The 576,716-nt window shown below is 36.9% G+C and overlaps 2 protein-coding genes, 1 non-coding gene and 1 pseudogene across 10 annotated transcripts; 2 read left to right on the forward strand and 2 right to left on the reverse strand.

Moving 5' to 3' along the window:
- The first annotated feature begins 44,186 nt into the window (after positions 1 to 44,186).
- On the forward strand, positions 44,187 to 49,143 carry LOC101551108 (NADH dehydrogenase [ubiquinone] 1 beta subcomplex subunit 11, mitochondrial-like; annotated as a pseudogene).
- Positions 49,144 to 92,489: 43,346 nt separating this feature from the next.
- On the reverse strand, positions 92,490 to 394,893 carry NOL4 (nucleolar protein 4). 8 transcript variants are annotated; one of them, XM_055126530.1, is made up of 11 exons: positions 393,535 to 394,893; positions 325,860 to 326,009; positions 324,988 to 325,050; positions 303,279 to 303,390; positions 302,310 to 302,422; positions 290,305 to 290,437; positions 235,755 to 236,038; positions 179,396 to 179,575; positions 167,996 to 168,109; positions 127,839 to 128,019; positions 92,490 to 94,403 (listed from the first exon to the last, which is right to left on the reverse strand). In XM_055126530.1, the coding sequence occupies exons 1-11, from the start codon at positions 393,796 to 393,798 to the stop codon at positions 94,210 to 94,212; spliced, it is 1,788 nt and encodes a 595-aa protein (XP_054982505.1). In that variant the 5' UTR covers positions 393,799 to 394,893; the 3' UTR covers positions 92,490 to 94,209. The 8 variants fall into 8 exon arrangements, with proteins under 8 accessions (XP_054982505.1, XP_004606109.1, XP_054982501.1 ...); XM_004606052.2 differs by lacking the exon at positions 324,988 to 325,050 and adding an exon at positions 178,483 to 178,674 and having other exon boundaries at positions 393,535 to 394,889; XM_055126526.1 differs by lacking the exons at positions 324,988 to 325,050; positions 393,535 to 394,893 and adding exons at positions 178,483 to 178,674; positions 392,515 to 392,636.
- Positions 332,644 to 332,747, forward strand: LOC129402902 (U6 spliceosomal RNA). Its single transcript, XR_008628925.1, has one exon. It is a non-coding gene; the product is annotated as a U6 spliceosomal RNA (small nuclear RNA).
- Positions 394,894 to 514,131: 119,238 nt separating the features above from the next.
- LOC101551375 (NADH dehydrogenase [ubiquinone] 1 beta subcomplex subunit 11, mitochondrial-like) lies at positions 514,132 to 514,545 on the reverse strand. Its single transcript, XM_055124825.1, has one exon. The coding sequence runs from the start codon at positions 514,543 to 514,545 to the stop codon at positions 514,132 to 514,134; it is 414 nt and encodes a 137-aa protein (XP_054980800.1).
- Between the last annotated feature and the right edge of the window lie 62,171 nt (positions 514,546 to 576,716).

Here is a 576,716-nt window from a genome sequence, read left to right on the forward strand (position 1 = left end):
ACCAGTGCACATTCACCACCACCAATATCCCGGGTATACACCCCCTTTTCCACCCTCCCCCTGCCTCAATGGCAGACAATATTCCCCATACTCTCTCTACTTTTGGGCTTTATAGCTTGCAACACAGACACTAAGAGGTCATCATGTTTGGTCCATTATCTACTTTTGGCATGCATCTCCCATCCCAACTAGTTCCTCCAGCCATCATTTTCTTAGTGATCCCTTGTCTATTCCATCTGCCTTCTCCCTCCCTTCATAAAGCAGTCTTCCAGCTATGGGGTTGGATGTGATGCTACCCTACACTCCACAAATGAGTGCAGTCCCTCTATGTCTGTCCCTCTCTTTCTGACTCATTTCACTTAGCATGATACTCTCCATGTTTATCCATTTATAAGCAAATTTCATGACTTCATCTCTCCTAACAGCTGCATAGTATTCCATTGTGTGATGTACCAAAGTTTCTTTAACCAGTCATCTGTTTTAGGGCACTCAGGTTGTTTCCATATTTTGTCTATTGTAAACAGGGATGCAATAAATATATAGGTACAGATGTCATTTCTACTGTGCTCTTTTGCATCCTCGGGATATATTCCCAGAAGTGATATTGCGGGGTCATATGGAAGCTCAATTTCTAGTTTTTGAAGGACTGTCCATATTGTTTTCCAGAAAGGCTGGACCAGTTGGCATTCCCACCAACAGTGAAGGAGCATCCCTTTTCCCCACATCCACGCCAGCACTAACCAGTTCTTTTTCTTTTGTTCTTTTGAATGTGCCAGTCTTTGTGGTGTGAGATGATATCTCATTGTTGTTTTGATTTGCACCTCCATGATGACTAGTGATGTGGAGCATTTTTCCATGTGCCTTTTGGCCATTTGTATTTCTTTTTTGAGGAAACTTCTGTTCATTTCTTCTCCCCATTTTTTGATAGGGTTGGAGGTTTTTTCTTATGCAATTCTACAAGTATCTAGTTTTGGTCTTCTTTTACAAACGATGACTGTCATCCCATTGCTCATCAATTTGTTCAAGCGGGCACCAGTAACATCTCTCATTGAGAAACTTATTGTTACTGTTTTTGGCATATCCAATACGCCACGGGTAGCTTGCCAGGCTCTGCCGTGCGGGCTCGATACTCTCGGTAGCTTGCTGGGCTCTCCAAGAGGGGCAGAGGAATCGAACACGGGTCGGCCACGGGAAAGGCGAACACCCAACCAGTGTGCTATCGCTCCTAAAAAATGTGCTTCCACGAAATCATTGAGTGATTTGGAATGCAGCTAAAGTAATAGAGCTCAAGGCTTGAACATCTAAGGACCTGGGTTTGAGACCGAGTACCACATGTGTCCGCCTAGTCCCCTAGTGTGGTTCTGGAGGCCCCTGATCACTGCCTGGTGTCCCCCTCCCCCCCAAAATAATGATTTGAACGTATTTACCTAATTTATAACCTAGATTTCCTGTTTTCCAGAACATACAGTTATTCACAGGAACAGAAACGAAACTTAGAACAATCCACCATCACTGCTAATATGGACATCTAAAGTGGGTAATGAACCCAGTCATACCAGCTACCAAAACCTTTATCCATGTTCCCAATGCGGTTGCTGTATGTTCTCCTAATGCTATTATACATCTCATCCATGTTATTACACATCTCATAACTGCTCTACATGTTACTAAGTTTAGCTTATTTCAAGTAAACTAGTGGATTTTTCCTAAAATTAGTCACGTGGTCAAAGTGTGGTAGCCTCAGCTGCCCTACCTCTGGACAGAGTCCATCTCATTTCTTGTGGCTCTTTAGAAAACAGAAGCTTATAAATGGCTTTACCTTTATTGAAACTTTCTAGTTTCAATTTGTTTTATTTCAGAAAAGCATTGTTCAGAATCTTCATGCTCTGATGATGGAATATAGAAGGGTTTCATAAGAGTGCAGCACCATGATTGCATTTACCTTGATGGATTTGGCACTTAGTCTCCAATTCTTAGATACTTAACACATTTTCAGATATAGGAAAACGTGGTTGGGCCAGTGACTTCGGAAGCATATGTGTGGCTCCTCAATGGTTTGTCCTTGCTATTTTCTATACTATATAGAAACTGCAACATCTCCACATGTACATTCACATAGGAATAATAAAACATGATTTCTTTAATATAAGATTCCTTTGCCAGGCAGTTTAAATGTCAAATGAAGGATCAAGAGGGTCAATAGAGGAGTGAGGAGAGTTCATGCCCATATTCCATGGATTGTAAGTGAAGCCAGTTTTTATACCACTTTGTAACGCATAGACTAAACATTTATGTTAATATATTTTAACTATATAGTTCTTTGAAAAAAATCTGTGAAAAATAAGTCAAAAAGAAACATTAAACAATACCAGTACTTTTTAAAGTTACGATTATAGGATGGATAATCACATTTATTCTTCAAAAGCACCTATTTCCTTATTTGCAGAATACTACTAGTTCAGAGCATACAACAAACCTTTTGACCTTGTGAAAGACAGTGTAAGATTAGTAGCAGCTGGTTAGTGCATATCTACGTTGACATTGGAAATGTTCATTTAAGAAAAATTTTGTCTTGAAAGCTTTGCTCAGCAAAAACGGAATAATTGACAACACCACTCTATAGTCCCAGTTTTTTAAATTTTCATTCAGTAATAAATGATTTCAATTCTTTTGTCTTCGTTGTCTGAATTTGAAGGATAAGTTCTCTTTATATAAACTGTCACAGATTTAACCATAGTATACCAGATATAGCAAGTTTAAAGTTATATTCTAAAAATTGAATTGTTATTAAAAAAATAATAAACTTGTGTAATGCTATATGCTGCAAAGCATTTTACAGATTATGAGATCTATCCTAAGGGAAACCCTGTAAGGTAGGCACTCCTATTAAATCCATTAATAAATGAGGAGCTGAGTCTTAGTCTAAAAATAAGAAAACACAGCTAAGATCTGGGATCTAAAAGAAAAAAAGAATTTTTTTTTCAGAGACCAGAGCTATTTACCCTTTTATTTGCTACAAAAGAAAGAGAGAGAAGAAAAAACAATGACTGCTGTACACAGACAGCTAAATAATGGAAATTCTACGAAAAATCAGAAAAATGGACATAAATCTTTTAAAAAGGCGGAAGACTAGGGAGATACATAAAAGGTTGGTAGTGGAGGGTTGGGGGGGGGCAGCACGGTCCACTGATCACCACTGGGGAGACTCCTTTGAAAAAAAAAGAGAAAAAGGAATATGCTTTGGAAAAGTTGATCAAATAATTCTTAAACCAAAGCATTTGGAGAGCCAGGGATGTGACTCAGTGGTAGAGCACTTGCCTCGCAGGAGTGGGACACTGAGTTTCATGCCAAGCACTGTCTCACACCATTGAGTGTAAGTCCCAGCACCACAGGTGCAATTCCCCAAGCTCCACAGTGACTGTAACTCAGATCTAGCTCCTCCCCACCCCACCGTGCCCCACTACCTCCACAGCAGCAAAGAAACAAGAAGTTAGGATGCAAGCCTTGCATGGGTCCAACCTCAGCAGCACGTGGACTCTCACATTGCAGAGGGAGTCCCGGAGGCCCCCCAAGTATTGATGATTATAGCCCTGGAGGCCCCAAACCCTGCCAGGGCAGCCCTGGTGGTCCTTGCAGCACCACACCCTTGGGCCCTAGCACTGAACCTCCAGACCAATTGGCAGAGTAGCACCAAGAGTGACACTAGTGTCCCCTGAACCTAAATTGAGAGACACCCCTAAGCAAAGAATTGTCAGTGCCAAGATTCCATCCGATACTCAATGCATACGCTTTTCATTATTAAAGTTATCATTCACTCTTACTAATATTTTTATGGGTCAACTGCAAATCATAAGAACAGGTCAAACCTGTTGCGAAATCCGTATTAAGGAGGATATTAGGTTTTACTGATAACTTGATTGTTCAAGAAATATTATATTCTAAAGCTCTTTTTCAAAGTGCCGTGCTTTAGCATTGGACAATAAATACTGCTATGAGGACTTTTCTCAGAAAGTGCAACTCACATGTACATTTCCAGAAAGCATCCTATTCCCACAGTTCAGGTCAGATGTTGATGGGGACAATAATTGATGGGAGAGAATTTGAGGAAAAATGAATCACTTTTGAAATCAAAATTTAGGTAATACTAAGAGAAGCAAAATATTTTTCTGCATCTACTACAGAAATATTTTCTCAAAATTGAAAAACACCTTGTTTTTTGATGTAGAGATGGGTTTATCATCAAATGTGGCTCATCTGGAACAAATAGCACAGATGGTCTGGTTTGCCTCAGGACTGTGGTTTAATGCCCAGCATCATTCAGCAGAGAAGGTGAATCTGCATCTGTTCAATTTTGTTTCAGGCTCTATTGCTATAGTACTAGGTAACAGTGTGCATTAGCATTCTTTTTTACACTAAGACTTAGCAAGAGAATAACTGTTCTTTTCTAACTATACTAGAGATGATTTTTCCTGCAATTTTGCATTCACACTGATGAGAGGCTACTGAACTAGACCCTTTAGCAAGGATAACAAACTGAGATAGCTTGGGTCTTTCTTTGGCAGTGATTTAATAAATCAATATTTGTTTGTTTTGATTGGGGGCCACACAATAACCACAGCAGTGCTCAAGGCTTATTTCCAGCTCTGTGCTCAGGAATCACTCCTTATGGGGCTCAGGGGATCGTATATGGTGCTGGAGATCAAATCAGTGTCAGCTGCAAGTAAGGCCTTACCCTCTGTACTATTTCTCCAGTCCCATTTTCATTCTGAAATTGAATATCAAAGCAACTTACTAAGAAGGGAAAGCTAAGCTCTGTACTTGGCTGTATTTACATACAATCATCTCTTAAGGTGTTGTCACAGGGAATAGTTCTGTATGTGAGTTGCCTATGAACATGGATATTTAAAATGTGTTTCAGCACTTGGATTTGACCTGTTCTTATGGTTTGAAGTTGACCCATAAAAAGATTATTAAGAATGAATGATAACTTTAATAATGAAAAATCTGATTTCCTGACCTATAATTCAGCAAATAGACTTTTGCAAATCTGAAGGTTAGCTCCTTAGTGGGAATACAATGTCTCCCAGACTGTGGACAATACACATTTTCCCATTTTTTTGAACACATTCTGAGTTACAGTTTTTCATTACAGAGAGCTACCATGTGATTAGACTGAAACCTACTAAAAAATGGATGTAGTGGTCTGTCTGTTTTGCTATCTGTAGCATTTTCCATCACACAATATTGGATGGTCTTTTCCTGGACATAACAATGTTTATAGCACTGGTTTCCTTTCTGCCATGGTATGTCACAGTGACTATAAGTTCCACAATGAATAAAGTTAAAAAAAATAAAAGCTCTGGATTTTATTCTCATAAAGCAAGACAGATAGCAAAGAATTAAGTCATAACATAACTTGAATGCTTGAAAATGGAAAATGCTCTGAAGGAAAGCAAATTATAGGATGAAATCTGCTCCACAGCCTATGGATTAGAATTACTTGTCCTCAGTTTACACTGTCCTCCAAAGCTTAACCCCAACTTTATTTAGGTTTCAGATAAGATTAAATGCCTCCAGAGACCAACCCACAGAGAGATTTTGTTGTTCATTCTGGAACCCTCTGATATGGAATGCACTTTTGCTACAAACATGCTTCCCTGATCTCTTTCTCTACAAAATCCCCTCCTTTTTTTTAATTGAATCACCGTGAGATACAGTTACAAAACTTTCATGTTTGAGTTTCAGTCATACAATGGTCGAACATCCATCCCTCCACCAGTGAACAATCTCCACCACCAATGTCCCCAGTATACCACCCCCTTTTCAACCTTCCCCTGCCTCTATGGCAGACAATTTCCCCATACTCTCTACTTTTGAGTATAATCGTTTGCAATATAGATAATGAGAGGCTATCACATTTGGTTATTAAATATATCTACTTTCAGCACACATCTCTTATCCCAAACAATTTCTCCAACCATCATTGACTTAGTGATCCCCTCTCTATCCCAGCTACCTTCTCCCCCAGCTCATGAGACAGGCTTCCAACTATGGAGCAATATCCCTGGCCCTTGTGTCTACTGTCCTTGGATGTCACTCCATATTATGTTACAAAATCCCCTCCTTTTGGTCGTTTAGACAAGATAGTTGCTTTCAGGACATTAGTCTACATCTTTCAACTTTCTGTCTTGTTGCCAATAAAGCTTTTCTATGTCCATCACTGTCTTTCAACTGATTCACCTCCACGCAGCAATGGAACCCAATCTTTGTGGGATATTGTTTCATGGAGGTTGTCAAGGTCAAGAAAAGTCTTACGAGAAAGGTGCTGTGAACTGAACTGTTTTCTCCCACACACTCACATATTGGACAAGCCCAACTATTTGGAGAAAGGTAGTAAATGTGATATAAGTGGATGCCACAATACCATAGGATTAATGTTCTTTTTTTTTCTTTTTGGGTCACACCTGGCGATGCACAGGGGTCATTCCTGGCTCTGCACTCAGGAATTACCCCTGGCAGTGCTCAGGGGACCATATGGGATGCTGGGAATCGAACCCAGGTAGGCTGCATGCAAGGCAAATGCTCTACCCACTGTGCTATCTCTCCAGCAGGATTAATGTTTTGAAAAAATTCCAAAGTTCTCTTTTTCTCTTTCTCAAAATGAATTCTAATAAGAAGAGGCCTTCTTATACAACTAAAGTAGTGAACTCTGTAGATCTTCTATTTACCTAGATTCCTCTGTGACAGACGGGATCTTATATTTCAGAGGACTAACTTGAAAGTGTAACTTTCCTTGTAAATGACTGAAATAATTTTTTTCCTTTTGCCTGTGCTATTAGACTTCAAATAATTAAAAAGTTGGGTTATTTATTTACCAGCCAAGTTAAATTATTTAAGAGGCCCATATATTATTTCATCAAGGGCCTCAGTAGGTTTCAAGCCTCCTAGGAGAGTTAACTGCGTGGTATGGTCCCTGTTGTAAGACACAGAAATTAATAGTCAAACATGCAGTCACCTGAAAAGGACAATTTCCAAAGCTCACACCCTTTATAATTCACATAGATCTTGGTAATTGTCAGCATGCAACTATTTCAGAATCAGCATCTCTGTCACACTCTCTTATAGAGTGACTAGCCATAACATTTAAATTGTAAGCAAGGATGTGTAATCTGGTGAAACATATTATTACATTTTATAAAACCTTCTCAACAATGTACACACTATCATCTGAGCTGTAGTTGATCATTATACCATTCAAAATTCAAAACCTGAAAGTAGTTAAAAGAGCAAACAAATCCACGGTTTTCCTCTAAATTAACTGATGATGTGTAATAGCAACAGCTCTAAGATATTCTGTGCAATTCAAAGTAGCAAGGGGAAGAAACAAACCAGTGGCCACCCGGTAACATTTTACCAGACCAGTAAGAAACCTCACCTGCCTCCCTGTACTTGTTCTGCTCTGTGTGTGACCTTATAGAGAGCTAGCACGAAATAAACTTAGGTTAGAGAAAGAGAAAAACTTGTCTGAATTCAGATTTTGACATTGACAAACAATGTAACCAGGGTTAATTTACTTAACCCATTTGAACTTCTGAACTTCTTCATAAAGAGGGAATTATGGTAACCTGGAAAGACTGTGTGAGGGATAACAATACATATAAGCCATTTAGCAGGATGTTTGCCGCATAATTATGCTCACAATAAATGAGCTCTCAGACTCACAGAGACAGATTTTCCCCACAGTGTCTCCAAAGTCTGCATTTTAAAGTTGGAAATGAATTCTATAAGCCACAGTATTCCCTTGATATCATACTAACCTTAAGATCTATCATTATTTCAACTCAATAAAGGAGGAAAGGGAAACAAATGAAATGTAAATGTTTTCTATCATTTTGCATTTCCTGTTGAGGTCCTCTGATTACAGTTTTATTCATAGTGTCAATGATTCTAAATCTTTGGGGTACAATAAAATATAGAAATCTGGGCCTCAACTTGAAGTTCTGATTTAGAACCAGCCCAAATTATTCTGATAATTTTTTTCTGATAAAATATCAGGAAGCTAAAAAAGCACATTGCACCAGGATCTCCCACTAAAGAAAATATTAATTTACCAATTAATATTGGAAATTCAAAGCCATCAGCTACCTACTCTTCAAAATTGGGAACAGTTGATTATGAAAGTAAATATTACAACAACTGGTAAATAATTAGCAAAGGCTTCTGAAGAAATTCGTTATATAGATTGGTTTAACTGTAAAATTGAATGTTATTCAATCACAAAATAAGTACTTAATGACACAGAAAAATAATTTGTACTATAACATAAAAAGTAGCCTTAATTTGTACAGAAATATGTTTTTTTGGTTTTTATTTTTTTGCTTTTTGGGTCACACCTGGCAATGCACAGGGGTTACTCCTGACTCTGCACTCAGGAACCACTCCTGGCGGTGCTCAGGGGACCATATGGGATGCTGGGAATTGAACCCGGGTCGACTGCGTGCAAGGCAAACGCCCTATCCACTGTGCTATAGCTCCAGACCCAGAAATATGTTATTTTTAATAAACAACTCATCTAAAAAATAATGATAGCTAATGCCTATTAACAGCTAATTTAGATCTGAAGCAATCTTAGTAACTTCTTTTTTGTCCTTTTGAATTATTCAAGATTTTTTTCTTTGAATATATAAGATTTATGTTAGAATATTTCTGTAAGGTAGCAAAAGTAATGACAACTTCTCATTGTTAGGAAAGCAACATACATCAGTATACAAAATTATTCTGAGTAGTATTAAAAAATATATACATTTTAGTAAGAAAATACTGGGTGAAAAGTTTTAGTATTTTCTATATTTCTCTTCCATAGTTTGAATATGCAAATTTGCATTGTAGTATTGTTAGATGAATATTATTTTGCAAAAATTGTTGAAAACGTTATTTTTAATACACTAGACAGTAGGTTATAAAATAAAAGAAAGTATATTTATGCTGTATATTTATCAAATATATTTCTGCTGCCACCCAGTGGTTGTCCATTTCTGTTTTGTCTAACATACATTGTTCACCTAATCAGTAATGCTGCTCATTGGGAAGTAGATTTAGCCTGTGCTGAAGAGGCAGTGGTTTTCTAGCACAGAGATTGATCAGTTAGACTGAATCAATAAACAATATCAATAACAGAGGAAATTTTCAGTAGAACAGCACTAAGATGTCTGGAGTACAGGAGGAAAAAGCTATACCCTATTTAACTCCACAAATTTTACCATCTCTTTCTAGCTACAAGTGTGTCTTTCTTAAACTAATGTTCTTGTATAAGGAACATTTGCCTCACAGTAGCTGTCCTTCCACTTACTTGCAGAAACAGATCCAGTCCCTGTTACTCCTAGAGAATAGCTGAGAATGTGGCCAAATTGAGCGTAGACATTCCCAGGGGGCAGTCAGCTGCACTTCAGTTAGACAAAGGTAGACAGCAAGGGACCAACAGGTCTGCAAATAACTAAAGCAAGTAGTTAAACCCAGGCTATGATTTAAATTAAAAAAAAACTCAGATAAAATAAGAACAACATCTAAACAAGTAGTAATAACAGTGCAAAGAAATTTTAGAAAACAAGTCACATCTAGAAAACACAATTAAAAGTATAGCAGGCAAATAAGCAAATATGCTAATCAGTGCCTGCAAAGTTTCACAAAATGTCTTGAGATAGGAATTAAGGGATAACAAAATATTATCATAGCTTCTGTGAGTAGGTCAAATAAAATGAAAAAACTACCTTTATCTCCTATTTTTTAGGAGAAAGGTAGTTGTTACAGTTCATAAACATAAGAATAGATTGTTCTTAATCTTACAAAATATTTATTTGTTTATTGTGAAGTGGAGAAAACTGATCTAGTGGCTCCTTGAGCATTTCTTTGACCATGAGCAGAGCAATACAACCTGGAATTGTCTTGAGGGATGTAATGAAGTTGTTTGTACCAAAGGAGGCATAAGTGTAAGACAAGGTAGAGGCTGAGATCAATCAACATAAAACAAGACATTGTGTGGTCCAAAGAAACCAGTTAAAAGAACGTAAAATGAGACATCTTTTGATTGTAGGGTAACTCACAAAGTTCAAGGTAATGCTGCACCCATCTTTTGAAAGGGCAATGTCAAAATGTAATTTAGGAATAAAAAGAAATTGAATAAAAAACACTTGGATGAAAAGTTAAAATCATGGCACATTTTAAATTTTGATTAAGCTTGGTGACCTCTGAATAGGGCAGACTGGAAAACCCTTCAGTAATTGTGAAAAATTGTACTCATGGTGCCTGTGGGTTATTAATTTTAAAGCAGGGAAGTGGGATTTGGAGGACTTTGAGAGTAGGGCAAAGATTCTAATTAATCAAGATGCATTGTATTAATTTCAGAACAGTAAGAGTTGCGATACATTTACATTACTGATGAAACTATTCCTGTTGAGTAAACACAAGAAATGCATTAAACAATTAAAGTATTTTCTTTCTAAAATTAAATGCTTCCGGCTGGCCTTTAAACAATAGCCTTCCCCACTCATTCCTCTCTGTTCCAGTTACCCTGTCTTGTTGTCCTCTGTGTAATTATCACTACCTAAGAAACCTTTGAAGAATGGCTTGGGATACAAACAAACCTATATAAAGTTGCAATGCAATGCTACTACAATGAAGAAAGAAGTTAAGCAAAGCAATCATTTATTGATGATTTTATAATTTTCTGATTTGAAAGTCTTCTCTTTGATACTTTAACCTGAGCACATATTTAAATTTGTTTTTATTTTCAAGAAAAACTAGAAAGTGGCTGGAGAGATAATATATTGACTAGGGCATTTGTCTTGCACGTGGCCAACTCTGTTCAATCCCTGGCATCCCATATGGTCCCCCATAAGGAGTGACCCCTCACCTCACTAGGTGTGGCCCAAAAACAAAAACCCCAAAACACAAACAAAAATTACTTTTAAACAGTCTTCAAATAGCATTGAAACCTAATTTGATTGATGTCAGTTATAGTCTCATTTAATTTTGTAAACAGGTGCTGTCACTACAAATTTATATCTTCTTTTCATTAAAAAATATTATTCATAAGTAATGTATCTTACATTGCAATCAACTCAAATTTACTGAAGTTTCTTTTTTTTTCATTTTTAAATTTATTTATTTTTAATTAGAGAATCACCGTGAGGGTACAGTTACAGATTTATACACTTTTGTGCTTATACTTCCCTCATACAAAGTTCGGGAACCCATCCCTTCACCAGTGCCCATTCTCCACCACCCGTAAACCCAGCGTCCCTCCCACCCTCCCCAATCCCATCTCCCCCCCACCCCACCCTGCAACTGTGGCAAGGCATTCCCTTCTGTTCTCTCTCTCTAATTAGCTGTTGTGGTTTGCAATAAAGGTGTTGAGTGGCCGCTGTGCTCAGTCTCTAGCCCTCATTCAGCCCGCAACTCCCTTCCCCCACATGGCCTTCGACTACAATGTAGTTGGTGATCGCTTCTCTGAGTTGACCTTTCCCCGGAACGTGAGGCCAGCCTCAAAGCCATGGAGTCAACCTCCTGGTACTTATTTCTACAGTTCTTGGGTGTTAGTCTCCCACTCTGTTATTCTATATATACCATAGATGAGTGCAATCTTTCTAAGTCTGTCTCTCTCTTTCTGACTCATTTCACTCAGCATGAAACTTTTCATGCCCATCCACTTAACTACAAAATTCTTGACCTCCTTTTTTCTAACAGCTGCATAGTATTCCATTGTATAGATGTACCAAAGTTTCCTCAACCAGTCATCCGTTCTGCGGCATTCGGGTTTTTTCCAGATTCTGGCTATTGTAAACAGTGCTGCGATGAACATACATGTGCAGATGTTGTTTCGATTGTACTTTTTTGCCTCTCTGGGATATATTCCCAGCAGTGGTATTGCTGGGTCAAATGGGAATTCAATATCTAATTTTTTGAGAGTCGTCCAAATTGTTTTCCAGAAGGGCTGAACCAGTCCGCATTCCCACCAGCAGTGTAGAAGGGTCCCTTTCTCCCCACATCCTCTCCAACAGCGGTTGCTTTTGTTCTTTTGGATGTGTGCTAGTCTCTGTGGTGTGAGGTGGTATCTCATGGTTGTTTTGATCTGCATCTCTCTGATGATTAGTGATGCAGAGCACTTTTTCATGTGCCTTTTGGCCATTCGTATTTCTTCCTTGGTAAAGTTTCTGTTCATTTCTTCGCCCCATTTTTTGATGGGGTTGGATGTTTTCTTCTTGTAGAGTTCAACCAGTGCTTTATATACCATTGATATCAACCCCTTATCTGATGGGTATTGTGTAAATATCCTTTCCCATTCTGTGGATAGTCTTTGGATTCTGGTCACTGTATCTCTTGCGGTGCAGAAGCTTTTTAGTTTAATGTAGTCCCATTTGTTGATCTCTGTTTTTACTAGATTGCTTAGTTCCGTGTCACCTTTGAAGATACCTCTATCTTCAATATCGTGGAGGGTTTCGCCGACCTTGTCTTCAATGTACCTTATGGTTTGTGGTCTAATGTTGAGGTCTTTAATCCATTTTGATCTGACTTTTGTGCATGGTGTCAGGTCAAGGTCTAAACCCATTTTTTTGCATGTGGTTGTCCAGTTGTGCCAGCACCATTTGTTAAAGACGCTATCCTTGCTCCACTTCACATCTCTTGCTCCCTTATCAAAGATTAGATGGTCATACATTTGGGGTTGTGTGTAGGGATATTCCACCCTGTTCCATTGGTCTACGGCTCTGCCTTTGTTCCAGTACCATGCTGTTTTAATTGTTACTGCTTTGTAGTAAAGTTTGAGGTTGGGGAGGGTGATGCCTCCCATCATCTTTTTCCCAAGAATTGTTTTAGCTATCCTTGGACGTTTGTTATTCCATATGAATTTTAGGATTGCTTGATCCATTTCTTTGAAGAGTGTCATGGGTATATTTATAGGGATCGCATTGAATCTGTATAATGCTTTAGGGAGTATTGCCATTTTGACAACATTGATTCTCCCTATCCACGAGCAGGGTATATGTTTCCATTTCCTCATGTCCTCTTTGATTTCATGGAGTAGCGTTATGTAGTTTTCTTTGTAAAGGTCTTTTACTTCCTTGGTTAAGCTGATTCCGAGGTACTTGATTTTCTGGGGCATGATTGTGAATGGGATTGCTTTTTTCATGTCCCTTTCCTCTGCCTCATTGGTTGCATATATGAAGGCCATGGATTTTTGGGTATTGATTTTGTAGCCTGCAACTTTACTGTATAAGTCTATTGTTTCTAAGAGTTTCTTAGTAGAGGTTTTAGGCTTCTCTAGATATAGTATCATGTCGTCTGCAAATAGTGAGAGTTTGATTTCTTCCCTTCCTATCTGGATGCCCTTAATCTCTTTTTCTTGTCTAATAGCTATCGCAAGTACTTCCAGTACTATATTGAAGAGGAGTGGTGAGAGTGGGCATCCTTGTCTTGTGCCTGATCTCAGAGGAAAGGCCCTTAGTTTTTCCCCGTTGAGGATAATGCTTGCCGTAGGCTTGTGATAGATGGCTTCGACTATCTTGAGGAAAGTTCCTCCAAACCCCATTTTGGCGAGGGTTTTCATCATGAAAGTATGTTGGATCTTGTCAAATGCTTTCTCTGCATCTATTGATATGATCATATGGTTTTTATCTTTGCTTTTGTTGATATGGTGGATTATGTTGATTGATTTCCGAATGTTAAACCATCCTTGCATCCCTGGGATGAATCCCACTTGGTCGTGATGTATGATCTTTTTGATGAGTTGTTGGATCCTATTTGCTAGTATTTTGTTGAGGATCTTCGCATCGGTGTTCATCAGGGAAATTGGTCTGTAATTTTCTTTCTTAGTGGTGTCTTTGTTTGCTTTTGGTATTAGGGAGATATGTGCTTCATAGAAACTGTTTGGGAGAGTTCCTGTTTTTTCAATTTCCTGGAAAAGTTTGAGGAAAACAGGCAATAGGTCTTCTTTAAATGTTTGGAAGAATTCGCCAGTGAAACCATCTGGGCCTGGGCTTTTGTTTTTGGGGAGGTTTTTGATTACAGTTTCAATTTCCTTAACATTGATGGGTCTATTCAGGTATTCCAGGTCTTCTTTCTTCAGTGTTGGGAGATTGTAGGAATCAAGGAATCCATCCATTTCTTTTAGGTTCTCCTTTTTTGTGGCGTAAAGACCTTCAAAGTAGTCTCTAATGATCTTTTGAATCTCACTGGTTTCTGTTATGATGTCCCCCTTTTCATTTCTGATTCGATTTATTAGAGTTTTCTCTCTTTCTTTCTTTGTGAGACTTGCTAGCGGTTTATCAATCTTATTTATTTTCTCAAAGAACCAACTCTTTGTTTCATTGATCTTTCGGATTGTTTTTTTGGTTTCGATGTCATTAATTTCTGCTCTAATTTTTATTATTTCTTTCCTTCGGTCTGGTTTGGGGTCCTTTTTCTGGTCCTTTTCTGGTCCTTTTCTAGGGTCTTGAGTCGTGAAGTCAAGCTATCCATGTGGGTCCTTTTTTCCTTCCTGAGGAATGCTTGGAGAGCTATAAATTTTCCCCTTAACACGGCTTTAGCTGCGTCCCATAGGTTTTGGTAGCTCGTGTCTTCATTCTCATTTGTTTCTAAGTATCTTTTGATTTCTTCCTTGATTTCCTTCTTGACCCACTCATTGTTCAACATGGAATTGTTTAATCTCCAGGTGTTTGATTTGATTTTCCGTATTTGTGGGTGGTTAGCTTCTATCTTCAGCGCATCGTGGTCTGAAAAGATGGTTGATACAATTTCTATTTTTCCGATTCTATTGAGGTATGTTCTGGGGCCCAGTACATGGTCTATTTTTGAAAATGTTCCATGTGCACTGGAAAAGATTGTGTATTCTTTCTTTTTGGGGTGTAAGGCCCTGTATAGGTCTATTAGGCCTCTCTCTTCAATTTCTTCATTCAGAGTCACTGTTTCCTTGTTGAGTTTTGTTCTTGTGGATCTATCTAGAGGCGATAAGGCCGTATTGAAGTCTCCGACTACAATTGTGCTGTTAGTGATGTCCTCTTTGAAGTCTGTTAGGAGTCGTTTTAAATATTTAGCCGGTCGTTTGTTAGGAGCATATACGTTTAAGAGTGTGATTTCTTCCTGTTGTACATATCCCTTGATAAACAGAAAATGACCTTCGCTGTCCCTTTTGATCTTTTTCATCCTGAAATCTATGTTGTCGGATACCAGGATGGCCACTCCAGCTTTTTTAATGGGGTTGTTTGCTTGGAGGATTGTTTTCCATCCTTTGACTTTGAGTCTATGTTTACTCTGTTTGTTCAGGTGTGTTTCTTGCAGGCAACAGAATGTTGAGTTTAATTTCCGGATCCAGTTAGCCACTCTGTGTCTCTTGATAGGTGCATTTAGGCCATTGACATTGAGAGAGATTATTGTGATGTGGTTTTGTGTCATCTTTCTGTGGGATTTGTTGTTCTTATGGGGCTCCTCCTTGTCTTACAGTAGCCCCTTTAGACCTTCTCTCAAGATTGGTTTTGAGTCTATGAAGTTCCTGAGCTGTTGTTTATCCGAGAAATAGTGTATGGTTCCTTCGAGTTTGAGTGAGAGTTTAGCTGGATAAAGTATTCTTGGTGAGGCATTCATTTCGTTGAGTTTTTTCACTATGTCCCACCATTGTCTTCGGGCTCGGAGGGTTTCTTCTGACAGATCGGCCGTAAATCTGAGGGGTGCTCCTTTGTATGTGATTTCCCTCTTTGACCTTGCTACTTGTAGAATTGTGTCTCTATCTACAGCATCCGCCATTCTGACTATGATATGCCTTGGGGTCTTTTTATTTGGGTCTCTTTTTGCTGGCACTCTTCAGACTTCTTGTATCTGGACGCCTGCCTTCTCCAGCTCTGGGAATTTCTTAGTAATGATGTCTTTGACTATGTTTTTTTCATTGGGGTTACTTCCCTGTGGTTCTGGTAGTGCAATGATTCTTATGTTGTTCCTCTTGAAGTCATCCCCCAGGGCTCTGATTCGCTCTATAGCCATTTTGAGGTCTTTGGCCATTATTTGTTGCTGTCTGTAAGCTTTCTGCAGCTCATCCTCAAGCTCGCTGATTCTGTCTTCGGCTGTAGTCATTCTGCTGTTGAGGGCATCTAGTGAGATTTTTATTTCATCTACCGATTCCTTTATTTGTGATACTTCCGTTCGAAGGTTTGAAATTTCTGCTCTCATTTCTGCTCTCATTTCTTCCTGTATTTTCTTGGTAGACCGTTCCAGCGCTTCATTCATCTCCTCCCTTAATTTATTGGATGTCTGTTCCATATTTGCTTGGAGTAGGTCGACTCTCCTCCATATTTCCTCTCTGAATTGTTTATCTGAGAGGTCGTAGATGTTGGGAGACTCTTTTGAGGTTTCTAGTATCTTTTCTTCTCCCTCTCTTCGTGGAGGGGATTTTCGCTGCTTTTTCATATTGTCACGGAAGTGTAGAGTTGGAACCTTGTAGTTATTTATTCCTCTTCCTTTTTGTGGGAAGAAGGGGCTCCGATTGTGCTAAACTTCCCTTATTCACTGATAGCTTTTATATTGTCAGCCTAAGCTAATGGCTATTTTGCGTAAATGTTTGAGATCGCAAAAGTGAGTTTTCAAAGGAATACACAGTACCGATTGAGCTGAGGTAGCACAGAATAACTGCGGCCGCGTTAGCGTTGGCCGCTCTGAGAGAGGCCACGCCCACTTTAGACCACGCCCACTAAGACACAGGCCACGCCCCCAGTGTCTTCCTGTTGATGGGGGGGACGGGAGGGCGTGGCCGAGGGATGGTCCTCGTACCTGATGGACGTGCGCAGTTACAAGCCGGTTCGGGAGACGGGGCGCACTGTGCGAGCAGGGAGTGACTTCAGAAACTCGGGAGACGCAGACGGCAGCGGGAAGCCTGAAGTTTCTTTGAATTATGTCAAAGTAAACTATTTAAAATATCAGTGTCAAAGGACTTAACAAGCTGGTGGTGAAATACAACAATTTTCACAAATTTTCTTCTACTGAAGTATTTTTTAAAATTTCATTAACCGTTTAGTTATAAGAAATCTAAAATAGCCATCTTGCCACAATCAACAGAGAAGCGGCAGGCATTCTGGTGAGCAACGCGGCCCGGAAAATGCTCCGGACCCGAATTGGGGCCAACAATACCGGGGAGCCGGAAGGAGGAGGTGCAGCCAGCACACCTTCTCCATATGGAGCCCTGGCGACACTGAGCAGCAACTAACACGGCTCCGGGATTCGGGACTGGGACACATCCGAGCCGCGCGGCCGCGTCAGCATACAATCTTTTAATGGAAAACTAATTATAAAATGCTTCCTTAATAGGGTTATCTTGTTTGGGGGTATAACTCCCACAACAATAGTGAGTTTTGTGTTGAAATATGGAACGTAATCAAGGTGAAGAGAAAATGAAGTGAAATTCATCAGTTATACAGTTGGGGTGGGGAGTGGGGGGTATACCGGGGATTTTGGTGGTGGAATATGGGCACTGGTGAAGGGATGGTGTTTGAATACGGTATAACTGAGACATAAACCTGAGAACTCTGTAACTTTCCACATGGTGATAAAATAAAAAAATAAATAAAAATTTAAAAGAAAGAAACGGAAAAAAAATAGAAAAAAAAGAAATCTAAAATAAATTATTGTGTGTCTACTAAGGGGACGTTCACTCTGGTGGTGGAATTGGGGCTAGAATACTGAATGCGCAGAAGAACTATATTATAAACAACTTTGTAAACTATGATCTCGGTGTTTAAATAAAGAAAATAAACATCTGTCTGAGTCAAGTCAAAGAAAAATTGACTTGGTTACTTGTTGAAAACATATACTTTGTCAGCAGAATTGCTGGACCATAAGTAGTATCAAATACTATATGAAACAGGCGACTTCAATGTATTTGATATAAATAGTACAAAGAAGTATAATATATTATTGTCATTTGCAGTGACTATCCCCTGCCATGTAGTTGACTCTGAAAATACAGTCAAAATGTACTTCCTATAGAAAAGTAAATAGTAAAAGTCATAGAATGAATACATCTGACACTGAACCTACATATGACTGTTAGTAAATGTATATGGGTTGTGCTTTTGCAGACATGAAATAAGTTAATTTCACAGTGTTTCATATAAGCAAGTGGCATTTTTTCTTTCTCCTACTTATTAAATTTAAAGCTTCAGGGTTTCTCTCTCTTCCATTACCTTTTAAATTTACTTGACTCTTTACCCCTGGGCTGTCAAAGTTGAGGAATAAAAGTAAGTTTTTGATAAATTAAAATCCACTTTATGAGTTTTGAATACTTAATAATTATTTTCTATTAGCCCTATCACTCATGATATTTCACTTGAAAAGCAAATGTGCTCTGCTGGTTAAAAGTCAAGCCTCTTAGCTTTAATTTATTTTCCAACTTAATCGGTTTTTCTGCTGAATCAACATAGTAATATAATTATTTATCTCTTCTTATAGAAAACAGAAGTAAATTCTTCTAAGTAAACTTCTATCATTGAGCAACTATGTGTTATTCTAAATATCTTCTTTTTGTTTATGTATAAGTGGTTATGTACTATCCATTTAATATAGTATCAACTTTTTGCACTTCATCCATTGTTAATATTATATTCATAATATCCCTTACTAAGTTGAATGAGCACAAGTAACTACTAAACAAGATTTAGTTACTTGTGTGACACTTTTCCTTTAAATGTTTTTACAAGTTAGAAGTAACAATTTTAGGTTTGTCATCACTACTTTCTTATTCATGCCCCGCAAATAAGTGCTGGCAGAATTTGTAAAGAGGAGAGTATATTAGGTGTTGAATATTTCTGCAATGTTAAAAATTATGAAGTAAACTAATTACATTTTCTTATCCTCTATGCTATTGAAACATAGAAAATTAGAGCAAATTAGATGGCAGTTCAAGCCTTTAATTTTTTGAGGCAGAGTACTGGAAGACCCTGACCTAAGCTTATAAAGACGCAGCCGAAAAAGTTCTTTCAAGAAGAATAACTAACTTTGCTCTCATTCTTCAGCATAGACCTTGAGCCATTACAGAACTGAATTAGTTTCATTATCTTCACTTTACATCTTTTTACCCTACACAATTACAATCTCTTTTTTATTTATTATTAATGTTAAAAAAATATTGATCACTGTGATACAAAGTTGTTCATGATTGGGTTTCAGTGTTAGAATGTTCCAATACCCATCCCTTCACCAGTATACAATTTCCCACCACCACTATCCCCAGTTTCCCTCCTGCCACCTACCGCCCTCCGCCCCCCCTCTCTCTTTGGGCATTATGGTTTGCAATACAGGTACTGAAAGGTTATCATGTTTGTTCCTTGACCTACTTTCAACACATAGTTCTTATCCAGAGTGATCATTTCCAACTATCGTTGTCATTTCATTTTGCATGAAATGACATTTTGCTTTCTATCCATCCTCTGGCTCTCTCTCTTCCTTCTTCCTGATACATGTGGCCTGGATTTCTCAGACTGTGAAATTTTACTATGTGACATACTCAAGTGGTTTTTCATCAGCATAATGTACTTGTTTGAAAGAAAATAGTGCTATGAGTTTAAATAACTTTTCAAGTGCTTTTTCTAAGTGTTAAGAACTTGAACTCTGTAATCTATGATCCGTGGTCTGAGTCACAGTCCTTCATTAGTAACTGATTTTCTCTGATTCTTAATATTTTTTAGCAACACAGTTCACTGATGAGTTCAAGGAAACTGTATTATCTTCATGTTCTTGAGGACAAGATAAGAAAAATTCAGAAATTAAACATAGTCAATTCTGACAGCCTAAGTATGAGTCAATTATTCAGTTATTTTTCAAGTGATTCTTTCAGTTATTACAATTGACTACTTTTAGAACAATCTTAGATTTATAGAGAAACTGAACTTATGGTAGAATGTACAAATGTAATTGTCAGTTTCCCCTATTATTAACATCATATATGGTATATGTATAATAATTAATAAGAACAGCAATGCATTATTATAGACAATAGTTCCTAGTTTATTCATATTTCTTTAGTTTTACCTACACCTTTCTCTGTTTCAGAATTACAGCTAGGATATCATATTGCATTTGTCCATCATGTCTTCTTAGGTTTCCGTGCCTGTAATAGTTTCCAGGTTTTTGATGAGTGCAATAGTCTCAAAGGAAAATGTAGTGTTAGGGGTCAAATTTGGAGCCTCCATATGCAAAAAAAAGTATACCAGCCGCCTGTTCATCTCCAAATAACCCCCCCCCCCCATTTTCCCCACATACACCTTCCAACTTTGGGAAAACATTTCTTTACCTTCTGGCACTACACAATTCTCAAGGTTTATATTACATATTTCCTGCTGCAGTCTTAGCATCAGCCATGTTCCAAGAAACCCTCATTCCTTGTACTGGAGAATCATATTCAAAATCAAGATCTGGATTCTAGATATGCTCATGGCCAGTCAGCGGATTGTTCAGGCTCTTACCTTCTCAGTCAATAGAGAATAAATAAAGAAATATCTAAAGGATAAGTGATATCTAACTCAGATCTCTCCTTCTCTCTCTTCCTCTCTCTTTCTAAATACATGTATGCGCACGGGTGTGTATAGACACAAAAATGTAAATATTTCTGTATTTAATGCTATGTCAAGCTAAACAATTTCATAGTGATGTTTCCAATTCTAATTCATTAGAATTAAACATGAATCATCCTAGTGTTCTTGTTGTACATCTTTAAATGTCCACTCCACAATGAGAAGGCTGACTTCCTCCATCTGCCATTTATTTTTTTAATTGTTCCATTTCAGTATTCATGTACAACAGTATCAGTAGTCCCACCCCACAACGTAGTGGCAGACAATTTTATCAATTAGTGCACAATGCCTATGTGGAGTTTTTCTTCCCTGTAGTTTATGAAGTACTCTGTTCTCTCAGGGAAGCTGTTTCACATATATGTAATAGAGTATGACTCTCCTAATTGTATTCTGTCCTGCAATCTTGTGATGTCATAAATTTTTGTTTTTACATTTACTAACTTTCATGTCATATTTTGTTTTATGGATTTTGAGAAATCATGTCATGCGTCTACCATTATATTATCACACAGAATAATTATGCTACTCTAAATATACCCTGTGCTTTACCTACTCAACTCCTTCCCCTACCCACAGACCGCTCATAGACATGAATGCTCTCGTTGCCTCTGCTATAATTATGCTTTTCCTAGAATATAATATAAATGGAATCATACATTATATAGCCTGCTTAAGATATTTTATTCCAGTTAGAAAGATACAATTAAGGTTTATGCTTGTCTTTTCTTGGCTTTTTAGCTCATCTATTTTTATCACCAAAGATTGTTCCATTATATGATATGAAACAGTTTATTCATTTATCTATTAATAAACATTGCAGATGCTTCAGTTTGGATGATATGAATAAAATTTCTATAAACATTTGCATGGAGGGTTTTTTTATAGAACCACATTTAATTTATTTTTATGATGCCCTTTAAAAAATTTTATTTTTAGATCTAAGCAAGTACCTACAAAGGGATTACTTTCTAGAGTAAAAAGAAGTATTCTGAAGGTCAGAGAGATAGCTCAATGAGTTAGAGTGCATACTTTGCATGCAGGAGGCCTGGGTTTGATCCCAGGTATCACATGGTCTCCCACGTGCATCAGGAGTGACTCTTGAGCACTTATCCAGGGGTAGCCTCTGAGAAACTCAGAGCGTGACCCCCAACACAAGCAAACAGAAAAGGTACTGTTTAAATATATTATGTTACATTCAGTTTAGCTAATGTACTTTTGGATTAGGACTGGAGCAACAGCACAGCAGGTACGGTGTTTGCCTTGCACGTGGCCAACCCAGGTTCGATTCCTCCGTCTCCTCTTGGAGAGCCTGGGAAGCTACTTAGAGTATCCCGTCTGCACGGCAGAGCCTGGCAAGCTCCCCTTGGCGAATTCAATATGCCAAAAATAGTAACATCAAGTCTCACAATGGAGACATTACTGGTGCCCGCTCGAGCAAATTTATGAACAATGGGACGACAGTGCTACAGTGCTACCTTGGATTATTAATAAAGGTTTGGTTATGGAGGAAAAAATAATTATCTTCTCCAGCCTATAGTATTTATTCTACTTAGGATTTTTTTAATGTGCTCCAAATTGAGCTATGTGCTTCTTCAAACATTTGTCTAACTTAAGGATAAGGGTTTTATTTTTCCCTTTCTTTTTTGTTTGTTTTTGAATTATACCTGGCAGCACTCAAGTCTTACTCCTGACTCTGCGCTCAGGAATCACTCTTGGTGAATGTCAGGGGAACATATGAGATGCCAAAAATCGAACCCTCATCAGCCCACTGTACTATCTCTCCAGCCTCCCAGAATACTTCTGTTTTCAGAGAATGTTTGTGTTTAATAACAGTTTCTAAAACTTGCTTAGTTATCTTTTTGTTGCGTGGGTGAGATTCCTGTGCTCAATATCTGTCCCTGTCTAAATATGCCGTTTGTCTGGGAGGATGAGCCCTACTTGATCCTGCAGTCTAACAGAGCAGGCGCATGCGGAAGAGGGTGGAAGAAAATGACAGATTGGCTGGAGGCTTCCTTTGACCAGCTGTTAGCTCCCACCCTAGCCATCCCATGGTCTACTTTGATTGGACACATTTCAAGTGCAAGCCTTAAATGGACCAATTCAATTCACCCCACTCAGACACTCATCGGCTTATAGGCTCATACATTCACACAACTCATACACTCCCTCTGTATGAATCCAGCTTGTATTTATATGACTATTTTCCATATGCGTCTGATCTTCGGTGAGTTTTCTATCAGAAATTTTATCGATTTCTTTAAGTTTAGGTTTATATTGGGTTTAATATTTAGGTTTAATATTGGGGATTGGGAGAGCACTCAGGCAAGAGCAGTGCCTGTCTGACACGCCCAGGATCTGAGTTCAAATTCAAAAACCACATGATCCTGGAGCACTGTCCAGTCCCAGAGGCCCCAACTACTGCCATGTGGGGCCCAGGTGGCTTTAGTACCACAGGCCTGAGTACTGAATCCTCTGGCCCAGTGGGAGTGAAGAGGCCCCTGGGCTATCTGATCACTGTTTTTGAACCCCTCCAAAACAGTTGGAACATATATACATTATTACATTAGCATATGTATATTATTAAATTAACATCTGTCAATATTTTCTTCGAACCACAACTTGTATTTAGTGCTTTCAAAATGCCTGTTACAGAGTAGAAATGTTGCTTGCCTTTGAGTTTATGGGCTACACTTGGCAGTGCACAGGGGCTACTGCTGGCTCCAACGGGGTACAGGATGGGGAGAGGGAGGAGGAAAAGGGGAGACAAGGTAAAGGGAAGGGGGAAGAAAAGGGGTAGGAGGAGGGAGAGGGGGAGAAAACTGGCTGGAGGCTTCCTTTTGTCTGCGATTATCTCCCACCCACAGCCATCCCATTGCCTAGTCCGCATTCAGAATATTGGCAGAACAAGTCATTCACCTGGTGCTCCACCTCCCATTCCCTCTGTATCAAAATCCTGTGTCAAATTAGCACACAGAACCTCAGCTGTGTTTGCTGGTTCACATAATACTGGCTGCGGCTGTTGTTTTGGTCCCGTTCCTCTCCATGAACAAGGTCCAGTCTGGCACACACTGCTCAGGACCCTGAACCCCTAGGCCTGCCTTTCCATCTTCCTTGCAGTTTAGCTGCTCTGTGTCGTTTTGGTTCTTCTTTCTTCCCGGGCTTACAGGCATGAGGGCTACTGCACCTTTCTGCAGATCTTTTGTGTGCAGGTGAGGGTTATGAAAGCGAGTTGACATTTCTTTCTGCCACTCTTCTGGCTTGAATGAGTGTATGGTCAAAGAGAAGCTGACTGTCCAGCGCCCTCTATTATGTCTTGGCTATCCCTGCTCTAGCTATAGGTCCTTCTGCCTGCCAGTTTTTTCCTAAGAGTTAAAATTACTAATCGGATTGACTAGATTACCTGGTGCTACTCTTTTTTTATTATTATTATTATTATTATTATTATTATTATTATTATTATTATTGAGTCACTATGAGAGAGAGCATTACAAAATTTTTCATGATTGCATTTCAGTCATACAGTGTTCCAACACCCATTCCTCCACCAGTGTAATTTCCCAGCACCAGCGTCCCCAGATTCCTTCCCACCCCTTCAACCACTCCTCATCCCAGCCTGCTTCTATGGCAGACAGCTCTATTCCCGCTCTCTCTTTCTCTTTCTCATTTTAGGCATTATGGTTTGAGATACAGATGCAGAAAGGTTATCATCTATATCCCTTCACCAGTTTTCAACACTCAGTTCTTGTTCAGAGTGATCATTTCCAAGTAGTATCATCATTATGGACTCTCCTCTACCTTAACTACCCTCCATCTCCCATACTGGTGCTACTCTTCAACCCCTCCTCTACTTCCATGGGGAGGCAAGGAGGAAAATCCATTTAAGGGAATGGTATAATATTCAACTTGATCTTCATTGAGTTTGATATGCCTGTGAAACATGGAAACTATAACTGCAATTAAGTAAATTATTTTGGAGGACTGCAATGATTTGTGGGCCAAATATAAATAACAGAATGCCATCTATTTATAAATGATCATTCTTATTGTTAGAATTAATAATAATGTTTAATATAGTATAAAGAGAGCAAAAGGCCAATGGTCTGGGAACCCCATTAGAGATGGGGTCGTATGTATTGTCATTTCCAAATGTGACTGAAAAACAATGGTCTGAGTAAGAAAAGAAGCAAAAAGCAAGTATAATGGAAGGTTAGGTGTCATTAATGTCCCATGTAGCAGAGGCATAAGTAAAAGTCAGAATTTAATGATGTACTATGTATATAAAAGTATGAACCAAAGATTCTATAATAAAAAATATAGTTATTATTTCATGAGAGCAAAATCCTATAGTAACTCAAGATCTTCTTTTTTGTTAATTTTGTGACCACATTCTGTGGTGTTAGGATTTACTCCTGGCTCTATGCTCAGGACTTACTCCAGCTGGGAACTGGGGGACAATGGGTAGTATCGGGGATTAAACCCAGGTCAACCACATGCAAGGCAAGCATCCTGCCACAGTACTATCTCACTAGTCCCCATAAATTATTTTCTTTTTATAATCAGAGACCACCACAACAAAAGGAATTGCAGAACAAATTGAAAGTTAAAAAAAATTGAACACAGTAAACACACACACACATACACACATACACACATAAAACCTCTCAAAATTAAGAATGGGACAAGAGTAATTGTGTAAAGAATGATGCAAAGTTAAAGGATTTTGTTTGGTGTAAAAAACTAAAGCACGCCGATGGGCATGTGCACTCCCGGGCTCTCCGGGCGGCTCTGTCTCACCACCCGCATTCGGTGCTCTGGAACCGCTGTATATGGGCTGGATCGGGATGGCCGGTGGTCAAGGACGAGTGAAGGAAGAATGAGAACCAAGCTGGTTTCTGATTAGTTACCATTTATTCAATGTTCCATCTTTCTCATCTCCCGCACTTCTAGCTCCGACCTCTCTCTGCATCTACTGCAGCATCTCTGGATTCTCTTGTCTCTCTCCTCCCTCTTTCTCTCTCACCCTTGCCCCTAGGTTACACACTGCCAGGTAGCAAAATCAACATAAGAAAGCCCTTCCTGGGGGCTGTCAGGTTAAAAGGCAACACAACCTAGGGGCATTCCAAAGCCCTTCCTGACTGCCACTGTCACTGTCATCCCTTTGCTCATCGATTTGTTTGAGCGGGCACCAGTAGCGTCTCTCATTGAGAGACTTATTGTTACTGGTTTTGGCATATCCAATACGCACGGGTAGCTTGCCAGGCTCTGCCGCATGGGCTCGATACTCTTGGTAGCTTGCCGGGCTCTCCGAGATGGGTGGAGGAATTGAATTTAGGTCGGCCGCGTGAAAGGCGAACGCCCAACAGCTGTGCTATCGCTCCAGCCCAAAATACCTCTTAAGGGTTTTTCTCCTCTTCTATTCCAAACACTCATTAACATCTTAATACTAGTTATTTTTGTATGCACATAGCAAGAGATACATTGAGACTTGCAGGACAGCTCCCCTGGCAACATCTTGCCACAGACACAGACTACAGCACTCAGGCCAGATTAATCATTCCTCACCCTAGCAGGGTCCAAATCTAGTTATCATTGTTTGGATCATGACAACATTTGTCCATGATCAAGCTCTTAACTTATAGTTAAGCATTAGGCACTTTGGCCAGGCCCATCTCGATGCCAGGGTAGCACACAACTCACCGCTTGCCCTGGGTCCATCTTGTCCCTCGTCGGGACCCTGCTTTTGGGGGTGCTAGGAAGTAAGGGCAGCTGAGGCTTAGGTTGAGAGAACAGATGCCCAGGAGGAAAATATCATGTAGAGTCAAATGACTCCCAGGTTACAAAAGCAAAGCATTTGCTAAGTCTTCCTGTGTCCATACAAAAAGGACATGGCTCTGAATAAACTATGCAAAGGACTCAAGGAGAAGAGAAAAGCAATATTTACAAGTCAACAGAACACTAAGAAAGAAGTTACAAATAAACACAGAGGCATGGGAGCACTGTGATGGGAGTAACCCAATAAACCTAAACTACCTGAGGCTATGTTATCCTACAGTTTGGTTTTATTTTTGCTCTATTTTTGAAGTAGAGATACATACCTGAGGTGCTAGGAGTCAAACCTGGAATGCCTACATGCAAAGCAGGTACTCAGCCCTCTGAGCTGTCTCTCTGGCTCTGTTCTGCTCTATTTCCAGACAAAAGAAAGTTAAGCACGCTTGTAGATTGAATTTCCTTTACCCAAGGGAAAATGATGTAGAAGATACAGGGAAAAGAATACCTATTAAAGGGACAAAGAACTGGAGAAAGTAGTATAGATGTGGGTTGGAAATATTGAACTTTGAAAAGGCTCGATTAGAAGGAAGGGAGTTTGGATGGCTGCAAAGATAGACAGAATGCTGGAGAGAGATAAAGCAGTCCGTTCACTCCTGGGGGAAGAATCTGCTGAGAGTGAGGGGTTTGGGCATTGAATGCATATGTAAATTTTTCATAAATCTTACTAGGTAAGAATTGTCTATTAAACCGTTTAATTAGGAGTGCTCATTGAATCAATGCTTCAGAGCTCAAGGGCTTTGTAGTTTCAAAAACACTCAGAATTTTTATCAGAAAGTCTTTTATCTGGATTTTCAGAGAGAAGTTTAAAAACAAGCTGCCATAATTTTGATTTTCCTTTTGATGAACTTGCCCATACCATTTGAGGTGATGTGGGGAAATGTGTATTATGTGGGGAAGCGTTCTTGTCCATTGCTCTCTGGGTTCTACTTAGCACCTAGCAAAACTGTGCTGTAGTGGCAAGACCTGTGCTTTGGAGCTAGAATCTGGGTTGTATTCTATCTTTTCCATTTTTTTGCATCACACCCAACAGTGCACAGGGGTTACACCTTGCTCTGCACTCAGGAATTACTCCTGGCAGTGCTGGGAGACCATATAGGATGCTGGAAATCAAACCTGGGTCGGCTGCATGCAAGGCAAATGCCCTACCAGCTGTGCTATATCTCCAGCCCCCCACTTTTTTTTGGCTTTTTGGGTCACGCCTGGCGATGCATAGGGGCTACTCCTGGCTCATGCACTCAGGAATTACTGCTGGTGGTACTCAGGGGACCATATGGGATGCTGGGAATCAAACCCGAATTGATTATTGCAAGGCAAAAGCCCTACCCTCTATGCTATTGCTCCAGTGCCAGCAAACTACTTTTTAAGTCTGAGTCTTAGTGTCCTCATGTACAGAACATGGATTCAATACCTGCCACAAAGTTTGAGTACAAGTCAAGTGGATTCTATCACTATGGATACTAGCCAGTGCCCTAATAAAAAAATAATAATAATAAATAAAATGAAGCTACTCTCCTGGGTTGCCAAAATAATCACTGTCACTGTCACTGTCATCCCATTGCTCATCGATTTGTTCAAGCGGGCACCAGCAACGTCTCTCATTGAGAGACTTATTGTTACTGTTTTTGGCATATCCAGTACACTCGGGTAGCTTGCCAGGCTCTGCTGTGCGGGCTCGATACTCTCGGTAGCTTGCCGGGCTCTCCGAGAGGGGCGGGGGAATTGAAATTGGGTCGGCCGCATGAAGGGCAAACATCCAACAGCTGTGGTATCACTCCAGCCCAAATAATAAATATTAAATAAATAATAAAAAATCAGGAGAGGAGAACATAAATACTAAACTTCAGACAACAGACTTCTAAAAGTACTAGACCAGTTTTTGAATTGATATAGCTGCTCTACTTCCTTATTCTTTTGGTACAGACAATAAGAGCATGGGCAGTTGCTGAGTGGTGGCTGTAGTTATCTGTGCACAAGATAATGCTGAATTGAAGGGATTTGACATTTCTTGTCAGTGGCTTTCTCTAGACATCTATCTTACAACATTCTCTTCTCCCCAATGCACTGTGTCTGGATGTGCAAGCAGATCTGTTAGAACTAGAACTTTTGATATTTGATAGAGGTCCAGTAACCAGGATTCTGATATTCTTCTGCTCACAGGGAGATGTGTAGGATTGCACCATTCCCCCATCTATAACTCAGTTTGCAATTAACATTTCATCAGTAAAATGCCAATCATAGTTGCAATTCTGATAAGTGGGAGAAAATTTCAGTCCTTGCTCAGGATTGTCTCCACTGAAATTTGGTTGGAGCATTTGAGGAGCGAAAGTACACACTGAGTAAGAATGTGAGGTAATAAACATGTTTCCTCTACTTAAAAAGGATTTCTTTAGGTTATCTTGGCTTCTTTCCTTGTCTCTATGTCATAGGGTATCCGAGATCAATATAGCCACCTGACGTAATTTAGGACATTTTACCGGTCTTAACTCTGGGAGAGAATTGAAGTACAGTAACTGATAGTTGGTAATTCATGAATAAATGCTTTACTTTTTCTTTTGTCTTGTTTCCTTTGGCTACAACCAGTGGTTCTCTGGGGTTATTCCCAATTTAGTACTTGGGGAGGTCACTCCTGGTGGTGGCCAGGTAACTGTGTGGTCAGGAATCAAATCAGGGCCTCGTGCATGCAAAGTGTGAGTTCAGATTATTGAGCTATCTCTCTGGCTTGGCAGAACTTTTCTTTAAATCAATTGAAAGATGAAATCGTAAGTCATAAAGACAAGAGGAATAATTTTATGTGTGTATGTGTGTGTAACATAGCGCATTAATAGGTTATGAACAGACATATTCCCATTTGGAGGTATTTTTTGAGAATAAGTTTACCTCTGAATATACAGATATCAATTATTTTCAAATTTATTACTATTTTACTATCTGCTAGCTGTTTATTCCTATAGGACAAAATATTTGCTCTCTCTTTGTGATGTATACTTTTTACAAAGCTTCCATTTGAGGTTTTATTTTTTTTTTATAATGGTCTTCTTCCCATCAAGAAAAGAATTGACTCTACATTACTTTAGTCCAATTTCCTTTATATTGACTTTAATCAATTCAGTAATGTGAAAGTAGAAACTGACATTTTATTATCCTAAGATTTATTATTATACTTATTATTGCACTGATTTTTATCGCTAGTCCTATTTTCATTGTTAGTAATTGTTTAAATTTATTTTCTAGTCTTTATCTTTTTCAATTGTCATCAACATTTTCAGAACAATCACAATAGCTTCCATGAATTACTAAGCATATACCTATAAAATATCTAGTGCTCATAAATATTCCTTTTTAATTTCTATAACCATCAAGCACAGAAATATTACTATGCTCATGTCACAACCTCAGGAATGTTACATAAAGCTGCCTCATGACCAAACCAACATTTATAGTCACATGTGGCTAATGAAACCTTTCTACTGTTTTTTATTGAAACATTTCAAACATTATTATTATGCATGAAATATTTCATACCCAAATCTTTTGTCAAATAGAAAACATAATAGTGGAAATATATGCAGTCTTGAGGTATACACTGAGTCTTATCATTTGATCCTGGCATCATATTGTAGGGGAGGAGAATAGAAGGTCAATCTAGTTGAAGATAGAAATAATCTGAGTCTAATCAAAGTCAGAACCAAACTCCCACTCAATTCAACTTCTGATGAGATCAAATATATCCATGCTGTGGCAGTACAAAAAGTGGGCGTGAAGAGCAAAGATTCATCTATGAAACTCTTGGTGTTCTCATTTCAAAGCTCTGATAAAGGAATTAAAGCCATTTAAACCTCATTTCAAACCAGTGCAGTCTTTGATGGAATCAAGGTGAAGAGCTTTTTACCTATTGCACCCCAGGTCTCTACCATTAACTTGAAAGTGGTCTTTAAAACAGAGACCATACAGACACACACACACACAATGTACAATGTAAAAATTCTTTTTTAATTCTGTTGTTTATAATACTGTTAATAATGCTTTCTCATTCACATAAATATAAAATTTTTTAAAACATGCAAAACATCAAGATACTTCACACAGATAAGTAGAAGAATATAATTTATAAGTTTATTTTAAATTTATACATGCAAGTGAAGTTGTAATTAAACAATATTTTTTAAATTATCTATAATAAATATGTTAAAGAATATGTGCAAATTATGTATGTAATTAATAAAGTGATGGAAAATTTCAAGAAGCAATTTGAAGCTCTGCAAAATATCAAGTGAAAACATATATTGGTGAATATATTTCAAATGACAATATTTACTCTGGCTGGGTGAAGATTGAGTTAATACTAGACCAACACAAAGCCCACTGAAATTGAAAACAGCTCAGTAAAATTTGTCCAAACAGAGACAAAGAAAGAAAAAGATTGGAAATGATAAGAACACAAACTTAACACTTACTTACCACCTTGCAATTGAAATTGAAATTGTGGTTTATAATACTGTTAGTATAACATCTAACAGTATAATAATATTAATGTAAACGTGATATCAGAAAAAATGTAGAGTGAAATTGGGAAGAATATGGAAAATCTTGGATAAAAATTACCCTATTTTATTAGAGAATAAAATAGCAACTCACATATTTAGGACAAATACAAAGCCAATCTCTTCCAGCGCATTCTACTCATATTGCTCAAAATGTCTCAGGCATAGAGAAAAAAAATCTTAAGATCTGAGAAAATATTATAAGTAACTGGAGAGATAAATCTGACTTCGCGTAATTCCCCCAGCACCATTTTATGTGACCCCCAACCACTAAGCCTTAGTAGCCCCTGAGCATTGTTGAGTGTACCCTTCTCACTCCCCAAAAGAGTCTTATAAGTAGCCAAAGTATAAAATAACAAAAATAGAAAACACCCCACTATTTTGCTGTCTTCCAGAATTATTTCAATTATTCTATAGCCTCCTTATCTTTTCTATATATATTTTAGACTTTATACCTCCTTTTTGTTTGTTATTTATTTATTTTTTTGGAGGCACACCAGATGTGCTCAGTGCATATACAATTCTAGGAATTGATCCCGGGTTGGTTTTGTGCAAGGCTAGTGTCTTACCTGCTATATTATATCTTAGGACCCTGTTGCCTGCTTTTAAAAAGTCTAGGGGCCCCGTGGCCCTGCCAGAAACTGTCTCCAAGTCGGCGTCTTGCCGGCTTGGGCCCTTCTGGACCCTACCCCAACTTTGCCGCCGCTGCCAGTCAACCTCAGCGCCGCCCTAATTCACACGTCCTGCCCAGATTTGGGGGGCGTGTCCTTATGTCAGGAGGTGTGGCCTCAAAAGGGGGCATGGCTTCCCTCCTAAGTGGCGGCTGCGGTTCTCCCCTCTCAATGCATTGTTCACTTATGTCACAATATATATAACCTAATCCTTTGAAGAACACCGTGGCTTTCTTATAACTGTATGCCAATCATCAACTACCCCACTTCTTCAACTGAGGTCCCTCACAAGGTAAGGTGGAGCGCCTGACAGTAAAGCTCATAACAACATGAAGAAACAGCGAAAATCCCCACTCTCAGGAGAGATGGAAGAAAGGATCTCAGAAACCCCAACAGGGACTCTTCAGAAATACAATCTCCTCTCAGATAAAGAATTCAGAGAGGAAATTGTGAAGATGGTTCAGGAACTCAAAGCAACTATGGAATGAACATCCAATAAATTAAGGGAGGATATGGATGCAGCATTGGAACAGTCCACCAAGATAATCCAGAAGGAAATGAGAGCAGAAATTTCAAAGCTACGAACAGAAGTGACACAATTAAAAGAATCGGTAGATGAAATAAAAAAACTCAGTAGAAGCCCTCAACAGTAGAATGACCTCAGCCGAAGACAGAATCAGTGAGCTTGAGGATGAGCTACAGAAAGCATATAGGCAACAGCAAATAATGGCAAAAGACCTCAAAATGTCTCTAGGGCGAATCAGAGTCCTAGGGGATGACCTCAAGAGGAACAGCATAAGAATCATGGGAGTACCAGAAGCACAAGGAACTAATCCCAATGAAAAAACCACAGTCAAAGACATCATTGCTAAGAAATTCCCAGAGCTAGAGAATGCCGATATTCAGATCCAAGGAGTATGAAGGGTGGCAGCTAGAAGAGACCCCAATAAAAAATCTCCAAGGCATATCATAGTCACAATGATTGATGTCATGGATAGAGAGACAATACTGCAAGCAGCAAGGTCAAACAAGGAAATCACATACAAAGAATCGCCCCTTAGATTTACAGCAGACCTATCAGAAGAAACCCCCCAAGCCTGAAGACAATGGTGGGATATAGTGAAAAAACTCAATGAAATGAATGCCTCACCAAGAATACTTTATCCGGCTAAGCTCTCACTTAAACTTGAAGGAGCCATACATTACTTCACAAATAAACAACAGCTCAGAAACTTCATAGACTCAAAACCAAACTTAAAAGAAGGACTAAAGGGGCTACTGTAAGACAAGGAAAAACATTACGAGAACAACAAACCCTACAGAAAGATGACACAAAATCATAAAACCATAATATCTCTCAATGTCAATGGCCTAAACGCACCAATTAAAAGACACAGAGTGGCAAAATGGATTCAGAAACAGAACCCAACATTCTGCTGCCTACAAGAAACACACCTGAACAGTCAGAGCAAATATAGACTCAAAGTGAAAGGATGGAAAACCACCCTGCAAGAAAAGAACTCCCTCAAAAAAGCTGGGGTGGCCATACTAGTATCTGACAAAATAGATTTCAGACTGAAAAAGGTTAGAAGGGAGAGCAAAGGTCATTTTCTACTCATCAAGGGATATGTACAACAGGAAGAAATCACACTCCTAAACGTATATGCACCTAATGAGCGACCAGCTAATTACTTAAAACAACTCCTAGCAGAATTTAATGGGGACATCACTAGCACCATGATAGTAGTTGGAGACTTCAACACGGCCTAATCACCTCTGGATAGATCAACAAGAACAAAACTCAGCAAGGAAACAAAGGCTCTGAAGGAAGAAATGGAGGAGAGAGGGCTAATAGACCTATACAGGGCTTTACATCCCAAAAAGAAAGAATACACTTTTTTTTCCAGTGCACACAGAACATTTTCCAAAACAGACCATATTCTAGGTCACAAATCACACCTCAATAAAATTGGGAAGATAGAAATTGTATCAACTATCTTCTCAGACCATGATACGCTGAAAATAGAAGTTAATCACACACAGATGCAGAGAACCAAATTAAACACCTGGAAGTTAAACAACTAATTGCTGAACAATGAGTGGGTCACAAAAGAAATCAAGGAAGAAATCAAAAGATACCTCGAAACAAATGAGAATGAAGACACAAACTACCAGAACCTATGGGACACAGCTAAAGCTGTGTTAAGGGGAAAATTTATAGCCCGACAAGCATTTCTCAGGAGGGAAGGGCCTACATAGATTGCTTGACTTCGCAGCTCAAGATCTTAGAAAAGGACCAAGCAGAAGGACCTCAAACCGGAGCGAAGGAAAGAAATAATAAAACTTAGAGCAGAAATTAATGACATGGAAACCCAAAAAACAATCCGAAAGATCAATGAAACAAAGAGCTGGTTCTTCAAGAAAATAAATAAGATTGATAAACCACTAGCAAGACTCGCAAAGAAAGAGAGAGAGAGAACCCTAATAAACCGAATCAGAAACAAGAAGGGGGACATCACAACAAAAACTAATGAAATTCAAAAGATCATCAGAGACTACTTTGAAAGTCTGTATGACAAAAACAAGAGAACCTAGAAGAAATGGATAAATTCCTAGATTCCTACAATCTCTGAAGACTGAACAAAGAAGACTTAGAATATCTGAACAGACCCATTAATATCAAGGAAATTGAAACTGTAATCAAAAGTCTCCCCAAAACCAAAGCCCAGGCCCAGATGGCTACACCAGAGAATTCTTCCAAACATTTAACGAAGACCTGTTACCAGTTCTCCTCAAGCTTTTCCAGGAAATTGAAAAAACAGGTACTCTCCCAAACAGTTTCTATGAAGCACATATCTCCCTAATACCAAAAGCAAATAAAGACACTGCTAAAAAGGAAAACTTCAGACCAATATCCCTTATGAACACGGATGCGAAGATCCTCGACAAAATACTAGCAAATAGAATCCAACAACTCATCAAAAAGATTATACATCATGACCAAGTCGGATTCATTCCTGGAATGCAAGGATGGTTTAACATACACAAATCAATCAACATAATTCATCACATCAACAAAAGTAAAACTAAAAATCATATGATCATTTCAATAGATGCAGAGAAAGCATTTGACAAGGTCCAACATCCATTTATGATGAAAACTCTCACAAAAATGGGTTTTGGAGGAACTTTCCTCAAGATAGTCAAAGCTATCTATCACAAACCTGTGGCAAGCATTATCCTCAATGGAGAAAAACTAAGGGCCTTCCCTCTAAGATCAGGGACAAAAAAAGGATGCCCACTCTCACCACTTCTGTTCAACATAGTACTACAAGTAATTGCAATAGCAATTAGGCAGGAAAAAAGACATTAAGGGCATCCAGATAGGAAAGGAAGAAATCAAACTCTCACTATTCGCAGATGACATGATTCTATACCTAGAGAATCCTAAAACCTCCATTAAGAAACTCCTAGAAACAATAGACTTGTGCAGTAAAGTTTCAGGCTATAAAATCAATACCCCAAAATCCATGGCCTTCCTATACACAAACAGTGAGATAGAGGAAAAAGACATAAAAAAATGCCATTCACAATTGTGCCCCAGAAAATCAAGTACCTCGGAATCAGCCTAACTAAAGAGGTTAGGGATCTCTACAAAGAAAACTACAAAACCCTACTACATGAAGTTAAAGAAGACATGAGGAAATGGAAAAATGGAAAAATATCCTGCTCATGGATAGGAAGACTCAACATTGTCAAAATGGCAATACTCCCTAAAGCACTATACAGATTCAATGTGATCCCCATAAGGATACCCATGAAATTCTTCAAAGAAATAGACCAAGCAATCCTGAAATTCATATGGAACAACAAACGCCCACGAATAGCTAAAGAAATTCTTGGAAAAATAAAATGGGAGGCATCACCCTCCCCAATCTTAAACTCTACTACAAATCGGTAACAATTAAAACAGCATGGTACTGGAACAAGAACAGACCCACAGACCAATGGAACAGGGTGGAATATCCCTACACACAACCCCAATTGTATGAATACCTAATCTTTGATAAGGGAGCAAGAAATGTGAAGTGGAGCAAGGAAAGCCTCTTTAACAAATGGTGCTGGCATAATTGGTCAATCACATGTAAAAGAATGGGTTTAGACCTCGACCTGACACCATGCACAAAAGTCAGATCAAAATGGATTAAAGACCTCAACATCAGACCAGAATCCATAAGGTACATTGAAGACAAGGTTGGAAAAACCCTCCACGATACTGAAGCCAAAGGTATCTTCAAAGATGACACAGAACTAAGCAATCAAGTAAAAACAGAAATAAACAAATGGGATTATATTAAACTAGGAATCTTCTGCACTGCAAAAGACACAGTGACCCGAATACAAAGGTAATCTACAGAATGGGAAAGGATATTTACCCAATACCCATCTGTTAAGGAGTTGCTATCACGGGTATATAAGGCACTGGTTGAACTCTACAAGAAGAAAACATCCAGCCCCATCAGAAAATGCAGTGAAGAAATGAACAGAAACTTTCTCAAGGAAGAAATACGAATGGCCAAAAGGCATATGAAAAAATGCTCATCATCACTAATCATCAGGGAGATGCAGATCAAAACAACTATGAGATACCACCTAACACCACAGAGACTGGCACACATCCAAAAGAACAAAAGCAACTGCTGTTGGAGAGGATGTGGGGAGAAAGGGACTCTTCTACACTGCTGGTGGGAATGCTGACTGGTGCAACCCTTCTGGAAAACAATATGGTCGCTCCTCAAAAAATTAGAAATTGAGCTCCCATTTGACCCAGCAATACCACTTTTGGGAATATACTCCAGAGAGGCAAAACGATATAGCCAAAATGACATCTACACATGTATGTTCATTGCAGCACTATTTACGATAGCCAGAATCTGGAAAAAACCCGACTGCCCAAGAATAGATTACTGTTTAAAGAAACTTTGGTACATCTACACAATGGAATACTATGTAGCTGTCAGAAAAGATGAAGTCATGAACTTTGCATACAAGTGGATCAACATGGAAAGTATCATGCTGAGTGAAATGGGTCGGAAAGAGAGAGACAGACATGGAAGAATTGCACTCATCTGTGGAAAATAAAACAACAGAATGGAGGCCTAACACCCAAGAATAACAGAAATAAGTACCAGATTTGCTCCATGGCTTGGAGACCAGCCTCACACGCTGGAAGAAAGGGAAGCTCAGATAGAGAAGGGAATACCAAGCAAGAATGTGATGGGAGAGGCGTGCATGGAGCAGACTATAGACCGAACACATTGGCCACCCAAGACCTCCATTACTAACCACAATGCCCAAAGGAAGAGAGGGAACAGAGGGGAATGCTCTGCCAATAAGGCGGGGTGGGGATGGGAATGGGGTGGGAGGGGGTGGGAGGGATGATGGGGTCATCAGTGGAGAATGGGTACTGGTGGAGGGATAGATACTCAAGCTGTATATGACTGAAACACAAGCACGAGAATATGTAAACCTGTATCTGTACTCCCACGGTGATTCATTAATAATTTTTTTTTTTTTTGCTTTTTGGTTCACACCTGGCGATGCACAGGGGTTACTCCTGGCTCTGCACTCAGGAATTACTCCTGGCCGTGCTCAGGGGACCATATGGGATGCTGGGATTTGAACCCGGGTCGGCCGCGTGCAAGGCAAACGCCCTACCCGCTGTGCTATCTCTCCAGCCCCAAAATTTTTAAAATAAATAAATAAAATAAAAAGTCTAGGGAATGATTCTCCTGGGTTCTCGGTTGACTCCATTTCCTGAGTGTAGTTTTCTTAGGACTCTGATCTCTCCTGGTAGCACTGCCGAATAGAGTTAATTTTGTTTTCTTTTCAACCACAGGAGATTTTCTCCATTTACATAATAGTATCAGGCACCCTGCCCCAGTGGTACCCCAGCCTCTTTCTTTGTGGGTGTATATAAATAGTTGCACGTGTACATATTCCAGTATCTTGGAGATACACATTGCAATTGACCCAGTTTGTGCTTGCCAGATATCCATGCAGCATCCTTGCTTGCCACAGATGTTGAGTATCACAAGATATATTGAATTAAAAACTCACTGATAGAATAACTGTGCTACAAATTAAAACTCTTTCTTTCATCACCATTAAAATCAGAGATCTTACATGTATGACACATGTATTGACATCTAAACTCAAATGTAATATAAGTCACCTTCATAATTTAAAAATACCGAGTCTATAAATTTTTTCATGGTAAATGATATATGTATGTGCAGTACATATTCCATATCTATGAAAGGTGTTAGCTATATGTTGGAAAACTTTGATTTATAAATGGGATTTACTTTCACTGATATGGTCCCAGAGATTTCCATATACATGAGGTTCTGTATCTAATACAATATTTCTTCTAGAGGCGCCTCTGGAGATAAACTAGTATCTCACCTCTGCAACAGAAAATGAAGTGGCAAAGTCTTAATGAACCCGTGACACTATTTCTTCTGGAATAACAGCAACAATAAGGGTGAGCTACTATTTTATTTATCTTTTAATAATCCATATTTATTGTTATATTTTTATCCATCTTGCTCACAAATTTAATCATTAATAATATGTAGCTATTATGGGTTCCATCATGTCTGCTTTTATTTATTATTATCACATTCCCCATATATATCTGAAATTCTCCCAAATGATGCAAAATTCTTTCTGGTATCTTGTCATAGAGATGGGGAAGTTGGAGTTACTCACACTTATCTCTTTCCATGACAGTGACCTAAATTCTATGAATCAAGGAGTCTATTGGGGGTTCTTTTAGTTGCCAAATCTCCCTATTTATTTAGGAGCTGCGTATATAATGACAAGGTCAATAAGTGGATTAACTTGATCGACTATAGACTGAATATTCTATAACCTGAGCAAATTGGTGTTTGAAATCTATAGGAATTGGCTTCAGTTCAGAAACAATATCCTGTAAAATTCCAAAGGTTGGGTATTTGCACCTTATTAACAAACATTTATTCTAGTAAATGGTTCCAGGTCCCTTCAGGAACTTGCACCATTACTATCTGTAATATATGGCTATGGCTGTTATACAGAGTCCTTCATGGCAAACAGAATTTATTTTCAATAAATAATTATTGGTCTGTCAATTGACTCATATCTACAAACAAGATAATAGTATATAGAGCAAGTCACATTTTTACCCACTTATACTAGAGTTTTTATTTTCTAATGTCAAATCTTCATCTATTTGTTTTCAACATAAGCTACAAATTGCCCAGAGTTGAACAAAAAAAAAAAAGATTACTGGAAAGAATTATAACTTTAATACAGGAAACATTAGTGTTTCTCACTTTCTTTGAACTGGGACCCTTTTCTTGTGTACAACCTGTGCAACTGGTTGAACCCCAGTGCAATTCCCTGGATCATTGTTTACATTATTTTCACCTGTGTCCTTTAGACATTCCTGGGAGTCTAAGGGGCCATATGGCTCCCGCTTGAGGAACACTGAATTAAATTAATGAGGAATGAACTAAAGAGAGGTGAAGATAATTCTACTTATCTATTATATCTAAAGCTAAAAACAGAGAATGCAAAGAGATGCTCCCAGAACTCAGATCCAGGGCTAGTTGCACATAGAGAGTTGGGTTCATTGGGAAACAATGAAATCACTGAGGTGCTATCTAGAGGAGTTTGATGAAATTTGCCCAGTGAGAAATTGGAGTAAGAATCCCCAGAATAGGCCTAACTCTAGAGCTGCCACTAGAGTGTCAACAGGAACTACTGGGCACTGGGAATTGGAAAGTATATTGCAGGTGTGGCTCTCTGCTAGGGAGCAGTATACGAGAGCCAAGGGAGAGACTGTCCTCTTCCATGATCTCTCTAGTCCCTAACACTCACAACTTACTGTTTTCTAGGTCAATGAAAATATCTACAATGTAGCTACATTAACCCAGAATGGGGGATGAAGGATGAATTTTGAGGCAAGAGTCAATAACTATATTGAAGGAAAAAGAAGGAAATAGAAGCACATTTACATGATTTTCATTTTATATATGAAGTAACACATTCCATAACAGTGGATTGAGGTGGTTATCACCTCTGTAGCCTACGAAATTAACCATTTTTTGCTTGAAAACTCTTGATAACTTAGTTAGATATCTTGGAAGTATAAAATGTGGTTCATCCATAAACAGGAACTAAGAATAAAACCAACTGACCAATGACATAATGCTAATAAGTAAAAGTTAATAAATAAAATAGAATTCCAATAGTGTTCAATTAAAATGAAACAAAGAAAGGAGAAAAACAGAGAATTGGATATGCAAAACTTTATACCAGTAAACTAGAAGCTAGCCCCCTAGAATGAAAATGCAATCTACAACTTTTGACATTTAAATGCTTATAGCAAACTCTTCATCATAGCCTAAAAATTGGAAGCAATCCAAATATGTTAACAGATGAATAAATAAACCAGTTATGGCATAATAATGCAATGGAACACTAGTCATCAATAACAATGAATAAATTACTGACATAAACAGTCATGTGGATGAATGTCAAGTAAAAAACCCTGAAAAAGAAAATCAAACCTGTATGCTTTCATTTATATGAACTTCTGTCGCAGGTAAAATTAAATTTAACTGCAGAATTAGGATCAGTGATTGTTGAGGATATAGGGGAAGTGTCGACTCTGCATAAGATATTGTTTTGGTGAATGAAATGTCTTTTAAAAGTGTGGTACTTATAGAAGTACACACATTTGTTAAAAAATCATTTAATTATAGATTTAACTTGTGAGTTTTATTTTAGGTGAATCACTCTTTATTTAAGCCAAAGAAAAATTTAATTGACAATTATCTATTTTCTATTATACACATGAGGTAGCATTCTGGGTATAAAGCCTTAGCATACGAGTTCATTTTTCTTACAAAAGATGATATTTCTTGGTGCCAGAAAGATAGTATAGCAGGTAAGATGCTTATCTTGATTGCAGCCTTTCAGGGTTTAATCTCCAACACCTTGTATGATGCCACCAACTTAGCCTATAGATCCCTGAATGCAGAGCCAGGGGTAAGCCCTGAATACAGTGGGTGTGGTTCCAAAACAATAACCATAACAAAAGAGATAATCCTTCAAGACAGAGAGATAGTATAGTGGGAAAGAATTCTTGCCTTACACATGACTGATCCAAGTCTGATCCGGGCATCCCATCTGGCCCCCTAAGCCCACCAGAACTGATCACTGATCACAGAGCCAGGAGTCAATCCCCAAAGCAAAATAAACAAAAAGATAATCATTCCTTTCTATGTAAATGCTATTCTTTCCTGAAACTGTTCATCCATACATTTTTGTCCTCTGCATTTCTCACCCACATTTAGCATCAATTAATGTATATTCCAAATTTTTTTTTTCTCATTTGGAAACTTTGTCTTTTGCGGGGTTGTTTTTAGAGTGTTGTTTGTTTGTTTTGCCAAAGAACATATTCAGAACTACTCGGCAGCTATTCCCATCCTACTAACAGTGAGACCTACTATAAAATATGAAACAATCTGGTGTGACCCAAGCATATATAGGTATAGAGATAGAGCAAATTGACCATTTTCCTTGAGCATGTTATAAAAACTGTTATTTGGTTTAAAAGCAACATTGGGGAGTTGACATATACATCTCAGCAATGTTCAAGTAGAAATACTCTTTGATTTTGGAGAAATGTTCTCCTAAATCAATAATAATAAATAATTAATTTCTCTCTTTGGAAATATTCTTCAGCTTCAGACTAGTTCACAACTGAATTATTCCTTTTGATTAAAATGGCACAAACAAGCCACAGGCAAAACACCGTGTTGGCTTTAAGTTTTGAAACAGACTTTTGATTATTTGCCCTCAGGCCTATTCAATCTTTGTTCTACCAGGTTGAATTTTCTATGCACTTGTGATCAAATGAAAGAGCCTCAAACAATGCATGTTCTAGTGTATTTCCATCCATGATTCATAACTTTTTTTTTCACTTTTGTTCTCAAGGCTCAGTTTACGCTGCGTGTTTTTCTTAATGAAACCATACTGTTTCTCTGAAGAACAGAAGCCATTCACTATTTTTAGAAGATAGTAGTCACAAGGAGACTTATTCTGAGGACTATAAAGATAAATACATTTCAAATCCAAGTGCATCATCATCTGCTGACTTTGACAATATAACTTATTTCTCTCTGAGTTATCTTTAAGTATCTTGTCCCCACCTACAAGTGTGTGCATATTTTAATTAAATCCAGTGATTCATTCATTAAGAGAGATAACAGCTCATAGAAACTATGAACAAGCAGGAAATTAACATGTACATTTTAGGATTGTGTGTTTCCATTACCTCTTCCACATTTTTGGAATCTTTATTTCCCAAAGTCTAAATTATGTTTCTTACAGATTCTTAGAAGACATATTGGTAAAAAATACCAGAATCATGTCTTTGTATTTATGGAGGGCAAGGGAGAATTATCAGTTGTTTCATTTTATTAAATATCACTTCACTATTATTTCAATGGACAAAAAATGAGCTGCCATCTATCATTTCATCGCAAAAAGAGAACTATATGAAGTCATGATTTTCTGAAAATTATTTTTATAAGACACACACATATATACATATATAAGCATCATAAAATATATTTTGTTGTAGCACAAATTTTCTGGTCGTGAAAGGTGAAAGCTTGAATCCAAAAGTGGTCAGCAGATAATGTTCATTTGTCCCTCTGCCATTCTTCATTATGAATCTCTAATAAGAATTATTGAAACCTCAGAAATGAACAATTAGAGTGAAGTCCTCTTTTCTTATCCTCAGAAAAGGAATAAACGAAAAGTTTTTTTTCTGAAAAAACTCTAGAATGCAGCTTTAATTATTCAGATTCTTTTTATGAGGGATGGAATCAACTGTCCTCAAGAGGCAAGAAGGAGGCAAAAATATTCATATCTGTAGGATAGATACTGATAAACAGTTACTAATCTAGAGCACATGCATTAGGAAAGACTGCCTGGGTTACCTGGGAATCACCTGATTGGTTGATAGTAAGGTCAGGATTTGGCTCCAGCAGGTGCAAAACCTGTTGTTTACTTAACAATGTTGGCAGCAGCTGTTGCTGCTTGAGCTATTTCAAAGCAATTAAAGAGTCTGCTGTTTATTAGGTTGCCAGGTGCTGGCTTTGCTATGTACGGTGACAGGTGGGGCAAAATTTCATGAAAACACCTGCCAGCCTCCAAGACAGACTTGTGCTAACCAGCTATTATGTACATAGTATTTAATCTTTCGTGGGCTTAGCTGACAGAGCAGGAAGCACAGTTACAACACCCTCTACACAGGACTAAAGAGATATGAGAGGTGAGCACTTTTCTTACTTGCCATTGTAGACAGGCATGTTTTGGATATTCTGAATATTTTTACAACTTTATATTTATCAGATGTGTTTGAAAAGCAAAGGAAATATCCCAGATAGGGAAGAAAAAGGTGTTATCTAGAGACAAAGTGCATTACTATCATTAGATCTGATTCACAAAACAATAGATATTATGAAACAGTGTAAATCTGTAAATCTCTCCCCCCCCCCCCGCCGGTAGTTACAGTTTTTGTTTCAGAATTGACCTAAGAAGTTTGCTCTAATTGCTGTATTAGAAATAAATAAGTAAAAACTCAGATCCATTTGTTTTCAGATTATATATGACTGTGCCCTTCACTTTCCACTATGAACAGGAGAAGTAATGGAAGTCTAGAGATTGTTCAATAAGATCACAAATATTTCCCACCTGCTAATATAACACAAATTCAGATGTGTTTTAAAAATATGCTTGGTGTTGGGGAGTGGGCTGGGGGACACTGAAGTGTAGGTCACTCGGTTACGACACTTGCTTTGCATGTGAGTGCTAACCCAGGTTCAATCCCTGTCACCCCATATTGTCCCCCAGCAACTCTAGGAGTAATTACCTGAGTACAGAGACAGGAGTAAGCATTAAGCATTACTTGGCATGTCCCCCACCCCCTAATTTCTTAAAAGTACATTTGAGGGGCCAGAGAGTTAGTACAGGAGATAAGGGGTTTGTCTTGCATGCAGCTCACCCCTTCTGATCCCAGGCATTGCATATTGTCCCAGAGCAACTCTATGACTCAGTTCTTAGCAAACAGCCCGGAATAGTCTTTGAACCTGAACTTACTGTGTATTGTCCCTCCACACCTACCACCCCAACCCTGTCCTGAACTGCCTCCTTCTCTCAAAAAAAAAAAAAAAAGCACCTAATTCTGAAATGTTAAAGCTCACCAAAGAGGATATTTAGGAAGCAAAATCACTACTAGTTTGAATGATCAATGACTGGCTTCTTCATGTCAAACTTAAACATATATCTAAGGCGAAGTTGAATATTCAATAGATGGATCTTTTTAAAAATATTTTTTAAGGAAATGGTGAGATATACTACAGTGGGTAGTCCACTTGCCTTGCATGCAGCCAACCTGGGCTCAATTTCTGGAACGCGCTATGGTTCCTCATACCTTTCCAGAAGTGATGTCTGAAGGTAGAGTCAAGTATGCCCTGAGCACCACTGGGTGTGACCCCCAACCCCCCACCCAAATTCATAAGATATTCATTTCCCTGCCCAAGGTAGAACGTTTCTTTATTTCTATTTACATTTTTTAAGTTAAGGCATCATTATTTAAAAATTGTTCTCAATATTTCAGGCATACTTTGTTCTAATACCAACTCCACCACCAGTGTGACCTTCCTTCACCAGTGTTCCCAGGTTCCTTCTCACCCCAGCCTGCCTCCTCTCCTTGCAGTGCTGTTGGCTCTGAGTTTTAAGAATATATACCTCTATACCGTTGATGTATCTATTGTCCACTTCTTACTTTCCCTAGAATATTTTTCTTTTCCTACAGCTCTCATTTCTATAATCTAGGGCCCAAGATAATCTAGATATCTAGGGTAATTTTAGGTATCTCCCTTTGATACATAAGGAAGTCTTTTGAGCTTCTGTTCTTACCCATGAAAACAGTGATAGTACCAATGCCTTTAGCAGAAGGCTAAGAAGGGAATTTTAGTAAAATTACAATACAAGAACACTAAGGATAGAACTGGGTACAAATTAAGCACTAGGAAAAAAAAATGTGGTTTTTTTTTTCTTTTAAAGTAAAGATCTACTTCAAGTTTCTTCACTGTAGTTCATCTCACAACACCCTGCTGGTACATACTCACTATGATGGAAACTGTGTATATTGTGACATTTATTGTTGAAGGGAACCACTCACTATATGATTTATTACTTTCTGTGGGAAAGGCTTTTGTGTGAAATGTGAGTCTTTGACGTTATCCTTCCCATCTTTCATGGAAATAGTTCATAACCATCTGATTTAATACTTGTGAAGCTCAAAGTTAGTTTTATTAAGTATATCAAACTTCATGTGACCTTCAACTTTCCATTTCATATGGCATAAACCTACATTAATGTTCACTATTGTGCTAAAGGTAACATTTGAAACCATTACAGAATAATCTAAAGGCTATTTCACCTGAGGAAAAAATATGCTACCAATGCCAAGTTTGTGCTAGGAATCTACATCTCCTCCATTAAGAGGTATTTTAAACAATATTGTGAAGCTTATTTTTAAAATCAGAAGAGCACTGTGTAGCAAATATACATTTTGTATAAAATTGAACTGGCCTTTGTCATTGCTGAACACAGAAAGGACAGTATAAAAGGACATGGTGTAAAAGCAGATAGCATTCACACAAAAAAATATTCTCTTCTGTGACAATTCACAGAAATATCCTATCAGAGATATTATAAAAAGTTAATATTATTCAATTGAGTATGGAAATTGTATCCAATTGTATCCAATTGTATATGGAAAAACTGATATTGTAAAAAGTTGGTGTTTTTATAGAGAGCACAGAAAAATAAAAATCATTTTCTAGAGGGCAGGAGGGAAAAAACAAAGGTGTAATGAACAAAAATATATAAAGGAAATATTGAACATACATCACAGAAAATATGGAAAAGTATTTCTAAAAATTTTAAATGTTACAGTTTCACTGTGTCACTGTCATCCCATTGTTCATCAATTTACTCAAGCGGGCACCAGTTACGTCTCTATTCCTCTCAGCCCTGAGATTTTAGCCTCTTCTTACTCGTCTTTCCCAACGATTAGTGACTCTTTCAGGGTCAGGGCAATGGGACTTTTCATTACTGTTCTTGGCATACTGAATACGCCACAGGTAGCTTGCCAGGCTCTGCCCGTGAAGGCAGGATACTCTGGGTAGCTTGCCAGTTTCTCTGAGAGGTATGTATATATCTTTTACTGTATTTGGGATGTGAATACGCCACGGGGAGCTTGCTTGGCTCTCCCGTGCGGGCAGTGAACTCTTGGTAGCTTGTCAGGTTCTCCAAGAGGGAAAACCAGGCTATTAGAATGCATGGATAGGGGCCTTGAGCATGGCTGTGGCTGGGTTCTGTTGGTCTTCAACTGCTGAAGCTCTGCTCGGGGCGGGGAGGGAAACACAATCTGCCCCCTCTGAGGGGCCCTGGTGAAGACAGCCAGGCACGGGGGCAAGAGACTCTGCACTGCTCTCTTCTGGGAGCTTGGTTTTATAGTCTCTGGATGTTGGCCATTGATGGGATTACACAGTAACAGGGGCAGTTTCTGGGTGTGACTGCCTAGCTACTGGAAAATGGGGAATCTGGGTGGAAGAGGCCCAGTCCCGATCCAAGAAACCTTGGAGATCTCCACCTAGGGTCCAGCACACCTGGGTTCCTCTGCCGGTTTATGTTATAGTACAAACTGGAAATAAAGAGAAATTAATTGTTCCTTTTTCCTTTAGAAATACTCAGTACTGTTGTTGGCATGTGTTTATTTATTATTTTCTTACTACAATTTTAGATTGACTTATTGTTGCTCTTTTACTAGAATAAGCTACAGATAGATAAAAATCTTGACTGTGAGCTAGATACTACCATATATGTGATGTGAATAGTATGTTGGAAGCCATAATGATGATAAAAAGACAGTTTTGAGCCAAATGGTGTCTTTGGTTTGTGATTCCACCACGTGCTTTGGGTCAGTTACTTTTCATTTTTATTGGGCTTGACTTTAGTAAAATTAAATGAAGATTTATAAATCATAAAGTATGCACAATGATGAAATAGACAATGCAAGTAATTTTTTAGTCTAGATCTCATTCAATAAACACTAATATCTAGGTATTGCTAGTTATTGAAATGAGGTTCTTATATTTTTTTTCTTTTTAGGTCATGCCTGGTGATGCACAGGGGTTACTCCTGGCTTTGCACTCAGGAATTAGTCCTGGCGGTGCTCAAGGGATCATATGGGATGCTGGGAATCGAACCCAGGTCAGCTGCATGCAAGGCAAACGCCCCACCTGCTGTGCGATTGCTCCAGCCCCAGGTTCTTATTCTTTTTAACAGGTAAATAATTGTGACAAAAGTATAATTCTTTCTTGCTAACTTTCAGACCTCCAGAAAATAATTTAATCTCTTCATATAAAAATGTAAAAACATTTTATATTGTTTAAAATACTTTCATTCACTTTTTTTTTCTTTTTGGGTCAAACCTGGCAATGCACATGGCTTACTCCTAGCTTTGCGTTCAGGAATTACTCCTGGCGGTGCTCAGGAGACCATATGGGATGCTGGTAATCGAACCCGCATGAGTTGCGTGCAAGGCAAACGCCCTACCCGCTGTGCTGTTGCTCCAGCCCCGTAAAAACATTTTAAAAGACTCATTTTGGTACTTAGTACCACATATGGTCCCTGAGCCCTGGAAGAGTGATCCCTGAGCACAGACCAAGGAGTAATCTCTAAGCACAGTCAGGAATGACTCCAAAGTTAAAAATACATAAAGAGATTAAAAAATGTGAAAACTTTATATTGCAAGTATAAAGTCTCAGGATTGATTTCTCCTATTGCAGTGATCAATAACGATAAAGTCATAATTTATATTAGAATATTGTCTTAATATTTATGGACTTTTCCTGTCAGGTAGTCAATTAAAAAAGGAAATGGATGCTCAGGAAAGCAATTATAATAGTTAAAAGAATATTTAATGATTATGGACCTGTGGGCATAGAATGAAAGAACAGTCAAGTGGAACAGATATATTACCTGATCATAAAGAAATTACTGTCCAATTTAGCTTAGTTTGTACTTCTAAAATAACTTGAATTATTAAACTGTGATTTTGTTATGCTGAAAAATATAAACTGTATTGAAAATATAAACTGAATTGTGTCCCGGTAAATGTACTTTCTAAGAATACTGTAACCTATAATTAAAGTCTATTTTTTCTGTTAGAAGTATCAATTATTTTAGTTGTTGATCTACAAGCCTGGCCAGTTCATTTTCAATTTAAAAGAAAATACTATCTGTTATATAAAAAGACATCTCTAGATTAAAATACAGTAATTTACATATCTCATGAAGGTTTAGTGTTGTTATTGGGAAATGGAACAAGAACTATTTGATGTCTCAGGTAAAGCAAACCTAAGATTCCTACTGAATATCTCCTGAAGACTATTTCTCCTTTTAAGGTATCATAAATAAGACATCGCAAGAGACAGAACTGTGATAAATCTATGTATAATGCTTCCTCCCTTCTGATTTGTATTATTGCGCACTTGGTTTACTTTGAGTCTATGATCAATCACCGAATATAAATATTTTAACTCTGTCATTGTAAGACTTTGAAATGTCAAAGTACTGACAAATCATATTTTCCCCAAGTTTATCATTTAAAGAACTCCGGATCAGAATTTTAAGCATAAGATTTCTACCTCCAACATAAGGATATTAAATTCTTCTGTATTTTAAATGTATTTAAATTTTAAATTCACTGCACAAGTAAACAAAGTCCAGACCCGGGACTTATTTAGCGCAGCAGGGGCGGAGCAACATTGATCCCTCTGGAGCCTGCTGCACTTGCGCACAGTCGCACTTCCGTCTTGGCCTGTGAGATCCCTTCAGATGTGGTGTCATGTTGGCCTGGTTGTTAGGTTTGGGCGTTAGGCTGCGTGTGGCCTCAGTACGTTCGTGTGCTTAGTGAACCCTGCCTCCCCAGGAGGTGTGGCCGCCTGGCCGCAGTGGCAGGAAAGCGAATGCCAGCACCGACTCCATCCCTCCAGGAGGACCGTGATGCTGTGGAGGAGAACCTCTGGGAGCAGCATCCCGACTCTCACGGCTCCGACCAGGACCCGCGCCTGGACCTCTGCAGCATGCGGCTCTTCTTCTTCTTTGGCTTCTCCGTGCTCTTAGTCCTTGGCAGCACCTTTCTGGCTTACCTGCCCGACCACAGGATGCGCCACGCACGAGTGGGCCCGCCGGGAAGCTGAGGGGTTTGTGAAACACCGTGAGGCCAGTGGCCTCCCAGTGATGGAATCCGGGTACCTGGACCCCAGCAAGATGCAGCTGAGGGAGGATGAAAACTAGTCGCCAGAGTGAGAGTTGGAGAAGCAACCCCCACGCCACCTCTCCACGTGCAAAAAAGACTGGTTATAAAGGGGGGGAAGTAAAGGAAAAGTCCCCAGGAGGATCCAAAGACAATAAGTATAGAGAAAAAAAACAGGGAATTTTAACCTCTGAAACCCAAATGACAGCACAGTAAACATGGGCTCTTGGATGACATCAATCCTGCCCTAAGAATACTGTTTAACAACGTCCTTTTTACTAAGGCTTACAAAAATCGTTGCGAGGTAAATTGGGCTCAGACAGTCCGGTGAAGTAAGATCAAATAACCACTGGAACTAGACTCATCTATGGCTGAAATGTTGGAATTATCAGACCAGCAATTTAAAACAAATAAAACATTCTGGTGGAGAACATACAAGAATAGTTGGCCATTCATACGTCTTATTCAGAGAAGTGTTTGTCACCTCTTCCTATTTTTTTAGATGATTTTTGTTGTTGAGCTTTGTGAGTGCTTTATATATCTTGAATGTTAGTCTTTATTCAGATTTATTCAGTTACTAATTTATATATGTAAAATATAAATAAATATAAATTTATAACTAATGAAGTTACTAACTTTATTTATAATTACTAATAATTTCCCCCATTAATCAGGATAGGATGTAACTTAATAACATTAGATGAGGCCAACACATCGAATAAAACAAATAAATTGCAAGAAAAAAAATTACGCGGTCAGAATATCTCAGCAAAATATTAGCAAATAAGATACAATAAATGTATAAAAGGGTTTAGACAGCACTGAGAACTATTATTTTGTTCAAGTATAAAAAAGTTTTAACATTTCAAAATCAATGAAATATACATTTTTCAATAGACAAGAAAATTTCATGATCAAATTGTTAGATGTAGGTAAAAATGGAAAAATTAATTTTTTATTGATAAAAATTCAATTTTCAGTTCACAATATCCATAATGAAAATTCAAAGCAAAACAGTACTAGGAAGGAACTTAATTAATAAAAGAACACCTCACCAAAAGTCCAAACACTTGTTTCTGCATAATGAGGTCCATGGTAAGAGCAAGTAAAATTTCAGGATTATACCATCTAACTTCTTTTTTCATAGAATTGTTTCAAAGTAAGATATAACTTTTATTGACTACATAATTTCAATAATTCAGGAATTTGAAGTATGATGGTTTGGCAATTTTATATTGTCAAGGGGAAGCAAATCCATACCTAGACTTAATGACTAGTTTCTTTTTTTTTTCAATTTTATTAAATCGCCCTGAGATAGTTACAAGCTTTCCTGTTTGAGTTACAATCTCACAATGATCAAACACCCATCCCTCCACCAGTGCACATTCCCCACCACCAATATCCTGGGTATGCCCCCTTTCACATCTTGCCCCTGCATCCATGGCAGACAATATTCCGCATATTCTCTCTCTACTTTTGGGCATTATGGCTTGCAACACAGACACTGAGAGGTCATCATGTTTGGTCCATTATACTTTCGGCATGCATCTCCTATCCCAACTGATTCCTCCAGCCATCATTTTCTTAGTGATCCCTTCTCTATTCCATCTGCCTTCTTCCCTCCGCTCATGAAGCAGTCTTCCAGCTATGGGGCAATCCTCCTGGCCCTTAGATCTACTGTTCTTGGATGTCAGCCTCATGTGATGTTATTTTATACTCCACAAATGAGTGCAGTCCTTCTATGCTGTCCCTCTTTTTCTGACTCATTTCACTTAGCATGATACTCTCTATGTCTATCCATTTATAAGCAAATTTCATGACTTCATCTCTCTTAACAGCTGCATAGTAAATCCATAGATGTACCAAAGTTTCTTTAATCAGTCATCTGAATGACTAGTTCATGAAGATGCAACTACTGCAAGCAATACTACAAGGCAGTTATACAAAAAGAGTAAGAAAACAATCTTTCTCTTTCCACCTCTAGATTTTTGTGTCCCAAATTAATCAAACTCAAAAAGAAGCTAGAGTAGACACTTTAGTCTACACAGAGTAGGCCAGAAAGGAACTAGTTTAGAAACGCTAGAAAAGAGATCAAACCAAAATATTAACAGTACTGTATTCTTCTGCTTTAACAATAAAGAAAGATGCACTCTGAATCACTGATTTTGTCTCTAATGCTGCTCTGAGACCAGAAGAAACATTATTTCAAAATCAAAGTAGAGCTTCTGGGTATAAATTACATGCTGGACCAAAGCAGGAAGAGGTTGATCGATTGTTCTAGTAAACTATCAACAAGCCTGTGGCCAACTTGAACTAGCAATAACAAATATAAGTAGATCCTCCTTTTTTTTTTTCAAAAAAGGAACTATCATAGAACAAAAAAATGGCACTTGTAGCTTCTCTCAGAATAACTAAGTGCTAGAAGGCAAGTGATTATTGTGAATGGAAAAGCATTTTGTTCACAATCAAGTGAAATGAGGTGGGCCCAAAGCCAAAGAATATACTTGATTGGACTCTTACTTTATTACCCTAAATTTAGCTAGTTGGATTTTGTAAAGCATCATCCTATTCAATTTTGAAATGTAGGCTTTGATGTTTATCATAAAATCTCATTTTCATTGCAGAGAAATGATAAAGCTGTATAATTATGTGCAGAGAAAGTCATCATTTTTGGATACAATATACTTAGCATATAGTGAAGTCGCAAATTATATTATTGTTAACAGTTTGCCCTTGAGGAAAGTAGGCATAAGGGTTTGGAACTTGATGAAATGAAGTAAAAAAAATGTATCATAAGTTACCAGTGCTCTTCACTTATCTACAGATAGAACACTTAGCTCACATTTGAGTGTAATGATTAGATTGAGGGTGTGCATTTTGCACAAAACTAGCACTAAAGTGATGCCACTTTATCACAGGATGTATGTGTATATGTATTATCAATAGTGATGTTAACCTTGATTACTAGATTAAAGTTATGTCAGGTTTCACACTCCAGTCTGCCATTACATAAAAATTCTTTTGAGCTATTGCCTTCTTTGATGGATCTTGCCTGTTAATTATTACTGTGGCTATGAGGTTCCTGAGCTGTTGTTTGTCCGAGAAGTAGTGTATGTTTCCTTCGAGTTTGAGTGAGAGTTTAGCTGGATAAAGTATTCTAGGTGAGGCATTCATTTCATTGAGTTTTTTCACTATGTCCCACCATTGTCTTCGGGCTCGGAGGGTTTCCTCTGACAGGTCTGCTGTAAATCTGAGGGGTGCTCCTTTGTATGTGATTTCCTTCTTTGACCTTGCTCCTTGCAGAATTGTGTCTCTATCCATAGCATCCGTCATTCTGACTATGATTGCCTTGGAGTCTTTATTTGGGTCTCTTTTTGCTGGTACTCTTCGGACTCCTTGTATCTGGATGCCTGCCTTCTCCAGCTCTGGGAATTTCTTAGCAATGATGTCTTTGACTGTGTTTTTTTCATTTGGGTTACTTCCCTGTGGTTCTGGTACTCCAATGATTCTAATGTTGTTCCTCTTGAAGTCATCCCCCAGGGCTCTGATTCGTTCTATAGCCATTTTGAGGTCTTTGGCCATGATTTGTTGTTGTCTATAAGCTTTCTGTAGCTCATCTTCTAGGTTGCTGATTCTGTCTTCGGCTGTAGTCATTCTACTGTTGAGGCCATCTAATGAGATTTTTAGTTCATCTACTGATTCCTTTATTTGTGTGACTTCCGTTCGTAGGTTTGAAATTTCTGCTCTCATTTCTTCCTGCATTTTCTTGGTAGACTGTTGCAGTGCTTCATTCATCTCCTCCCGTAGCTTATTGGATGTCTGTTCCATGGTTGCTTGTAATAGGTTGACTCTCTTCCAGATTTCCTCTCTGAATTGTTTATCTGAGAGGTCATAGATGTGAGTAGCCCCTGATGATGTTTCTGGAATCTTTTCATTTCCTTCTCTTGGTGGAGGGGATTTTCGCTGCTTCTTCATCTTGATATGGAAGTGTAGAGTCTGAGCTTTGTGGTTCTTTATTCCTGTTCCCTCTTGTTGTGGGAAGGAGGGTTTCTGTTTGTGCTAAGCTTCCCTTATTCAGTGATAGGTTGTATAAAGTTAGACTAAGCTAATGGGTATTTTGCATAGGTGATTGAGATGATTAAAGTGATTTTCAAAGAAATAGACAATACCTATTGTGCTAAGGTCAGAGATAATATCTGTGGAGATAATATCTGCTGCCGCGTTAGCGTTGGCCACTCCAACAGAAGGCCACGCCCACTTTGAGCCCACGCCCACTTGGATCCGGAAATTAAACCCAACATTCTGTTGCCTGCAAGAAACTCACCTGAACAAACAGAGTAAACATAGACTCAAAGTCAAAGGATGGAAAACAATCCTGCAAGCAAACAATCCCCTTAAAAAAGCTGGAGTGGCAATCCTAATATCCGACAACATAGATTTCAGGTTGAAAAAGATTAAAAGGGATAGCGAAGGTCATTTTCTGTTTATCAAGGGATATGTACAACAGGAAGAAATCACACTCTTAAACATATATGCACCTAATGAGCGACCAGCTAAATATTTAAAACAACTCCTAACAGACTTCAAAGAGGACATCACTAACAGCACAATAGTAGTTGGAGACTTCAATATGGCCTTATCGCCTCTAGATAGATCGACAAGAAAAAACTCAACAAGGAAACACTGACTCTGAAAGAAGAAATTGAAGAGAGAGGCCTAATAGACCTATACAGGGCCTTACACCCCAAAACGAAAGAATACACATTCTTTTCCAGGGCACACGGAACATTTTCTAAAATAGACCATGTACTGGGCCCCAGAACATACCTCAATAGAATCGGAAAAATAGAAAATGTATCAACCATCTTCTCAGACCATGATGAGCTGAAGATAGAAGCTAACTACTCACCGACACGGAGAATCAAATCAAACACTTGGAAATTAAACAATTCAATGTTGAACAATGAGTGGGTCAGTAAGGAAATCAAGGAAGAAATCTAAAAATACTTAGAAACAAATGAGAATGAAGACACGTGCTGCCAAAACCTATGGGACGCAGCTAAAGCCGTGATAAGGGGAAAATTTATAGCTCTGCAAGCATTCCTCAGGAAGGAAGAAAGGGCCCACATAGACAGCTTGACTTCACGACTCAATACCTTAGAAAAGGACCAGAAAAAGGAACCCAAACCAGATCGAAGGAAAGAAATAATAAAAATTAGAGCAGAAATTAATGACATGGAAATCAAAAAGACAATCTGAAAGATCAATGAAACAAAGAGCTGGTTCTTTGAGAAAATAAATAAGATTGATAAACCGCTAGCAAGACTCACAAAGAAAGAAAGAGAGAGAACCCTAAAAATCGAATCAGAAATGAAAAGGGGGACATCATAACAGAAACCAGTAAGATTCAAAAGATCATTAGAGACTACTTTGAAAGTCTATATACCACAAAACAGGAGAACCTAAAAGAAATGGATGGATTCCTCAATTCCTACAATCTCCCAAGACTGAACAAAGAAGACTTGGAATACCTGAATAGACCCATCAATGTTAAGGGAATTGAAACTGTAATCAAAAACCTCCCCAAAAACAAAAGCCCAGGCCCAGATGGTTTCACTGGAGAATTCTTCCAAACATTTAAAGAAGACCTGTTGCCTGTTTTCCTCAAACTTTTCCAGGAAATTGAAAAAACAGGAACTCTCCCAAACAGTTTCTATGAAGCATACATCTCCCTAATACCAAAAGCAAACAAAGACACCACTAAGAAAGAAAATTACAGACCAATATCCCTGATGAACACCAATGCGAAGATCCTCAACAAAATACTAGCAAATAGGATCCAACAACTCATCAAAAAGATCATACATCACGACCAAGTGGGATTCATCCCGGGGATGCAAGGATGGTTTAACATTCGGAAATCAATCAACATAATCCACCATATCAACAAAAGTAAAGATAAAAACCATATGATCATATCAATAGACGCAGAGAAAGCATTTGACAAGATCCAACATCCTTTCATGATGAAAACCCTTGCCAAAATGGGGTTTGGAGGAACTTTCCTCAAGATAGTCGAAGCCATCTATCACAAGCCTACGGCAAGCATTATCCTCAACGGGGAAAAACTAAAGGCCTTTCCTCTCAGATCAGGCACGAGACAAGGATGCCCACTCTCACCACTCCTCTTCAATATAGTACTGGAAGTACTTGTGATAGCTATTAGACAAGAAAAAGAGATTAAGGGCATCCAGATAGGAAAGGAAGAAATCAAACTCTCACTATTTGCAGACGATATGATACTATATCTAGAGAAGCCTAAAGCCTCTACTAAGAAACTCTTAGAAACAATAGATTTATACAGTAAAGTTACAGGATACAAAATCAATACCCAAAAATCCATGGCCTTCATATATGCAAACAATGAGGCAGAAGAAACGGTCATGAAAAAAGCAATCCTATTCACAATCGTGCCCCAGAAAATCAAGTACCTCAGAATCAGCTTAACCAAGGAAGTAAAAGACCTCTACAAAGAAAACTACAAAATGCTACTCCATGAAATCAAATAAAACATGAGGAAATGGAAACATATACCCTGCTCGTGGATAGGGAGAATCAATGTTGTCAAAATGGCAATACTCCCCAGAGCATTATATAGATTCAATGCGATCCCTATAAGGATACCCATGACATTCTTCAAAGAAATGGATCAAGCAATCTTAAAATTCATATGGAACAACAAACGTCCAAGGATAGCTAAAACAATTCTTGGGAAAAAGATGATGGGAGGCATCACCCTCCCCAACCTCAAACTTTACTACAAAGCAGTAACAATTAGAACAGCATGGTACTGCAACAAAGGCAGAGCTGTAGACCAATGGAACAGGGTGGAATACCCCTACACACAACCCCAAATGTATGATCATCTAATCTTCGATAAGGGAGCAAGAGATGTGAAGTGGAGCAAGGAAAGTCTCTTTAACAAATGGTGCTGGCACAACTGGACAACCACATGCAAAAAAATGGGCTTAGACCTTGACCTGACACCATGCACAAAAGTCAGATCAAAATGGATTAAAGACCTCAACATTAGACCACAAACCATAAAGTACATTGAAGACAAGGTCGGCAAAACCCTCCACAATATTGAAGATAAAGGTATCTTCAAAGGTGACAGGGAACTAAGCAATCTAGTAAAAACAGAGATCAACAAATGGGACTACATTAAACTAAAAAGCTTCTGCACCTCAAAAGATACAGTGACCAGAGTACAAAGACTATCCACAGAATGGGAAAGGATATTTACACAATACCCATCAGATAAGGGGTTAATATCAATGGTATATAAAGCCCTGGTTGAACTCTACAAGAAGAAAACATCCAACCCCATCAAAAAATGGGGTGAAGAAATGAACAGAAACTTTACCAAGGAAGAGATACGAATGGCCAAAAAGCAGATGAAAAAGTGCTCTACATCACTAATCATCAGAGAGATGCAGATCAAAACAACCATGAGATACCACCTCACACCACAGAGACTAGTACACATCCAAAAGAACAAAAGCAACCACTGTTGGAGAGGATGTGGGGAGAAAGGGACCCTTCTACACTGCTGGTTGGAATGCCGACTGCTCCGGCCCTTCTGGAAAACAATATGGACGATTCTCAAAAAATTAGATATTGAGCTCCCATTTGACCCAGCAATACCACTGCTGGGAATATATCCCAGAGAGGCAAAAATGTATAATCAAAACGACATCTGCACATGAATGTTCATCGCAGCACTGTTTACAATAGCCAGAATCTGGAAAAAAACCGAATGCCCTAGAACGGATGACTGGTTGAGGAAACTTTGGTACATCTATACAATGGAATACTATGCAGCTGTTAGAAAAAAGGAGGTCAAGAATTTTGTATTTAAGTGGATCGGCATGAAAAGTTTCATGCTGAGTGAAATGAGTCAGAAAGAGAGAGACAGACATAGAAAGATTGCACACATCTATGGTATATAGAATAACAGAGTGGGAGACTAACACCCAAGAATTGTAGAAATAAGTACCAGGAGGTTGACTGCATGGCTTGGAGGCTGGCCTCACTTCTGGGGAAAGGGCAACTCAGAGAAGGGATCACCAACTTTAATGCAGTCGAAGGCCATGTGGGGGAAGGGAATTGCGAGCTGAATGAGGGTTAGAGACGGAGCACAGTGGCCACTCAACACCTTTATTACAAAACACAACAGCTAATTAGAGAGAGAGAACAGAAGGGAATGCCCTGCCACAATGGCAGGGTGGGGTGGGGGAAGATGGGATTGGGGAGGGTGGGAGGGATGCTGGGTTTACTGGTGGTGGAGAATGGGCACTGGTGAAGGGATAGTTTCCCGAACTTTGTAAGAAGGAAGCATAAGCACAAAAGTGTATACATCTGTAACTGTACCCTCACGGTGATTCACTAATTAAAAATAAATAAATTTAAATTAAAAAATTAAAAAAAATTATTACTGTGGCATTCTAAAGGTGATTTTCTCTTATGCATTTAATTTTTATTAATTAAAATACTAAAAGGAAGAGTTACATTTATAATATATTCACTAATTTAGATTTTCAGTGTAGATTTATGATGTTTATTTACTCTGTTATGATCCAATATTGTTATTTATTTCTTGCTGAAATCACTGTAAGTTTAGCCATTGGGAGTTCTTTCAGGTTGGTTGATTTCTATGGCTTAACATGTCCCCACTCTATCTGAGAAAGTATAGTATTGGATAAAGCCCCTGGCTCATCTAATTTTTATCCTACCCTAATTTAATTCTCCAAGGAACTGTTCCCTTTTATTGAATTATAATATTTACAAACCAAGATCTGAGATGCTAGATGTGATCACTGGTAGTATAATGCTGTTGCTTTAGTTTTATCATCTATGTATGTATATGAACCCATGAAAACAAACAAATCTAAATTTACTTGTCTATATATCTCTTTAAAATTAAAAATAAAAACTATGACATTATTATAACACCACAAGTTTCACTTTTATCTTCACCCTTTTTTATTCATAATTTCTTCCTTTGACTGAGAAATTTGGCTCCATTTTCTACAAAATATTTACTTATATGCTCAACTCCAGCATATTTATAAATTAGTTTTAGACAATCTAACCCATATCCCTATAGAAACATACTTCCAAACTTATATATAATTGTTGAATATTCTTGTCTGTCTTTCTCCTTCAAATAATTCTATCATATCCATGTTATATCCTTTGTAGCTGTCCCAGTCCTTGAATATTTTCTTCTGTACTTTTCCATCTTTTTCTTTTTTGATATTTGGTTTGCAATAATGCTATTGATATATCCCCAAGCTTTTTCTTCAGCTGCATCCAGTCTACAATAAGACTATCAAAGACATTCTTTTTTGTTTTTCTGTTTTAATAATGTATGTAGACTAACATATTTCTCTTTTGTTTGTTTCTAGGACTTCTAGTTCTCTACATTCCATCTACTTTATCTCTTTGTGAGTATTGATGATAGTTGCTTTAAAATTTTAATTTAGTCATTTTAATCTCCTGGCCATATCTGACTCTGAATGTTTGCATTGTCTCTTGAAATTATGGTGTGTATATCTTGTTTTTTTGTGTGTGTGTGGTGGGTGGAGGGGGGCATTTATCTGAATATAATGTGTTAGGTAGCAGGAACTCAGAAACTGTTGAACTCTTTATTTTTTTGTTTGGTGGTCCATGTCTGGCTGTGCTCAGGGCTTCCTCCTGGCTCTATGCTCAGAGATTGCTTCTGGTGACACTCTGGAGACCAAATGGGATATCAGGGATTGAACTTAGGTAGGCCACGTGCAAGTCAAGTGCCCTACCCACTATACTATACTCAGGTTCCACTCTTGGACTCTTATCAGTAGACATTAAGTAATGTAGCTGTTGGAGAAAGAAGTATTCCAAGACCTATGATTGTTGTGAATTTTTTCATCTGAATTGGTTCTGAATAAGCTCCAGCAGGTTAGCCTCAGGTTAATGAGATTCCTTTGATAGCAGGCCTATTTAAGGAGAGCCTGTGTACTGTCATATTCCAAAATTGTTCCTTTCTCCTCTACCTTAGTTGAGAGATTTCTTTTCCTCTGATAGTTACTGTGGGAACAGGCTTGAACTCCTACAGGTAAATCTCACATGCTGATAAACCCTCAGTAAAGCAGTTTCCTCCAGCCATTTGATAACTGTAGGTGAAACTGGGCTATTCTTCGCTGGTGCTGTGTCAAGCACTGACTTCCTTGTTCTTTTCATAAGAAGCTGGAACAGCCTGACTTCTACAGTTAAGGTCCCTATGGAGCACTTTTGTGGTGTTAAAAATACATAATTCAGAACAATTCTGAATTCCTGATCAACCATTCTGCCCTTTTTGGTCAATATTAACCCCCATTCTTTGTAACGAAATGGAATTTTTCCATCCATAAATTTTGGCTTTGTCATATAAAGGTAATAAAATAGCACATAGCTTTTTGTTTTTGTTTTGGGGGCCACACCCAGCAATGCTCAGGGCTTACTCCTGGCTCTGCATTCAGGAATTACTCCTGGTGGTGTTCATTGGGTGCCAGGGATCGAAACCAGATTGGCCACGTGCAAGGCAGGTGCCCAATTGCTGTACTATTGCTCCGGCTCAAAATATGGTTTTTTGAGTATGGATTTATTCAGTTAGTAAAATTAATTTAGGAGTTATCCATATTACTGTGTAAACTGATAAATATTTTTTTATTGCTGAGTAGTTTTCTATTGTTACGGATAATTGATCTATTCTTAAATTTTAGAGCATCTGAGTTTTTTTTTCCCAGATTTTTACAATTATGAATAATGCTGCATCAAATATCTGCTTAAGATGTGGGTGAGCACACCACAGAGACTAGTACACATCCAAAAGAACAAAAGCAACCGCTGTTGGAGAGGATGTGGGGAGAAAGGGACCCTTCTTCACTGCTGGTGGGAATGCCGACTGGTTCAGTCCTTCTGGAAAACAATTTGGACGATTCTCAAAAAATTAGATATTGAATTCCCATTTGACCCAGCAATACCACTGCTGGGAATATATCCCAGAGAGGCAAAAAAGTACAATCGAAACAACATCTGCACATGTATGTTCATCGCAGCACTGTTTACAATAGCCAGAATCTGGAAAAAACCCGAATGCCCCAGAACGGATGACTGGTTGAGGAAACTTTGGTACATCTATACAATGGAATACTATGCAGCTGTTAGAAAAAAGGAGGTCAAGAATTTTGTAGTTAAGTGGATGGGCATGAAAAGTTTCATGCTGAGTGAAATGAGTCAGAAAGAGAGGACAGACATAGAAAGATTGCACTCATCTATGGTATATAGAATAACAGAGTGGGAGACTAACACCCAAGAACTGTAGAAATAAGTACCAGGAGGTTGACTCCATGGCTTCGAGGCTGGCCTCACGTTCCGGGGAAAGGGCAACTCAGAGAAGCGATCACCAACTACATTGTAGTTGAAGGCCATGTGGGGGAAGGGAGTTGCGGGCTGAATGAGGGCTAGAGACTGAGCACAGCGGCCACTCAACACCTTTATTGCAAACCACAACAGCTAATTACAGAGAGAGAACAGAAGGGAATGCCCTGCCACAGTGGCAGGGTGGGGTGGGGGGAGATGGGATTGGGGAGGATGGGAGGGAGGCTGGGTTTACTGGTGGTGGAGAATGGGCACTGGTGAAGGCATGGGTTCCTGAACTTTGTATGAGGGAAGTATAAGCACAAAAGTGTATAAATCTGTAACTGTACCCTCACGGTGATTCTCTAATTAAATATAAATAAATTAAAAAAAAAAAGATGTGGGTGAGCATAAATTTTTATTCTCTCCCATAAATATCTAGAAGCTGGGTTGCTGAGTTGTGTGTTAAATGTTGACTTTATCTGAAACACTAAACTGCTTTGTAGTAGCTGTGTCATTTTTGCTTTCCCACTAGTAATTCTTGGCACCCTACCAGAATTTAGTACTTTCTCTCTATATTTCTAGCTATTTTGAAATTGTTTTGTGTTTTGTTTTTGGGTGACACCTATTGTACAGGGGGTGGGATCGCTCCTGCTGATACTCAGGGGAAAAGGGGTGCCAAGTATGAATCCAGAATGTATGCAGCCCTCTGAGGTATCTTTTTGGCTCAATTTTGAAATTATAATTGGTATTTTCTGGTACCCTCTTCTGTTTTAAATCTGCATTACCTTAATGACTGATAATGTTGAATTCTTTTTTTAATATTAAAATTTCATTCATTTATATCTATGTTAATGTAGACAAAAGCCACTACTGTTTGTACAATTCTAGAGTTGAAATTGATAACTAAGCTCCAATATTAAAATTATTAAGTATAAAAATTACTTTTCATGTGAAAATTGTTATAGATCATCACAGGGTTGTCCTTGTCTAAGAATTTACTAAGGTATTGCTGCTGGTTGAGCCTTCTCTGTTACTGTTTTTGTTTGTTGAGTTTAGTTGGCTTCTATATTGCTTTCCCATCTAATTTGGTGTGCTCTTAGAGGAAACAGAGACTTTAGGATCTATAGTCTGGGCCAATGAGTTGCCGTGGCTGTGGGAGGTGAGCATGGCTGCCCACCCTGAATGTGAGAAGATATCAGAGTTCTCAGCCTAGGCACTAGGATATCTGAAATTACTTGCATTTTGGCACTTCTGAAAAGAATATTAGTGAGGCATTGCACCTGAAAGCTTGGTGTGGCTGCAGTGATGGGGTGTGGATGTGACTGTCAGAGCTTCTTCAGGGCGGGTAATAGGCCTGCCCACCTCCTTCGGGCACCCCAGAATTTTCAGCCACAGGGACTAGTGTGTCCATAAATTTTAGCCACTTGACTTGGATTTCCTTTGATATTTAGTTGTGAAATAGTAGAGAAGGACCAAGGGGTGAGTCAACATGGTGATGGCTGAGGGAGGTGGGCCAATAATATTAAAATCATATAAATATTTTTGTTTACTTTTTGGGCCACGTAATTTTTTTTGGTCACATCCAGTGATGTACAGGGGTTACTCCTGGCTCATGCATTCAGGAATGACTCCTGGCAGTGCTTGGGGGACCATATGGGATGCTGGGAATCGAACCCGGGTCAGTCATGTGCAAGGCAAGTACCCTACCTGCTGTGATATTGCTGCAGTCCCAACACCTAATGCTTTTTGGGGGGCCACTCTTGGTGCTCAGCAATGCTCAGATGATCATGCAGAGCTGAGGCTCAAACCCAGGTCATTAAGCTATCTCTGGCAACTATTTATGAATATTAAAGTTCTAGGGCATCTTGTCGGGCTGGAGTGATAGCACAGTGGTAAGGCATTTGCCTTGCATGCGGCTGATTTGGGTTTGACTCCTCTGCCCCTCTCGGAGAGTCTGACAAGCTACCCATGGTGTATTCAATATGCCAAAAAGGATAACAACAAGTCTCAAAATGGAGATGTTACTGGTTCCCTCTCGAGCAAATCGATGAGCAACGGGATGACAGTGACAGGGCATATTGTAAGAATTTTACATATAGGATGATTCTCAAAAAGTTAGAAACTGAGCTCCCATTTGACCTAGCAATACCACTCCTGGTAATATATCCCAGAGAGGCAAAAAGGCATAGTAGAGATGACCTCTGCATTTCCATGTTCATTGCTGCTCTGTTTACAATAGCCACAATATGGAAAAAATCAGAGTGCCCGAAAACAGATGATTGGCTAAAGAAACTCTGGTATATTTACACAATGGAATACTACGTAGCTGTCAGAAAACATGAAGTCATGAAATTTGCATATGAGTGGATCAACATGGAAAGTATCATGCTGAGTGAAATGAGTCAGAAAAAAAAAGACAGACAGAAAGATCGCACTCATATGTGGAATATAAAATAGCTGAGGTGCGCCCCTGGTTCCCACGCGGCCGCCGGGACTTGGGACCCTTGCCGCCGCCACTTCCCGCGTCCCACCGCCCCGGCTTTCCTGGGACCATTGTCCCAGGAGTCCCTGCTAGGAAGAAACGGGGGCGTGGCCTGAAAGGGGCGTGGTCTAAAAGGGGCGTGGCCTCCTGCCAGAGCGGCCGCAGTTATTATTTCCTACCTTAGCACATTAGGTATGGTCTTCTTGCTTTGAAAATCGGTTTAACACATCTCATACACTTATGCGACCTAGCCTATTAGCTCTAAGTTTAGAAAAATTATCAGTGAATAAGAGAAGCTTAGCAAAGCTTTTGTAAAGACAACTTAGCCTTAAGTCTTCATTAAAGCCCACACATCAATCACAAAGAAAAGGCTGAGTGTAAGGAAGACTTCTAGAATAGAAATAAAGCTGCCATCAGAAATAGCACAAACAGAGCCCCTCCTTCTCTCAGCAAGAGGTAGGAGGAATAAACACCTACAAAGTTCCAATCCTATACTTCCATAACAATATGAAGAAGCAGCGAAAATCCCCTCCAGGAAGAGAGGGAGAAGAAAAGATACTAGAAACCTCAAAAGAGGCTCCCAACATCTACGACCTCTCAGATAAACAATTCAGAGAGGAAATCTGGAGGAGAGTTGACCTACTCCAAGCAAATATGGAACAGACATCCAATAAATTAAGGGAGGAGATGAATGAAGCGCTGGAACGGTCTACCAAGAAAATACAGGAAGAAATGAGAGCAGAAATGAGAGCAGAAATTTCAAACCTTCGAACGGAAGTCTCACAAATAAAGGAATCGGTAGATGAAATAAAAATCTCACTAGAAGCCCTCAACAGTAGAATGACTACAGCCGAAGACAGAATCAGTGATCTGGAAGATGAGCTGCAGAAAGCTTAGAGACAACAACAAATCATGGCCAAAGACCTCAAAATGGCTATAGAGCGAATCAGAGCCCTGGGGGATGACTTCAAGAGGAACAACATAAGAATCATTGGAGTACCAGAACCGCAGGGAAGCAACCCCAATGAAAAAAACACAGTCAAAGATATCATTGCTAAGAAATTCCCAGAGCTGGAGAAGGCAGGCATCCAGATACAAGGAGTCCGAAGAGTACCAGCAAAAAGAGACCCGAATAAAAAGACCCCAAGGCATATCATAGTCAGAATGGCGGATACCATGGATAGAGACACAATTCTGCAAGCAGCAAGGTCAAAGAAGGAAATCACATACAAAGGAGCACCCCTCAGATTTACGGCTGATCTGTCAGAAGAAACCCTCCGAGCCCGAAGACAATGGTGGGACATAGTGAAAAAACTCAACGAAATGAATGCCTCACCAAGAATACTTTATCCGGCTAAACTCTCACCAAACTCGAAGGAACCATACACTACTTCTCGGATAAACAACAGCTCAGGTCCTTCATAGACTCAAAACCAATCTTGAAAGAAGGTCTAAAGGGGCTACTGTAAGACAAGGAGGAGCCCCATAAGAATAAAAAATCCCACAGAAAGATGACACAAAACCACATCACAATAATCTCTCTCAATGTCAATGGCCTAAATGCACCTATCAAGAGACACAGAGTGGCTAAATGGATCCGGAAATTAAACCCAGCATTCTGTTGCCTGCAAGAAACACACCTGAACAAACAGAGTAAACATAGACTCAAAGTCAAAGGATGGAAAACAATCCTCCAAGCAAACAACCCCCTTAAAAAAGCTGGAGTGGCCATCCTGGTATCCGACAACATAGATTTTAGGATGAAAAAGATCAAAAGGGACAGCAAAGGTCATTTTCTGTTTATCAAGGGATATGTACAACAGGAAGAAATCACACTCTTAAACGTATATGCTCCTAACGAACGACCGGCTAAATATTTAAAACAACTCCTAACAGACTTCAAAGAGGACATCACTAACAGCACAATTGTAGTCGGAGACTTCAATACGGCCTTATCGCCTCTAGATAGATCCACAAGAACAAAAATCAACAAGGAAACACTGACTCTGAATGAAGAAATAGAAGAGAGAGGCCTAATAGACCTATACAGGGCCTTACACCCCAAAAAGAAAGAATACACATTCTTTTCCAGTGCACACGGAACATTTTCTAAAATAGACCATGTACTGGGCCCCAGAACATACCTCAATAGAATCGGAAAAATAGAAATTGTATCAACCATTTTTTCAGACCTCGATGCGCTGAAGATAGAAGCTAACCACTCACAAACACGGAAAATCAAATCAAACACCTGGAAACTAAACAATTCAATGTTGGCCAATGAGTGGGTCAGGAAGGAAATCAAGGAAGAAATCAAAAGATACTTAGAAACTAATGAGAATGAAGACACGAGCTACCAAAACCTATGGGACGCAGCTAAAGCCGTGTTAAGGGGAAAATTTATAGCTCTCCAAGCATTCCTCAGGAAGGAAGAAAGGACCCACATAGATAGCTTGACTTCACGACTCAAGACCTTAGAAAAGAACCAGAAAAAGGACTCCAAACCAGACCGAAGGAAAGAAATAATAAAAATTAGAGCAGAAATTAATGACATCGAAACCAAAAAAACAATCCGAAAGATCAATGAAACAAAGAGTTGGTTCTTTGAGAAAATAAATAAGATTGATAAACCGCTAGCAAGACTCACAAAGAAAGAAAGAGAGAGAACCCTAAAAATCGAATCAGAAATGAAAAGGGGGACATCATAACAGAAACCAGTGAGATTCAAAAGATCATTAGAGACTACTTTGAAGGTCTTTACGCCACAAAAAAGGAGAACCTAAAAGAAATGGATGGATTCCTTGATTCCTACAATCTCCCAACACTGAAGAAAGAAGACCTGGAATACCTGAATAGACCCATCAATGTTAAGGAAATTGAAACTGTAATCAAAAACCTCCCCAAAAACAAAAGCCCAGGCCCAGATGGTTTCACTGGCGAATTCTTCCAAACATTTAAAGAAGACCTATTGCCTGTTTTCCTCAAACTTTTACAGGAAATTGAAAAAACAGGAACTCTCCCAAACAGTTTCTATGAAGCACATATCTCCCTAATACCAAAAGCAAACAAAGACACCACTAAGAAAGAAAATTACAGACCAATTTCCCTGATGAACACCGATGAGAAGATCCTCAACAAAATACTAGCAAATAGGATCCAACAACTCATCAAAAAGATCATACATCACGACCAAGTGGGATTCATCCCAGGGATGCAAGGATGGTTTAACATTCGGAAATCAATCAACATAATCCAGCATATCAACAAAAGTAAAGACAAAAACCATATGATCATATCAATAGATGCAGAGAAAGCATTTGACAAGATCCAACATCCTTTCATGATGAAAACCCTCGCCAAAATGGGGTTTGGAGGAACTTTCCTCAAGATAGTCGAAGCCATCTATCACAAGCCTACGGCAAGCATAATCCTCAACGGGGAAAAACTAAGGGCCTTTCCTCTGAGATCGGGCACAAGACAAGGATGCCCACTCTCACCACTCCTCTTCAATATAGTACTGGAAGTACTTGCGATAGCTATTAGACAAGAAAAAGAGATTAAGGGCATCCAGATAGGAAGGGAAGAAATCAAACTCTCACTATTTGCAGACGACATGATACTATATCTAGAGAAGCCTAAAACCTCTACTAAGAAACTCTTAGAAACAATAGACTTATACAGTAAAGTTGCAGGCTACAAAATCAATACCCAAAAATCCATGGCCTTCATATATGCAAACAATGAGACAGAGGAAAGGGACATGAAAAAAGCAATCCCATTCACAATCGTGCCCCAGAAAATCAAGTACCTCGGAATCAGCTTAACCAAGGAAGTAAAAGACCTTTACAAAGAAAACTGCAAAACGCTACTCCATGAAATCAAAGAGGACATGAGGAAATGGAAACATATACCCTGCTCGTGGATAGGGAGAATCAATGTTGTCAAAATGGCAATACTCCCTAAAGCATTATACAGATTCAATGCGATCCCTATAAGTATACCCATGACATTCTTCAAAGAAATGGATCAAGCAACCCTAAATTTCATATGGAATAACAAACGTCCAAGGATAGCTAAAACAATTCTTGGGAAAAAGATGATGGGAGGCATCACCCTCCCCAACCTCAATCTTTACTACAAAGCAGTAACAATTAAAACAGCATGGTACTGGAACAAAGGCAGAGCCGTAGACCAATGGAACAGGGTGGAATATCCCTACACACAACCCCAAATGTATGATCATCTAATCTTTGATAAGGGAGCAAGAGATGTGAAGTGGAGCAAAGAAAGCCTCTTTAACAAATGGTGCTGGCAAAACTGGACAACCACATGCAAAAAAATGGGTTTAGACCTTGACCTGACACCATGCACAAAAGTCAGATCAAAATGGATTAAAGACCTCAACATTAGACCACAAACCATAAGGTACATTGAAGACAAGGTCGGCGAAACCCTCCACGATATTGAAGATAAAGGTATCTTCAAAGGTGACACGGAACTAAGCAATCTAGTAAAACCAGAGATCAACAAATGGGACTACATTAAACTAAAAAGCTTCTGCACCGCAAGAGATACAGTGACCAGAATCCAAAGACTATCCACAGAATGGGAAAGGATATTTACACAATACCCATCAGATAAGGGGTTGATATCAATGGTATATAAAGCACTGGTTGAACTCTACAAGAAGAAAACATCCAACCCCATCAAAAAATGGGGCGAAGAAATGAACAGAAACTTTACCAAGGAAGAAATACGAATGGCCAAAAGGCACATGAAAAAGTGCTCTGCATCACTAATCATCAGAGAGATGCAGATCAAAACAACCATGAGATACCACCTCACACCACAGAGACTGGCACACATCCAAAAGAACAAAAGCAACCGCTGTTGGAGAGTTTGTGGGGAGAAAGGGACCCTTCTACACTGCTGGTGGGAATGCCGGCTAGTTCAGCCCTTTTGGAAAACAGTATGGACGATTCTCAGAAAACTAGAGGTTGAGCTCCCATTTGACCCAGCAATACCACTGCTGGGAATATATCCCAGAGAATCAAAAAAGTACAATCGAAACAACATCTGCACATGTATGTTCATCGCAGCACTGTTTACAATAGCCAGAATCTGGAAAAAACCCGAATGCCCCAAAATGGATGACTGGTTGAGGAAACTTTGGTACATCTATACAATGGAATACTATGCATCTGTTAGAAAAAAGGAAGTGAAGAATTTTGTAGTTAAGTGGATGGGCATGAAAAGTTTCATGCTGAGTGAAATGAGTCAGAAAGAGAGAGACAGACATAGAAAGACTGCACTCATCTATGGTATATAGAATATCAGAGTGGGAGACTAATACCCAAGAACCGTAGAAATAAGTACCAGGAGGTTGACCCCATGGCTTCGCGGCTGGCCTCACGTTCCAGGGAAAGGGCAACTCAGAGAAGCGATCACCAACTACATTGTAGTTGAAGGCCATGTGGGGGAAGGGAGTTGAGGGCTGAATGAGGGCTAGAGACTGAGCACAGCGGCCACTCAACACCTTTATTGCAAACCACAACAGCTAATTAGAGAGAGAGAACAGAAGGGAATGCCCTGCCACAGTGGCAGGGTGGGGTGGGGGGGAGATGGGAGTGGGGAGGGTGGGAGGGACGCCGGGTTTACGGGTGGTGGAGAATGGGCACTGTTGAGGGGATGGGTTCCCGAACTTTGTATGAGGGAAGTATAAGCACAAAAGTGTATAAATCTGTAACTGTACCCTCACGGTGATTCTCTAATTAAAAATAAATAAATTATAAAAAAAAATAAATAAAATAAAATAAAATTCAAAAAAAAAATAAAGTAGCTGAGAGGTACAAGCTTACAATCTTGTGATTCCTGGCAGACATTTCTCTGGACTTAGTTACTAAAATACTAAAATACAGAAATCCAAAACTATGTTGCTGCTAGTGCGGCCTCCTGACCTCATATCTCTTCATTCTCAGCAGTGGAAAACAAATTACCAAATGCTTTCTTTTCAGCAGATCGACTTTAGGGGGGAGAAACTCCAAATCAATAATAGTGAATTTTTTTGTTTAAATATTGAATGTAATCAAAGTAAAGTGAAATTTACCAGTTACACATGCGGGGTGGGGGGCTGGGGAGGTGGGGGGAAGGGGTAGGTATATCGTGATTCTTGGTGGTGGAATATGTGCACTGGTGAAGGGATGGGTGTTTTAGCATTGTATAACTGAGACTTTAACTTGAAAGCTTTGTAACTTTCCACATGGTGAATCAGTAAAAGAATTTAAAAAAATGCTCTACATCACAAATCATCAGAGATACACAAATGAAAGCAATGAAATACCTCACACTACAGAGACTGGCATACATCAAAATTAATAGCACCCAATGCTGGCATGGATGAGGGGAGAAAGGGAAAAAAAAGAAAAAAAAAGAATTTTATATATATATAAAATTATATATAATAATTATATATATAAAATTATATATATTAATTATATATATAAAATTATATATAATAATTATATATGTATATAATTATATATATATAGCACTGTATCACTGTCATCCCATTGTTCATCGATTTGCTCGAGCATGCACCAGTAACATCTCCATTGTGAGACTTGTTGTTACTGTTTTTGCCATATCAAATACTCCACGGTAGCTTGTCAGGCTCTGCTGTGTGGGCAGGATTCTCTTGGTAGCTTATCAGACTCTCTGAGAGGGAAGGAGGAATTGAACCCAGGTCGGCCGTATGAAAGGCAAACGCCCTACCTGCTGTGCTATAGCTCTAGTCCAATATATAATATCTATATACACACACACACACACACATATATATATACACATACACACATATATATACACACATTTACACACATGTGTGTGTGTATCTTGTAACGAATGGTGTGAATAATTTGAGATTTTTCTGCAAGAGATGGGGTTTAGTGGGAAGAAGCTAAAGAATTTGTATGTGTGTTTGCAGGGGAAGAGGTGCTAACATATCTGTCATAGACAATGTTGGTTTGTGGTTCTTATAATTAAGTGAAGATATTTTCCCACCGCCTACATAGAAATTAAGCCTCATTAGATAGAAATGTGGAAAGAGACAGAAGAAAAGGCTTGTGTGGTCTTACCATCATTGGAAACTGTAGTAGATGAAGGAAGAGATTATGTGCTCAAATGCAAAACCTACTAGGTTGGAGCAGTGGGTTGGTAAAAGAATTTACAAGGACACTGGCATGTTTTAGGAAGAACCAAAGTGAGTTTATTTAAAAATTACACTGATGAGCACTGGTGAAGGGATGGGTATTCGAGCATTGTATAACTGAGATTTAAACCTGAAAACTTTGCAACTTTCCACATGGTGACTCAATAAAAAATTTAAAAAAAAATTACACTGAACACAGTGACAGAAAGAGAGATACCCACTTAGCAGTCTTGGGGAGTCTTTTATTGGGTGTCTCTGGCCTACTTTGATGAGGAGCTTCCACTTTCTAGGTTAATTCTGGGAGGGAAGGTGTGTGAGCAGGAGACCTGAAGGGAATCCCCGGAACTGAACAGCAGAGTTGAGTGACAGTGGGGCCCCTACGGTCTCCTGGCTCAGCTGTTTCTGTTATCGGCGACAGACTGAGCCTTTCAGGCCATTGAAACAAGGACTTAAACAATGCATCTTAGTAGGGGCTTTTTCTTAGACCACTTCAGTCCTGATCCACCAGTGAGTGCTAGAGGACCCAGGGTAACTTTTGCTCTATTTTCTCTGATATTGGTTGTAAAAAGGCGAATTTATTTTTAACTACTGAGAATAGAATACTGAAGACTTTAATTTGAAGATTGTGAATGAGTTTGACAATGCTGTTAACTAGTATGGAAAATGTGATCTCCATTTTGACCCTAATGTATATCTTTCCCTCCCCTGATTCAGTGCCTGACTGCTTTGCAGACAGATGCCCAGTGGCCTGGTGCAATAACAGGAAACTGGAGTGAAAATAGATTCCAGTGATTTATTTCCCATCTGAGTTCACAGAGTCTAGGCCAGAGCTGAAGAGAGGGCAAGGTTATAAAACCACCAATATAACTTGGAGGGTATTAGCTCTGTGCTCAGGGATCACTCCTGGTGAGGCTCAGGGAACCACATGGGGTGCCAGGAATCTAACTCTGCTCTGTTGCAAAGCAAGTGCCCAACCGATATGCCATAGCACTGTCCCTCAGGCTAAATTTTTGATCTGTGTTTTGTTTGTTTGAAGGTCATACCTAGCCCAGCACTCTCTAAGAGGGATGTAAGTGGTGCAAGATATGTTTGGCCACTTGTAAGGCCAGCCTTAACTCTTGTAGTATCTGTCTGCCCCGAGGCTGTTTTTGGTAGGGTCAATTTGGCCTACATTGTGATGTTTGGATTTTAGTTGGCTGTATTACAACAGTTGTTGAGGGAAGACCCAAACTTTCTAACTGTGGAATGCAGTAGGGTTCTGAGATGGGAAGTGTGCAAACAAGGAAGTTGGCACCTGGGGAGTGTGGCCCTGACAGCCAGCACCTCTCAGTCAGCTGGCAGGAGCTGGCATATGTCCCTGAAGTATTTTCTTTGTGTAACATGTGAAACCTTCTGGGTAATCCCAGGAACAAGGAAGTCCTGTGCTGAGAACCATTTTCACGCTTTCCAAAACGATCTTCCAGTCCCCCAGCTGAGGAGGCTTGAGGAAGGTTGAGTGACACCTGCGTAACATGGTTCCTCTCTACGAACAGAGATGGTTCCTTCCTTGTGTGTGCAAGCACAGATGTTGTGAACATTCTTATACTTGTGAGTTGGGTGGGATGCACTTTGTATTTGTGTCACTTTGCAAGTTTCTGTTTAAGACAAATAAGAGGAGGAGAAAAGAGAGGCTGGTGGACTGGAACAGCTACAGTGTTCCCACTCTCCTCATGCTCTTTTTGCCCACCATTGGTCCCAGCCTGTCCTTTTAAATCCTCGGCCCAAATAAAATTTAAAAAAAAAAATCCCACTTCTTCATGTATGTGCCTTTTGTAGGCAGCTTCTCATTGGCCTTCCATTTTCCACTGTTACTATGTTTCTGTGCTTCCAGTCCTCTCCCATCAAGTGCTTTTTCTGTTTTTCTCTAACTGTAACTTCCTAGAAGATCTTAATGTTTCTCTCCAGGAAGTTGTAGTAAGATAAAGTTGTTATGTAGGTCTCGTGACCTAAAAGTTTGCAAAGGTCAGGACCCAACACGGTCAAATGTCTTCATTTGAATGAGTCAGAAAGTAAAGCTTACATTTGTCCTGTCTTGGGAAATTACAGGGAGCAGAAAAATGATTGGCAACATAAATATCAAGGGCATGATTTTTTTTTCTTTTCTTGTCTGCGTTTATCCCAGTGAAAGAGCTGTAACAAAAGCCCCAGATCCACATACTTGTGCCTTGGGAAGAAAAACCCTTCCCTGCTGCTTTCCTAATAATGTGTGTCAGCAGCTAGTGATTGTAGTTTAGCCCAAGCCCTTTCTCAAATGGCTGCTTCCCAAGCAAACGCTCTACATTGATAAGAAGCAGCTGTTGATGTTTTCTTACCTTCTCCATCCCCCCTCTCCCTGCCAATGGCTAATACCCAGTGGAAAGGAGAACACCTTCCTTTTCTGAAGAGTTGAAGACTCGAGATCGGAATGGGGACCTTGGGGTCCGTTCATCTATTTCAGTAGTAGCAAGCATTTCTCACTATCGTGAAGTACATCACAAATGGCTAAGAATTACTTCTTTCTTCTTGGAGCAGAGGATTTGGGGCCACGTCTTCTGCGCTCAGGTCTTCTGGCTCTATGTTCAGGGATCATTCCCAGCAATCTTGAGAACCATATGTGGTGTTGGAGGATCTATCTTGGGTTGGCCATGTGCAAGGCAAGTTCTTATCTCCTGTACTATCTCTTCAATCCCATTGTTTAAACTTCACTCCTTGCATTGTTTTTTAAATGAGAGCTTATTTTTTGATATTAGTTTTTATTAAATTGTGGTTGAGAATACTTACTCCTTTCAATGCTTATTCTTCCTCAGTATTACAGTTGGTATTATAGCATACTTCTCAAACTTAAGAAAGGAACAGATTTGTGGCTGTTTTGTTAATGATAAATGGAACTGGTAGGTGAAAAATGCATAAAATGTCAAAAAGTGAAGGATGTGTGCCTGTTTTTCTAGTTGTTGTCCAGAAAATGCTGCAAAAGCTGAAACTGCGATGAGCTATCGGGAGAAAATCTGTGATCTTATCATAGTACTCCTATAAATTGTACTAATATTTAAAAATAAGGTAACACATGTTTCTCTTATTTGATACTATTTTAAAAAGATGATATTCTGTTATCTGAAACCTAATTTTAACAATTTGATATCAGTGAAAGCATGAGTCTCCCACCAGATTGTGAGGCCTTGCAGATGTTTCATATCTTATACGCCCTCTTTTCATCTTTCTTCTGAGCAAACTACATAGTGTATAAAATATACTTATCACAAAAATTATTTACAAAACAATGCATTTATAGAATAAAGGTGATGTACTTTTTGAGGGCCCCTACTTGGGATATTATTTAGTGGCAACGTGCATTTCTTGCATGCAGGAAAATTGGATTTGATGTCCAGTAATGTGAAAGGAAGGAAGGGGGAAGGAAAGTACTTCCTGATGTCTCTGGTAGAAGGCAAGACACAGAAAAATAGTGATTAATAGAAAGTCTCCTGAATGGGGGACCATTTAGAAGAGAATTCACATTGAGTGTGCTAAAGAGGGCATCCCAGTCTATATAGTAATATTAGATATATACTGAAGAGAGTTCAATTGTGTTAACAGTTCTAGTCACTCCAGAATGAATAATTAAATGGGTCAGGGAAGGAACTCAAAGGACTGAACATATGCTTTGGATTTTGGAAGCCTAGGTTTGACATCCAACTCTGCATGCGTGATTCCCTAAGTACCACTAGAACTCTGACTACCAGAGCCAAGATTATACCCTTCTGTGTGGTTTCCAGAGCAAAGAGCTAGGTGTGTCCTGTCTATAATTAGTCTTATCCACCTCTCTCCCCACAAACAGAAAGGAATACCCAAAGCAACCAAAATGCCATCACAGAGGTCAAAGGATTTGAGGGTCAAATGGAGGAGGAGTAAGTTATATAACCTACCACTAATCAGAAGTCAAATAAAAGGAGAACTGAAAAACAAAACTGAATGTAAGTTACCATTAGGATTCTCTTAATTTTTTTTTTGCTCTCCAGGCAAGTGGCTCAGGTTTGATCCCAAGCACCACACAGTGGCCGGAGTATTAACTTTAGTATGTCCTCTTACCTCTCTTCCAAAGGCACAGATGGCCATACTTATATTAGACAAAACAAAATTCAAGTTAAAATAATAAGAGACTGACATCGTAAATAAAGGATCAGTAAAGAATCAATGTGTTAAGAGGACCTAATGTACATTTGTGTATTTGTGTCCAATGAACTGGAGCAATAGCACAGAATAGCACAGAAGGTAGGGGGTTTGCCTTGCACACGGCTGACCCGGGTTCAATTCCCCGATCCCTCTTAGAGATCCCAGCAAGCTATCGAGAGTATCTCACCGTCATGGCAGAGCCTGGCAAGCTATCTGTGGCGTATTCGATATGCCAAAAACAGTAACAACAAGTCTCATACTGGAGATGTTACTGGTGCCCACTCAAACAAATCGATGAACAATGGGAAGACAGTGCTACAGTCAAATGAACAGGAATCAATTTATAAAGCATTTATGAGTAGTGTTGAAAAAATACATAAAAGCACGCAATAGTGGTAGATTTTAACATTCTAATACTCAACACTATTGAACAAATCAAATAGATTGAAAATCAATGAGGAAGCAACTTTAATAAAGAATTGGAAGAGCTGGGCTTCCTAAGCATTTATTGGGCTTCCAAATCCCTCAAAAGTGAACAAAAATTATTCTTCAATGTACTTGGGACATTTTCCAGGATAGTTAATGTACTGGGACTCAAAAACTGTCAATAATTAATGAAAATTGAAATAATATCCACAGCCCTTTCAGATCACAGTAGTATGAAGATAAAGTTAACTATAAAAAGAAATCTGGGGAAAATACAAATATTCTGAGACTAAATAAAATGCTATTGAATGCTACTGTAATTTTGTTAATGAGGAAACCAATGAAGAAATAAACATTTCTGGAACCAAATGAGTATGAAGTCACAAGCTATGAGAATTGTGGGATACAAAGTAAAATAAGAGGGAAGTTCATAACAATAGTCTTACATCAGTAAATAAGAAAATGTCAAGTAATCTAATCTCACATCTTAAAGAACTAGAAATAGAATAGTGAAGGAAACCCAAAGTCAGTAAAAGAAGGGGAGCAATTTAAAATTGGAACAGAGGAGTGGGAGTGATAGAAGCACAGGTAGGGCATTTGCCTTGCATGCAGCCAACCTGGGTTCGATCCCAGGCATTGCATATGGATCCCTAATTCCTGAGTGCAGAAACAAGAGTAACCCTTGAGCATCAACAAGTGTGGCCCTTAAACAAACACACACAATCCTCCCCTCCAAAATAATTGGAGAAGAATTAAAATCTAAGTCAAAAGACAATTTGAAAAAAAAATCAGTGAAATGGAAGAGCTGGTTCTATGAAAGAATGAAAAAAATACAAACTCTTAGAGTCAGCAAAAAGAATGAGATAAAATCTTAATAGAATCAGGAATGGAAGGGGAGAATTACTCAGATATGACAGAGACCCAAAGTATCATGAAGTATTATTACTCCATGAATCAAAAGTCCTACAATATGATTGTAAAAATTAATTATTTTTTTTTAAGTTTAGAAGCACTATTCACTATATTGCTCCTGTTTTTCTCTTCTATCTCCGCAACAAATATGCTACCAGTGATTTAAGTGATTTCATGGAGTTTTAAAATCTTTATGTCAGGGAGAACAGATAAATAAATGAACTGACACTCTTGTAGAGGTAAATGGGATGGCAGAAGGGCAAATCAGGAGTCCCTGTCACTTTGAGATGATGCAATGAACAGCTTCTTAAGCACACATCCAACTAGAATGAGATTTCTTTCTTCCTTTATTGCTGGATTCCTGTCTTTATAAGTGATTGCTTGAGACAACTCCTCTCACTTGGTTTGTGACAGAGGGCATGTGCAAGTAATATAGCAGCACAAGCCTATTCCACAGGGCAGCGATTCAGAACCACAGATTTCTATGAAGGCCGTATTCTTGGAAGTTCGAGGAGTACTGAAAGAAAGACTCAGTAACAGGAGAGTCTTCTGAGCCTGCTTTTTAATAAACTTCGGAAGTTGAGGATAATCTGAGTTCCATTTTTAGAGCTCTTTAAAGTACCTTGTATGACTGCCCTCATCTAAGAGCTCTAATAGTCTAATAATTTTCTTCTGAAATAAATATTTTACCAATGATGGTATTAGTACTAAATGTGTTTTAGAAACATTAGGATATATATGGTAGATAAGAAATCTTTATGTAAATGAAAATATTCACTACTCAGTCTCAGTTTATTGGAAGAGAATATAAAAATTATTCAAAATCTCTAGGAGAGCCTACAGGAGCTTTTCAAATAATCATCAAGGACTCAAAAAGATGTTCTTTTGAAATATATTCCAACTGTAGAATTATGTGGTTTTGTGAAATGATATGTGTAGACTGTATCAGAATAATAATCCTTATAATTTTACTGGCAATTAATTGCACTTTTTGAAAGTGACAAGTAATGACTATGTGACATAAGAAAACTCTATCAAAGGATGACAGAGCCAAGTGACATTATTGCTCCTAGTGACTCAATGACAATGAAACAACCATAATAATAGATAACTTGATCAGTGATTAAAAAAAATAATCTTTGGTTCATGAGTGATGGTTATTTTTTTGTTAGAACACTCCATGGGAGTACACTTAAAATGTTAATTCATTTGTTTTATCTTATTTTAAAAGATTTAATCTTACAAACACAGAGTATAATAAAAATAAGTGAAAAAGAAAATAGAAAAATTAGCAAAATGAAAGTTTGTAAAAGAAAAATTAAGGAGAGTTTGATTCAATGAGCAATGACATGCCATAAAGTACATTCTACAAATTTTTTTCAAGTATATACACCATAGGGGCTGGAGCAATAGTACAGCGGGTAGGGTGTTTGCCTTGCACTTGGCTGACCCAGGTTCGATTCCCAGCATTCCATTGGTCCCCCTAGCACCTCCAGGAGTAATTCCTGAGTGTATGGCCAGTTTTTTTTTAGCACCACCTGTGCATCAATAGATGTGACCCAAAAAGTAAAAAAAAAAAAAGATTTACACCATAAAGTACATTCAGTTCTTAGAAAAGTAAAGTTATTTAGGATATAATGTCATCAGAAAACACAATAATAAATTTATTGGGTATTCAAATCTGACATTTTAAACTAAGTCCATATTTTAAATAACATTTTCATGCAAGAAGTACCTTGTAGTAGATTATTCTTCATTCCACCTTTTGGAGTTGATATTTATTCAGGTGTGGAGATAATGTATTACATTATTATTATTTTTATTATTATTATTATTATTGTTAATATTGTCATTTTCATTTTAAGAAAACTTTTACAAGATAAAATACCAGCTGTAAATAGGCCTTTATTTTTTTAAATTTTATTTTATTAAAAATATTTTATTGAATCATCATGTCACTATGAGATACAGTTAGAGCTTTTATGATTGAGTTTCAGTCATACAATGTTCCATCCCTACACCCATTTCCCACTATCAATATTCCCTGTATCCCTCCTGCACCCTACCTCTCCCAGCCTGCCTCCATGGCAGGAAGTTTTAGTAGGTTTTGGTTTTTTTGGAGGGGGGTCACACCCGGTGATGCACAGGTGTTACTCCTGGCTCTGCACTCAGGAATTACTCCTGGTGGTGTTTGGGGACCATATGGGATGCTTGGAATTGAACCCAGGTCGGTCTTGTGGAAGGCAAACGCTCAACTCGATGCGCTATTACTCCAGCCCCACTTTTAGTAGTTTTTTTAGAAAGGCATTTGGGGAAAGCAAAATTCTAATCCTATGATTAGGTTCCAAATCTTTAAATCAGTTTGGGGAAATATCATTTGTGTATAAGCTACTGATGATCTGCTTTCGTGATTTTAAAATTTTTTCTAGCACTAATTTTTATTCTGAGTTTTCATCTCCGTTTTCTGTTCTTTAATACTGCTAGCTTTATTCATTATCCTTAACATTTTAATCATAATCATTTTGAATTCTTAGAATTTAACCTTGTACCATCTGAATCTGCAGTGACCCAGGCTTGTAGCACAGCAGGTAGGGTGTTTGCCTTCCATGTGGTCGACCTGGGTTCTATTCCTCTGCTCCTTTTGGAGAGCCCGGCAAACTACCGAGAGTATCCCACCTGTTGCAGAGCCTGGCAAGCTACCCATGGCATATTCAATATGCAAAAAAACAGTAACAACAAGTCTCACAGTGGAGACGTTACTGGTGCCCACTTGAACAAATGGATGAGCAACTGGATGACAGTGACAGTGGCCATCTGAATCTAGTATTGACGCTTGATTAATGCTTTACATATCTTGTGATATTTCTATTGAAAGATAGTATTTGTATGCATGGAAACCAGATCCCTGAGCACCACTATGTGTGACCTCTTCCCCAACTTTGTTTACCAAAAAACTGCACATAGTTTGTAGTATTTGGAATTTAGAATATTATCAGGGATACTTTAACAAGTATAGTAGCATAGCTAGTTTCCCGGCATCTAGCCCTATCCCTGACTGCTACATATTCTTACACTTTATATAATCTCCAGTTTGTCCTCTCTGCATCCAAAATTTTCAAAATAAGACATATAATTTATCTCTATAAATCTCTGACTTCCTATTCCTATAAATTAATCACATGTATAAATTGTAGTGTTCAAAGTCAATTATCTTGGCTAAAATCTTTTTCTGGTACAAACTCTTGTCATTCTTTCTTCAATATGTCTTTTGATTCCAACATACTGTAGGCATTTTCAAATTACCTTTAGCCACACTGTAATATTTTATTTGCTGTGAACTTCTATGTGTCTCATAATATTCACCTCTCTTCTTATGTAAGGACTGACTATAGATCACTGTATTTGGCAGATTTATGGACTCAGTGCTGATGTTATTAACATTTGCAGCAGAAAAATTATTTTTATTGCTTCTGTGGACAGCTGTATTCTTGACTGGGAGAGTTCTGTATGGGCTCTGCAGGGCTAGATGCCGTGTCCTTGAGACATATGGCTCAGTGATAGGGAACTCGCCTTGCATGTGTGAGGCCAGAGGCTCAATTCCCGGCCCTACCAGTAAAAACCAAAGTGCAGTGTGTATGACTATAAAGATCACTGTGATCACAATAATTTGCAGAATTGGGGCATCACAGTGAATGAATGGCAAGAGATTTCTGAGTTTGACTGGTGAAAGAGTGAGAGAAATCCAGGAGGAAAAGACTAAAGTTAGTGAGGCTGGGACAGAAAGGGAATATGTTATTGTTACTATTGGGAAGAACAAACTTTAGCAAATGGATCCATCTGTTTAAGATTAATTTTACTAGCAATTCTGATTCATGTCTTCTCTGTGTGATCTTTAAATGTGTTTTACAAATAACAACTGGAGTCACTGGAATCCTTCTGGGCTGTGAAGGAGGCTACTGAGTTTCAGTGTCATGTGGGGACATACATATCATTTGCATGTGGGCAAGGCAGACTTCTCATGGTAAGTAAGTGTTTTTCTAATGATTCCTCCTGTAGTCTTACACACATACTATAAATCACATCTTGGGCATCACTGTCTAAGTCAAAAATAACAAGGCAATGAGATGATTATTTGTCTCTAAACTGCCCCAAATAAAACCACTGGAATTCTCTTTCCTAAATTAAAAGTAATTTCTTCATTGTCTGTAACCATTCTTGGATTCTTTCCTTAGCTACATACAGTTGCTACATCTAGAAAGTCAATGGTGATTGTCATTTGATATTTTTCTCCTCTGCTATATCCCCATTGCTATCAGCACTCAGTGTCCAACATAGGACTACACGTTTCCTCAGATTCTTATTATGCCTCTTGGGTTTCAACTTTTTCACTTTCAGATATGTTCCGTTTGACATTTGGGGCAGTCCTTAAATATGGTCAGACAACAGTAAAACTAATATTTGTTTAAGAGCCAAAATATTTTATGCTAAATGATTAGTTACTTAGAGCAAAGCCCTTCTGGAATGATTCCCATTTATCTGGAGGACCATTCCCAAGGAAGTTCTTGGTTTTATTCTCACTTGTATTTGAAAGCCTAAGTCCTGAGAATACCTATAAACTTCAACAAATTCTATCCACATTTAACCAGAAGAGCTTTAAGAGTCCCATACAAATCAGAACAATCTCTTCTGATTAATCCGTATGGCATACTGGGATTGCATGCTTTTACTAGAATTGACTCATCTGGTAAATTGATTTTAATCTATTCCAAGCTCAGGACACAGTGTACTATAGTTGCCCTCTGCTCCTATTTTAGTCCATGTGATTACTAAGAGCATGGTAACCTATCAACACATTTTATGTTTTAACATATAAAGCTATCTTTCTTTATATAGGCATAGTAACCATTTAATAGTGACATGAAAAATTAGCTTCATACGAGAATTTTAAAATTCTGAACTCTATATGTTAAAGATAATATACAAAATGTATTTTTAAAATTGATGCAAACATATTAATAGTATTTTTACAAAGCAGAAAATTAAATAATCAACTCTGAAATAATTGGGCAAGAAGACTGAGTTCAATTTAGTCTACATTATAATTTGTATCTTTTATTGCCTTCATATATTTATCATCAACTTGTATTAATGAAAGTGACACAAAATAGGACAATTACAGTAATTAAATCAAGAAGAAAGCCAAAAAATCAGGTGTCAGAGATTTGTTCATGTTATCAAAAGAGTATAATATTTAGCTGAGTTGCCTGTCAAATGGGTTAGATGCAGAAACAAATTTGGGCAGTAGCTGACATCTCTTGAATGTTTATTATGCCCAGAAACAATTCTAAGAGTCCTTTTTTGTCTGAATTTTTTTTACTTGGATGAATACTATTCAAGTCTGGTATAATTGTTACCACAATTTACAGATGTGTAAATCAAAGCAAGGGAAGATAAAATAGTTTGTTTGAAAACAAATCTGGTACAGTAAAGAGCTGGGATCTAAACACAAAGCATTCTTCTTATTGTCTGATTAGAGTTCAACTGTTGATGATTTTATTGCCCTCATTTGAAAAAAATGTATGTGATGAAGCTTTAGGTGTATATAGGTTAATGCAATAACAAATGAAATAAGAAAGTGGGCTCTGTGTTGCCAAAGACTTTGAAAATTGTGGGAATAATACAACCAGTAATTAAAGCATAGACACTTCCCTTAATAATGTTGCCACTTAATAGAATATTAGATTTAAGATATTGGGAGGTATTTCTGAATATATATCAAGCTGTCTTGCTCAAAGGTCAGATGTTTTAACCAAAAAAAAATTAGAAACGTTTGCTTTAAATCAATGCATAAATTAGTTTTATTTAGCTAATGCTTAAAATGTATATGTATATCATTCAAAATTTTGATTAAAGAGAAAGTCCTGTACTGGTAGAACTCAAAATACAAGTTTTCAGGATATAGAATAGGAATCTGAATTAGGGAGGACTTTGTTTACTCACACACAGAGAATCAGGAGTGAATCATGAACTAGAAGTGGAAAATCTAACCAGAAAATAAATTAAAATTTGGTAACTTACAAGTCACTGTCACTGTCATTTCATTGTTCATCAATTTGCTTGAGCAGGCACCAGTAATGTCTTTGTTGTGAGACTTGTTGTTACTGTTTTTGGCATTTCAAATACATCCTGGGTAGCTTGCCAGGCTCTGCCGTGTGGGCAAGATACTCTTGGTAGCTTGCTGGGCTCTTCAAGAGGGGCAGAGGAGTCTAACCCAGGCCGGCCCGTGTGCAAGGCAAACACCCTATCCGCTGTGCTATCACTCCAGCAAGATACTAAAATGTTTTAAACATTTTAATGAAATTTAAAATAAGATATTATATATAATAATAAACATGTACATGACATATGATGTAGAAAACCAAAATAAATATCAGTTAAAGAAAAATAAGTCAATGTAAGCAAGTGAAATACATTGTTACTAATAATTTAAGAAGTTTAAGTTTGAGGAGTTTTAGATTGAATACATAATTATATTCCTAGAAGGAATGCCAGATGGTTAGAGTTTACATAGACATAATTTAATCATATGACACTCTTTAAAAAGTTTTACAGAAATAAAAGGTTTTTCTTGTCTTCAAAACAAGTCCTATATATAGACCTTTCTCCCTACTTCACTTGTAACATCTTTTAGTTTCCTTCACTTTATTTTTTATTTTGGAAGTAGAAAAGAATTGAGAACATGGGGAAGAAATTGAGCACATACTCTATTCTAGTGAAATTTTTGTTTCCAGATTAAAAAAAGCTTTGAAAATTTTTTGGTTACTTAGTTTTCATTATTACTCTATCTTCCAGTCGAGGGCAGACTATAACAATTTGCAAACTCAAAGGGCTGAAGGAAGAAAGAACAGTTGTATCTGTAATATAATATATTACTTTTCCTCTAGTATGTTTTCCTAATTTCCATGAACTTCCCCAAAGATATACTGTAAATAAACTTCAAAATACAATATTGCAACAAATCAATATCTAGCTCAATATTTCTTCCAGATTTCCTACAAACTTACAAGAATTTCAGTAGAATATCTTCCATTATTAGAAAAGAAGCAAGTAAAAGTTTATACTCTCATTTCTATCCAGGTGTTGTGATTTATGGAAATAAGACACTATGATGTGTTGTACTTGCCTTGCATGTGGCTAATCTGGGTTTGATCCTCGGAAACACATATGGTCCTTCAAGCCCAACAAGAATAATCCCTGGATATGGTGCCAGGCATATGCCCTGAGCACCACTGAGAGTAGCCAAAAAACAAATTAAAAGGCAGTGAAATTTGTATTAATAACAAATTTCAGATATTAGATTGTACCACATCTTAAAAATAGAGTAAGCAACATATGTGCCTGGTTCTCTTCTAGGTGGTACATTGCAGAAATGAATGAAACAAAAGCTTTACCTTCAAAGAACCTGGAAAAATAAGAAGCAAAAACAAACAGAAAACCAACTACATTGAAATGTTTGTAGACACTCAGAATTGTTGAATATGCTCTTTAAACTTGTTCTTATGAACCAGTTCATCACACCTTGACCTGGATCTATAGAAACGATAGTAAGTACTTCAGTCGTTCTATTTATTCAGTAAAGGTATAATGAAACCTATGTTTCCATTCCCTTTGGTTGGATTTTTCATTAAAATATGGAACATTTGGCATAGCCCTTTTAACAAGTGGCTAGAATTATGAGCTCAGGAGCTATACGAAACAGCTTTAAACATACCTTCTCAACTGAACTATGGGCAAATGGGCAAGTTATTCAGCCGTAGGGGCTTCCCTATACTTTCGGAAAAATGCTGGGGTTATAGAAAACAAAAAGAGAGACTAGAAGTTATCTACAGACAATGGTGGAGGGTTTTGGGCACTTTGGTGATGAAGATGCAGTAAAGTTGCACATTTTTGCATTAACATTAACATTAACACTATTGCAACCATATTTCTGCAAAAAAAACCATCATAATGCCTGTATTAATCAATTTGTAGTATTGAGAACTAATATATTAGCGGGACTAGTTCTGGCTCATAGTAGAGCTGAGAGTATTGGTTATTTCAGCACAAGTGGGATTGTGACTCACAGGAAGAAGAACTGAGACATAGAGGGAATATTGTGGTATAGCAGGGGATGGAGGAAATGCCTCATGAGCAATTTAAAACCTCTTCTAGAGAAAAGATGAGGTTTTAGTACCTGTATGAATCATTGTCTTTAATAAGTTAAAGTAAGGGGTTTGGATGTAAATTAAAAATATGTGTATGCCTTTGGTTTTTAAGGTGTCCCTTTATCCAGCTGCTAAATAATTGTCCAAAAGTGTTTCAGTAGATTGTGAAAATTTAGTCTAAATGCAGGGTATTTGAATTTATGTTGCATTTTGATCTTTACAATTTTAATCCTTATGTTGAGGTAACATGGTTTACAATCGTGCAGCTTAAGTTTCAGGCATGCAATGTTACTGTATCACCACCAAAAGTGAGAAGGTCCCGTCACCACTGTCCTGAGGGCTGTTGCTTTTCCTATGCCTGGATTCCCAACTTCTTGTAAGCAACCTTTGGAATGTCTTTGATTCTGCTTCTTAGAATTGCAAAGTAGAGTGTAAAAGTATGCTGTCAAATACCAGTGCTCCTTGTTTTTAAAAAATCTTTCATTTAGTTATAATGGTCTACTGGGATCTGTTATTTGTTAACATAGATATTTCTAAGGACTTTGAATAAAATTGAAATTCTGAGATTCTAAGGTTTGTTTATTTAGTATGTACCTCAGAAATCTGTTCTGCTTTAATATTTACTGCCATATTTATATTTGTGAAAAAGCTTACTCTCATTTTACACATGGACAAACAGATTCAGCCCAGTAGCTGTCAGCTTAGGGCCTGGTGCCAAAACCTCACTGGTGGTTTGTATACCCTTCATAAGCATATATTTATTTTCTATCTAAATCTCATACCTCTAACTCCAAAGCAGCATGGGTTCTGCAGGTTAGAGGCATTTCATACATTCTGGTTGAACAACTTTCCTAATGAATTTTTATTAGGAAAAAGAAAAAAAATACACACAAAAGCCCTACAGGCAAAAGAAAAGAAAAATATCAAAGGATATTCTGCTATAAATGCCTTTGAGGTTCTAAATGTGTCAAGAATGGGTCTTATAAATGATTTGGAAAACATAGATAATGCATATTTGTAACATATAAAAGGAGCATTTATTTGAAATGCAACGTGGTATAATGGGTGAGGCCATGAGGAAAACGAAGGGTTTAGAAATAGAAAACCTGTTTTTTTCTCTTGGTCAGAAAAATTAGAAACTCCAAACCTTGGAACTTCGGTTCCAGAATGTAATTATAATTTTTCCCTTTCCTTTATTAAGGATCATGTATAAAAAGTGCTTTCCAAACTAGTGAAGTCTCTATGTCCATTAAAACAGGTTTGAAATCAAAAGTTATGTGCAGTAATATGTAGTATATGAAAAATGCTGGTAGTTCTTTACATTCTGCTTAGCACTCAATGAAGTACTGAATTGGGGTTGATGACATGAAGAATCTCTAAAAAATCATGCAAAGGTAGTTTGTCAGGTTGTGCCAGCTTTTATTTCTAAGCTTTTGGCTGTCTATACAGTTATAATTCATATACAATCTAAGCAAAGCAGCAAATACTTAGACTAACCCAGAGGCTCAAGCTCAGGTGAAAGATGGTTGAGGATTCAAACTCTGTGGGCTCAGCAGAAATCAACCCAATCTGGTTAGTAACCATAATCAAAGAATGAGTAGAAAGATGTGTAAACTGTAAAGGACTTTTGGAAGAACAATACGTCAAATAGGCCCTGTGAATGGGGAAAGAAAATCCTCTGACAAGGAAATTCTCTCTGAATATGATATGGAAGACACCGATTGGGAATATGACATCCGTTTAATTCTAACATCTAAAGGAGACTTCTGAATTTGACCTTTGGTGATGGAATCTCAGCAGCGGGACTACACAATAATAAAGAGGAGAATAATAGGAGAATAGAATAGGCTTGTCACCAAATTGTTGCTGCTCTAAGATTCAGCACTTGATTGTGCACCAAATGTCACATTGTCACATCTTCCACAGAAAACATATAACTCATGAGGAATTTAAATTTTATCAGTTTTAAAAATAAACCCATAACTCAACATGTTTATAAATCATGAAATTGCAGTTTCCATGCCAAATGACTGTCACTCTAATGCCAGGCCCACAAGAGAAATAGATATCCTCCGTTTTTAATGGTCACTCGCCACAAACTCACCTTGGTCTGTCATGAGATACAAGACAGCTCTTCTGTTTCTATAGCAAATATTAAAGTGTGTAAAAAATAGTTTTGTATGTAGGAGTTACTGAAGAAATATTCCCCATAATGAAAGGTTTGTCATAAGTGACACCATTATAATTCAGGGTTGTCAAGTGAACTGAAAAATTGTTTCCTGAATCTCATAGTTTATTTTTGCAAGCAAATCTTTTATTGCAGAATTTTTTTTATTATATGTTTTAAATGTCTTTTAGCTTTTATGAACTTTTCTTCCCTGTCTACTTACCTCTCATTCTCTGCTGTTAACATATAGGTGCCATGCTGTTTCTGTATAATATGGTTCATATTTTTGGAATATTCTTTTTAAATGAAAACATTTTTAAAAAATGGTACCATATTGTCTGTCCATATTTGCAGAACTGTTATACCAAGATGTGCAAAGATCCTTAGGCAATATCCTGAGTCTTTCTCCCTGCTTAGCACCCTTTGATCATTGTTCAGTTGGTTTAATCCCAGGTTTTGTTTTCACTGGGCATTGTCAAATCCCTTGATAATTTTTTTTCCTTTATACCCATGCTGTAGTTGTATGCCAAAAACAGTAACAAGTCTCACAATGGAGACATTACTGGTGCCCACTCAAGCAAATCAATGAACAATGGGATGACAGTGCTATTTTTCATGTGAGTAAATTATTTGGTGTTTGTCTTTTTATTTCTAACTCACTTCATTTAGCATGATACCTTTCAGTTTCATCCAAGTTGCAATAGAAGATTTCATCTTTTCTCATAACTGAGTATTCCACTGTGTACATGTCACAATTTCTCTTTCATACTTAACTTGTATTTATCCTAATATATGTGATAAGTTGTTCGTGTAATAAGTTTTCCTGAACATCTCTTTTCCTTACCTGAAACTCATACCTCTTCTTTTTGATCTGAAACTTCAAAATTTGGTATTTGAGTCTGAAGTATTGATTTTTCCAGATAGTGGAAAAGCAGGATCCTGATAAGTGTCATTTTAGGGTGCCATAATGTGATTTGTTTTTTTTCTGCAATGCCATTGCTAATCCAATTCCAGGAACTTGTTCCACTTAAGCTGGATTGCATACTACTTGGTGATGGGAAAGATAAAGGTTACCAAGTCTCCTACTGTAGGATGTCGGACCCTTTATAGTTTTGCTTTTGACAGAAGCAATCAGACCAAATAATTTACCTTTTACTTCTCAGAAGTGAAAAGACTAATGGAGCTTATGACTGAACATGGTGGTGTTAGTTGGGAAGTGGGGACAAAGTAAAAAGGAAAGGAAAAGAGGACACAATAAGGAAGATGAGGTGCCTGCTGCAACTGTCATTATTGTATAAAATGTGCCTTTATTGCCTTTACGCTTGAAACATTCCCTTTCTATCAAAGGACACATCTATCATCAAGTCCTGTTAGCTGCAGACTCGGCAGGGAAGGGATTGTATTCTTGAATACTTTTCCCAGTGATTGGTCCCTCCTTCAAAGATATTAAATAAGGGGCCAACATGATAGTACTTACTGCTAGAGCTTACACTTGACTCTGCACTCAGGGATTGAGTAGTACTTGGGGTATCATATAGGGTGGAGTGCTGGGGATTAAATCCTGGTCATCCTATGAAGTCAAATGCCCTACCCACTGTACTATTGCTCCAGTTCCCAGTTTTACTTATTTAGCGTTTTCTTTAGAAGATGGAGGGAAGTCCAGAATAACTTGATATTTTCACCCCAAAATGCTTGCAAATAGTCAATAGATAAGCCAAATATTCACTTATCACTCCACTAACATGCTATTGACTCATCAAGATACAGGTGAGCTTTTGAGCATGGCCAGGTAGGCCTGCAAGATTGGACTCCTTTGTTTCTCTCCAGCACTTCATTCTCCACTCTGCCCTCTAGCAACTGTAAATTGCTAGAAATAATGTGCATCCTACACTATCTTGCTTCTTTCTTCTCATTGTGTTCTCTTATGTTAAAACATTCTTCTTGGACTCATCTTTGTTCCATTCTTCCTCTTGCCAAGTATTTCCCTAGCTCCAGCTCCTACTGTGCCATGACAGAGGAGTGTGAGTGTGTGTGTGTGTGTGTGTGTGTGTGTGTGTGTGTGTGTGTGTGTGTCTGAGTGTGTCTGGGTGTGCATCTTCCTGTGATCTCCCGTCTATGCTTTTATCATTACATATTCCTTTGCTACTCTTAGATTCCCATTAGAACAGCCATTGGAGTACCTTTGGCCCTCTTGTCTATTAGGTGTGACTTCTTGAAGGGGAAGAGTTTTTCTAGTATCCGAGCATGATGCCTGGCATATAGTAAGAAAAATAATGCATTAACTAAACTAAATGAAATTAAAATATCTATGGCTAAAGAGATTAAAATATCTATGAGGCTTAAGGCTGGCAGGAAGACAAGGGGGGGCTGATGATATATACGGGGGAAAACAGCCTCTGCAAACTACAAACTAGCCCAGTAGCATGGAGGCCTCTCTCCTCCCCCATTTCCCGTCCACCACTTGAGCCCTTCCGTCCCCTACTGGGTGTTGAGTCCATTATTGGCAACAAGTTCATGGCAGATTTCATCATCCTTCCACCAGCAAAGGAACTGAGAATTGATAATTTTCTAGTCATTACTTTTGGCACTGCAGTGGCATAGTTTAAATAGAAAACATTTCTCACTCCAGTGTAATAGGGGAAAAATAAACAAGGATTATGAGAAATCCAAAGTTGTAAGGGAAAAACCTGGTGCTAATCCCAAGCTTTCAGTAGTAGTGTTTATCCACTTTCTATAGTTTATACTCTTGTTGTGTACTTTCATAGGATTAAATTGACCCTGAGTTCCTTCATTTTCTTCTCATACCACGATAGACTTTGAAAGGAAAAAGTATCCCAAAAAATAGGGAAGAAAAAAAATTTTATGATGCAAATACATAGTACTTATTAACAAAAAACTGAGAACCTAACAGAGGCAAAAGTTTATCCCAAATTCAATTGTTATGACAAACCTGCCTTGAAATTTTTCTGGAAAGATTTAGTTACACTTTTACCATATTTATTACATTGAATATGAGACATAAGTTCATACTAAGACCATATTCTTTGAAAAGAGAAAATAGAGGTGCATAGCTGACACTTATTTATAATATATAGATTATGCATATTCATGATGCTGACTCAGCATCTACACTAGAGGTAAATGGATAAATGCAACTGGCTACAGAGATAATAAGAATAAAAGGAGATTAAGATTTTATAGTTGGTAGAATAATGCTCCCTTCAAAGATTCTCATGGCCCCATCATCAGAACTTTTGAATATATTTTTGTTATACATCAAATCAAGGAAGTAAATTAGGAGATGAGACTAAGGTTTTAATCGCTTTACAGCTGACTTTAATATAAAGTGACTAGCAATATTATCAGAAGAGCCCAAATACCTCATGAGAATCTTTTAATGTGGAGGAAGGGGCTTTATAAAAATGTTCAAAGTTATATTTGAAGATGGAGGATCTGGGAATTAGAGTAGGCTAGAGATAAAGCTTCTAGAGAAAAACATGGCCTAACTGACCCACAGGTTTTGAACTAATGAATGTCTAGATTATTGGACTAAATAAAATTGTATTTGTGGTAATTTTCTATCACTATCACTATCATACCGTTGTTCATCAATTGCTCAAGTGAGCACCAGTAATGTCTTCATTCGTCCCTGTTGCGTGCCAAGTGCAGCTCAACAGTGTCTGCTCGCTCTGGGAACACAAAGAGCATGTTGTTACTTTGACTGTTTTCGGTATATCAAATATGTCACGGGTAGCTTGCCGAGCTCTGCCTCCGGTTGGGATATCCTCAGTAGCTTGCCAACCTCTCCAAGAGGGACGGAGGCTTTTGGGGCAGCCTCTAATCATCCTTACGGGTGTTCCCAGTAGACTGGGAATTTCCTATAGTAACATAAAACTAACAGGTACATTTATACAGTGTAATGCTATAGTCATGAAGAATAAGCGATGATGTAGAAATAGTCCATGTTGGAAATCCATGTAGGTTGGAAAGTAGATGAGAAAATACCATATCATATAGAAAAAGTTACCCGTTTAGGTAAAATATACACAATAACATTATTCAAGTTTCTCTATGGATACTGGGATCATTGTTTTCTTGTATTTCCCAAATTTTTTATAATCAGAAAAATGCTAATGTTGAACATGATTGATCTTGAAACTTGAGAAACTGCATTTTATCGCCTTTCAGATTATTCAGAAATGAGATGAGCTATCTCGTGGTAAATTCCTATTAGCTTGTGCTCAATCCAATTACTACTGTACTTAATTTTGGACAAAATTTTTAACACACTTTGAGAGATAGCAACGTTTCTATCTACCATCTTGGGGTTATATTTGTCTGTTTGCTTATTTTGTTCTGCTTTTTTTTTGTTTTGTTTTGTTTTTGCTTTTTGGATGCACAGGGGTCACTCCTGGCTCATACACTCAGGAATTGCCCCTGGCGGTGTTCAGGGGACCATATGGGATGCTGGGCTTCGAACCCAGGTCGGCCGAGTGCAAGGCAAACGCCCTACCCGCTGTGCTATCACTCCCGCCCCTTGTTCTGTTTTTTGCTATGAACCAATGAACTCAGTTTGAACTCTGGGTCACCTGAAAGTATAAAATAATTGAACACAGAAAAAGTAATTTTTTAGTGAGATTTTTGTTAATGTGTCAAGATTAGCTATAATAACAGAATAATAGCACATAAATCGTGAATGACTAAAATAAGCTAAATTTGTTTAGTTGAAAAAACTAAGTTGGATAAGAACTTTTCTCTTTCTTTACAGACCCTACTACTGGCACTCATTGTTGTTAAAAGGTCACTGCTCCCCCTCATGCTTGATTTATTTGCTTCTCCTCAGCAATGGGCTTTATTATTGCTCTATATTGGTAGGTGACATAACTTAAAGGAAATTAAATCTAAGCATGATGCAACGGGCTTTTATTTAATGTCAAGTATACTTTTAATATCTTATTTATGCAAATAAGATGCTAATCCTTAATAAAACAAGTCTGTTTCCAAGTCACTGTTCATAATATACATGGTACACCAGGCAGAGGCAGTCAATAGTTGAAGGCAGACGGTGTAGTTGGGTTCAGAGCATGGTTCTGGCTGTGTCTCTTACTTTTGAGGCAACTGATTTCCTCTTCCTGAATCTCCTTTATAAATTCCGGTGACTATCATGACCTCCAAGATTACTATGAGAAGGAAACAAACTGCTTTCCCATCTGCAAGTAATCATTAGTGGTGGCCCTCTGTAGATCAGAATGTGCTTTTTGCTGAATGCTGTTATTTGGACTACACAATTTAAGGAAATTCAGTAACTGCTACAACTGTATTCTGCATGGTTATTTGAAGTCCTGATTTCTTATAAAATGTGGTATAGTAGTACATATGTTAGAAGAAGCTGTTATTGTATGGAATGCTAACTGTGAACAGTGACAGAAACTTCTATTTGATTTATGTGTTTATGTGATAGCTTTTAGCACTTCATTTGGATGAAAATATGAATCCGCACCCAGTTTCTCCAAATGTTTTATAAAGAGCATGTGATCTCTCTTGTGATAGAATGTGAAAAAGTATCAATGCATTTTCAGATACAAGTCAAACCACACAAAAAAGGAAAGGAAAATAATGTTTCATTTTGGATGTTTAACTTTCCCAGTGAAATGATCAGTCTCAGTACCTCCATTCTTTGGAATAAATGTAAATAAAAGCAAAAATTATTCAGGAATATAGTTGTGGGTGGACAGGCATGATAGTTAAGGACTGAAGATGAAAATGAAGCAAGGATACCTTGCAGGAACTTAACCATTTCTATTCTATTACCACTGTTTGGGACTTTTTAATGCAGATGTGAAAACAGAATAAGATTGTAAATTAGCAAGCATTGTAAATCTTCAGATACTACTGAAATGAAACTTAAAGCAGATAATAGACCTTATAAACATGTGACTAAAAGAGTCAGGTTACACATGTAAAAACCAAGGAACAAAATAATGCATTATTTTTTACGGGGTTTTAGGGTTTGCTCTTGCCTCAGAGATCAGACCTGATAGGGCTTAGGGTAGCTTATGTGGTACTTGGCATTGAATTGGGGTCTGTTGTGTGCAAAGCAAGTGTCATACCCGCTGCATTGTCTGGCCCAATAATTCATTCTTAAATCAGTTTGAACAATTAAATAAATGTTGCCTTTGATAATTTGTCTTAGTTCTTGGAATATTTTATTTTGGGATGAATGTTGAAGCTCTCCTCTTAAGACATCAGGTTGGCCTGTCAAGTTTATCCTAAAACTAGGTATATAATACTATGTTTTAGAAAGAAACTTCAGAAAATTAAGTATTGTCTCATTCAGAGAGTTTGAGATTTAGTCACTGTTTTAACACAGAAATCTGTTTATTAAACCAAACAAAACAGAAATTATAACAGCCCTCGTTTTTGAATTTTCATTTAAATAAACAAACTAAATCCTCACTGTAAAAGATGTTTGTGCAACTATGTATTTCCAAAATACTTATATTTCAATAAGATTTTCACATTATATTCACCAACAGTATCACAAAAGGTTTTTTTTTTTTGTTATTTACGTAACTGTAAGGAACAATAATTCTAGAAACACTAGAAGAAAAAAGCATAGCAATGTCCACAGTTACAAGAAAAAGTGCACATTACTTGGTCACAATCACAGTCATTACTTGAAAAACTATATGTAACAAGTAGGTAAAAATATCACTGATGCCTTAAACTCATTATCAAAAACTGAATACACTTAAATTTTACATGAAATAAGGCAAATTCAGGAATGCACAAAAAATTTGTAATCCAATGAAAGCGAACTGAAAAATTGTACAAGAAGCATAAACTCATTGTACTTCTCCCTAAATATTTAAAAAATAGGCTTGCCTCAGTGCACAAAAATCCCCACCATCCATGTGTATCCAACACTATAAAATAAGAAGGGGAAAGTGTAAGGACTCAAAGGGAACAACAGTTCATTGTAAGTTGCAGCTGCATCCGCTGAGAGAGTTCTTTATAACTGTTTAACCTAAAACTGTAAATTGTACAAATCATATCAGGAGAGGTAATGGTCTTTTTGGAAACTATTTCTGAAAGGAAAACAAAAAGAAAACTACACATAAGAGTGCAAATTTTCAGATTGTCACTTGCAACCTCTTAACATTCAGTCATCTACATCCAATTGCTGCTAGAAGGACGCCTGTAACAGCAGCGGGAACCCGAAGTGAGCAGTAGTAACAAAGGTGTAATTTTTTTCCCCCAAAGATATGTCTTTTGAAATATTAAATTCTGTGATTAAAACAGCTACGGGAAAGCTGAAGTGTAGAGTGGGATGCTTGTTATCAGCATGAGTCTGAAATGCAGGCTTCTCTTGGAAGTAGTTCCTGATGTGACGATTTAAACGTAGGCAAGTGTTTTTCCAGCATCAAGTGTTATTTTTTGTAGAAAGAATTTGGAAAGAGGAGAAGGCAAAGGGATGTGGAAAAGGTACTTACAGTAGTTTCTCAAAACAGTTTTCTCTTAGGACCTATGAAAAAGTTACCAAAGTAAAAATGACAAATTTGAATGAAAAACAAGTTTTCTTTTTATAAAAATTACATTTTTTAAAATACAAGATCCTTTTCATTGTTGTTATATCCTGTAGCAACAAGAAATTTGGTTCTTTTTTTTTTTTTGCCAGATACTGTAGCTTTCAGTCAATGAGTCAGTAGCAAATTCCACTAACATTTCAGTTGGATCTTGAGTTACTTTTTTATACCACAGCTTCTTCTGTTTTATCCTTGCATATGAAATAGACAGCCTTTTTGTTGTTGTGGTTGTTGTTGCCCCAAATATTTATGCTGACACACTAAAACAAAAAGCAGCAGGCTGGACAGATTAAAAGTACCTCAAGTACTTCAGAGGGCAGAGTTCCTTTGAAGCACCTTAACACATCACTTTATGGATCAAGGACAATGTGGCATAGTGGAATATTTCTCTTAAAAGACTGCAGTAAGACCAGAAGCAGCTCTGCTGGGAAATCAAAACGTCATTAGTGGAAACTGCAAATTTAGACCTCAGTGAATACGGTCATCATTTGACTCAGTTCTGTTGTAAAATAAGATTTTCCAGTTCATCTGCAGAGCGCAATAAAAATGCAGCTGATTCTCGATATCCTGCAACGAGCTGTCTCACAGCATTGATTTCAGTTGGACTCAGCTGGGGTCTGGAGCTTGAACTGCTCGAGGATCCTGAGCTACTGGCCAGCTGCCTCTTCATGCTGAGGTCGGTGGGTCCTGCAAAACAAACAAAAATACCCAAATCCACAAAATTAACCTCCTACACTTTAAAAATATGAGCACTCAGTAAATTTCTGACAATTCCACATATACTTCTAAGAACTACTGATAGTTCAATCAGATGTCTTTGCGCTCAGGCTAAAGAGCAGCCTGATGTATAAATTGAGTGGTTGGTATTTTTTAATTCCTGTCAGCACCTCTAGTATCTGCCTCTTACTGTGGCAAGAAAGTGCTGCCCTCTGAGAATGTGCTTTTTGGAAAATTCGGTTTTAAGGGTAACTTTTGCTGCTGTAAAAGCTTCTCATTAGTGAAATGAAATGGTGGAAATTGCAGATATGCTAATTTCTTCACATCCCAGAAGTTGTTAGGTTCTAGCTAGTTCTACGTGATGAAGTTCTTAACTTAAAACAAAGTGCACTGAGTTCTGAAGGATTTCACCCTAGTTAGAGTGCAGCAACTTTCAACACAATAATGACAGGATATTTTGGGGTGGGTTTTTTTGGGGGGATTGGTCTATCACGAGAAATATGACAGCCTTAGGCTTGATACATGAAATTAGTAATGCATTAATACAAAGGAACTAGATTTGGTATAATGTTTTAGGTACTGTTTTAGAGTTTATGCAAATCATTCACGTGCCATTGCTTTATAGATGTTGCTTTTCAACATTTGATAAGTTATGTAAAACTCTAGCTCAAACTTTAGTTTATGTCATGATGTTTTGTGTAAACTCCTGGGTCATTAATGAGGGTTTATTCTATTTAGCTAGGTGTAATTTTTATACTTTTTGGTTTTCTCTCATTAAGCAATTGCAATAACAATCATGTGAGCAACACACTTAAAATTCTTGAAATAAAATATCTCTACATACATACCCAAAGACTTGCTCAAAATTCTTCAAAAATATGCTTTTATTAAAGTTATTAAGTATTTTCAAATAATAGTATTCATTTCAGAAAATAAAATGATGCATTTTGTTCCTCTAGTTATTAATGAGAAAGAGAAATAGGTCAAGACCTAATCTCCTCCATTCTTTGACAAAGGTCCTCTTCTCCCTTTGTGGTAATGAAAAGGCAGATCTCCCCTGAGAAGAAATGGCTTTGCTTGGAATTTAATTAAAACAGGGAGAAGACAAGAATATAAGAACTCTGACAACTGAAACTTAGGTCTTCGGCCATAACCCTTTAATTCCTTGATTCTTCTAGCAATAATTCACTCCCATTTGTTCTAGCATGATGCTGATAAAACAAGCCAAAAGATAAATGTAGGGATGTCATACTTGAAAATAGGAATTAATGAACAATTATTCAAGAAAATCATTAACAACAATTAGTTTGGGTTTTCTCAGTAGATAAAAATAAGAATCATGACAAAATAGGTCTTCTGTTCCCTGGATCAACCCACTTAATTTTCTTTTCTTCTCTTCCTTTGAACATCCTATATTAAGATCATTTATTAAACTTTGACAGATTTGCAAAGAGAATTAAATGAAGAAAAGATCGACTACAACAAATGATGGCTGACCCCAGGGTGATACTAAGCGCTGCATATGGCATTGAGCAACACAAGTAGTCACAAACCTTCCATCATTTTACAACAAACGGTTCAAAGTAGATCGTAGATTTAGCTGCAACTATGAGACTATAAAAGATAAGCTGGAAGAATAACAAATATAAATCTTTGGCAAAAAATAGAAGTGTAGATATTATATGCCCTATCATTATTTGAATAAAATTTGTAACATTTTGTAATGATTTTGCTGTCAAGTTGTTGATCAGCCATCTCAATTAGAATTGAGAAATAGTGGGCATCAGGTTCTAATTCTTTATCTAGGATGAGATTGTGATTTTATTTTGTTATTTATTTGATTTTTGGGTCACATCAGGTGGTGCTCATGTACCACTCCTGGTGGGCTTGGGGGATGATATGGGGATTGAACCTGAATTGGCTGCATTCAAGGCTAGCACCCTTCCTGCTGTTTTAATTGTCTGGCCTTGAGAATGATTAATTCATTTTTTAAAAATACCTTCACATCTTTAGGTTCCAGTGGTCTTCGGCTGCCGGGAGCTCTGCTTGGGGTGGGGAGGGTAGCTGGAGCCCATCCCCTCCGAGGGGCCCCGGGGAAGACAGCCAGGCATGCAGGCAAGAAACTCTCTTTTGGGAGCTTGCTTTTAAGCCTCTGGATGTTGGCCGTTGATGAGTTACACACACCTGGGTTCCTCTGCCACAGCCATGCTCGAGGCCCCTCTCCACAAGTTTGGACAAGCCTCACGCATGAAGGTACCAGCAGAGGAATCCAGGTGTGTGTAATTCCATCAATGGCCAACATCCAGAGACTTAAAAGCAAGCTCCCAGAAGTGATATCTTATAACCTACTTCTCCCTCTGGGAGAAACTAACAAGCTACTGAGAGTTTCCTGCCCACATGGGACAGCCTCTCAAGCTTCCCAATGGTGTATTCATATGCCAAAGCCAGTAACAAGCTGGATCTCATTCCCCTGACCCTGAAAGAGCCTCCAATGTGCCATCCTTGGGAAGGCCAAGTGGAGAGAGGCTTCTAAAATCTCAGGGATAGGACGAATGGAGAGGTTACTGAGCCCTCTCGAGAAATCGACGATCAACGGGATTTCGTGATCTGTGTGATTCGTGACCTTCACATCTCTAGCTCTAGATTATAAGGTCCCAAATGATTACATTCATTTAAAAAATGAATTACAATTGAAGATCACATTATATTAACTCAACAATCAAGGTAATCAAGGCAATGTTTTGGTATTTGTATGCATTGCAGTATGTGAAAAATGCCATTGGAATTTTAATAGATATCCAATGTAAACAAAAACATCTTTTTATTTGATAAAGATGCTACCCTGGAATTTCATTGCTCAAAATAAGGCAATTTCAAAGGATAAAATAGTATGAGTCTCTTGTTAGGAATTAATGTACCTTAGTGAATCTTAAAAGCCGGGGCTTTTAAGAATAGTGATAGATCTATTGCCTGTGTTCAATAAATGCAACAATAATGCCTGGATGACATCATCTATTTACAGTGATTCTTTGGTTGTCATCATTTACTTAGTTGGTCAAATATGTCTCAAAGATTGTATATTTTCACTTAGTTTGGAGGCAGGTTATAGATAGACCTGTTAAAGTTAACTAATAAAAAATAATTAAAATTTATGTTTAGAACTGTTTTACAAATTCATGGCTATGATTTCAGAAGCATTAATGTCTCCACGTAATTTTTTCAAGATTTAAGATTATATTATTGAACATATCAGAACTAGACAATTATGTGATCTATTAAAATACAGCTACATTTATACAATTACCAAAGGATCTATTCATTAACAAATTAAAATTACACGGAATAAAACAAGAGATGTTAATATAAGGCTTGGGATCACTTCATCATCAGGGCAGGAAACTTAATCAGTGATTAAGAGAAATCAGAGGCTATTGTTCCACAGAATTGTCTTCTTTAAAACATTTAAAAATTGAAGTCATTTTCTCAACCTAAAGCATTTGACTATGCTTTCAAGTACTTTTTGATTTCTGAAATGTATCTTATTTCTACCTGTAGTAACAAATGGGTTACAACAGAACAAGATGCTTATTTACAAAGAATATAAAGTGTTTCTAAGGTGTATATATTCTAAACATATCTATAATACAATAGCTATATTTCAGCCAAGACTAAATTACTGTTTTAGGAATTATATAAGGGAGAAAAATTTATTTTCCTCACAAATTATGAATTCTTTTCAGTAAAAACCAATGATCAAACACTACCAGCTATTATGGATTGAATTAGAACTCCATCACAAATCTGTTCTTGAAGTGATATGAGGGCAATCTTTTTTAAAAAAATTAAATTTTAGTAGAAAACAAATTGTCAACATTTCACATTATACCATTTTATATAACAAATTAAGCTTAATTATTAAATTTTCTTTTAATAACAAAATATTTTTTCTTATTATGTTAACCCATTTGCAGTTATTTTTTATCATCTTAATGTACCTTGCATTAAAAAACTGTTCAGCTCAATGTCTTGGCCTTCTTTTTTCTTATATGAGTTCTCTTACTAGACAAGTCATTTCTCACACTGCCTTGTGTAACCTTTCCTATAATTACTATTGAAAATTCTTGGTACTGACCTTTGCATGCTGCTTGAGTTTTTTCAGTGTGTACCTTTCTACTTGAGCTTCAAATCCAGCATTTTATAGAAACTTGACTTTATTATTATTGTGGGCCTAAAAGTATATACATGAGTCATTTTCCTAGGAGATTTGTAAACATTTCTGAATGGAAAGAATTTTAGCATGCTTAGTTTTTCTGCCTATTTTTGGCCAATAGCAAAGGGTACAATTTTGTCAGAAGAGATGGAAGCTGCTGTTTAACTTCTATTGAATCAAACATATGACAGCATAGTGAATTCCTGTATTATATGTGGATTTATGTAGTTGTACAAATACGTAAATTTTAAGGCAACAGAAGCAATCTCCCAAATAAGTATTCATTGTTTCAGACAGCTCAGCAGGTCTGTAATCCAATAATCAAAATATTGTGACCCATTTCTTCTTGTTAAAACTGAGGGGACTTCTATGACACAAAGAAAGCAAGAAAAACAAAACAAAATCATACTAGCTGGAGGCTTACTGCTTGGGATAGTGACAACCCTCCTTGGGAGCAGTCACATTGTGATTCTTAGGCCTTTGTCTCAAGGTAGAACATTACAAAAGTACTTTGTACTGGTCATCACCCCAGAACCCTCGCTGGACAAAATATGCAATAGAGACTTTGTAATAAAGCCTTTCTTGACATGTCTCATCATGACCACATTTTAAAAATAGAGCTCACAAGGCAATTTGTGCTTGTAACATGTCTGCCAACTTTTTATGATCACTTCTCTTGGAAAGTTTATAAATATTTAGAAATTTAGTCACCCGAACTTTAATCAGCATTAAACCAGGTTCCTACGTGATAACACTGTTCAACAGCCTATATTGTCCAGACTGACTTCCTAACTTTTATAATTTTTGAATAATATATTAAAGAATACTATTGCTCAGATTACTGGCTTGCCTTATAATCGTAGTTACTAACAAAAGAACATATATTAGGAAAAAACCCTCTAGAATGACAAAAGATATTTCCAAGACCGAGTAATTCCTGAGCAGAGAATGTGCTGGACACTTGCATTCTACTGCCGACCTAGAACCTCTGGGTGGATGCTCACAAAATTAAGATATGAAATACATGTAAATGTGAAATCTAATAGTTTGGGGCTTTGACATGTTTAATATTTGAAATGATAAAATTTTACATATTCTATACATGTCCCACATACATAGTCTCCTGTCCCTGTTCCTGGCTGTCTTCACCAGGGCCCCTGGGAACAGGGCCGGTTGAGTTTCCCTCCCCGCCCCAAGCAGAGCCCCGGCAGCCGAAGACCTCCAGAACCCAGCCACAGCCATGCTCAAGGCCCCTCTCCACATGCTCGGACTAGCCTCACGCATTAAGGAACAGACAGAGAAACCCAGGTGTGTAGGACCCAGGGCTGGGATCACCAAGCCTCGGACTGGGCTCCCTTCACCCAGATCCCCCATTTTCCAGTAGCTAGGCAGTCACAGCTACAAACTGCCCCCAGTGCCATGTAATCCCATCAATGGCCAAGATCCAGAGACTATAAAACAAAGCTCCCAGAAGCAAGTGTGGCCGCACATGAGAGTATTCTGCCCACACGGCAGAGCCTGGCAGGCTCCCTGTGGCATATTCGATAAACAGTAAGAATGATGGGCCTCATTCTCCTGACCCTGAAAGAGCCTTCAATGCAGCACCTTTGGGAAGGACAAGTAAAGAGGGGCTTCTAAAATCTCAGGGCTAGAATGAATGGAGGCGTTACTTGCACCCACTCAAGCAAATCAATGAACAATGACAGTGATACAGTGATACATATCCCACATATCCTATGATAAAAATTATGGTTAACAAGAAACACTAGTTTCATGTGTTTTCTCCCCTGAGATTCTTAAATAAAATTCAAATACTACTAGTATTTTGTCTATTTGGAATGAAAATGTGAATATCTCAGTAAATATAAAGTCTAATTTTACAATCTTAACTTTACCAAACTATTCTTAGCAATGCTCAAGTATTCAGGGGCTAGTTATTTAAGATTCTAAAGATCTGTGAACTTAATGAAAGCAATTATATTGGCCAAACTTCTCCAGGAAAAAAAATGTGTGTACAATATGTGTGATAAAAAACTGGCTCACTCTATTATGGGCTCTAGGAAGTCCCCAGATGTAGAGTTGATGAGCTAAAGAAAGCTTGACTTTATAGTTGTCTGAGAGCCAGTAGCCTTAATGATATTCTAATATAAAAGTTGGCAGACTTAACAACTACTAATGATATTCAGTTTCAGTTCATAAACAGAAATATGTCCTGGCTCAAAAAGGCAGAATGAGTTCGTGAAAATCTTTTTAGTTTTTATTTCATTAGATAAGATATAACTACTTGAGGAAGGTAATCTCTTTTACTTTTCCTATAATTAAAATAATAATCTCCTTCAAAAACAAATTGTCATTTCTATATATCTTATGTTTTTTCTTTAACTATCCCAAATAGCAAGCATTTTAAATCCATTTAAAATATTTAGATCATTGGGACTGGAGTGATAGCACAGGGGGTAGGGCGTTTGCCTTGCACACGACTGACCCAGGTTCAATTCCCAGCATCCCATATGGTCCCCCGAGCACCACCAGGAGTAATTCCTGAGTGCAAAGCCAGGAGTAATCCCTGAGCATCACTGGGTGTGGCCCAAAAAGCAAAAAAAAATTAGATTATTATATAGACATATTTACTATAATAGTTGCTCATTTTTGTTACATGTGCTCAATAGAAATACAGAAAAAAAATAAAATATTGAACACAAACCAATATGCAGTGCAAATAAAAACAGAGTAACAACAACTGTGGTAAACTAACTTCTAGAGCTTTATACTACAAAACTAACAAAAATGTGGATTCATGTAAGAAAAGCAAACTTTCAGACCAATGGAATAATTGAGATAAATCCTCAGATACAGGGTCAATTCATCTGAGATATGTGCATAAAGTGAAGTAAGGAAAGTCTCTTCAACAAACAGGAAGTGGAAAACTAGTTAACCAAATGCAAAAAGAAAGAAAAGCAACAGGTGGAATAACCTTAAACTAAAATGTTTATGCACTGTTAAGCAATCACTCAAATAAAAATATAAGCTCCTGAGTGAGAGAAAATAGTTACATATCATACCAAAGGGGTGATATCCAAGGTATATAGAGCAATCATAAAACAACACACAAAACAATAATATCACCTCACATTTGTGAGAATGGTCCACATCAAAAAGAAACAATTGGTGGAGAAGGCGACCCTCATCAACAATTGACGGGACTCATTTGGTTCAGTCTTTATGGAAAATAATATGGAGACTTCTCAAAAATGTAGGACTTCCATACAATCCAATAACCCCATGTTTGACCATCTACCCAAAGAAAACAAAAAATTTATTTGAAAATACATCTGTAGGGCCGGAGCGATAGCACAGCGGGTAGGGCGTTTGCCTTGCACGCGGCCGACCCGGGTTCAATCCCCGTCCCATATGGTCCCCCAAGCACTGCCAGGAGCAATTCCTGAGTGCAGAGCCAGGAGTAACCCCTGAGCATCGCTGGGTGTGACCCAAAAAGAAAAAAAAAAAAAGAAAATACATCTGTAATCTGTGCACTGCGGCACTATTTACAAATCAGAATCTACAAACAACACAACTGCCCCCAAACAGATGAGAGGACACAGAAATTGTAGTGTACATACACAATGAAATACAACTCAGTTGAAAGAAAATGAAATCTCACTGCTTTTCTGAAACTTGGCTGAAACTGGAGAGAATTGTGCTGAATGAAGGGAGTCTGAGGGAGAAGGACAAGTACTGAATGATCTCATTCATATATGGAGAATAAAGAAACACAGTAAGTGAACAAACAATAGCCAACAATAATAGATGCTGAAAGTCTGCTCAGAGGTAGGAACAAGAAGGGACCTATAATAAGTGATGGATGTGGTGCAGTGACTTATATAAACATTATTATAAATCATAGTCTCGAAAAAAAAGAACCTTAAAGGGACACAGTCCATGTTAATTGCACTAAATGTTGTGAGCAAATTTCTTGAAGAAGGTCTCAGTAACTGAACAAAGCATTTCTACAAAAGGTTCATGGACAAATGCTGAACACACGCTTGTGCACTGATGTGTGGCAGTGACAGCAAGACCCATGAACTGAACACCAGAAAAGAACTTGGGGTCTGGGAGCAAGGGAGAAACAGCACATGTAAGTTATACTGCCACCTTCTGGAAAATCCAGAGCATGCTGATAACCGCTTTAAAGAACAGTTTTCTAAAATATGAAAGCATCAAGGCAAAATCATAAGGAACTTGAAAATCAAAGACATGTCATCATAGAAAGGGGATTTTCTGATAAAGTCTCTGAGACACAAAATTTATCTATATTATAAAGAATTCAAACTTGATGCTTTTTGTTGGTGTTTAGGCTACACCCAGCGGTACTCAGGGGACAATATGGGGTATAGGATATTAAACCTGGTTTGGCCACATGCAAGTACCCTAGCTGCTGTACTGTAGCTCTGGCACTCTCAAGAGATATTTTGATGAAATCCCAAAAAGTCAGTGAAATTATGGGGAAATTACATCACTGTCACTCTCACTGTCATGCTGTTGATCATCGATTTTCTTGAGCGGGCGCCAAAATGTCTCCATTCGTCCTAGCCCTGAGATTTTAGCAGCCTCTCTTTACTCGTTCTTCCCAGCAGTGCCACATTGGAGGCTCTTTCCAGGTCAGGGGAATGAGACTCATCACTGTTACTGTATTTGGCATATCGAACACAACACGAAGAGCTTTCCAGGCTCTGCTCTGTGGGCAGGATGCTCTCGGTACCTTGAGGGAGAACTAGGCTATAAGAGGTTGCTTCCAGGAGTGTTGTTTTATAGTCTCTGGATCTTGGCCATTGATGGGATTACACAGCATTGGGAGCAGTTTGTGAATGTGGCTGCCAAGCTGCTGGAAAATGGGGGTTCTGGATAGAGGAGGCCCAGTCCCGATCAGAGCAGGCTTGGAGATCTCAGCCCCAGGGTCCCACACACCTGGGTTCCTCTGCCAGTTCCTTCATGCATGAGGCTCATCTAAAAGTGTGGAAAGGGACCTTGAGCATGGCTGTAGCTGGATTTTGGAGGTCTTTGGCTGCCGGGGCTCTGCTCGGGGCGGGGAGGAAAACTCAACCTGCCCTGTTCCAAGGGGCCCTGGTGAAGACAGCCAGGCCCAGGGGCAAGAGATTCTACCCATCTGGTGGTACTAACTAAAAATAACAGTAATATTACATAAATAAAATTACATAAATAAAATAATGTGTCAAGCAGAAAATATAACATACATAATTAAATATGTCAAAGAGAATTTATAATGAGTAAACTTCAAAGAGAATAAGTGAATCAAAGACAGGAACTTTGATGGGATTTCCTCAACAGAACTAAGAATAATTAGAATTACAGAAGGAGAAAAGAAAGAGAAGAAAATTTATTTAAAGAAACAACAGAACACTTTATGCAGATTCCTCAAAAAAGTACTAATAGTATTTCCCTACAACCCAGGATTCTATTTTTTTGCATCTACTTGCAGGACACCAAAACATCAAGTTGCAAAGATATATGTGCACCTATGTTGATCTCCGTGCTTAGTACAATTGCTAAGATATGGATAAAGTACTGTGTAAGATGCATAACGGAATACCATGCAGCTGTATAATAAAAGATGAAATCTTGCAGCTTTCTGCTACATGAATGTAACTAAAGGAAGTGATATTAAGTGAAATAAACCAGAGAAGAAGAGCAAATACCAGATGATCTCATATACTAGAAATGGACCATCTAGAAACAAACAAACAAAAAAAGCAAGGGACTAGACTTTTGAACAATGACAAACCCTTGTTCTTGGGTTAAGAAATTCATTAACAAACATTGCGTGAGAAGAGTGGATTAGTGGTGAGGCACTTTGGTGCTATGCAGTACCTTTGTACATCATTTGGATAACCTGAAAGACTATTACAACCATAGTACCTAAACTTTAAACTTATTTTTTTAAGAAAGAGAACTTCCAAACCTAGGGAGAGACCAGCATAGTCATGTTTACCAAGATTATGGATCACTCTATTAAGGCAAAAATTCCTTTTCGAATGTACGCTGTTCTTGATTTTGAACAGTTTCATTATAAGCAGGCATCCAAGGAGAGAGACATAATCAAAGAACATAATCAGTGTTCTTGGTTGGCATTTTTTTTCTATTTGTTAAACTTCCTCAGATAAATAAAAGCTGAGGGAGTTTATCACTGCCAGTCCTGGCATTTTAAATGTGAAATTAGATATTGAATCTGAAAAGAAAGGCTAATCAACAACATTGAGGCACACAAAAGCATAGAACATATTGGTAAAGGCAAAATATAGTCAGAACTATAAAACTAACTCTGTAATTATTGAAATGTCAACTACTTAACATTAAATAATTATAGTTACTTAAATTTAATGAATATAAAATATAGGTAAAGTGACATAAACTACAAAGGTTTTGTAGGAAATTAAAGTTAAGGTGCTATCAGCACCAAATGGAATGTTTTATGTGAAACTTACTCATAAGCATAAAGAAAAAACTTAGAGTAGTTTTGCAAAAGATAGAGAAATACCATACAAATACTGAAAACCACCAATTCACAAAAGAAGGAAAATAAAATTTACAACAAAAATATAATGCAAAATAACCAGACAGATATTAATGAGACGGTTTAGTAAGTTCTTATATAATATTAATTATAGATTTAATTTTACCACACAAAATAACAGAATGTGTGGATGGATTTTAAAAAATGACAGTCATTTGTGTACAATTTGCTCACTTCAATTTTAAGCACACAACAGGCTTAAAGTAAGGAAGAGAGTACATAATATGCAAATAGAAAGCAAAAAAAAATAGAATTGGTTTACTGATATCAGAAAAAACAAATGTTGAGCCAAAATGTCAAAAATAGAGAGGGCATAATAGTAAATAAATCAGCTTACTTAGAAGATATACATACATGTCATTGACCTTCAGAACATCCATATATAATAAACATATACAGATATGAAGAAAGAACAATACAAAATAATTTGAGGTCTACAATATTCTTGCTTTGTTAATAAATAGATCACATACATGAAAAATCACTGTGAAAACATTTGTTTGAATCAAATATATACAAAATAGATCTAACAGACAAATAGAATATTCTACCAATATTCTATGAATTGTCAGTGATATTTGTTTAAAACTTGGTTTCAAATGATCTTACTACAAAGTTATAATAAAAGTGTGTTGATTGCCTAAAAATAGATACATATGTAAATAAATGAGCAGAACTGACATCCTATAATACACACCCCACCCTGCAAATACAGTCAATTAATACTTGACAAGTGCAAACAGATATTCATGAGAGAAAGGAGAGTCTCCTTAATAAATGATGTTGGATAAATGAAATGACACGTAAAACTGGAACTCTGTTATCATATTACTCAAAAAAATAAGTTGAAAGAAAAATGGACACCAAAATATTTAAAGAAAATATATGGAAGAGTCTCCTTGACAATGATCTGTGCAATGACTGGATATAAGATGAAAGATATAAGTGGCAATAGCAAAAGTCAACATGCAATACTACACAAAGCATAAAATTTCTGCAAAGCTGAAGATATTAGACTAAATGATCTAAATTAAAACAAAAAACTACAATATTGAGCAACATATTTTAAAAATAAGGGGCTAGAGCAATAGCATAGCAAGTAGGGCATTTGCCTTGCACGCGGCCGACCTGGGTTTAATTCCCAGTATCCCATATGGTTCCCCGAGCACTGCCAGAAATAATTCCTGAGTGCAAAGCCAGGAGTAACCCCTGTGTATCACCGGGTGTGACCCAAAAAGAAAAAAATTCATACACTAGGAATTAACTTTTGTTTATGGTGTGAGCTATGAATAAAATCAAGATTAGACCAAAATTCATTTATTACATTAAAGAAAATATAGACAGAAAACTCAAGGAGCTAGATCTTGAAAATATTTTCGGTGATGCAGTCCTGTTGGCAAAGATTATAAACAATTTTAAGCAATGAGATCACATTTAAAAGTTTTACACAGCAAAAGAAACACATTCTAAAATAAAATGATGCTCTACTGAATGGGGAAGAAATTTGCACATTATGTATAAGATAAAGGACTAATATACAGAATATATAAGGAACTCACAAAGCTCAGAAAAAGAAAAAAAAACAAGCCCATCTTAAAAGGAGAGAGGAGATGAACAGGCACTTCAGAAATAAGACACAAGGATGACCTATAGGTAAGTGAAAAAGTATTCATAATAATTTATTAGGGAAATCTAATTCAAATTAATTTTTTTTTTTGCTTTTTTGGGTCACACGCAGCAACACACAGGGGTTATTCCTGGCTCTGCACTCAGGAATTACTCCTGGTGGTGCTTGGGGGACCATATGGGATGCTGGGAATTGAATCCGGATCAGTTGCATGCAAGGCAAACACCCTACCGGCTGTGCTATTGTTCCAGCCCCCAAAACAATCTTATATGAGTGACAATGGTTATAAATGTAGACATACATGGTTATATATATGCTTATATATGCATATGGGGGGGCTCATTTTATACTCCTGTCTGGGAGGAGCAACCATTGAGATCTGGAGGGTGGCCGATGAGGAGATTATTTGATTCCGGCAGAGTGTGGCAGGGTGTGGCTTATGGGTGTGATTCCTGGGTCACTGGAGATTGGAGGGTAGCAGGCAGAGGATCTCTGCTTCTGGGTTCCATTGAGTCCAGAATCCAAGATCACAAATTTCTGCATTATCTAGGTTCCGGGACTTCATTCATGTGTGATGCCCTTATAGCCAGGCCACTGGACTCTGTGTCAGGCTGTCTTCACTCGGGGCACCCCAGAGCAGGTGGATGAGAATCCTCCCAGCCCCAAGGGACCCCGCCCTGGCAGCCGACTTCTACTATCCAACCAATGCCACGCTCCAGGCTGCTTTCCAGACATTCTGGCCTCGAATCATGCATGAATGTAGTCCCACGGAAATCCTCCCTGCCCCAAGAGACCCAGCCCCTGCAGCCGACCTCCACTACTCAACCGCTGCCCCCTCCAGGCCACTTTCCAGGCCATAATTACCACGCCTTATTTAAGGGAGTTCAGACAGTAGGCAACAAATCACAGAGAATAATATAATACATATAATTATTATATATTTGTAAACATAATAATATATATAACAGTGTCTATATATATAATAATATATATAAGAGAATCTCTTGCCCGCACGCCTGGCTGTCTTCCCCGGGGCCTCTCAGAGGGGAGGCTCCAGCTTCCCTCCCCACCCCGAGCATAGCTCCTGGCGGCCGAAGACCACCGGAACATAGCTACAGCCATGCTCGAGGCCCCTCTCTACACGTTCGGACAGGCCTCATGCAAAAGCAAGCTCCCAGAAGATATCTTGTAGCCTGCTTTTCCCTCTGGGAGAAATTGGCAAGCTTCTGAGAGTTTCCTGCCCACATGGGACAGCCTTGCAAGCTTCCCACGGTGTATTCATATGCTAAATCCAGTAACAAGCTTGATCTCATTCCCCTGACCCTGAAAGAGCCTCTAGTACGACATCATTGGGAGGGCCGAGTCGAGAGAGACTTCTAAGATCTCAGGGAAAGGACGAATGGAGGTTACTGAGCCTGCTCGAGAAATCGACAATTAACGGGATTTCGTGATTCGTAATTCGTGAATAATATATTATTATATTGTATATAATAATATATATTATCCATAATAACACTGTAGCACTGTTATCCCATTATTCATCAATTTGCTTGAGCGGGCACCAGTAACATCTCCATTGTGAGACTTGTTACTGTTTTTGGCATATTGAATACACCTCGGGTAGCTTACCAGGCTCTGCCGTGCAGGTGGGAAACTCAGTAGCTTGCTGGCTTCTCTGAGAGGGACAGAGGAATCGAACCTGGGTCGGCCATTTGCAAGGCAAACGCCCTACCTGCTGTGCTATGGCTCCAGCCCTATGTATTTATATATTATTATATACATATATATATAATATGTGTGTGTATATATACACACACATTTCTTGGAGAACCTGGAAAGCTACCAAGAGTATCCCGCCCACCCACAGGGGCAGAGCCTGGCAAACTACCCATGGCATATTCAATGCCAAAAACAATAATGATAGGTCTCATTCCCTTGACCCTGAAAGAACCTCCAGTCGTTTCAAATGACTGAGTAAGGAGAGGCTGCTAAGGAGAGGCTACTAAACTCTCAGGGCTGGGAGAAATAGAGACATTACTGATGCCTGATTGAGTAAATCAAGGAACAACAGGATGACAGTGATACAATAATATATGCATATGAAAAGGAAACAATCATTGTTAGTGGGGATGTGATTAAAAAAAGAGAAAAGAAGACTTCCCGCTGCCGTCTGCGTCTCCCGAGTTTCTGAAGTCACTCCCTGCTCGCCCGGCGCACCCCGTCTCCCGAACCGGCTTGTAACTGCGCACGTCCATCAGGTACGAGGACCATCCCTCGGCCACGCCCTCCCTTTCCACCTCCCGCTGCCGTCTGTGTCTCCCGAGTTTCTGAAGTCACTCCCTGCTCGCCCGGCGCACCCCGTCTCCAGAACCGGCTTGTAACTGCACACGTCCATCAGGTACGAGGACCATCCCTCGGCCACGCCCTCCCGTCCCCCCCATCAACAGGAAGACACTGGGGGCGTGGCCTGTGTCTTAGTGGGCGTGGTCTAAAAGTGGGCGTGGCCTCCTCTCAGAGCGGCCAACGCTAACGCGGCTGCAGTTATTCTTTGCTACCTCAGCTCAATCGGTACTGTGTATTCCTTTGAAAACTCACTTTTGCGATCTCAAACACTTACGCAAAATAGCCATTAGCTTAGGCTGACAGTATAAAAGCTATCAGTGAATAAGGGAAGTTTAGCACAATCGGAGCCCCTTCTTCCCACAAAAAGGAAGAGGAATAAATAACTACAAGGTTCCAACTCTGCACTTCCGTGACAATATGAAGAAGCAGCGAAAATCCCCTCCACGAAGAGAGGGAGAAGAAAAGATACTAGAAACCTCAAAAGAGTCTCCCAACATCTACGACCTCTCAGATAAACAATTCAGAGAGGAAATATGGAGGAGAGTCGACCTACTCCAAGCAACTATGGAACAGACATCCAATAAATTAAGGGAGGAGATGAATCAAGCGCTGGAACGGTCTACCAAGAAAATACAAGAAGAAATGAGAGCAGAAATGAGAGCAGAAATTTCAAACCTTCGAACGGAAGTCTCACAAATAAAGGAATCGGTAGATGAAATAAAAATCTCACTAGATGCCCTCAACAGCAGAATGACTACAGCCGAAGACAGAATCAGCGAGCTTGAGGATGAGCTGCAGAAAGCTTACAGACAGCAACAAATAATGGCCAAAGACCTCAAAATGGCTATAGAGCGAATCAGAGCCCTGGGGGATGACTTCAAGAGGAACAACATAAGAATCATTGCACTACCAGAACCACAGGGAAGTAACCCCAATGAAAAAAACATAGTCAAAGACATCATTACTAAGAAATTCCCAGAGCTGGAGAAGGCAGGCGTCCAGATACAAGAAGTCCGAAGAGTGCCAGCAAAAAGAGACCCAAATAAAAAGACTCCAAGGCATATCATAGTCAGAATGGCGGATGCTGTAGATAGAGACACAATTCTACAAGTAGCAAGGTCAAAGAGGGAAATCACATACAAAGGAGCACCCCTCAGATTTACGGCCGATCTGTCAGAAGAAACCCTCCGAGCCCGAAGACAATGGTGGGACATAGTGAAAAAACTCAACGAAATGAATGCCTCACCAAGAATACTTTATCCGGCTAAACTCTCACTCAAACTCGAAGGAACCATACACTATTTCTCGGATAAACAACAGCTCAGGAACTTCATAGACTCAAAACAAATCTTGAAAGAAGGTCTAAAGGGGCTACTGTAAGACAAGGAGGAGCCCCATAAGAACAACAAATCCCACAGAAAGATGACACAAAACCACATCACAATAATCTCTCTCAATGTCAATGGCATAAATGCACCTATCAAGAGACACAGAGTGGCTAAATGGATCCAGAAATTAAACCCAACATTCTGTTGCCTGCAAGAAACACACCTGAACAAACAGAGTAAACATAGACTCAAAGTCAAAGGATGGAAAACAATCCTCCAAGCAAACAACCCCCTTAAAAAAGCTGGAGTGGCCATTCTGGTATCCGACAACATAGATTTCAGGATGAAAAAGATCAAAAGGGACAGCGAAGGTCATTTTCTGTTTATCAAGGGATATGTACAACAGGAAGAAATCACACTCTTAAACGTATATGCTCCTAACAAACGACCGGCTAAATATTTAAAACGACTCCTAACAGACTTCAAAGAGGACATCACTAACAGCACAATTGTAGTCGGAGACTTCAATACGGCCTTATCACCTCTAGATAGATCCACAAGAACAAAACTCAACAAGGAAACACTGACTCTGAATGAAGAAATTGAAGAGAGAGGCCTAATAGACCTATACAGGGCCTTACACCCCAAAAAGAAAGAATACACATTCTTTTCCAGTGCACATGGAACATTTTCAAAAATAGACCATGTACTGGGCCCCAGAACATACCTCAATAGAATCGGAAAAATAGAAATTGTATCAACCATCTTTTCAGACCACGATGCGCTGAAGATAGAAGCTAACCACCCACAAATACGGAAAATCAAATCAAACACCTGGAAATTAAACAATTCCATGTTGAACAATGAGTGGGTCAAGAAGGAAATCAAGGAAGAAATCAAAAGATACTTAGAAACAAATGAGAATGAAGACACGAGCTACCAAAACCTATGGGACGCAGCTAAAGCCGTGTTAAGGGGAAAATTTATAGCTCTCCAAGCATTCCTCAGGAAGGAAGAAAGGACCCACATAGATAGCTTGACTTCACGACTCAAGAAAAAGGACCCCAAACCAGACCGAAGGAAAGAAATAATAAAAATTAGAGCAGAAATTAATGACATCGAAACCAAAAAAACAATCCGAAAGATCAATGAAACAAAGAGTTGGTTCTTTGAGAAAATAAATAAGATTGATAAACCGCTAGCAAGTCTCACAAAGAAAGAAGGAGAGAAAACTCTAATAAATCGAATCAGAAATGAAAAGGGGGACATCATAACAGAAACCAGTGAGATTCAAAAGATCATTAGAGACTACTTTGAAGGTCTTTACGCCACAAAAAAGGAGAACCTAAAAGAAATGGATGGATTCCTTGATTCCTACAATCTCCCAACACTGAAGAAAGAAGACCTGGAATACCTGAATAGACCCATCAATGTTAAGGAAATTGAAACTGTAATCAAAAACCTCCCCAAAAACAAAAGCCCAGGCCCAGATGGTTTCACTGGCGAATTCTTCCAAACATTTAAAGAAGACCTATTGCCTGTTTTCCTCAAACTTTTCCAGGAAATTGAAAAAACAGGAACTCTCCCAAACAGTTTCTATGAAGCACATATCTCCCTAATACCAAAAGCAAACAAAGACACCACTAAGAAAGAAAATTACAGACCAATTTCCCTGATGAACACCGATGCGAAGATCCTCAACAAAATACTAGCAAATAGGATCCAACAACTCATCAAAAAGATCATACATCACGACCAAGTGGGATTCATCCCGGGGATGCAAGGATGGTTTAACATTCGGAAATCAATCAACATAATCCAGAATATCAACAAAAGAAAAGATAAAAACCATATGATCATATCAATAGATGCAGAGAAAGCATTTGACAAGATCCAACATACTTTCATGATGAAAACCCTCGCCAAAATGGGGTTTGGAGGAACTTTCCTCAAGATAGTCGAAGCCATCTATCACAAGCCTACGGCAAGCATTATCCTCAAAGGGGAAAAACTAAGGGCCTTTCCTCTGAGATCAGGCACAAGACAAGGATGCCCACTCTCACCACTCCTCTTCAATATAGTACTGGAAGTACTTGCGATAGCTATTAGACAAGAAAAAGAGATTAAGGGCATCCAGATAGGAAGGGAAGAAATCAAACTCTCACTATTTGCAGACGACATGATACTATATCTAGAGAAGCCTAAAACCTCTACTAAGAAACTCTTAGAAACAATAGACTTATACAGTAAAGTTGCAGGCTACAAAATCAATACCCAAAAATCCATGGCCTTCATATATGCAAACAATGAGGCAGAGGAAAGGGACATGAAAAAAGCAATCCCATTCACAATCGTGCCCCAGAAAATCAACTACCTCGGAATCAGCTTAACCAAGGAAGTCAAAGACCTTTACAAAGAAAATTACATAACGCTACTCCATGAAATCAAAGAGGACATGAGGAAATGGAAACATATACCCTGCTCGTGGATAGGGAGAATCAATGTTGTCAAAATGGCAATACTCCCTAAAGAATTATACAGATTCAATGCGATCCCTATAAATATACCCATGACACTCTTCAAAGAAATGGATCAAGCAATCCTAAAATTCATATGGAATAACAAACGTCCAAGGATAGCTAAAACAATTCTTGGGAAAAAGATGATGGGAGGCATCACCATACCCAACCTCAAACTTTACTACAAAGCAGTAACAATTAAAACAGCATGGTACTGGAACAAAGGCAGAGCCGTAGACCAATGGAACAGGGTGGAATATCCCTACACACAACCCCAAATGTATGACCATCTAATCTTTGATAAGGGAGCAAGAGATGTGAAGTGGAGCAAGGAAAGCCTCTTTAACAAATGGTGCTGGCACAACTGGACAACCACATGCAAAAAAATGGGTTTAGACCTTGACCTGACACCAGGCACAAAAGTCAGATCAAAATGGATTAAAGACCTCAACATTAGACCACAAACCATAAGGTATATTGAAGACAAGGTCGGCAAAACCCTCCACGATATTGAAGATAAAGGTATCTTCAAAGGTGACACGGAACTAAGCAATCTAGTAAAAACAGAGATCAACAAATGGGACTACATTAAACTAAAAAGCTTCTGCACCGCAAGAGATACAGTGACCAGAATACAAAGACTATCCACAGAATGGGAAAGGATATTTACACAATACCCATCAGATAAGGGGTTGATATCAATGGTATATAAAGCACTGGTTGAACTCTACAAGAAGAAAACATCCAACCCCATCAAAAAATGGGGCGAAGAAATGAACAGAAACTTTACCAAGGAAGAAATACGAATGGCCAAAAGGCACATGAAAAAGTGCTCTGCATCACTAATCATCAGAGAGATGCAGATCAAAACAACCATGAGATACCACCTCACACCACAGAGACTAGCACACATCCAAAAGAACAAAAGCAACCGCTGTTGGAGAGGATGTGGGGAGAAAGGGACCCTTCTTCACTGCTGGTGGGAATGCCGACTGGTTCAGCCCTTCTGGAAAACAATTTGGACGACTCTCAAAAAATTAGATATTGAATTCCCATTTGACCCAGCAATACCACTGCTGGGAATATATCCCAGAGAGGCAAAAAAGTACAATCGAAATAACATCTGCACATGTATGTTCATCGCAGCACTGTTTACAATAGCCAGAATCTGGAAAAAACCCGAATGCCCCAGAACGGATGACTGGTTGAGGAAACTTTGGTACATCTATACAATGGAATACTATGCAGCTGTTAGAAAAAAGGAGGTCAAGAATTTTGTAGTTAAGTGGATGGGCATGAAAAGTTTCATGCTGAGTGAAATGAGTCAGAAAGAGAGACAGACATAGAAAGATTGCACTCATCTATGGTATATAGAATAACAGAGTGGGAGACTAACACCCAAGAACCGTAGAAATAAGTACCAGGAGGTTGACTTCATGGCTTCGAGGCTGGCCTCACGTTCCGGGGAAAGGTCAACTCAGAGAAGCAATCACCAACTACATTGTAGTCAAAGGCCATGTGGGGGAAGGGAGTTGCGGGCTGAATGAGGGCTAGAGACTGAGCACAGCGGCCACTCAACACCTTTATTGCAAACCACAACAGCTAATTAGAGAGAGAAAACAGAAGGGAATGCCTTGCCACAGTGGCAGGGTGGGGTGGGGGGGAGATGGGATTGGGGAGGGTGGGAGGGACACTGGGTTTACGGGTGGTGGAGAATGGGCACTGGTGAAGGGATGGGTTCCCGAACTTTGTATGAGGGAAGTATAAGCACAAAAGTGTATAAATCTGTAACTTTACTCTCACGGTGATTCTCTAATTAAAAATAAATAAATTTAAAAAAAAAAGAGAAAAGAAAAAAGAAACTTTTATTGTTAGTAGGGATGTTATCTGATTTAGGTCTTATGGAATTCAGACAGAGCTCTCAAATGACCCAGCATTCACACTTTTTGGCAACTATAGCTCAAACAAACATGAAATTTGAGTTCAAAGAATTAAACGCACATCTATTTTCAATGAAGCACTGAATACAATTCTAAGATATATAAACAAGCGAAATGAATGTGCACTGGTGGAGGAATGGATGTTTCACCATTGTGTGATTGTAACTCAAATATAAAACCTTGTAACTATATCTCATAGTGATTCAATAAAATAAAATAAAAACAAATAAATAAATAATCCAAATGCCAAATCATAAATAACTGTTCAAAGAAGTGGTGATATATGTAAATATAAGTTATGGAATACTATGCAGGCACAAGGAAAATGAAATCATGCAATTCCATGGAACCAGGATGGAATATCATGTTAAGCAAAGTAAATCAGAAAAAGGACAATAATGTTTTTTTTTGCTTATTTATCTGTGGCAAGGGAATAGAGTAATAAAATGATACCAAATGATTGGCTCTGGATAATATAATTGAGAATGCCAAGAAGAGAGGGAGTGAGGGAAAAAAATAATGAAGTGACAGACTGGTGATAACATAAAGGTACTAATGAATGGTCTTGGACATGTTAGTGATGTAGAGGTGAGGCAACCATGTTACTTATATTTAGAGTGTAAGCATGTGTCCTAAATAATAATAGACATATTTTAAAAATGAGTTTGTTAAGGAGGGAGAAGAAGGATTAAGGAGGGTGAGAAAGAAACGTTGGGTTACTGGTCGTGGTTTTGGCATTAGAACACTGAAGGCTAGCAGCTCTGTTATTTACAACTTTGTAGATCACGGTATCTGAAGAAATTTACTAATACAACGGAGTAATATCAACTAAAGCAAAATTAAGTGAAAAATGGCAGACTAACTAGTAACCTTTCGAAGAAGACATTCAAAGGGCAACAGGAAGCATGAAAAGATACTGAACATCACTACCAGAGAAAGGCAAATGAAAATCACAATGAGTGCTTTTTTTTCTTGTGAAGTTCTACTAGTGCTTTGTATATCTTTGATGTTAACTCATTTTTTTTTTTTGCTTTTTGGGTCACACCTGGCAATGTACAGGGGTCACTCCTGCCTCCAAATTCAGAAATTACTCCTGGCAGTGCTCACGGGACCATATGGGATGCTGGGAATCGAACCCGGGTCAGCCGTGTGCAAGGCAAACACCCTACCTGCTGTGCTATCGCTCCAGCCCCTTCGATATTAACTCTTATCAGAGGGGCATTGGGTGAATAGCTTTTGCAATTCCATGGGCTGTCTTTGTATCTTGGTCACAATTTCTTCTGATATAATATTCTACAGTGATTATAGTAAATACTATCTCAGGGTCTGAGGAGATACCACAGTGGGTAGTGCTCCTGCTTTGTACGTTTAATTCCCCAAGTTGATTGCCAGGAATGTCAGGAGTGGTCCCCGAGTGAAGAGCCAGGAGTAAATCCTGAGGACTGTTGAGCATGGCCTGAGAACCAAAAGCATTTAAAAAAAAAAAAAGAAAGAAAGAAACTGAAAGGTTATAAATTCCAAAGTTGTTAAGAGAATATATCTTGTTACTATCATAAAATAATTATATGACATGATAGAGATATTCACTTCTACTCTGGAGATAACACACACACACACATATATATATACACACATTTATCAAATCAATATGTTTATAATTATGCAATGTCAATTATAATCTCAACAGGAGTAAAGCAATGATCACTTTCAATTTATAATTTTCTAAATCTACAAAAGAAATAATGACCCATATTAAAGGAAAAGAGTTTATTCTAGCACTCCTTGATATTCCTTTAGATGATTAACCTGGGGAATAAACATATATATCTAAAACATTAATTTTGAGAGGCAGTTTTGGAATATTGATATCGAGTGTATGTGCCAGCCTTGATGCAGTATTTTTAAAAACCAAGCATTTGTGCTTCATTAAAAATCAAAGAGATTGGGACTGGAGCAATAGCACAGCAGATAGGGTGCTTTCCTTGCATGGGTCGACCTGGGTTCTATTCCCAGCATCCCGTATGGTTTCCTGAGCACTGCCAGGATTAATTCCTGAGTGCAGAGCCAGGAGTAACCCCTGTGCATTTCCGGGTATGACCCCAAAAAAGAAAGAAAAACATCAAAGAGATTTAAAAGTTAAGCTCAATCATTTTTATCAACTTAGACAGAATATTTTCTTGAATGTAAAGGGGGACTATGTTGATGGATACTGACAAAAGCTAGTGCCCTAATTTCTTATCTTAGTTTTAAATTGTATAGAAATCATATATTATTTTGCCTTAAATAGAAAAAATATTGAGAGAAGTCCATAATTGGAGAAAGGAAATAGAGAGGGTTCATGGAATATAGGACACAAAAAGATATAAATGCATCCCCTGAAAGGGTACACTAAAAGGAACAGTATGACTTTCCTCAGAATTATACAAACTCTTCATGAATATATTTTCAGGATGGGTTAAGAAAACATGAATGATCCCATAACATGGTTCTCCACAGAACAATAAGGACACACGTAATTTATACTGCTAAAATAGTAATAGTATTTTATGAAAATGAAAAAAAATTAATCTAGGGTGGTGTTTGAGTTATTTTTAGATATACTCAGAGTATTTCTTACAATAAGTTGTTTTTCTCCCTGTGATCATTAAAATATTGGCTAAAATATTAGTTACCACAGATTTTTGTTAATTCTGAATTTGAGTAACCCAATGTTTATAATATTTACATGGTATGGCCTCACAGTCAAGCACCTCACTTATGCTACTTCTATCAATTGTATGTAGACAGCATTTTTATGGTATTGAAGAGTTAAATGGTTTTTCGAGTAACCATGCATGAAATTAAAGTAACTAAAGAAAATATTATTTTTAATTAGATTACACTTAGAACTTGAAATTTTTTTAAATGAAAGATAAAATAATGGAACTCTGGTTTTTATGGTTCTAACTCACTCTAACAAAGGAAGATCACAAGAGTCAAAAGAAAGAAGTTGAGGTTAGGGAATAACCTGGGACCTATATCAGGGAGGTGCATTAATTCCTAAACCCAGAAAAGTAAAATGCAGGAAGTGGATCAATTTTCTCAGAACAGTGAGATTTCTGACTGCCTAGAAAAAAAACACACATATTGAACTCCAAAACACAACTCCCTCCTGAATAGCAGAAAGCTGGAGAGGCCAGTAAAATTTACCTTGTTTGTCCTGATGGTTTTCCAGAGGATATGTTAAAGTTCAAAGAACATGTTTTAGGAAAACAATACAAGTAAACAATAATAAACTCATGCCACTAAGAAAGCCCCTGAATGGTATAAAGGACTTAGGAAGAAAGGTCCCAGAACACCAATGGAATCTTTCTTTCATTTTTTGTCTTCAAAGAAGAGAAAAAAAAATCTCAAGAGGATTTTAAGGGTACTTAAAGATGTCTTTTGCTGTCTTGTAAAACAGGATTTTAAGAAGTTTCAGCCTGAAAAGCCTGATCAATACTGATCAATGAAATTTATTCTAGGTCTTAGTTTGTTCAGGGAGTACACAGGGCCACTCACCTTTCTTTTTAGAATCAATCTTTTCTCTGAGGGTTCCTAACCTACAGAATCCTGGTCAAAGATTTATGGGTTTAGATGAACTGAAAGATGATTTATTTTATATTGCAAATAACTCTCATTTCTTTTCATTTTCTAATAAAGTTAACATGTCTATCTATTAACCTCTCAGAAACTATATTAATGCACATTTATACTATACAACACCATCTTACTGGAGTTCTAGTTGATCATTATAATATATGTATATAATCTGCAGGGCTGGAGCAATAGCAGAGAGGGTAGGGCATTGGCCTTGCATGCAGCTGACCCTTCGATTCCTTTGCCCCTCTGGGAAAGCCCAGCAAGCTACCAAAAGTATCCTGCCCACAGGGCAAAGCCTGCCAAGCTCCCCATGGCGTATTCAATATGCCAAAAACAGTAACAACAAGTCTCACAATGGAGACGTTACTGGTGCAAGCTCGAGCAAATCAATGAACAATGGGAGGAAAGAGCTACCGTGCTATATAATCTGCAAAAATAAGATAAACCTAATGGAGAAAACTGTGATTACATTTCAAGTGATGAGTTAGTACTGCTGTTTAAAAACATGCCAGAGTTTCAAATTCTGTCACAATAGAAAATGTTAAAATATTCACTTGTCTCTAGTTTTAAAATAATCCAGCATATGACAAGGAGTATTTTTTTTCCCTCTCTTTTCCTTCTCTCTGTGCTCCTCTTTCTCTCTCCTCTTAGGACTTACTTCTGGCTCTGCGCTCAAGAATCACTCCTGTTGGTCTCCCAGGAACATCTAGGGTATGGGGGACCAAATCTGGTTTGGCTGCATGTAAGGTAAGTGTTTTGTCACCAGTACTATATTTTTCACCTCAAAGATGTTTTCAATAAGTATGTTATAATCTATCCACTCTTATTGTAGCACTGTTGTCCTGTGATTCATCTATTTGCTCAATCGGGCACCAGTAACGTCTCCATTGTGAGACTTGATGTTACTGTTTTTGGCCATGGGTAGCTTCTCAACCATGCGGGTGAGATATTCTTGATAGCTGGCCGGGCTCTCTGAGAGGGAGGGAGGAATCAAACCCAGGTCAGCTGCGTGCAAGGCAAACACCCTACCCGCTGTGCTATCTTCTTAGAACCTTGAAATAGCTGATTTATTTGCCTTTTCAATTAAAAACCATCGTCTATGCTTCTATAACTTGCTGCCATTAATTTGTTTGAGAAATGAATTATGCACACATAACTAGACATAAGAAATCTATGGAATTCATGCAAGAAAGGTTTTCTGCATGTAACAAAATTTAGGGCTGGAGATTTGGTACAGCGCGTAGGGTAGAGTGTTTGCTTTCCATATGGTTTACCTGGATTCCGTCCTGGATATTATCCTCTGAGACCCTAAGCGCCACTGGGTATGGCCCACAAACCAGAAAACCAAGCTAAACAAAACCGTCTAACAGCCAATATATTGAAGTAAGGTAAAAAGAGTTTTAAAGTGGTATTATTCAAAGAAATTTCTCTGTGTTAAAGTCTTTTTCTGTGCTTCAGTATAATAGTTAAATGTGGAATTCAAACCGAGGTGTCTGTAGGATGACATTACTTTGTCCTCTCCCCCCTTGCCACGAGGAGCAAAATGATGAACAAAGGGACGACAGTGCCACAGTGCTAGAGTGGTATGTATACAAAATGAAATACTATTTAGCTGCAAGGAATGATAAAATACTCAATTTGATGTGACCTGGTTGGAACTGGAAGACATGTTGTATGAAGCCAGCCAGAAGAAAGACAAACACAGGAAGATATCACTTATCTGAGGTATATAGAATACTGGAAGAGGAAAGTGTAGTAAGTGGCAGATGCCTAGATCACTCTTGACCCCATTGTTTAGAGGGAAAAAGGACAGAAAAGGAAAGAAATCAAAGGGGTGGGGTGGGGGAATGATTGGAAGTAATGGGTGAACATTGAACAGGCATCAGGGCTTCAGTTATACTGATGACATGGGAGAGTGGTATAGCTTTATATCGAAAACACAAATTGAAGACTTGAGATCTAAGCTGCAAGCACTGGAACTTTGTGTCTGTCAAGGTGGCAAGCGGAGATGGGTTAGGGATTAGGGGTGGTGAGAAAATATGGTGTAGAGAATTAGACACTGGTGGTAGTATTGGTGTTGAAATATTATATGTCTAAAACCTAACTATCAATAACTTTGTAAATCACCATCTTTTGAAATAAAAATTAAAAAAATCTTTTTGCTGTTCAGTAATAGAAGCCACTTAATAATTTGGCAACTGAATACCAATTTTGCAACGTAAACTGTGTCCCAGTATGATAGAATACATTTTTAAAAATTTATTTAGTGGTGTTTAATTTCAATAACCACATGTAGCTAATGGTTCTCATATTAGTACAGAGATAGATGCATTTGCATTTGGGGAAAAAACGTGAATATAGTCCAAAGAGTAATACAAAAGAATAAGGTGAAACAAGGAAAAAATACACTAATTAAGTTAGCTCATCAAAGAAATACTGGACTTACTAAGAGTAATTACAGATAGTGAAGAAAATTGGGTAGAAAACTGAGACATAAATGAAGTTCCACTCTACTGTAGAGAATGTACTTCAATAAGTCACTTGGATTTATTGAAACTGTACATAAATATGCATGATTACACACTTCTGATTAGGGTGACTTCAGTTAGAATAATCACATTTCATCACAGAATATGTTATTATTTTGTATCTTCCAGTTGTGTAAGGACCATATATATAAGCATGTACATATGGAAGATTGCTTAACTTCTGTAATTACTCTTAATTTCTATAGAACATCATACAGTTTACATAACAGTTCTTATATAATTTCCATAAAATAGAAGTACAGAGCTGGCCCCTCCCTGAACATCAGCAGAAAATGATGAGTTGGAATAGGTTATTAAGAGGTACAAAGTAAATTTAAATAGTCCACTCTCCAAGTCTTTTGGTTACCTATAGGACACAATTATTTCCTAAATCAGACTAAAATGGAAAACATGAGTTATGTATATATTGCAAAATATTTTCTCTAAAGTACTTTTCTTCCAATATTGTGATTTTAAGAGCAAAAAGAAAAAATATATCAGTGCAGATCATCAGTGCAGTATTTCAGCAGGTAGGGTGCTTGCCCCTGCATGCAGATGACCTGGGTTCTCTGACCAGCACCCCATGAAGGTCCCCTGAATACCAGCAGCACTAAGCCCTGATCATCCATTCAGTGGGGCTCCAAAAATATGACAAAATTTAAAGAAAGGAGGAGCAAACTTAAAAGAGCAGATATAGTACAGGGGTTAATGCACATACCTGGTGTATGGCCAACTCCACTTAGATCCCTGACACCATGTGTACTCTGAGCATCGCGATGTAGCACTCGAAGCTCTAGAACACCATCAAAGTGGACCAGGTAATCCTCAGAAACAAACAGCCCAAGCTTATACTCTTGCACTGAAATGCTGGCCTGTTTGCTTCAAAGCTTCCCAATAGGGACTCCCAGGCCTCCCGAGCACTGTGAGAGGCCATACCCCAAAAGGAGCATATTTTCAGATTACAGTGTTAATTTCAATTGATTATCCCACTTTCAGTTGCATTTAGCTATGTTCTTCAAAGAGGCTTACTATTTTATTGAAAAGACTTATTTCACTGAGACATTCATTTGTTCATTTTAATACTCTTGTGCACCTAAATAAGTCACTGGCTGATGGTAATAATATGATAGTTAAAAATATCACCATCTTACTTTTTCCCTCAAACTGCACAATTTATTATAGAAAAGCGTATGTAACAGAAGATTAAATAAGACGTTTGTCTAGGGTATCATGGAAATATATAGGAAGAAAATTTAATTCTTAGGAACTGAAGTGAACAGAAAACCTATCACAGAGAAAATGGTCAGTAAGAATAAGATATAAGTAATATCATTTCTACATGAAATAACTCAATAAATATGGGTACTGGAGTGATAGTACAGCGGGAAAGGAGTTTGTCTTGCATGCAGCCGACCTGGGTTTGATTCCCAGCATCCCATACCTGAGTGCAAAGCCAGGAGTAACCCTTAAGCATCTCTGGGTATGACTCAAGAAGCATATATATATATATATATATACATACATATACACACACATATATACATATATGTACAATATATATACATATATACACATATATGTATATATGGTAAAATAATTAAATGTTTAAAATATTTTAGTTTAAAGTTTCTTGGAATATCTAGATTAAGCAAACTAATAGGTAATAGCATAAAATCTGAAGCTCAGGACAAAACATAGGTGAGAAAATGCAACTTTTGGCACCTTCCACAATTGAATCCATAGAAATAGTGGGTTGTCCTTAAGGAAATCAGAGGAGTAATGTAGGAGGTAGGTGGAAGCAGAGAAGGATATCCCATAAATTTTATTAGGTTAGAAGCAAAACAGAATTCCAGAAGTAACCTCACAGAAGTGTATAGCAGAAACCAGCAAACAGTTACGGAAGAGTTTTCTCAGGGAGGAGAATAAGAGCTTGAGTGAGAGTGGCCCAGGCTTGGGGGAGGTGGGAAGTGGATGGACCTAATTCAATGAAAGTATAGAAACCAAGGGCCGTAAATTCATTCCTGCCTTATACCTTTCGATCTGGCAAGTCCTGAATGAAATGATCTAAAGGGAGAACAAGTATCAAATGATCTCTCTCATATATTGACTAATAAAGAAGCAAAGTTCAAAAATGGTCAGTGATTGATTACAGGCCCTGAATTAATCTACAGAATGGAGTTTGCTAAAATGTGGCCATTTAGGGATGGGGAGGGGAACCAGAGATAGTGACAGGGAGGCTAATAGTCTGGGGGTGCCTGGGACATAATAACATTGTATGCCTGAAGCATTACCATTACAGCATTATAAATCACAGTACCTAAATTCAAATAAAACAAGAAAAAAGACAAGGACAGCATGCAAAGAAAATGGAAGGGCATTAGAGAGGAAAAGGATCATAGAGAAGCAACAAGTAAATGACCCAAGAAGCACAAAATTCCATCAGAGTGTATTATTGTGGAAGTCAAGAGGGTCATTGTTTCAAGGCTTGAATTATCAATAGTTCAAATTAAGCAAGAAAATGTATAAAAGATAACAAACAGGCTGGGGAGGTAGTACAGAGATAGGATGCTGGCCTTGCCCACAGTAGACCCGGGCTCTGTTGCTGATTCTCAGCACCCCAGAGAGTCCCCCAATCCCTGCCGGGAGTGATCCCTACACTTAGAGCCAGGAGTAATCCCTGAACACAAACCAAAAAATAAAATAAAGTGAATTTAAGTTAATTTAAAGATAAAACCAGTCTTTAATTTGGAAATAATTGGAGTCATTGAAAAATTTAGCCAGAGCAGCTTCAGCAAAATGGAGAGAACCTGTTAACAATGAACCAAGACTGAATAGTAGCTGATAAAGAGAAAACAGTAGAGGAATAAAGGCACTTCCTTGGAAATTTCCAATAATGTTTCAAAATATCAGTGCTAGAGAATATCACAATTATCTAGGAAAGCTAGGCATACCATTGAGAACCAGTTTGATTGTGGTGGTGAGTCTTAAAGCCAAGCTTCCTTAAGCTCATAATTACGGACCCTGATCCGAAGCATCTTTATAGCCCAAATCCCCAAATATTAGTGAGGATCAAAGAAGATAATGAATATAAAGATTTAAGCAAACTAAAAATGTCATACAAATGTTAGCTATTATTGTCATTATTACTACAATTTGGAGTTTTGATATTTTGATCCATATATCAGTCTACTTTTATATGAGTTGAAAAACAAATTAAGAAATCTGCCTAGTGGAGTTTGTGGAGAGGAAACACCAGTAGTTAACTTATGCATTATGCATATAATTTAGACTCAAGAGAGCCCATGGATAACTGCAGTGAAGCACAATTGCCCTCTTTAGACAGCTCAATGTGAGCTTCCTGATAGAAAGAAAGCATCCCAAAGTCCTATGTAATTGAATGTGGTAATAATGGGAGGATTGTATGCTTGCCTGCTTCTTATTTCAGTTGGATCATTTGAATAAATTCTTTACACAAATGGCAACTGCTGTCATTTTGATGACCTTCCAACTTGAAAATTTGGATTGTTGGGTGCAGACACTTGCCAGTTTTATAAAATGGTGGTTCGTTAATGAATGATTTTTGAGGACACCCTTTCCTTGCTATGAAGTCTCAAAATAAGCAAGCTTTTCTATTGATACTGTATTCAAAATAAGGAAGGTTTTAGAAAATTTACTAACTGATATATGTATATCACTTGATGAGTCAGAGCCTTCCACATATACCATTAAAGCCCCAAAGTATTTAATCTTTTCTTCTTACCTCTAATTTATTTACACTTTCTAAGACAAAGCATTACACATTTGCAATCCAATATAATTTATCTTTGTGGCTTTTTGAATTTGGCACCAAATATTCTATTTAAAAAAATTATAAATTATATAATTCAAAATGATATTTTAAAATTATATGATCTCTATATTACATAATTTAAATATTTCTATATTAAATAATTATAATAAAAATTAAAAATTATATGATGCTAGAGTTATAGCTAATATTTTTAATGTAATTTAAATATTTTACTATATGCCACCTCTTTTTCAGGGAATATAAAAGTAAACATGATGGGATTCTTGTAAAAAATTAGGCTGTTTTACAAACAACAAAGGTATAGAAAATAAAGTTCCCTTGTGTTTTCATAAACATTGGCAGTTCTAGTGCTTTTTCTATGCAAATATCAAAGTTTGGCTAGAAAAACAAAGGGCTTTTCCTGTGTCTGAAAGCATGTTTGTATTCTTGTGGAATTGTTAAAAGTATCTGGTGTAGAAAGCTCATGATTTGAAATAACTAAGGTACAAAAACTATTAAATTAAGCCAAAGGAGGTTTTATTGTATTTCATAAAAATGTATGGTTCAAAGGTCTTATGCTGTTATATCTATGTTCATATTTGTATTTACATTAGATTATAAGAATATGAGTTATAATAGTTGTGGTACATGAAAACAGGTTCAAAGAGTAATGGTTTAGTTTAAAACTTGAGTTTCTAGAGTTATAAAATTGGTTGCAAAACTTATACTACCAGTGTTTTATATGATCTGAGACTTTTTGGTAACTAAAATTTCGAGAGCTACTTAGCAAAGAGTTATAGTGGATTAATTGAAGACGTCAGCCTGATAGTTTGAAGTCTTAACATTTCGCCTTGGTAAAAGTTTGAGATAAGAATGGAGAATTTCATGAAAAATGTGGGAACTTTTATTGACTATTAATCAGTCTGTCCAGTACGTGAAAAATGCGAGCGATAGCACAGCAGGTAGGGCGTTTGTTTTGCACGCACTCGACCTGGGTTTGATTTCTCCATCCCTCTTGGAGAGCCCTGCAAGCTACCAAGAGTATCCGACCATCATGGCAGAGCCTGGCAAGCTGCTGTGGAGTATTCAATATGCCAGAAACAGTAACAACAAGTCTCACAATGGAGATGTTACTGGTGCCCGCTCGAGCAAATTGATGAACAACAGGAGGGCAGTGCTACAGTGCAGATGTTTTATGTACTGGACAGGAAGGGCCAGGGACTTGGCTGAGAAGGCAGCAGTACATGATTTGCATGTCTGGATATGATCCCTAACCACTGAATTATTGTCCCAGTGATACTATTTTTTTGCCCCCATCAAGTTACATGCTATTATTTGAAGAACTAAGTTAAAACAGCAAACAATTGATTGGCACTTTGTTGGGGGCAGGGCAAAGGCAGAATGCTAAGGGCTATTTCTGGCTTTTTTTTCTGGATAGTCCCTCCTGGTGATGCACAGGGCACTTGCAGTGGCAGGGACTAAACTGGGCATTCTGCATACAAAGCATGTGTTTAGCCCAGGGAATTCTCTCCAGCTCTTGGTGGACATTTTATTTGTAGTTGTTTTGTTTTCATTTATAGACAATGCTATCAAAAATAGTTTTGTGTGAATGTCTTATATTTTGTTAACATATTTTTAAAATGGGTTCCTAACGAAACTTGGCAGTACAAATAGTAAATGCTGACTTTATCTTGCAATATATTGTCAAATTTCACTCCAACTTGCTGTACTGCTATGAGCAAAGCACATGAAAAATTATTTCCCCCATCAACTTGTCAAAAGAATATTGTCAAAATAATTTATACTTTTGCTAATCTGAAAGATGGTGAGTGGCATTAAAAACCTTTACCTATATTTACGCAATGTTTATATGGTATTTTTTAAATTGTGTGCTTACAGTTCTAGTTTGTAGTTTTAAGATACAGTTTGGGGAATTTAGTTCTTAGCATAATCACCTACCAACCCTTTGTAGTATGGATTGCTTATACTATTTCCAGTTTATCATTTTAAAAATTATTTCATAAGTTTTTTATGTGCCATGTAAAAACATGTGCAAGTGTGTTGAAATTTACTTTCTTTTGGGTTTAAATTTTCCCACAAGTATGATAAATACCCAAGTACTTTCACCTACACAAATACAACTATATACTGCACATTTAAATATATGGCTCATGGCCTCTAAAACTCATTCTACTGTAAAATATAAGCTAGTACGGCATATAAACTCAATAAATTCCTTACAGTCTGCTAAATCTGATCTCAACTGGCTTCAGTAGCCCCTACTTACTATTGCTGAAGCATCCCATTGTTATTCACTGGTTCTTGATTCAAGAGGCTTGGTTTGTTTCTATGTTGTTTGAATTTATGTGAATTAATGACTTGTGTGTGTGTGTGTGTTTGCAAGTCAGTAAAGTTCCCAATGCCTCAAAATTTCCAAATTCAAACACGAGAAACTGTATCACTCTCTTTGACAAATTGAGTGCAGTAAAACCTTAGGGACAGAATGTATCACTATTTGCTAAAACATCTACTATTTCTCCAGATGAAATTTTCCTAATATAAAATAACAGTCATTTAGCTGCACAACTATACAGCTACCTTAATATCCCCAAGTAGTGCTAGCAGTGATCCCTATGCACAGTCAGAAGTAAGCCCTGAGCACAGCCAAGTTGGCTCAAAAAAAAAAAAAAAGGAAAAGAAAAAGAAAGAAAAAAGAAAAAGAAATAACAAACAAAAAATATATAGTTTTGACAAAATAGCATCTATTAGATATTCTTAGTTTTGGCTGAGTTGCATTGACTTTCGCTTGTAACAATGTATGCATTGTCTTCACATAAAATTTAAAGCATAGCTATCCTCTTATATATATACCATGCACAACAAAAGTCACAATTTATAACAAAAACTTACCACTACTGGAAGAATCATTCAGATTCAGCAGTCCCCCTCCTAACCCTCGGTAGCTGTGGTAACTGTATGTTCCATTTCCATTTATGTATAACACCTCCGGAGATCCTGAAACAGAGGAGGTTGAATAGCTGCCCTGGGCGGCCTCTATTTTGCACTGCTTGTCGGTGGGAGAAGACTCGTCCTGCAATGAGAAACAGAATCCCATTAATCTAGAAATCACTATGCCATTTCTTCTAGAACAAGGCAATTTTATTAGCTACCTGTCAGCACTGAATACTAAAAAAATTGTACTCAGTGTTCACGCATACACATGTGTTCAATAACTTGGTTTATAAAAAACAAAAAAATGGAGAGTGAAGCAACAGTGTAAGATATTGGAGCAGGAGCATTGGAAAATCACCAGCCAAATCCAAAACTACAGGGAGAGAGTTATGCCCATTTCCTAAAAATTAACTGGCAGATGATGAAAATGTGACATGTAAATACAGTGGAATATTTTTAATTTTAAGGAAAACCTGTCAGATTCTACAAGATGGATGAGCCTTGAGAACACAGTGTTAAGTGGAATAAACTAATCTCAAGAGAAGACAAATACTGCATGATTCCATTTATATGAAAAAGCTAATGTAGTCAAATATATAGAAACAGCAGAAAGGTGGTTGCCACCTGGCAGAGGATGTAGGAGGCGGGGTACAGATTTACTGGGGAGTAGTTTATTGGGTATAGAGTCTCAATCAGGCTGGAGACTGGGGTTCTGGGGGAGTCTGTTATTCCACTAAGAGCACATGGTTAACAATATCATTCTGTTTGCTTGGAAATAGTTGAGAAAACAAAGCTTATTTAAAACTTTAAGAACTCGTTAGGCTTAGAAATTGTACAAACTGAAACTGCAATCAGAAAAATAATTGCATGATTTATCTCCCGAATTCTTTTTTTTTTTATTTTTGCAGTCTTCCTTTCCTCACCCATGATTTCCTTCAGTTCTCCCCCTGGTCCATGAATGTGACCAATTTTTATTTAGGGCCAACTCCACAGAAGGCACATATTATACACCACCATATCCTGACAAGGAGCTGAAGAACTCATCAGTTTTTACTTGTTTTTCCTTTTCAAGCTACACTGTCCACAAAATGTGTATTAGAGCTTCTAACAATGCCTAGTTATGAGGACACTGAAATTAAAATTTGCAGCATTATGTCTATATATGCATAGATGTGCATATATAATAGTGAAACTGATTTATTACAATTCCTTTTTTCTGTAAATATATAAAGTATAAAATACATATGATATATATAATGTTCCTGTCTTCTGTGTTCTTTATTCTTTTTTGGTAAGGAATTATAGACCAATTATTAATGAATTATTTGGAATATTCTGTTATAATCAGAAGCAATTTTCAGTTCTCCATTTTATAGTGCACGGTATCACAAATTATTTTTGGTTTGGGGCCACACCTGGTGGTGTTCAGGGCTCACTCCTGACTGTGTAGTCAGCAGTCCACATGGTCCCCATTTCAGCATCATGTTAGACTCTTAGATTAGTAGAAGATGGCCAAACCAATATGAATATTTCACATACAAGATCCATAAGTCTTTTCTAAAGTATAATAAAATAGGCTGATAGAACTTCTCAAACTCAGGTGTGTGGACCTTGTCTGACTCCACCAGCGCCTAACCTGGAATATGTCCCCCCCACACACAAAGGGAAGGCTGGACACTCAACATTTTGCCCCCCGGAATTACCCATTAAAATCTTTAAAATCTCTAATCCTAAAACTGAGGAAGAAGTTACTTCATATATATCCTATATTAAGATGTACCAGTAAACCTCTCATTTCTTCACCTTTGTGTGTTACCATAACTCATGGTAACACACAGAGTCCAACTGCCTGGTCCTTATTATACAACAATGCACAGTAAACAACTCCAAACTGCAAAGGTCACAATGGTAAACAACACAGAAAACTTACCAGGCACAGTGAGTGAAGTCGCTAGCCCACATGAACCAAGCAATAATAATGAACTATATAACCTCTCAGATAAAAAATTTAAAATGGAACTGTTAAGGATGCATAAGGAACTCAAGAAAAAAACAAACAAAAAACCCCCAATGGATCACACTGCCAATAAAATACAAAAAGATATGAGAGCAGAAATGAGGAAAATAAAAACAAAAATACAAGCAGAAATAAGAGACCTGAAAAGTAGGTAAAATTTAACAACAACAAAAAAATTTAAAAAACTCATTGAAAATCTCAGCAGCGAGTAACAGCTGCTGAGGACAGAATCAGTGAGCTCCAAGATGAGGTGTAGAGAATTCCCAGAAAATAGCAGAAGATAGAGCCTCAAAATAAACCAACAGGTACCATGAAAAAATCAGGATGAAGCTAAGAGGAATAACATAAGAATCATTGGAGTCTCAGAGGGACAGGAAGAAAACCTTGATGAAGAAGCAACTGTCAAAGCCACCATTGCTAAGACATTCCCAGAGCTGAAGAGTGCATGCACCCAGATTCAGGAGGTCTGAAGGGTGCCAGCTAAAAGAAATCCAAATAAAGATGCTCCAAGACACATCCTAATCAGAAGGACAAAAACCAGAGATAGAGACAGAAGTCTGAAAGCAGTAAGACAAAAGAAGGAAGCTGCTTATAAAGGAGTATCCTTAGGATTTACTGAAGACTTACCTAACAAAACTCTCCAGGCTTGAACACCGTGGCGGGATTAGTGAAAACAACAACAACAACAAAATAAAAACCCTCAATGAAATGAGTGCTTCACCAAGAACACTTTACCCAGCTAGACACTCATTTCATACTTAAAAGAACAATACACAGCTTCACAGACAAACAACTCAGGAACTTTATAAACTCAAAACCATGGTTGCAGGAAAAACTAAATGAGCTACTTTTAAATTCCTGTAGAAACATGAGACAAAACCCCGTAACAATAATCTGTCTCAGTGTCAATGGGCTGAACGCACCAACTAAAAGGCACAGAGTGACAGGATGGTTCCAAAAATTGAACCCAACATTCTGCTGCCTACAAGAAACACATCTGACAGTCAGAGCAAACACAGACTCAAAATCAAAGGCTGGAAAACAGTTCTACAATCAAACAACTTCCTTAAAAAAGCTGGGGTGGTCATACTACTATCAGACCACATAGACTTCAGACTGAAGAAGGTTACAAGAGACAGTGAAGGTCTTTTTTTAATGATCAAAGGATCTGTACATCAGAAAGAACTCACTCCTAAATGTATATGTGTATATGTACCTAGTGAGGGACTAATAAAATACATAAAACAACTGTCCATAGACTTGAAGAAAGACATTGACAATAATACAATAATAGTTGGAAATTTCAACACTGCTTTACAACCTGTTGATAGAACAATCAGACTCAAGCTCAGCAAGGACATGCTTTATTTGAGGGAAGAAATGGAAGAAAGGGGTTTTGTAGATAGATATAAGACATTTTGTCTTCCAAAAGCTGAATGTAATATGAATAAAATTGTTCACCTCTACGAGGCCAACCGTCCTCCCTGAATGGCGACAAAGATAATATTTACATGCATACTAAAAGGAATATAGTACATATACATTTTTATTATACATATGTTATATCCAGAGACTATAAAACCAAGCTCCCCGAAGAGAGCGACACAGAGAGTCTCTTACCCCCACACCTGGGGTACAGCAGAGCCTGGCAAGCTACCCGTGGTGTATTTGATATGCCAAAAACAATAACAACAAGCCTCAAAATGGAGACGTTACTGGTGCCCACTTGAGCAAATCGATGAGCAATGGGATGGCAGTTGTTATACACATACATATATATAAAACTTTATTGAGATTCTCTTGCCCCTGAGCCTGGCTGTCTTCCCCGGGCCCCTTGGAGAGGATGGGTTTATCCTCCCTGGCCTGAGCAAAGCTCCCATGGCTGAAGACCTCCGGAGCCCAGCCAAGCCATGCTCAAGGCCTCTCTCCACATGTTTGGACAAGCCTCACGCATGAAGGAACCAGCAGAGGAACCCAGGTGTGTGGGGCCTGGGGCTGAGACCTCCAAGCTTGCTCAGATTGGGACTGGGCCTCTTCCACCCAGATCCTCCATTTTCCAATAGCTAGGCGGTCACACCCAGAAACTGCCCCAGCGCCATGTAATCCCATCAACAGCCAACATCCAGAGACTATAAAACCAAGCTCTCGGAAGCGTGTGGCCGCTTAGCATCTTCATAATTAATATTTATGAGTATACTGGAAGAATCACTGCAAATGTCAAGGATCAACTTTATATATATATAAATTATACAAAAATAAAGATGTTATGCATATATATTTTATGCCTAATAAATGAGTAAAGTCTACAAGAATGTTTCATTTGTTATGAAATTAATTTTTCATAAATAAAATTTTCCTATAAATCAGTTTTCAAAATATTCATGAAACCATAAAGCCTCTTGAAAAAATGTCTTATAGACTTTCTGAGATTATAGGGTGAGGTATATAGAGAAGTTTTTGTATTGTTTCCTTTTACCCAGATTTATAGCTTTACTTTGTTCTACTCTACTTTTATAAAATAACCCTGTCTAAACCATTATGAAAATGATTGAGCCATGGTATATTATTTTGGTAAGTATCTGTAGCCAATTAAAACTGTGAAAGAAGGCAGAACATCTATGCTTCAAGGGAATTGTCATGGGAAGTGACTGATCTCAAACTATTTTATCACTAGTGGAATTTTCCAGTTTCTTGACTGAAAATATCTTGGAAAACATGGTAAATTTCATTTTCTAGTTTTTGAAAATTAGTGGTTGTGCTAAAACATACAAGTTCATATTTTCTTTGTTTGGAAAAATGACAATAAAAAGTTCACAGAAGAATTTTTTAATAACTAGAAAAAAAGAGAAGGAAAAGTAGATTGTCTTCACAACAAATTCTTCCCTATTTTGTTTTTTTGTTTTTGAGCCAGACCCAACTGTCCTCAAGGCTTACTCCTGTGTCTGTGCTTAGGGAGGACTCCTGGCTGAGCTCAGGGAACCATATGTAATATCGGGACTCAAACAGGGTCAGTTGCATCCAAGGCAAGAATCCTTCCCATTGTACTATCTGTCTACTTCTTTTATTCTTTATTTGTGGGGTGGGTTGGGCCATGCCCACTGATAGTCATTGCTTACTCCTGGTTCTGTGCCCAGGATTCACTCCTGTTGGTGCTCAGGGTCATATGCATTGCAGGGGATCAAACCAGATCAGTTGCATGGCTAGACAAGTGCAGTATTCCTGTACTATCTCTCTGGCTCCTAAAAGTTGTATTGTTAAGCATGCTATTTAAAAAATAAGTCTTAGTCTTGCATAATTTTACATTTTCTCTTATTGAGATGATATTGGTTTCTAAGGCTATCACTGTTCACATGCTTTAGGAGTGCCATATTCTACCACTGTGTCCTCAATGGAAGTTCAATTTTGTTTCACCACAGTCCTCTAGATCCCCTCAAACTATTCAGTCCAGCCCACCTCATGGCTTTGAAATAACTTCAGTTCAATCTTTCCTTATTAACTACTATTTCAAACCACAGTAACTTCACTGAGAATTAATTCCATGAATAGTCAAATCATGCCTTGTAGGCAGTCATTTTTCTTCACACACAGTTTTGCATTTTTAGTATTTTTGAGTCTACTGTGTATTCAGATGTATAAGAATATCCCAATAAAATTTGATCTATTGCTTTTCAGCAAAACTCCAGCGTGAAAAAATCATGTCTTTTCTCAAATAATTTCTATTACTGGTTTTGAAAAAGAATTGATTAAACAAAAATAAGTATCTCTGGGATTTACATTTGATCTTTCAAACATTTAATAACTGTAAGTTTCCATCGTTCTCAAAGTCAATAACTTGTCCACAGGGTTACTATGAAGATTATTTGCAAGGGAGAAAAATATAAGTCTTCTTATCTAGAAAATACATTTTATTCATCCCAAACAAAAGAAAAATTCCATCTTTCATAAGACATATTTCAAAACTTCTCATTAACATTTTATAAAGATAGCACCCGTGATTGAAAGACCATCAGCAGTGTACTAGATAATGCTGAAATGTTTGAAATGAGAATTCTTTGAATAAAAGTTTAAAATCAATTAAAAGAAGGACATTATTCATAAATAAGGCTCTGGACTTATTAATAATATATCCTTGATAGATATAAATATGCACTTCAAATTTCTGAAAAATGATAGGTTACTGATTAAGAGCAAGATAAAAAACAGTTGAAAAAGTAGACCTTGCCTGCTCTTAACCCTCTCACGCCATACTGCCTAGGGAGAATGATTTGCTCTACTTTCCACTCTATTGAAACTGAACCAAGAAAAATGGCTTTACTGAAACTAATCTAGACTTGGGAAACACAAACTGAGTTTTTCATTTATTGTAGATGCTGAGGAATCCTTTAAATACTTTAGATAGACATGGATTTTTTGAAATGAAATTTGGTTCCACTTGATTTATTGACAACAGGCTTCAATTTAATTTAAATTTACTATAGGTAAATGTTAAATTACCTTTATTATATATCCAACGAATTCATCTTTTCCTTAGTTGTTATACTTTTTACTGTAGCACAGTAGCACTGTCATCCTGTTGTTCATTGATTTGCTCGAGTGGGCACCAGTAACGTCTATATTTTTAAAATGCTAATGTATTTTAAAAAAAATTTTGCTTTAAAGATTATCAGACACCATGCACAAAAGTCAGATAAAAATGGGTTAAAGACCTCAACATCAGACCACAAAGCATAAGGTACATTGAAGACAAGGTCGGCAAAACCCTCCACAATATTGAAGATAAAGGTATCTTCAAAGATGACATGCAACTGGCCAACCAAGTGGAAACAGAGATAAACAAATGGGACTACATTAAACTAAAAAGCTTCTGCACTGCAAAAGATACAGTGACCAGAATATAAAGACAATCTACAGAATGGGAGAGGATATTTACCCAATACCCATCAGATAAGGGGTTAATATCAAGGGTATATAAAGCACTAGTTGAACTCTACAAGAAGAAAACATCCAACCCCATCAGAAAATGGGGAGAAGAAATGAACGGAAACTTTCCCAAGGAAGAGATGCAAATGGCCAAAAGGCAGATGAAAAAGTGCTCTACATCACTAATCATCAGGGAGATGCAGATCAAAACAACCATGAGATACCACCTCACACCACAGAGACTGGCACACATCCAAAAGAACAAAAGCAAACACTGTTGGAGAGGATGTGGGGAGAAAGGGACGCTTCTAAACTGCTCCTGGGAATGCTGACTGGATCAGTCCCTTTGGAAAACAATATGGACGATTCTCAAAAAATTAGAAATTGAGCTTCCATTTGACCCAGCAATACCACTGCTGTTAATATATCCCAGAGAAGCAAAAACGTATAGTCGAAATGACATCTGCATTTATATGTTCATCGCAGCACTATTTACAATAGCCAGAATCTGGAAAAAACCTGAGTGCCCTAGAACAGATGACTGGTTGAAGAAACTTTGGTACATCTATACCATGGAATACTATGCAGCTGTTAGAAAAAATGAGGTCATGAACTTTGCATATAAGTGGATCGGCATGGAAAGTATCATGCTAAGTGAAATGAGTCAGAAAGAGAGAGACAGACATAGAAAGATTGCACTCATCTGTGGAATATAGAATAACAGAGTAGGAGACTAACACCCAAGAATAGTAGAAATAAGTACCAGGAGGTTGACTCCATGGCTTGGAAGCTGGCCTCACATTCTGGGAGAGGGCAGCTCAGATAGAGAAGGGAACACCAAGTAAAATGGGTTGGACGCCACCTGGGGGAAGGGTGATGAGTGCTGAATGTAGACTAGAGACTGAACACAATGGCCACTCAACACCTTTATTGCAAACCACAACACCTAATTAGAGAGAGAACAAAAGGGAATACCCTGCCACAGTGGCAGGGTGGGGTGGGGGAAGATGGAATTGGGGGGTGGGAGGGATGCTGGGTTTATTTGTGGTGGAGAATGGGCACTGGTGAAAGGATGGGTTTTCGAACTTTGTATGAGGGAAACATGAGCAAGAAAATGTATAAATCTGTAACTGTACCCTCACGGTGATTCACTAATTAAAAAATAAATAAATTTTAAAAAATTTAAAAATAAAGATTATCAGAAAATTCTAATAAAATGTACTGCTAAAGGTAACAATCCAGATTTCTCTCCTTTATTTGCCTTTTACAGTACCATGTTACAACGCATGGTATTTTCAAGGTATTATAACAATAACAATTTAAAATTTTAGATCACCATTTGAGGTGATCAGGGCACCAGATGAGATAATATTTTTGGTTAAAAGTACATGTGTAGACTGTAAAGATACTTATTATTGCAAAAAAAAAAAAACTCCACAAATTACATGGGTAATTAAAATGTCAATTTGCCTGAACTTTCCATACTATAATTATCAGAGTTCTCTTATCTTTACATATCCTTTGTAGTTTATATGACAAAAACCTTTTAATTTATGTTGTCTTTCTAAATTTCTTCTTTTGTTTCATTGGTACAGATGAGCAGAATGAATGCAATTTACTTCACATATAAACTACTGTAAGGCAGCTCTACCTTCAAAATGTTTTTTCTTATTCTATCAGATAGCAAGTGTTCTAGACTTACATACTTATCTGAGTTTCTATGGAAATTCATAAAATTCAGAAGCAGAGCTTATATTTAAAATGCTTTTCTGCTTAAAAAAATACCATAAGTTTCCTCACCCCCCAATTACAAAATAAACTCCCTCCAAACTGTAGGTACTTTGCATGTGTCTGTTTTTTGTAATAATGAGAAATAAAATTTGATACATTAAACCCTCCACTCCTAGGGATTTGGCCACCTTCAGGATAAGTGCCCTACCCACTGTACTAACTCTCCATCCTTTCTGATGTTCCTATCAATAGTTTGTAATATATAAATCTTTCACATCTTTGTGAAGTTGACTCCTAGAGCCCTGATGTTTGGGGATGCTAATTGAAACTGAGTTAATTTTTAAATTTATGTCTCCTACAGTTCATTGTTTGTATATAGAAATGCAACATATTTTAATGTGTGATGATTTTGTATAATTGCACTTTTCTGTACTGATTTATTGTTTCTGAGAGATTGGGTGGAGGGTTGGGCCGTACCCAATGGTGCTCAGTGACTCATTCTGTCTCTGCACTCATGAGTTACACCTGGCAGTGCTTGTGGAACCATATGCCGTGCTGAGACTAGATCTAAAGTCTACCACAGGCAAGGTAGCACCATAACTTTATCCTTGTATGATTTCTTGGTCCACTGGGAGATTCTTGTATTGCAGTCTTAAGGGTTCTAGATCTACATAAAACTACTTTTAATTTTAATTAATTCATTTTATTTTTTATTGATAACTATGAGATAGTTACAAAGCTTTCATGATTGAGTTTCAGTCATACAATGATTGAACACGAATCCCACCACCAGTGTATATTTTCCACCACCAATGTCCCCAGTAGTCCTCTCACCAGCCCCATACCACTCCACCTCCTGCCTCGATGGCAGGCACTTTCCTTCTTACTGTCTTTCTACTTTTGGGTATTATGGTTTGCAATACAGATACTCAGAAGCCATCATTTTTGGTCCTTTATCTACTTTGAGTACAAATCTCCCATCCTGAGCAATTCCTCCAACCATCACAGATTTAGTGGTCCCTTCTCTCCTTCTCTATTCCAACTGCCTCGTCCCTGGCTCGAGACAGGTTTTTTCCAACTATGGAGCAATCTCCCGGCTTTTGTCTCTACTGTCCTTGGGTCTTGGTCTCATACTATGTTTTCTATGTTCCACAAATGATTGCAGTCATTCTATGTCTGTCTCTCTCTTTCTGACTAATTTCACTTGGCATGATACTTTCCATGTCAATCCATTTATAAGCAAATTTCATAACTTCATTTTTTTTTCTAATAGCTGCATAGTATTCCATTGTAAAAATGTGCCAAAGTTTCTTTGAACAGTCATCTGCTCTCAGGCACTAGAGTTGTTTCTCGATTCTGGCTACTGTGAACAGAGCTCCAATGAACATACAAGGGCAGTTGTCATTTCTACTGTTTTTTGTTTTACACTCCTGCAATATATTCCCAGAAGTGATGAGGCATTGAAAATAGAAGTTAATCAGACCCACAAAGAATCATATCAAATACCTAGAAATTAAACAACTCACTACTGAACAACTATGGCTTAGAGAGGAAGTCAAAGAAGAAATGAAAAGATTCCTAGAAACAAAAGAGAATAAAGACACAAGCTACCAGAACTTGTGGGACACAGCAAAAGCAGTGTTAGGAGGAAAGTTTAGAGCAAGCATTTATCAGGGAGGAAGAAAGTGCTCACAGAAATAATTTAACCACACAGTTTAAGATCCTGGAAAATGACCAACAAAAGGAGCCCAGACAGGCAGGAGGAAGGAAATAATAAAGATTGAGAGCAGAAATTAACAAGATAGAAGCCCCCCAAGCAATCCAAATGGCCAATAAAACCAAGAGCTGGTTCTTTGAGAAAATAAACAAGATTGATAAATCACTAGGAAAAATCTCACTGTACTACAAAGTAGTAGCAATTAAAACACTGTGGTATTAGAATAGAAACAGACCTGCAGAGAAATAGAGTTGAATATCCTGACACAAACCCTCAAATATACCATCACCTAATCTTTGATAAAGGAGCAAGAAATGTGAAGTGGAGCAAGGAAAGTCTCTTCAAAAAGTGGTGCTGGGAAAACTGGACATGCAAAAAAAATATAGAACTCAGACTTATGTCTAACACAAGGCACTAAAGTTATACAAAAATGGATTAAAGACCTCAATATCAGACCAGAAACCATAAGGTACATGGAGGAAAATGTAGTCAGAACCCTCTATTGAAGCTAATGGCATCTTTAAGGATAAAACACCACTGACCAAGCAAGTGAAAACAAAGATAAACAAATGGGACTACATTAAACTAAGAAGCTTCTGCACTTCAATAAAAATGGTGACCAAAATACAGAGAGGCTACACAATGGGAAAAATTATTTACCTAATAGCCATCAGATAAAGGATTAATATCCAGGTTGTACAAGACACTTCTACAACTTTACAAGGAAAAACCCTCTAACCCCATCAAAAAAATAGAAGAGATAAACAGAAATTTCCTCAAAAAAGAAATACAAATTAACAAAAGGCACATGAAAAAATGTTCTACATCGGTAATCATCGGGGAATGCAAATCAAAACAACTACGAGATATCGTCTTACAACACAGACACTGGCACACAACAAATATTTGCACACCTATATTCATTGAAGGTCTAAGAACAATAGTTAGGATAGGCAGGATTTAGAAACAACCCAAATATTCAATGACAGATAAATGGATAAAGAGATTGTGGTATATACACGTGATTGGGTAATATGCAGCTTAAAGGAAGAGATGCAATTTTGCACTTTGATGCAACTTTGATGGACCTGGAAGCATCAAGTTAAGCAAGATAAGTCAGAGAAGAAACACTGGATGATCATACCCATCTGTGGTCTATGGTCTATAAAGATACAAAAAAAGGGAACTTACAGTAAGGAATGCGGTTCTTTACAAACCGTTCAATAAAGGCTTGTATAACTGAGATTTAAACCTGAAAACTTTGTAACTTTGTAACTTTCCACAATAAAAAATTTAAAAAAAGGAGTCTTGTGTATAAAAGAACACAAAACTCCTTGTGCTCTTTAGTCTTTAGACAATTATCAATTAAAAGTGCTTGAACAACAGCAGTCTACTAGAAGTTGGAGAAAAGAGTATTAAAAATAATCTCACGATTTTATTCTAAAATTGTAAATTTCTCTCAAAGCAATGATCCAAGTAAGATAGGTTCAAATTTTAGCTATAAAAATTTTACAGCTATAAGTAAATTCAGAACTAATATTAAGTTTAGAATTAAAATTATAAACATGTGCACTTAGCATTAAAGAAGAATGAAGACTGATAAGGTTTCTTTCAAAGCAGTTAACCATTAGCTACTAAATAATCCTATTAATAGGGAGGTGTCAAAATATCAAGGTTAACACCTAATAATGACAGCCTGCCATATGGGATTAGACAGTGCAAAGAAGTACATCATTTTCTCCAAATTGCAATAAAATACATAAGACAAAAATGGGGTTTATAAAAGTATTTGATTCCTTTTTGGTAGTAAATAATTATAACTTGAGAGTGATATTTAATATTGTTTTGTCTATAAGTAATACTATGCATGTAATATTAATTAAAGCTATAATTAATTTACAGGTATTGAAGTTGTCTTGATATATTTTAGTTTAAATCATATAAAATATATGCCAGTTCAAAGATAAATTAAAAAAACAATTCTTTACATCTATATAGCTATATTTAACCAAACCCACAAATTAAGGTCTAATTTATTGATCAGCTAGTTGGATATATTTCACAAATGGCAAAATAAGTAGAAGGCAACAAACTCAAGTTAAGAACTTCAGAGTCCTCTCTTTTTATGTATTTATCCCTGAGTTTATTACCTCACGTATTCTAAGTTTGGTGTTGAGAGTTTTCACTTTTGGCAGATGGAAATTAAGCTTAACAGATAAACAGATATTTGAAAAATACAATTAGAGTATTACAAAAAATGTGGAAATGGCACACAGTTTTCATCTTTTTGATTTTTTGAACCACAAAGAAACTTGACTAACAATCCTATTTCAACACTGATACTGAGAGGAAATCATAGATGGTTTCAAAATTAGAAACAGGTGTGCCAACATGGTTGAATGAGCAGAATGAACAATCCCTACCTAATGTAATTCTCCATAATGGATTTCTTTATACCTGCTCTTGGAAAACATTATGGTTAATCATATAGTAAACATAATTCCACCTGAATTGTATATCTTGAAGGAAATACAAAATTCATATTGTAATTCCTACATATTGGAATAAACACTTGCAGCTTTTATAATTGAAAATGAGTATCAAAATTACCCATCCATTTTGATATTCTAAGTGTATTAGTTATGAAACAGTCAAAATAGGGTAATTAAAAACCCATCAAAGTGGTGATGCCTGAATCACTAACTGATGCTGCTTCTATGTAAATGCGAAATTAAGTTTCAAATGGAACATGTAAAACAACATAAAATTATATAAAATAATCTAATAAAGAATTAAAAACACAGGATTTAAGTCTGACTCCTGTACACATAAGCAAATCATCATTTTCTTTTGTAAAAGTCCTTTCCTTAATAGAACTGCTTTGGTTACTTTTTAACTTTTTGTGCTCCAGAATCTCAGTTCAAGGAGAGGTCAGAGAATGTGGTGCAGGAAGGTGCTGTGGTGCAGGGAACTCATTTTGGGGGGTGTGGGGTCTGCAAGGCCACACCTGGAAATGCTGGGGCAAGATGTGGTGCTCTAGATCAGCCAGGAACTGAACCGTATGCAAAGTATGAGGTTATTGTCTCTTGGGCCAAACTTTTAGTTATGTGGTGTTGACACATTAAAAGGAGGCATATAGAATATCACTGTAGTAGCACTGTAATCCCATTGTTCATTGATTTGCTCAAGCGGGCACCAGTAACATCTCCATTGTAAGACTTGTTATTGTTTTTGGCATATCGAATATGCCATGGGTAGCTTGCCAGGCTCTGCCGTGTGAGCGGGATACTCTCAATAACTTGCCAGGCTCTCCAAGAGGGACGGAGGAATTGAAGCCTGGTCAGCTGTGTGCAAGGCAAACGCCCTATCTGCTGTGCTATTGCTCCAGTCCAGGCATATAGAGAAAGAAGAGAAATATCACAGTTTCCATAAATCTTCATTCATCACTCATGAAGTTTATAACTTTATTTCCACAAGCTATAAAGAATGAGTGTCATTAGAGAATTTGTAAAATTTTAGTTCTTATAATGCATATATAAAGCAATAGTACAGCAAGTAGGGCACTCGCCTTGCATGTGAAGGCCACCCAGGTTTGATTCCAGGCATCTCATCTGCTCCCCTGAGCACTGTCAGGAGTGATCCCTCAACAGAGAGCCAGGATTAAGCCTGTACAGCACCTGGTTTGGCAGGCATTGTCACCCTTTGAGCCAGCAACAAAATCTGAAATCTTTCTCCATTTTTGAAAGCAAAAATCTCGACAAGCCTATTTGGATGATAAAATATTCACTTAATACTAGGTAAATCAAAAGTCTTAATATCCTATAGGACAGTAAGCTCAGCTCCTTCTGAGAGCCAGGCAAATATATAAATGATGAAGAGGTCAGGATATAGGACAATGGAAAATTTAATAGTGCATGTCCCATTTAAAAAGTGTTCAAATGCAAGCAGTGTATAGCAGTATTAAAGCCAAGTACAACTGTACTTCTGTACTTTGCTACCTTTATGCCACCCTTTCTATTTTCTATATGGAGTCTATGTCTATATGTTAGTTGATAAAAGGTTCCATTATTTTTATTTTATTTACTTAATATTTTTCATGATGCTACAATAATGGTTTTCTGATTTGTTGAAGTCAAGTTGTTTGTCACAACTCCAGGGTATAGTGAATCGCAACTGAAAAATCTAATTGCAAGGATGCTTTGGACTGAACTTTATGATGAAAGCAATAGTTCAGCCTCTGTTCTCTTATATTTGCTTCATGAACCAGGAGGCGTTTGAGTTGTTTGGTAGAAAAAGTATACACTACACTTGCTTCTTATTCTTAGTTAAAAAAAATAAAACAGACAATGTCATATCACAAAGACATTGACCTTTACCGCTCCTGAGCAGAATGCTGAAAATGGGAAAGACTGTGCAGCCAGCAAGCTCTGGTGTTTATTTCTCAGTTTGTTCAATAAAAAAGTTCAAGATGCTCAAGTGTTTAGCTCTTGAAAAAATATGTACATTTTAGAACCTGTCTTGACTGGTTGCCTCCATAATTAATAAATCACTGAACAGTTATCCATGGTGCTTTCTATTCCATATTCAGAGAAAAGAATAAGTTAAATAAGGCCAATTATGATGTACACCTATATACATATTCATTAAAATGATTTTTTATCAGTAAGAAGCACTCACTAATAGGGATAACTATGGATAGGAAATATGTACGGGATGTGTATGTATGAATCACTGGGTTCTGTAAAATCTGTCTCAAGAATTTAATTTAATTTAATTGATATAAGGGCTGTAGCTTAGTAGTAAAACATGTGTCTCAATGTGAGAAAAACTCAGTCTGATCCCCAGAGACAGAAAAAATTAAATCCATAAAGTATCTTTATCTCATATTATGATAAACTAAAGAAAAATTTAGGAAAATAAAAGATTAAGATTTCTTATGTTATTTTGGGCCACACCCAGCGGTACTCAAGGCTCACTTCTGCTTCTATGCTCAGGGATCACTCATGGCAGTATTTGGGGGACCATAAGGAGTGCCAGGATCTAACTCAGGTTGGATCTATGCCAAGCAAACAATGTACCCACTGTACTCTCTCTTCAGTCTCAAGATTAAGACTTAAAGACTAGATCTTATGTTGTTATATATGTGAAGTATTAAATTGTTTGACAATAGCAATGTAGCAGAATATATTTGCTACATTCATGAAAGTTCAATATATATGTAAGTAGGTCTGATGTCATTTTCTGAATTCCATTTCCTGTGTGTATACTATTGACATCCATCATTCATTTCCTAGGTCTGGCATTTATTCATATTATACACAAAAAATTATTTCATGTGAGTTTACCTAACCTACACTATGTAGAAAAAATGGGGTGAGAAAACCTATGTGAATCTCCTGATAAAATTGAAGCAATAAAAATTCACAGCAGAATGAACTTAAAAATCAAGGGAGATAGTGACCCTATCTCAGATCTAAATAAAACTCTAAGACATTTTCTAAATGTTTTTTTTTCCTTATTAAAGAGGACTGGAGCGATAGCACAGCAGGTAGGGCATTTGCCTTGCACGCCACTGACCCGGGTTTGATTCTTCCGTCCCTCTCGGAGAGCCTGGCAAACTACTGAGAGTATCCTGCCCACACGGCAGAGCCTGGCAAGCTACCCGTGGCATATTCGATATGCCAAAACCAGTAACAACAAGTCTCACAATGGAGACATTACTGGTGCCTGCCCGAGAAAATCGATGAGCAACAGGACGATAGTACTACATACAGTGCAACAAAAAGAATTGTTGGCATTATTCATTTTGAACATATATACTAATATACATACTTTAAATTCTACTCAGTAGTCTTATTAATTGGTTCTTATTTGATATAACCCAAGAGTAGAAAGTCTATACACATTACTTAAAATGAAATCTAAGGAGAGGATAGTTCAATAGCTAAGGCACTTGCCTTGTATGTGGTGGACCCATGTATGATTTCTGGCACCCAATATGATCCTCTGAGTCCCACCAGGAGTAGTCCTTGAGCACAGAGAAAGGAGCCCTGACTGAGCATAGCCAGGAGTGGCCCCAAACCAAAATAAATAAATAAAAATTGAAAAACAAACATAACAACAAAATATAAAACTTAGAATCAGTCCATGTTATGGGTTGAATGTTCTAACAAAAGTACTAGAACTTATGAGAAAATTTTCAGGGATAGAAGGAAAGTGTGAAGCATCCATCACACCTCAGCAGAGGCTAGGCATATCGAAGCAACGCTTTCAGAAAGGATTTGCGAGAAATCATCCCATAAATATACAGAACTGACAAAAGTTGTATAGATGTTATAGCATCAGAAATTGCACAAATTCAATAGTAGTTAGGGCTGAAAAAGGCCAGCTGAACTGGAACTGAGAGTCAAAGGGTGGGCCTGCTACCCAGGGAGGCTGGGAAGACAGAGACTGCATGCACAGGTGATGCTCTGTCTTAAAGTCTAATGGAATCCACACTGTTGAGGTTCGGGCTTGTTTAGAATTCCATTTCCTCACTTCTTCCTTCTACCAATGATCATCTTTCCATCATTTTATCTAGAACCGATTACTTATTTTCTAGGCTTCACAGGTTTATAGATAGTAATTTTACTACAAATGTACTGAGTGGTACCCATCTCAGATGCTGATGCTGTTGCTTTGAAAAGATTTGATACTTTCTGAGTTGAGAGCATTTAGATTATTTAAGAGTTTATACTGTTGGGGATGGGAGACTAGTACCCAAGAATAGTAGAGATAAGTACCGGGAGGTTGGTTCCACAGCTTGGAAGCTGGCCTCACATGGTAGAGGAAAAAGCAGCTCAGAGAGAGAAGGGAACACCAGGTAAAGTGTGGTTCGAGGATCCGCTGGGGATGGGATATGTGAAAATAGACTATAAGATCAAACACAATGGCCACTCAAAGCCTCTATTGCAAACCACAATACTCAAGGAGAGAGAGAGAGAGAGAGAGAGAGGGAGAGAGAGAGAGAGAGAGAGAGAGAGAGAGAGAGAGAGAGAGAGAACAAAAGGAATGCCCTGCCACAGAGGTGGAATGGGGTGGGGAAGATGGGGTGCTGGGGTGGGAGGGATACTGGGATCATCGGTGGTGGAGAATGAGCACTATTGGAGGGATGGGTACTTGAGCATTGTATGACTGAAACAGAAACATGAGAAGTTGTAAGTCTATAAATAAATGAAATAAATTAATATAATATAATATAATATAAAAAAGAGAAAAAGAGTTTATACTGGGGTTGGAGTGCTAGTACTGCAGGTAGGGCATTTTCCTTACATCCAGCTGACCTGGGTTCAATTCCCAGCATCCCATATGGTCCCCTGAGCACTGCCAGGAGTGATTTCTGAGTGCAAGGCCAGGTGTAACTCTTGTGCATCACCGGGTGTGACCCAAAAAGCCAAAGAAAAGAAAAAAAGAGTTTATACTGTAAAAGTTAGAACATCTGGTAAATCTGGGTTGGATTTTATAAGCAGGAAAGATGTGAATTCGGCAGGGAGTGTAGAGGGTAGATTGAATGTTATGGGCTGAATGGTATTTTCCTCAAATATACATTGAAACTATAAGCCATGGATAGCTTCAAATATCAGGTTTTTAAACAGGGATTTTGTGGTTATAATCTAAGTAAGATGGTGCCGTCCTGAGTTAGTGTGAGCCCTAATCCAATATGACCGGTTTCCTTATAAGAAGAGATATAGACACAGTTACAGAGGGAAGATGACTACTTGAATGGGACACAGTGATTGAAATTATGCTATTACAAGCAAAAGGTTGCCTGGGGTTACCCAGAGCTGGAACAATCCACTTTCAGATCCCTTGGAAGTAACAAGGGTATTTTAATACTATGTTTTTGGAATCTTAGCCTTCATTCATAGTTTTGAATAAATACATCTTTGTTGTCTTAAATAATCAAATTAATGGTACCTTCTGATGGTAGTCCTAAAAACTGACTGGTTGACATAGCCTACCAGGGCCAACATTGCTTTATTTGGTCTTCCAGCATTCATCTCCCATCTTTTGTATTTTTTTCTCTTAATCAAATGCCACATGTATCATAGAACTTAACTACGTCCATTACTCCAAAATTGAATATGTCACATATATATATCATATCTTTGTCCTCAGTAGTTACTTCAGAGATGAATTTAATCCAATCATAATTGATGGAGAAGATGGAAAATGAGAAAAAGAAGGGAAAACAACAGGCTTTTGTGAAGCATCATCTGTCAGAGAACAGAAATAGCAACAAGAAAGCAGAAATAAGAGGTGACTGGGAGGTATTGTTTATTGTTAAGGCAACCAGCTGGGCAAAAATATTGACTTACTGCTGTTATCCTTTTAGTTACCTGAATTCATAAAGTTCCTTTTGCCATTTTTTCACTAATTTTCTAATACTTTAAAGTAAGAAGTTCCTATTTGACAGAAATGATTTTCTCTTAGGTTATTTGAAAATGGAAAATAAGAAAGTCAACTTTTGGTCTGATGTAGGATAACATTGGTTTTTCCTTTCTGCATTGCCACAGGGAGCTTAGGTTTATTGGGTTATTCCAATCACAGTGCTCCTATTCCTCTGTGTTTATTTGTAAACTGTTTGTGTTCTGCTTCCCCAAATGGTCAATCACATTTATCTCCTAATCAGACTGTTAACTTGTAAATATTGCTTTTCTCTTCTCCTTAAATCCTTTGCATAATTAATTCAGAGTAATGTCCTTTTTGTATGGACTCAAAAAGACAGTTAATACTATGCTTTTGTAACTTGGAAGTTAATTGACTCCGAATGATACTCACTCCTGGGCTCTGTTCTCTCAACTTAAGCCTCAGTTGCCCTTACTTCCTAGCACTCCAAAAGCAGGGTCCTGACGAGGGATTGGATGGACCCAGAGCAATCTGTGAGCTACCCTGGCATCAAAATGGGCCAGGCCAACGTGCCATAATACTTAACTATAAGTTAAGAGCATGATTATAGACAAATTCTGTCAGGATCCAAAAAGTATCATCTAGACTAGGACCCTGCTACGGTTAGGAAAGATTAATCTGGCCTGAGCACAGTAGTCTGAGATCTATAGTGAGATTTCCCCAGAAGAGTCACCTACAAGCTTAATGCATCTCTTGCTGTGTCCATACGAAATAACTAATATTAAGAAGCATAATTAAGATGTTATTAAGACGTTAATTAAGTTATTGGACTAAGAAGAGGATAAATACCCCTAGGTGGTAATTTTCCCTTGAGTCTGATCAGTGATCAGGAAGGGCTTTTGATATGTTGATTGTGCTACTGGATGAGTGTGGTGGCTACCCCCAATGCAGAGAGATGGTGAGAGACTAGAGAGACACCAGGCTGTGAGATGGAGCATGGAGATGAGTGAGAGAGACAGGAGGAGACGGAAATGAGGGGCAGTGTGGGACTAGAATGGGTTGTTTAGTGAGACTGGAACAGGCGTGGAGAGAATGGAATAAACGGCAACTGATTGCCAACCAGCTTGACCCTCACATCCTCTTTCATCCGCCCACAGCATCAGCTGTCCTGGGTGAGGAAGCAGCCGGAGTTCACTGAACACAAGCGATGGGAGAGCGCTGTAGGGTCTCTCTAGCCGCCTGGTGAATATACCATCTAATGTTTTACTAATTCTTTCATGAGTCCAATTCTTAGAATTCTTAATGGATGCTGTTTGAATACTTTTATATCTAGTACTGAATCTTGCAAGCTGCACACTATAATACAGATATATTAAATCAATTGTATCTTCATGACTTGAGAGAGAGAAATGTTTTTAACATTTCCTGTTGGGGAATGGAGAGGTAGTACAGCAGGTAGGATGCTTGCACTGTACATATGGTAGCTTGAATCCTGTCAATTCTGATCCCTAAGCAGAAAGGCAAGTAAAAGACAGATGTGGTACCAAACATGCTTTCCATATGTTATGTATTATAACATCACACATAATATATTACAGTGAGAATAAAGTGCTTCTATAACATAATATAATTTCCCTCTTATTAATATATTAGCACTTTAAAATGCCAAATTTAGAAATAAAACTTTACAATAGGCATGTTTACATACATGCCCATTATGCACCTATAAATGTTCAGTATTACCAGAAGTTTCAGGCTTTCAGAGGGGTATAAAAAACATAGAATTCCTTACATATACAAGGGTGGGCTACTAAGCATGATTTTATATAAGATTGGGTATACTTTCAATGTTTAATGCCATTAGGTAAATGTAATTTATAATTGAAAATACATTAATATAAACTCACTATAACAAAATCTCGCACGGCAGAGCCTGGCAAGCTACCCATGGTATATTGGATATGCTGAAAACAGTAACAAATAAGTCTCACAATCGAGAGACATTACTGGTGCCCGCTCGAACAAATCGATGAGTAACGAGATGACAGTGATAAACAGTGATAACAAAATAATTTCTAATGTTTAAATTTCTTGCATCCCCAATTTTTTCTTCTGCTTTTAAAACTCTCCAAATTTCCAATTTGGTTTATTGCAGAAGTAATATAATTCTAATTCTAAATATTAAGTAGGGTTTACTTTATACTGTATTTTGAATAAGGATTACTTTGTAAATTTTTAAATGTCAGTTTAAAATTACTTTTTATTAATTTTCTCCAAGATTTATGCAAAAATAAAGTATTATAATTCAGATGATATATATACTGTTCATTTGTCTATTGTTTGTACATTCATCAGTTAAATTATTTAGTGGAAAATGCAATTTTTTAGTGTCTCCTAAAAGTATACGTACACACACATGCACATGCACATAAAACCCTCTTGAACATGAATATACTAGTATTTCATGATTCTTTTTCTGAAATTATCCTATAATTTTCCAACATAAATTTAGAAAATATTTAGAAATTCTTTAATGTTATGACTTAAAATATATAGGGTCTCCTTATATCATTATATGGTTTTAGAAGTTTTACTCCATTTTATTTTAGGCAGTATTATAATAGATTATCACTGATATTATCATCTGAGTTAAGTTATATTTGCTATAGTTATCAACAGAGTTTTAATTTCATTTTTAAATTATGTTTGAGGTATTAATGATATTAATTATATTTTTCATGCATGCATCATCCTGACATCATACCTGTTACCAGAATTTGCTTCCCCCAACCACTGTAGCAAGAACCCCACTCAACAACCTCTCCTCCATTTTAGCTCAGTTTTATAGACAAAGTATTCAATTCAAATGACTTTGACTAATTTTTGTTCCCTTACTAATGTTTTTTTTAATTCTACATATGGAAGTGATTTTTTTTATTGTGTATGTGGTGATACTTACACATAGATGAATAGAGCTAAACCAAAATTTCACAAAACTGTAAATGTGGTTAACCCATAAACTAATTTTTTCAAAATAGTGCATATCTCTCTTTTACAAGTATATTACAAGTAATTATTATATCTTTAAAGATATAATAATTAACTCTGTGGTAATGCATTTTTAAATGTACATGAAATAGATAATATATGTAAATTTTAGTAAGAGTAAAGAGAATTATTAAAATTATTAGCAAACATTAAGGGGAAAAACTGAATAGTCTACACAAATGTGTTTTATTCTAAGAAAAGGAATACTAGTTTTATGTTATAAAATATTATATTATAGATACAGCTTAAATATCTACTTTAATAATTAAAAGATTATAATTAAAATCTATGTTTAAAAAAACCCTGATCAGATATAGAACATTCAATATAAATTAAATATTGAGTATTGAAAACATATAAGATCTCTAGTAAGCAAGGGATAAACAAATCTTTCTAAAGTTAAGTAGAAGGAAACAATAAGTGCCTTAATTGAGTTTTTAGATATGCTTATATTCATAATTATACCTGATTTACAAAATATGATTTCATGGTAACATATAACTATATAGCCACTAAAACATCATATTTGGCAGAAATTACCCACATTAATTCTGCACGTAAGCTCCAAAAAAGAAATTTGTGTTTAAAAGAATGAAAGAGAGAGAGAAGAGGATGGGACTGGAGTGATAGCACAGCGGGTAGGGCATTTGCCTTGCACGTGGCCAACCCGGGTTCAATTCCCAGCATTCCATATGGTCCCCTGAGCACCGCCAGGGGTAGTTCCTGAGTGCAGAGCCAGGGGTGACCCCTGTGCATTGCCAGGTGTGACCCAAAAAGAAAAAATAATAATTAAGAAATAAAAAATAAATAAATTAAAAAACGAGAGGCTGGTAAGATCAATGGGCTGAGCACATGCTCTGCATGTGGAAGACACGGATTCGACACCCAGAACTGTGTGGTCAGGAGTGGCTTCTGAGCAAGAGATAGTCTACTCCTGAGGACTGCCAGGTCCTAAGACAACGAAAATAAATTTTTTAAAAAATGAATACAATTCAAATTAGTATCTCAGTACCAATGCCACAGTCTTCTTTACCATACAGAGAGAGGATGTCTCCTTCATAGATATTTACCATTGCATAGATGTAGATCTTTTTATACATAACTTTAAATAGCTATCCTTATACATGAAAGACAGATAGAGATGTGGATAGATATATGTGTGAGTTAGCAAAGAGTAAATAAGGATAAACATGATTGCTGAGTATAGACACTAAATACATAATTTTAAAATAAAAGTGCTATATTCAGTTTATAGCACTAAACCTTCATTTTGTTGGCAACACCGTTTAACATTTCTTCTCCCCATGGGACAATGCCCTAGATACATGGAATCTCCTTATGGTAGAAGGCACTGTAAATCATCTAAAGGCACATAATTACCACAGCCTTTAGACCAGAATTCCTCATGAAACAAGTACTTAAAAATTAGATAAGCACCAAATAAAGGAGAAATATGGCCGTCATTAAGGAGCAATCCACATACTTGTGCATTAATGCTCAAATATTGCGTTTAGGGCAGAACTTCCTCTGGAGCCTGCAGTAGTATTTACATCTAACTGCTTCCTTCAGCCTGCTGCTATGACAACTATCCAGGGGCAAATGTCAGGTCAGCTCTCAGCATCTGTCTTGCTATAATTGCTTTGTCAGAAACCTAATAGCTGCCTTTATTTTTCTCACAGAACAGTAAAAATCAACAGTACTCAAATGACTGCAGGTTGAGACATTCTTTATCTTCTCCCCCAGTCTACATCCCTGCATCTTATATTGTTTTGGTGATTTTCTCTATTAGATGAATAGTGTATGTGTTTGCTAAATTGTCAGAAAACACTTTAAACTACAATATTAATTCCAATGGTAAACTCTCCCTTTGGCCACATATTCCTATTGTCTCATAAAAATGGTTCTTTCCTTTCCTAAAAAGAACAAAACTTTTTGCCATGCGCCAGCAAGCCAATATAGATGTTTAGAATCTAGGCTCTTCATTGCTGCCTAACAACTTCTTCATAAAACAAAGAAATGTTCAAACTGCTGCACAAACAAACAAAAAGGAGTGGATATGGAATTGACAAACACCCTTGGCAAAGACATAGCTTTCAACTCTACATTTATATCCCTCTCTTCCCTTAGGTTCGAGCGATAGCACAGCGGGTAGGGCATTTGTGTTGCATGCAGCCGACCTGGGTTCGATTCCCAGCATCCCATATGGTGCCCCGATCACCACCAGGAGTAATTCCTGAGTGCAGTCAGGAATTACTGGTGTGTGAATCACTGCATGTGACCCAAAGAACAAAAAAAAGCACTATATACCTCTCTTTCCTCTATTCCATTTATATAGAAAGAAAGAACAACAGTGGGCAACTGTCTTTCTTAAGTATGTAACTTTCAGTGACTATAGTAATGATGGATACCTCGCTGAGTTATGAGAAAAAAACATGTGAATTCAATAGTAATGTATAACGACATTAAATATTTACATAATTATATATGTTGTGCTTATTATATGGTCTCATTTTAATTTCCCACTACAATTTAAATAATTTGATAACTGAATGGCAAAGGATTTAGAATATGAATTATCAAATTAAAGGATAGTTTAAAAAAAGCTACCTTAACATGAAAGAAAACTGGAGAAGGTTTTGCATTTTTTAAACAGCCTCAAGTGTGGGATTTGTAAACAAAGAATTAAGTAAATTTTACAATACGTAGGCCATTTCCTAGAAATAAAATTTTCTTCACATTTGGAGACATAAAAGGTTGACATTTCATTGGACTTCTCAAACTTGCTTCATAGGAAACAAGAATGCAATTGAATGAACTAAATGTGACATTCTGAGTTTTGTATCCAAAGAAGTATTCAAATTCTGTAATATAATGACTGCACAGTTGTGTTAAGAGTAGAAATTTATGAAGCCTTTGATTTTTATTATCCAGAACATTACCCTAATATCAAAAGACAGCTAAAGTTTTTGTACTTCATTGGGTCTTTGAAAAGAAACTTTGTTTCTATTGAAATATCTGAAATACATCAATGACAATGGAAGAAAGGGAAAGGGGGAAGGAAGAAAGAAAGAAGAGAGGAAGAATGAGAGGAAAGTAGAAAGAAAAATCTGAACTGAAAATTAGTTCATCAGGCATGTTTTATTTTGTAAAATTATTGAATTAACAAATTTCTAATGTTCCTGTAGCTCTAATGTTTCAAATTATTCTAATATGTCCCAAGGAAAAAATGATTTAAGAATTTAAAATGAGAGTCTTGTTTTGCAGAATTGTATGTTTGCACTCCAGGTATAGCAGCTTTTGCATATGCACAAAAGTATATTAGCATCCCTCTACTTTGATTCACCAAAATCTTTTTTAAAGGCCTTTGCTTCCTACAGTTTCCTTTATTCTTTAGCACTGTAGCACTGTTCTCCCGTTGTTCATTGATTGCTCGAGCATCATGAGACTTATTGTTACTGTTTTTGGCATATGGAATACTCCACGGGAAATTGCCAGATCTCCGAGAGGGACAGAGGAATCGAACCCACATCAGCCTCGTGCAAGGCAAACACCCTACCCACTGTGCTATCAAACTGCATAACACAGGCAAGAGCTGGTGGTCTTGGGGTCAGGAGGCTGGGAGGAGCCTGTGGGAGTGAGGCCAGGAAGGGGGCGGACTGCTGGGTCCTTCATCCCCCGTATCTCTGGATATCTAAATGGTGGGAACCTGGTCCGGCTTCCGAGTCCCTGGCAGACGCCTCCTGGTCCAAGGGATGCCCCTCCTCTTTCTCGGGGTGGGAGGTTTGCTCTCTGCGGCTGCTGCCCACCCCGCCAGTCCAGCGACTGGCCACCCATAAGGTCTCCACAGTCTGAACCCCGCTGGCCTCTGTGGGCAGCTTCGGTGCTTCTGGTCCGAGGCTGTGAGGTCCTGCCCAGTGAGGGGCGCTCCCAGGCTCAGCTGCAAAAGGCGGAGAGGGGGGAAGGTGGCCCATCACGGACAGTGAAGCTACGAGCCCTCGCCCCATGGTCCCCGGCCCCCTCCAGCGACACGTACTGTCACTTTATCCTTGGCTGTGCGGCCCCGAGTAATGGAGAACCCACAGTCCCATGTCAACCTTGGGGGCTTCAGGCTCATCACAGCCAGCCCCCAGCAGGGCTCCCGCTCTGACCCCACGGCGGACCTGCATCTCACTCGGGGGGCTCTAGGCCAGCCCGGCCCGGCGGCGAGCTGGAATCCAGGAGCAGTGGATGGGCATCTTCAACGGGGCACAGGGTCCCTGGGACCCTCCAACCGGAACACGGTGGGGTGCAACCTGCGTGACCCACGTGGTGCTTTCTCAGAGCACTTTATTCTTTAATATCTCAAAATCTAGAAGGCATGTAGCAAAAAGAGAAAGAGCCCATATGAAAGATATTGAGGGAAGGAAACTGGAGACATTTGTGGAGGGAAGTGGACACTGGTGAAGTGATTGGTGTTGGGACACTGTACACCTAAAACTCAATCATGAATAATTTTGCAACTTTTTAATTCATGGCGATTCAATTGTTTTAAAAAGTAAAAAAAGAAGGACATTGATATAAGCTAATTTGCTATGTTAAATGGAAACAAAAATGCCTTGTATTTATATAAAGTATCAATTATAGCTATGAACTGCCTTAAACTTTTGCTGCCTGACCCTTTTCCATTACTCAGAAATATAATAATTTTCATTAAATATTACTTAGAGTCTTGTAATATTGGAACTATAACTATTATGTGTCTTAAGTAACAAAACCAGTATCAATATCAATAACAATCTATAATAAAATATGTAATATAATTAGAGGAGTGATTTAATGCAAGTTCAATATAATGAATCTTTTTTTTTGGGGGGGTCACACCTGGCGATGCACAGGGGTTACTCCTGGCTCTGCACTCAGGAATTACTCCTGGCGAACCCAGGTCGGCCGCGTGCAAGGCAAACGCCCTACACGCTGTGCTATTGCTCCAGCCCCCTCAATATAGTGAATCTTAACGCACTTTAGTTGTGTCATTTGAAATGCTACTTGGATATGTTCAAGGCAAAACACTAGAATGAACTTAAAAACTTCAACTTAAGTGTCCAGTGACAAAGGAGTGAATAAAGAATATATACAATATGTGGAATGAAGGAGCCACATCTTACTCAGCTATGTAAAAAAGATGAAACATTGCCATTTATAACATATTTGGAAAGAGACATTTAAAAAAATATATTGGTTACAAGCAAAGAATATTTATCATACTAAAGAGATGGGGCTTACAAATTGATAGGTAAAGTTCAACTTTGTTGGCAAGTCAGAAGATTATACTTCCTTCACCACAATAAGACAGAGGTAAATTAGCAAATAAAGCTAACTGACTTGTCTCAGGAATTTATTTCCTCTAGAAAAGACTTCACATGGTTAGTGTACATCACCTGCTCATCTGTACGTAAAGCTCTAATATCAGCAGTGCAATCTATAGTAAAGATTAACAACTAGATAACACAAAGATTTCACTTTTGTCATGAAATTAAGATTCACTGATAATAGGTTAGAAATAAAGCCATTAAATTTTAAAGTAAAGTGGTTTGGACTGGAGAGATAGTCTAGTGATAAAGCGCCTTACATGCAGCCAACCTGGGTTCAATCCCTGACACTGGACCCACAAACACTGCCAAATGTGATCCTTGAGGAAAAATCCAGGAGTAACCTTAAACATAGCAAAGTGTGACCAATAAAATTTAAAACAAATAAAATTTTAAAAAGCAAAAACAAAACAAACCCACACAGAAATAAAATCATTTTCAACTAAGGTTAATCCTCAACTACCTTGAACATTCCATTCTTCTGAAACCCTCCTTTTATAAAATACTGAGTAACATGTGGCAATAATGTGTTTCTTGAGACTAGGCTCATGTCAAACATTCCATATCTCTTTCTTTACTAAGAAAACTCTATCTTAAACTAGTGTATTATCTGGATTCATAACAGATTTGTGACTGTTTTTCCAATACACACACTATTCTTGTTTCATAGTAACAAATGGTTTAAGTAGTTAAAGAGAAAGGTCAGATCATAGAATGAACAAATTTTAAGGAATAAATTTTAAAAATGAACACATCTGGCACAAACTAAATATGTCAGATTCTTCATTTATCTGCTGAGCCTAAAATAATTGGTTTTAAAATAAATAACATTAACAAGGTTACTGTCTTCATGGAAAATTCAGCATATGTCATGGAAAATTCAGCAAACCATATGTTCCCCTGACTTTGGCATTGAAAAGTGTATCAGCATATTATGCTGAATTTCTCTGTCTGAATTAAAGCCACCCACTCATGTTCTGACATCTCTTCACTCAAAATTAATAGTATCCTAAGTTAAAGATATAGTTGAATTTAAAAAAAAATTTTTTTACAAATGTGGGTCTTTCAATGAAGTCAGAAAGGAGGAATAATGAAAAGACAACTGGAAAGTGAGTTAGCTTGTAACTTTCAAAAAAATTCATAGATATAACCCAAAACAAATATTTTCAGCTTTAGTTTATCATTCAGGAAAGAAGGAAACCATTTGATCTATGAGCTTCATAATACAACTCAAGAGACAAATGAAATGATGCATTACATGTTACTGCACAGATATAAATAATATATTTATAAATAAGGAAATTACAAACACTAAGAAAAATCCCACCAAAACATCCTAATACTGAATTAAAGATAAAATATTAAAAATTATGGTTTTGAAGGGTATTAGAAAGCTATAGTGATCAAGAACGCATGTTACTGGAATAAAGAGACTCTTGGACCAATGTACTAGAATAGTGTCCAGGGACAGATCCTCAAGTACATGGCCAACTTATCTTTGACAAATTAACTAAGAGCATGAAGTGGAGAGGCAAAGTCTCTTTAACAAATGGTGAAAAACTAGTCAATCACATGTAAAAAATTGAACTCTGATCCTACACCATGCACACAAGTAAATTCAAAATGATTAAGGCCCCAAATACCAGACCTAAATCCAAATATTATATTGAGGAAACATCAGCAGTACCCTTTGTGTCATTGAATCTAGAGGCATTTTAAATTATTCAATGCCATTGGCCAAGCAAACAGATACAAAACAAACAAATGGGACTACGTCAAATTAAGAAGATATTGCACTGCAAAAGAAACTACAACCAGAGTGAAATATTTTACACCCTACAAATTGGTAGAAAATATCTGCCCTCCACTCATATGACAGGGGTTAATATCTGAGGTATATAAATCTCTGGTAAAGCTTAACAAAAAGAACAAAAAATCAACCCCATCAAAGAATGGGAAGAAGGGATGAACAGACACTTCCTCAAAGAACATATACAGATGGCTGGTGTATGACAAAATGCTCTGCATCACTGGTCATCACGGAAATGCAAATCAAAACAACAATAAGATATCACTTCACATCAGTGAAACCAGCACACTTCAAAAAGAACAAAGACCAGCAGTAGTGGCATGGATTTGGGGAAAATGAACCCTTACCCACTGCTGGTGGGAATGGTAACTGGTTCAACCTTTTTTTTTTTTTAAACAAAATGTGATTTTCATAAGGAAAGAAGTGTCTTGTTCATCACAAAAATATGATTAAAAATACAAGAAATACTTTCATAATATAGAGTATAATACCTTTTTAATTTTTGGCTTTTGGGTCACGCCTGGAAATGCTCAGGGATTACTCCTGGCTCTGCACTCAGGAATCACTCATGGTGGTACTCAAGGAATCATATGAGTTGCCGGAGATTAAACTTGGGTTGACTGGTATAAGACAAATGTCCTACCCTCTGTACTATTACTTCAGTCCCAAAGAGTATAATACTTTTAAAACAACAAATAATCCAAATCCATTTCTTAGTAAATCCTCAGTAGAGGATCCTCTTTGCCTACTTTTTTTTGTAGTCAAACAACATGTCTTCCAACATATCTTCCACTAACCACCTGTGTTACATGTTTGCTATATATGGAAAAACCTCTGTTCTTTTGAAATACAATTACTACAAGACAGTTTTGAGATTTCCTAAGTACAGGATTCTGTGTATATCTATCACTGAAACTGAAGAATTTCAAATCATACTCTAATGGTGGATGTGTGTATAGTATCGTTAATGGTGATTAAAGCTAAACAAGGCATGCATTTTTATTCTTAATAATTTTTAAATATTCATAACACTGAATTATAACAGATAAGTGTCATATATTAATATATGAAAATTAATGTATACATCTGTTATCCCAAATTGTTACCATCCTCATTTCCTCCTTGTAAACATTAATTTATCACATATTCTAAAAGGTTTGTTTTGGGAGTGGTGCGGGTGTTTTTGGTCCACAAGGTACTTAGGGGTTACTCCTAGCTTTGTACTCAATTCCTCCTTACAGGGTTAGGTGATCATATGGGATGCTATGAATTGAGCCCCAGTCAGAACATGACAGGCAAGAGCCCTGTGAACTGTACTATCTCCCTGGCCTCAATTAAAAGTTTGTGCTATTTAGCTCTTCTCTTTGCTTGTTTGCTCCATATGTCATGAGTAAAAACATATGTTATTTGAGTTTCTCTATTTCATTTCACTATGCATAATTTTCTTTATGTCCATACTTACATAGCAAAAGACAGGATTCTTCTCTTTTTGATAGCTAAATATCATTCTGTTATAAAAACATGCGTTGTAAAAACTATTGAGCCTTATATTGTCTACAGTCTACTGTCAAGCAAGGTATTGGATGCTGCGCTCTCCCAGTTGCAAACATCTAACTCAGGAGGTTAATTAATGGTGATTAGAAATTAGAAAATATAATGTAACCCCAGGAGATGTTTGAAAGACTTGAATGATACACACAAAAAGAAATTATACTTGAAGAAATAAACTGAATTGGAAAACATATCTGACTTAATTTTTGGTTAGGGAAATAACTTACATGACCACTGATACTTAATTGCTTTACCCTTACAAATGAATAAAATTAAGCCAATTGGACCTAATATTGTAGTATGGTTATCATAAGCTTTGATTTTTACATAGGTCTGGGGGAAATTTAAGAATGAATAGCAAGGGACTGGATAGATAATAACCAGTGGGTAAGGTGCTCACTGTGCACAATGCTTGGCTGGATTTGATCCTCAGAACTCCATATGGTACCCCCAAACTTCACCAGACATCTGAGCACAGAGCCAGGGTAAGTCCTGTGCATGCTTTATGTAGCCCCCAAACAAAATAAAAATAGCATGTTGGATGAAGAAAGAAAGGACAGAGTTTACTTTAAACTGGGGGGAGGGGTCACACTCAGCCATGCTCACGGCTTATGTCTGGTTCCATACTCAGGATTACTCCTAGTGGGGTTTGGGGGATCATATAGGGTGCCAGGGATCAAGACCAGGTCAACTGTGGATAAGACAAACAACCTACCCATTGCACTATCATTCCAGCCCAAATATTTTTACATTATTTTGACATGGTAATTGCAAAACCTAGGTTTTTCAGTTTAAGGTCCAAGTCTTCAAAATGGGAGAAAGAGTTATCAGTTCACTAGCTTGAAATGTTATTGAACATTTATGATTCTCATCTCTGTTTTCAAATTCTAGTCTGTCCACAGAAGTACTTCTCAGAGTCTTACCATTTCAAGGGAACTTCTGGAAAACATATAGGAGGGCACTAGAACATGAACTGGGTGGGGAACTGGTTTATCAAAGCTTCAAATATTCCTGATTAACAATTTATTTCGGTTTCCATGTGAATTTTTAAAATTCCCAGTAGTTTTGTGAATGAAATAGTATCCCACAGAACTACCTGAGACTAAAGTTTAGTGTTATTTTATAAACAAAGTCATGTGTGCTTTTAAATACATTGAATTATCTAAGGAATAACACTAGCGTGTAAATCAAGAGAACAGTAGTACTCTGCTTTGTTTGAAACTTCACAGTTTTTTTTTTAATCTGAAAAGATCATGTCTCTAAACATCACAGCTTGCTACAACATGTCAGAGACAGCTGTTGCTATTTCATTGATTTGATGGACAGGCATAGATAGCTGAAAACTTAATTATGCCTTCTAGTGACATGGGTATTCTCACATTTCCACCTTAAAAAAATACAGGTGCATTACTTTTCTTTGATGTAATGTTTATATGAAAGTCAGAAATTTTATGTATATTTAAAATTCTGGGCACAGGTAGTTTATGTTAACTATAATTTGCATTTTAGGATCTAAATATTCGATGTTTCAAATTATGTACTATAAAAATGATGATGTGATAGAGAGGGTTAAGAGCTACTAGTTTAGAATAAAAGAATTATAGAATTAATTATTTTATTTAATTGTGTGTTTGAAGGCAACATCTGGCAGTACTCAAGATTTATTCTTAGCTTTGTTGCACAGGGATTACACATGGCAACATGCTGGGGATCGAACCAAGGTCAGTCAGATGCAAGGTAAGCACCTTACCTGCTATATTTTCCCTCCAGCTCCAGAATTCTAGAATTTAACACAGGATTCTTATGGGTATGTATTTATGAAACCAGGTAAAATCCTTATTTTATAGGAATATGGTAACTTAAGAGTTCAGACCTTATTATACATATCAACTGCTTATAAAGTATCCTATTATTTTGTAACATAATTCGCATAGTTCATTCTGTAGAAGAAATTAGCAAGAGATCTTTTCCAAATTTAAATTGTAGCAGACAAAAAGAATTCTCAAAGTTGGAATATTAAGTGGCTTTAAAAAAGTATCCACAAAATTACAAAGTGAAATCATAAATCCTCAAAATTTAAAGCAAAAATGGATGATATAATATAATACCATCTTGCTTTTTAAAACAGGAATCATTGCATAGGAAATGCAGGAGAAAAATCCCATTATAAAATCAGGTGGTAAAATTACTACTAAATTGTTATTTCTTCTTTATATATTTCTTTATTTCCTAAATCATAAAAAAATAATTTCACATAATGGAAGGGATCCTTTTAGATGTGACAATAAGCACAATTTTATAAGACATAAGGACTGACTTAATCAGGGCTCTTCTCTGAGCTATTCTGACTTTGGGGCATTAAGAGGTTTAAGACTGTTTCCCCATTTCATTAAAAGTCAAGCCAATTACATAAAATAGTCTTGCAAACCATCATACACAGTGCTGTATCCATAAATGTTCTTGCTATTATTATTATTATTATTATTATTATTAATGATGAGAATAAGAACCATTACAGTTAGATGACTTGGGAACACATTCTATCTCAAACAGTGTAAAATGATACTATTAAAAAGGAAATGAAATATATATTCCAAGTACCTTAGGTAGTACTTTTTCTTGTGTACATTATATTTTCTCTTTTGGAAAAAGGGCCATGCTGAAACATATATTGAAAGATTTAAAGATAATAGACTTTTCTCTATAATACTGTCTATGAAAAAGAAAAATTCTCGATGAATAAAGGCTGAGAATGACTGAGAGAAGGGACCGGCTTGAGAGTGTGGACAGAAAGGGCACAGGAACCAGCTTCAAACCACACCTTAGTAACGCAATATTAAGATAAACAAGAGGCTTATTGGGAAAAACAATGTCTTCAGGCACGCTATTGTTTATAAATTTTACTAAGGGACACACAACTAGAGAGTGACATGAAAAACAGTGCATCTCATAAAGTGCAGTGACCATGATAGGTTTTAGGCAATTTTCAGATACAATCCTGATAAAAGAAGTAGTCAGTCTTAAATTCATACCATGTGTGTGGCTCTGTTTTCAGCCCTTGCAAATTGAATTATGTTTCTTTTAATGCCTGTACATTAGTACCCTCACAGAACAAAGGAAAAATCATGACAGGATGTCAAGTGAATTCCAATGAATCCTGTCCTAAAGAGAATAGAATAGCAGGACAGTGAGCATACAACCTCTTTTTAGGGCCTAGATCAATGCAGTCAAGTTGGTTTACTAGTAGTGATTTTCCTTTTTTAATTGTACCAGTTCTCAGATTTGTTTGTGTTTCTTTAGTTTTGTCATGTCACAAGCAACCAATATGTCACTCTACCCCACCTCCACTACTCGGTGTTCTTTCCAACAGACTCAAAGGTGTCACATGGCAGCTGACCATTGATTTCCCATCTGTCCTGTCACCACAAAATCTGATGGTTCCCCGTGCTCATGCTGCGTTGTTATTCATGAAATTTGTGGTACCTGATGCACTCCCATTAGGAAAACCCTGGACAATGGTTTTATGTGACCTCTTCTACAGAATTAGAAACCAACTCAAAGAACAAATAAGAAAAAGAAACATTATTCAAAATTATTCACATTATTCAAAAACTCTTTACTCTTTGTCACTCAGCAAGTCTGGGGAAAAATGTATTTTATCACTCAAAACTGGCAAAAAAATATACCCAGTAGTAGTAGTAGGAGCTAAGTCACTTTCTACTTACTAGATCTAACCTACCTTATGTCTCCCTAATTAACTATAATCAAGCATATTGGGACATTTGTTATCAAGGGAATAGTAATGAAATAGCCCCCTGATATAAAATTAAAGGACTGTATTTTATATTGAGCTCTACCATACAATTATAAAAAGTTTAATATTTCCCACTTTTAATTGTCAAAGTGAAAGAAAATGTTCAAATCTCATGTCAAAAGAAGAGAAACTCTGGACATATTTTGCTGCAGTGGGAACCGAGATCAGTCCTCTTTGATGGATTTCTGAGGAAGCAGAGGGTTCCCGTCCTTGCCACTGGCATTGCTTCCAGGCCCCGGCTGTATAAGAAGAAACCTCCTCTGGATTCCAGAACAAGGTGGATGCTATGAAATAAAGTGTTTAACATACCCATGCTACCTTGCACTCCATAGCTCAAAGAGCTTCTACAATGGCCCATGAATTCATTAGGTTTCAAAAACTCTGAAGGGCATCTTAGCATTACAGTTTTACATGTAACTGACCAAGGGAGGCAAATAGTCAGATGTGCCCTTTAATAGAATCTAGATCTTTAGCTATCCAGTTTTAGGGTATTTTTGTTTTATTTTTAGCTTTTGTAACCCTAAAGAAAAGCAAGTGTATAATGAGTCATTCATAAAGTCAAAAGATTCTGAATTTCACTGAGAAACCCAGGATGACTTAATTGTTAATATTGAAAATTGTCCTGGCTATCTCAACTCAGGCAAAGGGGATTTACACTTACAAATAAACTCAAATTCATCTCCAGGTTATGGTGGGGAGTACAAAATCACTTGGTAGAAGTCTTCATGTAGAATGCCAATGACATCCACAGAATTTTTAGTAAGAAGAAAAAAATTCAGCCTTCTTAAGGATTATCAATAGGTGCTAGTACAGAAAAACAGGATAGGGTTTAATGCATTTGTCGTGCACACAATTAAATCTGAGTTTATCTCCAGCAGGCAAATTGTTCCCTCCAGAGCACCTAGGGACTCTTAAACACAGAGCTAGAATACCTAAACACCAAATGACACCCATTGGTCCCCTCCATCCTTAAATACAGTTGGGGAGCTAGAGATAGTATAAGTGTTAAGGATCATCCTTTTCACATGGGCTTTGTCATGTGTAGTCCTAGAAGTCCTCAAGTACCACAGGGTGGCCTGAATAATCTCTGACATTACATGGTTCAATAGCACCACGTTCTAAAGCTGAATCAGCAGCCAGATTGGATGTAAATTGTCTTGGGGACCATGTGTAACTCCTGAGCCTTGCTGGGAGATACTAATTTCAAATTTTAATTATCAACAGACATTAATCTAGTACTCACAATACACAACCTACTCCTAATGGCTTGAATCATTTTAGAAAATTTGTTATGTTTAGAAGCTGATATTGAGTCTGAAATTTCAATTTAGAGTTACTTTTTTAGAGTAGAAAATTTGTTATGTTTACAAGCTGATATTGAGTCTGAAATTTCAATTTAGAGTTACTTACATTGAAGCTTTGTTTGCTAAATATAGAAAGAAACAAGAATCTTGATGAATAAAAAAATCAACATAAAGTTACAGGATTGTATCAAAATCTCAACCTCATATACTATAAAATCGTGTTATAATATGACTGTGCTACTGGGTGATCTTCTACAAATCATGTGACTCCTTTAAGTATTTAGTATCTCCAGCTATAAGCCAAACTAACAATATCTGTTCTATGTGCTTGTTGAAACTACTAAATGGAAATAAAGTTTCTATAACATTTCTAATAAATTATAGAATGCATAAAAATAATGTCTTCCACAAGGATGTAAGCAGGTAGATAGGAAAAGGCCCCAGGGCAATGAATACATAGGAAGTAATAAGAATAGCCCTGAGGCTGCAAAAACCCACTTGCAGACACAGGAACTAAGGTTTAATAAGACTTTACCTGGTACCAACAGACCCAAAGAAGGCTGGACCTCCCTCCAAGAGAAGCTCCAATAGGAACAAAGGCCAAGGAAAGTAAATTTTTTTTTTTGCTTTTTGGGTCACACCCGGTGATGCACAGGAGTTACTCCTGGCTCATGCACTCAGAAATTACTCCCAGTGTTGCTCGGGGGACCATACGGGATGCTGGGAACTGAACCTGAGTCTGTCTGCCGAGTGCAGGGCAAATGCCATACCCACTGTGCTATTGTTCCAGCCCCGAAAGTAATTTCAGAGAGAACCATTGACCACTCCCAATTTTACCCCTTTGGCAACCACCCTCGAAAGAGACTCTTACCTAGGTAGAAGCTTCACAGTAGAAGCACATTGGGAAAACCCTATACAAGCTACCTTGAACAAACGAAGGGTGTGTATATACTGTCTGAGCCCATGTGGCTGAGCACTTGTAGTGCCTTATCACCTGTGTTGCCCACATCTCCCCTCTTGAGCTGTATACCAGGCCACTGTCATCTGGAGAAGCCCATGATCTTTCTCCTGAGCTCGTTACGCTCTCTCCCTTTTCTCTCCTCCTTCCTCTTCCTAAAAGTCTCCAAACAAAGTCTGTTCATCTCTTCCTGAAGTTCTTCACTGCCTCACTGCTCATCTCTTTCTGAAGTTCTTTTCTGTGAGATAGGACACAGACCAGTAAGGTCTGTGTAAGGCCTAGGACTGTTTTTCCTTTCCTGCCAAGAGCAATTTCTCACTCCAGTCTCAGTCAGTGACTCCCCAAGAAATTGGGTGGGGGGAATTAACTCCCATGCTGAGAGACCAAACAGGCTAAGGTGTGGCTTGATGGCCACCTCAAGGGGCTGGCGGGACTCTGTGCTGCGAAGGGGCTTCTAGCATTATTAGTCCTAGAAGTGGATCTAGAGAAAGTGACTGTCTCTCTCCTAAGCCACCTGTGAAGGTCCACCAACTTCAACACCATCATAAGGTACACTGGACCCTTTTAGTATCTGAAAAGATCAAGTGATATGGGACATCATCATTCCAAGGTGAGAGGTTTACAACGGCTACAATATTAAAAAATATTTTAAAAGAAATGTCACTAAGGTCAGGGGAGATAGTAACAGAGGGTAAAGTACCTTGAACACTGCCAACCCCAGTTCAAATCCCCAGCACCATATATTGTCCCCCAAGCACATTCAGGGGTCACTTCTGAGTATAGAGCCAGGAATAAAGCCTGACTACTCCTTGGTATTGCCCTCAAAGGAAACCAAACCAAGTTAAAACAAAAGAAGGAAACTATTAATATGGAAATAGGGCCATTGGTTCTGCTCCATCTAGTCCTGATTCTTAGGAGAGTAAAAAGTTCACACTGGTATGGTTAGCAGTTTGTCTTCAATGAATGGAAACACTGGGAAGAAACTCTGAGCTCATTTTAAAGACCTTTAAAATGATACAACTCTCTAACAATAGGACCACATACCCATAAGTAGATCTTTAGTATTGGAGGCAATGAATGTGTCTTTAGAAGTAGAGAAGCTTAGTAAATACATCACTGTATCACTGTATCACTGTCATCCAGTCTGTCACTGATTTGCTTGAGGTGGCACCAGTAATGTTTCCATTATGAGACTTTTTGCTACAGTTTTTGGCATATTAAATACGCCATGGGGTGCTTGCCAGGCTCTGCCATGTGGGAGAGATACTCTCTGTACCTTGCCTGGCTTTCTGAGAGGGATGGAGAAATTGAACCCAGGTCAGCCACGTGCAAGGCTAATGCCCTCCCGCTGTGCTATCACTCCTCTAGGTTAGTAAATACATAATACTTAGTAAATACATAATACTCTGAAATTCATTCAACAATAAATCATCACAATAAATGTATTATTTTATTATTGTGTCTCCCACTTTACAGATTAGGCAAATAGTGATTAAACCATGCGGCCTAAATATTAGTGTATCACCAGACTTGGAGAATCCTGTAGAGCAGTATCATTGGTAGTTTATAGCACAGATCAGTATATCATTTTTATAAAATCTCTGCATAGGACATACTATGTAACTATGTTGTAAGTACAGAGTAGGTAGGATAAGTGGCAAGAAAACAACCAGGAGAATCTACTCAATCACAGAATTTTAGCATTCCAATTTCTTGACATTATGTTTACTCAAATAAACTTAGTCTGATTTCAAAACTCCTATATGTGAGATGGTACTGTTAAGACATCTTTACAGTCTCATTGACATCAACGCAATGACAAAAAAGTTATCACTACTTAAAACCTTTTCTAAATTTAGTTTATTGATTCTAGTTATATATCAGAAAAAATATAAAATAGAAGAATCTGTCATCTAGTGTTGTAATATCAATGCTATGGGCTTAGTATTAGTATTCTTGAAGAATACTATGTCTAGAAGAAACTAAGTCTAGAAATGGCATTAGCTTTGTCTATTACTATTTTACAATATGTAAAAGTTACACAATTAACAAGTGTGAAATTGAGAATCAAATCTTTTTTTCACTTGGCTCTCAAACCTAAAACACTATTCATCGTTTAAAAAGTCTATATATAGTGATGCAAATCCATTTTAAGTAAGAACAATTTTAGGATTATGATATGATAAGTCTCAACTGTGGACACATATATGTGAATAAATAATGTTCTTGGCAAAGAATAATTAGCAAATTCAAAATACATCTAATACTACTGCCATAATTCTTAATATCTTTACATCACTTTGAATTACCAGCACATGCTATTTGTCATTTTAATAATAATACCTAAAATTGTATTGTATTGCATTTATTTTTATTTTATTTATCTTTTTTTTTTTTTGCTTTTTTGGGTCACACCTGGCGATGCACAGGGGTTACTCCTGGCTTATGCACTCAGGAATCATTCCTGGTGGTGCTCAGGGGACTATATGAGATGCTAGGAATCAAACCCGGGTTGGCCGCATGCAAGGCATACGCCCTACCTTCTGTGCTATAGCTCCAGCCCCAATAATACCTAAAATTTTAAAGGGATGCTATTCTAAAACATTTTTAAATATTTTAAGCCTGATATGATAAATGTTTTTTTCTATTTTCTTTGAAGTTCTTAGGCTCAAAGTAAAGAGTAAAATTAGATTAATAACAATCTCCTCATTCCAGCTTCAATTAGAAACACCTTCAATATGAAACAACTTGACAATTTGTAACAAAAGCAATTTAAATGTCAGAACATAGCACATATGTTATTTAATATTATATACCATAATTTAGTCCTTTATTATGAATAATTTAGAAATATGGTTCATGAAAAAAGAACAACAGTACATTCCAGACGTTAGAAAGGGAGAGAATGAAATGTAGATGAACAGGGAAACATTAAAATAGAACAAGGTAGAGAAATTACACACAACCATCCTCCACAGATGAGAAAGATGAGAGTTAATGGGTATACAGTAAATTATTCAGTAAGGAGGAAATAAGTCTAGGACATAGGTTTTCACTATTTTATATCACCATTTTATGACTTTCTTATTGTTCAAAGCTATTTTTTGCCTTCATCTTCCAAGAATAATCTTTCGATACTGACAGCACACCAGAGGAGATGAGAGAGGCTTATTGTCATCCTAAGTGAACACAATGGGTCTCAATAAGGATCAGATAAATTCCAAAACTGTTATAAATAGCTACAACCTCTGATTTTTAGTCTTTAAATAATAAGTCTTTCAATTATATACTAAACACATTCAATTTATAATTGTTCAATTTTTGATTGTTGGATCTCTGATGAATATAACAACACGCATTTTCAAGTTAAAATTGTTATAAAAACATGAAAATGATTTATTTGTGTACTTCAAATATATTCAAGTCAACCCATTTTGCTTTTCTGTATATGTCAAACTGAGTTATTGTTTGCTATTGCTGATATGATCCAGACCCCGATAACTCGGTACCTGTTGTCTATCCAGACGCATCCTCTTGGCAGCATTTCTGCTCTCACTTTCACAGGCTGAAGCCAAGATACTCTCGGCAACTGCTGAAGTAAGGTGGGAAGGAATAGGTCGAGACTAAAAAAGAAAGAGAGAAAAAAATTAAAAAAATATTTACACTATCATAAAGATATGAATTATATTCTCAGAAGAGCTCACAGGATGTGCAGGAGTATCCATTTATTTCAACTGAACTTAATTCAATAGAAAGAGGAAATGGGAGTTGCAAAGATGAAAAATGAAAGGTAGTTAGAGGTTAAAACTAGAATTGCATCACAGATCCATCATTCATTGCCATTGTTCCACTGTCACAGTTTAGTCTGGGCCATTAAGCTAGAATTTGACAAGATAGTGGCAAGAGTGCTGACCAGGATTTACCAATAAAATAAGTGCTTTAATTCTTTTTTTTTTACATATGATAATGCACAACAAAACAAGTGACAGGGCTGAAACATAGTTGAATTGGAAAACTGACACTTAGACCATATAAAATAACCTAGATTTGTTGTGATAAGGTTGACAGGATTTAAAAATCCTTTAAAATAGGTTAGGTTAGTTTAAAAACAAACTAAGAAGTCAATCTTAGAAAAATTTTGAGAGCAAATCTGATGTTTTAGATTAAATTGTGTGTGTATCTACATTTATTTATAAGGTGAGTTGATACTAACTTAATAGGTGCAAGTTTGAAATCCATCTTCTATGTATCCCACATAGAAATTAATTAACCCCCAACTAAGTTCCTAATTAACTACAAAGTATTTGCAACTCTCCACATTATTTGTGATAATCAGAAGAGTTTTCCATTCTTTTTCCCATAATGACATACGAATTCATCTAACTGAAGGATGAAATTTTTAATGATACTGAATATCTTATTAAATCAAAATAAATTATAAATAAAAATTAAACCAGGTGAAATAGAAAAATATGAAACTATAAAATATATTTTAGGAATTTAGCATCTAGAGTCCCGCACAACAGAGCCTGGCAAGCTACCTGTAGCATATTCAATATACCAAAAACAGTAACAAGTCTCACATGGAGAAGTTACTGGTGCCCGCTCGAGCAAATTGATGAGCAACAAGATGGCAGTGATACAATGACAGTGACAGCATCTAGAATAGCATACCGTTGGAACTTTCTCAAAGCCTTAAATCAAATTATGGGTGAATTCTATTCTTTATAAGCCTCTAAATTTCTATAAGTCTTTTAGATTCTTTTTTGTAAATGAAGTAAACATACTTTAATTGCGATTGATTATTATTTTAATATAGCATGGGGGCAAGGAGAGGTTTGAGATGCATTCAGCAGTTCTAGGATTTATTTCTGACTCTGTGCTAAGGGATTGTTCTGGAAGTGCCAGGGTATCATATGCATTGTTGGAGATCAAACAAGGTGAACACTGAACCAGGATCAGCCACATGCAAGGAAAATAACTTAACCCCTGTATTATCTCTCTGGTTCTAATATTTGATTCATTTTTCTAATTCTTACATGTAAAATATGACTGGCTAACTATAGACCATGGTGTTTCAACAGATACTCCTTGTGGAATTTGTGTTTTGAAAGTAGAAATTCGGTTTTGATCTTAAATAATCTAGAAATACTTTTTGCAAGCTCTTCAGCAGATTTCTTCAAACTAAACTTTTCTAGGCTAACTGGAGAAAAAGTATAAGCCACAGCCGTTGTCTCCTAAGGCTGTAAGAAGTATAAAATGGCTAAAAACATATGATAATAAAGCATAAGAATAACGGGAATGCTTTTTTGTGTGCTAGAAAAGGAGATGCTCCTATTTTGTCAAGGAAAATGCAGCCTAATTGTCTTGAGAAGGAAATTAGAGAACTAGAAGTACATGCAAGTAACCAAAAGGTCAAAATAAGAAAACTTGCAGGTGGAGGAACTCAAATGTGTAAATATAATTTCAAGACATTGGTTTTCACAATTATATTTTGTGTTTATCAAGTAGTACAGCGGTTGGGCTTTCGCCTTTCACGCTGCCAACCTGTGTTCCATTCCTCCGCCCCTCTCGGAGAGCCCGACAAGCTACCAAGAGTATCGAGCCCGCACGGCAGAGCCTGACAAGCTACCTGTGTGTATTGGATATGCCAAAAACAGTAACAATAAGTCTCTCAATGAGAGATGTAACTGGTGCCCGCTCGAACAAATCGATGAGCAACGGGATCCCCCTAACTGACTAGTTTATCAAGTAAGAATAAGATCAATTATATCTCATAATAAAATATATTGAGCTATCTCCAAAAATGTTATAATAAAATTTGACCATATAATGACTTAAAATTATAATAGAAACTCCATAGGAATTAGCTATATAATAGGGTCTAACTCAGTTAATTTGAAATTTGAATCAAAGGTGTTATATAAAAAGTTGGAATAAAAGACCATTTTTGTTACAAAAAATGTTATTTGTTGTCAACATTATTCAAAGAAATTGAGAGGCCACACTTTTTACACAATATATTGTTAGAGCCTTTATATGATTACACAACATAAAAAAGATCAGAATCCCATTTGTTTTTGATTCCTTTATACCATTTTACATGGAATTTGTAGAAATAATATTCATTTTTTCATAAATCCCTGACTAGTTTTGATATGTATAGGATTATAATATGTAATATTAAGCTGATTACATTTTGGTAATAAAAAGTGCCTTAAATGCATATTTATCAAGGAAAACAACAAAGTTAAATATCTCTAAAGTAAAATTAATCAGTAGTAGTTCCTTTCTGATTCATTTTAGATTTTTAAAACAAAAGAAAAAATTACTTTAACAGTGAAAAGTGTTAAGCATGATAATTTATGTAATTTTTATTTTTAATAAAATGAGTTGTCTCAAATATTTTAAATTGAACTTTTATTTCTATAATATTAATAATATCTAGAATAATATTGAACTTTAGAAACTAGAATAATATTTTGATCGAGAAATATATATTTTATAGTTCCCTGGATAATCATTGCATTTTAAGGTTTTGGAGAAAAGTCAATTTTAATATCAACAATCACACACTTTTTTTAGTAAGTTCAAAGAAGCTAGGATATAATTAGAAATTGTCAATAATTAAATACTAAGTAGAGTTGTTCTGAATTGATTGTGGAATCAATTTAATATATAACTATAAATGAAAATGGAACAATTTAGTATAAGCTCCCTAAATACAATTAGAATAAAATGAAAATTATAAATTTTCCAAAGCACAAACTGAGCTATAAAACTCAGGTTTCATACCTCTCAAACAATTTTTTCTTCTAAATTCTACTGTATACTTAGTAATTTTACATAAATAATTATTAACATTCTAGGAATAATACAAATTATATTCATCTTAAACTGGGAAAAATATAGACATTTATATATACATATAAGTATATATATTGCAAGCATAACAACTTTGACTCAAAGTTGTTGAAAAGGGAAGATTCAATAAATCTATATTACAGTTTAAGAAATATATGTTTTCCTAATTTATGATCTCAAGGAATTCATGATCTCACATACATAATAAAATATGTACCAAGTATGCTAATTTAAAGATAAATATTATCAAATGGAGTCTTTAATGTGTAGACATTATTACAAAAACTTAAGACATATTATCTGTTTTCCCAACAATTCTTGAGAAATGTACATAAATCACTTATTTTAGAGAAAAACATAATGAAGTTCTTGCATAAATTTGTTCAAGATGATATCATTATGTATGTGTAAATATAGGGATGCATGCCTAAGTCATGATAAATTTGGTGTAATAATTCCTATTAAAAATTTTATTCTTATTTTTACATCTAAGACCTTGGTGTGCTAAATAAAGCTAGAGCTCTTATATACTACATGTTCCTTCAGAAGGATACATTTATAGAAACCTCCATTTTCATTGAAGCAAGGAATATGTCAGAATACCCCTAAAATATTTTTCTTACAGTAATTGCAATCTTAATATATTTTTCTATAAATCCTTTAAAACTCCTCTTTGTTAGTAATATCAAGATAAAATGTAAGTTCTACACATATTCAAACTAATGCAGTCTCAATTCATGTTGCAGCAACTAAAAGTGCAAAAAAATTACTGTACTGGAAACATAATAAAGCTTCATTTAAAATGAGAGTGAGGAGTCAGAGTGCTCTTTCTGTGTCAGGCAATCCTGCTAAAAATCCGTTAGTTCTAATATTGATGAGCTAATAAAAATGCCAACACTCTTCAACAAATGGAGATCAATTATACTGTGTCTGGTTTTGAGATACTAAATATGACAATCTTTTGCTTATTTTTCCTCCATAATTTGGCTTTAATCTATTATACAACTCAAATGTACTTAGACCAAAAGAGTGAGAAGGAAATTAATCAATTGTGCTTCTGAGGAAAGTGATTTTATCACAGAGAAATTTAAAACTATTATTTAGTGTAAGTCCTGAGAACCATCTCCATGGGAACTTGCTGTTCTTCACTACATATAATAGCTAAGACCTTATTTTAATATTACTGCTTTAGGGTCTTTCTGACAGATAATTAGTAGAATATGTTAAGGGCTACAGTCAAGAATTCTACCAGGCACAAGAGCAGAAGATGCTTTCTTACACAAAATCTTCCATATAATAATTGGAGACAAGAGTATTTTGACCAAATTTATCAAATGCAAATAATTCAATGGATAATTGATTTTTAACCAGTGTTTGCCTTTTGAGTTGGATATAATTTAATTAAGACACAATTTCACATGTATCTTAAAATTTTTGAAATAATTATTTAAACTGTATACAATCATATACTCTACAAAATCTAGACCTAGATTGACAGGTGTTACCTATTTCTCTCTCTGAATATGAGGTAATACTTACCAATCCCTCCTCACTAATTATCTCTCCATAATTAACTGTCATTTCAAATGGGATGAGTTGATCTTTCCTCAGCACCATTCTTATTTCAATAATTATCTATGCCCAAATCAGTAGTGGTTGTTTAATTAAACAGATGGCTAAACTGTCACTTAGAGCTTTTGGAGTTTAAAAAGTCACATTTTAATTGGGGACTTTAGATGTGATTGCTGTTGGCACAATATAAGTGTGTCTTTCCTTATATATACTTGTAAAACTCACTACCATATTAATAAACTATTCCTTTTTTTTTTTGGTTTTAAACCTGTAAACAAAATTGAAATCCTTGGAGCATCTGCCGTAGGAGGAGGATATTGCATATTTCTTACAATAATAAAAAAGTAAAAAAGAATCAAACATGCACACCTATGTGGTTAAACATGGTACTCTCCAGACTACTCTTCAAAGATAGTTTAATCAATATTAGATACTGTATTATTGGAAGGTTGTTAGCATTCACCTACGACATTAACAAACTACTTGAAAATGAAGCAGATAACTTAGTTTGGATAGGGTCCTAATTTAATATGATTTCTGTTTATCTTATTATTTTATAAAAAACATAATCTAATAATTATGATGGAGAGAAATCTAAATACCACTCCCTAAAATGGTCTATTTGCATCTTAAGGCACAATTGTTACAAATTAGATGGAAAAGTTTCAACTATTTGTGGAATGGAGTAATAGTTTAGTAGCTAGGACAGAATGACCTAGAAGGTATTATATAATCAGTTGCTTTCAATTTGTTGAATTAATTTTTAATATTTAATTTATCTGAGCCTCACTAATCTTGCTAGGTTATCATTATTTCTATTTTTATACATGGCAAAACTCAGGCTCAATCAGTAAGTAATGAATAGAAAAATAATCTCTTTATCATGAGTTAGAGTACCATGAAGGGTGGTACATAAAATTAGTGATGTCCTCATTTATGCACTCACAAAATTTAATATGAAAGTTTTATATGCCAGGAACTATATCAGGTCCAAATATATGGAAATAAAATCATTGTTGTTACTATGAACTGCATTACATTGTAAGCATATATATTGCCAAGTACATAGGGTATAATACACATATAAGAAAAATGTTTAGTGCACACTCAGAGGTATTTGATAGCCTAACATTTATAAATTGAAAGATTTTTTTAAAAACAAAGGCAATGTTGATATAAATAAACAGCATGAGAATATATTCTTTTTTAATACTTTCTACTATGTATGTATATGCATACACATAATAATATGTATGTACATGCATATAGGTAATATTTATAAATAAAAACACATAGTATATCTTGTATGTGAAAGAAATAATGTATTTTTACATGACATGTCTTCTCAGATTCTGCTGTGAATTTTATGCAAATAGAATATATAAACTCTGAATTTTGAATTGCAGATGATCCAAGATAAAGGTTGTAAATATTGAATCAAGTAGGTCACAGGACTGGAATGGACCTTTGTTATTTGTTATTCCCTTACTATATTTCTTTTATATCCCACATATGAGAGAGATCATTCTTTTTCTGTCCCTTTCCTACTTTTACTTGTTACCTAGCTTTAGCTTTTAAAATATCAATTGCAGAACAAAATGGGACTTACAGCATGCAATAAAATTAGCCTACCCTGCCAACTAATCTCTACCACAAAATATCACACCAGCAAATAGCTATTCATTCACTCATCTTACGTTCACCAATTTTTAATTTAACTGTGTATTGAGCAGCTATATGAATAATAGACAGCACTGTGGGTGATAACAGAGAGAATCAATTTAAGAAGCAGAATACTCAAGGAACATAACTTCTTATCGGGGAGCTAAGGCCCATATATGTGACAGTAATATAGGACAGGATAAAGTAAAACTACAAAAGTACCACCACAAATTACAATTCGCACACAGAAGAAAGACATTTAAGGCTGATTTCATCTAGAATTGAGATTTAAATATGTAATTGATTCAGTCTTCCAAATAGTTCAACAGACAGAGATAGTGAGAGATTTCCAGTAAAGAAAATCATAGAATGCAATTTCAGATTAAATTCCCTCTTATCATGTTCCCCAGTAACCGGGGAACATGCTAGGTGGGATACTTTATTTTTGTTATTTCAAGTGCTATTGGGTTTTCTGTTATTTAACTTCAATTTTCCCCATTAGTAGTAAAAGGTGAGGGAAACAAGATTCACAAGAAGGGGTAAATGAGGAATCAGACTCAAGATCCTCTGACTGTGTTATATAATGCCCTCCTACAGAATTCCTCACCATTCCTGCTCATTGCCTAGTAGATAAAGAGGAAGAGGAGATAGTTTCCTTATTAGACTAAGTTTCCTTATTAATGTAACTTTATCCAGAGATAACCTTGGAGTAGTAATCTGGGTAACTATTTTAAGTATTTCACTTTTCCTCCCTCTAGAAGTAGAGTCAAAATGACACTGATTTGTAGGTAGGCATTGCTCAAAAACTTTAAAATTGTATTGTTCTCTGATAACTGTCCTCTGACCTCTATTTTGTGGATAAGAAACGTGTAAATTCAGTTCTGTTTTAGACCATCACTTATTTCTTCTAGTGACATTAATACATTTCTAGGATGTATTGTGGTTGATCTAAGTTGCACCAAGTTATGTATTTTTTTGTTCAGCTAAATTTTTTATTTGTAAAAAACCTAAGCTTAGAGTTGCTCTAGTTCTCTGTCTTGAAAATTATGGTTTTTAATACTAAAATATTTCCCCTCCTTACCTGTTTGAATAGTTTATTTTATTTTAACTGCTCAAATAAAATACCTGTTAAATCTATATTTCTCTATTCTCCTCTATTATGTTTTATATTTTCATATTTGACTATTTTAATCCTATAATTTCCAGGTTTATTTATCAATTTTCTCTTTAGCTGCAGCATATTTTCTATGCAACAAGAATTTATGATTTAAGATGATTAATAATAGCAAACATGTAGAAAGTATCATGATATTGCTATTCTAATTTTATACATTATAAAGATTATTTGGGTGTGTTATACTGATTTTACTGATTAAGAAGTAAGAACAACGATTCTTGATTCTCAAAAAAGTACCATGTTTTTTAGAAATTCCAGTTGCATAAGATGGCATGTTTTTAGGGGCATATTTCATATTAATAATAGGAGAAAATCAGTCAAAATGAATTCATGCTAAGATTCCTATGTTCAGTTCTCATATACATTGGAATAAAAACTACTCTGAGAATTCTCTTTGAATTTTTTTTATCACACATTTGAATTTGTAATTTTCTTCATGTCTATCTGTATAAAAAAGGAATACAATTTTTGTTTAGATTTATCTTAATTAAAACTGTCAGCACGCGGCTGACCCAAGTTTGAATCCCAGCATCCCATATGGTCCCCGAGCACCACCAGGGTTAATTCCTGAGAGTAGATCCAGGAGTAACCCCTCTGCATTGCTAGGTGTGACCCCCCCAAATATATATATATATGCATATATATATGTGTGTGTGTATATATATATTAGATAAACCTGACAAAGGAAAGAAGTTTTAAATTATCCTAAAATATTAGGAAGAGGGGCTGGAGAAATAAAACAGCAGGTTCAGTGCTTGCCTTGCATGAGGCCAACCTGGGATGTGTTCCCATAACACACAAGGCCCCTTAGCTTAGCACCAACAGTGATTCCTGAGCACTGCTGTGATGTACCCCAAACAAACAAGTAAATCTTAGTAAAAGAAGACAGAACTATAAGCTTGCTTTTCATGTGTTGATCCCAGCTCAATCCCTGATACCATATATGGTTCCCTGAGCACTGCCAGGAATGATCCCTGGCAGTGTGATTCAACCCGCCCCATCCACCAAAAGAAAAAAAAAAGATTAGAAAGAATACATTGATATAAAATGCAGATAAAATTAAAGTATTGACATTTGATATATTATCTTTATTTTTAGATAGACTATATATGTTGTGCATTGAATTCTGAATGAGATATAATTAATTTTAACTCAAATTTTATAGCAACTGTTAAGTGGTTCTGAACAAAGCACCGATATTAGGATCCTAGGCTTTTATAAATGTGTGTATTTCATTTTTATCTAACTCTATTCTACTAGGCATGTGATAATTTTAAATTATTAAGTAGTGGAGGAAATGGCTTTTGTTTTTGTCAACCATTCTCTTATACAATATCAGTTCATTGTCAAAATTGAAGTTGACATTAAAATAACTCATGGACCCACAATTTGACTTCATTGCAGTTATTCTGAAAATGTTGGAAAATACTTAAATGAAGTCTCCTGTAATTATATTATACAAATATTTTAGAATGCCTTTTTTTGGATGATGGTTTAAATAATATTTGATTAATAATATATTTAAGGTCAAGATTTATTAAGTTATGATTTGTCAGAATTAGTTTTACAGAGATTTACATGTGATAGTGTGGAAACAATTCTCAGTTTTATAAATTAGGGGTTATTATTATGTCCACAGGAGGCATCTGAGCACAAGCAGTTGAAGTAACTTGTCAAGGCCAGTTTGAGTATGAAATCTCGAATTTCTAGCCGTCTAGAGACTATAAGGAGTAGTTATTTTTCTTTTAAAAATATAGATTATATTTCAGCTGTCCAATGGGGAAAATAATGATTAACGGGCAATAGATATAATGGGGATTTTTTAATGTCATTTAAGTCTTTAAAAATAATTCTCATATATGAATCTCCCATCTACACCAACCCCTAGCTTGTCATACCTAATACATTAGAGAAACAGATCACAAACCCTAATAATCTTGGCCTTAATGGAGCCAGGATTATTAATGGATTCAGAAACTTTCCAATACATTTATGCTCACATACATAAAAACAAAAAAGTTAAAAAAAAAAGCACTGCAAGAAAATTTGTTTAATCTAGGTGTGACAATTAGAGCAAGATGAAATAGGAAAAGTGCAAAAAAAATTACCTAATTTCTACTCAGAAGCAATCTAATGCTAGCATAATCTCATCCATCTATAAAGTCCAGATGAGTGTATAAACTCACTCTAGATACAACAAAGCCTCATTTTCCACCTGAGGTTTTCAATTTCTTAAAAATTACTTTTAAGACTTGCTACTTATTAACTGTTGGTATGAAGGCAGTAATACTTAGGTGGGTCTATCCATTTCTTTCATTCCAGAGAAAGCCTTTATGACAAGTCATCTAAAGCAACAACTGGTATTTCATTTCAACACTTGATTACCCTTATATGGACTTTAGTAGTGACAAAGGGGGAAATACATGAATGAGATGTTTCTTCTCATTGACTTACTCATATCATCTCATTTTTCTATGCTATGGAAGCATATGAGCCTGCAAGCACTGCCTTGACAAAATATTCCTTATTGAATAAACAAAGGGAATAAATACTTCAGGAAGATGAAAAGGAGAAGGGGAGGAAATACAAACAAGCAAACAAAAACCCCTTTGGTCTGACATGGAAAAATAAAAAGGACACTAAGATGAAAAAAAAATAGTGTCATGGTTTACATGTGGGATTTTGATGGAATCTACGGCTGTGTTTTAATTCAAAACTCACCATCTCAAAACCACTTCTTTTCATCCGCCTGCAGGACTTGAGGTAAGTACGTATACGTTTTCTGGCACGCTCTTGATACTCAGGGAATTGTCGCCTGCATGAGTCAATGATAGCCTGGATCTTTTCTTTGGGCTGCTTAGAGATTGGGACCATTCGGTCCAAGTTTTCATCTACAAACAGCCTGACAAACATCTGTTGGCAAGAGGGAGACAGAGGAGAAGGGTTTGGAGGGCTGCTCTCTTCTGTTCCTAGCTTCCTGTCTTGATTACCAAAAGGAATATACTCTTTGTCTGGTTTATGCACTGGAGAACTTTGCAATGGAAAGCCAGAAATTTTAATTAAACACCCTTAAAAGATTTTCTAAATGGTTGGATTTTTTTTTAAAAAAAAAGAGAGAGAGAAAGAAAGATAAAGGAAGACAGACAGACAGACAGAGTATAATATTGTGTAAGAAAAAAACAGAAAATAACAGTAGACTGCAACAATTAAGCACCCCATAAAATTGTCTGTTAATGATAAATATGGCTGCTACTTTACTACACTGGTAGTGTGCTAATCTCTGAAAACAATGGACTCTTTGTCATGCATAATTAGGTACTCTAGGAAAGCAACAGAAACACATGATGACAGGCATCCTTTTCAGAGGAATAAACTGAGGCCCGGTTCATCCACTAGGTAAACATGCATACTCACACAACACAACTCCAGTTCTCAGCTCACATTTGGCTTTAAAATTCTAAACAAAACACAGCAATTCTGGTGTCTGGTTGGCAAAGAGTGTTTCATGTACTTTTTAAATCCTTCTGTAAATTAAACAAATGTGTCTCTAAAATATCCACATTTACCAACAAGCAACAACACGAAAGTGAAGTGGTAAAAAATGTGGCCACATTGGAAGTATGGCAGGACTCACATTGAAAGCTTTCAGTCGCTCTGCCTCCACGCCATCTGTCTCGTTAACTTTCTCAGAATCGTCATGATCATCGTGGTCGTCTTCATCCTCATCTCCCCTGTTAAGAGACAGGTCCTCAGCACCCCGGTCCATACTCTCATTTTTGCCAGAGTCGTAGCTTGAGAAGCTATGTGCAGGAGACTAAAAAGAAATGGGGAAATTGCTGCTTTTAAACTCATTGCTTGAGCTGATTTTTCTGTTGTTTTTAATTTTAACTGTTTTTTTTTTTAAAAATGTGTTGATAATCCCACAACTGGAACTTTTTAAAAATTGTAGTAGTCTAATTAGAAAGTTATTTCCTTCTTCACACCAGTCGCATTTTCGGTGTTCAGAAGTTACACGAAGCATTTCCACCACCTACAGATCTATTAAATTTAGTTTTTTAAGAAAATTACTTTTTCCATTCAAAATTCATATTCTACAAATGAAGAGAAAAATCCATCTGTAACCCATTTTCTAAAAGAACTCTTGAATCATGTTTTCTTAGAGATTAAATGACGAGTTCTGTCTAATAACATTAGTCTTAAAAACATAAGGGAGTTAAGGGATTGATAGACTGACTTGACAAAAAAAGTCCTATACAAAATATAGTTGAAGCAAGTGATATCATTTATAAAACATTTTATTTTTTATATCAGCTAATACATTTTCTATGCAATTGATTTTTTGGTTTCAGGAATTGAACCAAGTTTCATTCTAATCATCTGTTAAACCTTCTATACTTCCTGTTATATAAAAGTTAAATGCAAACTAAAATAATTTTGACACATGGATAATTGTATTCAAGACCATTACTGTTTTCTACAGTAGTATCTCCTATTACTTTTTTACTCTAGCTTCCCATGTTTCACCATGGGAAAATGTCAATTGTATGGGGACAAACCTTGTCTACCCAATGTATAAGCATCTCAATTTCACCCCTAGGTAAAGAAAACATGTCAGTAACTGAAATGAAGTTAAACCTAGTAGAGCCAGGTGAATATACTTAGACTCAGTAACATCACTTGAGAATCCATAGTCAACAGTACTAAAATTAAGTCAAAGTTCCTTCCATTGTATATTAGCATAATACTCGACCATTCCCTTTCATGCTTTTGCTAAAATATGTGCTTCAGTCATTTAAAATTGAGTATATAATAGTAAAGAAATCAATAATTATAAATCAATATTAATTCCCTACCAAAAGTATCCCGCACACACGGCAGGGCCTGGCAAGCTAGTGTGACATATTTGATATGCCAAAAACAGTAACAACAAGTCTCACAAAGGAGACCTTACTGGTGCCTGCTCGAGCAAATTGATGAGCAATGGGATGACAGTGATACAGTGATACAATGATTAATTCCCTATATTTTACAAATAATAGATATGTTTATCATAATGGTATCTCTGTAAATTGTAGCAGTTGCCCTTCAAATCAAAATTATTAAAATCTTTCTTTAAGATTTTCGCCACCAGAGGCAAGATAGTACAGTGGATAAAGTTCTTGCCTTACATGTGACTAACCTGGATTTGATTATTTGGCACCTCATACAGTCCCTTGAGGACTGCCAGAAGTGAGACCTAAGCATACCACTAGGTGTGTGCTGTAATCCCCCCCAGAAAAAAGACCTTCAGAATATTAAAAAAATTATCTAGATGTGCTCAAATATTACTCCATATAGAGGGTTGTATGACTCCAAGAGAGATAAGATATATGTAACATGTTTCAAGAAGACTATACTAGATAACTGATATAAAAAGTGACGTTATAATATAGCACCAACATTGTTTCCCAGTTTAAATCATTAACAATATGAAACAAAGTATGAGGTAGAGCCAGGATTAACCTCTGTGCATAGCCAGGTGTGACCCAAAAAGCAAAAAAAAAAAAAAAGTATGAGGTAAAGAGTCCATAGTTCTAAAACTAATAGATGTGTGTGTGTGTGTGTGTATATATAGGTATATTTGGTTTGGGGGTCACAACCAGTGATGCTCACAACTGTGCTCAGGTATCATTCCTGGCGGGGCTCAATGGGACCATGTGAGATGCCAGGAATTGAACCCAAGTTGGCTGCATGCAAGACAGCTACCCTACCTGCACTACTATTGCTCCAGCACTGTATGTATCTATTTTTTTTTCTTTTTGGGTCACACCTGGCAATGCACAGGGGTCACTCCTTGCTCTGCACTCAGAAATTACCTCTGGTGGTGCTCAGGGGACCATATGGGATGTGGAATCGAACCCGGGTCGGCTGCGTGCAAGGCAAATGCCCTACCCGCTGTGCTATCGCTCCAGCCCATGTATGTATCATTTTTAAATGGCAAAGAACAATTATTAAAAGTTCTAAATGTGATTATTTGAACACAAACATATTTATTTTTTTCTTCACAAGATACACATAACCCAGCAGTTCATTATACGATCATACTTAGGTTCATAAAGGATTTATCGCATTAGTTACTAAAGATGAAGGAAACCCACTTTTGTATATCTTAGAAAATTCTGGAATAAATCTAAAGCATGGACAATGACACCCTTCACATGTAAATTAAATTTTTGAATAACTGAATTATTTCTCAGCTGGAATCTCATTTCATAACCCTCATAGTGTTGAAAATCTAATTAGCTTTCAATGCCAATAAAATTAAGTTTAATTTCCACAAAGATCCCCGCTTCTAAATCAGTCCTCTGCTGTATTTTGTTAAACTATGAACTCTTAATATACTATGAAATTGGACACAGAATTAAAAACTGCCAACCCTCTACTTTTTTATGTTAATATACACTTCCCTTCAAATAAGATTGAGATAGATATCCTTCAACCTTTTTTTCCTTGGAACAATCAAGGATTCCTCTTTATAGAGATGGCACTCAAGACTGAGTGCAGAGCCAGGAGTAACTCCTGAGTATCACCAATATGGCCCTAAAAGCAAAACTCAAACAAACACCCTCCTCCAAAACCCCTTAGTTGCCTTTTCTTTACAAAACAATTTGATCTAAAAAAAAAAAAGGAGAGTGAAAACAAGTGAGTGTCTTTCAAATCATTGTAGAAGAAGTATTTGGCAAAGGACTGTTATTCAAAATAAACAAAGAACATGGAAAACTCAATAGGTAAAGCAACAATCTGATTTTTGAAAATGGTTCAATAGCTTTACAAGACACCCCAACAAAGAAGATGTCAACTAAGCATATGAAAAGGTTTTCCACAACATTTTGTAATCAGGGAAATGTGAATTCACAATAAAAAGGCAAAACTATACTCTTGCACAGATTAAGTGTGGCAATATCAAATTCTCTTGGGAATATGAATCAACAGAACCTCAACCTTCATTGCTGGTAAAATTAAAAATGATTTGGCCACTTTGGAATATAAAGTCACTTTTACTGCCAATGTTAAATTCAATGCACTCTAACTATATGATCCATCAATCTTGCTCCCTGGTATTTGCCTAAGAAGTTTAATACATATCTACAAAGATATTTTATGCAGATTTACAAGTTATATTTATAGTTGCAAAAAAAGTGAAGGGAGCAAATAAGATGTGTGTTAATAAGTGGTAATCTAAATTATTATATAGCTATATAATAAAATATTATAAAGATACAGGACTGGTCTACGGATGAAAGTTTGCCACAGTGGAGGAGAGAAGAGAAAGCAGTTAGGGAGGGGGTGGGGTATGTGGGTAGTGACGAGAGGGAAACTGGGGACATTGGTGGTAGGAAATGTACACTGGTGAAGGAATGAGTATAGGAACATTCTGTGCTAAAACTCAATTATGAATAACTTTGTAACTGAATCACGGTGATTCAGTAAAAAAAATTAAGGAAAGAAGATGAAAATTTTCAAGTCATTAATAGACATGAAGGAATCTTAAATATTGTTACTAAGTGAAAACTGCTATAAGAAGTAATGTCCTTCAAAAAAAAAGATAGGGGGCTGAAGCAATAGCACAGTGGGTAGGGTGTTTGCCTTGCACATGGCCGACCTCGGTTCAATTCCAGCATCCCATATGGTCCCCTGAACACCGCCAGGAGTAATTCCTGAATGCATGAGCCAGGAGTAACCCCTGAGCATCACCAGGTGTGACCCAAGAAGAAAAAAAAGATAATATAGGTTTTGTTTTTGTATATTTCGGAAGTACACTCAGCTGTAATCAGGGCCTAGCTCCTGGCCCTGCTCAGTGATTTCTCCTGGCAGTATCAGGGGGATCAAATGTGATGCCCGGGATTTGAACTAGGTTTGGCTCTGAGCAAGGCAATTAAGCACTATCTCTTTGGTCCAAGGATTTTGGAGCAATAATGTAGAACCAAGTAAGAGAAATAGGCTTTCTAATAAGCATATAAAATATGAAAGTTATTGTACTATAAACCTAGCCTAATTATAATAGGAATCTTGAAAGACTAAAAAAGCTTTCATTTCACGAGAAATATTTTAAGCAGAAATTTAAAATGTCCAGATAATATCTTTTAAAAATACAGTTATATATTACAGTTATATATTACAGTGAGATAATACAGTGGATAGGATGTTTGCCTCACATTTGGCTGACCCACATTCGATTCCTAGACCCATATGGTCCCCTGATCTCACCCAGAGTGATTCCTGTCCACAGAGTCAAGAGTTAGCCCTGAGCACCTCTGGGTGTGACACTTACCAGTACATCTATAGTCAAAAAAAAAGTGGTATTGGAATAAGAATAGTCTCTCTCAGGCCAATGGACTAGAAATGAGAGCTGAGAACTAGGTCCTTAAATAAATGGATAATTAATTAATGATATAACATTAAATCATAAATTAGGAAAGGAAAACTCTTTAACAAATGGTTTTGGGAAACTGATAAGGGAAAGTCTATACTACCTCATGTCATACACAAAAGTACATTTAAAATAGATCACAAAAGTATATTAAAGATAAATCAGAAATCTGAATGTTATACATGTTTCTATAAAATACATCAAGAAAAGCATAGGGAGAGTTCTTCATGATGCTGATTTGAGAGGTGTCTCTAGGGATTCACTTACACTGGCAAAGAAAACGAAAACATAAGCAATGGGACTACAATGAACTGTGAAGCTTACCCATTATAAAAGAGACTGTAGTTAATAAAAGGTTGCTTACTGAATGGGAGAAAGTATTTGTCCATCATGCATTGAACAAAGGACTAATATCCAAAATACAAAAAAGCACAGAGAAATCCCACTAGAAAGCTATCCAAAATCCAGGGAGAAAAAGGGTGAGAAGTGCTAAACAGATGTTTCTCTAAAGAAGATATATAGATGGTCAACAAACATGTGAAAAAATGTCTATTATCACTAATTAGCAGGATAACAGTAGAGATTTCACCTCAACCAAAGAGGATGATCTCTATTCAGAAGGTCAGAAACAACCAGTAATAGAAGGGAGATGATGAAAAAAATAACCCTCAAAGATTTTTGTGATGGATTAATCTGGTTGTGGCTCTATGAAAAATTGCATGGCATCGACTCAAACCCTGAAAATAGAGCTACACATAATTCTGTATTTCCATTCCTTGGCATCTATTGGAAGAGCACACACATACAAAAGTTAAAGCCCCACTAATTTGAAAATGTATATTGTATGTCTGTGTTCATTGCCAGCATTATTACAATGATTGATGTTTGAAAGAACCTAAGTATCCAGCAACAGATAAGTGGAAAATCAAACTGTGCTGCCTCCTTAGAGATAGGGCTGAGGGACTAGAGAGATGGTGCTGGCATTTGACGGTATGTTTAATCCCTAGCACCCATTTAATCCACTGACTCCTGTCAGGAGTGATCCCTGAGCAGAGGAGTAAGCCCCAAACACTGGTGCATGAGGGCTGGGAGTAAGGGGAGAGAGATTGACAGTGGTGAAGGGATATTGGAACTTAGGAGATAAGTCTGGTGCTGTTATATTTTATGCTTAAAACATGTGCATTATTACTATAATAGCCCCTCATAATACTTTAATACAAATAAACTAAAATAAAAGATGCAAAACCATATAAAATTCACAACCTTGGCCCCTATAAGTCACTACTTATTCTAAAAACACAGGGTTTGATTTATGGATTTATATATTCTATTTAAAATAACATGTGGCTCATCTTAGCAAAGACCCTCCTTAAAATACATTTCTACTTTTTTTTCTCACGTTTTCACATCTTAACAGAAATGACATCTCTGGACCAAGAAAAACTTCTAAAGAGATGAAGCAAAATCTGTTTGCCTATTTTGTGGTCAGCACACTGCATGGTTTAGAGCTTAAAACCAAACTTGAGATGAGATGCAGCTGGGACGGCAGGGCCGTTTCTTCGATACACAGTCATGAGAAAGAGACAACTTATTTTTATAGATTCACTAAAAAAGCCCACATGAATTCAGTACATTCAGAATATTCTATACATAGCTCTGTCATAGAACTGATCACAAAGCATTATAAATGTTAACTTATGTTCAACTGCCAGAAAGTAAGAGTTACTTGAGTGTGGGATGTCTGAGAGACTCTATTTTTCCATCTTTATAGCCTCTAACAGTTTCAGTAGAACTTTACTTTTCTAAAAAACTGGAATTACAGTTAATCACACTGTATATATTTTATAAGTAGAGATTTATACCTCTTTACATGTATGATAGACCCATAACCAAAGTACAAATAACTCTTCTTCATAGTCATACTACTTTTACAACTTGCTCTCATCCTCTGTCATCAACAATCATTCTGAAAACTTCAGTTCAGTAGTCATTATCCAAGAGTTTATTTTGGTGTGGTTTACTTTGGTTTGCATTACTTTGATTTGCTTCACATGAGCAGGAAATCACCATCCATATGTCTAGAAACATATACCTAGAAACACGTCTTTTTTTTGTCTTTTTTTCTTTCTTGTCTTTTTTTTCTTAGCTTAATCCTCTACAATTCTATGTTGTCACAAATTGTATATTTCCACATCTTTAAAGAACACTTTATTATATATGTGCATATATAACACATTTTTATTCAATAAATAGTTGACAATTATTTTATTTTGATATCTTGGAGCTGAAAATAGTGCTACAGTAAACAGAAGTACATGGCTGGAGAGATTAATCCAATCACCTTTCTGCATACAGAACTCATACGTTTAATCCCTAACAGTATAGTTATCCAGGCACCGTTAATAACTTCCCCCAATAGCTGATTGATGTGGCCCACAAACAAATGGTTGTGCTTTGGGGGCAACACTTGGCAGTGCTCAGGGCTCACTCCTGGCTCTTTGCTTAGGAATAACTCCTGGAAGAACTTGGAGGACTATGTGGAGTACTGGGGATTAAGTCTGAGCTGGTAGCATATAAAGCAAGCGACCTACCAGCCATAGTCTTTCTCCAGTCCTCCAATCCTCTTAAAAGGATAATGTTAATTGGTGACTCTCCCTTTTTGGCATGTACCATAATCACCATAAGTATTTGTGAAAAAATGCACTCAGGGGTCTAATTCAGTAGATCTGGAATAAGACTCAATAACTCTTTCTGGGCTCAGAGGAACAGCACAGGGCTCTAAAGTGCCTACAACCTCTACAAATGTATGGTTCTGAGTTCACATCCCTAGTGTCCTCCATGAACTGAGAATACTGACAGCTCTGTTTCGTGAGCCTGGCAGCTCTGGTGTCTGTGAGACCTAGCACTGCAAGTGATTTCCAGGTACATCACAACTAAGTATGTGGAAACACCACCAAAAGGGTGCAACCCACAGTGAGCACCACAGCCAAAAAGAATTGTGAATTATTAAGCATGTGTTGTATCTCGCAATACCACAACCCACATTTGACTCCTCAGTTAAGAGCCAACCACAACAAATAAAGTTCAAAACTAAAAAGCACAGTGGCCTAGAGAGCAACCTGATGACAAGCCCCTCAGAGCACTGTGACTAAAAGCATACAAGCACTAGTAGGCTGACAAAATCATGCCTCTCTCTATCATCGCAACAACATAAAGCTTCACCACCAACAAGGGAAAATGAGTAGGCAAGAAAAATTCTGTTTTCATTCTGATTTTAACTAGAATTTAGATGATATAGATTCTAATGCTTTCAGTCTTTTGGCTATTACAAAAATAGTCTTGTTTTCTTGTACATTGATAAACTTCTCTGTGTCTTCATAAGATGCACATTTCCAGAATTCTGAGGTCTTTAAAAAAAAATAAATAAATAATGCAAAATTTTTAATTTTAACCCTCCATTAATGAGGGTTCTTTCCTGGTGACTGAATTGTCTCACAAAGGCCATATCGTCTAAAAACAAGCTCATTGGAAGATTAAGATGCAAATTAAAAAGGTTAGAAGTGGAGCTAGAGTGATAGTGCAGGGGTGGGATAGTTACCTTGCACACAGTCAATCTGGTTTGGATACCCAACACCCATTATGGCCATCTGAACAGTGCCAGGAGTGATCTTTGAGTGCAGGGCCAGGAATAAGCCCCAAATACTTCTAAATGTGAGCACCAAAACAACAAAAAATTTTATAGGGACGCAAATGGTTTTTTGTATAGCTATGTTCATCTGAAAAACATACTCTGAGACTATGGTCCATTTGATCTATATAATAGATGATACATAGATATACCCAAATAACCAAAGCTACTATGGGCTTTTGTGGTATCTTTATGACCTGTAAGATTTATAATATATTTATCCATTTATTCAAGACCCAGATAAATGTCTCATTTTAAACAGTTTACTAGAAAAACATAGTATCTCATTCTGAATTTTCAGGTAAAACCAGTCAGCATCTAATACCAGTTTAAACATGCTTTTTATTTTATCCATAAAATATATTTCTAAGGAATCATTTTCTCATTAATGTTCTGTTGAATCTCTGTAAATAATATTTGGTTAATATTTGTGATAAGACAGCCTTATTTTTTTCAAACTACTGGAAAAAAATTGTTCGTACTGAAAGGCCACAGCAAGATATCACAATGCTTTTAGGAATAAAATTGTTGCTGACATTTCTATGAGCTTTTGACCTAACAAATTTTATTCTGCTTCACTTATTTTAAATTTCCTTTTTTCCCCTGTTGTTTTATGTTTGAAAGGGTCTTGAATATAATCACTCTCCAATTATTTTCACATTTCCTTTCTTGTCATTCTTTTATTTCCATCATAATTTTGACCATTGGGATGTTAAAAAATTAATTGAAAAGTTTTTGAAATGTGGACACTTTGAAACTTTATACTATTTCCATTTATGTTTTTTTTTCTCTATAGTGTATTTCCTTCTCCTTATATATAAACTATGAAATGAGCAAGAAGTTTAGAGGAGCATATGAACTCATAATCTGGAAACTAATACAGTTTTCTTACATCATATACACTGAATTTTTAATCTACATATAATTTTTGGAGTTTAAAAAAAATTTTTGGATCACACCTAACTGTGCTCAGTACTTACTCCTGGTTCTGTGCTCTAATATCACTTCCAGAGGGTTAGGGGGACAAATACACTGGACAGGGAATTGAAGTTGGGTGATCCATGTGAAAAGTGTTCTATCTGTTGTATTCTCTATCCAACCCATATATTGAATTTTTATAACTAAAATATGTATATACCAACTCACCTCATTCTACCAACAGCAAATATGCTTGCTATTTCTTTTGAAATTTGTAGCCCTTACCTGGACAAGATGTTTACTTGGTTCAATATGACAAGATATAATGTGATAGATTATATGAATGAAATGTACATTCATGTATTAGTATAGAGGACACTTTCAGATTTGTTTATAGATGTGTACCATGAAAACTAATTTAGAGAAAGTTCACTTTAGGGGCATTTCACTTATAAAGAAGTGGGAGCTGAAGACTTAATATAGTGGGTAAGGTGCTCGTCGTCCACGAAATCAAACCCCACTTTGATCTCAGAATCAAATATGGTCCCATGAGGTTCAAAGGATGGTCCCTGAGCTAAGAGGATGTGTTCTCCAAAACTAAAATAGATTACAAATTAAAAAGAGGTAAAACATTACTTATTGGTTATATTCTTTAAAAGATAGACCTTTGATCATGACTAGGTTCCAGACTGATGACAATCCTTTTATTCTTATCCCACATATATAATTATTATAATAGTAAAAGGTCTAATAAAATAGTGACTGGAAATAATTCAATATTTGTTTCTCTTTCTTCTGTTTCCCCATATGTGAGGAAAGCACATATTGAATGATATTTATTGATCAATGTGAAAATTGTACACATTTGCTACTTTTTCTGAGTTTTGGCTTTGAAGAATTCAAGGTTTTCTCTTTATTACTTTCACTTATATAAATATTTTCTTTTAGTTGTTATTAGTCAAATCATCTGCAACTGAAATTCCTAAATTATATTAACATCAAATGCACTGATGATAGAAATGATGTTTGAACTGAAAAAAATTAATTTTAAATTCAGATTATATTATTCCTGGCACATTGAAAGTATTAAATATATAATGTGAATATAGTAAAAGTATCTCAAATTCAGCAGCAAAAATTAAATCATCTGATTAAAAGATGAGCAAAGGACTTGAACAAAGCATAGTTTAGATGTTCAAAAAGAACATGTAAATGAACTTGTCTAAAATAGCATACAAGTATCCATCAATGTAAAAAAAAATACTAAACTTCACCATCAGAACCACAATAAGATAAAACCTTACTCATTAAGAATTATTATTACTGGGGCTGGAGTGGTAGTACAGCAGGTAGGGCGTTTGCCTTGCACACGGCCAACCCGAGTTTGATTCCCAGCATCCTCAATGGTCCCCCGAGCACTGCCAGGCGTGATTCCTTAGTGCAGAGCCAGGAGTCAGCCCTTTTTGGGTGTGACCCAAAAAAACAAAAATAAAAAAGAATTATTACTACTAAAATCAAGAAAATAACAATGTTGGTAGTTGTATGCTAAGTTAGAAACCCTTGTGCACTGTTAGTAACGCAATAGTTGTGGAAAAGAACAGTTCCTAAAAAGTTAAATACACCCATTATATGATAGTTATAAATTTTCATATTTTTGAGATATCTATTTCTGGGTAGATATCCCAAAGATCTGAAAACAGTCTTTCCTTCTTCTTTTGTGGAAGGGGTAGTCTAAAAGAGATATTTGCATAATTTTATTTGATTTTTATTCACAAAAGCCAAAAAGTAAAATGAACCCAATGTCTATCAATTAATGAGCAAAATATTTCAATGGCGAGCAAATCACGATAGTGATCCTACATATAGTTTAAGTGTATAGAGTGCTCCATTGAGGTGGTATCATTATTCTGTATAATCAATACACACATATGGATATATTTCTCAGAATGAAACTTCACAAATAAACGATGCATAGTTAAACATTCAAGGAACATCTTTTTTGGGGGGTGGGGCGGGGGAATCACACTCAGTCATGCACAGGGATTACTTCTGGCTCATGCACTTAGGAATTACTCCTGGTGGTTCTCGGGAAACCATATGCTGGGAATCAAATCTGGGTCAGCCATGTGCAAGATAAATGCCCTTCCCGCCGTTCTTTTGCTCCATCCCCCTCAATGGACATCTTAAAGGAACAAAACTCTGTCACATTCTATAGCTGGCATGATATGTGAAATTAACTAGTTATAAAAGAATAAACATTGCTAGATTCCAATTATGTAAAGCATTTCTTTTTTAGTGAATTAAGATAATTCTATTTAAAGAATTCACTAAGACAAGTGTAAAGGAAGAGAAAGAAAGAGAGGGACCTGAGTCCAAAAGAGATCATTTTGATATTCATTAAGGTACAGCAGAGAATATACATCTCTGATTGAGATGCGGGGCCCATTATGAGAATAAGCCTAAATGAAGTATTTAGAGCAGTTCCAGAATGGTATAGTATAGGATAACATGGGGTTTGTCCTTTCAGCCTTGCCGCAGGGAACTTAGTTTACCTTAAAGCAATGTCCTTTCTGGATGGATGCAGGAAGACAGTTAATATTATGCTTCATAACTTGGGAGCTGATTGACTCCGATAATATTTACTCCTGGACATTTGCTTTCTTGACTCAGTTGCCCTTAGTTCCTAGCACCCCAAAATCAGGGTCCCGACAAGGGACGGAATGGACCCAGGGCAAGCTGTGAGCTACCCCGGCATTGAAATGGGCAGGCCAAAGTGCCAGGATACTCAACTATAAGTTGAGAGCATGGTCATAGACAAATGCTCTCATGATCCAAAAGTAACGACGAGACTAGGACCCTGGTGGGGTTAGGAAGACTAACCTGGCCTGAGGACTGTGGTCTGGAATATATGGTGAATGTCCTCAGGAAGAACCAAGCTTTAAGTCTGATATATCTCTTACTGTGCTCATACAGAATGACATTGCTAGAAATATTAGGAGTAGATTTACTACAACTAATTAAGTGGATTCCTAGCTGAGGAAGGAAGAAAGTGACACACCCTTATTTGGATCCCACCCTTGAGCAGATCTCCTAATAATCTGGAGTAATCTCCTTAGATGAGATTTTGTTAATCTCCTAGAAAAGTGGTCTTACCCCTCTTTGTTAATTTGTTAATGTTCAACTCACCTTTGTGTTATGCCCTATGTGATTACTAAGACTATAACAGAAGTAGGTAGAAGACACAAACACAGACGCGAGGGGGAGGAGGCAGAGGTAAGAAAGAAGCAAGGAGAAGAGACAGAAGCAGAGAGGACACAGGCAAGACAGAAAATACAGGAGAAGACACAGAAGCAAGAGAGAAGACACAGAAGCAGAGACAGAAAGAGATCAGAAGAGACCAAAGGAGAGACAGAGACAGAGATAGAGATAGACAGAAAGAAGACAGCACAGTCCACACGCAGAAGCAGAGCACAAGGAGGAGCCATCCTGATCCAGTCTATACACAGTAGCTCGAGAGCACCGAACATGAGCAACAAGAGAGAGAGAGAGCACCGCCCTGAGAACCCTCAAACAACACAACACACAACACATCATCCGTCTCCCACACGCGTGCACCGTTATATTTTTTACAGTATATTAATAGGGTTAATGGGTGAGGAGTCATTATGTAACAGGTATTGATTTCTGTCTTATAAGATAAAAAGTGTTATAGACACAGATGACATCTTCACAACATTATGAATGTATTTAACACTACTAAACTGTATGCAATGTGGTTAAGTGACACATTTTATGTTGTGTGCATTTTTAACAAATTCAAAACAAGATAATTGAATAACAATGCACTTTTAGAAGTGCAAAATATTTTAACTAAAAATGCAATGTTTAAAAGTATAACAAAACATAAAAATAATAAATTTACTTATAATTAAATAAATAATAAAAATAAACTAACAAGTATGTCCTGTGTTGATCATGTGCAAATTTCTATATCTGTTGATTCCTAACACACAATGCTTTAGGTTATTAAAAGGAAACTGCTAAAGAAGTAAATAAATACATGTATTTTAAAAAATACCCAAACTACTTCCAGCATGACTCAACTTTTCCCACAATTAAATTGGGCTTTTTGGGTTAGGATGCTCAGTGATAAAGAACATGACTGGAATGCATAAGATCAGTGACTCAATCCCTCGTATCACAAAATAAAAAAGAAATCACTAGTGCCCACTCCTTACTCTCCCAGCTCTTGGTAACAATAAATAAATAGGTAAATAAATAAATAAATAAATGAATGAATAAGTCCAGACTTGTCAAACTTGTATCTATCTACTAAAAAAATAGTAAAAACAAAGCAAAACACCCAAATTGGGTTTGTAATTGCAGTGTCTGTTACTACTTTTGTTTGATGTGGCAGAAATAGAAAAGACATCTGTCCTACCATTCTGAACACCAAACTTTTTATTTAAAGGTATAATCATTTGATTTAGTAATGAAAGTTCAACGTATGAGAGCAGTTTTTCTTATTTTTTAAATTTTTTAAGCATAATCACACTTAGATGCAAACTAAACAGATGGAAAATTTAGATATCAGCATACATTTGATTTTTTTATTTTTAAATTTAATTAATTAATTAATTTATTTTTTCGCTGAGCACAGGATTTTATTCCTAGTTGTTCAAACAGAGGTTAAATGGGTAAGGATCCTAATTGAGACAGCTCTTTCTCTTCCATGACGGAAGTTACAAACAGCATCCATTTTAGAAAAAGAAGAAAAGTAAGGCAAGACCTATCAACTCATGGAGTAGGCAATGGAGAAGAATATAAACCATCATTTTAAAATAATGATTGATAAAAATGATTCTTATGACTGTTCTAAAGGATTACTAGAATTTATCTACCTGAGAAAAGAATTGCCCCATCACTCCAATTCCATATAGAAATAAAGGTTGTAAGTCAAAAGTAACACAGTTTACTTGAAGTTATTATATAACTTTTATGTGAAAGAATTGCTCCTAAGAGAGTTTGATAGATGTTTTAAACAATTGAGTCAAGCTTTTATTTATATTGTAAAAAAAAAAGTGACAGAAATATGAGCTAGGAAGAGCATCTGAAGTTTCATTTGGATTTCTAGATTATAGCACTTTCAAGAAAAACCAAACAAAGTGTATGTTTTTGAAGTTTCTAGAGACAGTTTTCAGGGATGCAGATTTTAACTTTTCTAACAAGACTAGACTATAATGTTAAAGAAGTCTTGACCAAAAAATGTTGGAAGTGTATATCCCCCCTTCAACTCTTCTTTCAAAATTTCAAGCACAAGTATTAATGTTATTGACTTAGCATACTCTGAAGCTGAAAACCACAAATGATGAAATTCATTCTAGTATCTGTTTAGTAACAAAATTGAAATAATGAAAGAAAAGGTATTCATCAGATCAGAGTATTTATTGTGAAGATGAATTAATTTTGTTCAGGTATTTTTAGGCACACTATTCATATTTTCTGACAACTCTAATTGTAGTGTGATATTTTGGCACCATATTTTTAGGAAAACATTTTTTTAATTTTTAGAATAAAATTTAGATGAAATGAGGGCCAGAGAAATAATGCAGTGGGTAGGACATTTTCTCTGCATGTGGCCAATGGGGGTTTGATCCCCAGCACTCCATACTGTCTCCTGAACATACCAAGAGTAATCCCTAAACAAAAAGCCAGGAATAAGCCCTCAGCATAGATGAGGTGGCCATATATAATAATAATAATAATAATAATAATAATAATAAATTAAAAAAAAACAAAAGAATTAAACCTCAAATCACTTATTCCTTAACCCAAAATCAAATCATTATAAAATTATAATGGTTTTGAGACACTGTAACCATTTTACAGTGTGCTTCTGATATATTTAAATTACATAGTTTATACTTCATACACTGCTTGTAAAAGCCTCCCAAATTATAAGTCCAAGTATTTCTATCTAGGATCAATACTTTTAAATATTATAGTAAAGAGGAAGGAAGGTAGGAAGGGAGAGAGGCAGAGAGGCAGGGACGCAGGCCGACTCTAGGCTTCCAGTGGGAGGAAGTTGGAAGCAATCATTTTGACATAAGCCAGAACACTCTGCTCTTTAGAAAAAAAAAAAAACCTTCTCTTGAGAGAAACTGTTTTCCAGAAACTAAGTAATTAGAGGGAAGAAGAAAATTTCTTTCCTTTACCATACTCTAATTTTGAGTTAGGAGAAAGGAAATAGCCCCACTTACACTCACTAAAAGATTGAGACCTAATCATAGACTATATTGTTTCTCTTCCCCTTGCCATATCACATGCTTTACACTTGCATTAATAAAGAGTCATTTGCTGCAGTTCTTTTGACCAGTACAACATGTTCACTTTCAATCACAAGTAATAACGCATAATGAAAGGTACACAAAATAAAATAAAACAAAAAAAATGAAGACAAATCTCAAATCAAGTTTGAAATACATAGAAAAAACATTTAAACTAGAATAGTTATGTTAGGAACGCTGGAATTATCACAAATTATTTTAAGACAACTAGGATTAATGTACCAAAATCTCTAGTTAAAAAATGTACAGACTCAAGAAGGGCTAAATAAGCAGAGATGATTTTCTGGGCGAAATTAAATAAAAACAATGGATAAAAAGATGTAAGATATCAAAAAATGAGAATGCCTTTACTGGTTCATAAAAGACTGGACATGTTTGAGGAAAGAATTTCTTTTTTTTCTTTTTCTTTTTTGTTTGGAGTCACACTCAGGAGAACTCATGGCTTACTCCTAGCTCTGTGGTCAGTAATCACTTCTAACAGGCTCAGGGGACAATTTGGATGCTGGGGATCAAACCCCAGGTCAGTTCTGTGTAAGGCAAGCCATACTAAGCATTAACTCTCCAACCCTGAGAAAAGAATTTCTAAGATTGGAGATATCTCAATAGAAAACTGAAGGTTTCCCAAAACTGAAGGTAAAGAAAAAAATGACTGAAAAACAAAATAAGACCTCCCAGGAAATGTGTGACATTTAAATGAGAAGTGAGAAATCATTGAATTAATAACAGAAGGAAGAAAATAGAGGGAAAAAAACAAAAGTAACATTTCAAATAATGATAATCTTCTCAAATTAATGTAAACATAGATTCAGAAAGCTCATAGAACCCCAAACAGCATAAATACACATGAAATTACTCCCAGAACTATAAACAGATGCAGAAAATCATAGAAAAGGATAATATTTTGAAGAAATCAAAGGATTTAGAGAAATGCAGTATCTAGAAAGAAGAAATGATGCAAAACATTTGACTTATCTCCAGTCACAATGAAGAAAGAAAGTGATGACAAAGTATTTCATATAGTCAGAGAAAATAAAATCATAAAACTCTAATATTGAATCCTGTAAAATAAACTTTAAGATATAAAGGAGAAATTAAGTTTCTTGGATAAACAAAAATTGAGAGAATCAGTTTCTGGCCGACAGCTGGCTCTCTCTTCACCTTTTTATTACCATTAGGAGTGTTGGGAAAAAATCTACTACAGTTGGCTGTGGGGAGGCCTGGATGACTTCCATGGGTGCTCACTGTGCTTAGGTATCCCTAAGGCCATATGGGTGATTCTGGAGACCCATATAGTACCTGGAATCAAACCAAGGGCTCTGTATGAAAGACATGCATTTTATCATTTGAGGCACATCTCTACTCCCTTCTTTCTTTTATTATTGATTCATCTGACATAAGCTAGTTAAAACTGGCAAGCGTAACAAGGTATACAATGATTTACTATTTAAATGTAAGTGAAAAGAAAGAAGTTTATATGCACATACAAATACAATGGTATACTATGCAGCTCTAAGGAAGAAAAATAATGTAATTTGCAGCAATATAGGTAGGACTAGAGGAATATCTGCTAAATGAAGTCATAAGGAACAGGATAGATATAGAACAATTTCTATCATATGTGGGACTTAAAGATACGTAGTAAGTAACAATGGTATAAAGACAATATAATGGAAGGACAGATTCATACAATTGAGTTGGAGGATATTGGGACACGTGTATGTTGGGGTCCTTGGAAAAGAGAGGGGGTCCACTGGTGGTATCAGAATTATGGACATGAGAAGCCACTATTATCAGCATTGTAACCACAAAATCTCAATACATTTGTTTTTAATAAAGGCTCACTAATTTGTAAAGCAGGAATAAAATCCTCTATATATGACAAAAGACAAATGGGCCCCAAAAAAGAAGAAAATCTACAGTCTTTATGTAATCCAAGAAACTTAATGGTGAGAACTAGAAACTTTCCTGATAAGACTGGGAACAAAGTAATGGTGCCCAGTCTTACTACTTCGTTTTAATAGCATAGTAAAAAGCCTATTACATGCAGTAAGGTCAGAAAAGAAAAATAGGTAGACATATTGGGAAAGAAGGAACAAAACTGTTTGCAGATGATATGGAAAAACAAAATAAGATTATATATTTTCTCTGAACTCTGATAACAGAAGGCGAAAAGCTAAGATTCAGTCACTCCTCGATAATTAAATTCACAACAGGCTATTTTGTGAATGTCAACATATTCTATAATCTATACTGAGAGAAAAAAATGTTAACCCAATATAAAAATAGAATGAAGTTGAGTGACTGATTCTCCACTTAAAGTTACAGTAGTCAAGAGACTGCATTTAGTGGAAAAGAAAGAGATCAATAATAAGATAGTCTGGGAACAGAATGAAAAAACAGTCAACTGATAACTGGAGCAAAGGCAGTACAATGGAAACAAGACTTATTAATAAATGGTACTGGAACAACTAGAAAAGCATGTAAAAATATGAGTTTACGATGGGAGAAACAGCAGAGGAGTAAAGGCAAATGCCTTGTATGCTGCCAATCCTGGTTCAATCCCTGGCACAGCATATGGTCTCCCAAAGGGAGCACAGAATCAGAAGTAAGCCGCAAATAACACTGTGTGTGCCCCAACACACACACAAGAACGATTAATTAAGCCACAGGTTTTATTTCCTTCAAAAATCTTTTTTTTTTGGGGGGGGTCACATCCAGAGATGCTCAGTGGTTACTCCTGGCACTGAACTCAGAAATTACTCCTGGTGGGCTGGAGCAATAGCACAGCGGGTAGGACGTTTGCCTCGCACGCGGCTGACCCGGGTTCGATTCCCAGCACCCCCTGAGCACCGCCAGGAGTGATTCCTGAGTGCAGAGCCAGGAGTAACCCCTGTGCATTGCCAGGTGTGACCCAAAAAGCAAAAAAAAAAAAAATTACTCCTGGTGGTGCTTGGGGGCCATAGGGGATACCAGAGATTAAACCCAAGTGGGCCGCGTGCAAGGCAAATGCCCTACCTGCTGTACTATTGCTCCAGCCCCTTCCTTCAAAAATCTGAAGTTAAAGAAAAATAAAGACATAATTATAAAATTAAAAACACTAAAATGCTTTAAAAAGTAAATTATAGTTGACTTAGAGCATGGTGATGACTTTGGATTCAACATAAAAGGTGGAACATATGAAAGACTAATTGATAGACAGAATTTAATTGAAATTAAAAAATGTCTTGGCTGTGAAAATGTCCTCACAGACTACAAAGTAGGATAAATTACTCGCCAAAGACAAGACTTAATTAAGATAGCTATCCAGAATATATAAGAAGTTCTTAAATCTCAACACTAAGACACACAATTATAAAATGAGCAAAACAATTCTCTGCCACACAGGTAGATATACAGATAGCAGAGAAGCATATGAAAATATTTTCAACATCATATGTCATTAGAGAATTGAGAAGTGAAATAAAACTGAAACACCTGCTAGAATGGCAAAGTTCCAAAATACTGATAATACAATGCTAGCAAGGATATGTAGCACTGGGATTCTCACTCAGTGGGGTGGGTGAAAAATGGTTCAGCCACTTGAAAGACACTTAGTAGCTTCAAACTAAACTCTTATCAAAAAATCCAACAACCATACCCCTTGATATATGTAAGTTTAAACTTTATGTACTCAAAAAGCACTGTAGCTCTGTCATCCCGTTGTTCATCGATTTGTTTGAGCAGGCACCAGTAATATCTCCATTGTAAGACTTGTTACTGTTTTTGGCATATTGAATATGCCACGGGGAGCCTGCCAGGCTCTGTCGTGTGGGCAAGATACTCTCAGTAGCTTGCTGGGCTCTCTGAGAGGGACGGAGAAATCGAAAAAAAGAAAGGAAAAAGAAAGGACAACAACAAAACATCTCTGCTTGTCAATTAATACTGCAGCATTATTTATAATTACCAAAGCCTGGAAACAACCACACTTTACCTGTCTTTCAACAGGTAAAAAGACAAATTGTTGCAATAGAATATTACTTGGTAGTTGTTAATTGTTTTGACCTCCTGACCACACACGAAAATACCCTGCTTTCGGTTGTTTTCTACTTTCCAATAGATATATATGTCAGGTGAATCCAGTACATTTTCTTAATAGAAGTCCTTTCCAAGACCTATGACACAGGTTAAAATGAGAGTAAAGTTTGGTAGTATAGTAACATTTGTTCTAGTGCCTGGTACTTTGCTCCTGCTAGACAATCAATATGTATTGATTAAAGCAGTACAAATTAAAAAATATATATATTACTTGGTGCTAAAATTAAGCCACAAAAAGACAAGAAGTCATCAAAAGCCACCAAAAGACAAGGAGGAATGTATTTCATAAGGTCAAAGAGTCTGAAGTGTCTGTATTCAATAATTCCTACTACATTAAATCATGGAAGAAAAGTAGTGGAAAGAGGATTGGGATAAAGGATAGGCACAGCATGGAGAAATTTTAGAACTGTAAAATAGTGGATACATACTAATATACATCAGCCCAAATCTATTAAGTATACATGCCTGGACTCGCACATTGAGGACCTACAAAGTTGTTGATGCTGATCAATTTTATCAGTAGTGCTTTGCATTCCTTAATCAACCCTAAGGATCCAAGTCTTTACAAATTGTCAGCATTTGTCTAATGACTGTTTTTAATGCAAGTAAATTATTCCATTTGCTATCTGTGGAAACATAGTAATTTATTTCTCCTAAGACTCAGATTCTTCATGAAAAAAATTGAGGTTGATAAAACTACCTTCCCTCAAAGATCTCAAATAAGAAAATTCAAAAATAATTCAAGAATGATAATACTGCCGGTAGGGCATTTGTCTTGCATGTAGTTAACCGTTTGATCCCTGGCACCCCATATGCCCCCCAGAGTCTGCCAAGAGTGATCCCTGAGTGCAGCCAGGACTAAGCCCTGAGTTCTGTCAGATGTTACCCAAAATCACTGTCACTGTATCACTGTCATCCCGTTGTCAATTTACTCGAATGGGCACTAGTAATGTCTCTATTCCTCCTAGCCTTGAGATTTTAGCAGTCTCTCCTTACTCGTCTTTCCCAACGATTGGAGGCCCTTTAAAGGTCAGGGGAATAAGACCTATTGTTACTGTTTTGGGCATATAGAATACGCCACGGGGAGCTTGCCAGGTGCTGCACGTGTGGGTGGGATGCTCTCGGTAGCTTGCCAGGCTCTCTGGGAGGTATATGTGTGTATATGTATGTGTATATATATTACTCTCTATGATTTGTTGCCTACTGTCTGAACTCCATCAAATATGAGTGTGCTAATCGTGTAAAATGGGTAGGCAGTGTCTTATAATATATCGCTGGCCACGAAGTCTGGGAAGTTGTCTGGAGCATAGCAGCTGTTGGTAGTGGAGGTCTGCTGCTGGGGCTGGGTCCCATGGAGGGGGGAGGGTTCTCACTTGCCCCTCTCTGGGGCACCCCGAGTGAAAATAGCCTGGTGTGGAATCTGGTGGCATGGCTACAGGGGCCTCATTTTATAATTCCATCTGGGAGGAGCAGCTATTGAGCTATCATGTATCATGACAGAGCGTACCTGTACCCAGTTTTAAGACCAGTTAAACCTATGACACTTTGGACTCGAGTGATAGTACAGTAGGTAGGGAGCTTGCCTTGCACGTGGCCAACTCAGGCTTGATCCTTTCCATCTCATATGGTCCCCTGAGCACTACAAGATATGGCTTAGAAATCGAAAATGGAAAAATCTGTGATACTGTTTTATTTGGGGGCCATATCTGGAGGTTCTCAGAGCTTACTACTGGCTCTGTGCTTAGGGATCACTCCTGGTGGGCTTGAGAGACCATATGGGGTGCCAGGGGCTGAACACCAATCAGCTGCAGGCAAGGGAGTGCCATACCCATTGTACTATCACTCCAGACCCTTGAGATAATTAAGGAGTAACCACCAACTAAACAGCTGTACTATCTCATCCTCCTCCTTCTATACTTACAACCAAGAAAAGGATGTAAGTATTCATCCTTTGCATAATGTATAATACATTCTCTATTAAAGAGAATTTATCCATACTAGCTAATGGTGGTGATGGAAAGTTGAATTCTTTATGTTTGAGGGGCATGGGGGTTTGGGCCACACTGGAAGTGCTTGGGGGTTATTCTAGGCAGGCTTAGTCACATGTGAGGCAAGTGCCTGAACTGCTATACACTGACTCTAAAATGCAAAGATTTAAAGGTAAACACTTAACAATATATTCTGGGAAAAAATGGGCAAATATTTTAATTCAGAGAAGGGAAAATGGATGGCAAAAAAGGTAAAAGCACAAAAGAATCAATACGGCCCAAATTTGAGTATCAGACTGGCAAGAAGAAAAAAAAATAGCTTTTTGGGTCACACCCTGCGATATTCAGAGGTAACTCTGGTAACTCCTGGCAGTGCTCAGGGGACCATACAGGATGCCGGAGATCAAACCTGGGTGAGCTGCATGAAAGGCAAACACCCTACCTGCTGTACTATCACTTCAGTCCCTGGCAAGGAGAAAATTTTAAGGAGGAGGGGGAGATACAGTTTAGGGGCGAAGGCCCTTGCCATGCATGTGACTGACCCAGTTCAACCTCCAGCACCTCCATGGTTCCCCTCTCCACTTGATAGGGCCCAGAAAAAAAATAAGGAGTGATAGTAAGAATGTAAGAAGTGATTCCTTAGTTTCCTGAAATATATACTGATACAACTTCCCTAAAATGCAATCTTGCAATTATCTAATAAACTCAAAACTGAGTATATCCTTTTGTCCTGCAGGTTACCCCAAATAAGAAAAAAAAATTGTTTTAAGAGTAAATTTATAAAAAAAAAAGTGTGCCTATGTAAAAAATCTTTCTACACATATGAGCTACAACTCATTTATAGGGTGAAATATTTAGAATATCAAATAATATGATTTTGCAACTTTTGGTAAAGCTGTAAGCCAATGCATAGCATAAGAGCACCAATGTACATAAAACAGAGTGACTCAAACAACATTCTGCTAAAGAAGTAAATTCATACACATACTTTTTAAAATGAAAACTACACTTTTAAAAGGAAAGTTGAAGGCTGGAGAGATAGATAGTGCCGGAGAAAGACCCTTGCCTCGCATGCTGCTGGTCCCAACCTAATCGCTGGCACTACATAAAATCCTATAGCTCTGCCAGGAGTGATCCCTGAACATAACAGCATCTATTCAGCCTTGAGCACAACAGGTTCAAATCATTATCCAGCTACCCCACTCCACTCTAAAAAAGGAAAGTTGAGGGCTGTGGAGATAATTCAATGGGCTTAAATTAATTTTATGTAGGAAGCTAGATTTGATTCCTGGTACCACATGGTCCCATGAAAAGCCAGGTCTCCCAAATACTAAGCAGGAATTCGCTCTTGATCACTGAAGTTAAGGTTAAAAAAAAAACACATTTTCTTTTGAACTTGAAACTAGAATCAACCAAGCTTTTTATTACCATTGCATAGCCGTTTTATAAAAACATAATCCTCCTACGACAGAATATCAACTGTTTTCCTGTTTGATTCATCCCATTATGAGTTCAAAAGAAACCCTAGGTTTAATTACCCTGTGGCAGTTAATGTAATACATTTCATTGTTGTGAAATAATGGAAGTAATATTTTCCCACAAACTTCCTAGCTACGACTGTAGAACATTATGACTTATGAACTATATCAAGAAACTGCCAATTGTTATTTAGTGAAGTCTTTACACTGATATACTTTACTGCCCTACAGAAGGATACTTATCTTTAAAAGTGAAGTTAATAAGAATCAAAATGTCTATTAGCTGTTGACTGTTAATTGAACACATTACTGAATAGCCAATTTTTAATTTATAAAGTATTTTAATTTATAAAAACTGGTAGAACGTTTCAAATTACTCCTGTCCTGTTTACACATGAAGTGAAACTTGTTCTGATCCACTTAAGGTACTTTTTCCTTCAGTTCTTTTTCTTTTAGGCACCACTGATTTACAACTCTGTTAAGGTTAAGTTACCATGTATACAACTTTCTACCACGCAGCCTCCTCTGGTCTGTTGCTTCCCTCCACCATCACCTGGGGGTCTCCACTTCCTCCTACTGTGGTAAACTCAGTTCTGTAGACACTTCTTACATTTGGCTATTTGTTTTGTGTAGTACAACCATCCTAATTTACTATTTAAAGAGGAAATCGCATAATTTTACTTTTAATTTTGCCTAAGGAAACAAACCCCTTCCCACCTCTTCCTGCCCCCTACCCCCAAAAAAACTCAAATCCGAGGAATTACATGTGGTTTTTTTTTTTCAACAAACCAAATAACTTTTGCTTTAGGAAGGATTGATTCATTATAAAATACACATGCTTGATATGTGCATCGTGGTGCCACAGTGCTCAGCTGAGCTGGGGAAGGAAAATGCACAATACCTGCCCATAAAAGAAAGTCTTATGTTAGGAAGAGGGGAAGACACAGAGAGGCAATCTGCTGCTCCTGCGATCTCCAGACCAATCCAGAGAATTACAGCTTACAGAGCAGGCTCCCTCGAGCAGACCTCTGTGTGAACTAGTGCTGTGAAATGAAAGCCTGAACCAACCGTACTGAAGAATTGCTTGAGTCGTCATGTTGATAACTGAAAGGTTCAGAACCCTTTGGGGATTCAGTTACATGGAGGTCCCCACGATATTATAATAATTGCCTTCAAGAGTTCTTCTGATATCCCCAAGTAATTGCCATAAAAGGTCCCCCACTGGGGCTGGAGCAATAGCACAGCAGGTAGGGCGTTTGCCTTGCACGCAGCTGACCGGGTTCGATTCCCAGCATCCCATATGGTCCCCTGAGCACCACCAGGAGTAATTTCTGAGCGCAGAGCCAGGAGTAACCCCTGAGCATTGCCGGGTGTGACCCAGAAAGCAAAAAAAAAAAAAAAAGGTCCCCCACTGCTCTGGCAGCAGAAAGAAAAAAGGAGACTTTTTTGAAATAAGCCAGGGCACACTGTTCTTAACAAGGTCTGTGCTTAGGGGAAACTCCATAATCAGAACAAACTCAGAGGAGGATCATCAGTGCCCAGCTGACCCGGGGAAGGGAAACACAGAACACCTGCCCAGTCAGTAAAAATAATTTCCCCGAGTATTAAAATATTTAAAATAATGACTGATAATATTCTCCCCAGCGGATGTCCGGCAAGACACCAAACCATGCAAATAGGAAATAACACTAAACGGATTGAAAATTTAAAAGTGTTTGAAGCGTGTAAGCCTCCTATAGATCACCAGCAAAGGAAATAATTTTCAAACCATTTAAAAATAAAAGTAAATTAGAAGTACTTAGAGAAATGAGAGGAAGAAAATATCTGACCTGTACAGGAACTAGATGAACTATATCCAGTTCCTCAAAAATACACGAAAAGAGAGTGGCTCAAAATATTCAGAGAACATTCAGAGATGTTCAGAGAAAAACTAAATCCACAAACCAAAATTTTGTTCCCTGAAAAGTCATCAAACAAAAGTGAAAAATAAAAATTTTTCAGGAAAATAAAAATTACAAGACATTGAAAGTATTCAAAGTTCTTTAGAGAGAAGGAACATAATACGAATCTGGAACTCAGAACTACAGAACAAAGATGTGACATTAAAGAAGGGAATGAGTAAATAGGGATAAAGAACCACATTACTTGATAATAAGGGGCAAATTCTTTAAGAAAAAATGACAAACAAAAAAATGACTAACAAAGGGTACAGATTTAAGAGTATCATACATTTTAAGGCAAAAAATCATAAACCTGCAAGAGAAAATACAATATTTATTGTGTTTAAGACTTCTAAACCTCTCTTTCAGAAATGCAATAAGAACTCCTGAAACTAATAAGCTTATAGTAAAATTAACAACATTATCAATCAACTGGATTAATATGAGACACTTCAGATTACTTAATTCACTAGTAGAATATGTATTTTCTCAGATCCCCATGTAATATACCTAAGATATTTCAGCACATTAAACACACCTTAACATTTAAATAAAACTGAAATACAATATCATTCATCAGACCACAATCAAACGAAAAATCAGTTAACAGAAAGGTAAGTGGGAAATTCAAAATGTGTGGATATTTAAATTTTTACTCATTTCTACACAATATGTGTCAAAGAAGAAATCACAAGACAGATTTAAATAACTATAAATAAACAAAAATAAAAATTCAACTTACTAAATGGTGTGACATGCAACAAAAGTAATGCATACAGGACAACTTTTAGCAATGAATGTGTAGCAGTGTTGTAGCACTGTCGTACCTTTGTTCATCAATTCTAGCAGGCACCAGTGACTTCTCCACTGTGAGACTTGTTACTGTTTTTGGCATATGGAATACGCCACAGGGAGCTTGCCAGGCTCTGCTGTGTGGCCAGGATACTCTCGGTAGCTTGCCGGGCTCTCCAAGAGGGACGGAGGAATAGAATTTGGGTCTGCTGTGTGCAAGGCAAATGCCGTACCCACTGTGCTATCACTAGGGCTACAGTCCAACATTTAAACACACACCAAATATAGTTTTAGCTCTCGGAATCCATCCTAGCCCATGGCTATTTGCTACGTGCTTATTAAAAACACTGAGCTAAACATGTGGGATCTTTTCAAAGTAAAACATTAGAGAACAGAAGAAAGTATTTTTTTGCGTCCACCTTCTCGGATGCTTTTTCCATGATCTAGTACTAGCCCAAATTGCCCCACTTAGAAGGGGATCTCAGGTCAATCTGTAATCAGTTAGTTGGGGCAATTGTCCTCAATCATATTTTAAAGGGAATGATTAAGACTTGTTAGATATCGCCTTCCCACTGCTGCACGAGCATGATCCCAGAGGCCAGCGAAACTGCTTTGGGCACCAGCAGCTTGCAAAAATATCTCTAGACTGTGAACTGAACCACTGCCCCATGCGGCGCCAGGAGGGAAGGGTTTTTCTCTCTCCACTTTTCCATTTTATGAACACCACAGAAGGGAAGCAAAAGCTTGCAGTGATGCAATTTCTGGCAGAAATTTCCTTGGACTTTGTTACTAAAATACAGAAATATAAAACTGCACGGGGCTGCAGCAGTGGCAGTGCGACCTCATATCTCTTAATTGTCAGCAATGTTGGGGGGAAACTCCAAACAATAATAATGAGTTTTTTGTTGAAATATTGAAGGTAATCAAAATAAAGTGAAATCTATCAGCTACACAGGCCGGGGGTGGGGGCGTTGGAGGGGAGGTATATTGGGGCTCCTGGTGGTGGAAAATGTGCACTGATAATGGGATAGGTGTTGAGCATTGTATAATGGAGACTTAAGACTAAAAGCTCTGTAACTTTCCACATGGTGATTCAATTAAAATAAATAAATAAATAAATAAATAAATAAATAAATAAAAGAACAGCACAGAAAGGCTAAATCCATTCGTAAAAGAAACCTCATCCCTTTGGAATATTTGGCAAGATCTTAAATCACTTCTCTTTTTTTTTGTTTGTTTTTTTAAATTCTGTTATCTACCTAGATTTAAATAAAATAATAGATCCCTTTCAAAAAAAAGACTTGTTAGATATCTCAAAGGTAAATTTATTAACTAGATGTGTAGTAGAAAACTGATGAAAGAAACAATACAATGTGTATGGTAGAAAATAACTTCTAAAATGATAATGTTTCTGCCTTAAGGAACTAGAAAATAAGTAAGTGAATATTTACTTCAAATAAAAATTAAATCTAAATTTCGAAAAATTGGAACAAAGATTAACAAAAATCACAAAATAGTCAACAAAATCAAAATATTCTGAGATGATTAATAAAATCAGTAAGTGTTCAGGTGAATTTAATATGAGAAACGAAAGAAACAAAATCACTATCTATACCAAGAGTATCTAAAGATAATAAAAGAATATGCTTTCTTTTCAGCAGATCGACTTTAGGGGGGAGAAACTCCAAATCAATAATAGTGAATTTTTTAATTGAAATATTGAATGTAATCAAAGTAGAGTGAAAGTAAAGTGAAATTTACCAGTTACACATGCGGGGCGGGGGGCTGTGGAGGTGGGGGGAAGGGGGGAGGTATATTATGATTCTTGGTGGTGGAATATGTGCACTGGTGAAGGGACGGGTGTTTGAGCATTGTATAACTGAGACTTAAACCTGAAAGCTTTGTAACTTTCCACATGGTGAATTAATAAAAGAAATAAAAATAAATAAATAAATAAAGGAATACTCTAAACAACTTTACTTTTTTGTTAGCTAATAAAAAATATCTATTCTCTAAGTCAAAATTTGCCAAAATTTAAACAAGAAACAGATGATCTTAATAAATGTTTGCAGTACTACAATCTGCAATTTCAATTTCTGAGGACAATGACACCAAGTATATGTGAAAAATTCCATTAGAATTAATTTTAAGCACCCCGACCACTGCCGAGATGTGACCCTGGGGGCCGCACACACGTGCGGCTCCTCCGCAGCTGCACGAGTGTGAATCCAGACCTAGCTGAACCAATTTCAACATGGGCAGCTCCTTGCAGATTGTCTCCAGCCAGAGAACTAAACCGCGACCACATGCCTGCCCAGGAGGGGAAAGGTATTTCTGTCTCTCGCCTGTCCCTTCCTGGGGATGAAGGGCGTGGGGACCGCCATATTATGATGACCACAGATGGGCTTTACAAGCTTGCAATGATCAAATATCCGGAAGAAATCTCCCTGGACTTAGTTGTTAAAGTACAGAAATACAAAACCTCATTTCTCTTCACAACAGGTCTGACTCTAGTGGGGTGCTCCTAATAATAATGGTGAGGTTTGTGTTGAAATATTGAATGTAACCAAAGTAAATAGAAAGTAAAGTGAAATTTATCAGTTACAAGGCGGGGGGGGGTGCGGGGGTGGGCGGGATGGGAGGTGTACTGTGGTTTTTTTTTTGTTTTTTGTTTTTTGTCTTCGGTGGTGGGATATGGGCACTGGTGAAGGGATGGTTGTTTCAGTATTGTATGACTAAGACTTAAGCCTGAAAGCATTGTAATTTTCCACATGGTGATTCAATAAAATAAAATTTTTAAAAAAAGAGAAAAAAAAATTTTAAACACCCCTTTTGACATCACTCAATAAGAGCTTCCTAATTCAATGAAACTCAATAAGTAAAATGAATATTAAGAAATAAGATATAAATTTTAATTTTATAGCTACATAAATCTATAGTCTACACAATTTATGAAGAAAATGTGAAATAATTGACAAAACTAATAAAAAATTCTATTACCTGAGAGTCAAAATTTGCCAAAATTCAAAGAAGAAATAGATGATCTTAGTAAATGTTTGAGAAACAAATTTGGTTAGCTATCTTACTTTCAGAGAATTGAAACACAGAAAACACATCTTATGAAGACAGCATTAACACCAGAACTAGACAAATACTTTACAAGGAAACAATAGATGCATATTTCTGGCAGGCATTTATGCAAAAAAATTCTTGATAAATCCCCCCAATATAATAATTATACACTTTAAACAACTGGCAAGGTAATTCAACATTCAGAGTCAATAAGTGCAATCCATATCAGATAATAGAAAAATATATGATTATGTCAGCAGATGCTCATAAATAAGTATTTGACAAAAATGCAACACCAATTTGCAATAAAAATTCTTGCTAAACTAGAATCAAAGAAAATACTCAACTTGATAAAATTACAGTAAGCTACAGTTTGCAGCTAATGGTGAAAAATGATGCATTCCCACCTAGATTAGGATATTTTTTCTCACACTTTTCTACATCACTCTATAAGAGCTTTCTAACTCAATGAAACTCAATAATATAAGTAAAATAAATATTAAGAAATAATATATGAATTTTAATTTTATAGCTACATAAATCTATAGTCTACAAATTTATGAAGAAAATGTGAAATAATTGGCAAAACTGATTAGTGATAATGATTATAATAAGGATACAAGTTAAAAAATAATTTACCAATCTTGTTTTCCTATATCCCAACAATGAATAAATAAAATTTTAAATTTAAATATTACAAGTTCTAGGTGAAGAAAACTAAAAATATTTGATAAGTAAAATCAAACAGGAAAAGAAGTAAGATATTTTATATTCATATAGACTCAATATTGCCAAGGTGTCAATTATTCATGAACTCATTCTAAGTTTAACTTGATTATCAGATTTACATGCCTATTTCTAATCAAGGATATTCATTTCACAGAAAAGAAAGAAAAGATACCAGTACCACATGGTATATGCATTTTACGTATTAGAATTCTGCTAAGCACTAAAGACAAAATATTTTGAAAGGCTGTGTACAACAATCTGCAATTTTAGTTTCTGAGGACAATGACACCAAGTATATATGAAAAATTCCATTAGAATTAATTTTAAACAGATGTCTAAAGTATATGACAAAAGCCATACTGAATTAAGACCTAAAATATAGACTGATTAGTAATACTAAAGGGATTTGGTGCAATTTACCTTTGTGTCTTAGTGAGATAAATGATAGCATCTGTTTATTATGTACAACTGAGAAGTAAAAATACTAGAAATTCATAGCCTGCAGGATAATTTTAAAATGACAATAAAGATAATCTGCTAGCAGTCAGACAAACAGATATTTAATATAGCATAAATACCACTTCATTGTATTGCATATTATTGTTATAAAAAAAGAGCTTCTAACTTAATTTTATTAATAGTATTTATTTTTCAGAGAAGATGTTAGGTTGCATCCTTGTCCAATATATTTCAATATATTTCAATGTTTGAAGACAGATTTTATAAAATATAAAGCAAATTTATTAAGAAATGACTAGGGTAGGAGAATAATTCATCAACAATGTTGAATGAGTTATTTTTTTCTTTTTGGTTCACACCCGGCAATGCTCAGGGGTTACTCCTGGCTCTGCACTCAGGAATTACTCCTGGCGGTGCTCAGAGAACCATATGAGATGCTGGGAATAGAATCCGGGTCGGCTGTGTGCAAGGCAAACGCCCTACCCGCTGTGCTATTGTTTCAGCCCCTGAATGAGTTAATTTTAATAAAGGTCTGAGAATAATTCCTGCCATACAAAAACACAACAAATGTATTCAAGAAAAAAACAAAAAGTATCATGGCTAAGTGTGGTATACGCTATTGATATATTCATCCTCCAACTGGATATCAAATTATATATAATTGTTTTTCTTACCACACACAGTATTTCTTATGTAACAGTTTCTTTTGAAAGATGTGGATGTAATAATAATAAGATTATTATAAAAACACTATTAGAAAAGCAATAACCAATGAAGATCAGAACAATCACACACGCATATATAAAATTTTAAAAATTAGTTATAAGTGCACATTATTAATTAAATAACACCATACAACTTCTAATCACTGTTCATAACACAAAATGTAGACACTTCCTTCATCTTCTCAAATACCTTACTAAGCTATGCTATGCTATTTCACTCAGTTGTATCCTTACCTCTGAAACAAACTATTCCCAAGAAAATATGCCTTTGTTTCACATCAACTCTCACAGAGGCAAGCACATTTGCTTCCTTTCTAACCAGATGTTATACATAGTCCTTTCTGATACCTTATTTGTGGAGTTTTCTAACTTATACAGCATATTTACCTAAGTCCTATATGTCATCCATGTCTAGACATTGGGTCTTACACTGTTCTTATATTTTAATTTTTAATATTTTTTGACAGTCACACCCACCAGTACTCAGGTCTTACTCCTGGCTGAGCAATCAGGGATCACTCCAGGCAGGGCTCAAGAGAAATATATGTGATGCTGGAGATCAAAATCAGGTCAGCTGAATGAGTGGCAAAAGTGCTCTACCCACTATATTCTCTCTGCAGACCACAATTTTAATATTTTCTACATATCAAAATATTTTTGCATGTGTACACCCTTCTGGCTGGAAAATAAGTAATTCTCTCAGGCTACTCAATCTTAAAAAATAACAGATTTCAGCTTGATTTGTGCCTTGGTGTACAAAAACCCACTGCTACCTTCTTTCCTCATATATAGAAGATAATGAATTCTGACTCAGTCATCCAGCAAATAGGTATATTATTACAGGCTAGACTCTGCTGAGATTCTTACAATTAGCCAATCAATTTTTTTCTCAAAGTCTAGTCATGGGTTCCTTCTTCCCTTCTGACCTTTCCTCTTGGCCAATGAAGATGTTTCCCAGGTGAGTCTGTATGGTGTGTCCTTTCACTCGCTTCTAGGACCTTACGTTGGATCAGCCCTAGTTTTCCAAGCTTATTTTATGACTCTGGTGGCTTCACATGGTTGACCATCACCTAAAGGAGCATTCCTTAAAAGCACACAGATCCACACTGTGCCTTCTAAATAATTATTTTCCATTATTTTCCACTCTGTAATCTTAACAACTCTCATTATGAAGTCTGTCTTATCCAGTTGCATAGCTTCTGATCTCTCTTCTATTTGTTCTCTTTCATCTGCTCTTCACTTCAGTGTGACTAACACGTTTATTCGAAAGTAGATGAAGGACCAAACATGATGACCCCTCAGTGTCTGTGTTGCAAGCTATAATGCCCAAAGGTAGAGAAAAAGTATGGGGAATATTGTCTGCCATAGAGGCAGGGGGAGGGTGGGAAAGAGGGAGTATACCCAGGATATTGGTGGTGGGGAATGTGCACTGGTGGAGGGATGGGTGTTTGATCATTGTAAGATTGTAACCCAAACATGAAAGCTTGTAACTATTTCATGGTGATTCAATAAAATTTAAAAAAAATAAAAAAGAAAGACTCATTTTTTTCCATACCAAAGGTATCATTTTTATGGGAGTCTTCAGCATTCTTCAAGATTACATATTCACCCCAGCTTCTTAATTTTAAGTATTACCCCATTTTAAATGCATTTGTTTCCATGCCACTTGAGCTCTTACATGTAAGATCATGTCTTCGATCTTGTGTTGAAATAAATAGTCTTTTGAAATATAAAACCACAGTTTAATTTTCCCAGCTTATGATGTTTACGACTTTTTCAATTGCACACCCACAATGATTTTTTTTTAAAAAACAAACCTTTTCCAGTTTATTTACATATATTATGTAATACACTTTTAGCATATATTATTCTAAATGTTTTTCATACTTTCTGTAAAAGCCCATCAAGTCAAACATGTATTACAGCACATTTCCATTTCAATTGCAGCTTTTAAAAAAAGATGATGGCAAAAACAGATATTAACTAAATGATTTTACCTCTACCTTTTTGTGAAGGAGGGGTACTAACCATACCCTGTGGTGTTCTAGGGCGACCCTACTGGTGAGGGTGATTGAACCAGGGTTGGCCCCTTGTAAGGCTAGTGTCTAATCTCCTGTAACTGCTTTGATTCTATTTCTACTCTTTTTTTAAAAAAAAAAAATTGAATCATAGTGAGCTACAGTTGCAGAACTTTCATGTTTGAGTTTCAGTCATACAATGATCGAACACCCATCCCTCCATCAATGTACATTTTTCACTTATCTCTTTAACAATCCATTTTGTCCTCATTATCTTTCTTGTCTAATTAATACTACCTTGCTCTTAATTAAAACAAAAGCAGGTTTTAAAATAGAATTATGGGTAGTTAGTGTTTGCATATGTGTGGATTTTTGTTTTTGTTTGTTTATTTATGTGGAGTATTACAAGGGAAGGAAATAAGGACAGAATAAGTGGACCAGTGGAGTCAATGAAGCAAACTTAATTTTAAAACATTACTTTAGTCTATGGTATAGTACAATCACTTGTAGACACTTGTGTAAACCTAAGCTTAAATTAAAATTGTAAGCACTAAATCATACTAACACATGCTCGAACAAAATATTTTCCAAGCTTAATAGGTATATGTGAGCAGTGCTGGGATACTGGCCAGTATCAAAATATTTCTATCATTGCAGAAATACCTAAAGTGAATTCTAGTCTGTGAATAAGTCATTATCTGTGGAGCTATAAATTGAGACAAAATTAAATCCTAGATTTTTGCACATTTGATACATCTGCAAGTAAAATTAATAAAATCAGTTTTGAAAAATTACTAGTGTCATCTTTAATTGTAAACAGCCAAGTACTTCAGGCATATATCAGTACACTTTTTATGGAAAACACTTGACATTAAAGATTCAGAGGTTAATTCTCCCATCAGTGTATGAATAAATCTTCTATAAATGTTAACAGAAGAATACTAATGACTGATACTGTGAGATCAACATGACAATAGTTTCTGTATAATAGAAACTGACTTTTTCTGCATTCTAAACAGATCCACCTAAAATTATGCTTAGCATATATAAGATCCACATTATAATAAAATGAAACCATTCGAATATATTCTTTTTTTTTTTTTTTTTGCTTTTTGGGTCACACCTGGCTCTGCACAGGGGTTACTCCTGGCTCTGTATTCAGGAATTATCACTGGTGGTGCTCAGGGGACCATATGGGATGCTGGGAATCAAACCCGGGTCCGCCGCGTGCAAGGCAAATGCCCTACCCGCTGTGCTATTGCTCCAGCCCCTCGAATATATTCTTATTTTACAGTATTGTTCATTTATATGTTTTTATATTCAACAATCTAGATATTCAACAATCTAATAATTCCATTTAAACTATTGGTTTTCTAGTTTCCATTCATTATAAATAAATATGATTAGTCAAAAATAATAGTCCTGACAAAAATCATTGATGTTTTCTATAGTATTCTTATCAATTATGAAGAATATAGGTCTTATGAAGCTCAGTATTTTTAATTTTTTTGAATTATAGTTTAGGTAATGTGGTCACAAAAGTGTTAAAGTTTATAGCTGATGTACAAAGATACTGTGCCTTTCCTTTCCCCACTAAAGCACCCAGGACCCACCACCATTTGTTCCTCTATCACCTCTAGTCTGATTTTTATTTCCTCTTTTCCTCCTGGCCTCTATGTATGCTCTTGTTAATTAGTTTTGTAATACAAAGACAAGGATTTGTTATTGTTTGAGACTTCATTCTGTCCTTCCATATTGCACCAAAAATTGAGATAATTTAGTATTTATTTCACTAAATAAATACTTATTTCACTAAATATTATCTCCTCCTCCAGTTCCATCCATGTTGTAGTGGACGGCCTGATTTCATCTTTTTTATATCTGCATAGTATTCCAATGTATGTGTATATATATATATATATGTATATATATATATATACCATAATGAGGCTTAATTTGGATATAGCTCTCCTATTAAATTTAATGAACCATTTGGTAATTTAGACTCAACAAGGGAATATAATGATATCCCAAAGAAAATATATCAATTTCAAGGTGGATAGAAATAAAATTATAACTAAAAATGTGAGGAAGGGAAAGATAAGCTCAATAGTCATATTTTTTTCAAAAATAATCTTAGATGTTTAAAATATGAAAATTGTTGAGGACTAAATGGGAATGTATCCCTAAATATTTTTTATTTTTATTTTTCAACACAATATTATTCAGAAAATTAAACTCATGTTCCTTTAATACTTTAGTTTTATTTTTAAAACACTCTTTTATACTTAAAAATCATTTTTGTGGGGGCTGATATCAAGTACAGCAGGTAAGGAGCTTGCTATTCACATAGCCGGCTAGTACCACATATGGTCCCCCAAAACAAGCGAGGAATGACCCCTGAAAGCAGAGCTTGAAGAATGCCCTGAGTTTCAATGAGTATGACCCAAACTCCCCTCAAATCATTCCTGTAATCAAACTTGAGCTAGTTAAATGTTGGTGTATGTATAGATAAATGAGAAAATAGTATTAAATTCTCATACTAGACCTGCTTCTGTGAGAACATATACTTTTATTGACTGAAGATTTTATGGACCAGATAAATTTCTGAGATGATGGCACAAGACACTCTGTGAACATCCGAAAAAAACTGGTGAAAATTATAAACATTAGAATGTCTGGAAAGGGTCTTAAGGGAATATACCAAATGGATAAAAATATATTTTTAAAATATTTTAAAATTTGGTCTAAAATGAGATATTTAAATAAGGTCTGCAGACACACTTCCCCTATAGCAGTAGATTGAGAGGTGTTGACAGATGAATGAATAATAAAGGTGTGATATATGTATATGCAATAGAATACTATGCAGCTGATAAGAACAATGAAATCATGCAGTTCACTGCAATTTGGATGTAACTGGAGAACATGTTAAGTGAAGTCAGAGGGACAAACATAGGATGATACTTATCTGTGGCATACAGAATAACAGGAAGAGGGAAATATGTTGATTTTCCTTGATCTTAAAGAACAGGTAGGAGTGCAGGGAAGAAAAGAAACCAAGGGATGGAAAATGTAACATGAGGCAAATAGGATGGTAACACCTGTAGGAGTTTTGTGGACAGATGACTTAACATTCATCCCAGGCAGTACATATATTACATGAGCATCACCAGCAGTGATCACAAGAGTAACCACTGGGAAATACCATGTGTTCTCCCTCCCTCCCCAAAAATAAGAGAAAAAAATAAAAGAGATAAACAAACATAGACCATAATTTGGAATGTCCTTTTCAAAAATATCAAACATAGGATTCAAGTACACTTATGATAATCTGAAAATATATGTACACTCAGTATCTCCATCTGATATTTTCAATAGATGTTCAGTTGATTGCCACCTGAATAAATAAGAAATGTAATGCAGAGGATGTTTAAAAAGAAAAGATCCACAGCACAATATGCTAACATAGCGCCACATCAAGTGAATTATTAGATATATAAAATTATTTGTCTTCTTTCCCACCACTGTTCTCTAATACAAGGTTCACTTATATTTTTCATTGCAATACATTTATAGTATTTTATGAAACATGAAAGAATATGAAAATGAAATTTTAAGTTGTCTTAAAATGCTTAATATTAATTCAGAAATCATAGATTGTGTGCAGCATGCTTTTTTTGAGTTGAAGATAATACCTACTATAACATCATTATTTTTATTGTATATAAATATAAAAAATTCTGCAAACCTTCTTGAAATAGTTTAGAAAATGCTATGTTGTTGTTTGTTTTTTTTTTGCTTTTAGGGTGATATCCGGCAATGCACAGGGGTCACTTCTGGCTTTGCACTGAGGAATTACTCCTCTTGGTGCTCAGGGGACAATATGGGACGCTGGAAATCGAAACCAGATTGGCTGAATGCAATGCAAACACCATACCGCTGTACTGTTGCTCCAGCCTGCTGTTCTTTTCTTTATGTCCTTTTACTCAGTTTAATTCATATTTATTAACTATTATATCCACAAGTGTTTACATCTTCTTCTTGAACATGATGTTAATACATTATGAGACAATGCAATTTTCAAGAATTACTAAGGAAATTATGTATGTGTACATAATATCAGCCTATTGACCAGTGACATTAGTAAGCCTATTAATAAATAGACTTTGATAAAAGTGGTAAGTTTCATTGAACTGCCACCAAATTTGTTTTGTTTTGTTTGGGGGCCACTCCCAGCTATGCTCAGGGTTTACTCCTGGCTCTGGGCTCAGGAATGACTCCTGGCAGGCTCAGGGGACCATATGTGGTACTAGGAATAGGGATAAGCCATGTGCAAGGAAAGCATACTCCCTGCTGTGCTATCCCTCTGACCTCATGCCACCAAATACTTTTGAGGTATGCAATACTGATCATTTTAGACTGAACAGAATTATTTCAGTATTGCCAAAAGTGTAAATGTTCTCTTAACTCAATCTTAGGTAGGACACATACCACTGCATTTTTCCCTACTTAGTTGGGAAAATGTCTCTCAAGACCTGATAATCACAAAAGTTACTTGTTATTGGTAAGCTATCATTCAATTGTCATATGGGCTGGGAACATCAAACAGCCAAGAAATGTGAACTACATAAATGACAAATAGTTTGAGAGACATGACCAGGCATTTGGAATTTATTGTGACAGTCCATGAATAATGCAGTTTCAAAAATACAATATGGTTCCTATAGTCCACCAGTTCAAGAGCTGGTTGATTGGTGAAAGAACAAATCTAGGCAAAATGCCTATAAAACAAAACCTGTCTTTGATAATGACTGTAGATTGATTTAATTCAGAATTTTAAATACATAATAATTAGCTACAATTTCAGCACTATTTTGCCACTTAGGACTCAAATATGAACAAAAACATTTTTACCCTCCAGATACTTATATTATAGACATGAAGAGATAGATATCTATTTTCCACTAAACTTTGGTAAAATTACAGTTGAATATATCAGTCTATTTCAGCTTTAATAAGATTAAATGCAGAGAAATTCATTATTATTCTGCATTGTTCAAACTCATTAAATGCAGAGAAACTTGGATCCTCAATCCCACTCAGATCTTGTGATGATCACGAATTAAATTTTAAAATCTCAAGCGTGGGGACTCAACACATGGTGTGCACTTGACAATGTATGTTCTTTTTCAGGGGAAGGTTAATATCAAGATCATTCTCCAAGAATGAACAATCCTCTGTAGACATCATGAAATGCTAATTTCTATTTTCTCTACTTAGGAATAGTGCCAGTGCTGTCAAAACAAACTTCTTAAAATTTAACAATAACTTTGAAAGATGTGGTGATTTGATAATGAATTTATTTCCTAAAAGTAACAGACTATAAGCCTGAGCATAGAAATTTATTGGCAATACATTATTTAAAGAGTTTAAATTCTGAAATTGTGAGAACCATACAGAAAAATGATAATCTAATCCTCTAAGTAAAATTTATTAATTTATAAATAAAATATACTGTGTACACATGAAAAAATCAACACAACAACTACTCTAATACAATTAATCTTATATGCTCCAATTATACCTACAAGGTATAATGTTCATACATTAATCACATAATGATTTTCTATTTATATTTTGGATGACACAATAAAAATGTTAAATAATATGTCTAAAAACTGATTAATAAAAACTTTTCAGTGTAGTATGACACCTTTCTCTGACTTCTTTCTCAATATACCTGGTAAACACTCCAGGAACTACCTCGTTAACACTGAATATTATATTTTTCTAATCTCTGACTGACATTCTTTGTACAAGATAGTCGCAAGCTCCCTAAATGTTCTCTCACTTTTCATCTGATGCATACTTTGGTGAAGAACATGTGACCTGTGCCATCTTCCAATTAGTCTGATTTAATATGGTGGCTCACAGTTGAATATGGGTTAGTTAACACAAATTGTAACACTTAAGTCAATATGTTAATAATATGTGCTAATAATAACACTTGATAAAATTTGTGCTAAACTCAAACATTTCAAAGATGGAAAACTTGTTTCTTTTGTATCAAGTATAAAAACACAGAACCAATTAAATACATGACCAAATATCAAGAAGCTAATACTGTAAATGATATCACCAAACACTGCTTTCTCTAAAAGATAGGAGGAAGAACTAATGACTAATATACCATGGAGGATTTTTTTATATAATCCACGTCATGAGCAATGAAAGACTAGAGATACACCAAAGCAAGGTTATGTATTTGGGGATGTTAGGTCTTATCCAGTGTGGTAGGTGGAAAAATAGCAGACACAGAGAATGTTCCAGGCAAAGGAAGAGCATGGCAAAAGATATAATTTCTAATAAGCTAGAAATTCAGGTTTCATCATTGAAAGTGATAACCATTAAGGTAAAAAATCAATATAAAAGTACTAGCATGAGGGGCTATAGTGAGAGCACAGCAGGTAGGGTGTGCACGTGGCCAACCCAGGTTCGATTCCCAGCATCCCATATGGTCCCCTGAGCACCACCAGGAGTAATTCCTGAGTGCAGAGCCAGGAGTAACCCCTGAGCATCGCTGGATATGACCCAAAAAACAAACAAACAAACAAAAGTGCTAGCATGAGAAGAGTAGATTGTCTCTGGGATCATAGATTAAAAGAGGCAAAGATCCCAAACCACACATCCGGTCAACTGAGGAGAGCAATATCTATGCAAAGATCATGTTTGTGATGAGTACCACCAACCATCCAGGACCCTGTACCAGAAACCAGGTTATCAAAATACCTTGTGTTTGGGTTATTTCAGAGGCATTTGAGATACTGTTCTTAAACCCACCCATTCTCAAAAACAGTAGCCTGATATAGTCTAACTGTACACATCACTGACTCTGTATACACTTGGTGTGATCCCAATGGCACTTCTGTCATTTGGGCACAGCAAGACCCGAGGCCTTTAGTGAATCAAGTGTGTGCAGGCATCATACAGAAGTACAGCCCTCCATGCGAATGTGAGCAAACAACACTACCAAGTGTACTAGTTCTGCAACCGAGTGCTGGCAACCTTGGATCATCACATCAACAACAAAAGCAAGGAAGGAGGATGAATGTTAAAATATCACCCTGATTAACCACTCCTATAGTGATAGAGGGGTATCAGATTATGGGAGAGGCTATGCAGTGCGTATGGAGGAAATTTTTGCTTTCTGCTAAATTTGCTGTGAATTTATCTAAAATGACCCCAAAATCTTAAAAAAGTATCAACACCAGAGCAATAGGTAGGTTTGGGGCTTTGGCACTACAGCAGCTGTGCTCAGGTATCTGCCCTTGTTAAGGGATCACTCCTGGGCATTCATTCCCTGGCACCAGGGAGAAAAGGCAGGTCAGACACGAGGAAGATAAGTGCCTTATCGCCATTATAGCTCTGTGGCCCTTAATTTTCTTTATATGAAGTTTTCTTCACATTTGACAGTTACAACGCAAGCAAATAGTCCTTTAAAAGTAGCCTCTTTGCAAAGCTGTCTCTTTCAAGCACCATACTCTAAATTTATGGTGGTTGAGGAGCAGTTTATGGTAAAACATTCCCAAGAAACTCTCTGGCCTAAACAAATAAACCTATATACAAATCACCCGGAATAAGACAGATTCACATGCCAGGTTAAAGTCAGATGCAATCGCATGGTTTGGTGAATTTCATGAAGCACGACGTAAGTGGAGTAGACTCCAGCTAACAGAAAACACAGGGATAAGACCAACAATACATGGAAGTGAGGGAAAAGAGACGCTCTTTCACTGTTGGTGGGAATGCCAATGGGTCCAGCCTTTTTGAAAAACAATATGGACATTTTTTCAAAAACTAGAAACTGAGCTTCCATATGGTCCTGCAATACCACTTCTGTGAATATATTCTGAGGGTTCAAAAAAGCAGAGTAGAAATGACATCTGCACAGTTCATTGTGCAATGACAGCAGTTCATTGCAACACTGTTCACAATAGCCAGATTCTGGATATGATTCAAGTACCCAAGAACAGATGACTGGTTAAAGAAACTTTGGTGCAGGGGCCAGAGTGATAGCACAGCAGGTAGGGTGCACGTGGCCAACCCGGGTTCGATCCCCGGCATACCATATGGTCCCCCAAGCACTGCCAGGAGTAATTCCTGAGTGTAAAGCCAGGAGTAACCCCTGAGCATCGCTGGGTGTGACCCAAAAGCAAAAAAAAAAAAAAAGAAACTTTGGTACATCTACACAGTGGAATACTACACAGCTGTTAGGAGAGATGAAGTCATGAAATTTGTTTATAAGTGGATGGACATGGAGAGTATCATGATAAGTGAAATGAGTCAGAAAGAAAGGTACAGACATAGAATGATTGCACTCATTTGTGGAATATAAAATAACATGAGACTGACATCCAAGGACATTAGAAACAAGGGCCAGAAATATTGCCCCATAGTTGGAAGCATGTCTCATGAGCTGGGGGAGAAGGCAGCTGGAACAGACAAGGGATCACTAAGTCAATGATGGTTAGAGGAATCATTTTGAATGGGAAATGTGTGCTGAAAGTAGATAAAGGACCAAACATGATAACCTCTCAGTATCTGTATTGCAAACCATAACGACCAAAAATGAAGAGAGAGAGTGCATCGGGGAAATTGTCTGCCATGGAGGCAGGGGGAGAGTTGGAAAGAGGGGAGTATACTGGGGATATTGGTGGTGGAGAATGTGCACTAGTAGAGGAATGGGCATTTAATCATTATATGACTGAAACTTAAACATGAAAGTTGTACCTGCTGGAAAAGAAGCATTTGATAATTTGTTTTCCATTTCTGAGAATGAAGAGATATGAGATCGTGTGGCCACAATAGTGACTTTGGGGGGAGAAACTCCAAACAATAATAGTGAGTTTTTTGTTGAAATATTGAATGCAATCAAAGTAAAGAGAAAGCAAAGTGAAATTTATCAGCTACACAGGCGGGGTGGGGGACTTGGGGGGTGGGGGGTGGGGAGAAGGTTTACTGTGGTTCTTCGTGGTGGAATATGTGCACTGGTGAAGGGATGGGTGTTCGAGCATTGTATAACTGAGACTTAAGCCTGAAAGCTTTGTAACTTTCCACATGGTGATTCAATTAATTAATTAATTACATAAATAAATAAATAAACCAAGCACTAAAAAAAACATGAAAGTTATGTAACTGTATCTCATGGTGATTCAATTAAAAAAAAAGAGCAATGCTACATATTCCAGATGCTGCCACTTTATTTTCCTTCAAAAAGAATGAGAGTTTGATCATATAATATATCAAAATGAAATTGAGCACTCCTCTATCATTTATAATTATCATTAATATTTCCATCTAGAAAATTTCTATTTCAGAAAAAAAGAGGACTTTATTTTTTGACTGAGATGATCAGGGTAGGTAGGAAGGAAGAAACAATTTAGATGAACAGATTGCAACAAAGTCAGAAAAAAAGACATATATATATATATATTATATGCATAGTTTGTTTTAGTTTGGGATCCATACCCAGGCTTGCTTCTGTCTGTGCTTAGGGGATGACTATATTAGTACACATTGTATTTTATAAAAATTGGCCATAAAATAAATACCTATAAAATGTTTCTGGAAATATTATATCCAGTTCCTGAAAAGCAGCACATAAGGAAATAAGGAAGAATGAACGGGAGTAAGAAAGTGAAAATATTTACTAGTCAACATAAATTAATATCCTTCTCTAGACCACTAAGTTAGGAGTCTGTAAGCTATTAATAATGTATATTAAAGTTCCCAAATGTTTATTTATTGAGAACATTCTTCAAGATGCAACTCAGAAGTTCTATCACCAATATTAACCTTAGAGCTCATAAAAATTGCATTTAGTTAATATTTACATGAAAAATGCACAGATTTTATTTTATGTACAGCATTGTATATATTTTAATAATTCCATTATATTGATGAACTATAGAGACTTAATGGGTAGAGACTTGCTTATGTCTCAGAAACGATAAATGTAGATCCAGAAATAGCATCTTGGAGTCTCAGCATAAAGTCAAATTTGCTGAAACTATTATCTCAACTAGTTCGTTGACTTGAAATGTGGACTCAGTGATTTGGAATTTTAATTCAGACTGTAGCTATTCTTAGTACAGTGAGTCATAAATCTGGTTCTCAGTTTACCCATCCATATATAATGGGGAATAAAAACAGCTAAATTCCACTGGATTATTTAGTATGCTGCTACATGACTTTCATAAGAAGAGCACATGACACATCAAAAGAATTCAATAAATTTTGTTTTGCATATTATTCCTTTGGACCAAATTAATAATGTAACATTCCCACCACGACCTTTTAAAACTCTGCCATCTGAATTGCCTTTTGTTATTTTTTATAAATTTATTAATTTTAGTCATCATTAAATTGCAGTTACTCATTATAAGGTTTCAAGCATACAATTTCACAACACCGTTCCCTTCACCAGTATACATATACACATATATACATATATACATATGTGTATGCGCATATACAGTGTGGTTTAATTGGCCAGAGAGGTAGGAGCTTCAGTGATGGGTTGCATGGGGACCTATCACTGATGGGGCGGGGGGCGGGGGGAGAACCGGCCCTGCCTCCTGCCCAAATGAGACCCCGAGCAGCCATCCACAAACAGCTCCTCCGCTCCTGAACAGCCATCATCCCTGAAGCACAAAAACCAATCTAGGAATGTAGCGGTTGCTGGCAGAAATACCTCTGGACTTAATACCAGAATCCCAAAACTAGGCGGCCACTTTCTCGACCGTGCAACATCATATGCTCTTTGTTATGGACAATAGAAAACACACAATCTAATGATGCCATTCCAACAGGTCTGGCTGTTGGGGGGGAAAACTCCAAGTAATGATAGTGAGTTTTCTGTCGAAAATTGAATGTAATCAAAGTAATGAGAGAATGAAGTGAAAATCATCTGCCACACAGGCAGAGGGGAAGTGGGAGGGGGGTATGCAGAGGTTCTTGATGGTGGAACATGTGCACTGGTGAAGGGATGGGTGTTTGATCATAGTATGACTGAGACTTGATCCTAAAAGCCCTGTAACTGTTCTCATGGTGACTCAATTAAAAAAAAAATACTACTACTGATGGACCTATTTTTTTGCACTGTGATTTAAGGTACTGTCACTGACAGATTTTCATGTATAACACGTTAGCTCCTTTCAGAAACACCTTTTTTGCAGTTTAATGCTTCCCTCCACCATAAATGGTGTCCCTCCCTGTCCAATCCCCAGCCTTCTCAAGTGGCATGTTTCCTATTGAAGACCAGTTCTCGTTTTGTTTCCATTGTCTTTGGGTCTCCCTGCATTCAAACCAGCACTGACTGTCTTGTTTGATATATGCCAGTTTCTTTGGTGTGAGATGATATCTCATTGTTTTGACTTGCATTTCCCTGATGATTAGTGGTGGAGAGCATTTCTTCATGTGCCGTTGGGCTATTTGTTTTTCTTCTTTGAGGAGTGTCCATATTTTCTCCCCACTTTTTTCAGGGTTGGATGATTTTTCTTATTAAATTCTAACAGTGTTTAGAATTTAATACATATCCTTACATATCTTTGATATTAACCCGTTACCAGATGAGTGTTGGGAAATTAATTTCTCCTATTCTATGAGCTATCTGTATCCTGGTCACTATTTACCTTGAGGTGCAGAAGACTCTTAATTTAATGTAGTCCCATTTGTTTATTTTGCTTTCACTTGCTTGGTCAATGGTGTTTCATCCTTGAATATGCCTTTAGCTTCCATGTCATGGAGAGTTATGCCTTCTGCCTACATTTTCCTCTATGTATCTTATGGATTCAGGTTTAAAATCAAAGTCTATAGAGCTTTATTTTTTCTTTTTTATGTCACACCCGGCAATACTCAGGGGTTACTCCTGGATTTGCAATCAGGAATTATTCCTGGTGGTGCTCAGGGGGGTCCATATGGGTTGCTGGGAATCAAACCTGGGTCGGCCACTTGCAAGACAAATGCCCTACCTGCTGTGCTATCACTCCAACCTCTCTGTAGAGCATTTTGACTTGACTTTTGTGCATAGTGTTAGAAAATGTCTGAGTTCTTTTTTTTTCATGTAGTTGACCATTTTTTTCCTCAATACCACTTGAAAAGACTTTCCTTTATATTTTTTCTTTTTTAATCAAAGGTTAATTGACCATATACCTGAGGATCTGTCTCAAGAAATGTAACTCTATTTCATTCCAAGGGTCTTGGTATCAATCTATTTTATTCCTGTACCTGCAGTTTTAATTTCTATCACTTTGTAGTTTAAAGTTGAAGAGAGTGATACCTCCCAAATTCTTTTTTTCTGAGGACTGCTTTAGCTATTTGGGGAGTGGAGTGGGGATTGTTTCATATGAATATCAGTAAGGTTTGGTTTGTTTCTTTGAAAAATTCATGGATACACTTATAGGGAATGCATGGAGTCTGGGCAATGAGTTGACTTCCATCCTTCTATCTTTTTATCCTTCCTCCCACCCTCCCTCCCTTCCTTCCTTCTTCCTTTCCTTTTATTTCTTTCTTCCATTTCTTTGTGCCACATCTGGCAGTGCTCAGGGATCATCTCTTGCAGTACTTAGAGGACCATAAAAAAATGGTGTCATGGATATAACCAGTGTCCTCTAAGTGCAGGGCAAGTATCTTAACCACTCTATTATCTGCCCAGATTTCTGAGTTTTCCCCTTAATCAAAGATAATTTTAATATTTTAATTTATAAGTTATTTTAAAAGCATATTGATGAAAAGCCTACAAATAGTTGCTTTTAGACTATATGATTCATCAAATGTTTACTAATAATTTAAATAATACAAAGCATTATACTGAAATAAACTTTAATAACTGCATCTGACATTTATTTTTTTCTTTTTCCTTAAATGTGAATCAATATCACTGGTTTTAATAAGTTCTGATAATGCCAATTATTTTGAAATGCTCAAATAAATTCTGTTTTTTGTTGTTGTTTTTCTGCCAACCTGGTGATATTCAGGGCTTACTCCTGGATTTGTGCACAAGCATCACACCTGGAGGACTCAGAGGACAATATTGAGTAACAGGGATCGAACTCAAGTCAGCTGTGTGCCAAAGCAAGCACCCTCCCTGCAGTACTATGGCTCTGTCCCCACTTCTGCCTATTTCAACTATAGTTTGTTTCTCACAGAACTCCTCTATCATTCTTAAAACATCAACAGACCAAATGAGATTTTTAGCCATTTGATCTTAATACAAAACAACATATAGACAAAACCAAAAAATATATATATATTATTTAAATTAAATATATTTAAATTATATATTTAAATTAAATATAATAAATAAATATAATTAAAATATAATTTTTTATTAAAAAATAAAAAATATATTTAAATTAAATATATTTAAATTAAATATAAATTATTTAAATTTATTTGTATATATATAAAAAGTAATCAACACAAAAACACACTGAATGAAACTATTTATTGAGGTAATGATGAGCCACTAAATAAAGACAAAATAACTGGCCAATTTTCTTTGTTTTGTATTTTGGTCCAAGATACAACCAATAATAAACACCATAATTATGTTATTTATGAAAGCATGACATTGATGGCTAGAGAACTATTGAGATTTTTTATTAACACAACTGAACTCTTTTATATTTAGTATCTTGCTGTCTGTGAGAATCAAAATGAACTACATATTGCAAAGACTAGGGCAAAAATTACAGAAAAGCCTTTTCTTTGTCATTCTCCTAAGATAGGAGGTGTGAGTGAATTAACAGAGTCTGGAACATGCATATAATACAACAATAAATGATGACTCTCCCCTTTCCCTTTTTATAATAATATATAGAGAACATGAGCATATGAATGGCAAGCATAACAACATAGTGAGTCAAAACAATAGGACTTGGATGAAGGTCAGAGATAAAGCACATGCTTTGAATGTATAAGGTGATGAGTTCATGACCAGGACCAACAACAGATAAAAGAGAGAACAAAAAGCAAAGAACACTGAGTGGGGTGCTAGATGCTCTTTAGTGGGTCTGTGGATATCAGTTTATTCATCTATAAAATAAACTGATTGTGATTTAATGGACTGAATTAATGTTATTTTCTGGAAAAGGTATAATCTTTTAGAAAGACAATATACATAAATTTAAGGGAAAAGGTGACAGTTACTATTGATTAATCATAGACTACATCCTTCTTGTATATTTTTTGATTGAAAAAAATCTACCAATAGGAGAAAAATATGTCAAATTACAGGCATAACTGAAGACAATATAACATAAAAAATATAGGATAAATGACATAGGAAGAAGCCATGCTATTCTCATAGATTGTTTAATTTATAATGTTATATATGTAAATGCATATAGTATGTAAATATGTTATTTGGAGTTTGTAGTTAATAAAATATAAAAGTTCAAATTTTACCCCTGAGTGTTCAAGAACCCAGACTAGGACCAGACAACAGTAGAGCAGTTGAGTGCTTGCCTTACCTGGCTGACCCAGGCTAGATCCCTCACATGCTATATGGTCCCCAACTCTGCCAGAGTGGTGATCCTTGTATGCAGATGTAAACCCTGAGCACTGCTGGGTGTGGTTCGAAGTCTTCTCCCAAAGAAAAATAAAATGAGTTAAAAGCCAAACTAACTCATTTAATATTTATAAGGAAATAATAAAACAAGAATATATATATTTATAGACAGTTTTCTAATAGAGATACTTGGTATATTATTTTTAGTGCAAAAATACTCACATAAAAGAGATACTATAAATAAAAGAGAAACCATCCATTTTTATTGGTCCTTTATCAACTAACTGAACTGGATCTCTGACTTTGTATTGCTCACTCCTCAGAATCACCATATGCTCAGTGCAGAGGTGTGAGTAGCGTCACACAGCGTCGATCAGTGCCGTTGGAGTAGAGAGGACATATGGGCTGCAGAGTCCAGGACACAGAGTCTGACACAGGCTCTGTCATTTAACTAATCTCATCTTATAGTTAACATCAGTTTAGAAACTCAGTATCCAAAAGCTTTGTTTTTTTGGGTACCACACCTGGTAGTGCTCAGGGCTTACTTCTGACACAGCATTCAGGAATCAGTCCTGGGGGGGCTCAGGGGACCATATATGATCGCATGAATCGAACCCAGGTTGGACTCATTCCTGACCTACTGTACTACCTCTTCTATCCATCTATAGACGCACACAGATGCACACAGACACACACACAGACACACACATACACACACATCGAGAGACATGCAGAAGTAAGTATATGATTATTTAACATGCTACTTATTTTTATATAGATATGGTCTCCTTTTATAAATGTCACTTAAAGTACTTTGTTTTAAAAGCTGAAACAACTATCTACACCTCAAGCACAATCAAACCATGCTATTTTCTTATGTTACTTCTACAAGTGATTCCCTTGAAGTTCAAACTTTTAAAGAGTAATCATAGCATTTTATAACCTGACACCCACAATTTCCTCTCTGTATTTCTCACCACTCTCATTTCAGCATTTCTAAGCCTCACTTCAATGCTTTATTAAGAATACTCATTATTTCTTAGGGTAAGGATTTTTGTTTTTTTTCTTAGCAATTTCAAATACTCAGTATTAGCTTTAGTCATTAAGCTGTACTAAATTCACTGTGATCATTTTGTATTACTCTGTGATCATGTAATTAATATAAAATTTGTATATATACAATGAAACTTATTGTTATGTGTCAATGATATCATAATAAAAATTTTCCTGCTCTTTTCCATTAGTCAGCAAGACATATTTAATAGGCCTAGAAGGAATACATACATTTTCCATATTAAAATATATTCATTTACTTTTATATCTATATTCCTGGTCAAAATACTACTTATGTATTTTGTAACACAAAATACAAGAGTAATCTCTCACATTCCTGCTTAATTTGTTCTTCTAGCATTAAGAATAGAGTCTAGCATATATTAGATACATTTATTTAATATAAATTCTTTCTACCATGCACCAAATCAGGGCCAAAATCTCTTTATCAAGTTACACTGGAAATCAAATAATAATCATAAAATAATAAAAATCATCAAAATAATAGTGGAACATCCATATAACAAAGACCAAGGAAAAAATATCCTCAAAATTGATCTACTGCTCTGAGTCTATATTTTAAAAGTCAATTTCATTACACTTAAATATTTCAGACGTATTTTGGAAAATGCACTTTTTCCATTCTGCATAGTTAAATAAAGTTATGTGAGAATTTTTGATGATAATTGCCACAACTATTTTATAAATACTGATTTTTAATGGTAATATCCACATTAGTAAATATTTGAAAGTTAATGGGAAACAGTCAAATGAACTGACTGGGAAAACACACTTGTGGTTTTTTTTTTTTTTGAAAAAAAAAAACATACCACCTGGAATCAGCTGCAGTGCATTCACTGTGTAAAAACATATCTTTAAATAAAGTGAAGATAAAAGGGGCTTGGGAACTGAGTCCAAAATCAAATTAATTGCTACTCCATATTTTCTAAACTCAGAGTCAACATTTCTACTTTTTTTCTGTTTTATACTGTTACTCGTTATCCTCTAAAAAAGTTGTCTTCTTATGTGGAAAGTGTCACCTAAACACAATTAATGTAATGTATTTTTACTCAGATTCATTAATTTCAGGTAGGTTAGTCATTAAATTTGCATTATAATAAGTAATCAGTAAATGACATGGTCCAGTTCAGTTATTCTTTGTAAGCTTTTTTAGCTATTCATTATTCAGTCTGTCAGATGCTTTATAACCATTTTTGTTTGAGATTTTTAATAAAATAAATGGGTAAAAGGTCAATATTGTAATTGACAGGTATCTATGTTTCTTAAAAACATGATATAATTGGGCTTTTATATTCCTCCAAGGTAGAACAGAGGCCAAGTTGGAAAATACTGGAAAAAGAAATTGCTAATTATATCACTAAGTCTGCAAATGAGTGTTAGAACATTTCTAAGTAATAACATTTAAAAAGTAACACTGTACAGAAGGCCATTAGGTCTTTAGCATAAAGTTTACCTAAGAGCCTTGGGATAAAGCAAATATGAACCCAAAGGCAGAAAACTTAGAGCATATGCACTGTGGCACTGTAGCACTGTCGTCCCGGTGTTCATCGATTTGCTCGAGTGGGCACCAGTAACATCTCCTTTGTGAGATTTGTTGTTACTGTTTTTGCCATATTGAATATGCCACAGGTAGCTTGCCAGGCTTTGTGTGCGGGTGGGATACTCTCGGTAGCTTGCCGGGCTCTGCAAGAGGGATGGAGGAATCAAACCCGGGTCAGCAAGGCAAACAACCTACCTGCTGTGCTATCGACTGGAGAGCATTTACATCTGTATAAAATTCCCTCAACCAAAATTTGGCATTTCCTACTTCAGAATTAAAATGATTCAGTCTTCCTGTGTAGCTTCCATAACTAACTCCAATTTAATTTTATGCAAATTTTTCTGGAATGGAGCCATAGCACAGCAGGTAGGGCATTTGCCTTGCATGTTGCCGACCCGGGTTCGGTTCCTCCATCCCTCTCAGAGAGCCCAGCAAGCTACCAAGAGTGTCCTGCCCGCACGACAGAGCCTGGCAAGCTACCCATGGTGTATTCAATATGCCAAAAACAGTAACAAGTCTCCCAATGGAGATGCTACTGATGCCCGCTCGAGCAAATTGATGAACAACAGGAAGACAGTGCTACAGTGCTAATTTTTCTAATAATTCTCTCATTTGGATCCAACTCTTAATATGAACTCTCCCAGCCACTGTCCAAATTTAGGACTGTCATTTCACCTAATAAATACTCTATCATTAAATTAAAATTTTAAATGCCTTAAATATTTTGACTTCTAAAATTGCTCATTTTCTTTTCTGCCTCTGTTTGCTTTGGGGTCTTTGACTTCAATAAAGTTTTTCTATTCAAATTGTGCCTTCTAGATTGATATTGCTGCTAATTGATAAATACTGACTTCTGTCCACAGTGTATGTTTTTCTGAGGTTATCTTATAAGCAACAACTGTTTCAAAAAACATTTATGTTATAATCATTCAAATATGTAGATTTTCTATTTAAACATTTCTTTGGAGCGGACATATCTGTACCAAGACTCAGACATATTCAAAGTATATATGACTCATAAGATTCAAGGGATATACTTAAAACTCTACAAGTCAAAACCTGCTTTGCCAAATGTTCCTCATTTTGAATCTTAACAAACAGAAATCACTATAAATTTAATAAAACAGACCAAAAACCTAAGCATTCTAAAATTTCTTCTTTGCTTTACTTCCAATATTGTATAAAGTTCATTTTCTTCTAAATATTTGATAAATTATTACCCCTAGATATTAAGTTAGATGCTAATCATAAGGCAGTAAGCAAGTAGATATCTGTAATGTTCAAAGAATTCACACCCTAATCAAATAAATACAGGTAAAGAGGCTATTTATGTTCTAATTTATATGAAATACATTCCTAGGAGTCTGGCAATAGATAACTTACAGAGATGTATAAAGTTGCCCTGCAAATTTACCTATACTAATTACAGTACATAGTTCAATAGCCAGTGGGAACAATCCACATGTGTTCAGTGACAGAGTGGAAAATGAAGCTGTTGTATAATGTGTATGTGTGTGTGTGTGTGTGTGTGTGTGTGTGTGTGTATCTTCACCCAGCTACAGTCCCTCAAATGCTGGTATGCACTGTAGCAACTGTCTTCCTGTAGTTCATGATTTGTTCCAGCGGGCACCAGTAACAGTCTCCATTGTGAGATTTGTTGTTACTGTTTTTGACATATTGAATACACCACGGATAGCGTGCCAGGATCTGCCATATGGGCGGGTACTCTTGGTAGCTTGCTGGGCTCTCCAAGAGGGATGGAGGAATCAAACTCAGGTCCACCGCGTGCAAGGCAAATGCTTTACCCGCTATGCTATCATACACACACACACACACACACACACACACACATACACACACACATACATATTTAATACTACTCAGCCACAAGGAATGATGAATCAATCATGCACTTTGCTGCAAGAAGATCAAATTGGAGGACCTTATTTTAACTAAAGTCAGAAGGACATGGTCTAACATTAGATATTCTCACATATGTGTGGTATAAGATACCTAGGAAATGATAGATAACAAAGGTGGGAAAAATATTTACTGTAGATCATTGGAACAATAAAGCCAAGCAAAGAGATAGATGGAGTGGGGAGGTGTGCAGGGGTCAAGAAACAAGGAGACAGGGTCTGAAAGTAATGTAAAGGCAAATTTCACTGGCCCCTCTACAGAAGGAAGGCAAAACTATCCATATATATCTTAATCACTAGATCAAACACTACCATTAGTATGGGTCCAAATTACAACGAAAACATAAAAATGCACTTGTCAGGAGCCAGGATGGAGGGTCTGGGGTAAGCAGAGAGGGATGGACATGGGTTAATGGGATTGGAGGAGGGAAGATTATAGTCCTAAAATTCCAGTGTTAGCAACTATATAAATCGTGGTGCCTAAATTTTTAAAAATATATTACAAAAATAATGATTATATTCTATATTTCTGTATTATTTTCTTCCTAACTGCCATGGTTGTTTTTCTAACCAGTGTGCTGTAACTCTTTTCCTATCTATCCTATTCAATGTTGTCAGACTTATCTTTCTAAAGTTCCCAGCTAAATATTTGGTAGATCTTCCTAAGGATTAGGGATTGAATTCCAAGTCTGAGATAGGATTGATATTTAGGACTGAATTCTTTTCTTTTTCTTTTGTTTTTGGGACACACCCAATGGTGTTCAGGGCTTAGTTCTGGCTCTCTGCTCAGGAATCACTTTTGGTAGTGCTCAGGGGACCATCTGGGATGCCAGATTGAACCCAGGCCGGCCGTGTGCAAGGCAAATATATTACCATCTGTACTATCACTCTGGCCACAGAATGAATTCTTAAAACTGACTGCAAACTTTTATTGATAAAGACTTTACACTCTATTTCTCCAAATTTGTTCATAACTGAGGCCAATGGTAAATTCCTTTAAAATCTCCAAATACGGGGCCAGAATGATAGTACAGTATGTAGGGAGTTTGCCTTGCACCTGGTAGACCTGAGTTGGATCCCTGGTGGCGCCCCATACGTCTCCCAAACCCTGCCAGGAGTGATCCCTGCATGAAAAGCCTGGAGTGAGCTCTGAGCACAGACAAGTATGACCCAAAATTTAAAATAAAAATAAAATTAAAAAAACATGCCAAGTATTTTTTTCTCATAGCCCTACACTTCAAAACATGCTTTAGCAGAAATAATTTTCACCTGAGTGACTTTCACCTACCCTTTACTTCATCCAAGGCTTCAGTTTCTATAAAGTCTTAAGTATTATAAACCCTCTGAGTACCCCATTTTTGTTCTCTCATTTTACCTCTATCAACATATATTATTTATGGAATCATATTGTAATCACAGGTTTGCCTCTTTTCTGCTAGACTCTGAACCTCTGAAAGAGAGAACCCTGCATCTTTGCTCATTTTCATATTTTTTATTTGTCCATCATGTCTTCCATGTAGCAGTGTGTTATAAAACTTTTGGTAGAACAGCAGGGAGAAAATAGTCTATCAGAGATAATAATAAAAATTGGACCTTAATCTAATATGTTATAAAGGCAAAACAACTCCTAATGCATGAAGACTCTCTGGCCTGTGATACTGACTATATTCTCTGTGCATTCTGGGTCCATTATAAAAGGTTCTTTTAAAAAATGGCAACATCCCATTTTGAATTTTCTTCAAAATTCTTCACAATTTAAAACTTCCTCAAGGAAACAGTCTTCCTGTTACTTCGATAGATATAGCTTTTACTTTATATTCTGAAATATCAATATTTCAACACAGGAATCGTTATTTGCTTACTTTTCATTAGAAACTTTGTTATATGTATACATATGTGTGCGTGCATGTGTCTGTACCAAAACTGCCAAAGATGATATGCAATGCAAAAGTAGTAAATGGTACTTAATCCTTGCTGCTGTGTGTAACAAATATGCCATATGTTCTTTTTGAACAAATGACTGAAAGAACCCTCTGGGGTTCTACACTCAATGTGCCACCAAAACTGTTCTCACAGACTCAATTATTTTGTTTTCATCTTGTTTGATTTCTCAGCAAGGCTCGTTAATGCAGACCACTCTTTCTAGAAAGGAGGACTTTGTCTGGTTTCCATACACTAAACTTCTCAATTTTAATTCTACTTTTCTGGCGGCCCCTCCTCTAATTTCTCTTTTACCAATTTGTTAAACATTTGTTTCACAAGGCTATCTCCTTACCCCTTATGCCTCTTCTCCTCCTACTTCTCCCAGATTGCTCCTTTTATCAGTGCTTTCTATAAATACATCTTAATAAAGGTAGACAGTAACCTCATCCTTCTTCTTTCAAAATGGACACAATATCATGAGCTTTCATGAGCAAGCATGGTACCAATGGAAATACTCAGCAAGTGGCTACAGAAGAGAAGAGCCAGAAGCCCAGGTAGATGCTCATCAAGTGGGGCACATGCTTTTCAGGCAGAAGGCCCAGTTTTGATCCTTGGCACCACATGGTTCCCCAACAGCTACAAGAGCAAACTCTGAGCACTTGTACAAGGAATAGCCTGAGTACCACCAAGTATGACCCCAAAATGAAAGAGAACAAAAAAATGAATGTTTATGGAAAAATCCTTCATAGGGCATTAAAAGGGCACTTTATGAGTATTGTCCTTTTAATTGTTTATGATGACAGGTTTATGGGGAGGCTCAGGAGGCTCTGGAAATTTCACGCTTATTTTGTTCTGTAAAATGTAAGGCAGCATTTGGAACATGCAAATGAATATTAAATCACTAGGCTTTGTGCAAATTGGCTTTAAAATTCTGAAAAGACTATTTGGTTATTTACCAGGGAAGAGTTGTAGCAGCCTCCCAGCCCGCAAAAGTGCTTCCTGTCTAGAGCAGGGTTTAAAAGAGGATAAAACAACACACCCTCGGGCAAGTGAGAGGGCTTGAATAGACTACATTTGGGAGTGCAATGCCTCAGGGAATTCAGAAATTAACACAGATTAAAACATTCTGCCTCTAAAGTCTCTATCAAAAGACCTGTTCTACAGCATAAAATAAAAAATGTGTGAGGTAGAGGGGGTACATAGCAAGATTTATAAGAAATTTCTCAGCCACTCAAATAGAAATAGAAAGGGGCCTGAGAGAATAGTAGCTAAGACACTTGCCTTTCAATCAACAGACAGTTTGATCTCTGGCACCCTGTACGTTCCCCCCAGAACTGCAAGGAGTAAATCCTGAACATGACTGGGTGTGATTCAGAAAAAAATAACATAAAATTATACATCAAAACCATCAGCATGTATTGCTTCAAACTGTAAATATGCAATTTTGATTTTAAAACAGTCATTGGGAACAGGGAAGATTGTAATTTATTTTAATATACAGAATCTAGAAATTCAGTTATAAAAGACATGATTCTGTCTTTTGCATAATACACTGTATTTTGTTTTTGTATTTCTGCTGGGGTGTGGGGTGGTGGTGGTAACACCTGGCAATGCTCAGGGGCTACTCCCGCTGTGCATTTAGAAATCACTCCTGCCAGTGCTCATGGACTATATGAGATGCCAGGAATCAAACCCAGCTAGGCTGCATGAAAGACAAGTGTCTTACCCACTGTACTATTACTCTGATCTTAATATATTGCATTTTAAATTACTTATTTCACTAGTTACTGAATCCATGTTAGAGTTTCCTCCAGAACACTAACATTTGCCATTCTCTCTTGCCGGAATTACATACTGATAAAGTTGCGGGGTATCTAATGCAAACTTGAAGATTTAATTAAAACGTCTGCTTACACACACTTTCGGTGTAGAGAAACTAGATAGTGTGATCTTTCATAATCCACACTGTGTTTCCCAAAAGCTAAACCTTCACATCTGAACTCAACAAAAGCAGAGAGGAACCTTTAAGAACATTATAAAAATGAGAAACATGTAATCAATTAATTTTGGGTACAAAATTCCACTGGGATACTAAAAGAAAAAAAAAGATTTTCCTGAGATAGAAGACAGAATCCGTTTGGCTCAGAGATTCCTGAAATTGTTTATAAGGGCATACATTATCTAGGATTCTAAGTTTCCCAGGAAGGTCTTAGAAATTTGTTTTAAATATTTTTAGTGTCACAATCTTTCACTCTCTTGAATAAATACTTTCTTGTGTTCACGGCCAACTTAAAAATGCTCTGAAATTTGTCATGTGACTTTACCTTGCTTCCATTTTCTCTTGTCTCTCTTTCCATCTTGAGGTCAGAAATTAGAAGATTCTTATATTTGCTTTTTCCATTGCTGCTGTGATCATCGAGTCTGTATTCCGAAGTCAGCTGTGCCGAGAGAGGACTGTCACTCAGGTTCAGTGGCTGCTCCTCCTGCTCCAGCCCAGTTTTGCCATTATCATTGGAGTCACACATTTCCCTGCTGTGTGTTCCCCCTGAAGTAACCGAACTGTGCCCCAGAGTCTCGTTGCCATTAAAGCTTTCTGCGGCAGAATCATCTGTTGGAAATAAAAATAAATAAAATGTGTACTTGCGTTTGAGTTAATATAATATTTACTTCTATTTCAACTAGCATTTATTGAGTTCCTGTGTTTGACATTTTGCTAATTTACATACAATAAGCAATTTACCATTAGCAATCAACCTGTGCAACAGTTACTGTTATTTTTAATCTACTAGGCACATTTGGTCACCATAAGGGTAAAATACTGTAATGGGAAAAAAAAGTTTCAGAGAGAAAAAGGAGAAAAAACAACTCAATTTTAATCTGTCACTGTCACTGTCATCCCGTTGCTCATCAATTTGCTCTAGCAGGCACCAGTAACGTCTCCATTGTTAGACTTGTTGTTACTGTTTTTGGCATATTGAATACGCCACAGGTAGCTTGCCAGGCTCTGCCATGTGGGTGGGATACTCTCAGCAGCTTGCCGGGCTCTCCGAGAGATTTTTAATCTTTAATAAAAGAAAAATAGATGATAAGTTTGACTTATTTACAGGTAGTTCTTACTTTTCCAGTGAGAATAATCAAGATTTGGTGAAAATATTCTGATAAAAGAATTTTTATTTAGCTAATGGTGGAGTATTCACTGATACAAGCTTTAAGAGTACATATTTTAAAGCTGGAGAGTACAGCCGGTAGGGCATTTGCCTTGTAGCCTACACAGGTTCAATCCCCAGAGTTCCATAGAGCATGTTGACCATTGCCAAAAGTAATTCTCGAGTGCAGAGCCAGGAGTAGACCCTGAATACCTCCAGGTATACCCCCGTACCCCACAAAAAAGTGCACATTTAAACATTGAGAGTGCACATTAAAATTCTGGTATTTTTAAGCCTAAGAATGGTTTAAAGGTGACAAAATGGAAGTTGGAGAGATCAGTTAAGAAAGCTAGAAATCCAGGTCTGACTTTAGGGGAGAGACTCTCCAAACAATAATAGTGAGTTTTGTTAAAATATTGTATGCAATCAAAGTGAAAGTAAAGTGAAATTTATTAGTTACACAGGCGGGGGGGGGGCTTAGAGTGGGGGGGCTAGGGGCGTGGGGGGGTTTGGGGTGTGAGGGGGCGGGGTGGAGCTATACTGGGATTCTTGGTGGTGGAATATGAGCACTGGTGAAGGGATGGGTATTCGAGCATTGTATAACTGAGATTTAAACCTGAAAACTTTGTAACTTTGTAACTTTCCACAATAAAAAAATTTAAAAAAAAAAGAAAGCTAGAAATCATCTAAGTGATGAAAACAGTTTTATTTTCATAAATAATATACATTTTAATTTTTATTAATAAGTTATTTATTTACTTATTTATTTATTCGGGGGCCACACCATACTGTACTCTGATTCTGTGCTCAGGGATCACATCTGGAAGGGCTCAGGGGATCATATGTGGTGCCGTTAATCTAACTTGGGTCTAAGGCATAAGCTCCTATACATTGTACTATACTATACATTGTACTGTCTCTCTAGTCCTTTAATTTTATTTTCTAAAAATATTTTGTGAAAGGACAGAATGTGTCAAATGGCAAAGTTGTATTATTGAATTGCTTTTATGTGCTTATCCAAAAAAAATTCATGGGCAAAGAAAACTTACATATAAAAATTTAGAAAGGGGTGGAGAAACAATGTAGCAATGAAGGGTGCTTATCTTGCATGTGGCTGACTCAAGTTCGATTCCTAAATACCACTATGAGTAATTCCTGAGTGCAGAGTCAGGAGTAACCCTACAGGATCGCTGCATGTGGCCAAACACAAAACTAAACAAAGAATCTAGGAAACTGATGAAAATATGATATTGCACTTTCTATAGTTCTTGACAATAAATACTTTCTAAAAATAATGAAATAACTGAATTTGAAATACAAAATTAGGGAATTGATTTCTATAAATAATTTGGTTATTTTTACATCTGTTTATGCTGTTAAATCCCTACATAAGAAAAGGGGAAAAAGGTAATATTTGATTATTTTATTTCTTTTTAAGAAAGACCAAAGAAACACATAATGGATATATTTAAGTCCAATCAGTTAAATCATGAAGAAAATAGAGTGCTGAGATTCAAAACAGTTCAGTTACCTACAAAAGCAAGTTCCATAACCACTGTACATTTTTATAGCTTCTTGTTACTAGACTCTAATGAAGAAAAAACAAGCATTTCACAACAAAAAATTTCACCATTTTTAAAGAAAAATTTATCTTAAAGATTTATTCCAATTAAAAACAAATTTCCATATCCTGTATTCACTATTGTTAAAATTATGTGCTTCTTCAAAAACATAACACATATAACATCACCATTTATTCATTTTCTTCAGGGAAGAATTCATGTATTTATAATTTTAGTTTAAAGTATAAACAATAAATGAAAAAATATTTTTAGATAGAGTAGTTCATTCCAGATGTTACCAAGGTAACTAAATTCAACAGCTTTACATATTTAATTTCTATATACACGAGTGTGTTTTACAAATGATTGATTCCCTTAGAGCCAATATATATTCACATATAATTTAAATGAGAAAGAATAATATAAAAAATACAATTTTGTAAATCAGAATATAAAACTATCAAAATTTTTTGATATCTACATTAGAAAATTTTAAGATGAAAAAGAAGAAATTAAGCTGAAGTTGACATTTTTCATTGTCTACTTCTACATAATTATATTAATAAAATTTATTTTCCCTTCATTAAAGATAATCATTTTGTAATGTAAAATTCAGGTTCCTGTTTTGTAATCAATTTACATAAATCTTAGTGTTAAACTTGTAAGCTGTCTCCTTACATAACATAGTCATCTCCATCCTGAGCAGCTGCTGGCATATGAGTACCGGGCTATTTCACAGAAAACAATATCCAGATTGGAAGTATGGAGTTTAGGTTTGTAGGCCTGGAGCAGTGCTGATTTCAATCTGGGTACTCAAAACAGGATTCAAAACAGACTCTGTATTTGGCTCCCAAGGAAAAATACAACTGGTAACTTATTAAAAGCACCCAACATACCTGGCAACAAGATGAGAATATAGAATGTGATGACAGAATAGTATGGAATTAAGTGACATCAGGAGGGCAGCTGGATATTTGGGTTACATTTTCTCTGTGATTGGTTTTGATGAGATGGATTTAATGTGGCAGAAGGGTGTTCAAGTTAACTTGGGAATGAGTCTCATGTAAGTTATAGTACACTATCCATAGTGAGTTTTTTCATTTTCCTTTCTGCTCCAAACTCTCCCATCCTTAATTAAAACACAATGAAAAACACCATTTAGCTAACTTATTTCAGTTGTCCCCACGGTATTTTAGAAAATAGTTTCATCAGTACCAGATTCAATGGTTTGGTTTCTTTAAATAAAATTAATTGACCTATAACAAGTGTCTAATGTGTGTATACATACAATGTGTGTACTTTTATGTGTATTAATATATATAATGTGTGTATCTATGTATATATACACATAGATACACATATATATATTTAAAATATCCCAAAATATCTGGCCTACTTTTTTGTACAGTTACTTCCAGTAACATTTCAGTATAGCCTTATAGCCTTTAGGCCAATTTCCTTGGGCAAAATGAATGAGAAAAAAAATTCTCATTTGAGGACTAGTACTGGGAAATTTTAATTCTACAATCTAGGTCAAATGCCTATAGGGTCAAAAAATCTTTCTTTAAAAAAATCCTGCTTGCCCAGAAATATACCACAGTACTCCACTTCCGGTTCTCTAATACTTTCTTCTTTATCTCATCATAAAACTTTTAAACCCTAAATATAGATTAAACAGCTACATTACAAAATATTGGTATCAATATCCAAAATAAAAAGTATTTTCAAAATAAATTTCAGGTTGTAATTCCTCTTTATCACTTTTAATAAATCACTTGTGCTCAGTTTCTTTTTTTTTCTAGATTGAGGCTCCTATGGCAAGTCGAAGCTTATTCATTTTAAACTTTCTCTAACTTCTTACACTAAAGCTCCCTCCAAGACACAATATAGGCATCTAATTACAGAATGATATTTTACTGCTCTTACCACCCCATTCTTCCCCAACCTCAACTTTCTATCTCATTCTTACCTCTGAGTGCTTTTGTCCCTCTGATGTTTGCCTCCTTTTCTCATTTCCCTCACATCTCTTCTTTAAATGCTTCTGATGTACTTTCCACTCTAAATGTCTGTTCAGCCTTGTTCTATGTTCTACCTTTTGTTTTCTCATATGCCAAAAATTTAATTACTGAATACAAAATATCTTGAATGTATAAGTCCTTTGTACCACAAACTTCTGAAAAGTTAACCAGTACACAATCTTCTATTATTTTTACGAATTTGCAAAATGTAATTTGATTACCTACTACTTAGCAATGCCATCTTCAACACAACACAACACAACGCAAACACAACATTCACATTAACTGAAAGCTTACTGATTAAAATAAACCATAACATATGTGGGTGTTTTATTAATGCTGATCACTTAAGGACATTGATTTTAAGATGAACAAAATGACATGGAGAGTATTAAAGTCATCAGAGGATTCAGTTTTTCACTAAATTACTACTAGGAGAGGGCATTAACTTCTTTGGTTCTCTTAATTCAGCCTTTGCCATTGGAAGAATAGAGCTGAAATAACTTAAAAAAATTTTTTTTGGTTGTACCACCTGGCTCTTCAGTCAGCCAGGAGGGGCTCAGGGGACCATATGGGGTACTGGGGGTGTCAAACCTGGGTTGGCCACATTCAAGGCAAGCACCCTATCCCCTATCCCATGTACTCTCTCTCTGGCTCCTCTACTTCAACCACAGTAGTAAAATCTAACACTTTATTTACAGATTATAATTTCTACAAAGTACATATTTTATATTTTGTTTCTTTTTTGTGCTTTGCTTTGTACTATTTAGGTCATGCCAGTTCATTCGTTTTTAAATTTTTTTTAAATCTTAGTAACAATTTAAAGATATTTATGATTGGGTTTCAGGAGTACAATGTTTCCACACCAACGTTTTCACCAGTGACCACTTCCCTCCACTTATACTCCATTTCAGCCCCCGGTTTTCCTTCCACTCACCAGTCAGGCTATATCAGAAGTTCCTTTGAATAGTTTTTGGCTGTGTGGTTTATAGTTCTATTGCTGATAGGGTGTTATGCATAACACTTTACAACACTGTTGTAGTTGTGCTTGTCCTTCGAGCCAACTTAATACTTTAAATTAAATTAATGCTCTACATAGATGATGGATAACATACAATTATTAGATGTATCTAAAATAATTTAAGAAATAGGACATCATACATAATACAAAAATTCAGTCATGTAATTCTTGTATTTGTAACTCACTCATATAACTATTTACTGACAGCATAAAATACAAGTAATCCTATGTGATTTTGATGGCTACACAAAATAAGTAGTTTATAAAATGACAAAATGTCATGTTAAATTTAAAGCGAAGCTAAAACAATTATTATACAGTAGTTTGGTGCTTTAAAAAAACCTGACAGCCAACTATTGGAGAGAAATGTCCCAGAAAACAAATTAAATGACAATAGAAACAAGAAACCATGTCATATGGTATTCTTATAAGGTCATTCCATCAGAAAATGATTTGACAATTTTAAAAAGAAATGGCTTAGGGATTTACCATGAATTATTTTAAATTGAAAATAAGTAAAATATTTTAAAGCACAAATTGAGTGTAAATCTTCTTTAACATGAATGAAGTTTTTTAATGAAGCTAAACATAAAATGGTACAAAAGGTGTTTCCCTTAAAATAGAAATTTTTCAAACAACTTGAGAGAACTTTTTTTTTTGTCTTGTCAATAATAAATCATGAACTACTTTATTTAGAAAACTTGAAAAGCAGTGTTCGAAGAGCCAAGTTTGGGTTATTTGGCTTGTTTAATAAGAATCATGGAACTGGATAGGATCTCAGCTATATTAAAACTTATTTTTTCGAGGCTGGAGCAGTAGTACAGTGGGTAGGGTGCTTGCCTCACACACGGCCAAGGCAGGTTTGATTTCCAGCATCCCATATGGTCCCCTGAGCACCGCCAGGGGTAATTCCTGAATGCAGAGCCAGGAGTAACTCCTGTGCATCACCAGTTGTGACCCAAACCTTATTCTTTAGCAAGTACTATTGAGTCTGCTTCTCAAAAATATTCTTTCTTGGGAAGTTACCAGCATCCAAATTTTTATTTTTGTCAGTGAGCCTTTCAAAGACCTGTTTGGGATCCTGAATACTTGTCTTATTGTAGCAAATCAGCCTTATATATTCTACTGGTGCATTTTTCTTTAGTTCCAGTACCTCCATACCACAATAAGCAATTGACTCTCACTTACTGCCATGTTCCAGAACTAAATTGGTTTTCTGATTCTGCATCATAATACAGGGAGTTCAACAGCCAATATATATTTTAAAAGAGACCACCATAGTTTCTCACATAATAAAACAATATGAAAAGTTTAGGAGAACAAAATGGTGAAATTATGGATGCCTTGGTAATAATTATAATGATAAGGGATAGAAGCCACCTAGAAAATACAGGGATCTGCATTCTCTGTGATTGGAAATCTAGATTCTGGAGCATATTAATATTCATATTTCAAACAGAAAAATAGCTTAAAACTTGATCTTTTTACAGTGGTGGCACATCCAACAGTATGTTTGCTTTTGTTTTTGTGGGAGAGGGCTATTCTTTTTGTTTTGTTTTGCTTTTTTCTTTGGGCCACACCTGGTGGTGCTCAGGGCTTTGCACTTAGGGCTCACTCTCGGTGGAGTTGGAGAACAAGAGAATGAACACAGACCTGCTGTGTACAAGGCACGTGCCCTACCCACTGGACTATAGCTTCGACCCAGACAATAGGTTTTATCTGGTTTAGAGGGTAATTAAAGTGTTTTTCCACTGAATCTTCATAAAGACAAAGATCAGAATTAGGTTGGAGTTTGTTATTCCCAACAGACTGGCATCACATCTACAACTAAGGTTTTAGTGTAAGGCCAGCTGCCTATGTTCTTTGTTGAGTGACATATCTTTTGATAACACTTCCTGACTTCATCTAGTGGGCCATTTTGAACTGAGTATACTGGGTCCATTAAACTTATTTCAGAGCCAGAAAGATAGTGTAGCAGTTAAGGCATATGGATTTGCATGTGGCTAAACTGCTTTCAATCCCCAGTACCACATGAGCCCCCAGCACAGATTTTTTAAAAAATAAATTGCTGACTGACATTCTGACTGAATAACAATTATGTGTTTGCTGAAGGGAAAGAGGTGCCACTTTTCTACTCTGCAAAAGAAATATATTATCAAGTCAATTCTCGTGGGCATAGAGAAGAACTTATTCCCTGATAATCCCTACCTCCAAATTGTTTAATGACTATCTAAAGAAGAAAACAAAAGATGGATAGAAACAGAAATAGGTGACTCTTTATACTAGTGATGGCATTGGAACTGATGCAGATAATATAAGTATAATACTTATCCCAAAATTTTTATGTTAGGCATATAGGAACTAAAAAACATATTCTTCACTTGCTTAATTTTACCTTTACTATTATAACTAAAATGTCATATTGGTAGATAAAAAATATCAGTTTATATATAATTATATAATTTAAAGTTTCATAGAACTAAAACATAGATGATTACATTTAGTGAACTTTAGTGGGATACTTTAGTGGGGCTTCTAAACACCACCTGTAGGTGCAACAGTCAGATGTGATTTAGGTTTAGTTCCATTTGTAGAAAAATGAATTTGCATTCATAAGACATACTTCAGTATTCCACAGAAGTATTTTTCAAATATAGAAGCCTCTATAATGAGAATGGAGGGTGATGTGTGATATTGTGATGTGTTCAGTGTGATGTGTGTTTGTATGTTGGCAGTCAAATGAGAATTTGTGCTAAAGTCAAAAAAGATAAAAACTTAGTGGATAAAATCATCTCATAGTACACAAAAAAAATGCACCAAAAAGCATAATCTCCTGCTACCTTTGAAAAAGTATGAGAAAGAAAAACAGTCACTGGAAATATATTTTAAGTGCTAATTTTTAGAAAGCAAGCATAAAAATTAACATTACTGGCATCATACTTTTTTCTAAAATTAGGGCTGCCCTTTATTCTTACTATTCTAATTTCTGGGTGACTAATCCTCTATGAATTTTGAGGGCAGTACCAATGCCAATTAAATAGCTTCTGTTTTTGTACTGGTTAGTCAAACACAGCTTTCACTTGAAAAACTTTAACTGAAAAATAATTTTTTTCTTACTTCTGGGAAAATAAGGAAAAAATGTTAAGTGATTTGATTATAGTCTTATTAAAAACATAAGTTATTAAAGGAATTTAATTTTTTATAATAAAACACTACTAAATGCTAACTCCAGAAACTGAGGAATAGTATACGGTTAAGACACATACTTTGCATATGGCTGACCTTGGTTCAATCTCTGGCACAACACAGTTACCCAGCATCATGGAGTATAGCCCAACAGGCCCCTGCACCCCTGCACACCAGTGGGTGGCCTAGGTAATTTCAAGCACCACAGTCTTAAGAAGAAAAACCTCAGGTCTTTACATGAAGCCAGTCCAGTTGATCAAGAATCACCTGATGGGGCTAGAGCAATAGCACAGCGGATAGGGCATTTGCCTTGCACACGGCCAACCCAGGTTTGATTTCCAGCATCCTATATGGTACCCTGAGTACCGCCAGTAGTAATTCCTGAGTGCATGAGCCAGGAGAAAACCCTATGCATCACTGGATGTGACCAAAAAAAAAAAAAAAAGAATCACCTGAGGGATCTTGAGGCTTCCTGAACACTGTTTATGTGTCTCTGCCCCCACTGAAAAGAGAAAAATAAACTCCCAAAAAAGAACACTTTCAGAAATGACTGGGAGAATGATGGTTACATGGTTAAAGATTTTAATTCATTTTATTACCTGTCAGAAGATCAAGTCTGAAAATAGTATGGAGTCATTTTGTTGTCCTATATATGAAAAATCATTCAAGCAAAATTAACAAAATATCAGTAAGTTTCTATAGCTCACAAATTTAGGTATGAAATACATGCAATAATAAGAGGGAAGTCCTATTCTTATTATATCATTAATTTGTCACTGGCATATTTTAAATATTCAAAAACTATTTGCTGAACTGGACAATTTCAGGAACCAAACGCCATCTATCTAACTTCTGATTAAGAAATAATAATAAAAAAAAAGAAACAGACAATACTCTCTTCTTTTTCACAATTTTTTACCCTCTTCTATCTGATCTTGAACTACTCATTGTACTAGACACTGTGGTAGAACAAACCTGAGAATCTCCAACATTCCACAACTGAATTCACAGAACTTGAAAATATAATGACAGCACTCCTGTGATTATGATTCTGATATGCCATGCAAATGTAGCAAACCTTAAAATTGGAGATTTTCTGGGTGCACAATACCAAATATGCTTGGGGCTTATTTATGGCTGTGCTCAGTGATTACTCCTGATGGTGCTTAGTGGACCTCATGAACCAGTATCAAACATTAAGGAGGCTCCTGATGCCATTTGAAACCCTTGTACCGCATAGGCCCTATGCAACCCCAGATGTAGATCTGGTTGCCCCCCAAGGACAACAGTGTGTGGCCCTGATGACTCAGGGTCCTGAGCACAGCTAATGTGGCCTTGGTAGACCCAGCACTGCAGGATCTGAGAAGCCTGGCATCCTTGAGCCCTTGACACAAAATTTTTGGCTGGTCCAACTAGCTAAGTATTGTCAGAAAAGTTCTCAGGCCCACTGAGCTCTCCTTAGAATCATTCCCTCAAGTAACAATAAAATCACTATATCACTGTTTTGTCTCCTTGTTCATCAATTCGCTCGAGCGGGCACCAGTAACTTCTCCATTGTGAGACTTGTTGTTACTGTTTTTGGCATATTAAATACTCCATGGGTAGCTTGCCAGGCTCTGCCGTGCAGGCAAGATACCCTTGGTAGCTTGCCAGGCTCTCCGAGAGGGGCGGAGGAATCGAACCTGGGTCGGCCACATTCAAGGCTAACACTCTACCCGCTGTGCTATCGCTCCCACCCAACAATAAAATAAAATGATAAAAATTCAACTAGAGAATATACCTCATCTGGTGTAGAAAGCAACTGCTGATACCAAGAAAACTAAATATGACTGTGAGCCCTCAAGTTCAAATTCAGTAAAGCATTATCTGAAAATATTTTAATACCATATAAAAGGTTTTTAGTAAATTTAAAAATATAAATCAGTAGTGGGGAAAGATCTCAAAGGTTTTTTTGTTTTTTTTTTTTTTTTGCTTTTTGGGTCACACCCAGCGATGCTCAGGGGTAACTCCTGGCTTTGCACTCAGGAATTACTCCTGGCAGTGCTTGGGGGACCATATGGGATGCCGGGGATCGAACCCGGGTCGGCCGCGTGCAAGGCAAATGCCCTACCCGCTGTGCTATCGCTCTGGCCCCCAAGATCTCAAAGGTTATGAGTTTGTATTTTACATGCAGGAACCCCAAGTTCAATACACGGCCTGCATGACCTGCAGACAGCAAGCCTGAGTAACCCCAAAGTACCAATGGGTATGAGGCCAAAAAAAAAAACTATTAAGTAAACAAAAGTACCCAGTACTATTATTGGATAAAAAATAATTTTAAACATTTTTACTACCGGTGTCTCTATACATATTGAAAGACTCCTAAAAGATAAGATTTTTCTCAAAAATCTAATGTAAATATTTAACTGAAGAACTAAAGATACGGGGCTGGGTGATAGGGGTCAAGAATCTTTATTGGGCCCACAAAACAGAGCTAGGTACCGTTTATGTGTTCACGTGTTCACTATGGGTTTTTCTCATATAGTAGGTCAGAAGTTTATTCTCTGAATTCCTCATGCTCCTTTAACCAATTTCATGGCAAATCCTCCATGTGTATGAACCCTGGCTCTGTGTGTGTGATTTTACCAAAGAACAGATTGACAGAGTGACTGATTATCCTTTGACTAAAATCCCCCTACAGGAAAAAAAAAGTTACTTAAGCTGGAAACTTGTAATTTAAACCTTTTATCTCTAATTGTGGAATAAAAAGCTTTTTTTTCGCTTGATATTTTCAGCCATTAACAAGATGGTGAAGATGTGTATTGTGTTTGGGGAATATGTGTAAGAGGGAGAAATCCTGCAACCTTAAGAGACTCATTTAATTCCCAGGTTTTAGAGTAACTTAGAAGATAATCAGTAAGGTGACTAACCCATAATTTTTTTCCCTAAGTCCCAAGTTTCCTTTCCCTACTGTGTTAAGTGAGACAACAAAAGAGAAAGAGGAAGCATTTATTTCAAACATTCTGAGAAACACAAGTCACAAAGAATATATAAGAATGAGTAAAGATAAGAATGAGCAATGGGATCAGAGAGAGATTACAGGGTTTAAGCCACTTTGCCTTGCACATAACTGACAACAGTTCATATGATCCAGTGAGCACAACCAGGAATGATCCCTGAGCACAGAGCGTGGCACAAGCTCCCCAAGGCATATTCGATATGCCAAAAACAGTAACAAGTCTCACAATGGAGACATCACTGGTGCCCACGTGAGCAAATCGATGAACAATGGGACAATAGTGCTACAGTGCTAATTTTATATCCAAGACATTTTTACTAAGCTTCTTTTATAACTTTTTTGGAATTGATGTACATTGTTACAATTAGGATAATATTGAATATCTCTTAAAGCATGTGCAGTCTTAGACATATAAAAATACTAATACAATGGTTGTTGCAATTTTTTATTATTTATTTATTTATTTATTTATTTATTTTTGCTTTTTGGGTCACACCCGGCAATGCACAGAGGTTACTCCTGGCTCTGCACTCAGGAATCACCCCTGGCGGTACTCAGGGGACCATATGGGATGCTGGGAATCGAACTTGGGTCGGCCGCGTGCAAGGCAAACGCCCTACCCGCTGTGCTATTGCTCCAGCCCCGGTTGTTGCAATTTTTTAAATAACTAAAATTAACCTGGGAACAGATAACATTCATTTTGCTTTTTTGTTTGTTTGTTTGTTTTGGGGAACCATACCCAGCAGTGCTCAGGGCTTACTCTCCTGGCTCTGCATTCAGAGATCACTCTTGGCAGTGTTTGGTGGGCCATATGGATGTCAAGGATTAAACCTGGGTCGGCTGAAGCTAGGCAAGTGCCCTACCCACTGTACTATCATTCTGACTCAGCTTTGTTCTTTTTAAAAAGATTGCTGAAGATTAAACAAAAACTCATTAAATGTTCATAGGTTTAGAAACTGGTCTTAATTCAAGACCAATTACCAATTAAGATCAAAATCTTGTATCTTAGCATGAAACACGAAGATATTATAAAGAATATCTGGGGGAAAAAGTGGTAAAATTGAGTTTATATTATAAAATATTAAAAAAAACACTATGAATTTGACTTTCATTAAATGTCTATTTTTCAGTGGTTCATAAAATCACATATCACTAATCATGTTACTACCCCTCCATTCATCATTCTTCTTGCAATTAGTCTAAACTAAACAGTATGCTGTGTTTATAAATGCAGAAAACTTTGACATCACCATGATTTAAAGAGTACAGCCTCATCAATTACAAGATATATAGCAAACAACTTGTATTTGGCTTTCAGAGTTGGATAATATCAAGTGATAGCATCTTAGGAAAATCATGAAAGATTAGATCACATAGGAAATAAAAAATATCAAGGAAATAATGCCAGATAAAATGACATAAATGGAAAAAAACAACATGATGTCATTTGGGGAGGGTACCAAAAATGAAAACTCTATTGTTAAAGGATATTAGTAACATTTGCTGCATTTATACTTAAAATGTGATCTCCACAATTCATCTAATTTCTATGTCAAAGGTATCCTGCAGAGATGTAAAATAGTACCATTATTTGTTATATTTTACTAATCTCAAAGCTTCTGAGTCTTGAAAAGATCCTGTGATTTCACAGAGGTTACACATTTCATGAATTTCTTGGCACTTAATGGCAGGTGTCAAATCTAGTACTTTGTTATATTGTCTCCCAAGGCAGGCTCTAGAAACAGATTAGGAAATTATCAGAGTACAAAGAAAGTAAACTGAGAAGGAAAAGAAGGAGGGGGAGTAGGCAATTACAAAGCTGAGTTAAAGCTCTTAATCAAGGATCTCTCAAGGAGGTAAAAGAATGAGTATTGGGTGAAGGGTACTGGGGTTCAGCATATTGCAATTAGGAAAAAATATCTTGGGATTTCTCAGAAATAAAAGAACATAAAGTGACAAAGGGATTACAGTGAACAGTATAGGGGGCACTAAAAAGAGAAAAATGCACTCCACAGATATCCTCTTTTCTTCTGATAATGATTTGAAAGCTACTGAGTCATAGAGTCAGTGATTTTGTTTCAATACCATATACCCTGAAATTAACATTATAATTTTTATGCAGTAGCTATTTTGCGAAGGCCTAATGGGTTAATTTGATTCTATGCCGCACTGATTCTATTTTTTAAACTTAAACTTTTATGTTTCAAAATTTTCAGATTATATAAAGGTTTTTCCAAATTGTTTATGTCATATTTTCCCAGCAGCCATGGTAGTGTTTACTCTGATTTAATATTACCTTGAATAAAGTAGTTTATCTAGGAAAACACTTCTACAGACCTCTTTTAAAAAGTAAAAACATTGAAATACTTCTGTCTTGGTTAGCTACATTTGAAAATTATTTGTTACAGTATAAGCATAACATAGGTTTTCAGATTGTACACCAGAATAGGTGAATAAATGAAAGATTAGGGAGAGATGGCAGGGATGGGAATAAAGGAGGAAGAAGGAAGGCAAGGAGGAAGCAGAGAGAGGGAAGGCAGGAGAGAATGAAAACAGGTGAACAAAAGGAGAGAAGGTAAGCATTGAGGTGGAGCACTGCTTTCTGTCTAAAATCTTTAGTCACTTAGAAAAAGTTAATGATTAATAACTGGACCTTACCCAGGACCTCAAAGCCTGGAGATTAGTATCTATCACACTTCCATCACTAAGAGCAACATTTCTTAAAATATCTGCAATGAGGAATGGAGTCTTTTTCCAATCTGTCATATAGAAAAGAATATATACTTGAATGCTTATAAGATTTTAAACACAACGTACAAAATACAGCCATTTATCTGGTTTCAACTTCATTGGCATTTCTGTACTGAATCCTGTTCTTACCTGATCAGAGACCATTGGACACTAAAAATAATTGCCCCTTGAACAGTCCAATCCAAGAGAAATGGGACCCCTCCTGGTGGTGATCCAGAGATCATTATGTGGTGCTGATAACTGAACCAGGGATGGCTGCATGTGAAACAAGGATCTTAATGTTTGAATTAACTCTCGGCACCCATTTTATACTGACCAAAAGAGTTTCTATCAGATTGGACTGTTAAAGACTCAAGTAGTGAACCCGTGTGAGTCCCCACTAAGCCCTGATCAGATAAGTACAGGATTCATAACAGGCTTTTATGTCAATATAGTAGCGCATGTAAGGTACATGCTGTCACCCATACAACATCTCTCAACTCCATTTTACATATTTACATATTTTAATGATGAACCCAGAGTCAGGAGTAAGCACTCAGTGCCACCAGGTGTGGCCCCCAAAATGAAATAAACAAAACGTGTAAACTGAATAAACTATATAGACAGTAGAACATAAATATCACTACAAGTATAGTACAGTTTCTGACATAGAACTTGATCTGTTGGGAATACATTTTCCCATTTCTTTGCCATCCACGACAATTATGTTAAGATAACGATTTGACTATGACCTCTACATTAAACGGTACATTGAAGATAAAGGAGAGTCTGATTGATCATCTCATCTCTGAAGCAGAATAGAAAAAAGAGTTTTCTTGCTCCTGGGCCACTGCTTTTTTTTTCCCTGTGAGCCTAAATGACTCCTTTCTGCTTTCAAATCCAAGGCACAGCATTAATTAGCAAGTTGTAAGCACTTTCATTTTCACTTTTGGCTAGCAGACTCCAGTGAATCTGTAATTTACACATTTTGGCTCTGCAGCCTTTGCAGACCCAAATTTTAAGAGCTAGTTTTTAATTTGGCTTAGCCTCCATTTCTGTCGCTGCTCAGATGTGTATTTAATTGTCATTCTAGCAGACACTCCGCCATAATTAATCAGTGCTGCAAAAAGAAGAGTGGGTGGTCAATCCTGTTTCATTTTTTCTTTACTCTGTAAATTGTTAGGTGTTTTGTAGTAACAACTAGTACAAAACAGCTAGTATAAAAATAATATAAAAGCAATGACAACTTCAGCAAATCACTGGCAAAATGTTCTTTCCAAGAACTGATTTAAAATAATGATAAAAATGAAAAACATTTATTTCCAAAATCATGCTGACAATTTTAAAAGACCATTCAAAATTATCTATTATTAATCATTTATCCACTGAAATTTCTATATCTATAAAGTAAAGTACTAAACAAGCTACAGAAATAATTCATTAAGGTAGTACAGAGAATTGAGTATAGATTATATAGGGACTATTTTTTTTTATAAATTTCTGTAGTTTCAAATTTTTATCCTTATCAATATTGAATATACCTCTAAGAAACTATAATCAGTTGTTAATAACTATTTTGATAGTGATGCTAATATTAATCCTTTTGTAGTTAGTATGTGTTTTAAAATAAATGTATACTATTTTTGAATATTTTTGTTTACTAAATACATTGAACTCGGAAACAATTCAAGACTTGTCCTACATCCTCTTGCAGGATAAGTGAAAAAATTACAATTGAATGATGTAAGGGTCTGACATTCCAAGCGGGAATTGTGTAATTCAAGTTTTCTAATCTTCTCCTATCCAAGTGCTATAGGACAATAAAAAAATTAGTATAATGTATTATTTGATGGAAACTTCTTGCATTTATAAATTAGGTATATGGCACATCAACAAAAGGAGCCATGTCAGACATGCACCAAGGACAGAGATAAAACCAAAAATTCATGACACTCCTCTACCAGAAGTATTTATATAAGCTTGGTCAAAGAAGTTTTGCATTTTACCTACTCTGCTGAATTTTTGCCCAGTTACTATGAAATGAGTCAGAAGTTTATTTGTTCTCTAGAAGGTTATAGGAAGGTAGATACCTAGAGCATAGTAAGTTGGCGAGAATCACATACTCTACTGTTCCATAACATTGGTCTCAGTCTTTTCTCCTCCATTGTTTACTGAGTATCACCCATCCCAATGCTCCCAAAGCACTATCAATTCATCTTTAACTTCCCCTTTGTGCTCTGCTTTCCCTATCTTTTAATAGCTCATTCCCTATCATCAGAACCTGTGACTTGTAAAGTGAGATCTTAGAGATCTCAGGATTTTGTATTTATAAGTAAAATCTTGTTTTTCTCTTTACCTTATGTCCTATGCAGTTTACTTTAATGTCCTTTTTGTATTGACATAGGAAACCAGTTACTGCTATGCTCTTGTTACTTGAGAGTTAATTGATTCTAAAATATATTTACTCCTGGACATTTGTCATATTTACTCAACTTAAGCCTCAGTTGCCCATAGTTTCTAGCGTCCCTAAAGGTAGGTTTCGATGAAGGGATTTGGGTGGACCCAGAGCAAGCTGTAAACTACCCTGGCATCAAAAAGGGACATAAAACTTATAATAAGAGCACTGTCATGGATAAATTCCGTCATGACCCAAAGAGAAGTGACTGGACAAGGACCATGCTGGGTTTAGGAAGGACTAATCTGGCCTGAAGACTGTAGTCTGGGATCTATAGAGAGATGTCCCCCAGGAGAGCCTTCCTTAAGCTTAATCTATATCTTACTGAATCCATACAAAATGACAAGAATGAGTATTAAGAAGTAAGTTTAAGATGAGCATTTAAATGGATATGACTAAGGAAAGGAGAAATACGCCCTTAGATGAAATCCCACTCTTGAACAGATCTCCTAGTGGATGAAATATTTGTCTTAGAAGAAGATTTTCCAGAAGGAAGAGTTTTCATATGTGGATTGTGCTATCTCACCTATGTGTAATTGCTACTCCTCCAAGCTTGAAGTTTGGGTCTAAACTAACTCTGAAAGATGAGAACGAGGGCAGAGGAAGACTGAAATGGGACAGAGTGAAAATGGCTGGGCAGAAAGAAACTGGATAGAATGTGTGCGACTGGGATGAGAGGAGTTTGAGTCTGGCATGGGAATGGAGATTGGAATAAATGGTGACTGATCACCAACCACCTTTTGACCCTGTTCCCTCCTTCACGTGTCTATTGGCGGTGGTGGTGGCAGGTCGGGGTGGGAAAGCAGCCTGACCACCAAAGGCACATGGTGAGCACCCACATATTTTGTGAACACACATTCTACTGTTGATAATTACCTGATAGCTATAAATAATCTGTAATGGGGAAAAGTACAGTAAAAATATTTGTGAGATAATGAGTCCATTTTTCTACCACAGGTCTCATAACATATAATTTGTTTCTATTTATAATTTCATTCAAATCCAAATACCTAAAACGAGTTACCAATAGTAATACACTAGTCCCCATTTCTATTTCTTTTCACTGAGTGTGAGTCTCAGGCCCCCTGAGCACCATTGGTGTGGTCATTGTGAACAAAGAAAGAAAACTTTGGTACAAATTTCATTGCAACCTGGGCCATGAGGAAGAAATAGTGCTATGTTTACAGGATGAACCTCTAAGCCCCAATGAAAAGACAGAAGAAGAATTTGGGAACAATGGTAAGAGTGTTGGTAACAAAAACTAGGAGTATAAAAAATGTATTCTTGGGCCATTCTCTTTTTCCGACCCCCCAGTGGAAGAATAGTGATGAGAAGAACAAAATAACCACTATCTGGCTTGTGTTAAGAGAAGACATGTCTGCTTCCTGACATGAGGAATAAATATTCCTCAAGACCTTATTAGCGAAAGTGGGAAGAGAAAAAAGAAGAATGGCTTAGTTAGCACCTTAAATATTCCTACTCATTTAAAACAATCTTTAAAGAGAGTATAGACCATCTTCAGAAAGTGCAGCTCTCTAAAAAGTCCTGATGTCTGTGATTTTTAAAATTTTTAAATTTTTCCCAAGCATTTGGAAAGTAAACTGTATGTTGATTTACTCCTTCCATGTTTTTCATTTTGGTCAATAAAGGTGATAATAAGGTGATCATGAGATAAACTTGGAAGATAGAGTTTCAATGCTAATTTTCTATTTTCTTTTAATATATACCTTAGCTTTATTACAAAATCATTCTGTCAACATATTGTAATGTAGAGTGCTGTTATCAATACTTTTTATATGGAGATAAATTTTATGATCCTATAAAAACTATAAAAACTAGTCAGTTTTTACTATAAGGTACAGGAAATTAGATTCTGTTGATAGAGAAGTAGCCTTCAGAGACTTCTCTGACACATTAAATTTTTCATGCAGTTTAAAAATATAAAATCAGACCATAATATAAAATAATACATTGATAGGCATTCAGGATTGAAAGGCGAAAATCTTCTCTGTAAGTCACAATATTTTAATATCCATTAACATTTTAATATTTTGAGTCAGATATTGATTAACTCTTTTGAGCACCTGACTATGTACTTTCCCCTTCTATTCTTGGGACATACATGTATATATTGTTTTCTATAACACATGAATGGCACCTACAAATAAAGGTTAATGAATGAGGCCAGTTCCCCCACTGGTAGTGATATATATGCTTACTTTCAAATCAAAAATATAAAAACTCTGAGGAAATCCCTCCCATGAAGATATCCTCTTATTGTAAGTTTAAAAATGTGCTGGCATTGCTTTAAAGTTAAGAATACTACTTCTAGTGGCTGGACTGATAACACAGCGTTTGCCTTGCACATAGCCAACCTGGGTTTGATTCTCAGCATCCCACATGGTCCCCCAGCACTGCCAGGAGTAATTCCTGAATATAGAGCCAGGAGTAACCCTGTGCATAGCTGGGTGTGACCCAAAAAAGAAAAAAAAGAAAAAAAAAGAATACTACTTCTATGACTTTCAATTGCAATTGTTATGGAATACTACTGGATTCATGTGGAAGATCAAAACTTGAAAAAATTATCTACAGAGTTTTAATTGATTACCCCTTAAACATTTATTTTAACGGAAGGAGAAACAGCATATATTCACAGATAACTGCAGAGTAGGAAAACAGAGAAAAGGTATTTTAAATATTTGTTTCAAAGAAAGAAATTTGGAGGGATAAAAGGCTTGCTCTTCAAACCTGTGCCCTCCCTTGAGCCCATATACCTCTTGCTTGTCTCTATTTCTCTTTTCTAGCTTTTTCCACTCCGGAGAAGCCCATGTTCTCTCTTGCACATAGATTTCCTCTCTTCCCCCTTTGCCCTCCACATCTTTCTAGTAATCTTTTGATTCAATAAACACTATCTTGCTTCCCCAAAAAAGAGAAATTTGAGCAGAATTTGATATTTAAATTAAGTACTAAGTGACTTGAATAGCTTATATAGACTACAATAATGCAGTCTTTGTATTTGTAATCACCTGTAATTGCCAAAACAACTGCATGAAATAGTATTATACAAAAGATATTACTTGATAAGAAAAATATGTATCTGCTTAAGCCCTCCCAAAAGGCTGTCTATCCATCACAGTGTCTTGTATTAACCTTCACTGCAGCACTTTTCACACTAATACAATAGGTGGAATAACTGTTGCTAAAAGTATGTGTTTGCAATCTGAGAAAGAGATTCAGAACTCAGTCCTGTCACTTAGAAGTTGAGTGGGTTAAATGATTGTAATTCTTAGGAACAAGAGGGGCTAAATACATCCTTTACAGGTAATTACCCTTGTTTTAAGGTATCATGATTCAGTCTAACAGTCAGTTCCATCAGAAACTGTTTATATAGAAGCCTAAATATTAGCATTTTGCTCTGGAATTCTTTTCATCTGTATTGTCACCTGCCTTTTGATGAATGCCAAATTAAAACCTTGTTTGAATAAATTAATACACTATGAAATTTCATAGAGTACATGTTTATGATCTCTTATTGCTTTTAATTCTCAGTGTTTCTCTGCTAGGTTAGACTGCAATTTTGGCTGAGGAGTATTGTTGTGTTGGAGGAGGCCATTCCCAGCAACGTTCAGGACTTAGTCACGATTCTGTTTTCTAGTATCAGTCCCCAAACTGTTCAGGGGACCATAAGCAGTGTCAGGGCATCTGCATACTAAGAACACTTTAATCTCTGAACTATCTCTCAGGTCTAATGACTTTCCCTACCTACTACCCATTCCACCTACTTATTCTAGTCCATGTTTACTGAATACACCTTTTTAGGGCTTCGTTCTATTTCTTATTCCTATTTATAAATCCCCATTGGTTTTAATTCACCCTCTAAAGTATGTATCATCAAAAAGGCTCAGAATGACAGTCCAGTTTTTCCATTACCTAATTTCAAGTGTTTCAGCACAAAATTTCCCGTATATCATGATAGAAATGTGCTATCATACAGCACTGAGAAAATACAAATTGCATCTTACGTATATTCCTGAGAAATCATCAAATGTAGAGAATATAAAAGGATTCTGACATCAGCATATATCACAATGTATAGAAAAGAGGTAGCATTCCTATAATAAAGTTTTTTAAAGTAGCTTTTTTCAAGCCAATAAGGTATCATATAGTTGAATCTTATTTTAATAGCCAAATTGTACAATATTTAAATTTTAGAGTCAAATGCAAATATTCATATCACCATATTATGTTTTTGCTAAATATGTCCAATTTTAATATTTACATAACATGTGTCAGTAATAAGCCATACTGGGGTAAGTTAAAGCTATCTTTATCTTATATAGAAACTAATTTTATGCAAACCATATATTAATTTTCTCTTGTGAGTTTGTTGAGTGTAAGCAGAAGTTAATGTGATTCTCCTGTGTCTTTGCTCTCTTTCCCTCTTTCGTAACATGTTTCTCATGCAAAATCTAAGGCCATTTACATACCATATAGCAACTATAGAGATTTTTGATAACCTTGATAAGGTGATGATTTTCAGTTTTGGATTGATTTCTAGACTTTCCAAGTCATTTCAAATAGTTGAGACCAGGACAAGAATGGAATAATATTTTGTCAAAGATACCTGAAGCAATACCCTTTGAGGAAGACCTGTTTCTCACCAAGTAATATCTTGGCAGAGTAAAAAGCCAAAAGGAGCCCCAAACAGAAGAACTTGCTTTAAGTAGGTAACAACCCTCACCAATTTTCAGCTTATACTTAGACTCTAGTTCAATTACTACCATAATTTCAAAAGTACAGAATATAGGGCACAGAAAAATGTGTTGTATAGGAATATTTTTTAAAACCTTTTTAGAAACACCTTTGGGAAAACATTGGCTAATATTTGTGAATGAGTCCAGAGAGACAGTTAGCAGGTAAGGCACTTGCAAGCCATAAACCTAGATTCTATCTCTGCCACTAAATATAATCTCCCTGAATTTCCACAAGTGATCCCTAAGCACAGCCAGGTTGTCCCAAAACAAAAACAAAATAGTGAATGGGCTAAATTACTAGCAATGATTTTTCAATTATTATTGAATTACCTATTTGTATGCTTTTGTTTTACCAGTAAGACATATCCATTTTTAATTAGCCCTCATTCTTTCCCAGTTATTTTTATTATCTCATAGGCAAACTGAACATAGTGAACCCCAGATTTCTCTATTTTCTCATACTTTCTCATGTCTGAACATGAACAGAGATAAGTTACTATAGTTTTTGTGTTTCAGAGAGGAGAATATCAGAGACAAAGATCCTATTTGTTTCTCTCTCTGGGATTTTTAAAGGTCCTACTGAAGCACTAACCCAAAAAGAACCACTGTGAGAAATCACTGAAAAGTGTTTTTGAATAATTTGCGATCATTTACTGAAAGGGGTGCCATGACTTCCAGCTTTGTCTCCATTTTCTTAAGAGCATCAAGCTACTGCATAGTTACAACTTGAATGCATGTATGCCTTGTGGTGTGTATTTCCTGACATGCAAGGAAAATAATTTCATGCAGTCTTTTAATACAATTGTTTCTTTGAATCGAAGGATGCATGACCTGTGCTTTGCTTTAACAGCAGCATCCAAATCTCTTTCATTGTGATAAATTAAAATAGTACTCCTCAAATGGCAATTAAGTATTTTTTATCATAATGACTATATTTAGCATCACAGTAATGTTACTATAGTGTGACAGTATACTAGTAGCCTAAGATTTTGTGCATGGAAAACAAAACCCAGTTTTTACATACACAGATACAGCCATAATCAAAATGTTAAAAGAATGATAAATGCAGCATGATGCAATTTTCAGCATGAATACTTTAAATTTATACATATCATTTCCTGGTAATACACAATGGCAGTCAAAACCACAGTTTACATATAGTTAAGATAGTAGGGATAAATCTATATATTCATGAAGAAATATTTTTATCTTTGAATGCAGATTAAAGTATACTTTGAAGTAATTAAGTTTTTTACATTTCACAATAGATATTACTATCAAACATTTCAAATCCATAACAAGGTTTCCCAGCTCTTGAGCTAAAATATATTCAGCCATTAATAATTATAGAAAGAATTATGCAAATACAAACCAAGGAGGGGATATAAATAAGCCTATATAGACAGTCCTCTAGAGCAAAATCTACTGGAGCAACAGAAAATACTAAAATATTTACACATTACACATACTTTATACTGACAAGTTGAAGAAGCAGAACCACACAGAAGACTTAAATAAATTAATCTCCTTCTAAGTATACCTTTGGATCATATAGTAACTAGCTTAAAATAATTATACCACTTATATGATTCTAAAAAGATTTTTAAAAATGCATACATTATTGAAAATTTCTACTGGCAATAATAAAATAAAATTTTATCACTTTTGGTGTTCAAAACACACACCTGTTTAAATACACAAAATTTTGTGTGTTTTTCCGCCCTTCTATGAAAATATCGATATAAAAGCACAAAAACCTAGTGTCAAAGCATGTAATACAATTTTATTGCTTATCTAATTTTGACATGCTCTCAGGATTTTAGATGGACATTTCAAGAATATCTCAAATTGTTCCTCAAGCTTCTGATGTTATCAACCTTTTAAATACCATTTAAACTAGGAACACACTGGCAATCACATCAGAGTCTCCTGCTGTCCTTCTACTGCTGCATGGGACAGTCTTCAACAAGACTTAGACAAACCTCATTCATCAATATTCTACTCTGAGGAACTGACACTTACTGTGAATTCTGCTCTTCAACTTAAATACCAGTATCTGTGGCAGGCCAATTCTATCATTGCAGAGACAGCATCCCTCAGGCGAGGTCCAACCTTTCTCTCCAAGTGCACCCAGGGATTAGTCTGACTTCCCCTAAATTCTCTCCTCTGCACAGTAAGAGCTAATCTTTCCTGTATGAAGCAGGAGATGGTGTTGCTATGACAACAGAGCACATTCTAGCAGTGGGACTACCGAGATGAGCCTTCAAAGACTCAGGGAAACATGCACTCAGTTTTCCTCCAGGGCTATGGGCTCCCTCCTTTAGGATTTAATCCCCCAACAAGTTTACAGATGGACTGGACTGGGTTGTCGATTATCTATGCATTTTGCTACGGGGAGATCACTGTTTAAGAACATGGCTGGAAGGTTACAGAATTACTTAATAAAAATGCCATACTCCGTTATATTTAATTTCCAGTTGTAAATGCTCTGTATAGCTGTTGAAAAAAACTAACCCCACAAAAATTTAAGATATTCTGCTTACCCTAAGTTTTTCTAAAATAATGTGTGTAAGAATAGCATTATTTTAATGAAAGATTTATCTCTTTTGTTTAAATGTAAAGACCATTATATCAGTTTGATACAGTGATCAATAGATACACACACACACACACACAGACACACACACACACACACTTCCATTTTCTCTCCAGCATCAGCGTCAGGAGCCTTGAGGTTTCAGGGTGGGGGATGGTATAAGCTAACAAAAGCAAATCCCTGCAGCCATGTTTTGCATACATATATTAGCCCGAGAATAATCACACTACGTGTTAATCATTTAGAAAAGTAATCAGTAAAATTTGAGCATTTCTACAATAGCTAGACCAGATTTAGTATCATGTCATATCGTATGAGCGGGTATTCTATGCTATTATCAAACACATTTGGGGGATAATTAAATCTTATGTCAATAGATATTTAAAATAGTCAATACTGCATTTTAGTAGTGCTGTGCCTTTTCTGAATATTTCTTTCTTTTTATTTATAAACAGTCCTGTGAATTCAAACACATCAGTCTCTGTTTGGGGACAGGAAGGACATAGGTTAGGAAAAGTTTTTCCCTCAGAAGCAGAGTTTCTGTCTAATATACCAATTGGGGTGAAGTTTTCACCCCATGAGTAATTTAAGCCATGCTTTTCACTCCTTTATTTCTCTAGTATCCTTTCTACTTTTCAATCTTTTATGTAGAAGCAGCTACTAATACATATAATTTTCCCCCACAGTAAGATGTAGTGTCTCCCTTTTGTGACTAAAGCAATAATAACCTGCAGCATCTACATCTATTGTTTTAAGTATAGAGGGAGAACATAACTATCTGGATATACAGTCACTCAGAACTAATGAGAAAAATAAGTTAGACAGATATCAGGACCTTCTAGAAAAATCACAGGGTTTTCTCACCACCGTAATAAGTATACACAAATATTAATTTACTAACTGAAATGTCAGTGTTGTAAATAACGAATGTTCATATACTGAGTAATTTCTATAAAATGAATTGAGTGTATTCTAACTAACTTTGGTTTGTGGTTCTGATTTCTATCATTGTAAAAATTAACAGTAATATATTTCATGTGTACTTAACTATGTATCTCTAGAACATATAAACTCATTTCAGAGATACTTGCAGAAAAATTTTCCCCAATGATCCTATTCCCAGAGCTTATTGTAAAGACACAGTCTCATGATTCAAAAAGTTATGGCACCTGCTTTCATTATGTTCATCATTATCTAATTAGTAAAAAGGATTTTTAAAATTTCACTCTCATCTTCAGGGAAACGGGATAAATGTAAAACATGTAAACAACATATGGTTTGCTTTTAAAATCAGCCAACCAGAATTACTTATTTCTAAAGAATCTCATAGCTAAAAACATAATGTTGAAGAAACATAATTTCCAACACTGATAGCTAATGTTTACCATCTGCTATTCTTTTAAGACTACCTGGAGCTCAATCATATTGCAGTTTTTTTTCAGCTCCACTCCTCCCTAAGAAACAATATTATTTGTTTTTTAAGTTTTTAATTAGATCAATGTAACAGTTTCAAAACTTGAATTTTAATTTTGAAAGAAAATTAGGACAATTAAGTTTATATGAATACCAGAAACCACTCTGTTAGAATTTTAAGTTTTGCAATGATCACCCTCAAATATATTATTTTATGAGTTGCTATTTTTCAATATAATAATGAGTGTGTCTGTTAAAATATATTTATTTGGGGCTGGAGCAATAGTGCAGCCAGTAGGGTGTTTGCCTTGTATGTGGCCAACCTGAGTTCTATCCCCGGCATCCCATATGGTACCCCTAGCACTGCCAGAAGTGATTCCTGAATGCAGAGCCAGGAATAACCCCTGACCATCACCGAATGTGGCCCCAAAAGCCTACATACATATGTATATATGTATTTATATATGTGTGTGTATATGTGTGTGTGTGTGACATGCATATATGTCTTAGGGGAAACAAAAGTAGAGGAAGTAGTTGAGAGATTTTTCCTCAAAAAAAGTTTTGGAGATGAATTCCAAGGCATTTCTGAAGAGAGAGGCTATAATATTGGAGTTCATGGTAAGGGAACAAAGGGTAAGTCAAGAGTCATTTCTCTAAGAAACAAACTTTAGTCCATATGTTTAGATATACCCTCTACATAGTATAATCCAAACACATGAAAATATATGCTTATGACAACTGCAATACAGTCTCTCTGTGATTGATTTCAAAGATGAGGAAAATGATAGTACTTCTTTCATTAAATTATACATATGCACAAACATACACACAGTATATATATATATCATATATATGCATTCCAAATTGATAAGCATCTCAAAAGAGTCACACAGACTATGAACAACTGTAAAAGAAAATGGCTAACTCTATTCTAGAAAAATCTCTGAACAAAGAGGGAGTAGCAGATTCTAAGTAGGAAATTTAAAGATGACTATAAAGCAGTCCTTACTGATTAGAATAGTATTTTGTTTATATATGTTATTTTAGTTCATAATTAAACAAAGTAAATAAACAATGTAAAATACTAAAATATATCAGAAGGTAAATGTATTAAATAATGTTAAGATTATACAATAATTGAAAAATTTACTATAAATTTAATAACTAAAGTTTGTTTCAGAAATATAAATATATGCCACTCCCACTTTCACATTATTTTATTAACCAATTGTTTTTCAACAGTGATCATTTGCATGGATTGAGGTTACAAAAAAAAATAAGATAGTCTGCCTTTTTTAATTTTAAGGAATAGGAGTAAAGATAGTCAAGATCATAGTTTAACATTCAGAGTAATCATTATTCTAACAAAATTTTGCATAAAATGCTCTGAGAAGGTCTAGTAGAAAACTTTGTCCTGGTATAGTGAAAAATTCTCTGAAATCTTCAAAGGGCAGAAAGATGCAGCTAAAATGAAATAGATTAGAGCATGTCAATGCCATCATTGAGAATAACCTGAAAGGTTAACTTAAAAAAAAAAGTGTAGTGCTTGTAATATGTTTAAAGGTATTTAGCAACACACAGGGAACCAGGACCTAGAGCCCCAAATCCCTACGAAAAAGAAATTAGAGAACTATAAGCCAACATTCTCTAAGCAGCTTTTTCTCCAAGGGCAAATGCTTATTTTCATGTATGAAGAGAATCTGAGAATTTGAGCATAAACTGCTGATAGAGAAAAGAGTAAAAGTTTTTTTTCTTTTTTTTGGGGGGGGTCACACCTGGTGATGCACAGGGGTTACTCCTGGCTCTGCACTCAGGAATTACCCCTGGCAGTGCTCAGGGGACCATATGGGGTACTGGGAATAGAACCCGGGTTGGCCGAGTGCAAGGCAAATGCCCTCCCCACTGTGCTATCGCTCCAGCCCCAAAAGAGTAAAAGTTTTGAAAATACAAACACTATAGTGTGGGGCTGGGGGGAGTTTACCGTATTCTGCAAAAGACAGTCACTACATTTCAGAGAAAGGAAATAAGTAGAAGTGAGATCATCATGTACCCTTTTATGAAACTTACATCTAAGTTTCCCAGAGAGCAAAAGGTTAAAACAAGCAGAAAACTTTTAAGGGGGGGAGGGGGTGAAGTATAGGAATGTTTGCTGTAGCCCTAGTTCCGGAGATAAAATGTCAAAGACCTTTAGAGAAAAGGAATTTTGTTCACAGTCCAGGTTATCCGGTAGGACCTCTGGAAGGTCAAACCCCATGATCACTGGAAAGACAGATGAAAAAGGAAACTTATTATAGGAACTGAAACTCAGTATCAAGTCACTTTAATACTTGTTCTGAGTCTTTTGTCTCCTAATATGTCTACCAGAGAATGAAGGAAACTCTCTGAGCCAGATTCCATTCCTAAAATTCTCTATCACTTTTTATATTGAATATCCAGATTTTTTAAAATAAATTACAAGGCAATTACAAGAAACACATCTGAACAATCAAAGCAAACACAGATTCAAAGTCAAAGGATGGAAAACAATCCTGCAAGCAAACAACTCCCTTAAAAAAGCTGGGGTGGCCTTACTAGTATCTGACAACATAGATTTCAGGTTGAAAAAGATAAGAAGGGACAGTGAAGGCCATTTTTTATTAATCAAGGGATATGTACAGCAGGAAAAAATCACACTCCTAAATGTATATGGACCCAATGAAGAACCTGCTAAATACTTACAACAACTGCTAACAGACTTTAAGGAGGACATTGCTAGCAACACAATAGTAGTTGGAGACTTCAACACTGCTTTATCACCTTTGGATAGATCAACAAGTTTAAAACTTAGCAAGGAAATACTGGCTTTGAGGGAAGAAACAGAAAAGAGAGGACTAATAGATCTATACAGGACTTTACATTCAGGGGGAAAAAAAAGAATACACATTCTTTTCCAGTGCACAAGGAACATTTTGCAGAATAGACCATGTGCTGGGCCACAAAACATAACTCAACAGAATCAGAAAGATAGACATTGTATCAACTCTCTTTTCAGACAACAGTGCACTGAAGATAGAAATTAATCATGCACAGATGCAGAAAACCAAATCAAACACCTGGAAATTAAACAACTCAATGTTGAACAACAAAAAGTGTGTCAGGAGGGAAATCAAAGAAGAAATCAAAAGATACCTGGAAACAGATGAGAATGAAGACATGAGCTACCAGAACCTGTGGGACACAGCTAAAGCCGTGTTAAGAGAAAATTTATAGTGCTGCAAGCATTTCTCAGGAAGGAAGAAAGGGCCCACATAGATAACTTGACTTTACAGCTCAAGATCTTAGAAAAGGATCAACAAAGGAGCCCAAGCTAGACAGAAGGAAAGGGATAATAAAACTTAGAGCAGAAATTAATGAGATGGAAACTCAAAAAAAAACAATCTGAAAGATCAATGAAACCAAGAGCTGGTCTTCAAGAAAATAAACAAGTTTGATAAACCACTAGCAAGACTCACAAAGAAAGAGAGAGAGAAAACCCTAATAAGCCAAATCAGAAATGAAAAGGGGGACATCACAACATAAACCAAAGAAATTCAGAACATCATCAGAGACTACTTTGAAAATTTGTATGTCATGAAACAGGAGAACCTAGAAGAAATGGATGAATTCCTGGATTCCTATTAATCTCCCAAGGTTGAATCAAGAAGATCTGGAATATCTGAATAGACCTATTAATATCAAAGAAGTTGAAATCAAAAGTGTTCCCCAAAACAAAAGCCCAGGCCTAGATGGATTCACTAGTGAATTATTCTAAACATTAAAAGAGAACCTACTGCCAGTTCTTCTCAAGCTTTTCCAGGAAATTGAAGAAACAGAAACTCTTCCAAATAGTTTCCATGAGGCTTATATCTCCCTAATACCAAAAGCGAACAAAGATATCACTAAAAAGAAAAAATTACTGGCCGATATTCATGATGAACCTGGATGCAAAGATTCTCAACAAAATATTAGCGAATAGAATTCAACAACTCATCAAAAAGATCATATACCACGACCAAGTGGGACTCATCCTGGGGATGCAAGCATGGTTAAAAATTCGGAAATTAATCAACATAATCCATCATATCAACAAAAGAAAAGATAAAAATCATATAATTATATCAATAGATTCAGGAAAGCATTTGACAAGATCCAGCACCTGTTTATGATGAAAACTCTCACCAAAATGAGTATTGAAGGAACGTTTCTCAATATAGTCAAAGCCATCTACCACAAACCCATGGCAAGCATTATCCTAAATGGGGAAATCCTAAAAGCCTTTCCTCTAAGATCAGGGACAAGACAAGGATGCCCACTCTCACCACTTCTGTTCAATATAGTACTGGAAGTACTTGCAACAGCGGTTAGGCAAGAAAAAGATACTAAGGGCATTCAAGTAGGAAAGGAAGAAATCAATATCTCACTATTTGCAGATGATATGATACTATATTTAAATAACCTTAAAGCCTCTACCAAGAAACTCCTAGAAATAATAGACTTGCATAGTAAAGTTGCAGGCTATAAAATCAATACCAAAAGTCCATGGCTTTCCTATATGCAAATAATGAGAAAGAAGAAAGTGACATGAATAAAGAAATCCCGATTCTAATTATTTTTACAATCATGCCTCAGAAAATCAAGTACCTCTGAATCAGCTTAACTAAGCAGGTAAAGAACCTGTACAAAGAAAAGTACAAAACGCTACTTCACAAAAATAAAAGAGAACATGAGGAAATGTAAATACCTGCTCATGGACTGGTAGAATTAACATTGTCAAAATGGCAATAATCTCCAAAGCATTATTCAGATTCAATACAATCCCTATAAGAATACCCATGACATTATTCAAAGAAATGGATCAAACACTCCTGATATCCATATGGAACATAAGCCCCCACGAATAGCTAAAGCAATTCTTGGGAAAAAGAAGATGGGAAGGTGATGCCTCCCCCAACCTCAAACTCTACTACAAAGCGGTAATAATTAAAACAGCATGGTAATGGAACAAAGGCAGAGCTGCAGACCAATGGAATAGAGTAGAATATCCTGACAGACACCCTCAAATATATGACCATCTAATCTTTGATAAGGGAGCAAGAAATGCGAAGTGGAGCTAGGAAAGCCTCTTTAACAAATGGTGCTGGCAAAACTGGACTGCTACATGCCACAAAATGGGCTCAGATCTCTACCTAACACCAAGCACAAAAGTCAGATCAAAATGGATTGAAGACATCAACATCCAACCCTATCAGAAAATGAGTCGATAAAATGGACAGAAATTTTCTCAAAGAAGATATCCGAATGGCCAAAAGGCACATGAAAATATGCTCTTCATCACTAATCATCAAGGATATGCAGATCAAAACAACAATGAGATACCACCTCACACCGCACAGACTGGCCCACATCCAAAAGAACAAAAGCAACTGCTGTTGGCACGGATGTGGGGAGAAAGGGACTCTCCTTCCCTGCTGGTGAGAATGCTGAATGGTTCAGTCCTTTTGGAAAACAGTATGGGTGATTCTCAAAAAATTAGAAATTGAGCTCCCATTTGACCCAGCGATACCACTTCTGGGAATATATCTCAGAGAGGCAAAAAGGTATAGTAGAAATGACATCTGCACTTGTATGTTCATTGCTGCACTGTTTGCAATAGCCAAAATCTGGAAAAAACCCAAGTGCCTGAGAACAGATGATTGGTTAAAGAAACTTTGGAACATCTACACAATGGAATACAAAGCAGCTGTTAGAAAAGATGAAGACATGAAATTTGCATATAAGTCGATCAACATGGAAAGTATCATCTTAAGTGAAATGAGTCAGAAAGAGAGAAATAGACATAGAAAAATTGCACTCATCTGTGGAATATAAAGTAACAGAATAGGAGACTAACACCCAAGAATATTACAAATAAGGACCAGGGGGTTTGCCCCATGGCTTGGAAGTCAGCCTCACATGCTGGGGCAAAAGACAGCTCAGATAGCGAAGGGAACACCAAGTGAAGAGTGTTTGGAGGACTTTCTCGGGTTGGGAGGTGCATGCTGAATATAGACTATTATTAGATTCCTTTAAGCAAGAAGCCCATATTTTCTTCCTCAAAATAAATTCCATGACACTGTCAGTTCTCATTCTACTATTACTAAATGGCCTACTCTTTACCAATTTATATATTAATTCCCGCTAGCATTTAGATTTACTCCAAAATACATGTTTAAATACCATATATAAATTACATAAAGTTTATCATCTTAAATTGAGGGTAGAAATTGTGCTATGAAAGGGGGAAATGGGCATTGAAATGAAGAAATAGATTCAAACACTTGCTATTTTTTGGGAGGGGGTCTCCCCACCAGGATTCAGGAAGCCCAAGGTTTTCCTTGTGGTTCTAGACCTGGAATAAAGAACAAGGACTCAGTGTCCTTCGGCTCTGAGTCACTCCCCCAGACTGATCTGAGGTAAGTCAGGAGGGAGGCAAGTGTCTTCTCTGTTCTGCCCCTCTGGCTCAGACTTGCGACAGTTATTAAGATCTTTACTTTTGCACTAACGAAGTTACTGGAAAGAATACATACCTTTAAATCTGAGCTTTCAATTTAAGTATGCATTCAACTTTATGTCCAAATAAAATAACATCCATAAGCCTGTTTTAATTTAACATTATATGCAACAAAATAGAGACATTATTGCTTGTAGACATTATATAATTTATTAAATATAAATTATCAATAGAATATCATTGATTATTCCTCTATAGCTTTCTGATTCTGTGGAGGTATTACCATGTTGCAGTTTTTAAGCTTACTACATAAAGTAGCAATTGCATGAAAATTATTGAAATCAATATATTCCAGTTATTCTACAAGAGTATTAGGCTAAAATTTAGGTATACAAAATAATGCTAGGGGCTGGAGTAATAGCACAGCGGATAGGGCATTTGTCTTGCATGCGACCGACCCGGATTCGATTCCCAGAATCCTATATGGTCCCCTGAGCACTGCCAGAAGTAATTCCTGAGTGCAGATCCAGGAGTAACCCCTGTGAAGTGCTGGGTGTGACCCAAAAAGCAAAACAAAAAAACAAAAACAAAACAAAGAAAATAATTCTATTAATATACTTGAAAACTAACATTAATTTTTTATTGACTCACAGTTAAATACATAGTTACAAAGTTGTTCACAATTGCGTTTCAGTCATATAATGTTATAACACCCTAAGAAAACTAACATTTTTATTCCTAGACTAATCTTAACCCACTTGGCTGAATGGTTCTTGAGACTAGAAGAAATTATTGATTAATATACAACATTATGTGATGTAGAAAATATAATAATCGCATTTTAATTTATAAACTGAAAACATTTTTACTCTCTTACTGTAATGAAGCAGTATTCATTGAATGATCAAATAAGTTCAATGAAAATGTAGCAGGTCTAACCAATCTATATGCCACCTTATTTTATTTGTTAAAATTTTAATGATATAAGTAAATGAATATATGAAAATGAAGATTAAAATAAATACTTTTCATTAGGGGCTGGAGCAGGTAGGGAGGTTGCCTTGCATGTGGCCAACCGGGTTCGATTCCCAGCATCCCATACGTTCCCCTGAGTACCACCAGGAGTAATTCCTGAGTGCAAAGCCAGGAATAACCCCTGTGCATTGCCAGGTGTGACCCAAAAAGCCAAGGAAAAAAACATTTCATTAACACCTTTTTGAATGTTAGTTATTACAAACTGTATTATATGTTGTGCATACCTCCAAAGTTATATGCCCATAATTATACATTCCATTATATATTTTTATTATATGATTATTACATATTACGATATAGTAAATTTTTTTAACATTACACCTTCAATAAGAAGTACACCTGAAGTGATATCAATGAGATTGCAGTCTGACATCTAGTCATTCAATGGATGAATTATTTTTAGGGTAACATGTTAGAACATATTTAACTTTGGCAAATTATTATGCATTACAAATCATGAATTGATAAGACATTTAATTCATTCTGTTAGATCAGGACTGTTACAACAATTTCTATATAAAAATCTAAGATTCCAAAGACATGGTATGTTTTAAGTTGTATATGTGATACAGTGCATGTTAAGAATATACTTTGCATGTTAAAAATAACATAATTCATGTAATGTGATACAAACTGATCATTACACAAATTTCTAAAGTTTACCTCTATGGATAACTGATTTCCTAGAATTGAAGAAGTTGATTCCAGTCTTAAAAATTTACAAACATATTCAATATTTAAATAATATTAATATGATCATAATATTTCAAAACTATCACTATTTTTTGCAGCATTTTGCACCATAGTATCTTAGTATCTTCTTAAACTCAACAACCCTCACTCCCACCATCACCACCACTAAGAAGAGTCTCTAAGCCTTTGCAATACTGAGCTAGTTTAGTGGCTTGAGAATACTCAAAATATAGAAACCCCCAATCACTAAACTCTGTGAAGTCACCAATGGGTACCCATTAGTGAACACTTTGGTTGTTGCTCAGACATTCTCCTACTGGAACTCAGGCTTTCCTGGACACTGGAAACAGTCACCCCCTGATTGCTATCCAGGCCTTCTGTGCTTCTTGAGGCTCGCAGAAACTCAGACCATTCTTTGATGTGAGTTCTACTGCCACCTGTGGTGGAAACTCCATCTTCCTCTTAGATTTACCCTAGACATGTTCCCTAGCCTCACTCTAATCTCCACAACTATGGCAGTCTAGTGCATGCTGATGCTTGCAACCTAAAACAGACCTTATAAATTCAACACACAGCTTCACATAGGCACTGTGAATATACCATGCACACACTGGGTCACTGCTCTAGTTGCTACCGCTGGCACCCAAGTGCCTCTGTAAGCATTTGTAATAGTGGCCCCTGGTTACCTCTAAGATTGACTGTGCTCTCCTACTGACATGTGTTACGTGTCCAGCCATATCAGTTTCTTGCTAGTCCTTGAATATATTCTTCCCTACAGTAAGGAACTAATTTCACAGATTCATCTTAACACAGACTGCAGAGAGGCTTTGCAGGAGTAACCATGACATCTTGGCATCTGTCTGACACTCTACGGTCTGTGATTAGCTTGATGGCTACCTAGATCTGCTCTAACTCAGTATCACTGTTGGGGATTAAGTGAAATACCTGAGGAATATGAAACACTGAATTACCTTATCACTTCCAACACTGAATTACCTTATCACCCCCAGGTTTACTCAACCTTATTGCCACAGCCACTTCATAAGTGCCTGCAACCACTTGAACAAAGGACCCAACTACTAGTTTGACACTACTGAAACTCATGACATAATGAATAGAAAAATAACCCATACTGGTGGATCAAGATAATAGTTTAGCAAGAACCCCTAATACAATAGGGTCAAGCAAGCCACCTAAAGAACTCAAATCAGTAGCTTCAGTGAAATAAAGACATTTTCAATAGAAATAGAAATTGGGAAGATAAGAAAGTTTGAGACAAGTCCAAATAAAATAACAGAAAAGTGGCTGTGGTAAAACTGTAATTGAGAGGATGAATAGACACTTCAGTGGGTATGTCATTTGCCTTTCATATGGTCAACTGCCAGTTTGATGCCCATTATGACATGGTCCTAGATACATTGTCAGTTACAGCCTTGGAGACTCTTGAACACTGAAAGGTGTGATCCTGGTGTCTGGAGTATTCCAGGATAGACCAGGTAATTCCCAGAACCATGAGGCTCTCAAAATATGCATACTTGGATCCTTGCATTGAACTGATGGCCTAGGTGACTGAGAAATGCCAGAAGGGGCTCCAAATCCTCCAAGGACTGCTTGGAAATTCCTCAAAAACAGAAATTAAGTACTCAATAGAAAAATGGAGGAAACCAAAAGTTGAATTATTAAGCATGAATGTAAAATTCTTCTAATACCAGAAAAAAGAATAAAAATAAACAACAATGAAGACAATAGAAGAACTATATAGAACAGTATTAAGAGTAACAATATTCACATCAAAGGGACTCAATCAAGATAAAGAGAAAGGGAAATAGCTTTTATGTGAATAAATAATAAATGAGTTCTTCCTCAAATTAAGAAATTAGTTATCCTGATCCAAAAATCTCCAAGTGATGTAACCAAAACCTAAAATGGTGTACACAAAGAAATACTGAAATGACAAAATCTAAAGATAAAAGATGAATATTAAGAGCACCAAGATAATAAAAAATCTCATGGGGAAAAATATCCCTAAGACTATCAACATTTTTATTAGCAGAAACTTCAAGCAAGAAGGAAGAGGCACACTACATAGAAATGAATAAAAAATTCTTCTGACCAACAATACTGTATCCAGCCAGCTTATTTTCTTCGTTTGAAGGATTATGTGATATCATATAAACCAATATTATCTCCCAAAGACCAAAAGATCAAAAATCAACTACATATTTTGATTATAAGGAATAGATATTAACTACTTCTGATAGAACTTTATAAAAATTACTAAGCACTTAATTTTGAGAACTTTTTAAGAGCAGTTGTTTAACTAAATTAATTCCTATGACTGAATTTTAAATCCTTCCCATTAAACAGCATATATTTACAGCACTTTTAGAGACTTCAAATGTTGGTGCTGGAGCAATAGCACAGCGTGTAGGGTGTTTGCCTTGCACGAGGCTGACCCAGGTTCAATTCCCAGCATCCCATATGGCCCCTGAGCACCACCAGGAGTAATTCCTGAGTTCATAGCCAGGACATAAAATGTAAAATGTAATTTAAACTTTCCTTTAGAATATTCATTTAGAGATTCAAGATATGTCCTTGGACATTTTTAAAATAACAAAACCGAATTATCAAGAGAAGTAAAAATTTTTTTAATGTAAAATTTTAGTGAACCATTTATTTTAGCTCATATGTTCCTTAACTTATTTGGACTACTATCCCCTTCTTAGAAAAAAATTACTAAATGCCTTCCTATAAATTTATTTTCTCTAAGCAAAAAGGAAGCAACTCGCACACTCACAATTACTCTGGAGACCACTTGCTGCTCCTTGAAGCGTTCCAGTGACCCCCAGAGTGAAGTCACCTACTCTGGGAAACAATATCTGAGATGATTCACTCAGACATGACCAAATAGCTCCCAACCTATTTATCATTTTATTCAAATACAATATTCTTTACTTCACTTATGAAAGGATATATTAATTTTTTTAATATCCATGTTATTTTAATTTAAGTAATAAGAGTAGAAAGGTGGTCAAGTTGTAATGTGATGTTCAATTATTACACACACCACTGAAATGCTTATGGATCTCCTCCCCATCCATATTTCATCAATATTTCTTCCATCAATCCTCCTATGATTTTTCAATTACCTGATATGATTGTGGTGCAGACTGCTATCTCCCTTAGCAGCACCCATGTGTTCTAGAACTTCTACCTATGTTCCTGTTACTTCCTGACAACCTATTTGTTCCCTTTTCTTCATCTCACCCAACCCCCCAACCTGACATTCTCAGGTCTATATTCTGGAGTCCAAAGTTTATTATCTATTAATATTGTTGATAACCTTGATTTCTGACTTTCTTTATTGTTAGTATCTACTATTAATTTTTTTCTTTTACATTTGATCAATATGGCACATGCTTATAGATGTAGCTGATTATTTAAATGTCTTACATCCATTGTAAAATGGAAACAATTTTTGGAATTCTGTCATAAAAATGTCAATACATTATAAAAAGTTAGAATATTTAAGCATTACTCTCTAGACCCCACAACATTTAAAAGCAGTATACAGTTGTTAGTAGAGAGCTTGCATGTCATGTTAGTACTGAACTATTTCCAAGTTTTCTATTACACAAAATAATTCCTTATATTTGAAAAGTGTTGTAACATTTACATTGCAGTTTTTGGAATATGGAATACAAATATTTGTTCCTTTCCCTAAGAAAACATTTAACCTTTGTTCAAGAAAATTATATTTGCTTTTTCTGTAACAATGATCTGAAAACTAATAACCGGTTTAGTAGAATAATTTGAAAGGGGAAATAGGCCACTGCAAGACAAGGAAACTGCCTCATTTTCACATCGTCATATGTAAAGGAATCAAGTTAGAAATATGAATCAATAGCCAAGCGATAGAAGTACAGATGCAAATCTATAGACTTCTTTTTCAAATAAGGTCTATCCATAGAGGTGGGCATAGGGGCAAAAGGGTTACTTCCAGGATGCTGAGGCCACCAAAATAGTTTTAGGGTAGAGTGTTCAGGGTTAGTGGAGACACTCTGAGCAGTGATGGCCAGAAAGCATTGGGAACAGAACTCAGGACCTCACACCCTTGGCTCCTTGAGACTTATTTAAAAATATCTGCTCTGGACCAAAGATATAGTACAGGGGAGAATATACCTTGCATGTAGACAACACAGTGCAGTTCCCAGCACTTTTACAGTCCCCTGAGCAGCACCAGTGACCCCTCACCATGAGCATAGTGTACGGTGTCAGCCCCGAACACCAATGGGTATGGCCCTTTCCCCCTCAAAAAAAGTAAATAATAACTTCTTTGGGCCAGGCATTAGTCTGTGGATAAAATATAATGAAAAATAAAATTTTATTTTTTTCCACTCAATTTTTTTCAAATGAGGGAGGATCTAAAATAAAAGAGAATAAGAATGAATTATATAGGCAGGTGGGTAAATAATATTATATGAAAAATTAAATGAGACATGTGAATAGGATCAGCAATGTAAATAAACTGGACTTTAAGACCTCACAGGGAATATCACATCTAAGCAGATTCTGGAAGGAGGCAAGACTGTAAGAAATGTTGATAAAGGAATTTTAGCAACATGATCACAGAGAAATCACTCAGGAGCAGTAGGGAGGTTCATTTAAGTCAGGCAAAGATGAAAGATTTAAATTTTTACTCTGAGGCACTGTAACCTCTGTGGTCCCCTAAGCACTGCCAGGAGTGACCCTTAATCCCAGAGACAGGACTAAACTTTGAGCATCACCAGGTATGTCCCCAAAACAAAGCGAAATGCAACATAATTTTTACACTAAGAGATGAGAAAGCCACTGAAGAGTTTTGAGCTTGCAAAGAAATAATGGAAAGCACTGTCAATAAAATACATGAGGATGCAAGAGCAGAAATGAGTAAAACACTAATAAAAATGTAAGCAACAATGAGAGACCTAAAAACTTGGTGGGCGAAGTGAAAAGTCACTGAAAGGCCTCACCAGTGTTGTAAGAACTGCTGAGGACATAATTAGTGAGCTCCAAGATGAGGTGCAGAGACTCTCCAGACTACAGTAGAAGATGGAAAAGACCCTCAAAATAAACCAACAGATGACAAGAGAAAATTGAGACGATGCCAAGAGGAACACCATAAGAATCACTGGAGTACCAGAGTGAAAGGAAGAAAAAAACCCTGGTGAGGAAGTGACCATCAAAACTCATTGCTGAAAAGTACCCAGAGCTGAAGAGTACATGCACTCAAATCCAGGAGGCCCGAGGGATACCAGCTAAAAATACTCCAAGATGCATCCTAATCAGATGACAAAAACCGTAGAGATAGAATACTGAAAGCAGCAAGAGCAAAGAAGAAAATTGCTTATAATGGAGCATTCCTAAGATTCACAGAAGACTTATCAAAAGAAACTCTCTGGGTCCGATGACAGTGGTGGGATATAGTGAACAAACTCAAGGAAATGAACGCCTCTCCAAGAATACATTACCAGCCAGACTCTCATTCAGATTTGAGGGAACAATACATAACTTCACAGATAAAGAACAACTCAGGAACTTCATAGAGACAAAGAGTTTTGAGCTCCAAAGTGACATGACCTAACCAGTGTGCACGCACACACACACACACACACACACACACACATACACGCGCACACACACACATGAACTTAATACACATATACACAAATAAGAATAAAACACAGAGGGATAGAGGAGAGTATTCAACTATATGGGGTCATACGAAGTATTTGCAATATGAAGAAACATACCATTTAAAAAGTCAAATAAGACTTATCTTTCCTAATCAGTAGTTGATAATTTAAATTTAGTCATGCATTCTAAATTCTAATTGTAAGAGCTATTTATTGAGGAAAAGACTATTTTCATTTTGAGAAAGCAGGAAATATAAGAATCTTAATAGATCTAGGATATAATAATAAAATTTTGCACAACATGCTACATGGATGAAATATACAGTACTTGGGGGCCAGAGAGCCTCACTGGAGGAAAGTTCAGCAAACTACAGAAAGTGCAGGTCTCTATGAAAGGGAGTTCTTTGGTCTGGTAAGTGAGAGGAAGACTGTCCATTTCTTTAGGTTGTGACAAGCTTGTGCTAGCACATTAGACTTAACAGAAAATAACATCACCTGGATCAGTCTTCACGTTGGTCAGTTGTCTATGCAGAATATATACAACTCATCCCTTACACATTCACAGCAACTAAAGGAGCAATGTTTGTTCTCTGGCAAATTCCTTACTTCAACAATAGTCTAATCTATTTACCTAAAAGACTATCATGGTTGATGTAAAATATAATTAGCCATGGCAAAATGTAGCAAAACAAAATAATGCTGGGCAACTAGATTAAATGAAAGACACCCCTTTGATGTATTCATAGAGTTCGCTTTGTCTCCTATCAAGACTTCTGCCTGAAGATAAAATATTCATGACTTGTTCATTAAATCTTTTTCAAAATGTAGATGTTCTGCTAAATTTTTTTTGCAATTGTAATCATCATTAATTTGGCTAAAGCAAAAAAGGAACCTGAGAATGTATATATTTTTTCATTTTTCTGACAAGATGATTGATAACAGGTTTTAACTTCACTTTTGCATGCAAAAAAAAAAAAACCAAACAAACAAACATTGAGGGCCAGAATTGGACTGGAAGGAGAGAGGAAAACAGTGACATTTTCACTAAGCTTGGTGAGTAGGGGTCAGTTCTTTAACTGTCACCTGAGCTCCACTGCTAGTCACCAGAAGTCCCCAGACCATAAACTGAGCTCCTGCTAGGCACCAAGTTCAAATATGGGCTCCTAAACTCTATCCCACAGATTTGACATGCTACTTTTTTCTATTAAAATAATCTAAAATAGCAAATCCTTTTGAATAGCACAATAGCATTAAATAATTTCAGGGTTCTTAGATACAGTTTCAAAAATGGAACTAGTTACATTGTTTCTAACAAAATGGATAGCATCTATTTTTAGCAATGTGAGTGCCTGACTATGACGTGACTCCTTGAACCATGAACTTTGCTTATGTTCGCTCTGTGCTTTATATGCGTGTTGCAGTCTCTAAAGATGCATTCACAAGGCAATGTGAGAATATCTAATGCTAGGCAGTGAATTCTTGCTTAGCACCAAATGGAATTCAGTCTACTGAATAAAAGGGAACAAGGGCTTTTTGTTTTCAGATTATGCTATTGATTTAGAAATGCAGTTTAAATACAGATAAACCAAGCAGGGCAAGAGCAAAAGCCACCTTATCTTTCCTTGGTTCCCTGGACTCCTAAGAAGTACTACAAAGCTGGAAATACTACAAGGGATATACTTTGCATCTCCAGTTCAATCCCAGGCACCAATATAGTACCCTGAGCACCAATGGTGAACTCCTGGAGGCCCCCAGCACTAGAGGCATGGTTAACATCATCTCAGCATTGCAGCATTTGAATATCCTCAATTGTTTTGTTTTATTGTTTTTGTTTTGGAGACACACCTGACAGTGCTCAGGGCTCACTCTTGGCTTTGTGCTCAGGGATTACTCCTATCAGACTCAGGACCATATGAGATGCCAGGGATGAAACCCTGGTCGGGCGCTTGCAAGGCAAATGCTCTAGCCACTATATCATTTCTAGGGTCCCGTGCATCCTCAAAGTCTTGCACCAAAGCACCAAATGAACTAGCTGAGAATTGTCCAGAGGACCTCCTGAGCACTGATTGGAAACCCTCCCCCCAAACACCCAAATATTTATATATAATATGTTATGTTGCTTTTTATTCCGTAGATTCTGGATTTCACTTGATCTAAGCAAGAATTCTCTGTCTAGTGTTACAACATGCATACCTTATTATGCGTATATGCGTGTGTACACCACACACGCACTCACACACACACAGAGTCAGTTAAAGGATGTGGCTCAACAACACATGCATTTCATGCACGAAGGACCAATATTACTTATTGGAAACAAATAAAATCAAAAACACACCTAGACAAATCCTAACCTGAAAATTTTCCTTGATTTTTAAATGAAAGAAAATGCCAAGTAATCAAAGATACCTACAATAAATAGAATATTTATTTAAATTTATATAAAATAATTTCAAATATTTCTAGAATTAAAGACGCTGGAGAAATTTGATATCAGTAGACCTCTAGTGGTTATTAGAGTAATTGATTATTTTACAAATCTATTTTATGCTTCTCTTTTGACTAAGAACAAAAAGTGTCAAGTATTCCCAGATATTCCTTTTAATAATGCAAACAATAGCAAATATCTATTAATATCTTTGGAAAAATGAAAACAAAAATAAGAATTAAATGAACTTCAAAATACCAAATAAAAATACTGCTATTTTTATAACTTAAGTGCCTGTATGGACTTTTAAGTTTAGCAATTTACTTTTTCCATTATAATTTCTGTGAAAGAAGAATTCAGTGCATACTTAGTGCTTGTTCTTCCTATTTCACACAGTTGAAATGTTAGAATTTTCTTGAAACCAAAATGTTTTAGTCTAATTATAAATATGTATGTAATGAATACACAGTTCCACTCAGAAGAGAACAATAAATGCTTATTTTCTCTTTATGTAAGGAGGAAATCAGCTTCCATTTTAGAGGATGTTGATCATATATCTGTTATTTGAGCCACAGAAATGTCTCAGATGAAGTTTAAGCTCCTTCTAAACATATCATTTTTAGTAACTGTGGTTTCACCCTTTATTAATAAAGAAAACTAGTAAGTGTCAACGAAGCCTGCGAGCCACAGCTTTCTCCAGGTGATAATAGATTTGGGTACAGAAGGATTCCCATGAGAAAATTGCATACATTTTCATGTTATCATTTTAACAAATTACTTCCCACAAAAAAATTTTTCCTTTCTGCATATTATAAAATAATTTATTATAAAAAGTCTAGGAATGGGGATTGGAGAAATAGCACCCTAGCACAGGAATAGGGACTAGAAGTTAAGGCACTTGCCCTGCACTCAGCCAACCTGGGTTCCACCCCCATAGCCCCCAGCTCCACCAAAAAAGATTCCTGAGCACAGAGCCACAGTAAGCCTGAACACAGGTGTAGTCACAAAAACAACAAAATTTTTTTTCTCCTGTCCTGCCAAAGCTTGTTCTTATTATTTAGAATGAATTATGATAAAATATAATGAGAAGATTCAAAATACTAGAAGAACCACAGAAAGTCAATCAAAATTTCTTTTGTCTCTGGGAAGGAGACTCTTAAGACTTGCAGATTCAAGAAAACAAAAGACCCAGGGAAACCATCAGCAGACCCTGAGGATAATGGACCCCTCCCCAGGAAGTTCCCCAAAGAAGACTATCACCACTCCCAACCTCCCTGGTAACCTCCTTAGCAACGGACTTTTACCTGGAAAGAAGCCCCACATGGGGGGGGGGGGTTGAAAAAACCCTATAAAAGACACCTTGAACAAAGGAAGGGCGCGCATATGCTGCCTGAGCCCATGTGCTGCTTGTGCCCACATGACCGAGCACATGAGGTGCCTGAGTACATGTGTCGCCCACATCTCCCCTTGAGATGTGTACTTTAGTGCTTTCATACTTTCGTATCTAGTGCTAGGATGTGTGTAGGGGCTTTCTCAACCCTTGGAGAAGCCCACGTTCTCTCTTGAGGGCATTACTCTTACCCTTCTTTCTCCCACTTATCCCTTCCTCCTTCCCTCAAAAACCCTCTGAATAAAATCTGTTTACTTAAAAAAAATTTCTTTTGGTCTTTGTGAACAAAAAATTTGCCAAAAGTCATAGCTTATTTAACAGATAAAATATAAATTTTAGACATGAGACATTCCCCAGGGATTTTTGAAATAACTATAACAACTTTGCTATTTCTATTTTAGAAGGCTAGGCCAAAACAATAGAGATCATTGACTCAAACTATTGTAATTTATTCATAATTATGCAGAAATAAATATTACACATGCATAAAAGTAGGAAAAGATCTACAGATAGCTCTTATGGCATATTAAAAAAGCTTAGGAGGGCCAGAGAAATAGCTCAGTGGCTGAGTATATGCTTCACACGAGAGGGCAGAATTCTATCTCTAGCACCACAGAGACCCCCAAACTGCTTGCCTCCCCTCAAGAACGAAAATTAACAGAAAGCATAGATTACTAAAATATCAAACAGAATATCAATGATTTAATCTACGAAACTGAAACCATAGTGGGATGAGTTACACACATGGCCTAAGACACTGGGCGTAAGTCAGCACACATACAGAGCATGCTAAGCATGGTCACTTCAGAGATGAACGGTGGCAGAGTATAAACTCATATTTAAAGACAAAGTTTCCGGATCCTGACTGTGTTCATATCTAGTTTCTACACCCTTAGTTTCCCACTTCAATGTCTTCATCAATACAAAAACAGCAATAAAAATACTCCCTGCCTCCATTCCATTGTAAAAGTCTAAGAAACCCATTCCCAGGACAAAGTCTATAGTAAGCAACAAGAATATTGACTTTTTACTACCATCTACTCTCACCTTTTCTTGGAAATATTTAAAACAAGAATTTTTATTTCAATGGCTCACTCCTGATTTTAGATGTTTTTCGTCAGTTCCAATACAGAATATTGTGCATGACATCTTTGATTTACTGCTGATGTTGCTGGCATGATCAAGCATGATTTCACTGAGACCAGTTCAGTATTTAGTCACTTGGATTCAGTGTACCAGACTCTCCTTATGCCTATATTGCTGATTTGACATTTCTTTTTACTTGGGGGAGAGATGGTTGGGGAGGGCATGTATTACACCTGGAATTACTCAGGGATTATTTCTAGTTCTATACTTAGAGACTGTTCTGGGGCACTGGGGGACCACAGGATGTCAGAAATGGTACCCAAGCCTGCTGTATGTAAAGCACGTAGCGGGCCCTGGAAACTGTCTCTGTGGCCATTAACCTGGTTTTCCTTGATTGCTTTTCATAGATTTGAAAAAGACAACAAAGCAGTGATGCGTTGTTTTTTATCTTGTATAAGGTGAGAATCTGTACTCCAAGATGTCACTAGGCACAGCAATAACATATTTGAAAGATCAGTTTGCCATACTGAGAAATGGGTTGAATGATGATATCTTAAAAAAAAACACTAGAAATTTCTGGCATTATAAATAAATGCCAGAAATTTATTGATATTTATTATAAATAATAATAAATATCAAAAGTTTCGGGGCTGGAGCAATAGCACAGTGGGTAGGGCGTTTGCCTTGCACACGGCCAATCCAGGTTCCATTCCCAGTATCCCATATGGTCCCCTGAGGACCACCAGGAGTAATTCCTAAGTGCAGAGCCAGGAGTAACCCCTGTGCATCGTTGGGTGTGACCCAAAAAACAAACAAACAAAAAACAAAAAAAAATCAAAAGTTTCCAAAGTGTTAATGAAGTTGTTGGTGAAAAAATATCTCATTGAGAGACTTATTGTTACTGTTTTTGGCATATCCAATATGCACGGGTAGCTTGCCAGACTCTGCCCTGCGGGCTCAATACTCTCAGTAGCTTGCCGGGCTCTCCGAGAGGGGTGGAGGAATCGACACAGGTTGGCCGCAGGAAAGGTGAAAGCCCAACCGCTGTGCTATCACTCCAGCCCATAAATATATATGTGTGTGTATTATATTGCTTTTGAGGTCACCTGGTGGCTCTGCACTCAGAAATTACTCTGGGCAGTGCTAGGGGGACCAGATAGGATGCTGGGAATTGAGCCCAGGCCAGCAACTTGCAAAGCAAACGCCCTACTCATTGTGCTATCACTCCAACTCCCTCATTTAAATTTTAAAAGTATGTTTTCAGGATGAAAACAATAGAAAATATTTTACAAACTAATCCTAAAATAGGGCTGGAGCGATAGCACAGCGGGTAGGGTGTTTGCCTTGCCGACCTAGGTTTGATTCCTCCGCCCCTCTCGAAGAGCCAGGCAAGCTACCAAGAATATCCCGCCCACACAGCAGAGCCTGGCAAGCTACCCATGGTGTATTCGATATGCCAAAAACAGTAACAACAAATCTCACAATGGAGACATTACTAGTGCCCGTTCGAGCAAATCAATGAACAATGGGACGACAGTGCTACAGTGCAGTGCTACAATGGAGCAGTGATTACCAAAAGATGTTAATCATTCTTAAATAAACCCTCAAAATTCCTTCCCAACAGAACCAGTATAAGATTTTAAATTGAGTTCCTTCATGTGATCTTTGTAAAATGACTTCAACTTAGTATCTCAAACTACTGAATTGTTCCATGGGGAAGTAGAAGGGTCAACACAGCATTTGCATCAGGAACCACAGTGTAAGGGCAGACTACATATTTCTGGGCAATAAGATTAACTACATATCAGATTCTTGTCCAGAAGATCATGAAGAAGGGCTGGGTGCACTTTCACAACAGAAGCAAGCAGGGGAAGGAAAAAATTTAAATGCTTTTCAATTCAAAAACTGTATTCTAATATATGCCAAATATTGTGCTTTGTGCCAGAGGCAACGTGCAGAGAGGCATAAAATACACTTTGTTTCCTTCCTCCAGGAACTTGTTAAGAATAGAATGATTTAAAAAAATTGTTCTATAAAGTTTTAGTAAATATAATAAAAAACAATTCAACTTTCAACTGTTTTCTTTAATGTCATCTGGTTGTTCTTTTCTTTTATCAATCCACCATCAAATTCTGATCACTGTAAACCTAAGAAATAAGTGATTTTATGGTCAACTTAGTTCTGTTTTGTACCTATTCTATCTCTAACACAACTCGTAAGTACCACCAGCTTCAAAGTTTCATTCAATACTATAATTGCTTTCATATAAGAATAAAACTTTGTCTTGTTTTTCTTTTTTTTCTTTAAAGTAATTTCTAGCTGACCCACATTAGCAACAGGAATGTTGTCAAGGAAACGCACTGTGAAATTTTCTTTAACAGTGAAAATCTGTAGAGGCCAGTCAGGTGATAGAAATAAGAAACAAAAATTAAAAGATAATTATTCAAGGCTTGTATTGAAAATCCTAGTAATCTTGATCCTCTAATATAGTGTGATACATGAATTTATATTTTAAACAAAGATATATATATATATACATATATATTAACACCTCTCCTTTGTTATGTGTGTTCTTGAAATTTAATATCTTATCAGACAGATAAAATTCAATATTTAAGCATCTGCTTATTGATTAAAATGGAATTTTGGCATCTCTTAGATATGCTGAAACACTGACATTGGCTCCAGGTCATCATTTATGGACCAGTGAACACTGACATGAAAATAATAACAAACCACAAGAGCAATACTGCAAAGAATTTACCTAGAAGTAAGATTCCAAATTAATCTGACATTGTTCACTGATCAGATTAGACTCCACAAGTAAGCCTGGATCCTAACCAGCATTTCTTAATTTACCAGAGTCTCAGCACCCAACAAACGGTGTTGATCTCTGGAGTGTGCCAATTCAGACTGAAACCTCTAAGCTACATTTTTTAACAAGTACTCATTTATATTAAAAAAAATTAAGAGTAAAGTATCAAAAGAGAGTATTTTAATTTGAGAACCTTTCAAATAATATTATGCTAAATACAAGAAAAAAATTCCTAACAAAGCATTAAATATATATAATTAAGCATTTTATATTCTATTCTAACCTACTTTTGTTTGTTCTGATTTGAGTTTGAGGGCCCCATCCAGCTGTGCTGAGAGAACCTCACATGCTCTGGAAACCAAATGCCACGGCAGGATCAGACCTGGTTGTCCGCATGCACTACAAGCATCTCAACACATGCACTACCTGTTGGTTAGATAGAGGGCAAATTGCTATTTCTTCTTATGCTTTTGAAAATAGTGAATTACCACTTGATAATTATTTCGAATGATCACATACTCTCTCAAGCACACATATACTCAGATATATAATTTAAAAATTTGGCCTTCAAAATTCTTCTACTTTAAAATGATGTTCCATGTTTTCTTATTTGTGGTACTTTGGGGCTGGAGCTATAGCACAGCGGGTAGGGCGTTTGTCTTGCATGTGACCAACCCGGGTTCGATTCCTTTGTCCCTCTCAGGGAGCCTGACAAGCTGCTGAGAGTATCCCACCTGCACGGCAAGGCTGGCAAGCTACCTGTGGCATATTCGATATGCCAAAAACAGTAACAAGTCTCACAATGGAGATGTTACTGGTGCCCTCTTGAGCAAATCGATGAGCAACGTGATGACAGTGATACAGTTATTTGTGGTACTTTCTATTTTTGAAAATTATTGGTAGAGAAACTTACATAAAGAGAATAAGCCTCAGCAACTTAACAACCTCAAACCATAACAACTAAATCTATCATGGAAATTTTAACATCTAGTATTAGAATAACTAGAATTAAGCAAAAGCAGCAGCATTGTATCAGATATTTTAAGCTCAAAAGTGTAAGTAACTTGATAATGGAAAACAATAATGCCTCTGAGGACCTACTGACTTCTACAGGTCAAATACCATATGTAAGAAAGTTCTTTTTTTTTTTACTATTTTTGCTTTATGTAAAATTTGTCAATGTTAAAATAACTATACAAATAAAATCAGTAAACAATTGAAAGTTACTTACACAAACCAACATAGCCTAAGTGGATGTAGTATTCAGCCTTTAAAAAATTAATAACTTTTCCAATTAAAATTCAACATCACAAAAATTGATCACTGAATTTAATTTCCTATAGAGTACGTGTTTTATTTCATTTTTATAAAGGCATAGTTATTAGATTGTGTAGCTAAATGGTGATTAGTAGTTGCTTTTACTTCTGGCTTATATGCTCTGATAATTACATGAAACTATCCTACTCAGTTTATTTAAACACAATTTTAGCCACAAATGTAGTTTACTAAAATTTTATTCACCTATACCTAAAAGAATATTTTGCATGTGTGCATGAGTGTTGTTAAATCCAATATGTACAAAATTCAGGTAAATAAAACTGCAGCCAGGCAATAAAACTTATTAATCTAGCAAACAGGTCATGTTTAAAAGAATTACAAGGACTTCTGTCAAGAGCAATTGTTAATACAGTATTAAATGAAACCTGTACTGCCTTCCTTATAAATCTTCCCTCAGGATTTTCTAACCAAAAAACCTTTTTGAGCATAAACTATATCCACAAGGCTCAGTAGCATATAGACAGCTGCCATTTTTACACTCTAAAACTGATATGTAACAAAGAATTATCTTCCAAAGTATGGTGTAAATAGGGATGATTAAACTACTTCCATTTGATACTGGTTTTTACCTGAGATACGCAACTTGGGCAAGCACTGCTAAAAACATCTCAGATTTATTAGACAGTCTCCTTTGAATTTTTTTATCAGATGCATTTGGAAAACCCTTTAAATACTGCCATTTTACATGAACTTCTCCTTCATTACACCCTACCTTTTTTTTTTCTGAGCTATACCCCGAAGTACTTAGGACTTACTCTGAACTCTATGCTCATGGATCACTCCTGCCAGTACTGCCAGTGCTTAGGGGATAAGAAGTGCTGCCAGGGTTCAAAACAGGGCTGGCAACACACATAACAGCAGTCCTACTATATTGTCTCTCTGGCTCACATCTTAAAGGCACTTCCTAAAGTTACCTTTTAGTCACAAGGTAACAAGTCATATGGGGTCATATAACTGAATGTAGGTGTTGCAAAATTTTTTGTTAATTTATGATGTCATTAAATGTCATAATAAAATATTATTACTTTATATACCTAGAGTCGTGTCAAAATTTTTCATATGAAAAGGTGTCATGAGTAAAAAGAATAAGGGGTAGCAATCCAACCTAGCTTCAGATTTAGAAGTTAGGGTCCAGAATATCTAGGTCCATTATTCTTTTGCTCCCCGATCCAGGTTCGATTCCCAGCATCCCATATGGTCCCCTGAGCACCGCCAGGAGTAGTTCCTGAGTGTAAAGCCAGGAGCAACCCCTGTGCTTCTCCGGGTGTGACCCAAAAAGAAAAACAATTTTTTTTAAATAAAATAAAATAAACAAGGGTAAGATATTTCTTATACAAAAATTCAGTTAGATTTTAAAACTGTGTTTTTTCAACATTAGGGAAAATGAAATTTACAAACTTAAGCCAAAATTTTGACTATATGAATCATAAAATTCTCTTTAAAAAACTCTTCATTCATTTTTTTCTCTCCTTAGTTTTACCTAATTATGCTAATTTTGTGAGTGGCAAGACACTTCCATTTTCTCCCCTTTTCTCAATAATGTAATATACAGATGCAACCAAAATGGTATATATTTTATCTTCAATACTGAGTAGATTGCAAATATTCATAGTAAGATTAAAGTTATGAAAACTTTTCCTCAATTTTAGATAGTGTTCAATAAAGTGATTATTATACTTACCTGTGTTATTTTTAGGAACGAGTACTAAAAATCACAGTGTGGTATTTCAGTATCTTTACAAGATATATTAAACCGGTCACCTAGCATTAAAACATGAAACAATTATTTTAACCATTTAAGTGTTTATACTATCATCGTCAATGAGTTTTTCTATAATATCTCCTCAAAATTCAGAAACATCCACTACACAACTGCAGAAAACATAACTGACAGTACAAATAAAATAAAGTTTCTGGACCTATGCTGTCACAGGCAACAGTTACCACTCACATTTAGCTATATAAACTTAAATTAATATTACTTAAAATTGAATTAGAATTAGTCCCTTGGTTGCATTAATCTTATTTCAGTACTTGAAGCCACAACATGTCTAGAGACTACCAACCCCACAGTGCAAATACAGAACTTTTCCATTATCTCAAGGTCGATTGAGTGGCCCTTCCTAGACTTTTCCTAATTTCTCCTGATGTGTTTCTTTACTCTTCAATCATTCTCCATATTACAGTTGCAAAGGCCCTGTTCTGCCTCACCAGTGGTTTTCTCCATGAGCAGATGTTACCAACAGGGCACGTGCAATGTCTGGAGGCACTTTAAGTTGTGGCACTAAACTGAGGGAGTCAGTGCCCACACACTTATTTTTTTTTGGTGTGTCAATGGTGCCCAGACTGGAAAAACCCTGTACTACTCCAAAGGGAAGCTGAATTGGATTGTTTAAGTCAAACTGGGTTTGTCACAGATTAGGTACTCATTTTCTGACTTTCATAGAGATTTAGCCACATCACCCTCAAGAAAGCAATTCACACTTAGTTATTAAGCATCTGAGCACCCAGAATCTCTAATTTGAGAGCTACCATTACAAACTAAGTTCCACCTCTATACGTATCTAGTTTTAGAGATTTGAATAACTGGGTTACTTTTATGAAAGAGTGCATAGCGTCATGAAAACTTTTGAAATTTTCCTTAAGATTGTGGGTTAAGTGGAGAGACAACACGGTGGGTAAGATGCTTGCCTTGTAGAGAGTCAACTCCATTTTGATTCCTAGCACTCTACCTGATAGCCTGGACATCGCCAGGAGAGATCTCTAAGCACACTGCCAAAAGTGTGGCCCAAACAGCCCCTTTACTCCCAAAACAAACTGTTCTCTCTCATTCATGGGATATAAAGAAACATGGTTGGAGTAGGGGGGAAAGATGCAAAAAAGAAAACAGAAACTTAGAATTGGTTTCCAGTAAGGAGCTCACCCCAGGGAAGCTTAAAGGAGGGAGAATAAATTAGGACACACAGTTGATGGTGCAGGAGGTGGACACTCTAGCAGAGGGTGTGGTGCTAGAATTTTAAAAAAATGAAAATTTTATTGAATCACCATGAGACACAGTTACAAAGCTTTCATGATTGAGATTCAGTCATATGATGATTGAACACCCATCCCTTCGCCAGTTCGCATTTTCCACTACCAATGTTCCAGTATTCCTCCCACCACCAACCCCTCCCCGTCCCACCCCCGCCTATGGCAGGCACCTTCCTTCTAACTTTCCTTTGGGGCATTATGGTTTGCAATACAGATAGTGAGAGTCCACCATGTTTGGTCCTTACTCTACTTTCAAGGTGCTGGAATTTTTTTTTATGGGTGAAACCATACCAATCACAGCTTTGTAAACCATGCTACTCAAAATACAATGCGAAAAAGAAAAAAAAAGCAAAAAGACCTTCTCAGAATTATTGTCAGAGGAAAAGAGAAAAGAAAGAAGAAAAAGAATGGTAAAAACATGGTAAATCATAATTGTGTTCAAATTACATTTTAATTATTTCAACAATTTAAGATGATCTGAATTGTACAATTGGAAAAAAATTAAAAGCACAAGATGCATTACTTCATATGATGTTTGGATTCTAAAGGAAAAAACAGCTAACAAGAAAAATAATGTAATTTTATGTAGTGATAAGCTCTCTGAGGAATGTTAAAACTAAGTAAGCAGATAGATAGTGCGAGTGTTTTAAGCTAAGAAAAAGTATCAGAGGATACTTTGATACATCAGAGGGATGGGAGCAACAATACAGTGGGGAGGGCATTTGCCCTGCATGTGGCTGACCCGGGTTCAATCCCTGGCATTCTAGGAGTGATCCCTGAGTATAGAGCCAGGAGTAACCCCTGAGCATCACTGGGTGTGACCAAAGAAGAAAAAAAAAAGAAAAAGTATGAGAGTTTGGAGAAGTCAATTTGGAATTGTCCAGGCACAGAAGTCACTGAAAACTCCATGATTCATGGCATCACAGTGAGTGAAAAGGAGAGTACTCCAATCTGCATAGAACAGTTCACTGAGTGGAGTCTACACAGATGAAAAGAAAATCTACCAAGAAGAAAAGGCATGCTGTTTAATATCAATGCAACATAAAAATTGCTGGTGTATTGTTCTAGAGAGATAGTGCAGGGGTTAAGGTGGTTGCTTCCATTTCCACTTCTTGTTGATTTTGGTCTAAATCCCCAGCACCACATGTGATCCCAATGTACTTCCAGAAGTCACTCGAGAGCACAACGCCAGTAACAGCCCAGCTGGACGTGGTCTAAGCTCCTTCCCCTATCCTGTTACCTCATTTCCTGCAACTAATGCTAGTGAGGGTAGACGAGATAGCATAAAGGTACCCACCCCCTACCATTGCCAGTATTGACCCAAGTGGCTCAAGGGAGTACCAGACCTGGGCACTGAATCCTCAGGCCTGTACAACATCATATTACCTGAGTACTGCTTGATTGTCCAAGTATTAACCAGAATGGCCAGATTACTGCTTGGGCGGCTCTTCCCCACAGGGAAAAAAAAATCACTGATGATAAATACACTATCCTTTCCTTGTAACTAGTGCCAACAGGACACCAGCATCTTTTAGACTCATTTGAAATGAGAAAAATTAACTCTGCCCACTCACCTTTTTTGGACATTTTTTATGCTTAAAAATAGTGATTTTTTTATGAATTTTATTTTCAGGGGGGATGGGCGGAGATGGGGGGCAGAGAATCCTGAGCCATGCTCAGGGCGTCAAAGAGCCTCTACCTGGTGATGCTCCATCTTGCAGACCGATGGCTCAATGTTCATACTCGGCAGTGCCAGGGACCACCATGCCACCCTGGCGCTGCACAGGAGCTGCCAGGGCTACACTCAGCAATGGGGTCCACATGGAATCAGGAACTAACAAAGTCCCCAGATGTGCATGCACTTCTGACCTCAGTGATGCACCTCTGGCCCCATACTAGGGATTCATTAAACCTGAACGACATGAGAACAAGATTTGGAGATAGGAAAAAAACATTATAGTGAAAGTTTTTAAGTATCAGAGAAAGCAAGGAAATAATTTCCCCTCATCTACAGTAGCAATTTCCCCTTATCTACACAAAACTGTTAGTTTTAAGTTTTTGTAAACTCATAAGTAACATGAATAATAAACTAATTTAGAAGGAAATGAGTTAGTGATCTTCTCCATATGCCCTAATTTTCATTCATAATTACCCAAATAAGGTACATTTACTGGCATGTTTCACTTTATACCCAGAACAAAAAAATTTGCAAAGGTATATTTTAAAGATCTCTGAAAATATTAGGCCTAAAGTGTCAAATATAAAGATGGATTCCAGGACCAGAGAGTTAGTACAGTGAGTAGGTGCTTTCCCTACATATATCTGACCTGGCTTCCATCCCCAACACCCCATATGGTCCCCTAAGCCTGCCAGGAGTAATATCTAAGTGCAGAGGCGAGCTCTAAGTCCTAAACACACAGGTGTGGCCCAAAAAGAAAATAAATGAATAAGGAAATAAAATCACTTCCCACTATATATTTCTTTTTCTTCCTATCAAGAACAATGAAACAAGGGGATTTTCCACAGACTTTGCTTTGCACCTTAAGAAGTTCAAAATCTTATCAAAATTCTATCCTGCAAGATATCTCTCATAAAATAGTCCTCTTCTGTTACAACTTTAAGAAAGAACAAAACTGCAAATTGCTCTTTTGATCATTTTCAAAGTCATAATATGACCAGAATGATGGGTCAAGAAGTCAGAGCTAGAAAGCATCATAGAAACTCCAGACCTATAGATAGAACACATTTTAAGTTGAGAGCATCAGCAGATTAATTTAAATTTCCTCACCAATAACATCTTCATTAGTAACATCATATATAAATCAATCTACGGTCCTCATTTAAATAAAGTCTTTGCATAAAAAAATTAAGCAGATTGGATAACCTAAGTACACATAAAAATTTTATAATTTTTTCATTGATACAAGAGTTAGTTGTTATAGTTGATTCAAGTTTTTCTTATTTGTTTTATTTATTTGTTCAGTTATAAAGACTTACCATCTTGCTGGCCATGGAGATTCTGCGGACTCTGCATTCTTTCCTCAAGATTGGAGCTAAGATCAGAGTTCACAGCTGACATTCGTGTTGAATCACTCATATCAAATTCATCACTTTCTATTGAACTTTCATCCTGAAAATAGTTTTAAAATATCAAGCATTATAAAAAAATCTATACATAAAATACATTTAAAATGACTATTTTTCTATGGGATTAATTAGCATTTGCATAGAACTCAAAGTTTGCATAAAACTCAGCAAAATAAGTTAAAATGTTGCACATTGATAGATATTTAAAATAACAAAAAAAAATCTCTCTCTTCAAGGAAATATAAGACCTTGACAATTCAATGTGTCTATATGCAAGCAGGTATAAAAGGTTAAAATAATATGCCTGGTCACATGAGAAAATGTTCCAGATCACTAATCATCAGGGAAATGCAGATCAAAACAACCATGAGATATCATCTCACACCACAGAGACTGGCCCACATCCCAAAAAACAAAAGCAACCGGTGTTGGTGTGGATGTGGGGAGAAAGGGACTCTCCTTCACTGCTGGTGGGAATGCCGACTGGTTCAACCCTTTTGGAAAACAATATGGACGATTCTCAAAAAATTAGAAATTGAGCTTCCATTTGACCCAGCAATACCACTCCTGGGAATATATCCCGGAGAGGCAAAATGGTATAGTAGATACGGCATATGTATTTCTATGTTCATTGCAGCAATGTTTACAATAGCCAGAATCTGGAAAAAATCAGAGTGCCCCAAAACAGATGACTGGTTAAAGAAACTCTGGTACATCTACACAATGGAATACTATGTAGCCGTCAGAAAACATGAAGTCATGAAATTTGCATATAAATAGATCAACATGGAAAGTATCATGTTGAGTGAGATGAGTCAGAAAGAAAGAGACAGACACAGAAAGATTGCACTCATATGTGGAATATAATGTAACTGAGAAGTACAAGTTGGCGATGATGCAACTTCTGGCAGATATCTCTCTGGACTTAGTTACTAAAATACTAAAATACAGAAACCCAAAACCGAGAGGCCGCTAAGTGTGGTCACTCGACCTCATACCTCTTCATCCTCAGCAATGGAAAACAAATTATCTAATGCTTCCTTTTCAGCAGGTCTGACTTTAGGGGAGAGACTCTCCAAACAATAATAGTGAGTTCTGTTGAAATATTGTATGCAATCAAAGTGAAAATAAAGTGAAATTTATTAGTTACACAGGCGGGGGGGCTAAGGGTGGGGGGACTAGGGGCGTGGGGGGGTTAGGGGTGTGGGGGTGCGGGATGGAGCTATACTGGGATTCTTGGTGGTGGAATATGTGCACTGGTGAAGGGATGGGTATTCGAGCATTGTATAACTGAGATTTAAACCTGAAAACTTTGTAACTTTCCACATGGTGACTCAATAAATAAATAAATAAATAAATAAATAAAAATTAAAAAATCAATTACAAAAAATAAATAAATAAATAAAAATTTATATACCAAAAAAATAAATAAATAAAATAATATGCCTGGTAAGAGAATGTAACTGGGGAATTATCCAATCTATTGAAAGAATGATTTTATTAGTAAAATCCCCTTAAAGAGTCGATCACAAAGCATCATAAAGAGAAATATATGTTATGATTTAAAATAAATGATAATAAACTGTTTGAAGTAAAATTTTAGAATCGAATAAAAAATAATTAAACAAACATTTATACTGTCATACATAAAAGATTCTAACAAGAAACAAACTTACATGACTAGTTTTTAAAAAATCTACATTTGTTGAATGTAGTTTTTGTTGAAGAACAAGGTAAACTTCACAATAAATTGTACTGTAAACAAAAAAAAGGAGCTGTGGGATCCAATTAACCAAAATCAGTTCACCAAATGGTTAAACTAACAACAGGTCAGTTTGCCAAGTAACTAATTAAAATCTGACAATTTTTTTTTCTTTTGAGGTCATACCCGGCGATGCACAGGGTTCACTCTGGCTCTGCACTCAGAAATTACCCCTGGCAGTGCTCAGGGGACCATATGGGATTCTGGGAATCGAACCTGGGTCTGTTGCGTGCAAGGCAAATATCCTACCCTCTGTGCTATCGCTCCAGCCCCTAAATCTGACAAATATTACATAAACCCAATTAAATTTATCTCACTGGAGCAAACTCCTTTAGAAAAATTGATTTTCGGACAAATGGTATAATTATGTAGTCAGAAAGACCTGAGAAATAATGTATTATATATTGTGTTTAATTGAAATCACCAAGATTGGTTATAGCTTGTAAATGCTTTATCTGATCATTTAAGATTAATATAGAATATGTAGAACTAGTAATAGAGTAATGCTACTAATATCACAAGCACTGTTGTTTATATTTGTTCAATCTATGAATTAACTGCCAGGATTCATGCAATTTCACAGACTGAGAAGTTGACACACAGAATAGTCAAATGACTTATTCCAGTCATTTTCATTTATATTAAATTGAATTTCAATTATATATTGAACTGAATGCATAGGAACGACCCAGCCTAGAAGCAATCACTTCTTTGAATAGAAAGAAGTTAACTTTGCTTCACAACGTTGTTGTGGTAGTTATTGTGATCACAACCAGTGATGCACAGGGCTTACTCCTGATTCTGTGCTCATGAGTCATTCTTGCATGCTTGGGGGACTATATTCAGTGCTGGGGATTCAAACATGGGTTAGCCACATACAAGGCAAGCATATTGCCTATCTCCTACAATCTCCCCAGCCCCACCTTTGCTATATGAATTATATCTCTATTTCAGTCATGAAATTGCTATGGTTAAAATACCAGGAATATTTTAGGTTATTTCCCTTCTGCTGCCCCTCTTCCCTTCCCTCTGATTTTTCAGAAAGTAGAATCGAAATCACTGTCACTGTCACTGTCATCTCGTTTCTCATCGATTTGCTCGAGCGGGCACAAGTAATGTCTCTCATTGGGAGACCTATTGTTACTGCTTTTGGCATATACAATATGCCACGGGTAGCTTGCCAGGCTCTGCCGTGTGGGCTCGATACTCTCAGTAGCTTGCCAGGCTCTCTGAGAGGGGCGGAGGAATCAAACACAGGTCGGCCACATGAAAGGCGAACACCCTACCACTCGCTGTGTTATTGCTCCAGCCCAAAATCAAAATAGGTCAGAAAAAGTATAAAGTATAGTTTCTGCTATCATTCCTCAGAGCTTAAAAAATTTATTATTTATCTAAAGAAAAAATAATTTAAAAAAATCCTTCCAACCCTATATTCATAACAGCGTTATTCACAAAGTTAAGGAGCAGAATAAACCTAAATGCTCATTGAAAACTGTATGTACACTCACTGGAACACCATCCTACCTTTATAAAAGATGAAATCACAAGGCTTTGGACAAAATCGTCTTTGCAGTGATTATAATAAATCACTATAACAAATGGCATAAGGAAGTGAAAGACAATTATTTGATGGTTTAACTAATGTATGAAATATAAATATAGCAAATGGGCTATTAAAAAAAAACTCACCAAAACTTAATACCTAACTCAGTGAAAAGTATGGTATCTATCAGAGGGAAAGTAGGAGTGAAAAAAATGAGTGGAGGGGTCTTAAGGAGGGGCAGGGAGTAGTTTTCACTGGAAGTTTGGTAGTAGTTGTAATGAATACTATTAACATATAAAGGTATAGATCCCAACCCCTGAAATGCCACAGTTTGAAACCCAATGATAGATCACTAAAGAAAATATGTTGTTGATAAATTTATAAAATAGCTAATAAAATTCACACAGATTAAGCAACTCAATTATAATCATACACTTATTCACAGATCAGTTCTTCTTAGGTTTTGTTAAAGCTCCTGTTCATCTTCAGTCTCTGGTCATGTTAGTATCACTTGAAATATCTGTCTTCTTGTTCTCAAGAAGTCTTCTGCAATGAACTTCTATTTCACCATACTTCAAAGATTTCACTTCCATGTTCATGTTGTAGACCCTCCATTACCAACAAAAATGTTCAGTCCCCATTAGTATAGAAATCAAGCATACAATTTTAACCTGTTTTATTCTTTTGACAAGATCCTAAACCTAATCTATTCCATTTCCCTCAATGCTTAACATAAACAATCTTTAAGATCATTTCACTTTACGTATATAACCGTCCAATGCAGAAGAGACATTTTTCTTGATTAATTCAAGTGTCATCATTTAGATGTCTACTTCCTATATCAACTTTTTGTTCTCAGACATCTAACAATCTTTCAAACTGCCTCACTTTCTGTTCATGTTCCTGCTTTCTTTTTCACTGAGGAACTAGGAGCAAATATAAAGAAACTTCCACAAGTTCCTCCAGCATTTTCTTCCACTTATTATCATATGAACCCATTTAACTCAGTCTTCCCCAGTCTGTGCTCTGTTCTAAAGCCATTACTCCAATTTTGTATAAGAAATCACCCCAGTCCAGCCAATGACAATGCCTTATTAATTCTTTCCTCATTTTTCTGAACTATTAATATTCCCTTATTATTCACATCACAGAAAAAAATACACTGTCATGCCTATGATCTCAAAAAATTGTTCTATAATAAATATTCTTATTCTCATTCCTCTCATAGTTAATAGCATCTTCTGCTGTGTTCAACAGGAAAACTCCTCAAGAGCAAAAATATTGCTGTCTCCAATTCCTTCTTACACCCAACCAGTCAGGCTATTATTCCATCACCACCCAAAAAACTTCTCTTGTCATGAATACCATTCAACTTCCATGAGGCTGAATCCAGGCCGAACATTCAGTCTTCTTAATAGTCTTATTGGTGATTTGACAGAAAAGATTACCCTAAATGGTTTGAGATTATTTCTCCAGGCGTCTTCTAGATTACACTCTCCTGATTTTTATGCTAACACACTTGCAGCTATTTTTCATTCTCTTCTAACCCTTATTTTCAAGATGTTATAGCACTGACATTTCCTAACAGTCTGTAACATTGGGCTTTGTTTCTCAATTTACACTCCAAATTTCGTTGTATCTTCCACAAGCATAAGTTAAAATACAACCTACAGATAATGCCTAAATGTCTCATGTTCAGATTAGTTCTGCTAATCCAAATTGTATTTGCCAAATAATTGGTAACTCTACTTCTGTATGTAACAACAATCTTGAATCTATTTTGATCACTTATATTTCAAAATTGAATTTCTAATATTATACTCCAAATCTCTTTGTCCTGCATTCTTACTTATGCCAATTAATGACAATTCTACCCTGCCTGCTAAGATTTATTTGACTTAGTTACTCTTGACTTTTGTGCCACATTGAATCTGTCAGCAAATCTTAAAATATATTCCTAATCTAACCTTGTTTTACTCTTAACTGTTATCAGTGTTCCACGACACTACCTTCTTCTTTTCTTTACACGTAACACCTATAAGACAAAGTCTCAGGGCTGAAGAGATAGCACAGCGGGTAGGGCATTTGTCTTGCATGCGGCCTACCTGGGTTTGATTCACAGCATCCCACATGGTCCCCTGAGCACCGCCAGGAGTAATACCTGAGTGCAGATCAGGACTTAACCCCTGTGCATTGCAGGGTGTGACCCAAAAATAAATAAATAAATAAATAAATAGATAGATAGATAAATAAATAAATAAATGACCTCTTTTCAGCTTAAAGTGCAGAGTTCAATAGTTTAAAAAGAGAGAGAGAGAGGGGCTCCTCAAATTCCAGACACAATGAGAAGTGCATGTACATGGGTTCAGTGACAGCAAACTCCACATCCTCAAGGGATAGGGGATGGGCAGGTCCCTGTCCCCATGGGACCCTGGAGGTCACACCCACAAACTGCCTCCAGCTGCTACTTAAACTCCTTAATGGCCATGATCCAGAGACACACAAAAGAATCTCCTAAGGAGCAGCTCACTGCAGAGATTTCTCCAGACCCTAATTATCTAAAATTTTAGAACGCCAGGAGCACGAAGCTGCTTTTGTGGCCACACAACATCTTATGCTATTCATAACAAGCAATACAAAAGAGAATATGGGTGAGATTGTCTGCCATGGAGAGTGGGGGACAGGGGCGATACTGGGGACCTTGGTTGTGGAGGATGTGCACTGACGGATGGGGGGTTGGATGATTGATCATTGTGTGACTGAAGTTCAAACAGGAAAGCTTTGTAACTGTATCTCACAGTGATTAAAAAAGAGAATAATAAAAAAATTAAATTAATTAGCATTCTGAATTTTAAAAAAAAGTAATGTGGAATTCATGCCCAATTCAATCAGCTTAATCAATGGCTGAATAAATAGCATTACTTCTACATTAAAAGAGAGAGAGAGAGGCTCCTATTGATGATGGTGATAAAACTAAAATGTTATGTTCATGAGATTTCTACAAATAATCCTAGACAGCAGGTTACTACAAAGCATCCTAAATATGGGATTCTGGTAGAAGGATGCATTAGAAGAAAAGGCTTGGCTCTAGGGCACCCACGGGTGTTTCCCCTCCATGGGAATCCTTCCAGCAGTTGCAGCATAACTGGTAACTCCCCACAGTGTACATAGGTAACTTCAGCTACCAGACCTGGTTTGTTTAGTTCTTCTCTGACAGCTCATGTGTGAGAGAGTAGTTAGTAATTAATAATTGGTAGACTGGGTACTTGGAAAGAAGACACATTCCTCAAGAGAGAAAAATGTATTTCAGAGCCCAAATATTTCTAAGTTCCACAGGGGTATTACCTAGTTATTTCTAGTCTTCTGACTCCATATAGTTTACCATAAAAGACTGGTTTTCACATCAGCTCGCTTGCCCAGTGAACATGTGCTACGTCAATTCAATCTAGTTTATGGAGAAACAAAGTTAGATGCATAATCAAAGGTCAGATTTTCAAGCAGATGGGTAAAAGGTTCTCTTAATTCTACATACACTTATTTATCTATGAACTTCCTACTGGTATCTCCCCAACCTCTATTTAAATTTAAATAAAATGTTGATTGTGGGCTAGAAATAGTATAGCAGACAAGACACTTGTCTTGCATATGGTCTACCCAGGTTTGATCCCTGGAACTGGATATAGTATCTAAAGCCCACCCAAGGTGATGCTTGAGCAAAGACCCAGGAGCAAATGCAGCATAATCTGGTACATCCCAGGTAAAAACAACAAGAAAAGATTGTTTATAATGGTTCTAATACTTTAAAAATTTTAGTAATACATTTTAAACATCTGTAGGTATGTATATCTCATCATAACCAGAACTTTGGTCTTGTAGTATGTTGTAATCTGTACCCATGTGTCCCTTCATCAATTTATTTTCAACAGGGCAGTCCACATAACACTAATAATATCTGAATAACACAGTCTGGTGAGATACTAAAGCTGGCACTTGCTCTACACACAACTGCTCTGGTTTCAATCTACAGCATCACAAATCATAACCCAGTTGAGGAAGAAGCCCTGAGCACAGCTGGGGGCCGCCCCCAAACCTATATATATATATGTATATATATATAAACATGCATACATGTATATGTTTTATATATGTATGTGTATAAATAGTATTGCATGACCTCCTGCTCAAAAATCTCCTGTCCCTAATGTAATCTTTCAATTCCAGCAGTCAACAAATAAGCTCCTGCCTTTTGAAAGACATTAAACAATATCTCTCTAAACATATGTATGTACATCATATATAATGTATATACTTCATTCCTTCAATTTTTCTAAAATGATATTTTCTCAATAAATGTATTAAAATTTGTGAGCTCTAGTCCTATTTCCCCAAATTCAAGTCCTGAGCTAACTGTTCCTGACCTCCTTGAATTCTCTTAATAGTATTTACTAATCTTCTTAGATACATTCTTATGTGCATTATTGTATGCTTAGTCCACACTAGAACGTAAGTTTGATAAAGTCAAGATTTTCTGTCAATTTAGCAACTATTTATCTATGGCATATACAGTAATGACATTTACATGTTCTCAATAAATGTTGGTTGACCTAGCTGAATCAATACTTATTTAAAATCTAAATATAACTTACCACAAAGTTGTCTCTTTCACTTAAATTCTATTTTAATATTATTTGCTTTACTTAATCACTCCCCTCTATACACTCTCTTCTGATTTTTTTTGAGGGGGAGGGCATTAAACCCAGGACATCACACACGCAAGGCAAGCATTCTTTCACTGAGCTACATCCCTAGTCTAATTTTTTTCCATTAAGATTTTTTTTCTGGTTTGCTTTGAGGATATACCCAGCAGTGCTCAGGGCTTACTTTTTTCTCTGGACTCATGAATTGGTACCATGTGGGAGCCAGAAATCAAATTCAGGTTGGCCACATGAAAGGCAAGACATTATCCACTGTACAATCTCCTAGCCTTCCGACTTTCCTTTGAATAATTATAGTTTATAAAATTTCAAGGATATTCAAACTAGTAATTTATTGGAATATTTTTAGGCATTGTACATCTAATTTAATATTTTCAAAGTACAGGGAAAAGAGCTACTTTCCTCATTCTGTTATAAATTTTAAAATACTTTTGTGTAAACTATTTAAGATGTTGAGAAAACAAAAGATTCAATACATAGGGGCTGTACTATTGGCACAAAGTTAGCTACTTACTTTTTAGACTAGAAATAAATATACCAACACTTGAATCATCTTCCCAAAAATAATTTGGCAGTTCTAACCAGTTTATGGCCTCTTATTTATTTTCAGTTATATAATAAATTGTAGGAATCTTTTTTCATTCTCATGAGTGGATACAAAAATCTTATTGTTCATATCTTTAACCCAGTTAATTAGTTACTATTCGTTCTAACTTATTAAGTATTCATCTGACAGTATTGTATCTGATTATGTCACATCAATAAAAATCTTTTGGTATATACCTGAATAATCTCCTTTGACATAAAATGAACCTTTTAAATAAGAGTTATCTTCTATTCATATTTCTTGTGGAGGTGAAACTTTGTGGAACCTTATGTAATAGAGCATGGAACCTAGGATTTCACACATGCAAAGCAACTGACTCTGCCACTTGAGCCAAATTTCTGGCCCTAATTCTGACACTGAATATGATCAAATGAAAACAAAATAAAATATTTAATTGGAAAAACATTTGAGTATCCTTTTACTCAAGAGAGAATTTAAGGAGCAAATTTAGTAGCCTGAGAAACTATTCCTTAAAATGTATATATAATTTAATACCTAAAATCTAGCCAAGAAGGGTCTGTCAAGTGCTCACATTTTGTATATGTATAGCTACAAGTCAGAGAATATACACACAACATGTATATAATTTAGTTCATGCCTTTGAGCTTCTTCAGCCAAAATGAGTACGTCAGTAAAATCTTGGAGAATATTGAATAAACATATATTTAGTGTCTAATACAGATCATCAAATAAACACATTTCTAGATTCTTCACTGTATCACTGTTATCACGGTATCACTATCATCCCATTGTTCATCGATTTGCTCGATCGGGTGCCAATAACATCTCCATTTGCCCCTGTCACATGCTAGTGTAGCCTGATGGGTACTGGGAGCTCTTTGAGGATCAGGGGAATGAGGACTGTCGTTGTTACTATTTTCGGCACATTGAGTACACCACAGATAGCTTGCCAGGCTCTGCCATGCGGGTGGGATACTCTCGGTAGCTTGCCGAACTCTCCCAGAGGGACTGAGGCTTTTGGGGCGGCCTCTAATCGCCTTCACAGGTGTTCCCAGTCTACCGAATGTAAGGTTTTGGTCAACTGGCATGTTGTAACGATCTACACACTGTCAAACACAACCTGCCTGCATCTCTGGGCAGCACCTGGGACATATGCGGCAACAGGTTGATCTCCAGGAAGTTGATGGAGTGCGCCTGAAGGCTGTTGAGCAGCTTATTCACCTTTCTGAACTTGCCCTCTGTATGCCAAGATGCCTATAGCTCTTTGACTTTAATGGTGACCAAACTGTGGCAGGCTTTTCGTTTTCTTGGGATAAAAAAACCTATTTGAACATTAAATTTTTTTGAAGTCTAACCAATGTAGAGGTGAGTGCAAACTTCCATTATCTCTGTCAGGTTTCTAGCAATGCATAGTTTTTTTCAGACCACAAATTGTTTGCAATTGGATTAACAAAGTTTTATTCCTACTGTTAGCCAACACTGGCCTGTGAAAATAGCTTTGTTGGCAAAAATTTCTTTGAAATACAGTTTTTTATAATTGTTTTTTGCTGATTTTTTACAAAGCCAAGTCTGTCCTGGAAAAAAAAAATCAAGTTTTGGGCTTGGCTTGTGGATACATAACGGTGTAACGCTGGGTCAATTCCACAATCTTCTTTCTTTCTTCTTTGCTTTCTTTCTTCTTTTCTTCCTTCCTTCCGTCCTTCTTTCCTTCCTCTTTCTTTCTCTCTTTCTCCCTCTCTTTCCCTTCCTTCCTTCCTTTCTCTTTCTTTCTCTCTCTCTTCCTTTCTCTCTCTCTTCTTTCCTTTCTCTCTTCCTTTCTTTCTTTCTTTCTTTCTTTCTTTCTTTCTTTCTTTCTTTCTTTCTTTCTTTCTTTCTTTCTTTCTTTCTTTCTTTCTTTCTTTCTTTCTTTCTTTCTTTCCTTCTCTTTCTTTCTTTCTTTCTTTCTTTCTTTCTTTCTTTCTTTCTTTCTTTCTTTCTTTCTTTCTTTCCTTCTTTCTTTCCTTCTTCCTTCCTTCCTTCCTTCCTTCCTTCCTTCCTTCCTTCCTTTCTTTCTTTCTTTCTTTCTTTCTTTCTTTCTTTCTTTCTTTCTTTCTTTCTTTCTTTCTTTCTTTCTTTCTTTCTTTCTTTCTCTTCTTTGTTTCTCTCCTTCTTTCTTTCTCTCTTTCTTTCTTCCCATAACTAAAAACTCCCCTCCCTTATTCAAAGCATAGCTATATTTTTCTTCTTTTCAAAACCTTTCCAGCATCTGAGGACCAGGAATGCCGTTTATAGGCTGTTTGATTTTCTTTCCACTTAGAATGGACTAGGCCCTCAGTTCTAACTGCCAAATTGATTTGGATTCAATTACCGACTTGATTTACTAGATTCTTATTACCCCAAAACAACAAAATATTTTGAAACATCAGAACATCTCTAATGAAAAAAGAATCACTACAAAATGTCTTCAGATAATGCAAATGAAAAGAAAAACAAATATGTACAGAAATGTTGATGGAAAATGTTGATGCTTTAAAATGTATGGAAGAGTTATAGGGTGAAATTTTTTTTTTTTTTGGTTTTTGGGTCACACCCGGCAATGCACAGGGGTTACTCCTGGCTCTGCACTCAGGAGTTACCCCTGGCGGTGCCCAGGGGACCATATGGGATGCTGGGAATCGAACCTGGGTCGGCCGCGTGCAAGGCAAACGCCCTACCCGCTGTGCTATTGCTTCCAGCCCCTGGGGTGAAAATTATTATACTAGCTAACATTATACTAGCTAAAATACTAGCTAAAATTTCATGTCTGATTTCCAGACAAATTTTCCTTATCATAGAGTTTCCTGGGATGTTCATTCATTGGAGATATTTTCCCTTGAACTTTCTAACACATTGCCAAGGCTCTCTCAATCAATGGTCAGTTAAGAAAAAATAAAGAATTAATTACCAAAGGGTGGGGGCAAGGTTCCAGAAAGAAAACCAAAGTAGAAGAGATGGTGGGAACATCGTGGGCACTTTGGTGTATGAGAAGCATGTTTGTGCATCAGTACCATATATTTTTAACATTCATAACTTTTTTAAGTATAATAAATAAAATATAAAAGTGAAAAAAATCTTCCTTGGGATTGAGGAAATTCCCACCTTGCATTATGGTAGATGTGTTAAAACAGGAATCTATCGAGAATTCCTCATTTCTGTCTTTTTCTCCATCTGTGCAATACTGGTGATTCTCCTTTGATTAGAAAATAAATTACTATCTTCAAAAATAAGGTCATGCTTTATAGGATAGTCATGGTTCTCAAACTCCATTCCAACTTGTAAGTGATACAAATGTAAATGTTTTTGTTTTACCTCATCCTGCTGGGAGTTCAGCAGCTGCAGTTTCATGTGCTTCATATAGGCCATGGTAATTGGCATGTTGTAGTCAATCATGCTGGTCACCAAAGTAGGAGGTTTTCCATTATCTATAATAAAACATTTTTAATGGGTAATGAAAGTGAGGCTGCATTCTACCTGCAATTTCAGAATGATCTCATTCATTCAAATTGAAATGTGTTAAAGACATTGGTAGCATTATAGATTGTAGGTAAAATAAATGTAAGATTACATAAAGTTGTATTTAGGAGAATTAACACTTGAGATAAACTGGTTATTTCAAACACAGAGAAGCCCATTCACTATGGGTAACTAAGATGCGAGCTAATATGGTGACCAGACATAAGTATTATTTTATATTTTTCTTCCATGTACACATACTTTATGCATGTATTACTGGAATGCAAAAGGAAATTTGTTTATTTTTCTTTTTTATTTTCATTATACTTATCCTCCAACTCATAAGAATGGACAAATAAAACTGTATATTTCCAATTAATTGAATCTATGAGAAATTTATAGATTATAAAACAACATATTCTAATAGAAATTAAAGCGTTATAATGTCTGTAAAACTGCCTTGAAGGAATTCATGTTATTCATTATTGTTAGGATTTAAGAATTTATAGAATTAAAGCGATACTAATGGAGCCTGCATTTCCTTGATGGACATATTTTAGACACCATGAAATACACACACGTGAGAATTAAAATATTACGATAGGATCAGAGTTATTTGCCTTCGTTGAAACTGTCTTTTTTCTCTGAGATGGGCATCGCATTACTTTCGTAAGTGGATATTCAAAATTCACTGCTACTTGAGTAAATGAGATGATTTGACTTGTTGAACTGTTTCAGTCTACCACATTGTTACAGAAGTGTGAGATATAAATAGCCATTATGAATAAAATTACTCTCAATCTCACTATTTGACACTGTGGCTACCTTTATGATCTGTTCCATCTGGGTTTAAATGCATTCTTTTCTGGCACTCTGAGCAGCTCATTAGAAACCGTGTCACCGCTTCTCTTGGTAGGAAGGCATAGCTCTCTGAAATCTGCAATGATTCACAAAATAGAGGTATTATTATATAAGCTGGCTGACTATGATTCAACAGAAACGATCATTGTATTTCCAAGTAAGACACATTATTCCAGAATGGCAGGAAGCACAATGAAAGCATGCACTGCGTACCATGCATCATTTCAAGAAATATCTATCCAACTTGATTGCATGTTTCTTAATAATAGCTAATAATAGGATGTGGAGGAAGTACATCTGCCACATCTGGATGGGTGTCTGTTTGTATTTCTGCATTTCTTTTAGGAAAATTAATCAGAGTGTACGTATAGTCTAGTGATTTCATCTTTTTAAAAACTACCAACATTGTTGTTTAAACTTACTGCTAGTAACAACAAAATTTTATTGAATTTATATATTTTTTTTAAATTTAGTCTCAGAGAGTAACAATAAACTTTGGAGTTTGCATTAATAAGCATTTTCAAGTAAAATTAAAAATAATTCTAACAAAACTCTGGACTATTACTCTCAAATCACCTTTTCCACAGAAAATGACACACCTGGAATTGCATTTGGCCATTTATTGCATATAGTATCTCATATTAACTCTTATAATTTTGGTCCACAATAGTTTCACAATTCTTAATATCTTCATCAAGGCTTTTATTCTCAGGACCATTTATCTAGAATCAAGTTAGATTCTACAATATTCCAGTAATTGTTTAATATCAACATTTAGAAACCAAGTTATGTACCTCCTCTATTTCTCAGGTAGATGCACAACTATTAGAAACTATAATATACTTTAAGTGTGTGTAAAAGAAACAAAATATGTACCGCTATAAGTATGTACTAATTCCCACTAACTGTAATGGGGGTCAACTTTTCCTTATCTCTGGAGTGATATAGAAGGATCAGAGCACTGAGAATATCCCAAAATTCAAAAATGTAAAAAATAAAATCCCTGATTTTAATATTAAAGTAAGTTTGGACCACTTAACCTAGCCCACTGACAGAGGAAAAGAAGTCATGAGAACACTAAAGAAAAGGAACAAGTCAAGAATAACAGTGTGCCAAAGAAAAAACAATTCCATCATTTGAGTTTGCCATGACTTATCTATGTTCGGGTAATTAAAAATTCAATAGGCATTCAGAAGATGAAATTATAATTTTGTATAATTATAGTTTATATATTATATTCCCAGATAAAAATCTACTTTATCACACTATCCAAAAGTTGTCAAAGAAAACGATCCAGAGCAATTTCATCTGTAGTATTTCACTAGTTTACATTGGTTACTGAGTAAGAAAATATATTTACAATTTAAGTTCTTATTCACTCTTACTTGTTATATATGAACTCATATTTGATTTCTACTCAATTATTTTACAGAACTAGAAAAGTTGCCTTTTTTCCATTAGAGAGTTTCTAAAAATATTTCATAATAACTTAGAAGTTAAAAGACAAATCTGTGGTGTGTGCCCAATATTGGCGTTTTATATTGTAACCCATATAAAATGGAATTATATATAGCCTATTAAAACTAGTGAGACTGACCGGGAAATTCAATAGGAAACAGAACTTGAGAAGAATGTTCCATAGATACTCAAAGAAAATTTTTGTTAAATCTTTACTTATGTAAAAGAGAAACCACTACTGAGAAAGAGCTGGCAAGTGATGAACTCTTTTGAAATGGTAAGCTATTGTTTCCATGTGCCTAATCATCAAAACCTTCCCATTTCCTAATGCTACTAAAGTAATTATGCATAAATCCCTTACGGACAGATTTATGATTTAACTGATTCAACTGCATTTGACCTAGCACTACTTATCTCTAAATCAGGTTTTCTAGGAATCAGTATTAATCATTTTTCACGTCATTTGTAGTTTTACTCTGAAAAGTAAAAGAATCTGCAATGATTACAAATATATTTCTGATTGTGCATACATACATGCATGAAATAATATCAAGTCCCATATTGAACCTTAGCGAAGGTTATTTTACAGGTATTTTTATTACATAATCTTCTCTAGAACTAGTTGGCCCATACTTGTCCTGATACTATATGCTCAATAAATGAATACAAGCACGTAGTTGGGCACACATTTCTTGGTTTTCAAAATCTATTTTATGAAGAACACCTAGTAAAGTATTGTAGTAATTGCTTTCTTCCCTACAGCGTGCATTTGGGACCCACAGAATATGGAGTATTCCAGGAAGACAGATTTTCTGAGCTAACTCACACTCCATTGTTAATACTATTTTTTTCTGCTATGAGGTAAAAACACATCTACTTTCCTTATCTACAATTTTCTTTCCCTTAGGAAAAGAACAAACATTTCCTTTGTGAATTAAACATCCTAAACAAGCTTCATTGCTGAGGTTGTCAGAATATATTTTCTTAATGAAGGGACTACTTTAAACATTCAAAAGTATAGGTCCCAGTCTTTCTTTTTCCTATGGGCATTCTGCCTTAAAACATGCAGAGATAATATTGAAAGCCTACTGGAAAAGGCTCCCTAGAACTTAAATGCCCCTGTAGCTACTGCTCTAATGAAAAGCCCAGATTCCATTTGCAGAGAGTGACTATTTGAAATGCTAAGTGAATTTTTGTTGTTTATAATGGTAATAAAACTCAGAGACACCTTCTTCTAGGCCGTTTATTGATCAAAATACCAACATCCTTTACATAAAATGTAACTGCAGTTTCAAAAAAAACTATCAGGGACAAATACTGGCAAGTGCTTTTATTAAGACTGTCACTGTCACTGTCATCCCTTTGTTCATCGATTTGCTCGAGCAGGCACCAGTAACGTCTCCATTGTGAAACTTATTATTGTTTTTGACATATCCAATATACCACGGGTTGCTTGCCAGGCTCTGCCGAGCGGGCGGGATACTCTCCGTAGATTGCCGGTCTCTTCAAGATGGAGGAATCGAACATGGGTAAATGCCCTACCCTCTGTGCTATCACTCCAGACCTTTATTAAGGCACTTGAAATAATATTCTACTAGAATTGTGATTAGTTATATAAAATTTCATAATTATTCACACATATCTATTTCCTTGTTTAACTTTTCAGACATCTCCTGTTATTCCAATAAACATATTAAACAAGCACTTAAACAAAAAAAGGAGTACATTTTTTGATTGATTATTAATAGTGTGGCTGGAGCGATAGCACAGCAGGTAGGGTGTTTGCCTTGCACATGGCCTACCTGGGTTTGATTCCTCCACCCTTCTCGGGGAGCCTGGCAAGCTACCAAGAGTATCTCACCTGCAGAGCAGAGCCTGGCAAGCTACCCATGGTATATTCGATATGCCAAAAACAAGTAACAATAAGTCTCACAATGGAGATGTTACTGGTGTCTGCTCGAGCAAATCAATGAGCAATGGAATGACAGAGATACAGTGATTAATAGCATATTTGTAAATTTAGCCCAAAGTATTATCACAAAATAAAATCAGCACTGTGAAATTTCCTACACTTAAGTTACAGTTATAATTATATGTTGATGTTATTTGTTGTTAATGCTGATTGTGAAATTAGACTTATCTGTGGCTGAGGGATAGAGGTGTTGGTACACAATAATACTTTATCTTAATTATTCACTAGTGTTTGAATAACATTGACACTGTTTACCAAAGAAAGCAAAAAACACTATTAAGACTGGAATTCATCAGTATTATAGAACATCAGAAATTAGAAGTAGAAGTGAGTTTTTTTTCTGGTTTTCGGGCCACACCCAGCGATGCTCAGGGCTCTGCACTGTGTTGCTTTAGACAATAAAAAATGAACATAAACCTATTTATAAAAAGTTGTATAAATTTTAATCATCGAAAGAATGAGCATCTATCTTACCTTGCCCACTAACCTTTCTAAAGTTAGAAAAATTAGGAAGGAAAGAAAAGGAAGAAAGGAAGAAAGCAAGAAAGCATGAAAGAAAGAAAGAGAGAGAGAGAGAGAAAGAAAGAAAGAAAGAAAGAAAGAAAGAAAGAAAGAAAGAAAGAAAGAAAGAAAGAAAGAAAGAAAGAAAGAAAGAAAGAAAGAAAGAAAGAAAGAAAGAAAGAAAGAAAGAAAGAAAGAAAGAAAGAAAGGGAGAAAGGGAGAAAGAGAAAGCGAGAAAGCAAGCAAGAAAGCAAGCAAGAAAGCAAGCAAGAAAGCAAGCAAGCAAGCAAGAAAGAAAGAAAGAAAGAAAGAAAGAAAGAAAGAAAGGAAGGGAGAAAGGGAGAAAGAGAAAGTGAAAGAAAGAAAGAAAGAAAGAAAGAAAGAAAGAAAGAAAGAAAGAAAGAAAGAAAGAAAGAAAGAAAGAAAGAAAGAAAGAAAGAAAGAAAGAAAGAGAGAATGAGAGAAAGAGAGAGAATGAGAGAAAGAAAGAAAGAGAGAATGAGAGAAAGAAAGTGAGAAAGTGAGAAAGAAAGAAAGAAAGAAAGAAAGAAAGAAAGAAAGAAAGAAAGAAAAAGAAAGAAAGAAAGAAAGAAAGAAAGAAAGAAAGAAAGAAAGAAAGAAAGAAAGAAAGAAAGAAAGAAAGAAAGAAAGAAAGAAAGAAAGAAAGAAAGAAAGAAAGAAAGAAGGAAAGAAAGAAAGAAAGAAAGAGAGAATGAGTGAAAGAGAGAAAGAGAGAGAGGCTGGAGTGATAGCACAATGGGTAAAGTGTTTGCCTTGCACGCAGTCAACTCTGGTTCGATTCCCAGCATCCCATATGGTCCCTGAGCACCGCCAGGTGTAATTCCTGAGTGCAGAGCCAGGAGTGACCCCTGTACATCGCCAGGTGTGACCCAAAAAGAAAAGAGAGAGAGAGAGAAATTAGTACTTAAATAAATAAAGCTCCAGAACTTGGAGATGGCTCGTGATGTAGCAGAGGCCAAGGATGTTCAAACTTTGAATTTGTTCCTAATCTCCAATACCACAAGGATTCCGGCACCCCCATGTGGCCCTGACAGATGCCAATTCTTGTGCTCACTCATGCATTAAGAGTGCCCACATTCCACCACCCTGGACTTGCACAGAGAAACCTCAGTGGGTGATTCCCAAGTCAAACAAAAAGAAACAGGGGTCTGGGAGAAGGTTGGGATTGAAGCCCTTGCCTTGCAGGTTCAATCTAGGGCCAAAATCTCCCTTTTCAGGTCAGGAGTGATTCCTGGGTATATTCTGCTGGCAGCCCCGAAGAACATTGCTGGGTGGTCCAGAAACCCAAACAATAAAACCAAATTCTTGCATTTCTCAAGTCCCACACACTTTTTTTTTCTTTTTGGGTCACACCTGACGATGCACAGGGGTTACTCCTGGCTCTGCATTCAGGAATTACCCCTGGCGGTGCTCAGGGGACCATATGGGATGCTGGGATTCAAACCTGGGTTGGCTGCGTGCAAGGCAAACGCCCTACCTGCTGTGCTATCGCTCCAGCCTAGTCCCACACACTTTTATCAACATTACTTAAGTTAAAAAAAAGAGCTATACAAAAATATTTGAAATTAAACCAACAATTGTTGTTAAATTAATGTATAAATTAATTGGATGGTGTAACTGGTCTTTGAACCGTGTCTGAAACAACTTTGTTATGAACAACTTTGTAAATCAAGGTATCTTAACTAAAAAAAATTGTCTTAATAAAAACTTAACTTGCAATTTCAGAAATGGAATGTAGAATTCCCTCCACCCACTGGAGCTGAGGTGCCCAGGGCCAGCCCTGGCTATGTGTAACCAGATGATGGCTCTGGCACGCTGGGGTCAGTGATGGAGGGATGGAAGCAAATCATTATCTCCACCATGCAGCATCTGTGTTTCACAACTGCATGATACAATTGTATCTCCCTAACACAAGTTCATAAAGTATTGGAAATTGGAAACAAAATGAGCAATTAACAAAAAAAAAACAATACATAAAATAGAGGTTGATTTTTTTCTATGCCTTTTCAGTAGCAACTGTCATTTCTCTCTAATTTAACAGTTCCTTTAATGTCTTCAGCCTATATATAAATTTGTTATTCTGTATTTCTTGATATTGTTGAGAACTGATAGTCCTCAAAATTAAGACTCTACTTAATTATTTGATAACCATTACTTGCATTTGCTTTTTCGACTGAACGGAATTCTTCCTGACGATGTATGCTTAAATTTTTCACTGAGTGTTTAATGAATGGATTGTTCCTTGATAAGAATTTGATATTCAATCCTGGTATCACTGGCACAAACAGTTGAACATTGTCACTATTATCTTCTCCATTTAAGAAGAAAGGAAACTAAGTATCAAATAGGCAAACAGAGGAGACTGATTTCCACATGAAAATCTGATTGGATAGTCTATTCAAGTAATCATCGTGTTTATAATTTCTCCTGGTTAAGAATTCTTAAAAAGAGAAACTGTCTGTACATGAAGATTTGTACTATTAACCTCGCAGCATAGGTTAATTATGCTAAAATATTTATAATGTTCCCTGGTAGGAGGCTCTTTATAATGATAAAATGCTTTATCCAGTTTGAGGTGACCCTACTGAATACAAAGGGCAGTCAGCACTTTGTACCTTGTCTCAGGTTGCAAAGTTCTACAAGGAACACACCAGACTACGCGGTAGCAATACAGAGCTCCACCTGCAGGGAAGTAACCGGCCATCTGTTCCATTGAAGGAGGCAGGAGAATGGAAGGCTAAAGAAACGGCTTTGTGATAATGCCATAATATTGAAACAGCTAGGAACTATATGCAAAGGAGTTTTGCTTTTAATAGAAGGTGGTGTATGTATGTGTGTGTGTGTGTGGGGGGAATATAGCCCATTTTAGAAGGCCTCAGAGTCCCAATTGTTAAAAGAAATTCACCAGCAGAGAAGTCATTTTTAGTTTAAGACTTGAACATATGATTTGAATCTAACTCATGAGATTGGTGAATTATGAACATTAGCAATCACTTTTAAAAGCAAAACAAGAAGGTAAAATCGTTTGTCAACCACAACCAAACCGGTTCCTTAAGCTCACTAATGCTGTATCAAAACTAAATGAAATAAAATAAAAACAACTAGAATTTGGGCTACTAAATAGCAGTGATTTGAAATAATAGTGGGTAAGTGTTGAATTTCACTATAAATTACATTACTCCACATTGGTGCCTTAATCTAGCCTGCTTCATTTCAGATACTGAGCTTTAGTACTAAATGAGACTGTTCTAATTATACTATTTTTTAAAATTGCCTTCTCCACCTGTGCCTTATACAATATATTTAGAGACCAGGAACAATTCTTTTATTTTACAGAGAACAGAAACATTAATATGAAGCTTTTACAAATACCAGGTATCTTCAAGAAAAAATTGCCCTTAGGGTCAAACTTTGACATTTTCTCTTATGAAACTCTTGCACTTACAAATATAGAATGTATTTGAAAAAGATCTCCTAGTAAAAATTGCTTACTTATTTTCTATAATATTGTGACATTTGCTACCAAATACAGCAATATCCTATACAAGCTACCTACAATGTATATAACATCTATTGAAAATGTATTCTTAAAAAATCCAAGAAAGCTGTAAAAATAGAGGGCCCAAGGATGTGATTCCTTGATAATGTATATTCACTACACACATAACCCTGCCATTTTGATCCCTGGCATCACAAACACACACACACACACACACAATAAGTGAATAGAATAAATAAGCAGAAATATTCTTGAAGTCTTCACAGGTCTGGGCACATCAGCACAAGCATACTGTGGTTCAGAGACTTCTGTGAGGCAGGGATTTCTTTTTTTTTTAATCTTATTGAATCACTGTGAGATAGTTACAAGCTTTCATGCTTGTGTTACAATCACACAATGATCAAACACCCATCCCTCCACCAGTGCACATTCCCCACCATCAATATCCCTGTTATACCATCCCTTCCCCACCCTCTCCCTGCCTCCATGGCAGACAATATTCCCCATACTCTCTCTCTGCTTTTGGGCATTTTGGCTTGCAACACAGACATGGAGAGGTCATCATGTTTGGTCCATTATCTACTTTCAGCACATATCTCCCATCCTGCCTGGTTCCTCCAGCCATCATTTTCTTAGTGATCCCTTCTCTATTCCATCGAGGCAGGGATTTCTTAGAAACCTCTCCAACAATGGCTGCTCTCCTGCTCTGATTTATCTCCTCGAGTCGTGCCTGTCTTCAAATTGATTCAGTGGGAGAATTAGATCTTTACCTTTTCCTTTTTTTTTTCCCCTGCAGGGGAGGTGGTGAGTAGGGGGCGGGGAGGGGGGAGTTGTTAGGGAACTCTCAACCAGTATGGGAATTATTCCAGATCAAGTGATGAAGTGCTGCTTGGGCCACTGGTGCTCAGGAGCCACCAGCTGATGGTGCCTGGGAGATCTGAGGTCCTAGAATCTGTTCAGGTCCTTGTGGATAGAAGGCAAGAGTCCCCCAGAACCTGCATTATCTCCATCCCTCTTCTATCTCCATCCCTCTCCTAATGTCCAGATTGTATTTTTAAAAGCCTGGGTGTAACATAAGGTTACAGGTGGAAAGTTTTAGGTACTTTGCTGAGAGTGAGGGGAGGTCTAATAAGTATATATCCAAACCACGAGCATTAACACTACTGTAAAAATGTGACCCACACTGTAATCATTTTTTCTTAAGTTTACAAAGAATGGGGACTTTGTACAGAGAAGCTGACACTGGTGGTGGGTATGAAGTTGAAATATTCTTTACCTGAAATCCTTAATATTAACAATTTATAAAACATGCATCTAAATAAAAATCTTTTACATTTTTAAAAACAAATTTTAAAAAATAATTTCAATTTGAACAGCACAAGGCATCCAAATTTAAAGTTTTTCTTCATTGTTATTTTATGCTATTATATTGCTAGTGTTATTATTATAATAATTATTATTTATATGCTATTATATTAGATCTTAAACAATAATATAATGTAAAAATTACTTTATAATGCTTGCAAATACTGTGACAGCAAACCTAGATATAAATGCATGATAAGACTGAAACGTCTAGCTAATGATTTGTTCTTATATTTATATGGTTTCTCTTTTACCCCTTTCATGCATGAGAGAAGTTGAGCATTAAATATCACCATGTTTTTCTACATAGTTAATTATTAATTGTGGTGGTGCAAATGGAGATAATCCTGCAATGATGAAGACATTCTTCAAGTTAACATTTATTTAACATTTTGTTAATTGCATAGTAACTATAATTATCTTAAAAACAATACTAAATATTGTTTGACAGCACTCATGTGTCTAAAATCATCAATTTATTGACGGTAGATTGGTAATTTATTAATTTTTAAAGTGATTCTGAAAAATACTTTCAAGCATCAACATAGTACTCTTACGTAAAAAGTAAATGGAGAGGAATAACCAGTTATATAAATTGCCAGATATTTAACTAACCTGATCGTATTTCGATTACTGCAGACTTCAATAAAACTTGCATCGGAACCGTTTCTGTTTCAGAAAGAATTAATGTGTCAAGTTGCATGTGATGGAGGAGACTGATGTGTTGTTATTTGGTTTCCTACTGCTATATAAAGCTTGTTTTAGTATGACTCTGATGTCGCGCTCACTTACTCCATTGTACTGGCTCCTGCTCACAATAGATATTCTTTTTCATTCTCTTCTTTCTTCTCCAATCAGTTCTGTACTCACTCTTCACACCCATGCATCATGACCATTAGCTTATTTTTTACTTAGTTGAGTGAAGTAAACTGCACTACTCATGACTCTTTCAGACTCATTCTTAAATAAGGATAAAGCTAAGAGGTAACATAGGCATGCCCAATTAAAATTTCATTTTGAATAAGCATAATATTTGGAAAATTTTATATTAAAATTTTTATTTCTCCTAAAATAAAATATAACTGGTGGTGCTGTGCTTTATTTTTTTTAATCTGGCAACTTTGCAAGATACTTTTACCTAAAATAAATGAAAGTGTGCATTAGAGCCTGAAGAGCACTTAAAATTTTATGTTTGGAAAAATCTAAGACTATAACAAGAGCCAAAGTGAGTAATAATGTAGGTGGAAGTGAATTTTGAACTATCTACAAGCAATCTGAAACCACAATGCCCAATATCCATTTAAAACAATATTTTCCAAGAGTTTGGTCTAGTAGTACAGGTATAAATGTATAAATAAATTAATTGTCATAAGAAAGCACACAAATACATTCATAAAATAAATAATTTCTGTGTCACTTTTTTGTTGTTTTTGTTCTTTTGCTTTTTGGATCACACCTGGCGATACACAGGGGTTACTCCTGGCTCTGCACTCAGGAATTAGCCCTGGTGGTACTCAGGAGACCATATGGAAAGCTGGGGATCGAACCCGGGTTGGCCGCGTGCAAGGCAAACGCCCTACGCACTGTGCTATTGCTCCAGCCCCTCTATGTCACTTTTTAAAACCGATCACAGTGCACTAAATTGACTTGACTATTATATTACTATGGTACAAAATGTATAAAATACTGGTCTAAAATAAAGGACTATATTCTAAACACAGATAACTGCTGCGGTTTATAAGAGAAAACAGGTGGTGAAGTTTTGAATAAACTGGCAAATCTGAAATGAGTATAAAGCAGGTAGGAAAATTTTTGACAGTTTCCATCCAATTTTAGCCAAAAGTCAAAGGCAATTTTGAAAGTTAAAGCAAAAATAAGAGGAACAGAAAGCGGAGTGCAATAGCATCAGTAAATGTCTGTGGGGAGAAGGGGATGCTACAAATGTACACCAAAAGGCTAAGATTGTCTGGGTGAAGGTCCAGATAAAACACTAGTTGAGGGGCTGGAGTGATAGCACAGCGGGTAGGGCATTTGCCTTGCACGAGGCCAATCCGGGTTCAATTCCCAGCATCCCGTATGGTCCCCTGAGCATGGCTAGGGGTAATTCCTGAGTGCAGAGCCAGGAGTGACCCCTGAGCATTGCTGGGTGTGACCCAAAAAGCAAAAATAAGAAAAAAAAATACTAGTCGAGAAAAATAGGAGGAAAACACAGGTGTAATTTCAGTATTACACCTATAAAAGACAGTACAGTAGATTAAGGTGTGGCAAAAAATAAATAGCATTGATTTAACATAATTAAAATAAACATTTTGGAAATCATTTTTGCTCCACTAATTACACTTGAAATTTAGCTTTATTGATTTGCAAAGAGCTTTATTTGCTCTTTGCAAATAAAGAGTTTTTCTTTTCTATGATGAACATCTTTGAATTGCATTTTGCTATCATTGAAATAGTCACCTGTTGAGTAACTGAAAAAATATCATAAAGAGACACGGTCAGAGAAATTGAAGGTGTAGCCTAAAAGTTTTGAGAACTCTTTTTTTGGTATCACTTCTTTTATTAGAATATTTTCCTGCTAAGGAACAGATTGTCATAGGAGCCAATTTTTTTACTACTGAAAAAAAAATGAGCAGATGGGCACTGAAAAGTTTTTCTTCATACATATTTTCTAATAGTAAAATTAAAAGAGTCAGTAAATATTGCATGTAAATAAAATGACTCAGGAAAGCAAATGTTTATATAATTACTTGCACTGTAAAAGATGACATTAAAGAAACACAAGAAAGTAAAACAATGCAATTGTACCATGAGCAGTCTGGATATTTACTTCCTTTCTTATTATTTCCAGGGAAGTACTTTGTTTCCTTAGAAATTACCAATTTCAAGACTGTAGTTGCTTTAGTTACTCAACGTGGTCAAGAATTAGCCACCCATAGACTAAGGAAGGGAAATGAAGATTGTAGACTTCTCTGCAATGCACTCTGTATACTTGTGCAAGCAAAGAGAGGTGATAAGGATGTGCCATGGATGCAGAATGTGCTGTCTGAATTCTTCAACTACACAACAATTTGCAAATAAAAAACACCCTCCCCACCCCCCAGATTCTAAGTAAAGAATTGATCACTTGTTTATCATTAGGTGTCTCTTGGGAATTTACTATGGTCCAAAGGTGATTTTTGGAATAGAGGAATGTAATTTTGTTATTTCATTAGTGGGGCTTATGCTGCTGTAACTTAATAGTAAAGGTGAAGGGTGGAGTTCTTGGGGCAATGCCAACTGTCTTATCCCAAAGCCTTATCGTGTAGAATTGAGAGATACAGCTTTAGATTATGCAAAGATATAACTCATAGAGTAATAGACCAAAAGATAGGTTTACTTACAAGCTCTCTCCTGAAGAGCAAAACCACACCAACATAGAAATTTCTTGGTTCAAATTCCAAAATTCTCGGAAGCAGCATCTACTTCACTATATCAGTTTCTTTTGGTGTTTGCCTCTTCCATTACTATGTTTAAGAAGCAGGTATGATTAAAGTATGTCTTGACTGGGAGAATACAACCCACAAAAACCAGGATTCATGGCAGGACACAGTGTAGAGCAGATGCAACAATGAACCAGGTAAAGGTTGGCTTCATTTTATTATCACTGTATCACTGTCACTGTCATCCTGTTGCTTGTTGATTTGCACGAGCAGGCACCAGTAACGTCTCCATTCTGAGGTTTGTTGTTACTTTTGGCATATCAAATATGACACCGGGAGCTCTTGGTAGCTTGCTGGACTCTCCGAGAGAGGTGGAGGAATCAAACCCAAGTCAGCCGCATACAAGGCAAATGCCCTACCCGCTGTGCTATATCGCTCCAGCCCTCATTTTACTATAATAAAACTATTATTATGATAGTGAATCAAAATGTCAAATTTGAGAGAATCAAAAATGAAGTCATGGGTTGGTATCATGCGTATGCTAAAACCAAACCACCAAGGAGCACAAATGATTTTAGGGAAAAAGTAGATCTCATATTATCTGCCGAAAAGAAGACTGCTTATAGCTCCTGACACGGTCCACAGAAAACTTTTATAAAGATAGAAAACTTAAAAAAAATAGTGTCTATTTAAAATGTTAAACACAACTAGTATCTCAAAATGAATTTTACTTGAGCACCGAAAAACTGTAAAATAAAATTTGTAAATCACACTTATAGAATTTGGTTAACATGTTTAAAACTCAAGTATGACCTGGAAGCTGGAACCATTTTATTTCTAGTACCTTATGTCAGTCTCCCATATCATATTCCTTCTTTGTATTGTGATATAGCTATAAATATAGGTGTGTATATGTGTTAAATTTAATAAATACTAAATATTTTATTCATTTATCCATCAGAGTACACAGGAATAACCCATGGGCATGCTTGAGAAATACCTACTTCTAGCATTAATCTGTTAAACCTGCACTAGCTCATTTCTACCACAAGGGTGCACTAAAGTAGCAATTTACTAAGCTGGACACAAAGAGTTAATGCAGTTAGTTTCTCCAAAAGCTTAATTCCCTGTTAAGAAAATTCACTAAAATAGTATTGTTTAATACTATATGTATATGTATATATGTATATATATATTAATGAATTGTTTTTTTATTAAATCAACAGTGAGTGAGTTTTGGTGAGCTCATTGGATCAGTCACAAGAAAAACTATTCTAAATTTAAATTAAAAAATTATTTTCTGAGTAAAATGTACTACTATGTGTGCAAATCATGTTTACATGTAGTCTATTTTAAATATTTAAAGATCACCTGCGAGAAACCAAATATGTATATGGATTTGTATCTGATAAAATAAGCCAACGTGAAGAAGAGTAAGCAATGCATTTATATCCTGCCTCAAGGATAATAGCGTTATTTAACAGATCATCAATGTTTTACCTATAAAGCAAATGGGAAGCATCTGTATTTAATAATTTTTAAAGCTTATTCCGTGTTTTCAAAATTGCACTTTTCCAAGGCACTCTTCAATGTAAACACGCAGTGCAGTTTTCACAGCCTTGAGCTACAACTCAGATCTCATTGCAGTGTCTATTTATAGTAAGAGCTCTTTATCTTTTAGCTGGTATCAAAAAGGCAAGGCCTTCTCAAAGGCATGGTGAATTTGTTCCTTAAACAAGTACTTATTAAATACTTACTATGATCCAGGCAGTTTGCTAAACTGTGCTCATATAGGGGCATGAAAAATACATATAGACCCATCAATCAGGGTCTAGATATGATTCTATGAATATCTAATCTAGCCCTAAGAAAAAATAAACACTAGGAAACTCACGGAAGTACTGTCAAATAGCTGTGATTGAATAGTGAGTTGTAATCTCTCCTGGATGAACTAGTTATAGAACTTAATTAATTCCACACCACCAATTTATTTCATCATAGTACCACTGGGTTTGTACTAAAAATGTCTGTAAAGCTATTTTAATTTGAAATAATTTGCTTTTTCCTATATCTACTTGATATTCATAAAAGCTGCTTTTTACTGACATTTATCATAACAAAGTGAAACAGTGTTGCCTGCATAAAAATGGCAAAACCCTACATTTTATTTTTATTTATTCTTTGCGTTAGGTCAAGGAAGATGAATTACAGGCATGAAATTAATTTCCAAGCCCCAGAGAAAATTTTCCTCCACCCTTAGCTTCAGTAAACTTTTTTCTGTACCCTTGACTTAGAGGCAGGACAGGGGATAAATCATAAAGGGAGTGGGAAGAGATACATACACGTGGCATTTTTATATGTATTAGCAGATTCTGGTTAGAGTAATACTAGGAAATCTAGTGAAATTTCACAGTATTTAATCTACTACTTTCACCTATTTCAAAATGATATTCTCATCTTTAAGAAATATTGAATTAAAAATTATTCTGCCCTGTGGAAGATTTTTTAAATGAGGATTTCATCATTATACAGAATGAGTTTTCAACTTCTAATTCTCAGGCATCTAGGAATGTGGGTCACACATGTGCCACACTAGGATTCACTCAATCAGGTGTATCCTATTGCTTTCTAGGATGTCTATAGCTTTATCAGTGGCAGGCCTAACATTTTCTTCTGCGTCACAGTCACTGTCATTCCGTTGCTCATCGATTTGTTCGGACGGGCACCAGTAAGGTCTCTCATTGAGAGACTTATTGTTACTGTTTTCGGCATATCCAATACGCACGGGTAGCTTGCCAGGCTCTGCCTCTCGGGCTTGATACTCTCGGTAGCTTGCCGGGCTCTCCGAGAGGGGCAGAGGAATAGAACTCTGGTCGGCCTCGTGAAAGGCGAACGCCCAACCGCTGTGCTATCTATCGCTCCAGCCCCTTCTTCTGTGTACTTCCTAATAGTTGAATGGAATGCAACTGGTCATAGGAGACAGAAATGTATTTGCAAAACAATCCCATTAAAGTGCCATGGCTATGGGAAGTCTAACTTCTCTTATCCATATATATTTTAAATCCATATGTAGATATAGAGGTCAATGGCTTAACCCAAATCAATTAAATTTAACTTTAAAACATTGTGATAGGGAAGAGAAAACTATTTGGAAAACAATCCTGAGACTAAAGACTGAATTAAATAGATAAGCCCTATTCAACAGTGTAAAATTCAATGAGTTTTATAAAACCTTATTTCAGGGGGCTGGAGAGATAGCGCAGCAGATTAGGCACTTGGCTTGCGTGCAGCCAAGCCAGGTTCAACCCCCAGCACCCATGTTTCCCTGAACATTGTGAGAAGCGATCTCTATTGATCCCTAAGCATAGGCTGTGGTGGCCCCCAAACAAACAAAACTATTTCAGACCAGAGGACTATAAGAAATACTGATATTCATATATTAAGTAGACTTACAACAAGGACACTAAAGAAAAACAATAAGCAAACAAAAAAAATCATCCTGTTCAGCTCAAGCACTGTAGCACTGTTCTCCTGCTGTTCATCGATTTGCTGGAGCAGGCTCCAGTAATGTCTCCATTGTGAGACTTGTTACTGATTTGGGCATATTGAATATGCCACGGGTAGTTTGCTGTGCCGGTAGCTTGCTTGGGTCTCTGAGAGGGATGGAGGAATCGAACTTGGTTGGCCATGTGCAAGGCAAACAGCCTAACCGCTGTGCTATTGCTCCAGTCCACTCAGGTCAAGAGTACTGATAGAGAAGGGAACACCAAGTAAAGGATGTTGGAAGGACCCATTCAGGTTGGAAGATGTGAATTGAGAGTAGACTATAGACTGAACATGAAGGCCGCTCAATAACTCTATTGCAAACTACAACACCCAAAAGGAGAGAGAACAAAAGGGAATGCCCTGCTGCAGAGACAGGGTGGGGTGGTGGGGGTTGGGGTGGTGGTGGTGAGAGGGTACTAGGATCATTGGTGGAGGAGAATGGGCACTGCTGGAGGGATGGGTAAACAATCACTGTATGAGTGAAATGCAAACACAAGAGTTCATAAGTTTGTAACTGTACATCACAGTGATTCTCTAATAAAAAATTAAACAAAAAAAGATATGACCTAAAAAAAATTAAGTTGAAATAGCAAAGGGAAAAAAATAAGATCTTTGTATAGACAGCATTTGTTGCAATTTGCTTGTTTGGGAAACATAATTCCTCTGTTTATCCTTAAAAAAAGAGTACTGGTAGTTGAGGATTAGTCAATCTGTTGGTCCGAGGCTTAAAGTTTCTTTAAGAACTTCAGGAGCCTGTCAGCAGAAAGTTTCAGTTAGTTTACTGCTTTCTCCCTCTCCCAACACACACACACACACCCCACCTTCTTTTCTTTTTTAATTTTGAGCCACTGTTACCTGTGATCAGGGCACGTTCCTGATCTGTGCTCTGGGATCACTCCTGGTAGTGATTGGGGAACCATAAGGCAAGCATTTTAACTTCTGTACTATCTCTGGAACCAGACTACTGTTTTTAAAAATTGGAGATATGAGTTCCAAAGATTATAGGTCCTTTCATTATTACTACAGTCTCATCATCATTATTATGTCTAAGAAAGTTTCTAGATGATGGAGACAAAGTCTTCTACCACTATACCTTATTTTCAAGGTTTTTTTGGGGGGTGTCGAGTATTGATACACCTGGATGTGCTCAGAGACCACACCTGGAGGCTCAGAGAACCATATGTGGTTCCGCAGGAATTGACTTAGGATCAGTCATCAATAAGGCAAGACAAGTACTCTACCCACTGTATTATCTTTCTAGCCTCTGTACTACACTTTTTGGTTAGTTTTTTAAAAGAACCAAGATACAGTGCTTATATTTAAACATACCTTGTAGAAACCAATGGTTACTATTTTTTGCTATGTCCCTTACATAGTACAGTAATGACTTTTCACACGTTATTACTATTCATAAAGCTTCCTCTATAAGCGTAAAAAACCTGAAATATACCTCTCTCATTTTCATTTATATCTGAGTATGTTATGTTTGATAAAAAATGGCTAAGTGAATTTCTTGAATTTTTATACCACAGTGCTATTTTTATACTGCAACAGCTACAAATATCTCTTGCAGTACTCTTTACAATAACCAAAATCTGGAAACAATCTAAGTATCCACGAACAGATGAGTGGATAAAGAAACTGTAGTTCATCTATACAACAGAATACTGAGCAGACATTAGGAAAAATTACTGTCACTGTCATCCTGTTGCTCATCGATTTGTTTGAGCAGGCACCAGCAATGTCTCTCATTGTGAGACTTATTGTTACTGTTTTTGGCATATTGAACATGCCATGGGTAAGCTTGCCAGGCTCTGCCGTGCGGGCACAATACTCTTGGTAGCTTGCCGGGCTCTCTGAGAGAGGCAAAGGAATCGAACATGGATCGGCGGCGTGAAAGGTGAACGCCCTACCACTGTGCTATCGCTCCAGCCTTTATGAGAAATTAGTCATAAAATTTACTTAAACATAAGTGAACATTAAGACTATCATATAGAATGAAATGAGTCAGAGGGAGAAAGAAAAACAAGAATGATTGTACTCATTTGTGTGACATATAAAATAAAACATAGTATATGAATAATACCCAAGGACAGTCATAACAAGACTCAGGAGGACAGATCTATGTCAGAAAGCTTGCCACACAGTGGGTGAGAGAGTGCAGTTAGGACAAAGAATGGACCACTATGACATGATATTTGGAAAAGATCACTCTAGACAAGAACTGAGTGCTGAAAGGAGGAAAAGGGATATGCATGATACCCTTTCAGTAACAGTACTGCAAATATTACCTAATATGAAAATGAGAGAGGAGACAGAAGAGACAGAGAGAGAGAGAGAAAGAGAGAAAGAACAAAAATGTCTGCCATAGAGGCAGGTTGTGGGGATGGGTCTGGGATGAACTGGGGACATTGAATTGGGGCCAGGAAATATGCACTGGTGAAGACATGGATGTTGGAAAATTGTACAATTGAAACCATCATGAACAGCTTTGTAACTGTATCTCACAGTGATTCCATTAAAAATTTTAAAATAATAAATAATTTATTTTTTTGAGGGGACAAAAGAATTGACAGAAAATTGAGAATTTTTACATATCAGGCTAACAGAAAATGGTACAAAATATAATTTTCAATTTGGAAGTAAAGATGTTGCACAGATAACTTTATAAAAAGAATAGGACAAAAATGATGCCATCAGAACTTTTAAGCATCCCAAATCTGATAGAATAAAGATCTTCCTTTATAATCTTCAGAGCAGGGAGTCACAGAAATTCTACATGATGTGCTCATTTTTATGGTATGTATCACTAAAAATATTATATTGAGACAATGCTTAACATTTTTTAAGAACATAAATTGGAAATTAACAAATAGTGGGAAAAGCAAATGAAATATTTGACATCTCATAAAATTTAGTAAGGGAACTCTTAAAAACTTTGAAAAATCTACTTTCAAGTTTTCCATCAGCTCAGTGAAACCATGAATTAAAGATATCCGAGGGCATTGATGTACCCACAGGATACACAATAACCTGTTGGAAGTACATAAATACAAACCAACACAGAGACAGTTGGGCAGGCAAAGTAGATCTTTAATTATAGTTTGAGCAATTAGAGAGCTGTGCTAATTGTCTTGTTGACCTTCCATCTTGATCACCAACAAATATGATAGTGATTAAATATAAGATAAAGAATTAATGCAAAGTTCATCATATTGCTAGCTTTTATATATATTAAAACTTATTTAATCATATCACTGGGCATATTATTTTTTCCTCTACATAGGAGAATACAATAAGCAATTTGATTATGCTGGCAGTGCAATAACTTAGTTTACCAAATGCATAGATATCAACATTACAGAAACCGTGTTACCACAACCATCTTTAAAAAAGAACAGGAAGTGCTAGATCTGAAATCTGAAACTGAGTTTATTTGAATTTTAGCCTGTATTTTTTAAGCATATGCCCTAACCTCTCAATTACAAGAATGAAACTGTTGGTAACTATGTATATGTGTATTATTTGCAAATTTAATGTATAGTCATATGTGTGTGCATATTTGTATATGCAGACTATTCATGCTAATGAAAACACTTCCACCCTAATTTCTCAGATTACCACCAGTATTCTGATTTTACAGTAGCAAGGAATTCGCAGTAGCAAATGAATGAAGTTCCAAAACTTAAATAATTTAAGAAACACAAGATTTAATTGATTTAAGAAAACAATTAAAACCATTTATTTTTAAGAAAAGATGATTTAAAAAAATATTTCTTTTCAGGCACACATTCTTAGCTTGTAATAAAGTGTAAGTGGCAAACAACAGAGAGTAAAGAGAGGTCTAGTCCCTGATGATAAAGATGAAACAGAAGCTGAAAGAGTTAAGGACTGGAAGACAAGAACCTACATTAGACTTTATTATTTATGTAACATTACTTATTTTGTAGTAACTTTCCAAAAGAATATATAAAGTACGAGTAAACGTGATATTGAATTATATCCACTTCTTTTTAACTCTGCTAGTCTAGATAAAGAGGAGCTAACTGTAGTCATATTTTGCAAGGAAAACTTTCATTATGCCAGTAACAGTTAATATGTACTTAGGGACAAATGCAGAAATAAGAAAATACCTAAAACACTGCAATCAATGACTGAAAAAATATGGTAGCCATTACATATTCCTATCATGTGTCATTTTATGTGGATTTTCCAACAGAACTCATAAATAATCAACTATATAACTCCCAATTTTAATCATAGTCATATCAGATTACAATACATTTAAATTACATAATGCCTAGATATTTCAAGGAATGATATACAGCAGATAGGTAAAAACAAATAGCACTCAGTTAATCCTATATTAAAGGGCCATCATTTCCTGCAGTGAAAACAGAAAGATTTGAAAAAAAAGAAAAAAAGGCAAAGTAAATAAAAGACTACTAAATCTATTGAAAGTATTGTTATACAATATGACACGATTTAATGATTAGTGGTGTAAGTAGGGTTTCTTTGCCATGTAAGGGAAGGGAGAAAAATGTCAATAATCATAACCATGCATTCTTAACAAGCTCTTGTATTAGACATAGGAATAAACCTTAAACTTAATGGGATCCATTATAATTCAATGGGCACATAGCTAATTCAATGACTAGTCAGTTTAAGCATTGGTATTGAGAACTAAACACTGACCCAATAGTCAAGGGTCCTAATAGCATCAAACCATTCCATTTTAAGCTGTATTTAGTTTTATACCCCATTAATTGAATTTTTTTATTAATTTTTAACATTAGGCTTAAATCCATTGTAGAATTATGTGCACAGTTTTGCCTGCATTGATGCAGTTTCACTTTTCCCACAATGCATTATTGTAGCCCATGAAATGGAAAAGTTTTCTAATTAGAATTCAATTGAGAGATACCAGAAGGCAAAGGTTAGGCCAATAAAACCTTCGTGATATTAGAAAATGCTAAAGATACTTTCATATGGAAATAAGAACATTTTTTAAATTTTGCATAAGGAGAAGGGTCTTTATTCCCAACAGGAATAAGTAATAAGTTAGATGTGTCTTATGCTTTTAAAGTTGATACCCTGAACCCAAAATGCAGAAATTGTACTCATAATGTTAATGCAAAGTGATACATGTTGGAAACATGTTTATCAATTTATTGAAATTATTTAGCATGCATAATGGCAGTAAGTCACATTCCCTAGAAAACACAAGTGGAAGGAGAGATTTAAGTCTATGTAATTGACTGATGTCTCACTTCAGGAAATACTCATAAAAAATAAGAGTATTTCAAAGATCACATTTAAATTGCTTTTGGCACCTAAACAAATTTGGCTGCCATACTACTTACAATGAAAACACTTAATTTTTGCTTTGAATTTAATACCACTGAACTCATATGTTACTACATTGCAAAAGTCCTATCAAGTGCAGTAAGCTATTTCATGAAAATGGATTATCATAAAAATTCAATTAGTAATATTAGTACTTCAAGATATAAATTTTCTACCAATATCCAGAGACAGATTCCTGGCATAGGAGACAGACAAAATGAGCATGTTCAGTAATATTAGTCTACATAAAAATATTTTAAGAAGATCTTTGTCATTAGCCATGATAAGAATGTCTCCTGAGATATGTAAGTCAAAAGAATGTTTATGTGGCAGAATTATGTAAGGAAACTTACAATAGTGCCTGCCCACAAACCATGCAATTTGGAAACAGCCAAGAAACAAAACCATAAAGAAGGAAAGATAACATGTATTAGGGGTTATTGTGCAACTATAAAGATTCAATATGAACCTGGAAATATAGCAAAAAATAGTTATGGAAAAGAAGCTATTTCTTATGCTCAGTAGCTAATTTTCAAACATATGTACCTGTATTTGAAACTTTGAGCATTTCACACATTTTTCTGTATCTGAAAAAAAAATGGATCCAGACTGATATTTTGTATCAATATAACTAAAAGCAGTTAATATAAAGGTAGCCAAAAGCAAAGTTCAATAATAATTCTAAAAAAATATATTATTCACTTTCTGATAAAGTACTTATGATGTACATTTAGTTCATATTGGAAAAGAATAATTTACTGACCAATTTTCCTAGAAAGGATGAAATACCTATATTAAGATTATTACATAAGCCTATTTCATAAAGCTTTCATAAAATATTTTCATAATTTTTAAAAAATTTAATTAAAATATCTAGAGCAAACTTTAAGTTAAGATTTTAAAAATAACATATAACACCATTTTGACAACATGTTTTAGTGTCTTACAATTATCAAAGTCTAATATTTATTATAGGTGGCATAAGAAAAATGCATAAAGTATTTCCAAGTGACTAAAATACTAAATAAAAAATAAATAAACATACTAATTCACTTGAAAGGAAACAAATGTAAAAATTATGGTGGAAGTATAAAAATTCATATCCCAGACCATAATTTAAATTACATGAATATATCTTCCTGTTACAAACATTTGTTTAAAAATACCACATTATGTATATTTAAGAAAAAGAATTAAGAATGCTTGAAATAGGTTAAAATATATGCAATAAACTTAGTGACATTACTATCAGAACAGAATTGACAAAATTTATACTTTAAACATTAGGTCTGATCATTACATGGTCCAATTTAGGATGAAAATAGAATATAATTAATCTATTTTAAAAACATATATAATACAAAATTCAAAAGGTTGATTTTATTTTCCTCTATTTTTTAAAATATATTTTAACTTACTGCTTTGTAAGTTCTCTTTTGTCCAGCATGTTTCCGAATTTGTTCTCCATTTGGCCCTGTTTCCACATGCATAGAATAGATAATGTCAAAGAAATCTTCAACCACAGCTACCCGACGTAAAGACAGTTTCTCATCTACCCCTACGCCATCCTGGAAATAAAAGCAAAAACAAAAACAAAAAATCAATAAAGAAATGTGCATTTAACACATACAGTTAACACATAAAGTTTATTAAATAAGAATATTTTGATAGATGGGGCCAAAAACTGTGAATGAACAATTATTTTTCATAAGACTCAACTTTAAGAAATATGAAAAAAATCAGCTATTTTTATAGCTGATCTATCAGCATATTTTTTCTAAATTCTTCTAAAATTTACACATCAACTTTTCTAATTATTTTGAAATATGTTTAGGTCTAAAAATGTTTCATAGCAGTCATTTCATTCTGATTAACTTATCCACTCACTTTTCTTGAGTTTCTAAGTAATGTAAGATGTTATTTACGGGGAATAAAATGGATATCTATCTCTTAAAATTTTTATAGGAAAGAAAATACTTCTAAAATACTTTAGATATTAGTAAAAGACCCAGTGTTAGTAGGGACATTCAGGGTTGCAGCTTAAGTATGTGAGTTCTATGGATTAGGTGCAGACTCTGGAATCTCCATAAAAAAAGTTTGCATTGTGTGTAAATCACCCAAACCTCCCTAGGTTTCTATTTTCTCAAATCTCTCTTTTCCCAATACAACATAAAAAATGAGTTTACAGAATTTATGTGAAAATTCAATCAATTAACGTATGGCATATGGATGTTTAAAACTCAATGTTTAGCTCCTTAGCTTTTTTTTTTACTTTGGGTCACACCTGGAGATGCTCAGGGATTACTCCTGATTCTGCACTCAGGAATCACTCCTGGCGATGCTCTGGGGACCATATCGGATGCTGGGGATTGAGCCCAGGTCAGCCGCATGCAAGGCAAACACAGTACCTGCTGTACTATGGCTCCAGCCTTTCAACGTTTAACATACAGTGAACACTAAAAAAAATGAAGGATTTGGTCATTTTGATATACATAATTTTCAAAATCAAAGCAAAGTATTGTATAAGTTCAAAGAACAGAGATATCACTTCTTGCATAAGTAATTTTTTTAGAAAAATTATTTGAAGTGGATAGAAATAAAGAAAGGCATAAGCCAGATAGTGAAAAGCAGTGAGTCAAAATTCCCGTGGATGGGAGATTAAGAATTGGAGTAAGGAAAGATAACCTTACATGTTAGCAACATGAAAGTTTCTGGCTTGTTTGCACACAAGTACACACACACACACACACAGTTTTAACTTGGACTCTGAAGCATAACTGAAAAATCCTGAGTCATTAATGTGAGTATATGAAGTACAACAGGAAAATTTATTTGAATAAAATCACTACACAGAGCTGAGAAATAGAACAGTGGCTAAGACCCTTGCCTGGCATATGCCCAACCTGTGTTCAATACCTGGCAACATATCTGGTCCCTTGTGCTTTGCCAGGAGTGATCTCTGAGCACAGAGCAAGGAGTAAGTCCTGAGCATAGCCAGGCATGGCCATGACAAAAATAAAATAAAAAAGAAAAGAATTATGCAATAAATGAGACAAATGACAAAAACCCCTCTGAGCAGTAGTCCAAACAACTGTGCACAGTGCAATCTGTGCAAGCAAGTTATATGGTGTTTTATATTTTTGAACAAAATGGATTGGTTTACCATTTGTTTATGATGCTTCATAAACATCATTTAGGAGTACAGATTCACACACCTTGGCATCCTGCATCCGCACCAGGATGCAGTGCCATTCAAACTATCCAATCCTCGCTTCTCTCAAGTCCCCCCTTCTCCCCAAATACCACATTATTTTTCAGAGTCCAAGAGAGCTTTCTGTGTTCTGTTGTACTTTTGGCTTTTTTGTTTTGTTTATGTTCCACATGACAGACCATCAGTAGTTGTCTCTCTCTTGTTCAATATATTATTGGATTCAATTTGCCAAAATTTTCTTGAGGATTCTTGCATATGAATATTAGGAATATCATTCTTATTTTCATTTTTGGGCTGTCCTCTGATTTAGGGGTCAAATATCCCTCAGCAAAATAGGGATAGAAGAAAAATTAAGTGCATCCAATTGGGAAAAAGAAATTCAATTATGACTATTTGCAAAGTACATTATAATATGTAGAAATGCTAGGCATGCTATTATAAAACTCTTGGACACAATAAATAAATATAGTAAAGTGAGGTTACAAAATTGTGTGTACAAAAAGTTGTTGCACTCCTATATGCAAAAAGTTGTTGCACTTCTATATGCAAGCAATATAGAAGAGAATGAAGTGAAAATAATTCTATTAGAAATCAGTGCCAAAGAATACACAGAATTAAGGCATTAAATATTTAGAATTTAACAAAGACTAAAATAATTGTATACAATGAAAACTATAAAACAATGTTGAAATAGGAAAAACCCAGATGGAAAGATATTTCTCACTCATGGATTGGAAGAATAAACATTGTTAAATGATCATCCTACTCAAAGCATTATATAGATTCAGACAATTTCTATTAAAATCACAGTGATATTATAAAAGAGATTAGGAGATGTGTTACAAGTTTTTTAGAGAACTAAAAAAAAGCCCCTAAAAAGCCAAAACAACCTTATCTAAAAGAATTAAGAAATCAAAGAAATCATGCTCTTTAATTTCAAGCAATATTCAAATCTTTAGTAACCAAACAGCATGACAAAATATATTAAATCAAAATATGAAAGAAATAGAATGGAAACCAGAATTAAATTATCACACATACACAAAATAAGTTTATGGTATAGAACAAAAGATCATAACATAGCGAAATAAAGTGTCTTCCTTAAATTGTGTTGGGAAAACTAGATTGTCCTGTGCAAATGAAAGAAGCTGGATTACATTCACACAATTATATACATAACAGCTTTAAAAGACTTTATATAGATTTACCAACTAACAAAGGGGGCTATGACAGGAAATAAACAAATTATAAAGCAAAATAGCAAATATACATCCAATAATAATGCAATAATGAAATTGAAGAGCAGTTAGAGCATTAAACATACACCGAATCAAGAAGGTTTGATGGTGGCCACCACACATGAATGATCCCCTAAGCACCGACAAGCGAAAGCCCTGGGCACAGAGTCAGAGCCTGAGCACAGCCAAAAGTGGTTGAAAACCAGAAATAAATTAAAAATGTAAAAGAAACAGGAGTTGGAGTAATAGTATAATGGGTAGGGCGCTTGTCTTACAAGCAGCAGGCCTGGATGAGATCACTGGCATCCTAAATCAGCCCCCATGTAGTGACGGTTGTGATCCCTGAGTGCAGAGCAAGAGTAAGTGCTTTGTAGAACAGGGTGTGGCTCCACGAAATTTTAAAAGAAGCATATTAGTAGACTAATAAATATAGAGGTAGTGATCATTTCATTGATTATTAAAAACATCCTTTATGGCTGGAGCAATAGCACAGCGGGTAGGGCATTTGTCTTGCATGCCGCTGACCCGGGTTTGATTCCTCTGCCCTTCTTGGAGAGCCCAGCAAGTTACTGAGAGTATCTTGCACACTTTATATATATTCGATGTGCCAAAAACAGTAACAACAAGCCTCACAATGGAGACGTTACTGGTGCCCGCTCGAGCAAATTGATGAGCAACAGGATGACAGTGATACAGTGATCCTTTATATGTTATCTAGAAGAAATATATGTATTCAAGAATGTAATGATTAAAATTAAAAAGATACAGCTAATGGTTAAGGAAAAAAGTTAAATAAGGTATAGTATGTATATTAGTAATAGAGAACATGGACTTTCAACATTTTTAAAGTTCCTAAATAAAATTTTATAATAGGAAAGGGTCAGTTTACCAGAAATACATGATATTTATGATTACTTTGCATCACTTCAAGTGACCCTGCAGTGGTTTTGGTAATATCCCAACATTGCCTTTCCTGTGGCCAAGACTGGTTTGAAACCCAGGGCCCTAAGCACAAAGAGAGTCCTGAGCATACAACTAGGAGTGGTCCCTTAATATGGCCAGGTATAATCCAAATCCCTAAGCAATAAAGAAAAATAATGAAATTAATTTTTTTTTACTTGTATGCTTTTTATTTTATTATTTTTCTATTTTTTTTACTTTTTGGGTCACACCCGGCGATGCACAGGGGTTACTCCTGGCTCTGCACTCAGGAATTACCCCTGGCGGTGCTCAGGGGACCATATGGGATGCTGGGATTCGAACCCGGGTCGGCCGTGTGCAAGGCAAACACCCTACCCGCTGTGCTATCCTCCAGCCCCTGTATGCTTTTTATTTTAGATTGAAGGCAATAACCAGCAGTACTCAGGGACTATTCCTGACCCTGTGCTCAGGTGTACCCCCTGACAGTACTCAGGAGATCAGACAGGGTACTTCAGGTCAAGCCCGTATCCTCTGCGTGCAACCTTACTTTGTATATTATTCCTCCAGTCCCCCCAAAATGAACATTTATGCATCAAATTACAGAACTCGAAGTTCTACACATACACCACAAAAATCAGTGTTGCAAAACTCACAGAATTAAAAAGAAAATTAGCCAATACAATAATAAAGATGTCAAATCCCATTTCAAAAACTGAACAGCAGACAGAAGGTAAATAAGGACATTTAAAACTTAATGCTCATAAAAAAACAAATAGGCATGCAGTAAACCCTCCACCAACAAACAGAAATTTCTTTCAAAGGACATAAAATTAGAGTCAATAATTGAGACTGAAAACAATTTCATATCATTTTTCATAGAAATTGAGCTAAATTATAAATAAAAGTATAGAAATTTAGAAATTTACAAAGATGAAGAAATTAAACAGCATACTGTTAGAAATCATAGGTCAGAAGCATCAACAGAAAAGTTGTGAAACTGGAACTTAGAAGGATTATGATTTTAACAGACTTTTAAAAAAATACCTATCTTTTCATTTAATTTACTAGAAAAGCAGTTTTTATATCAAATAGAATGAATTTTCTTAAAAGGAAAATAAATGCAATAGTGGAGAGCAGAAGAAAAGCAAAACCATCTACTAAAGTAAAGGCAATTCTTTGAAAGGTTTTAATGATAAATTCTAGCTTTAATAATCATAATTAAAAGACAAAACAAATTAAATAAAAAATAAAACTCTCTATGACGGGTTCCTCCGTCTGTCTCGGAGATCCTGGCAAACTACCGAGAGTATCCCGCCCTCGCAGCAGAGCCTGGCAAGCTACCCGTGGCATATTCGATATGCCAAAAACAGTAACAAGTCTCACAATGGAGACGTTACTGGTGCCCACTTGAGCAAATCGATGAACAATGGGACAACAGAGCTACAGTGCTATTGTGGTACTTTGACTTTCAAAAATAGTATAGACTATTCTATTAAAATTTATGTGAACAAATCAAGAAACTATATAAAGAAATAAATGTAACTAAGAAATTCACAAAGAAAATTCCAGGCCCAGAATGTCCTTGAACTGAACATTCAACATGTTAAGGTAAATTTATTTCAAATTATTCTAGACAAATAGATGACAATATACTTCTCAAATCATTTCATAAAGTCCCCTTATTCAGATGCCAAAAATATAACACCGCTATTTTTTATGAACAAGAAATTAAAATGTCAAGAAATTACTAGAAAATCAAATAAACACTGTGCACAAATTATATACTATAATCAATTAGGTTAATCCCAGGTAGGCCAGGCAAAGTTGATTTAACACAAGAAAGTGAATTAATGTCATATAATACTTCAATTGAATAATGCACAATACTATACTGTTACTTCGTGCAAAGAAAAAAAAATTCAACATTAACTGTCCATTCTTCTCTGACAGAAACTCTTAGTAAGTTTGAAAATAAAAGAATTCATTCAATAACATATAGAACATCTCTGAAAATTCAAGAATAAGTGTGAAAGAAGAAGACTCTGCAGTTTTCCTAAAATGAGGAGATTTAGGGAAGCCCCTGTGCAGCCTCAGATGCGAGGAGAGAGAGCGCTCTTTTTCTGTTTGTTCACTTAAAGAATGCAGGTTCCCTGCAGGATACTGAGTGGGTTTTCATTTTTTTTTCCTAAAAAGAGGGTCATAGATCCTCATTTGGGAATCTCTAATTCTAATCATTTCTCATTCACAGTGTATTGTAAGTTTGAGTTAGGAAAGTCAGACAGAAAAAAGAAAGGTCATCTAGATTAAAAATAAAATAAGGAAGCAAAACTATCCCTGCTCACAGTTAACATAATCTTCCATGCAGATATTGTAATGGACACACGGTACCTGTTAAAACTAATAATTGATTCCACAAAGTTAAGATTCAAATTCAATATACAAAATTCAATTATATTTCTGTTCACTAGAAATCATTAAAAAAGGGAAAACAAATTTCATTTACAATGGCACCAACAAAATACAAACTTAGATACAGATTTATATATAAATTTAATAATAAAGTGCAAGATTTATACACTGAAAAACTCCAAACATTATTATCAAAGTTCTAAATGACCCAAGAAAATGCAGAGACATTTTATATTCATGGATCAAAAAGCTTAATATTGCAAAAGTGGTATTATTTAAAATGCAGTTTATAGATGCAATATAATCTCTATTAAAATACTAACTAGTGTTTTATTTCCTATCATTGACAACTTCAATTTCATAGGTAAATACAAGATACTGAGAATAGGTCAAATAATTTCTTAATAGAAAACATTTCGTGCCATCACTTCACAATATATACACTCAAATTGGAAGGACAGGGAGAAGATTGGAATAAGACCCTGCACAAGGATTACACAAAAATCTGTGAAGCCTTTCATATTTTTTGTAGTCCAAGGAGAAAGAATAGATATCAGAAGATTTCACTCATCTGTGATATGCAGAGAAACAAACACACACAAAGAGTTAAAATACCATATTAAATGATGACAAACCCTGATTGTAGAACTGAGAAGATCAAGTAGGAGGGAGTAGGTGTAGGTCTAGTGTTGAAGTTGAGTAAGTCTGAACATCAAAAGCATAAAAGACATAATGAAACAAAGTAGGAATATTTCTAATTTCCCAGGGCAACAGAAACTGCAAACTCTTCTTGAGTAGGTAGGGATGAGGGGATAATAGGATGGTAGAGTGGGGTCCTCCGACAATGGTGCAGGGAAGGTTAGTGGAGGGTGGGCAGGGGAATACTTTATTCATGAACCCTATTAGTAACAGTATTCACAACCACAATGCTTTAAAGTTTTTAGAAGATGAAACTAAAGATGTGACCTGAACAAAAGTAGTTAAATAAAAAATAAATTTAAAAAAAACAACATGGAGTTCTTCTACATCTTGATATCAAAACATATTCTCATCTAATGAAAACCATACAGATATTCATCATGAGACTGGCGTCAACATAGATACGTTAGATCAAAGGAGTAAGATTGTGATTTCACAGATAAATTCTTACAGTTATTTTCAATTCACTTTTAACAGAAGTGTAAAGAGAGTACATTGGGGTTAATGTAGTTTTTCAGCAATGGCACTAAAACAACTGGATTCCCAGGAGCAAATCAATGAAATCAGGGGCTAGTGAGAAGCTGTATATGTGGGGACAGACTTTGACCCCTGGCCCCAGCTGGTTCCCCCAGCTGGTGGCCCCCAGCTTCTCTAGGGGAAGCAGCATCTCAAGAGCAGTCGGGATCACCAACACATCCCATCTGCACAGCTGGGCTGAGAAGCAACCAGTGTTCCCCAGCACCCTTGAATATTTCTAGTAAGAAGAATAAAATCAAATTTCTACCTTACACAATATATGAAAAAAATGTATCACTGTTCTAAACACAGAAGCTAACAATGTAAAATTCTTGCAAGTCCCATGGCATCCCCTATGGTGCCCACCACCGGGAGAAATCCCTGAGTACAGAGTCGGAAGTAAGCCCTGAACACCACTGGGTATCCCCCCAAAACAACAACAATAAAAATATTGGCCATGGGTTTTCATAGATAGTTCTTACTAACTTGAGGGAGTTTCAGTCTACACTTACTTTGTTGAGGTTTTTTTTTTTAATCATGAATAGGTATTGGATCTTATCAAAAGCTTTCTCTGTAAAGGGCTCCAACAATATAATGCCACTGACAAAGGCTACAGAATCAAACTAAACTAAACAAATGGGACTACATAAAACTTAAAAGTTTCTGTATGTCAAAAGAAACACTGGCTAAAACTAAATGACAGTTGAGGGGAGAGAAAATATTCACAGTCAATGCATCAGATAAAGGATTGATACTAGGATCTATAAAGTACTCACAAAGATCAACAACAACAACAAAAATCTAATAAGAGTCCCACCAAAAAATGGGGAGAGGAAATGAATAGACACTTCTCTAGGGAAGACCAACCAATGGCCAACAAGTATAAGAAAAATTGCTCACAATAACTCATTATCAGGGAAACCCAAATCAAAATGACAATGAAATATCATCTTAGACTAGTGACAATAGCACACATCAAAAATGCTGGGAACAATCTTTGTCAGTGAGGAGATGGTGAAAAAGTAACCCTCACCTACTACTGGTGGGAATGTTGTCTGATCTAATCCCTGTGGAAACTGAGGATACTCAGTAAACTTAGATTTGAGCTCCCATATGACCCAGCAATTCCACTTGTGGGTATCTATCCCTGGGACAGAAAACATCTATTCAAAAGAATGTAGGCACACATTCATTGCAGCACTCAGTACAGTAGCCAAGATTTGGAATCAACCTAGATGTTCAATGATAAGTAAAGTGGAACATAAAGATATGGTATATATACACAGTAGAATACTACGCAGCTGTAAGGAATGATGAAATCATGGAATTCGCTGCAACATGAATGGAACTAAAGGACAACATGTTAATTGAAGTTAAAAGGATAAACTAGATAAGAAAAATGCAATGTTTAAAGGAGGAGTGCCCAAATCAGTCTTGGCCCTAGAGTATATGGAGAAGAAAAGAAAACAGCGAGGGGTGGGGGGAAAGACACAGATGAGAAACAATGGGGCCCAGGTCAGAAGAATAAGATACAAAGGATCTGTTAAGGAATGATAAAGCCAAATATCCAAACCATAGAGACAACAGCACTGAAATCAAGAGACCCGAACTTTAACAAACAAATTTGGTCTGTCAAGAGGGCAGGCTTGGGGGAGGGAGAGGGGGAATATGGGAGAGAGCTTGGGAACATTGGTGGATGGAAGTTGATACTGGTGGTGCAATTGGTGCTATTATCTAAAATATTATCTGTGTATTATCCAAAACTGAACTATTGAATAACTTTGTAAATCATGGTGCTTAATAAGAGAAATTAAATTTAACATTTTTAAAACTTTTAATAGAATAGTGGTTGCTTAGATTGGAAAAGAGGGAATAATGAAAGACAATTTAATGCAACAAATTGTCTTTAAAAGGGATAAGATATTCTAAAGTCAGATTACTGTGATAGCTTTGTCTTCTGCAAATATACTAATGACAGTGAACACAAACCATAAATGAGTGAATTATGTAAAGCATGCATTTTATATCAGTAAAACAGCTAAAATTTGGAGGTCTCCAATAGTTTTGGATGTGGGTGTTTAGAGATAGAAGAAAACAAGAGGATTTCACATAACAAACATTTCAAACTCATCAGAAATTGAAGGATAGAAAGCAGAAATTGAAGTGGAGCAATCACGAAGACTTATGGTGATGTCTTGGTTGATGTTTAACTGTCTCTTTAAAAATAGATAAATATAAAAGTTATAAAATGTAATTCTATAAAGAATTACAGCATGCAATTTATGTAATTATTTTATTGCAAGTTTCATATAGAGCAATGATTTTTCATGAAATACTATTTTTTTTTCCTTTTTGGGTCATACCCGGTGATGCACAGAGGGATTACTCCTGACTCACTCACTCATGAATTACTCTTGGCAGTGCTCGGGGGACCATATGGGATGTTGGGAATCAAACCCAGGTCTGCTGCATGCAAGGCACCCTACCCGCTGTGCTATCACTCCAGATCCCAGAATGCCATCCTTGATTTTAGTTACACTTTTGTTTATCTAGCCAAGCTAAGGTTTATATTTAAGTAAAATGTGTCAAATGATGTTTGGAAATTTCTTACCCAATAGAATTTATAGGGAATTTAGTTTAATATATAACTTATTGTTTAACTATATTTTGTGCAAAATTCATTACATATATCATTTTGTTCAAATTTATTAAATATATAACTTACTTCAACAATAAAAACAAAACAATAAATCCAGCCCTTGTATGTGTGCTGACTTTGTGATATACTACAGCAATTTTCAAGCTACATTTGTAAAACGACTGAACCTGGAGTTGAGTTGGATAGAGTATTTTCACTGTACTGATATTATAGACCTTAAAAAGCCTGATATATAGATATATATAGATATATATAGTACATTGTAGTAAGAGCACATTGTACTCAATTAAGCAGTGACATATTTTAAATATTTATTAAATCTATATATTTAACCTTAAAAAAAGTATTTTTACAAATGATTGGATTTCTTAACATATGTGAACCTTCTCTTTTAGCTAGTTCCAGTATATCATTGTTCTATGTCAAATGAGTATGTGTTTAATGAATTAAGTGAATGGTTTATGCCCTAGTTCCTTGGTGAACTACTGTCACAAAACACTTCAGAAAATAAGATCTGATTAATTGATTAAACATGCTGTTTAAAATATAGCTATGACTGGAAAAAATCCCTTATATTAAATACAATATCACAAAGTTATAAAACAAAAATTTAGGTCACAGTGGCAAGTTTATGTTCAAAACTGACTGACTTCTTAAATGTGATTATTATATTAAAACACTGAAATTATATTAAAAGAAAATAATATGTAAGCTCAGTGTTACTCACTCTTACTTAACTTTCTGCTAGTGGACTAATTTCCAATTGAACAGATGCTATATATATAATTTAAGTCAATCATATAAAATATAGAAATGAGATATCAAACTGAGAAACTAATATTGCAATGAAATAAAAATATATGTAAAATAGTGATATGAAATTCTTCATGTCTATTTTTTGTCCTACAAGATCTATTTTGTATTGATTTTTACATAGTTGCATTTTAAATTCAATTTCTTTTGAAATTATTCATTTTTAATTGTGATATGAAGCCATATAAGGAAGAACAGATGAGAGGAAACAATCATTATGGAGTATCTCTCTCTCCTACAATCTTTTCTGGCTATCAATCTTCACCCAAGACTTTCTCTCCTAGGGAGATAATATGGCACGGCATGGATAGACACTGCCACTAGCTGTCACTCAAACATACAACTGAGAATAAAAGACAATAGCGACCAAAAAATTCATCACTTTAAAAACTGTTATTTGAGGGGCTAAATTTTGAGAAATCAAATATACCATCCGCTGAAATATTTTATTTTAATTACAATAGAGAATTCAAATTTTAACCAACTTATATTTAATGTCTAGAAATCAATGAATGATAATAATTATCAATTTTTGTTCTTCAACTACTATCAGAAATATACCCTGACTGGAAAAACATCATCATCAACTAGTTAATAAAATTTTACTAAAATATTTAGAAATAAAATGTATCAAGGACTATCAATTCTTAGGCACCACACAAAACAAAACAGTAAAGAAAAACTAAGAGATACATTCCAAATATTCATTTTCAACAGTCCTAAGCTGAAGACTTTACAAAGACCACTTACAAACGACTAAATATATATTTTGCTAGTATGTTTAGGTGCTTAAAAGTATTGACAGGTTATTTGTTCCACTTTCAGACACAGCAATGGGAAATAGAAGCAGAGGAGTCAGTTTGTGAAAACTGAAAGGTATCAAGAACATGGTTCACCATAGTTACTTGAGGACACCAAGGAGGCTTGAAATACAATTCATTATGAGAGTTGTAATCACGAAGCCCCAAATCGGGAGGTACAAGATCCAGCATAGGGAAGTACCAGAAATGCAGGTATTGGCACGTGATAAGAAATGACTTCTAGTATATTTCTAGTTTATTTCATTAAATAACTGGACTGATTTATTTAATTTATTGGAATTAATTTATTTATTTAATTTTATGATTTACCATTTGGTTTCAAACAATTTCCTAATAAAAACTTATCAGGGGATTGCTTGGAGGGTGCTGATTGTCCCCAGGATACAAATGCATCACAGAGCCACGGAGTCTAATAACGGAAGAGAATAGTACAATCTGGTAGAAGGATGCTGGATTCTGAGTTAGAATGTTCTGTTTCTATCAGCATAGCTTAGCATGATGCAGACAAGTATGGGGAAACTTTCTAACCTGACAGGGGGAGTATTAGGAGCCTGTGTGCATATTCTCTGTATTTAAGAGAAACGTGGCCAAGCTGCTTTCAGCTTCACCCATCCCTTTTCCTTGCATGGGACTTCCCAAACACCTTGATACATCTGGCCATAGGTCAATGATAATGCAAACTTTGGGGCATTATTACACACTTTATAGGAAGTGCATGTGCTTGCCTTTCAGTCAAAAAAAAGTATCACTTATCTTTTATCAATATTTGGCATACTTTTTTCCCTTTTTTGGGCCATACCTAGCAGTGTTCAGGGCTTACTGCTGACTCTGCACTCAGGTCACTTGTAGTAGTATTTGGGAGCCATATGTGGTACCAGATGTTGAACCTGAGTCAGCCATGTGCAAGGCAAGCCCCCTACCTACTATATTATCACTTCGCCCCAGTATTTGACATAATTTTATTATATATAATAAATATTTATTATATCATCCCATTGATCATCAAATTTCTCGAACGGTCTCAGTAACGTCTTCATTCATCCTAGCCTTGAGATTTTAGAAGCTTCTCTTTACTCATCCTTTCCAATGGTGCCGCATTAGAGGCTCTTTCAGGGTCAGGGGAATGAGACCCAGCATTGTTACTGGTTCTGGCATATGAATACGCCATGGGGAGTTTGCAAGGCTCTCCCATGTGAGCAGGAAACTCTTGGTAGCTTGCCAAGTTCTCCCAGAAGGAGAACTAGGCTATAAGATGTTTCCGGGAGCTTGGTGTTATAGTCTCTGGATGTTGGCCATTGGTGGGATTACATGGCGCCGGGGACAGTCCCTGGGTGTGACCGCCTAGCTACTGGAAAATGGAGAATATGGGTGGAAGAGGCCCAGTCCAGACCCGATCAGGCTTGGAGGTCACAGCCCCAGGTCCCACATACCTGGGTTCCTCTGCCGGTTCCTTCATGCATGAGGCTCATCCAAACGTGTGGAGCAGGGCCTTGAGTATGGCTGTGGCTAGGCTCCAGAGGTCTTCCCCAAGTCATGCCCAAGGCCACTCTCCACACATTCAGAGGAGCCTCACACATGAAGGATACAGCAGAGGAACCCAGGTGTGCGAGACCAGGGGCCGAGCTCTTCAAGGCTGCTCAGATCGGGACTGGGCCTCTTCCACCCAGATTCTCCATTTTCCAGTAGCTAGGCAGTCACACCCAGAAACTGCCCCTGGCACCCTGTAATCCCATCAATGGCCAACATCCAGAGACTATAAAACCAAGCTCCCGGAAGCACGTGGCTGAGATGTGGCTGATAACCTAGTTCTCCCTCTTAGAGAACCTGGCAAGCTACCAGGAGTTTATTGCCCACACAGGGAAGAGCCTGGCAAGCTCCCTGTGGCATATTCATATGCCAAATACAGTAACAAAGATGGGTCTCATTCCCCTGACCCTGAAGAGCCTCTAATGCGGCACCATTGGGAAGTACAAGTAAAGAGAGGCTGCTAAAGTCTCAGGGCTAGGATGAATGGAGATGCTACTGGGCCTACTCAAGCAAATCGATAATCAATGGGATGACAGTGATACAGTGATACAGATTTATTTAATTTAAATTAAGTAACATGACTTCTAGTATATTTCATTAAACCAAAATGATAATTCATTTTGATTTAAAAAACAAAAAAGTTAGATGATTCCCTTCCTCAAAGAAATGCAGTTTACAACCTAAGGGGTTGTTTGTTTGTTTTCTGTTTGTTTATTTGTGGGGAACAGTTACAGAAATTCAAAGCTTCTTCACGTAGGGAATCACTCCTCGTGGGGCTCAGGTGACCATTTATGGTGCTAGGGATTCATCTAGGTCAGCTTCAGGTAAGGCCAACTTTTCAGCCTATTGTGCTCTTTCTCCAGCCCCTATCACTAACTTTTTTTTATAAAAGTATAAAGTATACTTAGTATAAAAGTATAAATAGGTCGGTTAGTATAGCAGGTAGGGCATTTGCCTTGCACGCTGCTGACCCAGGTTTGATTCATCCATCCCTCTCAGAGAGCCCGGCAAACTACCGAGAGTATCCCACCCGCATGGCAGAGCCTGGCAAGCTACCCGTGGCATATTCAATATGCCAAAAACAGTAACAACAAGCCTCACAATGGAGATGTTACTGGTGCCCACTCAAGCAAATCAATCAACAACGGGATGCCAGTGCTACAGTGCTACAGTATAAAAGTGACTATTACACTAAGTATGAGAAAGTTAACTATTGATTTTTAAACCTGACTATGTATTAGAATTGAAATAAAAATAAAAATGACCTGATAAAGGTTATACTTAGAAAAAAAATTAAATAGTCTAGACTCTTATCCCAAAGATTAAGATTTAATAGTTCATAGTTGAATGTAGACATGACTTTATTTCATCCATCTCCCTAATGATGTTAATGTAGAACAAAGGTTGGAAAATCAGTTTATAGAAAATGGAACAGAATGCTGGGGTGACCAGATTGTGGCCACTATGTCAGACTCAGTGATAAAGTATTACTCTTACAGTCAGTGAGAACCTATTCAAGGATTTTCACAGTCAAAAGTTCAAAATTAGATTGATACTTGAAAACAATGACTATGTTAGTAAAATTACAGATTAAACAAGGGAGGCAGTGGCAAGAGAGGGAAAAGATGCTTGAGAGAAAATTTGTGAAGGTAAGTTTCAACCATTATTAGTGAATAACTGTAAAGGTGAGTTGAAGAAATATATAAATAGGCTTAAAAGCAGGGAATTTAAGAGGAAGAGGAAAGAGAGAAACTACCAAAGCAGAAACTATGGAGCTGATGGAGTGAGCAACAAAAGCTACCGTAGTCTTGCAAGGTATTCAGCTGGAGTGCCAGATAAAGCACTAAAAAGGGGTCCTTCATTCTTGTGCACAGACAGTGTGATTATTCCCAGTTTGCACACAGGAAGTTGGACAGAAAATAAGTAACTTTCTCCAGTCACTGAATTGTGCTGGAATACAAGCCCAGGCTTCAGGGCTCAAAGCAGTTATTCCCTTATGGAGACAAAAGAGATGTGAAAATCGAAATTGCCTCTCTCACTTAGGCAGAATTGCGTTAATTTTCATGGTGACTTGAAGTTCTAAACTCTTTTTTTTTTTTTGCTCTTTGGGTCACACCCAGCGATGCACAGGGGTCACTCCTGGCTTTGCACTCAGGAATTACCCCTGGCGGTGTTCAGGGGACCATATGAGATGCTGGGAATCGAACCAAGGTTGGCTGCGTGCAAGGCAAACGCCCTATCTGCTGTGCTACCACTCCAGCCCCCCCTAAACTCTTTTTAGTCTTAGAGAAGATCCTGCCATTTGACCACAGAGCTTTGGTTCACTCATTAATCTACAAACAACTACAAAACATCTGTGAGAAATGTAAGTAGATAACTCATAAGTAAGAAACCATAGAAGACTAAAAGCACTTCTATAGTACCATTACAGAAAAAAAATTATATATATACATGTATACACACACATATATAATCATTTTGTTCATTAAAAAATATATAAACTATATAATGGTTTTATTTATAAACAAAATTATATTAGTTTTTCTTTATAAATCAAATTTGAAACTTTTAATCTGCACTAGTCATACCTAACATTTAGAGGATTTGAGTATTTTTTGGAAAGGAAAGTAACAACATATCTCTTAGAATTCTAAACCTAGAACTGGGTATCAGCAGTTCATTTGGACAAAAAGGAAAAAAACTAAAACCAGAAAATCCAATTCTTCTTCTTTCCAAAATTGATGATTTACTCAGAGAATGGCACTGAATTCCAAGTTTATGTTTCTTCAATGAAAAGATAATTACAATTTTTATGTAGAATATTCATTCTTCCTGTAGCACAAACAAAAGTCCAAGTTACTGGGAGGCCAATTGCTGCCAAAAGAAAGAAGCCTGGAGAAAGACTGATTTGCCATATGCTCACACACTGGTAAATGAGTTTTACTTGTCAGATGTTTGCTCCTACAAGAGGAAACTTTCCCCACCTCCCTGAAACACGATATTGCTGCTCTGGAAGTCTAAAGAATATGTAATGTAACAGGTATAGTCATTGCCTAAAACACTAGTAAGGTCCTTTTATATCTTAGCTACCAGAACATGATACATAAGTTTCAGAGATCCTAATAATCAGAAAAAATTGATTATAAATAATTAATAGATTATTATATGGTGTACATGGCCTATAATCCACAGTAAATGAGGTTACTGGATACCTCATATACCATCACAGTATACTAATAATCTTTGAAAGACTTTAAAGTTAAGATGTCAATCTCCTAAGTCATATTTCTTCCAACAAGAGACTTGATTATAGGACAATCCTGAAATCAGTCAACTGAGTTAGTTAAATAGGGCCACAAGCAAAATAATGTAATAAATGTCATTATATTATTATTATATGACCAAATAAAGAAGCTACAAAAATTGTTCACCTATAAATTTATCAGAAAATCTACGAATTTCACTGAAAGTGAATATATGAAGTGAGATTTGTGAAACTGTTGTCATTAAAATTTCTAGTCTCCAAATACATCCTGTGCTCAGTGTTGTTGCTCCTACTTTGGTTAATGATATTGTACCTAAATTTGCATGTTAAAATTCTGAACATTCTCTTATACAGTAATGAATAATTCTATCTCTTTACTGGCTTTCCAATCTACTCTTTCCCATTTTTTGACCAGCCTCCTGCTTTAACACCCAGGAAATGGTTTTTGGATCTAAAACCAAGAATTACAAATAGGTTTCATTATAGACTTGTTTTGGTTTGGTACAGAAGATTACTTTTATGGGTAAGCATTAGCTACTCTGGCTCAACTATACAAAATGACAAATATACCGTGTTTACACAAACCCTGGCTTAGAATATGGTGACAGCATTCCCTGTATTATGTTTCTATTAATTTATACCTATTCCAATCTGTAACCAAATTGTCAAAATAATCTTTCCTTAAAAAACTATAAATATACCAACTTAGAATCTTTAAAATTGTATTAGACTATCATGTCTGTGAGACAAAATTTAAACTCTTTGTAAAGCATGTAAATTATATTAATCTTATTCCAGTTTACTTACTGTGGACCATCTCACTTCTTGTTATCTCTGCAAAGTTTAGTTAGGAATTCTTCAAACTTTTATGAAAATTTTGCATAATATTCATGAGCCATGATTTCTCTGTTAGAATATAAAATTTCTGAAGGAAAAGGTTTTCTTATTCAGAGTTATATCACAGGGTCCTGAACTTTTACCAAGCAGAGAAAAAATGAACTATAATTAATAAGTTGCTAAATGAATGCTGGAGAGATAGTAAGAGGTTGGGCATTTGCCTTGCACACACTCAGATGGGCTCGATCCCCAGGCCCACACATGTTCCCATCCCCCTGTGAGGTGTGATCCCTTAGCACAGAGCCAGGAGTAAGCCCTGAGCACAGCCTGGTGTAGCACAAAAACAAAGCTAAAAAATAAATAAATTAGCAAAAAACTGTTCTCTGATTTATTGCTAGAATATCTTCAAATGGAAAATTTGGACATATTTACGACTGACCTCAAAGGTCCTGTCCTCCCTGATGTTTTTCCTGATCCCTTATTTGTCATAGCTGAGCCTTTCTTGATTCATTCCTATTTTTAGCATCAAATGTGTCCCCCCCTTTTTTTGCTGTTGTTTTACTGGGCCACCTCCATTGATGCCCAGGCATTACTTCTGGCTCTGCATTCGAAAATCACTACTGGTGGGGTATGGTGCCACCAGCAAGTCAACCTGTAGCTGTAGGACGAGTTCATCAGCAGCCTGATGGTGACTTCAGACTTCCTTATGCCCCAAATTTGCCGCTTTGCCTTTGGCAGACTCCAACAACTTGGAGCCAAGTTTACCAAGAAATTAAAGGGCTAAAGGTTAGGTATGCGGGAGCCATGCCCACAAACCATCTCCGGCTCAGCTATACAAGCTCATTTATTAGCCTTATTTCAGAGACCCATAAATCTTGAAAGAGATCAAAAACCACAGTTAGGGCAGGTGAGGTGCGGTGCTCTACAGGTGAGCGGGGACCCCTGCAGGGCATATGCCAATAGTTTATTTCTCTGGAAAAGATGGAAAGAGGGTCATGATCCAGAGAAACACAAAAGAATCTCCAAACTGAGCAGCTCACTGCAGAGATGCCCCCAGACTTTAAGCCAGGCCCCCTTCACTGGGGTGCCTCAGACAGGGGCACCCCACCTGACCCCTAAAACCTGACCCCATTGAACCTCCACCTGACCCCTAAAACCCCCTGCAGCCACCAACTTCCAGAACCCAATGAGAAGTGCAGGTACGCGAGTTCAGTGACAGCAAACTCCAGACCTCAAGGGATAAGGGATGGACCAGTTCTTCTCATCCCCCCCAGCCCTCAACTCCCCCCCCCCGCCCCCATTCCGAATCCCATGGGACCCTGGAGGTGACGCTCACACACTGCCTCAGACTGCTACTTAAGCTCCTTAACAGCCATGATCCAGAGACACACACAAAAAATCTCTGAACCCTGAACCAAGCAGCTCCCTGCAGAGATTTCTTTAGACCCCAATTATCTGGAACTTTGGAGTTTCAGGAGCACTTGGCCACTCTCGCCGCATGACATCTTATTCTATTCATAACAAGCAATACAAAAGAGAGTATGGGGAGAGTCTGCCATATAGGCAGAGGAAGGGGTGGAATGGGGGTTTACTGGACTTCTTGGTGGTGGAAGATATGCACCGGTGGAGGGTTGGGTGATCAATCATTGTATGATGAAAACTCAAACAGGAAAGCTCTGTAACTGTATCTCATGGTGATTTAAAGAAAAATTAATAATAAAATAAAATTAACATTCTGAATAAAAATGAGTAATGTGGAGTTCATGCCAAATTCAATCAGCTTAATTAATGGCTGAATAAATAGCAGTATTCCTACATTTAAAAAAAATCACTCCTGAAAATGCTCAGGGGACTGTATGTTTTACCAGATATTCAACCCAGATCAGTGGTGTGCAAGGCAAGTGCCTTATCTACTGTACTATCTCTCTGGCCCCTAAATGTGACATATTTTTAATATTTCATTGAATTATAATTTATGTAAAATGATTTGATGATTTAATGGTTGTAACTATACTTTCAACCAAATGTGTCAAGAATATACATTGCTGTCAACTAAAACAAATATTTCATCTTAGTCAATTTATCAACATGGCTGGATATTTAAATAATAAAAAATGATTGCCTGTTCTAAACATTTATATAGGTGAGACTATAGTGCATGTCTTTGTATAATTGTTTGTGTTGCACTTCTTCCATATTTTTCCATTTTGTAAAATAACTTAATAATTCATTTAAGTTTTCTTGTGCACAAACAACCTGTTAATTTCTAGATGCTATATTATTCCATGGCTTGCCACAAATGTTTGCAAATTTTCAAATTGATGGACATATAGATCAAATTCAATTTAACACTATTAAGCACTTTTTTGGTTATATTTTATCTTTTTTAACATGAGTTCAGTAGGAGAAATTATGTGGCATTTGTTTTTTAAAAAAATTAATACCTAGAGTAGTCAATGGTAGGAATTATTTGAATAGTAAAGATTCAATGAGAAAAATGCATATCACTATTATTTTCCAAGATATTGGGTCAAACTTTAGGCATTAAGAAATGACTTAGACTTCTTTGAGTAAAATGACTACATTCTACAATTTGCTTCAAAATATGCCTTGGTAGTTGTCTTATATTTCCCTTATACATGTTTTTTTCATATGATGCATAAATATAATTAAAGTACTTGTCATTTTAATTTGATTAGACCATATGGACAAAGGATCACACAGCTCATTGGAACAGAATAGAGAACCTAGAGAAAGACCTTCCATAAATACATTAACCTGATCTGTAACAGAGGAGCACCATACAGCAAAGGAAAGTAATATTCTTGATCAATGGAGCTAGAGAACCTTGGATATCTAAATCCAGCCACACCCCCCAAAAATCACTGTCACTGTCACTGTCATCCCGTTGCTCATCGATTTGCTCGGGCGGGCACCAGTAACGTCTCTCATTGTGAGACTTATAGTTACTGTTTTTGGCATATCCAATACGCCATGGGTAGCTTGCCAGGCTCTGCCGGGTGGGTGCGATACTCTTGGTAGCTTGCCGGGCTCTCCGAGAGGAGCAGAGGAATCGAACACAGATTGGCTGCATGAAAGGCAAATGCCCTACCGCTGTGCTATCGCTCCAGCCCCCCAAAAATTATAAAACTAAAAAAAAATCACAAAAAATTGAAGAATTAACATTGTTAAAGTGACCATAGTAGTCAAAATACTATGCAGATTTAATACCTATCAAAATTCCAATAACATTGAGACAAAACAGCAAGTACTAAAATGAAGGCAAAAGTAGGTTAAAATCCAACTGGGGAAAGTCTAGATGTCAATACAAGAAAATGAACAATAGAAGAAATGATAAAAAGCCTTTGAAAAATCAATACTTATATTGAAATATAGCACATAATTTTTAAATGAGCAAACTTGAAGTTTAATAGATTTATACAAATTAACACAATTAACAGAATAACTTTTAACAAACTTAACACAGTATCGTTTAGCTGACTTGTGTATATCTTGCATGCTACTTTGCTTTTTTTGTTTGTTTGTTTGCTTGCTTTTTGGGTCACACCCGGTGATGCTCAGGGGTTTCTCCTGGCTCTGCACTCAGGAATCACTCCTGGTGGTGCTCGGGGGACCATATGGGATGCTGGGAATCGAACCTGGGTCAGCTGCGTGCAAGGCAAATGCCCTACCCACTGGAGTGATAACACCTTTCATGAGGCCGACCCGAGTTCGATTCCTCCGCCCCCCTCGGAGAGCTCAGCAAGCTAACGAGAGTATCGAGCCCTCGAGGCAGAGCCTGGCAAGCTACCCGTGCATACTGGATATGCCAAAAACAGTAACAATAGTCTCTCAATGAGAGATGTTACTGGTGCCCACTCGAATAAATCGATGAGCAATGGGGTGACAGTGACAGTGAACACAGTATTACTCATATCAAGAGATACATAGTATTCTCACAAGCTTATTCATACTTCCCAGTAACATCTTTGCTCACCACCCAAAGATACTTATCTTCTTAATTAAAGCAACAACAATATAGTTATACTATTATGTTTGTGGCATTATACATCATATAGTACATGAAAGCATCTTGATTTTTAATTATTATGTAGTATGTGACATTATAGAATATGATATAATTTATTGCACCACAGGCCTAAAAATAGAGGTGTTTCTAGTATACCACCATAAAAAATTGCTGATAAAAGTTTCCTTCAATTTTTTTGGTGCAGACGCATTTGCTGCTGGAGCCCATGTGCTGCCTGCATCCATGTGGCCAAGCACATGTGGCACCCAAGCACATGTGTTGCCCACATCTCCCCTCTTGAAATGTGTACTTGCCTATTGTACACTGGGATGTGTGTAGGGGCTCTCTACCCTTGGAGAAGCCCACACTCTCTCAAGCATGTTACTCATTCTCTCCCACTTTCTTTTCCTCCTCCCCATCAAAAACCCTCCAAATAAAATATGTTTCATCTCAAGAAAAAATCTTGGTGCACCCACTGTACAAGGACTGGAATTACTTCAGGGCATATATATGGCTATATATGAATGTAAAAATATATGCACTCACATAGATTTTTATCTCCAAGAACATATCAATCTATTGTCCCTTCAGTAGCATTATACTTAAACAACATTCTAAGACTTGGAAATGTCATTTTTGGTTGTAGCCAATTTAGTGTGTATGATTTTCACTCATGACATGAATATTTGAGTTGAGGACCCACTCTTATTCTTGCATAGTTAGATAGATAGGCACTTCTGTTTGGTATCATTTGGTCATTTGGCCAAAATTTTATGCAGTCCTTTATCAATTGACAGGAACCTATTTGTGGTCTATACATGACTTTTCACTAGGATGTTTTTTTCCTTAGTAAACAGTTTTTGAATATTTGAATAAAAATAACTATTTTGGGAAAATTAATCTGCCATAATTATATAAAAGTCAAGGAAACATAAGTTAAAGAGAAAATGTAGACATTCCTTGAGACCAGCAGTACAGTTTAATTTCAATAGGCAGTTATATAGAAAGAAAAATTATGAGATATCTTTAAAAAATTAACCTATTGATTAATTACTTCATATTGAGAAACCCTGATAACTAATTTGAAAAAATTATAATGGAACATATGACATCAATAGAAAACATCGTCGCATTATGTTGTGTGCCAGGCTGGCTGATAAGGCTATGAGTAGCCCCTGAGGTGCCAGACCACAAACTAACACAATCAGAAGGGAATAGAGAAGTCTCTTCTTTCCTCAAGAAGATTTCCCAAAAGAGTAGCAAAAATAAGATTCCCATTTGTCAAACTTATCCTTTTCCCTTTAAGCCTCAAAGCTAGCGACAATGCCCTTTTTCTGATTCATAGACTTGGTAATAAGGAATAAAAACTCAGAATCCCCCCTGTAGCTACATTACAATGCTTATCAGAATGAGAGCTCTATTACTACCATACATGGAGTACTTGCCAGGAATTATGTATTCTATGCATTATTTAACCCCTGTAAATTTTTCTTCTATTATTCCTTTGCTATACATGAAATAAAAAGCAAAGCTAACAGCTCAAAATGACAAAGTGAATAACAGTTCTGAAGCTTTAGTACATGCCCAAACCATTTAAATCTATAATCGTCTTTCTTATCTATTCCTATATAAATTTTTGCCAATTACGAAACTCTCATTGCTGATAAATATATCAAAAAGTAATAATTTTCACAATAATTATTACTTAGTAGTAATAATTGTCACAACAATTCTTACTTAGTAGTATAAACCTGAATAAAGAAAATCACATGTGGCATGGTACAATTTAAAGACTGAAATAAGTAGGGAACCAAATACTGGAAAAAAAATTTTAAAGTCCGCCGAGAATATCTCATGTGTATTTTCCTATCTTCCTCTAAGCTGCTATACTACAATTCCTTTATTATAAATCCAAGACATTTCTGTAGTCTTTAATATTCTCTCCAAATCTGAACTTTCTAGAATTCATTCTCTATTCTATGATCAGAATAAAGTTAAAACTATAAAAAAGTTCATGTCACTCATTTTTATTGAGAAATCACAAATAAACATAGTTACAAGAAATTGCATAATTGTCTTGTAGTATCCATATATTTTAATATTTGTCACCATACATAGTTACATTATATTTTCTTATGGTTTGGTCTTTTAAGATCACTTCTTCTTGGCTTTTATTAGAGGCTAAAAATTAGTGCTAAGGGTATGGAGAAAAAAAGCAAACCCATATGCAACATTATTGGTAATGCAAATTATTACAGTTACTAAGGAAAACAAGATGGAGAGTTCCTACATATGTAAAAATAGAAATTCCATAGTATCTAATTATCTAAGTTTTGTATATTATCCAAAAGTAGGAAAATAAGAGTTCATGTATATGTGTTCATACATAAACTTACATATATATGTACTTAACCATGTTTATCACAGCACTATTTGCAATAATCAAGAACTGGAAACAACCTAATTTCCATTAACATTATTTCAACAAGAATATATGGTACATATAAACAAAAAATACTACTTTCACAGCAATATGGATGGACCTGAAGGTTTTAAACTAAGTTAAATAAGTCAGAGAAATATACTGTGTAACCTCACTCACATATATATATGATAAAATATAAAATTAATGAATTAACATGGCAAAACAAAGCAGTGTTACTGAAAAGAATTCAGTGTAAGTCAAGTTAAAGATCTCTATATATGGTGAAGAATAGGAACTATGCTTTTAGTCATGAAAAAAGGTCAAATACAAGGATATTGACTAGAATACTGAAACACTAGAAACATATGTATATAACACCGTAGTGCTCTAGCAACTTAAAAAACAAAGTTCTAGTGTCAGCAATTGTTTGTAAAAAAAATTCTCAATACTTCATTATCTCTCTTTTCTCCCTATAAGAATAGAGCCAATTCTAAAATTTCAAAATTTTCAAACAGGAAATTGTAATAGGAAATATTTGTATGGGTAACCAAAACTATTGCTATAAAATGCAATTAACTAAGTTATAAGAGTCAAATTAATAATAGCACTGTAGCACTGTCATCCCATTGTTCATCGATTTGTTCAAGCAGGCACCAGTAATATCTCCATTGTGAGACTTGTTGTTACTGTTTGTTTTGGGTATATTGAATACTCCACAAGTAGCTTGCTAGGCTCTGCTGTGCGGGCAGGATACTCTTGGTAGCTTGCCGGGCACTCCGAGAGGGATGGAGGAATCGAATGGGTCAGCCGCATGCAAGGCAAATGCCCTACCCGCTGTGCTATCGCCCCAGTCCAAAACAAAACTACTCGTGAAAATTTGTAACTTCATCATCACTCCACTGGAGCAATCAAGTGTCCACTGATACCTTTCTGAGGCTGCACGAGCACAACACCAGAGGCAATTGAACTAATTTGGACACGAGCAGCTCCCGGAGAGGCCTCCAGGCTGTGATGGGAGCCCCTGGCCCATGCTCCGCCAACGGGGCAGGGTTTTTTCTCTCTCCACTCTTCCTTATTGGGCACAGCAAGGCACAGCCAGTTTTTTAGAACACAGAATGCAGGTACCCTCGGGACACCCAGGAGATCCCAGGGGGCGGGTTTGCCGGTCCCGCCCTTTGCTGATATTTAAGCACAGTACCATGCAGGCACAGTCCTTTCTGTGGCTGAAGGAGCTCGACCCTGGAGGCAATTGAACTAATTTGGACACGAGCAGCTCCCAGAGAGGCCTCCAGCTGTGATGGGAGCCCCTGGCCCATGCTCCACCAGCGGGGCAGGGTTTTTCTTTCCAGGCTTCTCCATCATATGAGCACCACGAAAGGGAAGTAAAAGCTTGCAGGGATGCAATTACTGGCAGAATTTTCCCTGGACTTCATACAAAAAACCAAAACCGCGCGGCAGCAACAGCGGTCGCGCAACCTAATATCTATTAACTGTCAGCAATGTGAAACGGTACCTTTTTAGCAGGTCTGACTGTGGGGGGAAACTCCAAACAAGAATACTGAGTTTTTTGTTGAAATATTGAAGGTAATCAAAGTAGCAGCCACTTCTCTAGACTGTGAACTAAGCCATAGCCCCATGCTGGCCGAGGAGAGAAAATATCCTCCTTTCTCGGTTCTTTTCCCTTTTCTGGGAGAAACGCGGTGTGGCGTCCACCATATTATGAGGTCTATTAAGCAGGCATGAACTTAGAGGCGCGGGAATAGGAGGGGGGAAAAACATATTATGTACTTGGAACAGCGGGACACTTGGGCAGTCTCAGGCCTATACCAGCGCATGCTCTGCCGAGATTTGACCCGGGAGGCCACACTCTTGTGTGGCCGAGTTGCTGCAGATCAACCAGAATCCGGAGGAACTACTTTTGGTTCCAGAAACTGCTTGCAACCATGTCTCTAGACTGTGAACTAAGCCATAGCCCAATGCCGGCTGAGGGCGGGAAATATCCTTTTTTCTTGTCGGGCAGTGTGGTGTCAGCCATAATATGAGGACTATTTATTAAGCAGGCATGAACTTGGTGGCGCGGGAAGGAGGGGAAAAATTCTATGTATTTGAAACAGTGGGACTTCATATCTCTCCAGTCTCAGCAATGGAAAAGTAATTATCAAATGCTTCATTGGCAATAGGGATGTCTTCTTGGGGGAAAACTCCAACAATAGTGAGTTTTATGTTGAATTATGGAATGTAATCAAGGTAAAGAGAAAATGAAGTGAAATTTATCAATTACGCAGGCGGGGATGGGGGTTGGGAGGGTGAGGGTTGGGAGGTAAACTGGGGTCTTTGGTGTGCAATATGGGCACGAGTGAAGGGATGGGTGTTTGAGTATTGTATAACTAAGACATAAGCCTGAGAACTTTGTAACTTTCCACATGGTGATTCAATAAAATAAATTTAAAAAATAATAAAATAGCGGGGTGGAGCTATACTGGGATTCTTGGTGGTGGAATATGAGCACTGGTGAAGGGATGGGTATTCGAGCATTGTATAACTGAGATTTAAACCTGAAAACTTTGTAACTTTGTAACTTTCCACAATAAAAAATTAAAAAAAATAAAAAAAATAATAAAATAAAATAAATAAAATATATATCTTTATAAAGTAAAAAAAGTGTCCACTGATAGATGATTGGGTAAACTATGGTACCTCTAAGAAAACTGATATAATAAAATTTTGACAATGAATTTTAAAATGAATTAAAATTATATATTAAACACCTATGCAAGATTTTAGATATCTTAGAAGCATAACTTGAATATAAATCCTAAAATTCAGTCCTTAACTTGTAGAACTTGGATTTTTATCTCTGTACAAATGGTAAAAGGCAAATATTCCAAAGGGAAAGGGTACAATTTAAAGAAATAAGAACAGCAAAACTCTTCTTTAAAACATCCAGTGGCTTTCTACTGTACCTAGGGTAAAATAAAATGTCCACCTAGGGGTCACACTGTCACTGTCATCCCGTTGCTCATTGATTTGTTCAAGCGGGCACCAGTAACATCTCTCATTGAGAGACTTATTGTTACTGTTTTTGGCATATCCAATACGCATGGGTAGCTTGCCAGGCTCTACAGTGCGGGCTCGATACTCTCGATAGCTTGCCGGCTCTCCGAGAGGGGCGGAGGAATCGAACTCAGATCGGCAGCGTGAAAGGCGAACACCCAAGCACTGTGCTATCATTCCAGTCACACAGTCCTACGAAATTGTATCCTTTTCCCTTTGCAAACTTATGCACTGTTTTTCCCTTTTAATTGTGGACATGAACTGGTATGTCAAATCCTTGAATACAAGCCCTTCTACACTCTGATCCCCTTCTGCCTGCCATTTTCTTAGTAGCATGGTGTTCTTTTCCCAACATATTAAATATCTGATTTCTGTTTGTCCTTCATCTCAACTCACCACACAGCATTTTCCCTTGTCTAAAGTGCTGCTCTCAGCTTATTCTTTGTTATATAGCATCCCATTTAAGTCTGTAATGTTTCCTCAAAATCTGAAAGTTTATTACTTTTTTATACGTGTGTTAATTTACCTTTCCACTAGAATTAATATTTATGACAATGTTTGCCTGGCATGTTAGATATCAGTAAAACATCTGATTATATAAAATGCAAGATTTAATGAAGGGGGTTGTGTTTCTTAAAAATACATAAATGGGAGTACAGTAAGATCATTCACTGATATAAAATACAGCAGAAAAGCTAGGATTCTGAAACAATTCAGCGAGGAACAGATTGAATTTGAGATGCCAACAGTAAATAAAAGCTAGATTAGGAGAGTGGAGGTTGGAGGAAAAGTTTGTGCCAGATGATACAGATTTAGAAGACAAGAGAATACGATAGATGAAGCTACAGATATGGATCAGAAGGCACTTGTACAAAGACATTTATAAAGGTAGAGTCAAATTTGGTGTTTAGGCAAACAAAGGAACAAATCTGGGACTGAGAGCTCTGGTATACTTTGGGAGAAGTAGCAAAGAAGCAAATTAAAGACACAGAAGATATGTGTGTATATATATATACACACATATATATCCATATATGTGTGTATATATATATCACATCATCTGTAGGAAAAACTTATCCTGAATTGCTAGGGTTTTCTAAGGAGGTAGTATAAAAGTCTATTGAATACATTGGTCTATTCGAAGCTGCTGAACTATGTAAGGAAACTGATGGTTATCAGGAGCAAAAGCTACCTGGATTATTCCAGATAACAAAAGCTGCGCATATGCACATTAAACCAGAAAGAAATTTGAGAATCAAGAAATTCTGACCAACAGCAGTTTACAGAATCTGCCAGGGCATAGCTGGCAATTCAAAATCACAGATGCCTCAACTTCTTCTGATCAAAACCTCCTTGCTAAGTACATTCATGTGGTAGTCAGCAGAGATTCATCCATGCACTAAATCTTGAGCCTGAGTTGAGTGTAAGTATTCTTGTATATTTAATTTATTCCCCCTCCCTCCTAGTTCAAAGGCAGAGCCATTCTAAAATAACCCCCCTTGCACAGCCAAAAAATCGATCTCAAACACGAATGGACTAGAGCCCAGAAAAGAGACATTTTAGCACTAAATTGGTATAGAACTGAAAATAAAACAAGGATTTTTTGAACAGCTCATTCTTTCTCTACTGTGCATCTTATTCATTCCCAATTATTCCACCTATTTGTCAAAGAGAGGCTAATATCAGGACAAGTACATTTCTGTAAATATTATCCATATACTAGGAATTTCACATATTCTTTAAAAAATCAAATCTCTTTCTGTTGGTAATTGGAGTTGGCTCTTGTCAGTACTCTGTGCACTAAATTAGCTGTTTGTTAAGAGCAAAGTGAGTGGCAGAGACAGTATGAAGTGAGCTGATTTTTGCATCCTCCAGACATCATTGTAGAAGACGCCGAGATAGAACATTCTGTGTGAAAAGCCTAATAAAGATATGGACCAGGAACCTGGGGCAAATTCTGGACTTCTGCCCTTCCACTTCTTGTCTGTGGGTGGAAGCAGTGGCAGGTGCTGGGTTAAAGATCCTGGGAGAGACCACAGGAGCAAAAGAGGGTTCGGGTTGCTTTTTCTTGGATTTGGTGGCAAAGGCTGAGTAACAGCTTGTACAGGTGAGTCAGTGCCCAGGCCGTCTCTATGGCAACGTTAGAGGAAGTGGAGGTGTGACCAGTCCTCCACACCACAATCCTCACCTTCCTTCCCCGACCTCTTGCTTGCTGGCTGCTGGTCCTCCAACCAGGCAAGGTTGCTGAGCTCCAGCCTCCCTAGTGTCCGCTGCTAATGACACAGTTGCCTTGGCAACGGCTGAGGGAGGCAGGCCAAGGCCCTTTCCCTCTGGCGTTCTCCATCCCCACGGCTGTTTCTGATGTGTGAGGTCCAGAAAGACACTGAGTCCTCTAGCTGGGAGAAACCTTCTGAAGGCACTATAGAGAAAGTTACATGGGTGGAGACCCTAGTCATGATCTGGCGCTCCTGGGCAGGGCAGGGGTCGCTGGTTCAGTCACCCACCTTTCCCAGCTACTGAATAACATCTTTTCTCCTACGCCCGCCAAGGATTAAGGCTCAGGAGTCCCAGGGAAGTAACATTGTGTAATTTACCTTCAAAGGATGAGGATGTGTGTCCTACTCTAATCTAGTGCTCTCCTCTCTATTATTAATAGGGAAAGAAAAGCATTCTTCAAATAATTCAATCAAATAGTGTGCTTTAAAAAATACTGGATGGGGCTGGAGTGATAGCACAGAGTGCAGGATGTTTGCCTTGCACGTGGCCGACCCAGGTTCAATTCCCAGCATCCCATATGGTCCCCCAAGCACTGCCAGGAGTAATTCCTGAGTGCAGAGCCAGGAGTGACCCCTGTGCATCGTCAGGTGCGACCTAAAAAGCAAAAAATAAAAAAATAAAAAATACTGGATCCTATACAAAAATATAAACATTTTATATCATATGCAGTATATGACATTAGAGGTATTATATACATATATATACTAATTTACATATGTAATTTGTATATGTAGCAAAGATTTTTATAATTGGTTCTGAGATTAGATATAGTCCTTTAAATGTACATCGAAGTGTAGGATACGTCTGTTCTGAAATACTCAACTTTTTAAGGCAGTCATATTAAAGGTAATGTTTCTAAAGACTATTACTATAAATGTGACAATATGAATAGGCAACCAATAAAGATGTATCTTTAATGATATGCTGAATTACCAAACTATTTCTGTACTGGCAGAATCCTTGCAGCTATATCCCTTTAAGGAAATTATACACACCCACAAGTGTGAAATACTCTTTGTATGTATTCATGTGCATATTTCAGCAGACACAGATTTACAGATTTGTACTAAGTCATGGGAGGCATATCAACTGAAGTCTACTACCTCACTCTGCGCTTTAATTACACACACACACACACACACACATACACACACACACACCCCCCTCCACCCCATGGAGTTTCACAAAATTTATGGGACTGGAATCTTGCTAGACTAGATTAGGAAGAAGGCAATTCAGAGTTAAGTTATAAAATGACATTTTCTCCTTGCATTTGAATGTACAAATAAATCCAGACAGAGAAAACTATAGCTGAAAAGTCCACTTTCAAGTGTGGACCATGTCACTCAAAGGTTACATTTAGAAAATTAAAATGAGTAATTCTTAAGCTTCATATAAAAGCTCTTTTGCATGGCTTTAACAAACGGACTATACTGAATTGCTTTCCATGGAAAGATAGCTTTTATAGTTGATTACATGTCAAATCAAAACATCAGCTATGTGAGGACTCATAAAAAGTAATTTATTTTGACCTAAGGTACATCTTTGCAATGAGTTACACAGTTACAAAAAGAATGACACGATATGAGGTCTTTAAATCCCATTTGCTTTCTTATTTCCTTGCCTCAGAAGTGCTTAGATATATTTTGGACAATGACATTTTACACACTATGTTCTCTTAAAACTAAGTAACCGTCTTCTCTGATTCTGAACATTTTAAAAATGAATCTCAGTTGATATTTTTTAATTCTTCCTTTTATACACTCAGTTCATGCTTCAGTTGGGGCTTGTTAATTCATATTTTTTGTTTGTTTTGGTTTGGGGACCACATCTGGCATGGCAATGCTTAGTGTTTACTCCTAGCTCTGTGCTCAGGCATCAGACCTGGTGGGGTTGGGGGGGACATGTGTTACTTAGAACAGAACCCAGGTTGGTCACATGCAAGACAAGTGTCCTACCTGTGCACTTTCTCTTTGACTCTTAACTGACTGTTTGTTTCTACTTAGGAAAATGATTCTGGCATAGTAATGAGATATTTTATATGAAGTCAGCTGTAGAACTAGTTTTTGATTGAGCCTTCTACTTCTTCTGGACCTAACATATGCTCTCTCTGACCACTATTTTTCTGTCTCTTTAGCTTAATGAAGTATTTGGCTAATGTCTAACTTTTTTTTGATTGATATAAGGAATTTTTAAAAAATTTTTTTTAAAAATCTTTATTAGTGAATCACTGTGAGGTAGTTACAAACTTATGAACTTTCATGTTTGCATTTCGTTTACATCCCTACACCAGTACCCATTCTCCTCCACCAATGTTCCCAGTCCCTCCTACCACCCCACCCCAACCCCCACCACCTCACCCTGCCTCTGTGGCAGGGCATTCCCTTTTGTTCTCTCTCCTGTTGGATGTTGTAGTTTGCAATAGATGTATTGAGTGGCCATCATGTTTGGTCTATAGTCTAATTTCTGTAGGCAGTCTTCAACCCGAGTGGGTCCTCCCAACTTTAAAATCCACCCTCCTTGTTTATAACTATACAAATCAAGTTCATTCATCAAGGAAAAGTATCTCCTTACATGTCTCCACTGGAACAGCTTCCTTAGAATTGGAAGCATGGAGCTGAGACATTGATTCTCTTTCAGTTATACCACATTCTGCACCATTTGTCTTGCATGACTAAGAAATACAGGACACAGTGGCTGAAGATATTTGAATGTTAGAATATCCCCAAGTCATGGGGTATTCTTTAGATCATTAATTATCTTCCTCCTTCTTTCAGTTATTGTAGCAATTCCTTTACTTTCTTTTGTTCATTTTTTCTTTGCATTGTAGCAACTAAGTATGAATAAGCTGTCTTCCATTTGTATGTGATTAAATGTGATAAATAAGTTATAGCGTGCCTACTTTAGCCTGTGTTTTATCTTAATAAAGGCAATACAGATTTCATCTTCTTCCCAATTATCAAGTATTTCTAAACTTGCAGAAATATCCCTCTCTCTGTAAATATATTACTCACAGGGCTGGAGAGTGTGTACGCAGGTTAATGTACATGCCTTGTATTTAGTTAATCCAAATTCAAACTCTCAGAACCACATTCAGGCCCCCAATCACATAGCCAAGATATCCCCTAAGCACAAGTGGGTCTGGATCAAATAAAACAAGAACAAAATAGAAAAGATATTATCTATACCCCCAGTTGCAAATCTGCTCCTTTTATTGTCCACTTCGGTTAAGAAATATATTTCAACTGTGAGGTGAATAAAAGTCAAGAATATAGATGAATTTATGTTCAATGTGTCAGTTTATGTCCTCAAATTCTCAAAAGAAAACTCATGATCACAGCATCCGACTTTAGTGTGTAGACATTTAATTCAGTGGAAAGTCAGTAGAAAGGCTTTTAGCTTTTCGCTTTCTGTACTGTTTCTTTTACCATCTGAAAAGGTTAACTCAGAATATTCATTCTTTAATCTCATATTTCATATGGCATTAGAAGCTCTCTGTATCGCTGGCATGCTTTCAGCTACATCTCAATGTTTGCATATTCAAGTTCTGTTCAATTTCAAGTTCTGTTCAATTCAAACTTTCAAAACAATAATATATTGGAGATATAAAAATATATAATACTGCACAAAGTAGGAACAAGAACTTTCAGAATGAATAATTTTCTGATCATTTAAAATTTATGTACATTATAATTGAGGATACTAGAAAAAGCCTGTTAAATAATCTTAAGACAAATACTGCATATATTCAATATATAGTTTCCAGATGTCTCTAAATAATATAACCAGAGTATGTCTTTCATTCTTATGCATTTTTTTGGTTTTCAAATAATCTGTAAGAAAGTATTAATAGGAAATTTATATGTTTTAAGCCAACAGATGTCTACACCTTTTAAATCATGTAATAAATGCAAACATTTAATTAGCTGTATTCAAAATATTTATTTTTAAATATATGTTGCATTGGCATTCAAAACTTAAATGTAATAAATTCTCTGAGAATAAGAAACACTTCACATATTATTAGAAACTGAATACAGAGCCAGAAAAACTTGTATATGAACCAGTAGCTTACTATACATTAAAAATCTAATATTATAATAAATGGTTATATTTAAAATATTAATTAACATTATTAGAGTGTCAAAACTCCAAATCATAATATGGAAATCTGTTTTATTCACTATTGTATCAGAACAGGATCACAAATAGGCACCTGATCAAGAAGGCCCTAGATAATATATGAACTAGCTGGGAAAAAAAAGTTCTTGGGGCTGGAATGATAGCACAGTGGGTAGGCATTTGCCTTGCCCACGGCCGACCTGGGTTCGATTCCCAGCATCCCATATGGTTCCCTGAGCACCACTAGGGGTAATTCCTGAGTGCAGAGCCAGGAGTGACCCCTGTGCATCGCCAAGTGTGACCCAAAAAAGCAAAAAAAAAAAAAAGTTCTATAGAAAGATTCAGTGAAACAAAGTACTCATCATAAACAGCCACCTTGTACATCTTTGCGTTTTAAATTTAAATTCAATTCAATTGCGTTTTAAATTTAAATTTAAATTCAATTTAAATTCAATTTCTTTAAATTGAATCACCATGAGATAGAATTATGTGATTAAGTTTTAATCATACAATGTACCAAAAGCCATCCTCCCTTCAATAGTGTATATTTCCTGCCATTAATGTCTTCAGTTTCTTTCACTCCACCCCCTTGCTGCCTGCTTCTATGACATTTTCTCTTTCTTTCTCCCTCCTTCCCTCCCTCCCTTCCTTCTTCCCTTCCCTCCTTCTTTACTTCCTTTATATATAAAATACATAGATATATCAGTCTTGTAGTAAGCCATTACAGAGACATGTTAAAGCTTGATAAAGAATTAGGATTTCTGAACCAGAGATATAGTACAGCAGATAAGCTTCTTACCCTGTATGCAGCTGACCAAGTTTGATTCTCAACTCTGCATCTACTTTCCCAAGTACCACGAGGAATGATCCCTGAGCACAGAGCTAGGAGTAAGCCCTGAGCATAGGCAGATATGACTCCCCAAAAATTAAGAGTACATGAAATAAATGTTTTTTATAATCACATGCAAATTAATATTAATTCATTAACTAATTGGTTTTAAATTACATTGTTTAAAATACTGAGTACAATTTAAACATTTATATATTCAAATCTTTAAAATTTTATTTTTTTATGTGCCAGGGACATAATACATAGGTTAAGGCACTTGCCTTGCATGTAGTCAATCCCAGTTCCTACCCTAGTGCTACATTTAATCCCATGAACACCACTTGGTATTTTTTACTGAAAAATCTAATAGAAAATCAATTTCTCTCTAATATAAACCAAATAAATTCTGAAGAAAAATTTTAAGTAATATCTGCTTAAGAAGTACCTTATAGGGGCTGGAGCAATAGCACAGCGGGTAAGGCGTTTGCCTTGCACACAGCCAACCTGGGTTCTAATCCCAGCATCCCATATGGTCCCCTGAGCACCGCCAGGGGTAATTCCTGAGTAAAGAGCCAGGAGTAACCCCTGTGCATCGCCGGGTGTGACCCAAAAACCAAAAAAAAAAAAAGAAGTACCTTATAATCTACTTTGAAACTCCACATATATTGATCTGTCCCAGCATATAACAGAGTACTTGGGGAATTACTGAATAGCAAAACTCTTTCACACTCAAGTATTTCTGAAAATACTTTTATTAAGAAATTATTTTATTAAGGTATAACATCTTTTTTAACATAAGTGACTCAGTTTTCTCAATGTGAACAGTTATTTTTATTTTGAACATCAATCATAATTTAATTATTATTTTAGAACTTATTTTAATTACCTTTGATAGCTTTTATTAATCATTTAAAATAATTTTTTAAATCTCTTGATAAATGCATGATATTGATAAATGCAAGATTATCTTAAGCATCTTCTGTTCAGATGCTTAAATCAGAGCATCTGAACAGAAAACCATGCTGTAACAAGTGAGACTGATGATTGTTGGAAAACTACCTTGCATCAACTGCTAAGTTTCGTTTGTGTATGCTTTTACCAATTACAAATTTTGAGTGATCTCGTGCTAATGTCGCAACCTAACACCTGCACAATATTGCAGGATGATGAAACAATATAACTTTCAGTTATAAAAGTAGCATTAACCTAAGATAGAATAATTAGATCTCTGAACATATACCATCACTGAAATCATGAAAGAATGGCAAAAATGCAAGAATTCACACTAATAGGAACACACAATAAATTGAAAACTGTAAATATCTCCTTGAGATATAAGGAATATTTTATTCCTTTAAAATATAAGGAATAATGCAAAAACATGACAAATATAATGACAAAATGATTGTGTATATTCAGAAAAGCATAGGACTCAGTCAAATGTAGAGCGACAGAAAGAACAGATTTATGTCTGTAGCTGATTTATATATTTATATTTATACCTGATTTATATCTGCCCCAAATCCATATGTTGAATATCTCATCCTAAAAATGATGGTATTTGGATATGGAACTTTTAGAAGCTATGTGCAGTGGAAGAAGTTCTGTGGATAGAACCTCATATTAGAATGTTTACTAGAAGAGATATCAGAGTCTGTGTTCTATTTCTACCATAGTTGTATTCCTACCAAAGTACTCTGACCAAAAACTAATGAGTAACTGATAACTCTTACCAAAAACTGATAGCAGGAAAAGTGCTGCTATGTTAGGAACCAGAAACTGATCGTGCTGGTACCTTGATCTTTGACTCATGGCTTCCATTAATGTGAGAAATATTTTTGATGGTTTTTGAGTCACTCAGTATAAGATACATTTTTTTGTTTGTTTTGGGGTTACATCCAGAAGTACTTGCCATTTACTCCTGGGTCTGTGCTCAGTGATCACTCATGACAGGCTCTGGGGACCAGATCAGGTGTCAGGGATTAAACTGAGGTTGGTCGCACGCAAGGCAAATGCCTTTCCAGCTGTACTATTGCTCTGGCCGTTTTTTTTTTTTTATGAGAAATCAAATGGACTAAGAAATCTATATAACTCATCAATCTATGGGGAAACCTATATAACTCACTAAACTATGGGCAGTCAGTAATAGTGTAAGTATAATACAAACTTTTATTCTTGCCCTTGGAAAAATAACTGATAATCAGAAACAAGGGGAAACAGAAAGCAGTAACCATAACTTAGGAAGGGAAAGGCTAGAAAAATGTACAATGGTGTAGTTGCTTGCTTTGCACCTGGCCAACCCATTCAATCCCAGCACTACATATGGTTGCCAAAGCACTGCCAAGAGCAATAGCTGAGCACAGAAACAAGAGCAATCCCTGTGCATCACTGAGGAGATCAGATCAGAAACCATTTGTATTCAAAGACCCAAAGAGAAAAACTGAATGTTTTGCAACAAGCTAAACTGTCCCTCCGTAAACCCCATTTTGTAAATTCCTAGATAATGTTCAAGTGTACACTGATCCCTTCACCAGTGTGCGTTTCTACCACCAATGTCCCATTGTATGACTGAAACCAAACCATGAACAACTTTGTAACTGTGTATCTTATGGTGATTCAAGTTTTAAAAAATATTTTTTTAAATTCTTAGATAAACTGTAATTTAAAGATCCTTAGTCTTTCTAGCATCCTTTGTCTTTTTAGCATTCAACCTAAAAGCTCCCCCTAAAGAATTTTGTCAGACTGAAGTGAGAGAAAACTAGACGTAACTTGAATTCAAAGAAGAACTAAGAATCTAGTAATTAAACAGAATTGTAAGCCCAGCTAGTTTATGTGTATAGAGAAAAAAAATTATGGTTACAATTTAAATGATAGAATATGTGAGATAAAAATATATCCACAACATATATACAGACATAAATGTATGCTTATTACATATAAAAGAGCCACTGAATATATACTACCTAAATTTCAACATCTCTATTTTGTTAGAAATTCAGTCATTAAGGCATCAGGCTTATGTCTGGAATGATGGCTAGGAGCCATCCGTAACATCACATGTAAATAAGAGCTTGGAATATAAATTAAGTCAAATTGTGATACAACTGGAAAACTATTATTTTATACATCTCCCAAATCCATAGTAATTGTCAAAGAACTATGAAATCATGAAATCCTGTCAAATTCAATATTATTTGTGTATTTAATATTTATATAAATTAATGTGCTTTCCTTCATTATGAGGTAAAATTACCTAGTTACTATGTGTAAACTGTGTTCTTTAAACTGATGGTAGGCCTTATTGATTCCTAACGAATTGCAGATGTTTTGACTCCTTATAGCACATACTCAAAACTGAGGAGAAGAAGTCAAAAAAAAAGAGTTGAATGGCATGTAAAAATAGTGAAAGAATTTTAGGTTTTGAATAGCACTGCAATGTAGCACTGTCGTCCTGTTGTTCATCAATTTGCTCGAGCAGGCACCAATATCATCTCCATTTGAGACTTGTTGTTACTGTTTTTGGCATATTGAATATGCCACAGGTGGCTTGCCAGGCTCTGCTGTGTGGGCAGAATACTTTCAGTTGCTTCCCGGGCTCTCCGAGAGGGACGGAGGAACTAAACCAGGCTCAGCCTTGTGCGAGGCAAACGCCCTACCCACTGTGCTATCGCTTCAGTTTTAAATTTAAGTAAATAAAAATGTAAACAGATTGATTTTATATTATCCCACACTACCACTTCAAGATTAGAGAGATGGTTTTCAGTACTTTTTAAAATTTAAAATAACTGTTTTAATAACTGTTTTATATTTTAATTTTATGGTTGTGTATTTCCCACTCTAAATAAGTATTATATCCTATAAGTCTATTATAGAAATTACTTAGTACTGTAAAGCAACTAGAGAAAAGTAGAATATGTATGTGTATATATGTCCACATATATACATATATGTTTACACACATATGTTTATAATACATATAAAAGCCACTGAAAGACGTTATAAATAGGTCTATAAAAGAATATTTATAAATAGGTCTAATATTCAACACAAAACTGTTTTATACACAATTTTTAAATGTGTATAAAGCGGGGGGGGGGTGGTGATGGGAGAGAACCTGAGTATACTGGTGCTGGGAAATGTACACAGGTGGAGGAGGGATGGGTGTTAGAACACTGTATGACACAAATTTAATCATGAATAGCTTTGTAAGGGTCTATCTCACAGTGATTCAATAAAAATGTAAAAAAAAATAAAGGACTGGAGTGATAGCATAGCAGGTAGGCCATTTTGCCTTGCACTCGGCCAATGGCCAACCCGGGTTTGATTTCTCTGTCCCTCTTGGAGAGCCCAGCAAGCTACCAAGAGTATCTCACCCGCACGGCAGAGCCTGGCAACCTACCTGAGGCATATTCGATATGCCAAGAACAGTAACAACAAGTCTCACAATGGAGACGTTACTGGTGCCCACTCAAGCAAATCGATGAATGGGACAACAGTGATACAGTGATGAGTGATACAGTGAAATCTAAAAAATAAAAGTTGTTAACTAGACAAAAAAGGTAAAAATTTAAAAAAATTTAAAAATGTATAAAGCCAAATAAACCACTGGAATTAAAAAAATGATATGTATACCATGATATTTAAAAGTTAGAAAGGTATCAGTAAAAACTTATTGAGCAGCCTATAAGTTTCAGCTTGAAAGCATAGTACAGAATGAAGAATCCAAACATACGTTTTTAAAATTTGACTATGTATATGTTAAATATGGCTAAATAATTATGCCCAAGTTTCTGGTCTTGTAAATGCATATTAAGTTGAAAAATTCTATATAGGGTGTATCTATAACCCAATTCTTGTATCTTTGAATTAGGATGCAATGTTAGCCTGAAAACAGTTATGTTATAGTCTCTTTATTATGATATGTGAAAATAATTGAAAAAGTGAGCTACATAATAAAAAATATACATGAACACACACATTCATATATATATCATATCTAGATGTTTATAAAACTAGCTAAAAATTTTTATTCAGTATTATTTTGCTATCGAATACACCATGGGTAGCTTGCCCATTTGAGCAAATCGATGAGCAACCAATGACAGTGATACAATGATATTTTGCTATAATAAAATTCCTCACTTTAAAATCACCGGCATGAAGCTGACGAAGGCTCATTCCCTGATACCCCTCATGATGTCCCGAGCCCCACGAAGAGTGATCCCCAAACTGAGTCCGGAGTAAGCTCTGAACGCAGCTGGGTGTGGTCCAAAAACCAAAAAATAAAGTAAAATAAAACTACTTGTATATTTGATATTTTGCAGACAAATTTTTCGAAAGGCAGTCTTTTTCCAGATTTGGTTCTGAAGCAAGAAGGTATCATCATGAATCCAATGACCACTTTCCACGTCTATGTCATCCATTCCATATCAGTTTTCTCTGACAATTTCAACATGGTTTCAGAAGTGCCAGACTAGATGAGTATGTAGTACTGCCACAGCCAGCAGAATGTTTTCAATCTCTTTCCTTACTTATGGAGAAATTACTAACCAAAAACCTCACAAAAGGCTTCTCCTTGGGTTCTACTGGTCAGATTGATTCTTTATTGTAATTCACCAGCAGCAAGAGAAGCTGGGGAAAAATATGCAAATATATTCTGCCTTTACAGTGGAACAGTCTGCTATAAGAGCGGGGCCAAGAGAGGATGAGGAGTTGGGGTGATTATCTCTAAATCTGCCTCTTTTCTATTTATCTCACTTATCCTACATTGTTTAAAATTGACCTATTATTCTTTCCTGCCTCCTCTCTCTCTTCCTCCTCCATTCTCTCACAAATACCCTTATGTACAACTTTTTCCTATTTTGATTAGCTTGAGAAAAAAGTTTATTGTGATTATTGTGATGCGAAAAAAATAATACATGCCGTTTTCTAGTATATTCAGTTTTCTATTAAAGATTTTAAATATTGGTCATATTTTTGACAAAAAGCTTTCAAAAGGCTTTGTTGGATTCTTCAAAAAGAAGATTGACTTACACAAGTTTACAGTTCTATAAAATGATGTGATGTTTAAAATTCAAAAGAAAAGCATCAGTAAAATAAGAAGAAAAGTATCAAAACCATTTTATTGGACTTAAATATTTATCTCATAAATTAGTTGGAGTGTGGTCTTTCCTAATGTCCTATGATAAAACTACATTCCAAATTTAAATATTAAAAGAAGTTAGGTATTTGTCCCACCCAGTTTTTTTTTAAAAACTAACAATATTATATCTCTTATCATTAATAGTTTTTTTAATGATAACAATGTGGGTCATTTATTAATGTAATTAATGAAAAAGTTACTCAAGTAATTGCATAAATCTTCTATATAGCTAATATGTAACTGACTCCAATGCAATTTATTCAATTTGTTGCTCATAATGAAAAATAATTTTAAATTTTTCAGAATTTTATAATTATAGCAGTGTATTAAGGCATTTAAAATAAATGTGAAAAAGTTACCTATTCAGAAGGTATTTTCTTTCTAAAAGAAAATGCATTTATAAAGGATGACTATACTATATCTTTTTCTATTGCATACTTTATTTTGAAAATTGACATCACCCACATATTTTTAATTACATTTTCTGAAATTCAAAAGAATATAAGAGTAATAATAAAAAAGTATTATTTATCATCACAAAAACCCAACTATTAATAAAAAATTGAAACTGTAAACCTTGATGACTATCAATGCAAAATAATTAAAAGACTAATATGAGTTTGTACTCAATTTATGAGTGTATAGATCGACGGAAACCTACCAAATCAGAGTAGTATGTTTTACCTAAAGTTTTCAAGTTTGTAAAAATATAAATGTTAATTTTCTCAAAAAGAATGCTAACCTTCATGGTATCTACTAATACGTACAGAAATAAGCTTTTCTATTGCCATTAAATAAAGGCCTATTACGCCAGTTTTACAAGGCATATACATTTTTTTTACTCAGCTATTACAATAAAAATATATCAATAATGGTCAAGATTAATAAGTGTCACCTTGCCTGGAATTCTATATCAGCCTTGCTTCAATATAATGTAAATCATGACACTGATATCAGATACACAGTTGCGCTCCAATTTTTTAAAAATTCTTTCCCAGCTTATAAAATTATTTTCCTACTCACCAATCTAATTTCTATTCAACATTCTCACTTACTAAAATTATATAACTACAGAAACTACACAGGAAACAAATGTACTCATACAGGCTCAAAGACAGTAAGAAAATCTTGTTTTTCAGAAACAAACACATGCATTTATCTCTTTCCTTTCTTATGCTTGAAAAATGTGTTAATTTTAAAATAATGGGTTCCCTGCAGAAATGTCTATGTTTAAAACATTATTTCCATTATTATTCCCTGAGGACACAGAGAAATTGATTTATAGATTTGTATATTTGATTCATGAAATCTTAAGGCTAGGAAGAGATGACTGCTTAAGTGCATGCACATACGTTCACTCATAATTTATTAAGCACAGTTACCTACATTATGAAGGCTTTATCTTCCTGTTTTAATCAAAGTATTAAAATATTACATCTTATGAAAATTGCTAATCGGAGCTATTTGGGACTAGAAAACACACATATTCAAATTTTAAATTGTGCAGAGTGCGAATCACCAAGTGGCCTTAGACCACAATATAACAGTAAATAATAAAGTAAATGGGCTGCTCTGGGAGTGGAGTTGATGTTCTGAGTATAGTCAGTAGAGCATGAATTTTGATTAGAAGCTCACAGCAGGGATTTGAGGGGCCTCAAGCAAACATTTCTGCAATTTATACATACTTTGTTCACTGCAAAAAAACATGAATTTACAGCAAACTTTTATGCAATGGACATTTCCAGAAGCCATTTACACCACAAAGTAACTTCTTTGTAGTGACTTATTTTACACTAAACCTGTCTATTCTCCATGTCAGGAAGCTACCTTTAAATTTTCTAGAAATCATCATCATCATCATCCCGTTGATTGTTGATTTTCTTGAGTGGTCTCAGTAACGTCTCCATTCGTCCTAGCCCTGAGACTTTAGAAGCTTCTCTTTGCTCGTCCTTTCCAAAGATGCTGCATTGAAGGCTCTTTCCGGGTCAGGGGAATGAGATCCTCATTGTTACTGGTTTTGGCATATGAATACGTCATGGGGAGCTTGTCAGGCTCACCCATGGGAGCAGGAAACTCTCTCTCTCAGTAGCTGGCCTCAGTCACACCCCGACCACTCCATTTTATTTTTGCACACACACACACACACACACACACACACACACACACACACACACACACACATACAAATCTTGTCATTTCAGGCAAAGAAGTATCAACATTATATTGTATTTGGTCTTGTATGATTGGGATACCGCTCAGTCACATGAGCGTTCTTTGAAAGTTAAAGGCTATGAAAAAAATTGTATTATAATTGGGTCACAGCCAGCAATGCTAAGAGGTAACTCCTGGCACTGCACTCAGGAATCACTCCTGGCGGTACGCAGAGGACCATATGGGATGATGGGGACCGAACCCAGGTTGGCCGTGTGCAAGGCAAATGCTCTCTCTGCTGTACTATCTCTCTACCCCATCCCAGTCCCTCTTTTCTTTTCTTGGCTGAAAAAAAAAGGTATTTTTTTCAGGGACAGAATTAATAATCTCCCCTACTTTCCACTACCTTTGTAAACAATAATTTTCTGTTTCGTACATTTTTTTTCGGGACCCGGTGCTGAGATCTCCAAGCCTGCTCGGATTGGGACTGGGCCTCTTCCGCCCAGTTCCCCCACTTTCCAGTAGCTAGGCAGTCACACCCAGAAATTTTCTAGAAATATTTAACAAAATCAATAAACATTTTCTTTAAGTTGGATGATTATATTTTAATTATATATTTGCCCAAATAAAATTTTCTATGTTCTTTAGTATTTCTTTTAGACAACACTTTTTAGGTGCTGGAGTGAGAACAGAGCAGGTAGGGCAAGTGGCTTGTATGCAGCTGATGCAGGTTGCATCTTTGGCACCCCATCTGATCCCTTGAGGACTGTCAGAAGTGAAATCTAAGTGCAGAGCCAAAAGTAAACCTTGAGCACTACAAGGTGTGGCCCCCAAACAAAAACAAACAAAATACACAACACTCTGTTTTATTAAATTTATAGGTGTATATTTTAAAATTCGCAAGGACAGATTTTGGCTAAACTTGCAGTCTCTTAAATATTCTTTTTTTAAATTATAATAGTATTATTTATTTATTTATTTATTTTTATTGAGTCACCATGTGGAAAGTTACAAAGTTTTCAGGTTTAAATATTCTTATATATATATATATATATATACATATATAAAGACACAGCAGAGGTTTTAAGTTCTGGCTTTTATAAGAGATAATGAAGTAATAGATTTATGTATATCTATTACTTTCATCTGTGAAAAGATTACAATATAATAACACAAAAATACAGATATAAAATCAATATAGAATAGGGGATTTTGGCAAGTTTCAGTGGAAGTAAATATACTACTTTGTTTCAGTACCTTAACCAATTAAGTAAAAAAGGAAAAGACCCCAACACTGATTCTTACCCCCTTGTACTAATAATTCATCTTTAAAAACCAACAATAGAAGAAAAATGACACTTCAGAGTTGAATAGACCCACCGTAAAAATCTAGTCCAGACTTCATTTACAGTTCAAGAAGATGAGGTTAAAAATGGAAAATTAATATTTGACATGTCCACACTAAACCCACACATATGAACCATAAAGAGCAAAGCCAGTTTTTTACTCAACATTTAGTTTATGACAAGTTCTGTCAATTGTAGGAAAAATCTTAAACTATGCCTCTTTCATGAAATCTCATGGGAATGACAAGCTTAATTAAATAATCACACTAACACATGTATTATCATAAAGTGAGGTAAGTGCTAAGAAAAAATGCTAATGAGAGAATCTTACAACTGAGAAGGCACTTGCCTGGGACCTGAAGAGTGTGTTAGCACTAACAGGTGAAAAGGATTACAGTAAGATTGTTGAATGCATGATCTAGAAGGGACAACACATATCAAACTTTCTGTGAATGTTTTCCTCAGCTATGCAGAGTTTTAATTTGATTTTGTTCCATTTGCTTTTGTTGCCTGAAATTATATTCAATGCTATTAAAGTAAAAGTCACACTAGCAGCTCTCCTTTATATCAATAGAAGCTTGATTTCTTTCAAATCCCATCAACCATCTTCCACTTAAAATGTTATTTTTATACAGAAATTTGCTCTACTTTTTCCTGATTCTGAGAATTTCATACTCATATTAAAATCAAATGCTAAAACTTAGTGTGAGTTCCTGTGTTCTAATTTTCATGCTTACAATTCTTAAAAAATATTCTGCTGTTTTGAAAATATGTTCCCCTACTTTACTGTCAACTGTCATCCCATTGCTCATCAATTTGCTCGAGTGGGCACTAGTAATGTCTCCCTTTTTTTTTTGAGACTTATTGTTACTGCTTTTTGGCATAATAAATATGCCACAGGTAGCTTGCCAGGCTCTGCTGTGCAGGCAAGATACTCTCGGTAGCTTGCCAGGCTCTCTGAGAGGGGCGGAGGAATCCAACCCGGGTTGGCCATGTGCAAGGCAAACACCCTACCGCTGTGCTATTGCTCATCCTAACTTCTTATACACATATTTACTTTATTTTTCTATTAATGATGAAGTCTCTCACATTTCATATGAAAATGTCATTACCCCTTTCTTTTCTCAGCATTTGAAGTGATTTGATTTCCATTCTTGCTCTTGAGAAGGAATGTTTGCCTAACCATTCTTAAATAGTATTTTTATATATTTTTAAAGACTATCTTTGTGGTTCTCTACTTCATTATAACATGTGTAATTACATATTTATGACTTATCTTGTTCATTATTAGATAAATTTCTTGAATTTGTGGGTTCTTCTCTCTCCAGACTCTTTGTAAGCTAAGCAAATTTGTATTTATAAAATCTTTTCCCCTCATCTTGTAAGTTCTTTATCATAACATAACTATTATTAATTATATCACTTATTAATATAACTTAGGTAACACGGTCACAATAGTGTTCAAGTTTATGGCACTGATATAGCACTGTAGCACTGTTGTAGAACTGTCGTCCCGTTGTTCATTGATTTGCTTGAACAGGCACCAGTAATGTCTCCATTGTGAGACTTGTTACTGTTTTGGGAATATCAAATATGACACAGGTAACTTGCCAGGCTCTGCCCTGTGGATGGGATAGTTTCATTTGCTTGCCGGGCTCTTTGAGGGGCAGAGGAATCAAACCCGGGTTGGCTGCATGCAAGGCAAACGCCCTACCCGCTGTGCTATGGCATTGATGTACAAATTAATAAACACCATCACCACCAAAGTTCCCCAAATATTTCACTCTCCTTATAGTACCTCTCGTCTGCCTGATCCCTCTCCCCAGCAGTTGGTAATTTGAATTTTATAATCCAAGTTCAAGGATTTATGATTATTCAATATTATCCAGTCCCTTGTTTTGTCACTGTGTCACAGATGAGTGAGAACATCTGGTTTATATCCTTCTCCTTTGGTGCTATTTTGCTTATCATGATACCTTCCAATCTCATTCTATTGCAGTCAGCTGTTTGATTTCATCTTTTCTAAACAGCTGCATAGATGTTCTAGGTGTCACCTTCTTCTATCTGTCTCCCTCAGTTGCTACCAGCTCTGACCACTTACATTAATTTCTTGGCCTGGGATATCTCCAAGATTACACTGCTGTGTATTTGAGTCTTAAATCAACATACATGAAGGACTCTAGGGTTATAAAATCTCATGAGAAATTTTATTTCCTTTCTAAAGCCAAGCCTGAGACAGAGATGTTTCCTTGTTTAGCTCAACATTTACTAAGAATGAAATTCTTTGATAGTTTCAGCTTTTGGAGTCTCAATTTCAAATTTCTCTGACACAAAGCTAGTTCTTTAAAGTGCTCTCCACTACCTTCATTAGCATTTTAGTAAATAAAGTATGAGTATGACAGTCAGAGTCCTAGTACTGGGTTCAGTTGGATGCCTCGAGTGTGACTCATCCCAGTGCTATCACTGGCATAATTTCCTAAGTTTCTCCAGGTACAGTCCCTACCACATGTGGCCTGTGCAATTCCTGGCACCACATCCTCAGACCATAGCACTGAACCACAAGCTTTGTTGCTCAGTCATATCATGAAAGGACCCATTGAGGGCCCCTAAACATTTTTAGGTATCCCATAATGAAAAGAGGGCCAAGAGTGATCTCAAAAGAACTTAAAAGGTAACATAATCAGGTTAACCTTTCCATGTATTGAATTTCCAAGAGAAAAAAAATGATATTTCACTATAGCAATAGCATTAAATTCAATTTATATTACACACTCTCCCAAAGCATAAACAACATGTAAAACTTGTATAAACTATCAGAAAATGAATTATCCAATATCATTTAAATTTAAATTCTATCATGATACAATATGATTACAAGTGTAGAAATAAGTGGTATAGGGTTATGTTGGTTTGGAAGCATGTTATATTTTATTATTCTGAAAAGTTATTTTTAATGCCACAAGAAAAAAATCAGTAAATATTTCTATAATACAAAAACATCAAATTTTGCAAACAAAAATACAATTTTACAAAACAAAACAAAAAATACTCTTTCGTAGCAAGCTGGTACAATTCAGAGAAGAAATTGTAATATGGCTATAAATTCATAATGCAAATGTTAAATGTTAATGGGAACCACTGTTAACTCTTTCCCGCCTGTCTCTCTTTTTTTTTTTTGTAAATTTTTTTGTTTTATTGATTGAGGACCTGTTATTTCCAGTAGTGTTATTTGTGGGTTTCTATGCACATAATTCCAGCATCACAGTCATAACCAGTGTACCATCTACCTCGCCCAAGATCTCAAAACCCCACTTTTTTTAACTCCTCCCACCACCACAAACACAAATGCGTGGATGAATTTTCCTGTCCAGCCTATCTCTTAACTGGATAACAACAATAATGGCAGTAGAGCACCTTAAATTGGGGGGAAGATGGTATATGTCTTAAATTCCTTTGTTAATTTATGCTTTTTTCTCCATTTTTCATTTTAGTAATTGTTGTATATGACACAGAGTGATGTTATAGCAGTAAGCAAAATGAGATTTGACAAGGAAATAAATGTTCCATTTTATCAAAGAATAAGAAAGACACTGTGTTAAGAACTATAGATACTTCATTTTGAGTCATTGTTTTCAGTTTTTTATCAGTTGAACCACACTTCCATGTAAAACAGTGATTCATTTACTTTTCTTACATAACCAATAAATCCTTAGAAAACAACTATATAAAATATGTATCTGTTAGAAGAGGTTGTTCCATAGTTCTAGTATCAGAGCAAGGTGTACCTGTTTTCTGAAAAATAGTTAAAAAATAACAATAAAAGTAAAACTTTTATTTAGTTAAACTTACTCAGAGTGATACTTAATTCTCAGATTAATCCTTTCTAGTTTTGATGCTGTCATTGTTAGGTAAAAATGTATGTTAGGGAGCTGTGTTATTCCATGCGAAAACACATACCTTGCATATACAACGCCCTGGGTTCTATCCCCTGTATCACATGGTCCTCTGAGCACAACAGCAGAGACAGGACAGCTGAGAGGGCACTTGCCTGGCATCCAGCTGAGGTTTGTTGCCCAGCAACACATATGGTCCTGAATACTATCTGGGTGATTCCTGAGTATCACCAAGTATAGCCAAGATTTTTCCTAAAAGTAACATTCCTTGTATAATGTTTTAATGACTTTTATTAAATTTTTAAAATAAGGTCATTTCATCTTCATAATTCTCACATCAAAAGTAGCAAAGGTGGGGCTGGAGCGATAGCACAGCGGGGAGGGCGTTTGCCTTGCACATGGCCAACCTGGGTTCGATCCCCAGCATCCCATATGGTCCCCTGAGCACTGCCAGGAGTAATTCCTGAGTTCAGAGCCAGGAGTAACCCCTGTGCATCGCCAGGTGTGACCCAAAAAGCAAAAAAAAAAAAAAAGTAGCAAAGGTATAATGGGAAGGAAACTGATGTAGAATGCACCTTTTAAGTAGAAAATGGCTTTTTAATCATTTTCAAAAATATATACATGTAAAATTCTATGTGTAAAAATGGAAAATTTATGTGTAAAAATGTGAGTCCATATTTAAACATTTCTATGTTGTACATATGTATGTACATTTCACTTATTAACCAAGATTAGATTACTCTTTAGGAAATAATTTTTTTTTTTTTGCTTTTTGGGTCACACCCAGCGATGCTCAGGGGTTACTCCTGGCTTTGCACTCAGGAATTATTCCTGGCAGTGCTCGAGGGACCATATGGGAAGCTGGGAATTGAACCCGGGTCGGCCGCATGCAAGGCAAACGCCCTACCCACTGTACTATGGCTCTAGCCCCCTATTCTTTATTTTATATTTATTCATTTATTATTTATTTATTGGATTTTTTAATCACACCTGGTGATGCTCAGGTGTTTCTCTTTTTTTCTTTTCTTTGAATCACTGTGAGAACAGTTACAAAGCTTTCAGGTTTAAGTCTCAGTCATACAATGATCAAACACCCATCCCTTCACCAGTGCATATGTTCCACCACCAAGAACCCCAATATACCCCTTTCCCCACATACACACACTTCCTGTGTAGCAGATGATTTTCACTTTACCCTCTCTTTACATTGATTACATTTAACTTTCAACAGAAAACCCACTATTATTATTTGGGATTTTCCAACAATCAGACTTGTCGAAAAGGCATCATTGGATAATTTGTTTACTATTGCTGATAATGAAGAGCATATGATGTCGCACGGCCGCAACAGCAGCCATGCAGTTTTGGAATTCTGGTATTTTAGTAATTAAGTCCAGAAGTATTTCTGCTAGTAGCCGCTGCATTCCGAGATTGATTTGTATGCCTCTGGGATCATGGCCATTCAGGAGCAGAAGAGCCATTTGTGGGTGGCTGATCAAGGTCTTATCTGGGTGGGGAGCCGGGCCAGTTCCGCCCTCCCCCCTCCCCCCGCCTTGTGAGATTTTCCACGTGCCCAATCACTGCAAGCTCCTACCTCTCTGTCCAATTGGCTCTGAAAGACGGGCGGTCTCCAAGCTACCGCAAAGGGGAAAAAACCGAGGGAAAACTCTTCCCCTCCCAGAGTGGCATGAGGCCGTAGCTTAGTTCACAGTCCAGGAGCATTTCTGCCAGCAGCCACTGTGTTCCGAGATTGGTTTGTGTGCCTCTGGGATCATGGCCGTTAGGAGCGGAGGAGTCATTCGAGGGCATAAGATATTCTTTAAAATGTTAAAACCAGCATTTTGTGTCTAAAATTGACATATACATGTTATTTATGTGTTTATATATATTTTATTTTATGGTATATTATAAATAGGCTATTTGCTATTTAACTTGTAAATGTCTACATTACTGTACTGCCATGATTTCAGTTAAAAATACGGGTAATGGAAAACTAGATTTCTGCATTCTAATTCTAGCAAATATCCCTTCAAAATTATTACTGGGAGACCTATGAAACTTGGGCTACAGAGCATATCAATAATATTTAACAAAGTTAATATCCTCCATTATTGCCAGAAAATTGTTAAGATTCTCTATAATAACACCAAACTGGTAAGATTCCTCTCCTTTGTATTCACAGGGAATGAAGACATTAAACATGGCCTTCAGCGGAACAACTACTAAGTATCAAAAATTTCACCAGTTCATGCAATCCACTTGGTACTGTAACATTTCTTTTATCAATCCATGTCTTGCTAAACCAAAATACTGAACAAGTATGTGCTAACATAATATATTTGGGAGTATGGTGTCGCCAGCAGGTCAACTTGTACCTGTGGGGCAAGTGCTTCAGCAGTCTGATGGTGTCTTCAGACTTCTGGATACCCCCAAATTGCCATTGTGCCTTTGGCCAGACCCCAACAACTTGGAGCCAAATTTGCCAAGAAATTTAATTGCCAAAGATTAGGTATGTGGAAGCCAAACCCACAAACCACCTCCAGCTCAGCCATACAAGCTCATTTATTGGCCTTATTTCAGAGACCCATAAATCTCAAAAGAGATAAAAAGCCCACAGTTAGGGTCAGTGTTGCTGCATATTTCGGGCTTGTGGACGCCCCTGCAGGGCATATGCCAATAGTTTATTTCTCTGGAAAAGATGGAAATAAGGTCATGATCAGAAACATACAAAATAATTCCAAACCAAGCAGCTCGCTGAAGAGATGCCTCGGACTTTAAGCCAGGCCCCCTTCAACAGGACGCCTCAGACAGGGGCACGCATTGTCCCTCCACCTGCCCCCTAAAAACCTCCGTGGCCATCAACTTCAGAACCCAATGAGAAGTGCAGGTACGCAGGGTCAGTGACGACAAATTCCAGGCCTAAATGGATAGGGGATGTACCAGTCCTTCTCATTTCCCCATTTCCATGGGAACACGGACATCTTATGCTATTTATACGAATCAATACAAAATAAAGTATGGGAGAGATTGTTTGCCATAGAGGCAGGGGGAGAGGGAGAGGTGGGATGATGGGGGACACCGGGGACCTTGGTGGTAGAATATGTGCACTGGTCGAAGGTTGGGTGATCAATCATTGTATGACTGAAACTCAAACAGGAAAGCTTTGTAACTGTATCTCACGGTGATTAAAATCATAATAATAAAGAGCTGGAGCAATGCACAGTGGGTAGGGCATTTGCCTTGCATGTGGCCAACCCGGGTTCAATTCCCAGCATTCCATATGGTCTCCTGAACAATGCCAGTAGTAATTCCTGAGTGCAGAGCCAGGAGTAACTCCTATGCATCGCCGGGTGTGACCCAAAAAGCAAATAATAATAATAATAATAATAGCAATAATAAAGTTAGCACTGTCATCCCAATGTTCATCGATTTGCTCGAGCAGGCACCAGTAACGTGTCCATTGTGAGACTTGTTGTTGCTGGTTTTGGCATATCAAATATGCCACAGGTAGCTTGCCAGGCTCTGCCATGCGGGCGGGATACTCTCGATAGCTTGCCGGTTTCTCATAGAGGGACAGAGGAATCAACCTGGGTTGACCACATGCAAGGCAAATGCCCTACCCACTGTGCTATCGCTTCATTCCAATAATAATAATAACAATAACAACAAAAATAATAATAAACTAATATATTTATGGTTCTCATTTTTAAAAGGTTCTCATCTTAAAACTGAGTATACTGTTCAGCCTATAGAAGGTCTCTATCTGTAATTTACTCACAATCTACAACACCTCAAGGATGAGAAGCAGATGATTAATTTTTAGAAGCAGAGGGATTTTCTATCAAGACCAGACCTCTAACTGAACCTCAGTAATTTTGGAGTAGAGGCAGCCTTCTGAAATTCCCCCTCCCACCTCTTTTCTTATAAAACTCTAATGTAGGAAAATTAAGCACAGTTATTTTAAAATTCATATCTAAAATATATTGTTGATAATCTTAAATAATTGCTTAATATCTGTACCTCTTGGCAAAATATCCAAAATTAATTAAGTCTCCAGGTCTTTTTTCTTGATCAATGAAATTTTTATGTTTCCAGTCCAACTTCACACTGGGAACTCTTTTGATGTTTCTGGTAGAGTTGTAGTATGAAAACATGGAACTTCCTATAATTATTTACTTTTGTCTTTGTTTCTGTCTTAGGCTTATTCCTGCTTCTGCACTCCTGGCTTGGCTCAGAGAATCATTTATGGTGCCAAGGATCAAACTGGATCGACAATATGCAAGACAAGTGCCCTACCTGCTGTACTATTGCTCAGTACCCAAACTTCCTACTATTCTTATTGGCTTGTTTCCTTAGCTTTCCTTCATTCCAATGATAGGACTCCTGCAGTTTGTCCCCTACTGCCAATTGTTTTGGTTATTTAGAAAGCTTTGAAGCATCAACATAAGAAATGGAGTACCTGCACACTTCATTTATTTGTAGCCTGTATCTCTGCCTTTGAGATGAAAAATAATTTTCTGATATAAACTTCCCATAATTATCATCTGCTAAAAAGCTATATAAATTTGACTTAGATTACAGTGAATTCAATTTTATTGTCTTTTTAGGCATTCATTTTCCCATTCTCTTCTAGAGTTCATTGAACTTTTTTTCTGGAGAGCTCATCAATGCATATGTTTATTAGACAAAAATTTCTGAACTTGGGCCAGAGCAGTGTGGCCCCAAAACTGAAATAAACAACTGCATGAAAAGGGGAAAAACAGAAACTCTGAGCATAAGAAAAACTCTCAAAATATGTTAGTATGATCTAAAATTACTTAATTTATGCTAAAAATTGTAACCTAATTATTTGTGACATTATCAGTAGTTTACTGTCTACATAGCCCTTCTAGTCAAGTCACATTGGAATCCAAATAATAAAAAGATAGTTTACTTAAATCTGAATTTAAAGAGAATATAATAGTATCAAGTGATTAACTTGTAGTAATAGGCTCATCTAGATGGAAATATTTTTGTTCACAACAGGAATGAAACTCAGGAAAACTAAGTTCTTCTGTTATGAAAATACTATTTTATGAGAGCAGTATATATGTGTACACATATATGTATATATATATTTAGCTCATTTCTTTGGCTTTTTGAATGCATTATAACTTCATTCATATATTAAAACATAAAGCTCTGTGAATTTCAATATACAGAACAGTTAAAATTAGGAGGCATGAAAAGTATAGTATCAAATTTTCATTTAATGCACTAGTGAATAATAATGTGCTAAAATATCTTTTTTTCCTGAACAAAAGTTTAAGTAAAGGTCTACTAATTGTATAAGTCCTTGACAATGTATTATTTGTGATTTCTAGTTTCAGTTACTTTAAAGTAGAATAAGAGTCATTACTCAAAAAGCAAATTAAAGCAGTGCACAAACTGGTTTTCATACCTTCTTGCCCATATTTCTCGGTTTTTAATTACTGTACATTTCAGCGAATTTTTAATGATTATTTTGTGTCATCACAAAGAAATATAAAATTTGTGCTCACTTCATTTGTTTATAAAATATTTTTTAAAACTTTCAGCTATATCCAGTGATGCTCAGGGATCAGTCCTAGCAATACCACAGAGACCAAATGCTGTTCAGGAGACTGAACCTGGGTCAGCTGTGAGCAAGGCAAACACCCCAACCACAGTACTATCTCTCTGGCTCCTGATTACAACATCTTTAAATCATATAATTATATTTACAAGATTAACCAAAAAGGGATGTTAAAACAATAATATGCATACAACTTAAGTTAATGTTCACAAAATGCAAGTAGCTACAAGGTACACTGCTATGAGCAATTTTGTCCATGCCATGATAATCTGTGTTGTAGAGGATATGGAGTTTTGGAATGGTTGACCTGTCAGTGAATTTCTATTAGGAGAGAGATTTTGTTATATTTTCAACCAAAATACCATGTTGTCTTATAGTGTGATAGACATTGTGTTGCTCAAAAGTAATTTTGAGGGGCTGGAGTGATAGTACAGTGAGTAGGGCATTTGCTGTGCACGCAGCCTACCCGGGGTCAATTCCCAGCATCCCATAATGTCCCCTGAGCACCGCTAGGAGTAATTCCTGAGTGCAAAACCAGAGTAACCCCTGTGCATCACCGGATGTGACCCCAAAAATCCAAAATTTTAAAAAAGTAATTTTGATTATCACAGCAAGATTAACCATATGGATTTTAAAGTTTAAATTCTAGAAAGCATATAAGCACCTAATGAGGAACCAGCTAAATACTTGAAAGAACTGCTAATAGATTTGAAGAATTGAAAGCAACATAATAGGAGTTGGAGACTTCAACATCATTTCTCGATAGATCAACCAGACTAAAGCTCAGCAAGGATATATTTTATTTGAGGGAAGAAATGAAAAAGAGGGGGTTAGTAGATAGACACAGGACTTTTCAGGCCCCAAAAGCTGAATACATATTCTTCTCCAGCGCACACAGGACATTCTCCAAGATAGAACACATGCTGAGACACAAAGCATATCTCCATACAATTCAGAGGAAATCTACTCTCTTTTCAGACCATGATGCACTGAAAATAGAAGTGAATCACACGCAAAAATGGATAATCAAATCAAACACCTGGAAATTAAGCAGCTCACTACCGAACAACCAGTGGGTTAGAGAGGAAATCAAAAGATTACTAGAAACAAATGAGAATGAGTACAAGAGCTATGAGAACTTGTGGGACACAGCAAAAGTAGTGCTAAAAAGAAAGTTTATAGCCCTGCAGGAAAGCATTCATCAGGAAGGAAGACAAAGCCCACATAAATAAATTCTAGAAGGCAATTTTTCCCCTTACTTGAAAATCTAGAAGACACACAGTTACTATGCTCTATATACTGATAACACAAATTAGCTAAAAGTTGCTTACTAATTATACTTTATTAATTATAGAGCCAAAGATATATAGTTTATATGAAGATAATGTTGGTTTAATAAAATATTTTAATAAAATATTTGTGTCATACTAGAGAAGCATGACACCCTCTATTACTATGAATTTGTAAATTATTCCTTTTAATTGGTACAAGGTTAATGTCAACCCACAGTTGTTCAAATAATGCCAACTCTAAATCAACATGTCAAAATTAGTAATCCCAAATAAATCATGACGTTTAATACTAATAGTTATTTATGGAGAAAAATAAAATACCTATATAAAGATACCCTTATGGATCACAAGTGAACACCAATGAATGAGGCAAAAAAAACTACTAAGAGAATGATGACCCACATATAAAATTCAACAAATTTTTGATTTTAGATATGAAATTTTTATCTAATTAGTTTCTTGGTTAAAACATGGACTATTATGACTACATTAGGCATTAGATCCTCAGATGTACCACTGAGCATGTCCTGAGGTTCTAGATTAATCCCCACCCGAAAAACACTCTAGTTATCTGGCAACTAAAATTAAATCACTCACCAAAAAGTAAAATTTGAAATTACAAAAAATGGTCATCTAACTTTAATGTTTCCTGAATTTATTCATAACAATGAGACTCACATACATACATAGGCAATTATTTTTTAAAACAATTTATGTCTACAATGAAGAAAAATAGTAAAACAGCCTCCCTGTCACCAAAAGGAAAAGTATCTTTTTTTTTAAGCAAATTAAGTTTTGAACTTTCTGAGCTTTCATTTCGAGTCTCCTCAACTTTCCAGTATTCTAACAGCTATAAGCACTTGAAAAATCTGTAACTGTGAGAATAATTATCACAAATCAAAATTGATTAAGACTAAGAGAAGGGAACATATGAGCCTATTGAATAAACTTCTAATGGAGAGAAAGGAAAAAAATAAATAAAAAGATAGTTTTTTCCTCCAACTCTAGAGAAGGAAAGTAATTTCCAGTTTCCTCTAATACAGATGATCTACTCATTATTTCTATGCCCCAAGTCTTAGGTATGTTTCTTTCAAAACAACATACTAAAATAATATATTTATAATGAATAGGCTATTTATAATATATAGTTATATTTTGCTCCAGTACTGCTTTCAAAAGTACATAAACCATACATTAATAAATTATGCAAATAATTTCTTTATGCACTACTCTGTCTCCATCCTCCCATTAGGAAAAGCTAAAGCATTAAGCCAGCTCATATTTTATCTAGGAGATAGACAAAATATAATAAAATTTTATAATGTTTAAAGCATTAAGAAAAATTACATATTTATAAATTACATATTATAAAAGTATATATTCCTAATAGGAACCATCATTAAATATTTCAAATGATCTTCTTGAAATATATATTTTACTAAATTATAGATCATTTAAAAAAAATGGTAACACACTAGGCATTAGAAGGAAAAAACATTTAAATTATTCTCAGCTGTATCTTAAACCACAAATAATTTTAGTTAAATTAGCTTTTAAGGTGTTGTCATTTTTAACTACACAAATATTTTTAGGAAATTTTATACCAAAGAACAATGATTTTGCTGAACAGCTAATTACGATAAAATGAGTGGCTGAAAACTTCACAAACTTATCAATAGCTCCATAGGTTAGAAATCCAGTCTTTTTAACTGATCTTTCTAGTTAAATTCTAGTAGATTCTCCTAAAGCTGAAATCAGGTGTAGGTCAGCTATATTCTTACTTAGAAGATCAATCAGGGAATGATCAACTTCCAAGTTCCTTTCAGTTTGTTGACAAATAATTCCCTGGTGGTTATAAGACTTAGGTTCTACTGTGTTTCTACTCAGTTCCTAGAGTTCCTACTTCTTGGCCATGCTGCCCCCTCCATTACAGCAACAGAGAACCTGGAACTCCTTGAACTTGAATTAGCCTCAAGCTTTGCATCTCTGCTTTTAAAAAGCTAATGTGTTAAAGAGTACCTGATTGAATATTGACTGTACAATAGAGACAACACAACCATGGGAATAATATTTACAGACCCCACTTACACTCAGAGGGGAGATATTAATACAATCATTGGAGACACTTTGGGGACATTTTAGAATTTTTACCACTCAGTAAAAAAAAAAATAAAATGAACATACAGTAGACCTTTAATGGCAGAGACAAGCATCACTGTATCACTGTCACTGTCTTCCAGTTGTTCGTCAATTTACTTGAGTGGGCACCAGTAACATCTCTATTACACTCAGCCCTGAGATTTTAGCAGCCTCTTCTTACTTGTCTTTTCCAATGATTGGAAGCTCTTTCAGCGTAAAGGGAATGAGACATATCATTACTGTTTTTGGCATATTGAATACGCCACGGGTAGCTTGCCAGGCTCTGCCGTGCAGGCAGGTTACTCTTGGTAGTTTGCAGGGCTCTCTGAGAGGTATGTGTATATCTTTTACTGTACTTGGGATATGAATACACCATGGAGAGCTTGCAAGACTCTCCTGTCTGGTCAATAGACTCTTGGTAGCTTGTCAGGATCTCCAGGAAGGAGAACAAGGCTATTAGATATCTTTCAGGAACTTGGTTTTATAATCTCTGGATGTTGGCCATTGGTGGGATTACACGGCACTGGGGACAGTTTGTGATTGTGGCTGCCAAGCTACTGGAAAATGGGGGTTCTGGATGGAGTAGGCTCAGTCCCAATTTGAGCAGGCTTGGAGATCTTAGCCCCGGGTCCCGCACACCTGGGTTCCTCTGCTGGTCCCTTCATGCGTGAGACTCGTCCAAACGTGTGGAGAGTGGCCTTGAGCATGGCTGTGGCTGGGTTCCAGAGGTCTTCATGTATTTATAAATTAAACACAGGTTTATAGGTTTATAAATTAAAAAGGCATGTGTTTATAAATTAAAGTATTAACCAAGAAGCAATTTGGGGTATGATTTAGAATTTCTCATAGACAGGAGAGTATCATGCTAAGTGAAATGAGTCAGAAAGAGAGGGACAGACATAGAAGGACTGCACTCATTTGTGGCGTATAGAATAACATCACATGAGGCTGACACCCAAGGACAGTAGATACAAGGACCAGGAGGATTGCCTCATAGCTGGAAACCTGCTTCATGTTTGGAGGGGAGCAGGCAGATGGAATAGAGAAGGGATCACTAAGAAAATGATGGCTGGAGGAACCAATTGTGATGGGATATCAATACAGAAAGTAGATAAGGAACCAAACATGATGACCTCTCAGTGTCTGTGTTGCATGCTATAATGCCCAAAAGGAGAGAGAGATTATGGGGAATATTGTCTGCCATAGAGGCAGGGGAGGGTGGGGAACGGGGGTATACTCGGGATATCGGTGGTGGGGAATGTGCACTAGTGGAGGGATGGGTGTTTGATCATTGTGAGATTGTAACCCAAACATGAAAGCTTGTAACTATCTCACGGTGATTCAATAAAATAAAATTTTCAAAAAAAGATTTAGAATTTCTCCATATAGTATAAGCTCCATGTTTCAAAAATAGATGACATTTCACTTTACTTTTGAAAATATCGGTGCTTAAATAAAAGGTTATATATAGAATTCTTTCCTTCAGTATTTAGAAATATTTCTCAAATTCAATAGATATATCAAACCATTGGATTTTATTGATTTACTGCTTGATAATTTGATCTCAAATCTGTATTTATTTATAGTTATAAGTTCTCAAACATTATATTAAGTCAAAGTAAGTAAATTTTGTTATTATTTATCCTTTTTTTTTTTGGCTTTTTGGGTCCCAACTAGCAATGCTTAGTGGTTACTCATGGCTCTGCATTAAGGAATTACTCCTGGTGGTGCTCGGGGACCATATGGGATGGCAGGGATTGGACCCCGGTCAGCTATGTACAAGCAAACACCCTACCTGCTGTACTATCATTGCAGCCCCTACTTATCTGATCTATATTGTGCAAAATTTTAAAAAATGAAAATTCTCACATTTTACCATTAATATGTAAATTATAACATCGATGGTCAAAAATTCTATGGTAGCTAACATTTTCTACAGAATGAAATCCAAAAATTTTAAAATGAATTCTCAAGGCTTCCATACTTCTGCATCAGCCTACATTTCTAGTCTTATTCTCTACATTGCCTTACACTGCACTGAGCAACATGCTCTAAACATGACTTGGACGAAATAATTTCCAATCATACCAGCACCAACAGCATGTAATTGTCTTATGTACATCCTGTATTTATATGGTTTAGATGTTATCTAAATGTTCTGTTGCTTAAGTACCAATACACTTCCTCACTGCTATTTTAGCTGAAGTTAAAGGCGATCACCATAATGTTCTACTATAAGGCAACAGTGGACTATTACAGTAAGTTTACAATTGGCATGTTTACATCCCATAAGTACATATGACAATCTATTGAGGTAAAGAATGAAATCTTACAACATATTTATATTTTTAATATCAACCCAGTATTTAATTTTATGTTTTACTAATGTGTAAATTTTTGAAACAGGAAAAGTCTACATAATTTTGAGGGCACCTAAAGGTGCAATATTCCATTTTTTTAAAAAATGAGAATGTATTATTATACATGGAGGCAAAACCATGGTATAAAGTGTAAATAAAATTGTTTCTCATTCCAACTCTTAACACTTAGGTACTATGTGATTTTCAAAGTTATCATGATTTAAACCACAATTCCCTCAAGCATGTCATACAAAGTATTCAGATCATGTGAATAAAAAGTTGATATTTTGTTTAAAGCAGTTAATCCACCCATTGATCAACAGTATGATTTTATAAATATTAGGCACTGTCACTGTCACTGTCATCCCATTGCTCACCAATTTGCTTGCGCGAGCACCAGTAATGTCTCCATTGTGAGACTTGTTACTGTTTTTGGCATACCAAATTTGTGGGTAGCTTGCCAGGCTCTGCCGTGCAGGCGAGATACTCTGGGTAGCTTGCCGGGCTCACTGAGAGGGGTGGAGGAATCAAACCTGGGTTGGCCGTGTGCAAGGTGAACTGCCTACCCGATGTACTATCACTCCAGTTCAAATATTAGGCATTATTATAACTTATAATTGTGTCATATTAGCCAGTTAAAGTTACCCTTTTTGTTGTTTGACTTGGGGGCCACACATAGTGGTGCTGCTGTAAAGTTGTGGCAACAAATTTCAGATGAGAGTAAAGTCTCAGCTATACTGTAGTTGTGAAGGGATGGTGGCACTTTGGGGATGGCAGTGGTATGGTATATAATACATTTAAACTCTTGAAAATCATTGTAACCAAAATAAAAAATGGGAATCTTTATTTTAAAGTCAAGTAAAGAATTTCATAACACATTGAAGTCTTCCCCTTTCCCACATTTGCAAAATGCTTGTGCACTATGAGAGTCACTACAAAAGATTACATTTGCTATGGAAATAAAATAGCAGTTCCTTGGAAAAGCTGCAATACAGAACTACTACTATATGATCCAGCAATCACTTGTGGGCATAGAACCAAAGGTAATAAATGCAGGGTCTTAAAGAATATCTCACAACGACATTAATACAACATTATACACAATGGCCAAGAGAGATGGAAGCCATCCAAATGTTCAATTGATTAACACATAAATAAAATTTGGTATATACATATGATAGATTATTCAGTCTCATGAGAAAAAATATTATCCCACATAATATCACAGATGAATTTGAGGACACTGCCAAATGAAATAAGTCACAAAAAGACAAAGTGCTATATTATTCCACTTTTATGAGATATTTAAAATAGATTCACTGGACCAAAAGTAGAATGATAGTTATAAGGGACTGAAAAAAGGGCAAAAAAGAGAAATTATTTAATGAGTACAGAAATTTTTCAAGATAAAAAATTCTGGATATTTGTTTCAGAACACTATATGTATATTTAATGATACTGGACTTGACACTTAAAAATGACCAAGAAGATAACTATACATGTGCTTTTACCACAATAAAATAGATTTTTAAAATAAAAAGTAGTTCCCTAAATAACTCTGAAATAATTTATACTATGGCAATAGTAAGACATTTCTACCATATAACATTAAGCTAGGAAGTGATTTTTATTCAACTATTACTACCAATGTTATATGTCACACATTAAGAAAGGCACTGGGAACAAACTTCCATCTTCAAAACAGTTTTTGGGAAAATCATCAAATTAGCAAGAAATAGATGCATGATATGGCATAATAAGAATAGAGTAAGAAAATATTATTGGTAGAAGTAACCATATTTTGATGGTAGAATCAACCATAAGTCAATGATAGAATCAACTATTTTGAGATTTGGTTATTTACTGAGAAAAGAACAATGATGACTATACTGAGATATCAAGAACATGTTACACAGACTTGGGGTAGAGGTGAAAAATTGTCTTGTCACCCATGGAAAAAGAAAATAAAAGAGGTGTTAGATTAGAGGAATAAGGATAGAATACAGAGGAAAAAATAGTTGTTTTCAGATATGTTCTTTTGAGGTATTAGAGACACCTTGGTTGAAATACCCAGTAGAAGAAAATCCTAAATGTGTATGTAAATCTCAGAAGATACGCAATAAGTCATTAGACCATACTTTAAGTCACCAGAGCACAGACATAGGTGAAGCTATAAAAATTAACGCAATTAGAAGAATTTCAATAAGAAAATGAATTCAAAATACAATGAAGTGAAATTATTTCATTTTAAGGATAAAAAAGTGAAAATAAAAGTTGAAAAAAATTTGTCTTACAATTTTTAAAGCAAACGTAACACCTACAATATTCTAGTAGAAAGTGAGTAAAGAAATTATGCCTAATTAAGTTGTCATACATTTTTTCCATGGCATAGAATCTTCAAATAATATGGCACATAAATTCTTTAGAAAAAGACCAGTAATTAGTGAAGCAAAAGATTGATCAAATCAAATAATTTGCCAATAGAACTGATGCTAAGAGATCAAAATAAGAACAAATATAAGAAGCAAGATAGAATAAATCTGATAACATACATTATAAAATAAAATGCATAATTATATTTTAACAAGAATGAGGTGAAAAGTAAAAATGCTTGTTTTTCTCTACCAGTGTAAAAAGTCAATGATACTGTAACAAAGTGAAGTTTGTAGTTGAACAAATAAAAATTATTTTTTAATGTTTTTCTTAATAATTTATGCTAATTCCAGAAATAGATATCTCTACAAAAAGGCCACTATTTATTAGCAATATTTTAAGCTTCATGAATTTCTAATTCTCTTGTTGCATTTATTTTGCTATTCTTATTTAAATTAACATATATTATCAATATACGGTAAATTATTAATATGTGGTAAATTACTTCTATCATATTAATTATTATATAAATCATATCTAATCTTATTGGTATAAATATTTAGTGATAAATCTGTAATGAATCTGTAATTTGAAATTTTATAGTGGTAATATCCACATGAGGATTTAGTATGTCTACTTTTAAATGTTTTTCTATCCTCTTGATTTATATACTTAAAATAATGTGAATGTTTCATTTTTACATATACAAAGCCATTCTAAAAATGGGGAGTGCATAAGGAGTATATGAATAATGCACACAAATTATCTTATGTATAGTTTTAAACTGTTAGAATATTACAGTTTTATCTATTACCATTACAATGTGATTTTGAGCTAAATCATATCACTAACTGCAATTACAGAATGCTGTTTTTGTTAGTAATACTTAGAAAACAATTATTCTCCTTTTTTTTTTCTGGTAGGGGCACACCCAGTGGTGCTCAGGGCTTACTTCAGCCTCTTGGCATGGATTACCTTATGGGATGCTGGGGATGAAACCCTGATGGATAGCACGCAAGGCAAGAGACTTGTCTGCTGTATCACCTATCTGGTCCACATCAGTTCTTTTTATAGAATTTACTATGTGTTAGGCCTATACTCCATAACCAATATGTACATGAATTATAATTAAGTCATCTCCGAAACTATCCAGGCAATTGTTTTTATTGATATTTACAAAGAGAAAATTGACATTTTAGTTAGGAAACCTCTTCATTCTCTACTTTTGGTAAACCCCAAATCCTGATCTTAAATTTTTGCCTAAAATCTACTCCCTTCCATGTTTCTAACCATCCATAGTGTCGTGGAGTTTATCTTGTTATCTCAGAATTGTGAAAATGAATATAACCTATAAGATATCACATTCCCTTTCATCTTTCTGAGATAGTCATAAGAAATCTTAGCAAATAGAGTATTTTGGGAAATGTATTTACTATTTTTGACATGGAAATAGAATTCCTGGAAATTCTGCTTCCAAATTCCTGTATTTGTTTCTTCAACGTTCCTCTCTCCTACACAGAAAATCTAGAATACAAAATTATGAATACTAGACTCCCAGCTGGTTCAGAAGATTTATTAATGTTATATATGTAAATGCTAAAATATGTCCTTCACTGTAGTTTCAAATAAAACAAGAAGCAATGGAAAAGTGAAAAATAAGTCACTTAAGAAAAAATATGGGATAGTCTTCAAATAGTAACAGGTTTATTCTCTCCCTGTACCAAGGGAATTATCTCTACAAGCCCCCTGTTCCTAAACATTCATGCCAGACAAGGTCTCCACTCTTTCTCAACTTATGTTCACGTGGTGCTAAGGTCTTGCCATAACGGATTTATTCCACTGGGCCATTAAACAAGCTGTACAGCTGAGATTTGAACCTGAAATCTTAGTGATCCCAAATACTAAGCTATAAGGGTCTCAAAATACTTGAAGAAAAAAAAAATAAATGAGCTGTGGATGGCAATGAACACTGAAGAAGTATAATTGGAAAAACCCCAATTTGGTTATTTCTTGATGATTACTATTGTGATTTGTTTCTGTGCCATATATACAAACTCATAACATACAACTGGCACTATTGCTCAGCTTTTTCTAAATTTCTGTATGAAATTCTAGATTGAGGCCTAAACCATGAGATGTATACCTCAGGCATGAGGGTAGGCCAGGTGAAAATGCATTGACCGGAAGGCATTGTTTCCCTCAGTGTAATGTAAAATAGAAGAAATGTATAATTAAAGCAAAGTCTGAACTAAAAAGAAAAAAACAAAGCAAAAGAAAAAACCTTGTAACTATGAACTAGCCCATGAATATTCATTCTAATCACTGTACAGTAATGAATTAGTAGTATGCACAGCAAGAACAATATAAAATTGGAGGCTACAGATTGCAGAAATGAATAATCTTTAAATGATATAAATAAAGATCATGCATTTTCTTTTCTGGATTGAAATTCACTTTGTGTTCCCTAGACAAAAAATAGGGGGAAATACAAGAATAGCGAAAAAATTAGACCTAAGTGTTTGTTCCTGCAGCTACACATCAAGGAAAAAACTTATTTGTATATTTTAATTGTACAATTTAGATATTCACTACCTAGATTGCTTAAAACCAAAAGACAAAAATTTGAGTTTACCAAATTACATATTGTCTTTATACAGTAGAGCTGTTTTTTTTGGTAAAGCATGATAATGCATTGATCATGTTGCCAATGGAGTATTTTAGAAATTTTCTGGTTATCTCTATGTTTACTTTTCTATCAAGAGGTACAATGTATTTAGATAGTTTAAGTTGTAGAAGTAACATTTCAACTAAATGTTGATGAAAACAAAATGTCAGATCAAACCCTTCTACAACTGAGCTTGAACTATCAAAGATATAAAATGAGATAATCACAGCAATATAATTTAAAATAATCACAGATTAGAAACTTAGGAGTCAATGTAAGGTACATGCTATATCTTTTTAAGCATAATTAAATAACTCATCATTTTATTCTTGATTTCTAGTATCTTTATCTAGAGAATACAGAAAATAATAGTGCCGGTATGGAACATAACTTAGATACAGTGCCCAATAAACTGTCTGACAATGCACGTGTGTGTGCAAGCACACGTCAGAGGTCCCACTCTAGACCTAAAATGGCTGAGTTGCAAAATGCCGTTGCTTGGTGACCAAATAGTATCTCCTCATTCACAGAGTAATCTAAACATCAACAGCTAGGTTCTATCAGCTTTAGGCGTGTCTAGGACTAATACTGAAAGGCATGTTTATCTTCCAGTATTCCTTATTTTAAGTCAGTTGTCACTTGCTTGATCAGCTATATTGAGGCTTTAGAGGAAAGGATATTTACAAAGGTCCACCTATTCTTTTGGAAAAATAAGAACAAGCTTCTTCATTAGGCCTATGTGGTGCCTACTGTTTTAGTATGACCTGCCATTTGCTATCAGTCTCCCTTTCTTTCATTAAACAAAGTAGTTAATTAGCCCAAGCCTGTCCCCTCCCCTTCTCTTTCCCTTTTTGCAGCATAATGATGTCTAATTATCAGCAGCAGAGGGGTTACTGCAACTCCATGCTCAAATCTCTGACAGCAAAGCCAGCCATGAACCTTCAAGTCTCAAATAGCTCAGTCTTCTTGTAAATAAGATTCAAATATTGTTCCTTCAATCAATATATGGATGAGAATTAAAAGAAAATAGATTTTCACCTTCCTGCTTATTTTATACTTCTGCTACTCTTCAAATGAATCAATATATTTTTATGGGACAAAATAATTTGAAATGTGAGCAAATACATGATAAAAAAGGAATCTTAAAAAAATGTAAACTCATTGAGATGATGATTGGCTGTCTCTCAGAGAAGGAGGAGCCTATGATTCTCTTAGGAACAGCATAAAAATTTCATAAAGAGCAATGGAAGAGTTCATGAATTAAAACCCTCTTGAACATTTCAAAACAATCTTGAATGAAAAGCAAAGCTTTTAAATACTTAGAGAAACCATTATCTAAGACCATCATCTGATAGATTACATTTCCTCCTATAGATGGAATCTTTCCTGAAAAGAAAAATGTAGAATTATCATTTTAAATTAGATGCCTTAGCAGTAATTTTTTAACTCCATTATTTTTGAATGAAAATATTGAAAAATGAGCATCTGGATTCTAGTTTAAATCAGTGACATCTTAATTTATATTAGTGGTTCTGTAATTGTTATGGAACTTGTCATAAAGAATTTTTAATTAATGCTTCAAAAGTGCATCAATATATGTACTAAATGTAATCAAATCCTTAGGAGTACTAAACTCATTAAACCAATACTGAAGTAAAGTTAACGGGAAATCTAAGTCAAAATATAATGATTCAAAAAAAAAAGCTTCCTAGCCAGTAATTTCCTTAAACATATTAACATTTAGGTAAATATATATAAATAATCATATTATTCATTTAATTCACCTAATATTTCTCAAAAGACAATACACTCTTATGTTCTGGGTTCTAATTTACCTTGTCTAATCATGATTTTTAACCACGTTCATAAATTAACCCCAAAACAAATGAATCAAGTATTTCATTCTCTCTGAAACAGTTCTGACTCATCAGATGTAAATAAATCTCAATTCTAAACCTTATCCATTCAGTTCTCATTATTTAATAAAACAAGATCATAATCTCCACATTGTCTTTGGCAATGTCAAATGTTATAGTCTGCATTTATGAATCTATTTACCCGCTAGATACCTTTCAAAATGGTACATCTTTAAAATCAAAACTTTCATGTGTTTCGATTTTTCCATTTATTTACATTTCCCATTTCATATAAATTTTACAAAAGAAATGCATTTCTTTCATGCAACATATCAAGAAACCATAAACTGCTTTCCAAACCTAAAAACCGAGTCCTCCAAATCGTCTTTTAAAAAAAACCTTTCATGCATATATATCCAATTGCATATACCTCTGTTTGAGACAGAAGAAAAGCTCTCAAGACATCTTTCTAGCATCCTGGAGGAAAACTGCAGGAGAAACAGTTCCAGCAAGGGAGGGAGGAGAGCAAATGCTCAAGAAAACCCGGAGCTAGGCAAAAATGCAAAGGATGCCAGACACCCTCCCCCACCCCTACTCCAAATGTACCCACCGTAACGCTGCGAAGAAAAAGGTCTTAGGCATGGGATCAGCAATCCTACTTGTAGCCCACAGCTCCCATCTTCTGGAAAGGAAATTGACGCTGCTATGGTTCCTCAACCTCAAAGGTTTCTGACCTGGAAGGCTCAGAGATGCACTAGGCTCTCGATGCCAGCATCTTGCAGTGCCTGGGCTTAGAGATTTGTGGCCAAGACACTACTACAGAGCCATCCCAGAACAAGGAACAAATGCAAACACCATAGGATAGCGCTCCGACCCATCTCTCTTTGTGGTTCATTATGTAGCAGCTGCTTTATTTATGAAAGGGTGGAATGGAGAAGGGAATAGGGTGGGGTGGGTGGGGAGGGGGGGGGGAATCTCCAGGACGTTATCTACAATCTCAATAGTCGCGGCAAGATCAAGATCTCTGGGAGTGATCAAGACGATCGGACAGCCCCGCGTCTCCCCGGCGACAGTCGAACAATAAAACGTGATCGGGGAGGGGGGAGAGGGGGAGGAGGAGGGAACCCCCATATCCAGGACGAGCGCCACATTCGGGCTTTGTGCCAATAAGGAGACACTGTAGATTATCGATCAGAATCGTCTATTATCAGAGCGTGCGGCGGGGCTCCCAGCGTGGCCTTTATGCGCGGCGGCGGGGTGCGCTCCAGGCGCCGAGCTAAGGACGTGGGACAATGGCCCAGCCCGAGGACGCAGGACGTCGCCCGAGCCGGGGAAGCAAGCTCCAGCCGTGGGTCCGAGCGCCGGAAGGTCGGCGAGGGGGGGCCTCGGACTCCAGAGTTGCGCTGCCACTTTGATATAAAGAACCACAAAGACCCCCGCCACGCGGGGTGGGGGGGAGTGCGCCTGGCCCAAGGGAGCAGTGGTGACTTTGGGGATGGGGACGGCGGCGAAGGGCGGCGGAGGGGCGCCCGAGCCGACGGTGGCTCCGGGCTCCCCGATTCTGCCCCTACCTCTCCCTCCCCGCTGGCAGCTCCCGCAGACAAATAACCGGAGCGGGCGAGTCACTCACCGTGGTCTTGACGGGCACGTAGAGCACTTGCTTGGCGCCTCCGCCACCCGCGCGGACCTCGTCGGGCTGGCCCAGCTGGAATCCCTTCGATTTGACCCAGAATTTAAATTTGGCGTTGTCCGTGGAGCTCGACTCGGAGCCGTTGAGGAGCTGGACGATCCGCTCGTATTTTTTACGGGTCACCGTCTTGGTCTTGCCCGAATCCCCGTAAGTCCTGAGACACCAGTCCTGGAAGTGGCGGTACATGTCGCGCTCGCTCTCCATGGCCCCGGCGGCCGGCCGCCCCGCGGCTCCCCGCGCTCTCGGCACCTGTTCACCCCGGGCTCATGAACCAAGCAGCCCCGGGCACGGACGCGGGCTCGACCCGGCCGAGGGGAAGAGGGTCCGGCTGGGCAGCAGCAGTCAATGCCCAGCGCTCCCAAGTGTCCGCTGCATCCGTGATGGCAAATGTCTCGCAGGTTTTCCTCCTCTCTGGCCGCTCTTAATCCTGCAAACCTAGGACCATCCCAGCAGCATCCGGCCCAGAAAAGCCGAGTTTTGAATCCGTTAAAATCCCATTCCGGGGTGGAGGAAGAATCCCAATATGGACTTGGGGTGGTCCCCTGACGCCTCGCCCGGGGGGCTGCGTCCGGGCCAGGCAGGTGGAGCGCAGCGCCGCCTCCCCGCGCGCGCCCCAGAAGATTCTCCAGCCACTGGCCCCGTGGTCCAGGAGCGAGGGCTGCGCGCCTCTCTCTCTCTCTCTCAAGCAGCCGCCGGGCGGGGGGCCTGTGAACCCCAAAGGACACCCGGGTCCCTGCGCTCCCTTCGTCCAGGGTCCTGTTTCCCTTGGGCCTGCCCAGTCTGGGGGCGCGAAGGGACTAGAAAGAAAGAAAGTTCTTACCTGTCATGCTGTTAAGCCTATCAAATCCGGCCAGACACGAAATGCTCTTCAAGGGTGTTTTTTTTTTTTTTTGGTCTTTTATTCCCCCCCAAAAAAACCAGCTTAAAATGTCATTTCTCGCGATGAATTTCGACTGGGTGCCTTCCCCCGCCCCTCGCTTCTAAGTTAAGTCCCAGAATTAGCCGAGCCTTCGTGACGATCCGGCCAGAGTTCTACGGGCTGGACGGTGGCATCCCAAACTGGTATCCGTTCCCGAGGGGACGTGGGTGCAGACAGGCAGGCCGCTGGCAGCAAGAGTCCCGTGTAATGACAGGGGTCTCCGGACAGGACGCCTAGGGTTTCTGCTTAACTGGGGACAAGGCATAGAAGTTTCTGACACAGATGCTTAAAACCCTCTGCATGAAATCCAAATCCGTGTCGCCCACTCGGTTCCAGTTTGCCGCTCGCTCGGGAGGTTTCGGATGTTTATTTCCCCCCACCCTGCCACGTCACGGACACCCCCTCCCCTGCTCAGAGTGGCCAAATACGAGTTCCTCGGGACGATGCTCTCGAGCAGATGAAATCCGCGGCTCCTCCATTCGGGATTTCCATGCGTCTGTTACCGAGCTGGAAAGAGGGGAGTTGCCATCCTCCTCGCGCGGGGATTGCGGCCGCTCCTCTGGGATGCTACTCCGGGCCGAGGCCCGCGCCCGTCCCGGGCAGCGGCTCTGCGGGCCGGCCCCGCGCCGACGTCCTTCGAGCCCCGAGCCCCGAGCGGGAAGGCGCAGCGCGGGTCCCCGCGGTGTCGCCGCCGCAGCCGGTCCCGGCAATTACCAAAGGGTCATCGGCTCCCGCCCGGCCGGCCCGAGTGCGTGCGTGAGTGGGAGGCGGGGGGCCGGGGGCGCGGGGCGCGCAGGGTGGTGCGCGCGGCTCCGGATAAGGGCTGGCGGCGGCTGCAGCCGGGGCTGACAGCCCGGGCGGAGCGCGAGCAGCTCCACACACTAAACCTCTTGCCTCTCCCTTCACCCCCACCCCTCCCACTCCCCTCTCCCCCCCGCCCCGGCCCCTTCCAAGCGCGCTGATTGGCCAATGGGACAAAAGTTTCTGTGGAGACGGCTGGGCGCTGACGTCACGGGCAGAATTGTCCCATTTAGGGATCCCGGGGGCAGTGCGCATGCTGCAGGCGGCAGGTTAGAGGCTGGAGGAGGTAGCGGCGGGCCGGGCGACAGCCAGGTGGCGGAAAGGAGCACTCAGCATCCAGGTGGGGGGACGACTCCAGCAGGGTTTCCATGGAGATTCCTCTGGGTCTAGCCTAAAAACAGCAGATCAGCTGACACCATTAGCTCAGGACCTAATTACTGCTTATTGGAGCAACAAATGAGGGAGAGGGCCAGCTGCAAAGGAAGAGTTTCTATCTCCCCCTCCACACCCCTCCCCAGCCATCTCCTTCCTTCTCCCCTTTCTCAGTCGCTCTAACAGTCCCGGGAGAATACTCATTAACTTGTAAGATTCCTGCAACAACAGCTCCCGTTCTCCAGAGGCCATCCGGACGGCTTTTATTCTTTTTTATTTCTTGCTCTCGGATCAAAACATTGCTAAAATTATCAGCTGTCCCGAAACCCTGAATTTTTGCTCAATAAATATTAGTTGTCACTCAGAGACTCACTCTCCAATAGAAGTCACAGGCGCGTCGTCTAATATAAGTGAGGTGAGAAAGTGAAAATCATTTTCACTTCATGGAACTGGGTATTTCTCTTCAGGCGTTTCATATACATATATTTTTATCTTCACAATCTTGAATACATAAATATTTGGAGCAAGCAATAGTTACAGAAGACTATTATGAACCATCCTTCTAAGTGTAATAGACCCACAGGGAGAACTTTATTACACGTTTCCCTTGAGGCATTGAAGTCTTAGGATGATTCTAAATTCAAAAATCTGTAATTTATTGTGTAATTGTCATTTAATCCAAATTTAAGCTCTGGAAATATAGCTGAGTAGCCATTCGGTTGAATTGCTATTATAGAATGACCAAGAATAAACTTATTCTATAGAGTTTATGTTACAATATAATAATAGCATAACTCACAATATTTCAATATTCTTTTGACAACTTTCATCTGAAAAGGTCTTCCCATCTCAAACCTCAATTACATCCATTCAGATTGCTAAAACTTTCTTCCTTGATTAGTCAAATTGAAATATTACATTTCTAAATACTTTTGGAAAGTGTCTGTTGTTTTAACTTTGCTTCATGTGTAGGATATATTTTATATTACATACAGTTCATGCATACATCTGTCTATAAATTTTATGAAAAAATATTTTATTTCATATTGTGCACTTCTGTTTCATTTTGTTATAAAATATATACTGTTCTAACAAATTTATTTGATGATTCAGCAAAAGATGAATAGCAATTTGGAAAACATTGTTTTGATCATAAGATATATACCCCTGCCTGTACTCTATTTTTATGTGAATGTTTTGCAAATGAAATCATGATTGAAAGACTCTTGAGATTTTGTATTCTTCCAAGTACCTTCAGCATAATGGACAATGCATATAATAAGTGTTTTTATAATACATCTTGAGTTAATTCATTCATAAAGGAAAGAAAAAGAGGGGAAAGAAGAAAAGAAGTGGGTGCAATCCTTGGCCATCTTTGTTGACTTTTGTCGCTTGGTGTTTCTTTATAGTGGATCCCTACTTTAATAAATTGCCAAACCCTTATCATAATCATTGTTACTATATGCATAATACTAATGTATGGAAATCAGAATGCTTTGGATACAGAGGGCTGGAGCTATAGCACAGCAAGTGAGTCATTTGCCTTGCATGCAGCAGACCCCAGTTGGATTCCTCTGCTCCTCTCAGAGAGCCTGGCAAGCTACCAAGAGTATCTCCACAACATGGCAGAGCCTGGCAAGGTACCCATGGAGTATTCGATGTGCCAAAAACAGAAACAAGAAGTCTCACAATGGAGACGTTACTGGTGCCCGCTCGAGCAAATCAATGAACGGGATGACAGTGCTACAGTGCTACAGTGATTGGATGTAGAGAACGCACAGAATACAAACTAAAGACTACTTTATCAACCTTACTTTGATGTATGAATTAAAAAAGAGAAGTTCATAAAGATTGGATATATTTTTAGAAGGAAGCAGTTAAAATTTAACTATTACAAGCATATATTCATAATAAACTAAAGAAATAGTAGGTTCTAAAATTTCAAGGATCAACCTTCTCTGAACACAGTGGATTTTCTTGTGGAACCCAAATTTATACTCATTAATAATCGAATGGAGTGAACCAATCTCCTTTACCCTATTTTCCTACCCAAATAAACAGCATTTACAAAATATAAAATCTGCTTCAGCAACTCACTCTGGATTACTTTTCCTTCTGTTTAACTCTCTAGAGTTCAGCTTCACTAGTATACTCTGAAAGGCCATTAAAGGGACATCCCTTTAGTGTGTGAGCAGGAGACTTAAAATTTAATTGGTCATCTCCTTCCAGAAACTTTCTTAGAATAACCTCTTAATGAAGTTTATCTTGAAAAAGTGACTCCTCATGCTATATCTAAATGCCAATTCTAACACTGAATCAGCTATTAATCTAAATTGAAAGTTGAAGATTGCACTATCAAAAAATAGCATTTAAATTAATATTTAATTTAAATCCAAAATTTGAGCTAGCATCAGCATGAAGATGCTTATAAAAATTAATTTTCTTGTAATCTCATGGTCAGTTTACATAGGAATTTTTAAATTCTGGAAAATTTTGAAGTTTAAAACACAAATATTTCTGTGACATGACATAATCATTAGTAAAATTTTATAGTGCACATACAATTATATATACGTATATATATGTGTATGTATATATATACTGAAATCACAAAATAAGAATTCAAAGAATAATCAAAGAATAATAATCAAAGAATAATTCATTCACTGATATAGTTTTATGTTCACAAGTATTGAGGATCTATTACTCAAACTTTATGGTTAAAGTAATAAACACAACTACATTGTAAAACACATGCATTCATCATCTAATGAAACTTAACAACTTTAATGAAAATAAATAGTTAACAAAAATAAATATAAATGAGATAAAATACTAGCATGGGAGAAATCATGGTTATAATAGAAAACAATGACAGTTTTGTTTTGAACGATGCAATGGATCAACTGCATGGCAATTGAGAAAGGGGAATGATAGGCACCACACGATGTCTTAAGAATTCTTGGAATTTGTGAGGAAAGGAAGGTGGATATACTTTAATAAACTCTATTGCAATGGAGCTTATTGAACTTGGAAAAGAAGTTGGCTTTAAGGTCTGAGTAGTCTTCAGCCAGACTTGATAGGGCAGTGCTATCAAGTTAGCATTTTAATATTGGCATAGTATAAAATCAATAATGTATTTAACTAGGAAATTACAAAATATGAGATACATTTTATATTTTACTGGTTACTTGAGAAAAAAAGATTGGAAATGGACAATCATGACAAGACATATTAAGGGACTTGCAGCAACATAGGTGAAGTATTATGGAGGTGATTTGAAAAGTCATGGTAAGACTAGAAGAGATGAATTGAGAATCTCACTAAGGTCAAAAAGAGAGACTTGCTGATGGACCATGAGTGATAAGTGAGGAAAGATATTAAACTAAGGATGATCATGACTGGCTTTGGTAGGACTGGTGAGGCCATTGACAGGAGAGTTGGAGGAACAGATTGGGAGTTGGAGGCCGAGATAGGAGCAGAAGTAGGTTGGGGTGGAGAGCCAGGAAAAAATTTAATTTCAGAAAAGTTAAATTTGAAATACCAAAAGATTTGCTCATGTAGGCATTCGAATATAGAAGCTTGAACTACAGAGAAAGTCTGGGCTGGTGATAAAAATACAGGAACTTTAAAGCCATAGGACTGAATGACATCACCTATAGCCGTATTTCTTCAGATCCCTAAAGGGAAAGCCTCTGAGCCCGAGCAATAGTATAGCAGGTAAGGTGTTTGCTTTGTTTGTGGCTAATCCAGAGTTATTTCCTGGTACCCCATATGATCCCATAAACTTGTCCAGGAGTGATTACTGAGCATAACACAGGAGAAATTCTGAGCACTACTCACCCTTACCCCCAAATAGGGGAAACCTCTATCTTCTACTATTAAGTTTCTATGCACTAATATTCTATTACAAAACTTAAATATCATAAACAAGCCAATAGAAGTTGGCTTTTATTTGTAGAATACTGATAACAGGGAAGAGGAAAAAATAAAGGATTAGTTCTTGGCCATATTTAAATGTTAATTTATATTATAAACTTCACATGGCTTCAAAACAGTTTAAAGTCTTGTAGTGAAAATTGAAAACTTGTTAGGCATATTTTTCTGAATTGGGAACTTGTTGAAATAGTAATTTGAAGTTAATGGATAGTCTGTGATCTGTGATCAGATCTATCGAAAGTACTGAAAAGAATTTTTAATCTACTGGATGACATCAGTAAAATAATTTAAATCTTTTAGCTAGTCTATATGTTATCTAGATGGCACTTAATGCTCTGAAACCTAAACTGTCTGAACATCATAATGCCTCAGTCTGTTGATAAGCCACGGAAAAGAAATTTAGAAAAGTATCAAGTAGCTAAATCAACAATGTAATAACTATACAGCATAATAGCTTTTCAAATAAAACAGAATAAAGAAAGTTAAAGAAGAAACATATGGTTTCAATACACAGGAAAACTTGGGACTACATAAAAAAGTGACATAAATCTGACATTATTTACTGGCTTTCATTTGACACTTCATAGAGATAATTTCAAAAGAATTTTATCTTGGGGCTGGAGCAATAGCACAGTGGGTAGGGCATTTGCCTTGCACGAGGCCGACCCGGGTTCAATTCCCAGCATCCCATATAGTCCCCTGAGCACAGCCAGGAGTAATTCCTGAGAGCAGAGCCAGGACTAACCCATGTGCATCGCCGGGTGTGACCCAAAAAGCAGAAAAAAAGAGAAAGAATTTTATCTTTATTATGCTGTGCTGTCCTTTAGTTCCAAAGAGAAAATGCTTTTGGAAAATTTAAGTAACTTCCCAATCTGTATGACTGTCATAAACTTAGTAATAACATTTTGGTAAATTTCTAAGTCATAGTGTCAGTGTTGCCTTTATACCATTTTCTAACAAAAAGAAACATTCAGTGTTTGATTTTTAGCAAATTAACATTTGTATTTGATACAGTCCCATTAAATGTGACACCTTGATCAGATATTAATTTCTAGAAGTATTAAGTGTGCAAATTAAGAATAAATTAGATTTGACACTCTATTAGATATTTTGGATTTCTAGCCTTATATATCTCTATAAATATGTCCATGCACAGCCAGTTCCTGCATGTTGACAGCCACATATGGATTCATTCAACATTCAGCCACCCGACATTTTAATCTAGCTGGTATGACTATTATAAAGTCCAAAGTTAAGTATGGTGTTCCTGTCCCTGTAACAGAGAAGGAAATATATTTTGGCCCCAGATATTGCTTTATTTCCCACTAGCCATATGGCTTATCTGTTCTTCTAAAATATATGTCTTAAAACAGCATCCACATAATCATCTTCAATTCGGTAGAAAGTGCTATTGTACTATCTACATTATCATTGGAATAGCAATTTTATCATGAAAAAGAAAAACTTCTGGAAACAGGGATCAACCCACCTATGTTCTATATTTTTGCATATTTCCGTTTTTTACCATAATTTCTGCTGATGGAATATCTTGATATATTGCCATCATAATCAGGTTCTTATATTTGTAATATATCTACAATAACTAGGATATTTATCTAGCTTGCAGGACTTAAGTGACAAGAATAGATGTTTATGATCAACAAACACACACACACATATATGCACTAACATCACAGGTACAGAAATAATTTGGTTTAATTCAGTTCGGGGACCACACCCAGCATTGTTCAGGACTTATTCCTGGCTCTGGGTTCAGGGACCACTACTTTTGGTGCATAGGGGAGTACATGAAGTGCCAAGATCAAACCGGGGTTGGCCACATACAAAGCAAGCTCCTGAAACTCTGTAACATTCCTCTGACCCTTGGAAATAATGTTTATAAATAAGATATGAGTTGAAACATCAGAATCTGTTAAATAGTTGTGCTAAAATATGGACTCTTTGCAGGGGGTGGTGGGCCACACCCAGCGGTGCTAAGGGTTTACTCCTATCTCTGTGCTCAGGGATCCCTCCTAGAGGACTTGAGGGACCATATAGGATGCCCAGTATTGAACTCACTATTCTATTGCTCCCACCCCTAAAATAATGTTCTATGAAGAAAGGAAAGCTGAAGGAATAATTACTCTTAGTTTCCTCAGGACAATGCTAACAAGAATTAAAACACAAGGAGATTATAGGTGCCTTGGGGTCAGAACAATAGTACAGCACGTAGAGCATTTGCCTTGCAGCAGCCTACCTGGGTTCAATTCTTGACATCCCATATGGTCCCTGAGTACTTTCAGGAATAATTCCTGAGTGCAGAACCCCTGCGATCACCAGGTGTAAGTCAATAAAGCAAAAAAGTAAATAAATAAATAAATAAACATTTCAGACCTGGGAGATAGATCAAAAACTAGAGTCTGCCAGCCATGCACAGACTCTGGGATTAGATTAGGACACAGTATGGCCTCCCTATACTCATAGATGTAGCTCCAATGGCCCCAACACCATATGGGGATGCTCAAAAACAAAATATAAAATAAACCGTTGTGACCTCTAGGAAACCATTAGTTACATTTTATGGTCAAAATAAACCATTTAGAGAGTTTTTAAAATTTTTTTTTCGTTCAGGGATCATATCTGGTAGTGCTCAGGGAATAGTCCCAGCTCAGTGCTTGGGGACCACTGCAGGCAGAACTCAAGGGACCCAGTGGTGCTGAAAGCTGAACCCCAGACTTCCTCATGCAAAGCATGCACTCTTGCCCTTTTAGCTACCTCCCCTGGCCCTGGAGCTCTGAAATTTTAATTTCTTTTTATAGTTTATATTGAGCTTTGGAAATGAATTAATTTCAAAAGTTAATTCTTTTGAGAAAATGAAATGTCTATCATGTGCAAAAAGACAATTTAGACTGATGTTATAGCGATCCTACTAGCCTTAAAAAGGAAAGCACCAAATGGTTTCTTTTCCATTTGTTTTAATGAATTGTAAATTTTGGATTGAACTAATACCCAACACAGAACTTTGTATATTTGTGCATGAGGTACAAATTACCTAACATATTATACAGCATAACTTATTAAGTATAAGGTACAATGAAACTGAGCTAATCCAACCTTTAAGAGTTATTGCACACATTAATTTATGATGATTGTGATGAACAAGCTGCCAGTTGGGAAGAAGGAGCAGTTCCTTGAGAAGCAATAGCAAAGAATAGCTTATGAAGATAACCATATTTCTATATCAATTTACATGTGCTGTCATGGGAAATGTATACATAAATTCTGAAATAGCAGCATCACTGTATCACTGTCATCCCTTTGCTCATTGATTTGCTCAAGCGGGCACCGGTAACGTCTCCATTGTGAGACTTGTTACTGTTTTTGGCATATAGAATACTCCACAGGTAGCTTGCCAGGCTCTGCCTTGCCGGCAAGATACTCTCCCGGGCTCTCAGAGAGGGGCGGAGGAAACAAACCCAGGTCGGCCACATGCAAGGCAAACGCCCTACCTGCTGTGCTATCGTCCAGCCCCTGAAATAACAGTAGCCCTTAAAATTTCAAGATTTTGACTTAGAATCTCCTGAGAATTCCTTTATGTTGGAGTGTTATTTTTTACTAATCTCCAGGAAAATTTAGTGATTGCATTAGTTACATTTTTAAAAATCATGATTACAATTTTCTAGAACTCACTTATTATCTTTTGTACTTATAGTATACCTATAGTATTTATAGCAGAAAACTCACTTAATAATATCAGTTTATTAAAATGCAGATATAATATTGGGCTTCTAATTGATATCAAGATAAATATATTTTAAGAATAAAATATATGTGCATTTCTTCCTCTAGTACTATGACTAGAAGAGATCAAGAGTCCTTTCTTTAAGAAAGTAACTCAAAGATGCACAATGAGTAGCTTTGATTGCATGACTGCACTCACAGGATATGGGGAAATTATCTCACTTCCTCTCTTCCAAAAAAAGTCCATTGAAAAGCATATCAGTGATGTGTCAACACCCCCATGGGACTCTATTATTTTATGAGCAATGTCAAGATCAACATGAAGGCAAGAAGACTGAACATTAGATTAGCAGCAAATTGCTAGAACTGTAGTTGAAACTGCAGTATTAAGTCAGAGATCCTTGAAGAGTGATGACATAGTTATGAGGTTGTCTTTGCAACCTTACCCATAAAAAGGGAAAGAAAATTTTTCCTTAGAAGAAAACATGCACACTTTCAGAAAGCAGATTTATCTCAGATTAACATCAAATATGAGCATAAAGTGAGAAATGTCTAAATCAAGAAAACCAATCAATAAAAGTCACCAAAAGTACAAAAGAGCAAAACTACTCCTTCCAGCATTTAAAAAAAACAGACAAAACTAATATATGTAAAAAGAAGTCAGGATACTGGTTGGTTTGGTTATAGATACTGAGAAGTTTTCAAAAATAATATCTTAATCCCTATTTAGTGTTTCATACATGTGAAGCACAAGTTCTATCAATAACACCCTAGCACCACAATATCTTAGAGTATAATTGATGGAAATTGACAAGAAGTTAAAATGAGATGATCATACTAAAGAAAGTACCTATGGAAATTACCAAATTATTTCACTTGTATGAAAAGTATAAATAAATATAACACTGAAAGTGACAGTAAACCAATTATGTCCTTGATGAGATAGCACAGTGGTCAGGAGTGTGTGCTTGTAGCCATAGGCTAAGTTTGAGCTCTGACACCATATGTCGGTCACGTCCATCCTTCCTTCTCCCATCCTCCCGCTCTCCCCTAGGCCCAGCACTATCTGGCATTGCCCTGCAGGCTGCTGAGAAATGGCCCTGAAATTCCCCTGTAGCGTAAGACCTAGATTTCCTCCTCAAATTCTACCAGGCATGGTATACTAGACCCTTACCACTGTTTGGAAGGTTTGTCTCACCAAAAATTACTGTTCCCAATTCAAGAGGTCTTTCTTTTAGATACAGAAGGTAGATGAAACATTTGAAAAATTAGTAACTGTGTTATCTACAATGTCAAGAAGTTGAAGATGGAAAATTTTACAAGAGCAATTCTCACATAAAATATTTAACAAAACCAAATACCCATTTAATATAAAGTCTCAACAATTTGGATTAATGGGACTTTGTCAATTTTATAACAGTTACAAAAACCAACCACAAAGTCAATATTATATTTAATGCAGATTATTTTAGAATAAAGCACAAGTGTTCCATATTACCACTTTTTCAGTATTTTAATTCAACATTTTATTGCAGCTCTTAGCTATTGCAATATTTTTAAAGGAAGGGAAAATATGATACCATATAAAACTATCTTAGGCCAGAAAGATAATACAGTGGGTAGGGTGCTTTCCTTGTAAGTAGTCAACCTGGATATAATCCCTGTCATCCCATATGGTCCCCTGAGCACTGCCACAAGTGATTCTTGAGCACAGAGCCAGAAGTAACCTCCCAGCATTGCTGAGTGTGATTCTAAATAAATAGGTAAATTTTAAAAAGAAAACTTCTTTACAAAGGACAAAATTATCTGTGTAGAAAGTTACAAATAATCCACCAAATTGCTGAAAAAATTAACAATATTGCATGAGTATAATACACAAAGTAAATTTACAAAGGACAATTGTTCCTATGAGTTACCTTAAAATTTTATTTTAAATCTAAAAATTTAAATTTTACTTTGGAATCAATAAATGTCCCAAATCTATGAAAAACATATGTCAATAAATATTAGATCTTTGCAGAAAAATATAAATTTTGAGATATTTTATAGAAATTAATAAGTTGTTTTATAAAAATTAATATATAAAAGGCAAATATTAAGGTAAATAAAAACCAAGACATAGGAAATACAATCCAGTTTCAATACTTATTATAATCTAATCAAGATAGTATGGCATTGAATAATGAATAGACAGGTCAATCAATAGGATAGAATTGAAAACCCAGAAGTTCACTCAAGCAAATATACAGACAGAAGAAAACAATTTAATAAAACTATACTATCTCCAACTGGAGTTAACAACTGGAAATTCATAGAAAAGGGAAAAATAACTTAGATTCAATTTACACGTTATAAAAAACTAAAGGAAATCAGAGAACACTATGTATGATGTAAACCTGTAAGTCTCTTAAAAGGACATAGAGAAATTACGTGACCTTCAGTTTGGCAATGTTTTTTGGTACACACCAAAAGCACAATAAATAAACTAAAATTGTTATGTGAGAATTATTAAAAAATAAAAACATCTAGTAAATTAAAAAAAGACACTAATAGGAGAATAAAGAGACAAGACTCTGACATGGAGAAAATATTTGTAAAACCAGGACCAGAGAGATAACAGAACAGGTAAGGCGCTTGTACATCTCTGGCTCAGTTTGATCCCAGGCACCCATATGGCCCCTAAGCACCGACAGGAGTCATTCCAGAGCACAGAGCCAATAGTAAGCCCTGGTCACTGCCAGGTATAGCCTTCCTCCCCAAACACCCCCACATATGTGATAAGGACTTGTAACCTAAATATCTAAAGCCCTTTATGTTATTGAATTACTAACAATAACAAAAACTGTATAATTAAAAAACCAGAATTCTAAAATACTCATCTTAAGAAGGTAAACATATGGCAAATAGACATATGCAAAAATGATGAATATATTTTATCATTCATGAACTAAAATTTAAAATAATCAGACATCAAGACAGACCTATTAGAATAACTATATTAAAAAGATGACATATTCACAGTGGAATATTAATCAGCCTTAAGAATAAATAAAATCACACAATTTGCTGCTACATGGATGGATCTGGAGATTATCATGCTAAGTTAGAGGGAGAAGGACAAACAGAGTGGTCTCTCTCATATACAGGATGTAAAAAAAAACAGTAGGGGAATAGCAACTGCCTAAAGACAATAGAAATTGAAAAATTAATAAAACAATCAGGTGAGATGTGTAGTAAAGGGAAAATGTGAAGGAAGTGGACACTCTGGGAGAGGGTGTGATGCTGAAACATTTTTATGTATGGAATCTACCATGAACAGTTTTGCAAACCACAGTGTCTAAAATAAAATTTTAAAAATATGAGAGTACTGGAGCCGGAATGATAGCACAGCGGGTACGGCGTTTGCCTTGCACACAGCCGACCCGGATTCGATCCCAGGCATCCCATATGGTCCCCCAAGCACTGCCAGGAGTAATTCCTGCGTGCAAAGCCAGGAGTAACCCCTGAGCATCGCTGGGTGTGACCCAAAAAGCAAAAAAAAAAATGACAGTACTTTCCTCAAAGTGTACAGACCAGAAATTCTCATACATTGATAGTGTAAAATTGTGCAATGATTTTTAAAGAACGGCAGTTTTTCATTCTTTATATTTTTTTAGAATAAACAATCAACTGGTTCAACACCTCCATGATTGTGAGAGGAACGCCAAGAGTGAGAAAGCCACAAAAAAGACGCCTGTCTATGGAAACTCTCGAGCTCATTCACCAATGGGGTTTGGCGAGAGCCTCAGGCAATCACAAGCTAACATCCAAGCTCGCAAAACTGTGTAGAGAAACAATAAAGGAAGACCTCAAAGAGAGAAGAGCAGCAGTGTTGGCTGATGTGGCAGAAGACGGGAAAAGTATTTGCAATGGCTGCCTGTCCTTCACCAACTACAAGACCAAGATGACTGCCCTCCGACGACCTGATGGATCTATCACATCTTCCAGAAGGGCGATGAAGAAGGTTATCCATGACTTCTACTCAGATCTCTTCGATAGCTACGTCCACCTGCCCACATACCAAATTCCACAGGACGGATATGTCATTCCCAGTGTTCTCCCTTCCAAAATCCGACATACCATTTCGTCGGTAAAGAAGTGTACAGCACCCGGTCCAGACAAGGTCAGACCCAAACACCTGAAGAATCTGCCACCAGTACTCATCAATACACTGGCTTAGCTCCTCATATACTACCTGTCTGAATGCAAGTTTCTGTCCCAATGGAAAACCAGCAGGACCGTTCTGTTGCACAAGAAGGGAAACATTCACGACATTAGCAACTATTGCCCAATTTGCCTGTTGTCTGTTATCTATAAGTTGTTCACTTGAGTCATCCTGAATAGGATTGGCAGAACACTAAGCAAAGGACAGCCGTGCAAGAAGCCGGGTTCCAAAAAGGATTCAGCACAATCTTCCATATCCACATGGTGACCAAGCTCATTGAGGTTTTGCAAGAGTTCAAGATGCCACTCTGTTTAACATTCATCGATTTAAACACCTTTGATTCTGTTGAGACTGAAGCAGTCGTCGAAGCTCTAGGCAAACAGAGCATTCAAATCCATTACATCAGGATCCTCCTTGAGCTATATTATGGATTCATCACCAAGATTTCATCATTCTACAAGGAAGTGATCATTGACGTAAAGAGAGGGGTTTGGCAGGGTGATACTATTTCACCAAAACTCTTCAGTGCCACCCTCAAGAACATCATGCCAAGACTGGAATGGAAAGGAATGGGCGTAAAGATAGATGGTCGGCAACTACACAACCTCCGCTTTGCTGGTGACATCGTTCTAATAACACCAAACATTAACCAAGTGGCATGAATGCTGGCCAACTTCAACCGTGAGTGTGGAAAGGTTGGACTGCAGCTAAATCTCACGAAGACAATGTTCATGAGAAACGAACTAGTTTCTGATGTTCCATTTGCGGCAGTTATGTGTATCTTGGTCGAGAACTTAACATGACAAACGACCTAGCAACTGAGCTGCGCAGGAGGAAGAGAGTGGTGTGAAATGTCTTTAAGAGCATCGAAGAAGTTGTTAAGAGGACGAAGAACCTCCTGCTCCGGGCACATCTTTTTGACTCCACCATTCTTCCTGCACTAATATACACCTCAAAGACCTGGACCCTACGAAAACAGGATGAGAATGCTATTTGGGTGTCCCAGAAAGGAATCAAAAGAGCTATGCTTGGAATATAACACTTCACTCAAGTGAGAGAAGGAATCCAGAGTTCTGATCCACTGACAATCGAGAATCAGGGATGCTGTCTAGTTTGCCAAGGCATTGAAAATCAGATGGGCCGGACATGTAGTGCAATTTGGAAACAACCTACGGACTAGAGCTGTTACAGACTGGATTCCACGGGACGTCAAAAGAACACATTGCCTCCCACCTATGAGATGGCCAGACTTCTTCAAGACCCTGAATGAATGATTTGAGCTCTTTGTGTTCCTGGAGAAAGCAGACATTATTGGGCTACACTAGCACGGGACAGGAACGAATGGAGACATTACTGGCGCATGCTCAAGCAAGTAGATGAACAACAGGATGACAAGTGATACAAGTGATATTTTTTTAGATTTTTTAAATTTAACTTAATTTACAAAACTATTGATAGTTGTGTTGTAGGCATATAATATTTCAACACCAATCCCTCCTTCTGTGTAAACTTCCCTCCACCAGTGTTTCCGTACTTCTTCCCCTTCCCCTCACCCCTGCCCCATACCCTGTCAATTTGATAGGAACATTACAAAGTTTTACAAAGGCTGGTTGTTGCAGCCTCGATCTCAGGTTTTTAGGGTTGTTGAATCTGTGCTTTGATTATACAGCTATACCACTCTCCCACATCAAGGACTGGTAGTTTCTTAGCAAAACAGTGAGGTTTGCCATACAGTCCAGCAATTGCACTCTTGGGTTTCTGCTTAATGGAGTCAACAATCTATGTTCACACAACTTCTGTGTGTGTATTTGTGTTTGGATGGAGAGCAGAGGAAGGAGATCTAGTATAGCAAGTAAGAGATTGACTTGCACATATCAACTTGCATCAGTTCCCAGCACTACCATCAATCCCTGAGCTCTTCCAGGAGTGATTTCTGAGCACCAACCAGGAGTAATCCCTGAGCACAGCTGAGTGTGAACCAAAAATGAAAGCAGAAAAGAGAAAAGGGAAAGGGGAGGGAGAGAGGGGGGAATAAAGGGAAGGGAAAAGGAAGGGACGAAGGAAGGAAGGAAAGAAGGAAGGAAGGAAGGAAGGAAGGAAGGAAGGAAGGAAGGAAGGAAGGAAGGAAGGAAGGAAGGAAGGAAGGAAGGAAGGAAGGAAGGAAGGAAGGAAAGAAGACAAAAATCAAACAAATCTACTCGTGAAAATTTGTAACTTCATCATCACTCCACTGGAGCAATCAAGTGTCCACTGATAGAATATTGGAAAATTATGCTACCTCTAAGAAAACTGATATAATAAAATGTTGACAGTAAATTTTAAAATGAATTAAAATTATATATAAAGCTCAAATGAATATTAGTGAAAGTCATTTTGAAAGCTTGAATGCTTTTTCTTCCTAATAATATGAATTAGGAATATTTAAAACTATTGACCGTGATAGTATATGAATACAGTACTTTATACATGTCAAAATTAATATAACTTTATTATACAAAGCTTAGCTTTAGAAATATAATCTTTAAATTATTTTGTAGGTCAAGGGATTCCAAATTGGAATGTATAATATTTTTTAAGAACCTCTTTTTTATGACAAAATTTTCATTACAAACCTTTGGGTGCAATCTTACCAAGAGATAAGGAAACTTGTTCGTAGGTTTGATGAAATTAGAAGCAAGAGGAGGTATATATGTGTGATAAACATTGAGAAAATGTGTTAATAATCTGTACATGTTACCTTAAACAATTAAGTGATATAAATAAAATCATATCTCTCACCTTTGAGATTGAAAGGAGAGAGGGTCAGGGCAGTATATGAGTTAAGCTATTTGCCTTGCGTGCAATTGACCCCAATTCACTCCCCAGCACCATGTGTATTTCCCAGGCACCCCTAGGAGAAATCCATTAGAGCCAGGAAAAGGCCCTGAATATTACAAGTATTGTCCAAAACCAAAAATAAATAAATATTTATTTATTTTATAAATATATATAATATAATAGGATATATTACCTATATGATAATTATCTATGTGATAATTCCTATCATAGCTATCAAATTTTAATGATTTTTGACTCTTCAAAATTCAGGGGTGCAATTTGGTTTGTGCCTATACTTTTTCATTGAAAACTGAACTGAGCACTGCCAAGTGTTACCCCCAAATCAGAACCAAACCAAAACCAAAAGCTGAATTCTTGTATCAGATAATAGTAACTAAAGTAAATATATCTCCTGTTAGTGTGAATATTTATGGTCCCTAGTAAAGGTCAGGCTATGTTTAATGTTTGCTGTAGCAATAGATTCCAGAGGCTTCATATTTCTTTAGTTAATTATTTTTGTCTTTTCCTTGTCTGTTGTAGTCTTCCCTAAGTATTTCTCATCTTAGACGGTCTGTTTGCAGTTCTCTCAAATAGTTCTCTATAATTATGGTTATTTTGTAACCCTGAGCGCAGTAGGAAAGTGTTGGTGTGAGAGCATATTTTCATTTTTAATTAAATCTCTGTGTTTTACTTGGCCTTCATATGGAGCCTGTGATAATCAAAAGTGGTTTTTGTTCTCTCTTGTCACCTTCTTGCTTCCATTCTCAATTTCACACTTGAAGAACTCACTCTGTTGATATTTTATTCTATTTTTTGACTTCTCAGAATTGATTTATCATTGATTAGCAATACTTAGCACTGCCAGGTGTGACCTCAAAACAAAAAAATTAGATTAAATAAAAAATAAAATCTAAAAAAAAATGTATGTGGGATGTGAAGGGCAGAGGTAGCTGAAACCAGGAAGAAACACTTCTATCTGAGGTAAAGGTCTGTCAACATTTTCACTCTCAGTGTAAGCTTTTATTTTGGACATATTTTGTGATAATTATTCTTTTACATTCCCTGCCAGTGCTCTGAGAATATTTTCTTGAACTTTCAACCAAAGAATCCAATGGTAAACTTGGAAAGAAAGAAAGTCCAGGTGAGGGACCAGAGTGATAATGCAGCAGGTAAGGAGTTTGCGTTGCCTGTGTCCAACTAAGGTTTGATCCTTGGCTTTTCGTATGGTCCCCAGAGCCCTGCCAGGAGTGATCTCTGAGCAGAGAGCCTGTATAGTAAGACCTGAGCACAACTGGATGTGATCCCAAAGCAACAACAAAACCAGGTGAATGAAAAAGATCTCCTCTAGCACCTATAACTTTTAACTGTAAAACCTGGTCATACTTACTTCTAGGTATTATTCATCAAAATATGAATATTTCTGCCATTTTCTGGTTTCCAGTAGCTTCTCTTCCATTATGTGTGTTTATGCAGAGAGTCCTACAGCTTGCAATTTTTCCTTCAGCATTAATTCTCAGGCAGGTCCAAGAAAAGCAGTTTGTCCTGCTTTTATCTTATGAGGACAGGAGTAAGGATTCTCAAACACCTTATACATCAGACTTTTATACCACTCAGACAGTTCTAATAGAATACTTCATGCTGGAAAGTTTATAAGCAGAAAATCTTTGTTTCTCACTGCTTTGGTGGTGGAGAGTCCAGTACTAAGGCACTGGCCTAACACATCCCTGTGAAGACTGTTTTTCTCTTCATAGATGATCCCGTTTTGATCTTCTCAATGAAGAGACCAGATTTATTTCTAGGGCTTTAATCCCATTCATGAACGTTTCAATCTTAACCATCTCAACTAGTACTACTATGACATTGAGCATTTCAAGGTCATAATGAAAATAGTTAATATTTTTATAATATGTAAGTGCATATATATATGTATGCATAGACATATAAAGAAAGGCATATATTATATATCTACACATATCTATTAAAATTAGACTATTATTGGGTCCCTGCATTTGTATAATTGGAAAAAGGAGTGAAATACACATTAACATTACAATTTCAAACTTTTTTTTTTTGCTTTTTTTTGGGTCACACCTGGCAATGCACAGGGTTACTCCTGGCTCTGCACTCAGGAATCACCTCTGGCAGAGCTCAGAGGACCATACGGGATGCTGGGAATCGAACCCAGGTCGGTTGCGAGCAAGGCAAATGCCCTACCCACTGTACTATTGCTCCAGCCCCTACAACTTCAAACTATTACCTGGATCACTATTTGTCGAAATGTGGTTCTGGGAACAGGAGTGTCAGGGGCAATTTTGCAATTTCTTAAAACTTCACCACTTAGTTCTTACTTTAAAACTATTACATCATAAATTCAGAATGGTAGACTAAAAAATTTCTCATTTAATAAATCTCTAAATGCTTTTGATGGTATTTTAAGTTTGAAAACTAATGATCACCACTAAATTATAATTACAATTATAAGTGTATTAGAGTTTTGACTTTCTAGCTAACTTGACTATTAGCATTGTTCCTGTTATAAAAATGTTAATTATTCATTATTAATTATTCTATTACTCTTGAGATTATCTCAAACAAAATTAGTTCCTATAATCATACTGGATTTGAATGTGTGAAAAAAAGAATGATAAATTTACATATTTTATATCTTATTGGGCTTGAAACAGAAAACTCAATTTTGAAGATAAAAGATTTTCATTAAAATATTTTTAGTTTTAACTTTTAAATACTCACTTTAACTATTTCATACTTATAAAAATAGTATGATCTTCATCCAGCTATCAGTTAACAATTTATATAACCATAGTACAATGATTGCAGACAATTAAAAATATCATTAATTAATATGCAATCCTTAAAGTTCATCAGTTTCCCCATTTGTGTTCTCTTTTTTAATTCAAGAACCAACCAGAATTATGCTTTGTGTTTAGTTGCCTTGTTTTCTTAATCTTGGATAGTCTTATTTCTTTGTTTTTCATGATCTTAAAACATTAGAAGCACACAGATCAACCCAATGATTTGTAAAACATATATTTCAATTTAGATGTGTCCGATCTGTGTGTGTGATTAACTTCACTGCGCTCTTTTGACAAGAATACCATTAAGTGATGTTACTCCTTCTCAGCTTGCTAGATCGCAGTGTTGTTATTGGAGATCTTATCTTTGCTCACTTGGCTAAGGTGGCAGGCTTATCTATTGTACAGCTACCGTTTTCTTCTCCTGTATTGTTCTATTTTTAGTTTTGGGGCCAGTTGCAACTTTTCTCAGTGCTTAACCCTGGATCTGTGTCAGAGATCACTCTCAGAAGTGTTCTGGGGATATGTATGGTGTATGGAATGTATGGAACATGTCAGAGATCAAATCTATGTTGGTCACTTGCAAGACAAGCACCTTATTCACTGTACTATCTCCCTGGCCCCACAATGAACAGTAAAATCTGTTACTGTCATACTAGTATGAGTGCATAAAAATTAACTTTAAATTGTGTATTATACTTCATCAAAAAATAATTATTTTTTGAAAATCATTCTAGATTTAGCCTGTAGGAACTCCAAGTTAGCTTCAGTATTCTTTCAACATGTTGTCATTCTGGGGCACATACAAACTTTCTCATGCCACCTTGTTTTTTATGCTCAAGTTTTACTTTCTCCAACACAAACCTAAAATCAGTTGTTTTTCTAAAAGCAGTAGATCATTTTATTAAATTGTTCAAAGATGAAGATCTGGACATTAGGCGTGTTCACTTCCTATGAATTTTCCTTTTTTTTTTAGACTCTGAATAGAGAAAGCTTAAGACATTAACATTTACATGAAGAACCAAGGAGAAAGAAATAATACAGGGGTTAGGACGCATCTGCTATGGCTGAATCCCAGCACCACATAGCATCCTGAGCATCATTGGAGGTAGCTCTGGGGGCCCCAAGCACCACAAGGATGGCACTAGTTGTCTCTGGTATCACAGAGAAAGCATTGCTGGAAATTGTCCCCCCAAGCCTCTTGACGTGGCCTGGAGGGCTAAAAACAACACTAAACAAAGAACAAATGCAATGTCATGAATAGGGGATTCCTAGGTTACCCTTGACCTAAGAGTTTAGAGATGAAAAGGAAAAAGAAGGGAAGCAGTTGAGGGGGAAAAGATAACGGCTGGGGGCAGGGCAGGGGTGGGGAACAGGGTTTAAAGGTACATTTGGTTGTATGGAAGAGTAATATAACTTTATATCCAAGCCACAGAGTCAATAGCAATAAAAGCAGGAGATCCAAACCATAACAATCAAACTTTAAAATGTGTTTGTTCAAAGAGGCAGGGATTGGGAGAGGGGCCGGGGGGGGGGGGGGGAAGAACCTCCGGACACTGTGGATGGAAGTTGACACCAGTGGTAGAACTGGTGCTAGAATACAGCATGCCTAAAACTCAACTGTGAATAACTCGGTAAGTAACCATGTCTTAATAAAGAAAATTTAAAAGAAAAACAAAATAAAAAGTCACATGCATATTTGTCAAAATATAAATAAATTAAATCATAGTTAATACTGCTAGTCCCATTTGCAACCCAAAACTATATGGTTTTTTATTTTTACCTACTTACCATGAAAAAAATCTGGTTTTGATCATCCACATACAAGTAAATATAGTATATTTCTTCTCTCAGTCCCAGAATACTTATAGTTTTAGAACTGCTAGCACTATCTCTGTAGGAAATAAATTACAGTCTAGTGTACTGGGAAGCAGGTTCCCCGCCAGCAACATTGCTTGCAGTACACTTAGATAACCATAATTTAAAGCTCTTAATAGTTTGGATTTCATCAGTTCTGTATTTCCAGAATTTTCCATTGCTATTTAACACATAGTTGAACATCTTCACCCTAAGAACATTCATCCAAATATAAAAGTTTCTACGTCTAGTACCAAATTTGTTTCAACTTTATTTAAATATGTTACCTATACCTCTAATGTTACTAAATACTTCTTTTTCTATTTTTCTCCCATTGTACTTAGCAAAATGAACATATTGCAATAGTGTTTAAACTCTATTAAGGGCAGAAAATTTGGCTTGGGGATTTTTTTTCACTTTCTTTTTCTGCAGTGCCTGCCTGGAACAGTACTTGTCAGAAAGCAGCCACTCCATTAAAATTACTTGACTGAATATGTCAAATAACTAAATACTGTATGACAATGGCTATTCTGTCATAACTAAGAGGTTTGTAGAAAAGCAGTCACCACTAGATGACAGTATAAAACATTCATACCTGAACTAATGTTCAATGACCATTTGACCCATAAAAAAAATTAGGAATGTTACTATAAAAAATATACAGCTTCACAGCCTTTTATCCCTTACTTCCATATGTATGTGTCTCATAAATAGTTGGATATTGGCTGTGAGGATCACCAAAGAAGATAGATGGATTGTTCTACTGCATGAACAAAACATGAAAGACATCACTGTAAGAAACAAACCCCCGGGGCTGCAGTGATAGCACAGCGGGTAGGGCGTTTGCCTTGCACGAGGCCGACCCGGGTTCGATTCCCAGCATCCCATATGGTCCCCTGATCACCACCAGGAGTAATTCCTGAGTGCAGAGCCAGGAGTAACCCCTGTGCATCGCCAGGTGTGACCCAAAAAGAAAAAAAAAACAAACCCCAAGTCTCTATTCAGACTATGTCCACTGCAGCTCTACACCCAAATATTCCAACAACCCAAGTGTCCAAGAACAGATGTCTGGGTAAAGAAATTGTAGTACATCTATACAATGGAACACTTCTCAGATTTAAGAAAAAATGAAATCATGCAATTTACTGCTACATGGATGGAACTGGAGAATACCATGCTAAGTGAAGCTAGAAGAAAGAAGGGAACAGATGCAAAATGATCAATCTCATATGCAGAATATAAAGGAGCATCATGGGAGTGGGGAGATAGTAAATGCCCAAACAACAGAAATTGAGAACTGGTCTTCCATAGAAAGTTTGGCACAACAAAGGGGTGGAGGTGAGAGGCAACACTGCGATAATGGTGAAGGAAAGCAGACACAATGGTGGAGTGTGTGATGCTGGAAAGTTTTGTGCATTAAAAAAAAAGGAGAAATAAATTTGGGAGCATGTCCTCTCAGAACTTTTAAAGGAAAAAATACATAGCTGATATGAAAATCTAGAGGTATCAACTGCACAAAAGCATTGGATAAAAAATAAGAACCTACTGAAGTCTCATCTGGATACTAGGATAAATATTTTAAAATAACAGTTCTGTTACAAAGAAAATAAATTGGTACTTAGATTGGTTATCTGAATCCTGTTGGATTCAGTCTTTGGTCTTGGCAGACAGAGAATGAGTAGTAGGAAAAGCTGAGAAAAACTATTATAAGCAACTTCAATCGCTGGGACTATACTAAGGTTTGCATCAAACTCAAGATTTCTTATATTTAAATTGTAGTAACTAAAAACCACTCATCATATTGAACAGTGATGAAAATTTTTTCTCATTATTTAATTTTTTGTTACTATTACTGTTTTTGGCATATCGAATATGCCATGGGTAGCTTGCCAGGCTCTGCCATGCGAGTGGCATGTTGTAATGATCTACACTCTGACAAACATGCTACACACCTTGTATATGGACGTGCTGCTCACGTACAGAAAGTACTGGCCAGATTGACACAGTCGATGCAAGGAGTCCAGCCCCGCACCTACCTGCATCTCTGGGCAGCACCTGTTGGTTCACTCTTTACCGGTTGGCACCTTTGCCACCTCCTCGAATGGGGCAGCGAACCATTAAGGGTTCACCGAAAAGGATCTACCAAAATGATTCAGCACGATCGACCATATCCACATGGTGACCAAGCTCATTGAGGCTTTGGGAGAATTCAAGATGCCGCTCTGTCTAATGTTCATTGATTTAAAGAAGGCCTTTAATTCTGTTGAGACTGAAGCAGTCATCGAAGCCCTAGCCAAACAGGGAGTTCAAACTCAGTACATCAGGATCCTCCGGGAGCTGGACTATGGATTCACCACCAGGATCTCACCATTCTACAAGGAAGTTTGGATCATTGACAAAGAGAGGGGTTTTAAAGGTCGACACCATTTCACCCAAACTCCTCAGTGTCACCCTCAAGAACATCATGCAATGACTGGAATGGGAAAGAATGGGAGTGAAGATAGACAGTCGGCAACTACACCACCTCTGCTTTGCTGATTACATTGTTCTAATAGCACCAAACATTAGCCAAGTGGCACGAATGCTGGCCAACTTTGACCGTGAGTGTGGAAAGGTTGGACTGCAGCTGAATATCACAAAAGACAATGTTCATGAGAAACGAACTAGTTTCTGATGTTCCATTTGCCCTCAATGGACGAATGTAGCAGTTATGTGTACCTACGTTGAGAACTCAACATGAAAAATGACCTGGCACCTGAGCTGTGCAGGAGGAAGAGAGTGACGTGGAATGTCTTTAAGAGCATCAAAGAAGCTGTTAAGAGGATGAAGAACCTCTGGCTGAAGGCACATCTTTTCGACTCCACTGTTCTCCCTGCACTAACATGTGCCTCAGAGACCTGGGCCCTACAAAAACAAGATGAGAACACTATTAGGGTCTCCCAAAGAGGAATCAAAAGAGTTATGCTTGGAATATCACACCTCACTCAAATGATAGAAGGAATTTGAAGTTCTGACCTCCATCGGCGATCAAGAACCAGGGACACTGCCTTGTTTTCCAAGGCATCGAAAATCAGATGGGCTGGACATGTAATGCGATTTGAAGATGACCACTGGTCTAGAGCTGTTGACCAACTGGATTCCACAGGACATCAAAAGAATGCCTGGTCATCTACCTACAAGATGTGCAGACTTCTTCAAGACCCTGAACAAACAGTTTGAGGCTCTCCATGTTCCTGGGGTGAGCAAACGCCATTGGGTTACACTAGCATGTGACAGGGACGAATGGAGACATTATTGTTGCCTGCTCAAGCAAATCGATGAGCAACGGGATGACAAGTGATACAAGTGATTTAATTTTTTGTTTTTGCTTTTTTTTTTTGCCACTACACATGGCAGTGCTTGGGGCTTATTCCTGGCTCTTCATTGAGGGATCACTCCTGTGGCAGGGGATGAGGGTAACCATATGGCATGCCAGAGATTGAAACTGGGTCAGCCATATGCAGTACAAATGCCCTACTCATTGTACAATCTCACTGGCCAGTGTCTAATTTTTTAGAAATAAGAATACTGAGCTATGTGCTTGTTTTTTGTTAAACAACAATTCTGATTTCAGAATTATTACTTTTTCCTAATTCCTAAACCACCACAGACTCAAAATTCAGTAAAAATTGGTTTTAAATTTTAAAGAGTACATAAAATTTCCTCAAAACTTTAAAAAACTCCTTATCTGAATTTATTTGTGATTTTAAATGTTGACAGCTGTTTTGCAACTATGTAAATTGCAATTTATGAATTTCATTCTCACCTCTTAACCAAGCATTCTTACAGCTGGTCACTGTTTCAGTGCGAAATTTAAAGTGTGAGGATAAAACTACAATATTCTTTCACCTAAAAGTGTTTCTTCTTAGTTGAAACACAGAATCTGTTTAAATGAAGTGTGTTGAACCTAGTATTATGCTTTCCAGGTATTCCTAGAAAGAAGAGATTACTTCACTGTTAATTGGAATGTCTTTCCTACACATAGTTCAAATGCATCTGCTGGATTCTCACTGTATCGCTGTATCACTGTCATCTCATTGTTCATTGATTTACTTGAGTGGGTGCCAGTAATGTCTCCATTTGTCGCAGCCCTGAGATTTTAGCAGCCTCTCCTTACTCATCTTTCCCAACAATTGGAGGCTCTTTCAGTGTCAGGGGAATGAGACCTTATATTGTTACTGGTTTTGGCATATTGAATATGCCATGGGGAGCTTGGTTGGGTAGTGGAGGTTAGCTGGCGGGGCTGGGTCCCTTGGGGCAGGGAGGGCTCTCACCCGCCACCCTCTGTGGTTCCCTGAGTGGAAATTCCTTATTGGCCCTGGAAGGGAGCATAAATTGAGGCTCCCATAACCATGCCACCAGACTCTGCGCCAGAGGCTGTTTCCACTCAGGGTGCCCCAGAGGGGGCAGGTGAGAGCCCTCCTCCTTCTAAGGGACCCAGCCCTGGCAGCCTACCTTCACTATCCAACTGCTGCCACATTCCAGGCCACTTTCCACACACTCATGCCGAACCTTAAGCATGAGCAAAGTCCCATGGAACCCAGGTAATGCGGAACTTTGTGATCTTGGGCTCTGGGCTCAACGAGCCAGAACTCACAGCTGCTTCTCCCAGAAGGGAGCATAAAATGAGGCTCCCATAACTATGCTGGATGACAAAGGAGGAGAATAATATGCAAAACGGTATCATTTTGACTTATTCTGTTCAATGAAATTTCGGGAGTTAGTTGACATCTTCAGGAAGTTAATCACTCACAAAATAATTATTTTAATTAAGCATCTCTAAGAGTCAAATATCAATTGGGCAGGCAAAATTTGAAGTAGAAAATAACCAGAAATTAACCATTTAAGGGGTCAGATTGATAGTTCAATATGTTCAATTCCCAGCACCCCATAATCCCAAGTACCGCTGGGAGCAAACCCTGAGCAGGCCTGGGAGGTAGAGTAGCTCTGAATACCACCGGGAGCACCACTGGGAGCACCACTGGAAAGTTCAAAACAAAAAAAGAAATTAATAATGTTATGACCTTTATTTTCAAACCTCACTATGTTTATTTTAACTTTTGGGGTATTATTTAGTCTTCCTGCCTACATTTGAAACAATCATCTAATGGGAATTTAAAAGTCTACGTGAATTTTACACTTTTAACAGTAGATTTAAAATTTAATATGATGACTAAGACTATACAAAGTGATAATACTTCAAGCATCTCAGTGTAGGGACAAAAAAAAAGTCACCACAGTTCTAACTTTACATAAATTTTAGAATAAACAATTCACTGCAGGTGCATATATATATATTGTGATATATTGTGTGTATATATACAAATATATATATTTGTAACAGTATATGTACATATCAGCATATGTAATATCACAAAATATTTCTGCATGAATCTGCTAATAATAAAATAATAACAATAGCTTGTTATTACAACACTGTGGTTAATTGAACATGTCAACTTGGGTAGGCCAAATAGTGCCTAAATATTTCATCAAGCATTGTTCTTAATGATTTAACATAATGTTTAATTTTTAGGGGCAGGAACAGTAGTATAGCAAGTAAAGCACTTGCCTTGCACACGGCCAACCCAGGTTCAAAACCCAGTACCACATATGGTCCCCTGAGCCCCACCAGAAGTGATCTCTGAGCAAAGAGCAGGAGTAAGCCCTAAGCACTGCTGGGTGCACTCACCACCCCTCACCAAAAAAAAAAAAAAAAAAAAGGAAAAATATTAGTTTTAAATTAGTGGGCACTGAATAAAGCAGGATGCTGGCTGTAGTGTGGGTAGATTTTATTTAGTGAGTTGAAGGTGTAAAGAGGTAAAAAGCCTAATCTAACTTCAGCAAAAGGAATTTTCAAGCTTTGGGCTTGAACTACATCTCTTTCTGAATTTACAGTCGGCTTGACCTTTCTCATTAGATTTTGAAATTACTAAGCATCATAACTCCATGAGTTAACTCCTTCAAAATAAATATCTCTTTTTCGCTGTCTTTATATACATAAAGATCTATGCATTTCTGTGTATATATATGTTTGTCTCTAGTGGACAAAAATAGGATGTGTATAGATATCTATTTTTGTCCATTGGAGAACTCTAAGAAATCTGAGTAATATAAACATGATTATGATATTTAAAAAATTCAAACTTAGACTTAAAATTCCCTGAAAAATACTTTTAGCCCTTTTGGTGTGGAGTGAGGAGAACTTTGACTGAACTAAAGTTGAGTCATGCTTCCTACTCCTCTTCTTCATATGTCATCTGACATTTTGAAGAAACTTTGTTGCTATAAACAAGGGTCCACATTTTGAGATCTATACATTTCTCATTGTGCCATTTTTTTTCTTGCCCCAAGAATTAACTGCAATAAGTAAGTTAAATATAGATTATTTTATTTGGTGCAACACTTAGGCAGTAATAATTTGCTGGTCTTATTACTTTATTAGGAGGTAGACAATGTTACTTGGCCCAACATTAGTGAGATTACTTTTCAACTTGTGATCAGAATGGCAACTAACATAAATCTTAATTATATGTGCACCTTTCCCCTGATCATTGAGATTTTTAAATGATTTTCTTTTGGCTGATACTTGATCTCAGTGAATATATTCTTACTCTTAGTAACTCTTAGCAACTCGTAGTGAGTGATTAAAAAAGTAATCATTTCCCTTTAATGATTTTAGCTCCTGACTCATCACCCCTGGTGGTGTTGAGAGTACCCAGTACCCAGGTCAGCAGCATGCAAGGCAAACACCCTCTCTTCTGGACTATCATTCCCACCTACTGTGGGGGGCTGGGCACATTCTTCCTGTGCTTGGGGCTAAAAAGCTTTTGGCAGTGTCTTTTGATTTTTCACTTGCTAAGCTCATCCTGCAGTGATAGCACAGTGGGTAGGGCATTTGCCTTGCATGCAGTTGACACAGGTTCGATTCCTCCCCCCCTCTCAGAGAGCCCGGCTATCTACCAAGAATATCTCGCCCACATGGCAGAACCTGGCAAGCTACCCATGGCATATTTGATATGCCAAAAACAGTAACAACAAAGTCTCACAATGGAGATGTTACTGGTGTTTGCTCAAGAAAATTGATGAGAAATAGGATGACAGTGATAGTGACAGATTTTAGCTTCTAGTGATGATCTTTTTCTGTCTACATAGGGTCTTAAATGGATCAATTCTAATTCTGTCATTTTCTTTATTTTTTTTTCACTAAAATTATAAAATGTTTTTTGGGGGAGCCATATCCAGTGATGCTCAGGGGTTACTCCTGGATCTGTTCTCAAAAAAGTAATCCTGGCAGTGATCAGGAGATCATATGCAATGTCAGAGATCAAACCCGTGTTGGCCAAGTGCAAGCAAGTGCCTTACCCACGGTTTTATCTTACCAGGCCCCAGCCAGTCAAAGTGTTTAACTCAATCTAGCATTTAAGATGAAAAGTTATATATAAATATTTTTAGCACAAAAAATTAGGATGAGGTAAATATTGTGTTCAGATGAAAGAAACAGTGAGTGATGATACTTCAGGAATAAGCAAAATTGTTTTGTGGGGGGAAAGGCCTTGAATCACTTCTACTCTTGAACATTTTAGTATATGCTATTAAATAACACTTTGCTCAATAAGTAAATTCTGTAAAAAATTGGAAAGTACATTGGAACAGTGATAATAAAATTATTCATCATCAAAAAGTATGAATTCAGTAAAGCATTACTACTGAAAGATTAATGGGCTCACATTATACTTGAAAAGAATTTAAAATTAATGTGCTAATATTCCAATTTAAGATGCTAAAGGAAAAAAGTATAGAAAAATTTAAATAAAGTTAAAGATAGAAGAAAGGAGAAAGTGGTGCTATAAGCATCTTTAAAAAGCACATTTTGTGAATAATAATTCTTAGCAACAGCTACTTATTTTAGTATAATCTGATATGACTAATAACAAAAAAGAGTACACAGCAGAAATTTAAATTATATAGCAATTTTTGTTATTGTAATACATCATTTTATGAATTTGGAATCTACATAAAATTTAAATATTTTATTTTGTGTATTCAACAATTTTTTTAAAAATGGCCTTACAGACTTCACTATATTATCAAAAGCATTTAGGATACAGAAAAGTTTTAAGCACTTGGTGGTGCAAGTTTAAAACTTATGCTGAAGAATTTTAAGAATCCGGAGTTCCAACCTCCATCGATAATCCAGAATCAGGGACGCTGTCTCATTAGCCAAGGCGTTAAAAATCTGATGGGTCAGACACATAATGCAATTTGAAGATGACCACTGGACTAGAGCCATTACCATTTGGATTCCACAGGACGCCAAAAGAACGCCTGGCCACACATCTACGAGATGGTCAGACTTCTTCTTCAAGACCCTGAATGAACAGTTTGAGGCTCTTCATGTTCCTGTAGCAAGCAGACGCCACTGGGCTACACTAGCACAGGGCTGGGACAAATGCCCAGTTCTGCCACCCGCTCAAGCAAATCGATGAGCAACGAGATGACAGGTGACAAGTGATACAAGTGACAAGTAATACAAGTGATATTTAACATAGACAGAAACATATTTAGTGATATAAACCCTCTCCTTCCCATTCATCAACCTATGTTCCATGAATTATTCAGGTTCACAGAATTTTCCTGAGAGTTCACTAATAATTTTCATCAATTTCATTAAATTTCATCAATTTTCATCAATAATTTCCCAGCTATATATTGGGAAAGAGAGAGCAGATGTCTTACTTGCTAAAATTTATAAAACTACCTTTGAGTAAATAATAATATAATTTATTATTTATGAATAATAAATAATGGGAAGAATTGGGAGTGAAGAAAGGCGGTTGGCAATTACACCACCTCCACTTCGCTGATGACATCGTTCTCATAACACCAAACATTAGCCAAGCAGCACAAATGCTGGCTGACTTCGACCACGAGTGTGGAAAGGTCGGATTGCAGTTGAATCTCAACAAGATGATGTTCATGAAAAACGAACTGGTCCCTGAAGCTCTATTTGCTCTCAATGGAACGAACATATCTGAATGCAGCACCTATGTGTACCTGGGTCGAGAAATCAACATGAGGAACGACTTGGTGCCAGAACTGTGCAGGAGGAAGAGAGCAGCATGGAATGCCTTCAAGAGCGTCGAAGAAGTGGTTAAGAGAACGAAGAACCTCCAACTCCGGACACATCTTTTCGATTCCACTGTTCTTCCTGCACTAACATATGCCTCAGAGACCTAGGCCCTATGAAAACAGGATGAGAACGCTATAAGGGTATCCCAAAGAGGAATCAAAAGAACTATGCTAGGAGTATCATGTCTCACTCAAGTGAGAGAAGGAATCCAGAGTTCTGACCTCCGTCAACGGTCAAGAATCAAAAAATATTGACCGTCAAGATGTTTGCCAAGGCATCAAAAATCAGATGGGCCAGTCATGTAATGCAATTCAGAGACAACCGCTGGACTAGAGCTGTTACCGACTGGATTCCACGGGACATCAGAAGACCTCATGGCTGCCCACCAACTAGATGGTCAGATTTCTGAATGAACAATTCGAGGCTCTTTGTGTGCCTGGAGCAAGCAGATATCATTGGGCTGCATTAGCACGCGACAGGGACAAATGGAGACATTACTGGCGCCCGCTCAAGCAAATGGAAGATCAATGGGATGGCAAGTGATACAAGTGATTTATGAATAATAAATATTTATGATATCTGCTCTCTCCAGGAGCAGTAAGAGCCTCAAACTGTTCATTCAGGGTTTTGACGAAGAAGTCTGACCATCTTGTAGGTGAGTGGCCACGTGGTCTTTTGACATCCCGTGGAATCCAGTCGGGTAACAGCTCTAGTCTAGCAGTCATCTCTGAATCTCATTATGTGTCCGACCCATCTGATTTTTGACGCCTTGGCAAATGAGACCGTGTCCCTGATTCTTGACTGTCAACGGAGGTCAAAACTCCGGATTCCTCACTTGAGTAAAATGTGATACTCTTAGCATAGCTCTTTTGATTCCTCTTTGGGATACCCGAATAGCGTTTTCATTTTGTTTTCATAGGGCCCATGTCTCTGAGGTGTATGTTAGTGCAGGAAGAATGGTTGAGCTGAAAAGATGGAGTCAAAAAGATCATTGGGCTACTCTAGCACGCAACAGGGACAAATGGAGATGTTACTTGCTCCCGCTTGAGAAAATCAAAGATCAACGGGATGACAAGTGATACAAGTGAAGTGAAATATTTATGAACTCATGGATGCTTCTCCCAGAAGAGAGCATAAAATGAGGACCCCATAATCATGCCACTCGACTCTGCACTAAGGGAGCCCCAGAGGGGAGCAGGTGAGAGCCCTCCCCACCCCAAGGGACCCAGTCCTGGTAGCCGACCTCCACTACCCCACTGCCATGCTCTAGGCCACTTTCCACATGCTTGGGCTGAGCCTCACACATGAGGAACATACTCCTGGACACATCATTAAAAAGAGAAATTATATATATGTATATATACATACATATATATGTGTGTGTCTATATATACATACATATGTGTATACACACACATATATATGTATGTATATATATACATATATATGTATATATATACCTCTTGGAGAGCCCAGCAAACTATTATTGAGAGTATCCCACCTGCATGGAAGAGCCTTCAAGCTCCCTGTGGCATATTCAATATGTCAAGTACAGTAACAATAACAAGTCTCATTGCCCTGACTTTGAAAGAGCCTCCAATTGTTGGGAAAAATGAGTAAGGAAGTTGCTAAAATCTCAGGGCTGGGACTGTTAGATAACATTGGGTTTGTCCTTTCAGCTCTGCCTCGGGGAACTTAGTTTACTTTAGAGCAATGTTCTTTTTGTATGGACACAGAACGATAGTTAATATTATGCTTTGTAACTTAGGCGCTGATTGACTCAAATAATATTTACTCTTGGGATCTGCTTTCTCAACTCAGTTGCCCTTAGTTTGTGGCACCCCAAAAGCAGGGTCTCAATGAGGGACAGAATGGACCCAGGCAAGCTGTGAGCTATCCTGGCATTGAAATGGGCCAGCCCAAAGTGCCAAAATACTCAACTATAAGGTGAGAGTATGGTCATAGACAAATGCTGTCATGATCCAAAAATAACGTCGCCACTAGGACCCTGATGGGGTTAGGAAGACTAACCTGCCCTGAGGACTGCCGTCTGAAATATATAGTGAATGTCCTCAGGAAGAACCAAACTTTAAGTCTGATATATCTCTTACTGTGCTCATACCGAATGAACATTGCTGGAAATATTAGAAGTAAATTTACTATAACTATTTAAGCGGATTACTAGCTGAGGAAGGAAGAAAGTGACACACCTTTGTTTGGATTCCACCCTTGAGCGGATCTCCTAGTAATCTGGAGTAATCTCCTTAGATGAGATTTTGTTAATCTCCTGGAGAAATGGTCTTACTCCTCTTTGTTGATTTTCAATGTTCAACCCACCTTTGTGTCACCACCCTATATGATTGCTATATAAAGTAAGACTGTAAGGAGAGAAAAGGGAAAGTCAAGACAGACGCAGCGGAGAAGACTCAGAGGAGAGAAGACACAGAGGAGAGGTAAGACAGAAGCAAGAAGAGACAGAAGCAGAGAGAAGACACAGAGGCAAGGCAGAAGACACAGGAGAAGACACAGAAGCAATAAAGAAGACACAGAAGCAGAGACAGAGAGAGGTCGGAAGAGACCAGAGGAGAGACTACAGATACGGAGTCAGAGATAGAGGGACAGACAGAAGAGAGCACAGTGGCACACACAGAAGCAACGCACAAGGAAGACCCATCTCGATCTGTTCCATACACAGTGGCTTGAGAGCACTGAATGCAAGCGGCAAGAGAGAAAGAGAGAGAGAGAGAGAGAGAGAGAGAGAGAGAGAGAGCGCCACCCCGAGAGCCCGGGAACAACACAACAACACACATCATATCATATCCTCCCTCACGCCTTTGTATTTTTTACACTTCTCCATTTACGAATGGAGACGTTACTGGCGCACACTCGAGTAAATCAATGAACAATGGGATGACAGTGATACAGTGAAATAATATAATGCCAACATTGGGTTTTGTTTCTCTCTTAGCCATGAGGCAGTCCATGAAATATATGTCCTATTTTCCCCATTCCACAGATATTAAAATATTGTAGAATGCTGACATATCATTTTATATTATTATACATTTCACACACGTATGTAGGAAGTAATAACTTGAGCATTTGAAACATGAAATATAAGTAGAGTAGAAATTTTGAGAGAAAACTAAGTAATAAATATGAGTAAACAAAGAGAAATTAAGCTAGAGAAGTTTTAATACTAAACAGTTAAGAAAAGTTCTGTCCTTTTCAAAACAAACAATAAATAACTCTAGGGGTCAACTTAGAAAAAGAACAAAAGCATTTTATTGTTATTAATTATGGTAATTACTTTAAGTGATTGTTTTATTAAATATATATAATTAAACACTCTGTAATTGGTGGCTATATAAGTAAGCTACCCCAGAGTAATATAACTTTCTAAGTTGAAATTGATCATGCCACTTAGAGAGTAGGGAATAAATTCACCATTTTTATAGGAGTTCAAGAGAGCTCTAAATTGATATAGTAGGTGAGATGAAAAGGATAAAGAGAAGTTTACTCAGAAGCGATATCACCTAAAATGTTAAAATTCTAGAATAAAATCCATAACAATATGTCTGATTATGCAAATCCAGTTAGCTGAAATGTTCTGTGCTCAATAACCTGCAGAGTAATACAAGGCTGGTTCACCCAGTCCTTGTAAACAGAGTTGCTCACCCCGTAAAATCCATGCCATTCTTAATGAATACCTGTCAGAAAAATCATAGAATATCTGCATCATTTGAACCTCTTAGTCAATATTAACACAAAACAGTATCTGTGAATTACCACAGAGTGAGAAAAACCATTAGCATCCATAGGTAGAACCAAAAAGAACTCAAGTAAGATTCCGCCCCTCCCCCCCAAAAAAAAACAAAACTAGAGAAAAAAACATGACGGGGAAAGATCACTTCAAAAAATGAGAAGCTAATTACATAGCCGTCAACTCTCATCAATTTATCACCAGATCTCTGTTGAACAAGCCAAGCACCCAAGTTTTTGAAGGTGTCTGACCAAAAGCAACTGTTATTGGCAGAATAAGTAAAGGCCATCCCAGCTCCTATTGCTGCCTAGGCAAAGGAAACTGGAGTTGCTACAGTCTGAACTAATCATGAACTAATCCGTGACTAATCACGGAGAGAAGCAGAACTTTGGTGGTACCCAATTCTACAGAACACCAGTAGGCCCCTGAAAAGAATCCCATCAATGCTGCATGCTGTGAATGCTTCTCTGAACACCGGCAGTTTTAGCAAACACAGCTTGACATGTGGAGCCCACTCTGGACTGGCTCCAGAGTAAGTCACCAGAAGTAACACGTACTAGTGCTGCCCTAAGAGAAGGATCACTACCAGTAACTGAATTCACCTAATGAAGCTGGTTGCAGAAAAGAGGGGAAACAAGGGATTTCATAACCGCGCTGGTCCTCCCCACGTAAGGCAGGAATTGAAGGAGATCCCTAGCAAACCAACCTTTTCCCTCACACACTGTTCTCATGAAGAACAAAAACACACTGACACTTGAAAATAATGCAAATGCCTACCCCCCAAAAAAAAGTTAAATTAAATGACAAATTGAATTAAGTGACAGACAAAAAAATTCCTCAGAAATAAATTTTAATGACACAGATATAAAGAAACTAATGAACAGGAGAAATCAGGACTTTTTTCCAGAGGAAATATGATAATAAAGTCATGTACAGTAAGTGAAACCAAACACATTTCAGCAAAATCAGATGCTATAAAATGCAGTGACAAATGCTGCCAAATTTAGATGGAATTTTTTTAAATAATTCTACATGTAATTAAACTATCATTCAAATTATTAAAAATTTTATGTTGTAGTTTAGTGGTAGAGCACATCTTTGCATACATGAAATCATATGCTTTGCTGCTACATTGATGGATCTGGAGAGTGTCAGGCTGAGTGAAATGATTCAGGAGAGACACAGACGCAGAATGATCTCTCTCATATGCAGGATAGGAAAAAAATATAGGGGAGTAACAAATGACTAATTGAACCAAAAATGGAGAACTTGTCTTCGGTGGGAAGTTTACCGCACGGAAGGGAAGTGTTGAGGGACCCTGGGATAATAGTGGAGGGAAGTGGACACTTGGGTGGATGATATGGAATTGGTTATGTATGAAAACTAACAACAGTTCAACCAGGGTGCCCCAATTCTTTTTAATTACTTTATGGTGTAGCTCAATGGTAGGGCATGTTTTGCACATAGGGATTCCTAGGTTTAAAAGCAGCACTCAAAATAAAATTTAAAAGATATATATATATATACATATACTTGTGGTATTTATAGATACTTAACTATTTCTAAATTTATTTTATAATATACTATATGATAAATAGTGTACATATTTATTATATAATATATGCTTAAAATCAGTTTCCCACTAAAAGAATCTTTACTTTTTATATTATTTTAGCTTCCAAGAACTGTCACAAAAGTCTTTTGATGTACATAGAATATTGTCAGTTATTGGGGGAATATGGGTGACAGAGCAGCATATATTACATAATTCCATTTTGGGTAAAAAATTATATTATTATATTCACATAAATTTTAGTATTTCTTTTAAAATAAGAAATTTTTAGCATTTCTTAGCATATATATGGCTACTATAAAACTAAATGAATAAACCAAATTAGAAACAAAAATGTATATATTTAAATAATTATAAAGTAAAAATTTATGGCATAAGAATAAATAATTTTTGAAATAATCTCTATCCAATATGAAAAAATTGATGCTTAAAATAGTATAAAGTAACAACAACAATAGTATAAAGTAACAACAACAATAGTATAAAGTAGCAACAACAACAAGCAAGTAAGCAAATAAGAGAATGCCAGGAGGAACATCTCAGTAATGTAGAATTCTTGCTTTGCAATCATACAATCATAAGATCAGATCCCTTATGTAGCTACATGTGCTTAACATGACCTACTAGGTCTGATATTTAAGTTTGGCAACTCTTTATCTGCAGTGCCTGGACCAGAAAAAGAAAAAAATAATTCCAGCTGCACTGAAGTCAGGTGTGTCTAAACGCCATAACTGGCTGTGATCCCAGTGGACACCACTAAAAAGATAAAAGATGTGTGACCATGTGCTCATTGCAGAGACACCCCCCTGCCCAGCAAGTACTACAACCACAACATGTGTGCCCAGCTAACAGAGTGCGACTCTCCCTGTGCACATGCTTCAGAGCTAAATGATGAGAGCAGCTCAGTCAGTGTGTGGAGGCATTCCACAGTCGCAAAGATGCAGATTCTAGATGCAGGACGGGGGAGAAGATTCAAGAGAGACAGAAGAACATCAATGTGGGTATGAACTAGATGAACGATCCTCACTTCCGTAGAAACATCAGAATCTTCTTCAGAGATTGTAAAAATACCACTGTCCAGTGATAAAAAGTGGGTGAGATGTTGTCAATGTTCCGTGTTTTGGAGCATAGATACACATTTTGTAATATTCAGTCACAATAACTATACATGTCTAATTTCCATCCCCAATTTATCAGATCTATTAAGTAAGAAAACCTATGGTTGAATCCATAGGTAAACAATTCTACAAAATACTCCACTTTGTTATAACTTGTTTCTAAAATTTAATCACTGTCACAAAAAGAAATTTCAAACAAATTAATTTTTTCTGAATATTTTATTTCTTACTATTTCAAAATTTTACTCACTTTTGTGTTATCTTTCCCCCTTATATTCCCCATTTTCTATAAATACTCTAGTGTGCTTCATATGTATATTTTTGTTTATATTTATTCATAAAATATGAATTGCGCATGCCTGTAATTTTAATTTTCATTAAGGCATCATGATTGATTCCTTACTGTTAGAAAAGTTATTGTGAAAAAATTTCAGGCAATGATTACTACAATAAAACTGTGAATACAATATTTAATGACAAAATGAGCTTAAAATAACAACTATTTTTAAATTTCTATCTCACTAGGGGCCCCAAATGATAGAGTAGTCAAAGTCTTTTGGCACTTTCATAGCAATAAAATAACTTTATACTTTCTGTGTGCACTAGCAAGTCACTGAGTTCCTTCTGGGGAATCATAAGCAGTGGGACTGTCCCCATCTCACCTCAGCCCATGTGGCAGCCCTAGGGTTTGAAATCATGACCTTGCATTTGTCAAGCAAGAGCTTTAAGCCATGTGTCATCCTCTAGATCACCAAATAAAAACAACATTAAAGCATTTACTTTTATCAGGCAGAGCCTGGCAAGCTACCTGGGTGTGCTCGATATGCCAAAAACAGTAACAACACTATGGTCTTCATTCCCCTGATCCTTAAAGAATCCCCAATACGCCATTGGGCTACACTAACACATGACAGGGATGAATGGAGACATTACTGCCGCCCGACTTGAGCAAATCGATGAACAACTGGATGACAGTGATACAGTCGTACTTTTATCAGTAGAGATAGTACAGTGAGTAAGGTGCTTGCCTTGCACTTGGCCCACCTGAGTTCCAACCCTGGCAACCATATGGTACCCCAAGCCCCACAAGAAGTGATCTCTGAGTGCAGAGCCGGGAGTAACCCATTAACATGACAGGGTGTTGCCCTGTATTAATGTATCACTAACATCCTGTTGCTCATCGATTTGCTCAAGTGGGCACCAGTAATGTCTCCACAGTGAGACTTGTTGTTACTGTTTTTGGCATATCGACTACTCTGCAGGTAGCTTGCCAAGCTCTGCCGTGCAGGCAAGATACTCTCAGTAGTTTGCTGGGCTATCCCAGAGGGGTGGAGGAATCGAACTTGGGTGGACCGCGTGCAAGGCAAACACCCTACCCTCTGTGCTATAGCTCCAGCCCAGGGTGTTGCCCTAAATAAATAAATATTTACTTCTAAAGAATAGAACTGAGCAATGATATAAAGACATTTTATTTTTAATACATACTAATTTTCAATCTAATTCACAAAATAAAGTCAAGTCCTTGTACTTCGGAGGCAGTAACCCTACAGGATATAAATGTTTAATTATCTTCTTGCAAAATTTTAAGTTCCTTGGACTTTTTGGTTTATTAATTGCACATTTTAGACTAATTCTTATGTTTCTATTTAGCAAAATATAGCATAATTTCAAAGTACATGGGATGGTTGTTGACTCCTATCTGAAATGCAGAAATCATTGCTAACAAACACTGTTTTCTTTGATTGCATTGCTTTACTAAAAAAATTTAAAGAATTAACTTCCAATCAACAAACTGGTAATCTCTTGAAAATATCATATTAAAATGTCGATCTGTCACTGTACAAGTACAATTTGTTTTAAAACATAGCACATGTATTTATGTGTCATATATATTGAAATGCACTTAATTGATCATACTCCAAATCTTATAAATACAGGCAGAAGAAGAAAAGATTTAGAAATATACAAACTCTGGCTATATATAATTCTCTGATTGCCTATGAACATATGTGGAGTGATAAGATAAATTCTTCCATCCCACAGATGTCAATGGAAGAGTTTCCATCTGCTAATGGGACAGACAGCTGTCTACTTAGCCAGGGTTTTCTTTAGAAGTTGGCCAAGATAGACAGCCAATGAACACCAAGCTGATACTCCAACAAAAGAAAAAGACAATTTATATTTTTAGTTCAGAAGAATTTTTCCTGATATACATTTATAAAAAAGAAAAGTCAGAACCATGTTATAATATATAATATCGAAGATTAAAAAGAAGAGAATTTTCACAATGTAAAATAAATAAAAAATAAAAATTGCACATAGACTTTTATTTTTACATTGGGCTTTTAAACAAAAGGAAATAGAAACCTTAACCTTATGCATTTATTACTGAATATTTTTACAATTCCCATTGGTGTAGAAATGAGGAAAGTGTCGGTCATTAAACACTATATTACCTTTTTCAATTGAATATTTAATTAACCTAATCTATATGCACAGAACATTTACAAGCTTACAAATGCATTCACATAGACAAATATGACTTGGCCCATTTAAAGGTAATTAAGGGCAAGGTTGAATGTGATGAGTCTTGCCAACCTATATACCATATTGGGTAGATATTATTACCGAAAAAAAAGATGGAAGAGAAAAATACATGATTTTATTCAATGAAGAATTAAAATACATGAGTTCATTCAATATTCTAAAAGGTAACACAAAAATTTCATATTTTTATCCTATAGTTGAGGACATGAAGAATCAAGTAAATTAAGTGAGTTTCCCAAGAAATATATCTAGAGGTAGTATGAGACGAAGAGCCAGGCATCAGGTTCAATGTCATTCTATTTTATATTTTACCTCATTATTTCAGAACTTTGTGATCTTGGACTCTGGGCTCAACAGGACCTGGGAGCAGAGATCCTCTGCCTGCTTCCCCCAGTCTCCAGCCACCCAGGGGTCACACCCATAAACCACCTCCTGCCTGCACCAGATAATCTCATTGGTCATCCTCCAGAACTCATGGCTGCTTCTCCCGGAAGGGAGCATAAAATGAGGCTCCCATAACCATGCCACCGGACTCCGTGCCAGGCTGTTTCCACTCGGGGCTCCCCACAGGAGGGGCGGGTAAAAGCCCTCCCACCCCAAGGGACCCAGCCCCAGCAGCTGACCTCCACTGCCCAACCACCGCTATGCTCCAGGCCGCTTTCCACACACTCAGGCTGAGCCTCACGCATGAGTGAACATATTCCTGGACACATCATAATACACTCCCTACCCATTTTCCATAAAATCATAGAGGGAAATATATATATACATATATATATATGTGTGTGTATATATATATATACACACACACACACATATGCCTCTCGGAGAGCCCAGCAAGCTACCAAGAGTATCCCGCCAGCACGGCAGAGCCTGGCAAGCTCCCCATAGCATAAGAAGAGATAATGATCATATTTAAAGACTCATATTGTTTTTTATTACTTTTTTTGTTTTTGTTTTTGGTGGGTGCCAGTAATAAAATACAACACTCACACAGAGTTAAGTACAGTACACTAACCTACATCACCAGCCCCCTATTTCATATTTGAGTACCCTCTTAAGCTCTGAAGTCTTAGTTAAGAAATTTTTGACAAGTCTTGTAGAGCACTTTCCTTGTATGCAACTGACCCAGGTTTGATCCCAGGCACCATATATGCTTCCCTGAACCGTGCCAGTAGTGATTCCTGAGCACCTCTGGGTGTGGTCTGAAAACTAAAACAAAAACAAACAAAACTTTTTTTTAATCAAAATAATTTGTGTACATAGACACTATATTTGGACTGGAACAATAGCACAGTTGGTAGGGCGCTTGCCTTGCACACTGCTGACCCAGGTTCGATTCCTCCATACCTCTTGGATAACCTGGCAAGCTACCCTTGGCATATTCGATATGCCAAAAGCAGTAACAATAACAGGTCTCATTCCCCTGACCCTGAAACATCCTCCAATCATTGGGGAAAATAAATAATGAGAGGCTGCTAAAATCTCAGGGCTGGGACAAATGAAGATATTACTGGTGCCCGCTCAAGTAAATCAATGAACAACAGGATGAGAGTGATACAGTGATACCTTATCACTTAAAAAAACTACAGGTAATTACTACTTTGTGTTCATTTACAAAATAATTGCCTTTCCTTTTCTGTCCTATTAACCTTAATAATATTACCAGAAAAAATGTAATAGGACCAAAAAGATGCCCTTAATGTCTAAAACTCTATGAAAATATTGTTACACACAAAGGGAAATTAGTCTGCTGATTAACCTTATGCATTGATCATTCTGAATTATTTGGATGAATTCAGAGTGAACCACATGACCCTTCAACATGAAAGACAGGCCAAAAACAAACAAAAAAAAGGCAATCACAGGTTACAAAAGTGGGAGAAATACATCATTAATATCATTATATATGAAGAAGGTAAATAGAGTCACAAGCCAATAAATGTGGGAAGACCCTAGAAGATTGAAAGAGACAAGAAAACAGACTTGCCTGTAAAGCCCTTAGAGAAATGGATACAGTCTTGCAAGCACCTTGATTAGGTTCAGTGGGATTCAGGTTGGACTTAATCTAGAGAACTGTAGATTAAACATGTATTGTTTAAACTGTTTTGTTTATGGTAATTTGTTATAGCCCAAGGACTAATGAACAAATGCAAGTTCCTACGTTACAATGAAAAACATTGGTCTATTCAAATTGCTGAGAGGTCAGCAAGTCATTTATAGCTTTGACAGTTTCCACTAAATTCTGCTTTTCTCATTTTGGAATCAAGAAGTTTCTACTTGTAACTACTACTGAGTCATAGTCTTGCCAAATAAATGGTGGGAATAACAGACATAAAATCAAAAGAAATAAGCATATTTAAAAGATTTTTCTCAGATGTAGAAAACATCATATGTACTCATATTTTATTGACCAAAGCAAATTCCATTAAGTTGCAATAAATGGAATGAAAAGTATAAGGTTTACTTAGAATAAATAACAATAAACATGTAATTTGCAAATCTATAATACAATGTATCACAGATAAGCAAAGTAATAAATGTAAGCCATGGGAAGCTAAATTTTTACACTCATTTTTTCCTAATCTAAATTGAAAGAAAAAAGAAGTCCAAGTAATGTGCCTTGGTGACTATTTTCTATTGTTCTTCAAAGAGAAAGTGCCTTTTCTTAAAAAAAAAAGTGTAGAAAGATCCCGATACATAAATTTATATACACGATAACATTTTCAGTTCAGCATTGAAAATACCAACTGTGATGTAAACATTGTTGAGTATCAGTTACTTTTCCCTCTACATTATTTTCACTCAGTATATATTTTCCCAAAGGATTCTATTTACTTTTAATAAAGTATTTTGCTATTTTACTACAGAGAAGAATGGAACAAATAGGGGTGGGGCAGCATATGGTATTGATCCAATTCAAATTAAATGTTATTTTGCTATAATCTCACCTACCTGGCATATATATTAATTTTTCTGATGGTGTCATTTTCCTTATATTACCCTTTGCTGTCAGGAATTTGTGCTTCACCATGTTATCTATACAGGACAGAACACTCATTCACTCATTCTCTCTTTCCCTCCCTCCCTCCCTCTCTCTCTCTCTGTCTCTCACCCTCTCTCTCTTTTTCTCTCTCTTTTTTTGAATGCTGTCAGTTGACTTTATGCTAGATTGGCCAAAGAATGTGCTGGATAGAATTTGAAGGGTATAAAAATAGGTGGCAAGAAAAATAAATGAAAAATCAAGCATAAAAAAATTAAAGCTCAGATCACATAGCAGGTGTAAGAGGAGAAATCTAAAACCTGTGCTGGTCAATTAGGAGTCCTACTTCCCAGTGTCCTACATTTAACACAGGCATCTAATACCACCTATTTCCACTGAGACAATCTGTGAGGGAGTAAAACAGGAATAAACTGACAGATTATGTCTAAAGAGCTAGCCTAGATACAGAGAAAATCTTAAAATGTGAGTTCTTAGAAAGTTATTTTTTAAATAAAGAACTTATTTATGAGGGATTTCTGTGCACTTCTCTAAAACAGTCAATGAGAGAGAAGAAGGAAGTTCAGGTTTGAATGTGTTAGGAGAGCAAGGATAAGTTACAAGGGAGTTGCTAAAGAGTTGTTATGACTTATCCTGGTGGAGAGAAGGAAGATTTAAATCATCAGTCTGCATCAGAGAAGCATTGTGTCAACATTGTCAACATACCTACCAGTTTCAAGTCCCTGGCATACCCCATGGAATAGATTGTTCAAAGCTTCCTTTTGTTCACTCTCACTCCAGTGATAGGAACTAGCTGCCAGACAGACACTTTTGTCTGAGTTCACGTGTGTAAACATCCCTCACTGCAAGTGATATAAAACCCAGCAAAGGCACTAGGTAGAGTTACATAAAAACTAAAAATAGACAACTAGATCTTAGATTTATAACAGCAGGCATTGGTTGAGGAGAAACCAACAAAATGAACACAAGTTAACTAATCAGTGGGTATCTATTTGTAAATATGATACTATTATCGCACATTTGTCTTTCTCATAGACTTGCTTATATTTCTTGGGCATTTATTCCTCCTTTCCGCCTTTCCTCCTGATATGTATAGATTAATGAATAGATAATGGTCATAAAAATTATCTAGACGATCCGGATCAATGTAGATCTGAGTGATGCTGAATCGATATAAATCTGAGTGATGGAGATTAAACTAAAACAAGAAAAGAAATTGTACATACTTTTTGATCTATATTAAATATAGGTTAATTGGGTCTATATTTTTATTTACTTAAAAAATTTTAAGGTTTGAGGATCATATGCAGTGATGCTCAGGGGTGAATTCTGACTTTGTCCCCAGGAGTGACCCCTGGTAGTTCTCAGGGAATCATATGATATATCTGATTTTTGAACCAGTATTGGTGGAATACAAGATATTTATCCCTATACTATCCAGTCATAGGTCTATACTTTTATTATGGAGTCATGCTAGTACACTTAAATTGAGTCATGAAAAACACTCTCAGACTCTACACCTACGTAATTCTATAAGTACATAAGTAAGTAGAGTGCATCAAAATATAAAGCCCTGGCTATGCATACATTCTTTGGCAGGAAGGAATTGACATGCACAAATCAAGTTTGAGCATTACACTTCCTGGATGAGTTGTGAGTCAGATACTAAAGAAGCTCTTTTCTGTGTTCGCCACAGGCTGTTCCAATAAAGACCACAAGTTAAGCATCACAGGAGTGAGTTGTGTACCACCATTTCCTATCCTGGCTGTTACATTCATAGCTATAACAAGCAATAAAAATGACTCCAGGCAAAACCTTAATTCACTCAATTGGTTTTCTGCACCTAATTCTACAATGTGCCAAATCATGTACCCGGCCTTAGGGATATTATGGCAAGTTAGGTATGGCCCTAGCTTAGAGAAGAGGAAACTAAAATGTAGAGAAATTATACTTCGTAAGTTGCCAGAAGTTGCACAACTAGTGAAAATTGAGTCAAGATTCACACCGGCTTTAGTCTCAAAGCTCAATCCCTCAATCATTATCCATCTCGTTCCCTTCTCACTCTGAAATTTCCCCTCTTGTAGATTTCTGGGCAACAATTTGTATGGAACAGCTTGTCCAGTTGCTAATGAATGTTCCTTTAAATATAAATTTGAAGGGTCCTGGAATTGTATCTGGTTGCAATTTTATATTATCTGATGAGCAATGTGGGACTGGGTCTGCCAAATCCTGGCTTGACGGAATTAATCAGCCTGAGGCTGTCCCAGAGAAGCCAGCAATTCTGCACTGACTTCCCCCTTACAGATGGCCCCTTAGTCAGCTCTGAGAATGCAGAGGGAAGTCTGGCTTGGTGTTTCAGCAGCAGACTGGGTGGACAAAGGGCTGGGTGGTCACAGATGCCCCAGCAATTGTATTGAGTCAATTTCCTGTCATTTAAATCCGGTGTCATTTATTATTCAACTCAGAGTGTATTTTGGAGATTCAATTTGTAGGGTATATGACATACATAGTAAATTGGTATGTATTATCTCAGTTCATTTGCTGGAGGACAGGTGCTCACATCACAAGAACCAACAGCCCCTCAACAGTAATTGGTGCCTTGGCTGGTAGTATGAACCTAGAGGGCAAGAACTAAAAGTGCATGAAGAATTAACTAATAATAATTTCCCCATGCAGCATAGTGTGCTTTACTTAAGGCTCTAAAAGCACATTTTAAGCATTCATTCACTCTCACTCCAACATTGCCTGCATCAGCTATTACTCTTCTGCTTATACCCAAGAAAACAATTGCAAAAAATGGTCGACTTAAGTTCACAAGGGAAAACAATAGCAGAATGTGGACTAAAAACTCAGGAGACCTGAATCCTCATTTTCTGTTCTTAGAATCTCACCGCTTCCATTTTACTCTCATTTATTATTTAGCATCTTAGCCAAGATATTATTAGGAATGTAGACTGGTGGATTCACTCTTTTTCAGGTTAGTTAATTTCAAAATGTTTGTTAGAGTATAAATCACTCAATACAAATTAAAGTAAAAATATAAATACAAGCAAATATATACATGTATGTATCTGCAGTTCCCATAATAGCTGCATTATGTTTCAAATGTATGTAGCATACAAATAATATTCCCAAGAAGCTATTAAACATGCTCTCAGAGGAATGCAAATTGTGTGGTTAAGTATTTATATGTGAACAGCACAGTTGATGTGGTAAGATGCAAAGATATGTAGAAAGCAAGAAAACTCCAGTGCTTATCTTAACTACATATCTGGTATGATTTTATAATATTTGCATGCTCAATTCACTTAAAAATATTAAATTAGAGAATTTTACCCTTGTGGATTTTGTTAATAATGAGCAGGGTGAAAAAATGGAACTTTTGCCCTGGAGCTCAGGTGAAAAGACATAATTAAAAATACTGCACTGGGAAAAGTGATTTCTGCTTCCCAGGTGGCATTTGGTTTCTGCATATTTACAAATAGCCATATAAAACAAAACCAAGAAACCCAATTAAATTTCTTCCACTTAGGAGAAATATAGTTTAGTTCATCGCCAGTTATGATAAACTGAATAAACAGAAAGAAGCATTGACTGTCATCTTCTCTTTTAAAGGATAAGATACGCAAACACAAAATGACTTTCTTCTGTCATTTGGGGAATTATATTTAACCAATAACATCACAACAGTATCAAGTCACTGCCTCAAGCATGGAGGCTGAATTGTTCTAACTAGGGAGCTACAAGATATCCCAGGCTGAGAATGGAGACACTGAATTTGCGCAAGCAGTGGTTCTGCAGACATACTATTTTTAAGGATAAATGCCTTTTCTATTAAATCCATAACAGACCCCTTCCCAACACTCAGAGTATAAAATCATCAAGCATTCTTCACAGGGGGGAAGCAGCTGCCAACCTTTCTTGGACACAAATTCTAAGATAGGATCCCTACCAGTCCCAGTTTTTGATATTCTTTTCATTTAAATTGAAAATGAATGGTAAACTAAAGAACACAATAGCACCACACTGTGGGGAATGAAAAGGAAAAAAAATCTAAGGTAATTTGTTCAAGTTAGAGAAGCTAAATGGTTCTGATTCTAATTCCATGCCAGAGAACCAGAAAAAGCTCCACTTGTAGGTGAACCCTATTTCTAGGACTTGAGCTAAATGGACAGTAAGAATAAAAAGGAAATAAAGTCTGATATCATTGTCTTCCTAGATTCATTCTCTGCTCTAGTTCTGAAGACAGAGCTCCCATTTCTGATCTTCAGTGACCTAGAGGCTGCTTGTTTGGGGATGACTTAGTCCTCCACTGAATGTCTAAGTTCTTATTTTTCACATTGTCTTCTCCTGGCTCTGTTAAGACCAGCTGCCTGGTTTCTGGACCATACCTCCTTCTCTCTCTCTCTCTCCCTCTCTCTCTCCTCCTCCTCCTCTCTTCTCTCTCTGTTTGTCTCATTTTTCTCTCTCCTGTCAGCATCCATAGCTATCTAGAACATCAAATCAGGAAAGTATCTATCTCTAGTTATCATTTATATTTGAGAATTTGCCTCTTCTATTCTTCTATGATCTTTGACTTCATGTGTAACTTTGCATTTCCTGTAAAAGACATTCTCCTTCTACAACAGACACATTTATCCTCTCATTAATTTAGCCGGATATTAGTTTAACAGCATACGCTTACAGATATCAATTTAAATGACTATTACCATAAACTCAAGAATACAAAACTCTTAGTCATTATAAACCTAACCTGTTAAATATAAATATAATTAACACAAATAGTGGATAATTATAAAAAGATTCAATAATATTTTAGATGCCATATTTAAATTGTTTTAATTTCAATGGCATATTATTGAAAATATATCTGATACTTATGAGCCCTAGAAAAAATAGTTTTTAAGTGAATGACTAGGCAATGTCAAACTGTGGTGGTTTCTGTTATTCTCCTGACTAGGATCACGCTCAGTGGTGCTTTGGGGCTACATCCCATGGTTTTTGACAGGTTTCCAGGGATCAAATCCAGAGCTTCACACTTGTAAAGTGTCTCCTCTACCATGTGGGGTCTCTCGATGTTCCTCAACTTCTTGCTATAATGAATGTATCATTTCACACATATGAGTGGTTCTCATAGAAGAAATTATATATTTTATAATAGAGTTTGAAATCTTTAATATTACTGAAGCTCTTCAGTATTAATTATAGTTTTTATAAGGCTTTTAATTTAACTACTAAATCTTGGTTTTTCAGTAGTGTTTGTAATATCTCCCAGTTTAGAATCATTTGAAAGTTGATTTGAAAATGCATGATCTGCTAGCTCTCTGATTAATATAGTTAAATAAAAAGGATCATGAAACTCATATTATTGGTCATTCCACCTTAACTTAAAACATTGTTGCTTCATTGTTATTTTATGTTTTTTATACTTCATCCAAATTTTGAGACTTGTGATAGTATTTGAAGGCTTATGCAATAGCAATTAATTCTATAAATAAGACACAAGAAACATTATCTTTAATATTACTTCTATCATGCTTTGGCATGTTTATTATGTCTATTTTTAACAGAATTAGAAATATAATTGCAATTTATATAATGCCTCTCAAAATATAGTGGCACTTAAACTTTACATAATTACTAAAATTATTCATTTATAGTTGCTTATAAACAGTATTACACTTTTTAATTAATATGTGTAAGTTTCATTGAATAAACAAAAGCTGTGCATCTATGGAGCCCTTCATTAACCCAGTTTTTATCAATACATATTAAATAAGTAATGTATTAAGATCATGCAACCTTTTTATTTCTAAATATTTGACTTAAATACATTACCAAATATATAGTTACTTCAAATTTTCTATATTTGTTTAATTATGAGGATTTATTAAAGGTATACCTTCATAGGAAGTCATTTTCTCATATGTTATAATACTAAATACTTCATATTGATGCCATAAGCCAGCATTATTTTAAATACTGGAAATTCTTTGTATTAGAAAATAATATTAAAAATCTTTAACACATCAAATATAAGGGTTTTTTCAGTTTAAAATTTCAAAATTAGGGGCCAGAGTGATAGTATAGCCAATAGGATGTTTGCCTTGCACACAGCCAACCAGGTTTCAATTCCTAGCACCCCATATGATCCCTTGAGTACTGCCAGGAGTGATCCCTGAGCAGAGTCAGGAGTAAGTGCTGAGTATTACAGGGTGTGACCCCGCCCCCAAAATTAAAAATTAAGCATATTCGTATATAAATGTATATATAAAATATATAACTTTATCACTGTCATCCCATTGCTCATTGATTTGTTCGAGCGGGCACCAGTAACGTCTCTCATTGAGAGACTTATTGTTACTGTTTTTGGCATATTCCATAAGCACAGGTAGCTTGCCGGGCTCTCTGAGAGGGGCGGAGGAATCGAACTCCGGTCGTCCGAGTGAAAGGTGAATGCCCAACCACTGTGCTATCGCTCCAGCCCACAACTTTATATATAACTTTATATAAATTTTATATATAAATTATATAATACATAACATATAAAATACATATAAAATTATATGTAATTATATATAATATATATAAAAGTGTACATACTTTTATGCCAAGAGTTAAAAGTTATTTCATGAAAATAGAAAGTTTATTGATATTGTTAAGATATATCTAAATTGAAATTTAGAATATGAATAAATTTTAAATGTTCATACAAAAATAAATATCATAGACAATAATAGTTCATAGACGAATGATTACTATTCCTAAACTTTCATGAACTATGTGCCAGACATTTTGCTAGACACTATTGATAAATCATCTCTTGATATCATTTTATAATTGAGGAAAATAACAGTCTGAAAAATTAAATAATCAACCTAAAGTCATCTGGCTTGTAATAAGACTCAGGAGTTGATCTAGATCTGGTTCATTCCAAAGCATGGCTCCTTAACCCTAGTACTTTTTTTGTGCTACTTTTATTTTAAAGAAAACAGTGTTCATAATTGTATGGAAAGGTAATGAGAAAAAAAAGCAAGACTCCGTAATATAATTTCTATGTCCTAAATTATTTATGTAGGTAAAATGGTCAAATTTTACAGCAAAAAAAGACTCTTTTCCTTTTTTTTTTTCTTTTGGGTCACACCCAGCAATGCTCAGGGGTTACTCCTGAATCCTTCACTCAGGAATTACTCCTAGCGGTGCTGTGGGGGGATCATATGGGATGCTGGGAAAGAAAACAACCTACCCGCTGTACTATCGCTCCAGCCTCCATTATTTTCCTATTTATTGCATCTGTCAAAACTTCTTTATATATACCCCAAATCCCCCCCACCAATTTCATATTCAAAAGACCAATTTAATTTCCATTTCCTCCCTACCTGGATATGGAATGGAAAGGCTCTGTTACAGTGAGAAAGGAGGGATACTCCTTAACCACTGCTAGGGGTTGCCACCCTACACCATGTTCCCATTAACCTGCTTTCCCTGCCCCCAGAGAGAGAGCCTGTGGGAACTGAAAGAGAGAGAACTGGTGTTGGTGCCGCTCCTGTTGCCCTGTGCGAGCACATGACTCCCATCTTCCCACCGATCCTAGGACTGAGACAAAACACCACGTTCTGGTTACCTCAACTATCGCTGACGAAGAGTTCTGCCCAGGTCAGTATATCTCGCCTTGAGCTCTAAAGTGAGATCAAGCATGATTCTCTTTTCTATATTTGACTCACTCAAGCATGCTGTACTCAGTGCAAAATTGGCTATAAGGTCCAGTAATGCAGTTCCTTAGTTTAACCCATATGCAAATATATAGGTCTTATCTGGAGCATAAGCCAAGTGTATGATAAAGGGATTCTCATCTCGACAGGTTACAGACAATATTTACTCTCGGTTTCCTTATTAGTACTATAAATGATTAAATCAATGACAGTATATTAATTGTAATGGAAAAGTAAAAGAATTCATGGGGAAAGTGTTATTACAGCGGAATGACTGATAATAATGTAAAGAAACAATGCTCATGACTAGTCCATTGAAAACAAAGTTTTGAGATAGCAGTGTTCAAAACTTAATGAATAAAAAAAAATCCCAGTGTTAAAGAAAAATAAATAAAATTAAAGAATAATAAGAATCTCTAAAATGAAATTCTACTATGAAGGAGTAATTCCAATAAGGTAAATCCACCATGCATGTGCTAAAAAACTAGAGATATTTTATTAGTGATATTAAGATGAATCCATATCAGGGGGCAGAGAGATAGTATAGCAGGTAGGTCTGGCACACAGCCAATCTCTGGAATCCAAAATGATCCCCTGAGCACTGCCAGGAGTAATTCCTTAGTGCAGAATCAGAAATAACCAGGTGTAACCCAAAAAAAGCCAAAGAAAGAAAGAACTCATATTAAAAAGACACGGGGGACTGTCTTTTTTCAGAAGACACTGGAAAATTAATAGAGGAAATAGACGCCTGTGGAGGGCGTGGCGCTGGGATGCTTTATGCAGAAAACTCTACCACTAACAGTTTTGTAAACCACAGTGCCTTGAGAAAATAAAAAGACAGGAACATAACAAAGGTCAAAACATTTTACAAACCTATAAAAAAAGTTTCAAAGAGGTTGTAGTTCAAAATTACATGAGACTTAGAGGGGAAAGAGGGTAAGAAAAATACATCTGCCATTTAGAAAGGTACGACTTGAACTGGAAAGATAATTCAAAATCCTGGAGCACATATTTTGCATGCAGACTTGATTTGACCTCTATAAGGTTCTTCAAGGGCTAGAGCGATAGCGCAGCAGGTAGAGCACTTGGCCGACCTGAGTTCGATTCTTGCGCCCCTCTCAGAGAGCCCGGCAAGCTACCGAGAGTATCTCACCCACAGGGCAGAGCCTGGCAAGCTACCCATGGTGTATTCAATATGCCAAAAACAGGAGAAGGCTCACAATGGTGATGTTACTGGTACCAGCTCAAGAAAATTGATGAGCAAGGGGATGACTGTGACTGTGAAGGTACTTCAAAGAACTACTAGGAGTTGTTCCCAAGCCTGGAGCCAGATACTATGTGTGGGGGTCCCCAGATTACAACACACAAAAAGCAAAGATTTAGTTTATACTTGGAAAGTCATATTAAATATGTGTCATGATGAGTTATACAGCTATCTTTACTCTGGTAGCTATACCCAAATCAAATTGCAAAATGTTCCTAATTCACAGGTTACTACTGTCCATGTTTTTTTCATTTAAAAATCCTCCAAAGGAAATCTTTCTTTAAAATTTGATTACTATTTTGAGGTTTACCTATTTTTTAAATTTTAGGAAAATCAGTCCTGTGTCAGTCAGGAAATCTCTGGGGTTTCCTTAGATATAGATATATTTGATCATCTGGGCACTGCGGCATTGGTAGAGCAGGTAGAGTGTTTGCCTTGACTGGGGCTGACTCACGCTCGATCCCCCAGCACCACGTAGGGTACTCCAAGTCCTCCAGTAGTGATCCCTGAGCACAGAACAAGAGTAAGCCCTGCACACATCCAAAAGAACAAAGCAACCACAGTTGGCGTGGGTGTGGGGAGGAAGGGACCCTCTTACACTGCTGGTGGGAATGCCAGCTGGTTCAGCCCTTTTGGAAAACAGTATGGACACTTCTCAAAAAATTAGAAATTGAGCTTCCATTTGACCCAGCAATACCACTCCTGGGAATATATCCCGGAGAGGCAAAAAAGATCTTAGGGTGGAACATATTTCTTCCATTAGAGACCTTAGTTTTCATTTAGAAGCTACTCTTCAATCATTACTTTTACAGCTCTAGGCTGTCTGTCTGGACTATCCGGTCTCCTTTCCGGTACTCTCTGGCTTCACTAGTGACAATTAAGCAGCTTTTTCAGACTACTTTGATTCCAGAGAATTTTGGGAGCCCCAGGTTATTCTAAGGCTCTTATAGTCACTGTGAATTTTGTCAAAGCTGTCGTCCTTTGGCATTCTCTGGCAATACAACCACACCAAAGGTAGAGGTTTAAAACATTTTATTTTCTTCTATATATCAATAGCTACACCAAAAACTATTTTAAATATATATACTAGATTATCACAACCAATCTAAATATTTTAACAAAGACATGATATTCATAGCCATGGTTCTGCCATTCCTGCTAAAGAACAGATATACTTCTCTCACCCCCTTACTCAGCACAGAAGATTCTTTTTGTAGAGTATCTTGTTCTTATAGATTCCGTTAAATATAGAAAATGGTGGCAAGTAAATAAAGGCACCAGTACCAACATTAAGTTTCTTTGTCCTGTCCTAAGGCTGTTTTGGTACCTTATTTGCTTCCCAAGTCATGTCAAAGGATTGTTATACCAAGTGCTTTGCCTCTGCTGAAGGTGAGTTGACTTCTTGCCAGTTGTTTTGAAACACAATTTATTTTCTGGTCACTGCAGATACTGCAACCAAAGTAATACTATTTACTTTTAAAAAAATAGGACAGAATTCCATTTCTAGGTGTCGAGTTTTGTATAGGGGAGTATGTGCTGCTTATATTACAGTAATCTAAAACTCTCTCAGTGGCTTGAAAAAGCAAATAAAAATCTCAATATATTTCCACTGTAACCAGTTTGATCCATGGGTTCTTCATGATGGCACTCCAGACATTAGAGAATTCTGCATTAGAGAAAGTAATTGTACTATGGTAGAGAAAATGGACGAAGAGTCAAAATTAGAGCTTCAACTTATTCTCTGAAAGTGACATAAGGCATTAGCTGAGGCAAGACCTATAGTCAAGCTTGATGCCCACCAGGTGGGTATAATACTACCTTCCATGAAGGACAATAATTCTTTACATAATAAACTACATATAATGTTCGAACAATTAGAGCTGCATAACTATAGTGAGGAATATCAATATTTCAAAAGATGCTGGCAAATGTTCCCCATCATAATAAAAATAGCTACCATATACTGTGAGCATGAGATCCTAGTCCCCTGTCTCCTCTTAATCTTCATAAAACCTAAGCAATGATAAAAATTGTGCCCCAATGAGGCACTTTATCCAAGATTATATAGCAGCAAGTGACAACATTGAAATTCATATCCAGATATGTCTGAATTCCAAGTCTCTGCTTTCCCCATTGCAAAAGACAATGTTAGCTATAAAATGATTTCATATAGCTAACTGAGTGTTTGGATTGAAATTCTCTAGCATTGATATTCTCTAGCACTTGGCTTCACCAAGCCACTTTGCTGGTAATGTTTTAGAGCTTTTGATGGACTCTTTTTCAGGACTATAACTCACAAATGTAAGTTGGAAAATGTTATAAATTATAAATATTTTTAAATCATTTGTTCTGGTTGATAAATAGCATTATCCAAATGGCGTAACCCAAAGCACCTTTTTAGGACTGCCTATTGATTCATCTGATCCCTAGTCATCAGGGAGATGCAAATAAAACAACAATGAGATATCATCTCACATGACAGAGACTGGCAGACATTCAAAAGAACAAAAGCAACCAGTGCTGGCGTGGATGTGGAGAAAAAGGGACGCTCCTTCACTGTTGGTGGGAATGCCGACTGGTCCAGCCTTTCTGGAAAACAATATGGACAGTCCTTCAAAAACTAGAAATTGAGCTTCCATATGACCGCACAATACCACTTCTGGAAATATATCCTGAGGATGCAAAAGAGCACAGTAGAAATGTCATCTGTACCTATATATTTATTGCATCCCTGTTCACAATAGCCAAAATCTGGAAACAACCCAATGCCCTAAAACAGATGACTGCTTAAAGAAACTTTGGTTCATCTACACAATGGAATACTATGCAGCTGTTAGGAGAGATGAAATTTTCTTATAAATTTTCTTATAAATTTTCATGAAATTTTCTTATAAATAGATAGAAGGTTAAATCTGTCCCATTAGCTTCTCCTCGTGGAAATTTAGGTCCGAGACCAAGTCTTTGTACTGTTCTGTGACTGAGCCCACCTAGTGGCTTAATATTTTAGGTATCACCCTGTTTAATAACTATTGAACTAAATGGACTAAGCATATATTAAAATTTATCTTGAAGGAAATGATTTGTCAATTACAGTAGAAATGGTTCACCAAAAAGTTATAAATTATTGGGTGTGAAATATAAAAGTGTCAATGTTTGAAAGCCTGATTCACAATAATGCATACCTTAAAATATTTCCTTGTAATGAATAAAACTAAAAAATTAGGCCCAAGTTTCATTTACAGGAGATAGAATGTAGACTCTGTTAAATCGCTTCATGTTTGGTTTTTGTACAGACTATTTTGTGTGATTGTTGACATCATATAAGGTGAAATTTAAATAGTATTCTACAAATACTTGGTGTTAAATAAAAATCAGTTTCATGAATTAAAAATATATAGTCTTGAAGGCTTAACAGAAAATAGAAATCAGCAAAATGCCTCCCTATGTCAGAGGTTCTTGATCTTAGCTACACACGTAGACACGTAATTGTCTGAATTGGGAACATGTTTGGATTCGTCTTTCTCAAGCTTTTTCCTACTCTGGTCCTTTTCTGACCTTGTTTCCCTCCAGCTTCCTCCCTACTTCCTAGTGATTGGCTCCCTAGTCTCTTGCCATGCCCCATTCCCACCTTTTTGGTGATTCTTTATTCACCTGCAGACCCTTTGTAATATCCTGGAGACAGCAGATCATATAACCTCTGGCCATAAATGACTGGTCAAGATATCCCATGAGAATTATATGAGTGACTTCTGGTGGTGGAACATAGACATGAGTCGATGTTAATGCTTCCTGGTGATTTTAAGGCACAGCTGAGTTTGTAGCCCAACAAGCTAAATTTCTACCAAGCCATTCAATCTGGGGAAGAGATTTCTTATATTGGATTAACTGTATTTCTCTATTTCTTGGGTTTCTGAGGCACATCTGCAAATTACACCCTAAATTGATTTCTAGGGGCAAATAAATTAGGAACTAAAGTGAGTCAGAGTTCAGGTTTGCAGGAGACTGACTTTCAATATCAAAACTCCATCCTAACAAATTCCTCTGCTCTTTCTCTGGGAGGACAGCTTATTCAGTTCACTCTCTAGAGCCTGGGATCAAGAAATAAAGTGTTTTCCAAAAAGGCTAAACCAGTTGGCATTCTCATCAACAATGAAAGAGAGTCCCTTTCTCTCCACATCCATGCCAGCACTGGTTGTTCTTGTTCTTTTTGATGTGTGCCAGCCTATGTAGTGTGAGATGATAGCTCATTGTTGTTTTGATTTGCATCTCCCTGATGATTAGCAGTGTAGAATGCCGACTGGTTCAGCCTTTTTGGAAAACAATATGGGCATTCCTTCAAAAAGTAGAAATTGAGCTTCCATATGACCCAGCAATACCACTTCTGGGAATTTATCCTGAGGGAGCAAAAAAGCACAGTAGAAATGATATCTGCACCTGTATGTTCATTTCAGCAAAATAGCCAGAATCTAGAAATAACCTGAGTGCCTGAGAACAGATGACTGGCTAAAGAAACTTTAGTACATCTACACAATGGAATACTATGCAGCTGTTAGGAAAGATGAACTCATGAAATGTGCTTATAAAAGGATGGTCATGGAGAGTATCATGCTAATTGAAGTGAGTCAGAAAGAGGGGGACCGACATAGAATGACTGCATTCATTTGTGGAATATAAAATATCATAATATGAGACTAACATCCAAGGACAGTAGATACAGGGCCAGGAAGATTGCCCCACCATTGGAAGCCTGCTTTATGAGCTGGGGGAGAGGGCAGCTGGGATAGAGAAGGGATCACTAAGTCAATGATGGTTGAAGGGATCCCTCAGGATGGAAGATGTGTGCTGAAAGTAGATAAAGGACAAAACATGATGGCCTCTCATTATCTGTATTGCAAACCATAATGTCCATAAGTAGAGAGAGAGTAAGAGGAAAACTGTCTGCCATAGAGACAGGGGGAGGGGTAGGACATGATTGGGGGAAGGGATACTGGGACAGTGGTGGTGGAAAATGTTCACTGGTGGAGGAATGGATGTTCGATCATTGGATGACTGAAACTCAAACATGAAAGCTTTATAAGTGTTGCTCACAGTGATTCAATTTAAAAAAAAAAGAAAGAACGTGAAAAAAATTGTGAAGGGAATTGAACAATACTATATCCCTTTATGAAAGAATTTATAAATTTATAGACCATAAATAGTATAGAAATGGTAACACCCATGAAAACCCTAGAAGAGTGTAATATTTTTTCTATCATCAGGGGTTTTATTTTGCTGAAGCCTGAACTATTTGCACATATAATAGCAGTCAGCCTTTTCTTATTCTTCTTATGCCCTCAGGCACTTGATTCACTGGCCCCTGTAAGGCAGAATTTAGCAGGTTTTGCCAAAATAGTCCAATTTCAACAGCCTTTGAAAAAAACACTGAAGGGGCTAGACTTGTTTGTTTTTTATTTTTTTCAGCATGAGGGATGGAGGGGCTGCAAAATTGCTCCATAACTTCATGTTGTTGGGTTTGTTTTTTTTTTTTATTTTCCACCAACCAATTACACCTAACCTAATGTTGTGTCTCACACAACTCAGTCAGTAACATTAGCATATAAAATTCTTTGCTTCTTTGATTTGCATTAAGTGCAAAGGAAGATTTTAGCTGGCAGTGAGAAGTTTGGAACCACAGTGTAAGACAGTGTATATGTTGCAGTGGCTCCAGTACTCTTCCCACCAGTGCTCTGCTGTAGCAAGGGGAACTCTTCTCTGAACAATAGAGAAGAGGCCACAGACAGCTGTTGAGTTGCCTTAAGCAGGATATTGAATATTGATGTGCCCTGAGACAATCAGAATGAGTGAAATTTAGCTCGCTTTCTCTCTACACATTTTCTGCAGAGGTATATGAAGCACCTACATACCTGCTGTGTTTCCTCAGTCTCGCTTCTTTGCTCTGAAAGGGATGCCCTGGGGAACAGCAGAGGTTCATGCTATTACCATTAGAACTTGCCTCCTGCAAATTTTCTCTTTGTTTACTCCCATTTCATTCCTGCCACCCCCTCTACCTTTGGCAATTCATTCCTTTCCCTTATTCTGAATTCATGTCTTTTTCTTTTTTTACATTTCTCATACATCCATTATGTGCACACCAGCAGCTTGGCTTCAAAATGAAACTTATTTTCGCCTGATGAACTGACCAGCCACACTTACATCAGACAAAACATTGAAAGGTTCTTCCTACTCTGCCAAAATATTGCTCTAAAGCTCTTTCTTCCTGCCACTGTCTCTTTTTCTGGTTCAGGTTCAAGTTCTGGGAGGACTGGCTGAGAGATTCCTCAGGCATTGCTGATTTTGTCCTTTGAAATAGTGGGATTACGCTCTTTGGGTCATCAAGAGCATGACTTATCTGAGCCAAAAAGTTCCATATTTTGGCATCAGATTCTCAAAATAAATAACTGTCCTCAAGTAAAAATATAATGTCTGATACAGTAAGGACAACTTGTAGAGAATTAGACTTTGGTGTCCTTAATTCCACGTGCATTTGTGGTACATTGCTCAGTGTCAGGCACCAGGATAGGTTTTCAGAAGACAAAGATAAATAGGTTAAGGTTCAAGTTTTCAATAAAACTTCAAGCTCAACTGGAAGATAAATCTACAAGCAAAGTTTGTTTCCCTTAAAGTCTTTATTAATTTGCAAAATGAGTTTTAAACCTTTCATTTTAATGTTGTTTTAATATCTATATCATTCTGAATATGAGAATTCAAAACTATTTTATCAAAATTGATGCTTCAATTTACATTTGTTGATTTTTATACTCCTTATAAAACTGAGTATATATGTATAAATATATATGTATATTAATAGTACGGAAATAGAAATGCAGCACCTGTATAAAAATAAAGCCTATTGTTATTTATAAAATACTACATGTGTTCATAAATGTGTGTGCCTAGGTGCATTATTATGGGAAATGAGAAAAACAGATATTTTAAATAATTAATGCAAAATTAAATTGAATAAACAAAACGATAGGTCTAATATTTATTATCCTTCTTTTCATAAAATTAATTTAGATCAGAAACCTTGAAGAAGCACAGCTTTTAATATTACAAACACGTCAGAAGGTTGAATTGTTTTATATTTTATTTTAAAAACAAAACATGCAGCATAAAAATGACTAATTCTTGTTTCCTATTATAGGGTTTTTTTTTAATCTACTGATAATCGATGTATTGAATTCTGCTACCTAAAAACCTATCTGAGAACCTGAGAGGTAATAGTGCATGGGGTAAGGCACCCTGGTGTGTGTATACAACTTGACACTGTCTGTATCCTCTCTCCCAACACCTTCAGGGGTGATTCCTGAGTACAGAGTCAAGAACAACCACTAAGCACTACACGGTCCCATGAGCAACCCCTCCCCGCAAAACCCGTATCTGAGACAGGTTTCCATTTACCTTCCTCTTGGTGCTATATCTTTGGGGATCTTTTTGAATTATTCTTTTCAATTTGATACTTCAAATTTGATTTTGAGTTATTCTATTTGACTCCAGTTCTTTTAGGATTCTTTAGCATTAATTTTATCAGCCATTTATAACACACTCTGGTTAATCACTTGAAAGATACTATTGAAGGGGAGCTTAATTGGATGAAATTGATTCCACCACACACACCATTACACATGCCATAGATATGTGTATATATCTAAAGGAGAAATAGGATAATGTGCCTTTCTCATTTTGACATACTATTTAAATAACACTATTAACTTATTAATCAGTATCAGGAGCTATGTGGAATGTGTGGCTTTGGTTCTGTGAATTCTGATTGATACTGAAAATCAAGTGGTAGCTCTTTTGAATTGCTACTCACTGATTTAGAACAGATGAAGCTCTGTCTAGAATAAAATATAATCTCCCTAAATAATCAATTTAGCACAATTATTTATAGAGAGTCAGACTGTGACTCTAAAATTTAAGTACTGTAGCCGGGGCAAGTTAGTTAAATTAGAATTGCCACAGTGTCTATATATGGTCATCCAAATATTGTACATTAATAAATCCAAAAATACTCTGGTTATACCACAAATAAGGTTTCCTTTTCAAATGGATACACAGCTCCGGTAACTTTTAGGGGCAGAAAATGAGGGGAATCATGAAAATTTCTTATACGTACTTTGACAATTTGTTCCACTTCTTACACAGATGTCAGAGTGTAGCATTTGAAGACTTGATAAAACACATAGTAAAGTTCTCCTGAGAAAATGAACAAAGCTTAAGACCAAAAAGAAAAATAAGGCCACAGGGCAAAGCAAAACCAGATGAGCAGAAAGTGAAATGCAGAACTAGAGCCAGAGAATTTGAACACAGTTATAATAACCATAAATAAGCATGAAAATTCACATCAACTCATCACTCCATAAAGGAGACACAAATGGAAGAAAGTAAAATTAGAGGGTATACAGTATTTTTTATTTAAAATTAATATTTTAGAAAATTTACTCACCACGAGTTACAATACCATTAATGAGTTTCTTGTATACAATGTTCTAACCCTCCATCCTTCACCAGAGTATGTTTCTGAGTCCACTCCCTCAAATCCTCCCCCTCCCAAAGTTCTCAGCCATGATATGCTCAGTTCTGTAGACCAGATCTCAGGTTCTGTTGTCTGCCATTAGTCCTTCATTATTCCCTCGCTATGTTTCATGTCCCACACATGAGAGGCCTGCATAGTCCTAACTTGAGTCACAAGATTGAACCTCAACAAAAGCACAGATTCAGTTATTTTTGTTTTGGTCTCTGATTCCAAAGTACAAGAAAGGAAGACAGACAAGGGTGATTTGAAAAAGAAATCCAGTATAAGAGTTGATGCAAAGTTTGTTCCAGCAGAGGCAAATAATATTAGACTCTAACCCACAATTTATCTTAGTTAATGTACATCCTAATCTACTAAACTAAAATCCAAATATATTATTTTTATCATAATTATGGATTAGTATTATCACTGTATCACTATCATCACTGTCATCCCATTGCTCATTGATTTGTTCAAGCAGGCACCAGTAACGTCTCCATTGTGAGACTTGTTTGTTACTGTCTTTGGCATATTGAATATGCCACAGGTAGCTTGCCAGGTTCTGCCGTGAGGGCGGGATACTCTCAGTAGCTTGCTGGGCTCTCCGAGAGGGACAGATTACTATTATACCTATTCAAACTCTTATATCTAACAGCTGGGATGGTATCTGGGTTAGAATAGAAAGCTCTGATCACATCATAACCTGATGTTTCAAGATCAAGTTCTAACCATATTCTAGGATATTGTATTACACCAGAAGCTTCTTTACAAAATGAAAAGTAGACTCCTAACCCACAAGGTATGGCCTGTATGATCCAGGCATTATGTGCCATGGATCCCTTTAGCATAAATAGAGATAATACACAGCATCAGATCTATGGGTCTTATGGAATATTTTTTTAAACTTTTTATTAAATCACCATGTGGAAAGTTACAAAGTTCTCAGGTTTATGTCTCAGTTATACAATATTCAAACACCCATCCCTTCACCAGTGCCCATATTCCACCACCAAAAACCCCAGTATACCCCCCGCCCCCACCCCCTACCCCCTACTGTATAACTAATGAATTTCACTTCATTTTTTCTTTACCTTGATTACATTCCATAATTCAACACAAAACTCACTGTAGTTGTTGGAGTTTCCACCCAAGAGAGACAGACCTACTACATTTGATAATTAGTTTTCCATTGCTGGAAATGAAGAGATATGTAGCTCCACTGCTCCAAGTACATAACTCTCTTTTTTTTTCCTTTTTCCTTTTCCCTTTTTTTTTCCCCCTCATCCCCCTTCCCGCTCCTCATAGTATGGTGTACGCCACGCCGTGTCAGCCAGCGTGGGGCTTTTGCTTAGTTCACAGTCCAGAGAGGTGGCTGCTACATTAATAACCTTCAATATTTCAACAAAAACTTACTGTTATTATTTGGAGTTTCCCCCGCAAGTCAGACCTGTTCAAAAGGAACCGTTTCACATTGCTGACAATTATAAATGTTTTGGATTCTCTTACTAAGAGGTGCCCCCAAATTGAAAGCTTCCCAAGACAAGCAACAAATTATTGTAACAGTTATCCTAAACACAGTATAGGCTTTAATCCCCCCAAATCAGCCTTCTCCCACACAGGGGAACGTGGGGAGGGGGATCTTTCCAGGATCTATGTATAATATGTTTAATAGTTTTTTTTCTTTTTGGGTCACACTCGGCAGTGCACAGGGGTCACTCCTGGATCTGCACTCAGAAATCACCCCTGGTGGTGCTCAGGGAACCATATGGGATGCTGGGAATCGAACCTGGGTCGGCCGCGTGCAAGGCAAATGCCCTACCCGCTGTGCTATCTCTCCAGCCCCCAATGTTTAACAGTTTTTAATAGGAAAACATGGACTGTAATCTGTCCTTTGTCTCACAGAGGGAAGAATATTTATACTAGAGACCATTAATCTGATTTTGAGGTCCCTGTGTTTTCCTATTGTCTTACTAGGAAACACATAGTATTTGTTTCTTCCTGATCACCAAGTACAATTAGCACATTATCATCAAAAAGGTAGTCACCTTGCTATTCTTTAGAATATAAAAAAATATCTGAATCTACTAGGAATATATTGTGTAGAGAAAAATGCAGTTAATAGACCCCTGAAACCAGTGTATTGTCTTCCTAGATCTTAGAGCTGCTTTTGATATACTTTGCTAATGGCATTGGGAAAATGTACCTAGTTCAATGGCCATGAATATAATGCCATAAACATTGATAGTAAAGACTCCATAGCCAGCATAATCACTGCTATTGAGATTACCTTTTAAAAAGTCTATGGAGGGGGCTGGAGCGATAGCACAGCAGGTAGGGTGTTTGCCTTGCACGCCACGTGGCTGACCTAGGTTTGATTCCCAGGATCCCATATGGTCCACTGAGCACCGCCAGGAGTTAATTCCTGAATGCATGAGCCAGGAGTAACCCCTGTCCATCACAGGGTGTGGCCCAAAAAGCCAAAAAAAAGAGAAAAGAATTTTAAAAGTCTATGGAGGGTTACCAATATGCACCATAGCCCACAGAGGTTTGAGAAGTTTGACAATTGCGTTGAATAAGCACATAATAGGAACCAACACTCCTGCAGCTATATGTCAAGTCTTTAGTGTTTGCTCTTATTTTTGCATTTCCTCCTAGGGTACTCAACTATCTAAGCTGGACTTGAAGTTTTAGGCATAGCAGTGGGTTAGTTTCTGGAGATCCTACTTGGTCTTTCTTACAATAATGGCTCCTATAATATAGATCATATAGAAAGTGTGAGAGGTCTTCAAGTTGCCAAGTATGTCCACACAAATAGTATACTCAGTAAATGAAGTGGATTCAGCCTCTCATCTGTTAGAAAACCAAAACTTCATCTTTTGTGTCACTCGGCCCGCTCCACCAACCATGAAAATCTTGGTAACTCTTCTGCTACTTCAAGTCAGAACAAAACACTAGCATTTTACAGATCTAAGACAATTTTCATACTCAGGCTAATAAATTGAGAAGAGCCCCCTTGATTAAGAACCCTAAAACACTACTGCAAATATAGATGATGATTTGGGCTGAGTGTTACAAGATGAAGATTTGGCTTTTCTAACAAATGAGGGGCTTTAACAATTCAAGAAAAATGAAAATTGTCAGCACTGCAGAGTTGGCTACATTCTGCACATATGTGTAGAAACTTTGAAAATAGCAGCTCACATTAAACCAATAACCAAGTAGGAATACATGAAAAGAGATTATAATAAAGTATTTTCAAATACTTTCAGTTGCTTGCTTATTGGGATTTAAATTCAATCTGAGCCTCAATTAACCCACAGGCTCATTAATAAGTTGAAGGTGCATGAATAAAAACACAATACCAGAAACAGTGGATCAGCACATAGCATTGGTGATTTTACATGCATGGGTTTCTCCCAACTAGACTGCACAGTCTGTGTCAAGTGGTAAGATAGGAATTGATCTCTATAGCTTGATATAACACTTGGCTTGGCACATGTCAACTCTCAGATATTCACAAATGAGTAAAAAGTAAATAAGCATGCTGTTGATAAGTCATGGTTTCAGGCCTCAAAGTTAAATTTCAATAACTTTGGAGATTGAATGAACTATTGTTATGAAGGTACCTGTTGGATCTGGTTTTCTTCAACTGTCATTTCTGACCAATTGTTAAAACCACAGAGTGTGTGGAGTCATTCCCAGGGTGAAGTTGCTGCTTTCCTGATATGGATGATGCAATGAATAGAAACTAGAGGAAAGTAATGGGGAAGTGAAGAATATTTCTGTTTGTGTCTAGATAGTGTTTTTTGAAAAAAATAAACTAATCTTATTGATCACTAAAACTGATAAAGTCTTTGTCTTAAAGGAACAAAATGCATTTAAAAGAGAAAAAGATAGAAAGGAACACTCTTCATCAGACCCATTACCACACGGTGTGCCACTGCTTGGTTTCAGACTTTAGCCAAGTCTTTTCACCTTGTTAGTATAATTCCCGCCTCTGTGAGGGTTTAATGAGATGCTATGTAAATGTCCCTCCAACTCCAGATTGAGACCCATGATTGACTCCCTGTCCTATGTTCATGTATCTTCTCATTTTATATCATATTATATACCTACCACTAGGAAGGTAGTTTCATTACTTATGTGAATGTGACTCTAGCTTTCCAAATTCGTGACAAGGGGAAGATAGTGGATACCTTGACAGGGTGTTAGAAGGAAAATCAATGTTCTAGATCTTATTTGAAAGTTTCTTTCCTGCTTGCAGTGACCTCATTTCTATCTTATTTCCATTTTCCCTGCCAGTGCTATTCCCTCTCATCGCCACAGTTTGCAATTCACCCACAACCATAAATCAACACTCTCATAGGGAGTATCTCATCTGATCAAGACTGCCATGAATTGCCCACAGTGTTGTTGATGGTCAGTAATTCACAGTGACTCCTTCTTTCCCTGCCTTCATGATAGTTTCCTTACTGTGCATGTCATCTACACTTTGGCCTTTAGATTTCTGCCACTGCCCAACCCCCCACCTGCCTCTCTTTTCTTTTTAAATTTATCTTGCTTTCCTTTTAAAGCTTGCATAACCAAAAGTTCTCAACAAACATTTGCTGTAAAACCAGCCTCGGCACTGCATCAGAGCCCTTCTTACCTATTTCCCACCTTTCAGCTAAGTCTCAATGGGATTTTAAGGTCCCAAGTGTCTATCCATCAGCAGATGATATCTCTCTTCAACAGGTCAAAATAACTTTGTGCTTTATTCTGAGTTCAACTTAAATATCAATGTTTGATGGGCTTCACAATGGGGGAACGGTATGGCTGTTGGCCGCCAAGGCTGCCAACCTTTTCAGCCTCCCCCTTGACTCAATATATTGATTTATTTAGAAAAAGTATAAGCTCACTACCAAATGATTTAAAGCTATACTTGCGCATTGTGCTGCAAAGGTGAAGTGGAGCTGGGAGGTGTTTGGTACTTTTCTAATTAGAGGTCGTTTGCATTACTGATGAAGTGGCTGAGAGAGGCATTTCTTACCCAGAAGGCTGGAGCGTACCGCGCCAGTTCTACAGCCTGGCCCTGCAGCACAGCTGCTGTCGGGCTTGGAGAAGGCCTGGCCGGCTGTAGGCGGCCTCTGAGAACCACAGAGAGCTCACAAACGCAGAGACCTACCGAAGCCTACCGGCTTCTGCCTTTAAATTTATATTTAGTGCTTTTGTTTACTTAATCGGTGGTAAAAGAAAAAAAGAGAGCTTTTTTTTTTTTCTGCTAACACAGCATCTCCCTCATAAATGCAGATGAAAACAGTCAAGATACAGAGCATTCTGGGTGTGGAATTTCACCATTATCAAACCAGTACCCAAAATATAACATTTTGGTGTGGGGTGAAAGAAAAAGAACTAAGACTGGTTTTAGAAATAAATATAAAGGCAGCATTTTAGCAGAATCCCACTTGACAAAAAAAAAAAAAAAATCATAGTGCGGAAAGAAAGACAACAGCTCCTTACGGCTCTCTGTGTGCAACAAACACAAATAGTCATAATTATCCCTGCCCCTGGGGACTTAACCCCTTCAGGAGAAGGCCAGGCTTCCAGCCTCCTTATCACACTAACATCATTTTGAAACATATTCATCATGTCCTCCAGCTCTGTTTAAAATGTTGATCTATATTGTTTGTTGTTGTTTCTGTTTTCTCCCCTCATTTTGTTTTCAGCGTTGATAAGGACAATTAAAACCCAGGCTGTAATAAGGCATCTGTTGTAAACAAGTTCAGACAAAGGAAGCAATTTCTCTGGCAAGTAGGGGGCATGAGGCTATGCAGAGAACTGCATTATATAAAGCATAGATTATAACAGAAAATAAACCCCTTTTTACCTCCATGCCACTCCTTCACAACCTCCTAAAGGCTAAAATAACCACCCTTGCAGTGTATTTTGGGAATCATAAAGCATCAAAAATAGTCTGTGTCTTAAAAATGTGTGCTGTTTATATTCTTATGGGCCCTAGACATTCATTTGGGTATTTTTTCGTCTCTATCCATTTGGAACTACCAGCAAATACATATCTACCTACAGAATCAACAAAAGCAGCCTGAATAGTAGTCACAGTGCCTGTGTACAAGCACACAAATCTACATATATGTGGACATGTGTATGCAACACACTCGTGAATGCAGTGCACACATGTGCACAGAGATACATGTGCACATGTGTGCATGCACACACACAAGCACACCACTTAGTTGGATGAGAGATAGCATCTATCTTCTCATGACCTGGTTCAGGCCACTGGTTTTCTGAGTTGAAAGTTCATTTTGTGGGGAAGTTTGCTATTGGGCCAAGAGGTGCTCCGGACCTACTCCTGGCTCTCTACTCAATACTGGAGGTTGGATGCAGGCAAAACAAGTGCCTCATGTCTGCACTGTCTATCTCTCTGGTGCAGACATTAATTTCCATCAATGAAAAATAATCTTCAGGAGGCCAGTGAAAAATAATCTTCAGGGGGCCAGAGTATGTCACTTGTCTTTCACACAGCCAACCGGTGTTCAATCTGGAACCCCATGTAGTCCCCAGAGTCCAGCCAGCAGTGATCCCTGAGCACAAGGTCAGAAGAACACCTGAGAACACTGGGTATGGCCCCCAAAGCAAATAAAAAAACAATTTCAGAGCTGGGGATGTTGGGTTCCTGTTTAAAGCACATCCATGGGAACAGAGTTTGCATGACACCAGCACTACAAAAAATAAAACTAAGTAATTAAAATAATCTTCAGCCAAACTTTTCTCAGTGCCTCAGGGAAGTTTATTCCCAGTGTTTTCTCTATATCCTCTTCCCAAAGCCAAATCTTTACATTTCAAAAAAACAAATACTTCATCTAGACTAGGCAGCCCCTAGGCAGAAGCAAAGCTGAAGACCCTACTTGCAAGTCTTTCACTGAAATACAGAAGGGACACAGAGCCCTTCAAACTATCCCTTTCAGAGCTACAGGTAGTACAGTGGGAAGGGTGCTTGCTTTGCATCTGTCTAACACAGGTTTGATACCTGGCATCATTATGGTCCCCAGAGTCCAGCCAAGAGTGACCCCTGAGTTCAGAGTCAGGAATAAGCCCTGAGCACAGTCAGGTGTGACCCCCAAACCAAAAAGTAAGTGCATCCTCTTAAGAAGACTACTAAGTGCTTACCTGCCCCTCCACACCTCACCAGAAAGCCAGCAATAGGAATATCAATGCAGTTTCCTCCCTGTTCCTCACAGACCCCTCTGCAGTGATTGAGTTTTAATTCATCTTTGCATCTAGAGAAACTAGAAAATGCCTATTACAGAACAAAATTTATGAAAAGCCTGTTAAATCAATGAAATCCAAGCTTTGGATCTCTTTATCCATTTATAAGATCTAGGTACACATACAGGAATGAATGTGCCAGGAGTGTGCCAGGAAACATGAGAATATGAGCATAAACATCATGCATCTTCCCGGAATGATCATTTCACTTATGTACATCCTATTAAAATATTAGTTTTCTATTAAAGTAAATGCTGGATAAGAAGAATCTAATAAACATCATATTGTTCTCTGTGGTAAAGATCTTGGGCATTCAAGAGGTTTTTAATTCTATATTGCTTAACAATGTTACCTCTCGGAAGGTCTTCAAAATTCTCGAAGTTACCCAGGTAGCTTAGTCAGTAGAGCATCAGATACATTTTTTCCAAGCATTTTTTTGTAGTTAGAATGTGGAGAAAAAATAATGACTAGCTCACAAAGATTTTTGAAATTCAAATAAAAATATGCATGCTATAGAAGTTAGCAGTGATTCTGGAGGTAATTACCATAGCGTGAGTCTGTCAGTAATAGTGTGGGATTGTTGGTAGAAGCCAGAAAAACTGTTGCCATTAGCAGAGGCAGCTATAAGAGACAAAAATAACAGAGAAACATGAGAGATGGAGAAAGCATTCAAGTAATTGAACATGTAAAATGAACGTGTAAGGTGAGTCAATGGCCTCCAGTGGCACTTATTTTATCCTGTCACCTACTTTTATAATCAAGAAAACTGAGGCTCAAAGAATTTCATAAAGTAACTCACCCAAGCTTCTCAGAATTTTTATGTTAGGTCTAGACCCCCTTCTTAGCCTAGATCAAATGTAGCATGTCTAGGCCGCAGTCTAGTCTATCATCTCTGAGGGAAATCATTATACTTGTGCAGTAACAAAAGGGCAAGCTCACATGAGTCAAATGAGTCCAGAAAATTTAAGAGTCTTGAGATCAAAAATTTTGTGCATCCAGGATTTCTGACAGTAGTCAAGTTATTTAATCTCTCTGAGAATTTTTTTTATTCACATATGGACAAAAGAGGAGACTATCTACCTCGCAGGTTGATAAGTAAATTAGAGAAAATCTATCAGAGTGCCTGCCTGCAAAAAAGTGACAGTCATTACATGATGGCTTTCATATATTTATCCATTTTCTTTCTCCTACTACTAGTTCTTAATAATACCCATAAACGCGATTACCAATTTAGCAATAAAAGGTATTATCATGACCGTAATGTACGCTTAACATATCAGAAGTTAGCTGAGGAATAGAGGAAAATTTTAGAGCTGTTTTACTTTATCTTGAATGATGTGAACATATCAAAGACTGAAATAAATATAACAGACTATTCTATGCCTAAGTTTCTTCACCACTACTGGTGTAGAATATGCATGGGAGAGAGGTTATAAAATATTAAATTTTAAAGACAATGAGCTTTCATAAGAAAAATAGTGTCTGATACTTAAAAATGTTGATTAAGCACTTGAAGAAGTTAGTTCCTGGAATTTCATTTTATAGTACTTATACTTTCTTGTATTTTAAAAAATCTTTCTGAGATTCTGAAGAACATGATGCATCTTTATCAACCAATTTTGACCTGGAAACAAAAAGACTGCATTAATTAAAAGTAACTGATAAGTCAACTATAGAATAATTCACTTTTCTGTAAATTTGTTATGCCAAGCCTCATTACTATATTCCCTTTCCTCCCAAAAGGTAAAAGACAGTAACCTTTCATAATAAATGACATTTATTTAAATAAGCCATAGTTATAATTATTAAAATCACACTTAATTGTTCCGGTTTTCCTCATTTTCCCTCAGCCTGGTGAATGGAATTCAACATGGAGCCACAATGACTCACACTGAAATTCAGAAAACTTTGGTCAGAATCAGAATTGCCCATGAGCGCTTTCTGCACCTGTCTCTATTGGTCTTAACTGGATTGGAACCAACTTCTAATGACTGTTCCAGCTCTAACTTTTATATCCAGCGATTCAGCACAAGAGGCTGCTTAAAAGCTAAGCCCATAACCCTTCTCCAGGCAGAGGTTGAATGAATATTAGGAAGATCATTCTAACTTATTAACTGATCACAAAACAGGGACGATGGAGTAGACTTAAGAGAAAGCAGATTTGAGATGGCGGGTTTCCCCCAGGATACACACTCCCCCCTAGTCAAGCACTGGTCAAGCACTGTAACAAAACAGATTTTAGAGATTCTATTAAAATCCCATCTCAGGGGCCAGGAAATAACAGAGAGAACGCCACAGACAGGAGCACATATTTTACCTTCAGGAGCCCTGGGTTCAAGTCCCAGCATAGCATGGCCTCCCAAGCCCCAACATAAATGCTTCCTCCACTACCAGCACCATTGGGTATGGACAAACAATAAACAATTTCCATCAAACAATCCTAAGAGGGGATGATTGTATGTATGGGTGAAATTGACCTCTCACATGGAAGGTCTTTAAAAGTTGAGAAATGTTTGTTTGTTTGGTTTTGCTTTGACTGGTCTCAGAGGAAAAACTCAGAAAGACAAGATCTGCCTGTTCTAGAGGAAGCAAAACCAGGCTGTGAATTGCCTGAGAACCACATGGCAAGGAGCTGGGCATAATCTTGAGAAAAGGACTGTTTGACAGCTGGCAGGAAAATGTGGACCTCAGTCCTCTAACCAAAAGACATGAATCTTGCCAAAACTTATGAAGCCCGGAAGCAGATATATTTTTCCCAGAGAATCGAGAAGAGAATTCAGCCCAATAAACATCTTGATTTCCACCACATTATACTCCGATTGTACAGAATGCTCAGTCATGCCATGCCCTGACTCTGACTTCCAAAGCCTTTTTTTAAAGTTACTTGGCAAATGGTTATTTGCTCCACTGCAATAGAAATTCAGTAGATTTCAAACTGAGAGAAAATAGCTATTAAATAGCTGCTTTAAAAATTAATAATATTTCTTAAAAAGTCTTTTCTTCCCCTTTATTAGGTTAGCTGAAATAATGTGCTGCTTCTTGCTAAATATCTACCAGAAATCTTCATTCTTTCTCTGGGCATACAGAGCTGAGAGTTCCTCTTCCTTAACACACCTATCTTTCAAGAGAAATCAGGCTCCCAGAAGGCCAGCGGCACTACTATTCCATAATTCCCTACTTAGAACTTGTGGCTGGCTTTGTGCAGATTTGGAGTTAGAATTGAAATGACTTTATCCATTAAACCTTGTCTTTATTGCTTTAATGCATTTTATTTCAAGTTGTTTAGAGCAAGTGAGTGAGCCATTGCTCAGGAAGCTGGGGAGTGCTAGAGAAACGCCGGTGATTCATTTAAGGAGAGGAAGGTAGGGGTTCTGAGTGGGCAAAGAGGGAGTAGTCACAGGATGCATTAGGAATCTCTCAGCCTTCTATTGTTCAGAATCAGACAGGCTTTGCCTGGTCTTCACTTTTGGGTCCTGGTGGCAGCAACCCCATGAGGCAAAGTCAAGGGCACCTGCAAGACTCTGAAACAGAAGGAGGATGAAGAGAAATCACTAAAGAGACCATTTTTTTTCCCTCGTAGGACCATCAAAAGCTGAGTTGTTTTAACTTCCTGTTTTGATCAATTTTCCTAACTTGAAAACACTGGCTAGTTCACTAAAGGAACAACCAGAGCTCCACCATGTGGTGGAGCCTTCATGGACTGATAGAGGCGTACAGGGTGGGTTTGCAGAATGGAGACTGGGATGACCCATACTGAATAAAGCAAGAAAACTAATGCTCACTATTATGCATGTCTTCAAAAGCTTGGTGATAGGCTTAGCTTTTGTCCATACCAAATCATCATATTCCAAAAGCTGTGACAATGGCTCACTGTAAGATTACCATTGATATGTTTTAAAAAATAGTTTCATTTAATTGCCTTGATTATTTAAAATTTAAAGAAGAAAGAAATGTGTGTAATATTAACATCCATCATAGAACAGAACAGATTTCGGTTTGGGAATAACATACTTATATAAATTCCTCATGACTATCAACTAATATTAGAGTGTCGCTAATGACAATGGCATTGATGGGTCTGGAGTTATTAGAGTTGCTTTGGAGCTGATAAAAAAAATCATTCCACTCCCTAATTACAATGATCAATATCAATTATTTTGTCACTCTGGTCTAGATTTCAATTCTGGAAGAGAACATTTAATTAGTTTCACTTCATCTTTTGATCCACTTTTATCCAGAAACCTTGACTTGAAGTCTGATCAATGCAATCAGCAAACACAGGGTATTTTTTAGAAAGAAAAATAAATAGACTGATAATAGCAGAGACAAGAAAAAATACAGCAGATGACAAAATCATTTTGTATCGTGACAAGGACAAATCCATCAGGAACATTCTCACAGACCAATGGCATGGCACCAGTACCACAACACGGAGTCTAGTTCTTACCTCTTCACCGAATTATTGCGAGCTCCTTCTGAGCTGTCTGAAGTCCACATCAATGGCGATTCTGCAAATGTGGACTCTTAAATTACAATCTTGCATAAAAGTCACTGTGGTCACCTGCTGCTTGACATTAAGTCTCCCACACTATTTGAAGTCCATTTCTAACATGAAGACACTTATATTTTAATTTTAATACTACATGTTGACCTAACTTTCACATTTGTCCTCAGTCAATAGGGACAGCAGAAAAATTACTACCTCAAAAAAGATAAACCAAGACTCTCATGATACCTCACTGAAATCTTGTTTTTAATTTTTTATAATGGATATTATGGAAAATAATGCTTCCATGTTCGCTTTTATGTAGTGTGCTAATGTCTTTGGGCTTCCTCATAAAGAATTTTCTTGTGGTGAAAGAGATCCAATAATTTCTGAGGGTTTTTTATTAAGACTTTGCTTTTATGATTATGCAGTGTCATTTTGCTTTTTGCCACTCCTCTCTTCCCCATCTTCCTTTTTTGAGATCTTATGGCTATTTATTCTTTGGATATTACTGAAAATTCTTCTGTTCTCTGTCCAATGTCAAGAAAGAAAAGTTTATTATACAGTGACGCATTGGTTCCTTAATGTATTACCCAGATATAATTATGACAAATCAGAAAATTCCTCACCTGATTGTCTTACAATTAAACTGTGCTTATTGGTTAAATTTCTTCATGGGTCTAATCTTTCCATTTGACTGTAGTCTTACAAGTTTTCTGGCCCCAAATGAATCTTATTCAATCTAAAAAAAAAGAAAATTCCTCACCCCCAACATATACCTGTGCACCCCTAGCTGTTGGCCAGTTGCACCTGAACAAACTCTAGCAATTCCCAAGCTTCCTCTTCTATTAGTGAGCTTCCTGGTATTTCATGAGATTTCTCTTCACTGAGATCAAATAATCAATATATTCTAGCCTTAGAGATGGCCCAGACTGATAGATCCTCAGATGAAGCCGAGTTTCTTCACTCAGACTACTGCTCTCTAGAGATACTCTGCTATTATAGGCCTATAATCTCTTACTGTCATCTTCAGAGCTGTCTGTAGTTTTATGGCTTTTAAAAAATTTTTTAGCTTCTTTGGGTCACACACAGCAATGCTCAGGGGTTACTCCTTGCTCTGCACTCAGAAATTATTCCTGGCAATATGGGATGCCGGGAATCAAACCTGGGTTTACCACATGCAAGCAAATGCCCTACCTACTGTACTATTGCTCAGGCCCCTATAGTTTCACTCTTACATTAGGAAACCTCTAAGTAAAACATTTCTTAAAATAAGAGTATTTGTACTTTGTCACTAAAAAAAATCATTAAAATTATACTAAAATAGATGATAAAAATCGCAAAACTTTACGATATTCTTTTATCTCAATTTAATCTTTGAATATTATAGTTTAGATTGATTAGCAATTTATTTCCTAATATTACGGTTGAGATTTATATGTAATATTTAAAATAATTACATGATTCAAGAATTTTAACAATTATTTTGTATCATTTTAATAATTTTATTTTCATATATTTGTATTCTCAGATATTAAATCTCTATAAACTGTTACCATTAGTTTCAGTCAATTTTGGGCAAAATAAAGACTTTATGATTGTCTTAGAAATACAGGTTTCCATAGTTGATTGTAGAGATATTTATTTTCCCAGAAAATTATTTTTAAGCATTCTTCAAGAGAAAATTGTCATATTATAAAATCTTCTATCCTACGAGGTAATTTTTTATCTCTTACAGTTGACTCATTTTAGCATTTCATGTAAGTGCTGCTTTCTCTCTTAGCGTTTTCTTTCTAATTCCTATGGAAAAGTCATTAGAGAGAGTAATTTTCACTGAAATATTCCATTATTTCTAGGCCAATAGCAAAAGCAAGTTGTTGGTTGAAGACAGATTTGGCTGAGGGAACATATCATTGATGCATATGTGTAATACATTTGTCAGATTCTTTGTTTAGTTGCTGTGTATAAAAAAAAAGTACACAATTGAACAGCAAAGCTTATAAATATAAGTAATAATCTAGCTACTTCAAATTATTAAGATGCTAAAATAAGATTTTTTTATTCACCTGTGCTTTTTCTTCCACTAGGCTCACAATTGCTGATTTTAAAGGTAAACAATGTAGGTAATTACTGCATAGCAGAAGGTCCTTTTGTGAGTCCCTACAAGGTAAAGTCCAAATTCTTAAATTGACCTATGAGGCATTTCCCAAATGTAATTTTAGTCATTCTCGTTTGACTCCTCTCCAACACTTCTTATTCTGGCTATCTTCATAGGGCTATTACTCTGGCATATATTTATATAGACTCTGTGGCTTCTGATCTTTTGTCATGCTGTTCCCTGTACTTAAAATATCTTTACCTTACTCATCCTTCACCTAGACCAGAGGTCAGTAAACTATGACTCATGGAACAAACTTGGTCTGCTGTTCCGACTGTATTTGTAGGTAATCCTTTAATAAACACAGTTATTATTACTAACAGTCATTCTTGTTAAACTTTTATTAGAATGCAGTCACTGTCCATAACTGCTTTCACATAGCATTAAAATTGACTACAAAGTAAAAAGTACTTACTCTCTGAACTTTACAGAAAAAAAATTTGACTTATTTTATCAATACCACTTTCTTTGTGAGTAGTCATTGTATCTTACTTAATCTTCTAATCAATATATTATTTCCGTAAACTGGCATTTTCTTGGTAATTCACTAAAGATTGCAATCACTGTTTACAAATGTGTTTATCAGTCTATCATCCCCAAAGCAATTGTTTGTTCCTTAAAGATAGGAACTACATTTTTCATATTGCTATATGGTCAATACCTGGTAAAGTGCTTGAATTAGAAAGTCTTAAGATATAGTTGATGCCACAATCAATCTAATATTTGAGGAACCAATTAAACCCCATAAAACAGAAAAGAATCAGGAAAGTAAAATGTTTTCCACCTGGTTTCTTTGAAAATGTGACTCAATATAATTTTGTAAGCATTACACATTTTCCTCACTTTATTTAAACACTATAGTTTACGAAGTTGTTCATGATGACTTGCTACAGGTGTTCAATATTCCAGCACCAATCCCACCACCATTGTTATCTTCCCTCCACTATTGTCTCCATTTCCCCAACCACCTCTCAAGCCTTCCCCTGTAGCAGGCCCACAATAATTTGTTTTATATTGCTTGTTGCTACTAAATGACTAGTGGAATGATCACAGAAAATTTGTAAAAATTGTTTTATCTCACCCTGGGGACATTAAGTCCTTGTCTGAGGGTTTACTGAGCTTTTGATGCAAGTTAAGCCTTCTGTGTTAATGCCCTTGTTAGTGGAGATTAGTTGGCTTCTATGTTATATTCCCATTCAATCTGGTATGCTCCTACTGGGATTCTTGCACTAGGAGTTACATACTATGGGGAGCAGTTCTCTAGCTTAGATGGTTTCTATAAAGTAAAATCAAATGGCACTATAATCAACAAAGTTCCAAGCCTACACTATTTCCAGGCAGCTCAGAGTAACAATGCTCTATAAAATATTGTAATCTTTAAAAACGCCATCAAGCATCTCAACTAATGAAACATAACTCCCTTTAAAGAATTCATTGTGAGAGGGCTGGAGTGATAGTACAGAGGCATTTGCCTTGCACACAGCCAAACTGGGTTTGATTCCCAGCATCCCATATGGTCCCCTGAGCACTGCCAGGGGTGAATCCTGAGTGCAGAGCCAGGAGTGACCCCTGTGCATCGCTGGGTGTGACCCAAAAAGAAAAAAAAATTCATTATGAGAGACCATATACTTCTAGAAAGTCTACCACTGATGACAACTCTTTCAAATTACCTATAGGGGATATTCCTTCTCTGTCCATGAATTTAATAACCTCCAATGCTGACAATTCCTCAGCCTTGTTATGAAGGAGTGCTACTTTTTAATGTTCTCTGCTCATTCAAAAGCATGAGTTATAAATAAGGGAACTGAAAATGTTGATTCAAGCATTATTCTTATGAAACAAGGTTGATTTTCTTTATCCATATTTGTAATTGAACAAATTTGCTGAACAAACACCGAGTTCTTCGTTCTAAACACAATAAGACATTGGATTCAGAAGGAATTCTTTTTAAATGGAATATTTTAAAAATGTTCTAAGAATGACATCGGCATAAAGATATATGTGAGAATCTACAAAACATGGGCTGGAGTGATAGCACAGTGGGTAGGGCATTTGCCTTGCACATGGCCAACCCAGGTTTGATTCCTCCGTTCCTCTTGGAGAGCCTAGCAAGCTACTGAGAGTATACCGCCCACACAGCAGAGTCTGGCAAGCTCCCTGTGGCATATTCAATATGCCAAAAAACAGTAACATCAAGTCTCACAATGGAGACATTACTGGTGTCCGCTCCAGCAAATCAATGAACGACGGGAGGACAGTGCTACGAAAAATATAATGAATATTTACAAATTCCTACAGAGTCCGATAGAACTGAACAACTGATGCAAACTCTTAATTAACTCTTAATTAGTCAAAATCAGCCAGGAGAGCACTAAACCTCTGCACCGGGGCAGTAGCCCTTACTACTGAAGGCTGAGTGGGAAAATGTGAATCTTCCAATCTCAGGGCCAAGAATCAAGCCGTTAACAGGAAAAACCACAGGTCAGGAGCTGAGTGAAGACAAAGCAGGATATGAAACAAGAGTGAGAATGAGGAAAGTGCCCCAAAGCTTTGTGAGTAATGTGGCTGTTAGACCTGCATTTTATTGACAGTGACAAAGACAATGGTGTGTGGGTCAGCATGAGTTAAAGAGGCCAGAGAAGAAATTCAAGTGCTCAGATTTCAAGGAAACAAGCATTAGAAAACTTCAAAACTTATATTCTTGACAAGAGGCAGTGCTTAGGAGTTATTCTCAGCTCTGCGTTCAGAGGTTGCTCCCAGCAGTGCTCAGGGGCCATACACTGCCAGCAATCAAACTGGGCCTCAGACTTGGAAAATAAATGCTCCAAACCATTGAGTCAACTCCCTGGTTTTCATACTGTTTTCTTTTTATCTTTGTTTCTGTTTGTTGTGGGGCCACACTTAGCTGTGTTTAAAGCCTATTCCTGGCTCTGTGCTCAGGAATCATTCCTGGCAAGGCTCAAAGGACCCTATGTGGTACCAGGGATTAAATCCTGGCAAGACCTCAATGTAAGACAAGTGCCCTATCTACTATCTCTCCAGATCCACAAACTGTTATCTTTTCACGTTAAAAACATACTTTTGAGGAGTCAAAGCGATAATACAGCAGGTAGAGCATTTGTCTTACATGTGGCTAACCCAGGTTTGATGTCCGGCACCTGAGTGATCCCTGAGAATAGAGCCAGAGTAATCCCTCAGAACAGCCTGGTGTTGGTCCAAAAATCCAGCCACACCAAACAAAACAAAATGTTATTTTGAGACACTTCCTAGGATACAGTCTTTGAAAATTAATAAAGATAAAGTGCTTCCACAGCAAACCTCTGATATTTTCTTTTATGTTGTCTCTACTTTTCCCCATCCCCAGAAGAACCCTTTAAGGCAGATTCAGATGAGATGTCTCTGTCAAGAGGCTTGCTAGGACACATATATTTATAGTTCCAAGCACTAAAGGACACATAACTCCTCCAATAACCCACAGAAGAATTTATGATGTGGGCGCTCTGAAAGGAAAATGCCTCACAGGCACCAAATCATTATCCCCCATTTATTTTGTGGTGCGAAAGGAAGCTATATCCACCTGCAAGTGAAGTACAAAGAACACTGCAATTGCAAATCAAAGATCTGTGCTTACAAGTTACTTTTTGTACCCACAAGAAGTTTCCTACAAATAGAAGTGCAATCATATTGATTTCTGTGCAGGCAAAACTAAAATGTCTTTAATTGAGAATCAACTCGCTAGCATTCTTTCTTTGGAGGGGAAGGTTGGGGGCCACATCGAGTGATACTCAGGAATTACTCCTGACTCTGTGAGCAGGAATTACCCCTGTCTGGGTGGGGGGGGGGGGTCGTATAAAATTGCCTGACCAAACCCTGGGTAGGTCATGGGCAAGGCAAACACCTTGCCCACTGCCTAGCATTCTTGAAGATTAACAGAGGGAAGGAAATGACAGCAATGCACAAACTGCGGAAGGGGTGCAGGACCTTATATACAAGAGGGCTCTAGAGCTATTCTTTCCCCCTAAGCACCATAGGTTACCTTGAGCCCAGACTTACTCAAGAAGTCATGAGAGGAATGTGTTGTGTGGGGTTCCTATTAGGAGGGTCTCCCACTTTAGAGACAGGAAAACGTTTTTCTTTCACCCACTTCCATTCTCTCTCCCAGAAATAACTACACTCTCCTCTTTTCTGGTATGATTAATCTTTGAAAAATAATCATAAGGAACGAAACTTGAGAGGACATCTGGAGATAGATTTCTAAGCCAGGCTAATGACTAGACGCTCCTGGCTTTAACCCTATCAAAGACAACAAACTAGGGAGCAAATCTCAGGGCAACACGCCAAGTCATTGCCCTGAGATTCATAGACCTGAGATGTGTCTCACACTTTTGCATATTAAAGGACTCCTTGGGTGATTCTGAAGATCAGATTTAGGGACCACAGACCCATCCATTTTCCTCATACCAGGAAAGGACTCCCTGGCCCACCTCCCAATGAGGCTAAAACACCTTTTTTTAAAAAAGGAAGTGGAAATTCTTCAGTATTTCCATATCAGATATATTTAAGTTTATCTCATTTGTTTTACGCATTGCTGTGGGATCTATGGCCAGCAGTGCTGGAGGGTCTGGGATAAAGTGGGACTATGTGGTGTTGTGGGCCAAAACCAGGGTCATGGCCAAGCAAAGCAGGCCCTCTACCAATTGAGCAGGACCCCTAAATATACTTATATTTTTAAGTCCTCCTAAAAATAATAGCCATTTCTAGACCATTTAGTTACATTGATATTAAAATTCTGCTTCATAAAGTGATTTATAAGTAAAGTTACACACATTTCTCTTTTATCATTTTTTTTTTTTTTGCTGTTTGGGTCATACCTGGTGATGCACAGGGGTCACTCCTGGCTCTGCACTCAGGAATTACCCCTGGTGGTACTCAGGGGACCATATGGGATGCTGGAAACTGAACCCGGGTCGGCCACGTGCAAGGCAGACATCCTACCCACTGTGCTATCGCTCCAGCCCCTTATCATTATTTTTATAGTTACTTACTATTATGCATTTTGAAAAGCCTAAATAAAATATAGCAACGTACAAACCTACCATTCCCCAAACAGAATATATTCAATTACTTCTGATATCTCCCTTATATCTTTTATTGTTAGTTATTTTTAATAAATAACACTTTGGAGGAAAAATGATGTCTCTTCTTGTTCTCTCGCCAGTTTTATTCTATACTCCCTCTTTCCTCTCCAATAAGAAACATGAGCCCAGATTAGATACAAAAACAAGTATAATTCAGTGTCATTATCACATAGCAGTATCCATTAATAACATGCACATGTTGTTTATCTTTTAAATTTATATAAACAGTAGCAAAAATGTTACAAATATTGAACTTAAATATTGAGATTTGTCTTTTTTCTTTCAATATTGTATTTCTAAGACAGGTTATGATACATACATTGAAATTATTTATTTTAAACACTGTGTGAGCATTGTCATAAATATACCACCACACCAGACCTATCTTCTTACTGGTACATATTTGAACTTTAAATCAGAATTCCTTAACTTTTTTCAACCATGATCCTTTCTGATTACGTTTCTTTTCTGTGCACCTCCCCACTCCCCCATCCAATTGCTTAGGCCACGGACCCAGACCATGGCCCCAAGATTTACATGATTTTCACCTGTGGCCCCTTTGGAATAGCTCTCTCGCTGCTGGTTGAGAAACATTGCTTTCAACAATTGTTGTTACACACAAAAATTTTACTCAAGTATCTCTATATTTACCTCAATGCTCACATACAAAATTTCTCTGGGTATTTGAGTTTAGTTGCTAAGTTGTCATGCATATTGAAATTTATTGATAACATCAAACTGTTCTCGAAAACAAAAGTAAGCAGTTATGGTAGCGTCTAACTTCCCATGCCTTGGCCAACATTATATTATCAGTTTATTTTCTGCAGAATTGAGAGGGGGGTTTCCCTTGAACTTTACTATTAATAAGAATGAATACAAGGAGAAAAGAGGAGAAAGAGCAGAAAAAGAAGAGGAACCAAATAGTCCCAGAAACTACTTGAAATATTTTGCACATTAAGCGATATAATCTTCACAAAATCTAAGGACAGTCCTGATTTAACAAATGATGAAAGTGAGGGAAAATAAATAACTAGCCCACAACCCATACTTGGAAGCGTTTCAAATTCCAAATTCCCTAACTGGAATTTGAAAACGGGCATGTGCATAGCCACTGTCCATTTATTGCTGTTACTGTCAGAATGATCATCGGTCCTTCCGGCTGGCATTATTAGTGTATCATTTTCAATTCTATTACTGCTCTTAACAAGAGTAACTATATAACTCAGTACTTATAATAACCCCTAAAGTGTTGCATGTTTTCTCAAATTAAAGCTGAAGAAACCAGGTGCCTTAAATTATGTTTCCATAGAAGTTAATAATTGTAGAGCCCTGATTTTACTTCATGGTCATTTGGCTCAGAAAGTTCATGCTCTTTCCAATAAAAGTTGAGCCTATTTATTTTTCAGTATTCGGTGGGCTAAATAGTGCTCAGGAGGTCTGAGGTCACGCTCAGAGATGCTGACCAACAAGGCCATGCAGTCCCAAGGATTTGCCACTGCTCAGACCTTGTGATGCCAAGACCCAGCAGTGTTACCTGTGATGAGCCACTCCTGTCGGTGCTGGGGACCATGCAATCCGAGGGTTCAGATCCATGTTCCGGTGCGTGCCAAGTGTGTATTCCTGACCGCCACTCTCTCTCCTAGGTCCCAAGCTTTTATTTTTGATCTTTTGCCTCCAGCAAACTGACAATGATATCATGGCTTTTATGCCATGTCTTCCCCTCAGATGAATGATAGCAATTTGTTAACTTCCCTATGGTTTACATTGTTCGTATTGTCACCCTTTGAAAATTTCCATGTACTGTGCCTTACTTAATTACAGAATCAGAATGAGCATGTAAAGATTTGACAGTTTTGAGTACCAAGTGGGAAAAGTGCCAAGTATTTCCTACATTCCAAATTCTCATTTAGCATTTCTATGCTATAATTACCTTTTCAAGAACAGAACCACTGTACCAAGCCATGTTTAATATACCTTCTAAAGTGACCAATAAACTTCTTTCTGTGGTTCCTTTAGTTAAGACTTCCTACACGTTCTATTTATATAATTTGCCTTAAAACTATCTTGACTATATGTTACTTATTAAGTCTGTGCAGATATTATCTATTCTTAATTATCTTATTTCCTGTGGAATCCAGTCGGTAATAGTTCTAGTCCAGCAGCCAAATCGCATTATGTATCTGGCCCATCTGATTTTCGATGCCTTGGCAAACAAGGCAGCATCCCTGATTCTCCACCTTCGACGGAGGTTGGAACTCCAGATTCCTTCTTGCACTTGAGTGAAACATGATACTCCAAGTATAGCTCTTTCCACTCCTCTTTGGGAGACCCGAATAGCGTTTCACAGAACATCAAAAGAACATGTGGCTGCCCACCTATAGGATGGTCAGATTTCTTCATCAAGACCCTGAATGAACAGTTTGAGATGCTTCGTGTTCCTGGAGTGAGCAGATGCCATTAGGCTACACTAGCATTCGACAGGGATGAATGGAGACATTACTGGCACTCACTGGAGCAAATTGATGAGCAACAGGATGATAAATGATACAAGAGAATTATCCTATTTAAATTTAAAATTTTACACATACATAACTGAAAATTAAAAGCTCTCCTTTTAATTTGACAGATATGCTAAAGATAAACATTTTATAGAAATTCTAATGTTATTTATCTATTAGTGCCTATGGTGTAGCTTAAAAGTTACACCCTAAGATATATAAATTTGAATTAGGTACCACAAATACTTCTCAGAAGTGTAGGTTTGTATATGTTTATTCACAGATACATAAATTGATGTTGTTGATTTTTAAGAAGCTATAATAGATTGAATAACTTGCAAACCTCAGTTTCTTTTTTAAAAAGTGTGTATGTGTGTGAGGCTATCTTAATTTGCTAGAAAACCACCATCATATACTTTGTAAGTTTTGTAAAATATAAACCAAATGCTACAAATAACTTAATGTACCACAGTCTTAATAAAAATTTCACTTACTTTTACTTACAATAAATATCCTGGATAGCCCTACAAATTAAGTCACTATCAACCGACACTGCGGGAAAAGTGTTTTTCTCTTTATGACCTTAGAGTGCACTGAACTTGTTCTTAGAAATCCTCTATATTCAAACAGGTGACATTATACAATTCATAAGCAGAAGAAACCTTGGGACTCTACTTAGAGGCATGAATCTGTATAGACAGGTATGTGATTTTCTGATCTCATACTGGATAAGGGGAAAGACACTCGAGAACATATTTGTCCCTGATGCAGCTCTATATTTATAAATGTGTTGGTGCCCTTTCAGTGTCACAGGATCGTAGCCAAAATTCTGGTGCATATTAATGTTTTCTGGTGAGTTTGGGGGGTTCCAGGATATGGTCTTGCCTCTTTTGATAGATGTTTTTTCTGAAGGATATTAATTTATCAACTGAAATTAATCATTTCTTTGTTTTCTAACTACATCCTCTGGTACTATGAAGTCTCATAAATTAACAAATGAAATCTATACTGAAAACTATCAAATTTTTACTTACAGGCCAAAACCTTCCTTAAACTCTGCATTTATAATCCAAATTGCTATTCAAAATACTAGTGAAACTGTATTATACAAGTCATAATGTTTGGAACTAAGCCATTCATATTTCAAAATAAGTATTCTTTTTATTTTCTGTCCAGTCCAGACAATTACTTTCTTTCAAGTTGCAAACCAAAATCCTTGAACACATCTATAATTCATCTTTTTGTCTAATTTTGTCCACATTTGACACATCTCCCAAATCAACATTAAAATATATAATACATAACCAATAAACCCTGACTGCTGCCACTCCTCCAATACGTCAAAGCAGGTCAGAAGAGACAGTACCATGGGCCAGGTACTTGAGTTGCAAGCAGCCAACCTGGATTCTATCAGAAGCACTACAGAAGCTTCCCTGAGTACTGCCAGGAGTGATCCCTGAGCAGAGTCAGGAGTAACTTTCAGGTGTTACCTCCACCCCCAGAAATTAACCACCATCAACAAAACAATATACCAAACTCTCTTTGAAATACTGAAATAGCCTTCTTCCTAATCTCTTTGCTCTGCTAACTCATTCTCTAGTGTAGAACAGTGGGTAGGGCATTTGCCTTGCATGTGGCCAACCTGGGTTTGATTCCTCTGTCCCTCTTGGAGAGCCCGGCAAGCTACCGAGAGTATCCTACCTGCACGGCAGAGCCTGGCAAGGTACCCATGGCGTATTTGATATGCCAAAAACAGTAACAACTCTCACAATGGAGATGTTACTGGTGCCCGCTCGAGCAAATCGATGAACAATGGGAGGACAGTACTACAGTGCTACAGCTAGTGAGTAAAATCAGCCAGATCTGAACCCAAACTCACTCTCTAAGGTATTCTCAACTCCAAAGCCTCCAAAAAATCAGATCTAATCACCTCTCTGCTTTATATCCTCATTGATAATAGACTCTTATGATTATTTCCCTAATATCTCATATTCATTTCTTAACCTGTCACACTTACAGCAATTTCATCTCCTGTTTCCCTAACTCTCACATATAGCAGACACTGTGACTCTCTTGCTATTCCTCATACAACCAAAAATTATTACAACTCAGTCTTTGCACCTCAGATTCTTGTGCCAGCAATATTCTTCCTCCAGATACCTACCTAATTTGCTTTCTCATCTTCCTCAGATGTCTCCTTCCCAATGGTATCTTCCTTAAACACCAACTTTAATTTGCATTTTTAAATAATTCACAGATGGCATTTATTATTCCTTTCTATGCCATATTTGTTTTTATCTCAAAGGGCTTATCACCTTTGAAATACTACACATTTAAGGCATCTTCATTTTTCACATATTTTCTTTATTGTGTGACTTTATCCACTAGATTATAAGTACCGTGAAAGTGGAAAATTTTAACCTTTCTTTTTTTTTTTTATCTGTATTTTTCGTTTTTTCTTTTTCTTTTTTAATTTATTTATTTTTAATTAGAGAATCACCGTGAAGGTACAGTTACAGATTTATACACTTTTGTGCTTATACTTCCCTCATACAAAGTTTGGGAACCCATCCCTTCACCAGTGCCCATTCTCCACCACCCGTAAACCCAGTGTCCCTCCCACCCTCCCCAATCCCATCTCCCCCCCATCCCACCCTGCCACTGTGGCAAGGCATTCCCTTCTGTTTTCTCTCTCTAATTAGCTGTTGTGGTTTGCAATAAAGGTGTTGAGTGGCCGCTGTGCTCAGTCTCTAGCCCTCATTCAGCCCGCAACTCCCTTCCCCCACATGGCCTTCGACTACAATGTAGTTGGTGATCGCTTCTCTGAGTTGACCTTTCCCCGGAACGTGAGGCCAGCCTCGAAGCCATGGAGTCAACCTCCTGATACTTATTTCTACAGTTCTTGGGTGTTAGTCTCCCACTCTGTTATTCTATATACCATAGATGAGTGCAATCTTTCTATGTCTGTCTCTCTCTTTCTGACTCATTTCACTCAGCATGAAACTTTTCATGCCCATCCACTTAACTACAAAATTCTTGACCTCCTTTTTTCTAACAGCTGCATAGTATTCCATTGTATAGATGTACCAAAGTTTCCTCAACCAGTCATCTGTTCTGGGGCATTCGGGTTTTTTCCAGATTCTGGCTATTGTAAACAGTGCTGCGATGAACATACATGTGCAGATGTTGTTTCGATTGTACTTTTTTGCCTCTCTGGGATATATTCCCAGCAGTGGTATTGCTGGGTCAAATGGGAATTCAATATCTAATTTTTTGAGAGTCGTCCAAATTGTTTTCCAGAAGGGCTGAACCAGTCGGCATTCCCACCAGCAGTGAAGAAGGGTCCCTTTCTCCCCACATCCTCTCCAACAGCGGTTGCTTTTGTTCTTTTGGATGTGTGCTAGTCTCTGTGGTGTGAGGTGGTATCTCATGGTTGTTTTGATCTGCATCTCTCTGATGATTAGTGATGTAGAGCACTTTTTCATGTGCCTTTTGGCCATTCGTATTTCTTCCTTGGTAAAGTTTCTGTTCATTTCTTTGCCCCATTTTTTGATGGGGTTGGATGTTTTCTTCTTGTAGAGCTCAACCAGTGCTTTATATACCATTGATATCAACCCCTTATCTGATGGGTATTGTGTAAATATCCTTTCCCATTCTGTGGATAGTCTTTGTATTCTGGTCACTGTATCTCTTGCGGTGCAGAAGCTTTTTAGTTTAATGTAGTCCCATTTGTTGATCTCTGTTTTTACTAGATTGCTTAGTTCCCTGTCACCTTTGAAGATACCTTTATCTTCAATATCGTGGAGGGTTTCGCCGACCTTGTCTTCAATGTACCTTATGGTTTGTGGTCTAATGTTGAGGTCTTTAATCCATTTTGATCTGACTTTTGTGCATGGTGTCAGGTCAAGGTCTAAACCCATTTTTTTGCATGTGGTTGTCCAGTTGTGCCAGCACCATTTGTTAAAGAGGCTTTCCTTGCTCCACTTCACATCTCTTGCTCCCTTATCAAAGATTAGATGGTCATACATTTGGGGTTGTGTGTAGGGATATTCCACCCTGTTCCATTGGTCTACGGCTCTGCCTTTGTTCCAGTACCATGCTGTTTTAATTGTTACTGCTTTGTAGTAAAGTTTGAGGTTGGGGATGGTGATGCCTCCCATCATCTTTTTCCCAAGAATTGTTTTAGCTATCCTTGGACGTTTGTTATTCCATATGAATTTTAGGATTGCTTGATCCATTTCTTTGAAGAATGTCATGGGTATATTTATAGGGATCGCATTGAATCTGTATAATGCTTTAGGGAGTATTGCCATTTTGACAACATTGATTCTCCCTATCCACGAGCAGGGTATATGTTTCCATTTCCTCATGTCCTCTTTGATTTCATGGAGTAGCGTTATGTAGTTTTCTTTGTAAAGGTCTTTTACTTCCTTGGTTAAGCTGATTCCGAGGTACCTGATTTTCTGGGGCACGATTGTGAATGGGATTGCTTTTTTCATGTCCCTTTCCTCTGCCTCATTGTTTGCATATATGAAGGCCATGGATTTTTGGGTATTGATTTTGTAGCCTGCAACTTTACTGTATAAGTCTATTGTTTCTAAGAGTTTCTTAGTAGAGGTTTTAGGCTTCTCTAGATATAGTATCATGTCGTCTGCAAATAGTGAGAGTTTGATTTCTTCCCTTCCTATCTGGATGCCCTTAATCTCTTTTTCTTGTCTAATAGCTATCGCAAGTACTTCCAGTACTATATTGAAGAGGAGTGGTGAGAGTGGGCATCCTTGTCTTGTGCCTGATCTCAGAGGAAAGGCCCTTAGTTTTTCCCCGTTGAGGATAATGCTTGCCGTAGGCTTGTGATAGATGGCTTCGACTATCTTGAGGAAAGTTCCTCCAAACCCCATTTTGGCGAGGGTTTTCATCATGAAAGGATGTTGGATCTTGTCAAATGCTTTCTCTGCATCTATTGATATGATCATATGGTTTTTATCTTTACTTTTGTTGATATGGTGGATTATGTTGATTGATTTCCGAATGTTAAACCATCCTTGCATCCCTGGGATGAATCCCACTTGGTCGTGATGTATGATCTTTTTGATGAGTTGTTGGATCCTATTTGCTAGTATTTTGTTGAGGATCTTCGCATCGGTGTTCATCAGGGAAATTGGTCTGTAATTTTCTTTCTTAGTGGTGTCTTTGTTTGCTTTTGGTATTAGGGAGATATGTGCTTCATAGAAACTGTTTGGGAGAGTTCCTGTTTTTTCAATTTCCTGGAAAAGTTTGAGGAAAACAGGCAATAGGTCTTCTTTAAATGTTTGGAAGAATTCGCCAGTGAAACCATCTGGGCCTGGGCTTTTGTTTTTGGGGAGGTTTTTGATTACCGTTTCAATTTCCTTAACATTGATGGGTCTATTCAGGTATTCCAGGTCTTCTTTCTTCAGTCTTGGGAGATTGTAGGAATCAAGGAATCCATCCATTTCTTTTAGGTTCTCCTTTTTTGTGGCGTAAAGACTTTCAAAGTAGTCTCTAATGATCTTTTGAATCTCACTGGTTTCTGTTATGATGTCCCCCTTTTCATTTCTGATTCGATTTATTAGAGTTTTCTCTCTTTCTTTCTTTGTGAGACTTGCTAGCAGTTTATCAATCTTATTTATTTTCTCAAAGAACCAACTCTTTGTTTCATTGATCTTTCGGATTGTTTTTTTGGTTTCGATGTCATTAATTTCTGCTCTAATTTTTATTATTTCTTTCCTTCGGTCTGGTTTGGGGTCCTTTTTCTGGTCCTTTTCTAGGGTCTTGAGTCGTGAAGTCAAGCCATCTATGTGGGTCCTTTCTTCCTTCCTGAGGAATGCTTGGAGAGCTATAAATTTTCCCCTTAACACGGCTTTAGCTGCGTCCCATAGGTTTTGGTAGCTCGTGTCTTCATTCTCATTTGTTTCTAAGTATCTTTTGATTTCTTCCTTGATTTCCTTCTTGACCCACTCATTGTTCAACATGGAATTGTTTAATTTCCAGGTGTTTGATTTGATTTTCCGTATTTGTGGGTGGTTAGCTTCTATCTTCAGCGCATCGTGGTCTGAAAAGATGGTTGATACAATTTATATTTTTCCGATTCGATTGAGGTATGTTCTGGGGCCCAGTACATGGTCTATTTTTGAAAATGTTCCATGTGCACTGGAAAAGAATGTGTATTCTTTCTTTTTGGGGTGTAAGGCCCTGTATAGGTCTATTAGGCCTCTCTCTTCAATTTCTTCATTCAGGGTCAGTGTTTCCTTGTTGAGTTTTGTTCTTGTGGATCTATCTAGAGGTGATAAGGCCGTATTGAAGTCTCCGACTACAATTGTGCTGTTAGTGATGTCCTCTTTGAAGTCTGTTAGGAGTCGTTTTAAATATTTAGCCGGTCGTTTGTTAGGAGCATATACGTTTAAGAGTGTGATTTCTTCCTGTTGTACATATCCCTTGATAAACAGAAAATGACCTTCGCTGTCCCTTTTGATCTTTTTCATCCTGAAATCTATGTTGTCGGATACCAGGATGGCCACTCCAGCTTTTTTAAGGGGGTTGTTTGCTTGGAGGATTGTTTTCCATCCTTTGACTTTGAGTCTATGTTTACTCTGTTTGTTCAGGTGTGTTTCTTGCAGGCAACAGAATGTTGGGTTTAATTTCCGGATCCATTTAGCCACTCTGTGTCTCTTGATAGGTGCATTTAGGCCATTGACATTGAGAGAGATTATTGTGATGTGGTTTTGTGTCATCTTTCTGTGGGATTTGTTGTTCTTATGGGGCTCCTCCTTGTCTTACAGTAGCCCCTTTAGACCTTCTTTCAAGATTGGTTTTGAGTCTATGAAGTTCCTGAGCTGTTGTTTATCCGAGAAATAGTGTATGGTTCCTTCGAGTTTGAGTGAGAGTTTAGCTGGATAAAGTATTCTTGGTGAGGCATTCATTTCGTTGAGTTTTTTCACTATGTCCCACCATTGTCTTCGGGCTCGGAGGGTTTCTTCTGACAGATCGGCCGTAAATCTGAGGGGTGCTCCTTTGTATGTGATTTCCCTCTTTGACCTTGCTACTTGTAGAATTGTGTCTCTATCTACAGCATCCGCCATTCTGACTATGATATGCCTTGGAGTCTTTTTATTTGGGTCTCTTTTTGCTGGCACTCTTCGGACTTCTTGTATCTGGACGCCTGCCTTCTCCAGCTCTGGGAATTTCTTAGTGATGATGTCTTTGACTATGTTTTTTTCATTGGGGTTACTTCCCTGTGGTTCTGGTACTCCAATGATTCTTATGTTGTTCCTCTTGAAGTCATCCCCCAGGGCTCTGATTCGCTCTATAGCCATTTTGAGGTCTTTGGCCATTATTTGTTGCTGTCTGTAAGCTTTCTGCAGCTCATCCTCAAGCTCGCTGATTCTGTCTTCGGCTGTAGTCATTCTGCTGTTGAGGGCATCTAGTGAGATTTTTATTTCATCTACCGATTGCTTTATTTGTGAGACTTCCGTTCGAAGGTTTGAAATTTCTGCTCTCATTTCTGCTCTCATTTCTTCCTGTATTTTCTTGGTAGACCGTTCCAGCGCTTCATTCATCTCCTCCCTTAATTTATTGGATGTCTGTTCCATAGTTGCTTGGAGTAGGTCGACTCTCCTCCATATTTCCTCTCTGAATTGTTTATCTGAGAGGTCGTAGATGTTGGGAGACTCTTTTGAGGTTTCTAGTATCTTTTCTTCTCCCTCTCTTCGTGGAGGGGATTTTCGCTGTTTCTTCATATTGTCACGGAAGTGCAGAGTTGGAACCTTGTAGTTATTTATTCCTCTTCCTTTTTGTGGGAAGAAGGGGCTCCGATTGTGCTAAACTTCCCTTATTCACTGATAGCTTTTATAGTGTCAGCCTAAGCTAATGGCTATTTTGCGTAAATGTTTGAGATCGCAAACGTGAGTTTTCAAAGGAATACACAGTACGGATTGAGCTGAGGTAGCAAAGAATACCTGCGGCCGCGTTAGCGTTGGCCGCTCTGAGAGGAGGCCACGCCCACTTTAGACCACGCCCACTAAGACACAGGCCACGCCCCCAGTGTCTTCCTGTTGATGGGGGGGACGTGCGCAGTTACAAGCCGGTTCGGGAGACGGGGTGCGCCGGGCGAGCAGGGAGTGACTTCAGAAACTCGGGAGACGCAGACGGCAGCGGGAAGTGGGGGAAAGGGAGGGCCTCAGGGAGTTCTTTGAAGGAATGAATTCTGCAGGATGGAGATTGGTCAGGATCCGACGGCGGCGGCGGAAAGGTGCCTAACCTTTCTTTTTAAGCACTGTTTTTCAGGTTCTAGAAAATTATTGTTCAATAAAAATATTGAATTGCTCTCTAAAAATCTCTTTTAAAAGGTATAATATAGAAATGAAGATAGAGAGTAATTTTGAAAGGTCATTTTGGGAACCTGTTCTCACAATGGCCTATATGCCTAGACAACCCTCAGTGTGGTAGTGGGGTGGAAGGGGGGTTATGGACTGGGTTATGGAGTGGGTAAAATAATATATGGGAGTTTGCCAAGACACAGTTTGCAAACTGTAAAATTTTTGATCATTGTCAGGAGCGGGGGGGGAGGGAAACCCTTGATGGTTGTATTCTAACCAAAGAGTCTTCTACTAAAACATCACACAGATCTTAATTAAATATAGTTTTGAAATTTTAAGTTTAGAATAATTCACTAAAAAATATTTTATTTGGTGGGGCGGAGCGATAGTGCAGCGGGTAGGGTGTTTGCCTTGCATGAGGCTGACCCGGATTCGATCACGGGCATCCCATATGGTCTCCCAAGCACTGCCAGGAGTAATTCCTGAGTGCAGAGCCAGGAATAACCCCTGAACATCGCTAGGTATGACCCAAAAAGCAAAAGCAAAAAAAAAGGCAAATAAAAGATTCAAATTGCCCACAAATGTTCTTTTAAATTAAATTCAGAACAATCTGGAGAAACAAGAGTCAGGGAGATCAAATCACAGCATTAATGTCGAATACGTGCAAAGTGGGTGAGGCTTGAGTTTGGTCTCTAGCACCACTTTTCCCCTCCTCCAGCCCACCCCCACCAGCGGTGGCTCTGGTGATCCCCAAACACTTGTGGTTCTGGAACAATACCACAAGATGTGCTCCTGAAAAATTATGCTATTAATGAAGGGAAACTGTACTGATTAATAAATTTGTGCTTGAACCATTACTTTGTTCTAGAGAATTGTTCTCTGGAGGTACACTTCAGTCTTCTGAGGAGAAGTCTGTCATAAACTAGGAGCCAGAACATGCATTTTAACCATCATTAGTCTAAAAGATTCCCAGAATATCAGAGATTGGGTCAGTATTCCTGATCTCTATCTGACTTTCAGTGTGGGACCTGATCAGAATTGGAAAGACACAGCTATGTGGTACTCTTAAAATTTCAGAATAGAGAAAAAACCAGGAGGGGTGTATAAAAATAATTATATATATTCATATATATTATAATAATATATATTCTCTTGCCCATGCACCTGGCTGTCTTCCCCGGGGCCCCTCTGAGGGGCTGTGCTCCAGCTTCCCTCCGCACCCTGAGCAGAGCTCTCACAGCCAAAGACCTCCAGAGCCTAGTTACAGCCATGCTCAAGGCCCCTCTCCACATGTTCAGACAGCCTCATGCATGAAGGAACCAGCAGTGGAACCCAGGTGTGTGGAACCTGGGGCTGAGACCTCCAAACCTACTCGGATCGGGACTGAGCCTCTTCCGCCCACATTCCCCATTTTCCAGTAGCTAGGTGGTCACACCCAGGGACTGCCCCTGATGCCCTGGAATCCCACCAACGGCCAACGGCCAGAGGCTATAAAACCAAGCTCCCAGATATCTTATAGCCTATTTCTCCCTCTGGAAGAACATGGCAAGCTACCGAGAGTTTCCTGCCTACATGGCAGAGCCTCACAAACTCCCCATGGTGTATTCACATGCCAAAACCAAGAACAATGATGGGTCTCATTCCCCTGACCCTAAAAGAGCCTCCAATGCAGCATCATTGGGATGGACGAGTAAAGAGAGGCTTCTCTCAGGGCTAGGACAAATGGAGATGTTACTGAGACCACTAAAGAAATTCGACGATCAACGGGATGATGAAGATGATGATAATATATTCTATACATAAAGATAAAAGTCATAACTTTTTTATGTTTGGTTATGCAGAGTATGAAATATTTGTTTAGGGGTCCATATCCAAAGGCTGAAGCAGAGTCAGTCAAATGCAAGACAAGTGTCTTACTCCTGTGCTACCTTAGCCCAACAAAGTAGATTTTTAAGATCAGTGAACCACACACATGCAGCCACATATACAACTAGATGACTAAAAAACTTCAGTTAGCCACTGCCAAAGAGCAGTATGTGAGTGCGTGGGACACTGAACAGAGGATCTTAGATGAGGAGGCTGCTTGGAATTGCTGCCTCTTAATCTTTATTTTATTTTATTTTATTTTATTTTGGCTCTGGGATAAAAAGGTGTCTTGAAGTATTTCCAGCCAGGAATTCCATCACCATCACCCTTATACCCAGTGATCTAACTTCAGGACTTCAATTCTGGGCTTTGTGAGAAGAAATTCTAAACAACTAGGGAAAGGCTGGCTTTCTACAGAGACCAAAGGGAATAGTGAAACCAGCTGATGACCATAACAAAGTTACATAAATTCCACAGGGGCATCCAGTTGAAATGCCCCTTTGGACTTTAGAGAGAGGAGCTAGGAGAAAGAAAGAGAATGATAGTTCAAAAGGCATAAAAGTAAACAAATTGTTTCTGACCTTTCATCCTAAGATTCCCCCACGTCAGTTGTTATTTTCCACTTTCTGCCTACACAGTATCCACCGTGGGAGTAATCCAAGCTTTCAGAAAGCTCTGTAGAGACAGTTAAAATGTACAAGGAAGTCCAAGTTCTAATCCCATGTCCAGAATAGTTATTTACAAGCCTCTTATGCCCATCCTCAATGCCACTACCTTAAATCATCTCTAGCTTTCTGTTTATATTATCATTCTATTCTTCTTCCTAGCCAATGAATTTTTTTGACCTAACCAATTTCTCACCTATAAAGTAATCCTGAACTTTTGCAAAACATGGTTGACCATCCCCAATTAAATAGACTCAGTAGGTTAGAGAAGTACAAAGCTATACATGATTTTTTTAAAGCTCCAGAAGAGTGATTCTAGTGTAGTCCTGCAGAATCATCACTTTCCACCTTCTTTAGTCCTAGTCTTATTCCCTAAATCAATATTGCTTTTCTTTGTTTTTTTTTATGTGTAGTTCTTCAAGAAACCCCATATGCACCCAGTCAAGGGTTGTTGCTTGTTCTCCAGCTACTAAATATTGACTAAACTTCCTGCACTAATCCTCTGCTCCATGAAGATGTGAGCTACTTTGATTTTAGACCCTTCACCCTTTCTTGTAATGATTTATCCACCATCTGTTCATTTTTTTCCAAACCACTCTCTGCCATTATTCTGGGAACTTCCATGACTATGCAAATCATCCGTATGTCACTCTTGCTTCATAAATCTCTGACCTTGGCAATCATTCAAATTTCTTTCCCCTGGACCCCAGAGCAGAAAGAGTGCTTGCCTTGCATGCAGTCCATCTGGGTTCAAGCTCCAGCACTCTATGAGCCGCTTCCTAAGCACAGGGCTGGGAGTAATCCCTGAGCACTGCCTCGTGTGGGGCCAAAATAAACAAACAAAACAGAAAATCCCAACAAATTCCACTTTTCCTTCTCTCTAGCATGTCTACAACTTGGGCTCTGCCATTACCACAATTGCAGTACCTACAAAAACTGAGGCACCAATCCTCAACTTACTCAACATTATTTCCTATTGATTCAGTTCTCACCTACCACACCTCCAAAAGCCTCCTAATGTTTGATCCAGTCAGTACATGGGATTTCTCCTACATCTCTCTCTCTGGCTGGGGCTTGACTTCCACATTGAGCTAGCTCTACTCAAACATATTTATTTTAATCATATTCCCCATCCTTCTAAATCCCTTTCTGTTTATTTGGATGCAGCTGCTCTTCAAACTCACAAACATGAATTGAGTCGACCTTCTGACTCTTCCACATCCATCTTTTATAATTACATTTGTAGCATCGGAATTTGGATTTATGTTTACAAAAAAAATAAATTTATTCCCAAAACTTGATATAGTATGTTACATTAGCCACAGAGTAAATATAATATATAAAAAAACTTTCATTTAAAGGCAAGTTTCTATTTAATATTCTTATCAACCTTAAGATGAAGAAAATAAAGCTTACAGCAGTGGTTACCCGACCCTGTGTAGTCATATAGCTGTCAAGTAGCAGGCATCTATCTAAGTCATTATTTTATTTGAGTCTGAGTTCTTGAACTATTATATACAATAATACACAATCTTAATGATACACAATAATACTTATAGAGATAAAACTGGTGACATTTATACTTAAATTTTGTTTCACTGATCAATCATTTCTATTACAATATTATTTGGTTAGAGCTGACATCATAAAATTACCTATAAACACCCAAATTTACATGCTAATCAGTAAATTTTTGTGAAGTTAAACAATGTTGATTTTGTTAGTAAAGTTTTATACAATCTCTCTTGGCTTCTTGTTCTTCCTATCTCAACAATTTCTATATTTAGATTGAGCCCCTTTCCCTGAAGACCATTTATAAAGAAATGCATGCTTTCTTTAGAACTAGGTAATAGTGTGGCAGATTCTAAATGAGTCCCTCACCTGAAAAATGAAAGCGGGTCTCCAGAACTTCCCATTTTGGTGTCTCATCAATTTCTCAGCAATCTTCCCTATTATCTATCCAAGCTTCCCCATAATCTACTCCTACTTTTATATCCACTGGACACTCTGTTCTGTAAATTCCAAAGTGGCATCTGTACCAGGAATCATTTAGGCTGTGAGGACCTAGAAAACAATGTAAGACAAACTATTAAAGAACACATTTGTTCCCTGCCCTGACTATTAGTATGAATAACCAGTAAGTCATAGCTATAGGTGGAGGAAATCTGAATTCTAAGTTCCATCCCATCACATTAGTGATATATGGCATAATACTTTAGCTCTCTGAATTTACAGTAGTGTCTCCTTTATAGTGAATGTGATAAATTATTGTGAACAACTTTATAAAAATAAAATTAAAATTAAAAAAGAAATGGGAATAAAAGTAATTCACCTATAGAACTTAGGTCAGATTTTCCATTGAGATATCTTTAATATATGATTATCAATAATCAAATGACATTTGATTGTAGACAATTAAATGTCATTTGATTGTCAACATTTCTATCCACAAAAAGATTGCTGCTTCCTTATAGCCTAATTGCCACCTAACCTGAGTTGATTTTTATAATGACTTAAAAAAAACTTAATTAGGGTCAAAAGTTCCAACTTTTTCTCAATGTCACTGTGTCACTGTCATCCCGTTGCTCATCGATTTGTTCGAGCGGGCACCAGTAATGTCTCTCATTGAGAGACTTATTGCTGTTTTAATTCTTCCTAGTTTCACAATATTTCAAATATTTCCAAGACAATGAAAACTGATGGTAGAAAAATTGGGGATGTCAAATATAAAAAAAGAGTAAGAAAAATGTAAGAAGACATAAAATAAAATCTCCAAATATCAAATTATATGTGTGAAAACTTGATGGTATAGACGTACTCCACAGATTTCAGATATTATCATTGCCAACAACATAGGTATCATAGGTGATGATAATACCTTCTAAGCAGCTTCCCTCAGAAATACCCACTGACTAACTTTTCTATTCTTTTGAAAGCTTGAAGCAATTTATTAAGCAACCATACTGCTAATGTGGAGATAGAGGAACATTAAGGGTGACAAAAAGGCTGAGAAATATGGAGGAATATATACAGAATGGTACTAGCCATGCTAAGGAGTAATTGCTCATGGACCATTTTATCTAGTTGTCAGGTAGAATCAAAGACTGATTTCAGAAAAAATAATCCTTATTCATGCCACTGTGCTCAGTAATTGCTGGCCACAAATTTCCTGTTCATTCTTCATTTATTACAAAATGAATAAAGTTCTATATGAAGAAAATTATATGTTAAAATGAATTTAAAAAGAAAAACAGTAAACATATAAATATTATCTTTTTCTTAAGATCAAATTGCATTTAAATTAAAAATTCAGGAATTCCTGAGTTCCAGACATTCTTGTAATTATTCTCATTATGTCCATAGCAACCAATTTTCCTTTGATAGAAAACTGTACCCAACACAGTAGAGTAACCATCCTCTTTTCCTATTGGTTCAATGACAAGAGATGCCCAAAGCAATCAGATGGCAGACTCACTTTCCAACTCCAGAGAATTGGAAATACAAAGTCTAGCAAAGTCCAAAGTCCTAGCCCATGATTTCTTTACCTGTATTCCCTGGGTATATAAAAAGTCACATTATCTGGATGCCCAATTCTAGTATATGCTATATCCTGTGGAACACTGTCCAGCCCTGGCCCCACTAAATATTGTACCCTACTAGAGCCAAAACCAAATCATTAAGAAGTCATTTCAGGTCTGAAGCGTAGTAGAGTGGATAGGCCACTTGTTTTGCAGGCAGTCTGCCTGGGTTTGATCTCCAGCACTACATACGGTGACCAGTGCACTGTCAGAAGAGGTCTCTGAGCACAGAGCCAGGAATAAGCCCTAAACGCTGCCAGGTGTGTACCAAAATTTAAAAAGTCGCTTTAAACTATTCTGCCAAGTCAGTTGTTTGTGAGCAATGATGAACGTGGTAATATCAATAATGAATTCCATGAGCATGATCCCGTTGCAGCACTTAATTTTCTATAAAATTATTTTCTTGGTATAAGCAATGCAATGTGAAGGTCATGATGATTGATAAAGTATTCTATCTTGGTTGCCAGCAATTTGGAAAACAGCTTGAGTACTCAGCATGGCTGTAGCCAGACTGACCTTAGTGAACAGAAGTTTGTGTTGCTGAGCCCATATATAACCTCCCGTCCTGACATCATGACATTTTCCCCTGAGCTCAGTGGTGAACAATGGGAATGACTAGGGAAGAGGTTTAATGGTATTCACAGAACATATTATCCAATCTACCTGTCATCCTGTTGTTCGTCAATTTACTTGAGCGGGCACCAGTAGTGTCTCTATTCTTCCCAGGCCTAAGATTTTAGCAGCCTCTCCTTACTCATCTTTCCCAATGATTGGAGGCTCCTTCAGGGTCAGGGGAATGAGACCTATCATTACTATTTTTTGGCATATTGAATACGCCATGGGTAGCCTGCCAGGCTCTGACCATGCGGGTGGGATACTCTTGGTAGCTTGACGGGCTCTCCGAGAGGGATGGAGGAATCAAACCCAAGGCAATCACCCTACCCACTGTGCTATAGGACAGAAGTGCTGAGATAAAAGCTTCATAGAGCACAAGTCCCTTTGATCCTTGGCACCACAGGTCCAGCGCGCCTTTTAGGAAGGCATAGACAGGCTTTCAGGAAATGTTTTGATATTAAGGGGACCACCCTGGTATGTCTCAGAAGACCATGTGGTTCAAAAGATGAAACTAGGTAGAAACTCTAATATGCTCCAGCCCTTTGGCCTAACCCATGTGCCCTTAAGAAATAATTCACTACTGCATTTCACTGCCATGTGTTGTTAGATTTATTTGCAAAACTGTGGGAGACGACCATTATGCGAAGCTTTTTGGTTTGTTGGTCTGGTGGTCAGACCCAGAGGTGCTGAGGTATTTATTACTCCTGGCTCTATGCTCTGGGATCACTCCTGGGACACAGGAGACAGTATAGGGTGCTGGAAATGGAACATGGGTCATCAAGTACAAGGCAAGCTCCCTGCCCCCTGTACTATCACTACAGCCCAAGTGAAGATTTGTTTTAGCTTGTCTGTACACCACCACAACCGGTGGTGCAACTTTGAGCTCTGTGCTCAATGGTCACTCATAGTAGTAACATGAATCAAATCTGGGTGAACATCACCCACGAAAAGTGCCTTAATTCCTGTATCGAAATAAATAAATAAATATATGTGTGTGATTTGTTGCCTATTGTCTGAACTCCATCAAATATGATGTGGTAATTATGGAAAATGGGTAGGAAGTGTCTTATAATAGGGAGGGTTCTCACCTGCCCCCCTTTGGGGCACCCCGAGCAAAGACAGCCTGATGCAGAGTCCGGTGGCATGGCTATGGGGACCTCATTTTATACCCCCGTCTGGGAGATCTGGAGGGTGGCCAATGAGGAGATTATCTGGTGCCATCGGGGTGTGACAGGGTGTGGTTTATGGGTGTGATAGCTAAGGTATGAAAACAGCTCTGAGCCAGGCTATCTTCGATTGGGGTGCCTCAAAGGGTGGTGGGCGAGAACCCTCCCCAAGGGAACCAGCCCCAGCAGTCAATCTCCACTACCCAACTACCACCACACTCCGGGCCGCTTTCCAGACACTCCAGCCGATCCTCATGCATGAACGAAGTCCTACAGAACACAGATAATGCGGAACTTTGTGACCTTGGAGTCTAGACTCAATGGGACCCAGAAGCAGTGATCCTCTGCCTGCTATCCCCCAATTTCCGTGACCCAGGGATCATACTTATAAACCACACCCTGCCACACCCTGCTGGCACCAGATAATCTCCTTATTATCCAATCTACCAGATTATTAAAATCCCTTCTCCTGGTCTCACACTTTAGTATAAACATTCACATGGTGTATCAGCAACTTTGTGGGGGTATACCCAAATAGATTTATTCACATAACTCTTCTTTCTTTTTTTATATTATTATTATTTTTTCTTAGTGAATCACCTTGAGGCGTACAAACTTTCGTGCAATGATCGAGTACCCATTCCCTCCACCAGTGCCCATTTTCCACTACCAATGGTTCCAGCAACCCTCCCACTACCCCCACCTCGCCCCCTCCACCCCACCCCAACTCTGTGGTGGGGTATTCCCTCTTGCTCCCTCTCTCCTTTGGGGTGTTGTGGTTTTCAATAGAGGTATTGAATGGCCATCATATTCGGTCTATAGTCTACTTTTGGCATCTTTTAACCTGACATCCTTTACTTGGTCCTCCCAACATCCTTTATTTGGTGTTCCCTTCTCTATCTGAGCTGCCTTTTCCTCCAGCATGTGAGGCTGGTTTCCAAGCTGTGGGGCAGACCACCTGGTCCTTATGTCTACTACTCTTGGATGTTAGTCTCCCATTCTGCTACTTTATATTCCACAGATGATAACTCTTCTTTCTTGTCAGAAATATTCTGATAGTGTTCAAGGCAAACCACCTAGGCAAACCTTTACACAAAGTCTAGAAATAATTTGTTTTTATTTGAATACATAATTGTGTATCATAAGATACACAATTACAAAGTTGTGCATGATTGGGTTTCAGTCACCAATGTCCCCAGTTTCCTTTCCACCACCGTCAGCCTGCCTTTATGACAGATGCTCTCTCTCTCTCTCTCTCTCTCTCTCTCTCTCTCTCTCTCTCTCTCTCTCTCTTCCTCCCTCCCTCCCTCCTTCCCTCTTTCCCTTTTGGCATTATGGTTTGCAATACAGATACAGATATGTTTTTTTCTTTACCTATTTTCAGCTGGAGCGACAGCACAGTGGTAGGGCGTTCACCTTTCACGTGGCCGACCCATGTTCAATTCCTCCTCCCCTCTCAGCAAACTGCCAAGAATATCACGCCTGCTCGGCAGAGCCTGGCAAACTACCCGTGGCGTATTGGATATGCCAAAAACAGTAACAATAAGTCTCACAATGAGAGACGTTACTGGTACCTGCTCGAGCAAATCTGTGAGCAACGGGATGACAATGACTATGACCTATTTTCAGCACAAGTTCTTATCCAGGGTGATCATTTCCAACTATTATAATGGCCCCTTCTCTTTCCCAGCTGCTCTCTCCCCCACATTTGAGGCAGGCTCCCAATCATGAACCAATCCTCCTGACTGTTGTTTCTATTATTTTGGGTATTAGTTCATATTATGGGGGGTTTAATGTCTCACAAATGACTCCAGTCATTCTGTCTATCCTTCTCCTTCTGACTCATTTCTATTAATAATAGCCAGAATTTGGAAACAACTCGAGTGTCCAAGAACAGATGACTGGTTAAAGAAACTATGGTACATCTACACAATAAAATACTATCCAGCTGTTAAGGAAAATGAAGCTTTGAAATTTGCTTATAAATGGATGGATGTGGATTTATCTCATGCTGAGTAGAAGATTCCCTTTAGATAAGATTTACTCAGTGGTGCTTGGCAGGAGATGAGTTTTTTTTTTTTTTTTTTTTTTGGTTTTTACTCTTTATTTTAGGATTACATCCAGCAGCACTCAAGCACTACTTCTGACTTGGTGCTCCAGGGTTGTCTCTGGAAGTGCATAGTACCCAAGCACCAACAGACATTGAATCTGGGTCTTCTGCATGTTCTTTGAGTTCTTTGTCTCTTAGGCCTTCCCAATGCTTGAATATCTTCCCTCAGAGCACATACATTGCCGTAGTAGCAATGATGAACTGGCAATATATTTTATCACTGAGTCATATACCATCACTTTTACCAGAAGCATGGCACTAAGTCTGAACAATGTATTTTGTAATGTTGAAAAAGAAAAACAGCAACCTTATAAAAAATTCTTTGAACACTCTCATTACTTGCATAGATAAAATTACTAAAAATGAACAATTACATTTTGAAGATTATAACTTTTTTTGAATACTCCCAACATACATTGTCAAATGTTTATACTTTTTTATAACTATAAAGACACTTTACTAAACTACCTCTGTTTTTGAGCAATGGTTATTTTTCCTTGCATGTCAGTCACTGTCAAACTGGTATTGAAGTAACCAAAAAACTCACTTATACATTTATCATTTTGCTAGCAGTGAATTTTTCTTCTACTGAGATTTATATTTTTAATTTTTTCTCTTATGAATTGCTCTTTGATAAGTATTAAAAATTTATATATTAGGATATTTCATATGTTTATTTGAAAAAAATTATTATGTATAAAAATTTTAATTCTTGTCATTTTACACAAGTCTAAATTTATATTTTAGCATTTACCATTAATCTTATATTTTATTTAGTATAAATATTTTATTTTGAGTTGTCAAATGTAATTTTCTCTGTAAATTTTGTACAACTTGGCTTGTCATCTTGGGTGAATCATTTTAGCAAATGTTTTAAGGAAATCTTTATTTTAGGACTATGAATTAGTCTGGTCATGTTAAATTGTTTTTCTTCAAAAGTTCAGAGCTGATTATATAATTTTGAGGCTTCTTTGAAAAAAAAAGGATACGCAGTATCCTTGCAAGAAAAAAAATAATAGAAAGGATGCTGTTAACCTACTAAGAGTTAACCTACTAAAGGTTTGTTTATGGTTTATTTCTTAATTGGTAATCTGATTTTATTTATAATTTATTTTAATTCTTCTTCATTGAAATTTTATTTACATAAGTTTTATTTGTCCTTATAATATCCAATATTATATTTAAATATAACTACAATAGTGTTTAACATGCACACTAATACCTTAAAATACATAATTCATACTTATAGTTTATATATGTATATGCATTTAGAATGTCATTGTATTCTTTCTATTTGAAACAAGTTCTTATTCTAAAGCAAATATAGCCTATCTGGCCAACTGGTACCTGTTTAACTCTATGTAACATACTTAGCTTCCTTTGAGTCTTGTTAAAACACTACATATCACATGTACTCCAAAATTTTATTTTTAAGCATGATGCTTAAGCTTCTCCTTGAAGCCCACATTCAATGAAGACACTAGAGTATAAATTTACATAATGGCACTATTCGTGAACAAGATTCAGTGTTCTGTGGATTTTACTTATGAATCACATATTCATAAATAAATGATTAGAGATTAAAAGACAGTAACAACAGAGTACTAAGAAAACCCTTCTGAACATAAAAGATTCTATGTGATCTCATAGATATCGAGCCCACAAGTCTAATTCTCTAAGAACTATAACAAACTTCTGAAAATGTTTCTGATCAAAACAACTACATGAAGTTAAGGTAAATTATGGTCATAATTAATAATAAAATACTACCTAAGGAAATGAAGACTTGAGCAAATGTTAGTTTAATATACTCATGCAATAAGTAGAGATAGGAAACTAGTTGACAAATTTTCTTGAAAAGTTAAAGAACACTGAACCACATAATAAAGACAATTGAAATAATAAGAAAAATTAATATGATGAAGGAAAATAAATGTGCGAATGCATTACAAATATGAAAAATGTTTAGCAGAAATATAGATGAAAATATCAATGTACCAACAGATCAAAAATAAAATTAAACCAGTTCTGCACAAAAGTGTAACACTTAGATCAAGACTTCCTTTGCCCCTAAAACTTATTGTCCCATGACCAGAAGTTCCATAGTTGAAGAGGAACGTGAAACCAAAACAAACTGAGTTTCAGACTCTAATTTAAAAGTCTTAAAAAAAAAATCCACAAATACAAAAAGAAAGACAAAAAAATAACACTAGAGAATAAAATTAATTCTACTACTTATGACTATGACTGGAGCGATAGCACAGTGGGTAGGGCATTTGTTTTACATTCGACTGACATGGGTTCGATTCCTCTGCCCCTCTCAGAGAGCCCGTCAAGCTACCAAAAGTATCCCATCCACATGGCAGAGCCTGGCAAGCTACCCGTGGCATATTCGATATGCCAAAAACAGTAACAAGTCTCACAATGGAGATGCTACTGGTGCCCACTCGAGCAAATCGATGAACAACGGGACGACAGTGCTAACAGTGCTAATGACTATGACAAATAGCAAACATAACCTAACTACTAAACAGATAGACCATAAACCTGACATCAGAGGTCTAAACATCTCAATACATTTTAATCAATATTCCATTTCCCACAAAATTACAAGGATTACAGAATTTAGGCAAGCACAAATAACTGAGAATGGGCCCAAGCCATGCCATAGAAGGCCAAGGCAGTCCTCTTTAGCCTTCATCTTCTGCTGCTTCTTATGATGCAGGGAAATGAGCCTTACAAATCGCCCAGAAACCTGGGCAACAGTCAGCAGAGCACAGGAGAACTTCTCTCAAATCCTTATGAGTCCCCCTGGACTTTGGAATATTAGAAGGCACAGACAGCTCTTCCCACTTCAAAAAAAGAAACCACTGAAAGTCCGCCTTCCTGCCTTCATGAACCTCCGGAGACAGTCAAAAACATAAGCAAAAGGTGAGGGGACTTCTCGAAGTCCTCTGGGCTTGAAATTGCAATTTCTTAAACACAGCCACATTTCCTCGATTTTAGGAAGTGCTGGTGCAGGGAAATTTACTGTTATGCTCCAAAATCCTAACTTAGCAACAACAACAACAACAAAAATACTTAATAAAAATCCAGTATACAAAAAAGTATTGAAAAAGGTAATGAAATACATGTAAACTGGGAACAAATTTAGGTCTGTAAGCCTATTTCTGTGCAGAGAAGACAAACAGAAATTCTCTAATTCACAGCTTGCTGCACAAAAGGCATTTGAGAATGTTAATGCTAATCCTATTAAAAATATGTGCTAAACCTTTTTTTATTAGTATGAAAGTAACCCATATAAATTCCTCATAAACAAAATGATTGCTAAGGATAATAATGCTACCCCACAAATGAGAACTCAGGCTGAATCTCCCTGAATGTATTTGTTAGAATAAGGAATAATTCTACATAAATTTCCAATTGTTTTCTTAAATACGGAAAGATTTTTACATTGAGTATATTCTCATGGGATTCATATCGGGCATTTGCCCAAGGAGTCATAAAAGGATTCTAGGAAATTTGTCATTATCTGTGCTATGGTATCAAATGGAGTCTTTACTTTTAAAGTTCCAAGGAGTAATGCACTTAAAAAATATATGTGGTGTAGCAAAAATTGCTTCATTGTGATTTACTGATGCCTAAACATTATCAAAAGATGTTAAAATGTTTATTACTAGCTATTCCCCCAGAGATTCTAATCCAATATGCTTGGAAGAGGATTTGATAAATTGAAATAAAAATTAAAATATAATCACTCTATCATATCAGGCAATCAACCAAAACTGTGGTGAACCAGAGCAAATAGTAGCAGTCACCAACTGATATTCAAATCAGATTCCTCTCTAATCTTCCTCCAAGTTCCCAAATGCCTCAGTTCCAGAATGACCCCCATAAAACTGAGATACAGTTGGAAGTGAGTAAATACCTGTTTTACTTCTTAGCTACTATTTCTGACAAACATGTTAAGACAACCCATAGAAAGGGAACACTGGTACAATGATGGAAGAAACTGGACATTCTGGTTGAAGGTGTGTTGTTAGAATGTTTTATTCTTGAAACCCTATCACATATATTATTGCAAATCATAGTGCTAAAGATAAAATAGAAGGAAAAACCCTCCCAGACAATGACCTCTGTAGCCATTAAGGTAATTGTCTCGATATGTGTATAAGTCGATAGCACAGCGGGTAGGGTATTTGCCTTGCACTCGGCTGACCCAGGCTAGATTTCTCCATCCCTCTCAGAGAGCCTGGCAAGCTACTGAGAGTATCTCGCCCCCACAGCAGTCTGGCAAGCTCCCCGTGGTGTATTCAATATGACAAAAGCAGTAACAACAAATCTCACAATGGAGACATTACTGGTGCCCGCTCGAGCAAATCTATGAACAACGGGACGACAGTGATGGTGACAATATATAAATTATCATAGGGAAGCATAATCTTAAATCAATATTTTATATAATATACTTTATATTTTATTTTCTCTTCTTTGAAAATATGTAGTTCTTTAATCACAAAAAATGAAGTTCATGTGAAGAGTTTTCAGCCACATTATTTTCTTATATGCACAGACATAAATTTAACAGGCAAGCTGATAAAGCTGAAAAACTGTGAAAATTCAACACATGTTTTCTTTTTTAGCAGATACTTAGAATGAAAAATTCTGATTGGGAAGTGCTTTTTACCTTAGGAAACAATGAGAATATGCCCTCACCTTAGCCTACCTATATTTAGCTCCATGATTCAAGGTTAAGTTTACCATAACTAAAACTGTGACTAGTATTTTCAGTACTTAGAACGAAGATGCTAGTATTTTTTTCTTATAAGTTACTTATAGCACTCATCTGCCACTAGCTTTCAATTAATATTTACTATTCCCATTTAGCAAGAGAGTGAAGCCAAAAATTTTGATGAACTGGTTCAGGATGAGCAAAGAACTTTTAAACAAATTTCATTCGAGCAGTACTATTTGTTCATAGGGCATCAAATACTTAAAAGAAATTCTTTCCATGGAGGTAGAAAAAGCAGTTTCTCTACTGTTTTAATTTTCCTTAGTGCAGTTCACAATATTCAGTAAACAAAATCTCTGCCAGGGGGCAGCATAATGTAATGCTTTCATTCCCAGGGGATTCTAGAGGATTTTTATGAAAGCTCCAAGCATATTATGATAATTAACTACAAATTAAAGCTTCATGATAACCATGTTACGCTGCATTTAGAAGTTAAGGTTTGACTGAAGTTCCTTTCTAAATAATATTAAGAACTTAAATAAACTACATTTTCAAGCATATAATCAAAGATAACTCGAGATAAGTTAATACTGCCTAAATCCTGTGCTATCTGAGGCAGTCCTTTATAGTGTTCACAGCATTGGGGGTTAATTTGAACCATTTGTGCTTTAAATAAGCAAAACAAGACATCTTTAAAATTGAGGAATAACTGACTATACTTTCACTATACAGAAAGGAATAAGCAGGAGAAAAGTTGATAGTTATTTTTGTTCCTCCAACAGGAAAAGAATAGTTCCATAATAAGCTATAGGTAACTACTGTAGCAAATTATTTCTGAATGTGACACAAGTATAGAGTCGGTAGAGAACTGCATTGCAACAGGACTGTTCTTAGGGAAGAAGGAAGAAGGGACTGAAAGACAGGAGTCATGTTGCGTTACTGAAATATTATAAGTCCAAATAATATTTACTTGAAATCCCTGGTAGGGTGCTTTTTTTATAATTTAAAGGATATTTATTGAACAGTTAAATTTTACGTGGCACAAAAATATCAGTTCATTCCCTTTCTGTTTCTTCATATTTATCTACAGTAAAAAGTATTGCATTTAGCATTACCAACAGCATCAATACAAACCCAAATTGCTGCAATAAAATCACTGTATCACTGTTATCCCATTGCTCATCTATTTGCTCGAGCAGGCACCAGTAACGTCTCCATTGTGAGACTTGTTACTGTTTTGGGCACATTGAATATGCTACGGGTAGCTTGCCAGGCTCTGCCATGTGGGCTGCGATAAAATAATTCACTAAAGTCATACTTATATTCATTTTCTTTTATCAACGGGAAAAATGTAATTTAAAGTTTGCTCAAAAACACATCATCAGAAAAGACCCCACAGAAACATTGCTATAAATAGTTTACTACAACATGAATATTATTCCAACTTTATAAACTTAGTACAAACAATAACTTGGAACAGAATAAAATTAACTCTCACAGAAATAGATGAAACCTCTTTGGCTAAATTAGCATGATTACTAGTTAAAAAGACAAAGAAAGTGGTACCTGAATGTTACAAAGGTAAAGATGTAAGTGGGGGGAAAGCACTCGTTGGGATTTTCTTGTTAACAGCAGAAGCTGTTACAAACATGCTTTCATAATAAGTTGTATAAATATAAACACTGTGAAAATATTTTATCTTTTTCAAACATTTTATTTTATTTCATTTTTAGATACAGTGATTTACTGTTAATGGTAGGGTTCATCCACATAATGTTCCAACACACCATTCCTCCACCGGAGTATCCCCTCAAACCTACCTTCCTTGACTTCCTTGAATCCCCCCACCCCCATAGGTTAGCTTCTGAAGAGCAGTTCGCAGATTCTCTTGCTTTGACCATTTTTAATGAGTCATCATGATCTACAATTTTACAAACTGTCAATGATACATTTTCACGTATACAATATTCCAACACCACAATCCCTGCCAGTATGTTCATTTTCCTCTATCACTATCTCGAGAATGCCCCCTCTGTTCCCCCTCAAGTCCCCAGAACTCCCCCCCACCATCCCCTCCCAACATCTCATTGCCATGGTACGCTCCATCTCATTCTATCCATCTGTTCTTAGATTCTGTCACTTTAGGGCATTTCATGTTACCTTATTATGCTTCTTTATACCCCACATATAAGAAGGATCATTCTCTATCTGTCTCTTTCCAACTAACTTCACTCAACATGAAACTCTCAAGTTCCATTCATGCAGTGGTAAATGGTTTTTGTCTCTTCTTATAGCTCAGTACAACTCCACAATGTATATACACCATTTTTTCTTTATCCAGTCTGTTCTTGGACACTTGAGTTACTTCCAGATTTTGGGTATTGTGAATAGTGCTTTGATGAATATACGAGTTTTTTGCAAATGTTTTTTGTGGAATAGAGTTTGAGGGACCTTGGGATAGATGCCCAGAAATGGTATTGCTGGTCTTATGAATCATCAATTACTAGTTTTTTGAAAAGTTTCATGCTGTTTTCCGAAATGTTTGAATCAACTGACATTCCCATCAGCAGTAGTTGAGGGTTCCTTTCCCCCAACCTCCATGCCAATATTGATTGTTTTTCATCTTTGTATGAAAAACAATGTATGTATGCCAGTTTCACAACTCTGATGTGATATCTCATTGCTGTTTTTTTTAATTCTTTTTCTTTTTTTTGAGGGGGGGAAGCATTCCCAATGATGCCCAAGAGTTACTCCTGGGCTGACACCCAAGGATATAAATACAAGGGCCAGGAGGCTTGCCCCATAGCTGGAAGACTGCTTCATGAGCAGAGGGGAGAAGGAAAATGGAATAGAGAAGGGTTCACTAAGAAAATGATGGCTGGAGGAATCAGTTGGAATGAGAGATTTGTGCTGAAAGTAGATAATGGACCAAAAATGATGACCTCTCAGTGTCTGTGTTGCAAGCCACAATGCCCAAAAGCAGAGAGTATGGGGAATATTGTCTGCCATGTAGGCAGGGGGAGGGTGGGAAGGGGGGGTATATGGGGGATATTGGTGGTGGGGAATGTGCACTGGTGAAGGAATGGGTATTTGATCATTGTGTGATTATAACCCAAAACATGAAAGCTTGTAACTATCTCATGGTGATTCAATAAAATTTTAAAAAAAAATAAGAGTTACTCCTGGCTCTACACTCAGGAATCACTTGTAGTGGTGCTCAAGGGACCAGATGAATCACAGAGGATCAAACCCAAGTTGGGCATTTGCAAGGCAAACATCCTCTCCACTGTACTATCATTCAGCCCCCTCACTGGTGTTTTAATTTGTATTTCCCTGGTGATCAGTGAGTCTGAAATTCTTATACAAGGTATGAAATCTTTTCAAAGTAGCAACTTTATCACTCAATTCATAAATATTAAGTAACTATTTGATTTAGGACTCAAATTATATTAAAATCACACCGTTGGTTAAGAAGGTACTTTTCCTGTTGGATATTATCTTTTATAAGTATGCTAAACCTAGGGTCTGGAGAGATAATACAGCGGCTCTTACCTTACATGTGTCTGACTCAGGTTAGAACCTCAGTATCCCACATATCCCTTGAGCCCACCAGGAGTGTCCCAAAGCAGAGCCAGACATAAACCCTGAGTAAAGTCAGTGTGACCCCAAAGCAAAAACAAGCAAAAAGGTACCTAAGCTAAACTTCTACACAGTATAAGACTATTATTAAAACAAAAATAAGTCATTCTTAGAGGAGAAAATATTTGAATACCACACATTTGACAAAGAGCTAAAACCTAAGATACATTAAAAATTTATGTGATTCAACCACACACACACAAAAAAACATCTAGCAACTCCATACAAAAATGACAAAAAAAAATGTAGAGAAAAATAGAACAAAGTTGAAGACACTTACCTTATAGGATATTATTCCTGGCTTGAATCCCTGGCACCTTATATGGCTCCCCATGTGTTACTAAGAGTGGGTACAGACCCAGGAGTAAGACATAAGCACTGCTGGGTTTGACCTTGGAATAAGAGATGTTTTTGCAACTTTTGGTGTCTAACACTTCCCAAAATATAGTGGCATGAAATAATCATTTTTTATGTCTCATAGTTTCTAGGATAACTCAGGTCAGGTGGGCACTCATCACCAGGATTTTAGTGCAGTAAAGGACAGATGGTGGTATGGCTTGTGAGAGGTATCTCAAAAGGCTTAAATGTCATAGCAGGCATCTCTGAAGGCTTAAATGCGGCTGAGATGACTGGAACAGCTAGAGGATGATCAGTCACTACCCTTTCCATATGGCCTTTATACATAGCTAGTTGTCTTCCTTACAGTTTAATATATACAATAGTCTCAGGTAAATTGAAATCTTTTTCATGGAGATTGAGTTCTTCTAAAGCAAATATCCCAAGATACCCCAGTGAAGCTCCAAAGAGTAACTGGCACAAAGCTGGAAGTCCTGCCACATCATTTGTGCCTCATTACATTGATCAATAGATCTTCAAGAGAAGTGAACTATGCACAAATATTAATATCAGGAAGTGTGTTTCATTTGGGAAAAGGCTATTTTTCAGAGACCAGATGCTACCAGGAAACAAACACCAAGGACAACTGAGATTTCGAAAATACTAAAATAAATTAAAAGAAAATAATGCCTTTCCTCATTGAACTCTCAGAATATTCAAGATGACCCAAGATTAAAATACACTGATTGATAAATCCAAAACACACATATAACATATCAATTCACCCTTTCTTTTCTATACTTAAATGCGATTAGACTGCAAAGAAGTAACAAAGAAGTAAATATACCAAAATCAAGAAAGACATGCAAAGGAAGAGAATAAATAATTATGAATAAAGAAAACTTTGAATCATATATTTAATAGTCAAAATGAAAAGAAAGTGGAAGATAATCTTGAAACCAAAGCATTAGCTTAGAAAGAGAAATAAGTATCAGGAAGAAAGAAAGATCTTAGACATTTTACGACTAAAAAAGTAGACAGTATGGATGGATAGGGGTACTGTGAGTTTATGGATGATAAAAATATGAAAATATGATAAAATATGAAAAATTAAAAAGAAAATACTATAAACAAATCCTAAAGATTATAAATTAGAAAAAATAAATAAAATTAGAAAATAAGTTTACAAGCTCCATGATCCAAATAACAGATGTTCCAGAGAGAAAAAAAACAAAAAAGGTAAAAAAGCTTCCAAATAAAAAATTTTAAAAATCTCACAAATAGGAATTGAAAGGGTATTTTTTTTAAAGAAATTATTACATGTGATATGTACCACCCAAAAGAGTTTGAAGTTCTAATCCTGATACTCAGAGTATGACTTCATTTGGAAAAAGGATTTCAGAGATGCAATTAAGGTGATGTCATCAAGGTGGGCCCTAATCTATTCAGTAGAGTAGGATCATTATAAAAACAAAATAGAAATTTGGACACATACATGGAAAAGTCATTTGAGATTAAAAGCAGACATTTCAGTGAATTAGCTGTTGGCCTGACAACTTTTGCTAGCAAGTCTCCAGAAACCCAGTAATTGGAACAGAGACATCAACATCCTCACATACCTTAAGGAAACACACCTCCTTATATGCCCCCCACCACAACAGCCTGATATTGAACTTCAGAACAACAGAACTGCAAAACGTTTTTAAACTCCATCATAATTCTTGCCAAACTTAGTAGTGCTCTACTCTGAAAGACCTAAGAAATCCACTGAAATAGCTAATAGTACCCATGAAAATAGATCCTTGTAAAGTCAGACTGTGGAACTGAAGGAAATTGACTGAAAATAGAAGAATCAAAAAGTTTTCAGGGAGAAAGCTGTTAAAAGCTTTCAGGAAGAAAGCTATACGAACTGAAAGGAGGTATGGGATTCAAGAAGCAAAGCCCAGCATGAGATAAATGAGGATGCCTCTGTATGTTGGTGAGAGGGTTTAGGTCTGAGCTCTGTTGTGGGTTGGTCACGAATGTAAAACATGTAGGATGACTAAAAGTCTGTCAGGGCAAGAGGGAAAGAGGACTTTTATACTTATGAGAGAAGGGAATAGATGAATAAATATTTATGAAAAAGTGTAGGTTCAAGGAAAAGAAAGTTGTGAGTGAAAGAAAATGAAACCACTTAAACTCCAGTTGTAAGTAGTATTTTTCACAGTCATATGGATATAAAAGCTAAATAACTAAATAAGAATGATAAATCTGGGAGAATCAGAGAAAATTTTTCTTATTTGAGGGAAGATAGAAATGAAGAAACACCAGATATTATTTCATGCTAAAAATCAGTAAAGAAAGCTAATATTAAAATTTACAAGTATAAGCATAAATTAATAGACGTGAAACAGAAAAAAGAAAAAGTAGAGAGTTGTAAAAAATCTCCCCCCAGGGCAGCTGGTGGAGAGTCCCTGTGGCTCTACCTATCGGTGCCCAGCTTTCCCCAGGGGTGCCCGGGTTCAGGGGTGGTCCTGGGCCACTTGCCCAGCTAGGGCGGCCCCAGGCCATGGGGCAGACTGAAGAGAAAATGAGGGCCAAGCCGGTTGATTGATCAGTTGCCGTTTATTGCATTCTCTCCACACACCTGTTTCAGTCTCTCTGAGCTCCCCATTCTAGTCTCACACTGTCCCTCATTCCCGTCTCCTCCTGTCTCTCCTCCTCATCTCTCCACGCTCCATCTCACAGCCTGGGCTCTCTCTCTCTTCTCTGGATTCAGACTCTGACCCTGATCTCTGGATTCTGACTGACAGCTTCTTCTCCAACCACTCCCTGACTCCCCTTTTCTGCCTCTCCTCGCTATCTCTCCACCCCTAGCCCTCTGGGCTCACACCACACCCAGTCCAGTAGCAAAATCAACATAAGAAAACTCTTCCTGACTGCTCATCAGGCTCAGGGGAGGAATCACCACCTGGGGGTGTTCCTCTCCTCCTAGCATCTTAATTAACATCTTAATATTAGTTATTTTTATATGGGCACAGTGAAAGATACATTGAAGCTTGTAGGGCAGCTCTCCTGGAAACATCTTGCCACAGACTCAGACAACAGTTCTCAGGCCAGATTAATCATTCCTAACCCTAGCAGGGTCCGAATCTAGTATCACTGTTTGGATCATGACAGCATCTGTCCATGACTAAGTTCTTAACTCATAGCTAAGCATTAGGCACTTTGGCCAGGCCCATCTCGATGCCAGGGTAGCACATAGCTCACCACTTGCCCTGGGTCCGTCCAGTCCCTCTTCGGGACCCTGCTTTTGGGGGTGCTAGGAAGTAATGACAGCTGAGGCTTAGGTTCAGATGCCCAGGAAGAAAATATTTAGAGTCAATTGACTCCCACATTACAAAAGCACAGCATTTATTGTCTTCTTGAGCCCATACAAAAAGGACATTGCTCTGAATAAACTATGCAAAGGACTTAAGGAGGAGAGGAATACTGACAAGTCAACAGAGCACAAAGAAAGAAGTTACAAATAAACACAGAGGAATGGGAGCACTGTGGTGGGAGTAACCCAAATAAACCTAAACTCCCTGTGGCAACGTTCTCCTACAGAGAGTAATTTCCTACGGGGACTAAGAATGCAGGTGGAGCTGGTGTGATATTAGAGCCTGTAGGGCACTTGCCTTGTATGCAGTTGAGCAGGGTTTAATCCCTGGAAACTTTTTGGTCCCCAGCCTGATGCCTGTGGGCAGAGCCAAGGGCAAGCCCTGAGTACCAACCAGTTTGGCCCCAAAACAAACAGAAATGTAGGAGATAGGTACAATAGTGCCTTTTCTCTCACAAGTCTTATACTATTGTTCATTGAAATATTATTTACATGTGTGTAACTTTTAAAGAAAAATTATTGGAAGAACCAACTCAAAATAATTCTAAAATTGAAGTATAAGGGCAAATGGAGAATCATTTGCTCTAAGCTAGTATTTCCCAATGTGTGATATAGGAGAATTAGCAGGCTTTTTTATTAAAAGTGCAGAGATGGGGAGGAGGTCAGGGGGCCTGGAGGGTGGGGAGAAAACTTAGTACAGCGAGTAGGGTGCTTACCTTGCATGTGTTCTACCCATGTTCGATCCTCAGAACCCATATGGACCCCTACCCCTTCCAGGAGTGATCTCTGAGTACAGAGCCTAGAGTAAGCCTTGGCCACAGCCAGGTGTGACACAAAAGATCAATCGCCTCCCTCAAAAAGGAAAATGCAGAATTGGAATCAGACTTGATATTTGGCATTGACTACAAGCTCTCAGGCAGTCCTTGTTGGTCTGTGGGACACGCTCTGAGGCGGGACTCTAAAAACTATTTGCAACACACAATGTGTATTTTACTCATATGAAAGATTTTAAATCAATAGGACTTTGATGGTTAAAAATATTAAAATATTTTCACAAACCGTATGTTGCTTTTAACTTATGTTGCAAAACCCCCAGAACTATATAGCTCCTACATAGGTAATTCTTCTCTGGAAATTCTGCTTCTGCCCCATTTCTAGCCCAAACTAACTACTGGGATCATCTAAGTATCCCAGGGGACTTAATTTAATGAGCCAAAGGTGGCATTTATAGGTTGACACCTAGATTTTAACTTTAGCACAGCAGACTGAGATTTCTTTTTTTTAATAAGAATTTTATTTTATTGAATCACCATGTGGAAAATTACAATGCTTTCAGGTTTAAGTCTTAGTCATACAATGCTGAAACAACCATCCCTTCACCAGTGCCCATATCCCACCACCGAAAAAAAAAAAAAAAACACAGTACACCTCTCATCCCGCCCACCCCCGCACCCCCCCTGCCTTGTAACTGATAAATTTCACTTTACTTTCTATTTACTTTGGTTACATTCAATATTTCAACACAAACCTCACCATTATTGTTAGGAGTACCGCACTAGAGTCAGACCTGTTGTGAAGAGAAATGAGGTCGTGCAGGCCGCGGTAGCCGCCACGCGGTTTTGGATTTCTGTACTTTAACAACTAAGTCCAGGGAGATTTCTTCCAGATATTGGATCATTACAAGCCTGTAAACCACATCTGTGGTCGTCATAATATGGCGGTCCCCACGCCCTTCATCCCCGGAAAGGAAGAGGCGAGAGAGAGAGAAATACCTTTCCCCTCCTGGGTGGGCATGGGGTCTCGGCTTAGTTCTCAGGCTGAAGACATTCTGCAAGGAGCTGCCCATGTCGAAAGTGGTTTAGCTGGGTCTGGATTCATGCTTGTGCAGCTGCAGAGAGGCCACACATGCATGTGGCCCCCTGGATCACATCTCGGCAGCAGGAGGGGCCGGTGCCTCCCACCTTCCCAAGTGCACCCTCGCATCCTTTTGCTGCAGTTTTTGTCGTAAAATCCTATCTGTGGTCGTCATAATATGGCGGTCCCCACGCCCTTCATCCCTGGAAGGGAAGAGGCGAGAGAGAGAAATACCTTTCCCCTCCTGGGCGGGCATGGGGTCGCGACTTAGTTCTCAGGCTGGGGACATTCTGCAAGGAGCTGCCCATGTCGAAAGTGGTTTAGCTGGGTCTGGATTCATGCTTGTGCAGCTGCAGAGAGGCCACACATGCATGCGGCCCCTGGGATCACATCTCGGCGGCAGAAGACTGAGATTTCTTAAGCTAATACCATTTAGGCAACCACAAAAGTTTGTGCTATGTGTTTATACAAGCTTTTCATTGGCAGAAAATCAGACATCCCATGTGCTGCTAAGCTACATCGTCTAGTGCCCTCTCCAAATCTCCAAATCTCTGCCCAACTTCTTGCCTCACTCCTCTCACAGAGATCCCTTTTGCCTTCTCAAAAGCAACCCTGAGTGTCAAAATCTTTAGACAGATCTTGCTCTGAGGAACTTCCCCTGCAGCGTCTGTCAAAGTACGCTCAGAAGGGTTGTACGTTCATGATTGGAATTTTTTTTTCTTGATTAGTCCCAAAGTGTCTCCTTCCACACACACTCGAAGCTTTCAAACCCTACAATCCACTCTGCTTTAAATGGATAAGTTCTCTTTATTCCTTCAGAGATATTTTAGGAGTCAAATCCTCCAGGAAGTCTTGGACACCAGCTTTCAACGTGGATAATGAATAAGGACCAAGCCTTGTTACACCTCTTCATAAAATATAATCACAAATCCGAGCTCCAAGAGTTTTTTCTTTTACTTTTGTGCATCTTCAATACAGACTCCCCTTTTCTACAAATAAATGGGATCTAGGCTTTTAATCAGTCAACAAGTGTTTCTTGAGTAACAAGAATGCACCAAGTACACTCTGTAGGTTGGACTTTTAATCCTAAAAAAGAAATTAAAGAAGCTTTTGCTTTTGTGAAGCTTAATGACTGCTGAAGGATGCAGGCATTAACTCATCACATAAAGGGTCTAAGTGCAATTTGGATAAATACTCTGGAGGAGGACACTTGGAAGAGATTAGAGATCGCAATTCAGTTCAGCAGTTCCAAATCAAACACTGCAAAATTTAATTCCATCCCCCGCTTCAGGTTAGAACCCCTCAGACTGCCCTCTCTTTCTAGACTATACCTCCATGAGATGAAAATAAAACCATCGCGAGGGCCGGAGAGATAGTACAGTGGGGAGGGCATTTGCCCTGCATGCGGGTGGACATGGGTTCCATCCTAGCATCCCATGTGATCCCCCAAACACCGCCGTGAGTAAAAACAAACAACAACAACAAAAATACCCATTGTTTCAGTACTACATAATGGAGAAATCCTAGTCTTCAAATTTGTGTACAAATAACATTGATTCCAGGTCACTTTTCACAAAGAACATTTAAGTCTGCTATGGGTGTTTTCTCAATCAAATGCAGCATGTGGATAAAGTTGCCACAAATCAGGCAGATATCCTGGCAAAAAAGCAGTTTTTCATTACATCATTTCAAATTTTTACGATTAAAACACTAATGTAGACTATTTCAAAAATGCGATTATGTTTAAAGAAGAAATAATAGGGATGGAGGTAAGTGCCCTGGTGATGGGTATGGTGTGGAAATTATGTGCACAAGAAACCATTATTTACAGTACTGCAATAGAGATTTTTTTTTCTATTTCTCTGTCCTTTTTCCCTCCTATGTTTTTATAAGTATGTAGTATATTAGCTGCTTTCCCCACTTAAAATATGTTCCAGCCACTGTATCCTTGCTGGATGTTTAAATTCTACTATTTAAAAACCAGGTAATCCTCTACTTGCTTGTAGTGGGCTAGACTCTCTGAGGCACAAAACCGTTAGTGAAATTCCTAAATTAGCAACAAGAGAAGTGCTTGGCATGGAGTCAGTGTCTACACTTCTGGTACTGCAAACCTAGGTTCTATTTTTCCTCCCCCCAAACCGAAGTCTTTCAGTTTCCTATCCCATCTGCCTGTTCTTTCAGGCTGCTTCTCCCTCTTCACAGCTATAAGACTTTCATGGAATAAAAAACCTGCTCTTCAGCTAAGGCTGTGAATATTTTTATGAGCACATCAGGAGCATAAAACTCCTGTCTCAGAGATTTACAGTCTTAGATCAGTGTCTGCTGTGGGTTATTCAGGTCTATCATGAAGTAGACTTGGAGAATTTCTCCTTGGAGTAAGAATGCGAGAATTATATTATCTAGGGAGAAGAGTGAGAGCAACAAAAATTAGCATTAATTAGTAAACCTGCTTCATATAGATCTACCTTTTATTTTATATAATTAAATTGTATATGGTCACTTTTTAGTTTTGTTTCTTTAATATTATGTTGAAAACCTTTTAGCCAATTCATAAAATAGTCTTTAAGAAATTCCCTTTTTATTTGTTTTGGAGCCACACCCAGTGTTGCTCAGGGCTTACTTCTGTGTGTTCTGTGTGTTCTCAAGATCATTTGTGGCAGTGTTCAGAGGACCATATGCAGTTTCAGGGATTGAATTGGGGTCTGCCACATATATGGTAAGTCCTCAGAACTTCATTTTATGTCTGTTGAACATTGAACCTTCTGATCCACTTGTTTGTCTGACTGTAAATAAGTAATATCATATTGTAGGATAACATTGGTTTGTCCGTTTCTGTCATGCCACAGCGAGCTTAGGTTTATTGGGGTACTCTCATCATAGTGCTCCAATTCATCTGTGTTTATTTGGAGACTCTTCTTTTTTTCTGCTTCCCCAACCAATCACCTTTATTTTTAATCAGACCCTGTTAACTTGTAAATATTGCTTTTCTCTTCTCCTACATCCTTTGCATAGTTAATTCAGAGCAAAGTCCTTTTTGTAGAGACACAGGAAGACAGTTAATGTTATGCTTTTGTAACTTGGGAGTTAATTGACTCCGAATGATACTCACTCCTGGACATCTGTTTTCTCAACTTAAGTCTCAGTTGCCCTTACTTCCTAGCACCCCCAAAGCAGGGTCCCGACAAGGGACTGGATGGACCCAGGCCAAACTGTGAACTATCCTGGCACCAAAATGGGCCAGGCCAAAGCATCCATAATGCTCAATACTATAAGTAAGAGCATGGTCATGGACAAATTCTGTCATGACCCAAAAAGTAACAACTGGATTCAGACCCTGCTAGTGTTAGGGAAAATTAATCTGGCCTGAGAACTGTAGTTTGAGATCTATAGCAAGATGTCCCCAGAAGAGCCACCCTACAAGCTTTATGTATCTGTGTCTATACAAAATAACTAATATTAAGAAGTAGAATTAAGATGTTAATTAAGATGGTTTTTTGGGTTTTTTAAAATTTATTTATTTTTTAATTAGTGAGTCACCGTGAAGGTACAGTTACAGATTTACACATTTTCGTGCTTGTGATTCCCTCATACAATGTTCGAGAAACCATCCCTCCACCAGTGTTCATTCTCCATCACCAATGAACCCAGTATCCCTCCCACCCCTCAATCCCAATTAAGATGTTAATTAAGCTATTGGATTAAGCAAGGAGAAAAACCCCTAAGTGGCATTTCACCCTTGAGCCTGATTCCCTGCCTACAGGTGATCAGGAAGGGTTTTCATATGTTGATTGTGCTACCCAACCTGGGTTTGTGGTTACTACCCCCACCCAATGGTGGGGAGTTGAGAGAGACTAGACAGAGACCAAGGCAGCGAGTTAAGGCATGGAGAGACTAGCAAGGGGGCAGGAGGAGATGGGAATGGGGAGCTTAGTGAGACTGGAACAAGTGTGTGGGGGAATAAACAGCAACCAATCACCAACCAGCTTGGCCCTAATTTCCGCATTCATCTGCCTATGCCATCAGGTGGGGAAATGACCCCACCGAATACAGGCAGTGAGAGAGAGCTGCAGGATTCCTAGTCGCTTAGTGAATACACAATATAGTGACTAAAAAACACAAAACCTGAATTTGAACAGTCTAGAACCCCCTGTTTCTCAACCTCGGTCACCTTTGTAGTTATTTAACCCCTCAGTGCTTTCCCTGCAGTATTTTTCTCTATAAATGGAAATATTAATATTATTTGTATAATAAAATGATTCTGAAATTTAAAGGCTAATCTATATATAATTGTCAAAATAGAAAATGGTCAGTAGACATAGTTGTTGCTATTGTCATTTTGTTTTGTCTCAATAATTACACTTTTTTAAAAATTTTATTTTATTATATTGAATCACCATGAGAAAAAAATACAAAGCTTTCAGGTTTAAGTCTCAGTCATACAATGATTGAACCCTCATCCCTTTACCAGTGCACATGTTCCACGACTAAGAACCCCAATTTATCCCCCTCCCACCCAGCCCTTACCTAAGTAGTTAATGATCTTCATTTTATTCTCTGTATTTTGAATACATTCAATGTTTCAATAGAGAACTCACCATTATTGTTTGGAATTTTCCCCTAATAATCAGGCCTCCTGAAAAGGCATCATTTAATAATTTCTTTTCATTGCTGAGAATGAAGACTCTATGAGGTTTTGGATTTCTGATATTTTGGTTCAGTTCACAGTCTAGATGCATTTCTATAAGAAGCCGCTCTGGGTGCCAAAATGGGTTAGAAGACCTCTTGGATCATAGTCTTTAGGAGCAGAGGGTCTGTTTCTCAAGCAGCAGCTCCAGATCTTATCTAGGCTGAGCACAATAATTACACTTTTATAAACTATTAGGAATGTAGCATTGTAGCACTGTAGCACTGTCTCATTGTTCATCAATTTGCATAAGCGAACACCAGTAATGTCTCCATTGTGAGACTTGTTGTTACTGTTTTTGGCATATTGAATATGCCACGGGTAGCTTGCCAGGCTCTGCCATGTGGGCGGAATACTCTTCGGTAGCTTGCAGGGCTCTTTGAGAGGGACAGAGGAATCAAACCCAGGCTGGCCATGTGCAAGGCAAACGTCCTACCTGCTGTGCTGTCACTCTAGTACATATGAATGTATGTTATATAAAATTGCAGACCAAAGGTTGTCTTTTTAAAGGATCAATATATGTTCCCAAATTATTTATTAAAAATGTTATAGAATTATACACCCCCACTATAGTTAAATCTCCTGTACCACATGAACTATCACTCTTGCCTCAAGATCAACTTTGTTCTAAACTTAAAAATTAATAATTTTTGGCTTAGGCATAGGCCAGCTCAGTCCATTGAGACAGAAATTCCAATTTTCTTAGAAAGATGTCATAGTTTCCATAGTTTTTACTTTAACTCTAGGAATTTTTGAATAAAGCAATGGATAGCCCACATGTAAGTAACTTTACCTTAATCTATACTTATGAATTTAATATTCTGGGAACCAGAGAGGCAGTACAGCAAGTAAGGCACTTGCTCTACATGCACCTTACCCGGGACAGAATCCCAGCATCCCATAAGACCCTGAGCACTGCCAAGAGTGACTCCTGAGCACAGGACCAGGTGTGACCCTGAGAATTGCCAGATGTGGCTTAATTACAAAAGCAAAAAGAATTTGACATTCTGGAGGATTTGTGAATCCAACAGATCCATCCTAATATTCTGGATTTTGATGTTTTTTGTTGTAAAGTATAACTTTAGATACTGTATCAGCCATGTTGGAATATTTGCAGCACATGGAAAATTGTATTCATAAGTTTGTTTTGCTAAATTTATAGATTGTTTAAGTCCTTCATATGGTCTATTAGTCAGAAAAATGAAATATAAATATATATTAGCAAAGATAGTTTAAATCTATTTATGAAATTTTAATGAACCTTATTTTCTTTTTTTAGTACATAAAGTTATACTTATTTATATTATATTTTACATATGTTACATATATAAATAAATTAGTATATCTAAATAAATCTGAATAAAGACTAACATCCAAGATATATAAAGTACTCACAAAACTCAACAACAAAACCATCAAAAAAAAAAAAATAGGAAGAGGTGACAAACACTTCCCTGAATAAGCTGTATGAATGGCCAACTATTCTTGTATGTTCTCCATCAGAATATTTTATTTGTTTTAAATTGCTGGTCTGATAATTCCAACCTTTCAGCCATAAATGAGTCTAGTCCCAATGGTTATTTGATCTTACTTCACCGGACTGTTTGAGCCCAATTTACCTCGCAATGATTTTTGTAAGCCTTAGTAAAAAGGACGTTGTTAAACAGTATTCTTAGGGCAGGTTTGATGTCGTCCAAGACATTACTGTGCTGTCATTTGGGCTCCAGAGACTAAAATTCCCTGTTTTTTTCTTTTTTCTATACTTATCATCTTTGGATCTTCCTGGGGACTTTTCCTTAACTTTCCCCACTTTATAATCAGTCCTTTTGCACGCTGAGAGGTGGCGTGGCGGGTGCTTCCCCGAGTATCACTCTAGCGACTAGTTTTCATCCTCCTGCAGCTGCATCTTGCTGGGGTCCAGGTACCCGGATTCCATCACTGGCAGGCCACTGGCCTCACGGTGTTTCACAAACCCCTCAGCTTCCCGGCGGGCCCACTCGTGGTGCATCCTGTGGTCGGGCTGGTAAACCAGAAAGGTGCTGCCAAGGACCAAGAGCACGGAGAAGCCAAAGAAGAAGACGAGCTGCATGTTGCAGAGGTCCAGGCGCGGGTCCTGGTTGGAGCTGTGAGAGTCGGGATGCTGCTCCCAGAGGTTCTCCTCCACAGCATCACGGTCCCCCTGGAGGGATGGAGTCGGTGCTGGCATTCCCTTTCCTGCCACTGCGGCCAGGTGGCCACACCTCCTGGGGAGGCAGGGTTCACTAAGCACAGGGACAGCAGGGACCCCTTGCATCGCTGCTGAGGCCACACGCAGCCTAACGCCCAAACCTAACACCCAGGCCAACAGGACACCACATCTGAAGGGATCTCGCAGGCCAGATGAACCTTATTTTCAAAGGAAATCAAACATTAATAAGTTTCCTTATAAATGAGTATTCATATTAATTTTTATTAATAGAAAATTAAATTAAGAGAAATTAAAGTTAATACCCCAAGTTAAAACAATTTTAATTATAATTTCAGGGAATTGAAACATTGCTTGAAACTCTAAAAAAATTATCCTAAAAAACATTATTCTAAAAAAATTATCTTGCGTATACAAACTGTTTTCATAAAAAAACACATAAAATGCCCCTTCATATTCCTGCAATATAGACCTACGTCCAAATTGCATAATAAGTGCATGTCAAAAATGGGAAAAAGCAAAGTTGAGTGAAATGTCAGAAGGCTAATTATTATTCTCTCAGAGGAGGATTGAATAAGGCACATCTAAGATTAAAAAATAAATAACAACATGAGCACATTACTTAGAAATACAAGTGGAAATAACAGGAGAAAAAGTTCAAAGAGTTGAAAGTGGTTGTTTTAGAAAAATTAGAGTTGGGGAGGTATGCAAATTGCTGTTTTCAATAAACTTACTTTTAAAAATTAATATGATACTTGAAATTTTTAAAATTTAAGTTTACAAAGAGATACTGAGAAAGTGGCTTGGTTTTGAACTGTAAGTGCAGTGAAGATTAATCTATTTTGGCCACCCACTTTAAAACAACATATTTCAATTCTCTTGAAGCCTTCAGTTGCTTTTCTGTTTGCTTTTCTCAGTTTATTTCTTTTCTCCCTCACACCAGATAATTCTACCCTTACCAGCAGAATGTATATAGGCATATTTGTTTATTAACAAGTTACCAAATACAGAAAAGAATTTGCCAATAAATAAGCTAAATGTGGGATACCTCAGAAAGTGGATATTTCTACTTCCACACACCAGGATTTGCTGTACAACCATGTATGCCCTAGAAATAGCATGCCATAATCATACACTCATATATAAAGACAGATTTTGATAAATTAATGGCGAAGCTGATTCACATTTGTATTCAAATCAGTACACTCTCAGAGATCGACATGCTTATACCATCTTCTTGAGCTATTTAAGTTCTTTCCCTGAGTCTACCTACTTGTTAGATCAAATAAAGGCTTTTTGATGAAAAAAAAATCAGTACTATACAAATCCCCATGTGTACTTTCTTTTTTCAATGTAATTATACAACATCCATTACTAAGTCTTTTTCCTCTCACCCTTTAAAAACTGTATACACAGGCAAATCAAAGAGACTTAAATCTCTAAAGTTATGATTTTTAAATCACTGCCAATAGAATGAAAAGAATCATAATGTCTGTATTCTCACCTTATTCTTTGTTAAAACATTTTTTTCTGTCCTCTACCTATAGAGGAAACAAGATACTGTTAAGATTCAACGCAAGTGCAACCTGTATGCCTTTTTATATCAGGTAGAACTGTCACCACTGTCCATAAATTTTATTTGCTCTTACCCCATCTTACCCCAAAGCAGATATTTATTCTAGAATCTGAATGTCAGGTGGATTTTATCAGAATCTGGATTCCTTGAAAAAATGGGACTATTGTTCAACTCTATATCCCTAGCATGTAGGATAGCTCTTGGTAATCAGTAGGCACTAAATAAATATTTGGTTATTAAGTGATGATAGGAAGTGAGATAAATTAAGAAGCAGAAAACCGACATTCTAATGCTAAATTTTATAATAGATATGCAACTCTTTAAACTTCAGCTTCTCCTTTTATGTTTGATTTGGGGCCACACCCAGCTATACTCAGGGGTTATTCCTGGCTCTGTGCTTCGGGATCACTCTTAGTCATACTCAGAGGATCATATGTGGTACCAGGGATCATTCTTGGGTCAGATGCATGCAAGGCAAGTGCCTTATCCTATGTACTATCTCTTCAGTTTCAGTTTCTCTCTCTTTTTTCTTTAAGTGAAACTAGGGGCTGGAGCAATAGCACAGCGGGCAGGGCATTTGCTTTGCATACCACCATCCCGGGTTCGATCCCCAGCATTCCATATGGTCCCCTGAGCACCGCCAGGAATAGTTCCTGAGTGCAGAGCCAGGAGTAACCCCTGTGCATCGCTGGGTGTGACCCAAAAAGCAAATAAAAAAAGTGAAACTAATTACCTTGATAAAAGGTAAGAACTTATATGTACTACTTGAACACTGCAAGTTATTGTACAAAATAGTGTCACTTATCTTCAATCCTTGACGTAATTTAGTTGCTGGTACTCAACATCATTCTAGGCACTACCATGCCACAGTGAATATAACATAGTTACACCTGTTCTGAGAAACTTAATTTTGGGTGTGTGGGGTGGGGTATTAGACGGAGAGAGGTATAAGTAAAATAAGTGAAACATGTAGTCTGTTATATAGTGACAAGTACTATAAAAAATTACACTGGAATTATAGTATAGCATGTAGGACACTTGACTTTCACATAGCTGACCTAGATTCAATGCCCAGCACCCCATATGGTTCCCTGAGCACCATCAGAAGTGATCTGTCAACTTAGAGCCAGGTTTAAGCCCTGAGTACTGTCAGATGTTGACCAGAAAATAAGAAAACTAAATTAGAAAGAGAAATTTGAAGTATGAGAAAGCAGTTGTACCAAACATTTTAAGAAAAGTCCTCAAAAAAATAAGACATTGGAGCAAACATTGAAAGAAAGAGTATGCAACAGGTGTGAGTAATAATTGCAAGAATCTTGAAGTTTGCTGTGCATTTATAATACAAGAAAGTCAGAATGGCTCGATGATGGAGCTTAACTAGGCAAAAGAGTAGCAGGGAAGAGACCAAACAGACAACTGATAACCAATCTGATGGCTCAAAGAGTTAGTTGTAAAATTCCTGGATTATATTGAGTAAAATGAAAAAATTAGAAGATGCTGAGGGAGTACCACAGTGCCTCACTGCTAATGTATAAATTCCCTCTAGTACTTGCACTGGAAAACTATTGTGGGAAATTCAAGGAAGAAGTATGGAAACCAAACGTCTATTGCAATAATCCAGGCAAAATATCCAAGAAATACAGTGATTTGGACTACAGCATTGTTTGTAGTATTAGAGGTGATGTAAAACACATGGATTACAGATATCTATGAAAGTCACTGTCACTGTCACTGTCATCCCATTGCTCATCGATTTGCTTGAGCTATGAAAGTAAATAAAGGAATCAAGGCACAAAAAACAAGAGCTCAGTTGCTGATTCCCAAGATGAGGCTGACTAGTAGAAGTGGACATAAAGAAATTTTAGCAGGGCAATAACAAATGGCCAAAGGCAACAGAATCTGAGCATTGGCCTTTAAGAACTGAATTTACTAAGGGTGGGGAAGGGTAGATGGGAGGGTTCATGGGTCACTGGTGAAGGGAAGCACACTCTAGTGCTCTAGTGGAGGGCGTGGTTAGCATGTTGGATGCAGGAAACTCTCCCACTGTCAATCATGGGGCCTCTATAAAAATTGGAGAAAAAATGTTGAAAGAGAATAGAAAAGAAAGGAGATTTGGCCATCAAGTTGATCCACTTCCGAAAACTTTTTATTCAAAGAAAGTTAAAAGCATTTAACTTGAATAATTTATTTAAGGAAGTTAAAGGCTCTGAACATTGGCATTTTCTCAGAGCCTATATTCTGGTGAGATTTTAGAAGGTCGGTGTCATTAGCTCTTGTAAGTCAACTTGTACTCCTGGAAACAGATACTCAGATTCCACAAGCCTTGTGATGAAATATTTCGTTTACTATAAATTCATCATAAAAACATCATAAATATTAAGGGATATGTCTAAGGGGCCAAAAATCTCAATGAATAAAACATGTTTGATTTGAAATTCCCAGTGAGATTTAAATTTCACTGAATCTAATCTTTCAGATATTGGGCAAGAGAAACAAGTTAGCTTACCCAGGTCAGGTGTCAGGTTTGCTTAGTATTGTTTGCCATGTTCAAGACAGGTTTTTAGAGACAAATATTTGTAATTTCAAGACTAAAAAGAAAGTACAGTAGGTCACTACTTTTTGTACACCCTCACATCAGAAACTAGTACAGATCACATGCCTGCTTCTATACAGCAGATCAAACTAGGCAGATTGGAAAATGTAGGAATAATCACTACACCTTCAACCAGGATTTTGGATAATAGTAATGTGGTAACATTTTTCATAGATGTATTTTATGAGCCATCTTGTTTGGATAAACACATAACTATCACTTGGTTCTCTTGTGCACTGGGAGTTATTTCTTGGCTACTCATCTCATGCAGTTTCTGCACTGAATCTTGAAGCCTAAGAGACAAAAGCAAATCCTTAAAGAATTTTTTTTATTATTTAATCACCGTGAAATATAGTTACCAAGCTGTCATGTTTGAGTTTCAGTTATATAATGATCGAACACCCATCCCTCACCAGTGTATATTTTCCACCACTAATGTCCCCAGTGTCCCTCCCTCATTTCATCCCTCCCCCTGCCTCTATGGCAGACAATTTCCTTCTTGCTCTCTCTCTACTTTTGGGCGTTATGGTTTGCAGTATAGATATTGAGAGGCTATCACATTTGGTCCTTTATCTGCTTTCTACACACATCTCCCATCCCAAACAATCCCTCCTACTATCATTGACTTAGTGATCTCTTCTCTATACAAGCTGCCCTATCCCCCAGTTCAGAAGGCAGGCTTAACCGTGGAGCAATCTTCCTGGCGCTTGTCTCTACTGTCCTTGGGTATCAGCCTCATGTTATTTTATATTCCATACATGATTGCAGTAATTCTATATCTGTCTCTCTCTTTCTGACTCACTTCATTTAGCATGATACTTTCCATGAGCTTCCATTTATAAGCACATTTCATGACTTGATCTTTCCTAATAGCTGCATAATATTCCACTGTGTAGTAGTGTCAAAGTTTCTTTAACCAATCCTCTACTCTCAGCACCCAGGTCGTTTTCAGATTCTGGCTATTGTGAACAGTGCTGCAATGAACATACAGGTGCAGATATCATTTCTACTGTTCTTTTTTGTACCCTTAGGATATAGTCCCAGAAGTGGTATTGCTGGGTCATATGGAAGCTCAATTTCTAGCTTTTGAAGGAATGCCTGTATTGTTTTCGAAAAAGGCTGGACCAGTCTTCAGTCCCAACGATAATGAAAGAGAGTCCCTTTCTCCCCACATCTGCACCAGCACTGGTTGTTCTTATTCTTTTTGATGTGTGCCAGTCTCTGTGGTGTGAAGTGATATCTCATTGTTCTTTTGATTTACATCTCCCTGGTGACTAGTGACATAGAGCATTTCTTCATGTGCCTACAAGCCTTTTTATACCTCTAAGTCTAGTGAAGGGACTTGATAGACAAATGTCATATTACAAAAATATCATTATTATAAAAAGAAATGTGCATAGAGAACTGTTACAAAAGCAGAAACTATATATTTATATATTAAGGAGATGCTACATGATATTGGGCAAGCTAGAAAACTTTATGAAAATAATTAAATTTAATCATTAGATGTACCACACACAAAACTTAATTTAAAATAGATTAAGACTTGAAATTAAGAGTTGAAACAATAAAATACATAAAAGGAAACAGGTAGATGCTAAACTCCTATATATTAAACTAATCGATATATTTGGAATTCAACTCTCACAGCAATAGAATCAAAATCAAAAATAAATAAATAAGAAAACATCAAACTAAAAATATTTTATCCAGTGAAAGAATCATCATCAAATAAAAATCAATCTATTGGCTGGGAGAAGGTATGTACAAATCATACAACTGCAAGGTTCTTATTTTAACAGTTTTGCTTCTGTCTTACTTGGAGGTTCTATAAAATCTCACCCTTAGAAAAAGATCCAAGTCCAAGGTTATTATTAGGAAGTAATGAAAATATACTAGGAGAGGAGAGTAGGATCAGGTTATGGAAGGACTATAATCAAGTCAACTTGCCACAGTGAGTGAGAGAGTAGAACATAATCCTAATTGGGAATTCAAACCCTAGTATTAATAGCTTTCCCATCCCAGGATAAATAAAAGGGGACCTCCCATCAGTTGTTGTCTGAGGTCTTCTCAGGGGACACTTAGCACCTCCAAGCCCTATATAGAGTAGAGCTCCTTTTATTGACTCCAAAAATAGACTTTGGCACTCCAAAGAAATTGAATTAAGTCAAAGTCAACCGAAGCTTACTTAAAGGTCGAAAGGCTCCAGTGATATGAGTATGGCACATTCAGTTTCTTTTTTTTCTTTGCTTTTTGGGTCACACCCAGCGATGCTCAGGGGTCACTCCTGGCTCTGCACTCAGGAATTACCCCTGGCGGTGCTCAGGGGACAATATGAAATGCTGGGAATCGAACCCGCATCAGCCACATGCAAGGCCTACCCGCTGTGCTATCACTCTAGCCCCATTCAGTTTCTTCTATGGCATCTGAATGCTTCTAGGCATAGATAATTCTCAATTTTGTGACACTTAGTGGGAAACTGAAACTGTCTAGAACTATATAAACATAAAACATGTAATGTGTGCTTTTCCAAATTCCTTTATGGCTAGAGCACAAGCATATGAATGAGGACTGGTCAATCAGACACACCTGAATGACTCAGATAGAAAATTTAGCAAAATCCTTCTAGATTCTGTAAATAACCACCAAATACTCCATGTTGCTTCCAGCCAGGCAAGAACATGGCCACCACACCATTCCTCAAAACACGAAAGGATATACATGACCCAATACTGACTCTTCTAGTACCCAGGCCCAGATTCCTTTTGTGGTTTCTATTTGGGGGCCACACTTTATTGTGCTCAGGACTTAGTCTTGGCTTTGCAATAAGGAATCACTTGTGGTGGAGCTTGGGGGATCATATGGAGTTCTGAGGGTCTAACCCAAATCACCCAGACCAGCCATATGCAAGGCTAGTACCCTGCCCACTGTACTATATCTCCAGCCCCTATCTCTCAGATTCCTTTTTTGAGGGAATGCAGCTGTAGACGCAGGATGACAGCAGGGAAGTGGGGCCAACTGGACCTAGAGTGTCAGAATGTGGGGGAGCTAGTAGCTGAGAACCTCTCCAGGAAAGGCAGTTTTGCAGGAGAGATAGGGCCCTAACCTCAATGTATGTTTCACTATTTGACCAAAACCCAGATACAAAAATCTAAACCAAAAGAACAAACTCTTTAGAGTCTCAATATATCCACAGAAAAGCATTGAATTCCAAGTGTAAGGCAGAAGTACTAGCTCAAGTGGTGAGTGCCCAGGTTTAGCATATTCAGTCCCTGGCTCCACTGTAGGTGGTCTCTATACAATCATTACTTAATAATCATGAAGTGTGAGGCTCTTCTAGCATAGTGAATTATGCTAATATACCATCCATGCAGTCATGAAGAAGCAGGCTCTAAATATAACACACACAATTCACTTGACCACAGGCAAGTTCCTTGAAAAGCTCACATTCACCATGCCATCTCTCCTCTTTCATTCACACTTGTATCTCTCAAACCTGCAAAAGAAGCAGACTTTTTACCCAGTATTGAAGTCAACACAAGAGATAGATTACAAATATGAACAGGAGATTACAAATATGAAGCATAGCAAGCACTTTAGAGGTCTTAATGCTTCAACTCCATTAGATTCATATTAAATCTTCCTCTGTGTACAATTTCTTTTTAATTGCTCCTCCCATTTTCTCTTCAATTACTAAATCTAATGAGCAAAATTGTCCAAGTCCTAATTGATTTTTCCCTGTAATTGATATGAATATCAATGACCACACACTCCTTGAAAAACTCCAAGTCAGCTTCTAATAAAATACATCATTTATCTACTGACTAATTCATTTCCTCATTATCAATTGATTTTTCCTTTTTTATTTCTTCTAACTGTAGTACCTGGATATCGTTTATGATACAATTTTTTTCTAAAAAGATGATATATTTTAAAGGTGTGTGATATAAAATGTATAGAATACTTTTAAAATTGCAATGCAACAGATAAATATAAAATGTTACTAGTAGTAGGTGATTAATTCTGTAATTTGTTCAGAAAATTTTTATCTTTATTTCCAAATTATCATTTCTAAATCCCAAAACAAATATATATAATCCCATATGTATGAGATTTGTACAAGCTGTATAAATAACTTCATAACTTATGTAGTATTTTATGTTTAATGCACATTTTGCATTACTACTACACTACAAAGTAAATAAAACAAAAGAAATCAAGGGAATAGCATTTATTGTGTGTATATTTCTGTTTCTCCCTTTATGGCTGATTTTTACTTTTATGGTAACTGGATGCACCAACCTCGAGCAAAATTATTTAAGTCTGGAAGATACACTTCATAACAAGAAATTAATCTGTTCAAATATAAAACCAATCAAAAAACATGAAAAATACATGATATATTTTTCCTTATCTGAACTTACTAATTTGTGACATTCAGAATAAGGACTCATTTTGCTCTAAATTATTTTTCAGGTAAATTTATAAGTAGTTTGGTCTCTGCATTAATAAAGATAAGCCTCTTAAAAAACAAAGATAACATACAAACTGTCATTATCTCCTTGTCTCAAAGATAATTACAGTCTCAAAAACTATCTAATCATAAAAACATCCACTTATGCTTATGAAAGACTTCATATGAGACAATAAAAGAATGCTTTATAACTACAATAATAGTTTCTTATTTATAATAATGATTTTGGTGGAAAACTTAATAGTTAAATAGGCATCTATAATATTCTTACTTGTAAATCACTTTTTATAATAAAAAAGAATTTTAATGTCAAAGCATTTCTTTTAAATCATCACTAAGCTTGCCACTATTTTACGCCAATTTTGCTTATTTTCTTTTTAGTAATAAGGGGAAATTATCCTATTGGTTTTCCTAAAGGCAAGTTTTCCAGAATACATAACTTCAATTTCAGTCATAATCATCTTTTACCCATGAAATAATATTTTCTTAACTCCTATATAGGTATAGTCACTTGCTTAATAAACTCAATGAGTTTGTAAAGACTAACAGAGAATGTCCATAATAAATTAACAGTTTTGGTAATTGTTAAGATTTCATACTGTTTCTGGACTTCTTAAATACAACTATTTTGAGTAAGGTCAGCATGCCAACTATATTCCATTGGATTCTGGAAAAGTCAAATTTCCCACTAACTATCACTATAATAGGTATAGATTTGTATGCTTTGAAAGGCATATACATTTTATCATAATTAAAAGCATATCACTTTTTCCAGTAAGTTAGAAATAACCTATATAAATAACCATTTAACCCAATATGTAAATTTACTGGATCCTAAACTGTAAACTTCCAGTAGAACTGAAGCTATGCATATTATTGTTATTAGCAGTTATGACTCAAAAGGACTATAGATCCTACTTAGAGAGTTGCGCCATTGTATCTAACTCCAAAATAAACTCTCCAATTTTTTTTTTCTTTTTGGGTCACACCTGGCGATGCGCAGGGGTTACTCCTGGCTCTGCACTCAGGAATTATCCCTGGCAGTGCTCGGGGGACCATATGGGATGCTGGGAATTGAACCCGGGTCGGCCGCGTGCAAGGCAAACGCCCTACCTGCTGTGCTATCGCTCCAGCCCCAACTCTCCAATTTTTTATCTAAAGGATTTCGCTGTCAAAAAAGTGTCCTGTATTGGAAAGAAGGATAAAAATTGTCAAGGAAATTTTAAACTCCAATATCTCAAATGTAACATTTAATTTGCCTATTAATAATTAAACATTATTTGAGTCCCTATTATATATATACTATGTCCATATTAGAGAAATACACATGGAAAAATTTGGTTCTATACATTAAGTACAAAAAGCATAAAGGCACATTAAATACATAAGGTGATTTTAGGTTGCTCAATTTGGCACCTGAAATGCAAGCAAAGTACTACATCTGTTTTTGCTGCCAGTCCTCTATTCCAAAGCTGTGGGGAAAGCCAACTGTTGGAATTGTTAAAAGATGCTGCATCTGCCTTCTATTTTTTAAAAAATGGCGATACATTTTTAGAGTATTTTCACAGATTTTTTTTCTTTATATTAGATCTTCAAAACATAAATGTTCTCCTGTACAACCTACTACAGATCTATATTTTTGAATGAGACTCTACTCTACTATTAAATATTTTGAATAGCAAAAAGACATTTTTCCTTTTGTTTTGTTTTTATTATCTGGGGCCCAGGAATGAGTGGTGCAGCTATATATTCAAACTACAGAACTAACAACACTGAAAACATGAGCTCCAATCTACAAGTCCCAAACTTTAAAATGTGCCTGTCAAGGTGGCAGGTAACCTGGGAACACTATGGAGGGAAATTGACACTGGTGATGGTATTAGTGCTAGGACACTATATGTCTAAAACTCAACTACAAATAACTCTATAAATCACATGGCTTTAACAAATTATATTTAATTCATTGAAAAATTTTAATATAGATGCATATACATGCACCTATTTTAAAAGAATAAAGCAATTCAGGTATATTTTTTAGGGTAACATGTATTATATATGTGTTAGATGATATATGTTTTATTATATATAATTTATTTATGCAAATTATGTATGTATCCAAATTCTATTATGGATACTGGGGAGAGTTATACATAAGACAAATACCTCCCTGATCTCAGGGAGCTCATAATTTAATGGCGTATTCAGACAAACTGAAAATTATAATTCAAACTGATGTTTTAAAACAATGTTCTAAACCCATGAAGTATAGAATTCTAAAAGAAAAAGACAAGTGGGAAACATCAAGCAAGACTCACACATGAGTAAAAGTAGTTTTTATTTGTCAGAATGAGGAATGGTGGTTAGGGTTATGCTTTGGTAATTCAAATAGCATGTGTGGGAAGTCAAGAACTCTGGAACAAAAGGTAGTTAATGCGCAAAGATTTTTATCCTAAAAATCATCAGAAAATGAGGACTATTCCAGTTACAAGGAAATTGACAGGACTGAATCTGCAAAATATTTTGCTTCTAGCTTAGGAAATATGGGGTAGGGGGAAAGGAAGGCTGTGACAGTAAATTCAAGTAGACAGTTTAATAACATAGATGAGACATGGCCTTAGAGATGATGAAGGGGATGGGACAGATAAGACTGGAAGAGCAGGAGAGTATTTTTTTTCCTTTTTGGGTCACATCCAGTGACGCACAGGGGTTACTCCTGGCTTTGCACTCAGGAATTACCCCTGGCGGTGCTCAGGGGACCATATGGGATGCTGGGAATTGAACCCGGGTCAGCCGCGTGCCAGGCAAATACCCTACCCGCTGTGCTATCACTCCAGCCCCGAGCAGGAGAGCATTGAATAGTGCAATGGAGAGGAATGCATGGTGTGGACAGCTAAGTACAGTGGAATGAGGAACAGATTTAGAGGTAAGCATGTTTATTTTTGGTATACAAGGATCTGAATTTAAATGAGATGTCCAGTATGCACACAGTGACTTGGTCATCATTAGTAACAGAAAGATGGGAGCAAACATGAGCCTAATTGTGATCACTCAGGAGGAGCTTACAAGTGAGGAACAGAAGGGCTGGATGATAACCCTACTAAGTAGCTACTTTTGAGAAAAGAATCTTAAACAAGGGAAACGTGAGGTTTGAGTACACTTGTAAAATTCCCAGCCATAACCTTTCTCCTCTTCTCTATCACAAGAATGACATATCCTCTTCTTATATTTGGAGATTAAGATCTGGGTCCAGTGTCCCTCTCTACTGTGAGTTTCTGCTGTTGAGAGCCCTCACTCTCCTTGTCTTAGTATTTGCCCTGAATTTGTGCTGCCCATAACCCTGACTAGTTTGTGTTATGTTCTTTTTTCTGGAGGCCATACCCAGCCATGCTCAGAGATTACTCTTAGCTTTGTGTTCAAGGATCACGTATGATGGTGCTTGGCAGACCATATGGGATGCCAAGGATCAAACCCGGGTCAGCTGCATACAAGGCAAATGTCCTACCACTGTCCTATTGCTTTGCCTTGACACTGAGTCCTTGTAAGAACTTCTCTTTGTTGTGATCAAGTGTAGAAACTAGTACTTGACAGTCTTTCCTGCTGACTTAGACTCTATCTTACGGTTGTATTACATGGCTGATCTGTTAGGGAACTCCCTGGAAGACAATATCCCAGTCTGTAATTACTGGAAATTCCTGCACTCTCTTTTGGCACATTGGAACTTTTTTATGCCCATTTGTTCCACAGGAGCTGGAAACTTGGGGAGATACTCTGTCTTGATTCTCTCATACCACCACCTCTGCTCCATTGGCATTAGGACAGGCTTTCCTAGCATCTTTCCCAAGAGTTCAGATCTCCAAACCTAGATAGGATTTTCATTACCCCCCACACCTTTTACAATATTTCATTTTGAAGACAAGGAAAGAAGATGGTAGCAGAATTTTCTCTATTCTTTTGTGTGATTGAAAGGTCTGGGAGATGGGTGGCCCCAGCTCTGCTTGAGAAATACACTTTGCTCTGTGCTTAGAGATCACTCCTTCTGGTGCTTGGTCAAACCATATGTGATGCTAGAGATCAAACTGGAGTCGGCTGCATGCAAGGCAGGTGATATTAACCTGTAGTATCTCCTTGGTCCCATATATTCTAGCCTTATCTCAAAGTTATTTATATCCTTACCAACATTCTTCAGATTCTACCCCAATTCAAAAGGACCTTAATCTACTCTCTGAGCAGTGAAAAATTATTCTTTGTCAATATACTTTTTTTTTCTCTCCTGTGGGATTTAATATATGGAACTCAATTCCCCTGGTTCAGCCAGACTTTATGCTTGACATGCAAAGAAAATCCCTTAATATTCCAAAGCATATTTCTTTCTCAAGTCCTTGCATCTTGCAATTCAAAATTGCTTTTAAGATACTGTTGCCATGGACATATAAAAATACATAATGAAACTGAAGGGATTAAAAAGAATATAGCATTATAGGATATATTTTATCACTGTAGACTGTTCGGCCTTGTGTGAAATGATGAAATTAGCTAAATAATTCAAAAATGTTACTTTGTTTTGTTCCTTATGAATAAATATTGCATTTTGGTTCTATATCTCATAAAATATAAGACGCTAATGATTTTCTTAAAAATATTCAAACTTTATGGGTCAGAAATAGTGTAAAAATGTTAATGCCCTTGCTTTGCAGATGGCCAGCCCCAGTTTGAGCCTCAAGGTCCCCCAGTGCACTACCAGGAATGATCTCTGAGCACAGAGCGAAGAGTAAACCTTGAGTACCACTAGTGTGGTCCCAAAACCAAAGTAAAATAAAATAATTCAATTTTGATACTAAGAAGTTAGGAGAGCCTATTTTAATATTAATTTTTAAGAATATTGATACAGAATTTTGTTATTTTGTAACCTCATTTTAATGTTGGAAAGGGTTAGGAGAAAATGATAGAAACACACACAAAATTATATTTTGAAACATTTATCCTTGATAGTTTCTTACAGGAGAACTATCAAATTCCTCTCACCCTCCAACTTGGTTGACTTTAATTTTAATTTTCTTTCTTTCTTTACTTACAAGTGTGTTTGTGTTTGTTTAGATACTGGTATCTGTAGCACCTAACACAAAGCTTTTGATATTTACAGTACATAGTACAATTGTTTCTAGCTTTTTCTTTCTTGAGAGTGTAATGTCCTTGAGTTTGAGGTTTGTTTTCATTGGTCTCTAGCAACAACTAGCATGCAATCTAGCGAACAAAATCTCAATAATTACTAAATAAGTAAATAAATACATGCTGGAAATAACTCATAACCAATTGATCAGAAGGAGACATCTTAAATGTCTGTTAAAATAAAAACTAACACAAGATAGAATAGTCTGTAAAAGTTTTCAAGAATATAGTGAGATCCAAAATGAAAATTCACTTTTCCTTTACTTAAACATCCAGAAATAATAATGCTCAAAATCAAAGGCCAACTAACTCATTATCACTTGACAATTAATTTAGATTTATATAAAATTTATCCAATCATTATGATAATATGTATCAAAATATTGGACTTCTGCCAAAATACAGCTTAATTTTAGCTGGTTGACTTACTTGGATTATTATCACACTCTGAACTTTGATTTTCTTTATTTTTGGGTTCTTTTGCGCATTTGTCTGCCACTCAAAATTTACAAGGGAGCCAGGTAGATAGTATAGGCATAGTATGTGTTCAACCCAGGTTTGTGGTTTGTCACAAGTCCTCTGAGAACCATAAATATGGCCATGGCCATAGGAAGGTTCTGGTGATTCCTGTCACCACAGAACCTGAAATGCCCACCCAATTGGCCAACATACCCTCCCTTCAGTTTCCTCAAACACCACTTGGGAGACCCTGCCCAATTATGACTCTTTTAATGTAATTTTTATCTATTTATCTATTTTACTTAGGGTACAACTCAAGTGTTTGGGATGCTTTTTCATCCCTTGTGGTGATTCTTAAACAATTGGATCTATAGTTCAATGAGGGGGCCCAAAGATGTGGTGCTGATCAGGTTCTGCAGTGCCAAGGATCAACCTGGAAGAGGTCAGGGGGTGCCAGGACCACACCTGGTGGTGCTCAGGGGCCTCTAGATCCACGTGGAGTTATGCTGAGAGACCATGAGATGCCAGGGATCAAATTTGGGCTGACCACATTCAAGGAATGCAGCTTAATTTCTTAATTTTACCCTCCAACTTGGTTGATTTTTATTTCTCCTTTTGTTCTCAAATAAGCAAAAATTTCTTTCAGATATTTTCCTTTAGTTATCAACTGTATTTGTATTTGCTTACGTACTGATAACACCTAGCACAACACTTTTGTTTGATATTTTCAGTACATATTACAATTGTTTCTAGCTTATTATCTTTTGACCCATAACATTACTTTTTAAAAACTTTTGTTTTACTTTTATAAAGTTGTTGACAATATTTGATTACATTTAATATTCAAACACCAATCCCACCACCATTACACCTTCCCACCACCATATTTTGAATGTTTCTATCCTGAACCTCAAACCCTGCCCCCGAAGCAGAATTAAAGTAAATAAATATTTTGAATTGCTTCTTACATTACTTTTAAACCCTTAAAAACAGGGAAAAAAACCTAATTGGTACCATAACCATATTGAAGGGATTGTACCAAGTAATCTTGAAATAGACATTTTATTGCCTATCATGATACAATTTAAGAATAAAAATAGCTATAACAAAATAATTTCATGAACTCTTTTATTACTCATCTTATTGGCAGTAGTATTGGTGGCTGGTGTGTTAGTATTGTTATTCTCAAACAGTTATGTGTGAATTATGGAATAAGCTAATTTATAATTATATGATACGCTTACTTTCATTCCCCACATGACTGTGAACCAGGATTCTTTGCTCTTGTTACATGGTATCCTGAAGAGATGCAGATAGAAGATATTAGGTAATAACATAAGAATAAAAAACAATATAGCATTGAATTTTAATTAGATATATTAATAGATTCAGACTGTGGCCTCTAAATAACATTTCCCAGTTAAAGGAAACAGACCCTTTGAGAAATAACTAACTTCAGATTTGTGACAGACAATGTATAATTGGTCATCCTGGGAGAATGAAGAAGAACTAATTATCTTGCTTATTGACATTTATCCTATATCTCCTATATGACATATGCCAGTGGAAAAAAATCAAATAAAAGGTTAAGAGAATAAATATTTTTAAAGCATCCCAAATCAAAATAACTAGGAAAAAATGACAACTTGGGAATGTCACAATCATGTAAATGCAAAATGGTTATTGGCACCAACAAAATAAAATAGACAGTGAATATCTCCTCATAGAATTCAGTCTCATTAGAGCCTCTAGATCAAGTGTCTAGACCTAACTTTAATTTCTAGGAAATTTAGAAAACAGATAGTAAGTCACATAATTCCGCAAGAAAACAACTATACAAGCCAAACTATGAAACTAGAGAGGCATATTAATTATCATATCAAAATATCAAAATATGACTTCTTGAATTATGATTCAAATAAATGTAAGAAGAAAATATGAATTTAATTATAATGACATAAATTTTTAAGGAGTTAGAAAGAAGACTCCTAAATTTTTATTTTCATATGATACCGAATACATACCTACCCAAGGAGAATATAATTTTAGTCAGATCAGTAATTAGTATGGTCAGTATAAACCAAGATTTTATAGAAATATAGATTTTCTTTTACATTGCCTGTGGAGGCATTTTATTAGTTATGATAATTTATGTTTTTAATCTCTTCAGTTAATATACCCAGAGGTAATGGAACTGGAGCAGCTAAAAAGGCAGAAATGAATATAATATGCATAAATCCAAAAGCATTTAAAAAGCAACTCTATTCTTTTGTTTCTAAAATCAAGTAGGTCAAAAATGTCAAAGCAAAACTATCCAAATTTTATTTTCCTTTTGGATCACTGATATTAGTTATCATAACACTTAGGGGAAATTATGTAAAACAATAATATTATGATTTTATAAGTTAACCTTAGATTACAACTCCCACTTAAGGTTGATTTATTCAAGAGCACAAATTATCTTCTTAGAAGAAATGTTCTGTTTTCTTATGCTTCTGGAAAATTGTTGCCCTAAATATGTTAGTCTCATAATACTTTTAATTTGACCTGAAGAATGGGAGAGTGCCTTTCACTTTCTCATAATGTATTTAATTAAAAACAAATATATCCGTGATATATGACTGATTGTTTCTTTAACATAGGGGTTGCCATTAGATACTTGTGTTTGTTTTAAAGTTCAGGAGACTCTTGTTTTACTAAATAATGAATCACACAAGCTCTCATGTTTCCAATTCTGTGCCTCTGGATATTTCAGGTAAAGGTAATACATTTTTATTCTGGGATATCAAGTAATTTTCCACTCTGTTTTTTATTATGACACTGTGATTTATGAAGTTGTTCATAAAAAGTTGTTTCGGGCATACAATGTTCCAACACCAGTCCCACCACATTCTGCCCTTCTCTCCACTGGTGTCCCCAGGTTCCCTGCTACCTCCCAGCCTGCCCCCTTGGCAGGCATCTAACAAATTTATTTCATATTACTTGTTCCAAGAAAACTTAAAGAAACATCAAATTGTAATCATCAGAAAATAATAAACAAAAGTCTATTTGTATTGACTGATTGCTATATGATTTTGACCTATGTAAATAAAAAATTCAAATTACTTAGTATAATATACTGCCTATTCTCACTTACAGAACTGTTTTCAACTCTGGAATCTAAACTATATTGAATTAAATTTTATTTTGTTCTTGGAACTTATTGCAGCAATCATCATATGTTCCCTGTCATAAATGAAACATTCTTTTGCCCCCTTGGCAAGCATATAACAAATTTATTTCAATTTCCACTTATTTGCTTTAAAGCTGTTATCTTTCACTAGGAGAAAAAAAGGACTATTATTTCCTTACCAGAAATATCCCATAATTCAAGAAATATATATATTTAAAACAAGATTTTTTTTCCTATTTTGTTCTACAAAAAAATAACAATTCAGAGCTACACTCATTTGATTTGACATCTGATTTAACAGTGTCCTTATTTCCGCTGTTTACCACTCAAATACAATCATGCTGAGAGTGTGGGGGATTATAATTGTCATTGGTAAATAAAGTATAAATATTTTTCCTAATGTCAAACTATCTGAAATCCATTATAATAATATCTCATTAAATAAGTAAATCCATTTTATCATGGAAAAATTTTATCATTTTATTTGTAATGGTACATAACTCTTTTTCTAGGACTCACAGATTATGCTATTTGGTGCTCTTCTTGAATAATTCATGAATGGGGTTAGTTTATAACCCTTATAGGAAGTACAAAAAACTAAAATTGATATTAATAAAATATCACCTTTCTTTCAGATTTATCACTACTTATTTACTAAGACTACACCATTTCGGAACACTTTTAATTACATTCAAAACTATAATTAAAAAGAATAAAGAGATTCAACAGAAATGACTAATCAGATATTTAAAAACCACATAATTTCTAAGTGCAACAGCTCTGATTCATTGATATCATGACAGTGCTCATCACACAGCAGAGACACAGTGTACTCTGAATCGATGTGAATAAATGTGCAATCATCTCACAATATAATACCATGGATTTTTATGTGTGTGTAAGATTAGTCAAACCCACTGTGAACTCCAAGGGAGCAAAGAAAAGAAGTGCTAGACATCTGAAATGTAGCAAGTGATAAATAAATATTGAAGGAACAAATGAAGTGAACAAGTCTCACATTAAGAGTTTTTCCATAGGGTAATTTAGATACTCTTAGAGTCAATACGACCAAATTAACCTTTTGTGGGGGAGAAGACCCATACTCAATTACTATTTCCAACTAGGAGCTCAAGGAATCACTCCCAGCAGTGCTCAGAGATCCCTGTGATGTTCTTCACAGACTGATCCACATCCACAGACCCTATAATTAAATTCTATTTGATGAGATACAAACAACCCCTGTAATTAAATTCTATTTGATGAGATACAATCACTATTTTTACTAATTATACAACTTGTCAAAAATATACTGTGGCTGCTATATTACCTTTAGATGTTTTTATATATTGAGTTGGGAGTCAGCACTCTCCTGTGTCCAAGTAACCCACGGAAACTAGAAGCCTAAAACAAGAGCGTGAATCACTTACTTTAGTGCTAGAAGCAAGTGGCTGAAACAGAGAAAACACTGACTCTCCCTGTTTCATGAAAAGCATCAAAATGGCACACCGGCTGAGAGTCCAGTGAATCAGTGAGGACTCTAGGGTCATCTCACTGTTGAGAGGACCCCGAACAAAATGTTCAGGACATCTCATGGACCGAGGTCCAGAGGGAGGACTTGGAACCATGGGGAAGTATGGGCGCTGGATCGGAGCAGAACGGGATCCTCATGGATTCCTCTCCCACCCACCCCCCATCCCCATAAGTAGGAACACCTGCGAGAACAGGTTCCCTGGCCTCAGCTCTGGGAATGAAGGAGCTTGAGCTGAGGAAGTAAATATTTGCAGAGTATAACAGATGAGGAGGCCTTGAACTTCTCTCAGCCAACTCATTTCAGAGGCCACTGCTGTGCTGTGTTACCCTGTGTGGAGAACAGGTGTCCTATACCCAGAGGTCTGTCACAGACCACCAACAGACAGGTCTGCAAGATCACATCTAGTTTTGTAGCCAGGAGGCTTGACAACAGCACTGGGCAAAGTAACTGAGTCACTAGCAGAACAAGCACCTTTAGAAGAGAATATCTCATTTGGAAAAATTAAAACCGACAAATTTCAGTTCCTGAAATTTAGGAATTTGAAAGACATTTTCTTCAAAATGAACAAAGTGAGCCTGTCAATTCAAGATAAACAACAGGCTGTATTTGTTGCTCACAATAAAATGCAAGCTGCCATACACACACACACAAAAAAAATAAATTTGAGTTTTGGAAAACTGGTATCTACCACTGTGAGCTGGACCAGTTTATAATAGTGAAGGCCCTGAGTGTGTTGCAAGCCTGCCTCTTCCTTCCTCAAAATGTGAGTGTTCCTTAGACTTGAGGGGTGCACAATTCATTTAACCATCTCATGAAATCCAGTCTTTGATTCTTTTGGCATGGAGAGGGGATGACCGTGCCATCTATCACAAGGAGAACCTCAGCTGTCAAATCATTGACCTTACATTATATCCCCATAACACTCATCTGAATTATTTCTAATAAAAATTTAGATTATCTAAAGCACACAGAGTAGATCTCAATATTTCAATTATCTTACTACAAATAAACAATTAACATTTTGCTTTAGGAATTGGCTTTTTGTGTTAGGTGACTGAACTTAAACACTCAGAGTTAGGAAGCTGACCTTTCTTTCCTAGGATTTATCCACCCCAGAGCTCCATGTTCATTCTACTCTATTACTTATTTTCCTAAAATAGAAAAAAATCCATTGCCAAGTCTCTTTATACACTGCCCTGCTTTCACAAAAGTCTCCTTTAAGGAGCACCTTTTCTGTGTGAAACAGCCAGTAGTCACCTTTCACCAGTTTTCCTCCCCACAAATCCATCATGTTCATCTGAGTCTCCCCATGTTACATCTGAAGAAAATGAAGGTCAAAGAGCTGGAGTTTATTCATCTAGAAGGAGAGGCTTTGGTTGCATAGAGACCTTGGCCCCTAAGCCCATATTTCAATCCTTTCACTTACTTAGTGATACCTGCATCAATTGACTGTATCAGATTTCTAAATAAAAAAGACTGAGGTCAGTTCACTTTGTTACTAACCCCTGTACCTCACTGGCTTTGACTACTTTTCACAGCAATACAATGGGATTCTACTGGAAAACAAAATATATAATGGGAACTGTTCCTCTGGCTTTACCATCAAACTACTGATGTCAGAATGCTTCAGTTAGCCCCAAAGAGAGTGTTGAGCCAAACTATTGAATCATACAGGAACACAATAGAAATGAAAATGACTGATACTTACTGGTCATTGTCACATACTCTGCCAAATAACAAAAAGAAAAAAAAAAGCAAGCAAGCAAGCAAGCAAAAAAGAAAGAAAGAAAGAAAGAAAGAAAGAAAGAAAGAAAGAAAGAAAGAAAGAAAGAAAGAAAGAAAGAAAGAAAGAAAGAAAGAAAGAAAGAAAGAAAGAAAGAAAGAAAGAAAGAAAGAAAGAAAGAAAGAAGTTCCTTAAAATGTTGCATCAGAAATAGTTCAAGAATGGTTCCAACATCATGTATGTAACTGTCACTTCAGTCTGAAGAACTGCTTATAAGGGATGTACTTAAGAATCTTTCTCTTCTTACGTCTAAGATTCTAGGCCCTTTTTAATGATCTAACATGCAGGGTTGGAGCAACAGTACAGCAGGTAGGGCGTTTGCAATGAATGTCATCAGCACAGGTTGGCTCCCCAAAAGTTGGCCCTGGTTAGATCCCCAGCACCCCATCAGTCCCTGGAGCCTGCCAGGTGGATCCTTCCTTGGTAGCAGAACCAGAAGTAAGTCTGGAGCACCACTAGGTGTGGTCAAAAAAACAAAAACAAATCTAATCAACTATCCTTGGGAGGATAAACCCAAGCACAACTTTTATAATTTAATATGCTAAATATTAAATACAAAAATTTTATAAATTCATTTCAATGTATGTTCTAATAGGGCGTTCGTCTTGCATGCAGCCAACCTGGGTTCAATTCCTTGGTCCCTCTCGGAGAGCCTGGCAAGCTACCGAGAGTATCCTGCCTACACAGCAGAGCCTGGCAAGCTACCAGTGGCATATTCGATATGCCAAAAACAGTAACAACAAGTCTCACCATGGAGACGTTACTGGTGCCCGCTTGAGCAAATTGACGAGCAACGGGATGACAGTGACAGTGACAGTATGTTCTAATGCTTATTTGGATGTTTTAAAAATAAACAAGTGGAACATTAAGTATTTGGCTATTTAATTTGCTTCTTTTAAAAAAAAGTATACCTGTAGTAAAAGCAAACTAACAATATTAAAACCATATGCACTTCTTATGCTTGTGTTCTCTCAAAATTATTCAAAATATCTCTGAATTATCTAGTGTTAACATTCTTCAAGACAGAACTCTCGGGAATAATGAATATCTTTATATCTGTTACATAATCAATATGAAATAAAGCGTTTAGCACCAACAAATTTCCATTTCAGCAAGATGATATTTATTTTATTTGACTTGGATTTCCTTATTAGTAAAGTCAAGTCTGATTTATAAGGGATTTTTTTTTCCCACTGAAGAATAAACAAATTTGGTGAACCTAGAGTTTTATTTTTTATTGTATTGTATTTTTTTAATTAAATTTGGCCAGTGGAAACTCTCTATCCCCAAATCACTGTATGTATTAAATTTCAAGGAAACCTAAAGTGACTAGAGAGACTTTCATAGCAAACTGCAAATCAGTAAAAATCAATAAATGAGCCATTGATGCAATTAATATGCTGAGGTCTTTAATGGAAAAAGGGAAGAGTTTGTATTAATGACTGTTATTTTCTTCAGTTAAAGAAATTTCTTAGCCTATGTTTTACTAGGTAAACTATATTCAAGACCATTGAACAGTAGTTGTGTTTTTTTAATAGTTAATGTTAATTACTTTTTTTTATTTTTTAGTGTGATCAACACTAATTTAGATGTGAATGTTGTTCCCTGCAGTCTTCTGCATATAATTCATAACCAAGAATATATCTACTGGCATGACAATGCTCTCCAATACGTATTAAATTTATAATATTATTTAATAGCTAATATTGGATAAGTTTATCCAATATTCTTGCCAGAAATCAGATTGATTTCCTGTGCTGCTCCCATCCACTACTATATTTCTCCTTCATATTGATAGCAAGAATTGAGGCATTTAAATATAGTTCAACATTTATTGTGCGTTTAAAGAAATATTCAAATAAATAAATGAGATATTCAGTTACGTTCAAAAATTTAAAAAATGCACACAAGTGCTTCAAAGCACAGTAGGAGATGCTAAGAGGACTTCAACATGAATCCTGGGATGAGAGAGTTTATGGCTTTTGTCCCCACCCTCAAAAGTCACAGTGATTCCTAGATAGTAATTTTTAGATAGTCGCAGTGATTCCTAATATTTTGGACTGGGGTGTTAGCTATAAGACCAAGGATCAAAATCACTTTGCCTCTTAATGGGCCAAATTCCCTATCTTCTTAATAAAAAAAAACCTAATATTCAATATTATTGTGACAATTAAATGGGATGTTATACATCAGAAATCTAGTGAATTTCCTATGTACCAAATCTCTGAGATTTTAGTGGTGCTGGATGTGTAGTAACTTTGTATCTCATAAACATAAACACTAACCATGTTGCCCAAATAATGATATAAATGTTGTTAGAGGGGAAACCTACTTCCTGTTTCCTTCATACTAGGTTCACCTCCTCCAGAATTCAAATGCCATTGTAGAACACTGTTTGCTCAGCTGCTCTACCCTTAAATGGGAATACAAAGATGTTGCATTTTACTAACTTCAGTTGGAGAACCAAAATTTAGCATTTCTTTCAACCATGACTGTGAACAACAAAAAGCAATGATACTGACAGTCCAGTCCTTATTACTTTGTTTCTAATATAAACCATACACAGTTTCTTATCACTTTGTCCGGTTGCTAAAAACTAGCAAGAGTACGGGAGCAATAGTAAGGGTGCTTGCCTTGCACGGGTCAACATAGACTTGGTCCCTAGAATCTCACTGATTCCCTCAACCACTGCCTGGAGTCATTCCTGAGTGCAGATCCAGGAGTAAGCCAGGAACATTACCAGGGGTGGCCCCAAAACCAAGAGAAAAAAAATCTAGCAGTGGCATATCATTACTTTAAGATTTAAGTATTACCACCTCACACCACAGAGGCTAGCACACATCCAAAAGAACAAAAGCAACCGCTGTTGGAGAGGATGTGGGGAGAAAGGGACCCTTCTACACTGCTGGTGGGAATGCCGGCTAGTTCAGCCCTTTTGGAAAACAGTATGGACGATTCTCAAAAAACGTGAGGTTGAGCTCCCATTTGACCCACCAATACCACTGCTGGGAATATATCCTAGAAAAGCCAAAAAGTATAGTCGATGTGACATATGCACTTATATGTTCACCGCAGCACTGTTTACAATAGGCAGAATCTGGAAAAAACCCCAATGCCCTAGAACAGATGACTGGTTGAAGAAACTCTGGTACATCTATACAATGGAATACTATGCAGCTGTTAGAAAGAATGAGGTCATGACGTTTGCATATAAGTGGATCAACATGGAAAGTATCATGCTAAGTGAAATGAGTCAGAAAGAGAGAGACAGACATAGAAAGATTGCACTCATCTGTGGAATATAGAATAATAGACTATAAGACGAACACCCAAGAATAGTAGAAATAAGTACAGGAGGTTGTCACCATGGCTTGGAGGCTGTTCTCTCATTCAGGGCAACTCAGAGAAGGGAACAGCAAGTAAAATGTGGTTGTTGGTCATGTGGGGGAAAGATGATGCGGGCCAAATATAGACTAGAGACTGAACACAATGACCACTCAACACCTTTATTGCAAACCACAACACCTAATCAGAGAGAGAGAAGAAAAGGGAATACCCTGCCATAGTGGCAGTGTGGGGTGGGGGGAGACGGGACTGGGGAGGGGGGGAGGGTTGTTGGGTTTACTGGTGGTGGAGAATGGGCACTGGTGAAGGGATGGGTTATCAAACTTTGTAAGGGAGAAACATGAGCACAAAAATGTATAAATCTGTAACTGTACCCTCACGCTGAACTCACTAATTAAAAATAAACTATAAAAAAAATAATAGATAAAATTAAAAAAATAAAAAAATAATTAAAAAAATAAAATAAAATTTAAGTATTAGACTTAATGTTAGTTCTTGTTCTTCTTAATGATTAATCAAAGAGCACATAAAGTAAGATGTGTATTTAAAATTCTATTAATAAGCATTAAAGTATATTATTGGCTTTCTGTGAGCCAGAGAAATATAGTGGACCTGGGTTGGTTTATTAGGTCTAAACAAGGCTCCCCAATCACTGCTAGAAATAATCCCTTTTTAAATTTTATTTTATTGAATCACTGTGAAATAGTTACAAGCTTTCATGTTTGGGTTACAATCTCACAATGATCAAACATCCATCCCTCCACCAGTGCATATTACCTACCACCTATAACCCGGGTATACCCCCCCTTTCCCGCCCTCCCCCTGCCTCCATGGCAGACAATATTCCCCATACTCTTTCTCTACTTTTGGGCATTATAGCTTGCAATACAGACACTGAGAGGTCATCATGTTTGGTCCCTTATCTACTTTCAGCACACATTTCCCATCCCAACTGATTCCTCTAACCATCATTTTCTTAGTGATCCCTTCTCTATTCATCATCTGCCTTCTCCCCTCCGCTCATGAAGCAGGCTTCCAGCTATGGGGCAATCCTCCTGGCCCTTGTATCTACTGTCCTTGGGTGTCAGCCTCATGTGATGTTATTCTATACTCCACAAATGAGTGCAGTCCTTCTATGTCTGTCCCGCTCTTTCTGACTCATTTCACTTAGTATGATACTCTCCATGTCTATCCATTTATAAGCAAAGCTAGAAATAATTCTTGATCACAGTCAGGAGCAAAACTTGAGCACATCCAGGTATAGCCCCCAAACCAGGTTTGTTCTCCCAAATTGTCTCTATGAAATATATTCCATTATACATTTATATAAATGTATTTTTACACATATATTTATATATAAGTATATTTACATATATAGTTGGTTTTCTTTATATTATTACATATTCTCTGATGTGCATTTAAAACATTATTTTGAGATAAGCCCCTCACCCCTTCTGTGGACTTCACGGAAGGATCTGTGGAAGAAAACAAAGATCACACACACTAGTATCAAATATTCTAGGCTGTACATTTAGACTATTGCTATTTCAGTGAATTTATCGAATACCATACTGTGTTCCATATCATTCCCTAGTCACTACAGCTTAAAAGGGAAAAAGTATTTCACTGAATATAAACTAATATATAAATTCATTTTTGAGATGAGTAGCATTAGAATTTCACTTATAAATTTCACTTATCATTTATTTTATGACAAAATAAATTAAAAAATTAGGGTTACAGTGCTTGCACACAGCCAATCTTAGTTCGATACCCCCGCATTGCATATGGTCCACCAAGCACCATCAGGAGTGATCCTGGAGGACAGCCAGGTGTGGACCCTCAAACATGCAAAGCAAAAAAAAATAAAAACCCTAATAATAATAATAAACAAGATTATATCTTAAATGTTTGATGATGGAGATGGACTAGACACTGAAGAGTACATCATGAGAAAGCAGTGCCCAGGTGCTGGGAATCAAGAAGAAAAACTATGTACGTATGAAAGACAGCTCACTGTGCTGAATAAATGCTTTGCAAGCAGGAGGACTTCAATTCAATCTCTGGCATTGCATGGTCCATTGAGAATCGCCAGGCGGGCTTCACTAGGAGAGAACTTCAAACACAAGACTGGGAGTAGCCCGTGAGCACCAGCAGGTGTGGGCCCCAATTAAAAACAAAACAGAAGTCATACAGCTAAAAGGAGAATAATAGAAAAAATAAGTTGGTAATTAGAGGAGCAATGGTAAAAAAATATCAAGCTTTCCATGAATTTTCTATAATGTACAATATTATATTGCCCTAGTTACAGATCAGACAGTTTTCTCTAGTAATACAGGCTTTTATTGATAACAAAGATGCAGACCAGGTTAGGACTAAAGAAGAAGTAAGGACACAGGTAAAGCTTTTAACACAAAAAATTGTGAGACTATTGAGCATTTAGAGCTAGGTGCTATTTTTATCCTCACAGTGAAAATAAAAGTTAAATAAATCTTTTACTGAGTTATATTTTTGTATATTTCCAAAGACTGAGCTGGAGCGACAGCACAGTGGGTATGGTGTTTGCCTTGCATGGCGGCAGATCCGGGTTTGATTCCTCTGCCCCTTTCGGAGAGCCCAGCAAGCTTCCGAGAGTATCTCCCCAACACGGCAGAGCTATCCCTGGCAAGCTATCCCTGGCGTATTCGATATGCCAAAAACAGTAACAAGTCTCATAGTGGAGATGTAACTGGTGCCTGCTCAAGCAAACCGATGAGCAACAGGATGACAGTGACAGTGTTACAGTGATTTCCAAAGATTGCTATTGTATAGGCTTTTCTGTGTTCTCAGTTGTAAATGTAACTGGCAATAAGGTAGGCGATGTTTGTCTTCAAGTATATTACAAGTCTGTCCTCTGTTAATTGAATATGTTCTTGTTCTGTGTGTTTCCTTGTTCATGGTTTATAATCAAGTAGGATAATTCTTCTCAGATGTTTGTATTTTTATGGGTTAAGAAATAAAGAAAAAAATTGGAACCATAAATTATGACTGTAATTTCATAAAACATTTATTTTAAAGGTGTAATTTTGAGTAATTGAATTAGCTTAGCCATTAGAGAAATTTATTAGTGTCCTTTATTATTTTCATAGCATTATGAATCAATAAAAATATTTTCAACTTGTTACTGGTCTATAACAATATTTGAAATCATTAATGCAAGATTTATTTCTTTTGAGACCCAGGGAACTGTGGGTAAAAGTAAACTTGTCTATAAAAAGTACATGAAGAACTTCAGAAACTCGGTAAGTTATGCTTTTGCTCCAGCATCACACTTTCCTACCTCAAAAAGAAAGATAAATGTAGTGCTTAGGATTTAATTTTTCCTATTAGGGATATATTAAGTCAATTAATTCAGCAAATTTAATTTAACTTAATTCTGGTGATTGTAGTCTAATAAAAGTTTTGAGGAATAACCTCTTTGCATGTATACTTCCTCAATAATAATCATTCGTTTCTACCTATGGAAAACTTGCCTTTTTAGGAATTATAGCCAAGGGCATCTAGAAGGGAATCCAGGCTGGATAAACCATTTGCAGTCTGAGACCAAAGAGCACCATTTTGGGAAGGTAGGGGCTTCTCTCCTTTACAAAGATGCAACCAACTTTACAAACATGACTCTTCTATAAATCATGAAATTATGAAATCATCTTTTATAAATCATGAAATATCTCTGTACCTCTAAGCATTTGGTTGTGTATCTTTTGGCTTTGGTCCTGACTCTAGTACCAAAAGGACCAGGAGGAGTCACAATCCCGTGTGTCAGCTTTTACCATTTGGTCCTAACTCTTAATCTGAGGTGATCCATAAACTGGGTCTAGTCAAAGGGATTGGAGAGATAATATAGTGGGAAGACGCTTGCCCTGCGTGGGCTGGACCCGGGTTCTATCCCGGGCATCCCATATGGTCCCATATGGTCTCCCTCCCACCAGGAGTAATTCCTGAGATTCCTGAGTGCAGAGCCAGGAGAGATCTATGAGCGTCGCTGGGTGTGACCCCCCCAAACTGAAACAAAACAGAAGTAGAAATTTGAAAACCTAGGTCTAGTTCCTCTGGGCTGTAGTCTGAAAGCCCTGGTAAGTGAATCTACCAAGGTTCTTGCGGCTCTAGGTCTGGGAAGGGCTAACTCTCCAGCATCAGCCTCTCCCAGCTGCCTTGGCACCGGGGACCAAGCAGGAAGCATTCTCTGCTGAACCCCAGGACATCCTGAAGGAGCTCAATATTTTAACACTAGTCCTCTAACATAATTCAATACACTTGGCATGACAGAAATTTTCAACAAGGGACTGGAGCGATAGTACAGCAACTAGGGCATTGGACTTGCACGTGGCTAACCCGTGTTCAATTCCCCTCATCCCATATGGTCCCCCGAGGACCGCCAGGAGTAATTTCTCAGAGCAAAGCCAGGAGTAACACCTGTGTATTGCCGGGTGTGAAGCAAAAAAAAAATTTTTAAGTTTTCAACAAAATAGCTATAAAAAAAAATTCCATCTAGGCTTCTTAGTTCAGAGTCCTAAACTCTTTTTTTTCACTGCATCTCTGTAAGTTAGCACAATCTATTGAATGGGTTACCAGGCATGTGAATTGTTCATACATGTGCCAGAATGTTTGCTGAATCTGGGTAGATAATAATTTCCAATCAACTTATATAAGTAATACTATCTTTGGGTTCATAAAGAAATTTTACACCTCAATATAATTTATACTGATGTAATTTGAATCCTGTCTTACAGAGCAAGGGTAATAATGTAGGTAATCATAAAAAAGCATGATTACATTTTGATTGCTTTTGTTCTTTTGATAGACTTAAAAATACACTGTGTAAGAATATGGGAGGATGCCCCATATTCTTGACTTCTCACTCCTGTAATAGAGCACTCAGCAGAGAGATTATTTATGAGTATAGATGCAAAGGAGCAGGGTGGGCTTAAATCAACAGTCGTGCTGTTCTTACAGTGATTAAGAAGCTGTTTTGAATTACCTTTTTCTTCATATGCTGAATGATTTTGTGATAATTTCCAGAGACTTTAAATGATTTGTTTCCTTCATAATTATATCAGGTTAAATATCAAGTTATTCTTATGAGGAGTTCGTTAAGCTGTTGACTCAGCCATTCTGGAAGTCTTCTATGATATGACCTCTGACTTGTAAAGCAAAGAATAGTTCATAAACTCTAACATATCACACATTGATTCTGCATTAAGTTTTTTCATGCAATGATGAATAACCTTATTAGACTTTGCTTTTTTCTTATTAATGTTAATAGTGTCTACTATTGGGATTTCTTTTGATGATGTAAATGCAAAATCCATCATCAGTATACCTTTCTTTTCTGTTTCATCAAGGTTGTAATCACTATCACTCTCTATGCTACATCCACTAACCTACTTCTGATATTGCTGTTTTGCCTGGCTGAGAAAGTTTGTGCCTACCTCCTTTCCTCACCTCTCACTTATCCATGTGCCTGGACTTCAAAATTTAACTTCAATTCATAAAATCAGTGTACAAATCTACTAGCCGCCCTAAAAATCAATTTCTTGGGGAAGCCTTGCATATCTGAGGCTTAGGCTTAACCCCAAACTAATCAGGTAGAACTCTGATGGTATCCATTTACCACCAGGAGTGGCCCTTAACCAATAAAAAGTTTTTAAGAATGCATAAATTCATTTGTCTGATAATGGGAATGATATTAGTCATTATATGCAGGGTTATTGTGAGGATTAGATGATGTAAAGTAGTTAGGCCAACCTTCTAAATATACATCATTCACTATTTGGGACTAAATTTCTTTTATTAGAAATTAAAATTAGAAATTTTATTAGCAATTAGGTAAATAATTTAAACACAGAAGCATTTGTGCTGATAAAGATAAAACTAAAAAACAATGACTTAAACAATCATAATGGTGACCATTTTTAGACTTACATTTATAACATTCTGGTTTTAATCTTCATTCACCTTGAAACATTGAATTATTCTCACCTTCATCTGTTAACAGGAAATTAGTTTTAAACAATTTTGTTGATTCTTCTCAGAATGTTTTAGGAGAAACTAACTTTCATTTATTCAAGAAGTGTTATATCTCAACTTCCCGGTCTGAGTCCTTAAGGTGGTGTCTTTACTGTCACCTACAAAATGTAGTAGTACAGGAGCCAGACATGTAGTACAGTAGGTAGGGCGCTTGCCTTGCACATGGAAAACCTGGGTTCAATCACTGACATTTCACATGGTTTCCCAACAGTTGTGGCCCAAAAACAAAAACCAAATGTAGTAGTATAATTTATTTATTGGGTCTAGAGGCACATGAATTATTCATAAAAGTGCCTGAAGAATGTGTTTGAGCAATCTGAGTAGTCACTTAAAATGAATGTTAGGTTCATATTTCCCTTTATTTGCTTGAAGTTCTAAGACTTACAATATGATTAATGGCCTACATATCTCCCTTGAGAATTAATTGCGATTGGTAAAGTGTGACATTTTATATGTTATTCTTCAGTGTCATAAGACCTTGGGACTTCATGCTAGCAATTAAAGCAGTAACATATAATGTTTGCAAATTACATGTGAAATCTCTATCCAGAAATTGTACTTCTTTGTTTTTATGTTTTTATGAAAGAATAGAAACAAATATGACTTCGGGCCTAAAAGGGCTCAATAAATTTCATCCTTTAACTTTCCTCTCAAATTCAGCCAAATAACTATGTGAGAAGGAAAAAAGAGGAAGCAAGTGGGAAAACAAATTTATTTCTTTTAGCTTTGATAAAACTGATATGGAAATACATCATATACCTGTGGACAAGACAGATGTAAGATGTGTTTGTGTCCCCAAATGCTAAATCTTGAGTTTTAGACCTATACAGTCAGTATAATCCTTGAAAATGGAAAGCTTTGTTACAGAGGAACATGCTTAGTCAAATTCATGGAGAAGCAGATTAGAAGTAAGGTTTGACCTAGAAAACAAGTTGTACCTGATTCTTTCCTATTTCTTAAACCAAAACCAGTTTCTTATGAGAGAGAGATCTGCTGAATTCACCGTGGTGATCAACCAGTGGCTAATTCCTAAATGTGGCCACCTATATCCTTCATGGTCACCTGCACCCCTCAGAATCACAAAGCCTCACATCACTTCCTACTTTACTCATCTCCTATACTTTTGCTAACCTCCTTTATCTCTTTCCAGAAAAGACCAGCCTTAAACAACAAGAAACATATACCATAGTTAAACACATAGATGACAATAGTAAACACTTTTATAGTGTTTGCAACTTTCCACAGATTTTTTAAAATTATTTTCTCTATGTGAATACATTTAGAACCCTAGGTCAAAATCTGCACAATAATTACTAACATAATATCCATTATACATGTGAAGTAACTAAGATGCAGAATGGAGAAGTAACTTGTACTAGATCATACAGCTAATTCATATGGAGCTTAGATTCAAAGCATATTTCAGAGTTAATGCTGTTTTGTAGGAGACTCCCAAATAGTATACAGGAAGCCTGGGAATACCCCAACCCACACTCCCAGCCATTCTTTGCCAACCTTGCAGGTGATTCGATGCAAGAACCTGAGAATGTGATGCTGCTTCTCTGGCCCTGAGTATACATGCTGCAATGGAATGGGATTAGGTCCTTACTAGATACACACTATCATTGCCCGACTGTCTCTGGGCACCATGGCTTGTATGTTCATAACTCTCACTGCCTTCTAGCTTCCAAGAAAGACAAAAATAGCTAATAGTTTCCAACCTTCAAATCATAGTATCACTGTATCACTGTCACTGTCATCCTGTTGCTCATCAGTTTGCTAGAGTGGGCACCAGTAAAGTCTCCATTGTGAGAATTGTTACTGCTTTTGGCATATCAAATATGCCACAGGTAGCTTGCCAGGCTCTGCCGCACCGGCGAGATATCTCGGCAGCTTGCCGGGCTCTCTGAGAGGGGTGGAGGAACCGAACCCAGGTGCAAGGCAAACGCCCTACCCACTGTGCTATCGCTCCAGCCCTCAAATCATAGTAATATTAAAAAATTTGTAATGGTTGCAAATAAATCATTTTATCAATCAATTTTTTTAAAGATACTGTGAAATATATACACATGGATGATTAAATGGCAGAAAATTTTGATTGATTACTTGATTATGATAAGTTTAGGTCTTTTCAGGAAGAAGCAAGCTTATATTTTATACTATTTCCTCACTAAATAAAATATTGCTAATTTTTACATTTCTATAAAACAAAATCATGATTTGTGTCTTAGAACTTTCATAGTTTTCCTTTCATGTGGCTTTAACAGTTATAATTAAAAATAAAATATCTAGCCACAGGAAGGATTTGGAGAGGCCAGAGGGAAGTCTGTATTTCTAAGAGACTTTATTTATGTTCTCTCAATAAATTTTTCTTTATGAGCCTATAACACCTTAGGATTTATGTATAAATTGTAATAATACATAGAAAAAATAATATTATTCACAAGGTACTTTATCTTAGTGTCTCTTTTCTACTTATAAGTATGATACAATTTTAGAGAAAAATGTCTGTGAAGTCAAGAATAACTTCCTTGATTTACAAATGGAAAAAATGTTACTATTTATTTAAATATTTTGACTTTAACCCCTGATTTTTTTATTTCCGTAATCTTCAAAATGTTACTTCTACTCTTCTAACTTTCATGTTTTTAGACTCAGAAGCTGAATATAATTCTTTTAAAAGAGTCTTGAGCAATGTAATCACAAACAGCTTTAAAAAGCTGGCATGGTTTGTGACTATTTATTAAAAACTCAAAATAAACCAGCTATTAGATTTTGTCAAAGTTACTATAGCTTATTACTCTAATTAGAAGTTTCCAAATTGTGCAATTTAAGGAGTAATGAACTTAATTTGTTCCTAAATGCTTCTATAACAACATGCATCGTTTCTGAAGAATTAATTAAATCATAGAGAAATAATAATTCACTATCTCTGTGCTTAGGATAATGTAAGCATGAAATGTCTTTTCACTTTAATGTATAAAACATTTTTAAAAGAATATAATTCTTGTTAAGGAAACTGCTAATTTTTATTTTTATTAGGTCATATCTAATTCAATAGTCCAGGTTTTCCCCATACACTTAAGACTTTCTTCACAATGGCAGAAAAAGAGCACCTTTGTGTCTAAATGAAATGGGTCACTGGAAAAGAATATACTATCTCAACTACTAAATATAGAATTCAACACTTACCTGTATCTCTGGGGTCAAAAACTGAAATAAAAATTCCAAATCTACACAAGTTTCAGTTAAACAAAGATGAAAATTAGAGAAGTTCCCCTGGCCATTTCTGAAAAAAGGTGTTTGTAGCTATCATGTAAACTTGTAGAAAGTCATTACTAGATAGCTTGAAAAAGACAAATTACATGAAAACATGGGAAAGTAATTTCTTTCCTTTAAGTCCCGATAATGAATCTCCGTTATCCAACATTTTTAGTTTACTCTCAGTCCTCATAAACTGAAACACTGTTTATAGGCTCTAGTGAAAAATAATCCCTATCTTCCTCCTTTGATTCTCATAGAAATTAGGAAAGAATTCTCTTTGCAGTTATCTCTTCTGAGTAAAGAATTTTAGAGATGAATGTGTCACATGTTAACCTTATTTCTAAGGGTCACTCCTGGTTATTATATTGTTGCTAGGTTCTACATCAAGAAGTTAAAATGTAAATAGTTCTCAGAGGAACATAGGTGGAGGGTCTCCAGCATATGGGTGGTGCTATTGGATATAACAGCAGATTCTAAAACCATAACTGTCAATTAACAGATAATGGGAGCAGGATGGGAGGGAAGGAATGTTGGAATGGAGGTAATATTTATTCCTCATTAGACTGAAAATAGGCTGGAGCAATAGCACAGCAGGTAGGGCATTTGCCTTGCAGGAGACCGACCCAGGTTCGATTCCTCTACCCCTCTTGGAGAGCCCAGCAAGCTACCAAGAGTATCTCACCTGAACAGCAGAGCCTGACAAGCTACCCGTGGCGTATTCAATATGCCAAAAATAGTGACAATAAGTCTCACAATGGAGATGTTACTGGTGCCCGCTCGAGCAAATCGATGAGCAACGGGATGACAGTAATACAGTGATATAGTGATAGACTGTAAGTGTGGAGTAACTAGGTACATCAGCTTCAGATTGTGATCCCATAATTTAAACTCTAGTTTTAAAAAAAATCTAAACAATTCTCAACTTAAAAGCACTTCCTTGCCCAGAGAAGTTTCATTTCATATTATTTAATTTTTGGAATATATTTTACAATTGAAGTAATATAATAGTCACTTTTCACTCAACTATGAGAGTTCTCCATAGGTAGCCAGGCAATTACTTTATAATTTAATTAGTATAAATTCATAACTAGTATATAATTATTTTATAATTATTTTAATAATATAAAGGTCTTATTGCAACAATAAAATCTTAAGAATGGCAATGTCTTGATTGGTTGATAGAACTAATACATAAGCATTATATACAAACATGTGTAATCATTGGTATAATTAAAAATATTTAGATAATGGATTGTTGTACAAAGTTTAAGGTAAATGAAGAATATGTATAAGTATCACAGAGGTAAATGTCGATAGTAGAAAAACTAGTTAGCCAGTGACTGGAAATGTGCATTGGTGAAAGTATAGGTATTAGAACATTATATGATTGAAACTCAATCATGAACAACTTTTTAACTATATATCTCATGGTGGTTCAATTTTTTAGTTTGCATAATGACACATGTCATGTAAGTGATTTATAAGTTGTTTGAAAGCACCTGAAACACTATTATTGATCATGTGTGTATATGTTATAAACATATGCAAGAATACCTATCTGAAGATGGTGGCCTTCTCTTAAAAAAAAAAAAAGGTGGTAAACAAGTTACAGGTTAGAGAAGATAGTTTCAAATAGACCATTTGAAAAATTTTTATTTGCAGAATTAAAATTTTTCTCTTGAAAAATCTTAGTTTTTCAGGTAGTCCATGGGATCAAAGTTGTCTTCCTTGTAATTTTAAAATGCTAGTCTTGGGGCTGGAATGATAGCACAGCGGGTAGGGCATTTGCTTTGCACGTGGCCAACCTGGGTTCCATTCCCAGATCCCATATGGTCCCCTGAGCACCCCTGAGCACTGTGGCTCTCTACCTAAGCCACAGTGGTCCTTGCTTCCTAGCATCCCAAAAGCAGGGTTCCGACAAGGGACTGGATGGACCCAGGGCAAACTGTGAGCTATGTGCTACCTGTCATTGAAATGGGCCTGGCCAAAGTGCCAAAACGTTTAACTATTAAGTTAAGAGCATGGTCATGGACAAATACTGTCATAATCCAAAAAGCAATGACTAGATTTGGACCCTGCTAGGATTAAGAATGAGTAATCTGGCCTGAGCACTGTGGTCTGAGTCTGTGCAAGATGTCCCCAGGAGAGCCATCTTGCAAGCTCAATATATCTCTTACTGTGTCCATGCAAAATAACTAATACTAAGAAGTAGAATTAAGATATTATTTAAGATGTCAATTAGGTAATTGAACTAAGGAAAGGAAAAATAAAAACACCTTATGCGGTATTCTGCCTGTGAGCAAAGGAAGGGCTTTCTTATGTTGTTTTGCTGCTGGAAGGGGTGTGGTGACTACCTCCATACAGGGAGTTGGAGAGAGGGACTAGAGAAAGACCAGGGCAGCAAGACGGAGTGCAGAGAGACTAGCAAGGGGGACAGAGGGAGAAGAATGTAGGGGAAGAATGCCAGAGCAGGCACATAAAGAGACAAGAGACGCAGCTGCAAGAGTAAGCGCAGAGAGATGAGAAGGAGAGACAGGAGGAGACGGGAATGAGGGGCAGTGTGAGACTAGAATGGGGAGCTTAGTGAGACTAAACAGGTGCATGGGGAGAATGGAATAAATGGCAACTGAATCATCAACTAGCTTCGCCCTTGCTTTGTCCTTCATCCACCCCATGGCCTGGACTGCCCCAGGAAGAGGAGCGGCTCGAAACCACCAAACACAGCGGCATCGAGAGGGAGAGCCACTGGGGCTCTCCCTAGTGGCCCAGAGATTATACACACAATAAGTGAGGGGACAAATAGTGCTGAGTAATCTTCCCAAACGTAGTGGATTGTTTTCTTCCTTATTACTCTATCACTGTATCACTGTCATTCCATTGTTCATCAATTTGCTCTACCGGGCACCAGTAGCGTCTTCATTCATCCTAGCCCTGAGATTTTAGCAGCATCTCTTTGCTCGTCTTTCCCAACAGTGCCACAATGGAGGCTCTTTCAGGGTCAAGGGAATGAGATCCATGATTGTCACTATTTTTGGCATATTGGATACACCACGCTGAGCTTGCCAAGCTCTACCATGCTGGCAGGATGCTTTTGGTGCTTGCCAGATTCTCAGAGAAAGAGAACTAGACTATAAGAGGTCTCACGGCCGTGAATGCAGCACACTTCCAGGAGCTTTATTTTATAGTCTCTGTATTTTGGCCTTTGATAGGATTACATGGCATTGGAGGCAGTTTGTGCGTGTGACTGCCTAGCTACTGGAAAATGGGGAATCTCAGTGGAGGAGACCCAGTCCCGATCTGAGCAGGCTTAGAGATCTCAGCCCCGGGTCCTGCACACCTGGGTTCCTCTGCCGGTTCCTTCATGTGTGAGGCTCGTCCAAGCGTGTGGAGAGTGGCCTTGAGCATGACTGTGGCTGGGTCCTAGAAGTCTTTGGTTGCCGGGGCTCTGCTCAGAGCTGGGAGAGAAACTCAACCTGCCCACCTCCAAGTGGCCCGGTGAAGATAGTCAGGTGGAGGGGGGCAGGAGACTCTACAGGAGAGCACTGTAGCACTGTTGTCCCACTGTTTATCAATTTGCTTGAGCAGGCACCAGTAATGTCTCCATTGTGAGACTTGTAACATGATAAAAATTCATTTTTATTTAAAACTAATAGAGGGCTGGAGAAATAGCACAGCGGGTAGGGCATTTGCCTTGCACATGGCCGACCCGGGTTTGATTCCCAGCATCCCATATGGTCCCTGGAATTACTGGTTCCAGGAGTAATTCCTGATTGCAGAGCCAGGAGTAATACCTATGCATTGCTGGGTATGACCCAAAAAGAAAGATGATGATAGTAATAATAATAATAATAATAATAATAAACACTAATAGAAAAGCATTCCATTTTGTTTTGTTTGAGGGCTATATATACCTAGGGGTATTCAGGGCTTACTGCTGACTCCATGCTCAGGGATCACTCCTGGTAGGGCTTAGGGGACCATATGCCATGCTGGGAATTGAACCCAGATTGGCTGTGGGCAGGGCAAACACGCAACCTGCTGTGCTATTGCTTTCACCTCTAATAGAAAATCTTGAGTTTAAACTTAAACATAATTACACATCCATCCTCCACAATATGGGAAATATACAGATGGATATACTACATTGCTTTATTTACCAAGTTCCAATAGGATGAATAGTTAAGGATCCTGAAAAATGAAAATTACCTTTCCCTTTTTCCTGCAGTTACCCTTCCTTGAAGCAATTATCCCAATACATGCAACTAAAGAAGAAAGCAGCTGAATGTACAGACAATCCTCTCAGAAGAACCTCACCATGGAGCCATCATCATGGTACCATATATTGCTGCCTCAATTGCTCTAGAAATAGTTTCATGAATTCTCCCTGAATATATAACATTCAAGTTTATTAAACTCACAAGTCACTGGTTAGAAAACCAGAATGTCAGTTTATTCATTTAAATTACAATGCACATCAATACTTTTGCCCCCTAGCAAGGACAAATCTTTTTCCTATAAATCAGACATTTAGGAATTTATTAGAAAATAATAGGAATAATTAGAAAAATCTATACAGTGGACATTTGAAAAAATCAATCACTGGATGTTCTTGAAAATGTTTCAGTCAGAAGGGAAGTGTACCATGATAGAGAAACCCTGGTTAGAAAAAGTGGCCTCAGCCTGCTAGACTAAGCCCCTTTCCTTTTCCTCCAATGAGAGAGATGCATAAAAATAAGCCTATGAATTATGCCAGTTTATTTTCTGTTAATAGACACAAAAAGCACAGCTATGTTAAACAAGATAAGAATCACTGCAAATTTTAGTAAATTATACACTCTACACATCATTGACAATTAAGATATGTTCTTGATGTTTGTGTTGGAGTAGCATGTAGTAGTCTTTGTTAACATCATTATACTTTAACCCATTAATTTCTATCATTGCCCTGAAATAATTGTCTGCTATCATAATTACAAAAATCAAAGTTTTCCAAATTTCAGGTCTAGGTCAGATAATCTACTTAATAGATCACATTTCTTATTAAAATATCACTCACTCTCACACACACACACCATGTACATGTATAGGTAGCCACATTACATTTCAATTTTTTATTATTACCATGTCACCCTGATCTCAATGCCTGATGGGTCTGGTCTCATTTACACAACAGAATTGTGCTTGTAATTACTAGAAAACTGGTAGTACATTTTTAAACTGAGATTATTTTGATAATAACTATAATCATTAACTATTTATGAACTGCAAGGTGCATGATTTTGTATTAACCTAGGAGAGCGTATAAACATTAGGAGTGGAATCCACTTTATTGTATTATTCATGCTATTTATAAATTATAATAGTAACATTACAGTTTAATACCACAGGCATCCTGAAATCAAATCGAGGATACTTGACATTAATTTGTTCAAATATTTTACTTTAGGGCCAGAGCAATAGTACAGTAGATTGGGCACTTGCCTTACCTGCGACTGACAAGTTCAATCCCTGACATCCCACATGGTCCCCTGAGCACCACCAGCAGTGAATCCTAAGCACAGAATTATCAGTAACCACTGAGCAACACTGGACATGGCCCAGCCCCCCCCCCAAATTTAAAAACAAAAAATTTACTTTAAAATTAATTCTGATAATCATAAGATGATTCTATTTTAACTGAATTGGCAGTCACTTATCCTACTAAACAGTGTTTTTTTCAACAAATATAGCCAATATTTCTAGTCTTAGGAGATTTTATTATTGCCAATGTTGCAACAAGTTGTTGCGAATAAATTGGTTGTCTTCCTGGCATTTATTGCCACTGTTTCCCACCTCCAATAGCAGTCTGATTTTTTGTGATAAATCCAAGCCTTGATTTCTCAGCATTGTGGCAAGGATGGAACTGAATTCCCCTTTCCAGCCTTTAAATTAAGCCTTATAATTGATCCAAGGATAGAACTTTTTCCAATTCTGGACCAATAAACAATCACATGACATGTGCATAAGATATGGTTATTGATGTCCTCTTTTCAAATGCTATGTTTTAAGAGTCTGAGACTTGCCTTAGGCATTTTGGGTCGGAGCGTGGGGAGGGGAGAAAGTCACCACTGGAACCTGAGCATAAAGCTTACACAGTGCAAGCAAAGAGAAGATTAAAAGAGAAACCAAATCTTGGTGATATTATTTAAACAGCTGGCTGGCTGTACCACTATTCCTCTAAGATAAAACCAGTGCACTAATTCACCTGTTTGCTTTCACTGTTTGAGATCTGTGTTTTTTATTATGTGTAACTAAAAGATTTCTTACAGAAACTAACAGATTTGACCAGAATTATATGTAGTTATAATATATTTACTTAAAAGGTAGCAACAGATACATTTATCCCCGCACTTAAAAAATCTTTGAGTACTTATTTATTCCAGGGAATATGGTAAAGCTGTAGAAAACAAAACAGGTCTGATCCCTTTTCTCAGAAAATCCTGCTGGGATTCACATGAAAGATATTTAAAATTAATTACATATTACTTTGTTCACTTTAATTCTACAAGAGTTTTGAAGAGGGAGAAAAGGTTTTCTGAAGACTCATCAAAGCATATGTATAGACTTAGTCTGAGGTGTTTTAGTTTGCTAGGAGAGCTATACTAACACAATAAACTGAATGATATAAAACAACAAAATCTATTTTGCATAATTCTAGAGGCCAGAAGTCTAAAATCAAGGTGTCAGCCCCAGGGCAGAATCCTCTACTTTAGCTGAAGCTGCTGTAGTGGCTAGTAGTTCCTTTCAAGCCTTGACTAGTTGTTTCATCACTCCTGTCCCTGTCCTGGGTATTCATATGAGCATCTTTCTGAATTTTTCTTTCTTCCTGTGTGTCTCTCTTGAGAGAACTAGCATCTCAACATAGTTTTGGAGAATGCAATTCATTCCACAAAGTGGGGTTTCCCAATGACTTCCGTGGGAAATTCTTCCTGAGCTGGCAGCAAGAGGGAACAGTCCTGGCATGCACTGAACTTATTGCTGTTCAATTATTTATTCTATGATCCATCACTGTTACTATATTAATTTCAAGTCTTCTACTTGAAAGTCAAACATTTTAAGAGAGAGAAATTGTATAGGGAATATTCTAAATGAATGAAAGAATCTCTTAGGCTTGCACTGAACCACATTATAAATAATAGTATTCTTCTTGATCTTTTATTTATTAAAACATATTTTTGTCAAAAACCATTTAGAGCAGTTGGGATTTTGCTATTTTTTTTAAATCTTGAATCTAATGGTTGTTTTTAGATTGGGAAAAGTAAGCATATCACCTATGTTCTACCTTCAATTTTCACCATTAATGTCAAACTATTTGCACATAAATTTTGTTAATTGTAAAAATTACTTTAAAATGTTTCAAAATGAAATTTAGACATACAGCTAGTAACTGTTCCAAAGGAGGCTTTGTCAGATTAAAAGAATGAGTTCCTTCTCTGCTAAGAGCTTTTGCTCTGAATATAAAAACCTTGTCCCAGGTAACCTTCCCTCCTTCCCATCCACACACTCATGATTGATTTTATTGTCTTTTCTCCTACATCTATAAATTTATATGAGGCCAATTTTATTGTCTTTTCTTCTACATATATATATGTGTGTGTGTGTATATATATACATATATATAGAGAGAGAAAGAGATGGGGTCTATTCAACATTTTACTGAAGTATGTTGAAAATTAAGTGTAAACTGGGGGAATTATAATTGATTAGTATGTAATCAGAAGAAATTGATTTTTTTAGTATTTGAATACATACCATCATTAGTATAGAAGAATATATTTGGTCATGATACAAGCAATATTTAAAAGATTGCAGGTGTGTGAACTCTGTTTGTTGAATTATCTCTTATACTATATTCATGTGTCATCTAGTTTTCATGTCTAATTTTTCTGATCAAAGTCTTCCTGAATGAAGAAAACTGAGACCATAGCTCATAGAGATAACAGATGTGTTCTAGTAGAAAATGAAAAGCTGTGTTAGTCTGAATTTAGAGTCAGTGTCGAGATATTTTTTCTAAAGTATTTCCTTCCCATCCTTTTAAATTATATCTTAAAGTCTCATAGACAGTGTATATGATACATGCTTTTAGAAGTATATATATGAATGATAACTATATGCACTCTTTTTTTTTTTTGCTTTTTGGGTCACACCTGGCAATGCACAGGGGTTACTCCTGGCTCTGCACTCAGGAATCACTCCTGGTGGTACTCAGGGGACCTTATGGGATGCTGGGAATCGAACCCAGGTCGCCCACATGCAAGGCAAGTGCCTACCTGCTGTGCTATTGCTCCATCCCCTATATGCACTCATTTTTAACACGAAATTAAGAAGCCCTTAGAGGACTACTTTTAGCTATGTATTTAGTACAAATGTTGTAGAAACAAGTCTTCTTCAACATCTTTAAGGAGCATATGTTTCAGTGCCTAGTTGGTATATTACATTAACTAAATGCTGATGTGGGAAAATGAACCTGACCTCTAAGGGATTTACAATCTATAAAGAAAGTCATGACAAATAGCGTAAGAGAACAGTCATTATAAAGTCCATTTTTCTCCACATCTGAACCATTTACAACCTTGCATTTCTCTTAGCCTCGGCCGTGTGTGTGTGTGTATGTGTGTGTGTGTCTTAATATGAGGAATATGTTTTTTAGTACAATACAGTCTAATGATAAATGATAGAACAGGAGTCCAGTTATACATTTGTCTGTGAGAGAGGATAGATCATTCACAAATATATGGGAGAGAAAGAGCACCAGGTCCTCTGAAGAAAAATCTCTAAAGGATTTCATGCACACTCCCAGAGGCAGATATTGTTACTTCAAAGCTTTTAAGTAGAAATAGAGTACATCATCATCAACCACTGATGCCAGTTAGATTGGCTGTGCAATTGGCCATGTCCTCAGAACCCAGACTCAAAATATCCCTGTTTTCCTTTATGAACCTCCTACTCCAACCTAAGAATAAGATGACTTTTTTGACAATAAGTCCATCATTTTCTCAGATTGCTAACTGAATAAACCTTTTTATTCTCAGATCAACACTCATCTTTCAAAAATTGACCCACTGAGTGGTAAGCAGCAGGGCCTTGCATTAAGAAACAGCAGGATTACTATCTAATTTAGGGTTATTAATTGACTCTATTATCGCTTGCATAAAATTTAAACTTGTGTCCAGGAAAATAGATCAAATGGCACAGCACATGTCTAGCATGTGTGAAGCTCTAAGTTTGATCCCTAGCATCACATGATCACAAAGCATCACCAGTTCACCTGTTCAATAAGAACTTAAACTCTAGAATTAAAAACAAAAGCAGCAATTTTTTTTCAGTGAGCTGTTGAAAATATCAAGAATATATATTTCCTTTTTCTTATTCTTTCCTTAAAATCCTACCCAAGAAGAGCAGCATATAGGCAAAACATAATTAGAAATATCTCTTTAGAATTAGAGAGACATTTTAGAATTGGAGAGATAGTACAGCTGGTAAGGTATTTGCCTTACACATGACTAATCTGGGTTTCATCCCTGTGACCCCATATAATCCCGTGAGTCCCACCAACAGTTACCCTTGAGCACAGAGCCAGGAGTGAGCACCGAGCACCATCAGGTGTGGCCCCAAACCAAAACAAAACAGTAGGGAAGGGTGCAGAAGAATAAAGAAAGAATTAGAGAGACATCTAATCATGCCCCAGTGGGTCAATTTACAGAGCATATTGACCACCCTGCCCCCACCAGTTTACAAATTGTCCCTTAAAAAAGTGATTTCCCTGATGTTTTTCTATATATGCTGCTTTTTGTGATCAGGTAGACAAGATATTCTCTAGGATATGAGTTCATCTTCCAGATCGTCAGCTTGTTGCTTAATAAACCTCTTTCTCCACCTATCATTCTGTCTTTCTATTGGGTGGCACATTGCATGGCAGTGGACTAGGACCTCTGCAGTTATGTAAACACACACAAAAATTTTTTTTTACTTATCTACTAATTATCTTCTCTCATAACTGTTGATATGACAGTTAATAATAATGAGGTAGCACAATAGCTCCATTTAAAAATTGTTTTTGTGAAACCAACATTTTAAAATTTATAGTCTAGTGCTATTTCCTTTTCTAGAGAGTAGTGTTGTGTTTCTTTTAGATTAAAAATTTATTTCCATATAAGGCATACTTTGAATTACAGTATTATTTAGTCACAATATTTGAGTTAAAATATTCATTATTTCTAAAAGTTAACTCGCTAAAATGGAAAAACTCTTGCCTGTCCTTAGTCTCAAATTCTATAGGCACCAAACATTTTGCAAGTTTTAAAGGGAAAAACTATATGGAAATTATGCTGCTGAATTGTGAAACTATTTCTGCCCTCTTAGATTGCCCCCTCTTCTTCAATTTTGTATAAGATGGAAAAGGTAAACTTCTATGGAGATGTTTCTTGGACTGCTAAAATTTTCTCTTTTATTACAAACTAAGGCAGGGAAAGTGTCTGCAAAGAACTTAAAGTAAGAGAAAATAAAGTTGGGTATACTTGTTGGCATACTCCATACCTACTAAAACAATAATGATTTTTTTGGGGCTGGAGCAATAGCACAGCGGGTAGGGCGTTTGCCTTGCACGCGGCCGACCCGGGTTCGATTCCCAGCATCCCATATGGTCCCCTGAGCACCGCCAGGAGTAATTCCTGAGTGCAGAGCCAGGAGTAACCCCTGTGCATCGCCAGGTGTGACCCAAAAAGCAAAAAAATAAAAAAATAAAAAATAAAAAATAAAACAATAATGATTTTAAAGAAAACTCTCTCTATCTGACTATTCAGATAACCAGATTATATTTCTCAACTACATTTGGTCCTTGCCCTTGGTTGCTGGTTCACAGTTACAACCAAACCTTAGAATTTTCTAAACACCCAGAGGTATAGATGTATATTTTGCAATACTAATGAAGCAATTTTTGGAATGGTGTTCAATTATCAAAGGATATGATCTGATCCTAGAGAACCAATCATGTGATGAGGGATTGGAACTTTTATTCTTACTCCGAAAGAAACAGGGTGTGAAAGTGGAAACATTAATGATCATCCAGTAGTCTATGAGTTAATCATGGCTATGTAGTAAAGTCTACAAAACCCCAAACCCTGGTTTCAAAAAAAATTTAGGGCCATAAACATGTGAGTTTTGATGATAGTGCCTGGAGTGAGTATGGAAGCTCCCTCCCAGGTGCCCTGCCCTCTCTATATTCTCCATCTCACTGTTCCTCTATCATATCCTTTATAATAAAGTGGCAATGTAGTAAGTAAAGTGCTTCTCTGAGGTCAGTGAGTTGCTCCAGCAAATTAATCGAACCAAGTAGTAAGTAGTGATCAAAACAGAAACCTCTAATTTAGAGCCATCAGTCAGAAGTCCAGGTAACAACTGTGTTTGTTACTGATGATTGACATGTAATATATGCAGAGTCAGGGCAATTGAAAGGCTATTTGTAGGACTGAGTTCTTATTCTGTGGAAATTAATCTCCAAGAAGATAGTGTCCAAATTGTATTAAATTTTCTGTTGCCTAGCTGGTAGCTAGAGATTAATAGATGTATGCAGTGTAGTGAACCAGCCACCTGCCCCCCACTTTGGAAACTGGTTCTAGAACCCTAAAACATCACCCAAGTAAAAGATAATGTGTATTAACTGCCTGAGGGATTCAAAAACTCTGAAATTCAGATGAACACTGAGAATAAACTGCATTTCAAAAGACAGCTGGCCAAGGAAACATAAATTTTCCTTTGGGACAAACTACTCTTTGTTTAGAATTGGTAAAACAGAAGACTGAGTTCATTTTATAATGGATTTCCCTCTGGGTAAGAGATATTTTTCCAGAAAACAAAGGATCCCAACAGAAATTCTGAGGGAGTAGAAGCCAGAGTCACACCAGGGAAGAGTGACAAGTGACAAGCCACAAGAAAGACTCTTGAACAAGTGCTGCCATGGATCTCTAAATAAATAAATAAAATTTTAAAAAGTGCTTTTGTGAAACAAAGAAATCAACGCAGACTCATAAAAAAGCTGAGGCTTCCTGTAAAGCCTTTTCCTGAGCTAACCCTTGATGGGATCAGAAACACTGGCTACTCCTTTGGGGAAACTCAGAAACTCGGAAGAAAAGAAAAGCAATAGAGTGATGGGGAGAAAAATGGTAGGGCTCAAAGGAAATCATCTTCTATCCCTCTGGTTCTTCTCAGGCTACATGAGTCATCAAAACAGAATTAGATGGGTCAGCTCAGGAAGCATCAATAACCCTCCTTACGTAGAGCAAGACCGATAAAAATGAGTAACTCAGTACATCCATTGCCATCATCAACAACTCAGCTAAAACAGAATAATAAAAACCCATTTATGGAAGGTTACCCAGAAAGGCATTGTAAATAAATGCAAGACTTTTGGGGGGTGTGGGGGGAGGGGTAGTAAACTCTGCCTTCTGTAAATTTAGGGCAGAATTTCCAAAATTTATTTGACCTACTATACCTTTTTCAGAAAATAAATTACTCAGTGCCTACGTGGAAATCTACCTACTTTAAGTAAGCAAACAAACAGAAGTGCCCTTCAATTGCACCTGAGGCTACTTGGGTCTCCCTCCCCCGACCAGGGGACTGGATGCACTTGCTTTGTTTAACACTGGATTAGGAGATTATGTCCTCCCCAAAAGGTTAAGAGAAATCCTTGCAAAGAGAGTTTCTCCTTTCTAATGTAAATGTTTCTTTCTGAAGGACACCACCCAGTCTTCAGAGCCCTTCACCAGAAATGGATAACAAAAACAGAATAAAAACAGAAAACAGGACTTTCAGCCACCTATAAATCAGTCCTGGGACTGGAGGGATACAGTGGGGGGAACGTTTGCCTTGCACGCAGCCGACCCGGGTTCGATTCCGAGCATCCCACATGGTCCCCTGAGCACCACCATTAGTGATTCCTGAGTGCAGAGCCAGGAGTCAGCCCTGAGCATTACCAGGTGTGACCCAAAAAGCAAAAAAAAGTCAGTCCTGCTCCTTTCCTCAACTTCGGTCTGCCTGATTTGAGTTAGGATGGTTGCCTTTTATGAATTTTTTTAAAATTTTATTTGGTTTGGGAGCCATATTTGATGCTGGGATTACTATATGCAATATAAGTCCCTTACCTCCTGTACTATTTTTATGGCATTTTAACTTGCTTTAAAAATTTTCTCACAGTACTGAAAACCATTTTCCATACTCAGATAAAATTTGGTTTTGCGACTGAAAGAATGAGACGTGTAGATCTGATCCTGATGAGAAAGCATGTACTCACTAAATAAATGACATTGGTAAAATTTTTTTAAAAATTTTTGTGTTTTATATCCTTATCAGCTTTAATAAAACAATTACATATTCGTTATTCATTTTACTATGTACCAAGTACAATGTAAGTAATGTATATGGGGCTGGAGCGATAGCACAACGGGTAGGGTGTTTGCCTTGCACGCGGCCGACCCGGGTTCGAATCCCAGCATCCCATATGGTCCCCTGAGCACCGCCAGCAGTAATTCCTGAGTGTAGAACCAGGAGTAACCCCTGTGCATTGCCGGGTATGACCCAAAAAGAAAAAAAAAAACAATGTAAGTAATGTATAAATGTATGTGTGTGTATATATGCACACATGTGCATGGTTTTTTTTCAGCCCCCTTGGAAGATGATATTAATAACCACTTTAACAAGTGAGGAACTGCAGTGGTTACAAATATAACTCAAGGTCATTTAGATATTACCTTATTATCTGTTAGAAGAGATGTTCCTGTGGATAAAGCTTCCATACCTCCATATGCCACCTTAAGCTCAGAGTATTTGAGTGATAAAATGGTTATTCATTCTGTATTCAACCCTGAAATGTTCTCCTAAAACATAGGACAAAGATTATGCATCTAATAAGAAGAGAACCTATATTTAGCACCTTACACTCTGCACCACATAAGATAGATATTAAGTTTGATGCCCCAAAGCAGGGGGAAGGTAGTGATTCTCTTTTACATATTTACTCAAAAAACTTGAATAGCCATGAGTGAACAGACATTAGAAACTCCATCTTATTTTCCACATACACACTCGGACTTCTTATAAGCCCTTCGTATAACATCTTTAACTTTTCTTGGCCATTACCTTGTCTGTTTTTCAATACAAAAGAGTATTTCCATGTAATGTTTGTTTACTGCTAAGATAGAAAGATAGAAATCAATCAAAGACAACAGAAAATTATCAGCAGGCCTCAGGAGAGAAATCTCCCCCGCTCTCACAGAGCTCAAGGAGGCAGAGATTCTTACTGGGAAGCTTTGACCTAAGGCAGACACCATCCTTGAAATCCTTGTACCAGTAGTCAGACCCATGAATTGCCCTCTAGATCTCTCTTCCCTCTATTGCCCCCCAGCCCCCAGACAGTAATGGTGACTTGGAGGATAAGTGCCACATTTTCTCAGGTTCCTACCACCTGAATAAACCTGTTTTTCTCACACGAGCACCTGTCTCTCAAATATTGGCAGTGAGTCACCAGACCTTGGATTTGTCAACATAATTTGCCTGAGATTACACAGCTAGATAATGACACACCCAGGTTTCAAATGCACATTTGTCTGATTCCAATAACTGCGGTTTATTTTCCACTGCTATATATTTCCTTCCCTTGCCACCCCCCAAAACTGTGACTGAAGATATAAGGGTAAAATAATTTTCCAAAGGAGTTTAGATGAACCACTTAATGATGGTTCATTTAAGCAGTATATATATGTGTACATATATACTGCTTAAATGAATATATATGTATATATACATATATATGTATATATATATATATATATATATATATATTGCTTTTTGAGGTCACACCTGGCGATGCTCAAGGGTTACTCCAGGCTCTGCACTCAGGAATTAGTCCTGGCAGTGCTCAGGGGACCATATGGGATGCTGGGAATCGAACCCAGGTCGGCCGCGTGCCAGGCAAACGCCCTACCTGCTGTGCTATCGCTCCAGTCCAATGTGCTTATATAAATTAAATACATTTCATATATTTAACAGCTGAGGTATATGGAATTATCATTAACATTTACTACAAGTAAGGAGAAGTTTCAAAAACTGAAATGTCCATGGACGCGAAAGTAATTTAATGACAGACAATACTTGAGCACATGTATCCTGATCTGCATACCTTCTTTTCTTCACACTACCCACAAGAAGGGAAGTAATTGTATGCATCAAAAGCTGGATTCAAAAATTAAAAACCAGTAAACTTCTATGGATAGGGGCTTTTTATTTATTTGTTTATTTGTTTATTTATTTATTTATTTATTTATTGCTTTTTGGGTCACACCCGCGATGCACAGGGTTACTCCTGGCTCATGCACTAAGGAATTGCTCTCAGCGGTGCTCAGGGGACCATATGGGATGCTGGGAATCAAAGCCAGGTCTGCCACGTGCAAGGCAAACGCCCTTGGGTAGGGGCTGTTTGCAATAAAGTTTCCCTTAATAATGTTTATTATAATTTGTTACAGGAAAAATTTTTAAAGTCTGTCATAGGGAAAATAAACTCAATTGATGCTCCCTGTTAAATGTCAGTAAGTGAACCCACTGAGGCAAGTGCTCTATCACTGAGGTACATACCAGCCCCTAACCTTAACTGGACCCTTACTTAGAAATCTGTTTCAATTTGCAGATGCATCCGGGAATCAGCCTATGAGGAAATTTATTGATTGTTGTGACGAATGCAAGTCTGAAACCAGGCACTGTCTACAAACAGAATTCCCTGAGCTTTTCCTATACAAGTTGCTTCTTATGACCTTTCAGGCATGCTGTTTTTCATTTTAGGGTGTAATTGCCATATGCAGCCATCTTTCCCCGTCACCTTGTCCCTCTGTTGAAGGACTGGATCCTTTAAGTGACATGGTGTGATATCCAAATAATAGCAGTCTGGGCTAAACTAGAGAAAGGGAGGTTGCTTTAATACTTTTGCTTTTCTAAAGTACTAGGAACACACTGCATAAATACAATTGACTTACTATTCAGACAGCAAAATCATAGTTAAACACCTGAAAGCTATTTACCAGTTGTAAGACACGGTTTAGGAAAAATATTTCTTTATAATATTTAGTATATAAACATTTTGGTTAGCAATTATATTTTTCACTATGTCAAAAAAGCATTTTTCTTGATTTTCATAATAAAATATTAGGGGGCTGACTCAAATATGCAGTTTTGCATCTAAGATGATAATAATTGAATTATTGCATTGCACTAGAACTAATGTAAATAAAACCATTCTTAGAATAGAATTTATAAACCACAATTATTATAAAACCCACCTGAATTGATCGTAAAAGCCTAGAAGTCATTTATATGACTCATCACTACCTGTTTTTACATATTGTTTTAATGTAATGTTATAAATTCTATATTTAAAAGTTGAATTATGAACCAAACAGCCATAGTTATATTTATATTTCCTCTCCTTATTCATAAGCTTCCGTCCCAATGAAAAATCAGCAGGACCATTCTATTGTACAAGAAGGGAGACTTCCACAACATCGGCAATTATCGCTCAATCTGCCTTTTGTCCATCACCTACAAGTTATTCACTAGAATCTTCCTGAATAGGATTGGCAGAATACTAGATGAAGGACAACCATGCAAGCAAGCCAGGTTCCAAAAAGGATTCAGCACGATTGACTATATCCACACAGTGACCACGCTCATTGAGGTTTCTTTTGGAAGAGTTTAAGATGCCACTCTGTCTAACGTTCATCAATTTAAAGAAGGTCTTTGATTCTGTTGAGACTGAAGTGGTCATCGAAGCCCTAGCCAAACAGGGTGTACAAACTCAATACATCAGGATCCTCCACAAGCTGTATTACGGATTCACCACCAGGATCTTACCATTCTACAAGGAAGTGATCATCGAAGTAAAGAGAGGGGTTCGGCAGAGTGATACCATTTCACCGAAAATCTTCTGTGCCAACATCGAGAACCTCATGTGATGACTGAAATGAAAAGGAATGAAGTGAAGACAGACATTCGGCAACTACACCACCTCCGCTTCGCTGATGACATTTTTCTAATAACACCAAACTTTAGCCAAGCAGCACAAATGCTGGCTGATGACCATGAGTGTGGAAAGGTAGAACAACAGCTGAATCTCACAAAGCCAATGTTCATGAGAAACAGACTAGTTCCTGACATCCCATTAGCTCTCAATGGTACATCTCCAAATGCAGCAGTTATGTGTGCCTGGGTCAAGAACACAACATGACAAATGACTTGGCACCAGAACTGTGCAGGAGGAAGAGAGCGGTATGGAATGCCTTCAAGGGCATCGAAGAAGTTGTTAAGAGGATGAAGAACCTCCGGCTCTGGGCACATCTTTTCGACTCCATCGTTCTTCCTGCACTAACATATGCCTCAGAGACCTGGGCCCTACAAAAACAGGATGAGAATGCTATTTGGGTCTCTCAAAGAGGAATTAAAAGAGCTATGCTTGGAGTATCACATTTCACTCAAGTGAGAGAAGGAATCCGGAGTTCTAACCTCCATTGACGATCAAGAATTAAGGACGCTGTCTCATTTGCCAAGGCGTCAAAAATCACATACATTTTTTTTTATTTATTTATTTATTTTTTTTTTATTTTAAATTTATTTATTTTTAATTAGAGAATCACCGTGAGGGTACAGTTACAGATTTATACACTTTTGTGCTTATATTTCCCTCATACAAAGTTCGGGAACCCATCCCTTCACCAGTGCCCATTTTCCACCACCCGTAAACCCAGTGTCCCTCCCACCCTCCCCAATCCCATCTCCCCCCCACCCCACCCTGCCACTGTGGCAAGGCATTCCCTTCTGTTTTCTCTCTCTAATTAGCTGTTGTGGTTTGCAATAAAGGTGTTGAGTGGCCGCTGTGCTCAGTCTCTAGCCCTCATTCAGCCCGCAACTCTCTTCCCCCACATGGCCTTCAACTACAATGTAGTTGGTGATCGCTTCTCTGAGTTGACCTTTCCCCGGAACGTGAGGCCAGCCTCGAAGCCATGGAGTCAACCTCCTGGTACTTATTTCTACAGTTCTTGGGTGTTAGTCTCCCACTCTGTTATTCTATATACCATAGATGAGTGCAATCTTTCTATGTCTGTCTCTCTCTATCTGACTCATTTCACTCAGCATGAAACTTTTCATGCCCATCCACTTAACTACAAAATTCTTGACCTCCTTTTTTCTAACAGCTGCATAGTATTCCATTGTATAGATGTACCAAAGTTTCCTCAACCAGTCATCCGTTCTGGGGCATTCGGGTTTTTTCCAGATTCTGGCTATTGTAAACAGTGCTGCGATGAACATACATGTGCAGATGTTGTTTCGATTGTACTTTTTTGCCTCTCTGGGATATATTCCCAGCAGTGGTATTGCTGGGTCAAATGGGAATTCAATATCTAATTTTTTGAGAGTCGTCCAAATTGTTTTCCAGAAGGGCTGAACCAGTCGGCATTCCCACCAGCAGTGAAGAAGGGTCCCTTTCTCCCCACATCCTCTCCAACAGCGGTTGCTTTTGTTCTTTTGGATGTGTGCTAGTCTCTGTGGTGTGAGGTGGTATCTCATGGTTGTTTTGATCTGCATCTCTCTGATGATTAGAAAAATCACATACATTTGAAGCTTCTATAATTCTCCCCACTGCCCAAGCTTTATTGGTGAGAGTATCAAGAATCATCATCATCATCATCATCATCATCATCATCCCGTTGATCCTCGATTTTCCCGAGGGCTCTCAGTACTATCTCCATTCATCCTAGCCCTGAGATTTTAGAAACCTCTCTTTACTCGTCCTAATGGTGTCGCATTGGAGGCTCATTCAGGGTCAGGAATGAAACCCATCATTATTACTGGTTTTGGCATATGAATATGCCACAGGGAGCTTGCTAGACTCTCCAGGTACTCTGAAGGGGAGAATTAGGCTATAATTCAGAGTATCAAGAGTAAAGTTGTATAACTTTCATGACTATTTGGCTTTGCAGGATAATTTTTTTAACATCCATTAGCAACTTGATGCCTGTAGACCTGATTTATGCCCTCCAGCACCACCAATATGGCCCTGGTAGTACCCAAGCACCACAAGTTTGCACACCAGCAGCACAGGTTAGCTCTGCCTAAAGTGGTCCACAATAAAAAAATAACATATTCTTGATTCCCTAAAGAGGGTTCTTGCTGTTGCTGGGAGGGCAATTCCCATAGCCATTAATTCTTTTAAGCTGGAAGCAGAAATCTTCCTTGCTGAAAATAAATTCATAAATATAAAACTGCACAAATAAAATTTATATATCTTCTTGCTCAGTTTGTCAAGCAATAAATCAATCAATTGATAAATATGTATTTTTAGGAAGTTTGTTCCCTTTCAAGGTAATTTATATACAGGTAATTTCTGTTTCATAAATGTGGGATTTTACATGGTCTTCTTTTGAAATATCAATGATCAATAAACATGATTATGATTTTATTTCAACATTTGGCTATCCTTCCAAATTACTTACTTAAATTTATTTGTTTTGGAGTGGGGAACAAGGCACCACACACCTCATAGTGCTCAGATCGTACTCCTGGCTCTGTGTTCAGGGATAACTCCTGGCAGTGCTCAGAGAACCATATGCAGTGTTGAGGGTCAAATTGGGATCAGCTATGGACAAGGCAAGCACCGTAACCCCTGTAGTATTCTCGCCATTTAAATTTTAAGCTACTGAATTGCATTCTTTTGTGTCTCTTTTCCAATTTACATGGCCAATTCCTTAATGAAGACTAATTTTATTTATTCTTTTTTTCTACTGAACATAATGGTACAGTGTATATTCTCATCTTTATTAATACTTTTTATCACATGCAAACTTCCTAGAATTGCTACATTGAATATCATATGAAATATTAATTAAAAAATTAATACATTGCAACTCTAAACCCTGCTGAAGGGTATTGAACACTTGTGCTGCATCTGAATGGCAAAACAGTTTCTAAAATTTTAAACAGTTCTTTATTAGTCTTCATGTGATCAGTTGAATGAAACCAAAATCAATTTAAATGTTGAGGTTTAGCCACCAATAATTGACTAATTTTAGTCATAATTTTACTCAAACCTTGTTTCAACAATAGAATACATTAGGGGTTTTCTTATATGGGATCACTAATTCAACATGTTTCACACTAAAATGTCACTCCATCTGTGCTATTGGAAATAACAATTCAAAATAATTGAGTTGAAAAAAATTCAAGCCTGTGATTAAAGGAGAAATTGATTCATATTCGTGAGAACCTTGTTTCTATAATGGTATGTAACTGCTTCATATTTAGTTATGTGTTTCTTAATATATTCCTTTCCTTTTGTAGAATGTGTTATTTTAGCAGAACAGTGCACCTTAATATATTCCGTTAATTTTAATAGTACCTTGTGTTATAACTTCCCTTTTTTATTTTATCTTGAGTTCTATATTTAAATCTAATCTCTCACCCTACATGCATAGCTAATTTATTCATTAGACCAACTGGAATTCAAGAACAGAAGTCTAAGCTGAATCAAAGCCAAGCTGAATCAATTCTTAGTAGTGTCCCTATAGTATGGGGGTAGGGGTAAGGGTGGAGTAAAAAGGAAAAAGAAAGCATGCTAAATTCTCTTGCCTTTTCAAGGTCAGAAAAAGATCAAAGATGATGAAACATGAAGTGTTATTTTAGGCAAACTAACAAGAACTATCTAATTTTCTGCTAAGAAATCCCTATATCATGGTCAAAGTTACAAACATATAAGAAGTCATACCACAGTTACTTCTTTCAACACAAATAATTGATTACGAGGCTCTTCTTAAAAGGAAATTTCATAGTATTTATGGGAAGCAGAATTGTAAGATTGTCCTGTTACCACTGCTATCCTGTGATCTGTTGGCATTGGGTTAAGGAGGGAAAGTCTGACTGACACTCTCATGTGATTATGTTACCTTTGGGTGTAGGATGACATTGCTTTGTCCTTTCCCCCCTTGCCACAAGGAGTTTAGGTTTATCCCGGTCACACCCATCAAGTTACTCTCAGTCACTCCCATTCCTTTGTTTATCTGTAACTACTTCTCTATGCTCTCTTCCCCAAACAGTTAATCAGCTTTCCCCCCTAATGAAACTGTTAATTTGTAAGGTCAGATCTTTCTAGGACACTGAACTTATATTGTAAGTTAATATTGCCTTTCTCCTCTCCTTGTGTCTTTTGAATAGTTTACTTTAAAGCAATGTCCCTTTTGTATAGACACAAAAGACAATATTATGCTTTTGTAACTTGGGATTTAATTGGCTTTGAATATTATTCATTCCCAGGCATCTGCTTTCTCGACTTAAGCCTCAGTTGTCCTCAGTTCCTAGCACCCCAAAAGCAGGGTCCCCATGAGAGATGGGACGGACCCAAGGCAAGCGGTGAGTTATGTGCTACCCTGGCATTGAGATGGGCCTGGCCAAAGTGCCTAATTCTTAACTATAAGTTAAGAGCTTGATCATGGACAAATGTTGTCATGATCCAAAAGCAACGACGAGACTAGGACTCTGATAGGGATAGGAAAGACTAATCTGGCCTGAGCACTGTAGTCTGAGATCGAGATGGCCCCAGGAGAGCAATTCTATAACCATTTCTTATTGTGTCCATACAAAATGATTAATATTATGAATGCTTATATGTTTGCTGGATGAGGAGAGAAGAAACACATTCATGGGATTTGCCCTTGGATGGGTCATCCTGGTGAAAGAGAATCTGTCCTAGAAGCAACATCCCCTGAGAGAAAAAACTTCAGCCCTATTGATTGTGACCACACCTATGTGTAAGCCCCAACCCCCTCATGCTGGGGGGATTTAACTCGGCTGGAAGAGTGGGTTAAGGGAGAGATCCAAAGCCGGGAGAGAAGTGGAGAGAGTGTCAGGAGTGAATGGAATAAAGGGCAACCTGCGTGGCCCTCGTTTTCCTCCTCCGTCTGCCCCATGGCCCCGGGCCGCTCAGGCTGGGCGAGGGACCTGGAACCAAACTCCGCGGAACCCTTCTGGCGACCGAGTGGGAGAGCCGTCGGGGCTCTTCCCCCAGTCACCCCCTGATAGATGTTTTTTACACCTTTGGTCAAAAGAGACTTTGTAGATCTAATTTAGATCCAAATAAGATCTAAATTTTAGAATTTAAGATAGAGAGATTACCTGGATGATCCTGACCTAGTCACATGTACCCCTTAAATGTAGGTTAAGGAGTTAAACAGGGGAGTCAGATATTTGATGTGGGGCAAGAGCACTTGAGAGAAGACTTCAGCTCTGCCCCTAGGGGCAAAGAGCAGCCTCTGGCTCACAACCAGCCCCCAAACACACAAACCCACACCAAAAAAAAAAAAAAAAAAAAAACCCACTGGATTCCCTTCTACAACTCATGAAACTGATTTCTTTTTGTTGTTGTTGTTTTCTGGCTTTTTTTTTTAACCTGGTGTGTTCATTTGTTTTTGCTTGTTTATTTTGGGGAAAAATCCGGTGGTGTTCAGGGCTTACACTTAGTTCTGCTGTCAGGGATCACTCCTGGGTTTTGGTGGGGAGGGGACTATATGAGATGTTGGAAATCCAACCTGCCTGATCCACGCAGCTAGCCGAACATCAGCTGAAGAAAGGGAATGAGAGCTGCAAAGACGAGGTAGGGAGGACTGTATGAAGCATACAGCGACTTTATTGCACTGCTCATTGACCTTTCTAGTATCAGTAGACAATTCGTGGAAAAGCCAAGGGTTAAAAGTTGGGTGAGCCATGCTATCTGTTATTCTGTTTAGCTGCGTATGCGGGCAGCTTTCTCAGCTTTCCTTGAGCTTTCTCAGCAAAACAGGACAGGGATGAGAATGTGGCTTCTGACCCCACCAAGGCGGATCAGGTGCAGCCTTCCCTTTCATCCCCCTTAACAGGGTCAACCGCCAGGGCATGGCTCTCCCACACGCCCAGTTTTTCCCCTTCTCATTCCCTTCTCAGGGATAACAAGCAGGGGCTACCAAGACCAGTCCCCAACACCAATGCAGATTGACTTCACGCAAGGGAAGTGCCCTACCCACTCACTCTACTGTCACTTTACTGTCCCTTAAACCATGAAGGAAACTGATGTCTAATAATGAGGCCAAATTTCAAATGGCCTCAAAGATAGATTTTATCGAGAGTAATGATCAATCCATTGACTACAGCCTCTGAGCAGTAAAACCCAGCCTCCAAGCACATCCCCCCAACCTTCAGAATGTTTGCCAGCAGGAAGTGCTTTTTAAACTTCGGAATCTTTTATTAGATTGAAACGCACAATAGAAATCTAGCACAAGGGTTTGGAGCAATAGTACAGCAGGGAGGGCGTTTGCCTTCCACGCGGCCAACCCAGGTTCAATTCCCAGTATCCCATCTGGTCCACCGAGCACCACCAGGAGTAATTCCTGAGTGCGGAGCCAGGAGTAACCCCTCTGCATCACCGGTGTGAACCAAAAAAGAAAAAATATTGAGATCTAGGACAATATATTAGAGATGAATAGATGCTGTGGAAGAGAGGTAAGATAAGGCAGGGTATGCTGAGAATGGGAGTTGAAATGGGTTTAATTAACTGACCAAATTTGAGGGAAATGAAGACTAAATTGAGGAAAACAGGCTCCTGGCTATCCGGAAGATGAAATTTTCAACTGCAAAGAGATCTACAAAGACCCTAATGTTGATATGTGCCTGATCCATTATTAATCAATTAATAGTCTGGGTTATTTTGAGGAACAGTAAGAGTAGTTCCGTCCTTCAAAGTGCTGAGTTCAGTACTTCCTCCGTCTTTCTCCCCTTCCTTTGTATCCTTTATTCCTTTCATTTGCCTTTGTTCCTTCATTCTGCCTTTCATTAAGTTCTTTCTGTATGTTGATTTTGTGTTTACAACTGTGCTAGATAGTGAAAATGCAATACTGTAGAAGATAGAGTCATTTCCATAGGAGTTAAAGAATAAAGAGGTAATCACAAACCATAGAAGAAGTTGTATAAAGCAGAAAGAATAAAAACTGTGGAACATAAGATCGAAGGAGGGTGATTAGCTCCAGGTTGGTGACAGAGGAAAGGTTTCCCTAAGCGAGTGGTGTTTGTAGTGGCGGTTCCTGCAAGGAAAGTGAAACAAAAAGATTTCCTGAAAGTATCGAAGGAACTGAGGCTCTGGGGAAGGGTACAGCATGCTTGCAAGAACTACAAGGAATTCAAAGTTGAAAGGACAAGGCTGGGAAGAGGTAGAGAAACATTTGAAAACAGACCTGGGGAAGCGTGTGTAGTAGGGGAGTGACAGTGAGGACAGAAAATACAGATGTCTGAGTCACATAAAAAAGTTTATATTTTTACCTGATAACAAACTATAAAAGACTTTAATGGAGAATTGCCTTTTAGAAAGATTGTTCTGCTTAAATGGAATTTTAAGAGTAAAAAGTAAAGACTAATCAGAGAGGGAAGGGGAGGAGAGGGGGAGGGGAGGGGAGGGGAGGGGAGGGGAGGGGAGGGGAGGAGAGGACAAAGTAAGTATACTGTCAATGTAAGTGGTACTGCATTAAAACTGTATAGTTGAGGAAAAAAGAGGAATTTTGGTAAGGACAATCCCAAAGAAGACATCTGAAGAGAAGAATCAATTAGGACCCAAATAATGGTGACAACTGATAGCAAGAGGAGAGAAAGCAAGATACTTGCAAGGGTAGAAGGATGCCAGTAAGTCCGGGTTAGGATGATAAGGACATGAATAATAGAGATGAGAAGAGACCAGGGTATACAGGCTTAACTGAGGAACAAGGGCCTGTAGGAGTAAGATCATTTCTCTGAAGAAGGCCATGTTACAGAAGAATTCTAAAGATGGAACTTGGAGTACTGAATATGGTCAAACAGGGAGGCAAGGTCAGACAATAAGGAGAAACAAAGCTCTCTCTTAGTGAGAGCTATGTGTGCCTTTTGAAGATTAGACTATCTTCAGTCAACTGGATAGTGGAGCTTGAAAAGAAATATCTACATACAGGGAAAGAAAATATATTGTTTCAAAACTTCAAGGACATTATGAAGTCACATATCAAGACAAGTCTCTTTGTCAATTCAAAATAAAAAACATAAAATCAGATTGCTGAGCCAGAAGTACATGTTTGGTAGAACAACTAAGTAGATAAATCCAGTAGCATATATGAAGTGTATTCTGCATATAGTAAACTGAAGTTCAATAAAACAGCTAATATTCAACATTGGCCAATTGAAATTTGTAAGTAAATAAGTGAGGAATCCAGGATCATCATAAAAAATATATCTATACATATTTATATATACACATGTGTGTATAGAAATATATATGTAGAGATATAGCAACATAAGAATTGTAATTTTGAATTTAAAATCAAGAATTTTATCAAATTATGAAATTATATTCAATTTTAACAAACAACCCCCCCTAAAAGCTAAATATAAAGTGAGACAACAAACATAAATGGGAATACAGTTTGTTGTATAATCACTGAGAGGTATAATTCACAGTAACTATGAAACAAAGTAATTTAATATGAATAGAACCTAAGACAAAAGAACTACAACAATAATAATGCAACCCTCCTAAGTAAATATATTACTGGGAGTGGTGATGCTATTTATATTTTAAATTGTTATGTATGCATTTTTAGACTTACAAAGCAAAATTATATAATGTTTTAATTCTTATTTCCAATGAACTTGAGTCCTACATTATGGGAAGAGATAATTGATTCAAATATACATCTAAATTTGAATTGAAGATAGAAGCAAGAGTGTACAATGTATTCTATATCATTTTTCTGAATTATTTCAGTGAAAAATACAGATGTAATGAACAAACTAATGGCAGCAAACACCTCTAGGAAAAAATTCTTCTCTTAAATAATCATTTATCAACGTTTAAAACAAAACCAGGATCATTGGATACGGGACTGGGTCCACATACGGGGCCATATATACATAAAACTATTTTTGAATACAGCAGAAATGCATCAAAAACTAAGTCCTAAAGCGATAAATCTAGTAGTCAAATTAAAACAGCTCCCAAAGTTTGGACAATTTGACTCTGTAAGGATAACTGAAACACTTCAATGTGTTTACATTCATCAGTTCAAATTAAATGGAGATGTTATGAGACACATTATGAGACACAAATAGTACTTTTCAAATTGTAATAAGTTATCCAAATAACTAATTATGTTTTTAAAAAATTGTAACAAACAAGAAGAGAAATGCGTGAGAAACTTATGGATTAGAAGGAAATTGAAAGGCATGATTATAATGGAAATTTATAGATAAATTCAAACTATTAAAAATGTTCAACAATATCTGACAATTGAAAGCTTAAATATTTGATAGAAAAAAACTACTGAAGTATTTGTAGAAATGGCACAATCTATTTCTTCAAAATAAGATTTGGTATCTCTTGCTAATTATTAAAACTGGGTTGTGGTTCTACATGAATTTATTGTACTACTATATCTAATTTTATATAAGTTTGAAAAATTTTTTAAGTTATTTGGGGCAGAAATTTAGTCTGCTCAAAACTAATTATATAAATATCAGCTTGAATGGCAAGATTGTATCCTCACTAGGAAAAATTACAGCTGTGACATATGCAAATAGTGAGAACAGTGCTGAGATTGCCGTGGACCTGCTTGATGTGGAATAAGAAGTGGATTATATAGAATCTGATTTTCTAAGAGAGGATCTGGATCTAAATCAGGAAAGACATTTCCCCAGGCAGTCTTAGATTAGAATGTTATTAGCACTATAAAGTGGATGTGATGCCAAGCGGTAGCCTGCCTAGAAACAGATGAGATCATTGAAATCATTTAGCAGAGGAGACTTTAGTAAAGGGATTATTTACAGAAGAGCTGGCAGTCACCTCCGCCAACAAGGGGACAGGAACATGATGAGGAGAGACAGTGAGTAGCGACAACAAACTCTGAGCTTTCAAGACAAAGAAGGGAAACCATTTAACCTGGATCCTGTATAAAACTGGATCCTTACAAGTTGGTGTATCAGGAGCTGTGGCGATGGAGTGAGTAGCTATCATCACTATCACAGAGTACTTGGAACGGAGAGAAGAAAAACTAGCCTCTATCTCTCTGGCTGCCCTCTGCTCTCCATTGGCCCAACTTCACTAGAAGCCAAAGGGCAAAATAGTCCTCGTGACGCTCCTTAGGGATCCTCTTCCAGGGTAGTGCATAGGAAGACAAACAGTGAATTTGGATGGAGACCAGCCTAAATCAGCACAGAATGGATCATATGCCAAGGTCAGATTAAAGTCTGTAAACCATTTGCACTCTATGTGTGTCCATAATGCATAGCTTCATATGTTATACATCATCTGTGTGTGTATAAGAACACAGGTGGGGTGGGAAGAAATCCAAATAATTTCACACTTACATCTACTATTTTAATTTTCAGATACCAAAAATAAGGCAGCTAGATCAAACTACACACCTCCCACATGTGAATGCTTGGATTTGACCCCCAGAACTGCTTTCCAAAATTCATTTCTTTTGTAACCTTCTAAATTTTTTTTTTGGCCTTCAGAATTTGTTTTTGTAGCTATCTAAAACTCAAGAGTCAAGCACCACCAAGTGTGGTCGACACAACAATTATTGAAAGTTTATCAAAAACTAAATAAAATGTCTGTTAACAAATGATCAAAAAATAGTTAACATTGCCAGAATTCAGGGTAGAGCAAGATACAACTTCTAGCTTATCAAGTTGGCAAATATTTTAAGATTTTATACCGAGCATTGGTGAAAATGAGAGATCACTGGAATTCACACACTTTACTAGGGATAGTACAAACGTGTTTCCTTACTTGTTCCACTTGATGATTTCTGTTATACAGACAGTACAGAACCACAGTAAAGAGCTCTAACAACCTCTAGATTAAATTGCAGCTGTCATCCCATAGAGAATAGTATAAATAAAAGTAAGGGTCACAAAGAATTTGGGAACAGAGGTTTCTGAAGTCACAATGATTGGAAGCACGTAGTGCCAGTGAGATAATATAGCAAGGTAGGCCTTGTGTGTGGCTATCCGGTACACTGCATAAGGACTGACTGAGCAGTAGTAAACCCTGAGCAGGTGAGTGTGGCCCCCAAGCAAAGCAAAACAAAACCAAAATGCCCAAATTCTCTATAAAAAATCTGAAGTGTTTCTGAAAACATTAGCTCATGTTGCATTCATCTGACAAAAAGGGGCCACGAGTGGAAAAAGTTAAGAAGCTCTGTTCTAGCTCTTAGTACAGTAGTTAGGAAATGGAAGGAACTCAAATGCCCAATAACAGATGAATGGATATATTACACAACAGATTCCAATGTGGTCACTTGAAAAAAAAAATCATGCCATTTGCAGCAACTAAAATGGAATTGGAGGGTGTCAAGCTGAGCAAAATAAGACCAAAGCAGGACAAATATAAGATGATCTCACTCATCTATGGTACACAGACGAACAAATCAAGACTTGGGTAATGCTAAATATGGGTAATACTGGAAACTGGAATACAGACTTTGGAGTGCCAGGTTTGGGGAAAGCAGGTGAGGGAGATGAATAGGTTGATTGGAAGTAAGGGGAAAACAGATGGAGTGAAAGACATGGGTGTGCCAAAGAAGGCAACAATAAGAACTAAAGCCATAACTCTCAGCAAATAATGAGGGCAGAGGTGGAAGGGAAGGAACTTGAACCCGAAGTGACATGGGAGCTTGGTGGGTGGGGTCACCAGATAGTTAATACAGTAGTAAGTAGGCACTTGTAAGTCGACT

The sequence above is a fragment of the Sorex araneus genome, chromosome 2 (assembly GCF_027595985.1).
Source record: "Sorex araneus isolate mSorAra2 chromosome 2, mSorAra2.pri, whole genome shotgun sequence".
Classification (NCBI taxonomy): domain Eukaryota; kingdom Metazoa; phylum Chordata; class Mammalia; order Eulipotyphla; family Soricidae; genus Sorex; species Sorex araneus.

Coding starts and splice junctions, on each gene's coding strand:
- NOL4 (XM_004606052.2), bottom strand. CDS start 393,798: ATGGAGAGCGAGCGCGACATGTACCGCCACTTCCAGGACTGGTGTCTC. Junction 179,576..235,754: donor CAAGAGAAAATGGAAGCAAG/GTAAAGTCACAT, acceptor ATTTCTTTTTAG/TCTCCTGCACATAGCTTCTC. Junction 128,020..167,995: donor TGCGTCTGGATAGACAACAG/GTACCGAGTTAT, acceptor TTCTCATTGCAG/GACGAGTCTTCTCCCACCGA.
- LOC101551375 (XM_055124825.1), bottom strand. CDS start 514,545: ATGCAAGGGGTCCCTGCTGTCCCTGTGCTTAGTGAACCCTGCCTCCCC.